At 39.9% G+C, this 473,655-nt stretch overlaps 67 protein-coding genes and 1 non-coding gene across 123 annotated transcripts; 33 read left to right on the top strand and 35 right to left on the bottom strand.

Moving 5' to 3' along the window:
* The first annotated feature begins 6,311 nt into the window (after nt 1-6,311).
* Nucleotides 6,312-7,036, top strand: LOC119549866. The gene is made up of 3 exons (XM_037858161.1): nt 6,312-6,569; nt 6,628-6,804; nt 6,866-7,036. Exons 1-3 carry the CDS (start codon nt 6,312-6,314, stop codon nt 7,034-7,036), a joined length of 606 nt encoding a protein of 201 aa, XP_037714089.1.
* A 773-nt stretch (nt 7,037-7,809) lies between these two features.
* Nucleotides 7,810-8,536, top strand: LOC119549868. The gene is made up of 3 exons (XM_037858166.1): nt 7,810-8,067; nt 8,122-8,298; nt 8,354-8,536. Exons 1-3 carry the CDS (start codon nt 7,810-7,812, stop codon nt 8,534-8,536), a joined length of 618 nt encoding a protein of 205 aa, XP_037714094.1.
* Nucleotides 8,537-11,504: 2,968 nt separating this feature from the next.
* Nucleotides 11,505-12,219, top strand: LOC119549869. The gene is made up of 3 exons (XM_037858167.1): nt 11,505-11,762; nt 11,814-11,990; nt 12,046-12,219. Exons 1-3 carry the CDS (start codon nt 11,505-11,507, stop codon nt 12,217-12,219), a joined length of 609 nt encoding a protein of 202 aa, XP_037714095.1.
* A 21,770-nt stretch (nt 12,220-33,989) lies between these two features.
* Nucleotides 33,990-34,887, bottom strand: LOC119550992 (protein G12). Its single transcript, XM_037860038.1, has 2 exons — nt 34,168-34,887; nt 33,990-34,103 (listed from the first exon to the last, which is right to left on the bottom strand). Exons 1-2 carry the CDS (start codon nt 34,696-34,698, stop codon nt 33,990-33,992), a joined length of 645 nt encoding a protein of 214 aa, XP_037715966.1. The 5' UTR covers nt 34,699-34,887.
* A 1,113-nt stretch (nt 34,888-36,000) lies between these two features.
* Nucleotides 36,001-37,197, top strand: LOC119550777 (serine protease grass). Its single transcript, XM_037859707.1, has 4 exons — nt 36,001-36,223; nt 36,360-36,408; nt 36,459-36,634; nt 36,689-37,197. The coding sequence occupies exons 1-4, from the start codon at nt 36,007-36,009 to the stop codon at nt 37,096-37,098; spliced, it is 852 nt and encodes a 283-aa protein (XP_037715635.1). The 5' UTR covers nt 36,001-36,006; the 3' UTR covers nt 37,099-37,197.
* Nucleotides 37,198-37,374: 177 nt separating this feature from the next.
* On the top strand, nt 37,375-38,514 carry LOC119550429 (chymotrypsin-like protease CTRL-1). The gene is made up of 4 exons (XM_037859096.1): nt 37,375-37,589; nt 37,706-37,754; nt 37,816-37,991; nt 38,051-38,514. Exons 1-4 carry the CDS (start codon nt 37,376-37,378, stop codon nt 38,494-38,496), a joined length of 885 nt encoding a protein of 294 aa, XP_037715024.1. The 5' UTR covers nt 37,375; the 3' UTR covers nt 38,497-38,514.
* Nucleotides 38,515-41,176: 2,662 nt separating this feature from the next.
* LOC119550295 (cytosol aminopeptidase) lies at nt 41,177-43,592 on the top strand. Its single transcript, XM_037858889.1, has 2 exons — nt 41,177-41,503; nt 41,866-43,592. The coding sequence occupies exons 1-2, from the start codon at nt 41,402-41,404 to the stop codon at nt 43,366-43,368; spliced, it is 1,605 nt and encodes a 534-aa protein (XP_037714817.1). The 5' UTR covers nt 41,177-41,401; the 3' UTR covers nt 43,369-43,592.
* Nucleotides 43,593-48,989: 5,397 nt separating this feature from the next.
* On the bottom strand, nt 48,990-51,967 carry LOC119550460 (proteoglycan 4). The gene is made up of 2 exons (XM_037859144.1): nt 51,696-51,967; nt 48,990-51,186 (listed from the first exon to the last, which is right to left on the bottom strand). Exons 1-2 carry the CDS (start codon nt 51,848-51,850, stop codon nt 49,086-49,088), a joined length of 2,256 nt encoding a protein of 751 aa, XP_037715072.1. The 5' UTR covers nt 51,851-51,967; the 3' UTR covers nt 48,990-49,085.
* Nucleotides 51,968-52,676: 709 nt separating this feature from the next.
* On the top strand, nt 52,677-94,762 carry LOC119550700 (semaphorin-2A). 3 transcript variants are annotated; one of them, XM_037859576.1, is made up of 15 exons: nt 52,677-52,997; nt 56,701-56,836; nt 86,097-86,184; nt 86,722-86,773; nt 89,104-89,172; nt 90,018-90,125; nt 90,373-90,510; nt 90,583-90,715; nt 91,128-91,484; nt 92,012-92,240; nt 92,672-93,008; nt 93,180-93,343; nt 93,410-93,562; nt 94,035-94,143; nt 94,579-94,762. In XM_037859576.1, exons 2-15 carry the CDS (start codon nt 56,752-56,754, stop codon nt 94,648-94,650), a joined length of 2,094 nt encoding a protein of 697 aa, XP_037715504.1. In that variant the 5' UTR covers nt 52,677-52,997; nt 56,701-56,751; the 3' UTR covers nt 94,651-94,762. The 3 variants fall into 3 exon arrangements, with proteins under 3 accessions (XP_037715504.1, XP_037715503.1, XP_037715502.1); XM_037859575.1 differs by lacking the exons at nt 52,677-52,997; nt 56,701-56,836 and adding exons at nt 74,652-74,796; nt 75,503-75,829; XM_037859574.1 differs by lacking the exons at nt 52,677-52,997; nt 56,701-56,836 and adding exons at nt 74,656-74,796; nt 75,436-75,829.
* Nucleotides 94,763-97,898: 3,136 nt separating this feature from the next.
* LOC119550226 (cytosol aminopeptidase) lies at nt 97,899-99,879 on the top strand. The gene has a single exon (XM_037858793.1). It carries the CDS (start codon nt 98,113-98,115, stop codon nt 99,694-99,696), a length of 1,584 nt encoding a protein of 527 aa, XP_037714721.1. The 5' UTR covers nt 97,899-98,112; the 3' UTR covers nt 99,697-99,879.
* A 15,032-nt stretch (nt 99,880-114,911) lies between these two features.
* LOC119551472 (gamma-1-syntrophin) lies at nt 114,912-122,114 on the top strand. 4 transcript variants are annotated; one of them, XM_037860827.1, is made up of 10 exons: nt 114,912-115,075; nt 117,758-117,822; nt 117,885-118,034; nt 118,089-118,374; nt 118,436-118,600; nt 119,013-119,197; nt 119,262-119,420; nt 119,495-119,719; nt 119,776-119,979; nt 120,338-122,114. In XM_037860827.1, the coding sequence occupies exons 2-10, from the start codon at nt 117,763-117,765 to the stop codon at nt 120,446-120,448; spliced, it is 1,545 nt and encodes a 514-aa protein (XP_037716755.1). In that variant the 5' UTR covers nt 114,912-115,075; nt 117,758-117,762; the 3' UTR covers nt 120,449-122,114. The 4 variants fall into 4 exon arrangements, with proteins under 4 accessions (XP_037716755.1, XP_037716756.1, XP_037716759.1 ...); XM_037860828.1 differs by lacking the exon at nt 114,912-115,075 and adding an exon at nt 115,127-115,234; XM_037860831.1 differs by lacking the exon at nt 114,912-115,075 and adding an exon at nt 115,791-115,809.
* Nucleotides 122,115-122,241: 127 nt separating this feature from the next.
* LOC119551187 (sodium-dependent dopamine transporter) lies at nt 122,242-130,801 on the bottom strand. The gene is made up of 8 exons (XM_037860389.1): nt 130,574-130,801; nt 129,170-129,423; nt 125,246-125,380; nt 125,031-125,185; nt 124,736-124,911; nt 124,303-124,680; nt 124,001-124,238; nt 122,242-123,670 (listed from the first exon to the last, which is right to left on the bottom strand). The coding sequence occupies exons 2-8, from the start codon at nt 129,354-129,356 to the stop codon at nt 123,041-123,043; spliced, it is 1,899 nt and encodes a 632-aa protein (XP_037716317.1). The 5' UTR covers nt 129,357-129,423; nt 130,574-130,801; the 3' UTR covers nt 122,242-123,040.
* Nucleotides 130,802-132,830: 2,029 nt separating this feature from the next.
* LOC119551928 (dopamine N-acetyltransferase-like) lies at nt 132,831-133,499 on the top strand. Its single transcript, XM_037861565.1, has one exon. It carries the CDS (start codon nt 132,831-132,833, stop codon nt 133,497-133,499), a length of 669 nt encoding a protein of 222 aa, XP_037717493.1.
* Nucleotides 133,500-134,393: 894 nt separating this feature from the next.
* On the top strand, nt 134,394-135,062 carry LOC119551503 (dopamine N-acetyltransferase). Its single transcript, XM_037860869.1, has one exon. It carries the CDS (start codon nt 134,394-134,396, stop codon nt 135,060-135,062), a length of 669 nt encoding a protein of 222 aa, XP_037716797.1.
* A 755-nt stretch (nt 135,063-135,817) lies between these two features.
* Nucleotides 135,818-136,740, top strand: LOC119550129 (peptidyl-prolyl cis-trans isomerase Fkbp12). Its single transcript, XM_037858625.1, has 3 exons — nt 135,818-135,956; nt 136,120-136,190; nt 136,267-136,740. The coding sequence occupies exons 1-3, from the start codon at nt 135,920-135,922 to the stop codon at nt 136,483-136,485; spliced, it is 327 nt and encodes a 108-aa protein (XP_037714553.1). The 5' UTR covers nt 135,818-135,919; the 3' UTR covers nt 136,486-136,740.
* Nucleotides 136,741-137,198: 458 nt separating this feature from the next.
* LOC119550127 (protein lin-37 homolog) lies at nt 137,199-138,301 on the bottom strand. Its single transcript, XM_037858623.1, has one exon. It carries the CDS (start codon nt 138,204-138,206, stop codon nt 137,409-137,411), a length of 798 nt encoding a protein of 265 aa, XP_037714551.1. The 5' UTR covers nt 138,207-138,301; the 3' UTR covers nt 137,199-137,408.
* A 384-nt stretch (nt 138,302-138,685) lies between these two features.
* Nucleotides 138,686-151,979, top strand: LOC119550313 (ataxin-2 homolog). Of its 2 annotated transcripts, XM_037858918.1 has the most exons (6): nt 138,686-138,971; nt 146,086-147,739; nt 150,035-150,238; nt 150,304-150,888; nt 151,444-151,497; nt 151,561-151,979. In XM_037858918.1, exons 2-6 carry the CDS (start codon nt 146,116-146,118, stop codon nt 151,587-151,589), a joined length of 2,496 nt encoding a protein of 831 aa, XP_037714846.1. In that variant the 5' UTR covers nt 138,686-138,971; nt 146,086-146,115; the 3' UTR covers nt 151,590-151,979. The 2 variants fall into 2 exon arrangements, with proteins under 2 accessions (XP_037714846.1, XP_037714845.1); XM_037858917.1 differs by lacking the exons at nt 151,444-151,497; nt 151,561-151,979 and having other exon boundaries at nt 150,304-151,358.
* A 471-nt stretch (nt 151,980-152,450) lies between these two features.
* On the bottom strand, nt 152,451-157,391 carry LOC119550386. The gene is made up of 6 exons (XM_037859037.1): nt 157,276-157,391; nt 157,075-157,166; nt 156,858-157,009; nt 155,461-156,799; nt 152,642-152,948; nt 152,451-152,588 (listed from the first exon to the last, which is right to left on the bottom strand). Exons 1-6 carry the CDS (start codon nt 157,367-157,369, stop codon nt 152,584-152,586), a joined length of 1,989 nt encoding a protein of 662 aa, XP_037714965.1. The 5' UTR covers nt 157,370-157,391; the 3' UTR covers nt 152,451-152,583.
* LOC119550387 (very long-chain specific acyl-CoA dehydrogenase, mitochondrial) lies at nt 153,219-155,239 on the top strand. Its single transcript, XM_037859038.1, has one exon. The coding sequence runs from the start codon at nt 153,255-153,257 to the stop codon at nt 155,142-155,144; it is 1,890 nt and encodes a 629-aa protein (XP_037714966.1). The 5' UTR covers nt 153,219-153,254; the 3' UTR covers nt 155,145-155,239.
* Nucleotides 157,392-157,890: 499 nt separating the features above from the next.
* Nucleotides 157,891-160,874, top strand: LOC119550698. Of its 4 annotated transcripts, none has more exons than XM_037859567.1 (5): nt 157,891-157,949; nt 158,903-158,994; nt 159,053-159,189; nt 159,252-160,587; nt 160,664-160,874. In XM_037859567.1, coding segments are annotated over exons 1-5 (1,662 nt in total). In that variant the 5' UTR covers nt 157,891-157,948; the 3' UTR covers nt 160,760-160,874. The 4 variants fall into 4 exon arrangements, with proteins under 4 accessions (XP_037715495.1, XP_037715494.1, XP_037715493.1 ...); XM_037859566.1 differs by lacking the exon at nt 157,891-157,949 and adding an exon at nt 158,010-158,156; XM_037859565.1 differs by lacking the exon at nt 157,891-157,949 and adding an exon at nt 158,195-158,702.
* Nucleotides 160,875-161,089: 215 nt separating this feature from the next.
* On the bottom strand, nt 161,090-164,329 carry LOC119550699 (endophilin-B1). 6 transcript variants are annotated; one of them, XM_037859568.1, is made up of 6 exons: nt 164,128-164,329; nt 163,468-163,965; nt 163,335-163,370; nt 163,069-163,259; nt 162,245-162,485; nt 161,090-162,163 (listed from the first exon to the last, which is right to left on the bottom strand). In XM_037859568.1, the coding sequence occupies exons 1-6, from the start codon at nt 164,203-164,205 to the stop codon at nt 162,035-162,037; spliced, it is 1,173 nt and encodes a 390-aa protein (XP_037715496.1). In that variant the 5' UTR covers nt 164,206-164,329; the 3' UTR covers nt 161,090-162,034. The 6 variants fall into 6 exon arrangements, with proteins under 6 accessions (XP_037715496.1, XP_037715500.1, XP_037715497.1 ...); XM_037859572.1 differs by lacking the exon at nt 162,245-162,485 and adding an exon at nt 162,693-162,897; XM_037859569.1 differs by lacking the exon at nt 163,335-163,370.
* A 462-nt stretch (nt 164,330-164,791) lies between these two features.
* Nucleotides 164,792-167,520, bottom strand: LOC119551593 (mediator of RNA polymerase II transcription subunit 16). Its single transcript, XM_037860994.1, has one exon. It carries the CDS (start codon nt 167,465-167,467, stop codon nt 165,008-165,010), a length of 2,460 nt encoding a protein of 819 aa, XP_037716922.1. The 5' UTR covers nt 167,468-167,520; the 3' UTR covers nt 164,792-165,007.
* Nucleotides 167,521-167,930: 410 nt separating this feature from the next.
* LOC119549680 lies at nt 167,931-173,970 on the top strand. Of its 4 annotated transcripts, none has more exons than XM_037857888.1 (2): nt 167,931-168,064; nt 172,883-173,970. In XM_037857888.1, exon 2 carries the CDS (start codon nt 172,892-172,894, stop codon nt 173,930-173,932), a length of 1,041 nt encoding a protein of 346 aa, XP_037713816.1. In that variant the 5' UTR covers nt 167,931-168,064; nt 172,883-172,891; the 3' UTR covers nt 173,933-173,970. The 4 variants fall into 4 exon arrangements, with proteins under 4 accessions (XP_037713816.1, XP_037713814.1, XP_037713817.1 ...); XM_037857886.1 differs by lacking the exon at nt 167,931-168,064 and adding an exon at nt 171,042-171,211; XM_037857889.1 differs by lacking the exon at nt 167,931-168,064 and adding an exon at nt 172,579-172,597.
* On the bottom strand, nt 168,167-171,321 carry LOC119549679. Of its 2 annotated transcripts, none has more exons than XM_037857885.1 (2): nt 171,178-171,321; nt 168,167-169,543 (listed from the first exon to the last, which is right to left on the bottom strand). In XM_037857885.1, exon 2 carries the CDS (start codon nt 169,541-169,543, stop codon nt 168,290-168,292), a length of 1,254 nt encoding a protein of 417 aa, XP_037713813.1. In that variant the 5' UTR covers nt 171,178-171,321; the 3' UTR covers nt 168,167-168,289. The 2 variants fall into 2 exon arrangements, with proteins under 2 accessions (XP_037713813.1, XP_037713811.1); XM_037857883.1 differs by lacking the exon at nt 171,178-171,321 and adding an exon at nt 170,871-171,006.
* On the bottom strand, nt 173,948-176,638 carry LOC119549678 (F-box only protein 42). Of its 2 annotated transcripts, none has more exons than XM_037857881.1 (4): nt 176,513-176,638; nt 176,053-176,399; nt 174,619-175,994; nt 173,948-174,560 (listed from the first exon to the last, which is right to left on the bottom strand). In XM_037857881.1, the coding sequence occupies exons 2-4, from the start codon at nt 176,231-176,233 to the stop codon at nt 174,120-174,122; spliced, it is 1,998 nt and encodes a 665-aa protein (XP_037713809.1). In that variant the 5' UTR covers nt 176,234-176,399; nt 176,513-176,638; the 3' UTR covers nt 173,948-174,119. The 2 variants fall into 2 exon arrangements, with proteins under 2 accessions (XP_037713809.1, XP_037713810.1); XM_037857882.1 differs by having other exon boundaries at nt 176,053-176,413; nt 176,513-176,621.
* A 262-nt stretch (nt 176,639-176,900) lies between these two features.
* LOC119551135 (tRNA pseudouridine(38/39) synthase) lies at nt 176,901-178,780 on the top strand. Its single transcript, XM_037860325.1, has 5 exons — nt 176,901-177,244; nt 177,305-177,396; nt 177,457-177,939; nt 178,006-178,569; nt 178,625-178,780. The coding sequence occupies exons 1-5, from the start codon at nt 176,961-176,963 to the stop codon at nt 178,699-178,701; spliced, it is 1,500 nt and encodes a 499-aa protein (XP_037716253.1). The 5' UTR covers nt 176,901-176,960; the 3' UTR covers nt 178,702-178,780.
* On the bottom strand, nt 178,737-231,269 carry LOC119551131. 3 transcript variants are annotated; one of them, XM_037860316.1, is made up of 10 exons: nt 231,225-231,269; nt 229,859-230,131; nt 213,093-213,154; nt 190,582-191,384; nt 188,764-188,997; nt 181,204-182,686; nt 179,813-181,053; nt 179,319-179,489; nt 179,138-179,255; nt 178,737-179,073 (listed from the first exon to the last, which is right to left on the bottom strand). In XM_037860316.1, the coding sequence occupies exons 4-10, from the start codon at nt 191,357-191,359 to the stop codon at nt 179,043-179,045; spliced, it is 4,056 nt and encodes a 1,351-aa protein (XP_037716244.1). In that variant the 5' UTR covers nt 191,360-191,384; nt 213,093-213,154; nt 229,859-230,131; nt 231,225-231,269; the 3' UTR covers nt 178,737-179,042. The 3 variants fall into 3 exon arrangements, with proteins under 3 accessions (XP_037716244.1, XP_037716245.1, XP_037716243.1); XM_037860317.1 differs by having other exon boundaries at nt 231,231-231,267; XM_037860315.1 differs by having other exon boundaries at nt 231,011-231,256.
* Nucleotides 189,342-190,259, top strand: LOC119551137. The gene has a single exon (XM_037860327.1). The coding sequence runs from the start codon at nt 189,438-189,440 to the stop codon at nt 190,239-190,241; it is 804 nt and encodes a 267-aa protein (XP_037716255.1). The 5' UTR covers nt 189,342-189,437; the 3' UTR covers nt 190,242-190,259.
* On the top strand, nt 199,019-241,595 carry LOC119551138 (cuticle protein 16.5). 2 transcript variants are annotated; one of them, XM_037860328.1, is made up of 3 exons: nt 199,019-199,320; nt 240,228-240,551; nt 241,165-241,508. In XM_037860328.1, exons 1-3 carry the CDS (start codon nt 199,186-199,188, stop codon nt 241,426-241,428), a joined length of 723 nt encoding a protein of 240 aa, XP_037716256.1. In that variant the 5' UTR covers nt 199,019-199,185; the 3' UTR covers nt 241,429-241,508. The 2 variants fall into 2 exon arrangements, with proteins under 2 accessions (XP_037716256.1, XP_037716257.1); XM_037860329.1 differs by lacking the exon at nt 199,019-199,320 and adding an exon at nt 239,329-239,552 and having other exon boundaries at nt 241,165-241,595.
* On the bottom strand, nt 226,148-227,749 carry LOC119551136 (histone-lysine N-methyltransferase, H3 lysine-79 specific). The gene is made up of 3 exons (XM_037860326.1): nt 227,542-227,749; nt 227,136-227,459; nt 226,148-226,878 (listed from the first exon to the last, which is right to left on the bottom strand). Exons 1-3 carry the CDS (start codon nt 227,585-227,587, stop codon nt 226,322-226,324), a joined length of 927 nt encoding a protein of 308 aa, XP_037716254.1. The 5' UTR covers nt 227,588-227,749; the 3' UTR covers nt 226,148-226,321.
* On the bottom strand, nt 228,752-229,112 carry LOC119551139 (ribonuclease kappa-A). Its single transcript, XM_037860330.1, has one exon. The coding sequence runs from the start codon at nt 229,078-229,080 to the stop codon at nt 228,763-228,765; it is 318 nt and encodes a 105-aa protein (XP_037716258.1). The 5' UTR covers nt 229,081-229,112; the 3' UTR covers nt 228,752-228,762.
* Nucleotides 241,582-244,774, bottom strand: LOC119551134 (acetylcholine receptor subunit epsilon). Its single transcript, XM_037860324.1, has 8 exons — nt 244,392-244,774; nt 243,830-243,961; nt 243,603-243,755; nt 243,167-243,354; nt 242,571-243,102; nt 242,162-242,302; nt 241,835-242,001; nt 241,582-241,780 (listed from the first exon to the last, which is right to left on the bottom strand). The coding sequence occupies exons 1-8, from the start codon at nt 244,702-244,704 to the stop codon at nt 241,658-241,660; spliced, it is 1,749 nt and encodes a 582-aa protein (XP_037716252.1). The 5' UTR covers nt 244,705-244,774; the 3' UTR covers nt 241,582-241,657.
* Nucleotides 244,775-245,902: 1,128 nt separating this feature from the next.
* LOC119551132 (polyadenylate-binding protein-interacting protein 1) lies at nt 245,903-249,584 on the top strand. Of its 5 annotated transcripts, none has more exons than XM_037860319.1 (4): nt 245,903-246,030; nt 246,168-246,280; nt 246,579-247,540; nt 248,083-249,584. In XM_037860319.1, the coding sequence occupies exons 3-4, from the start codon at nt 246,614-246,616 to the stop codon at nt 248,920-248,922; spliced, it is 1,767 nt and encodes a 588-aa protein (XP_037716247.1). In that variant the 5' UTR covers nt 245,903-246,030; nt 246,168-246,280; nt 246,579-246,613; the 3' UTR covers nt 248,923-249,584. The 5 variants fall into 5 exon arrangements, with proteins under 5 accessions (XP_037716247.1, XP_037716249.1, XP_037716248.1 ...); XM_037860322.1 differs by lacking the exons at nt 245,903-246,030; nt 246,168-246,280 and adding an exon at nt 246,348-246,493 and having other exon boundaries at nt 246,579-247,180; nt 247,316-247,540; XM_037860321.1 differs by lacking the exon at nt 246,168-246,280 and having other exon boundaries at nt 245,956-246,030.
* A 1,186-nt stretch (nt 249,585-250,770) lies between these two features.
* LOC119549024 (EH domain-binding protein 1) lies at nt 250,771-260,879 on the top strand. 9 transcript variants are annotated; one of them, XM_037856697.1, is made up of 14 exons: nt 250,771-250,898; nt 252,168-252,418; nt 253,542-253,749; nt 253,813-253,994; nt 254,063-254,247; nt 254,783-255,626; nt 255,979-256,181; nt 256,239-256,615; nt 256,783-256,872; nt 257,735-258,037; nt 258,097-258,784; nt 259,538-259,634; nt 259,704-259,892; nt 259,951-260,879. In XM_037856697.1, exons 2-14 carry the CDS (start codon nt 252,315-252,317, stop codon nt 260,033-260,035), a joined length of 3,555 nt encoding a protein of 1,184 aa, XP_037712625.1. In that variant the 5' UTR covers nt 250,771-250,898; nt 252,168-252,314; the 3' UTR covers nt 260,036-260,879. The 9 variants fall into 9 exon arrangements, with proteins under 9 accessions (XP_037712625.1, XP_037712627.1, XP_037712628.1 ...); XM_037856699.1 differs by having other exon boundaries at nt 254,849-255,626; XM_037856700.1 differs by having other exon boundaries at nt 254,852-255,626.
* Nucleotides 260,880-260,940: 61 nt separating this feature from the next.
* On the bottom strand, nt 260,941-263,159 carry LOC119549026 (phosphatidylinositol 4,5-bisphosphate 5-phosphatase A). 3 transcript variants are annotated; one of them, XM_037856709.1, is made up of 3 exons: nt 262,103-263,159; nt 261,375-261,644; nt 260,941-261,163 (listed from the first exon to the last, which is right to left on the bottom strand). In XM_037856709.1, exons 1-3 carry the CDS (start codon nt 262,844-262,846, stop codon nt 261,140-261,142), a joined length of 1,038 nt encoding a protein of 345 aa, XP_037712637.1. In that variant the 5' UTR covers nt 262,847-263,159; the 3' UTR covers nt 260,941-261,139. The 3 variants fall into 3 exon arrangements, with proteins under 3 accessions (XP_037712637.1, XP_037712635.1, XP_037712634.1); XM_037856707.1 differs by having other exon boundaries at nt 260,941-261,300; XM_037856706.1 differs by having other exon boundaries at nt 260,941-261,644.
* A 446-nt stretch (nt 263,160-263,605) lies between these two features.
* LOC119551993 (nuclear inhibitor of protein phosphatase 1) lies at nt 263,606-265,303 on the top strand. The gene is made up of 5 exons (XM_037861713.1): nt 263,606-263,742; nt 263,804-264,018; nt 264,082-264,296; nt 264,358-264,937; nt 265,001-265,303. Exons 1-5 carry the CDS (start codon nt 263,714-263,716, stop codon nt 265,120-265,122), a joined length of 1,161 nt encoding a protein of 386 aa, XP_037717641.1. The 5' UTR covers nt 263,606-263,713; the 3' UTR covers nt 265,123-265,303.
* LOC119551988 (probable asparagine--tRNA ligase, mitochondrial) lies at nt 265,252-266,876 on the bottom strand. Its single transcript, XM_037861709.1, has 3 exons — nt 266,727-266,876; nt 266,457-266,664; nt 265,252-266,392 (listed from the first exon to the last, which is right to left on the bottom strand). Exons 1-3 carry the CDS (start codon nt 266,814-266,816, stop codon nt 265,308-265,310), a joined length of 1,383 nt encoding a protein of 460 aa, XP_037717637.1. The 5' UTR covers nt 266,817-266,876; the 3' UTR covers nt 265,252-265,307.
* A 20-nt stretch (nt 266,877-266,896) lies between these two features.
* LOC119551990 (CAAX prenyl protease 1 homolog) lies at nt 266,897-268,609 on the top strand. The gene is made up of 2 exons (XM_037861711.1): nt 266,897-267,083; nt 267,250-268,609. The coding sequence occupies exons 1-2, from the start codon at nt 266,991-266,993 to the stop codon at nt 268,510-268,512; spliced, it is 1,356 nt and encodes a 451-aa protein (XP_037717639.1). The 5' UTR covers nt 266,897-266,990; the 3' UTR covers nt 268,513-268,609.
* A 152-nt stretch (nt 268,610-268,761) lies between these two features.
* LOC119551991 (CAAX prenyl protease 1 homolog) lies at nt 268,762-270,285 on the top strand. The gene is made up of 2 exons (XM_037861712.1): nt 268,762-268,904; nt 268,959-270,285. Exons 1-2 carry the CDS (start codon nt 268,803-268,805, stop codon nt 270,198-270,200), a joined length of 1,344 nt encoding a protein of 447 aa, XP_037717640.1. The 5' UTR covers nt 268,762-268,802; the 3' UTR covers nt 270,201-270,285.
* Nucleotides 270,213-272,108, top strand: LOC119551989 (CAAX prenyl protease 1 homolog). Its single transcript, XM_037861710.1, has 2 exons — nt 270,213-270,438; nt 270,500-272,108. Exons 1-2 carry the CDS (start codon nt 270,328-270,330, stop codon nt 271,757-271,759), a joined length of 1,371 nt encoding a protein of 456 aa, XP_037717638.1. The 5' UTR covers nt 270,213-270,327; the 3' UTR covers nt 271,760-272,108.
* Nucleotides 271,768-273,083, top strand: LOC119551995. 3 transcript variants are annotated; one of them, XM_037861717.1, is made up of 3 exons: nt 271,768-271,897; nt 272,289-272,722; nt 272,777-273,083. In XM_037861717.1, exons 1-3 carry the CDS (start codon nt 271,788-271,790, stop codon nt 272,863-272,865), a joined length of 633 nt encoding a protein of 210 aa, XP_037717645.1. In that variant the 5' UTR covers nt 271,768-271,787; the 3' UTR covers nt 272,866-273,083. The 3 variants fall into 3 exon arrangements, with proteins under 3 accessions (XP_037717645.1, XP_037717647.1, XP_037717646.1); XM_037861719.1 differs by having other exon boundaries at nt 272,289-272,711; XM_037861718.1 differs by having other exon boundaries at nt 271,772-271,897; nt 272,312-272,722.
* Nucleotides 273,017-299,125, bottom strand: LOC119551994 (calbindin-32). Of its 2 annotated transcripts, XM_037861714.1 has the most exons (12): nt 298,942-299,125; nt 286,249-286,462; nt 285,486-285,571; nt 285,332-285,421; nt 284,272-284,358; nt 284,053-284,193; nt 283,440-283,495; nt 283,326-283,371; nt 278,238-278,249; nt 274,882-274,938; nt 274,727-274,798; nt 273,017-274,671 (listed from the first exon to the last, which is right to left on the bottom strand). In XM_037861714.1, the coding sequence occupies exons 2-12, from the start codon at nt 286,397-286,399 to the stop codon at nt 274,525-274,527; spliced, it is 945 nt and encodes a 314-aa protein (XP_037717642.1). In that variant the 5' UTR covers nt 286,400-286,462; nt 298,942-299,125; the 3' UTR covers nt 273,017-274,524. The 2 variants fall into 2 exon arrangements, with proteins under 2 accessions (XP_037717642.1, XP_037717643.1); XM_037861715.1 differs by lacking the exon at nt 278,238-278,249.
* Nucleotides 299,126-305,616: 6,491 nt separating this feature from the next.
* On the bottom strand, nt 305,617-305,687 carry Trnag-gcc. The gene has a single exon. It is a non-coding gene; the product is annotated as a tRNA-Gly (tRNA).
* Nucleotides 305,688-315,448: 9,761 nt separating this feature from the next.
* Nucleotides 315,449-316,786, top strand: LOC119550790 (glyceraldehyde-3-phosphate dehydrogenase). Its single transcript, XM_037859721.1, has one exon. It carries the CDS (start codon nt 315,554-315,556, stop codon nt 316,631-316,633), a length of 1,080 nt encoding a protein of 359 aa, XP_037715649.1. The 5' UTR covers nt 315,449-315,553; the 3' UTR covers nt 316,634-316,786.
* On the bottom strand, nt 316,634-318,130 carry LOC119550791 (protein C1orf43 homolog). The gene is made up of 2 exons (XM_037859722.1): nt 317,413-318,130; nt 316,634-317,355 (listed from the first exon to the last, which is right to left on the bottom strand). The coding sequence occupies exons 1-2, from the start codon at nt 318,036-318,038 to the stop codon at nt 316,932-316,934; spliced, it is 1,050 nt and encodes a 349-aa protein (XP_037715650.1). The 5' UTR covers nt 318,039-318,130; the 3' UTR covers nt 316,634-316,931.
* A 234-nt stretch (nt 318,131-318,364) lies between these two features.
* Nucleotides 318,365-320,185, bottom strand: LOC119551699 (GPI mannosyltransferase 2). Its single transcript, XM_037861167.1, has 2 exons — nt 320,001-320,185; nt 318,365-319,933 (listed from the first exon to the last, which is right to left on the bottom strand). The coding sequence occupies exon 2, from the start codon at nt 319,921-319,923 to the stop codon at nt 318,568-318,570; it is 1,356 nt and encodes a 451-aa protein (XP_037717095.1). The 5' UTR covers nt 319,924-319,933; nt 320,001-320,185; the 3' UTR covers nt 318,365-318,567.
* Nucleotides 320,186-320,628: 443 nt separating this feature from the next.
* Nucleotides 320,629-327,715, top strand: LOC119549644. The gene is made up of 8 exons (XM_037857829.1): nt 320,629-321,219; nt 321,275-321,605; nt 321,662-322,742; nt 322,798-323,269; nt 324,151-325,171; nt 325,240-325,373; nt 325,436-325,764; nt 325,822-327,715. Exons 1-8 carry the CDS (start codon nt 320,719-320,721, stop codon nt 327,200-327,202), a joined length of 5,250 nt encoding a protein of 1,749 aa, XP_037713757.1. The 5' UTR covers nt 320,629-320,718; the 3' UTR covers nt 327,203-327,715.
* On the bottom strand, nt 323,290-323,874 carry LOC119549649 (ubiquitin-fold modifier 1). The gene is made up of 2 exons (XM_037857834.1): nt 323,822-323,874; nt 323,290-323,723 (listed from the first exon to the last, which is right to left on the bottom strand). The coding sequence occupies exon 2, from the start codon at nt 323,635-323,637 to the stop codon at nt 323,374-323,376; it is 264 nt and encodes an 87-aa protein (XP_037713762.1). The 5' UTR covers nt 323,638-323,723; nt 323,822-323,874; the 3' UTR covers nt 323,290-323,373.
* LOC119549647 (V-type proton ATPase 16 kDa proteolipid subunit) lies at nt 327,713-328,351 on the top strand. Its single transcript, XM_037857831.1, has one exon. The coding sequence runs from the start codon at nt 327,747-327,749 to the stop codon at nt 328,221-328,223; it is 477 nt and encodes a 158-aa protein (XP_037713759.1). The 5' UTR covers nt 327,713-327,746; the 3' UTR covers nt 328,224-328,351.
* Nucleotides 328,352-328,408: 57 nt separating this feature from the next.
* On the top strand, nt 328,409-328,769 carry LOC119549648. Its single transcript, XM_037857832.1, has one exon. It carries the CDS (start codon nt 328,443-328,445, stop codon nt 328,767-328,769), a length of 327 nt encoding a protein of 108 aa, XP_037713760.1. The 5' UTR covers nt 328,409-328,442.
* On the bottom strand, nt 328,736-330,893 carry LOC119549646. The gene is made up of 3 exons (XM_037857830.1): nt 330,277-330,893; nt 330,035-330,212; nt 328,736-329,448 (listed from the first exon to the last, which is right to left on the bottom strand). Exons 1-3 carry the CDS (start codon nt 330,885-330,887, stop codon nt 328,810-328,812), a joined length of 1,428 nt encoding a protein of 475 aa, XP_037713758.1. The 5' UTR covers nt 330,888-330,893; the 3' UTR covers nt 328,736-328,809.
* Nucleotides 330,894-333,638: 2,745 nt separating this feature from the next.
* LOC119551966 (protein kinase C, brain isozyme) lies at nt 333,639-368,873 on the bottom strand. Of its 8 annotated transcripts, none has more exons than XM_037861671.1 (15): nt 368,754-368,873; nt 366,569-366,986; nt 364,912-364,938; nt 361,237-361,268; nt 361,080-361,159; nt 359,726-359,840; nt 336,786-336,914; nt 335,956-336,112; nt 335,518-335,866; nt 335,011-335,184; nt 334,859-334,950; nt 334,598-334,799; nt 334,347-334,535; nt 334,149-334,289; nt 333,934-334,086 (listed from the first exon to the last, which is right to left on the bottom strand). In XM_037861671.1, the coding sequence occupies exons 2-15, from the start codon at nt 366,766-366,768 to the stop codon at nt 333,934-333,936; spliced, it is 2,040 nt and encodes a 679-aa protein (XP_037717599.1). In that variant the 5' UTR covers nt 366,769-366,986; nt 368,754-368,873. The 8 variants fall into 8 exon arrangements, with proteins under 8 accessions (XP_037717600.1, XP_037717599.1, XP_037717598.1 ...); XM_037861670.1 differs by having other exon boundaries at nt 368,750-368,870; XM_037861673.1 differs by lacking the exons at nt 359,726-359,840; nt 368,754-368,873 and adding exons at nt 354,608-354,719; nt 368,493-368,628.
* On the bottom strand, nt 339,359-341,167 carry LOC119551967. The gene is made up of 4 exons (XM_037861676.1): nt 341,058-341,167; nt 340,319-341,001; nt 339,644-340,259; nt 339,359-339,589 (listed from the first exon to the last, which is right to left on the bottom strand). The coding sequence occupies exons 2-3, from the start codon at nt 340,425-340,427 to the stop codon at nt 340,165-340,167; spliced, it is 204 nt and encodes a 67-aa protein (XP_037717604.1). The 5' UTR covers nt 340,428-341,001; nt 341,058-341,167; the 3' UTR covers nt 339,359-339,589; nt 339,644-340,164.
* LOC119551969 lies at nt 348,871-349,257 on the bottom strand. Its single transcript, XM_037861677.1, has 2 exons — nt 349,109-349,257; nt 348,871-349,053 (listed from the first exon to the last, which is right to left on the bottom strand). The coding sequence occupies exons 1-2, from the start codon at nt 349,188-349,190 to the stop codon at nt 348,947-348,949; spliced, it is 189 nt and encodes a 62-aa protein (XP_037717605.1). The 5' UTR covers nt 349,191-349,257; the 3' UTR covers nt 348,871-348,946.
* On the bottom strand, nt 350,434-350,949 carry LOC119551970. The gene is made up of 2 exons (XM_037861678.1): nt 350,798-350,949; nt 350,434-350,742 (listed from the first exon to the last, which is right to left on the bottom strand). Exons 1-2 carry the CDS (start codon nt 350,871-350,873, stop codon nt 350,636-350,638), a joined length of 183 nt encoding a protein of 60 aa, XP_037717606.1. The 5' UTR covers nt 350,874-350,949; the 3' UTR covers nt 350,434-350,635.
* A 30,273-nt stretch (nt 368,874-399,146) lies between the features above and the next one.
* Nucleotides 399,147-402,481, bottom strand: LOC119551571 (protein kinase C, eye isozyme). Its single transcript, XM_037860971.1, has 11 exons — nt 402,210-402,481; nt 402,016-402,047; nt 401,251-401,445; nt 401,062-401,190; nt 400,849-401,005; nt 400,552-400,780; nt 400,093-400,490; nt 399,832-400,033; nt 399,586-399,774; nt 399,386-399,526; nt 399,147-399,326 (listed from the first exon to the last, which is right to left on the bottom strand). Exons 1-11 carry the CDS (start codon nt 402,479-402,481, stop codon nt 399,174-399,176), a joined length of 2,097 nt encoding a protein of 698 aa, XP_037716899.1. The 3' UTR covers nt 399,147-399,173.
* A 3,575-nt stretch (nt 402,482-406,056) lies between these two features.
* LOC119551971 (homeobox protein Hox-B3) lies at nt 406,057-433,127 on the top strand. Of its 6 annotated transcripts, none has more exons than XM_037861682.1 (6): nt 406,057-406,154; nt 407,167-407,660; nt 428,759-429,807; nt 430,426-430,847; nt 431,323-431,414; nt 431,782-433,127. In XM_037861682.1, exons 2-6 carry the CDS (start codon nt 407,511-407,513, stop codon nt 431,905-431,907), a joined length of 1,839 nt encoding a protein of 612 aa, XP_037717610.1. In that variant the 5' UTR covers nt 406,057-406,154; nt 407,167-407,510; the 3' UTR covers nt 431,908-433,127. The 6 variants fall into 6 exon arrangements, with proteins under 6 accessions (XP_037717610.1, XP_037717613.1, XP_037717609.1 ...); XM_037861681.1 differs by lacking the exon at nt 406,057-406,154 and adding an exon at nt 406,256-406,832; XM_037861680.1 differs by lacking the exon at nt 406,057-406,154 and adding an exon at nt 406,256-406,777.
* Nucleotides 420,004-428,504, bottom strand: LOC119551972 (pancreatic lipase-related protein 2). Of its 2 annotated transcripts, none has more exons than XM_037861687.1 (6): nt 428,399-428,504; nt 422,119-422,218; nt 421,876-422,030; nt 421,346-421,816; nt 420,507-420,663; nt 420,004-420,451 (listed from the first exon to the last, which is right to left on the bottom strand). In XM_037861687.1, exons 2-6 carry the CDS (start codon nt 422,130-422,132, stop codon nt 420,211-420,213), a joined length of 1,038 nt encoding a protein of 345 aa, XP_037717615.1. In that variant the 5' UTR covers nt 422,133-422,218; nt 428,399-428,504; the 3' UTR covers nt 420,004-420,210. The 2 variants fall into 2 exon arrangements, with proteins under 2 accessions (XP_037717615.1, XP_037717614.1); XM_037861686.1 differs by lacking the exon at nt 428,399-428,504 and adding an exon at nt 425,197-425,475.
* Nucleotides 432,904-434,482, bottom strand: LOC119551975 (lysozyme 3). The gene is made up of 3 exons (XM_037861689.1): nt 434,288-434,482; nt 433,435-433,611; nt 432,904-433,374 (listed from the first exon to the last, which is right to left on the bottom strand). Exons 1-3 carry the CDS (start codon nt 434,352-434,354, stop codon nt 433,118-433,120), a joined length of 501 nt encoding a protein of 166 aa, XP_037717617.1. The 5' UTR covers nt 434,355-434,482; the 3' UTR covers nt 432,904-433,117.
* LOC119551978 (lysozyme 2) lies at nt 434,424-435,175 on the bottom strand. The gene is made up of 2 exons (XM_037861693.1): nt 434,861-435,175; nt 434,424-434,797 (listed from the first exon to the last, which is right to left on the bottom strand). Exons 1-2 carry the CDS (start codon nt 435,102-435,104, stop codon nt 434,562-434,564), a joined length of 480 nt encoding a protein of 159 aa, XP_037717621.1. The 5' UTR covers nt 435,105-435,175; the 3' UTR covers nt 434,424-434,561.
* Nucleotides 435,176-435,253: 78 nt separating this feature from the next.
* LOC119551977 (lysozyme) lies at nt 435,254-435,975 on the bottom strand. Its single transcript, XM_037861691.1, has 2 exons — nt 435,827-435,975; nt 435,254-435,765 (listed from the first exon to the last, which is right to left on the bottom strand). The coding sequence occupies exons 1-2, from the start codon at nt 435,894-435,896 to the stop codon at nt 435,350-435,352; spliced, it is 486 nt and encodes a 161-aa protein (XP_037717619.1). The 5' UTR covers nt 435,897-435,975; the 3' UTR covers nt 435,254-435,349.
* A 617-nt stretch (nt 435,976-436,592) lies between these two features.
* LOC119551976 (lysozyme) lies at nt 436,593-439,390 on the bottom strand. The gene is made up of 3 exons (XM_037861690.1): nt 439,183-439,390; nt 437,028-437,198; nt 436,593-436,958 (listed from the first exon to the last, which is right to left on the bottom strand). Exons 1-3 carry the CDS (start codon nt 439,262-439,264, stop codon nt 436,726-436,728), a joined length of 486 nt encoding a protein of 161 aa, XP_037717618.1. The 5' UTR covers nt 439,265-439,390; the 3' UTR covers nt 436,593-436,725.
* A 372-nt stretch (nt 439,391-439,762) lies between these two features.
* LOC119551973 (probable elongation factor 1-beta) lies at nt 439,763-440,683 on the bottom strand. Its single transcript, XM_037861688.1, has 2 exons — nt 440,520-440,683; nt 439,763-440,410 (listed from the first exon to the last, which is right to left on the bottom strand). Exons 1-2 carry the CDS (start codon nt 440,597-440,599, stop codon nt 439,819-439,821), a joined length of 672 nt encoding a protein of 223 aa, XP_037717616.1. The 5' UTR covers nt 440,600-440,683; the 3' UTR covers nt 439,763-439,818.
* A 721-nt stretch (nt 440,684-441,404) lies between these two features.
* On the bottom strand, nt 441,405-442,214 carry LOC119549870 (G-protein coupled receptor Mth-like). The gene is made up of 3 exons (XM_037858168.1): nt 441,723-442,214; nt 441,494-441,656; nt 441,405-441,412 (listed from the first exon to the last, which is right to left on the bottom strand). Exons 1-3 carry the CDS (start codon nt 442,212-442,214, stop codon nt 441,405-441,407), a joined length of 663 nt encoding a protein of 220 aa, XP_037714096.1.
* A 10,345-nt stretch (nt 442,215-452,559) lies between these two features.
* LOC119549689 (far upstream element-binding protein 3) lies at nt 452,560-457,980 on the top strand. Of its 3 annotated transcripts, none has more exons than XR_005219425.1 (8): nt 452,560-452,696; nt 452,896-452,981; nt 453,073-454,212; nt 454,441-454,602; nt 454,665-455,188; nt 455,246-455,507; nt 455,565-456,038; nt 456,531-457,980. XR_005219425.1 is itself a non-coding variant. In XM_037857905.1 (7 exons), the coding sequence occupies exons 2-7, from the start codon at nt 452,907-452,909 to the stop codon at nt 455,922-455,924; spliced, it is 2,523 nt and encodes an 840-aa protein (XP_037713833.1). In that variant the 5' UTR covers nt 452,560-452,696; nt 452,896-452,906; the 3' UTR covers nt 455,925-457,980. The 3 variants fall into 3 exon arrangements, 1 of the variants encoding a protein (XP_037713833.1); XR_005219426.1 differs by having other exon boundaries at nt 456,581-457,980; XM_037857905.1 differs by having other exon boundaries at nt 455,565-457,980.
* Nucleotides 457,981-462,289: 4,309 nt separating this feature from the next.
* On the bottom strand, nt 462,290-466,821 carry LOC119549149 (protein DEK). 2 transcript variants are annotated; one of them, XM_037856929.1, is made up of 11 exons: nt 466,733-466,821; nt 465,995-466,253; nt 464,542-465,026; nt 464,062-464,479; nt 463,904-464,004; nt 463,663-463,842; nt 463,414-463,602; nt 463,268-463,352; nt 463,087-463,208; nt 462,875-463,027; nt 462,290-462,809 (listed from the first exon to the last, which is right to left on the bottom strand). In XM_037856929.1, exons 1-11 carry the CDS (start codon nt 466,733-466,735, stop codon nt 462,795-462,797), a joined length of 2,010 nt encoding a protein of 669 aa, XP_037712857.1. In that variant the 5' UTR covers nt 466,736-466,821; the 3' UTR covers nt 462,290-462,794. The 2 variants fall into 2 exon arrangements, with proteins under 2 accessions (XP_037712857.1, XP_037712856.1); XM_037856928.1 differs by lacking the exon at nt 466,733-466,821 and having other exon boundaries at nt 465,995-466,289.
* Nucleotides 466,822-467,416: 595 nt separating this feature from the next.
* LOC119549150 (flap endonuclease 1) lies at nt 467,417-468,849 on the top strand. Its single transcript, XM_037856930.1, has 2 exons — nt 467,417-467,605; nt 467,668-468,849. Exons 1-2 carry the CDS (start codon nt 467,524-467,526, stop codon nt 468,747-468,749), a joined length of 1,164 nt encoding a protein of 387 aa, XP_037712858.1. The 5' UTR covers nt 467,417-467,523; the 3' UTR covers nt 468,750-468,849.
* On the bottom strand, nt 468,762-472,538 carry LOC119549148 (integrator complex subunit 8). The gene is made up of 7 exons (XM_037856927.1): nt 472,222-472,538; nt 471,734-472,153; nt 471,558-471,675; nt 470,580-471,502; nt 469,655-470,519; nt 469,128-469,590; nt 468,762-469,064 (listed from the first exon to the last, which is right to left on the bottom strand). The coding sequence occupies exons 1-7, from the start codon at nt 472,334-472,336 to the stop codon at nt 468,945-468,947; spliced, it is 3,024 nt and encodes a 1,007-aa protein (XP_037712855.1). The 5' UTR covers nt 472,337-472,538; the 3' UTR covers nt 468,762-468,944.
* Between the last annotated feature and the right edge of the window lie 1,117 nt (nt 472,539-473,655).

A 473,655-nucleotide genomic window follows, 5' to 3' on the forward strand; every position in this document is an offset into this window, starting at 1 on the left:
TTTTTTGTATACCCAACTCCTTTCTCTTAGCTATTTGTGCATCTGTCTGTGTGTGTCTATCTGAGTGTGTGTGTGTTGGGAAAATATTTGATTTACGTCAAATTGACACGCATGAGTTAATCAAAAAATGATTTGTTATTGCTTACAAATGCATCCGTAATTTCCATATTTTTCCAAAAACCAAAAGTAAGTTGCATTGGGTGCATATTTCAAGTGGTTTGTTCCAGGGGTTCCTGAAATCGTTATTAAAGTTTAATAGATTATGTGCTTGATTTCACATTTCGATTGGGGTTACTCTATTAATTCTTATTTTTCATCATATTAACAGTATTGGGTGTGTAATAAACCATTGAATAACATGTACACCAGATAGTAAATATTCTAACAGATAAAACTACTCATAATAAAAGGAGTGTTCGCAGTTCTGTGTTTTTTTAAGAAATACAAATAATATTGTTAAAACAATGAACATTTACCAATGCTTTGTTATGTCTGCGATGTACATTGTACATATATCGAATTAACATTGGTTTCCCAAACATGAGAAGTAGATCTAGAGTCCAAGAACTTAAGCCCCCAGAGGTTTTAGGAAATTTCCACTTGGTGTATTCCGATTCCGAATAAGATGGAGAGAGCCTGCTCAGATGTTAGTCATTTGAACATCTTGCCGGGCGGAGAAGAACGCCACCTTGAGGCGTCTTCTCGGTTAAACAAGATAAATGGGAAATGTGAAAATGAAACATCACCTTTCCGGTCCCTCGCCTGCTGCCTTAAAGACCGCAGGATGGGGCCCAAGATATATTCAGTATTTATATTTCATCCTGTTACCCAACTACCCAAGTAGAAGATAACATTTTAATAGGGCAGCGCCACCTATTGGCCGGTAGGTGGGTGGGTGAGGTCCTTGGGGCCCTAGCCCATGCCCACGCCCACTGCCACGCCCCCTCCCAGGATGTCTGTCCATTAGGTTAATGTGCACTTCAAACGAAATTAAGATGAATTGATTAAAATTACAAGAGTGCAGAGTGTTTGCTTTGGCTTCGGTTTGAGTTGAGTTGAGTTGAGTCGACTCGAGTTGAGTTTTGTGGCAAAGTTCAGGGAGCAAGATTAAGTGCTTTCATTTGCCTTCGCTTGAAAAATGATGCAGCCCTGAAGTCCTGCAGTTCGGGAGGATAATTCAGGAGGAAAACGGAAAACCGATGGCAAATAATGAAAGTTTCGGTCGGCAGTTCACAAGTGCAGGTTGCAAAATAATGAATGGGGGCCTGCATTTATTAATGTTTTCGGAAAGCGTTCGCAAATTAATTGCCATTTAATTTGTTATGCTAACTACACTCACACACCGAAAGACTAATTGGTTTAGCTGGCAACATTTTGCGTAGCTTTAATTAAATTGTAAATTTCCCGTTTAGCCAGCAGGAAGTCGAGTCGAGAGAGCAGCGAAAATTGCAATTAAGATAATTATCTGGCAAAAGCAAAAGTGTAAATCCTTTGCGCTCCAAGGATTATGCAACTGCAGTCTGCGCTGCGCTGCTTTTGCTGCTGCTGCTACTACTGCTGCTGTGTGCCGCACTTAATTTGCATAAATTTCAAATGAATCCAATGGCCAAAAAAGCGCAGCTAAACAATTGCCACTGATGAAGCAGCAACAGAGAGGCAAAATTACACTGGGACAAAGGGGGTGTTAAAAATGAAATGGTGAAAAATTATAAGCATTTGTATAGATGCAACATTGAAAAACTCTTTCAGATTTGCATTTTTTCTACTTCACGATTTCTTCTTCATTCATATAAAGCAGAGGGCATAGCAGAAAGCTCTGCCCATTCTTTGCCGCCACACGCACAGTATACAAAAGCTGCTCTGTGGAGATTACCCACACCTGTGAACTTATTTTTATAGATTATGATCTAGAATAATTTTCTTAGCAACGAAATAAGTATTTACTAACCATTTCATCACTATGCTATTAAGCCTTATTTTTTACAGTGCCAGAAAAGGAAAGACAAAAAGGGTGTTTCATTTCAAACTGGGAAAAATTATAAAATTTGGGTCGACGTAAGGCAGAAAAATCCTGCCAGATATACCCCATATTTCATTTAATGAATTCTTCTAGATTCTTCTAGATCAGAGGACTTAGCAGAAAGCGCTGCCTCCTCTCTGCCGCCACACGCACGGTGTGTGTAAGCGGTTACTTACTACTTACTTACTTACTTACTTACTTACTTATTACTACTTACTTACTTACTTACTTACTTACTTATTACTACTTACTTACTTACTTACTTATTACTACTTACTTACTACATTGTATTTTGAGTTTTTTTCAGTATTCTTTCTTTTATTAGAATTATACTTGGCTGTTGGAGATGGGTGTGAGAAAATACCGTGAATTTGGAAAACAGTTTTTCACTATTTTTATTATTAACTACTCTAGTTAATTTCTCTCAGTGCCGAGGCTGCTGGAAACTGCAGCTTGGGGCGCTTACTTTGTCTGTGCCACATGGCGCCCCTTCTCCCCGTTTCCCCGCTTTCAGGTGCCACAATCACCAGGAAAGATGTCGCAGGATAATCGAAGAACAGGGAGCGGGACCAAAAACACAGGGCCAACGGGCGACAGAGAAAAGGAGCCGAGAATTTTGTGTTATTCTTACGGATTTTCTACTTTGTTGGCAATGTAAGCAAAGCAAAAGCGACTGGCTATCCCCCCTCAGCACTCAGCACTCCGTCCTTCCGCTTTCATTTGCTCTGTGCAAAGTTGACGCTTTTGTTTGATTCGTGTCACACAGCTGACCAACGCCCCTGGGTTCCTCATTTTTCACCCACTCTAACTCCGTTGCCATCTCCATCTCCATCCAGATCCTGACCAAGGTTCTCTATCGTTCCACTCGGCTGGAGTTACTTTGCTTCGAATTATGCAAAACACAAGACGGGCAGGGAAAGAAACACAAAACAAATAGAAGGACGGAATTGTCAAATGAGATTCAATGTTCTGCTCAAGTGGCTCTCGTCTCCGGTTCGCCGTAAAGTGGAGTGGAGTGAATTTTAATAATAAATTTTCGTGTGACCACTGAGGAAAGTTGCAGCAGCAGAAGCAGCAAAAGCAGCAGCAGCATAGCTCACATGCAATTTTCCAGAATTTACTGCTGCGTGAAACTTTGGCAATTCGGTGCCGAATGCGAATGGTGAATGGCGCCCAACAAAGTGGCGGAGCAAGTCTTGGCCAACTGGGATCGCCTTGCGTGTCCAGGCACAAACTGAAGGCAAATGAAGCTACAATTACGTCTACAAATACACATAAAAGGGGAAGTAATTTGCAATTAAATTACGACGAAATGGGCAATAGAAAGGGAATTAATTGTCCACGAAATGCAATTATGCTTTGCTCACGCCCTCCTCCTCCTTTCTTTTTTTTTCCGCCTTTTACTTGCAGCAAACTGAATGAGCGAATAAATGAACGAATGAATGGCATCGCAAAGTGGGACAGCCCAGCGGTTCAACTTTGGTTGCAGCTTAATGGAATTGCATATTAAGAACTTGTCAAAATGATAACTTTTCCTCAGTGCCATCAAACTGAAATTGGGAACATGGCAGTTCGCACTCGCTAAGTAAGTGGGCTTCTGCCCAAAACTTTAATATTGAATGGCCCAAATGGGAGGGGGGTCTGGGTCTGGGTTACCACTGGGTTCACCCTAATAAATTACGAATGTTCCTTTTATTGAACTTAATTTCCTTTTTTTGACCAACGAAAGCAAACGAAAGCAAAGTAAAAGCCGCTGCAAAGGAGATATATGGCCGCAGTCAAAGATTACTTTTAGTGCAGGAACACTAGGCGAAATATTAAATATTTAGAGGTGTTTAGAATTATATGTTTTAAAAAAGTTTTTTATTTTATATAGCGGTATGAATAATAATGTAGTAATATAAATTATAATCCCTAAATTAGAACATTATACATTTTTTATACTTTTTTATTGTCAGTTGACCTTAAGATTAGAGAATTTAAATGTATTATTTTGGAAACAAATATTTGAATCAGACGATGCGATTAAATATTAAATATTACAAATAATATATATTTTAAAACTTACAAATATAATGAAAAATTTGAATTTAAATGAATTATTTTGGAAAATGAATAATATAATTCAAACGCCCTCAAATTTTTTATAAGTCTAAAATATTTTGATTTCTTTATATCTTATAATTATTTATATCTTATAATATTATATCTTAAAATATTTTCTGTAGACAAAGGTTTAATAAAGTAAACAATATTACAAAATATATACCTATATAATTTAGAAATGTAAACGAATATTTTATACAAAATTGACATTGCAAAAATGAAAACTGAAAATAAATATGGCATTCGTCCTTAAATATTTCATCTTTTGAAAAAATGTAAGATAAATTCTTGATTTTCTCAAACCTCTAGAATTTTCAGAATTTTAAAAACCTTCAAGACTATTTTTTTATTTTATTCTGAAAGTGAAAATTATATTTTTTGCCAAGTGGACACACACTCGGTGATTTTTGCTGCACTCGGAGCTGCAGCCCAAGGTTGAGTGCCTCAAGCAAGCCGCAAGCAGCCAAATGCGATGCCTTTCAAAGCCGGCTAACGATCGGCAAACAGATGAGGAGAAGGCAGGGGGGGAGTGGAATGGAGGTCCTGCTGCAGGACGTAGCAATGGAGATGGTCAACATTTTCGGGTTCCATGGACTTGGGCCTTGGCTTTGAGCGAGGCACGCAGCAAATGCGTTTGCATTACGGTCAGATGTTTGCGGCGAGCCCCAGTCCGCAAACTCACAGGCACACCCAAACAAACACGGCAGCCCCGAGAGTTGTTTGCGCCTTTATGGCAGCCGAAGTTTGACCACATTTTACTAACAAAAATATTACAACAATGCCGGTTCTTGAAGTCTGCCCGTGGTCAGAGGACCACAGCCTCCTACACACACACCCCTAAACCTCCCACCGCCCACAAAAAGGATGCAATTAATTTCGCAAAAGGACAACTTCATCTGACAGCAATAATGTATTGCAAATACCAGAGGCGCACAATGGTCAAAGAAATGCATAAATTGCCGGCTGTGAAGGCAATGAAATAAGTGCGGAAATTGGTAGGGGATTAAATGGCCTAAACAGTTGCCGCGGCATTAGGCTGATCGGCCGGGTTCAAAACCCTTCCCCAAAATAGGAAAAAAAAAAAGATACCAGCAAGCCATTCGCTTCGATGTCGTCCGGCAAACTTTTCACTTTGCATGAACATAAAATACATACCAAATAAAACAACAAAAAACCCAGCACCACATTGCTGCAACAACATGGGCAACAACAAAAAATGGGAAAACTTTTTAATTTATATTTAAACTTTCTCAAAGAGTTGAGAAAGGGGCGTTATCTACGGCTGGTGCGACTTGCCGCCCCGAATGCCAAATAGTTATAAAGCACCAAATGTGCTCTGCCATGCAGAAGTGTGGAAAACGAGGCTAACAAGCTCGGTTCCCCGTTTAAAGCTCAGCGGTTGGTAGTTGAGGTCAGTCGGGGATTACCTTACATAAGTTAGCAGGGGCTCCCCGGAGTGATGAGTGGCCAACATTCTTTTACGGCTATCACTTATTGATGGTTGAATGAGTTAATAATGCTTAGAGTCCAGCGACAGTTGCAATGAGAACGGAAGCTATAACTTTAGTAAGCCCAAGTTCTAATAAAATGTGACTAGTAGAGCAGAAATATAAAATACTAAGGGAGCCCCAAATTACCTTAACCATATTATTTTGCTTAAGTAAATGAGATATAATACAGTTTAGAAGGGTAATTTCGCTGAGAATCAATGGATTCTTAGCTTCGAGTGCATAGCTTTGTACAGAGATTTTTTGGATAAAAGTTTTCCAAAGTCTTCTTTATAAAGCAGGTAGGTATATAAGTCGAAGCGTGACGAATCGGACGTGGATATGGCGAGAGATAACTAATTATATCCTTAATTATTTGTATAAAATACATTTTCAAGGGTTTCAGCAATAGCTTATGATAAGGGTGACATCATATTGAAAGCATTACGTCATATACATATTCTACCCAAAATAGATGTATCAATTAATTGAAAATATACTTAGTATACATGAAAATTAACTTTTTACAAAATGATTGTAATTATAGCTCATTACTCGAGCTAAAAATAACACGTGTGTGTCATTCGCCCAGTAAAAACGTGTTATTTTCAAATATCATTTTGTTATATCAACCGAAAATATTATATAAAAACAAAATCGTACCAAAAGTTGAAACTTATTCGAGGACCATTTGCAACATGAAGCGCTGTTTAGTTTGGAAATGGATTTTACTAATAATTTTCGAAGTGGTCAACTTATCAATGCAAATTGAGTACCAATTCGAGTTGGAGGACGAATCAATTTACACCAACTGCAGTAACGTACAGCCAGGAACCCTCAACATAAATGGGTTGTTCGACATGACCCACCTGAGCACGATCATGAAACCAGAAGGAATTGAATTGTCGGGAAACATGACGAGTGTTTTTAATGCCCAGCCATCGGATCGCATAGAGGTTTTTGCACTAGGCAAGTGAAAAACTTATGGCCTTTCTTATAATATTCCTGTTTTAGGTGACTGGAAACTTATTTTACTTTGATCGAGGTACCTGGCAGCCGACCACGCTCAATATGGCAATAAAGGACTTCTGTAAGGTTATGTACGATGAAAAACAGCTGTGGTACAAGGAGTGGGCCGCTCGGGTAACGAATAAAGATGTCATTAAGGACAATTGTATTAAAGAACACGGTGTAGGTATTAAATGTACTATGTTTAATACAATTGTTTTATAGATTTTTTTCTGCTTTACAGACGGTATTTTTAATGGAAACATATACAATAAAGCTACGCTTCGGCAGTAGTATGCCTTTAGTTTCCGGTCGTTACACCCTTCGAATTCGGGTGTTTGCAATTGACCAATCAGGCAAGAAGCGCCCAAACGATGTCTGCTATGAAGTAAAAGGAACCTTTTTCAAGATCTAAAAATGTTGGTTGATTTTTAGAATATATAATAAAATGCTCATTCAACTGTTTTTGATAAAATTAAAATCCTATTATTAAGAATTGTGTGAGAATTTGTATGAATAAGATTATTATGAACGAGAGCGACGGTAAGGCAATCTTGTAATTTTGTAAAATTGAAATGTGACCAAAGAAGGAAAGTAATAAATCATGTAATTAAATACAAAATGCAATATCTCTAAGTATAAGAATATAATATCCCAAACAAGGAAGCTGCAATTCTTTTACCAGTAATTTTCCGATAATTTCAAAAGTAGCTTTATGATACCGATCGTCTAAGCTCATATCGTATATCTTTATAGAAGTGGCTTGGTCAGCCCATGGGGTGCACATTTTCTCTACCGGCATTCTGCCAACACACAGATAGTAGACACGTTTTGCACTCACAGTAGCTAAATTCCAACATGTCACTTAAATAGTACACTTTTATTGATCATAATAATGAGTTTATGCCTTCGGAATAAACGTATAATTAATAGATTGCAATCTACGTGGTGTAGTCAAGATAAAGCTTTACAAATGATATACCTATAGGTAACTTGCTTACTTATATAACTAGAAGAGGCGTATAATTCAATGTTCACCGTTTCCGGCAGCAAGTTTGCTTAGTAGTGCCAAATTAATAATAGTAATTAGACTATTATAGGTGAAATTATATATAATAGCCACATATATATATGGCATTCATAGTGGCCTCATTTCCCATTGCAATTCATTTCCTAACCAAACCGAAGATGAATCGAGCTCTATTTAAATTTTGGCTGCTTCTGATCCTTTTGCAACATATCCAAAAGTCCATGGCAATGACTTACGAATTTATTATGGAAGATGAGCGTATATTCAGTGATTGCAAGGACAAGCCACCGGGAACACTCGATGTAAATGATTTATTTGATTTTACTAACACTACCTTCCAGATGAGCGAAAGTGGGGTGACGCTTTCGGGATGCAAAACGGTTGTTTGGGATATCCTGCCAACTGACCGAGTTGAGGTGACTAAAAATACATTCACTGAGATGTACAGAATTTATAAAACATATTTTCAGCTTGCTGTAAGCGTTCTATATTTCGACCGCGGTACCTGGCAGCCAACCACGCTTAATATGCTGATCAAAGACTTTTGCAAGGTAATGTTCGACGATAAACAGGTGTGGTACGACTCGTATAGTAAGCATATACAAAATGCAGCTGAAGTCAACAACACTTGTTACAGAGTAAAAGGAGTAAGTAGTATTCCTTGAAATTTTACATTACTTACAATCAATTTCCTTGTTACAGTCTCCAATAATATTCGAAACATATACAATACATCCGGTATTCTCGAGTGGAATGATAATAAAAAGTGGTCGCTATGCCATGCGACTTATGCACTCGGCGTATGATAATAATGGGGTAGTGCGCCCAAATAAAATTTGTTATGAAATCAAGGGCGAGTTCAAAAAATCAAGTCAATGGAAATAAAATACAAATTACTGATGAAAGAGTGTTTGCTTTCATAAAATTAAGAGTGCACTATTTTTGGGTGTAATTTAAGGCGGCTTGAAAAACCACAGCTGTAGTTATTTTTAAGTAACTTTTCTGCATGTTTCTTGCACTCTACATATAATATTGCATTCCGAACATTTTTAAAGAGCTTGTTAGCTTACTAAACCTACTAACTAAATAATACAGGAAACCAGATTTTTTGAAGAACTGTGCTTCAAAGAATCAGTCAACTTCCACACAAGATGAAAGATAATTGCTCCCACACAAACTTTATGTTATAACAAGTTATATATCTCAACGAGCACAATTTTAGCGGTAATTAAAAGATTATTATCGGCGCCCTGTGCGGATCCTTAAGCTTTGAAAATTGTATATTGCTTGTTTATATAACTAGACGTATAATTTGGTAGTTTGGTAGGTGGTGTCGAATTAATAATAGTAATTATACTAGCAAATTTCGAGTGGTCGCTTGTAAAGTGGCAGCATTTCCCATAGAAATTCATTTTCTAATCAAAACGAAGATGAATAGAGGTCTTTTTAAAATTCTTTCTTCTGATCCTGTTGGACAGTATCCGAAATTCAATGGAAATTAAATACAAATTTACTATGGAGGATGAGCGTATATTTACTACTTGCAGAGATGAACCACCGGAAATTCTAGATATTAATGGTTTGTTTGACTTTTCTCAAAATACCTACCACATGATCGAAAGTGGTGTGACCATTTCCGGAAACACAACTTTGCTATGGAATATCCAGCCATCTGACCGAGTTCAGGTAAAGGGGATTTAAATAAATTACACAACTGAAACTGTCCTTTGTAATAATACTTTTTGTAAACAGTTAACATTTTTTTACAATGAAAAATTTTATGAATAATAAATAATATTGGATTCCAAGGGTTTCTTTTATTATTTCCTCGTAAAGGGGATCGATCGTAGAAATACTCCATGGCTTTCATATTAATGGCCTATAATACTCTTCTACTTCGGGGTACAGCACCATATTTTATTTCAAAAACTCGAACTACTTTTTTTTTGAATTTTGAGGACTGTGTCTGTGGACGGCAGTCTACGAAGTGACGATTTCCACCGGGAGTGGGAGCTGGAAGACTACTATATATAGCCAAAAAACTGAAAATCTGTTACGATAGTCCTATCAAATCAAGTAACCTTTCGGAAGGTGTTATTACCCTCTCTCTTTCCTTTAGAGCTGGGAAGACCAGTGAAACCAAATAAATTTCAGTTCGAACGGTACCAATCTCATCCGAATCGGACTATTCATTCAAAAGTAATACAGTTTTTAAAATTTTTAACTAATTTTCTAATTTAGACCTAGATGTGTGTTTTTTGTTTCCTGCAATTAGTTGTAGTTTATTAAGAAACTTAAAATAAGAAAATTTTGTTTACCTTTTTTTTTTAAACCAGCAAGATTTGCGTGGAAACATAAAAAAGATAGATTTCTAATGCGCATAGCTTCTATGGTTATGGTTGCTTAAATTATACGTTTAATTATCAAAACAACCATGTTTTTATAACTAAACGTATAATTTAAAAGTTCACTTCCGGAAGCCAGTTTGGTTGGTAGTCCAATTAATATTAGTAATTAAAATTAGCAGGGGTCGAGCCTGCCTTTAAAGTGGCAGCAATTCCCACAGCGGTTCATTCCCAATCCAAACACAAGATGAATAGAGATCTATTTAAAATTTGGCCGGTTCTGATCCTTTTGGACCGCATCCAAAATTCAATGCAAACTAAATACGAATTTATTATGGAGTACGAGCGTATATTCACTGCTTGCCGTGACGAACCATCCATACTAGATATTCATGGTTTATTGGATTTTTCTGCAAATACTTTCGACATGGATGAAAGTGGTGTGACAGTTTCCGGAAACACAACCGTAGTTTGGGATATCCAGCCATCTGACCGAGTTCAGGTGACTAACAAAAATTATTTTATCAAACCCGAAATTATGAACTACTTTTTCAGCTTGCGATTAGCATACTGTATTTCGATCGCGGAACCTGGCAACCAACCACCCTAAATTTAAAGATCACAGACTTTTGCAAGGTCATGTTTGACAAAAATCAGCTTTGGTATGATGCTTATCCTAAACACATAATAAATACCGCAGAGATTAAAGAAAAGTGTTTCCGAGTAAAAGGGGTAAGAATTATACTTAATTTAAAATTACTTTAAAGAAAAATATTTTTTACAGGCAATTATCATGTTAGAAACTTATTCGGTGGATTTCGTAATGTCAAGTGGATTTCCTTTAAAGAACGGTCGCTATGCGGTTCGTTTTAGGTTCACAGCTTTCGACGAAAAGGAAGTGATGCGTCCAAACGAAATCTGTTTTGAAATCAAAGGTGCTTTTAATAAATTACACAGCTGAAAATGTATTTTCTATGAATACGAATAATTATATGTCTCTCAGTGCTGTAATATACTTTTGTTTGTATACGGGATAGGGGTTTTCCTTAAATTTTTTAAGTTATTGGTAAGGTTACTTAACCGATAAACCACTAACTACTTTTGTTTTTCGTAACTGGTACTGGAAGTCAGTTTTTTGAAAATTGGTGAGTCAGTCTTTTATAACTTTCACTCTAGATTAAATACAAATGCACCCTCACAAACTGTATTTTTTAAGAGTTTTAAGCCATGTTTTGGTTTTCTCTTATTATAAATTATAAATCACAAATTGTATATTTATGAGTAATTATACAGTTTTGGTTTGTATATTAGCCGAATTTTATAAAGATTGCCATCGATGCCATTTGGTTGTTTATATAACCAGACGTATAATTTATAATTTCCCTTCCGGAAGCCAGTTTGGTGGGTTAAACCAAATTAATAATAGTAATTATACTAGCAAAGGTCGAGTGGTAGCCTATAAAGTGACAGAATTTCCCCTAGCAATCCATTCACTAAAAATACCAAAGATGAATAGAGGTCTTTTTAAAATTTGGCAGCTTCTGATCCTGTTTGACGGTATCCAAAATTCAATGGAAAGTAAATACGAATTTATTATGGAGGATGAGCGTATATTCACTGCTTGTAGTGACGAACCACCGCAAACACTAGATGTACATGGTTTATTGGATTTTTCTGAAAATACCTTCGACATGGATGAAAGTGGTGTGACAATTTCCGGAAACACAACTATTATATGGGATATTCAGCCATCTGACCGGGTTCAGGTGACTGAAAAGGATTTTGTTCAAACTGGAAATTATAATATAATTTTTTAGCTTGCTGCAAGCGTACTGTATTTCGATCGCGGAACCTGGCAACCAACCACGCTTAACTTAATGTACACTGATTTTTGCAAGGTCTTGTTCGACAAAAATCAGCTCTGGTACGATTCATTTACTAAGCACATAATAAATAGCGCAGAGATTAAGGAAAAATGTTTCCGAGTCAAAGGGGTAAGAATCATTTTAATAAATTTTCAATACCTTTTAAAGATCACTGTGTTTACAGGCAATAATCATGTTTGAAACTTATTCGGTGGACTTAATATTCTCTATTGGCTTTCCTTTAAAAAACGGCCGCTATAAGATTCTTTATAGGCTCACAGCATTCGACAAAAATGTAAAGCGCTCTAACGAAATCTGTTTTGAAATCAAAGGGGAATTTAATAAATTACGCAACTGAAACTTTCCTTTGTATGAATGCAAAAAATTATATGTCATTCAGTGTTGTAATAAACATGTGTACAATGAAAAATTTTACTGATTTATAATACTATATTTTATTATAACCTTGCAATAGTATCCATTTTTTAAAAATTTTTTAGGATGTCGAATTCATTTCTAGATGTTATCGGAAACTAAATAGTTGTCTTGATCATATTTTCTATGTTCCTACGGTATGTAAGTTCTTAAAGAATTCAAAACTACAATTATTCAAGTTGTATTTTAACAGGCATTTCATAATAATTATTTTTTGGTTTAAAATAAAACTTTTGAACAATTTGTTGCTCCATAAATTTTATATGATCCTTGAAAAATAAAACTTATTTTCGAGTTTAATTTAAAAATCATAAAATAAACCTTGTTCCTTGAGTTTTTTTCCATATTGTGGTGATTTTGTGGGCAATATAAGTGTAATAAAAGTGTAAATATTCTTTTAAAGTTCCAAGTGAGATTAAAAATGTGTTTGAGTGTTTTTGAATTATTTTGTGTTGCACATAGATACATGAATATTTTACTACAGTTTTTTGACTACTCACATCAATGGATAAACTATGTAAACTAAAAAGAATCCTGTTTTTATTCTCACATATATTTTTCCACTCCAGTTGCTCTTTTTCGTTGGCATTCCCGCAAACGGTACGCATTCATTTATCAATATTTATAGCATTTAATGTGCAATTTCCATTTCTTAATGAAATTACACAGAAATTATATATAAATCAGCATAATTTGAGCAACGTGCACCGCGGCACGCTCAACTGGCTGCCAGGCGGCTGGTATCGATATCTCGCCGGCCATGTAATTTCCGCTTAATTTGCTGCCATTACCACAAAAATGCATTAAATGTGTGTGCAGAAGGGCGCGGCGATAGCCTTTAAATGCGCTGCAATTATTTGCATTGCAATTTTAATTGAGTGTTAAAATATTTGCGGCCACCTGGTGCCGCGACCAATGAAATATGGTATCGCCTCTGGGCCACCATCGCGTCTAAGCCGTGATTTCTGGCTTAAGTCTCCAAGGAGCTGCAAAATTGCGGAGCACCAAGCCATCGCACAGTGATCAGTCCTCATTTGCTCCCATGGTGATGCAACTCCCCATCCCAACCCATCGTATCCCATCCTCTCTGAAAGCAATCCCACTGACTTAGCTTGTGCATCAAAGGTCCGGTTGTGTGGATGCATTAATAAATTGAGTTGGATCCCCAGTGAAGCTTGCAACTGCAACAGATTTGGCCTAAGCACACACAGCGAATAGTGTTGGAAAATTAGTTTTCGTAATAGTTTTATCAACTTTTATAGTCATTTAAAAATTATAACAAATAAATATGATACTTTTTCGTATATATGTATATATATATATAAATTAGCAAGTCATATCATAATTACAAACCCAGTCTTAAAACTAACTATATGTTCTTTTAGTTTTTAAAATATTTTACAAATGCTTTAATTCCCCAGAAATATTAAGAACGTGATTAAAATATTAAGTCGAAATAGTAAAGTATGTAATAAAATTATTTTTTCAGACTTAGGGATTATAAAAGTGTGCTTACAACTCTTTAACCTTGTTTCGAAACCTTATAGTTCGATAACTTAGCATCTAAATCCCTACCTTAAAATAGGACTTAAAAAAATGTAACAACGAATTCTTTTGATTTTATAGAACCTTTACCTGCATTTACTTTAAGAAGTCTTTATTTAATGTATGATTTAATAAAATGTTCTTCGTAGAGTTAATCTCGGAAACAGCCGATTTGCTGCATGCATATCTCCATCTCCCTCGCACTCCCCTTAGCTGAGTAACGGGTATCTAATAGTCGAGGCTTTTTCTTGTTTATTTTAGTTAGTCAAAAATTCGTCTAAGATCATAAGGCCTTTAAGGTAAAGACAGTTCGACTGGCCTTAATGGTAAATATTCTTTTCAGTGCACCCATACCCAGGCGCACACACAAACAAAGTCTGGGGACAGGCCTGTCGATTTCATTTGATATGCGCCTTTGGGCCATAAAATTTGACACAAACGCAGGACACCCATTGGGCCCACAGATGCCGGATTTCGAGGGCAATGGGACTGGGAATGGGAATGGAAATGGGTCTGGGAATGGGGTCCTCGGCAAAGCGTTGCTCATTTGCAGGCGTTATTAAATTGCGTTTTTCAGTTGGGACAGAGAAGAGGGAACCGAACGGATGCAGAAACAGGGGGCACTGGCATTTTAATGAACTGATGCATTTGGCCAGCTGCATTCGGCCCGAAAATGCCCCTTTGTGCATTTATTTGTTTGCTTTGGCACTGATTGTATTTGCATTTGTGCGTGTGTTTGTCTGTGTGCCATTGGCAAACGTTCGATTTGGTGTAATGAAATTTTCTAATCAAAGCGTTTTGTTTATTTGCATTTGGTCATCGGCTGCTGCCACTCCTTTTGGCTCCTGCTGTTCGAATGTTTGAATGTTCGAATGTTCGGCTGTTCGACTGCTCGGTTTTGTTTGGCTTGTTGACTGCCCGCCATTGTTTGCATTGGGTCAAAGGTTGTCACTTGTGCAAATACTAATTAGTTGTAATTAGGTTTTACATATGCACACCAGCCGCAAAACAATTGCTGCGAAAGTGAGTGGGCGTGGCATACGGCATTTGCTGATTAATCGGTGGATTAATCTTGGGTGAAAATTGCAATACACTCAGGGGATAATCGATGGGAAGCATGGGTTAAATATGTAGAAATTCTAAATAAAATATACATACATAAAAATATATTAAGAGGCTGGTGACAACAGTTAAAATGGTCAAAACATTATAATAAATCTTTAAAATAAATGATTTCTATTTAGATAAATGATTTTCCATCAGTATTTATATCAGCAAATTATCACGCTTTTAATTACCATTATAATTTGGCCTAGGAAATACTCAAAAGAATTTTTAAAAATTCTTGATTATAAATTATAATTGAATGTAAGCCAGGGAAAACCTTTCTTAACTTTCTAATTCTTCCCTGGGTTTTCTTAGCTTTTTAACTTAATCTATGCATTGCTTTTCATCCAGCTCAGCCTTAATCGCTTTGATCTGGTCTCAAATTAAATGGCATTTTGCGCGGCCAATTTACATATTTTTGGGCAAGGCAAAAATGGAAACAATAAGCCATAATTTTTATATAATTAACTCTATTCCCCGTTTGGCGCCACACAAAGTCTTTGAAAACTCATTTGAATATGAAATTCATATTCAAATTCAAATTTTCGCAGCTCTAGCTTTTCCCCTTGGCATCCCGGCATCCTGGCATCCTGGCTGCGGGTTCAATGAGGTGTTAAACCATAATTTGCACAAATGCTTGGGTGATTCGCCAACCGCCCACCATTTTGCCACCCAAATGGCCACGCCCCCCGCAGATTTGCATTTTTCGCGCTTTAATTTTTACTTTATTTCTTTGTGTGCTGGTTTCTTTTTAAATAAATTTTCAAGCTCCATTGTTCTTTTGCCTCACAGTGTTTTTGGCCACAATTACGCAATGGAGTCGAACAGAGGGTTTGGGGTTTTTTGATGCATCCACCGCCATCACAGTTAATCGCCATGAAATTTGTGGCCCATAAAATGGACACTGGCCACGCGTAATGGCCAAATTTTATTAGCTTCAATTTAACAATTTGTGGCTAAGGCCACTCCACGGACTTTATTAATATTTAAACAAGGCGGACATTAGACTTATGACCGCTGTGCCCCAAAAAAAAAAACAAGAAGAAGCTCATTTCACCTGGCCCGGCTGCTGTAACTGATGAGGATTCAGCCCGAACAAAGGAGCCACACCATTTTAATTTTTCACTTGGCTGAGTGCAGAATTAAGACATTAAACGAATGCGTCGCACTGTCCCCCGTCCCGCGGCTTATAATGAAGTTGGTGTTGGCACAGCTGTGCCAAATCCCCCATCCAGAATCCAGCATCCACCTCCATCTCCATATCCATATCCATCCAGTCCTGTCTGTCTGCCCCAAAGAAGACTGTACCCCCGAACAACTGATTTTAATAACAGTCATCCGCTGCCGCTGTGCATAACGATGCGTAACCGTCGAGAAGGGAAGAGCAGGGGCGTGGCAGGGCGTTTGAGCCACGTTATGACTTTGATTCATCAGGAGGGAAAGTGGCTGGGAACCTGCGACAGCCGCTGACCTGCACTGCAAAAAAGAAATAGAAAAATCAAACCATTTTCTAGAAAACTATTTGGATTAACTTTGATATATGTGTAATTCCAAAATTATTAAATACAAAAAAATTGACATAGTAGAAATATTTAAAAAACAACTTAAAATTAAGATACTAAACATATAATGTTTATGATGCGTATCACGCCCCGAAATCCAGATAGAACGTATACTAAATTCCATCAATATAATCATCATGTCTTATTAATTGTATTCTCTGTGTGTTCTTAAATTAAATAAATAAATTATTAATTTAACGACTTTTCTTTTTTCCATTCGCAAAGACATTCGTTAAGTATATTCTTTAAAAGTTTTAATGCATTTTAATAAATATGTATTTATATTTATTTAAGGTCTAAGAATTAGTTTAAAGGAATAAAAAGCACATATGTTGGGTTGGGACGACAGTCTTAAATATATTTAATATATATTTTAACACATAATTTATGAAAAGTAAACATCAAAAAATTTTAATTAACAAAAAAAAGTATTGAATAAGCTTATATAATTTTGGCATTACTAGAAATAGGTATACGTATTTTATGACTAAAACTATTATGTATCCTCCACAAAATATAAAAAAATTTTCTGCAAAATGTTAGTTATTAAACAAAAATTTCTCGCAGTGCCTGCTCGCCATTTGCATACAAATGGGCGTTGGACTTTGACGCATAAGTTCGCCGGCAATTTGCTTATAAAACGTATTCTAATTGCCAGCAATTGCGACGCGGCGACAGCAGCAGGTGGAGCCCGGGCTCCTCTTCTTTTCGCCGGCAGTCGGGGGTTAAGAGCTTAGCGGTCTTAACCCAAACAGTTCCCCAAGTGAGCCACACTCCACGGATTCGGCGGAAAAATGAAAGAGGCAGCTCGCCACCCTTGTCAGCGTTAGTAATAAAACTTTATTGAATTGTATTGATTTTAAAATTATTACCATTGAGGCGTAAGTAATGCATGTGCTCATATGTGTGTGTGTGCATGGGTGGGGGAAAGGGGGGTTGTTTCAGCTGTGTGTGTGAGCGCTCAAGTGTGTTCTAGCAACGGCTGTTGGAATTTAACAAACAACAACATTTTCATTATTGTGTGCAGCTCAGTGCAGAGAAAAAAAAATAAAGTGAAATATACCGAACCCAAACAAAGGGCTCAGCGAAAGGGGGCTTGTATTGTGCGATTTGGCCAAAAGGGGTGCCGGGGATTCACATTCAGATTCACATTCACATTCACATTCACCCCTTGAAAATGCCTTTGTCGTCGTCTCAAGTGCTTAACTTTCCATTTCGCTGTGTGCGCTGCAAAGTAGGCAACGTTTTCTTGGATCGCAGCAAACACACACGCACACATGCACACGCGGGCAGGTTTCCCTTTGGTTTTAATGAAAATCTAACATTTATTGTAATTTTCCCTCTGTTTTTTCCCTTTTTTTGTTTTTGTTTTATTTTTCCCGGCTTGCCGGCGTTGTTGTGTATTATTCGAGTTCGGTTTGGCACGTGCACAAATGCAGCTAATCGAGTGTGAAAATTGCTCTGGGTTGCCCCAGGAATTTCCTGTTTAAAGTCTGGCCAGAAAGCGGGCTTTAAAGGGGGTTAGGTACTTTACTTTTTTGGCAGTAGAAAAAAGCAAATATTCACAAGGGCTTGCAATAAAAATTTAACAATTACACCAGCTTTTTTAATTCATTTTATTTATAATATGTAATAAAAAATAAAATGTATTTTACCAAGGTAGGTATCATTTGCTTTTAATGGAACCTAACTAACCTTATAAAAGTATTTAATAAATTGTTAATTTCATTTTGATTTGGTGGAAATAAAAAAAAAATATTCACAAGGGTTTGCTAGACTTTAATAAAGCAGTAAAAAAATTTTCAATTCACATATATTATTTTAGTAAAAATAGTAAAAATGCAGGCATAAAAGTATTCAATTTAGCCCTATTCCTGTAATTTTAATGTTGTTACCTTTATTTTATATACATATTTTCATTCACTTTTCATTTTTTAAGGCTTCCAATTGTTTTAATTAAAGTACGATTTTATAGGAAGTTTACTGATAGAGTTTTTTTTTTCATTTGAAAACCCCTGCATTTGCAGTACTTTTGGTGAGAAATGTTAAGTGCTCGCCTCTAGTCCACCGGATATGCAAATCCATTCGTGGAACTGGTTCCGCTGGGCAGCCACAAAAGCCTGCTCTCGGCTCCACAGCCTGCCAATTCATTTCTATTCATGTTATGCAATTGAATTGCCCAAGTTTCCATCCCAGGGCTGCGCTAAAGCCAGCCTTTCCCGCTTATGCACATGCACCGCACCCAGGTCCTGGTCTCCGTTTTTCCTACCCTTACTTTTTTTTTTTGGGTGACCTGTTCACCTGCTCACCTGTTCACCTGTTACGGCCAGGATGCAGGATACTCGTACCTGTGGTCGCCTCCAGCAGCTGCCTGCGGCCAAAACTCTGTTTGCTGGCTCCTAACTGAGAGCTAAGCCACAGTTTCAGATAGTTGCATCCCCCTCCCAGCTTTTCCCACCCAGCTTTCCCCAGGATTTTCCTGCTGTCTTTCCCTCCAGCATTTACCCTATTTTGCCCTTGTCGTGTAAAGACAGCACTTGCGGTTGAGTTGATCTGACCGCTTGTCCGGGCAAGCCATAATTATGCAATTTCTTGTCAACATGCTCTGGACGGGAAATGCACAACGTGGCTCAAAACGGGTGTGTGTGCGAGTGTGTGTGTGTGGGCTGAAACAAAGACTTGAATGTTTTAGCTTCTTGAAATTGCCAGACATTTAAAGGCAATTATGCAGAGTGAGTGCCGTCTCCCTGGCCCACAACTTTTTGCGGTGTTGCCGAATGGACACAGGAGACATAGGCAAGGACATAAATTATTCATGGCTGCATTTTCGGGTCCCCAATCAGATGCCTAATTTGCCATGCTTAGCCCAAAACGAAATGCTCCAATGAATCCTACACTCAGTATGGAACACTTCAGGAAAACCAAGGTTGTTGATCTGAGATGAATTCATCACTGTTGCAAAAGGTAAAAGGTTTATAACACTTAAGGTTTTTGAAATTCAAAAATACTTTTACAAAACATCACTAATGCAATAGGTAAAATGTAAAAATAAGCATTTGGAGTTATTGAAATTCAGAAAACTTATAAAGCATTTAAGACTTCAGTTCTCTGGTAACAACAATCATAGCAAATCATCACAGAATATCAAGAATAAAATAACGCTTACATAATAAATAATCGTATGTTCTTTTTAACATATTTATATTTAATAATAATAGTACAACTAAAAATATAACAATTAATATATATTAAAGATACATTTATCCCTAATCCAAAAGTATAACATTTTAAGGACAGATATTATGGAAATTTAAAACTATTTTTACCAAACATTTAAAACTTATTATTTATTTTTACAACGCTTAGAATTTGAAGTACTTACCCGTAGTAATGTTATTTTAAGTATATTGACTGTTTTTCTATTTATTGTGTAAAACATCCTTTTACTTGTAAATCGCTTTCCCATTGATTTCAAAGAAGTTATCTTGATCTTAAAACGATTTATTTTCTCAGTGGAGTACGCAGCATGCATGTATTTATGCTGTGTGTGAGTAAACATTGTAGGAAATTCCCTCTTTTTATGCTCATGAAACCTAATCACACACACCCGCCCACTGCCAAAAACCCATTAAGAGGCAGGCTAAGCCAGTATCCACTTCGCTTCGACTGTATTGGTGTGCGGCAAGTGTCTTATCTACTTCCTGCTGATATGTTTATGATGCCAATGCCACTGATTATCAACTGCACGGGCCAGATGAAGATTCAGACCGGGAAGAATAAGCTCTAAAAGGAGCAGCCCCCAGCAGCAGCCAAGAAAACGAAAAGTTATTGCAATGCGTTCGTTGCCTCAGCGGAAAGTTGTCATGACATCGTCGTACTCGCAAGTGGGGGTAGTGCCATTGGCCACAGATTATGATTGAGTTTGTTGCACACATATTACACCTGGCAAAAAATGTCAAGTTAAGATCCAGAATTCAACCAAAATGTGGATATAGTATTACTTGTTTAATGTATTCCTCTTTAAAGCAAATTTTAAATACCTGATAAGGAGAATAAATGATTAAAGATCGATATTCTTATTAAATATCACTAACTTAGAAGATTATTTCTGAACCCTAAGTGCTGGAATCATTCTATAAATGTTGAAGGATTCACTTCTGATTAAAAAATGTTAAAAGCAAGGGATTGTACAATTCATAATACATCAGTTTTCCAAATATTCTGAGAAATAATTGTAATAATTTTTATAGATCTAGTATATAGGCTTACTGTCCTAAGCTTAGACTCCTTATTTCTTTGTATTAAATGGAATATCGTTTGAAGAAGTAAATTATCTGAAAATAGTTTTGTTCTTCAATAAAAAAATAAATCCATTGGGGTCCCAATGATACCTAGTTGTAGTAGGTAAATACTTAGATATCTAAATTCTTAAGGAGGACCCTACATTTTGGCTAAGTGTAGCGAGGACTCCCTCGCTGAACGACGTCATTTGTTTCCCTGCAATGTCGTGGAGCACGGAGACATGCAAAGTTATGGCGGTGAGGAAGGTTCCTCTGTTGTCGTCAAGCCATAACGCGCATCATTATTAGGCGAAAATTATTATGGCACCCGCTGGATATCAAACAGCATCTACATCCACATCGCACCCCCAACTCCTCGTCACTCCTCAAGTTGATGGCATAACGACTTTGGGCCAAAGGGACGTTGGGATGGGGGCAAAATGCAAATCTCATCAGTTGGATTTATGACACGCATAATTTTTATTGTGTTTGAACTGCCAGCGTTGAACACATCAGAATTTGGCACATGTCCCAGCATTTTTGGCCGTGCTAATTCAGAGCCCAAGATTTTGTAATTTTATGTCCTCGAGTAAACATTGCAAATTCTGCATTTGCTCAGTGCTGCCGTTCCTTAATAGCGCCATAAACAGAGATGCCTGGAGGCATCTTTGATTATACAGCAGAATGGATGGGCGATAATGGGTGCCGGTGGGTGGTGATGGGTGGAGAGATTGGAGTGGGAGGTGTGTGAAAGCAGTAGCCTTCGGCGTTCTGCGAGTGTAATTAACAGGCCTCTGACACGACGTGTTCTAATGCGAACCCAAGTGCATGTATTTATGCCAGCGCCCCGGGCCATCACCTGCTTCTGTTCCAACTGCTGTTGCTGCATTTGCAATTAAGCTGCTTATTGTTACACACAAAAAAAAGGGAAGGTCAAATGGGCCATGGTGATATAGAAGGTATTCCACGATTGGAAGGCATAGGGAATGTGTTTTGTGGTTGCTTATTTATCTTTTTTATAGAAGAACAAGTTTTATATAAGGCGTTCTTATAAATATTTGAAAAATGTTATAAATTTATAAACCCTATAATGTTACACCATTCTAATTATTTTTTGGTTTTGAATTGACTTACGCGTTTTTGCCAACTTGGCTCTTATAATTCCCAATTGGTTTTAGCGATCTGTCCATCAAGGTTATATAATGCGTACTTATAACTATTTTAAAAATGTTATAAATTAATAAACCCTCTAATGTATCATCTTCCTAATTATTTTTTGGTTTTGAGTTGATTTACGCGTTTTTTCCAACTTGTCACTTATAATTCCCAACTAGTTTTAGCGCTCTGTCCATCAAGGTTTGACGCACACTTACACACTAGCTGAAAGTCAAGTGCAGTCCACACCTTAAAATATTGTAAGCTTTATAAATATCTTCATTTTAAAACCAGAAATAATATAGGTACCTTTAACTTTAAATAACTGCTTATGAGGACTGTAAGGTATTAGGCTTGTCCAACCCAAATGGCTCTGGACATACCATTTAATAATTAAAACACAAGCTCAAGAGACCAAATTATTGATGTGGTATTAACCGAAAGCCGGCTATGCAAAATGAAAGAGATACATGAGCTTAACTGAACTGGAACTGAAAATTTCCACTTTCCAATGATGTAATTAATGGAATATTTGTATGCCAGTGTATTATCCAGTTGAACACCTCTCGAACAGAGACAATGGCAGCCGCAGGCTAACCGAAAGACATGGCCCGAATTGAGGGAGCTTTTGTGGGTTGAAGAGGTTGGGGTAAGCCACTGTGGGTGGTATGGAAATTATATTCGATAAAAGAGCAACGGACACTTCCGGCGAATCCACTCGAGGAGGCGACAGCCCCGGATGCAGTGACGCAGCACCAGCTGATCGAACCGAGAGCCGTTTTCATGGCCGGCTAATAAGTTAACAGCGGCATAATGGCCTGTTTCCTGCATGAATTGCCAATTATAGTTGTACCAATACACCTACCAAAGTTTTACCCTCCTGACCCCTCTCCAATTTCTGACCCCCTCGGGGATTCGGTGAAAAAAGTGCACTGTCAGCCGGCCTGGTTTTCTGGTTCGCGTGCCACAGTGATTGATGATCATCAGGATATATATACATACACATATATATCTAGGACACTGTGGGGCAGTGTGCTTGTGTGTGTGAGCCATCTAATAGAACAAGTGGCAATTGCCATATCAATGATGTTGCCATGCAAAACCAATTTGGGGGAGGCTAGCTTAACGAAATTTAGTCGTGAATTATTTAACAATGAAACCGGCCTCAATTAAATTCACACATAATTGGATTGGACATAGAACCAATTTGCTCGCAAATCGGTAACATGAATATCCAGCTAGCCTATAAGTTATCAACTTAATAGAGAAATCAATAGTATTGAATTTGAAACAGCTATTTCAACTATAAGATAAGTGCTTCTTTGAAAATCCAAACAAAAATGAAATACCATTAAAAATATAGGACATTCATGCGTATTTAAAATGAAATTTGTGATATGTATGTTTAAGATCATAAGAGTTATAAGCCATATAATGCAGTGCACAAAGAAATGTACACTTCGGCAGCCTTAATTAAAACAAAAAGAGGTTCATTAGGAGCAACTTATTTTTAAAAAATAGCAAACAAGTGGAAAAGTTGTTCACTAATTGCATTTAGGTTGTTGAAAAAATGCCAGAAATAAAACCAAAAATATAAAGGACTAAGTGTCGTAGCCATGTAGGAAAATAACTCATTTGGCCACTCACCTAGTTGTGAAACGTGGTGAAACGCTTAAAAATGTTTTAAGCTCGCAACTAAGCCCGTGAATTCCGATCGAATTGAATTAGTTACAGCTAAAAGCCCCCGCAGCACGCACAAATTGCTGCCACCCCGCGGCAACATGCAACATCCACTCGAAGCACGGCAGCAACATTCGCAGCAACAACGGCAGCAACAACCCGCAGGCAAAGCCAGTAAAATCCATTAACAGCCTCCAAACTGGCCGCAGTGTTAATGATTACCGCTTATCTGTTTCTCGAAAACAATTCCCGGCTGGCAAATACCACCCACTACACGCTGGTGTTATTTATTAATTACAAGGTTTTAAATTAATTACGCAGCTTAAAATATTAACCCCGCTGCCAGGGTAACTCCCCCCCGATTTGTGGCATGGGGCAAGTGAAACTGCGGCAGATTGATTTGGCAGCAACTACCGACTGCGGACTGAATACCAAACGAATTTGGCTGCCAGAGCTCTGTGGGTAACCATTAATCAGCGGAGCAAAAGAAAAGCCCGGGAAAACACGAAAATACATATCTACCACCACCACCACCCCACCGTGGATGTTGTTGCTTCCTTTTCACACATCAACTGGCACAGGTAAACTTTTAAAACTGTCAAATTGCTGTGTGATTTGCTGGCAAATAATAAACATGTTTAGCGAATAAATTCATCAAAACTAGCTACCGAAAGGAGAAATGGGTAAGGAGAAAGGAGAAAGGGGAAATCAACCGACAGGACTAACGAGGAGCCAACAACACACACCCTCGCATACGGAATGCAAACAAATGGAGAACGTCGACAGCACACGCAGGTGGCGCACGCAAGTCCCAGTGGGTGGTGGGTGATAGTGGGCGATAGTGGGTGGTGCTGGGTGGTGCAGGGTGGTGCTGGGTGGTGCTGGGTGCTGCTGGGTAGTGCTGAGCAGTGGGCGGCGGCTCCACAACAAACAGAACTAACGAAGAGTTGACTTCAATCGCTGTCGCCGCTGCTGTCACCTAAAACGCTGCGATTTCCGCGTTTGCTTTTTTCTGAATAAATATTACTTGCACAGCAAGAAATTAAAAAAAAAAATAGAAATTCTAAAAAAAGGAACTATCCAAGACAAGAAATTAAAAAAAAATAGAAACAGAAAAAATATATCATCTTAAATATCATATAAATACAATATATATGTTTGAGCTATACTTGTCTGAAAAAAATGTACTATCCAAGGTCCCTATCAGAAGTAATCCCGCCTCCAAAATAAGTCTTATAATAAAAGTCAGCGATTGATTTATTTTTCTGGGAAAGACTAACAAAACTTGTAGGGACTTTTATTTTTTAAGTCCCTTAATAGCAGTTATAATGATTCACGGATAAAATCTTAAAATTACCTGAAACTATTATTTTTTGTACAGATAAATAAATGTCTACAAATAACTGTCTATATTGACCTTTATTATAAAAGGCCAGTGTATCAAAGTAAACCTTTCTACATTGCTAGAAAAATGCTATATATATTTGTGTTTTTATATAGTATATATAATTTTTTATGGAATCCTAAACAAATATTTTTAATTTAAGTGGGATGTAAATAAAATACTTTTAAAATATTCCAAGATATTAAAATCTGTTGTATTACCATAAGAAAGTTTAAGTTACAGCAATTAAATATGTTGTAATCAGAAGTATTCCAAGAAATTTAGAACTAGTTATTTATATATATATTAGGTATATCTATTGTAGTTCTCTAAAATGTAATATTCTTAACCAAAGAACTTCCTCATTTTTTCTCTGCGTGCTATAGTGTTTCGTTATGGATTTGCCAACAGTTTGTTATTGTATAGAGTGTGTCCTGTAGATGGGCTGATGGTGATTAGTTCCTGCTGTTGGCTTTGTTTTTCTTGTTAGCCTTTTACAAGGCTACTTGGGTGTGTTCTTTTTCATCGACTGATTACTCGGCCTGTTGGTCGGCCTTTAGTTTTCCCCTTGATTTTCTTTTTACCGGGATTCCCCCGTCTGCATTTCGTGGCCTACAGATTGAGCGCTTAATTTGTTAAGCCTCGAAAAGTAGAAACTCAAACAAATCAGAATATCTGACCGAGAGTCAAGGCGTGTTTGCCTTTCCTACCTATGTTCATATGGATGTCCATTGGGATGTGTGTGTGTGTTCTTTTTGCTTTTTTTGGGGGTCGGGATCGGGGTTGGATTTTGTGGGTGCCCAAATGTCTGGTGGCCTCCGCCATCGGAGGCACAGCCTCAATCAGGACCACACGGGCACCCACTCGCATAGAGAGATGGAATTTGTGTGGCTGACATCGGGGCACGTTGTTTGTTCGTTACGTTTTTGCCCATTTTGAATCCTTTCTGCCCCGCCTCCTCATCTCCATCCAGCCCCCCAGGAACTGGATTCACCTGTTCGACCCGCTGGCCTTTTGGTTGCTCTATTTTTGGCTTTTGATGTGCAGGATGTGCTCATCATCAAAGGATCCCCCAGCGGACGTCGTGATAATTGTGCTTGTGTTTGTATTTTTTTTAACCCATTTATGCTACCTGCATGTCGCATTTTCTTGAACTCCCTGTCGCTCGATTTTCCGGATTTTCCTTCTATTTTTTTTTCTTTTTGCCTTGTTTGCACTTGACTTTTTGCCGGTTTCTTTTGCCTTTTGGCCGTGGGTATGTGTGATTTTTACCATTTTTTTTTTGCTGTTGGTGTTTCTGTTTACTACTGGTAAATATTGACCCGCATTGATTGTCGTTTTTCCGCTTGTAAATTACTGAACTGAGACGGGGATGGATGATGATGAGTTGAAGATCAGGTGGGGGTTTTCCTAGCATGGGACTTTCTCTTTTGTAAGCTCTAGTACTCACACAAAATAAAAGAAAACTATATTATTAATAAGATATTGTATTGTAATTTTGTAACTTCAATTTTTGACCAACAAGAGAATTAACTTCCTGAAAACTGTTTACATAGAATCGTTTTTCCTTTCTTAAATAAAACCCAAAGCAAATGCTTTAAAAACCATATATTAACTTAAAAAAAAGGAGACCGCGAATTCTTCAGTAAAAGGGGAACCAATACTTACCACACTGCCATTCATGATATGTTTCAAATATTAAATTTTTTTCAATAATGGACTTTTCAAACCTTTAATTTTTATTAATTTCAACTTGATATTATAAAATATAAAGCTATTTTTTCTGTGTATAAGTATACTCATAATCGCCATAATTGTTAATAGTTTAATCACCAATTACAAGATGACTTTCCCTTTTGTTCGTTAAAGTTCGAAAGTTAATAATCAGGTAAGTTATAACAAGGATAATCCTTGGAATTATTTCAGGGCAGACTTTCACTTTCCCGACTAAAAAGAAAGTAATTGGCTGGCGCTGGAAGTTCGGTAGCCCATTAAGACCATTTAACAGTTACAGTTATGACTGGCACTGCCACAATATTGAGCCATTTTATGTATATTTTTTGTGCCATTCCTCTTTATTTCATTTTTGGCGTCATCGTTAAAATGGATTTTATTATTTCCGTTGGCAGCGTTATTAATGTTGTTGTTCTGCTTTTGACTTTACTTCCGGCCCGCACACACACACACACGCTCATTTACCCACCCACACATGTATATATATATGTGTGTGTGCCAACAATTTATATTTTTCAATTAAGCAGCAAAAATTTTACGCTTTGTTTCGTACAACTGTAATAAATTTCAACTACCCTTATTGCCTCCCTTTTTGCTCATGTTTCACTTCATTTGGCCGCATATGTACTGGCATTTCGATTCGGGTTTGTTGCCATTGTAGCCGTAGCTATTTTCCAGCTTTTCATCTTGTTCTTATTGCCCTGCGAATTTCCGCGTTATGGTTAAATTTTGTAGCACGCGTGTAATTGATAGCCGCCCTCGGCTTAATTAATAATTTCGGAAAATTCGAACATGGCACTGCGGGGAAATTGTAGCTTTAGAAAATGGTAACGCATTTAGCTGATTTCAGCTGCGAAAGTTTGATTGAAATGGAAATGGTGATTTTATTGCTTATCAGTGCACAGCAAGAATGTAATAATGCATCATTAATCTTTGTTGGGTTTATTATTAATATAATTAGAAAAATGAATAATTAATAATAACGTTAAGAGAAGGAAAATAAGGGTGGAGAGCACTTAAATTTCTAAATTAGGGTGGCATCAGGCATTTTACTGCCTACTCTTGGGCACAGCTGCAAGAGATTTAAAAACCTGACGGGCGATTTTCAAGTAACTTTTAATTGGGAGTGCCATACAAACCTTGTAATTTTGAAATCACCTTTAATTGAAGCTAAGGTACCCAAAAGTATGCAGTAAGTTCTGGGCCTTAAATATATTGTTGCATACTCTTAGACACCTTAAATGACATTTAAAAGCTATTCCAAGACCGTAGAGATCTTTGTGGCACCCCCGACTTAATTAATTCTTTAATGAATTTAATCATGCCATACAAACCTAGAATTTTTGAAATCACCTTTAATCGAAGCTAAGGTACCCAAAAGTATGCAGTAAGTTTTGGGTTTTTAAATATATGGTTGCATACTTTCAGACACCTTAAATGACATTTAAAAGCTATTCCAAAACCATAGTGATCTTTGTGGCACCCCAGACGTAATATATTCCTTAATGAATTTAATCATTTCGTATGAAAGTAGAGTTCGTTTGGGTTAGGAACTTTCCCCAGTATGTGATTCACCCTGGACAAACACAGATACTTCTATATGGGCGACGGTCATACCACATCACAGCCAACTTAACCCTCCGTCAACCAGTACCATTAAACAGCTCTTGTTGGCTGTAAAGTGCTCGTTTAGCACAGCGCTCTTGTTTTTGTTTTTGTTGCACAATCATCAAACGGTTTAGCTGTAAAACTAATTGCATTACATCAATTTTTCTGTTAAAAGTCAATAACCAATCAAACCCCAAGCCCCGCAGTCCCCAGAACACGGATGGAAGGACCCATGGACAGAGTTTCGGAATGGAGTGCGGGTCAAAGTTTGAAAACGTGCAGTTAAATGCACACAGACACGCACACACAAATGTAAACGTTTGTATACATATATATGGATATATATAGATATAGGGGCAGGGGAGACAACCAGTCGGTGGTCAATTTAATGGCAACGGGCTGGGGCTTTACGGTGGTGTGCGGATCCATTGAAGAGACGGATGTAGCGACGAAATAATGACAGGAGTAATCACATTAGCCCCCAACAAATACTTTTGCAGGCGGCGCAGGGTTGCACGGGTGGCAGGGTTGCCAACGCCCCGGAATAATTGTTTCAAATGGAAGTGGTACGCAGGCAATCAAGAATGAGATTGCCATTTGCAGATTATCGAATTTCGCTTGCAGTTGCGCCCACCACGCCCCATGCCGAAAGTGGAGGAACTAAGAGGATCTTCCAGCGAGATGACAGCCCTGTCAGTCTCCGCACTTTACACACTGAAAAAATAGTTTTTAAATTTATAATTACCAACACAAATCTTAAATACATCAGTCCTAGTATAGGAATCCCTACTATAGCTCTAACTATTTTTTATTGTCTTTGAAAATAGCACTTGATAATTATAGTAGAATATTACAAATACAATGTGCTTCTTGCCCTTAAAACCTATAGTTAATGGGGACTTTAAGATGTACGTAAAACTAACATCAATCTTTACATAGAAGTAAGCACTTGGGAATTATAAATTTGAACAGGAGAATATTTTATGGCATACTTTTAGGTGGACACGAATAAAATGTCCTTGCTCTTTATAAGATTTAGTGTATTTATTAATGGGGATTTTAAGATGTACCTAAAATTTACACTACTTTTTATGAATTTAAATAGTTTATAATCTTTATCTCAGAAATAAGCACTTGGGAATTATAAGCGCGAATAGGAAAAATATTTTATAACATACTTTTCGACGGACAATATTTAGAATTGGTTAACGTCCTTCCTAAGCTTATGAAATGTTGCTAATTTTTGAAGGGAGGTTTTAATCTCAAATTTTTTTCAATGACTTCCAATAGATTTTCCTCAGTGCACTTGCACACACAAAGACAATCGCGCTTTCCCCAAAACGCAGCCCCGATGACGTGTCCATGCAGCCCCTGTCAACATGACCCCCGACCTTCGACCCCAAACGCATACACAAACAAAACCTATCCGAAGGGGGTGGCTGTGGGTGGAAAGGGGGAGGGGCAGGCGCTGGGAGATGCGGCGCCAAATGCTGACGGCGCACAGAGTGACCAGTTGACCAGCCCTAGACGAACGTTAAATCGTTAATTGATTACGGGACAACATTGATTGTTGTTGTTGATTTTTATTCCCCGTTTTTTCTCGCTTTTCCTAGATGTTTTTTCCCTACCATTTTCCACGGTGGACGTGGAAGTGGAAGTGGTAGCTTTATTTGGGCAATGGATTACGCAGTGGGTTTTTTGCAGGGGCGAACTCGAACTCCCCCCCCGACTCTAATGAGTACGAGGATGAGCTGGAGCTACAAGAACTGGATGTGTCCTGGAGCATTTTAAAACTAATTGTTAAGCAAGCGGGCATGCCAGTCGAACGAATGAACCAACGAACATCCATGTCACGTACGCACAAACCGCAAATACAGACAATCTGGTCGAAATATAACCGGCAGCCAGTGAACAGGATGGAAATGGATTCGAGGGATTTGGTGGGACTTCGGGGCTCCAAAAACGTTGCTTTGAAATGGAGAACGGCAGCAGTGACTCCTGTAACTGATATTGCAGTTAAGGCGGTAACGAGTCTGCCGCCCAAGGAGCATAAAAACAAATCGACCGCTCCTGCTGCTGCTGCTGCTGCTGCCACTCAAAATTCTGGCCACCCAGAAAAAAGGGCCAAAGGGCTGTTGGCCAAGCATGAAAATAAAATACGAATGAGGTAGCAGCAGCATCAGTTAGCCAGCAGTACGAGTGCATGGCCAACTCCTGACGAGCATTTTAAGCAGCAATTATTTACTTTTACTTGATGCCGAATGACAACAACAGGGAGTTGGCATAACAAGGCCCTCGTAGCATAAAATTCAATTTAACTATTTTTGCAAAATTCATTACCGAAAATTCGTAGCATAAATTCCAGCTGTATGAATGCATTTCCCAGGGAATAGCACGGGGTGTAGGAAATCCGAGGGACTCGAAAAGTCAAGGCACCAGAAGCAGATATGGAGCAACATTGTCTAGGTTACTAATTGATGAACTAGAGTGTACGGTATAACACGTGTAGACCAAGTTTCCCAACAAATGCCAGGCCAGTAACTAAGCAAGTCAATACACTCAGCAAAAAGTTTGGCAGGAAAGTAAAAGCTTGGATTTTTAGAGATGGATTTCGGTGTATGCAGGATGATGATAATGTGTGAGTCTTAAATACATTATAAAATATATGAAGGAAGAGTCTGTAATCTTCGACACTTTAAATTTTTAGAATTTTATTTAACCAAAGTTTCAGAATTATTTATATTTTATTGATGATAGGACATCCATAAAACCAGCTTTCTATTGCCAACTAAAAAATTTGAGTTATAAAGACTTGAAGTTGGACAAATGATATTTTTTGTGGGTTTTCTTACTTTTATCAATACATTTTTCCCTTAAAACAAGGGCCTTCTGCTCAGTTAGAAGAAAGTTTAAAAATATATTTTCCTGGAAAATTTTGAATTATAGAATTCAAAACCGGTTGGAGCAAACATTTGTTTCAAGAAAAATTCAAGTTAAAGAAGTATGAAATACGGATTATATGGAACAAGTTTGCTTACAGTACTTTTTTGAAAAAAAAAATGTAGTTAAATTTCATTGACTGTGCTATAAAGTTCTAAATAATTCTTAGAAAAGGTTTAAAATGTAAATGCGGCTACAAAATACATTTTTATACCAAACCGAACATTCTAATGCAGGGCCTGCACTTATTTTCTGCGAGTGTAGCAGCCACCACGTAGCGCTTTTTATTTTAATTTCCGCCTAAAAGTATGCAACAAATTGAAAGGATTACACAAAAGTTTATGCAATGCAGCAGGAGCTGCATGAGCAGCAGCAGCACAGGCAACAGCAACTGCAGCACAGCAGCAACAGCCAACTTAAAACGGCAAGACAAATGCGACAATTTAAGCGCGTTTTGGACCGCTGGCACGCCAGCAACATGGCATAAAATTAATGTCAAGCAAAATGGGGGAAACAGCAAAGCAGCAGGGGCGGCAGGGGCAGGGGCATGGGCAAAAGGGGAGCCGCAGGGGGCCAAAAGTTCCCGTTCGCCGCCTCTGCATCTCTGTCAGCCAAAAACTGCTGCAAAATGATGTGGGCCGTGCCGGATCGGCTTGACTTGGCTTGCCAGCTAGCCATGTGTGTTGTGGGCGTTGCGAGTGCAACAACTTTTGTTGCATATTCAGCAGCAATGGTTGCAACATTAACAGCAGCAGCAGCAACAACAGCAACAGCAAAAGCCAGCGCAATTTGGTTGATTCGAAATAAACTTGGCAACGCTTATATGGCCGCATTTTGTGGCAAATAAACTTGCAACTGCCAGCCATAAAAACTATGTCGATGTCGACAAATTATGCACGACAGTATAAAATCCTTCATTCAGCTGAAATTTAGCACCGACTTGTCAGTGTGACTTTTAGGCGCCCGATGGTTGCCTCACAACTGGGCCCAAAATCCGAATCAATGAAGCATTCCTGGGGATTTTTGTCATCGGAAAACGACCTGGTTTCCAGTTGCACTAATGATGGCATATTGTGCGTGTGTGACGATGAGGATTTTCCTTTTTGCTGATTTTCCACATTGTACCGTCTACTGACTGCACACATCAGAGGTTAAAAGATGGCAACCAAGCCGCACAAGACATTTCTTTGGGTTGCATGTGCCACGGCAGACTTGCACCCGATTTTGATTTTTCGTATTGATTTATTTTTAAATATTCCTAGTACCTATACAAAAATTGTGATAAATAGCTCTGAAGTTTTCCTTCTTTTTAATAATGATATATTAAAATAGTTTTATTTTGTTTGTGAATACATAACTCTTTGCTAAAATGATTTGCTAAAGATTTCCAGGCTGGCTTTTTTTTTAAAAACCCTTTTCACGAAAATTCTAAACCGTTATTTAATTTCTTTTTTTCTAAAGAAAATGAATAAATGGCGAGTTTTATGGAAATATTGAAGAGAATTGAAACTGGACTTGGTCATTGTTGCCATCAGTTCAATTGTGTAGTTGCAAGTGAGATGGCGACCATGAAAGCTATATCGAAGCTATTTATATTGCTGTTCCTCGGAATAATAATAATAGTAGAAACTACACAATTGCTAGACTACAAATGTACGCACAATTGTACAATATCGGCCAAAAGTAATTGGCGGTCAAAATGCCGTGAGAGCTCTATGGTTCGCGTATTTAATGCAAACTCACTGTTTAAAAGAAAACCAAACCTTGTAAGTAAGATTGTCTGAATTATAAGTCGAACTGAAGTAAGGTTGTCTTTCTATCAGTTTCGTCAGATTGAGTGAATGCATTAATAAAAGGCATGGGATGTCCTACATACAATTTCAAAGCGATAACGGAAGCTAACTTCGGCAAGCCGAAGGTTGTATACCCTTGCAGTTATAATTATTAAATTTAAAAATTCAAAAAAATGATATTCCCAATAGTACAAGATAATATGTCAAAAAAACACCGAAGCTAAAATTAGTTTAATATTATTTTCCCACCAATTTTCTGATTGTTCCTATGGCAGCTATATTATATAGTCGTCCGATTTTGATAAAATTTAATTCGAAACTCACAACCAATTAAAAAATGTTATTTCCAAGCTTAGGAGGTTATTTGTTAAAAAACACCAAAGATATAATTTAAAAAAATTTTTTTATGATTCACTGCGTTGCAAACTTCTGACTGAAATCATTATACCCTCTGCAAGGGTATAAATATCTAAAATCTATCTAAATATATAATACCTTCTTTCAAAAAATGGTTTACTTATGCTAAGCTTCATTGAATTGCAATCAAATATATTTCCTCACTACCTTAATGAGAACATATTGTCTTGATTACGTTTTTCATTTCATTTGACTTAAAATAATGATAACAAATTTATAAATGATAAGAAATTTTTAAATTAAAAATATTTATTACTCAGAACTGATAAGAAGTGGTCTTATTTTTTTTTTTTCCTGATAGTTCGGTTTACGATTGTACATCTCAACTGTATTGAACATTCTGAATTTGGTGTAAAAACCCTTATTATAGGATGGCAATCTATTTTCATATTAAAATTAGATATTATGTGTATTGCTGATATGGTATTGTAATATAATAAATAAATTATTTTATAAAGCATTTCATATTGGAACTAAAACTAAAGAGTCTAAGAGATCTGAGGACCCCAACTGATTACCTCAAAGAGGATTTGGAGAAGTTCGTCGACGTTGATACTTTTTTGATTCAATTTTCGTATTGGGGCTTTCAGTTGTTCGGAACGCTGAAAAGAAAGCAGTTATTGATATAATATAATGGAAATTAGAAAGATATTTCTAAGATCTTACCCTGGCACGCTGCACTAGCTCCTTAAACTCTTTATTCCTCAGGGCCTTGTAGAGTCTGGCGAATTCGCTACTCTGTCGCATTTTCTGTGACATTAACGAATAGATTCTGGTCCTGGGCAAACTTTGAATAACATCCCGAAGGAAGGTAGTCAAATCACGCCGCAGCATTAATTCCACAGGTACAGTGCGCGACAGTTGATAAGCTTGCAACCGAGTAGGTAAACTATCCACAAGAGTAGTAATATCATAGCCCGAACCGTATTCGGTGACATAGTTAATAATATCCACAAAATCGGGAGCGGCACGAATTTGTTTCCAGGTCGTTGTAAACTCATCACTGCGCACAAACTCAACTGCCTGACGGAACTTGGGATCGAAGATATAGTATCTGGCGGCAATAAATCCAATTCTTCGACGTGGAACCAGTGCTACGAAATCCTTGAGGTCTGCTCGCAAATCTCCAGAAACTGAGACCCAACAAAAGATCGCTGAGATCCCAAAAATAACCGACACGGAGGTGGAGAAAGCCATTATGCGACTATTAGACTTTTAAGAGCAGATATTGCTTATATACTGCTGTGGGTACAATATTTGTCTTTGTCTTTTACAGAGGGGGTGTGCCAGGTGTTAATTGAAGACTGTCACCCGTCTCATCAACTATTTAGACCGTAGAAACTGTTACACAGCGGAAAAAGTATCTATCTTTATAATAATAACATGTTTGCTTATCTAAAAGTTAAAATAAAAATATTTTATATTAATTAAACTTAAGCAAAAAACATTTATGTTGTGATTTTGCTATAGACTAATCTTTTCTTATTTAAAGTGAGATTGTTAACCAATTGATAAAATAAAATTCAAAGACTCTTAGGCCCACTTGGATTTCATATTATCCCAAAGTGTAAATCATTATAACATTAATTTTATTCCACTGTATACTCTTACTTTCACCAGCACTGGGGATAAATACACTGGCTACTATCTGTACTCAGTATTCAAAGCAGCGACTTCGCACATGATAAACAAGATGCATGGTCAACAAACATTGGCCAAACCTCGATAAATCAAGTGAGACATTCTTTTGTCTGGCCCAAACTGACTGTAATTGCTCCCATTTGTGCATTAAAAATAATGATTGATTCTGGCTCGAAATGCATTTCCTATCCCAGTCCCAGACAACCCGAGCTACATTGTTCTGTTGTCTGCAGAAGCCGAAAAATTAGAATTCAATTGCGTGATTTATGCATTCGGAAAATTTACGAGCCTTCTGAGAATTCCGTGCCTATGTGCACACCCACCACTTTGAATCGAAGAAATCTGCACTTCATTAAAGCCAACCACGGAGCATTTGTCTGTGCACACATTGTACGGAAGCCAAAGCTAATAAAGATTATGAATTATTTCTTAAATTGAATTTGGCATTTCCAGAAAACTAAATGGAAAACCTAATTAAGTGGCATTAATCATGTTGTATGTACCAAATAATGTATTTAAACTAAATTTATTTAAGTAGAACCATAAATAAAGTTAGGTTTAAATATTTGTCAGACGGATGTAGCAAGATGAACCTCTTACATAAGTAAACTCAATAGCGGAAGACATTATATTCCTTAAGGGCAAAAGAAATCATTTATATAACATTGAAACGAATGATTTACATTCAGAGATTAAAAGCTTACAGAAATAAATGGTGCTAAGAATGCAGCACCATTTCCTCCTTTAAGAGCATAAAATATCAATCTGATTCTGCGGAAACTGTTGACTCACCGATAAGAACTTCGTTAATGCTTCGTAATTTAATTTACAACTCATTAATCAGTTGCATTCGAAAGCTTCAAGATGCAGCAAACTGTATTCGTTGTGTTACTAGTTTTCTTGATTCATGTAAATCAAAATTACACGGGATTTGCTTACCTTCTGGAAAATAATTGCGGCTCATCGAAATATTCCTACCGAATTACTGGAGGTCAAGATGCTGACTTGATGTCTGCCCCATGGATGGCTTATTTACATACAAACCCCAGATTTATTTGTGGCGGATCGCTTGTCAACCATTGTTCGTACTATAAATATAATAACTATTTAACTGCAATATTTAATAAGACAATATTGTTCAAGATCCCAAGAAAAGTTATAATTTTCAGTCGATATGTGATATTTGTCAACTCATTTAGTTCTTAATCATTTTTTAGGGTTTGTTCTGACAGCTGCACACTGCTTTAAAGACCATAATGTCAGAATGTAAGTGATATTTTTAAATGCCATAACATCCTAATCATTTGTCGTTAAAGATTTGTTCGATTGGGAGAGAACGATTCAAGTCAACGAATTGATTGCGATAACTACGACTGTGCGCCAGCACATTCTGAATTTTGGGTGATGCAAAAGTTCGTCCATCCGTACTACAAAACAGCCCACTATTATGACATAGCTCTGGTCAAACTTAATCGGAACGTTATATACTCAGGTAATCCAGTACCCCGTCTGTCTCACTAATATTAAATAAGATTTCTTTATACAGAAAGCATTCGTCCGATTTGCGTGATGTTAAATCCGAAATGGCAAGGATATCTGGACAGCATTCGATACTTCATTATATCTGGTTGGGGTGCCACAAATTACACAGATGTGAGCGAAAAACTTCAGATAACCAAAATTCCCCAGATTGACCGTTTGACCTGTCGCTCCTGGTATGGATATGTCGTCGATCGTACCCACATTTGTGCCGGCGAAAGTAAACATTACGTGGGCAAAGGCGATTCTGGAGGTCCACTGGGTAGCATGGTGAACTATGGTTATGATAGACGTTTCTATCAGTTCGGCATTGTGAGCCATCTTCGAAAACCTTTCCAAGGCGTTTCAGTATTTACGAATATTTTGAGTTACTCAAACTGGATCTATCAAACTATAGTTGTCAATACCAGCTATTAACAGAGGGGTCTTCATTAAGGAGTGCAAATGTGTTTAAAAAAATCATATAACTAAAAATACTTCTTCATATATGTATTTCTTATATATTTGTATTTCTTAGTGCACGCAACCAACAAAATAAATTAATTTTGAATAAGAAGTTAAAAATTCTAAGAATCTCGATTAATTTTGATTGTTTTCCTCAACTTACTGATAAAGGGGTCAAGAGACGTTGATAAGTATGAACATATTTACTTTTAAAACCGATAAGCGGGCTCAGTTTTATTTGAAAAGCTCTATGATGAAGAACATTCTAATTGTGCTCCTTTGTTTGACTATTGGAAACCAAGTTTTGCATGGATCAGCCAAATTACTGGACCCGAATTGTCTGCCCAACCGAATTCAATATCGAATATTTGCTGGAACGACTGCTGAATTGAATTCAGCTCCATGGATGGTGTTTTTACATGATCGAATGGATTTTGTTTGCGGCGGTTCTCTAATTACGAGGGGTTTGTATGTTTTTTGTGGTTTTATAAAAACAATCATCTTGTTACTGAGTATGAACATATGTACTATATAATTAGAAACATTTATTTATTATTTTTTATTTACTTTTTCATTTTAGCCTTTGTTCTAACCGCTGCACATTGTGTTATTCCCACTCCCAAGCGATTGTTAGTACTCTGTTGAGCTTTTTATAAAAACAAAGTTCTTATTGTTGTTTTATGAACATAGAATGGTTCGATTAGGCGAGTATGATTGGACCACCCAACTAGACTGCTACGGTCCTTTTTGTGCCCCACCCTATAGGGAATACACGGTTATAAAAATCTATACGCACCCGCGGTACAGGTCGATTCCTGACCATGATATAGCTCTGCTGAAACTGGACCACTCAGTGCTATTTTCAGGTAATAAACTTGTTTACGCAAATACCTCTAATCAGTTTCAAAAATCTCTCTTTTCACAGAGACCATACGACCCATATGTTTGATAATGCATGAGAATCCGGACGAATGGTATTGGTATGTGGATTCGGTGAAGGAGTTCACTCTGACTGGTTGGGGTGCAACAAAAGCGCATCTGGTTAGTCCCAGGCTTCAAAAAGTGAATCTCAACCAAACCGATCGGGGAATCTGTCACGATCAATACGGATATGCCGTCGATCACACCCACATTTGTGCCGGAAGTTACGAGCAGTATGCCTGCACTGGAGATTCCGGTGGCCCGCTCGGATTGACGGTTACTTATAATCAAAGGGAGGTCTATGCTCAAGTTGGAATTGTTAGTAGTGGATCCAAAGATTGCAGAGGAATAACCGTCTTCACCAACGTTCTAAGCTTTACCCAGTGGATTGCGCGGACCATTTCTTATGACGAGAGATACATGACGCCTGGAGTACAGCAAAACTATTAAAGATTTTTACAATACATATGTATATGGGCTAAACATTTTATTAATCACAGTATTTCTTCTGACGTGAACTACTCAAACGATAAGGCTGCTACGAAACAAACATAAAACATTTTTATAATTTGTGGTCATTTCTAATCCATTCAGAGGGAATTTTAGATTAGGATAGATGTTTCTATGGAGACATTTCCGACCTGAAAAATATTATCTATCTATTTTTATTTTTTTAAATCTTTCCCAATCGGGTTTCTTATTAAGAGCAACACAGCCACAAGATATTCTATATATGAATATAGCCATATCAATGAAAAAACTCTTCCCGATCGTTCTACTAAATTCTACAGTTTCTCAATATTTATTATATATATTTTTGAATATCTCGCTTGCCCACATTAAATCGACGGAACTGGGTTCCATTCATGTTATTAAAAATGTTTTAGATGATTTGATGGTTTGCTCTGTGGTAAGGCAATAACAAACCGAAAATCAATTCAAGCTCCGAATTAATGTTAAAGCACCAAATCAGTTTTGGGATCTCTTTTAATCTGAAAAGCCGCACAAAAGGCAGACGGCAGGCAATAAATTTGCATCAATGCTGCAACAATTGGCAATATTCTGTGGCAAAGGCAAACAAATAACCGAGCAGAAGGTGAGGGTTCGATTGTGAAAGGATCTTCCGAGTGCCCAGCCGTTTTTGCCACCCAAGTTAGGTGTGTTATGTGGGGCATTTGGTGTTTTTGAGGACAAAAAACGGAAATGGCAATGGAAACGAACGCGTTACGTGTGTTTTGGGGGCCCAAAAGTCGACTAGAGGCCTCTTACCAACCATCCACCACCCACGGACCCATCAGATCCAGCCAAACTGAATTGTTGCGGTGTTGCCAGGATGCCAGTTTACCCAGTTTACAGGTTACCGTGCGTAATAAGCTGCAAAACGCTTTTCGGCCCCCTGCCTTTTTGGCCATTGTCCTCTTTGAAGTTTGTTTATGATTTTCGGATGCTGCACGCACCACCCCCGAAAAAGCAGCAGCACCAAAAAAGCGTTAACCACACTAGATTTAGATTTGGCGTATTAGTGAGATTTATGCATTTAGGAAATTAAACATCCTGTGCGGGTGGACATTTTAAATTTCGCTACCCCAATGCTGACTTAAAGGTGTACGCGGCTCCCTTGGCTGTCATTAATTTGAAATCATGCGTGAAATCGCGTAATGTCGCCAACACGCCCATTCCAATGGCAAGACCCACAGCCCAGATTCTGATTCAGGTCCAGATTCACCGCCATAGCTACATATAACCATGGCAATGGCCATGTCTCTGGCCTCAACATCCGCCTTGCACACTCATTTGTATACAAAAAATGAATGTTTTTGCTTGTTTTTATGCGCCGCCTACTTGCCAGTGTAATCATGTGTGTATGTGTCTGTACGAGCACTGAGCGAAAAAAGAGTATCTTAATGCTTACAAATGAATATTTGATTAATTACCTACATCTGAAGAATACATTTGGTCTTGTAAGTTTTTAAGGGTTTTGAACTATATTTAACAAATATATAAATATAATAAAACAGATATCATTTCAAATATTTATGAATACACCGTAATTGTCTTACCTAAATTAGCCCACTTCATTATAATTCCCAACCCTTTTTTAACAAAAATAATATATTTAAACTTTGATCTTTTAATATTGCCCAGAGCAATCATATCACTCTTTGTATGTTATTCAGCATTGAAAAACATTTTTTTTTTGTTTTTGAAAACAGTTTTTAAAATTCTTAAAATCGAAATTAAGTTTTATCTCTTCTCTACAAAAGACTGCTTTTATCTCTTTTCGAGGTCGCTGTATTCCAAAAAATAATTTCAAGAGTACTTTCGTCTTGATTTCAAGAACGTTTAATCTCGAAAATGTGAAAAGACATTTTCTCAAGGTAAGAACATTTTATCTTATCCTATTTTGGTTCCCAATTTTTATGGGAGTAAGAAGTAATATTTTTAGGGTATCTGTGGTTTATAATCAGCTTATAGATTCTAATTTCTTTCCGTGCATTTGAGCCTCTGTGACTGTGCGATGACTGTTTTTTATTTGGCCCATCAGCACGTTGGCTGGCCCACTCGGCTCGGCGGAAATGCGTTCGACCACATCAATCACGCGACATTGACAAATGTGAATATTTTTGTTGAAAATTATATGCGGTGGGTGGTGGGGGTTGCTGGGTTTCGAGAGTTGGGTGGCAGTGGTGGTATTTTGGGCCGGTTGGCAGAAGGGTTTCTGCAGCAGAAAACCGGCCAAGTGGCTGTGCAAATTATTGGCTACAATAGTGCTTCAAATTGGGCAATTTATTGCTTTATTGCTTTTACGTGTTTCGTCTGCGGCTTGGTTGCAATGTTTTTTTTATATACGCATTTACCCCCTTCTGCAATTCGCTTTTTCATTATGTCGCCTGCAGAAATGCACTTGTTGTTGCAGATAATTGCAAATTTAATCATCACATAAAGTTTCAAGTGCGGCCAGGTTGTTCGTGGGTATTATGGGTAAATAAATTCCTTTGATGGCAGCTCTGAAAGTCTTACATATCAAGTTTTGTTAAGAGTTGTTTGCATAGTTTTATACAATAAAATATTTCTGATCCTAGTAAACTGTCGATTAAAATGTACAACATGTCATCTGGTCAGTTGTTTTGGGTCAGTTCAGTTTCTCGATTCCAGCTCAACGGAGCTAACACAACCTTTGTTTTTTTAATAAAAACACGATTTTTGTATTATATTTTTCAGTCCAGTATTTAGCAGTTGATCTGGTTAACTGTTACACCCACTCGGTCGCGTTACTAAATTGTTGTAAAGTACTCAGAAACTCTCTGTAATCGGTGAAAATTCCCAGCGAAGTTGATCCAAATTGCTGCACAAAATGACTCGATCGCAGGTGATTTCTTGCTTACGCCGTTCCACTTCGGGGTTATTCAGGTGCCAAAGGGCACTCGTTTTTGCCAGAGGACCAGGTTTGCAGCAGGTGAGATATGTTCTTTACTTTGTTAACGTTCTTGATATTGTATATCAATGAAATTCTTGACATATCGGTCGCCATCTTGCATTTTGCTCGGTTTTTCTCTTTCGGAGAGTTTCAGATATTGCTGTCTCGCTCTTATTGAGAACAATCGCGCTCTTGCTTTTTGCTCTCTTTTTTCTCTTTCGGAGAGTTTCAGATATTTCGGTCTCGCTCTTATTGAGAGTATTTGTGTGCGCTAGGCACTTCGCTCTCTTATTCGATTCGAGAGAAATTTGTTCCGAATATTAAATTGATTGATAGTAGAATTAGTATGATTTAAAAAAGAATTCTAATAAATATTCTCAATATTATTTCCCAACCCCCAGGTGAGGTGCAAAAGCGAGGATGGTGGCTGCAACACCTGCAACCTTCAGGGAGTCGTGGTTGGCCTCTATGCCAAGGATGGTGACAAGGGTCTAAAGCTCACCCCGGGTGGCGAGAAGTTCGATGACCGTGTGAGCGGCAAGATCACGGAACTAATCAAGGAATCTGGACTCAACGGGGAACTCGGTGTGGGTCGACTCTACCAGAATATAGACAAGGAATACTGGGCCGTGGCGGTTGTTGGTCTGGGCAAAGAAGGTGCTGGCTACAATGCCGAAGAGGTCATCGACGAGGGCATGGAGAACGTGCGTGTTTGCTCCGCCGTGGGGGCTAGGGCTCTCCAGATGCAGGGATGCACAACTTGCCATGTGGATGGAATGGAATACCCTGAGCAAGCTGCCGAAGGAGCTGCCATGGCCGTGTGGCGTTACAATGTGAACAAGCGCAAGAAGAACCGTCTGGCCATTCCCAAACTGGAGCTCTATGGTTCTACGGATCAGGATGCCTGGACAAGGGGTCTATTCAAGGCCGAATCTCAGAATCTGGCCCGTCGTTTGGCAGACACACCCGCCAACCAGATGACCCCCTCTATTTTCGCCCAGGCCACCGTGGATGCCCTGTGTCCCTGTGGAGTTTCAGTGGAAGTACGATCCATGGATTGGATCGAGAGCCAGAACTTGAACTCCTTTCTCATGGTGGCGAAGGGCTCGTGCGAACCTCCCATCATTCTTGAGGTCAGCTATTGCGGCACTTCGCCGGAGGAGCGGCCCATCCTGATGCTCGGCAAGGGACTGACCTTCAACAGCGGTGGATTGTGTCTGCATCCGAAGAAGGGAATGGACGAATACCGGGGAGCAGTTTCCGGTGCAGCAGTCTGTGTGGCTGCCATTCGAGCGGCAGCTGCTCTATCCCTGCCCATTAATGTATCCGCTGTACTGCCTCTGTGTGAGAATATGCCCTCGGGAATGGCCACCAAACCAGGAGATGTGGTCACCCTGCTCAACGGCAAGACCATGAGGATCAAGGACATTTCCCTGGCCGGAACCGTCCTTCTGGCCGATCCCCTGCTCTACGCCCAGTCGACATTCAAGCCCAAGTTGGTGGTGGAAGTGGGTTCGATGGCCAGTGGTATACGCAAAGGACTGGGTGCCTCGGCCACCGGCTTGTGGACCAATAACTCTTTCCTCTGGAAGAACTTCCAGAAGGCAGGAGCTCTCACAGGAGATCGGCTGTGGCGAATGCCCCTGTGGAAGTACTTCCGCAATCTAGTTTCCCCCCTGTCATCCTACGACATCTGCTCCACGGGAGCAGGACACGCCTCATCCTGCCTGGCCGCTGCCATTCTCTTCGAACTGGTTCCCTGCTCCGACTGGGTCCACCTGGATACCCATGGCACCGGAATGCTGGCCCAGCACGGAGTGCCTCCGTATTTGCTCAAGGACTGCATGACAGGACGTCCAACCCGATCGATCATCCAGTTCCTTTACCAGATGGCCTGCAAGTGATGCATCTTTGTTTAGAACTTGACGAGGGATCCACGGGATCCCGATTTCTGTGAACGTAAATTCGGTGTCCTTCATGTGCTGTGTCACTTGTTCTATATTATCCATTTGACGTCCCTTTTGGGTTAACTGGTAGTCAGTATGGTGTTCAGCACGTATTTGAAAGATGTATTCTGTGGTGTCAGAATGGTTGTAAGCTTCAATAAAATAAAATTCAGGTCACTAAATGAATATAAATTTCTTACATATATAAAAAATATCGGGATCCTAATATTAAATTAAAAACAATTCGGATAGTATTTGAATATATTCCAAACCAGTATGTTTTTAGGGCGGTTAACATTTATATATGGATTATGTAACCTTATCGGACTTAAACCTTATAAACTTTTTTACTCATACGTAATGTTGCCCTTTGTCTAAAATTCATTCATCACCTATGTATGTATGTAAATGAAGCCTTATTCTTATTTATATTTTAATTTTAAGGAGAATAATAAATACAGAAATGAAAGAACCATCATTTTTATATTATAACAGGCATACGTATCGTATGAGTAATATTTAGAAAAACTGAGGCTAGAGTGCATTGCCTAAACACAATTCTTTAAGTTTTCAAAAAGACTTAGTGCTCTTTGAAATCAAATATAATTGAGGGTGGGAGTTTTGAGCACCTTTACGATTATTTTGCATTAAATCAGCTTTAAAGGGATCTAATAATTCATTTGATATCTTGCTATATTTTCTAATGAAACCCAAGTTGCTCGTGACCTAGCTTTTGAGCCACCTTTATGGGCCGCCATTAGTCAGGACTAAGTGCTGGCCAGCAGGACTCGTTTACATATGCCTAATTAGTGACGGAAAAGAAAGCATATTCGGGTATTTCGGCACAGGACCTAATTGCTCCAAGAAAACGCTGGCTGTGTACGTGCTGAAAAGAGATGCGGGGCCTATTTCACATTCCTCATTAATGCGCACATGTTTTGCATAGGTAATGGCATGCAAGGGGACAACTTTCAGTCCTTTCAGAGTCGAATATGTGTGCGTGACGAGGGTTTTACCTTCATAGGTAGTACGTACCTCCATTTTACGCACATCATGGCCAACTAATATATTCTCTTCCAAGTTTGTAACGCCAACCTTGCCTATTTTTAGAAAACTAAATAAACAACTGGTAAGCAAAGGTAATCCCATTTATCTAAAGGTGGTATACATTTTAAAGATACAAAATGCTAATAACTATAATGGATATAAAAGGCCGTTAGACCTTTAAGGCAGTAATAAGATTTATGTAAGTGAACCAATATAATAATAACAAATAGGTACGTATATATTTTCGTTTATTAGCCATCTTTTAATACCAAGAGTCCAGCTTTAATCTAAAATAAGAGATCCATCACTTTGAATTTAGCTGATAAAATAGCATTACCAAATTACACAAAAAACAAGAACGGAAGCTACCTTTAGAAAGACGGAATTGGAATACCCTAATATATCTTAAAAATTAAGAAGATACCAAAATGATATCAATAAAAAAATGTCAATAAAATAGTACAACCCATGGGGTTTAGAAAAGCTTACCTCTTTTTTTAGATCCTTTACACCTCTAACCAAGTTAATAATACCCTCTGCAGAGTATGAAAAACCACCACAAATAGAACTGTCCTGCTTCAGCTTTTTTAATGAATTTTCGAGCAAGGTCTTGCGAATTGATTTAATTCCTCTGGTGCCTTCCTTTCTACCTTTTTTCTTGCTGATTCGTGCGCTTTTTTATCGCAGTCACTGTGGCGGACTGGGAGCGAGTCTCAGTTTCGTTTTCGTTTTCGGTATCTTGTTTGTTGCTTAATTGGAAGGAAATTAAAAAATAAACAAGCTGCGCCAAGAGCAAATACTACACGCTGGCGATTACCTGGACAGCACCACCGTTTCAGGGTGGCTGAATATATATATATATATTTACACCCCCACCTGCCAAAAGAGGCCCACCGGCTGTTTGGAATTTAATTTTCTTTTCCCCCCCAACCCCCGCAGAAAGAGCGTTAATTTTATCTTGGAAATAGATTTGCAGGTTGTTTGTTATTTTAGGACCTGCTTGCGTAAGAATTTCTTGCGCCCCGAAAAACTTTACAACTGCCTCGGCTGGCCTCAGTATTTGCCTTGAATTAATTAAAACCCATCAATGCCCTGCCAATTGGCAGCAGCCGTACAAGGAGGACCATGAGCAATTGGCTAATTGAAGCGAATTGCTGGAATGGGGAATATTCTTGTGCCGAACACACATATCAGTGCGCACACACGTGGGGGCCAAAACAACAAATTGAAATTCAGGGCAACAGTTGAGCCAAGCAAACAGAATTTGGCCATTGATGAGACGCCAGTCGGGAGACCAAGTTTCGGCTTGCCCCTGGCCATGGAAAGTGTCCCCCAGTTTAGTGGTGCGTGTCCCAAAACTGGGTTTGCCTTTGGCTTCGGGTTGCCTGCCCAGGATACCGCAGCCACACTGGGGAAAATTATGTTTTTAAATGGAATATATTTCCATTCAATGATTTTTAAAGGTTGGTCATCATTATTTTTAAACAGAAATAAAGAACACATAGGGTTACATTTAATACTCGCATGGTAAACTAATTAAGTATCATATTATATATATTATTATCATATTAAAAAACTCTTTAAAAAAATTGAAAAAAGATCGAGATAGCGCCTAAAATTACTCTGGGTAGGAACGAGACAGTAGTTCCGCATATACATACATAGATAAAATGGGTACTTAATACCATTTAAGTGGTCATCATATTTTATCAATTATTTTCTTCCTATCTAAAAACGATAATGATCTAGTCAGAATTATAAGAAATTTTTTTATAATATGAAAAGATACATTTATAAATCGAATTAGGTTCTATTTATAAATATATCCCATGTGAAATCTATTCAATTTGTTCTTTATTTACTCTGCATACTGTTCGTGTGGCGGCAGATAATAGGCAAAGCAATCTGCTATGCTTGTAGCATGGGAACCTACTAACTGGTGTTATATATACATGAAAAGTCAGTCTAGTCACATATACTTAGTCATACATTTATTTATTTTAGATAAGTACTTGATTTAAAATTGAAAAAATTCCGTATATTTTATTTTATTACAAGAAAAGCTCTCTATGTACCTTCTAATGTATAATTTTGGTAGCTAACATTTTGCTAACTGTACACCGGCATAACTAATAAGACACTTATTATGCGATGGCGGTCTGGTAACGTTAGACCAAGTTTAACGATATCACGTACATACGTTAACTAACGCTAACTACGTCGTTAAGTGGGGGTACGAGAGAGCTGGTGCCTTTGCCAGTGTTTGTGGAGGGACACGCGCCGAAACCAGGACACGGATACGGTTAGGGATAGGGATACGGGTATACGGGTCTACGGGATGCCGGAGAGTCGGAGCAACGAAGTCGGTGGCATTCACTAATCAAGCTCGCCAGCTATATGGCTTTCCCGCTGTGAGCGAGCGGAAAATTTACATTTTCAATGTCCCCGGGTCGCGGGCACTCAGGTGGAGTCGGGTCCTTTATGGCGCCTGGGACCTGGTTGTTGCTGTAATAATCAGGATCACGTCGCCAAACATGAGGCTTAGTTAAATGCCGCTAATTAGGGCCTTTTGTGCGCATTCCTGGCCGGGCTATTAAAAACTGAGCTAACCATAAAAGCCAACCGTTAATCAGCTGCACATACCTCAACAAAAAAAAAATAAAACCAAAAACAAAGGGGGCCATAAAAACACTCGTAAGGAAAAGTTATTGGCCAACTCTGGAAAATCACGTTTGGAGCGCGAGGATTTGTAATTATGTTTGGGTCACTGCCAGTTGAACTCGCAAGCCAATCCTGTTGCCAAAAGAATCTATTTCGATTGAGAATTGCCAGAGACAGAAAACAATAAACATAAACGCAATATTTTATATTTCCGCAACAAGAAACAGCGGGAAATTGTCAGCGAGCACATGAGACTAGTCAGCAAAAGTTTAGTTGGCGGATGGAAAAGTGGTGGGGAAAATGTCCAGACCCTGCCAAATGGCCAATTCCATCGAAGTTGGCTTTGGCTTTGACTTTAAGCCTTGCCCGGCACTTTGTAGCTCATGAATAATCCTTTTCAGCTTAATCGACTAACCTTACCAGGGGCTTAAAATCAGTTTGAAAATCCAAATAAATATGCAAATTCCGCCAGGGGCCAGAAAAGGTGTCCCAAAAGGTACATTAGACCCCCCGAAACCCCGAATCTACCTTCGCACTCTGCAAAATGTTTTTGTCACCTACGCAATCGATTAAGCGATAAGGTGGATACAATGAGAACTCACAAAGAGCGGCAGACAAAGCGCTTTCAAATTGAATTTATACGGCTTGTTTAACGCCGCTTAAGTTAACAAATATATATATAGAAATTTATATGGACGTATACGCCGATGAATACACATAAATTAAAGCCGGATTTCAGCGCAATGTTTACATTGTCCGCCAAAAAGCAGACCGACCCATTGTTCTGGGCGAACAAAAGGAATGTTTCAGCTTAAAGCTTATAACAAACTATCAAACTGGAATTAAACACGCACCAACATTAACACACACGCACCCACAGGACCAGCTAATTATGCAAATGTGTTTGATTGCGAAAACGGTGCGCCAAAATGTAGGCAACACTTTACGAAAGGCTGCTTTGAATGCCAAACAAAAAGTAGAGGAGCCATAAAGTGGACTGGCTTGACTGCTTTTTACCCTATTCTACGCAGGTGAATTGGAAACGGAATGGGATATTAAAATATTTTAGTGGGTACTTAAAAGCAGTTCTTGAAAACATCTAGTCTAGAAGTAATAGGGAGTTAAATGAAAATATGGGTGGATATCAATATTTACTTATGGCACGGACTGTACTTATCGCTTTTAAAATACCAATAATCTTTACCACAAGATTTTGAAATGTCTTCGCGAAGAATATTTGGTCATTCTTTGTTTTCAATGACCCAGCATAAGAATATAGGAAAACGCGAATTCTTCAGGAAAGTGCAAACTAAAGAATTCGCTTTTGTGATATTTGTTTATTTTTTCCTTTGCTAATAAAATACAACCATGAATTAAAAGAGTGCACAAAAATAAACCTTTCCGCATGTTTAAAAAGTGGTTTATCTATTTTACGTCATATTAAGATTTATGGGTATTTAAAAATAAATCTTTTATTGATTTATTGTATTTGCATACATGATATATTTTCCACACTTAAAATCAGCAATGTTAGTAAAATTCATTTGAGTGAATAGTGCATCGTAAACAAATTTAAAACATGTTTAATAATTCTGTCATGTCCTCTCTCCATTTCCACACAGCATATACCCTTTTCGACTTGCCAAGTGGCGGGTGGAAAAACAACAAAATTAGCATAATTATGCAATCTACGAGCGCCTCACACACATTTCGCCGGCTAATTCCAAATAGAAAACTTTTCAGCAGCAAACCGAAGCTGGTGGAAAAGAAAAAAATTTATTGCCCGGCGCTCAACTTTTGGTCAGCAAAGCTGACTGAAAACATTTGCATAAAAACAAACGTAACGGCTCGAAATCAAATGAAAGCGAAACTTTCAACGGTAAAAGAAAATAAAACAGAAAATTTAATACGAAAATACAACAAACAAAATGTGGTACAAAATTATTTAGAAATCTGTTAAGTAAGTATTACTGTTTCTTTTTCAAATCATTGAGAACACGGGCGATCTCGTCTTTTAGGGCCACGGCACGACTGGCCAACATTTTGGCCAAAACAGCATGCTTTTCGGCCATCTCCAAGGCCTCCTTGTCGCGGCTGCTCACTTCGCCGGTTTTTCCAGCAGATCTCTGGGCCAAATTGTTGGCTGCCTCCACGGCTTTGGAGGCCTCGGCCAGGGCTCCTTGGGCCTGTCTTTGAGCCGAAGTATAGGCCTGTTCCAGGGCCTCAAGACGTTCCTCCTTCTTCCTCTTCAAGTCTTCTAGGGTATTTGTGGCTTCTGTTAGTAGAGAAGCAGCTCCCGAGGCCATGCTGAACACCTGCTTAGCCATATCCTTGGGAGACTTCTTAGCCTCATCTACATCTTCGGTTTTGGGTTTGGCTGATATCTCCAGCTTGGGATAGATGGTAATTGGTTTATCGTCTTCGGGTTTTATGGCTTCCTCGATTATAACAGGCACCTCTTTTTCCTTGAGCTCTTTCTTTTCGTTCTCCTTGGCCAGCAATTCTGCAAGTTGTTTGGGATCTGTGTAGACAGGACCCACTTCGTCTGCCCCTTCAATCCTAGCTCTCTGATCCTTTTTAGCAGCCTTCGAATCCGTTAGCTGCATGCCCAATATGGGTTTTTGATCTGAACCCTGAGTTATCTCTGTCAGCGAGGCCTTTTCCTTGGGTTTACCAGGTTCACCTGATTTCTTTTCTTCCTTCTTGGCCAAATCTTCGCTGCACTTGGCTATGTTTATAAAGACCTGCTCCTGCTCCTGGGATTTCTCTAGACCACCTTCGTTGTCCTTATCGAATTTGCAGTCTTTTTCCTCTTTCTGTTTTTCCTTGCAGGGATCTTCATCTTCTTCGCAGGCGCCTTCTTCGTCCTTTGGCTTGCAAGGATCTGGTTTGCAGATAGATTCCTCCTCTTTGGGCTTGCAAGGATCAGGCTTTGGTTTGCAAGGATCAGGCTCACAGATAAGTTCCTCTTCCTTTGGCTTACAAGGATCGGGCTCGCAGATGGCCTCCTCTTTAGTTTTACAAGGATCAGGCTCGCAGATTGGCTCTTCTTTGGGTTCACAGGATTGCCTGCTCTTCTGGTATTCCCTGTATTCTTCTGCCTCTCTTAATTGACGCTTTCTTTCTAGAGCCCTGGCTATCTCCCTGGTTCTTTCTTCCTGGGCATCGCAGGGATCTGCCTCGATGGATAGATTGGCATGTCTGGCCTTAACCTCCGGATTGGCTTCTTCCTCTTCGCTGCGTATTATGGTCTGGTTACATATATTTGGACCGGATTCGCGTTCTTTAATACTATCAAGGGACTTTGTGGGTGTGGTTGGGGATGTGGATGTGGATGTGGGAGTTACCGACTTGCCAGAAGCTTCGGCACGGGCTGCCTTAGCGGCTTCGGCTTTCTTCTGAACATTCTTTGCCATGCCCGAGAGTTTCTCCTTGAGACTATTGAACAATACAATGGCTTTAGCCACCAATTCTTTGGCCATTCCACTGGCCTTTTCTGCCAATTGAGTGGTGTCTATAGCCGGTTCCGAGGGTTTCTTCGGAGCCACAGCTGCTGGAGTCTTAGAATCTTCGGAAGCCTTTTCTGATGGTTTCTCCGGGGATGGTTTCTTTGGCGGCTCCGGTTCCTGGTCATGGTGCAAGGCTGCTGCTGCCTCTGGATCCGAAGGACCTGGCATTTGCTCCTCGGGAGTGTGGGGCCAGAAAGTGGGCTTGTTGATGAAATCCGGTGCCAAATGAGGACGGGCAAAGCAAAATTCCTCCATGGTCATTTGGTCGTAGGACTGCATGGCCTTTACGCTCTCTAGATTTTCCGTAAGCTTCTTGATTCTTTCATTCGATTCAGCCTTATAGGCTGCTATAGCCTTCTTCACCGCTTCCGCTTCCTCATCCACTCTTTCGAAGTAGCGCTTGTGATCCACCATAGCATGTCGATTCTCGAAAACGGAGTGAAGTTTATCATACTTGGTCTCGTAACCCTTCACCCAATCCACAAACTCTTCGCGAACATTCTGGCGGTAGTACTCCCAGTCGATTGGCGGCAGCGATTCTGGGTACTTGCGAACACGACTGGGGAAGATGTGTTATGATATGGTATGTATGGGAATGTGTGTTATATGATATGTTATGTTATCCTATATGTTATCCTATAAAACCATCAATTACTGATAAAAGCTTAACATGGATCAACCGAATGATTCGAAAAAAGAAAAAGAATCATACGAATCCTTATTTATAAGTTTCGAAATATTCAAAGATGTTTCTAATTTCCTCTTTATATAAGTCTAGCCCCTGAAGAATTCGCGGTTCTCTTTCCTTTTCTTTGTCTTAAAAATACCAACGCATTAATATAAGAACCGTGAATTATTCGGAGGAGGATGGTCTAACAATACAAAAAGTGAAATTTGATTAAACAATGATAAACTGGTGTTTTATAAAAAGTAAACTTATTAAGTTTTCCAAAAATCAGACCCCTTTTCAAGCATATTCTTCAAATTTATCTATTTAATTGACGTTCCATGGTTTCCTTTATCTGGTGACCCTGGTCACCCCTCCCGTTTGTGTAACCCCCATCTTACTCCTTGTACTCCTCGTGCTTCTTGGCAAACATTTGGAACATCTTCAGCTGGTTCGGAGGAACCTGCTTCATCAGATCGGCCAGTTGGACAACCTGGCAGCTTGTCTTCTGGGCCCCACCATTACCCTTGATGCAGTTCACCAGTTTCTCCCACATCCTTCGACTTCCTCAGCTTTCTGGGTTGAATTTTTCGATATATGTATGTACAGGTGTTCACATTGGCCTCCAGTCTGTTCTATAACTTATACAAATGTGGGGGGTTGTGTGTGTGATGAAAACTGCCAAGGAGCCAACTGAGAGCCATTAAAAGTGAAAATTCCAAAAGGCTATAAAAAAAACAGGGGGGAAAGAGAAATCGAGATTTCAATTTATAGCCCGAAATTGCATATTCATGCAGTTTCAATTAAATCAGAGTCAGTCGCAGCGACAGCTAAGCAAGTGGGTTTGACTAACTGACAATAAAATCGAAAATTAATTCCGAGCCAGCAGGCTGCTCAAGGAAAGTTAAATGTAATTGCATGGAGGGGGGTTTTTGATGGTAAAATCAGGTGGGTAAACTGAGGGGTAAATGTAAAATCACACCCTTAGAAATGCGTGTGTGTTGGGATCCCAAAGTCTGAGAATGCTCCAAAGTGACAAACGCAATTTATAACGCAACGAAAATGGGCTAATGTCAATTCTCCAGGTAATTGTCGGCGCTCTCTCTCTCTCTGTTTCTCTAGAGAAATATGATGAGAGAGAGGCAGGACCAACCATCCCTTTTGAAATCCCAGGATATGTTTCTTGAAACGTTTTGGAAACCAAGCGAAACAAGCGCCTGCGCTCTGCAAATGCCTTGCTGTCATTTTGACAGTTGTGAAAACCCTCTCACCCCCGAAAAGGTCCTTTTGCCAAAGGACTCAAACAGCTGCCTCTCTCCCGCAGGACGAAACGAAATGGAAGCGAAACAGTGAGAGAGAGAGCGAGAGTTTGTCTGCTCCGTTTGTCAGCAAATTTCGAGCGTCTGTAAATTTTAAGGCCAATTTTTCTGTGTTTTTGCCTTTAAAAATATTCAAAACTCAAGTGAGACTTAATATTTATCCATCTAAATAGTGAGACATGGTTGTGATTACGTTTGAATCCCTTGATAAGCCCAAATAAACCCGGAATTAACTTATCTGTGTTCGTGTTCCTTTTCGCGTGTTTGTGTGTACCATACAAAAGTGTGTTTACATTTTTTCTATTCGTCCTAACCAAGAACTAAACAATAGAATACATGGTTTAACAACGATTTTCATGAGGATTGACAGAGTTATTTAATAAAGTAAGTTGGTTATGTGATTTAAGGTGGTACTTTGTTATTATATAGTTAAAAATATATCGAGAATCCTGCCTGTATGTGATTGTTTGGAAGTGTATGTATATGTACACAAACACATGTATGTACACAAGTATGGGGGAAAAGGACATACCTGTGCAAGCTGGGCCAAGGATTTCATGTGGGCTGTCCTGAATTTCCTGAAGAAAAGAAAATAAATACACAAAATCCCGAATTTTATAAGCAATAAAAACATTAAATGTAATACAGAATCAAAACAAATAAAAAGGTTTAAACGGCTGATACAATTAAAATGGAATATCATTCTTGTTTGAATTTTAAATGATTTAAAATTATTTTTACTTTAAGAATATAAATATAATTTCTAAAAGGTACTTTAAATTAATTACATACTTAGAAAAGCAGGTAAATTTTTTTTAAAATTTAAAAAGCAATATAAATAACTAAAATAAATATTCAAAATGATGATGATCTTAGAAATTTACCTGTTAGGCCATAAAATCCTAGCTTTAATCGAGTTCAAAACCCTTTAATCAAGCTCGAAGCCCATAAATCAAATCCCCAAAAAAGTAATCACATAAACAAAGTAAGGCCAAAATAATAGCCAGCCGCCCAGTGGTCATGGAAACATTCACCCACTTTTCGGCTCAAAATTATTTCAAAACTTAATGAAACTCATCAAAATTCCCTCGGACCGAAATGAAATTCTGCAAATGAACTAATTGACTCGAATGATACTTTACAACTTGGCCGGGGCTTAGTCCGGATCCCAACTCTTAACCCCACGAAGAAAATAGAGTTTTGCGGCAAGCGGCGAATAATGTGGAAAAATAAATTTCCAAAGCTCGCCGGCTGATGGCTTAGAATTTTAATGTAATTTATTTTTGGTAGTACCAAAAAGGGGAATGTGCAGAAGGCAGAAAACCAAACGGAGGAGACCAGAAACAAATAAAGTATGGACTAACATAAAAATTTATATGCAGCGTAATGGCAAAATATATATGTATATACAGGCTGCCATAGGCCATGTCGGTGCTTTGTTAAGCCCTTCTTCGGGGCTTTCCCCGCTCTTATCCCTTCTGCTGGGCAAACTTTTAAAGTGTGCAATTTAAATGAAAATTTCCCGAGCTGAGGCCCGCATTTTCCCCGTAGAGCGTGTCAAGCCACGCAGGCTGACTAGCAAGTAGTTACGTACACCCGAACACACCCAAAACTACTTATTTATGAAGGGGCTAGGGGTTAGGGGGACTAGGCACGGTGTAGGTTGGGTTAGGTTCGTTCCCCCACGCCCCTTTTCCAGTGTGCCAAGTGATTTTATGCTAATATTATGGGTCATTGGGATTTGCGCAGAGCAAAGTGCTTGTTAAACATTTCATTAGACTTAGTGTAAATACCCGCGGTTAACAGGACCTCGTAAAACCTTGCCAATCCGCCAGTGCCAAAACCACCACCCCCACCCCCCCAAAAAGAACCTCATACTCGACCCCCCTTTTGTTCAGCCCCTGTATGTGGGTGTGTGGTCGGTGGCCCAAAAGTTTCCTTTTGAAATTGAAAGTGTTGATGGGAGCCACTGAGCCGCGTCTTGGGTCATATGCCAGCATATGGTGCCTATTTACAGTCCGTTTCGGTAGTGAAATTCCGCTCGATTTAATCAATCATAGGGAGAATAATGTATTCCACCGTAAAATGGATAAATATAACTTTTTGGTATCCATATGGATAATAATAATCACACTAGGTTGGGGTTAATTTAAAAATAAATAATATTTAGATATATCGTTTTAGTTAGGTAAGCTATTTTAACATGATGAGTATCTTATTTATTAAGTAAACAATTTGTAAGCCTCGTGAATGCTTACCATTAAAGTTTTTAATATTCGAACTTATTCAACATTATTGAAAAAATTGTTTTATTCATATTATTTGAAGTATAAAGATATTAAATATATAATAATAAATATATTATTATTTAAAAGTGTATCATTATTTTACATCGCAACAGCTGTAAATGTAATTTAAATATTAGCAATATTTAAATTCAAAACAAGGATCTATAAAATATGTAAGCCTTGGACTTTTATTGGTCTTTTCATAGTATTCCCGCCAAATTTATGACCCGCACTGTACACCTAACCCTAGCCCGTCCACGACCCCTTGTGTATGCGTAATTATTCAGCAGCTGCTGTCAGTCTAAAATAAAAGTGAATTTCACCAACCAAATATTATACAAACTCAAAATGAGCGAAAAGCTGAAAGGTCCTTTGCAGAAGCCGCCCGAAAAATGACTTTCGTTTTAATGCCAAAATCATGTCAGACCCAGATGTGACCACATTACATATTGCACTACTTAGAATACATATATATTTTTGCCGTTGGCGTTGGCGTTCTTTATTGGATTCGTGTCCACATGCGGCTGACAGAATGAGTTTTTGATCAACTGGCGACGTCAGTCAAAATTTTTGCAATTAGTTATTGATGATTCCGGGGAATCTCGGAGCCAGAGCGTAGCCATGAATGAAATATGGGCATTGTGGCACTTTAAAGCGTTAAATGCTCCTTTTTGTTTGGCGCCGAGGCGGCTGTTGCCGGCGGCAATAATTGGAAAAATTTCCATTTGTCCTTTTTGCCCTTGTCCGTCCGTTGTCATGGCCAAACTGGACCAAGGATCAAGGATTCCTGGCCAGAAGCGGCGGACAAACGAGACCGTAGGCGCATTTGCCATCTGTCACTCTGGCACTCGTGATGAATGTGTTTGACGTGTGGCAGAGGGCACAGGACTCGGGGCACGCCCCCCAATCGAGGCCTTCGCCTTTGGCGGCGCCTTTCCGCAGTTTTCCACCCGTTTTCCGACCTCCAGAGCTCCAGACCCCCTCACTTTTCCATCGTCATCTCACTGCCACACCGCATGACGTTGCATACTTTGCGGCGCGAGCGCCAGTGAATAATGTGCGTCGGAACTGCCGCCTGTCGATGGTGGAAATCTTAATGGCAAATTGCGCAGATGTATCTATATACCTGCTATATGAGTAATTACACAGAGCGGAAATGCGAGAACTAAGCATTATACTCTTGCAGTTACCAAAGAATTTTTGTATCGTAGAGAATAAAGGGTTGTTCAATGAACAATGTCCATGTATTTCATTGGAGTTTTTCATCCAATTTAATAGCAGTTCCATAAATAACTAACCAATTGCCCCATTTATAAAAATATCATTAAATTTTAGTGTTTAACGACCGTTTTCTCAATCCTCTGTTAAAGTTATAGCCTGTTATTTGTCAGAAAAAGCTAACATAAAGTTAAATTCTTGGAAAAACATATTCAGTCAGTTTCGTTCGATGTTTCGACCAATTTAACTAGAGCATTGTCTCTCGTTAAGAGTTATCAATTAGTTAAAATCTAACAAGACATTGAGAAAATTCATTTTTGAAACAGAAATTTAACCTACTGACAAAACCCTTCATGACATTGAGATATCCACCCTTAAAATGTTAGATAAAGTTCTATAAAATTAATAGTTTAAAAATAACTTAACCCTAAACTTCCTATTTATCATGCAATACACTCAAAAAAGGTTGGCTTTCTCTAACTAACTTTATTTGACAGTCAACTGCACTCTACCTCATCAAAGCGATTCCTATTTCAAAGCTCATTATTAATTGATTATTATGTTTTTCCCAACCATTTCAGATCCAATTTGAAGACAGAACTCGACCAACTCGAAACAAAAGTGTTGCCACAATGAGCAGGGTACAATGGCTTCTGCTCGGCAGTTGCCTCATGCTAATTTCACAAATACAGGCAGTCACCGAGGAACTTTCACCAGGTGAGTTTTTCAACAAACAACAAAAAAAAGCAAGAATATTTCAATGTTTCCGTTTAACTGAGGGGCTGATTGAACCAGCCTTGCCGTCTGGGCCCAAGTTGAACAGTCTCTTGCATTATGCAAAAAGAAATTGCAGCACGAATGTTGCATGCAGATGAACAGTAGGTCAAAACAACAGACCCACTACTACATATATATTTACACTGTGAAAAATGGCAGATAATAGAAGGAATATGTTGGAATAGGATTTGGAATACGATAGAATGCGAGGGTAACATTGAATCCATATAACTGATTTTAAATTTAATTATTAACTTTCTCTAAGTATTAAAAAAATATTTTTCAAAATATTTAAGTTAATATTATAAAAAAGTCTTTTCTATGTGACTTAGGAAAGTCTGAACCTTTTAAAAAACAAAACCAGTTACGAGCTCAGATTTTTCGATCTGTAAATAAGAATGTTTCCACATAACTGATTTTATATATGAATATTTGCTTCCACTAAGTATAAAAAATTTTTTTTTTCGAAATGTTTATAACTAATATTATAAAAAAGTCTATTCTATGAATATTAGGAAAGTTGTGACCTTTTAAAAAAACAAAACCAGTTACGAATTCAGATATTTCGATCTATAAATCCAACTGCTTACTCCCCACTTTAATCCACATTTTCCCTCAGTGGACCTCCTTCATTCATTTGGTCCTACGATTCCTGTGTGTCGATCTATAATGCAAATTTATGCGCTCCTCAACTTGGGCAACTCAATCAGCGCACTAGTTGCTGGGATTATAAATAAACAATGGACAAGTCGGACGGCCCTTCGATGGAACTGCAAGTACACAAGTACGGTCTTCCCTGGCAGCATGAACATCAATTTTAATTATGCAAATGTCCGACTTTGACTTCGACTTGGCCAACCCAAGCCAAACCAACCCGAACCAACCCAAATCAGAGACAACCAATCCAATTGGCTTAGAGCTCATTATAACTGCATTAGCATTAGGCAAAAGTGTCAGTTGTTGTTGGCCAGCAACTCCATTATGAGTGGGAGTCCCTTCGAAATAACCAAAAAAAAAAAAAAACAAAAATAATAAACGAACGACAGAGAGAAATTTTCAATTTCCCCGTGGCCCAGTGGAAATCCTCCTGCAAATGATGATGAATGTGCCCTGGCTGTGACCCAAATAAATTTGTCAATTTATCATTTGCCTAAAATAAGATGACATTGGTCTGGCTCTGTCATTGGATTTATGTGCCCCAACCTCGCAAGAGTTTTCCAGGCAACAATTGTGTGTGGATCTAGATCCGAATCAGAATCAGAATCGGTATCTGGAGATGCAGATGAAGGCTTTCAAGTATTTGAAAATTTTCCTCACTCAGAGGGCTCCTTGCATCAACAATAACAGCCCAACTTGCCATGTATGTGAGTGGGGATAAGTGTCGGCTTATGCTTCTTGTTAAACAATAATAATTGCAAATCAAGTTAGGTTCCTTCTGGTCTGGCACTTGATATTTTGTGGTTTTTGGTTTTGATTTGAATGGAGCCAACTTGCTCTGAACCCAAAGCTAATCGAATCACAAGCACACACACGCGCACACACACTCCGAACTCTGAGCTCTGAACTTTCGCATTTTGTTTAGGTTTTCGGCAAGCACTTTTTGTCTTCGCCAGCAAAGGCTTAGAACTCTCCTTAACAAGCTGACAACTTGAAGTTCTACACCTTTGTCTTCGACTCACAACCAAAAAACCCACACACACTCCAAACACACAGAAAACTGAACAATGAAAGTTGCGTTAAAAGTTCGTAGGGCTCCTTTGGCTCGGAAGTTTTGCGGTTATCTATCAAATTAGTAAATAACTCACTTGACTGCATTAATATTACTTTGCCTGCCCAGCATTTGTGGAATTTTTTACTCCTTATTAATGATCTATTACAAAGCGAACCGCAACGAGCAAATACTTAAGATTATTTGCCTGCAAAAAGAGGGATGCACACAGCTCACAGCAACAGCAGAAACAACAGATGAAAATTAATGACTTTAAGAGCCAGTGGAGAGCCGAGCACTGCGGAAAAAAATTAGTCATCTGATATTACATAATTGATTAATGATTGTACAATGGTTATCCTGATAAAAAAAGCTACTAAATACAAAATTTCAATGAGCTGTGTTATGTGTATGCCATTATAATGGTTATGCCATCTTAATGGACTAGAAGAAAGGTCTGTAGGTTGGGCCAATTTTTTTTTTGTTCTCCCATTTCGTCATTAAGTGTTATAAGTCTATAGGTATAGATATCTTGATCTTTTATCTTAAAAATGGAAGCTTTACCAAATTTTCTGACTTTTGGAAGACCATAATTTTATTTTAAATACCAAAATAGTTTAGTTTGGAAAAGTTCACACTTTTTTTACCCCAAAAAAATACCAAACTTTTAAAAACTTTTTTTTTTATCTTTCAAGTCAAGTTTGGTTAGGTTTACATAAGAACAGTATTGGTTAAAGGTTTTTTAATACTTAAGATGTATGTTTAACGTACACAGTCAAAGTATGCTGATAAAAAGCGAGTTGTTTCAAAAAAAAATGCATAGAACTACTTAATTGCACAATGAAAAAAATCCTTTTTCTCAGTGTAAAAAAAGGGACAGAGTGTTTTGTACCAGTGGACAATGCAGCACTTGAACATCTCCCGATTGGGGAAGGAAGGGTACGCATCCCCCAGCCACTTCCACTTCCCTTATATTATTATTAATGAGCGACGCAAAAAAGGTGAGCGCGCACCTTTTTGCTGCGATGGGAAATTATAAAAGTCGGGGATAATGGAAAATGTTTCGGGATGATGGGGATGTTCGAGTGGAACGGTCATAGCAGACAGCTTATTATCATGGTGGCAATAATAAAAGGGAATTATTAATATGACAAAAGACAAATGACTGAAATCGAGTTTGAAATGACTCTGGAATGGTATGGTGGGTGGGATGGGTATGGTGTTGGGTGTTTTTGGGTTGGATGGTTTGGATGGCTTTTGGGGAGGGGAAGATGGGCCGAGCTGACAAACAAGTGCCAAGGGGGCCAACACACACACAGCCACACACGACAGGCCGCAAAGACAAACGAATGGGTCCCGGCCTTTGTGACTCTTCCTTGGCTCCTTTTGCCTCTGACCCTCGTGGCAAAATTGAAAATGTGGTCTCTACTTGTGGGTTGGGCGCTCTACAAAGGATATAACCCTCTGGAGCTGGATGACAAAAGGTCAAAAATACATTATGTGCTAATGCAAAGTCCATGTTAATAAATGTTGATTGAAATAATGATGATTAATATTTAGCATTTTGACATTATGGCTTGCGGCTTTCGCTGTCGCTGTCGCAAAAACACTTGGCCAACAATAGTTGGCCATTCTGAGGCTATTATCATTTATTTTGTGTGCTGTTTCGTTAGCAAATTGAAAAAATCCTTTTGTTCGCCGCTGCTCAAGTTGATTTATTGTCTGCACAATTATTCCCGGGAGGAAGTCTTCTATACACTTTCCACTTTTATTTTGCGACAACAATTTATAGCTGCAAATTCTTGGCCAGCAAGATTGAGAGGGTGAAATGTGAGGGGGCAAGGGGGTTCACCTGACATCCTTGTGCCGCTCACATGGTCGAATTTTTTTGCAATTTCATGTTTTATTTAGTGCATTTTCCACCGCCAACCCCCCGGTTACACCTTTACCCTTCCACCTGAGCCAATAATTCCCAGGCTATCCGCTCTTGCCACTTTTTTTTTGGCCCTATTGTGTGTGTACGCTGCATTGGCATTTTTCGATTATTGGTTTTCTTTCATTTGATTGCACATTTACACATTTTGTTGTTTGCTTTTTATTCGCCATCGGTCCGGCTTTTCCCACTTTTTGCACTAAGGTTTGCTTGCACCACAAAATTTCGAACGTGTCGGTACCCTGCCAATTTCGGGGTATATTTGTTGGATGATAATAAACTACCTAATCATTATAAGGGATTTTTATAAGGGATAATACACTGCGATCTATTAAATAAATTATTTCAATGACAGTGATTAATTTTAACAATATCCTTACAAAAAAGATAATAATTCTTTCACAATACGAATAAAAATCATAGTATTCATAAGGATATATAAAAAAAATCTTATAATATTTATTTGTAGTTTAGTTTCGAATAGTTTGCACATCTTTTGGTTTTAAATATACTCTTATTACTTCAAATCAACGCCCCACTATTTTATTTTTAGGAAATGTTTTCTAACAAGTTTGTTTATTTTTCTAACCCCATATTCGTAGCCAATATTTTTTCTAACTTTTTCCAAGTTTCCCAAGAATCTTCAAAATATAATCCATAAAGTCCTCCTAAACATGGTATTGAAGTTTTGATCAGCCAAAACTTTCTTGGCTTGTTTATCTTTTGTTTCGTTTTAACTTCTTTGGGTGTTCCTGCTGCTGGAAGCTGTGATTCTATTTGTTTTTGGCATTTTCTAGCCCACCTTTTTCCGAATTTTCCACCTTTTTTCCCCAGCTTTCTCCCACCTTTTTTTTCTGTTGGCTCTGCTGACGCTGTCAAGTGTTTTGTCGCTTGTCAACGATTTTTCGCCGAACTTCCGCAAAAGCCAAAAATGCTTGCCAAATCGTTCGCATCCGTGTATGTGTGTTTGGCAATTGCAATTTTGGATATTTATTGCAAAATGCAGTGACTGTAAAAATGGCAAAGGAGGAATGGGTGTGGGGTAAAACCCCAGTTTGGGGTAAACTGCCAACCCACAGAGCCCCAAACTCCGCCCTCTAATTGGGCACTTTGTAGCCCAACTCAGGACCTGATCCTGGCAAAATGCTACATGTTATTAAATTAACGGCAGACATACAGCGCTTTGCATATGAAAAGTGACAGTAAGTGCAGCAGTTTTCCACAGGAAAAACGAGAGCATGTTAGTCTGGCCCGGCCCACAGATGATGAAAATGGGTGGGTGGCTCCATAAACTTAAAAGCCTTGTCATGTTTGCTTAACATTCATTTTTACCCCGGCAAAGCCCATTTAATTGTGTTAGTGAGCGTTTTATTATGGCACGGAGTCCCTGGACCACCGTAACCCCTGACCTCCACCTCCCCCCTGGTTTTTCACAACCCCTCGTCGACTTTTCCGGTGCCCAAAGTCCTGTAAATTGTCGCTGGCATCTGTCCCGTGTAGGGAAATAAATTGAATGCGAAGCAAAGTGAAAATTTTTGCATAGAGCAAAGTGTTTCAGGAAAATTGCCCGAAAAAAAAAACGAAATATTAAGGCCCGCAAAAAACAAGAATTTAATGAGTCATTTGAGCGAAGCCCGGCGGCCAGAAATTTCCGGTGGAAACGAGCGAGTGAAAACTTTTTCCCAGCTTCTCGGAGCCTCAGGCTTTTAGCCTCGCACTTCAAAGCGAATCCTGGCTGGATTTCAATTTGAACTTTGAAAATGCTCGGGGCCGGGCCGAAATAATAATTATTTTGATTTTGGTTATTTCCCAATGCCATGAGTTCATAATTATGCATAGTTGGTAATGAGCGACTATATGCATTGTTCACAATAAAATCAGACAAAAGAACTTTAAAATCGATTTTATAAGTACAATCTTTAAACTAAAGTAAATACCTTATCTACCAATCATTTTTACCCTCAAAAACCTTAAGAAACTGAAATTTTCCCAATTAGGAAATGCCCAAAAATGGAATTCCTCTTTCCCAACACCATGTTCTATTGAGCATCCCAAAACTTAAACAGAATTGTGCTCTTTCCCCCCCGAAAATGTTCTGCACTGGTAACAAATACTCCAAATAAACAAAAGCTGGAGAAAGCCACTCGGGAGGGGGAAAAGTGGATGGGGGCACAGGGACACAGACAGTTTGATGGAAATTGTTAGGCAAGAACAGGCCAACAACAATGGAAAATACAAAATACTTTTGGGAATCAACACCAAAGCAAACAACACACAGATACGGCCGACAAGTGCATATGTCTTTTCGTTTGAGAGACATCTGAAAAAGGGAAGAAGTACGTACCATAGCTTTGCAAAATTAGAGGAGCACTGAGAGCGAAGGCAAATGAGCCAGAGACACGTAGAGGATATAGCATATAGGATATAGATGGGGTACAAAAGGATACTTGGGGTGTGGGGGTGGCAGCTGGGTGGCATAGACACAGTTACTTAGCACGTCAATTGCATGTGGCATGTGGATATGCGCTCCCGAGTGGCCTTGCCTGCCGGAAAAGGAAAAGGAAAAGCCAAAAACCCGGACTCGAACTTCAACTTGAAGCCTGGCACTCGTGCACAGAGAATAATAACACAATGGAGATAGCTCTATACCAAAATTTGTATTATTTGTACTTGTAATTACCACAATTTTAAATTAAAAGTAAAACCAAATGGTAATTAAATTACCAATGAGGCTTATATTAAATTCAAGATCTTGTATTTATGGAGATATCTCTATACCAAAATTTGTATTATTTGTACTTGTAATTACCACAATTTCGAATCATTAGTAAAACCAAATGGTAACTAAAATAGCAATGAGGTTTATATTAAATTTAGGTTTGTGCATCGTAATATTATACACTTAGCAAAGAAAATAAGTCAATAGTTTTTGAAATTATAATGTATTAATAACATATTTTTCAATATTAATGATAATATAATATATACAATATTGCTTTAGGTATATTTGTTAACGTTACTATAAATAACATTATATCCATAAGACTATGTTAATCTATATTACCAAGATAGAACAAAATAGATCTTTTAACAATGTATCAGATAGGAATCAGATGTTTAGAATAATATAATCCGATGTCTAGCTAATAATATAATCAATATATTTGTTTCTGTGTGTTTCTGGAAGCTGGAATTATTTGAAAAATGTACAGCACACTGCCAAACAAGTAAAGAAACAGACGTTGTCCATATACATACGTACTATATATGCGAATGCAATGAGCCATAAAAAAGCTCCTGGCAAACGGCAGCTCAAGTGGCCAATTGGACCAAGTGTGTCCTTCCCAGGGAGTTGAGTTGAGTTCCCCCTTTCGGTTCTGGCCTTACCTGTAGCTACCTTTACCCACCTTTTGTGTGCTGTTCGGCAATCAGGCGATGTTAGCTGTAAATTGATAATACTTAACGTGCAGCACACATTTCCTCACCCACCTCTCCGAACCTTTTACCCCCCTCTACTTGCTTATTTGCACTTGACTTTGCAGTACCAAGAAGTAGTGTCAAGCAGGGCATCCACTTCGAGCACGCAACATCGTTTAAAATTGCACTTCCAACGCAATATGATCTTAAGTGTCCAATGAATTATATGACTTTTAGGAGTGTTTAACTGAAACTATTACCAGAGATATGATTAGCAGCGACTCGCTTTTGATTCTAGGTATTACACTTTCTGGGATAAGACATGAATTTAATATCTTTGAGTAAAGATTACGATGATTACCTACCTTATGAGATTATAACTATCTTCCAAAACCTACCTTCCATTCCATTTATACAATTTGGCAAAATTAATTGAATATAGCCAAATTCATTTTAGTGGTATATAAGAGAACTGGGCTAAATTAAGTATAAAATCATTTTCTTTGAGTAAAGATTAGGATTATTATTAACATTCACTTTAAAAATATATTTATAAGAATATAGCTACCTACCATAACATATACTGTGCAATTCAGCAAATCATTTTTTTAAGAATTTCGCCAAGGATTAGCTTAAGTTTTTCCCATAAATCTTTTCATGCGTCATAAAAGAAATTCATTATAATCAATACCATAACATTTTATTAGTAAGATCTTTAAATTGTAATGATATATCATTAATTTATTTGAAAATTGCGTTGTTAAGTATCCTTGTTTCAGTACCAGATGTAGCAATTAAAATAATATATGTTCCTCATTAAATCTCTAGAGCGCATATAAATTTGTTTTTTGAAAGATCTTTAATTTTATAATGATATATCATTAAGTTATTATAACATTAATACATATATTTCGACCAAAGGATGAGATGTAGAATCATTCATTTTGAAATCAAAAAGCCTTGGGTTAAACACTGAGTCTGCACTTGTGGCTGAGAATGCGTTTCTTGTTTTTGCCAGCCAAAGAGGCAGCTTCACATCGAACCAATTTTAATGCGCTTAATTCGGAACAAAAGAGCCAACTGCTGCAAGTTAGTAAGCCTACCTACTTAATGGCAACAAAGGAGCAATCCTTTGTTTGTTCAAAGGCGCAATCAGACTGGGGAAAAGGGGGCGTGGCAGCAGTCAGTCTGACGGTAACAATAACAGTCGCCGAAGGAACTCCTCGGAGTCTGAATCAGAATCGGTTTGTTTGTACTTAGTATTTGTGTTTGTGCAATTAATAATGCCTGAGAGTCTGAAAGGAATCGTCGACCCCCGCCCCTTTATAAAGTATGCAAAGTCATTTCATAATTTTCCGAGTTTTTCCTTTAATGAGGTGGGGGAAATGCGGCAGACAATGGTCAGTTATCTCGTTGAGAGCATCTCAAATATGCAAAACTAAATTCAATTCTTGGCTAATACAAATATGCATCTCGTAGCTGGAAATGTTTAACTTTTGCTCTAATCTGACATAATGAAAATGAAGTGGGTGGGGGATTTGAAACAGGAGAAGACTAGTCAGAAATGGCAGATTCATCTCAATCAATTAGGGATCGGGCTGGGGTGTGTTGCACAAAAGAAAATTGAGCATAAATTTGCATAAAATAAAATCTACATAAAATAATGCAATCAAAAAATGGGTAGAAATATTGTTTTTAGAAAATAAAATTATTTTAAAAATATTTTTGTGCATTAAAAGTAGGTCCCTGAACTGATTTCCATGCCATCAATTTTCCCTCAGTGCACACAAAATGTAATAAACTTAAGTATGCATGCTGGAATACGTATTCCGAATATATTTGCATAAATGCAACTACTGCACATGCAAGCCAGGCAAACGTCAACAACAATGGCTCAGCGGAAACAGGAAATGCAAATGTCTCACAAGGGCGGAAATCTATTTCAATAAACTTGCGACATTGATAAATTATTAATCCGACATTTTCCGAGTTGTTGCTATGTTTCGGCTATTGCTCCGGCAGATGCAACTTTTGAAATTCAATTATCCAGATCCTGACAAGCACATTTGCCCAGCTTTTTCCTGAGGTCAGCCTAAGAGACAGACGGAGAAAACCCAAAAAAAAAAAGCAGAAAGCCCCCAATGACAAACGAGTGGCAATCGGAAAAATGTTGCCATAACTGGGGAATCATACATCTGTGTGCCATCGACAGGGCTTTGTGATGTTTCCGCCTGACAGCTGGAATTAAAATTTCCCCTCATCGAGCCGATTTATGCCTGCAGAGCCTTTGAGAGGAGGCGAGAATCTGCTCCTGCCGAATCAAAAGCCGGTTTCCCCAACCAAAAGTCTGTTAATTGTTGTGTGGTTCTGCACCTGATGTCGCAAAAGAGTCGAAAGGGCGGTGGCAATTTCTGGGCCAAAAGAGTTGACAGCGAGTGCGTTGCGGTGCTGGGGAAAACTTCGAGCCGGATTTTCCCAGACTTTGCTGACATGCGGCTGCAAGCTGCGGCTTCTGACCCATCAGAAAACCCAGCTTTGCTGCGGTCTCACCGTAGCTAAGCGATAAAATTATCCACCTTTTTTAAACATTTACCCTGGCAAATGGCGAGTGACAGCGCTGGGCACTTGGAGAAATTGAAATACGAAATAAAAAAGAAGAAAAATAATATATATCAGTAAACTATTATAAGATAATAATAAAATAAATAATATAAACATTTAAAAAAATGAATAATTTTGTATAGGTTTTTATTGAATATGGTTAACTATTGTTAAATCCCTTACACTTTGCCATTTATTGAGGGAAAATGCTAATGGATATGGATATGGATAGATATTGGAAAGTACAATTTATTTAAAAAGTATACTAGTTAGTAGGCTTAATAAGAAAATTAAAAAGTATCTATATAAAGTAAAATAGAAAGATAAGAAATGGAAGATATTTTTTAAAGATTGTTGTTTGAAGCAAAGACCAAAAATAATAAATTTTTAAAGGTCCTATCACTATAAATATGAAGCAGAATAGTTCGAATTTTTATGAAAACGGAAAAGGGTTTATTTGGATGGACTTAAATGATAAAAAAAAACAAACAATGCTTTTATAATAAGGCCCATTAATATCAGATACTTAAAGACTTTTATATTTCTCCCAAAACTATCAGTTATTTATGATTACGTTTTAGTTGCTTGCGAATTATTATAATCGAAATACGATAATTTTGGAAAATAATTTTTTTGAGTTTGATATTTCATTTCTTACCCTTTTTAGCTGTTTTTTTAGGGTGTACCTGGTACAGGAGCGGGTCAAAGTGTAGGTGTGGCCACACTTTAAAATGCTTAATTTCGTCCCCAGTTTGGCAAGCACTTCTTCTAGTCTGTTGCACGCGTTCAAAAGGTTTCTGCTGCGAGCGCCGGCCGCTTTGTTTTCCCCAATTCAAAATGCAACGAATTCTGCAACGTCTGCTGCATTCGCAGTCGCATTCGCATTCGCATTTGCATTTCGCAGTCGCATTGAGTGACACAATATAAATCCGAAAGTAGTTGAACCCCGTCTCGCTGGCGTCCGAAATGCTTTTTTAATTATGCACATGGAAGGGAGACAGAACAAAAAAAGCGGAGGAGGAAGAACTGCCGGCAAGTTTTGTTTGCCGACGAGTTAGACTTTGAAGCTGCCAAGCCAACTTCCTGACTAGTCTGAAGTCTGTCTCTGGTTCCCGTCCACCATCCCCATCTTACAACCTATCCCCCAACCACCATCCCCTATTTCTCTGGTTTTTCCCCGGCTAGACAAGATTTGTTTATCTGGCTGCTTCGCCGCTTGTTTCGCAACTCTTGTTGTTATCACTCCGTAGCTGCAGTTCGCCGCAATCTGTCCGCTGGATGTGACACTAATCCCGAACACGCAACATCCAGCTGACTTAGGCGACATGCACTTCCCACCTATATGATCTGATCTCATGGATCTGCCTTAGAGGTAAGCCGTTCTAATAACTGTGGCAGATTATTTTACCTGGGAACACTCTGAGTTAAAAGAAACTAAGAAATAACCTTATCGGCCGGTTCTTTACATTTTGGAAGGTCTTAATAAATCGTATATCTATTTATGTATTTCTACCATACCTTTCACTAAATACCAAAAATATTTATAAAGATCCTTAGACATTGAACCTATGGTATAATCACTCTGATCTACAACAAATTTTTAAGAAACTAAACCTTCTTTTTTATTATATTTTTAAGATCCCTAAGAATGGCATCATTTTATAAAAAATAAAAATACTAAGATATGGAGATCATCGAAAAGATACTATCAAAAATACTGTAAAAAATATTTAGATATTTTAGCCATGCTATGCCTTCTTGCTTTCTAATTACGGCAAACCTAAAAGGTTTTATTGATTTATTCATTTAATATTTACATTTTATATTTATTTTAATTTTAACTTAATTTATTAATAATTTATTTAATATTTAATTTTACAAATAAAACAGTATTGTTATACTATCATTTGATTAATCAAACCAAAAACAGTTAAGGATAATGAGATAGATAGATAATATTTACAGGCTGTTGGAATAGAAAAGTACTGGCAAAACGAGGACCTTGCCCCCTATAGTTAAGCTGACGTCATCAAGTATGCAATACAAATACATGCAATTATGTTTTGTGTGCGATAACTTGTCATTATGCAAAATATGCTGCATTATTTATGGCATAAACACGGGCGCTGACATTGCATGTCAGGTCAGAGTTGAATCCCGCGAAAAGGCAAAAACTGCAACTTGGGCTCGTGGAAAAGAGTGGGAAAACACCCGGGGAGTGAGTTGCAGTAAACAAACGAGTGCAGGAAAGGCACAACAATGTGCAACACAATTGCTGCCGCACTTAAAATTAATTGAACTTGAAACAAGTGCAGCCGCAGCCGCAGCGCCAACTCATGAGAAATTCTGTGGTCGAGCCAAAAGGCAAAAACTTTTAGCCCAAACCCATACACACACACACTCCTCACACTCCCAGAAAGCTTTCATTAGTTCTGGCCGGCCAAGTTTTCGTCGTAGCTTACTTTTTCTGGTCAAGTTCCAACGGCAAACTTAATATTTAGTGCCATTTGCTTGCTCTGACAGTTTCCAGAAGTCAAATCGTTCTTGTTCTTGTTGGCCGCTGATGCTACTGCTTTTGCACAGTCAAAACTTTGTAGCAGGAACCAGATTAAAAAAATATATACTTATTCAAATCTTTTGGATATATAGTATGTTTCACAAGACAGGTGACTGTCAATGTATATGAAAAGTTGCTAATTTATAAAGGTATCTTTAAAATTGTTGTTAAATAAACCAATTTCTTATCACAGTTTTATCAATTAATTCAAAACATATAAAACAAATACAGATATAAATAATCCATAATTTTATTATTATATAATTGAAAGTATTTCAGGCAATCCTGTTATATTTTCGTCTTTATAGAAACGGAACAAACGATAAAAGAATTAGTAAATAAATGGTCTTTCTTTCATAGTATCCACGTTATAGTAGTAAAATAATAATATTGTTATTATTATCATTAAGACAAAAATAAAACGAAGACTTATGAATATAACTATACCAATAAAAAGCGAAGAATTACTTTAGATGTCTTTAAAAAACAAGGGCTATTTCATGGACTAAACGTTCTAGATAAAATAATAATAAAGAACAAAAAGTCTACCATAGGCTGGTCCCACCGTAGTTGTTGTTGTTTTTCTTGTCGGTCAGTCCAGCTTTTCTTTTTCATTTCTTTTTGCTTTTTGGCCTTCTGTGCGAACAAGTTGGTAGGAAGAAAGTGCATTGAAATCTTTGTAAGTAACTTGAGTAAGCCAACTTGGGGCAACAACAACAAAACAACAAAGGACAGGCAGCAGGACAACAAATAACAAAACAGGACATCCACAACAAATGGTTTTTATCGCTTTTCCAAACTGTGTGTGTGTGTGTGTGAGTGTGTTTGTGGTGTAGTTCCCTGCTGGTTATTTGGCCAACTTTTTATATAATGCACGTAAAGTTGCTGGCCGCTGACAAGTTGAGCGACCAACAACAATGTTTGGCGAGACAAGTTTCCATGTTTTATTTGGCATAATCAAAATGCTATTTAAGCACTCTCCCACGCTGTCAACCCTCAGTTTATTTCGCACCCTCGGGGTAAAAGTATAAAGCAATAAAGTGCAACCACAAATTCGGTCAAATGAATAGCTCAAAGGATCCCGGTGATAACGAATTGTTGGTTAACTTTTTTACATAATTGTAAAATGATCCCTCTTTTTTTTTGTTCAGTGCTCGAAATGATTCAATAATTCCCCTAATTTCAAAAATGTTTATCTTTCATTTTATTTCGAACTTTTAACGTTTATAAAACTATAAATATTTGTTTAAAAATGTATTTTCCTGTATGGCGGGACTCTTAATAAAATGATATAATAAATGAAATATTTTAATCAACATACCATTTTATGGTAGTTTTACAACTAAATAGTAACCAAAGCACCACAAAGCACACGAAACTATTTTAAACAGTTCCGTATTAGTCAATTTTACCATGGTAAACGTGCTATGTCACATAATTAACCAGAATTATAATACCCTTAAAAACTTGTCTATTTTAACTTTACATAGTTTGAAAAAATGCAAAAATAGGATATATTTATTTAAAAATGAAAGTTTTTAATTGGAATAAACATAAAGCAATGTTGTATGAATAGGATCAACGAATTCTTTGTACTTGAGTTAAGCCTAGTAAAAGTTCTTTCAAATTTAAAATTAAGTGTACTCACTGAATACTAGTCAGGGTCGAATCTGAAAGAATATTTTTGGAAGAAAACTTTTGGATTTGGATAAATATTTTATAGTTTGAGAGAAATATCCCCATCAATGTGATCCTTCGATTTTGAAATACCAAATATTAAACTGACCGTACGCCCCCAAAATAAGGAGAGCGAGAAAAACTAAACACAACTCCCCATCCCCTAGTAAGTTAGAGCGGGACGGACTCTGTGTGTGTTTGGGGGTAACGTGTGTGAGCGCTGTGCCTTTGTTTGTGTACGTGTTGGGGCATACGCGCTGTGCAAAGTGCGCTAAATTAAGCTGTCATTAAGGACTTAATTAAAGTCCTTTGTCGAAAGTTGACATTGTGTGAAAGAAACGTTTGCGAAAACAAATGACAATGGCGACGTTGTCGCTGCTGCACTTGAAAGGCTATCCCCCGAAAAAAGAAAAACCCAAAAATGGCACCCAACATCAAAGCAACTACAAAGGCAGCAACAACAATCGGGGATAGAAAGAGAAAGGACGAGGGGGGACACATAGAATGGGATAGAGTGGGTAAACATGTGTCAAAAATTTTCAACAGTATCATGATGCAAGTGCCTTTGGGGGGCTGAGTGGTTGTGCGAGGGGGACGACTAGTGTGGTGGTTCTGCGAAAACTCATTAGCAGGCAAACAGAGAGAAGAGGCCAACGAGACAATGGCAGCCAGGGGCGTACGCAGGATATGCTAAAGGGTTTAAATAGGGAACTTTTATATGATTTAATTGACTTATAAACAAAATTATAATTGTAAAATTTTACCATATATGAAATAATAATAAGCTACTACTTGGCTTTTAAAATAGAGTGGGTTTCAAATATTGACAAAGTTGGTAATGGGCTTACGGGTCGTATAAGTAATTTCTTACTGAAATACTAAATACTGTTTCAGACTTTGAGAGCCAGATTATCATATGTAAACGTATAAAACTTCGATCTAATATAATAAATGTATATAATAAGTTCACTAAAAGAAATGAAATAGAATAAAATATATATCGGCATATTGTATTTTAAATTTTGAATTACAAAAATCTTTAAATTAAATTAAAAAATAATAATAAAATAATAATAAGTCAAAGTCAAGTCCCAAAACCATTGTAAAGGAAAATAGTTTAACTATCTGAACCCCCTTCGTACGCCACTGTTGGAAGCACAGGTTGCACCCATACACAATTGCAAATATCAAGTAGAGACGAAAACATAACCGACTTGCTTTTTAATTAAATATTTTGCCGAGCAGACACTCAAATGCCAGAGACACTACCAAACTGTGTTTAATTGCCGCTCGAGGCTGCTAAATGCAAGAGTTCGTCTGCATACCTACCTGGCTCTATGGAGCTGCCATCCATCTACCGTTTTGTTTGTCTGGCTTAGCAAATGTTTGCTTATTGCCAAAATTGTCGTTGTCCTTGCTAAAAATCACTTTGCCGCTTCCGCACGGTAAAATACGAAAATTGAAATCCGCCATTTTGCAAGAGGATGTTTGCGGGAAGGAGCAAAGATGATTTAGACAACTAAAAACGTCGAGCGTTCCCCAGAATATTAAAAATATTTTATATCTGAAGTTGAAACCACTTCATGAGCTGTTTTTAGTCGTGTTTATAATTGGAATAACGCCAATGTTTTTCAATCTTTTCGGGTCGAAAGAAATTTTAGATGTATTCTTAAAATAAACTGACAAAAATTATGCTAATCAGCACATTTAGGTTTCTCACAAGGAAAGGTTTAGATATAATTATTTTTATTACCTTTACTTTAATTAATGAAAACCGACCATCAATTCAAATTCAATGAAATTGCAATTAATATTTTACAATTACAATTAAAATATTATTCATATTTTAGCTGTTAAAATTAAAATAATAAGCTAAATGCTTTTTAAGCTAACACGGTAGAAACATAGATTCAAAACTTATCAATTAAATCAGAAAAACATTTTAGATTTACAAGGATCAAGATTTCTGTGACTTAAAAATATAATTACATTTTACAAATAGTCCTTTCCTTTTTTCTTTTTTTTTTTTGTAAAAGTGTATATTTATTCAAAATTAACGGGTATACTGCTACCTATGTGGCAGCTTGAGCAGGTTGTAAATATAGGGGATAACAAAGTGTTGGTATATAAGTTTATACATTATTTCATTTCATTTGCAATTTTGACTTCAGACTTCGAGGGTATTAAATGTATCTTAATGGAAGGTCATGTGGGTGGTATCTTTTCAGTTTTATTCTTGTTGGTCTCCGAATTAGCCTCTTCGCCAAAGAGTTAGGATGAGAGCCAAGGCGTCTGAAGTAGTTTTCAACATACATACGACAAACATCGCCTATCTTTGGGATTTTGAGATCTCTTTCAATATCTCTGGTTCTCATGAACCAGGGGGCATTACAAATCGATCTTATAATCTTGCTTTGCGCTACTCGTATTTTGTTTAAGTTCGATTTAGACGCAATGCCGTAGACTTGTAACGCATATTTCCAGATTGGACTGAGAATCGATTTATAAATTCGAACTTTGTTGGACGAAGAGTGCTTATTTCTTGACGAAAGAAGCCAGGACATACTTGCTGCCTTTGAAAGCACTGACTGCTTGACCATTGTTGTGTGCCTCTGGAAAGTTAGTCCTCTATCCAAAATCACACCAAGGTACTTGTAGTAGGACTCGTGACGAAGTACAGAACCGAGCATGGAAATGCCTGGGCAGTTCTTTGGCCTTGTGGAGAATGTGACACAAGCACATTTGCTGCAGTTTATGCCTATATTCCATTCTGTTGTCCATTTTTCAAAACGTGATACGTACTCCTGCAGGCCCAAGGTTGCAATGTCTATGCTTGGACTTCTGACCATAACCGCTGTGTCGTCGGCGTATGTTGCGATGAGCATGTCATCATCGTCAACTTCGGTACAACTCCAGGAATCTAGCATATCTGACGTATACAGTGAGTAAAGTGTCGGGCCTAGTACACTACACCACAGGCTGAGATTGGACGTTTTGACGACTTTTCGCCATCGACAACAACACTAAATTTCCTTTCCGATAGGAAGCACTGAATGAGGAGGAAAAGCTGCGGCGTTAGTAGGATCTTTAGCTTGCTTAGGAGGCCGTCGTGCCATACCCTATCAAAGGCTTGTTGAATATCCATAAACACAACTACTGTGTACATCTTGCTTTCCATAGCTTCCAGAGAAAAATTCCATCATTTTGCCCAATGCAGGTAAGAGACTTATTGGCCTGTATGCATCAACTTCGGTGGGTTGCTTTCCAGGCTTTCCAAATAGTCCTTTCCTAAAATATATTTCTAAAATGTACATATCAAAACTAAAAGATTTTTAGTTTTTGTATTGCACCCCAAGTTAAATTATTGGTTTGTGGACGCTAGTAATAAAACAAAACGTTCCGAATAAAATACCCAATAAAAAAAACCATTTTAAAACAATATAATAATGATAAAGTCGTTACATTTTGAAAAAGAAAAATCCCCGAAATATACACATTTCCGATAAACGCGATAGATCGCCACTGTTGGTATATACCGCAACCTGCCAGCGATATTTGCCCGATAAAAACGCCTTAGTTTATTTCTCACAAGTGCGTTGTCGCGGTGATCGTGCGTTGTTGTTTTCATTTTCTTGTTGTTCTTTTGTATTTCGTTCGCATCTTGCATCTCCCTTTTTTACTGACACTTACGCTGAGGCTATCTCCCTTTTTCACTGACACTTACGTTGGCTTACGTTTTGCTGACACTTACGTTCGCATCTTGCATCTCCCTTTTTCACTGACACTTACGCTGAGGCTATCCCTTTTTTACTGACACTTACGTTTGCCGACACTTACGTTACTCTCATTCGAAACATTCGAACCATTCATTTCGAAAATTGTGGTCGATCGTGCGATGTTGTTTTCATTTTCCACTTGTCGGTTTCTGTTGTATTTCGTGTTTCCGCTGCGGTTCTGAAAGCACTTTCCGAGTGTTAATTTCAGCGGGCGGTACCTAATTGGCAGTGGTAAATCACCGGAAATGCATTTAGCTTAAGCTTAAGCCATTGGCGTGCATCAGTTCATTCAATTCGGAGTTCGATTTTCGAAATTCCAATAGCCCAAAACTCCCAACAACAACTCAAGTGTGTATCTCTATTTGTGTATGTGTGAGTGTTTGTTTGTGTGGCAGTTAAAGGCAGAGTTAAAATTGAAACCAAGGAAATATTTGCAGATAATCGTTTATTTATTGAGGCAGTGCCTCTTTAATTGTTTAAACTTTAAAAACCGTGTTTGTTTACCCGCTTTTTTTTTATCTCCCTGGAGAGCTGAGGAATTTCTGCTGTCGCCCCGTTTTTCTTTTGTTTTCCCGATATAGCATATTATAATAAACCAGAACCTGTTTCCAGTTCCTTTTGCCTTTATCTTTATATCTTTAATCGCACATGCTTGGCGAGTGCTAAATGCGTTGAAATCGAATCGAAAACCGAATTGAACACACGACTGTGTAAAATGCATTACGCCTTTATGCGCCTGCAACGCATACATAATTAATCCGAAACGCAATTGGCACTACGAATCGGGGGTTCCAAAAAAAAAGGAAGAAAAAACGGGGGGCGCTATAAATCGCCCGAGGGAAGAAGTTTATTTTAAAATCCATTTGCCAGTGAAATCAATTCCATTGCAATTGCCGCAAAAGTGTGTAAAAATAATACAAGTTAAATGTGTTAACAGTTATTCGTGGGAAAAAAAGACGCCGGTTTTTCCTCGCACATCGGTAAAATCAACAAGCAATCTCCCTGTCTCTCTCTTTCGCACCGTAATCCAATTGAGGTTTGAGGGTCGCTTTCGCCCCCCACCCTCTATCTACCTCGCCCGCTCGCACCGCCCCCGCAATGCCGTTACTCCAGCTATCGCCTCTCATCGCACTCCTGCTACTGCTGTCCTGCAGTGTGAGCGAGACGGCTGCGGACTACGAAAACACCTGGAACTTCTACTATGAGCGTCCTTGTTGCACTGGAAACGATCAGGGCAACAACAACTACGGGAAGCACGGCGCAGGTAAATAGCCAAATAACTAACGGGGAAAAAAGGGAGAGCAAGGGATTAAAAGGTATTTGTTAAATAAATTTAAATTCCGTGTACACCCGCTTTTTATTGGGTGTTCCGGAGGGTACTTTAATTTCCAACCATAACTATTGATAGTTCCCAGCACTTTCGATTCCGTAGCTATGATATACTTACTCTTAAAATTATAATATATCTTTGCAAAAAGCCTATTTTAAAATCTCCAAAAATTAGTCCCACTCCAAAATTCCTTAATTACAAATAATATTTTCTAAACATTATTATATTAAGCCTGACTTAGGGTTCCCTAAAGATCTCAATTGTTTTCCAAATCTTTGTCAACAAATTCTATTCTAAAATCTCCAGAAATTAATCCTACTCCAAAATTCCTTAAAAAATTATTTTATTTTATTTTTAATTACAAATAATATTTTTTAAAAACTTTCTAAACATTTTTATATTAAGCCAAACTTAAGGTTCCCTAAAGTTCTCAATTGTTTTCAAAATCTTAGTCAACATAGCTCGTACTTAGGTATTTAAGCTTAACCATAACATTTCATTTAATTTCCTTAAATTCAGAAATAGTTTCTATGGAAACATCAGTTAAAGGTACTTCAAAACATTAAAAATCCTGAACACTATTTGCAGAATTAAAGTGCTGTTATTAGTATTACTGCTTATAAGATTTTGAAATTGGGCTCTTTTTCTTTTTTGGTGATAATAAAATCGTTTTATGTTCCAACTCATTTTGTTAGTAATACCATCACAAAAAATACCAAATTTATTATAATCTACAAAATCCTCTCTACAGGGTACTTTAAGCTTCGATTTACGCGAACATCCCAGCTCTTCCGTTTTTTAACAGTTGCCAATATTATTTTTCAATCTTTCAGGCAACAACAAATTTGTAATTTATTTCCCATAATATTCGCACATGTTCTTTGTGCCTTTATTATTTATCTCGTTTGGTTCGATTTCAATTGCACCTATTTTTTTTTGTGTCGTTTGGGCCATTTTCCATTTCTGGCCCGAAGCATTGTTATTGTTGTTGTTATTTATAATTTGCATATTAATGCGTGGCATTCATAGTGAATATTGCTGGGCCGTCCAATTGTGAATTGTTGCTATTCATATGCATATTTCATGTTTAAACAAATACCAATAATGTAATCATATTTTAACCATATGCAGTCCCCATAATCCACAGAGATAAATCCTGAATGATATATAATTGACTGGGTCCCCTTAATGCCACCCGCCCCCGAAAATAATGTGAATACTTTACCATTTAAATGCGAAATCAAAGTCGATGTCCCAGTGGCTTTTTTCCCAGGCCTTGTTCTTTTCGAAGTTTTGACCAGTTTTATTGAGTCATTAAGGCAGAAAAGTAATTTAAAATTCAACTATGTTGAGGTCAGAAACAGGTTTTTCAGTTTCTTACAACCGAAGCATGTTTGATTTTGCCTAATAATTTTGGGCAGCATTAATTTATCATCTTGTGGTTGATTGAAAAGTTCCCCAGAGTTCAATGAATGCGGTGGAAGAACAGCAAAAAGCCATCAAGACGAGAACGTAGAGAATGTTGTATAAAAAATTTAAATCTCATTTGGCCAGGCTGGCGAACAGCAACAAGAACTTCGGGTCAAGACCAGTAAACATTTTCTAATAGTACACGTTCCAGAATGCCGGTCATGTACCCCCTTCCTTGTCTCCCTATATCTTTAACTATAAGCTATAAGTGCAGCATAAAACTCCACGTGCCGACAACAACTTTTGGTCCTTGCCGCATGTTGCGCTGTAAACTCAATAGCTAAGCACTTGCCTTTAAGGAAAACGTGAGGCGATTAGGGAATCGTTTAAGCTGTTTGCGCATACTTTTCCGGGAGTTATATAGCATATATATATGGAGAAAAATCCATACCATAGTGCTGCTAAGGACACTGCACCAGATGCACTATATAAACCGATCGCCAGGCCATAAATTAAAACACTTAAACCACAAAAGCCACCGAACTGAATAACAACAAACCTCTAAAATGTCAACTATAAATTCCCCCGTTGATGCGGAATATTTATTACATGTTTTCTTTTTTCCACGTCTGTAAATGAAAAAGCACTATTTTTATTGATTTAAATTAAATTAACTGCACTTTATTTTCGGGGAATACTAAATTTATGTCTCTCTATGGTATTTCTCATAGCCAAAGCCTCGCCCTACCATTTTCACCACCGCCACCACTTCAATCGGTTGACTCAGCGGTTTGACAGATGTTTCTTCCACTCGTTTCCCCAAATTCTATTTTTGTATCGGCTTTGTGTCTGCCAGACTGCTCTTCCCATTACTTTGTCTTCTGCGGCCTCTCACAAAAGATACAAAGTTGGCCTGCTGCTTGACATGAGGTGTAATGACTTCATTATAGAGACCAAACCAGTGATTATCGACTCATTTCAGAGGCAGGTAGCTAAGGTTGAGCCTTGAAACTGCAGGTCTTTTATAAAAAAACTACAGGCGTCCTCAAAAGTGGTTCAAAATATGAACTCTGCTGTTAGTATTCACACATCCTATCATATGCTAGTTAATGGTATATAATACCATATTATAATACTAGCTAATGCTAGTTAATCTTATTTAAAACGATATAATATTACTATTTACAAATAAAATCTTTTAACTTTTTTAGAAAGCACTTCTGCTGAAAACTATAATCAAATATTTCTTTTAGTGGATCTTATTGAGTAAGAAATATTTATGTTCTGAACTTCCTCAAAAAAGGTGGTTCGAAATACAAACTCTGCTGACAGTATTCACACATCTTATGCTAGTTAATGGTATATAATACGATATTATAATACCATATTGTGCTAGTTAATCTTATATAGCACGATTTTATAATACATACATTGCAATGGACTCAAAAGCGGTTCGAAAAACGAACTCTGCTGATAGTATTCACACATCTTTTGCTAGTTAATGGTACATAATACGATATTATAATACTATCTTAAGCTAGTTAATCTTATATAATACAGTATTTTAATACATATATGATCTTTTTACTTTTTTTTAAATACCTAAGCAGAAAAAATAAATATAAATTCTTGTTTTGGGTGGATATTATTGGGTTAGATATATGTATATTCTGAACTTCCTCCAAAATTTGTCCATTGCAATGAACTCATTTGTTCATTTCTTCTTAGCTTGTGTCTAACAAAAACCATAGCTAGTAAAACTTTGCAGAGAACTGCCAAGTGAGACAGTTTAGAATTATGGCAGTCATTTCTTATTTGTTCTCAACTCTTGGTTTAATTTTTTATTGCCACAAATGGAGCTGAAGCTGGGGATTAATGGCTTGCAAGCTGTCTGATTTCCTTCCGAATGCAACACAGCTTTAAGAGCTTCGCACTCACTTGCGGTCTTTGTCAAACTGTAGGCACACTGCTGACCCATTAAAACGACAAAAGCGATAAAGGGATAGCAGAGAGTTCTTGCCCCCGGCTTTTATATTTGTGATTTTCTTTATTTTTTGTAGTCTTTTTAGGGGGAGTAGCCTGTGGTGGGGCTTCAGCAGCGGGTTCCACTTCATCATGGCAATGTCAAAAGCTGTTCACACAGTAGCCCCATTGAGCCCACCCCTTTGCTGTTGAGTTGGGGTGGATGGTCGGTCCCATTGGGTGGGGATTTACCTGGCTTTGAGCCGGGAATCAAGGCGAGCACCTGGGAAACTGTGGAACTGGGGAACCACCCAAAGCATGTCAGCACGGAGCTGCGTGGAGCTGTTCACAATGGCGAGTTTGCCGCGAAATTGAATTTCAATGCAATGCCCGACACCTCCAGCTGCAAGTGGGGCTTAATATTGCTTCCCTGCGAATCGGTACAAACCATTTCCAAGCAACAAGCGGCGGGGAAAACATCATTAAAACTGTGTTTAAAGCCGACCCTTTTGGCCAAGTTTTAGTTGGCCATCGCTGAACGGAGGGAAAATCACGTTTCGCCTTGGACAACTTTGCCAAGTCCACTTGCAAAAAACAACTTAAATCTGGAGGAAAAACTTGTAGAAGTCAGCAAGGGAATCGGGAATTTTAAGTTATCTTGGCTTAATTTGAAATGTTAGGTGTTGTTAATGTTATTTAGGGAATTCCCAGAACAGGATATACCAAGGTAACATTTTGCCCCTTTGATTCAACTTTTAACCACTTTAAGCTTAATATGAAAAAGAGATAATAAAGCCGAGTATTTTTTTAGTATTTACAATCTTAAAGACCTTAAGGTAGTAATGCTATAGCACACTTGCTAGATTCTTTACTAACTTACTGGATTTATTTTAAAAGCTTACGACGATCTTAACATGATTTCATTTATGAATTCATTTCTATCTGGATTGCCATGACTTCTTAAAATAAATCCAGTCAGCTCCAAACCCACGTCAAGCAAGTATCATAAGGTCTTAACTAGTCCACATACTTTTTTTTAGTATTTAGTTTTATTCATTTTAAAAAGAAATTTCTTTGAGATTATTCTCGGAGGCTTACAAATAATGTTTATTGATGTCAAGATTTTGTTATCATCAAGAACAAAATTCGATAATGATGTTTATAAATGTTCTTTAAGAAACCGTGACCTAATATATTGGCCTATATCCCAAATAGAAAAAAACAAGATCATGAAAAACCAAATATATGTTACTCAGAACTTTTTTCCAGTGACCCATGTACTTACATAGTTATGTAACACCCGATTGATAGAACCCACTTAATGTAGGCGTTGCTGATTACAGCAGAGGAAGTACGCTTATCGCTCGCCGGGCGATGGAAAAGCGCCAAGAAAAAAAAATAAGAGAAAAGACCGAGGAAACTGTGGCCGATAGCAAAGTGTCGCAAAATGTTGCAAAAGCAATTAGCACAGGCAACAGGCTAAATGCAATCAATCAACTGCAAATGCAGTTAGGCCACAGATTTTGTCGTTTGCCATAATTCAATCACCTTAAATTGATGCAAACAACTCGCTTAACGTTAATTTCAATTTGCCCATCATTTTAAGGTGAAATTTAATTAAATTTCTATTCACTGCCTGCTCGCCGTCGTATGTGTATGCGTATTTGTGTTTGTATTCTATGCCGGCTTAATTGACTTAGGCTAAGCATGCTAAAGACCAGAATTTGCATTCTCTTTTGTCTGGCCAAAATGCAGAATGTTGCATATGGCAAGCAAGCTGCGGCTTTGTGCGCACTTAAGTGGCAACAAGATTTCCAGCTGGACTCCCTGAATTCATGGCAAATTAAGCGAGCCGCAGAATGTTTCAGTTGTCGAGCAAATTTGCCATAAAGGTGCTGGGGAGAAAAATAAAACGTGGGGAATTTAGTTTGGGATAAGGAAGTTGGAAATACTCTTATAATTGAAAAACGTTTTAAATTATAATTTTAATATTTTTAAAAGAGCTCTTATTTAACCTAACATCTTATTAAGAGACCGTTTAAAAAATCATACAATATTAAACATTAATGATATGCTAAGTGTTAAATTTTCTCCTTTGCAACATTATGTTAGTTAATCAACGTTAAAATAAATATTACCTACAAATATTACAAAAAACCAAACTTAATAGGGGTCAATAAAAAAACTTTACTAACATTTTTAATTCTGATAACCTCGATTTAAAAAGGTTATAATATTACATAAAAGAAAAGTATATACAGGGTTGAATAAAATAAAATGATATTACTTGCACTTCAGTAAGCGTCATTAAAAGCTACTTATAAAAAAGGTACCATTTTTTCGTGGCTATAACATGTTAATGAAAAATTAATATTTTCACAAATTGGTTTTGATAACCTAGTTTTTTGTACTTACAACTCTTCATGATACCTAATCCTATATGCTATTGTTTGTTTTTTTTGGGTAACGTTTGTATAGGTAAAACCTTTTGTGTTTTCAAAAATGTTTTTGCTCATTTCAGTTTTGAGTTTCAGCTGAAAAAGGAATTACCCCCTACAAGGGTATAAAAAAGGGGGGTTTTTAAAACTATTTGAACCGTTTATGTGGCACACTCACACACGAGCTCATCAAATGAAGTTGCACCGGGGAGCCACCTCTACTTGTGCCTCGTTTTTAACCAAAAATGAAACAGTTACCGCATCCGCATTTTGTTGCGTTTTTGTTGGCAGCTTTTGGGCGATGTCCAGGCCATATAACTAGGATACTCGGATGGTATGGCCTGGTGCGGCATGGGATGCTGTTGCCATTGCAGTTGCTGCTCTGTCTAGTGGTGTTTTGACTGCTCTTTTGATGCTTTTTTATGAGTGCGCTCTTCGGGGTTTTTTGCATTTTTGCTATTTTGCAACAAAATGAACTTGCGCTGCTGCTGCGCATTGCTGTTGCCATAAAATGAACTAAATTGAGTTGAAAATGTTTCGCACACCCCCCCTTTGAATTTCATGGCTGCAGTGTGGTATGGTATGGTATTTTAAAGCTGCAGCCCGAAGCCTTTGGACATATTCACTGGCTGTACAGTGCTGACAATAAGTATATTTACCATGCATATGCGTTTTAATTATATACACAACAGACAATCGGAAGGAGACAACTTGGGAGTGACTGTGTGTGGGTCTATTGTGTTGTTTCGTGCAAATGAAATGGCAACCACTTTGGGTAAACATTTCGGTTGACTCCCCGGTATTCATGCCCCCCACTTCCCGGAAAACCCTATTCTTCTTTGGATTTTCTCAACCACACCCCCATGACAACCCCCCTTTTCTGTTTCAGTTTGCAGCCCAGGTGCAGACGTCTAGACGGCTTTTCGAGTGCTTAGAGCCGACGTGAATTTCTCATAATTAGCAAAGGCACTGAAATAAGTGGGGAATTTTCAGTAGGGATATTCTGGGTGGGTACTGCCAGGCTGGGAAATTAACTAAATGGTTTATTTCGCAGTGCAGACCTTGAGAATTTGCTTATATTATTAAAAGTTCGGGTGATATAAGCTGCAATAGTTGTATATGTTTATTGTATAACTGTGTTGATGAAGTGCCAGAATATTCTTCTTTAAGAATATTTCAAAAACTTTAATACTTTGGTTTATTTTGCAGTGCAAACTTTCAGCATTTGCCTAGAATATAATATAAAATAATACAATATAATTTCTTGATAATGTACCAGAATAATCTTTTAAACTAAAATATATTGTTAAAATATATTAAAAACTTGAATAATCTGGATGGGCACTGCCAAGCTGGGAAAATACCTAGACGATTTATTTCGCAAAGCAAAAATTCAGCGTCTGCTTATATTATGATAAAATATAATTTCTTGAGGATGTACCAGAATAATCTTCATTTCAAAAATATATTGTTATGATATATTAAAATCTTCAATTGTCTATAAATATAATCCCGACCCCAAGGTCTTTGTGTTTTCATTATCTTTTATTGGCTTTTCTGTTAATTAAACTCCCTCCCCATTTTTTCACAATCTCTTTTTGGTCTAGACTTTGGAATGTTGAGCTGTCAAAGAACTGAGAATAATCAAAGGATTTTTTGAATTTTACTACTTTAAAGGTTATTTGCATGGCGGGCTTTGGATTAACTTAAAGGTAGCCCTGGGCTGTTGATTTGACTCAAAAGCCTTGAGAGCTGGTTCCAGTTTATGTGTCATCTCTGGCAACCAATTCGGTATTTACCTAAACATTTCAAAGGTAAATGTCAGCCAAAGTCCGTGCACCTGCAGCTGACATGGGCGTATATATATATACACATATTCCATACCTAGGTCTGCCTGGGGCACGGTCAAATGGGCGGATTGAGTGGGTGGCACAACATTAAATCTACAATATGCTCATTGCACGCCCCTCGACTTCCCCTTTTGGCCAACACTCGCATTTGATTTGATAATAACGTTTTTGGAAATGTCATTTTCTCCCTTCCAGAAATTGATTTGACTGCCTCATCTTGGCTCTTTTCGCTTCGTTTTGCCACGTGGGGTTGGTCGTAAAAGCCAAACGCATATTTATGAAGAGCATAAAAATTATTGACATATATGGCGGAGTCATAAATGCTCATACACATAAGCACTCTCCAAACTCCTTCCACTGAAAATCCCAAAAGAAAATTGCCAAGCCAAAAAAAAGGAATATAAAATTTGGCGTTTTTTGTTTCGTTTTTTTTTTTGCTTTACTCAAAGGCAGCTCGTAAATGCAATTTGATTTTGATTGGACTTGGATTAAAAGCAAATAAAGTTCACATCTTAAATGTCAAATTTTGAAAGGATTTTAAGAGTTGCCTTTGGGTAAACTTAAGAGGCACATTGGGGGGGATTTGGATTGGGTTTTAAAGTCCCAAAGGACAAGAAATATATTTTAAAGAGGTATAGATCTTAGGAGACTCTTTTTAAAATATTTTCATACATTCTTCACTGCTTTATAATAATAAATAAAATATTTTCAAACATTTTGATGGCATAGGAGTTATATTTTTGTATCAAAGATTACAAAACTCCATTCCTAACTCAACTGTTTTAAGCCAACTAAAAAAATAAAAGCCTACTTTTTAACTAAATGCTAAAACATCTTTAACAAACCTTTTTTTTTCAAACCAAGAAAAATACATTTGGTTCAAAACACCAACTTAAAAGCCTTTTTCACTCCACCCCATTAAGTGCCACAAACCGATTGGATAACCTCGTTTCGCTAGAGTTCACGTTCTTTAGTGCCATCAATTTTATGTTAATATTTGCCATATTTTTATTGGCTTAATCCAGTCATGAAATCGTGGCAATATGTTTTTACTGGCTGCCAATGACAATTGGCCCCCATAAACAATTTCGCAAATCGTTGTGCGCCGGAGAGATTTAACCATTTCCGCAGACTTTATGAAACATTTATAGTTTTCTGGCTCAGAGGTCAAATACGTTATTGACTGGTTAGCTCGCAACTCAATGTGGCCAATTAAGTTGCGTATATGCAAATTATTTATTAGTTTTTGCTATGCTTCGTTGTGCTGGCTTTAAGAGTAGGTTTTCCTCGTTTAAGATGCGAGAATAAAACTCCGAAAAAGTTGTAAAAAAAAATAAAAAGGCAAATGGCAAAGGGAAAAAGTCGAAGAAAAAGCAGGAAAGTTCGACAGGCATTCACAATAAAAATATGTACAAAAGCATTTCAAGCGTACACAAGTCGACTTCCTGTTTGGCAAGGACATTCTATCCGAATTGTGCATGCAAACAAGGATACGAGCGAGTGTATATGTGCGCACTTCTATTGTAGTTGGCCAATAGGTTGCTCCTTGTTTCCCTATCCCTTCTGCCCCGAAAAATATATTCACTCGAAATCGGAAATCAAAAATAGCTACATTTCTGCCGGTGGGGTCTTGGGTTTCCTTTCCGTATTTACATATTCCCATTGTTGGGCATGAGCATAAATCGGATGCCAGTTGGTTTTGGTTGGGTTTGAGTTTGAGTCTGGGTTTTGGGTGCTGGGTTCTGTGTTCTGGGGTCCTGCCCTTTGTTTGCCTGCTGCCTTGCTCTCTGACCTCTGTCATACTTTCGGCCATTGTCCGGCGTTTGCTGAGGGGGATAATGCCTCGGTCATCCATATTACTTGAACGACATTTGACACTTTTGGCTGCCACAGCTTCCCATTTGAACCCCATTCCACTAAACATCTCTCATAATTCCCATCAGCTCCTTGGCGGCAAAATTAATTGCTGATGATATTGAAGTAGCGTTGAGTGACAGGCGGGCAAATACAAATTAGTTTAATTAAAGAATTGTGTGCTCAGCATTTAGCGATAACCACATAACCACACACATGTACATTGTACATGGTCCACATCCTCCCGATGGGCAAACAATTTTGCAGACAAAGCGACGTCACTGAAATTAACATAATACAATGCTTATAATTAATGAGTCTTGTTTGTATCGTGCCCTTAGCCCTACTTATTTTCTGCTTTGCCACGGGCAGAACTTTAATGTAAATAAACAGGACAATTTTCCAGCTCTCTATATATTTTTTGCAAGGGCAAAACATGTTCTCGAAAATGTCATTTGATTGAAATGGGATATCTATCTGTATCTTTGGCCCCCCAACCGAGCTTCCTGCTCCTGTTTTTGTCTGTGGCCAGAACTGTCCGACGTTCTGCTGGGGAATGAAAACTTTGTTGACACTATCTAGACGCTATGTCCGGCGTCTGCGACTGGGTTCACTTAGGGAAAAAATATCTTGAGCAAATATTGAGTTTACTTAACTGAAATATTTTCTTTTTTACTATTTTTTCAGATCATGTAAGGGAGTTCAACTGCGGAAAGCTGTATTATCGCACATTCCATATGAACGAGGATCGGGATACACTCTATGTGGGAGCTATGTAAGTACAAGTCTCTTAATAAATTAATATAACAATAATAATTATCACAAGATTACGGATTATAGGTGAAACTAATTAACTAAACTAATTAACATCCGAATTATATTCCTAAAATCATTATAAAGTCAAAAAGGCAATTAAGACAAATTAGTAATCGGTCGGAAAAACTGAGGTTTCAATAATGATTTCACATAAATTCGGACTTCTAATTATGATTAAGACTTGTTTAAGTAAAGAAAGTATTAGGAATACCTATAAATTAAAGCAGCTGTCGACAGTTTTCCGTTAAGCGTACAGTGTACAGAGCGCCGTTCAAATTAGTTATACAAATTATTGTATTGCTTGCCGACCTCTAAACTAAAGCTAAAAACATAATGAATTATAATTGGATATACTACAAAGCTTCTTTTCAGATCTTATTTTTTACTCTTTAATAACCTTTATATGATTATTGATAGAACCACATCCTCTAAGCTGTAAATCAAAAATGTCCATCAAACGAAATACGATTATTTATATATATTTTCTTTCTTTCAGGGATCGTGTATTCCGTGTGAACCTGCAGAACATCTCCTCGTCCAATTGTAATGTAAGTACCGCTGCCATGACTTCGCCTCTGATTATACTAAATGCCTCAGATATGATAATCCTAGAGCACGCTTTTAGGCTAAGTCCTTTCGTCACCAAGGGTCGCCAAAGGGGGAAGTTTGCCCAGGAGGTGGCAGGTTGTCCAGGGTCGGACCACAAATCCAACTGACAGCAGTAAGGGAAAAAAATCGTGAAAAGCTTTTGGGCTAAAGAACTTTGCTTGCGGCTCTGGCTGTTGCTCTGTGGCATATTGTTAAAAATTCATTATGCGCCGCGTTGGCAGTTGGGGATGAGAATGAGGATGAGGATTGTTGTGTATATGTGTTTGCCATAGTTTCCAAATGGCCGCTAAGCTTCTTGCCGCTTTTTTGTGGCCATAAAGCGCCATCTAAACGTTGTCAGCACAATACACCGGCTTAGCAGCCTTTTAGGCGCACTTCAAATGGCAACAACCACGTCGACAGCCACAAATCTTCGATTCCCTCGGCGCAGGAGCTGAAAAAAAATGTTTATTTTAGTTAACCCACAGGTCCTACCTACCCAGCATCAACGTCGGAAAAAGGGCCAAAAAACATATTTAATATGCACTCTCTTGTCCGGGCATTATGTTCCAGGAGTATTCCCCAAACTGGTTCGGTTCAGGCAGGCTCAGGTTTATGCGTTGCCCAGATATATACATTTTTTGGGCGACGCCACATACGCGAACTTGCCACAACATTTGCGAGGCAATTCGATTACAGGAAGTGCTACCCCGTGTCTTGGTCTTGGGCTGTTTATGAATTTATGACTTGCAAAAGTTTGTTTTATGAGCACCGCACACCTGACTTGGTACCGTCCTCTATTCCATTCCGTTGCCAGCCATTCCATAATATTCCAAGCCCTACAACGCATCTCCGAGCCGAATCGTAAAAGTCTAAGAGGTTATATTTCCTTGTAGCATGTTCGCCGGCCCAGGATACGTCAATATATTTTATGCGGTTAAGTGCGAATACATTCGCCGTGGGCATCATTTGGCTCTGGCCTATACACACGGAGTTACACTGGGGAAAAGCGGGAGAAGAGAGAGCTATTGTGTATATTAAAATCTATTGATTATGTTCAATTTCTCAATGTCATGATAAAGTTATTGTTTCACATCTGTCAGAGAATGTTAACATAAGGTTAAGTTTTTCGAAATGGCAATTTTCTCAATTTCATGATAAGGTTTTAGTTTCTTATCTGTCAGATTAAGTTAACATAAGGTTGCATGGTCCGAGAACTCGAATTCGTTTTCCCATTGTGATGTTAACTCTAAAGACATGAATTATTATTCTAACATGCTATTGAAAAACTGAATGTTTCCTAAAAAACAAATAAAACTTTACCACAAAAGTTAACATGACATTGAGAAATCCGTCAGATTCGATGCTCGATAGACAAATTGAACTTGAATATTTAACCTAGTAAGGAGATACTAAGTCAGATAAAACCTAACATATTAGGAAACTACATTTTTCCAAAGCTGAATCTTTCCTCAATGAAAAGATTTAACATGATATTGAGAAATCGGCCTTGAAGTTTGTTCTTAACTATGTATGTAATTTGGACTATGTACTATTTATAGATTTGTTGGTTTGGTTAGAGGGGCGGAACCGGTTTTCTTGGTTTTATACCCCAATATCTCTTTTTATTAAAGTAATACAGATATTTTTCGGTAGTTTTCAATTTCGTAAAGATATTCGGGATATCCCTACCTGTTTCCGCTCAGTGCACCCCTGTGCCTCGTTTGCTCCCAGCTCCTGCACCTGTTCCTCCTCTGGATCCCTGGCTCCTCATCACACTGCTCCCGCTGCTTTATGCGCCAAATGCAAATTCAACTAAATAATACATGATTTTGGTTTTATATGAACGCTCTGCTGTGACTGCCTGCCTCCCAAGTGGGCGGATGGGTGGGAAAATGGGTGGTTGGGTGGCTAGAAGGCCGGTGGTGCTGGCTGGGTTGCCCTGTGGGTGGCTGCGGCGGCAATGGAGGTTGGTGCGTGAAAATATTTCGTGTGTGCTTGGGTAACATTACGTGATTTATAAATAAATTTAGTTGAAAGCATTCTGAAGGTGCCACGGACGACTGCTAGTTGTAGTTTATGCCGCATGCGGCAGACGCAGCCTCCCCCCCCTCAACATTTGCAATATACAATTTTTGTACATCAGTTTTTTTGAGTAAATTGAATTTTTGAATTGATAGAAGCCACGGCACGTGAGCTTTTAACCTAATGGTTAATGGCTGCAATCCTTGGGATGAACTGGATTTTGTATATATTTAGATAATTTATCTTTGGTTTACTTTCGTTACAGCGCGATGTGATCAACTTGGAGCCCACACGCGATGATGTGGTTAGCTGTGTTTCCAAAGGAAAAAGTCAGGTGAGTGCAAAAATATTTGTAATATAACAAGAAATATAAGTAAAGTGCAGGCTGTCATCTTTATTTAAATTTTAAGCTTCCAGAAATTATAAAAAATGCTGACAATGTGGGAAAGTAAAATTTCACATGGAAGTGCAATACATAAAAATCCATAAGAATTTCCTTAGTATGTAAGCCACAATTGTTTTACTTTTTCGTCAAATTCCTGGGCTCTGCTGCACTTACTTTATTCCCATATATAGTATGCTCACAAATAAATCACATCCCGGCGGAGGTATTTCAGTAACTCGATTGCAGTTTAAAGCCAAGGAAATCCCATCGACTGGGAATGTGGCAGACGCTTCTGTTGCAACTCGTTTATAATGTGACAGCAAATCCTTTCATTCGAAATCAATTTCAAGTTATTCGTGGCAGGAGCAGTAGCAGCAAGAGCAGTAGTTGCAGCAGCAGCAGCAGCAGCAGCATGTTGCATGTTGCACACACACACACGAGCAACATGGGGCCACATGGGCATCCTGCTTAAGTCATCATAAAGCTGCTTGTGTGCCAGTGGCGCTGGTAGTAATTTTTGCAGCGTTCCGTTGCATTGTTGCCAATTGATTTAGCTTCGGCAGCGACGCGTGCTATTGCAATTTGTCCACATTTCTGCCACAAACTCGCTGCAGCATTACGGAACTATTTCGATATTGCTGCGTTTCGGGGGTACAAAACAGATGATGTCGCTGCTGCGCGCGCTGCCTTACAATAAATTGGAAAAACAGCCCCACAACATTGTCATCCCATCCTGTTCTTTTGTGTGTGTGTTTATGCTTAACCATAATCGATATGTGTTTTTTTTTTTGCAGATCTTCGATTGCAAGAACCATGTGCGTGTCATCCAGTCAATGGAGCAGGGCGATAGGCTCTATGTGTGCGGCACCAACGCCCACAATCCCAAGGATTATGTTATCTATGTAAGTCCCGCCGATTGGGAAGCCATTTGCCATCTGCCATTCGCCGACTTTCATTCATGTGGCCATACAAAAGATTGCCACCGACAGTTGACTTTAGATGGCAATCACCAGTTGCTCACTCAGCCCTTGACATCTATGTATTCATAGATAAAGCAACTAAACTAAAGTCAAACACTAGATGGGGAATCTTTTGTGCACCCACACACATTTCACTTATTCACCCTTTTCTTCTGGTTTCAAATCCAAGGCGAATCTGACTCACCTGCCGCGCTCGGAATATGTGATTGGCGTGGGCCTGGGCATTGCCAAGTGCCCCTACGATCCCCTCGACAACTCCACAGCGATTTATGTGGAGGACGGCAATCCGGGTGGCTTGCCCGGCCTGGTAAGCAAATTGCTCGCATAAACTAAAACTTTCTCGGACCCTAACTGTGGCTGTAAATTTCCTCCTTCTCAGTACTCTGGCACCAATGCCGAGTTCACCAAGGCGGACACGGTTATTTTCCGCACTGATCTGTATAATACTTCGGCTAAACGGTTGGAGTATAAATTCAAGAGGACCCTGAAATACGACTCCAAGTGGTTGGACAGTAAGTATCAGATAAATGTTTATTGTTTTTACCATAATCATTATCTTTCATTGCAAAACATTGCTTTAAAAATTTATAAAAATGTTCTTAGTCATATTTAAATACTTTTAAAATGTCTTTTACTTAGTACTTGTACTTAATATACAAAAGGAAACACAGGATACTAAGAAAATTATTCACATAACATTACTTTTGTACAATCCAGCTTTTTCATGGGAATTTTTTATAAGCCCATACAAACTATATGCTATTTCTTCTTTATAATTTTATAAATCATATCATCATACCTCCTCATCATAATAGAAACCTATTTTTAAGCATCCATTTTCTGGGGAAATCCTAGATATTTATAGAGCCCCTTATCTTTACCATTTTCTTTAGTACTAAAAAACTTTTTATTTATAATTTTCAGAACCAAACTTCGTAGGATCCTTCGACATTGGGGAGTACGTGTACTTCTTCTTCCGTGAGACTGCCGTGGAATATATCAATTGTGGCAAGGCCGTCTATTCCCGTATTGCCCGTGTTTGCAAGAAGGATGTGGGTGGAAAGAACCTGCTGGCCCACAACTGGGCCACCTACCTGAAGGCCCGGCTCAACTGCAGCATCTCCGGCGAGTTCCCGTTCTACTTCAACGAGATCCAATCGGTCTACCAGCTGCCCTCCGATAAGAGCAGATTCTTCGCCACATTCACGACGAGCACTAATGGCCTGATTGGATCTGCCGTATGCAGTTTCCACATTAACGAGATTCAGGCTGCCTTCAATGGTAAGCCCATTCGCCTTTTTGGGGGCGATCCGCACATCGCATCGCATTGACATGCAATTTTCTCCGCTTGTCCATTGTCCCCCAAGTGGATTGGGTGGCACTGACTTGGAATTGGAAACGAAAATGGAAATGGCGCCCCATGCAACTTATTGGCAAATTTTATTTGCCATCTATACAGTGTTTTATCCAATCGAGAGAGATCCCGATCCCTCCACCCCAACTGGGTGTTTGAGTGTTTTGTAATTTCAGTTCAGTGCCGTTCAGTTCGATTCGTTGCCGTGCGCAACATAAATCGCATTAGAAAATCCATTTGAATGGATTATGGCCACACACATGGTGGTTCTCTTTATTCTCCACCGGCTGATGGCTTAGAGGAGCACCAGGCAGCAGCTGACACCTTTGGTCGTAGATTTAAGTCTTCAATTGCAGCTCAGCACTCTAGAGCTTGATAAACTTTTTTTCTGTTTCCTCCAATCTCATATGAGCAATTGTTCTGTGCTCTTTTACTTTTTATCCGACGCGCACAGGTAAATTCAAGGAGCAATCTTCATCGAATTCCGCATGGCTGCCGGTGCTTAACTCCCGGGTCCCGGAACCACGGCCGGGTACATGTGTCAACGATACATCAAACCTTCCCGATACCGTCCTGAATTTCATCAGATCCCATCCACTTATGGACAAAGCCGTAAATCACGAGCACAACAATCCAGTCTATTATAAGAGGGATTTGGTCTTCACCAAGCTCGTCGTTGACAAGTGAGTGTTGCAACAAAGTGTATCCTTTCTATTTGCAGGTGTGATATTCGACTGTTTATTTTACTAGTTTAATCCTTTTGGGATTCGGTGAATGTAAAAAGAGAGAAATTGGAGGAATTTTGTTATATATACGTGGCTGTTTATTTTTTAGAAACAATCTATAATTATATAAATTCCTTCGTTATTCTTACCTGTAAAATATGTACATTCATTTAATTTAAATTTAAAGCTAGGGAAATTAAATAAATCTCAAAAGAAAATGTGAAATAAAGCAGCTGCAAGTTGCAAGCTCATTATGAGTAATGAGTTCATAACGTTCACCCCTTCTGAGCTCGTAAATTAAAGGCTTACTGGTAAATCCCTTAAGCGGCTTTTTAAAGTATAAGGTTAATTCAAGGTTACTCATATGCGTATTAAAACATTTTTTCCAGAATCCGCATTGACATCCTCAATCAGGAATACATTGTGTACTATGTGGGCACCAATCTGGGTCGCATTTACAAAATCGTGCAGTACTACCGCAACGGCGAGTCGCTGTCCAAGCTGCTGGATATCTTTGAGGTGGCACCAAACGAGGCCATCCAAGTGATGGAAATCAGCCAGACACGTAAGAGCCTCTACATTGGCACCGATCATCGCATCAAGCAAATCGACCTGGCCATGTGCAATCGCCGTTACGACAACTGCTTCCGCTGCGTCCGTGATCCCTACTGCGGCTGGGATAAGGAGGCCAATACGTGCCGACCATACGAGCTGGATTTACTGCAGGTATATAGGATGATTTAAATTCCACCAAAAACCAAACAAAAATGTGGTTAAAGTTGGTGAAAACCTGGCTTGCTACGATTTTTTTTATCAACAAGTAGTAAAGAGACCTTTTCCAATTAAATGAAAATCACAAATAAAACCAAATATATAACATCACGCTTTCATCTGCAGGATGTGGCCAACGAGACGAGTGACATTTGCGATTCGAGTGTGCTCAAAAAGAAGATTGTGGTCACCTATGGGCAGAGTGTGCACCTGGGTTGTTTTGTCAAAATACCCGAAGTGCTGAAGAACGAGCAAGTGACCTGGTATCATCACTCCAAGGACAAGGGACGGTGAGTGGAGTTCACTGGAATTTGGTTTGATTGACACATAACCAATCGTATGGGTATCTTTTGTAGCTACGAGATTCGATACTCGCCGACTAAATACATTGAAACCACTGAACGTGGACTGGTTGTGGTTTCTGTGAACGAAGCTGATGGCGGTCGATACGATTGCCATTTGGGAGGTTCGCTTTTGTGCAGCTACAACATCACGGTGGATGCCCATAGGTAAGCAAATATATTCAGTCAATATTCAAAAACTATATTTAAGGATATACAAGAAGGAACGCCATAGTCGATGGCCTCGACTAATAGATATCTGTTACTGAGCTTAAGGTAGTGCGAGAGAGATGGAGATATGCATGCAGCAAACCGGCTGTTTTCGAGATGGCACACATTATTTACTTACATCATTTAAATGAATAGTCCGATTGAAACAATGTTAGGCATGTAGATGGGTATTGATAATCAGAACAAAATCCCACTTTTACAAAATAGATTCGACTCGGCTAGTGATCCTGATCAAGAATTTATTCTTTATAAGGTCGAAATAGCTTCTACCTGTTACGTACTTTCCGACTAATCTAGTATACCTTTTACTTCTTTCTTATCCTCTATTATAAAAGATATAAAGATATTAAATTACTCCCACATAATAATTATTATAATCACTCTAAAACATTGTTTTCCTATCTTATAGGTGCACTCCGCCAAACAAAAGTAATGACTATCAGAAAATCTACTCGGACTGGTGCCACGAGTTCGAGAAGTACAAAACAGCAATGAAGTCCTGGGAAAAGAAGCAAGCGGTAAGTGATAATGAGACCCAACGCCCAGGGGGTGGATTTGTGGTAAAATTAGGTTGGCGGAATGGTGGTGATGGTGGTTATGGTGTTTCTGGTGGGTCTGGTGAGGCCGAAGGCAGACACACACCATAATAAACGATTTTACTGGCAATTATTTTAATAGCCTTCGAGCCGCGGAGCGGCTGTCCAAACTGACACCGAAACATCAAATCAAAGGGAAAATAATAATAAAAGCGGTGTAAGGTAGTTAAGTTGTCATTATCCAGACACCCCACCTGTGGTGTGACCCAAATGCAGGGTAATTGCCCACCTGGGTGGGAGATGCAATGGAAATGTAATTAAAATGCAATCACTTTGGGGCTTAAATGTATACGTACCCCCGCAGTTATATTTACTAATCGTGTGTCTTATGTCCTTTCTTTTTCATTTCGTTTATAGCAATGCTCGACACGGCAGAACTTTAGCAGCAATCAGCATCCGAATGAGATTTTCCGCAAGCCCAATGTCTGATATCACGAACAGAGTTTCGCCCTCAACATGCCGTCATCGTCCAATCAGTTTTAGTAAATCGAATGCGAAGAGAATACGAAACCCAGCCAGGAGGACGGTCAAGAACCCATTATAATCATTATTATCACCGACATCATCATAGACATACTTTCTTCAGCAATGAACAGAAAACTCTTCCTAAAGGATTATGCATTTACCGAGGCATTTACAATGCATTCATCGACTTAGACTTAGACACTAGGGTATTATCGCATGACACAGCTCCTCCCGTATGGGTGCATTTCATCCACTTAAATCGATTCACATATAATACCATAAATACGCCACAACCAATAGTTAGTTACGACAATTGAACATGGAGATGCATACAAAACTGCCGCAGAATCGCACATTCATATCGTTATTTGAATCTAGACTTTGATCAGTTTCAGTATGATAACAACATATATATAAACATATATCCAAACTTTGAACTTTCAAGGCTTCCTTATAAATATGGCAACCTAAATGTAATCGAAGAAGCAATGTGATGTTAAGTTTTGATAAATTTATTAACAGCCTAACTGCATAATCGCGATGAACACAATATAAATGTACTATAACGACACATAAATTGAGATTGTAAACACGCAAGCGCATACGAAACGGATATATGAATCAGCCCTAAATCGAATACAATTCTAAACTCACAAGCAATACTCGCCTAATGTGCATCGACATAATTAACTCGAATCGGTCCATAGCTTATATACTAAACGATATCCAACAAATGTTCATTAATGTGTATTATGTATGTGTACTTCGGAAGCCAGTTTAAACGTAAACCCCCATTTCCATCTTGCCCCACTGAACAATTTATTAGAAGGTATTTCGATTATGATTTTAAGTGTCTTGCACTCTCTTCAGACTAAATGTACTTAAGGTAATTTGCAAAAATCTTTAGTTATTAAGCGTTTAGTTATAATAAAGTGAGATAAAAAACATTTTAATAAAAAATATCTAAAATTAAAAGGAATTTCAATGGGTTTTTAATTGGGATACTATGGAGGTATTTTATAAAGTTAAATGATAGTTCATCATCCAATGCAATCTTCAAAATATATGAATACTTATATAATTTTAAATATCTTTGAATGCTTATCCAAGCTTTACCATTGTTGCTCGTTGGTTTACGAGAACAAGAGAAATCTGCAAACATTTAACAATAATAGGATCCCAAATTGGGGGTGTGAGAAAATGCTCTCCAAATAATAATAATTTCGAATTTCATTGCAGCTCTGCTTATCTGCGAACACATTGCATAATTCCAACCGAGTGCGCAAAGACAAATGTTAATTTTAAATCAAATACTTTGAACTATTCAACTTGGGCAAATATTTTATAACGAGGAAACCCAAGCCGGACATCGGGCAAAGTTAGCCACCCCCTGTTTGCAGCTATATATGTGTTAGCCAGGTTGTTGGAGACAAAGTTTGTCGTGCTGGGGACTCCGGCCTTTCGGCCAGGTCAAGCGCAAAGGCGAGAAATAACCAAATTTCCAATTTGGTTTTCGGGCTGCCTGTGTGTGTTTGGTTTGTCGACCCTTCGGTTCACCTTGCTCAAAGCCAAAAGGCAAACATTTGCGTTGAATGTGTGGGAAAAGATTTGCATATTTCTATGCTCGGCTACGAGCAACATTAAATTGAATTCCATATTCAAATAGTCGAGAGAGATAAGCGTGAGCATACTTTCCAATTATAGATTGTCCACCCGCAGACAAATAGAATTAAAGTGTAGCATTTTTGCATAATACCTAGTGAGTGCGGCCTTCCTTGCAAATTGCGCCTGACTGTTCCCACCTTAATTAGTTATGCAACACCAAAAATTAAGCTTAATTAGCGTTGACTCACTGGTTTGGAAAATTAATTATTTCCACTCGCCGTTATTATTATCGCTGTGCACTTGGCCGGAGCATCAGGGCCCAGCTTCCGGCCCCGGTTGTTGACTACTTAATTGAAATTCATATGATTTTTTCCTTTGCGCTCTCCACTTTTGTCATTATCATTTAAATAGCGTTGAGGGCGTTTTAATCCCGGGCAGGGAGTTCCTCGTTGACAGGACTTCTTGTGAAAATAATGAAAATAATGCATATTAGTGGGCAACTCGGAAAATCCTAAGCCTTGGCTAACAATTATAAAGTGTGAAATATGAGATGAAAAGGGACCAAACTTTTAATTAAATAATGATTTTTAACCAAAATAATCTCATTTTGAAAGTTACCTATGTTTATCGAATAACTGATCAACTTCATAGGTAATATAGTTAATAAACACTAACCAAAGGTTATAATAATTACGAAATGTTCTAGTAAAAAAATTATTATATTTTATTATTATGTATACATTAATAATTTCATATCTTATCAATTTTAAAATGTTTGAATTTTTTATATTTCATAAACAATAATATTCAAATGTAAATTTTTTTGTATTATTATATTATTTATTTTTCACAACCTAAAATTGTTTTATATAATAGTATACAATGACTTTTTTTAAATATAACTTTAAATAGTTGCATAAATATTTCTGATAACGAAAAGTTTCAACGCCTAATAATAACCAAATGTTCTAGTAAGTAAATTATTATATTTTATTATGTATATATTTTATATATTTTACCATTTATAAAATGTTTGCATTTTTAATACTTCATAAACAATAATATTTAAATGTTAATTTTATATTTTTTATTATTATATTATTTATTTTTTAGAACCTAAAATTGTTTTATATAGTAGTATAATAAGACTTTTTTTAAATATAACTTTAAATAGTTGCATAAATATTTGTGATAACGAAAAGTTCGATCGCCTAATAATAACCAAATGTTCTAGTAAGTAAGTTATTATATTTTATTATGTATATATTTTACCATTTATAAAATGTTTGAATTTTTTTTTTTCATAATCAATAATATTCAAATGTTAATTTTTTTTTTTTTTTTATATATTATTTATTTTTTACAACCTAAAATTGTTTTATATTATATATTATACTATTATACTACTATATACTACTATACGACTTTTTTTTTTAATATAACTTTAAATAGTTGCATAAATATTTCTTATAACGAAAAATTCCAGCGCCTGCCTGAACCAAACCCCACCAAAAAACTTTTTCCAAAAAAAAACCGATCCAAGTAATCCATATTCTTGGCTGGGGGATCTGTCAATCCGAATCACAGGCTCGAGCCCAGGGAAAGTTCAGTTTATTTTAGCATGTCGTACGGGTCACAGATGAGCTCGCAATAATAAAAAAAAGGAACAAAATTCTCAGTGTTAAAATAAAATCTTTGAAAAACGTGCGTGACTAAAAATTTAGAGTTACGTGGCTCAGTGACCTATTCGCCTCTATATTGTTATTATAGTATAAATACGCGTTTGAAAAATTTCCAGTGTTTCTATATTGATATTGAAGTATGCCGTCGTATAAGGATATGTCTTTGGTGCGAGCTGGTCTGCGGTTGATGGGAAGTCGCAGTGATTTCGGGAAGTCGGTGATGCCTCTATATCGCAGCTATGCCACCTGCAAGAAACCCAAGGGCGTGGTGGTGGGCGTCTACTCCAAGGATGGCGACAAGCCACCCAAGACCACTGCAAATGCCGTATCCCTGGATGATGCCCTCGGTGGCAAACTGTTGACCCTGATCCGTGAGCGTGGAATGGACGGTTCGGTTGGCAAGGGATTGCTATTCAGCGGCTTTGAGGGCGAATTCCAGGCGGTGGCCGTCGTCGGAGTTGGCAGCCAAGGTGCCTCCTACAACGAGAACGAGGAGCTGGATGAGGGCATGGAGAATGTGCGAGTGGCGGCGGGCACTGGAGCCCGGGCCCTGCAGCTCCAGGGGATGTACGAGGTGCATGTGGACGCCATGGAGTATCCGGAGCAGGCGGCCGAGGGTGCTGCCCTGGCCGTCTGGCGTTACAATGCCAACAAGAGGAAGAAGAACCGCATCATGACGCCCAAGCTGGATATGTACGGCAAGGGCGATCGGGATGCCTGGGTGCGGGGTCTCTTCAAGGCCGAATCCCAGAATTTGGCCAGACGTTTGTCAGACACTCCTGCGAATATGATGACCCCCTCTATTTTCGCCCAGGCTGCCGTGGATGCCTTGTGTCCCTGTGGAGTCTCTGTGGAGGTTCGCTCTATGGATTGGATTGAGGATATGAACCTTAACTCCTTCCTGATGATCGCCAAGGGTTCGTGTGAGCCTCCCCTGCTGCTGGAGTGCAGCTATTGCGGCACCTCGCCCGAGGATCGTCCTGTCCTGCTCCTGGGTCAGGGTCTGACCTTCCACAGTGGCGGTCTGTGCCTGAAGCCCAAGAAGGGAATGGATAAGTACCGGGGAGCCATGGCTGGAGCTGCTGTTTGTGTGGGCGTCCTTCGGGCCGCCGCCGCCCTTTCGTTGCCCATGAACATCACGGCGGTGATGCCGCTGTGCGAACACATGCCCTCTGGCATGGCGGTCAAGTGCGGCGATGTGGTGACCCTGCTCAATGGCACCACCATGGGCATCAAGAATGTGGACAAGGCTCCGGTGGTGCAGCTGGCCGATCCCCTGCTCTATGCCCAGGCCACCTTCAAGCCCAAGCTGGTCATCGACATCGGAACCGTGGCCATGGGTGTCAACTATGCGGTGGGTGGAGGAGCCAGTGGCTTGTGGACAACCTCCAAGTCTGTGTGGCAGAACTTCAGGAAGTCTGGCGGTCTGACTGGTGATCGCATCTGGCGTTTCCCGCTGTTCAAGTACTACAAGCAGATCGTCAACAAGAACATCACCTATGACCTTTGCAACACGGGCAGGGGTCCTGCCAGCTCTTGCCTGGCTGCTGCCATCCTGCACTCCCTGGTTCCCTGCGTGGATTGGGCCCATCTGGACATCCGGGGCACTGGCATGACCACCAAGATCAACCCCAGGCCCTACCTGCTGAAGGACTCGATGACCGGACGTCCGACGCGCACTGTTATCCAGTTCATGTACCAGATGGCCTGTTCCGGCCAGTAGAACCCTTCCTCTATGGACACCTCATTTGAGGGCCTTTGTTGTAGCTTGGCCCATGTATTCGATATTTGATTCTTTGGTACTGTATTTGCACGCAACTAATCTCTGGCCTGGGATAGCGATCATCGTGAATGTGCACATTAATATCGTTAACAATAAATTGTATGAATTATGAGGATAACAAAATATCTTGCTTTTTACTTTAATCACCGCCGTTTTCTCAATATCTAGTTCTAGTTTATCTGTCGTTCAAGCTAACCTGAAGTTTTCGGAAGATAATATTGTCACACAGTCCTAAAAATAAATTTATAGACCCAAACACTTAACCAGAACCTAACCTCTAGTTACGAGTTTTCAGTCGGATAAGACATGGCACTAAATTAAGAACATTTTTCGAAGTACCAATTTAACTCAATGTCAAAAGTTAACATGGCTTTGAGAAATCGGCACTATATGAAAGATGTTCATATAGAAATGTAACCAACAACAACCTATATAAGACCAATGGACCTACATACATATATCATTAATATGTATTTAACTCCAAAGTGCACAATTAACATCCATTATCTGTTTCATGATTTTATAAACTCCATTTTCGAAATAGTTAATTTATTGGCTAAGCTAAAATTACCCCAATACAATTCCCCGCTGATTAGTACTCAATCAAGCAAAACTTAGACCAACAGTGCAACCTAAGGTTGAGCAATTTCACCTCAGTTTGAGGCCTCCTTTGGTGCCCACCTGTCAAATCAAAATTTGATTTTCAATCGAATAAATATGGCCTGATTTACCAACTCGATTGATGGCAGCAATGCGGATTTTGGGGCTTTGATGTGCGATGTGATTATGTTGACTATAAAATATTTACCTCTTGGCTGGAGTGACGGGAAAATTGCTTTGAAGTCTGTGGTGCGGGGTGCAGAGGTGCCAATCAATGGAATTCGGTAAATGGCATTATGAGGTTGCCTTGATATTGTCCACATACATATGTGTATGCTCATTCATACAAACGTGCCAGCATTTATCCGGCAGAATGTTACGGCTAATTGCAAACGGAGCACGAAATGGCAAATGTCTCTCTCAATATTTAATTGGTCCCTGCCAGGCTTAGATGCTCAACTGGTCCTTTGGTCCTACGATTTGGTCCTGGCTACCAAAGGATGTTCACCAGGTGAACATGGGCATTTGACTGCAAGCCATGTAGCTGCAGTTGGCAAATGTTGGCAAATCGCCGTTTGTGGGCTTTTGACTCGGTTTGTTTGCGGCCGCTTGGCCGGTCAAATTTAATTTCGCCTTCTCGAATGCGAAATGGCATACTTCTCGATTATATATTATACACACAGTCCCTTGGGGCCTCGGGTCGAAACCTTAACATTGCACTTAACGCATACAGCTGCGCACAATGTCCTATTTGCCCAAAGATTTTCCATCCGCCCAGCCACCCCGTGGCCCCCTTGGCCCTTCTTGCCATTTGTTACCTTGATTAGCTAATGCTAATTTGGGGATTTGCAATTTCCTCTGCTTGTTTATTTATGCCTCGGCTTGTGTTTGAAGTGCTGATTGTGCGGCCCAAATGTAATACAGAAACGAGTTTGAAATTCATTGGCAGCTCAATTGGCAGATATTTTATAATATCTGTGTCTAAATAGGGTTTATTGAATACCAAATCAATTTATATTTTACCAAATTGGCGGTTGGTATACCTATATAAATAGGAATCATATATTTATCTGGAATACCGGGGGATGAAACTTATTTTATCTGTTTTTGATTTATATATTTGGTTCTAAGAGCCAATTTCTCAATGTCAGGTTAACTTATGTCATTGAGTTATCAAATCAATTTATATTTTATTAAATTAGTGGTGGGTATTTATTATTAAAAAGGAATCATATATATCTCTGAAATACCGTAGAAGAAGACTTATATTATCTGTTTTTGTTTTATATATTTGGTTTTAAGAGCCAATTTCTTAATGTCATGTTAACTTTTGTCATTGAGTTAGATTTTTATACCCGTTACTCGTAGAGTAAAAGGGTATACTAGATTCGTCGAAAAGTATGTAACAGGCAAAAGGAAGCGTTTCCGACCCCATAAAGTATATATATTCTTGATCAGGATCACTAGCCGAGTCGATCTAGCCATGTCCGTCTGTCCGTCTGTCCGTCTGTCCGTCTGTCCGTCTGTCTGTCCGTCCGGATGAACGCTGAGATCTTGGAAACTATGAGAGCTAGGCTATTGAGATTTGGTAGAGTAGAGTGCCACGCCCACTCTAACGCCCACAAACCGCCCAAAACTGTGGCACTTACAGTTTTGATGCTAGAATAAAAATTTTAACTGAAATGTATTGTTCTCATCAATACCTACCGATTGACTCAAAAAAAAGTTTGCCACGCCCACTTTAACGCCCACAAACCGCCCACAAACTTCAAAAAATCGTAAGTATGAACGTGGATATCTCGGAAACTATCAAAGATAGAGAATCGAGATCTCAGATTTAGATTCTGTAGCTTTGTACGCAGCGCAATTTTGTCACGCGAATATGCCACGCCCACTATAACGCCCACAAACCGCCCAAACCTGTGGCGTCCACAATTGTTATGCTAGATGAAAAATTTTAACTGAAATGTATTGATCTCGTCAATACCTATCGATTGATCCAAAAACAAATTTGCCACGCCCACTCTAACGCCCAGAACACTTAAATCTGTCTACCGCCGGTAGGTGGCGTATTTAAATCTCGCTTTGCTGCTTGCATATCTCCATTTCCCTTTGGTCCCTTAAGCTGAGTAACGGGTATCTGATAGTCTAGGTACTCGACTATAGCGTTCTTCCTTGTTTTTTCTGAAAATTTAAGTTATTCTTTATCATGTTGGGCTGTATCAATTTAACTAGTTCACTGTTCTAGTTAAACTTGTAAATATTTTAATATATTTTAAAGGATAACGAACCAGAAACTTAACCTGACATTGAGAAATCAGTCCAAAGTATGTTTATTCGATCACCTCAATGTATATTAAACCTCCATTGGTTGAAAATGCTTATTTAAAATAAGACTTATAATGTTTTAAGGGACACAAATAAATGTACATTTGACCGACTTGCTATTACAAAACATTTTAAGCTCTACCCCCTCTCTACCACTCGTATACCATTTTAAATACGATTGATTGATTTTCCTTTTAAATGTAAATAAGCTTAAAGACATAATATCAAGTGTCAAAAATGTCATAACATTGTATGCACTGAATGGCTCTTAAGCCAGCAATTAATTAGTCTCCTTTGCTTTGTAAAATATGCCTAATTTGTCTTCAATTAGAATACCTAAAGGCGAATAAAGGACATTTTGGTTTCGTAACTCCCAATAAAAACAAAAAAACATTCACAGCTCTGCACATCCAAATCCCCGATGGCCAGATTGCCCTCAGCTGAACCCATTGACTTTGGGCCATTACCGGGAGCAAGAAAAAAAAAATTAAAAAACATAAACGTCTCATTTGAACACAAAATGGCAATTTGCTCAAGACAACACCGAAAAGGCTGCCCCCGTGGGCGGCCGGGGGTTAAGTGGGCGGGGTCCCGCCTTGGACACGGACTAAGGAAATGCACGGATTTTATTGCTTATTTGTTAAATGGCTCGAAAAAGTTAATCAAGCGTGATTTTGATACGCCCCAGAGATAACGAATTATACTAGGTGGAGGGAACTTGGGGAAATGATTTTCCCCTGCATACATATGCAAGTAGCCCTGTGTATATATATTGTGTGCTTTTTGCTCGGCTATTGTTTTTATTGGTAATTTGGGAAAACAAAAAAAATTGGAAATTTCGCCGTTTGACTTTTAAGAACAGGAAAAAAACGCCAAGCTCAGACATATCGTCAACGACACCTGGCGTTTGTCGTTTTATGAATTAATAAGGACGTCAGGTCGGTTGGAAGTCCCCATTCCTTATATTCTACATCCCATAACCCCTAAAACCCCCACAACTGGAACTTCAAAACATAATGCGAGCGGGATAATACAAGCCGTCTTGTAGCTTATTAAACGTATTTTTACAGCATGCTTTACAGGAATTCTCACTTTATATGCAAACATGTGAAACACTATAAACAAAAGACCCCAATTTGCACGCACACACATACGCACTGTTGCCCTCAAAAGCACCCACTCACACACACACTCACACACACATCTGTTGTGGGGGAAAATTCGCTTTCTATTAAATTTTACAGTAAACTGAATTTACACCCGCTCAACAGCGGGGCGTAGGTGTTGCGGAAAAGCAGGAAAGGCAGCAGCACTTTTCTCATATAAACACAAAATTGCAGAAAATGGCGACACCTGCTGTTGCAAATTAGAAAAATAAGATGTTTCATAAAAATGAAATGTCAGTTTTGGGGGGAAGCTAAGGAGAAATAAAAGTGGGGAAAACAGAGGCCCAGCAGCACAGCAGGAAAATCATCAACAACAACAGGTGACAGGTTAGGGAAAGTTGGTGGGCCAAGCCAACACAAATACGACGCATTCAAATTGAACACTTGGAAAAAGTAGGAAAAATAAATATGGTAAAATGAAAAACTAAATATTTCAAAGGATTAAAAAAGATATTATTGGGGGTGCCACACAATTAACCAGGGTTTTGAAATCACTTTTATATGTAATTTTGGGTGCCTAAAAGTATGCAGTAAATTAAGGTTAGTAGTTTTTCTGAATGGTTATATTGTACTTCTGACCTTAAAATATATTGCTGCATACTTTTAGACACCTAACATTAAATTTAACAGTGATTTCAAGACACTGGTGATTTGTATGACTCTTACGATAAAAAAAGAGTATTTACTGAAGGAAGTCTTCCGTTTTAATTTTTAGTTAAAAATAATATCGTTTTTTCGGAAGTAATTGTTATTTAAATTTAGCTAGATTGAACATATTCACATAGTTGCTTATATTTTCTTATAGGAAAATCCATACCCATTTTATAATTATTTAAAGTTCTTAGGTCTTCTCTTTAGGTCTTTCTCTTTGCCTAAAAGTATGCAATAAATAGAGGATAGTAGTTTTTCTGAATGATTTCGTTGTACTTCTGAGCTTAAACTATATTGTTGCCTACTTTTAGACACCAAAAAATTAAATTTAACAGTGATTTCGAGACATTGGTGATTTGTATGACTCTTACGATAAGAAAAGAGTATTTATTGAAGGCAGTCTTTCTGTTTTTATTTTTGGTCAAAAATAATACAATTTTGTCGGGAGTAATTATTATAAAAATGTATCTTGCAAGAACATTTTCACATAAAAATTTATATTTTCTTATCGGAAAATCCATATCTATTTAAAAATCATTTGAGGTTCTTAGGTCTTCTCTTTCCTTCAGTGCAACAAATATTCAGATATGAACAGTTTCAGAAAAGCAAAGACGAGCTACTCTGAGTTGATGGGGAATATCTTCTTTTGACATATACCTTTCGTTTTTCCTTTTTGGGGATAACTCCCTTCCGAAAGGTAACACGTCTCTTATCAAACATTGTGCTCACAGCGATTGGGCACAAAAGTCATTTAAAGTTTGCCGAGCAGTTCGATGCTGCAACAGTGGATGTGGAAAATGCTCGGGAAACAGCAGCAGAAGCCGTAAACAAACACAGGGCAAGAGGAAGCAAATCTAATAAAATCAGCAGATGATGGTCATTAGACCGAAAAGTAATTTCATTTATTCGCAAACTCGATTTGTTGCTTTGTAGCACGAAGTGCGCACGAGTGCTGCTCCTGTTTCTGTTTCTGCTCCTGTTTCTGTTTCAGTTTCAGTTTGCTTTCTGTCCCGTCCGAGGACTTTGGCCGAGGTATCCTGCAGTGGCCAAGATAAAGGCCAGGGGTCAGGGGTCAGGGGAGTTTTAGGCGGCTAAGCAAGGCAAATCAAAGCAGCGAAGCGTTCAACCAGCGTCGCGCGTAAAAACCAAAAAGAAACAGCAACAAACGGGCTAAAAGAAACACAAACAATGGATGCAGCCAAAAGCAGACAATGTGAAAAATCACATGCACTGAGAAAAATATAAGTACAGATATATATCAGCCCCAAAATTGTCTTAAAACAACAAAAACTATATAACTGCTTTATTTTTGAATTTTAATATTTTTGAAAGGCTTTTGACTTTAATTGTAAATTCTAAAAAATAGAGACTAGCTCAAAAATAAACAATTTTTTAAACTTTTTTTTATTATAATGTATGTTAAGTTAAAATATATACATACTAAAATGTTTCTTATTAAATTGTATTATTTTTAAAATTTATTAGAAATATATTTGTACATTTTTGACAAATGGTTAACCCAAAGTTTTACCCATTTCTATTAAGTTTTAATTTTAAATATTGGGTAACTTCTAGTTAAGTGACTTTAAATATTATACTTAATTTAATTATAATTTATGCATTAGCGCGCTTAAAACATTTTCTAGACTTTAAAAAAACTCAAAATTGGCAGTGTTTTTATTTGTTTTTAAAAGAAGTCCTCAAAGTACCTATGACATAAACATTTTTATTTCTCTTTTTCGAAATAAAAATAACAAAAAACGATTTCTCATCCCAGGAGATATTTATAAGCCAATGTTGATAATAATTTTTCAAGACATTTATTTTTCTGGGTGCACTGGGATGGCACTAAAGGGGAGTCCAACAGCAATAAGAAAGTGTGCTGCGCTCTTATAGATTTCTTAAACAAATTCCGAAGATGCGTCGTTAAAATTTGGCCGCCACTAAAAGCACAAACGGATTAGAGAGCCCATCAAGAGCCGGGTTCGGGAGATCCTGAGATCTTGCGCGAAGTACCTTACCGTTGGGGTCATAAAACTGCTTTTTGGGGCCAGGAACACACACAGACTCACCTGTAATAATGGCGAAACAATAAAATTTGCCGGCGGAAAAGTTTTTCGCTTCGAAATTTCAATGGCAAAATCAAATGGACAAAATGTAAATGAAAATGCTTTTAAAATGAAATTTAGCGTTACCCAAGCGCTTCATTGTTGCGCAGTATGGACCGCGTTTCCTGTCTCTGTCTTTCCCCCTTTCCTGTCTCTTTCCCTCCCTTTCCAGGCAAAACGAATGGCATTTTCGGAGCGGCACCTAAACGGAAATGAAATTAAGCAGAAAATGTGCCATTTGCCAGCTGGCAGTTGTTGTTGCTTCAGTTTCAGTTTCAGCCATTACTTTCGCCCGGGCAGCAGTAATTGAAAAGTTGGTAGGAACGCAGGAGCCACTTGGAGAACAGGAGGCCCAAATGCAGAGCACTCCATGTTTGCTTTTCGGGCTACGGATTTGCCCACCGGCACAGGCTGATTTGTGGAATGCCATTAAGCCCTTAGTCGGCCAACTAAGGAGATGGTGTCAGATATCAGGAAGCGGGAGATTAGTCAACCTTTAATCTGACTTTGGGCTATATGGTAATTAACACTTCTTAGCCAGGCTAAAACTAAGTACTTCTTAAAGGTCAAACTTTAACCCGTTAAGATCATCGGATTCATCCATTTATCTTTCTTTATATACCTTTTTACCTACACATCTTAAACCTCATAGCAAACCTTAAGAAATCATTCAATATTTTTATATTTGTCTTATAATTTCTAATTTAATCAATCAAATGAAGGGATAAGAAAAAATGTTACATAAAATAAGGGAAAAAAATGTCTGGTAAGGAAAATTATTGATTTTTATAATAATACGAGTTCTTTACTACATGAAATATAACAGATCTCTTAGAGTGCGTACTCCAAAATACTTACTTATATACTAAATATACTGCATTGAATATAACAGATCTCTTAGAGTGCGTACATTAAAATACTTACTAATATACTAAATATACTGCATTATATACATATAACAGATCTCTTAGAGTGCGTACTCTTAAATACTTACTAATATACTAAATACTAATACTATTTCAAAATATAGAATTGCTTAAAGTCCCGTAAAATCTTATTATCTCATTTAAATAAATTTATAAATATTTAAAAGCACTCTCTTATTTGTTAGATATTTTTTAAAAACTAAAACAAAAAGTATACTTAAACGTTTATATGTATTTTAGTTTAAAGAGCAAATACTATCGCTTCCTAACATCTTTTCTGGTCATTCATGGATAGTTAAAGTAAATCATTTTGAAAAGTAAATCATTTTGAAAAAAACTTTATGTGATTAAACGTAACAGGTTCAGACCAGACCTCTTGTTATATATGTGTTTCACTGCTCTCCACACTTAAAACACTCCTGAAAAGTGTCTGTGTTATCTCACACTTTCAGTTATTACGAATGCCGCAAAATAGTCGACACTCAGGTTGATGTACGAGTGCAATGGCCAAAAAGATCGCTCACAGCCTGCCACGCCCACTCGGCCAGCTGGTGCCTCCGCCCCCGAAAAAGTAGCAATTCCCAGAACGATGTTCGTACATCTCCGGGCATATGGTACTTCATAATTTTGATGGTCCAACGAAAAAGTTTATTTTCCATCTCCACACACACACACACGTCCACTTTTCCTGTGGTCAGTGGAAAAACTTCGCAGCTATAAAATATGGTGAAGTGAACTTCTATTTGTCAGAGTTTTTATGCACTTGGACTAGTGCTTCCCTTTTGCTTACATTATTTGATTAGCAATATTTAATGAAATTGTCATAGTTAGACATATGTACATCTGTCCCCCGGATTGTGGCATCATAATTCCTGGGGAAACTTAGGAGGAAGTTGGATAATGAGGGAATCCCAGACAATAAGAGGAACTTTATGCTAACTTTAACAAACTCCCGGGTTTGCCATCAATTTATCGGGCTATGGAGAAGAGAACGTAATTGCATTGGCCGCATGAAAGAAAATCATTAATGACATACTGCCGCGGTGGTGGTGAAAATGAGGGGGACCCTCTTGTGGATGGCCGAGCATTTACTTTTAACAATTCACGCTTTTCCTACCGGGAGGAGAACAAAGTTAAGTCGGGTGGAAGTGCAAGTGCAAGGAAGAAATTAAGCTGAACAATATATTTTCTTCGGCAAGTGCAGCGCCTGCATCCGCCCCCTAACTTCCGGTCCTATCCTTTTTCCTTCCCAGCGCCCGCGCCCTTATTAGCAGCGCTCTTGTTTGCCTTTTCGCATTTTTTGCAAGGTCCTTTTTCGCGCTCTTGTTGTGGTTATGCTTGCTTTTGCTGTGCGCTATGCTGTGCTACACTGAGAAAAACTTTTAATAATTTTACAGATTTCTTAAACATTTTCAAAGATCTTAAAAATAAAATTTCAAACTACTCAAAAAACCAAATCGGTTTAAGATACAGAAATCTTTTAAGGATTTATTACACCGCCTAAAAGTATGCTAGGTAAAATATAAAGTGATTATCCATGTGTTTATCAAAGAGGCTTTCCAATTTGTAAAGTATCGTAGCATACTTTTTGACACCAATAAAACTGTTTTCAAGCTTTTGAAGATTACATTAAAATATTATTAAAGTGACACATTTTTTTTCATGATTTTAATAAATTACCAAAAATGATTCTAGTTGAAAAATATTGTAGCCTACTTTTGGACGCCAAAAAAATTATATTTCAAACTTCTGGAGATTTCAAAAAACACTATTGAAAGGACTATTAACTTTCTTGGATTTTCTTTCTTGATTTTGGTAACTTGCATTCAATTTTTGAGTTTCTTTACTTACATGATAGGTTAAAATATGAAATATTATTCTTTATTATATATTTAAAATTTTTTTTAGTAATGCTAGTATTGCCGAGTTTTTTCACTGCAATTTCAGCCATTGAAGCGCAGCAACAAAGCGCGAATTACCGCCATTTTGTGCACTTTGAACGCCATGTTGCCGTTTTTATCGCTCCGCTCCTTCTCATCCTTCTTCGTCCTTCTGGAGCTCACCCCCCCAGGATCCCCAGGACCTCTTGTCATTGCAGCTGCCAAGTAATTTTCGCAGCGCCAAAGAGTGCCGCGCGTCCCATTGAGGCGGGTAATTGATTTATGTATTTATACTGATTTTTTAATTAATTTATAAGCTTTGCTCTGGAGTGGCGGGAAGCCCAAAATGCTATTTAATGGCAAAGTGCGTAAATCAATTGGCGATGGATGCCTGCTGTAATAATAACCTTTTTCACTGCTTATTACAGCAACTATTTCTATAGATATAGATCGTAAATCAGCGTAAGTGCCAGTGTAAGTGGGAATATTCAATTAAATCTTGCCAAGATAAATGCATTGGGCAGAGCTAGTAATTGAATTGCCATTTTTTTTTATTTTAATATGACGTTAAGTGCAGTAGTTGCAGCTAAATTGATTGAAGATTGTAAATGGATCAAATCTAATCTATCAAATTATTAATCAATTATAAGAGGAAAGTACCTGTCATCGGCAATTGGCTTTCAATTTGAACGTTTACGAAATATTTATTTAATATGGAATGCAATTACCTATGTCTAAATAATATGATAAATTACATTTTTTAAGTTTTATTATGAAACCGCAACGATGTGGAAAAGCTTCATAAATGGTTTATAAATTTTAACACAATTTTAATTTCTTGCCTAAGCCAGTCTTAACAATATCTAATCTATCAAATCATTAATTAATTACAAGAGGAAAGTACCTTTCATCGGCAATTGGGTATCAATTTAAACGTTTACGGAATATTTTTAGAAATACAGAAATCAATTACCTATGTCTAAATAAAATGATAAATTAGATTTTTTAAGTTTTATTATGAAACCGCAACGATGTGGAAAAGCTTCATAAATGGTTTATAAATGTAAACACAATTTTAACTTCTTGCCTAAGCCAGTCCTAACAATATTTCGACCGCCAGTGTGCGGTGGGCGTGGCATAGGCCGTCCGCTCTTTATTAGCAATACAAATGCAAACAAACTGCACTAGCACACAAACACCACTCTATACGTGAGCGTGTGTGTATGTGTGTGTGAGTTCATTTCCGGTGGGGGACGATGTATTTTAATCCTGGTTGCTCCTGTTGTTGTAGTTGCAGTGGTCCTTGCTGCGTTTGCGTGCATATGAAAATTAAAATTGTTGACAATTGTCATTTTTTTCGCATCGCTGTTGTTGTCATTGTGTTGTCAGCGTTGTTACCGCGGTTGTTGTGGCCCGAACCGCCCACTGTCGTATTTTCCCCGGGCTTTTCCCAACCCCCCAGCCCAATGTTGCCGTTGCTGCCACACGCAACTAACCGCATTTTGATTGCCATGCATTCGACCGAATCGTGCTCGTTGCTAAATTGAAAGCATTTTCCGTGCCGTGAATCTCGGTTGCCAGCAGCAGGAGCAGCAGCAGCAAAAAAATACATATTCGCAGAAACCGGAGAAAGAACGGAAGTTGTCGCTGGCGTGTTGCATGCGTGGTCTGCATCCCCAGTGCCCCTGCCCCCGCCCCTGCCACTGCCACGCCCCCTCCCAGATCCTCAGCCTCCTTATCCTTATCGCCAGCAGGCTGTGCGATTTGTTTGCTTGCTCAGCGCAGCTCATCTCATCGCCGCACAGAGTGTGAAACTGCATTAAAATTGGTTATCCTGGAGGTGACAACCATCCAATCAATCGGAATATACATGTCATTTATGCATACACATAGCAAAACCCCGCAACATGATATTATACTTTCAATTATATTATTATAACCTTATTGACATAACAATATAAGGTTACCATTTAATTTTAATAAAATTAATTTACTTACTAATGGCCAGTTTCTCGAGTTCCGGTTAAAATTAATTGGCCAGATAAAGTCCAGTTAAGAAAATTAGGTTTTCTGGAGCGTCAATGAAAGAGCTAAACTATATTATTATTACCTTATTGGTATAAGTTTCAATTTAATTTACTTACTAAAGATCAGTTTCTCGACTTCCTGTTAAGATTATTTGGGCATATAAAGCCCCTGTTAAGAAAATTAGATTTATGGAGCGTCGATGAAACAGCTAAAATAAGGTATTTTAACCTTATGATATAATTTTACTTAATATTAAATTAATATTTATTTTAATTAAAGATAATTTACTTACTAAAGGCCAATTTCTCGAGTTCGAGTTAAAATTTCTTGGACAGAAAATGACAAGGACAATCAGTACTTGAGTAGCCTATTCTAAAGATTTATTTACCCTAATTATAAAAAATATTTAATATTGGATTTCTAAATACTTTGGGACTTGATAACCTTTTCTGGCATTATTTTTCCCCGTGCACATATGATGAGGCTTTGCCGTCGCCTAACTCAATTGATTTGCTAATGTTCCGGAGGTGCTAAGACCAGAATGAGGCTTAATTAAGTTTTTGTGTTGCTGCCGGCTGAGGAGATTGTGTGCATGTGTATCCTTGAGGGCCTGGCAAGCGCGCACATCTTGTATCTGTGCACTGTACAAGTATCTTTCAGATACGTAGCCAAAGCCAGCCAGTCGTGGCAGCTGTCAGACGGAAATCTCGCAAGTTCATTCAGCCACACAATAACATAATTATTCAATTACACGATGTTGCTTGTTGATTTCGCTTGGGTTTAAAAAAAAAAAGAGTAGATCCCTAAGACGTCTAAGAACGTAATCGCTCCGACCAAAATCAACAAGCGAAGGTCTAATGCAATTACAGGAATCCAGGCGGATATTTGCCGAACGGAAAGGGCAAACTCTTGGCGAAATTGTGAATGGTAGACCAACATTTGCACAGGCCATAAATTCCCAACATTCGCCAATGCCAATAAGTTGGGGCCGGGGACTAAAGTTTTACATTGGTAACCGAAAAATATGCAAAGCAGTCATAATTTTACTTTAGAACCGAAATATTTTCGAACGAAATTGTTAGCAAACAAACTTTTTTATGCATCAACTAATTTCAATCAGCTAACAAAAATGTGCTTGCTGCCCTTTTCCGGCCACCGCAGTGCGAGTGAGATGCAGAGTGAGGAAAAGCGCCGAAAACAAACGGAAAACTTTTGTCAATAATGCCGACGACGTTGTTGTGGCTTTTGTTGTTTTCGTTGTTTTCCAGACTGCTTTTCTTATTGTAGTTTCCATCGCCTCCAATGTCTTAAATCCCAACTGATTGCGCTGAGTGGCAGTGACAATTGGGGGCTCGGTGGTCGAGGGTTAAGACAACTTCTGGGGAACTGCGAATGATCCGATGCACCTGCCCCACCTTCCAAGAAATCAGTTTACCCATCAACTTCTCAGACTGAAATAAAACAAAAGTATACAGGGAATTGGCTTAGTGGGAAAGGAGTTTTATGTTTTTACAAGATTTTGTAGTAGGTAAATTTAAAATATGAAAGCGTTAAAGACTATTTTTAATTATTAAGGGCATAAAACTAAAAATCCGTTTTGAAAATAATGTAGTACCCGATGATACAATCATCAACCCATTTCCAAACTATTTTAAAAATATAATCTAAAACATTTGGTCCTTCAAGCCGGATCTCGAATAGGCTGGAGAGCATTTTATATACATAGATTAAGATATATATTAAATTTTGAATTTAAACAAATATTTTAAATTTTCATTTGTATACAGCAACATTTAATAATATAAAGAACATCATTTAAAAATTCGTAAAATGTTTTAAAATAAGATCATATAGATGCACTTCTTGTTCTTCTAGTTCTTATACTTTACTGTGCTTTGATTAATACTGTACTATACACTATACTGTACTTAATAAAACTTAATTAATATTAACCTAATGCTTATAAGTAGATGTTATTCAAACAGTCTAAGATGTTACCAAATATTTTTGAATTAACAAATTAATTTAAAATTTTTTATTTACACTTTGATATTTTCATTGTAATATTGCAAAAATATCCCAGAGATATACAGCAGGCAACTTTTGGTCTAACATTTGCATTGTCTTAAGGAGTTGTAGTAAATTAACTAGAATCAGCCCGAAGGATGAATGCAAATTAAGAACTAGGCAGCTTCTTCGCAGAATTAAACAGGTATCCTGATGACCTGCCAAAGTGTGAGCCACGGGGCTTCACCTTGGCTAATACATTAATTAACTTTGCCTCCGACCATTGTATTCGAATGCCACTTATTCGTGGGCTTATCATTGAGCCAACCGAAGGGTCGGGGCCAAAACAAATACACAAACCTCTCCCTGGCCCTAGCCCTATGAATTCTGCTTAACAATCACAACAAAAATGGGCGCGCCAAACTTTTAATGAGCTAACGCCGCTGATTCAGCGTTCTAATTAACATTTAACGAGCACTTCGTCCAACTAACACAGAAATAGGGCTCGATTTGACCACCTGACGGCATATTATTTGCAGGTGAAGCAACAGATTCATGTGATAAATTTGGGGCAATGGGGAATTTTTTCAATTTCGACATACATCCTTTCTGGCTAAATTATTTATTTTACGCCTATCTAATGATCCATATGCCTTCTACTTCATAAATATACTTAATGTTAAAGTGCAAAGATCTATATTGTACTTCTGTACTACATAAGTATTAAAAAAAAAAATAATTAAATAACCAGACTTAACCGTCAAAATAATATAGGTAACATTTTTAAAATTAAAAATTTTTATTTTCATTTGTAGTAATCTGTTTTAATCGTATTGAATATATAAAAAAAAGGGTGTTACTAAAGAAAGGTTTTATATTATTTATTGTATGTTCAATTTTCCATCTGTGATTTAACTAAAAAGGTTTACTACCTCTACCCATGTCAGATTCATACGAATTATTATTATCCCTTAATTTTTTGTTTTCAATAATAATCGTTAAAATGTCTTATAAAGTAAAAAATTTTAACTCAGCTATAATAATAATATAATTCATATTTATAAAGCATATTTTTAAATATAGTGCTATATCTTAGAGTACATTTTACAAAAATTCTACATCGTTCTAACGCCACAGATCAAGTATACGCCGGTTCTGAGAACTATAAGACTTCAACCCCCTATTATAATGGCGCCATCTAGAACATATAAACTCAAGTAATACTTAGCTTTTGTTCCGAAAAGTTCCCCAAAGCTGTGGGGGTGGAACTGGGAGAGTTGAAGAGCCGGCTAAAGCTCCCAGTTGGGGCAACTCTACGACCCCAAAACATATGGCCTGGCAGGCTGCACAAAGCTGCGCTGCTGAGAGAGAGTCGAGAGAGTTCCTGGTACTCGTAATCGTACCGCTCCGTCCTCCGCTGGCGATGTGTTTATAACGGAACTCTCAGTTCGCTCGCGCTCAGGCTCTGGGAACGTTGTGCTCTGGACCGCCGAAAGGACCAGCTCCACGCTGGGAGTACAGCCAGCCAGTTTATATATATACAACATTTGGCCTGAAGTGGCCAAAAGTGTGACAAACAGAACGGAAAGTTAGCATACTTTTGCGAGTGACGATTTGGCCAAATCGTGAGTTCAAGCCCCATCCATTCCAGTAAAATCGAAGATGTGCAAAATGTGACCCAATTGAAAACGCGAAAACGGGTCGTAGCTACATATAAAATACCTATCTATATATATATGCACATGTATGTGAATGAGCCTAAGTACATCCGTCAATACTAGGAGGTAATCCCCATGCCGATATTGTGGGCGCGGTGGAGTTGTTTAGCAAACACACATAAATTAATAATCAACACTTTTGGGGCCTGGGGCAAAAAGTATCGGTTATGCGAGGTTTCGTGTGCGTGTGTGTTTGTTTTACTTTTCTGGCAGAGCTGCAAAAAAAGTTCGAATTGCTGGAACTTCAGGCAAACAGCCCGAAAGGTTTCGCCTGCTGCTGCTCTTTTTCGAGGCACAGCTGATTTGCAAAGCCCCCATGGCGAACATGTTGGCTTGTTTGGTTTGAAGCTCAGGACCCCCCAATCTTCAGTCCCCTCCAAAAAAAAACAGAACCCGAGTTCTCTGGGCCTAGCTTTACGGGTTTACGGTTCTGAAGCACGCACCCAAAGGGCAGCGCAGCGTGCACACGTAATAATATAGCCATAATCAAAGGTAACCCGGGACAACGGAGCGTATGCGTGTTTTCAGAGGAGGTCGGTGGCCTGACCACCAGCTAGTCGCTATGACACGCGGAATGCCAAGGATTCGGGGATTGACAGAGCGAAAAGTCGACCGTTTGGGCACTTTGAGCAATTAGCCAGGTCAGGTCTTGACATTTTTGGAGAGAAAATTAGCCATACTTGTACTATTAAATACTATTAAGTATTAAATAAATACTTTCCAAATTATTAAATTAATTTGATTTGATTAAAAATAATTCCCCAAATCCAAATTCTAGACTTTTTAATATTGAAGTGAAAGTGTAAAGCATAGACTTTAAATTATTTATACTTGAATGTATGATATACTTTCAATATTATTTATAATACAACCAGTATTAAATCTTAACTTTCTTTTTTTTTGATGTACCATTAACATTGACTTTTAGTTAGAAATAAACGGGTTATACAAGTTTTAGACGTACTGAATAAAATATTGACAATATTATTTATTTTTTATGAAATACATACATCTTTGCCATTTCTTAAACAAATATTATAAGTTTTAAAATAGAAGATTTACATTCAATTATATTTTTTTTTTAAATATACCTCTTTGCTATTCCTTAGACATATACTTACTTGCAATCCATAAATAATTTTTAAATTAAAATTTCTATTTCGACTATAATATAATTAACTTTATCAAATAATCATTATCATCAGATAAACATCTAAAATTTAACTTTCCTACATATTATTTGTTGTGACATACATATATTATAATTATCGTGACGTATATGTTATTACCATTTAGCAATAACAATTAAATTATAAAAAAACAGCTAAAATATTAATTGCGTATATGTACTCGTATTATTTCTACAAGCTTAGATTTAATTTCTATGAGAACTATTGTTATTTCTGTTGACATTTTGAAAATCTATCTTAGTTTCATGAATTAAAATTCGAATCCAAACTAAACCGATTCCAATTATTTTTCCAATCAAGGACCGTAACGAAAACCACAACATTCGCAATCAAAAATCCTTTGACCATAAAGCAGTTTGCAGAAATCGAGTGAAGCGAAAGTGCTTCCCCTCGTATTCAAAATTTCTCAATCTCAGATGGCATTGCGGCTGGCACCATATGCACATATTTGGCGCCCAAATCGCCTCCCCTCCTAAAAACTCTCATCCCCCCTGACAAAACACCTATTTATGGAGCACAAGTGGTTATCCGAAATACTTATTCCCGAGGAACAGTTGCGGCCACACTTCGGCACTCGGCACCAGGAAAACCACAAACAACGTCTGCAGATGGGGGCACACTTCAATGTGTTTTCACTCATATCTCTAGTTTTCCGGTAGCATATTTATTTTTCACTTTAATGGAAAACATATGCCGACGCATGAGTTCGAGGAACAGGCACTTGGCAAAGGTATTTCTATGGCCATGGATATGGATCGCTTCGATCTGGATGAATGCTATTACATTGCGCCGCCGACTGATTGCGCTTAATTGTTTCTAATTGCATGTGTAATTTAATTAAGGCAATTGCACGGTTCACCTTGAACTATCGGCTCATCGGAGGGCCCCCGTGTGTAAACGTAATTCAATATGCGATGATTGCAAATGCAATTGCGTTGGATTTGCTTTCTACTCGGTGTCTATTACGCGGAAAAGGGCAATCGATAAAAGGCCAACGGAGCCGGCTACTCGATTTGATTGCAGTTGTTGCCACAGACCTCATTGCCATGGCCACGATTATGTTAGCGGAAAAAGAGAAAAGTTCTCAGAAATCACCTGTTTATTAGGACAACTTGATTGGCGGATCGGCTAACAAGGGTAGACGTCCCATTATTGCCACAAGTCAGGCCAACTTCAACCTTTCGCAGACCTTTTCCACTGAATTATTAATATCTGTATTTATTTTAAGTAACTTCGAGTGTTTACTTGAATCATTACGTCTTAATCCATTAAGTTTCTTGATTTGGGTCGTAATTTATTCTGATGTCCGATAATACTTTTAAGCTTTTAAGACCGACGACACCATTTCTATTTTGGGTCATAAATCATTTCAAGATCTCCGTTCTCTAAATAATTCCAGGAATTATGAAGCTCTCTGACACCATGGCCACGCCAATAGAAGAAAAACTCGATCAAAACCTGAAGGTAACCCAAAAATACACCATATATGATATGATATGATATGATAGTCTTGCTTACATTCTCAGGTGCGAACTGGTATGGTCCATGTGAGCGATGGCAAGAGCAGACCAGAACCCCTGCGACTTAATCTTACAATGGAGTTGCTTTCGCTGCAGAAGTTGGAAGTTGTTACGCCCAGTAGTTGTCATCCCAATGGACCGCCAATGGAATCGAAGGTAAGGCTTAAGGATTTAAGAACTCTTTAGATCTTAATCAAAATTTCCTTTCAGGAACGTATGGTTCAAATTACGCGTCAAAAGCAGGGCGGCCTAGGACTGAGCATAAAGGGTGGAGCCGAGCACAAACTACCCATCTTGATATCGCGTATCTATAAGGATCAAGCGGCGGATATTACGGGCCAGCTTTTTGTGGGCGATGCCATCATCAAGGTTAATGGGGAATATATTACAGCGTGTCCTCATGACGATGCCGTCAATATATTAAGAAACGCCGGAGATATAGTTGTACTCACAGTGAAGCATTATCGCGCGGCCACGCCTTTTCTTCAGAAACAATGTGAGTATGGGTGTTACTTCCAGGTTTACTAATAATATATTAACCCTCTTCAATATCTTAGTAACCAAGGACACGCCGGATTCTGACAACGATGCCACATGTGCCGAACTGAAGGCAGACGAGGGCTACAAGTCCTCCGTCAATAGTGGAACCATAAGTCGTAGCTGTAGTCGCCCCATGTCAATTTGCTCGGAGCCCGAAAAACGATGGACCGATGTGGTGGCAGGTGAGATTCGAAATTCTTGATACAGAACATAGTTATAATTAATTTACAATTTATCGAAGAATTATCGAATTACGATTAAAAGGCCGTAGATTTTAAGGACCCTCGCAGTGGGAGCTACTACAAGTTTTAGTTTAGTTTACTATGCTAACTGTACACCCTGTATAAAAATAATTAACGTTAAAAAATTAAAAAAATATTTTTAGAAAGGTATTTGAAGTTTGAAAACTATATTCCCAATAAATCTGAAAACCTATATTGCCCAACTTTAAGGTCCTTCAAATTCAGAACCCTTTGTGGACAGCTTTCAATACTTTAAAAAAATAGTTAATATAAAATATTCTTTAAAATAAGTATATAGGAAGACTTTTCTTGACTTTTAATGATTGTGTTTAACCAATATCATTTTTTACAGTACCCCTAATGATGGCCTATGTGACAAGATATATTTATGGCACCGACAAACTGCGCCAAAACGCCTTTGAAGTACGTGGTCTCAATGGCATCACCACTGGTGTTATACACTGCGATGAACTGGCCATACTTAGTCAATGGCTAAAATTGATCACAGACAATGTGGTGGGCCTTACACACTTACAAGTAAGATGAAAGTTAGACAAATACCCATTTCCTCAATACATAATATGTATTTTCTTCCAATCAGATGAAGCTATATAATAGAAATTTTGCTGTGGGCGAGCGCATTGAGTACATGGGTTGGGTAAACGAGGGAGTGATTAACAACAATATATCCTGGCAGAGTTACAAGCCCAGATTTCTACTGCTCAAGGGAACCGAAGTAATGCTTTTTGAGACGCCACCAGTAAGTTATAAAGTTGTATGATTATAAAAAATATATAATAAATATATCTTTTATTTATGAATCCCCAAAATTAGTTAAATGTGGCTGGCATCAGCAAGGCTTTGGTGGTCTACAAGGTCTATCAGACCATGTTCCGCATCGTCAAGGAATCCGAGACTGTGGATAGTCGTCAGCATTGTTTCCTGCTGCAAAGTTCGGGACATGAGCCCCGTTACTTGAGCGTGGAAACCCGTCAAGAGCTTTTAAGGATCGAAAACAGCTGGAATGCGGCCATTGTGACCAGTGTCATAAAGTTGAGCGTAAGTCTTACGAGTTTTTTATACCTTATGGAACTAAAAATTTATATTTTTCTCAGCGTAAGACCTTTGCCGTCTCGCATCATGGAAAAAGTGGTGGACTCACTCTAGACTGGCAAGCTGGATTTTCCCTAACTGAAGGAGCCGATTCCGCTACGGTTTGGCAGTATAAATTCTCCCAGCTGAGGGGCTCGAGTGATGATGGCAAATCCAAGCTAAAGTTGCATTTTCAGGATCACGAAAGTCGAGCAATCGAAACCAAGGTAGATTTATGATTTTCAGTTAAGTCTATAAGATAACAGCTAGATCTATAGGGCTTAGTTTTAATTTTTTTTGCTCAGGTGATATTTATTCTAAAACTCAAGAATAATGATTATTTTTGAGGAATATTATAAAAATCACAAATTTTAAAATCATGATGCAAATGGGTAGGCAATCCAAAGAGAATCACTATGGTATTTTCCTTTTCCGCGTGTGTCGATCCTAAGTGAATGATTTTTTGATTCAAAAAACAGATAAATAATCATTATTTACAGTCCCTGGTTTTAAATATTTGTATTTTACCTTAAAATAATAATTCTAATAATAATGCCATACATTTTTCTATTGACTTTCCTTTAGGAACTGGAATGTCAAGTCCTACAAAGCCTGCTCTTCTGCATGCACGCGTTTCTCACGGCCAAAGTGGCCTCAGTGGACCCAGCATTTTTGAGCTCTATCCAGCAGACCTAAATCAAAATACTGACAAGGACTCACGGATTCACATTTAAATGGTATATGGAATATTCGTAAAGTGCATAGCAAATAATTCGAATATGAATGTTGGACTAGGTATCTCATACATGATTGTCTGCTTGTACTTATTATAAACAAGTACGCGTATATATGTATGTATGTTGATCTGAATGATTGTAATTGGATACTGATATGGATATATATTTATGGCGCTGATAAAACTGAAAGTGAAATCTCTTGGTGCATTACAGTAAATTTTAAGCATACATAAGGAAATTACTTTAGGCATTTTTCCTATTACGTAGACTTGGTACTTAAAAAAATTGACAACAAATTTATATCGTTTATAATCGATTGTTTCCCAATGTAGCCTTTATAGTTGAATTACTTACCTTACTTACGGAACGATGAAACCACATAGGTCTGCCGATATACTGAATGTCAGAAACAGAAACTTGTCGCTTTTGCTACGAACCGAAAGGCTTCGAATGAGGGGCCTCAAAGGCTTTATTCCGTGCTGTATCCTCTAGAAATATTTCTCCGAAAGTTGAACGAAAATTTAATCGAAATATGAAGTATGTTTTGTGTGCGCTCTCAATGAAAATTTAATTTTCGAAACAAAAGAAAACGAATGCTTTAAGGTCGGATTAACTGTTATTTTTTACTGAAATAATAGCTGATGATGTCATATTAGATATATACCTTATAAAAATATATATATAACATCCACCGAACAAATCTCAATGCACAGACGTAATATGAACTAGATTTTATAACTGTTATACATCTAATCAGAGCCAGTTAAGTGATTCCATCAGACACTCACTTAGGTCATTTGTCAATTCAGAAAGTGTCTTTCAGTGGCAAGATCGATTTGTTGCTTATGCATATTGCATTGTATTGATTTTAGGCATTATTGCACAACATACGTACATCTACATATTTACGAATTAGTTAGCGAATCATCGACGAGCACAAAGGATCATATATGTAAACACACAAATATCAAGTTGGCGCATTCGCAAGACCCCCCAAACCCCTAACAGAATATTATAAAAAAACAAAAAAAATATATATGTATAACCCGCATACCAAAGCAGAAAAACCAGAATCAAAAATATTTACTGTACATATGCTTAGCTCTATTGGGTTAGTATCCGCTCTATAGCACCAGAAATGAAGTATATACCATAACCGCAGACATAATACTTGCATACAGTTCACAAGGCAAACCAAACTAGATGTGCACCCTAATCGCAACCTTAACCCAAACCCGACCAACATACGTAATCTGCATACACCGCAACATGTTATACGAGTATCAATTACCAGGGAGTTAGACCTCCCCCATCCGAACTAACCATACATAACATATATATTTTTAATGCAAAGCTTACATAGTGCTGTATGAAGTGCGCGACATACAAATATATATGCCATATGTACCCCAAAGCTAAGAATACTACTCAAAAGCTGCGATTCCGTAAGAGAGTTCAATATTTATCTGGAACTGCGCTACTTGATAAAATTCATCGATATGAAAAGCATTTGTGTTGGTTTGGTTACGGTCCACTCCTTACTTTTATACGTTACTAATTGAAATTATTGTACAAGAAAAAACGAATTCAAATTGGAATAAAACCCCAAATATCTAATCAAGAAACAAAGGATGTATTTTATTTCCTTTAATATTTATGGGATTTTTAATCTGTCTTTTTAGATACTACTTTTGGATTTCTCAACAGATATAGCTCATTTCACCCACCAATCAAAATACCATTTGGTTTTTCAGTAACTTAAAGTATAATAATTTATTTCAACAAATTGAAACAGAACTCATGGCTGTTAGTTCTGCTTCAGCGTGAAAAAAACTCTTAAAACAATTTAAAAATATCAAAATTCTATATACAGAAACCATTTTAGAATTGGGAATCTTTGTTATAACTCCCAATTGATTGCTTAAAATGGCTGTTTTAAACAAACAATCGTAGTTGCTTGGACGGGGATAAATTAGTTTAGAACAAACCTTTGCATATGACAAAATCCCCCCATGGCTGTTTGAGGGGATTTCGTTGATCAACTGTGGCAGCTTTTGCTTCAGTTCCATGAGATATCCTATAACGTGTTTAAAGCTTTTACATCATCATTGTGTGTATGTACAGATTCTATGCCCAATTTGAGCCGCGATCGTGTCGTTAATTCCATTGGCATATGCAAACATTCTCTTAAGGATTTTCAGATGGATTAACCGACGAGTGATTCTGTCTTTTGTTTTTAACTTGGTATTATCTACACAGCATTGTATTTACGTGTATGCTATAACTGGCATTAACCATACGCACTACAACCTAATCTTAACTTAGTTCTTATGGTTTGAAGCTGATCTTGCTTGTGGGTTGTTTCTCCTTCGGTGCCGAAACCTAAGTACGTTGTTTGCGAAATTTGCCGATCCTCCAGGACCTGCTCCTAATGTCGAACCAAAAACACAAACTTTCTTGCAATGCGACTCAAGTACGTATGTGAACGTGAGTTGTTGGTAAATTTCCAAATCTAAACGTAGTAAATTTGAAAACGAGCCATTGGCCGAACTCAGACATCGACGGGTTCCTTGGCGGTTTCCGTGTCGGTTAGCCGCACCACGGTGACCTCGGTGGTGACCCCGTTCAGCACCATTGCCATCGATTGCTGATCTCGCCAGGGTGTGGTTAAAATGGTCAGCCTTTGACGCAAGCTTCCCGGCGTTGTCAGAAGTTTAAAAATCGCCACCGCCGGTATCATCACCACCGAGGATCCAGCTATACACCATCCCAGCGCATTGGCCCAACTGGGATACACGTAGTCCGCATAGGTCAAAGGTTCATAGCCAATCAGGCCGTATACCGTGATGAAGAGCAGGAAAATCGGTGCCACGAAGCGCCAGCAAACCTGCCAGTATCTTCCTGGGGGAAAGCCAATCATATCCCTGATGTCCTCACTGAAACGATTGGTTCCGTAGATCCAGGACACGGCAATCGCCTCGAAGAATACGGCCACCAGAATCGAGTAGCCGGCGGCATAGCGATCGAGCAAATGGAAAAAGTAGAAGCCACCTTGGGTGCAACTGGCCAGTCCAACCACAAAGTACAGGGAAAATAAGCCAGCTACAAACACCTCCCGGTTCCTTTTGATCTTGGGGAACTCGTCGCTCAAGGCGGTGATAATGGCCTCAGAGCCACCGAACTGCAAGGTAAAGTAAAGTTAAAGTTGGATTTAAGATTGTATATACCCAAAAATAAATATAGTGATAAATTTGATATTCGCATAGTAAATTTACTCTCATGATTCTCTCTTTTAAAATGCTCTCAAATCGAAAAAGAGAGGAAATATCGAGATAGCGCCTAGAATTGCTCTGAGTAAAAGCGAGATAGCAATATTCATAAAAATACCAAATGGAGAGCAAAAAGCAAGATGGCGAACATACCAAAAATGATACGCCACGTATCTGGGTATAATTAATACTGGAACTTCATCAAACTATTCCTCATATCTTTGTCTATAAATAACACTTACCGAACTATCCAAGCCCAAGGTAAGCAGCATCATAAAGAATATAAGAGCCCAGAAAGTACTGGCCGGCATGGTGGCGATGGCAGCTGGATATACCACGAAAACCAGGCCAGGTCCCTCAGTGGCCACATCCTCGATCCTAACGCCCAAAGTGTGAGCCATATAGCCCAGCACCGAGAATATCACAAATCCGGCTATAAAGCTGGTAGCCGAATTGATAAAGCTGGTCAGCAGAGCATCTCTATAAAGATATTTATTAGGTATTTTATATCATAAGTAAAACAGAACGCAAATCAGAAACATACTTGTACACATTATTGTGGTATTTATTGTAGGATGCATAGGCCAGCAGCACTCCAAATCCTGGACCCAAGGAGAAAAACACCTGGGTGGCCGCATCCACCCAAACCTCGGCCTTATAAATGGCACTGAAGTTGGGCGTGAGATAATACTGAATGCCCAGAAAGGATCCAGGCAGTGTGAGACCCCTGATCAGTAGGATTAGTAGCACAGCATAGGGAAAGAGGGCCGTGAACCACACTACCTTGCCCGAAGTGCTAATGCCCTTCCACAGCGAGAAATAGCAGATTAAATAGACAATCAGAAGGCACAACGCCATGTCCCACTTGATGGCGCCCAGATCGTGGATGCCCTCGCTCTGGTTCAGCTCCAAAATGTAGCGGCTGTATATAGTTATAAGATTATTATTTGTTAAGGGAAAACATAGATCATACATACTTAAAATACTCTGAAGCAGCAGACTGGAAACCCTCTACATGACCCACCGAAGGCGTCTCCAAGCTTATCGAACCATTCACATAAGACTCGTTCAAGAGCAGGCTTTGATTTCCCATCACATAAAAGTCACTGTAATTTCCTATCAGTGGAACACGAGAAGCGTTTTGGCTCTCAAACTGGTAAAAATATTGAAATTAATTATTAAATTAAACTTTAACCAGTCAAGGATAGCGTATAATAGCATAAAATCACTACATCTTAGTAATAACTTAGGTATATTTAAATCTTCATTTACCGGTCTACAATTTGGGGTATTCCAGACATTATTGCACGACGTCCAAGGCAATGTGCTGGTGAAGGATGCAAAAAAGAAACGCAACGACCAGGCGATAATCACATTATAGTAGAAGTCCACATAGAAGGCTATCAACACCACAGCATAGCCAATTCCTGGGAAAATACATATCTTATCAGTGGATTTAATTTAAATATAATAAGCCAACTATTTACCCTTGAAGAGTGGCACTAGGCGACCCCAGCATGTGATGGCTCCCTTACGATTGTGCTGACCCAGGGCCAATTCCATGTAGAATAGAGGAATACCGCCGACCACCAACATAATGCCGTAGGGCACAAGAAAAGCGCCTGAAATTGGGAAGGTATAATAAAGAATATATATAATATATGGGTTTAAAGTTTAAATTACCCTGGATTCTAAACCTAAAAAAATAAGAACATTTTTGCTTGTCAGCACAGCCACAACAAATTCCAGGGGTTTCAAAACCCATTTTAAAACGCCCGAAAGTAGGCAACAATTTAATAAACAGAAAATCTAAGAAAGTTTATGGAAATCAAGCATTTGTTTTAAATATGTTTTAATATTTTAATTTGTGTTTTTAAGCATACATTTTGTTCTGTGCATCTAAGCCGCAATACTTTCCATTGATTTGAAACCCCATTTTGAATAGCCCAAAAGCAGGCAATGGTTAATTTCTTAGCAGGAAAACCAAGGAAGTGAAAGAACATCAAGCTATCTTTTCAAATAATATTAAATTTCCAACTACCCTTAGGTTTTCAACTTTTACCTTGCCTGTTTTTCATATCAGTTTTTTATAATAATGATTGCATAACCGCCTCATCTCGAATATTGAGACTGACCCGTGTCACAACCTCTGCATTGTTCTTCGCCCTGCTTCCGTCGACAAACCTACATAATTGCACACATATTTCCTACATAGACACCCGACCTTTATGTATGTTCGATGGTACACAAAATCAAATTGTTTTACAAGTGCCACTCTAAGGACATTTTAAAAACATTAACAGCAGCCTGCGAGGGAAAAGCGGGGAAAGCCTGCCGACGCGGCTGTCTCCGGCAGTCATCTCCGTCATCTCCGTCACCTCCGGAAAACCCGGACCAAAGTCACACCCCCTTTTGGGCCTGACAATTGGTAGAGTGCCATCGATACTTTGCTGAGTGGCAGGGGATGATGTTTTTATGATTTGATTATGTCTATTAGCAGGCAAAGTGGCCGACAAAGTCGTCTGTCCCCGGACTTGCTATATGCATGGGTGTTCTGGTGTTCTGGTGTTCTGGTGCTCTATATGTACTATATCTACAAAGGCTCTGACAGCCCCGGTGCTTCCGCCCTCAGTCGTGTCAATTATGTTGAAAATGTAAAACAAAAACGTCTAAAATAAAGTCGGGGCATCTATGACGCCCGTCACTGTTGTTGAAGCCATAATTTCCGGTGCTTCAAGTGCATTTCCCCCACTTTTCACCAGCTCGTCATGGACACTGTGCATAGATATGTGCCTCTAATTCGATTCCCTGGCCATAATTCGGTCAGAACTTGGCCAATTTCAGACGGACATGTGGATGTGTTGGCATGAGTGAGTAGCAGATTGAATTTCTATTGAATTATTTTCGAAAGTTATGTCTTTTAAGCAATGAAACTAAGTTTTTTAAATATTTTAATTATGCTGTTGGCAAGGGTCGTTCAAAGTAAAGCCTAAATTTAATTAAGAAGTAGCTCCTTTTTAAAAGAGAAATATTTAATTACTTGCCACAAGCTGATCAACTTAAACTAATAGAAATTGTTCACACCAAATTTGAAAGAATAAAACAGGATGATATATGACTGTATGGGTATGCCTAAAATCTGTTTTAAATTTGGCTATTGACTTTTAAAAAATACCTTTTATAAAATTAAGGATATTTAGAGTTAGCTAGGATATTTATCTTTAGTTACACAACTTTAAAACAAGAAAAGCATAAATCTTTTATGAAAAGCATGGTTAAATTAATATGTGGATGCTTTTGGCAAAGGTTGATTAAAGCACCTGACGCTAGGGCATAAGAAAAGCGCATTATCAAATAAGTTAAAAAGGTTTAACAGTGGGAATTATTTTTTGAAAACCCATCTAACTAAATTAATGTTTTAAAAAAACCTAAGGTTTTAGTTTGAGTTAATTTAGTTTTTAATATAATCTAATAATTCGAAAAAAGGTTTAAGCGTGGGATCCAGTTTTTGAAAACCCCTCTACCAATATAAAAGTTTTAAAAATACATTAAGTTCTAGTTTGAGTTGATTTAATATGCTTTAATATAATTTAATGCTAAAAGTTCATTTAATGTGCGTTATTTATTTTATAAAACTAGAAGAGCTGGAATATAATAATGAAATGCATAGCCAACTAATGTAGGAACACTTGTGGTAAGTATGCGCGATCTAAGGCTGAGGCAAGGGCCTGCTCCTAGGGTTTTAGCCATAATCCAGGACAATGTGGCTGGCACAGCCTGTTGCTGCCACCAAAGCTGCCACTTTCGAGTTGCAGGCAGCAGGCAGCAGGAAAATGGGAAATGGGAAACAGAATAAATAATACCGTCTAAGCTGTGGTAATAATCGCAACCTGAGCGAGTTGGTGGTCCTGGCAACGGACCTAAAGTGGAACTTAAGCTGGAGCCGGAGCCACTGATTGAACGCAATGAAGCGTATAAATATAACAATTTATTATTATGATTTTAAAGGGAGAGCAGCGTGCTGTTAAAGAAAAAAATGCTCATAAAATAGTAATAACTATATCGAAGGCCATGTGAGCCACACCATCCATTCAGCGGGAAAGTGCCGCAATGGGGGGAAAATTGAGGGAATGGAAATGGAGATGGAGACATGTTTCGCACATGAATTTCCCACAATGCGATGGTGGAAAGTGCTCCAGCAACAAAAGCCTAGAGAACTCCACATAAGCAGGCTGACATATTGCCCAGAAATGGGGTGTGGAAAAAGAGTGAAAGAGGGTAAGCGGGCCAAATGCGATTATGACTGCCAGATTTAGTTGTCATACAGAAGCACTTAACTTTTGGAATTGTTTTGAATGATGGCGTTGACGATGAGGATCAGGATGCGAAGTAAGTGTGTGTGTCCTTTGCCGCTTTTCCAGCGGGGGAAACCCTGCGATTTGACAAAGGAAGCTGGCGACCCTGCCCCTTTCCCCAAACCGTCAGCACTTGGCACCACTTTGACAAAGTGTTAACAAGGCCGAAAGGAAAATGCAGAAGGCGGAAAGCGGAAAGCGACGGGTTCCGTGGCGAGCCCAATGATGTGTAAAGCCATATAAATTATATTCACTCAGCCAGAGCGATTCACGAAATGTCTTTATCCCCTAATTGGCCAGTTCACAAGGAGGATAAAAGTCCTGCCATTGGTCAACCCCATTTTATGAATTGCTATTATATTATAAGTACCCTTTAAAGATGATATTTAACTTTATCATTTATACTTCATACAAATGTATATAATATACAAATTCTTCACAGAAACAATTCTGACGTTCTGATTTGAGTTGAAAGTGTTCTTAAAAATAGAACTACATTTTTGAAGATGAAAATATTAGTATTTTGCTCGGCCAGTAATTAATGATTACTGATAAAAATGTTCATAAATAAAGTAAGCTAAGTTTTCCCTTCTCACCATTTTGTTCTAATATTGGGAATATTGACACCAAAATGTACTTATACTGTTTTTAAGAACGAATGTTCTCAATTCAAGAACAATGTACTTGAATAATTCTCTCTGTGCTGAGATTTCCATATAGATATTATAGATATGCATATAGGATGGTATTAAATATATTACAAAAATGTTTACAGATGGTAATTTCTTTTATCTTTAGCTCCCATTTTAATGTATTGGTTATCTGATTCAAGCAAAAATTATTATAGTTATCAAAAAAATATATCTGAAATTATGAAAGATATATATTTTACAACTTTTTTTTATGATTTGCATAAATTTTACTATTAGATGGTCCTAAATATTTTGGAAAAAGGTTTATATATTTCCATTTTATAACAAAGAACTTACGTAAAGTTACTAATGTTTTGATTTTAATTATTTGTCAGGGACTATCAGATAAGTTCAAAAGACTTACCACCGCCATTTTTGTAGCACAAATAGGGAAATCTCCAGACGTTTGCTAAATCGACGGCGAATCCAATAACCGATAATAAAAAATCCACTTTGCCGCTCCATGTTTCCCGCTCGTCGCTGAGGCTATTGTTATCGTTATCGTGTGGCGTGGGCGTCTTTGATTTGGATATGTGTCCGGTCGGTGACATCTGCGACTATATAACCCGTCGTGTCCTTGATCCAAAACGTGGAGTTCCCGCCGCCGCACTTTGAAATCTGTGGAAACGCAGAGCACTTCAATGGGTCAGTTCAGAAATATCGGCCCCGCTCGAATCATTTAAATCCCATACCCTAACCCGAACCCGAATACCCTTATGGACTTCGATGAGTGTGTGTTCGGGGCACTTGAAACCCGTTTGGCAACGACATGTGCTCACCGAGCCCTTGAAGAGCTCGTTGGCACATTACGCATACGACAGGTGGCATGTTCAAACACACTGGCCAGCAAACACTTGACCATCCATCCACACCGCAGAACAAGCACATATATCTGGCCATATATGCTCAGCGCTGGGGAATCTTTGCGTGTAATGAAACCACAAGCACGTCAAACAATTAATCTGATCTACTTAATTCCTCCCCGCTGACTTTAATTGCCCAGAGTTGTGATCAATTAGCCGGAACGCAGATTGAGTGCTTAAAGTGCTCTGGTTCATAAGTTCCTAAGTACAACTAGACTAGAGTGCATCATGCTTTCTGTTCTAGAATGGATGGCAATCTTTGCTGGTCAAAAAAAACACATTTTGAATAAATATATAAAAAGTAATTTATGGTTTTCTACATGTCTTCTAATAAACTATTTTTAAAGAGTATTAAAAATTCTAGTGTACTTACTAAAATAGGTATTTTAGAAGTGTTGAGTCAAGTAAGAAAGTATTTTATTTTAAAGAAATCATTACGTAGGTTTACTTTATTTTATTTAGTTTACTTTATTTGAATTGCGGGGGTAGATATTTTGTTTTTATAGAAAAATCGTTTTTAGAAAATTAGGCATTGACTTAAAATTGCTAAGATGTAGAGCGAATACTTTTCAAGTGTACTTAAAATGGTAATTGCACTATAATTGATGTACACATATAAATATTCTTGTGTAGCTTAGTTTTCTTGGCAAACATCTACTAAGTCGTAAATATACTAGTATTAACAGCATTTTGATAGGCAATCATTTGCATTTCAAATTTAATCTATGATTGTTAGACTTTTTAGTATTCTAAAAATATTTATCTATTAATACAAGTGCCTTAGTAATATTTTGTTAGATGCAGCACTTGAACTGTGTTCTATTTTCGAATTCATTTTATCACTTAGTTGCATTTAAGGTTTATTAAAAATGTGTACCCATAATTTTCTTTTTTCGCCTACTTACCTAACAAATACCTCGCTCAAATCATGTACTTGCACCAATCCATTGTTAAGTAATCCGTGAGACTTGTGAAAAATATCCAGAAAATGCAGAAGAAAGCTCCACACAAGCAATGCCGAATGCGAAATACCGAACTTCACTTGAAATACATTTGAGGATGTATTATGATATTTTCCAAAAAACTTTCAACTCGAGTGGGAGGTTCAAAATCGCAGCTGTTGCGCCTTCGGTGACATGCGAGCGTTTGCAAATGGCTGCTGGCCAGCAGCGCCTTTTATACCCGCGACAAGTGGTTACCGTTACGTCGGCTGCATCTCTTATCACACACATACAAAGGCATACTAACACACTTACACCCCCCTCAACACTTATGTGCGGAAAAGTTTTGTGTGTGTGTCAAGCGCAGCGGCGGTAAAGTTGAACCTCTAGAGCTGAATTCGGAATTCTGAAAGCCAGAAGTCGCATGCGCCAAGGAAACGTCGACGGAACCGGAACGGAAGTGACCAATTAGAGTTGCCTTACATATACAGCGACAACGGTGCGTATACGCGATGTACGTGTGTACATGCAGGCTGCCTCTGTGTGCGGGCACAGTTCGCTGTACGTGTGCGCTGTTAGCAGAGGATGCTGCTGTTAACTCGGCAGGCTGTTCACAGCGCCATGTTAACTTCCTGTGGGGAACTATACATTCCAAATGTTGGGAAACTTTATTTATTTTATTTTATTTTAACAAATTAAAGCTAGTGTATAATTCTAAAATTTATATTTTTAAAGAAGCTAAAACTTTACATTTATTATTATTGATTCTTATTGTTACTGAACAATTTGTATCTATAGAAAAAGGCCTAGATGCTACTAAAATTCATATGGTCTAACAACACAAAAAATACTAAGGTAGAAAGAAATGATGTGCTTATTTATGACACTTTAAGTTCATATAATCCTAAAAGCAGTATGTATATTTAATAGATATATTATTATTATTATAATTATATGAAAAGTGTTTTTTGGCCCTACATAATTACCGCAGTTAAAATTGAAATTTTTAAAGATGTGGCATATATACTTTAAACTTTTTAAGATTTTACAAAATTAAATCTATTAACAAAATATTGTGTGTTTTATCATTTATGCATGACTGATGTGCTTAAATAGCCTACAATTTAACGTCAATGGGCCTTTACCAAAACTTCTGTTGTCCAGTATTCTTAACTTTATACACTCAGGGAAAAACACCGTGCTAAAAACAAGTACAACCACCCTTGATTTCAGAAAAATTGCATGCTTAACATTTAAGAACGTTCGTGCTCAAAAAATTCTCATATTGAGCACTTTTTGGATTTCGAATGTCTGTCAACTCTAATAATTCCCAACTGTTTATTCTGAAAGTACTCGGTATATAAGAAGCATAAATTAGACAGTGTTAATGCCCGTCAGCGGCAAGTCGTAACTAAACTTAAAATATTAATATTATTTGTATATGTCTCGTTTATTTCGTTTCAGTTTTCAATACTTATTTCTCTTACTAGCATAAAAAAAAAACTCATTTTAATTTCATAATATTTATATATTTAAGAATTATTCGCCCTTAAATCATGCCTGCAACTTTCTTACTTCATTATTAAGTCGTTCTTGTTTTTAGTCCAAATATGACTTGATTTAAGAATTACTTATACTTGATTGAAGACCGAAAGGTTCTTAAATCTAGTATTTTCGGTCTTGAAAATTCGTGCTAGAAAGTAGTATTTTGTTCTCGCGTTCTGTATTTTCCATGCTTGGCGAAGTTTTGACACCGAACATACTAGGTATAAGCACGAAATACTTGATTTTTTTTCTGAGTGTAGGTTTTTTGAAAAAGAAAGTACAACGTGGTTTGTTAAAATATTAACTTATTATATATTTACACTAACGATAATTTTTGATTATTGCAGGCCCATTGGTTTCACCAGTTAGAAGATTAAAATGTTGGCTCTGATATTTTTCTGATATGATTGATATTGATATGATCTGATATTTTCCGATTACCGATATCAAACGTAAAAAGTAAACTCCAAGTTAAGGCACTCGACTACAGGCTTTATCTTAACAATTTTATAATACTTCGTTATAAAATAGAAAAAAGTATTTTTAAACTGAAGCCGATATTTGTAGATAAAACACATCGGTTTCTTTAAAAGGCAACTGCAACCATAAAAAACCGACACAAGTAGAATGCCAAAGCAATACTAAGGATCCTGAGAAAATCGGTGACTGATTCAAAATGATACTCAGTCAACTAAACGGCATAACAATACGAATAATGAAGGAGAGCGACTACGGAATCGTGAAACCTTTCATGAGGGATTACTTCCATTACGACGAGCCAATGGGCATAGGCCTCCAAGAGCCAATTCATCTGCAGAATGAGGCGGAGGTCGACAAGGAATACCTGTCGGTTATCAAGCAAGGTCTCTCCATAGTGGTATTCGATGAAAACAACAAAAATCTTCTGGTTGGCATTGCCGTGGCCGAGAAAATGGACCCCAAAATAATGGAGAAACAACACAAGGAAGCCGAGGAAATGGAGCCAAACGCCTTGGGTCGAAGCCGGAAGATGGTAGCCAAAGTGGAGCGGGATGCCAACATCTTCGAGCGCTGCGGTGTCTCCACATACATGAGTTTAATAGCCATCTCCGTACACGCCTCGATGAGGGGAAAGGGTCTATTGGCCCAACTTAGCATGTGCCTGCTGAACCTTGGTCGCTCTCGGGGATTCCCCCTATTTATTGGCTGCAGCAGCAGTTACTACTCGGCTCGGACGGCCATGAACCAAGGACTCGAGTGCATCCACTCACAGGCATATGCCGACTACAAGGACGAGCAGGGTCGTCCAGTATTTAATCCACCAGCTCCACATACCCATATGCGGGTCGTGGCTGCCAAGCTCTGATAGCTCTTTTTGAAAACAAGTTAAAATAATTTTTGATATTGTGGTAGTCTTAGTTACGGTGTAAAAAAAAAAGTACAGAATAAACAAACGTTTTAATTTAATTTAACTCTTTGGTAAAATAGACCAATATAATAGTGAAATGGGACAAACATTTCGAATCTTAAGTTTTATGTAAACTATAAAAAATAGTTATGTAGTTAAAAAACTATTTTTTTGTTATCCAACCCACAAAATATAGTTAGTAAATTTAAATTGATAAAAATATAAATTAAATTCATAGATGCGTCACTGTAGCATGGTAATTTATAAGAAAAATAAAAAGGTATATTTAAAATTTAACTTTTCAAAAGTGAGTTCATCCCTCACCTTTTATTGTTGCATACTTTTGTGTAGAAGATTTTACTTTAGGATAACTATTTTTGACAGTTTACCAACTATTTACTTCTAAACAAAATACACACATCATATGAACTTAACTATCGTATGTTGATAGTGGCTTAACTATTTCATTGAAAACAAAGCTAAAATAAATACATATAAAACTATTTTCAAAATTAAAGTACTTTTTTTTCATTTATAGTAAAATAACTATCTGCATTGGTTAATTTGACAATGAATATTTCCTTATGTGTACAATAATTTATGGTATTTGTTATCACAAAACTAAATTTTATCGGGTAGTAAACTTTAGACATTGACATTGTTGCGTAGGCTGCATTTCTTTTTTATTGAACTTGTATGTAGTTTGCAATTTTATTTTTAGCTATTCATAATTGTAGTAAAACGTGTGATAAGCAATCACCAAGGAACTATTGAGGAAATTGGCAAGATAACCACTAGTATATAAAAGCAGTGTGTTGCCTTCTTCATCGAAAAAAGCATAAAACAAATAGAATGACTTTCAACACGAAGGATGGCGTCACGATACGCATTATGGTCCTGGAGGATTATGAAAAACTAAAGTTGTTTATGAAGGAAGAGTACTTCAATGCGGAACCCTTGTGCCAATCCTGCGGTGAAGCCGTTCATCTGCAGAACGAGAAGGAAAACGATGCGATAAACCTCTCTATGATTGAACAAGGAACTTCCCTTTTGGCCCTCGACGAGAACGATGATGGCCGAATCGTGGGTTTCGTCCTGGCTGGAGCAGAAGCCCCCGAGGATGTGGAAAGAAACGCCCAGACAGCCAAAACACTGTCGGATAACGCTTGGGGCCGCATCTTTGTAATATTGACCAAGGCCGAACGGAAAGCCAATATTTTTGAGCGATACGGCGTCTCAAAAGTCCTTTACTCCCACATCACCAGTGTAGCCGCCTCGAAGAGGGGCAAGGGCCTGGGTTCCCGTCTGACCACCACCCTTATGGACCTGGGTCGGTCCCAGGGACTTCCCGTCATGGTCGCCTACTGCACCAGCTTTTACTCCGCTCGGCAGAAGAAGGCCCTTGGAATGGAGTGCATCTACTCCCTGGACTACGCCGACTATAAGGACGATCAGGGACGAGAAATCTTTGCTCCAGCAGCCCCAAACACCACGCTTAGAGTTATGGCCATAAAACTGTGATCCGGCATCTGGAAATCGAACCAAACAATCCCTGTAGAATTGACTGTTCCATGGAGTTTTAATAAGTTTATGACCAATAGATTATTTATGCTTATAGTTAATATTTTTTAGAACTTCAGTTTTGTAATATAAGACGTATACAAAATATAAAAGAATTTAAACTTTCCTAGAAATCAACAAAGTAGCTTATTTCGGTTTCCTACTAAATAACTAAATAACCTATACTTTTAAATACTCTTTCCAAATTCCTTTCAGAAATCGTATCTCATTACATTTTAAACGACTCATTAGAAAACGTAGTAAATATATATTCGAAATTACTGTTGACAAGATAGAATTTTTTATCTCTATTGAAATTCAAAATAAGAAGTCCTATGGAAACAGCTTCATTTTAAAAAATGTTGCAGTGGAAACAGGCTATTAATTGTATATACTTTGAAACGATAGTTCCCCCAAACCAGTGTTGCCAATGTAGTTATTTTTTTTATAGATCTATCGGTATTCAATAGGGAGGTGCTGGATAAATTCTAAATTATCGGGTATTTTGTATGTTTCCCAAGCAAAATAGGCGTAATTTTAGCTTCTTAGAATCATCTGTGTTCTTCATTTGTTTTTGTTCTTCGAACTACTCCGAATAGACAATTAATCTATCTACAAAAATGTTGATGTACCGCTCTAGCGTTTTTTTTTGTCTAGCTATTTCTAGCTTTTTAAATAGCTAGTATAAATCTATATGAGCTGAAGACTTGGCAACCCTGTCCCCATCGCCCACCACTAGCTGTCATTCGGCGACGCGACGAAAAGAAATCAACGTGCTTATTTTCCGCTTCGGATTTTGCCAGAGAAAACTAATCAAAATGGGCGTACAAGTAGTTCCAATTGCTAACGGTGATGGTGAGTACAGAGTTAAGAGATTGGAATTTTCGGGGAGTGCCGGAAAAGACCGGCATTTCTAACCTAAGAAGTGCATTTTTCGCGATGCACTGGTCGGAAAATTACCCGCAACAATATGGTCGTCTCGCTCACACACATCCATTTTCGTATTCCTTGCCCGCAGGCAGCACTTACCCGAAGAATGGGCAAAAGGTCACGGTTCACTACACCGGCACCCTGGACGATGGCACCAAGGTGAGTAGCGATCTCTGGGTCACTGATGGACACCAAAAGCTAACCGGGGGGGGCTACCCATCTCTCAATCCTGCAGTTCGATTCGTCGCGCGACCGCAACAAGCCCTTCAAGTTCACCATCGGCAAGGGCGAGGTCATCCGCGGCTGGGACGAGGGTGTCGCCCAGTTGAGCGTCGGCCAGCGCGCCAAGCTGATCTGCTCGCCGGACTACGCCTACGGCAGCCGCGGCCATCCCGGCGTCATTCCGCCCAACTCCACCCTCACCTTCGACGTGGAGCTGCTCAAGGTCGAATAGGCGAATAAAAAAAAGGTCCACAGGCCGCCCCGTTGTGTATACCCCCAATTGAAAATCCCGGGGGTTGCGGACCGGCGCACGGACGCCCAGCCGAAGGACACCAAAATCGGAAGGAACCAGAACAATCCAGCAGCATTTGCCAACCCGACATAAAAATGATAACTCACACCCAGCTCTAAACTAGAACTAATTTAACCGCAATGGGAACGCATCTTCTACGCATACAAATAAACATTTATTCAAGTCAATGACAAAGGAATGTGTTTCACTTATATTCTTAGAAGATTGTTTGCGGTTTTCTGTTTTTGAAGACTACGTTTTTATCAGGTTTCAGTTGACAGGTTCAATAGTTCTTCCTACAATAGGATTTCATTTACTTTTTCTGAGTCTTTCCAATCACAAATATTGTTTTTTCGCCTCTGAAAGTTTATCCCATTGCTTGGGAAATGCAGATTCGAATATGATAGGAGCCTTGTCCTATAAATGGTTTATCCCTCTTACAGTTTTTGAACGAACACCTTTAAAAATGTTCCCAAAATTAGGTTTCTTAATTTATAAACTTCACTCTATTGACAAATTGTCATTGTACATATATTGTTTTTTCGCCTCTGAAAGTTTATTCCATTGCTTGGGAAATACAGATTCTTTGCCTAATAAATGGTTTTTCCTATATACAGTTTTTGAATGAATACCTTTAAAAAATTTTCCAAAAATTAGGTTTTTTAATTTATAAACTTTACTTTATTGACAAATATATATAAGTAATAAAGTTTATTTCACAAAATAATGCATTTATTTATTACATTTTGTAGTTTGAAAAGAAAAATAATCTTTTCCGCATACAATTAAACATTTATTCTAGTCAATGTTTACAGAATTAAGCCTTGTACAATCCCCCATCATACCCTGTCTCCCTTCAATCCCTAATTCTTGCAGACCACGTTCATTATCTGGTCAATCAGATTATAGCGATCGTGCTCGTATTTCTGGGCATGCTTTAGCCAGTGGCCGCGCACCTTCTTCCAGCGGGCCACGTTGGAGGAGAGCAGTTCGTGGGCATCGGCACCCACAAGAGCCTTCTCCCGCTTCTTGTCCTCCTGGCTGAACTCCAGGCGAGGCGGAATGATGGGCAGATTGGTGGGCTTGGGCTGCGGCAGTTCGGTGAGCATCTTCATCTCACCGCTTCTCAATTTGGACAATATCTCCTCGCCGTTGTCCTCTCGTTTGGGGGCCATAGTTGAGCCATCTGTTTGAAAGGCGGCCACGGCGGGATTCCTGGGTTGATTGGCCATCCAGGCTCGGCAAATGGGATACAGTGGAGTGCCGTCCTGGTACTTGGACAGGTCCAGGCTCCGCTCGAACAGGCGCATTACATAGGACTCGCCGGGAGCCTTCTGGACAGACCCGGAACCGACGCTCTTCTTGTAGAGCACTCGCCTGGCCTTGATGCGTGCTCCAATGACGAGGGCCGACGAGGAGGAGGACGAGGGCTTCGCGGTGGCCCCCGCCGTGACCGCCTTGACATTCGGCTCCAGCTTCACCTGGTACTGGCGCTGCTGTTGCTGCTGGATGAGCAGCTTCTTCGAGGGACGGCCCCGAATGGGCAGATCCGAATCGGCATCCTCGTCCTGCGCCTGGTGGCTCGTCTGAGGCTTCTGCTCCTCGCGGCGCGACTCCCGCAGGCGTAGGGATGTCTCCTTCTTCTTTGGCGTGGTCTTCATTTCGGGGGCTTTTCTTTTCGGTGGAAAATTAAGGAAAAATTTTTTTCGAACGTCAAAACAGAAATCAAACAGAAAGGCGGCGATTCGCAACACTAAAAACAAGGCTTCGTTGATCAACACTACTAACTCCCGCTACGTAAAAAATACTAAATACTAAATGGCGGTTTTTTAATTTAAATTTTGTCACATTGTCTTATCTAAAATTATTTTTTTTAATTTATCAAATATTCTTTATATTTATATATTAATAAAACAATACATTTTTTAAGGAAATTATGGCTGATGGGTTTGAACGTAAGCAAACGTAAGCAACCGTAAGTGTCAGTAAAAAAGCGAGATAGAAGATTTCTGCTCTTGCTCTCCGAGAAGAGAGAGCATGAGCGATATCGATGGAAAACATCGATATTGTCTTGCCAAACATCGATTATCGATGCTTTGAAAACATCGATGACATCGATGTTAAAATCGAAGTTTCTCCACCTCTAATGAGCAGATCAGTTAGTCGAAAGGCGACGTGAAAAAATTCGTAATAATTAATATTAATATAATAATTACAAAACTGATTTGAAACAAAGCCGAGCTTTTGCGTGGTTCGCGGGCGGAGTTGTGAGTGCGTGGGAAAAGCAAATTGAAAACACAGCTAACGAAGGGAAAAAGTGGAACAGAGCCAGAGTGAAAATCAGCAAAATATCGAAATCACGAAATTGAATGCCAGAAAACAAACAAAAAGAAGCGGATCAACAAAGGAAAATCAGTAATTATTTGGTGAGTGGCAAAGGGAAAAAGGATACGAAATGCGATTATCTGGATAATTATTCTGCTGATCACACACACACTCAGCCAAATTGCACAGGTGTGGGTGGTTCTGCTCAGTGTGCAAATAACAAATTGTGAAAAACAACTCTCACAGACGCACGTACATACATACATATGTAGATCACTGTGAGGTAGTGCAACAAATAAAAGCAATAAATAAACACATTTAGACACGGGCAACAAGTTGTGAATGCGTTTTCCTAAGGTGGAGGGGCATTGCAAAGTTTCCCAACATTTTACTTTTCAAATCGATCTCGGTTTTTTTTTTATCTATGTACTATTGCGTAGCTGCCAATGTCACCTGTTTTGTGCGCTCTTTCGCGCTCTCTCCCTCCCTCTCTCTCGCTCCCACACTGGCCATAGCTGGTTTTTATCTTTTGCCGTTAACACGGTCTACGTGTCTCTTTCGCACTCGCAAATGGGTATGTGTGTCTGTGCAAGACTGCACGTAACTGTATTGCCACCACATGCATACGTATACGTATTTCCGCCTATTGATAACGGCTAAAACTCACTAGAAATGGCCTTAATTCTTTTGGAAATATGTAAACGAAACGTACGGGTACATCCCACCGCCCACGGGTACCCCCCTTCCCCCTTGCCAAACGCCACCGCTTCTAATCGCAAAGTGCAAATATTGATTTTCTACATACACATTTGCATACAAGGCTTTTAGATTTTGTACCACTATCAATAATCTTTTCTGTTTCGGTTTAGTCTTCGCAATGGGAAAACAAGTTCACAAATTTGTTTTGCACTTGTCCTACACTGATAAAAATATTTTATGATCCTTCATTATAATATCTTAAATATCAAAACTATTTTTTAAGCTAAACAATAACAAAAACCTATTTATTTAAACTCAGAGGATTTTGCATGGGGTTGGGTTGTATGGAATAAATACAAAAATAATTTATATTTACCATGTGAAACATGTTAATATCAAACCCAAAACATATTTAAGTAAATTTATATTTAACCTAACCATTTCATTTCAATATTGGACCTGCTTATTTTTCTTTGTGTACATTATTGTTTCTGTTCCGTTTTGTGCCTTTGTTTATGTGGCTGTTTTGTTGTAATTGCGGGAATTTCCCGGCATTTGCACAGTTGAGAGTGCAAGTATGAAGCAGAGAGAGAATATGATCATCTGGTTCTTATTATCTCTACTTACTCTCAGTTCTTGGGAGATAAGACTGCTCTGCAACAACTTAACTTAATACTTAAAGCCAAATTAAATACTATAAAATATAATTGCTCAAGGAACTATTTATTTTCTTTTCTCGTTATAAATCACAACGAGACTTAAATATAAACATTATTAACATAAGTTAAACAATTTTAGATTGTATTTACATAAGTAATACAAAGTGTGTACAATGTACATTGTACATATAGTACAACATATTAGTATTTATATTAATTCACATTTAAAGTGAACTTAATTAATTTTAAAACATCTGTAAAGCTTCCAAAGAAAGATCTGAAAAAATTATCATTCATATTTGTTATAGGACCGTTTAAAATCCTCCCAAATCGACTCTGCTGTTGCATTGATACGACCACGAGAGAACTTCAAAATAAAATTTAAATTTAATTTGAATTAACAGTCTGAAACTTACTTTTAATTTACCGTCAAGCGGAGAAAACAACCCTTAGTTGAGTAGAACGTAGAGTTCCTAAGTCGTACTATTTAATAAAAATCATTTTTTGTTTATTGTTTCGGTTCCTTTTCAAGCAATCTACCCATAGTTTAGATTCCAAACTATTAGAGTAACTTAAAATTCTGAAAAAATACTATCTTGACTGTCTAGTATATACTCGCTCCCACAATGAAAACTTTCCCATCAATTCAAATCAATCTTATCGCTTCCAATTGTGTTTCTTCGGAAGGGGTTGAGAAGGGAAATATGTATATGTATGTATGTCCCCTGTTGCGAGGAGACATAAATGTCGCGATAAGGCGGGCTTCCCCCTCAACCTCACCACACCTGGTGGTCTTTGGACATTGACTAAAAATAACTCCGCTTTGATTACTTTTACATTTTTTAAATATATAGGAACTGGACTAAATGGGATAGTCTGCAGAGGAGACAGGCTAAGTGTTCCCACGTTGACTTTCCATTCCCAAACCCATACCCACTTCCCCATATCCCCTCCGATTTCGATTCCGATTCCGATTCCCATGCCCATATTCAATTCTCGAAGTCGGCAATGACGTCAAGGCCTGACGTCTGCTGAAAATTCCGCAAAACGCCTCTTCAAATTATTGGCGAGGCAAGAAAAGCAAAAGAAAAGCGCCGAGCACCACCAAAATACAAAATAAAATTATTTTCGTTCCATTTTTCGTCTTTTGGTATTTTGTGTGCTGCCTCCATTTCATTTCATGTCTTTGCATTTGATTTATAATTTTCACAGTTCCACATATTTTTTGTTCCTCTATCTCGTTTTTATTTTTTTCAATTTCCAAGACTTTTTGTTGTTTCAACCCAAAGTGAAAGTTGTTTTCCATGTTATTTACTTCGGCCTCTTTTTGGGTTATCTTGCTAGTTTCTTTGGTCCATATGTTTTGTGTTTCAATACCAAGTTGAAGGTGCGGTAAGGATATGCCTCAATACACGTAGTTCCCTTCACAATTTATTTTTGTATACAAAAATATTTCTGGCGATTTTTTGTTATTTATATATATTTATTTTTTGACATGCTAGACAGCGAGATTTCCGGTCAATATGCATCGATACTTCAAAGTCTTTGAGGGCGCCAAGACGGAATGTTAGATCCCCAAGACCAGCAACGATTTTATCAGGCTTATTAGATAGACAGAAAGATTACAAGTTTGTCTGGCTAGCAGAACATTTTGATTGGAAAAACACAAGATTTACTCGACATTAATTGAAAGACTTAAAATTCGACCAGTTTACTTTGCTTAAAAGTGTTTCTTTAAGGAAATTACTTAAAAAGAATGTATCCAATAAACGATAAGGTTATTATAGAACTATCTTTTTGTTATACTTAGTTATTTTGCAGACAGTATAAAAAACTTCTTATACTGGGGTGTTCCAAAATTCTCTTTGGGAAAAATTAGTGTTCCAAATATCTCTTTGGGAAATATTGGTGAATTTGAGATTTCTATTATACCTCCGATAAAGACGTTATTTTGAAAATTGCTTCGTTTTTTAAAAAAGCATACCTATTTGTTTAATACAAAACACTAAATTAAGCTATATCTGTCGAGATAGGATTTTTCACATCCCTGAATATCGAAATGTAATCATTGGAAATTCCCATAAGACAATTTCATGTAAATCGGGAAAAGCACACGCGCCCACATCACTCCCACCATCGTTTTACAAAGGCATTTTAATGAATGGAAATTTTGCTCAACTAATTACAAGAGTTTCCCGTGTAGTGCTGCCCCCACCCACCTAATATTCCAATATTCACTCCCTCGCAATCCAAAATACCTAAACAATCGTGGGCTGCCATAATTTTAATGACTTAGTAAACTTTTTTTTTGAAATTTTGCTTTTGTTTTCTATGTTTTTGGCACACAGTGCTAACTTTTATTTGTTTTTTCTTGTTATTATTGCTCTTAGCAGGTTTTATGTCGGTTTTGTGTGTCCTCGAGAAAATACAAAAAAATGAGAACTATAGACCAAGACAAATTATCTTTTACCTGTAGAATAAGTATATTGTCTAAACAGCGCGTAGCATAAATGGAAGTAATTTATGAAATAAATTAATTTGAAATTTCGTAAAAAATATAATTTTAAAACTCTTCGTAAAAAAAAGCATAGGAGATCTTAAGAGATGTTACTGTAACAAAAAAATTTGTTGTTATATATTTTTAATTTAACAGTAAAGTAATGGAATGCCCAGTAAAGTGTATCAAAATGAAGCCCAATGTTCACTTCAAAACTTTCATAGTGTTAGATTTCCGGTTTTTCGGATTGTGAAATGAAACCTATAAATTAAAGTAATTTATGAAATAAACTAATTTGAAATTTAGTAAAAAATATAATTTTTAAACTCTTTGTAAAAAAAGCATAGGTGATCTTAAGAAATGATACTGTAACAAAAAATTTGTTTTTAATTTAACGTATGTGTATCAAAATGAAGCCCAATGTTCACTTCGAAACTTTCATAAATTTCGATTTCCGTTTTTTCAGATCGTGAAATGCAACCTTGACATTTTTTAAGAACTATTTCCGAAACATACCCACGTTTTTTTTATTGAAGTAAATATTAGCCTCTAAATATACCTAGACAAATAATTCCAAAACATATTAAATGATCTATTATTTAGTAACTTAGAAAGGAAAAAGAACTAAAATAAATTAAATAAAAAAATATTTAAGAACCATTTTTATAATACACGATTCCGAACCGTACTGTATTTATGTGTTTGCATATGAGCATATGTATCCATGGCATTATCATTCCACGAGTACTCTCAATTTCTTATATGTATACTGGGGCTGCGAAATATTTGACGTCGATTTCCGATTTTCTGGCTTGTGGCCTGTGCATTCTGGGCCCCGCGTCTGTATGGGTGTATCTCTATCTCGTCTATCTGCCCTGCATATATCTGGCTAATTGTGAAGGTCGTTTACGTCTGCAGTCGATCGCCCCATTCTTGTTGTTGTTTGTCTGCCACCCGCTATAAGGAAAATAAAAAGGGGAAAAAAAAGAAAGGCAGACGAAGCTGGCAAACAAAGCGAAGCAATCGAAAGAGCACAGAAAATGAATTTTCATTGCCTCCCCCACCCTCCCCCTCCAATTTGATCTCTTTTCCCCAAGAAATTCCTGGCAAAAAGGAGAAATTGTTTATATTTATACGCTAAATATTTTCAAATATCAGATCGCAATTTACGTGTTCCGCTCATCCGCCTATAAGTACCCCGCAATATGATGGTGGAATTTTATGGAACATCGGAAAAGATAAAACAAAAATCATCATATTCTTATGGGGTTTATCTTTAATGGCTTCTTAATTTCCCTGGCAACTTGAAAATGTTGTTATCACAGGCGAAAAACTGTTTTGCTCTGGGATTAAAATAAACATAAACTGGAAAGTGGGAATTATATATAAATTTATAATTTATTGTTAATGTTTTGCTGGCCAATTTTAAGGCGCCATCTCGGCGAATTTAATGAATTATACTTTTTATTCCTATAGATTTTGTGTCTCTGACATGGTTTGGTTTCGGTTTATTATTTGTTTTTATTTATTGTGTCAGAAAAAGGCTGAGGTGCGAGGGCGGTTCTAATACTTGGCTAAGCCATTGGCTAATTTAGACTATATTCTTATGCTCGCTGATGGATAGCAATTAAATGTTTATCCCACTTGATGGGTTTTGGTATTTTATATATTAATTTTTAAGACAGTAGTGTCTTACCTCAGCCAACATAACATTAATTTGTTGCCTTTATTTTCTTTTTTTATTTTAATATTTTCTATACGTAAATGGTTCTTTTTTTTGTTATTGCTGGGTTTATTTTTTTTCGAATATTTCATTCAATTTTCTTGGCTTTTCAGTGTTAGTGTGAAACACCCACACAAAAATGTATTTTTATACAAGAGAGGTAGAGAGCGAAATTTCTTTTACAATCTGGTATTGGTGTGGCAAAAATATTGAATGATTTAATTGATTCGTTACGGGTTCTTTTATTTTCTTACATTTATTGTGATGTTTTTAACTTATCAAATTGCTTTGGTTCCACAGTGCGTATGTGTAACCCCAAAATATTATAGATAATATTATTTTTCTTGAATTGGCATTTCTAGTTCGAATTTCAATCATTTTTTTCGGAAAGAAGTGTATAATATATGTTTTGTTTACGCTCTCCCAAACTTTTCCCACACACAAGCATAAAGATATCTCTCTATGCTCATGATTATTTCAAGATTTTTAGGCCTTTAATTCTCGAAAGTGTCTGATATTTGTTTTTCAGTTCTTCGCTGGCATTTAAAGCGTTCAAACGCGTTCGAAGCAAACTGAAAAACGAATTAATTGTTCTCAAGAACCGCGTGAGATTTTCACAATAATCGAAATAAAAACATAAATATTAAAATTAATATGTTTTGTGTTAAAAACGAGTATACAAATAATAAATAAATTGTTTCTAAACAATTTTATAAGTTGGATTTATCGAAGTGTGATTCTTATTACTGTAAAATAAATAAATAAAAATAACTATAAGTTTTTTTAAAACCAAAAGTGCTAGTGAGCGCAAACGTATTTCATAATAAATACAAAAATGTTAAAAGTGTATAAAGTGATCATTTTTTGACAATCGAAACATCGTAGATAAGGGTGTAAAATATATTTTAATTAATAAATATATTGTGAAGGCGAAACTAAATAAAAATTATATTCCTGAGACAATTTTATAGAACAATATTTGTCAACGATAACGGAAAATCTTTATTTAAAACACCTTTTCATAATTATATAAAATGTAAGTTATAAATAAGGGTTGTACTTAAATATTATAGGTTCTAGATATGTATGACAAGAAAAATATTTAAAACCAATGTGTATCTTCTAAAATATTTCAAATATTTCTCGCTTCGATAATTTTCATTTGCCTTTTTATTTTCATTTATCATCTTTTTATAGATATGGATATGGTATAGTTTCACGCTATCAGCAAAAGTAGGCGCCAATAGCTTATCTACTCCAACTTCGATAGTATTTACTATATAACGCAGCTGATTATTTATTTTTCCATCCTTGACAATGGCCGATTCTGTTGGTCAGTCAAAGCGAGATATAGACAATATGGCACGGCTAAGTTGTGTCATAAATATTTTTAAAAACCCATGTCATTTCGCGAGACATCTCCTCTTGCCTCTGCTTATCCGCAGCTTTTTATTATTTCGACAAAAAAGAAGATAAATAAAATAGAAAACTGTTCCTAAACCGCTTAGTTATTGTTCTAAATCGGGCAATGGACTAACCCTGAGTGGGTGAACGAAGAAATCGATTTGTTTTTCCCCCAGTAATTGAATTAGAGCCAAGCACCTGACTAATGACTGTTTTTCCTTGCATTTTCCCAGGTCTCCAGCTGTGACAGATGATGGCCTAAAATGGCGGCTACACCACCAATGCCGCCCGGATCAAGCACCCACCAATTGAATGGCAAACCGAACGGCAAGGGCAACCCCCTAACCGACGCTATCAATCAGCACTTTCAGCGGAAGAACCAGAATCAGAACCACCAGAGTCCTAGTCCCAACCAAAACCCGAACTCCAGCAGTCCCATCACTTCCAGTCGCAGTGGGAGCAATGAGCAGCTGGAGCTGCTGGATTATCCATCGCATACCCAGCTGCAGCAGGAAGCCAACGGCGGCAAGGCCAAGCCAAGTTGTCATTGCACCAACATTAGTATTATGCATCTGTTCCATGAGATGAAGCAGGAGTTCCCCACGATACCCGATGCCATAGTTACGCAATGCGTCAATGAGAATTGCCATCAGCGCGACAACTGCATCCAGATGTTGAGGAAGGAGCTAGCCCTGCATCCTATACCAGTGCAAAGCTATCCGGCCAAGGTGTTGCAACAGCAGCAACAGCATCAGAATAGGCAGGCCAAGCCGCCGACACCGCTGAAGCCGTCGCGGGTAGCACCACCACATCCGGAAGTGGGGCTGAGCAATGGAGTGGTTACTCCGCCAGCTGGTGGTAGCCCGCATCTTAATTCGCAACCCAGGCCACGACCCACAACGCTTAATCTGCAGCGTCAGTTTAGCACCCAGCTGCAGCAGAAGATTCAGCAGCGCCAGCAGCGTCAGCAGAGGGATAATCAGCCGCCCCAGCTGACGCCCACGTCCTTGAGCAAGCCACTGCGCCGGGCACCGCCACTTCCGCCGCCACCGAAACCAAAGCCCGGAAGCTTCTCCAACGATTCCTCCTGTCTCACCAGTCCCATGAGCTCTAGCGAATCGGAGCTCTCGCTCAATGCGGTTTCTTTATCATCGCCTACGTCGACAGCGATGGCGACTACAGCTGTACAGGGAGCGTCGGCAGCAATCGCATCAGCGCAACAACAGCAACCCTCGCCTGTGCGACATCGCTCAGTCATTACGCTTCAGCCAGAGCCGCCGTACGCTCGCGACTTTCGCAGCATTGACTTTCCGCCGGCGACGACGACGACAACGTCTACGCCGCCACTTCCCTCGCCTAGCTCGGCAGCATCACCAGGTGCTGCTGGCGGACGCAAGAGCTTTACCTCGCTCAATCTCACATTGCGCCAGCCGACGGGATCGGCGCAATCGGCCATCGACATCACCGCCGGTCCGGCGCCCAGTGGCCAGGGCAGCGGGATTACCTACTCCAGCGTTAGCTTCGACGCGCGTCGGGGAACGCACAAGAACTTCCAGCTGACGGTGACGGACGAGGGCAGCGTATTCAGTGCGGGCTGCATTCGACCGAGGGCTCCATACGCCTCTCCTTGTGAGCCGGTGGCCAGTGTTCCGGCGAATCAGCAACCTCCTCCGCCGGCCGCACTGGTGACCGATGGACTTGGGGACGCCGAAATGACGTCGGACGTGTTTCCCTATCCCACGCAGGAGCAGAACCACATTGTGGCCTCCAATTACAACAATAACCATGCCGTCAGCAGCAATAACAACGGCGGGATCAGCAGCAGCGTAGACAGTAGTCCCACCATGCCGCTTTACGAAGGCGTCATGGAGGAGTGCGATCGCGAAGGTGGGTTTACATTTTGTGAAATAGGGATTAGGTACATTGTATAGCAGGAATCTCGGGCTTTAGTGGGGCACATGTGCCTGGTCAAGTGCTTTTTTTATGACCATTTTCTATTGTTATACCCTAGGAAGGGGTAGTGTAGATTTTATAAGGAACTTGCAAGGCAGAAGGTGATATTTTAAAACATATGTCTATCTGTTTTGTTTCTATGCAAACAATCGTCTTAATTTTAATCAAACACTTTCTTGAACTGAGTCTGATATGGGTTATGAAACAGAAGCAAACATCGAGTAGTTGTGTTAGCAATGAATTTCATCAAAAGCAAAAGCCAAGTACACTGCAATAAAATATTAAATTCAAAGTCATTCAAAAATATCCTAATTAGTTAGAGTATTTCTAAAAATAATTTTTTTCTTAAAGCAAACATATACATAATTTGAAAAACGTGACTTTTTATATAATAGTGCAGGAATATCCTTAGATAACAATCTAAGTAGTGCGCAAATTTCATCGTTCTACTTTAATCCATTTTTTGTATATGCCACTCTTCTTATAAATGATCAAAATAATCTATGTTATAGTTTGACAAGGGTATCCCATGCTTCGATAACTGAATCTGTCCCTCCAATCTTGTTATTACTGTGTACCAACGCGCGTTGGATTCCAATGCTTATCGACCAGACGACGTCGTATTTGGGTTCCTCAGTTCGGTTATCAGTGAGCAGGTTCGCCCAATATTGTTTACACTTGATAAGGAAATTGAATTACGCCCTGAAATAGAATTAGCGGGAACTGGGCCGTCTTATGGTTCGCAAACATGGAAAATGTCGCTGGTTGCTTATTGACAGAATTTTATGGCTTCAAAGGAAGGGTTCAAGGCAGCGAAGGGGTTACCCGGTGTCATGATCGATATTAGGGTGTGTTCACAAGGTACGGGTTTAAAATCAGTGGACAATGAGTGGGGAACTTTAATTATAAAGCAAACGAATTTTGTAACGAATGTTTTAATATATTGACGTCATGAAAAACGAGATAGAATCAGCTATCAACAAGCGATAGTGTTTAATTGAGAATGGTGAAACAAACAGATAGCCATATTATGTGTATGTTTTTTTTCTATATCCCGTGCAGTCGTCATATTTATGGTTTATGATCTTTACCAAACTTTAGATAATTTGTAAAAGAAAGATTGTATTGCTTTCAAACTATACATAATACATTCAGTTTATAATTCTTCCCTGTCCTTACTTTGTTGCATTTAAAATGCTCTTTGGCATATTGCATATATACCTATACCAAATATGATCCATATCAAACGCCCACGCGTTCGGTATCCTATAGATTGAAATGTCTTTTGTCTGGCTTTGGCCATGTTTTCCTCGATTTAGCACCCTCTCTCTTCGCTTTATTTATACGCTTTCTTCTTTTGCCGCTCTTTCTGCGACGTTTTCAATTTGTTTTCGACGCGAGACGTTCAAGTTCAGGGCGAAATGTGTGGGTGCTAAGATCAGAGAGAAACAAAGGAAAAGAGAAGAAAAGCGGTACGGAAAATCTCCCCGTTTGATCACCTAAGGTATAAGCATATTAAGCATACGCAGCGTGGGCCCAAAGGCACTTACACTTTGACATTTAATCACGCGACGCAATCACGAGAAAACACTTTAAATGTCGTTCAGATTGTCGGAAAGTTCTCAACTTAGCCATAACATTTTGGAATTTAGGAATGCAAAGGCCATTAACGAATTAAAACTTATCAATTAAGATCTATAATGATGTGACATTCGGCACAAACATAGATATAGATCCGGAGATCCCTTGGCCCACTGCCCTCTTGGCTATTTCCGTTGAAAATCTATCAAGCGTCTAAAAATATTCAGATGAACAGTCGCCCAAATCAAAACACAGAATGCATCGAAAAGACTTTGTCTGTTGGTTTTTTTTGTATTCATTTATTTTTACCTATTTTTTCGTAGGAATAAATTATTATTAGATTGATTTTTGGTTGTGCTTGCTTGCGCATTTTCACTAAATTTATCTATTTAAATATAAGTTCTGTTTATGAACCCCACCCGCTCTGTGGTAGCCGTGCCGGGTGGTGGGGTAATTATTTTTAGCAACAAAACAGAGTAATAAAATGTGAGGCGTTAGACAGTAAAAATAAATCTAGCTGCGGGGAAGATTTGGAAATGCAAAATGCCGAAAGGCAGGCAACTTGTTACCAGGCCAAGAAAACTCAGACATTCCAAAGGCAATCGATTGATCCATTAATTTTCCTCCATCTCTATCTATCTATTTTAGCCCATGCCGCCACCATTGAGCGGCAGAAGCAGCGGCGCGACAAGCTGGCCAATGCGCTGAGGGACAACAAGAAGCGGCTGCTGGTCCTGGAGCAGGAGATCAACATCCTGACCGAGCCGGTGCCGGTGGGCGAATCTGAAAGACTGGATAGAGATATCATGCGACTGACTGAGGACTGTCAGCGGTTGCTTGACTGCATAAACGGTAAGGATATTGTGCTGCAATTTGTGTTCCATCCAAAGCTTACTGTCTTTCGTCTCAACCCACAGAACCGCAGGCGAATGGCCCTGGTTCCGCGGCCCATCCCATGAACCGCCAGCACCCGTCACCCGTCAGTAATGCCCCACAGCAGCCACAGCCACAGCCATTCCCGCGCCAGCGTCAAGGTGCTCGCGTCCAGGCGCCGCCCAGTTCACTGCGTCTGCACTCGGTGCCGGCAGCACCCACCGCCCAGCCGGTCAGCCTGGACTTTGGCCAGCACCACAGCAGTGCTCCAACCTCGGCCTGCCTGACGCCCCAGCAGCAGAGCCATCAGCAGCAGCAGCACTTTCAGCTGCAGCAGGAGCCGCCACCCACGTACGCCCAGTACTACCAGTTCCAGCAATACCTGCAGCAGCAGCGACAGCAACAATTGCACCAGCAACAGTTGCAGCACCAGCAACAGCTGCAGCACCAGCAACAGCAACAGTTGCAACAGCTGCCGCAGACACAGCAGGAGGAGGAATTCCTGTCCGACTCCGATGTGGACGAGGAGGAGGAGACACTGGACTCCTGGGCCTGCAAAATGTGTACATTCCGCAACCATCCGCAACTCAATATTTGCGAGGCCTGTGAGAACGTTAGGATCCAGCCGGGTATGATACGCATTGTTCCCAGCGGAGGCGGGGCCGCTGCTGCTGCCACGCCCCCCGGCAGCCTTGAGCAGCAACAGCAGCCGCCCCAGCAGCCGTACGCCCTGCATACATAACCCAAAAGCTGCAGCAAAACGTGCATGAGCTCGCTTCCGATTGTTCCTGCATGCGCTCGACTTTGAAACTGTGATAGCATTTAAATTATGTAGTAGGCGGCAGGCCGGTGCATTATCCACTGCATGGCTCAAACTGAAAGACATGGGCAAGGCGAAAACAATAGCGAATGGAAAGCGCGGCCTATTTAAATTATTTTTATTTCGTTTATATTAATTGCAATCGCCTCAGCCTCAGGCCGTTTATTCTATCAGTAATATCTAACCGTTTTAACTAGCTTTAAGCCAACGAAAAACAGAGTTTATTATTTTTAGCCACCTTAAAAATAAATAAAGAACGTTATTTAAATATTTACACAAGCTTTGCCAGTTGTTGCCTTACACGTTGATTGGTAAAACGCAAAATATACATGTGTGTGGGCTTTGGCCAAATGTTTACTTTTAGCCCCTATGCTGAGTCGTGAGGACATACATATAACTCTCTCGCCGGGCGAAAATCGTGAGTATATCCTTAAGCATCAAGTAGCATTATCCTTATTGATTTATATCGTTCGCTGTGCAGGTATTATACACTCCTGGATACTATCATGACAGTCGGCCAAACGATCACCATGAGAACATAGACAACCCCAGAGATATCTTGATTCTTAAACTGAATTTCGGTTTACTTTTCGGAAACTATTCTAAGGTTTTGTAAAAAGATGTGAGGAAATATTTAGCCCAATGCTGCTGGCAGCAAATTTTGTATTTTCTGTACTACATAAGGCACTATTATACTTTGAATCCGTAAGAAAAGACTTTTAGTAACGTCGCAGCAACTGAAACTAGCTAATGTTAATTGTAAGAGAACCGTGTACATTTTGTAAATATTCGCTAAGCTAACAGATAAATATATGAGTTAGGGGTTTTCTACAAGAGAAATAGAAAAGGTCAACTAGCAAAGAAACTTTTGTAAGCTTTTCAAAAGCCGCATATTTAACGACATTAAACTGCAACTTAGAAGAGTGATTTGTGTTTTTATTTAATACTTATGTACGACTTTACCATTCATTGTTGAAATTAAGGCCCGTTCACACAATGAAAACAAATAAGCGCTAAAAAACGGAAAGACTATCTTTATTCTAAAGTAGAGTATCTAACTCTTGCTGTATATGTATATAAAAGACGATCAAATGAAATGACGTTTTTCAAAAAACTATAAACATCAATAATTACATTATTTTTATAGAATATTAACTAGGTAACTAAAAAGCTGTGCGAATATTTCCCTTTCGTAGATCCAAACAAAATTAGTGCTTTTGTAATACAGCTTGGATGATCTAAGTAAGTTTTAGCACCAGCTCAGATATTTAAAAATGGTCCTGTCTAGATTAGTTATAATCTCTGTTTTCAGAAACTCGCATAAAATCTCAGCTTGGCTTTCGATATTACATAAAACTATTCAGCCCATTATTCAGAAAACACATTTTAATTATTCACGATCTCCTGTTTATTTGGTAAAGAAATTTTCATTTCCATTTAAAAATGGATATAAATTGTATCAAATAAATTATAAAATTTAACGGCTCTTAGGATTGCCTGGTAATCAATCTAGATGAACAAAAGTTAAAAACACCATTTGTACAGCAAAAGTTAAAACCTACCTGAATCCCACATTCCGAAACCAATAAAATCTCCATTACGGTCGTAGGGCCACGAGGGATGAACGTAGCCATAATTCGGATCTGAATCGGAATCCGAGCCAGCATCCTCATCGCTTAGAAAACCTGCATCGTATAAGTCGTGTTCGCTTAAATATTCAGAGTCATCATCGGTGTCATCAAAAAGGTCCAGATCATCCGAATCGAAATCCTCATCGGCCTGTATCATGGCATATTCGTTGTTCAAATCGTATTCGTCGGAGGACGTGCACTTAATTTTGATAATATCGTCAGGAACTTTATCAGGATGCTGAAAAATTGTTTATTATTTTAGATATTATAACAAGAGCAATAAAGTATTTTTGTAATCTGCTTCTGTGTTATAGTTTTATGGTATTGATCGCAAAGCATTTAAGCAAATAAATTTTAAATGGTAAAACCCCTTTTTTTAGTTTTCGGGTGATTTTGAAAATCTCCAGATTGAACTGAAACCTTAAATACTAGAAAATATACCAGATTTGAATTGCGCAAGGTCGCGTTGGCCATTTTGGGGGATCGGTAGTGTGGGCTTACTAATACTCAGTCCAAAGGGCAATTTTACAAACAATTAGAAACTATGTGGAGGTATACGATCCTGAATAGCAGCAAATTGGCAGGAAATGCTACATTCTGCAGGCGAATTGCGACGCACAGTCCCAAACTGGGCGCGGAAACCAATCGAAAGGAGGAGAAGGCGAAGGCAAGTGAGAATGAGTCCTTCATGGCCAACATATTCCGGGGGTCTCTGGTCTCCAGTCAAGTGTTCCCCTATCCGGATGTCCTAACCTCGGATCAGAAGGAGCTGACCAACAGCCTGATAGACCCCTTCGAACGCTTCTTCTCCGACGTCAATGACGCCGCGCGGAACGACGCAAATGCCAAGATAGATGACACCACGGCGACGGCTCTGTGGGAACTGGGCGCCTTTGGTATCCAAGTGCCATCGGATTTCGGAGGCTTGGGTCTGAACAACACCCAGTACGGCAGGCTGTGCGCCATTGTGGGTGCCAATGACCTGGGACTGGGCATCACGATTGGCGCCCATCAGAGTATTGGATTCAAGGGTATCCTCCTGTACGGCACCCCGGAGCAAAAGGAAAAGTATCTGCCCAAGGTGGCAGCCGAGCAGGTATACGCAGCCTTTGCCCTTACGGAGCCAAGTTCCGGTTCAGATGCTGGATCCATTCGATGCCGCGCTGTAAAGTCGGCCGATCAGAAATACTACGTCCTAAATGGTTCCAAAATTTGGATTTCCAATGGAGGAATCGCCGAAATCATGACTGTTTTCGCCCAAACCGAGCAGGTGGACCCCAAGACGGGCGAAAAGAAGGATAAGGTAACGGCCTTCATTGTGGAACGGTCATTTGGAGGCGTTACAAATGGTCCGCCGGAGAAGAAAATGGGTATCAAGGCATCGAACACGGCCGAAGTCTATTTCGAGGATGTGAAAATCCCCATCGAAAATGTGCTCGGCAAGGAGGGTGACGGATTTAAGGTGGCCATGAACATATTGAACAACGGCCGGTTCGGAATGGGAGCCACGCTGTCGGGAACAATGAAGAAATGCATAGAACTGGCCACCGACCATGCTAACAATCGGGTGCAGTTCGGGCAGAAGCTGAAGAACTATGGATCCATTCAGGAGAAATTGGCCCAGATGAACATCCTGCAATACGCCACCGAGTCGATGGCGTTCACCATTTCACAAAACATGGACGCTGGCAGCAAGGACTACCACTTGGAAGCCGCGATTTCGAAGATCTATGCCTCGGAGAGCGCCTGGTACGTGTGCGACGAGGCCATTCAAATTCTGGGCGGCATGGGATATATGGTGGACACTGGTCTGGAACGAGTCCTGCGAGACTTGCGAATTTTCCGCATTTTCGAGGGCACAAACGACATTCTCCGGCTGTTCATTGCGCTGACTGGAATCCAATATGCGGGATCCCATCTCAAGGAGCTGCAGCGTGCATTTAAGAATCCCTCCGCCAATTTGGGACTGATTTTCAAGGAAGCCTCAAAGCGTGCAGCCTCCACTGTCGGTCTGGGTGGGACCGATCTAAGTGTCCACGTGGTGGATGAACTATTGCCCTATGCGAAGAAAACGGCCCATTGCATTGATCTTTTTGGTCAATCGGTGGAAGAGCTATTGCTGCGATACAACAAAAATATAGTAAACGAGCAAATTTTGCTAACACGACTGGCGAACGCGGCCATTGATATATACTCTATGGTTGTGACGCAATCACGATCATCCCGCGCTGTCACTCTTAATCTCCCAACTGCACAGCACGAGCTCAACATGACAAAGGCCCTGACCATTCAGGCCTCTGATCGAGTGATTAAGAATCTGCAGGCTGCCACATCCAGGCATCACAGGGCTCTTAATGAGAAAATTTCGACAATTGCCCTAACTACTCTGGAAAATGGCGGTGTAAATACGACTGGTGTCTTAGATCAAAATTAGTAAATTACATTTTATACGAATTTAAAGCCTTTGATTGTTCCCTTAAATATGAATGCAAATAAAGTCTTGTAAATAATGAAACACTACGCCATAAACTAAAGATCGATCATTTGTTAAAATGTTGAACGTTATCAGTATTCATTATCTCTAATCCCTTATAGAGTATAAATGTTCCAGTAAGTGAGCAATATATAAGTTTGTATGGTCAAATGGAGAATACTTCTAAGGACAAACTTGAGTTCTCTACCATTTACCCTTTAACTTCAAATTTTCTATAAGATATCCCTACAAATATAAAATAGTTTGGGACACTTACCTCCTTGAAGAGCTTCTCGAGGTTTAAGCCCAACGGGATCCACAGCTGGATGGGTAACTTGCGCTTGAGCTTCATGTTGGCAATTTCCTCACGCACCTTGTCCACGATGCCCAGCACCAGTTTCTCGCTAGGCGCGATGTAATCCTCCAGCGCCACGTAGCTTAGATTATGGCAGACACTGAAAAAGCGCAGGATCAAAGTGTCCGGTACAGTCATCGAGTGCCGGAGGGTGAACTTCTCCAACGTGTGCAGACTACATAGATCGTCCAGCAAATGGTCTGTCTGCATACGGGATAAGGTGAGAGTACGTAATCCGACCAGCTTGGCAACGTCAATAATCATTTCCCTGGTCAGGGGGACGTGACCAAAAATCTCAAGTCTCTCCAACTGCTCCGCTTTGTGCTGCGCCAGCTGCTGGAAGAGCTCCTTGCGAAAATGGTCGCGCACAGGCGTGGTGGTGAAGACATACAGTCGCTTCAGGCTGGGCAATTGGGCAACAAACTCGTACTCCACGCCTTCTTCGATGGAAAATGACAGGCTCTCAAGCTGGGTACAGGACTTTTCGTTTACTATGGTTTCGTAGATCTTAAGACACGACAGGTTTATGTTCACTATACTGAGCTCCTTAAGCTGCGGAAAGGATTCGCATGATCTGGAAAGGTAATAGCCCTCAAAGTAACTGCACTTGTTTAGCGACAATGATTCGATGGTGGCCGGCAGCTTGACCAGGTTTTTGCCTTCCAATGGATTTCCATCAAGATTGAGAGTCTTTAAGCTACGCAGATTTCGCAGGGCCATGAGATTGCTATCGGAGACATTCGACATGATCAGATGGAGCGTCTCCAGCTTGGGCATCTTTCCGAATACCTTGTGCATGTTGCGCGAGGACATGGGACTGTTGAACAGCTCCATTGTTTGGATATTGCTGCAACTGACGGCCAAGAAGTCGCACAGGCGCTGCTCGTGAACCGTGGGCATGGTGCCCTCCACCTTCTGTACATGGCAACCGGACAGCTCGAAGAAGTCGCGTATATCCCAGACGGTCATGCCATCGAACTGGCCCAAGCTCACCTCCTTGTGCAGCCTGGCGGTGGCCATCTGGTAGACCGCTCTGAAGCGCAGGCAAGTCCTGGCAAAGTGTATCTGATCGGAGAGTGTGAGGCACTTCAGCACATGCTCCAAACAGTGATCGTTTAGGCGCATGATTGCCGGCGGCGCTTTGACCTTGTCGTTGGGTAGTAGCATCGCCGGCCCATAGGCATCCGGCTGGTGCCAGCTGTCACTGGCCTGCACCTGGAACTTGTGACCCTTCAGGTGGTGAATCCGGCTGTGCAGAGCCCTGGCAAAGGAGTAAGGATAAACGGTTAGAGCTTGGAGTTTGAAGGGCCAGAACGTACTTGGCTGCATCTCGTTTCTCGGCATAGAAGACGTAGCCTGTCAGTAGACTGGGTTTGTGCTTGCGTCCGCCTCGTCCGCGTGGCTGGTAGATCTGCATGCGCAGCACACGCCCGTAGATCCCAAAGTGCTTCCTCAAATCGTTCTGGGTGAGCTGCAGGAGAGGATCAACAGGGGATAAGTGGCGCGTGTTAGGGGCTGAGCGCCAGGAGGACCTACCCCCGGGGGAACCTTGTAAAAATAGAGCTTCTGCACGGGGATGTGGTCCTCGGTGTAGGCAACCGAGTCCTTAAAGTAGTAGTTCTGATGGGCTGCAATAAAACGCAGTAAGTTCATTGTTATATTTAGTCGAAACCATGTGCATTTCTCGGACAGCCAAGTGCACTGGGTGCAATTAGCACACGCCACTGGTTTACTTACACGGATTACTGACGAAATGAGACATATTCGATGCTGCTATCCTGCTGCGCTGATTCCTAATTTGAAATTGGATTTGTAATAAAGAATCTGACATTCATTTCAAGCGCCAAGATTAGTAAGACCGCAGGCAGTGCGCCAAAAAATACCAGACCTCTTGATATACCGAAATATACCACCACTGAACTATTTGAAATGACATTTTTGCGGGGGCTTGTGTCAAATGTGTTATCCTGCAGGACGTTCGGTGCATGATGCTCGTAATAATACAAATGGATCCCCAAAACAATAAATATTTTGACTGTTTTAAGATACGATAACCGTGCAATACAACGAAACCTGTTTTAAATTCGTATTTCATTTCTACTAAATTATAATTTGAATTTGATTTAAATTTGTATTTTACCACCGATTTAATTAAATTTATGGTATAAAAACTCAATCCAATTTCTTACTATAGAACGTTCCAAGGAGTTTTTACTTTTTAGTTTCCAAAATAAAATATATTATACATCAGTGAGGCTGTATGCTATATGTACATCCTCCAAAAATTCCCTAATTTTTGTCTACCCAACCACACAATCATCAAATAAATAATACCAAGTAAGCTGACTGAACTACAAATTTCTAATAGAGTTTCAAAAATTCTTTGTTGTTAAATACGGACCAAAATCTAAGTAAGCTGTGACCACGTAAATGTTACTTCGTTGTAAATTCTCCGTGCTGTAACTCTTTTTTTTTATTCGAAATATTTTAGAAAAAGTCTATATAAATATATGATTGAAATTTAACTGTGTAGGGAGACATCTTATATATATATTCTAGATTCTAGGTTCGTCGAAAATTATGTTACAGGTAGAAGAAAGCATTTGCGAACCCATAAAGTATGTACATATATTCTTGATCAGGATCCCTATATAAGTCATGCGGAAAACTGGCTCCAACAGTTTTAATTTTAGAATTCAAATTGTACCAGATAAGTATTGCATATCAATTGACCCCAACAAAAATGTTGCCACTCCTGCAAGCCGCTCAAAATCGTTCGTATGAACCCTAATATCTCGGAGAGTATAAAAGCTAGTTTGAATTAAGCTGTAGATTCTAGAGATTCATGCGCAGGTTCAAAGCCCACAAACCGCCCAAAGCTGTGGCTCCCACATACTTCTCGAAGGAAAAAATGTTGTGTTTAAATTTTTAACAAGCCGGTAATATAATTTTAAAAAAGGTAGAAAGGTTGCCAAAAACGACAAATAAATATGTATATTTTGGTTTTAAAGAAACCAGCAATAATTGAGATTTAAGAACAACGCATACATACAAACGGTCTAGCTTTTAATAATTTTGGTGGGTTTTTCGGATCTTGCCTTCAAGGTCATATCGTTATCAGTTGCCTAAAATATAGAAAATGTCGTATTTCATCAGTGACCCCAGTGAGTTAAGCATTCAAAATAAGAGTCGTTATCTCGTGTGCTTATTGAACCAAAAGTATGTTTAAAAACTCAAAACTTCATAAGTTTTGTAAGCCCAAAACCTACTTTTAGTGAACGAGAAAACGGGACTTAGTGTACCAAATTCGTAATATTTAAACTACTTAAGTGTCTAATTGATAATACTCCATTTCCATGTGCAGTGGAACGAAACTACTACTTCGAGGACCTTATTGCCTACACAGAGGATAACATTAAAGTGAGGAAAATATGTTGGTGCGATGCCCCTACCCAGGTAGTCTTTGCTTTCCCCATGGACAAGAATCTCGTGCCTAATCCTTGGTTTTCCTTAGATTCAGGAAAGATTTTTCTGCGCCTACTTTGGGCAATTTGGACGCATACTTGAAGTGCACATACTTAGGCCCGGAAATGAGTTGCAAATTTTTCAAAGTGGTCATGTGATCTACGCCGAAGCAACGGATGCAGCCAGGCAAGTGTGACTCATTTCATTATCACAACCTAAAGTCCCTTCTTCTCCCAATCCAATCGTAGAGCCCTGCGTGCCAGTGACTATAGTGTGTTCACTGTACAGGCCAGCGACAGTTGGGAGCAACCTGATGCCTATGGGACTCCCGAGCAACTGACGTTCTTCCAAGAAACATCGCTCTTCTCGATTCTCAATGATGACTGCCTGAGGCAAATCGTGCTAGAACTAGGATTGCAAGATCAAGTGCGCTTCGCCAGAACCTGTCCTCGTTTCAGGGCGGTCTTAGAGAGAACCCCCGCCAGGCTGCACTCTTCAGTGGATTTGGGTGAATTCCGGAACATGACCGCATGGGAAATGCGTGAGTTTTTCCAAATGTTCGGGACACGGGTGCAGGACTTTCATGGGAGATTTGAAACGGATCATATGGAGCGGTTGGCTGAATTCATAAGAGATTATTGTGTCAATTTAAAGTCCATGCAAGTATTGTGCAGCCCCCAAATCGGTCTTTATATGCACACCATATTCTCCAAAGGATACCAGCTGGAGGAGTTGATGCTACATAACTCCCAAATAGCCGACGAACCGCTCTTGGATCTCCAAAATCTCGTTCACTTGAAGAAGTTGAACTTGAGCTGGAACTTACTAACGGGTCGCACTTTGGATAGACTACCCAACTCCATCGAGGTGTTGGGGCTCAACGGATGCCGGGGCCTGGAAACCCGATACCTTCCAGGCATTTGCAGTAACTTACCCAATCTAAAGGAGCTGAACATACAGAACATTAATACATCGCCTAAGAAAGTTTTTCGCACCATGGCGGTTGAGAACTCTTGTCCTTCGCTGGAGATGCTAAGAGTGTCGGCCCACCCATGGACCACCTATGACTATGTGCCTAGTCTGCCTCAACTAAAGCACCTGTCCATCTACAGTGATGTTACAAATGACATACAGTTCACGGATAGGTTGTGTATAAACCTTATCGGTGGGCTGGTACAGCACAAGTCCACTCAGCTGGAGCAGCTGGAAATGTTTGGTTTCGTGTCAGTACCCATGCGACAACTTGGGCAAATTGCCAGGCTCAAAGGTCTTCGCGTCCTTATAATGCCCAATACGGATTTTCCCAACGTTTGGCTGCCGACTTTTGAAAATCTTAATCAATTGGAAAGGATCTGCTTTAGGCGCTCAAGCGCCATTGACGACATGATACTATATCTGTTCTGCTTATGTTCCAAGCTGAACTATCTGCGGTTGGAGGAATGCACCCAGATTGACATCAATCTGGTAAGAAGAATCGCGAACAGAGTCCGGCAGGAGATCGCCAGAAACGTGAATCAGAGGAGGCTACCCATCGAACTCTGGTTATCTATGAAGGACGAGCAAATTAATGCGCTCAAATTGGCAGTAAGTATTCTTTACTTTTGGAGACTAAATATACCCTGCTAATTATGTACTTACTTAACTCACAATTAAATTCTAGAATCCTGGAGTTGTGGCTGAAGATATCATTCAAATAAAGTGCACAGATCACCAAAACTTGCGCCACGATACTGGGATAGAACTATTCGAGCAGTGATGATGATCGCATTCTATGTGTTTTCGCCTTTTTGATTTAATAGCTGCCAATATATTGTATTTACCCATTATATTTTATATGCAATCAATTAAATAATAGCTACCAATATATTGTATTTACCCATTATATTTTATATGCAATCAATTAAATATTTTTTATGTAAAACTAAAGGAAGAAAACTTTTTTGTTCTGAAGAAACTAAGATCGCGCTTAAAAAAGTTTCGAGGAGTGTTGTTCGATTTAAGATAGCTATCTTGAGACCCTCTGCCAAACTTATTTAGTTAAATTTATACGACAAACCCAAAAGCGCAATTAACATATATCACTTTGTTTTTCATTTTGATCATATATTTGTAATTTTTTAAATATAGTTTGTGTTTTAAAAATTCGCTTCTAGTACAACTTTTTGTTTCTTTGCTGAAAACCTAAAAATCATCGTTGTTTACTTTGTAATTGTTGTATTGTACCTTTTCATCAATATTTTGCTTTTAATTTTCAGCTATTAAGCGCTAGTCTCGCATTGGTGTTTAGAGTTTTGTCTTAAATTTAACGAGCAACATTCAATTAATTGACATTCCAAAATTGCACGAAAAAATGTTGTAACTTAATACTTGCACCAGGAAGGAGTAAATACATTTGATAATAATTAGCTTAAACTGGAAACGCCTTCGCTGAATATATTGATAATAGGATTAAAAATCTCTTAAACATGTGAATAATTATAGGATATATAGGTAATATGAATTTTGCTTGTTAACAAAGATCAAGACAAACATAACACAAATATAATACTTTGTCGAGTGCAGAGAAGCTTAATTAAACAGCACTTTCTCTTTAGATATGCGATAAGTTTTAACAATTATAGTGTTGACAATTTCATAGATTTATAAATATAACTTGACGGCTATTCAGGCAGCAGAGGATGTATATTTGATTACACTATGCGAGCGTGACCTGTGCAGGTGAGAAGCGTAGCTGTTTTGGGCAAGGATCAGGGTTTGAGGATCAACGAGGCCTAAACTACAATGCGTTTTTCAACAACACGCCCATGTATGTATATGCCTTGTATATATTTATGTATGTATATTCTAATAAATTATTGTACTCTCTTGCTAGTGCCAAATGCCAGTTTGGCCGCATCTTTTATCATTGTCCAATTGCCTTTCCTTCTCTCCATGATGTCCTTTCTCTAAACGTATGAGTATTGCCGTACTTGGAGTATTTTTCGTGAGATTATTGATTGATTAATTATTGCTGAACGAGTTGCTGGATGGCTTAGAGGGTTACGTCGTGCTCTTCGTCGAGCATTTCGACAAAAGCCCGTGGCACCAGACCCTTCATTAGGCCCTGTTTCCCATACATATAGTCCTCATTCACCGGCGAACATTCGGTGACGAAGATTACCTGCAACAATCGATAAGTTATTAATAATTGCTATTTGTATCAATACTTTCCAAACCCGGTTTTCAGATCTGAATGACTCACCTCGTTTGCACTCAAATTGAGCTCGGTGTGATCCTTGGCATCGTAGGAGCAGAGGACGCGTGCCCGCTGCATTTGATCGGTGCTGACGTGCACGGGCTGATTGGGCTTGTGGCCGGGACCAACCGCGTTGGCGGCAATGTTGTTGCCAGGACCACGGGCCGCAGCTCCGGACGATGCGTTGGACTTGCTGGCACCGGCCTCGTTCACGTCGAGCGGAATGTATGGTGTGGGGCCTCCCAAGCTGATGAAAGATGCAGAGTTTAATGAGTTTTTGATTCGGCTCGATTGCGAGACTCTAAATGGAGGGATGAGCTGCTGAAACCTGACCTTTACAAACTACGAATGACGGATAACAACAACCTATCTATTACGTATAATTAATGTTAATGTTAACTGGCAAAGAGATCCGATTCAATTGTGAGGGGGTCACCAAACAAGACCCCTAAACTGTGGAGACTGCCGTCGTATCGAACTCTATGTGAAAGTCTCCCAGCAGGTTCGTTAACGACTTGTCCAGATCGGGATCTGGATCGCTATCTAGGGCTAGGCCCACTAAGGAATCGGAATCACAGGAATGCATCGACACAGAGCTGGGAGGCCCACCATCAACGTCTTCGCTATTGATGCGCAGGCGTGGCTTGGGATGCTGCATTCTGTAAGACCACAAACAGATAACATAACGCACAGTGAGATGACCAGAAGGGAGCACACGGTATACATCAGGGATGGGGCCTGGTTGTTTGTGGTGCAAGGACGGATTCTTATAGTGCCTATTTGAGAGTCACTCACACAGCCATCCTCTATCGTCATCACCATCAACTTACTTGGCCAGCTCACGCTGCAGCTGCTCCATGACATCGCCGCACTGCTTGTAGTAGCGCACCTGCGTCTGGATAAAGGCGTGCAAGTGGCGCAGGTGCGAGGCCTGCGAGGTGCTGATCCCGTCCAGCAGCAGCTTGGTGATCTCCGACTGCCGGTCGAACTCGGCCTGGGCCACCCGCAAGTCGCGCTCCGCCTGGGGAAACAATTGGAATTAGTAATCCGCATATTGATTAAACATAAATCTAAAGCTCGGTCAAGGTTTCGATACCTGTTCCAAGACGGCCTCTGGCGAGATGCCATCTTTCTGTACAATCCAAGCAGCAGAGGGCAAAAAAAGACCGTGAGTAAGAAGGCCATTACGAAATCGATCCCCCCCAGAATCCCACCACCCATTCACTTACCGATTGCTGGCCCAGCATGCTGCGCGCCTTCTTCACCCGGTTCTTGCAGGCGTCGAGGTCCAGACGCTTGGTCTCCAGGATGCCGCGCTCCTTGCCGATCGTCTTCATCTCGCCGTCGAGGAACTTGCGCAGCGGCTGTGTGAAGCAAATACCCGAGGTGGCTATAAAGTCGTGCTCGCACTGGCCCAGCTTCTGCTCCGCCTGGCCAGCCTTGATTAGCGCCTGACCGTAGGGCAGATCCTGACCGAAATCCCCGCCAGCCTCGATCATGTCCAGGGCCAGGTGCTCCAGGTTGCTCAACCGCTTAGGCTTCGACTTCTCGATCTTCTCGAAGATGAAGTCCTCCACCCGGTTCTGGGGATTGGGTATCAGCACCGACTCTGTGTCCCGCACAATCTTCTCCGTCCAGGTCTTGGTCACATCCGCCCGCTCGGCGAGATTCTGGAAGTGCAAATCGTACTCGGTGCGTTCTGTGGTGCCCAGTTTCTCCTCCGTAAGCTGGAAAATCATTAAGAACCAAGGCGATTCGGTGAAAAGGGCAAAGAGTCAACGAAAGTGCTTGAGCTCGGGTTGACCCACCCCACTCCTCCCCCGCAAGACCAGGCCCCACACCATCCCCAGCCGCATTTTCAGCCCACCCAAAATCATTGATTTGTTCACCTGCACCACTCGCGATATCGTGCTGCCCGCCTCCTTCACCAGGTTCTTCATGTTGAAATTCGGCAGATTTATGTTCATTTTGGCCTAGGAATTCGCCAATAGGTGTTGGATATAGATAAAATTTTAAATTAATCTTCAGCTTCTCTGCAGTCCAATTTGTTTGTATTTATCCTATCCTATCCAATTTGCACTTTCCTAGTATGACCAGACGGTGAAGCGTTATGGTAAGGCCCTAAGATAATATACCAAGAATTGGACAAATATACCAAAATGTTGCAACAGGACCTACGTTCTTTTTGGAAATACTAGTTGGATTTTGGAAATTATTTTGTCTTTCGAAAACATTTTGAAACCGCAATCCTTCTTTTTGTCGAAATTCTTTAAATTAGTTGTCAGATTATAAAAAAAAAATAAAATTCAGGAATCTAAAACAAGAACCCAAGATTCATACAGATTGCTTTAAAACTGAGACTAGTTTCCGTAGAAAAGGACGAAATATCAAGAACATATATAAACCTGGGTTCAAAAATGTCTGCTTTACCGCTCTGCAAACTTCTGAATAGGAACAATACGTGCATTTATATATACATATATCTTTTGAAATCCGCAGACATTTATTTTTATAAACAAGCTTTTGAATTCCGACACAAAGTTCCTGAGCAGGAATTTACCTTTGGCACTTTTTGCAAAAGATTTTATATTCTCTCAAAGTTTCCAAAGTCGTCCTGATAGAAAATATATATATTACAGAATAGCAAACCTAATTGATATGAATACTTTTAAATTTAAATGCTGGTACAATGGGTATCTTGAAATATTTTATTGCAAACTTAGACTACACTTAAAGACTTAGGATACTGCTGACACAAGCTAAGATTAACTAGTGTATCTGCTTCCAGAAGCCGCCGCAGTGGCAGTGAAGCCACTTGCTAAACCACGCCTTTAGGGCCGACGTCTTGGCCACCTTGTTGGCATTATTAACGAAGACGAATCCGCAGCGGGCGCACCTTCGGATAGTGCTGGGTCGGGCGCCCAACTGGAGGTTGCTCACACCATCCTTCACCGAGCGGGCGAATACCACCTCCTCCGTTTCCATGTCCTGCAGACAAGATGGTTCCACCAGCGAGGTGAACTGCAGCTGACCCGACTTGACGGCCGCGAATCCTTGGGCACTCAGCAGCGTGGTGGGATTGAACTTTGTGGGCTGGGGAATCAGCAATTGCTTGGACAGCAGACTGCATTCGTCCAGCAGCATTTCGTCCGGCTCCGCGGGATTCTGAGCCAAGCGAGTCAGCAGACGAAACAGGATCACCAGCACATCGATGTTGTCCATCGTCTTGGTATAGACGGGTAAACACTGGGTGTTCAGCAGACCCCAGATGCGGATCATAACGAGAAGCTCGCGCAGACTGCTAATGGCCACGATGTCCCGGCTAATATCGTAGCTGGGCCGCTTCCCGGATAGCTTGCTCTTCATCACTTCCTCGGGCAGGCGATGCAGCATGTTGAGGGCCAGGTCGGTGACCCACTGGATCAGTTGCTGCAGACTCTGCAGCATTACCGGCTCCACAGTAAAGTCCTTGGCATCTAGGTTAAGCATCACGGTGTCCACATCCGGTATGGATTCGGCCAGCTTTATAGCCAAGTTATCGGCGGGTCCTTTGTCCTGAAAGCCCAGATCAGAGGGTCGAAGAAGACTCTTGAATGTTGTGGATATGGCGTGTAGGATGATCAAATTATCGAACTCCTGCTGCTGCACGCGGCACAGATTGGATTTGAGCGCCAGAAAGTTGGCATAGTAGTAGTGGCGCACATACGAAGGTTGGCGCGTAAAATTGTCCGTTAGCTTCTCGACAAGTGCCTCCAAGTTTCCAAGATTAAGGAGCAGCACATCGCTGGCATCGCAGCCAGTGACGATGCAATACTCCAGCAGCAGCAAACCCGATCCCGCTTGCTTGAGGAGAGGTGCCTGCATGGCGTGCAATTGCGCATGGCTATCGAAGATCAGGAGCATTTGGCTGGTGGGCGTCAAGTCGCCGCTGACAAAATGTACCCCTCCACTGGCGTCTGATACCTTTTCGAATTGTGTGTGATTGAGCTGCTTTAGCGAGTTGGGTTCCAACACTTGGACACTGTTGTCCTGGAGAATGGCGTACACCTGGCAGCTGTCCGGCGCGGAGACCGATAGTCTGGTTATGCTGATGTCAGCCAAAGATGCATTTAGTTGCACCTTGCCCACCTGTTCCCAGCTTTCCGATTGCACGAACTCGTTTGGCTTGCTGTTGGCCCCTCCTCCACCCTGGAGCAGTGCGTGGACACTCTGGTGGCGGCGTGTCAACGTCCATTGCTCCAGTTGGCTTCCACCTCCATTCGGACAGGCGTAGGCTATGAAGATCACCTCCTCGCTGGCCACACGTGTCCATTTCAGGTGACTAATCCGCCTTCCGTCAAGTGGTCCCAAGAATATGCTGGCCTGCGATTCGGACTTGATGACCAGATGCTGCTCTAGACCCAGTTCGCCCTCCAGGGAGAGGAAAATCCTGAAGCACTGCACCAACTGTTGCTGCCAGCCGCAGCTGAAGGCCACACTCAGGGCTCCCGATGGACTCGGCGTCATGCTGCAGTGCTCGATGAAGCTGCGCGAGATGCCAATACTGTAGAGCGTGGGCGTCAGCTCGACGATCTCGTGGGCAGGGCCTTCTACTCCTCCTCCTCCGCCGGCGGATGTCTTTTGGAGCACGGGTAGACTAAAGGCGGCCAGCAGACCAGAGGAAGTGAGCAGCACGCAGCCCTCGCTGGGCACACCACCGAATCCGCTGAGAGTGGGTTTCTGCTGCTCCATCCGCTCGAACTTCTCCGCGTAGTAGGTGTGATCCTTCTTCTGCGGATTGAAGATCACCCCCTTGCCGTTGTGGAAGAACAGCGCCTCGATGATGTCCTCGCTGGGCACGGTGGCGTGGAACTGCAGGTGCCACAGGTTAATGGACTGGTTCCTCGTCTGCCAAATCTCCACGCGACCGCCAACATAGCCGAGCAGCAGTTGCTCCCCATTGGGACTCCACTGGAGCACGCTGATCATGGACTTGGAGGAGCACACCTTGTAGTACTCCCAGGGCGTCACAATGTCGCAGACGTACACATGGCTGTTGCTGGCGCCCACACCCAATCCAGCTCCTGGCAGGGATCCTTCGCCGGCATCTCCTCCGTGCACCTCCTCCCTGCTCTGCAGGGCGCTGAACGCCACGATATTTCGCGCGGAGACGGAGCAGAGGACATTCTTGTGCGGGAAAACACTGTCCTTGCCGAACTCCTTGCCCTCGACTTTGTACAAAATAGTCATTTTAGCAGCGTAAACAAAAACCAAAGCGGACTATTATTGTTTTCAGGCGGCGACGCTTCCAACACTGATGTTAAGTCTTTTGGAAACTTTCCAACACTAGAGGGGATATTAATTTCGTGTTCACACAGCATTTTCAAAGATATTATTTTTAAAACTGGTTAAGAAATTATTTTAATTTATATTATTTAAGTAAAGTTAATCAAAGCATAAGGTAAAAAGCGAATAAATATTCTGTCGTATTTTAGAAGAGAAAATATGTTTTTAAATTAAGTAGAGAATTTATTTGCGACTCTTTTTTACATAGTACTTAATATGCTACCTTTAACCAACAGATATTATTTTAAATGATTAAATATCCAATGAAGTAAATATTAAATATATGTGGTTTAGTGGGAATACACAATTTAGGTATGAAGTTATTTCATCAGTCTGAATAAGTCAGCCTAACAGCACAATCAACGAATGGTCACACTGGCACTTACCAATTTTTGTTTTGTTTACATCTGACTTGACTGATCTGGTTTTAATAATTAATTATTCCCATGTTTATGGTCGACTCGGTGCCGCAGGTGTTTTGATTTGTGCTCTCAAAAACTGGTGAGTAAAGTTCTCGTCCACCGCGCTTATCGATCGAGTTCGACAGCCGCCAAACAAAAAGCGGCCCGCAAACCGGCTTTTTCCGCCTGTCGACACCTTGTGTTTGAAGCGAACTTACTCACAGTTTATTGAACTCTGAGGCAGCGTACATTAACTTAGGGCAATAAATACACACACGTCTTACGGACTAACTAATTATGATATAGAGTATCGCTCCCTGAGCGACTACACCAGGTTGGCGTAGCGCAGTCCCTTGACCAGACTTCCGCTGAAGCTGTCCTCGTCTGTAAACCGGATTCCGTCCGCCTGGCAGGACTGCAGGCTGCATGGATACTCGGCGCCGTAGGCACCAGTGTCCCAGCGTAACTGCAGCTCGTAGGTCAACTCCGGATTCAGCACGCAGGACTCCTCGCGCCGCCAGCCAAGATGCAGATCACAGTTGTACTTGGTGCTCTGGCCCTGGACGACATGGCTCCACACGGGCTCACTGGCCGGACCCTCGCTCTCGGCGGGCACCTCACACAGGTCCAGGCGCAGCGATTCTCGGTACTCCAGCTGCTGGACGTGACCCAAACGGTTGGGGGTCAGCCGGCTGTTCAACACCAGTCCCATCAGTGAGATAAATCTGGAGCACTTCAGGCGCAGGCGAAAGACCGGAGACTCGGAATCCACTGTGAAGGGCCGACAGGCCTTGTAGTAGCAGCGTTCCACCGAAACCACAGGAGCTAGAGCTGGTGATTTCAAATCATTGACAGCCGCAGCCACGGGCCAATCGCTTGGTTCACCACCCAAGTCGTGAACCACCAGATCCGCATCACTGGGACCTAGGCCCAACTGCTCACACTCCTGGCGCGTCCACTCGTAAACGTACCAGATGAGCAGCTTGTGCGGCTCCTTGCAGGCCGCTATAATGGCCTTCACGCACTCCTTGGACACATGGACATAGTGCTCCTTCAGGTGGCTCATGTACTGTCCATTATTGACACAGCAACGCATAAAGAAGTTCATGCACACCTCCAGCAGGCTGTCCAGGCCCATGCAGACACTCAGCTCCAGAGCGGGCAGGATGTTGGCGAAGCGCAGCTTGCGGGGGATGGCCATCAGCGTGTCGGCGATCAGCTCCTCCAGCAGATACTTCTCTGCCGCATAGTACAGCTCAATGCAGGCCACCAGTTCCAGGCCATTGTAGTCCACCACGCCAGTGTAGATGTACTCCACCAGCACCTTAAAGATGGCGGAACTAATGTCGTGGATTTCGATTTCCGGCTCTGGCTCGTTGTTTTGCATTGGACCAAAGAACATGGCCTCGAAAACAGGACTGGCGGAGCTGAGGATTAGCTTGTGACACTTCACCTGCTCCTCGCACACATGGAACACACAATCCGTGTACTTGGCTCCATGGAGCAGCTGGCCATAACGCCTGCCCAGAACGCTGCCCACGCTGGCCTGCTCTTTGCGATCCACCGCCGAGATGCTCATCTGCGAAAGGGGCAGAGAAAGGTGGTTAATATTAATGAGCCATTTGATAACCAGTTTCTAATTGGCGCGTGTCATGAGGGCCCATTAATCATTCGAAATATAGTAGAAACTATTTCGACATGGGGAATAGAAAGCGAGACGAGTGGGATAAAGATTCGAAAGAATATGCTGACTCTCATTTGAAAGAAACAGAAACCTGTTTGCTGAAACTTTGTTTGACCGCAAACTAGAGATTAGGGCTAAAAAGGAAAGGCACGAAAAAAGTTTTACCCAAAATATTCCTATATATCTTATATACCTAGTCTTAAAGTTTATGACTCAAGAGGCGCCAGGAAACTAAAACATTAGTGCCATGTCATTTGATATTTTCTAATACAAATTTGCACACTTTCAATTCCGCTTGCCATTTCATGGTACTTCAATATAGGGGCGTGTGCCTAAGATCCGTAAAATATTAAAAGTCCGATAACGAAATCCCCCTTGAAAATATTATCTGTAAAGTCAAGGGGGTTCGTGCGCGTTAAATAAACGTGACGTAACTTGAATTGAATAATATCAATTACCCCGCATTTATTAGATTTCCTTAGTCATGGCCAAGATCGCATGCTTACCGCATGCAAATATATAATAAACAGACATATAGGTATATAGGTAATCAAACACATGCCAGGTTTTTTGTTTATCAATAAGCCGAAATAATACTACGGCAAGCCAGTTTGCCAGCCAGCTATTTATTTATCTATTGCCGGCTCGGGTTCTGTATTTGTTTTTTCCAGGGGGTAATTTAAAACCGGTTCTAAGTGTTTTTACAGATTTCATTTGGACAAGTGTGGATTAGGCTAAGGTGACTTTAAAGGGGGCCTTATATAGTCAGTGAGCAGCACTTGTCATTCTTATCAAGTATATTACTTATGGTTAGCTAAAACAGAGGTTACTATATGCCCCCTAATAGCAAATTAATGACAAACTATATAGCCCTCAATAATAGCAAAATGATAAGCCTAACAAACTAAGTAAAGGGTACCATTTGTAAACAGCGGGCTCGTCTCGAAGACGAAATGATCGTGCTAATCACCAGGTCCCTGCTTTTCAAAACCTCAAGCTGAGCTCATGCAAATATTTATCTTTTTAATGCACAGTCAGTCAATAATCTGGAAATCTGCTGCGCACTTTGTTTGCTAATTTCAAATCGCGCGATTCCGTTGCGTAAAATTTACCTAACCAAGGTGGTGAAGGGTTCGCCTACGACCTTAAAACTAATTAATGGCTTTTTAGAACATTGTAAAAGTATGCGATTTAAGTGGACATTTCCAAGACGAAAACACACCTTTTGGCACTGTGACAAATTCGTTTCCAAGCAAACACACGAACGCTTCGTAACAAAAGCGTTCTATATGGTAAAACTTTTGTGGTATACGAATATTGAGTTCGGGGAAATTAAAAGTGAATTTCACGCGCCCTCACGGCGAATCTAATTGAGTGATCGTCGCGTCGTCGCCTGAACTTGACCGATATCGCGTCTTTATGCGCCGGAGGACCCAGCTGTTACACGATCGGAGGGAGAACTTGAGCGAGAACCAGACCAGAATAACGACAACCGTCGAGCGCAACGCGCCACCTTCAACTGATCTTACTTGGCATGGGGAATCGTTCTCCAAGCGATTTCAGGTCTCTTCTTTTCTGGCCTCTCGCGATCTCTCAGTTTTTCGCCGAGTTCTCAGGGCTCTTGACTCTTTTTTCGTCCAAGTGTATGATTCTTCTTCGGATTTGGTAGCCCGTTTCTTCCCGTTTCCTTTTGTCCTGAAAAGTTCCCATATGGCGTTGCCGAATACTTTTGGCCAGTTTTAGATAGGGCTCTCGTTTCATCTCATCCATAGAATCCCATATGTGTTTCTCTGAAACTAATCTATTGGCATTCACCACATCCAGATAGTTGAGACCGACTAGGCCCACTTCTCGAATTCGCTGGGCGAGCAGGAAGTTGAAAAATGCATTTGTAGAGCCCAACTGTTCCAGTTCGTGAAGCTGAAAGTTCCTTATGGTGCTGCTGCTAAATCTAACATGGGATTTAGTTTTAGATGTCTGAAGTTCCGGAGAAGACGTGGGTGCGGGTGCTGAGTCTTCACCAAAGCCATTGTCCTCATGGTCGCCGAAGTAGGAGCACCAGAACTCGAACGTCTTCTCCCAGATCCAGTCCATTCCGGGGCACAACTAATTTTGAAGTATGAGGCAGAGCAAAGGGACTGGTATCTCCATAATGGCTGCTCTTCCCACCTTGGCGGAGATTACAAATTAAGCGTCTGCCAGCGATTGATGGCCAACCTTGAACCCTTTCAATAGACTCTTCTTCAGTTCAGCGCGGGAAGCCAAGCACACCAAAGTTATTTCTGTAGATCCCAGTCGCTCTTATACTCTACGCACTTCGCGGGGTACATCTTTCTTTTGACTATGACGACATAAAATAACAATGTTTTTGCGATAATAGCATAGTAATCTAATCAGCTTTAATCATGGTCGAATTAAATTTTATAATTTTAGAAAATTATCAACGGCGATCTAAAAAGATAGGAATACAACATCAATTGCTTACGCTCTGAAAGTTTTGTATAAACTAATGAAAACACCTGTAATCAGAATTATAAACAAATTATAAGGATAAAATCCATTATTTAAAAGATCACTTTTTTGGAAAATAAATTAAAAATCCAAAAGGATATAAAATTAGTAATAAAGTAAAGTAGAAAATTATAATAGATATATATGAAATGGTGTCCATAGAGTCATTACCTATTTGGTTATAGACCTAAGCCGATTTAGATTAAACTAAAAATCACGATGTCAAGAATAGTATACCTAGTTACTCATGTATAAATCTGCGATTATGATCAATTAGGGGTATCTTGAAATACCTGAAATCTTTAACAAGCAAAAATCAACTCGAAAGCAATTAAAATTGTATAATAGATAAGTAGGCTTTGTACAACTTTCCTCATATTCTAATGTCATGATTTTTAATCATTCTAATCATCAGCTAATAGTTATACGACTTAGTTTGTAAGTAGATTCATATTTTTTCTACTTAGGAATAAAATGAATAGGGTTTTCACAAACTAGTTTAATAAAGAGTAAAAATGCTTCGTATTGAAATAATTACCTGAGCTGCTTTGAGTTTGGCTTTGGCATGTGGCTGGCCAAACAGGTAATGGCGCAGTGGCCACTGGAGGCTGGGCCCTCACGCACATTTCCCCCAGATACACACACATGTTGCTTCTTTTGTTGTTTGGCAAGCCCCTTTACCATGGCCTTAACACTAACATCTTCTGCCTTTTGCCTTTGCAGCTCCCTGTGATGCACCTGCCGCCTGGACAACTGAAAGTCGTGCTCATTCTGGCCCTGCTGCAGGAGCTGCAGGTGAAGCCGCAAAGGGACCTGTTCCAGGGCCTCTTCGAGAAGGATCTGCAACTGTGTCCCGATTGCTTTTCTGGACAGCGCGAGCAGTGCGAGGAGATATTCCAGAAAATCGCAGAACCCTCGGACTGGAGCAGACTTTTGAAAGCCATCTCCTTGCTCGTCGATCGACGGACGATTTACTTTCTAGAGCTAAAGGAGGATCATAAGGAAACCAAAGTAGTGGCAAAAAGAAAGGACATTCATGTACAGAAACATGAAGCAGAAATCGCGGAAAAGGAATTCCTTGAGCTTGAGGAGCGACCTGGTGGCTTCCATCTTTGCCGAACTTCTTTAAGTAAACCCCGATTTGTTGATTACTTGTCGCGGCGTGGCCATGCCTCCGCCAGTACCTGGTTCTACATGATGCACTATGTTAGCCCGCTGCTAATGCAGGAATTGTATTTGCTCGAATTTCCAGTGCCCAAGACATGGGCAACCTGTGGTCTTACCCATTTTCAATCCTACGCAGGACGTACTTTAATGCATTATGCTGACGCGGAGGAAAATCTTCGCCTGGAGCTGTCTCGCCAGTTGCTCCAACTATCCCTTAAGCTGACCTTTGGCTTTTCGGACTTTCGCATCTACTTAACCGATTTCACGGCTGATAATTTAGCCTATGACGAAGACAGCAAGAAGGTGGTTCTCATTGATTTGGACTCCTTGGTGCTGGTGGACGCTGCCTCAACTTCTGGACAGGCACAGAAATATGAGCCGCTGCCTGGCGAGGGATTCACCTTCAATGTTTCGGCATTCTGCTCCGGTCAGCAGCTGGATGCGAATGTCTACCAGGCGTGCCTTCTCCTAAGGGATGTCCTGCTCAAGACTATAGACAACGAAAGACTTCAACTGCTCTTGGAGCAGTGCGTTGCCTGCCAAGATGACCTCTGTGATATGCGCTTTCAGCAAGCTTACGACTTGATAAAACTGCTAGAAAGTTAGAATTGGAGCCAAGGATTAGAGATCCACTAGTAGTTAATCGTTTATAATCATAAAACACATCGATTACACTCAATTTAATATCTAGATGAACGTCGAACGCCGAACTTTGAAGGATTTGGGAGGAGGGCTAGCAGCGGCAGTCTGCTATCCGGATAACTTAGGACTAGGACGGGCGTCGGTTCAGGGCTTAGATAATATCACGTGGCACACTTAGGAAGTGTATGGAATTGGACACATGGTGTGTGATGTCCGTCAGTGTCTCCTTGTGCACGCCCCCGAACAGGATCAGCTCGCCGTTGCCGGCAATGAGGCTTGAAAGGATTAACCGATCAGGAGCGCCCTTAAGCACGCCGAAGTTCTTGTATTCCACCCAGTCGAGAGCGGGCTCACTGCTGTCCAGAATGCTGGAGATGTCGCACACGAACAGGGATTGCACATTGCAGCGCAGTCGCTTGGGAGAGGGGGCGCGCAGTGGTTGTGGTTCCACTTGGGCAGCGGCGGGTGCACTGCGTCGCGAGTTCCGTATGGCGTTCATCTTCTCCTCCATGCGTCGGATGCGCTCGTTGTGATCCCGTGAGGCACTTCGCGATCGAGTGGGCACATTAAAGGCGGCCATACGAAAGGGATCCTGTTGGAAAGTATTAATATTTAATAGGACTTTTGGGTGAGCACGTTTAATTACTCACCTCGTATAGTTCATCGAAGCGTTTGGGCAGCCTAGGCTCATTATCACGACACCTTAGGGCCAGGTTCCTTTGCAGCCGCTGGGCGGCATCCACATCGCCGTCGGCGGGAGATGGAGGAGCATTTGGTCGCACTGGCGGGGATGGGGGAGATGCAGCAGGAGCTGGAGCTGGCGGGGCATGGAGATCACTCAATCTTCCCGATCGTGGCTGGTAGTTATTATTATTGTTTACATTGCTGTTGTGCAGAAACTGTTGGGCTTGCTGCATATGCTGGTTGAGTATTGCTCTTCGGTTGGCCAAATATTGCTCCTGGGGGCCCAGAGCAGCTGCTGCCCCTCCCACTCCAGGACGGATGTTTCCACCGCGATTCTGTCCAGGACCACCCATCCCTCCGCCCAATCGACGCTCCGGCATTGGTATTCGGTGTCCCCTAGGGGGTAGATTTTGAAGAGGATTCGGCGGCGGTGGTCCACGACCTCCTACGACCGGGACCCTGCTCTGCTTCATCATCTGGAAGTCCTGCGGCATGTTGGGCGAAGGTCCCACAACCACAAGATAGTTGTTAACCTTGCAGCCGGGATTGCACCACATGTGGACGGCTCCGAAGCGCTTGTTGCGCACATTAAGCGATTTCCAGCACCATACATCCCTGGTCATGTCCAGCAGCCAGGCATCGGTGTACACCCGATTGGCGCCACCACATCCGCCCACGACCAGCAGATGGTTCCTGCCCAGCTCCACCTGGATTTGTCCGTATCGCGGACTGGGTCGCGTGTTGCCCACGAAGAGCGGCTGCCACCAGCGTTGCTCCGGCAGATCCAGCACCCACGTATCGTTCGAGTTCACGTTGACATCGTCCTTGATCTGGTAGCCACCAAAGATGACCATCCGATCGCCGTGCACCGTGGCCGAGTGCCCAGCCATGGGTGGCGGGCAGGATAGGGAGTTGCGCAGCAGCCATCGGTTCTTGCCCAGATCGTAGTAGTGCAGCTCGTCGAACAGACACCATGGCTGGTACGGCGGATGCAGCGAAGGGTAGCGCCAGCCGCCGAAGAGCACCAGCTGATCCCGCCACGCCACCATGGAGGCACTACCCTTGGGCGAGGGATAGGTCCCTGTGGCCACTGGCCGCGCCCAGCGCATGTGTGTCAAATCGAAGCGCCAGAGATCGTTGAAGGTGGTATCCGAGGACGAACCTCCACCAAACACGTACATGGAGTTATCGTGCCGCACAGCCGAGTGGGCAAAACGTCCGGCGATGAAGGACAGGGGTGCTCCGGCACCGCCATTGACCGTCTGCTGGGAGAACACCTCCCAGCGCAGTCGAAAGTCGTTGAGGCCCTTCTCCAGGTTCAACTTGGAGCGGCGCACGAGATCTAGGGGGGATTACAAGTTAATTAAAGAGTGTTATGACCTCCAATACTGAATACCCACTCTTCACAATGGCACGCCATCGCTTACACACCAAGCTGCAGTGCTCCAGGTCGCCGTAGGGCGGCAGGTAGGTAAAGATGAACTCCAGTATCTCGTCGGGAAGGACATTCAGATTCACGGCGGCCAAGGTCGCCTCGCAATTCTCATTTTCGCCGTCGACCTTGTGGCTGCACGCGTCCATCCTTTATGATGTCCTTGCTGCCTGTGCCTCCTGCCTTCCTGGCGTTCGTGGTGTCCCTCACCCTTAGATGCTGCACCACAGAGGCAGCAAATGGCAGCGAAAGATCTTGGGTCGCGTAACCGTGGACTAAGACACTCTTCTGGCCCGATCTTCTGATGATTTTTGCCTTTTTTGAGGAAACTAAAATAAATTATAAACAGTGCGATAGTATGACCGCGCGTGGAGTCACGAAAGATACTAGACTCCGAAAAATATACCAGAATAAGAAGTACTACTCACATAATATACCTTTGTTATAACCTTTAAAATATTTGATTCGTTTAATGAGTTTTTATTGGTTTTTTATATATAAATATAGGAATTAAAACCAAGTTTACATGATCAACAAATGTAGAAAATATTTTATTGATTAAGAATCTCGTCAGACTTGATGATCATGGCCTACTGTAGAATAGTTACCAAATAATTTATGTTAAAATATTATACTGGTGGTAAATTATTACTTATTGTTGATAAAGACAAAAAGAAGCACATTTTTGTAAACATATAAATATGTAGTGAAATTCTGCAATTGAAATACTAAAATAGGTGATAGTGGAAATTGGTTATTAACAGTGAAACGAAATATTTCACATATTCAATGGCCGCGTTTCGTTGTGAATAGCAAACAGCTTTGTTGAATTTCACGTGCAGCTTTTAATTTGTTTATTTTCTATTTACCGCCAAAATGAGCGCAACAAGTGAGAAAAAAATTGTTATAAATAAACGTTTAAAAGGCCTGCCCCGCGAGGCTCTGGAAAAACTGAGCCAAACAGAGTTGATCGATAAGGTTGTCCAACTGGAGGCCTACAATTTTCAGCTGCGAAATCTGCTGCAAAAGAAATTAACCGAACAAGACAAAAATGATGAGGAATATGCTGTTTTATTTGGAAAGGAATCCGAGGAGAGGGTTTCCAAAGAAACCAAGGTGTCCAGCAAGACGCAGAAGCAACGTAAGTTCGATTGGAGTAGGTAAGTGGGTGTGGTTTTAGGAGATTTAATATAACTTAATGGTTTCCATGGTTTTTTTAGTGCCCACAAGCGTCATGTTCTGCTGAAGATCACCTACTTTGGTTGGGACTATCAAGGATTTGCCTGCCAGGAGGACTCCAATGACACCATCGGTAGATGCCTATCCCAGCTGTTAGTAAATTTTCCCTTATCTGTACTTATTCACCCAACAGAATCCAACTTGTTCCGCGCTCTAAGTCGCACTTGCCTCATCGAATCCCGCGCCACCTCCAACTATCATCGCTGTGGACGCACCGACAAGGAGGTGAGCGCCTTCTGCCAGGTGATCTCCATCGATCTGCGCAGCAAACATCCGCCCGAAACCCAACTGGATCCCTCGGCTCTGTCCACAGAGATTGACTATTGTGGACTTCTGAATAGGGTGCTGCCCAAGAACATCCAGTGTGTGGCCTGGATGCCACTGCGTAATCCAGTTTACAGCGCTCGTTTCGATTGCGTTTCGCGTAGCTATCGTTACTACTTTCCCAAGGGCGACCTGGACATTTCTGCAATGCAGGATGCATGCGTACTCCTAGTGCGCCATGCGGATTTCAGGAATTTCTGCAAAATGGACGTGCACAACGGGGTGACCAACTACATGAGAAACTTGCAATCAGCCAGGGTGCAAGCGTGTGGGGAGAATCAATCGAAGACAGGTAGAGTATGGTGTTAAAGCTAGTATATCTACAGAAATTCTTACTTTTTTGTTTACTTCTCCACAGGCTACGACATGTACTACCTTGAAATCCAAGCCAATGCCTTCCTCTGGCACCAGATCCGTTGTATTATGGCTGTGCTATTACTTGTTGGTCAAAGGAAAGAGCAACCCAGCGTAATCAGTAAACTGCTCGATGTGGAGACTAATCCCTGCAAGCCTCAATACACGCCCGCCATTGGTTTGCCCTTAAATCTCTTCCGCTGTGATTTCCGGGACAAGACCACGAGGAGTATAAATCATCCTATCGATGGAAATGTAAATGATGACGCCATGGATGTAGCCACTGAGGAAACGGAACCCTCAGATGCTGCTGCTTATTCAGAGGAACGAGATCTGACGAACTGGATTTACAGCGAAGAAAATCTGCAGAAGCTAATTGAGAACACTCAATGTGAGTGGACGCAATTCAGCGTGAAAAGCACCATGATACGAAATGTGCTTCAGCAATTAGAAAGCTTGTTAGAGGAAAACTTTAAGCCCAAAGAAAAGGTGCAGGCACAAGTAATCCTGCTGCAGGATTCCGTCAAACCGCGTCAATATCAGCCTCTCCTAGAACGCAAACGTTGTGGTATGTATTTATGTTCTTAATGTATAAAATAAACCCCAATCCATTATGTTTACAGAGAGTTTGGAGAATCGCATAGAACATTTTGTTAAAAAGCAACGACTGATTGTCAAGGACGAAACGGAAACAGCGTGATTTATTTTAGTAAATATTCATAAAAACAAAAAATATTTTGCATTTCAGGTAAATATATTTAACTCGTATGTAAATATAACTTGTACAACGTTTCGAATCTTAGCCTAGTCTAGAATGGGTAAATAATTTAAAATTGTAACTCCATACAATTGATTATGTACTATTTGGGATTCTAGATGCTACATAGAGTCTGTATATAAGTATAGTTCTTTCAAGGGGCTTTGTACGATTACAAAAAAGGGCTTCATTTTATTAATGAAGTTAACATTTAACTTGGTTAAACGATGCAGGTTGTCCATAATCAGGTATTATCAAAGGAAAAAGTCAAATGTGGGTACTAACTAACAACCCATCGATTTAGCTTTCTGCAATCTGCAAAGAGAAAATATAATTTTAGTTTTGTATTTATAAAAAAAGTTGGCTTTGCTGCACTTACTTTCTTCTCAAGATTTTGAGCACTATAGTGCCTTCTCTAACGTTTTTAAAGAGTCCTATGGTTTCGGCATGACTCATGCCCTGCACCGAGTTGCCATTGATCTCCACTATTTCATCGCCTGTTGGGAATTTAATATAGTTAGGATTACATAGGTACAAATGTTTGCTTATGAAAAACTTACCCGCTTGCAGTGAGCCATCATCGGCTGCCTGTCCCGAGGGAAAAACGGTCTTTACAAAGATTCCCATATTGCCCTTGGGCGAATCCCGGCCTCCCACTATGCTGAAGCCCAAAGATTTCAGTCCAGGTCCCTTGAAGAAGGTGATAATCTTGGGAGTGCAACGACCACTGCCTGTAAATTTAAGATGGGTTTAGTTTATGAAGAGGAAATGTTTAGTGGTGGAGACTAGTTTTCCTATAATTTTATTTTCAAGTTAATAATCCCAAATTTTAGTCACTAGGGTTTAAAAATCACTAGTAAATGTCACTTTAGGTGCCTAAAAGTATGCAAGAATATATCTTTAAGCGCGGAAGTAAGCTGAAATCCTTTAGAAAGGTGATATCTAAAGTGATAATTAAAACCCTAGTGATTTGTGTGGCACTCCAGAATTATTTGTAATATATTGATTTCTTCTAGTAAGCTGTTTAGTGGATTATTGGGTTACTGATTCTCACCCTCGCTCATGGACGCTCGGATGACCTCCGCCATTTCCTCGTCGCGTATGGTTAGCTTGGCCACCGGCAGCGATGGCCTGTGATGCATTAGGGCAGCGGACGGCGGGGCCAGGGAGGCGCCTGCACCCGCCGATGTGGATGCCGAGGCTGGTGAGGATGAGGCGTTAACATAGGGATTAGGCGAGAACAATGAGACGCTCTTTGGCGAGTGCTTGATGTACAGTGATTGGTGGTGTGTCTGTTGCTGGTTTTGCTGCTGTTGCTGCTGGTTAGTGAGATCAGTGGTTGTGTTGTTGGCTGTAGAGGATGGGGTGTTAGCGACTCCCTCCCCGGCGGTTAGACTGTTAGTCGGCGCCTGCATGAACAGACTGAGGCGCGACGAGCTTAGCCGCGAGTGGGCAAACCGGAGCGAGCGATAGTGCGAGTTGGCCAGATTGATGGAGTTCCTGGCGTAGTGGGTGCGCTGGCCAAACTGCTGGGGGCCCGAGGTGGCGGCGGCGGCGGCGGACAGGGCGGATCCCTCGGAGCAGCGCTTCCGGGCCAGCAACTGCCACTTCTCGTCGTCCGCCAGCGAGGAGGCCACGCACACGCTCGCCGCCCGATTTGCATACACTGGCGTATAGGATTCGGTCTCGTTAGCGGGGTCATGCTCGTTATCCAACAACCGGTGGTTAGGGGAGGAGGAGCAGCTGCTGCTGCCCCCGCTGCTGGCAAAGAGTGGGGTCGGTGTTAGAGCCAAGCTGCGCTGACCTGAGGAGCTGCGCGCCCGCCTCCTGAGGAGCTCGTGCTCTGGCCCACCCGCTTCCAGTGAGTGCCTGGGAGTCGAGCTCCTGCGATGCTGCATTAGCGGCATCGGAGTGGGCATGGTGCTCACACTGGCCATGGACCGTGCATCGCACTGATCCTCGCCCTGGGCATCCGGCTCCTGCTGCTGGTCCTGCATGTTTTGACCCTGAATCCTCTCCTGCTGCAGCTGCAGGCTCTGCATGCTGGTCAGACTGTCGGTGCTCTGGGTGCGCTGCACATAGCTTAGCCTGTGGCGCTGCGTGCTCATCCCATCGATGCGGATTTTGGTGTAGAAGTCCGTGACCGTGGTCACCTCATCGTGGGCAATCACCAGGTCGATGCAGTTGTCCACGAAGCTGCTTAGCAGGCGCTGGACCTCGGCAAAGGATTGGATGCCACGCAGGTGCTTTCCATTCACATTGACAATCTCGTCGCCCAGGCGAAGGCGGCCATCCCTAGAGGAAAGGGTTTAAGTTAGATGTTGATGATTTGATCTTTTAAAAGTCGATTTCTCAATGTGTTGTTAAGCTACTGGTTTGTTATTTGTGATAAGGTTAAATGGTCGAACCTCTTGCCGAACGACAAAGGATTTTATCCCTACTCACTTCTGTGCCATTCCATAGGGTTCCAGTTCCACGATGAGGTACCGGTACTGCTGCTCATTGCTGTTGGTCATCACTGTCTTGGGCGACAGGACAATGCCGATGTAGTCCTCCTGGCACTTGCGCTCCAGCTTCAGTTGCCTGAATCTCCGCCGGATAGTCTCCGTTTCGTAGTCATAGTTGTAGCCGCCCAGCGATACGGGAGCACTGCAGATGCTGCTGTTCCGCGTCGATGGAGCCGCACCCATTCCCATGCCCAGGCTCAGGCCCATGCCCATGCCCACGCCCTCCGACGAGCTGAGGGAGATGAGCGAGTTGCGCTTGAGGGTGCCCGAGGCAATAGATTCGGTATCTCCGCCGGAGATGCTCAGATTATTGCCCAGCCGGGCTCCCGTCGCACCCCCATCGCTGTCGTAGCCGGACTCGTTTGAACTCAGACAACTACTTAATCTTTGGTAAAGTGGTTCCCAGTCCTTGGAGGTGATGCTGTCGTTGCGTGACACATTGCTCAGCATCGCCTGTTCGGGGGATCGGCGCTGCGGTAGGGGCGATGCGGCCTGCTCCTGCTCGAGGAGTTCCCGCTGATGCTGCTGGTGCTGCTCCCGCTGCCTTTGAATCTGTTGCTTCAGGTGACCTGGTGCATTGCCGTGATTTTCCTCGGGCAGCACGGAGAGACGGGATCGCAGGAAGGCATAAGGAAAAGCACCACGTCGCGAGGGATCGTGCTGGCCACTGGGTGCAGTTCCTCCTCCTCCGCCTCCTCCTCCTGCACCACCAGATGCTGCACCACTTGGAGGAGATGCCAAGCTGCCTGCACCACTGCCACTACTTGTGCTGGCCGTCAGACAACTGCTCACCTTGGCTATATCATCGCAGCTACTGGACTTTAGGCTGGCAATGCGGGGCAGTCGCTGCTGCTCCCGCTGGAGATTCAGACCCTCGGTGGGATCGTCGCACTTGACGTAGGAGCAACTGGACAGCTGGCTGGTGGAACTGCTCCTATACAGCGTGGTGGCCGCCGGTGTGGCCTGCTGGGCCGCCTCCGAGGCCTTGAGGAGATTGTGGGAGCGATGGTTCAGCATGCCGGTGGAGCCGATCCGATGGAAGAAGTTCTTCAGCGCCTTCTGTGGGCGGGCGGCCGCCTGGAACTGATGCGTGGGCGTGGACTGAGCACTCTGGCTCTGGCCAGTGCCCACATCCTGGACCAACTGCTGCTGCTGCTGCTGCTGGTGACGCTGCTTGATGGTCTCAATGGGGCCCGACTTGCACTTCTTGAGGGTGCTGGTCGTCGATCCGGAGCTGCTGGGTGAGGGCGAGGCCTTCGCCGAACTGGACGCGTTGACTCCACCGGAGCCACCACTCTTGTGATGCGTTGGCGAGTGGAACAGACTCCTCAGGTCCGAGTGCGATTTGTGGGCGGCGGCGGGCGAGTCGCTGCGCTTCAGCAGATCCAGTTTGCGACTCATGCGCTTGCCCCAGGTGAAAACTGCAGGAGGAGAAACAAGGAGAGAGCAGGATAGAGGATTTGCAATCAGAAAGCGATTTCTAACTTAATTATAACACTTCAATAAATCTCAACGCCTCGCCGCAAGTCGGCGCATTCGCCTTGACAGATGAAAAATGTCCAGGGTTCCGTTCCACATGGACTTGGACTTGATCTTGGACATGGCCAATGACAATCTACCACTCCAGCTGCACTGTGGTCAGCCGGCTTGCCACGTGCTGGTGAAAAGGCATCTGATTTCAAGGCATTTGCGGTTGGAGTTCCCCCTACATAAAGTCACAAAGAAGGGGTCGGCCTTAAAGATCTTTCGACCTTAACTGACGTTGAAGTCTTTTGACAAGGAAAAATGCCAGCGGCTTTCTTCAGAGTTGAGGGATAGGATGGTTTCATATATGTTAAATAGGAAATAGCAAACAATTTGGTGAACTAAACTATATTAACTTGCTTGTTAGTATATTTTTAAAGCTCTTAAGTTAGGTGTAGCTTTAGTAACTTAACTTTCCACCTTTTCTTGATAAAGTATTTAATTGATTCCCCTTTAATTCCCATTTAAATCTACATCTCACACCCCCACAGCAGTATATTAATAGAACAGCGCTAAATATCCAGAAAATAACCACATAGATAAGACAGGAAGATATGTTTGCATATTCTATTGATCTCCAGCATTAGCAGCCCATCTTCTGGTCATCGAACGATCGTAATTCTGCACAGTTATTGAGCAATAAACACACCTCGATTGCTAATAGAGCATAACCAATCATTAAATGGACTCGTATTGCCCATCGCCCAGCGGATATCTAATACCATCGTAAAATATTTTAACGATTGGGCCTTAATAGCAATTGCAAACACTTAAAAGAGCAAAGAGACTGGGCGCTAGAATGCTCCTCTTCGAATCTGGTTAATAAACAAATTTATGCGCTTGTTCCATATTTATCGCCCGAAGATGAGCCAGCGGGACGGGGTCGGGGCATTTACGAACAATTAGCATAAAACATGCACAGCAAAAGATTCGAGGGATCAAGAAGGCATCGCATTGCCATTGACTTCAAAGCCCATTATACGGCTCCGCCAATAAAATTTCCAAAACTATTTCCATCAAATCGAAGTGGCGGAGTGAGGCCCAAAAACCGTGACCAGTGATGCGAGCCAGTGACTCAGGTCACTGACTAACCCACTTACCCACTTGCACTGGGAAAAATGGATATGGGAACTAGAAGATGATCTTCATATTCAAAAGAAGGTGATTCTCCTGAGCCTAAAAATATATCGTTTTGATTTCTAGCTAATGTTTATTTTTTTAAAAAGATGATTCCTAGATTCAAGAACTTTTAAAATATTTGTGAGCTATGTATTCTCAAATTATTTATATCATATGTATAAAGTTAGGACTCTCCAGCTATGTTTTCGTTTTTTCAAGCTTGTAAAATATAAAGTCTAGAGGATATGTAAAACATATATTTATAATCGAAAGTGGTACCCATAAATATGTAATCCGAGGTCTATCTAATACTTTATAAAAGAACGATACTTTAGTAGGTTTCATTCTTCTTGCTGTTGAGTCACTACATCCACCAGTGATAACTTATCACTGGGGAATTTTTATTTCATATGTATAAAGTTAGGATTCTCCAGTTGTGTTTTCGTTTTCTTAAGCTTGTAAAATTGAAAGTCTAGGGGATATGTAAGATATCTTTTTAATGAAAAGAAATAAGAAAAGAAATAAATGTGTAATCCGAGGTCTACCTGTTACTTTATAAAGGAACGATTTTTGGTGGAATTCCTTTAGTAGGCTTCATTCTTCTTGCTGTTGAGTCACTGCATCCACCAGTGCTAAGTGATCACTAAGGATTCTCTGAGGCACCTCTGGCTTTATCCAGCTTCTTTCGCTGACTCGTGCCAAAGTTGTTTAATAGCCGCAGCCCAGCCGCGAGCTTTGGTCCGTTCAAATTGCCCTGGCTCAGGCCATGTGTGGGCGCAGTGGCTTGGAAGCCGGGATGCGGATGAGGATGAGGATGGGGATGATGACTACGATGATGATGATGAGGAGGCGTTTGAGGGGTGGCCAGATCCAGAGCCAATGCAGGTTGACAGCCGCTCCAAACGGCGAAACTCCACCCAAGGCCTGACCGAGTTCGCCTTTGATTAAAGTTTTCACCATTGCAATCACACAGCCGAAGGAAATGGGGATGGGGATGGGGAAGGAGGAGCTGCAGCCGAGTGTTAAACAATAATAGGAAACGGCGCGCGGGCATCAATTATATGACAACCTCAGCCACACTCCAACAGACTCACCCGTTGCCGGAATCCCCGGTTCCCCTCCCACAGCCCATCTCCATCTCCATCTGCAGTCACCGCCGGCCACATGCCACAAATTCTACACCCACTTAACTTTCAAGACGGTGTCAAATGCCCGCCAGCCCAAGAGGCCCGTTTCCCCCCTTCTATTCCACCCCTCAAAAGTCTCTAGTCGGAGATGGCTTTGTTGCAATTTTGCCGGCTGACATGCAAGCGATGTTGAGGCAAAACCATTTGAGACCCAGAGAGCTGGAACCGAATCTTAGAGCTGAGCATCTGAAGTGGTGCAGAGGTGGAGAAAGAAGTGGAGTTTTCCAGAGTTGCCAGGGAAAGGAATGGTCCAAAGGAATCTCTTCTAATTTTATTATTATTATTATTATATCTAGAAATCTTATAATAATTAATATCATCTGAAGAGGTGGAGAAAGAAGTGGAGTTTTCCAGAGTTGCCAGGGAAAGGAAAGGTCCATAAGAATCTCTTCTAATTTTATTAATATTATTATTATATCTAGGAATCTTATAATAATTATTATAATTATTTTTATTTAGTTATAGGTCTTTAGCCTAGAAAACGTGAGATCATTTGGAGATTGACTTGTGGTCGGAAAAACGAGTATAACTAAGCCACTTTAAAATTGATGGCCCATATCATCAGTTTTTATATTAATAATGGAACAATACAATAATGGAATACTACACAGAAACAAATCATTTAAAATCTTAAGAGCTACAGTTGCCAGGGAAGGAATGGTCCAAAGGAATATCTCCTAATTTTATTATTTTTATTATATCTAGGAATCTTCTAATAATTAATATCATTATTTTTTTGTAACCTAGAAAACGTTTAAAAAACATTTAGAGATTAAGACCTACTTTTAGTGTTGACTTGTGGTCAAAAAAACGATTATAACCAAGCCACTTTAAAACTTATGGCCCATATCAGCAGTTTTTATATTAACAATGAAACAAAACAATAATAGAATAATACACAGAAACAAATCATTTAAAGTCCTAAGAGCTCGCATCAAAAATCTTATTTCAATAACAATTGATATGCATCAAAAAATCCCCATAAAAGAAAGTTGAAATACCTAAGTATACATTTATGCAAATGCCAGCGCAAAAAAATCGCGATTCTGTGCCACTTTCAGATCAAACGGAATCATCATCAGAATCGAAATCAGTTTGGGAATCGGGCAGAAACCAAATGCACATGGCATGCAATAATATCTCACGTACAAATGCGAATTCTCGTGGATAATTCCTCTCTCAGAAGACTTGGCCATAACGGATTGGAATGGAGTTGGCGGGAAATGAGAGATCGATAATCGGTTTTGAAATCAAGTCAGGGGGAACATGTAATAAGCGATAATCCACAATAAATGCGCAACCAAATACCAAATACCAGGGAGGAGGTGGAAACATCCTCCAGCCAAAACCTCAACTGGATCGAAAATTATAGCATTTATGCCTGAGAGTGAGGCCTCAAAGTCTTTCGGATTATTGATTTCTCACCAGCATTTTTCTTTGCTTTCGTTGAAAGCCATTTACAAATGTTTATTTAGCTATTTCTTACATTTATAGTAAACTGGAATCGACCTTGGGGCGGCACACTTGGCAAAACTTTAATTAAAGCCAATTAAGTTCGGCATTAGAGGCGGCAAAAGCTCAACGAACCTAAAATGCGACTTTGGCATGCAATGGCGATGGCTTTGGAGTGGCTTTTGCCATGACTTGGCTTCGCTCTCAAGATGAATGAATCTCGAGGAGCAACAGCTGCATATTCCCGCGGCACCTGATAAAACCTGCCATATCTTCTTCTGGCCCGACTTGCAGCTGTTTGGCCGCTTTTGTCGGCCGGCATCTCAGAATGCAATCATCAAACGTTTTGCGGTTGCCGCAGAGCGGTGGAAAAACATTATTTGAATTGCCGTTTGCTAAGAACTCGGCTTATAATGACTGCCTGCGGTCGGCAGAGCAGTCGGGGAAAAGTGAAAATCGGAAAAGTTTGCAGTTGCTATGTATAGATGGTTCTTGCTTTCTTTGGTCTGCTCATATTTTCCCATATTTTCTCGCATTTTCGCCTTTAATTTGCCAATCACTTGATCAGCCACTTCCTGCCCTCATTTCTTTGCTTATCTAACTAGCTGCTCTAATACCCATATCTATTACTTATAACTCCAACCATCGATACAACTAAAAACCTCAATCACATATCACATAACCGGGCAAAAAGAAATAAAGCTCTCTGTGTGCGAATCATTGAAACTAAACTGAACTCAACCAAAGTAAAGTGAACTGAACTGAACTGCACAGAATGACATATAATGACCGGCTTTGTCACACTTCGTCGGCTGTTGGTTGGGAGCTATTTTACACTGAGGAATAAAATCTATAACGAAGTTATAGAAGTTACGGTGATTCTGGTTGAAATGTTTCAGAATTGGTACGAATAACCCAGATTTTATAATTGTCTTATAGATGATCTATCCTCTGCGAAATCTTATAAAAAATTAAACAGGGTTTTATAATTTGGAAACTGGAAATAATACTGATATGTAGCTATTTTACACTCAGGTATAAAATCTAAAAAATATATATAATCTAAAAACTATTTTATTTTTAACGTTCCTCTGTTTAGAATTTTTCAGAAAGAGTGCTTATAAACTAGACTTATAAGACTATCTATCCACAAAATCCAGAAGAATATTACTATAAATAGGAATTGGAAAAATATATTCCTAATAGGATTACCTCTCTCAAGGATAAATGCTAAACACAAAATAATTTTAAGTTTTTAAGAATAAGTCTTTATAAAAAAGGTTTATAAGATTATTACAATTATATCAATTGTTCCAATAAAGATTTAGATATTTATGTTACAATCTTATAAAACTTATTCTTAAGAACGTAAAAATATATGTATTTCTATAAATTAAAATAATTTTAATTTTTTTTTAAGAATAAGTCTTGATAAAAAAGGTTTATAAAATGATATAATTTTTCTAAAAAAGATTTAGATATTTATATTACAATCTTAAACATCTTATTATTAAGAACTTAAAGATATATATTATTTTATAAATTATATATGGGCAGAAAAACTAGATTGCTTCTTTAATACCCCACTCTTTTTTCTTTTTTAAGTTTATTTCCACTTTTTATAATGTTTTTTTGCTGTGTAGTATAGGATTTTGGGGTGGGCTCTGCTCCTCCTCAAAAACGAGACCACAGCCCGGTCTCCGCACTTCCAACTCGTGCCGAGCTGAAAACAATACAAATTCCAGTTGCAGACACATCGGATCGCATTACAGCGGTGATGTTGTCGGCGCGCATTGATGCGAAATCGGGTCAATACGGTATTTTGGAGTATATGGATGGCATACTGCAAAACACGCATCGTATCGATGACAATTGCCCACCGATTGGCGCTGATTTACCCTCTGCTAAACACGGAAGCACTGGGAGTGCCGTTTCCTATGTTTAGCTTCGGAAATTAATTGTTTCAATTAAAATGTGCTCTAAACTGAGCTCTTAATACCAGGCTGACAACACACACTCGCCTCCGCTTTAATTTATGGAATCATTTGGCCCATCACCTCTGTCCCAAAAAATTTCCCATTCCTATTTGCTCGAAAATAAAATAAACTCCGAGGGGAAAAGAAAAAGAAAACACTCGAGGCGCCGCCACTTGATGGGAAAATCAATTTCCCGGCATTTGCCTGGATTTGAGTTCTATTTTTGGCCAAAGTACTTACCATTTCTCGTGGTGCTGGCCAAGGAAGTGGAGCTCCCAGAGTGCGAGTTGCTGTTGCTGACGTCAAGACTGTTGCTGTTGCTGTTGCCGCTGCCGTTCATGTTGCTGCTGCTGCTGTTCATGTTGCCGCCGCTGTTGCGACTCAGTTCACTGGCTGGCAATGAGTTCGATTTGTGCTCATCGTCCAGGACAACAACGGGCACCGCTGTCACCAATTTGTAGTCGGGCAGGTGGCCTACAGAGAAAAAAATCGGGATTTATTTGATACCGGCATGGTAAATTTATTAGATACCTTTAATTCGTCATCTATTAAAAATTCTTTCTAACAGAAAAGGATAGATAAGAGCGATCTGACGAATAATAATTACGCTCTTACCCAGCGCGACAGCAATATTCGAAACTCTCCGAAATAGACAAACAGAGAAAGTAGCAAAATGGTTATGGAACAGATAATGAATTTCTTCCAAATGATTATCATATCTTTTAAATTTTCTCTCCGTATACGAAAGATTATACAGTATCTGTTTAAGGAAATGAATACCAGAGTAATCGCCTTTTGCATTCGAAGAGATTATCAAAAAACATGCGATAAGGAAGAGATTCCAGGAAGTGAAATATTCCAATCTGAACCCATAAGAAATATACAGATCATTTCAAGTAAACTTTTTCTTCGCAATGGTCGTCTACATCTCTCTCATAATATTTTTGGGATTAAGTTTCCTACAACCTACAGTTCAAGCGGTCATTGAAAACAACATTTACAGTCCTCTAATTGAACTTGTGTTCAATCATCTTAAAGAGAGTCCTTTAAATTTTGATAGTTGGACTGAGGAAATAAGTTTATCTTTGAATAAAGAAAAGCAAGACCGAATCTCATTAAATATTCCCTGGTCGCGTTTGCTAGAAGAAGGAAAACCATCACTAGAACTCCAAAAGCAACTCAAGCCTGAAAACTCCTTTAAGTTGAGGATTTGGATGAGCCTTTATTGGTACCTCAAGAGAGCTCAGCTATTGAATGATGTTCTTCTCTCAAACTTTGCCCAGGAATTGATGAATCTTCGAAGATCTCAACCAGATATGTGGAACAATAGTCTCCAAAATGTGGTACAGAGTTTTCCAAGTTCTTTGAGACTTTTGCTAAAAACTCAACGTTTGTGCCTGCAACACCAAAAGGAAATGTTGAGTATTGGGGCCGAATATCACCTAGAATTGGGTGCCAATAGCAACTGCAGCATTTGGGAGGTTCAGGAGGAGAAAGAGGATCACTGGCTCAAACTCGTAAATGTCTGTGATGATACAAGCAATTTCTTTATAAGCATGTTATCACAGGAAGGATCGCATTTCTTGTTTAGTGCCCCCAGTAACATGGCAACGCACTTTTGTGTGATAAACGGATTGGGTTTCTTCGAGGAGGCGTCAAACACGAATATTGGTTGCCAGTGGCATTTAAATGACTGCAGATTTTTACACTTAATATAACAGTCAACAATAAAAATAAAGTTGTTAGAATTGGGAAGCAACTATGTATGCTTACCTTATAAAATGGTTTTAATTTAAAATTTGTATTTAAAATATTTAAGAAAAGGCTAGCTATGTAAAATGTACCTATGTATAAGTGATAAACTTTGAGGACCTATGACTTTTTTAACTTGTCCTACTTTTCGTTAGGGAAACCAAAAGGGAATGAACTTATAAGTTGAGAATACGTCATTGAAATGTTCATTAAACCGACAGGGGGTTGGAGTTTACACTCAGACTCTAGTGATCTTTTTTGGGGTTGACATGTGTTACTTCTGATAATTCAATAACTTTTACTTACCATTTGGGGTCAGGGATCGGCTGCTCTTGTTGCTGCCCGCTCCTCCGCCGGCACTTGCCCCCTTCTCGTACAAACAACTACTGGAAGCGGCGTGCAGTCGCTGTGCAACATATTGCTGGTACTGGGCGGCATGTTGCTGCTGCTGTTGCTGCATGGTGGCAATGCTGTTGGTGCTGCCATAGCTCAAAAGCAGTGTTGCCGAGTGGTTGCCAGTGCTGCCATTGCTGCCAAGTTTCGTGGGCACGGGCACGTAGATGGTGGGTGGCTGATGTTGCTGCTGCTGATGTTGCTGCTGCTGCTGCTGCTGTTGCTGCTGCTGCTGCTGGCGGTGCAGACTGGTGGCCTCTTGCAGCGACATCACCGATATGGCCGAGGGCGTCTGCCGACCACTTAGCAGACACGTGGGCGTGGCCGTGCGTAACGGCTGCTGCTGATGTTGCTGCTGCGGCAGACCCCCGGCAGATGTTGCCGGTGCTCCGCTGGCTGTTGCTGTGACCGCTGTCGTGGCGGTGGCTCCATTGCTGGCCAGGGTGGTGCAGCTGAGGATCATGACGGGCGACTCGTTAAGATCAGGCAGCGATGAGGATATGGTGGTGCTGTTCGCAATGCTCTTGGTCAATCGGTTGTTGCATGTTGCCGGCGTGTGACTTTTGCTGCTGCTGCTTTGGGAAGTGTTGCTGTTGTCGGGTTGTTGCTGCTGCTGCTGCTGCTGTTGTTGTTGCTGAGCGGCTAGTGTGCTGTAGGTGTCGGTGGATTTGCGCGTTTTGAAGAGACGCATACTATGTTGCCTGGTGCTGTTGTTGCTGCAAAAGTACACAGAAAAAAAAATTCGTATAAATAAGTTTGTTATTTTTATCATTGAGTAATATAAACTTAATATTAAGGAATGGTATTTCTGGGATTTCCTCTCTTTTCGAGCTAGAAAAAGACAGAAAAAACAAGGTCTAAACAGAATTGATAATGAATTTCATCAAAATTAGCTTGTACCTTTTCAATTTTTTTTCTCGGTGTGGGAAAATTGTGGGCTTACTTTCGGGAAAAGCGAAATTAGAGTAGTGCAAGCTCTTTTTTGGCCCAAATTTGTCTGCAATTTCCATCGACATTCCCTATTTGTTCGCAGCTGTTGCTTTTTTCGTCCAACGGAGCGTATAATTAACGCAAATTGCGGCAAATTTTAAAGTGTTGCTGCCGCTGCCACAGCAACTTAAGCAAACAGCATGGCCAATGATTAACCATCGATTTCCTACTTTCCTGCCTTTGATTTGATTGAACTACTTCAGATAACAGTGATCAATTCCCAGCTCAATGGGTGGGTATATTTACAGAGCGTTTACGTTGAATACACAGTTTTATTTATAGAGTAGTTCGTAAGTCTATAAATAAATGCGTACACTTTCCACGCTTATCAGCTGGCTGGAACTTCCCCATAAGCTAATGGATCTGTCGTCTTATCGGTTCAATAAACGCATCAAAGGTGATTATCAGGCGGTAATAAAAAAAATAACCGAAAACATGCCGTTGTGTTAGCTTATATAATATTTGCTCAGTGGCTTTTGTTTTTACTCATTGCTCATATCATAATATTTGCTCGACATTTTTTTTGTCGACTGATTAGTGTGTGGAAATCAAGGAAAGTCAACGGCAGACGGCGAAGGTCACCAAACAGCTGTCAAGTGGGTGGCCGGGCGGGCATTGAACTACTCAATTGCTGCGCAACCACAACGCAAGATGGCCCATTCGCCCAACGGCCTCTTACTTTTCAAATTAGCCAACATAGTCAAAGCTAATTTGAGGTTTTACGAGCCTGCTAACCAGCTAGCCAGAGTTAGCCAGGTTAGCCAAGTTAGCTTAGCCAGCTGCAATACCACATCTCGTGGCCCTCAGTGCGGCTAATCGATGTGACATTTGCGTGTGCAGCAAGCCAACGCACTTCGTACACAGAAAGAAATATTTGATAATTTATAATTAAGGAAAATTACGTTCATGAATTAAAAAGGAAATTGACTGCCAAGGTATAAAGCATTTTCGCCTTGCAACAATTAAACTGCTTGTAAAGGTGTTCCATTTCAAAAATGAATATTTTTTAAAATCTATATAAAATTGTATGTTAAAAAAAAAATAAAAACAGTTTTTTTATGATTAATTATGTTTCAATATAAAGGGTTTGTCATCCAAATTAATCAAACTTCTGGAAGTGCCCATATATTTTTTCTTCTACACATTTAAATTAAAGTTGAAAACTTTTTCTGAGTATTATCTTTTATTGCACATTGGTATTATTATATGGTATCACTGATTGTTATTTTTCTGAATGTATAGCCATAATCTATTAGTGCTGAATAGCCATAAGACAAACGAATTTGAGATGAGTTGAAAGAGCTTTCCTTAACAATTGCTAAGCCTCTGATCATTTATAGCTTAGTGCTTGAATAATAAACAAGTAATTTGTTTGTTTGGTTTTAAATTGACCATTACGTTTAACTGGCAATAATAGTAAACACTGCTACTTGTTGTAAATATTTGCTTAGTTGTGTATTATCTTCACATTTATATCTCTTTATAAGACATTACAAATAAAGAAAACCATACGAATTCATAATTGATGATTAATAAATATTTATTTTTTCACAGGTATGACCAACATTTTAAATAAGGGAATATAAAACTCTTAAGTAAGTTAGTTAATTAAGGGAGGTTAAATTAAGGAACACATTTTTATTATACATTTAAACCACGGTTCACTGCCAAATTAAATTCTTCAGCCATTCCTAAGGCTCTTCTCTGCTTCTACCACTCGCTGATGGCCCCCGTCTATATGTAGGTATTTATACCCCTAAAAGTGACCCCCCTTTACCATCTCAAGCATGCGCATCGCCAGTTCCTCCGGCTACTGTTCAGTAATAATTTTACTAATTTTATCAGAAGCTTTTGAACCTTGTCTCGCTGATTTTTATAGACGCTTTTAAGCATGGGCCTGCGGTTTAGAACTGAGCAATACGTTGTCGTAATGTGCATTTAATTGGTCTCTGAGAGGTCATTGCCATAAATTGCCAGTGTGTTGTCTAATTAATAGTGCAAAATTTTAATGGCCAGGAGATGGAATCGGTTTCGGTTCGAGAATCGGAGTCGGATGCACACAGTCGGGGTCCGCCGAGTCATAGTTTCTAGCCGCATTATAGAGCCCCGATATCCAGGCAAATGGCCGCCTTGTTTATGAGGCGAAACCAGTTTCAAGGACGCGCCGCTGGCGCAATTCCAAGAACCTCACTTGGCTCATTACCGCATGACGATGATGTGGAGTAGATGGCTGGATGGAGTGGCCTCAGATGGGATCGGATGGTATGGGATGGGATGGGATGGTATCCAAGGAGTGGGCAGTGCAAACGTGACTCTCTGTCCGCGGGGCTGACGATTGCTAAACTATTTTTTAAACTGCGCCTCAGTCGGACAAGGACAGGGTTAAGCCGATGGCCTTTCCCCGCTTATAGCCCCCCCCATTTTTCTCTGCACTTAATTATACCCGTTACTCGTAGAGTAAAAGGGTATACTAGATTCGTCGGAAAGTATGTAACAGGCAGAAGGAAGCGTTTCCGACCCCATAAAGTATATATATTCTTGATCAGGATCACTAGCCGAGTCGATCTAGCCATGTCCGTCTGTCCGTCTGTCCGTCTGTCCGTCTGTCCGTCTGTCCGTCTGTCCGTCTGTCCGTCTGTCCGTCTGTCTGTCCGGATGAACGCTGAGATCTTGGAAACTATGAGAGCTAGGCTATTGAGATTTGGCGTGCAGATTCCTGATCTTCTTACGCAGCGCAAGTTTGTTTCAGTAGAGTGCCACGCCCACTTTTACGCCCACAAACCGCCCAAAACCGTTGCTCCTACAGTTTTGATGCTAGAATAAAAATTTTAACTGAAATGTATTGTTCTCATCAATACCTATCGATTGACTTAAAAAAAAGTTTGCCACGCCCACTTTATCGCCCACAAACCGCCCCCAAACTTCAAAAAATCTTAAATATGAACGTGGATATCTCGGAAACTATCAAAGATATAGAATCAGGATTTCAGATTTAGATTCCGAACCTTTGTACGCAGCGCAATTTTGATACGCGAGTATGCCACGCCCACTCTAACGCCCACAAACCGCCCAAGCCTGTGGCGCCCACAATTTTCATGCTAGATACAAAATTTTAACTGAACTGTATTGGTCTCGTCAATACCTATCGAATAAAGGGTTTGTCATCCAAATTAATCAAACTTCTGGAAGTGCCCATATATTTTTTCTTCTACACATTTAAATTAAAGTTGAAAACTTTTTCTGAGTATTATCTTTTATTGCACATTGGTATTATTATATGGTATCACTGATTGTTATTTTTCTGAATGTATAGCCATAATCTATTAGTGCTGAATAGCCATAAGACAAACGAATTTGAGATGAGTTGAAAGAGCTTTCCTTAACAATTGCTAAGCCTCTGATCATTTATAGCTTAGTGCTTGAATAATAAACAAGTAATTTGTTTGTTTGGTTTTAAATTGACCATTACGTTTAACTGGCAATAATAGTAAACACTGCTACTTGTTGTAAATATTTGCTTAGTTGTGTATTATCTTCACATTTATATCTCTTTATAAGACATTACAAATAAAGAAAACCATACGAATTCATAATTGATGATTAATAAATATTTATTTTTTCACAGGTATGACCAACATTTTAAATAAGGGAATATAAAACTCTTAAGTAAGTTAGTTAATTAAGGGAGGTTAAATTAAGGAACACATTTTTATTATACATTTAAACCACGGTTCACTGCCAAATTAAATTCTTCAGCCATTCCTAAGGCTCTTCTCTGCTTCTACCACTCGCTGATGGCCCCCGTCTATATGTAGGTATTTATACCCCTAAAAGTGACCCCCCTTTACCATCTCAAGCATGCGCATCGCCAGTTCCTCCGGCTACTGTTCAGTAATAATTTTACTAATTTTATCAGAAGCTTTTGAACCTTGTCTCGCTGATTTTTATAGACGCTTTTAAGCATGGGCCTGCGGTTTAGAACTGAGCAATACGTTGTCGTAATGTGCATTTAATTGGTCTCTGAGAGGTCATTGCCATAAATTGCCAGTGTGTTGTCTAATTAATAGTGCAAAATTTTAATGGCCAGGAGATGGAATCGGTTTCGGTTCGAGAATCGGAGTCGGATGCACACAGTCGGGGTCCGCCGAGTCATAGTTTCTAGCCGCATTATAGAGCCCCGATATCCAGGCAAATGGCCGCCTTGTTTATGAGGCGAAACCAGTTTCAAGGACGCGCCGCTGGCGCAATTCCAAGAACCTCACTTGGCTCATTACCGCATGACGATGATGTGGAGTAGATGGCTGGATGGAGTGGCCTCAGATGGGATCGGATGGTATGGGATGGGATGGGATGGTATCCAAGGAGTGGGCAGTGCAAACGTGACTCTCTGTCCGCGGGGCTGACGATTGCTAAACTATTTTTTAAACTGCGCCTCAGTCGGACAAGGACAGGGTTAAGCCGATGGCCTTTCCCCGCTTATAGCCCCCCCCATTTTTCTCTGCACTTAATTATACCCGTTACTCGTAGAGTAAAAGGGTATACTAGATTCGTCGGAAAGTATGTAACAGGCAGAAGGAAGCGTTTCCGACCCCATAAAGTATATATATTCTTGATCAGGATCACTAGCCGAGTCGATCTAGCCATGTCCGTCTGTCCGTCTGTCCGTCTGTCCGTCTGTCCGTCTGTCCGTCTGTCCGTCTGTCCGTCTGTCCGTCTGTCTGTCCGGATGAACGCTGAGATCTTGGAAACTATGAGAGCTAGGCTATTGAGATTTGGCGTGCAGATTCCTGATCTTCTTACGCAGCGCAAGTTTGTTTCAGTAGAGTGCCACGCCCACTTTTACGCCCACAAACCGCCCAAAACCGTTGCTCCTACAGTTTTGATGCTAGAATAAAAATTTTAACTGAAATGTATTGTTCTCATCAATACCTATCGATTGACTTAAAAAAAAGTTTGCCACGCCCACTTTATCGCCCACAAACCGCCCCCAAACTTCAAAAAATCTTAAATATGAACGTGGATATCTCGGAAACTATCAAAGATATAGAATCAGGATTTCAGATTTAGATTCCGAACCTTTGTACGCAGCGCAATTTTGATACGCGAGTATGCCACGCCCACTCTAACGCCCACAAACCGCCCAAGCCTGTGGCGCCCACAATTTTCATGCTAGATACAAAATTTTAACTGAACTGTATTGGTCTCGTCAATACCTATCGATTGACCAAAAAAAAAATTTTCCACGCCCACCCTAACGCCCATAACGCTTAAATCTGTCTACCGCCGGTAGGTGGCGCATTTCAGTCTTGCTTTGCTGCTTGCTTATTTCCATTTCCCTTTGGTCCCTTTAGCTGAGTAACGGGTATCTGATAGTCGAGGCACTCGACTATAGCGTTCTTTCTTGTTTTATTTTAATTTGCCCTCGCCTCGTGTGTTTATTATACCCGTTACTCGTAGAGTAAAAGGGTATACTAGATTCGTCGGAAAGTATGTAACAGGCAGAAGGAAGCGTTTCCGACCCCATAAAGTATATATATTCTTGATCAGGATCACTAGCCGAGTCGATCTAGCCATGTCCGTCTGTCCGTCTGTCCGTCTGTCCGTCTGTCCGTCTGTCCGTCTGTCCGTATGAACGCTGAGATCTTGGAAACTATAAGAGCTACAATACTGGGATTAGGCATGCAGATTCCTGAGATTCCTGCGCAGCGCAAGTTTGTTTCAAAAGAGTGCCACGCCCACTCTAACGCCCACAAACCGCCCAAAACTGTGGCTCCTACAGTTTTGATGCTAGAACAAAAATTTTAACTGAAATGTATTGTTCTCATCAATACCTACCGACTGACCTAAAAAAAAGTTTGCCACGCCCACTTTAACGCCCACAAACTGCCCACAAACTTCAAAAAATCGTAAATATGAACGCGGATATCTCGGAAAATATCAAAGATAGAGAAACGAGATTTCAGATTTAGATTCCGTAGGCTTGAGCGCAGCGCAAGTTTATTACGCGAATATGCCACGCCCACTCCAACGCCCACAAACCGCCCAAGTCTGTGGCGCCCACAATTTTCATGGTAGATAAAAAATTTAAACTGAAATGTATTGGTCTCGTCAATACCTATCGATTGATTTAAAAAAAAGTTTGCCACGCCCACTCTAACGCCCACAAACCGCCCAAGCCTGTGGCGCCCACAATTTTCGTGCTAGATAAAAAATTTTAACTTAAATGTATTGGTCTCGTCAATACCTATCGATTGATTTAAAAAAAACTTTGCCACGCCCACTCTAATGCCCACAACGCTTAAATCTGTCTACCGCCGGTAGGTGGCGCATTTGCTGCTTGCATATCTCCATTTTCCTTTGGTCCCTTTAGCTGAGTAACGGGTATCTGATAGTCGAGGTACTCGACTATAGCGTTCTTCCTTGTTATACCCGTTACTCGTAGAGTAAAAGGGTATACTAGATTCGTCGGAAAGTATGTAACAGGCAGAAGGAAGCGTTTCCGACCCCATAAAGTATATATATTCTTGATCAGGATCACTAGCCGAGTCGATCTAGCCATGTCCGTCTGTCCGTCTGTCCGTCTGTCCGTCTGTCCGTCTGTCCGTATGAACGCTGAGATCTTGGAAACTATAAGAGCTACAATACTGGGATTAGGCATGCAGATTCCTGAGATTCCTGCGCAGCGCAAGTTTGTTTCAAAAGAGTGCCACGCCCACTCTAACGCCCACAAACCGCCCAAAACTGTGGCTCCTACAGTTTTGATGCTAGAACAAAAATTTTAACTGAAATGTATTGTTCTCATCAATACCTACCGACTGACCTAAAAAAAAGTTTGCCACGCCCACTTTAACGCCCACAAACTGCCCACAAACTTCAAAAAATCGTAAATATGAACGCGGATATCTCGGAAAATATCAAAGATAGAGAAACGAGATTTCAGATTTAGATTCCGTAGGCTTGAGCGCAGCGCAAGTTTATTACGCGAATATGCCACGCCCACTCCAACGCCCACAAACCGCCCAAGTCTGTGGCGCCCACAATTTTCATGGTAGATAAAAAATTTAAACTGAAATGTATTGGTCTCGTCAATACCTATCGATTGATTTAAAAAAAAGTTTGCCACGCCCACTCTAACGCCCACAAACCGCCCAAGCCTGTGGCGCCCACAATTTTCGTGCTAGATAAAAAATTTTAACTTAAATGTATTGGTCTCGTCAATACCTATCGATTGATTTAAAAAAAACTTTGCCACGCCCACTCTAATGCCCACAACGCTTAAATCTGTCTACCGCCGGTAGGTGGCGCATTTGCTGCTTGCATATCTCCATTTTCCTTTGGTCCCTTTAGCTGAGTAACGGGTATCTGATAGTCGAGGTACTCGACTATAGCGTTCTTCCTTGTTTTTTTCTTAATAAGTAATAACAACATTTTCTCCTCATCCTTTTAGCCCGATTCGCTGGAGGAGCCGGCTGCATAGTTGTAAAATTCCTGTAAACAAGCCGGGCTGCCACAGCTGTGGCATGCGGCATGCGGCATGTGGCAACTGCAACTGGCGACTTGCAACTGGCAACACACACACACTCTGGCCAACGCACACTGATTCAAATGATCCCGCCAACAATTGCGGCAATGGATTGGCTCCACGGGTTGCCAGAAGAGTTGGTAGGTCGAGTTTTTGAATATTTTATTTTCAAAGCATTTAAATATCTGAATATGTTTTATATATTAGATATGTAAGAATTTGTATGCACATTTTTCTTTAACAACATATGTTTATTAAAAGACGATAAGGAGAGAGTTTTAAATGCATACAGAAAATAACTACAGTCTTTGTTTTAAGAACTAAGAACACTTAAAGGTACATTTTTCGATACTGTTTGGGACTTTGGGAAACCCCACATATTATTTTATAATTAAAAAACTAATAGGTTTACAAAGGAGCGGACAACATATGTATGAACATTTTAAATGTTATATTCTTTCGTTCGATTTGGGCATTTAGGAAATACCGAAAAATTTCTGCAAAAAATGTTATGGACTGCGCATTGGTTTCAAATATTATTACTCATACGTACTGTTGCATGTGTTTCTGCAAAAAATGTTATGGACTGCGCATTGGTTTCAAATATTATTACTCATACGTACTGTTGCATGTGTTCAAAAATTGTAGTCAAGCTGACGTAGATTCCAACCAAAAACGGTTCTTTAGTTGTATACTTATAATCTTATGTAAAAAAGATAAACTAACCGACCATTTTAAAAATGGGAGGGAGAACGATTGTTGTACAAAATGGAAGTTGGCATACATGTCGTATAAGTAATTTTAGAGATCTTTGAGCCTAATGCCTAAGTCCTTTAAATAAAATTTTTAAAAAAAACTAAAATAACACATTAAATGGATGAGAGTTAGATATTATTTCTTGGATCTTTAAGCTGAGTTCCCTAAACTACTTGACCACCCCACTTGGTGGCTTTATCACCGGGCAGCACAAGAGTTGTTACCTTTTGTTGCCACAAACTTTTTGAGTTATTTTTTCTGTGCATGCCTTACATATAGAAGCACACGTATGTATATATATTTTCGATATGGCCTATCTACCGAGTGCGAGTGAGTGTGTCTACTACTGGCAAGTCCGCATTCTTTTAAAGGTTGCCAAGTTGGCCAGGCCGAAACCGAAAAAGAAAAAATGAAAATCAAAAGAAACAGAAACAGAAACCGAGACGCACTCGCAGACGGAATCGGAGTTGGGAGTCGGGAGTCGGGGACTTGGAGTTTTTGGGGCCCAAGACGGAGTTTTTTGGACCAGTTCGAACGAAACATAAACCGAAAACCGAAAACCAAAAACATTTGCCCGGCGGCTGCCTTGAATGGTGCGTCGGCGACTTTGGCGCATGCGTTCGGTTTTCAGTTTCATTTTGCTGGCTTGTCTTTTTTTGGCAGTAAACCAAAAAAACAAAACCAATAACAAAAAACCCCCGAATCGTATCTGTTCTGTCAGAATTTTTAGCATTTTTTGGGCGCCAATAAAAGCTTTAATTGCACTCGCCACTTCGAAATCAAAGTGGTATTACAACTAGAAGTAAGCCACTAGAAACCGGCATTATTGAAAAGTGGCTGACCTTCAGGTGGCACCTGTTTGCCCAGTGCAAGAGGATTATCAGAAAGAGTCGCCGTTGCAGCTAATTAGGCATATCATATCATATATGTGTTGCCAGTGACTCACTTGTGGAATGTTGCCGGCGTTGATGCCGCATCGCATGGCTATAAATAGTTAACCTAATCAAAATGCAGGCGTGTAAGCAAGCCATTTGCATAGTTGTTGATGTTGATGTTGCTGTTGTCGCTGCTATGTTGCTGCTGCTGCTGCATGTTGCATGCTGCATGTTGCTCGCTGGCAATTAACTTTGGCATGCGCAGACATTGGTCTAAATGTCAAGGTAAATTATGATGCATTCAGCTATTACGTCTAATAGTCCGAAATTCATGCACGTGTGCAACTATTTTTAGTTGTTGCTGTTGCTTTTCCCATTTGCCGGCAATGACAGATCACTAAAACCTGCTGCAGCTCCACCCCATCCTCCCCGACCCGTTGTTGGTGCACTCAGAAAAAAACTATGTGAACGACGATTATCGATTTAGCTGTTAAGAAAATTGTAGTTCATGTTCACGAGAGTAAATAAATAGTTTTACTACGATTTTAATTGTAATGTTACTATTAACTCGCACATACAAAATACCATATAACACAAGACACCTTCTTAAAAAGTTGTTCTACTACTTTAATTGTTAAAATACTATTCAAAGGCTAATAAAATAAGACAACAAAAGTCACCTGAGTAAATATATAGTTTTATTACGATATTAATTGTAATGTTACTATTAATTCGAACAAGACAAATTCCAAAAGCTATAATAATTGTTTTAATAATTTTAATTTTAATAAAAAAAAGAAAGTACACTAAAATTTTCGTAAATTTTAAGTTTACTATTTTGCCATATTGACTTTACTTAGATTTTTTTTCGTGTTCAGTTGTTTGATGCATGTCTTTGGCTGCGCCCTTTTCTACGCTAATTAAGCTGCGACTTGGACCCAGTCTCAGGCCCAGTCCCATACCCATACTCATACCCATACCCAGTCGCAGGGTTTTATCTTCAGCTAGACCGAGGCCAAGGCCCCTACGATTGCCATCTGAAAAGATGAAGATGGGCTAGCAATCGCAGGAAGAGTGGCTGGGCCTGCGGCGGTTGCAACATTTAATCATCACATTGCTGCAAAAATCGTATAATTAGCGTTTTTACGATTACGCGCTTTATCAAAATAGCTACAGCAGCCGCAGAAGCAGCTATTGCACATGCAGTAATAGTTACCGATTGCAGAGAGTATGGCATAGCATACCATAGCTATGATAAAGAAAAATTCGAGTTTTTTTTTACCTTATAAACATAGGCTTATAAACATATCATATATCTCAGAGCTAATTAAAATATAATAAAAAAATACAATTCTAAACAAGTGATTTTTTAAATGAAAACATTAAACCAAAACATAAATTTATACTGTAGCCCAAATTTTATTTTTTATTTATTTTTTTTTTTTTTTTTATTTTTTTTTTTTTTTTTATTTCAAGCAAAATTGTGGCATGTTTGCTCAAGACCATATGACACTTGAAGTTAAACATTTATGTTTTTGTTTTTGAAGTTTGCGAAACTATCTTTCAAATATTTTTTATCCTTTTTTAAATCTGTGCAAAAGTATGCCATCCCAAAGACCTTTATTCAACGGCTTTTCAACAATTGTATTTATAATTTTTTAAAGTTTAATGAGTCTTGTTAAAATAATAAAAGATCAAGCTTTTTAGCCTTTTCGCAGGGTTAAAGAAACATTATAACGATCTCATTTATTTGATTTTACCCATTGTACCGTAGATGATGAAATATTTTGTCTCTTCTCCAGATAATAAATACAGTTATGATTTTGATGAAAGCCATACACCCACAGCTTAAAAAAAAAAGCTGGTAAATAATGGCTATCGAACAACTGTTGTACGTAAGCTAATACTTTCGCTGCTGTTGCTGCTGCTGCTGCCGTTGATGTTGCTGTTGCACTGGCGCCAGCAGCATGTGTTGCTGCTGACAGGCAATGACAGGACAGGACGCCACATCCACATCCTTGCGGGCTTCGCCACTGGCAACTCGCAGCTCGCAACTCGCAACTCGACACCAACAACATGTGATGCAATAAAAAACGGGCAACAGCCATGTGATGCTTCACTTAATCAGGTGTTGCGACTGATCCGCCACGACAATTACACACGAGTGCTGCCAATGTTGCTTGTGGCAATTATGCCTTGAACTTGTTCTGACTGCGCAACAGCAACGGCAACAGCAACAGCAACATCAGCAACATCAACAGCAACTGCATCGCTCTGAAATGACAATTTCATTTGGAGCCCAGTGAGTCTGAGGCTGCCGAGGTTGTTCAACCCATTTGGCCATAGTTCCATGGCTTGTCATTAGCTAATGCATGACGGCGGTGGAAAAGGAGTGCTTAGAATGCGACCGAACCGCCTGAACCTCAATTATGAGTGCCCATGTGCACTCGGGGAATGTGTTGTTTCCCTACGTATTTCGGGTCTTGACCTGCCTTTCAGATCTTGTAGGATCTGTACTTGTGAATTGGAAAATGAAATGAATTACATGCATTAAAGCTCGATCAGTGGTGCTCTTTAATACTGATTGATAATAGCCTTAATATCAGTGGTTAATAATATTATGTTTAATGTCTAGGGCTTAAGTAAATATATGGTTGAAAGGATTTAAGCCGAAGTCTCTCTACCGGTTACATCCATTGGGAATCAGTAGTGCATGTATTGTCTTCGCCAGTTTTTAACATGATTTGTATTTAATTATAATTAATTAACATTTGCAAAGTATTTTTGTGTGTCTTCAGAGCTGTTAGGACTATGAGTTTTTAAACTTGTTCTTTGAATAGTGGACTGTTTAAATAAAACTCTTTTTCTAGCACATGCCCATGCTTGTTTTTACTGTTGTCTGAAAGTAGCGTAGACAGAATTTGGTTGGGGCGATTTTTAAAACAAGTATTTCCTATCATACATTTTAACACAATGTTTTGCATAGGAAAGGTGGGTTTAAATATACTAATGGCATTCATAATAACAATAATGCCTATACTTATAGCTGTAACACAACATACGAAATCTTCTAAAATAACTCATACATATAACTTACGATTTTTCTATTTTATAGCTAGCAAAGAATATACCCAGACTGCAATATTGCTGTTTGAGTGCCATTATCTTCTCAAAACCTTAAACGCGTCTTTCTCAAAACAGTCTATTTTCGGTTAGCAGGTGTGGTAATGTTGTAAAAAAAGTATAAGAACTCGTGCAGAAGTAAATCCTTTTCTGTTTCTAAGGTGTCAAGTCCCAAGAAGACCCAAGTTGAAAAGTGAAAGGTAAACAAGGGCCCGCATTGCCCGCCATTATCCCATAGGATTAGCAGATCCAAGTTTACTTTGTGTCGGATCTCTGTCAACATCTTTGAGACGCTGCAAGTTGAGTGTGTCCAGGTTTATGGCCGCAATTCGGGCCCTCGGTTAGGAGACAAACAGTGTCTCGTAAATGTTGTCGCTCACTTTTGACACCTCGATGATTTTGTGTGTCAGGCAAACAACAGCACGCCGGTCGCCAAGTCAGCGACAAATTCCACGATCCTAAAAACAATAAATATCCACACACAGGGGGCTTTGCCACTTTTCACTTTTGTTCGAGTCGAATAATGTGCGCTGGCTCTTGCGGCAATAATTTATTGGACATTTCATCTGATAGCTGCTCATTAGCTAAGAACACAAATCACTGGCAATGGCTAACAAGCAAAAATAAGTCTCCAAAGACTGCAGAAAACAGCGACATGGCTCAAAACAGGCCCAGGGGCGAAAGCAATTTCCTTGGAAAATTGCTGCCTGCAATCGCTCAGGATGCGATGGGGACAGGCCAAAGTTTTGCCTCCGCGAAGAGCGCCTTCATCAATTTTTATATCGATGAAGACCCATTTGGTTGATAACTCCATTTGTGGCAAATGTTGCGCACGCGCGTTTTAGTTGCCCAGTCCGCTGCTGATGATGTTGCTCCTGTGCCGTTAGTAAATTTCGCGCGAAAAACTTCAAAGTTACCTGGCCACTGGCCAAGCACCTTTCGATGTTGTCGATGTTGCTGCTGTTGCTCCATGGATGTTGCTGTTGCTGTTGCTTTGTTGCTCTGTTGCAAAAGGCAAACGCACGTGTTGCTATGCTCGCTATGAGGATGTTGTTGCCGCAACAGTTGCAATTGTTGTTGTCGCCGGACTGTCACTGGCCGTTTAGGCCAAACTTGGTAAATTGTTTTGTTGAGCACTGAGCGTTGGCCTTTCTTTTCAGTCCGCTTATATGGATAGCAGTTGCTGCTGCTGTCTCCGAGTGAGAGTTGCATACTAATGCTTACCCTGAAATACCCATTACTTGTACGGTAAAGGGGTATATTGCTTTCTTCGGAAAGCATGTAACAGGTGTAAGAAATCGTTGTCGACCCTAAAAGGATATATGTTCTGTATGTCTGTGCATATGAAGCTCATTCTATAAACGCTGAGAACTGGGCATCTGTAACAGCTAGAATGCTGGAATTAAGCAGGCAGATTCTTGAGATTCCTGCGCAAAGCACTCTCACGTTCACTAAGTGTACAAGTTTGAAGCGCCCATAATTTTCAACATAATGAAAAGTGCAAAATTAAATTGTAACATTAATGTTTCTTCATCCCTACTTAAAGTTACATTTATTTTTAATTTGATCCTGGGAATAATGGGTATCTTATAGCCGGGGCATTCATTACAATCTTTTTTTTTTGCCTGCCAACAATTTTAATTACCACATTGGGCAGAAAGGCCAAGAGGCAGAGGCAGGCATTGATTTGGCACAATTTACATATCAAAGCGAGCGAAGCAGACTTCCTGTTCCACACCCAAGCTCTCAAAAGCACAGGAGCAACATTGGGAGCAACTAGCAACATCAACTGAGCCACCAGCAACAGATGTTGGCCATGGGTCAAGACCGAGTTGTTGGCCATTTACAGCAGCAGCCAAGTCAACCAAGTGACTTGGTTGTGATGATGATGATGCTGATGATGATGATGATGCCACTGCCGCTGCGAGTCCATTGGCCCTCATGTTGTTCACTTGCACCACTTTTTGTTGTTTCGCTTTTTTTTTTACCATCATTTGTTTTCATCTGTTTTCTGCTGCTTGCCACATTACGTGTTGGTTGCCCCTCGCGATTGAGCACCAATGCACTGGGCAGCAACTTCTTTCTGTGGGTATTGAAATTACTTGGCATGTAATTAGCTTGGCTTTTTGTCGTTCCATCTTGTCGATCGCCGCGTGTGGCCCCCTCCGAAAAAGAAAACGCTCCCCAATGATGGATGCCACTTTGTCTTCGGCTGTTGCCGGCTGCATCCGAAGGTGTTATTTTTATGGCTTTATAATGTGACTCAGACTCAGGCTCTTCCTGGGCTCTTGCCCCGTTACGTGGCATGTCAATCACCTGGACAAGGCTTTATAATTTGCACAATGGCCAGGAGTGAAAAGCAACCGAACTGATGTACTTGGAATGTCTTAACGAGAACGAAAGCTTGGCCATGAATCGATCTAGGGATCTCGAGATGTTGATCTAGAGATTGGGTGAAATTCCAGAGAACCGTGTTGTATTATAATACAAGGGGTCTTACAAAGAGTAAATCACAAAACATAACTTAATATCGGAGGGCAGCAAAACAGAAAGTAATAAGAATTGATAGGGATACCCCTATGTAAAATGGAAATTCTTTTCCTTGAAAGTGGTTGTTGCTCAGTGCAATTATTTGTAAGCCATTTTTAGGATCGTTTAGAGAAAGACTCAGACAAAAAAAATTAATAAGATCTTTATAACTTGAGCTCCTTTTATCCTAAAATAAAATAAAACTAAATTCCCTAAACAGAATTAATTTTATGTGGAGAATACCATTTGTTTTTGAATTGCGAAGTATAGATTGTGTTTTTTCTCAATCCTATTAAAATATTTGAACATTGAATGAAATTGGAGAAAAGAGAATATCAATAAGAAGGTATAAGTATAAATTCAAACTAAAACTTTTCTTGCAAAATGATTTACTCCAAGAAGTAAACTCGTTTTAGTATTGTACTCCAAATTAAAATAAAAACGAGACCAATAAAAATACATACATCTTCTATATTTACTCAGGACACTAATCCCAAGCAATGCAGGCCGGCGGTGAAATAAATCATTTAAAAGCATATAATTATCTTTTACGATCTTTCCGCATGAAAGAACCATCAGCAGAGAAAGTAATAACAAATTCTCGGACCAGCTTGAAGCATCTTATGGCTACTAAACCATCATTAGTGGCAGCAATCGCTTTGGATTTGCCTGTACAATCGTTTCTCTTGCCCAGTTCTCAGTTCTCAGTTCTTGGTTCTCATTTCCCAGTTGGGTTCTATACAGTCCATCAACAATTTGAGGCTTCGATCCGAATCCGGACCCCTTTTCCCCACTTTATGGCACATTCTACGTATGGTTTTGGTCTCGTTGTTTCCGTTTGTGCCACTTGTGTCCAGTTGAGTTGAAAATTATTGTGATTATGGTAAACTTGTTGCTCTCTCACATGTGCATATGGGCCGTATAAGCTGATCCCCAGCTGCGCACCTGTTGCTTTTGTGGTTCAGATTCCTTTAGCAGTCTCTCGGTTTTGCAAAGAAACACTAGTGTGAGTATAAGTATATGCACACATGCTGTTTTATGGCCGCAGTTTCCATTGTTAGACTCGTTTGGCCGCTTAATTGCCGCTTTGGATTCAGATTCAGATTTGAATTCTGTTTGCTCAGCTCTTTTACACCACGATGCTAAGGAACTTGGGATGTGCAGCTGCAACTGCGCTCGGAATTCTAAATTCTAAAAGGCGTGACTAATCAATTGAGGGCTCCAAAGCTGGGACTCTTCCCCTGTAAATCCGAAATCGACAAAAGATCATGCCTGATTTTCTCAATACTACACATTTTCGTGTCAATTTATGAGCCCAGTTTTTCCCTTGATTGGCACTCCAATGTCGAATTCATCACCAGCTACATCTTTAGTCATTATACCCTTGCAGAGGGTATATTGATTTCAGTCAGAAGTTTGCAACGCAGTGAAGGAGACGTTTCCGACCCCATAAAGTATATATATTCTTGATCAGCATGACTAGACGAGTCGATCTAGCCATGTCCGTCTGTCCGTCTGTCCGTCTGTCCGTCCGTTTCTACGCAAACTAGTCTCTCAGTTTTAAAGCTATCGGGCTGAAACTTTCCCAAAAGTCTTATATCTTTTGCAGGTAGTATATAAGTCGGAACCAGCCGGATCGGACAACTATATCTTATAGCTCCCATAGGAATAATCGGACAAATAAATGAAAAAAAATTATATATTTGGTGTTTTTTAGCATATAACCTCCTAAGCTTGGAAATAACAATTTTTAAATAATTTTGAATTTCGAATTAAATTTTATCGAAATCGGACGACTATATCATATAGCTGCCACGATCGGAACGATCGGAAAATTTGTGGAAAAATAATATGAAAAAAATTATAGCTTCGGTGTTTTTCAACATATAACCTCCAACGCTTGGAAATAACATTTTTTATTTAGTTCTGAATTTCGAATTAAATTTTATAAAAATCGGACGACTATGTCATATAGCTGCCATAGGAACGATCGGAAAATTGGTAGGAAAATAATATGAAACAAATTATAGCTTCGGTGTTTTTTAACATATAACCTCCTACGCTTGGAAATACGATTTTTTAATTAGTTCTGAATTTTGAATTTAATTTTATCAAAATCGGACGACTATATCATATAGCTGCCATAGGAACGATCGGAAAATTGGTAGGAAAATAATATGAAACAAATTATAGCTTCGGTGTTTTTTGACATATTATCTTATACTATTGGGAATATCATTTTTTGTGTTTTTAAATTTAATAATTATAGCTGCAAGGGTATATAAGCTTCGGCTTGCCGAAGCTAACTTCCTTTCTTGTTTTTTTTTTATTTTTGGGCTTATGGTTCAGACGCGCCTTAGCCGAAAAGCAGAGGCGTTGGAGAGAGGGGGCATTGCGTGCCACAAAAATATTTGTTTTCATTGCACTAAGAGTGGGGGAAAAGTCAGAGGCGTTGTCTTAAAATATAGACACCATTAGGGAATTGTGTTGACAAGAGGAACCTACTTTATTCATATTTCTTTGGACTTAAATAAGGTATACAAATCAAGGTCTACAAAATGTATAAAATATATTGTTTATATAATTTAGATATTTTAAGTATTAGCTTGAACGTAAAAGTAATAGATCAAGAAATATATGATATGCAATGTACAATGTATGTATTATACGATACAGATTCTTCGATGATAATATGCTCAAAAAAGATTACTTGCCACATATTAATGCAGCTGACATAATTTTCTGGAAATATAGCTTTTAAATCTAATACTTGCATAAAACTTTAAAGTTTTGAGCATCTTGCTTATAAATAATCCTATACGATACAGATGCTACGATGACATCTATACTCAAAATGGATACCCCGCTAAAGCCAAATGCAGTCGCTAGATAAATCTCTTACATAAAGTGCGCCCAGACACACAAGTATCTCTTTTATGCCGTCCCACATCTGAGCCACCAAAATATGATGCTAATAAACGACGTTTTCGGCTCCATGGAGACTTTCCCAAAAAACCAACTCAAATCTGACCTTCAAATTCTGATGCTCTTGATGTGGCTTTCATGTATATTGTAGTATTTGTGTCTGCTGCTCACGCCCAACTAACAAAAAAATGAAAAAAAAAGTGGCTGCCATTTCATTGGGCAAAGCTTGAAGTCGAAGTCGAAGTTGAGTTCTTCACGACAGACGTGCAATCCATCAAAGTTGTGGCTGCCACCCCGCAGCAGAGGCAGTAGAATCGGTAGGAACATGGCGAAAAAGCATAATACATAATAATATTTGTGCAAAGTGTTAAGGCAACAAAACAGCAGACAGTAGCAGACATAGTCAGACAGCCGGGAGGAGCAATCCAGTAGCCGGAGCAGAAGCAGGAGCAGGAGTAGAACATCTAAGCAACAGGTATAAACGGGGATGGGATGGTGTGGCATAAGATGGTATAGGATGGGATTCGGGGGCAGGATCAGTGGCAAGGCCCGAGGAACTCTTTTAGAAGGAGGTGGAGACGACGACAACGTTTTGTTTTAATTTACTCGACGCCGCCAACGACATTGTTGTTGCTGTTGCTGATGTTGCTGTTGCTGTTGCTGCTGTTGCCGTTGATGTTGCTGTTGGGTTTCCTGTTTAGATAGCTTTTTGTGATTTTATGCGATACACCTTCCATGTACAACTGTTAGTCGGGGAAGTCGGGGGGCTAGTCCACTTTGATGTACGTACACTTTGAAATGTTGTTGATGAGTACGCGAGATTTTTAAGAGATTGCAACGGCTGCGACTGCGACTGCGACTCGGCAAAGGCGACTCTGTTGGCTTATATAATAAATTTTAATGCACGCCCGCCCTGGACATTCCGGACAGTTGGATGGATGTGGTCCGGATAGAGCTGCCATCCGACAAACTGGCTCACAGTGACTTCAAAGTGATTTAAAATGGTACTTGAATGGATAATAACTATTTACTGATGAGTCAAAATAAAAAACGATCCAAAATATAGAACTTTTTAAACGAAAATAAATTATTACAGCTTAATCAAGTCATAGTTTAAGCCGTTAAGTTATAAAATACAACTTATTTCCTTGTAAAGAATAGAGATCGATCAAAAACGTAGACCTTATTAAAAAAATTAAAAAGTATATTATTTGCAGCTAAAATAAGTCGTATTTTAATGAATAACATATATCTTATTAAAAGAAACAAAATTATATCATAGCATATAGAAGCTCATCACATCCCTCAAATAAAAAATATTTGTAAACCTAAATGTAAAAAAAAAATAGTTAAGTTAAGTAAATAAATGCGTAGTCGAAGGCCTCGTAGCTAGCACTACGCCCCCTATGAGTATTAGTTTTGTAAACTTTACTATGATCTTAAATAAATAAATAAATTACAAAAGTTTAAAAAAATCTAATTTTATTAAGCTATTTGCAAATTAAGGACTATACTAAAAAATTTCGATTATTAAAACGTTTTAATCAGGTAATATCTCTAAGTAATAGCCTAATGTAATAGTTAATGTAGTACATGGCAGACTAAACGTAATTATATCATTTTAAAACCGCATTCACACTGCCTATTATAATAATTCCATGTCTCCACTGTGCAGCAAGTGTGTCAAAAGCGAACTTATCTTCGCCTGATGTCGACTGTTAGTTTGCCGGTGTTTATATGTACATATATCTCCGCGAATATATACATATGTGTTTGGCTTGCGTTAGACTGACACTTGGCTAACCAACTGAGAGATAATCATTAACTCGACGTTATTTATGTAGAACCAGCGGCAGTTGACGGCCAAAACAAAAGACTTAGGACACGAACTTGACGGGCAAGAAGATGTCGGACGACATGCAACAAAGTAAGCCAAAGTTAAACTGGAGAATTATATCAATTAGGCAGGGGGCAGAGGGATCAAAAGAGGTATAAAATGAAGAGGGTCGGGAGCACAGAAGACAGCAATTTTGGGGGCTGGCCAGGGAGACGCCCAAAAAGACCAAGTCACCGCCAACCGTCGACTGCCAACGGCAATTATAGAGCATAAAACATCGATAATCATAATAATTAAGGATGACTGGGCAGAAAAGAAAAAGGGGAGCTCCAGGAGCTGGCTGTGACAACGCACAGTAGCCAGCAGATTACAGGCCCCGATGGAGATAAAACCCCTGGCGATGAGGAGGATGATGCATCAAGATGATGGCCCACTGCACATAAATTGTTAATTAAAGCCTATTTAGGGGTTTCCGAGCCCGAAATGTTTATTTTACACCATGGAATTCTTTACCCACTGCCGTGATTTGTGCATTTAGAAAGTATTCTTATATACCCATTCCCCAGTCTTTGTGCGGGAAAGTCGTTTAACTGGAAAAGAACCAACTATAGAACCCAGCATTCCTTTCATAACTCTCAATCAAGAATCGTTGCTGGCCAGAAAATTGAAAGCTTTTGACTGGGGGGAATCTATAAATTTCAATGCTTTCAAAAGGTTTATTTTTTATTGAAGACCAAAACAAAGCATTGGGAACTGAAAATAAAACGCAGAAACTGTAACAAATTATTTATGAACTTTGGGGCATTATTTGGCTCCCTTTTGTTTGCCCAAAAGACGTTTTTCGTTTTTGCCTTTGATAAATAATTCCGTTTGTTGTGTTTGGGAATTAGCAAAACTGACAAACCGACAACAATTGGCAATTTGCTTTGAATTGTGTTGACACAAAAAAGTGCCAATCGAAAAGAACCCCAAAATAAAGACGATGGATGTGCGAAGTTTGGATAAACATCTTATTAAACATCGCTAATGAGCCACAAAAAACACATAGTTGTGGAAAATGAGTTCAGTTTTTGGCCAAGATACAAATGATTCATTGGGTTAAGAGTAATCCCACAGAAAACAATAAACTTGACCCAAAAAATCTCATGAATCACTTTTCTTTTGGTTGAAAAAATATAAAACAACATTAAATAAAACTGACTAAGTGTAAAGAAGACATCGTTTCGGGTCAAGAAATAAATGCCCAAATTTGCGCATGATTTATTCCTTATCCCAAAAAAAAACCGTAAAAATCCTTGGAACTGGCTCCTCATTTACAGCCCTAAAATCCTCATTTTATAACCCATTAAAGGCATGATTGCAAACTTTACTCAACCAAAACCAAAAAGCCAGTTTCAGTTTCACTTTGGCACCCATTTTCATGCATGAATTGCAGGGGAAAATAAACCACAGTTTAAGTAATTTTCTTTTTGCGTTTGAACATTTTTATTTTCCCAGATTTTCACTTTTCCCTGCAAACCAAATGTTTGACATTTTTTTCTGTCATTCGTAAAGGTTTCTCTGACGTTTTGATTAACAAAACCCAAACTGGTTGTGCAGTTAAGCAGATCCATAAAACGCAGCAGAATAAAGACGAATGGGTGGGGTTTTTTTTTTGTGGTGGAAAGGTGCCTAGAGATCTTGAACAAAACGATCATAACTGGAGCATGATGGCTTATTAAATCCCCGGTTTTATGGTGATATTTTCCTCACTTCTTTTGGCTGCCAATCTATTGACCATAGTCACTAAACAAAAACCTTTATTTGGCAGCTTGAATGTTTGACAAATACCCCGAGCTGTTAAATATTTTTATGTCTTAGCACTTACCACTTAATGGGTTTCCAGTGATGACTCCAGTGTTAGAAAAGAGCTGAGAGCTGCCGAAGAATCTGCAAAGGCGAAGAAAGAGACTCCAATTAGATTTTCCAAATCGATTTTCGAAAAGCACTTCCTGTGGGCAACTGGCGACAGCCTCATAAGCACATAAATCAGCAAACTTCATTAACACGACTGCCAAAATCTACGAATATAAATCTAAGCTGCAACTTGTAACGTGCAACTTGCAACGTGAAATGTGCAACTTGCAACCTGTTGCTGCTGCTGCCGAGTACGTGACCGTTCGGTCCGGGAATAAATAACTCAATTTGGGATCGGGCAAAAAAGTGTTAACTTGAAATCTGGCAATAAATCAATGGCCAGGGGACCCGTTGAAGGCAGCTTGTGATTAGCACTCGCCCGATGGCTTATCTACTGAGAAGGTATTACTATACCATACTCCCCTTGCGGTTCCGGAAGAGTTCTTTTCAATAATCAGCGGGAACCGAGATGTGCCGAAAAAACGAAACAAGAAAGCAGAGGAATCACTATAGTTGAGTGATTCGACTTCCAGATACCCTTTGTTAGTTAGTCATAACTTTTAAAATTCTTAACTTAGATAGATTAGATTCTTAGCATTAAGATAGATACCAAAAGATAGGGTTCAGCGTTATAGGCATTTGTGGGCGTAAGAGTGGGCATGGCCCTTTGCTGAAACAAACTTGCGCTGCGCAGGAATCTCCAGAATCTACTTGCTCAATCGCAACTTTGTAGCTTTTATGCTTTCTGAGAAATGGCTCGATCGCCTTGTCTAGTAATCCTGTCAAGAATATATATACCTTATAAAGGGTCAGAAACACTTCCCTCAACCTGTTACATACTTTCCGACGGATCTAATATACCCTTTTACTTTACGAGTAAGGGGTATAACGAGAAATCCAAGATTGGGCAGCCGTCACTTGGGCTGGCAGGCAATAACTTTGGCAATCTTTTTTCGGCTGGTTTTTGCCTCTTTTTATTTTGGCCAAAAGCGTTGAGTTGTTTATTATAAATATTACAGAGTCGCGGCAATTTTGCATGCTTCACGCTTGTCTCACCCGCAGATCTCAATCAACTTCCCATCAAATTAATTGAAATTGTGCTGTGATCCATTTTGACACTACTTTAAATTAAATTAACTTGGTTTTAACTTACAAATTTAATTGCCAAAAAAGTTGGCCATATTACAACAACCTAAGGGGGGAAATAAAGAAAATCTGTGGCGATTTGATTCTGGGTCTGACTACAGTTCATTTCGAACCGTTCTTAAATCCAACCGGTTCTGATATGATTATTATGCTCCAACCGGTTTGCAAGGTAAACATTTTTAATTTTATTCGCTTTTATTTTGCATTTTTCCTTTACTTCTTCGTTGGATTTCTGTTTCTGTGCATTTTTTACATTTTAAACGTATTTGACACACATGCCGCGTTTTGCCCATCTTGATTTAACTGTAAAACTTTAGTTTATTTGGGTGAAGCTTCCGATATAATTTTGTTTGTATCTTTTCGCTTAGTCTTGACTTCGTTTACATAATGTTGGCATGAAATTAACTGCGATACGGTCAGAGATAATGGACTTTTGTCTATGGGGGTATTAATTAATGGATTTTCTTGTCTTTGTGCCAAGAGCTTGTTGTATTATCATTAAAATGGCACTTAATGTTGATAACTTTCTTAATAACCTGCGGTTTTACCTCAGAAGCCTTCGTCTGTTTCACTTCCTTGCCATTCGATCATACCTTCCGCATATGAAGAATAGAAATTATGCTTACCGCAACTGAAAATGGCCCCCACTCACACACAAAACAGTTTAATTTATTACCCCGGAAAACTCAAGGTTAACTTCACTTGATGTCTTTTCCTCAATGACTACGGCTTTTCCCCGCCAAACTGCACTTCAATCATTTCCCATGCGAAAACATTGCGAAAAACACACAAAACAAAGGAAAATCATTAAAATCTTTGAGATACGAGTGTGCAACTGTTGGGCAAAAACGGGGAGAAAGATACACAGTGTGTATATATAACCATATATAACCGAGAGAAAGAAGAGCCAGCATCTGCGAATGCGTTAATTATGTGCATTTAATGCTTTAATTAATGTTTTCTATTGAGAGATGAGACAGCCTCGATGCAGTGAAAGTTATAAACACTTAACGGCAATGAAAGAGCGAACTATTTGGCTCGTAAATATAATCCAAATGTTAATTGATAAACTCGCTAACTTGTTGTGCGTGTGTTTTTTGTGTGGGCACTGGCCAAATATATTTGATTATGGCCTGAAATTGAAATTGAAGCGGGTGAAATTTTACTACCATTGAGTTTGTCGTGGGATGGGGTTTTTATGGTTAAATGGATTAAAGAAAGTGCTCTGAAAATCACTCCTTATAAGGCAGGTCTTCAAAAGAAGAGCAGAGGATTTATTTGCTAATTTGCTATAAGCCGTAAAAGGTAAGATAGAAAAATAAACCGTTCTAAACATTCATCAGAACACCATTAATCTCAAAACCTCCTTATTAACTTCGATAAGGCTATCAAAAAGATATAATACCATATTTAAACAGCTCGCATTGGCAATGAAACGGTAGTTTTGTCTCAAATCTTTTGTTTAGGAAACCCATAATACAAATTATAAATCAATCCAATTTATGTTTTTGTTTCCATACAAATATCAACCGATAGACAGTCAGGGCCAGTCACTAATTTAAGCTAATGTTTTATTTATGAACTCGATTCTACAAAGGCGTTGACACGCAGAACCCCCTAAGAAAATGGACAGTTTGCCCTGGGGTTTTTTCTACTGGCGTCTGTAACAATGGGATATCTTCGGGCAGATATTTCTGTATCCATTCGGCACCTGCTTATTAGTTTCTGGTCCCATTATCAACACAGGCAGATACAGACGGAAAGAAATTTGCAATTTTAATGACGTTCGGTAAGATTTTGCCGAACCGCAAACCTTATATAACCCCGTCCAGTGCGAAAAGAAACCCCACCGCCGCCCTGGCCAAGTTAGCTCATAATGGCAGGCCACAGCCCACAGTTTATGGCCCAAACAAAACGTGCACTTGGCTCGAATCGCGGCTTTTGCCTTTCCTTGGCCATAAACCGAGAAACAAGAAATTTCAATTTCAAATTTAAAGCGTCTAACTTTCGCTTTCCTTCTCCTCAAGGAGATGTGCAGATTTCTCGTTTCTCGACCAGAATTCCTTCGCCGCAGTTACCACATTTTCCGACTTGGCCAATTCCAATTAGCGGATAGGCCCCGGCAATCCAATCCACACAAACAATAAATCAAAATCTAATAAAAATAATACGAAAAATTTGTTGCATGTGCTAATGTTTCTTGTTTCTTGCCGTTGCACTAATGCAACCGGTTGCAGCCCAGCCAAAAATGAAAAACCAAAATAAATATGAAACTGAAATGGGGGAAAAAAAAAAGAAAAATAAAAAGAAACCCCAAACGAAACCCCCAAAACAAAACTGCAAACGACAACCCAGACGACGACTTTCCATTTTCAAATGTGTTTGGGAGTGTGTGTCTATATTTCGCTGGGTCTGCAGCCTTCAGCGGCCAAAAGATACGCCGGCAACTGACCACTGCAACAGCAACACCAACAGCAGCAACACCAACAGCAGCAACAGCAGCACTAGCAACAGCAACACTAGCAACTACAACATCGCAGAATCGACATCGACACAACAGCAACAACTTTTCATTTCGTTTTTCACGCGGCGCATGCCAAAAAAAAAGAAGCAACCAAACTGCAAAAGATTATGGATAGAGAATCAAATAGAAGAAATCGGTACCAAAACTATTCCAAATGGTTGGTAACTTCTCAATTCTAATGCTAAATAAATCTGATAGCTTGCCTTGTTCTTGATTGTTTAAACAAATTGTTAATAAGTCTAATATAATTAAATGGTTAATTTTGTAGGTCTAAAAGGTAACACTAATTTCCATTTCTAGTTACATTCTTAATGTCTATAATTGGGTATTTCTCTATTACAAATTTATAAAAAGCTTAAAATCTATTTTGGTATAAAATTACTTAAATTTATTTGCCCATCTATTTTCGAATAACCTATTTTAGGCTACTTTTGACCAGCAAAACACTTAGAAGGTGTTATAGGTGTAATGTTTCAAGATATTAATATTTTTATAGGTTTCTTGAATGTTTTTAAAATTTTAATATTTTCTAGTTAGCAAAGATATAGTAATTATTTCAAGGTATTTAAAGCGTGATTTGAATCTTGCCCTGCTAAGCTTTAATATTATTTTATAAATGTATATTTTATCTTACACCTACATCTAATTATGATTTAAAATTTAATTTAAAATTTAAATGTTAATTCGTTTATTGTATTAAAATTTCCTAAAGCTGCCAAATTTATTTTAATTTACCATTGAGTTTTCTTTGTTATAAGAATAATTATTTCTGTTACGCATGATGTAAGTAGTACTGTATTATAACGAAACCCAATCATGTAAGCATATTTATAGTTGGGAATCGGCAAGTATAAATATAAACAAGTATCAACATATGTACATACGATGTCTTACTTTTCCACTATTTTCATTTCCCACTTCCCGGTGATTTTCTTGTCAGGGAAGCGTAGACAGTCTTCGCCTACTTGGCCGGTCTATTGATGTTTTTGGAAAAGTGCAAAACGACGAGGCAGCTTGGGCAATGTCTGAGCTCTGTCTACGCAGCTGGAAGTCTCTTAACCCCCTTCTGCCCCACTCCAATAAAAACTCTGGGGAGTTGTAGTCAAAGTTGTGTGGCAAGTGGCTGGCTGTGTTGACAATTTCCAAGTTGACCGGTCTTTGCCTTTCGTGTTGGCAAATAAAAACGAAGAAGTTGCCACCGTAGTGCTGTGCCTTTTACCCAGCCAGTGGGTTATTAGTGGGCGCAATTTAAGTGTATATACTATATAGTAATGCACTTGTTGCTTTTCCTTTCCACTCACACTCGATAATTATAATTATGGAATGCCTTTTTTGGCCAAAAGCAGCGGAAATGTAGCTGCAATTGCAGTGGATTTATTTGATGGTTTTGACGGTCGTAGCGGCTGTTCTGTGTTTGAAAAACGGAAGCAAAGACCAAACAAAAAAGCCAAGATCCACACAAAACTCATATCCAAAGCCGCCAAAGTCGGCTGTCGATGGATGACTCAAGCATAAATTTCTAAAGGGTCTTTACACTTTGTCTGCGGGTCTTTGATTATGCGAACCAACGCCAGTCGAGTCGTGAATGTACTTCCGTTGAAGTCGGATCTCTACCATACAAACTTATATCCGACTCTTTAAAGTCCAGAAAATGAGGTGGGGGAAGTCTAAGTGCAACGGAAGCTGGTTAGGTGTTGAATGTTTTCCAGAATTTGCCATTAGGCAGCGTGAAAAGGCCCCGTCGAAATTAATCTTATACAAAGCGATGGCCGGATCTCCTCCATATATCTTCTTCACATAAAAATATCAATTAAACTGGAGACGACAGGGTTTAATGATGTTCTACCTGCATATGGCCTTTGGCCTAATAGATATGAGCTTTTGTGTTTGTTCAATCATTTATCATGTAAGAAAGACGCGTGGGCAAACAGGTGGAGAAACAAACAAAGAAAAAGAATTTTTATTCTTACACAGACAGAAATATAAATATTAAATAAAATACAATGACAGCAAGAAATAGAGAAAATATTTATAAAACTATGGATTCTGTTGCTAAGATATCCTGATTAAAATATTCCAAAAATCTATTAATCTATTGGGTAAATCAAGCGAATCCATTGTGAATCTGTTTTAAATTGAAGCAGCCTTACCCCAATTTGTACATGTATCCTTAAGATACTATCCTAACATCATATCTATATCATTTCTTTCGGTGTACCCCTTAAGGTTCAGTGCAGTTCCTTGACCCCTTTTGCAGTATTAACTAATTAACCGTTAACATTACCAGCAGCACCAACTACCACTGCCTTTTCCAACCTGCAGACAAATTTCCTTATGAGCTGTCCAAGTCTGACAAGTTGACGCCTTAGAAATTGTCAACGTCATCTAAGCCAAGTTAATGTTTATTGCCGCTGCTGTGGGCCATGTTTTTTTACCGTTTGTAAACTGTCATATTTCTTGTGACAGCCACGGCAACCGAAGCAGTTAATTTGTTATTATTTTGACATTCATTTGTTGATGATTTTCGAATCGTTTTTGCTGCTGCCGTTTGGCTCTGCATAATTTATTCAGATATTTAAATAAACAAAACTGGAAATTCTATTTCCCTCGAGGTAAAATCAAGCTGGAAGTGAAGAAATGAAGTGGAAACTTTTTGGGGGAAAAACAATTAAATTTTTAGAGCTTCAAAATTAAGTGTCACAGTGAGAGCTTATTAACAATTAAACATATTTAATTTGAGTATCATATAATATACTTATAATATATTATAGTAGATAGTAGATGGTATAGATATTATTTCTGATCAGAATACCAAATATATTTTTTCTAGCAAAAAGCAAGCATTTTAAAGAGAATGGTTATATAAGCTATCTCTCTAATATTTAAAAGTAGATAGTAGATAATATGGATATTATTTCTGATCAGAGTTCCAAAAATATTTTGATACATCAAAAAGCAAGCATTTGAAAGCGAATGGCGGAAAAAGGTTAACACATATGGTTTTACCTTCTTATTTGACTTTTGCTTACGTTCACCCACCGAAGGTTAACTAATTTTATGCAAAAGGTAATGAATTTATGTATGGCCAACCATTTTCCAAGTTGCAGCAAATATTCACGCAATTTCCTGCCTTCTGGGCCAGCTGCCCAAAAAATGCGAGCACTTTGTGTGGCATGCGACGGCGAACGTTTTCGTCTTACCAACGACAAATATTTCTGGCTAATTACGCCACTCACTATCATTAACACATTTCTTAGTCATCGTTCTTGGCCAGTCTTCCCCCGGTCTTCTCTCGGCGTTGACCCAATTTTCTTGACAAATAAAATAACAGTGGCTGTCCACTGTTGGCCATCCACGGTCCATTGTGTTCACCGTGCAACTGAATCGAAATTAACATTTTTTGCTGTATTTTTTTAAGACCTGCTGACAGTTGCAAGTTGCCATTGCAACTGCAACTGCATTTTCCTGCCACGGATCGGTTGGGTACTGCAATTAAATGTGCGATTATTTTGTGGATCAGCAACTTGTTGATTGCCCAGCGGCGTTCCGCGGAAAATGCAAGTGGAAAAAACCGCGTGGCGTAGAAAATGAGGGTGCTTAAATGGGTTAAGAAATGAAAATTGGATTGCGGTCGGTGGAAGTGGGTTCAGTTGAGTGGCTTTGGGCCACAACATTTTCAAACTTTATTGGGAAACTACTATAAATTGATATACTACTGAAAATGATTTTTAAAAAAGCATTCGAAAAACAATTTAAAATATTAAAGAAAACCTACAAAGTAGTTAAAACCGGGAAAATACGCTTTACATTTTATTTTATAAATATCATATATTCTTTAATTCAAAACGAAATAAAAATTTTATAAATTAGTTTAATATATTCAAAACCCTATATTAAATATATAAGAAAACTTAAAAAGTGTTTAAAGCCAGTATAGTAAGCTATAAAATTGGAACACCATATATCTTTAAATTTAGAAAATTGGCTGGAATTTCGCTGAGCTTAAAAATCTAGAAAATGCAACAATCTCTATAAATGTAAAGTAATATACATATTTTCCTGTTCCTTGTTCCTACTAAATTTTAGTTGATCTTTAATGCCAACAAAGAAAGGTGTTTTAGTATTTGAAAACCCACCAAAGCACTTTCAACGGAAGCCACTAAAGCCATTAAGGGAAATGGAAATGGCCAAGAAAAACCGCCTTCACCTTTGGGGAAAAGCGAAGGCCAGGAAAAAGTGTCGCCACGTTAAGTTAACAGCGGGTTCACACGCTTTTTATGGTGGCCACATCACATTAACGTGGCCAACAAATGTTGCCAAACGTTTCTGGGACTGGGGATTTGGCAGATCATCATCATCATCATCATTATCACAATCTTCATCTTCATCAGAAGCAGCAGGCGGCAATTAAAACGCGCGCGAAAGTAAAACGTTTTACAGTTAACAAAAGAAATAAAAAATCAGATATACATATAACGATGGAGAAGTTGAAGACTTGGACCTCAGAAATAACAACAAATTGCTTATTTAAAAGTCATCAACAAATGGGTTTTATTGCACTCATTACCTCAGTTTGCTTTCCCTTGACTAAACGAAACCATTTTTCGTGATGCATTTGCCAAATGAAATTAAGTGAAAATTAATACGTTTTGTTTTATTTTGGTTTCTCAATCATATGCAATTAAATGCAAATCAGTACGTAATAGCCGCATGACCGGTACGCCGCCCCAATCTCAATTAATCTCCCGTCCGCCAGATGAGAGATGAAATATTGAACAGTGTCAGGGGCTTTAATTACTTTATTACCCGAGATTTCGCTGGCTGAAGACTGGAGTAAAAAACAGGATCGAAGGCGGTGGCCCTAGCGGTACTTTGACTTAAGGGGCCGACAAAAAATTAACCAAAAGACAAATCGCTTACGCCCTCTCTTCCATTCTGATGTTCCGGGCTTCTTTCCTCGGGAGGCCCACATTACAATTTAGTATAACGATATCTGTACAGCACATGGGCTCGTAAATACGAGGGAGATATATGTATGCACATGAAAAATAATTTAATTTATAACAAAGCTCAGTTGCAGGACATGCACAGTGGTACCAGGTTGGGAAAAGTATAAAGGATCAGTTAAAAATAATCAAAAAAATATCGTTGTTTGGCATACAAGTTAGGATGGTTAAAATACATAGGAAAAATAATAAACAACAAAGAAAATATCTTTTTTATACAAGTTAGGATGGTTAAAATACTTTCTCCCAAACTTAATTGATTATTTCTGCATCGAATAGACATTTTTGTATTTAATTAATATAATAAATAATAGTTACTCTTAGGACTCTTAAGATATGCCATTTTTGGGATGAACCATTAAAATAATGATAGAGTTCGCTATATTAGAATTATTATGAGTACTATAAAGAACCGTATAAAGACTTTAGACTCTTTAAAGACTTTAGTAAAATACTTCTTCAGGTTTTTCTTCTCATAAAATATTTTATTTCCCTTAAAATTTCAATACTGCTCTCCAAATATTTTAAAAGTCTTATTTTCTCCCGAAAACCTTTAGAATTTTTAACCATTCCCATGACTCTGGCTCCACTGTCTCGTGTTTCAATGCGAAATTTGACGATGGCCACACAACAAATAAGCTGGAGTATAAGCTTGGACAGAAGACCGCCGAAACCGGAGGCCACACACAAGAGGCGGATCCAAAAACCCCGAAATGGAGCCCGAAAAAATGAGAATTAATACGAAATGCTCTTGGGCTGGCAGAGCTCTGGGCTCAGCTCCCCAAAAGCTGAGGCTCAGCTGTCAGGCTTGGTCAATGGAAAATTAATTAAAAACCCTGCCCATACGCCGAACGAGGAAAGTAACTAGAGAAATGGCTCATTACAATGATTACGAATATGAGTATGCGAATGGGAATACCAAATGCGAGGAGTACGAATGAGTCAGTCTACGTGCACTGCACATCAAAAGACCGGAGAGAAGACTGCAGAGGAGCGTCGAAGAAGGCCTAGAACAAGTCCCACAAATTGATTGCCTAGAGTGGAGCATGGAGAATTGACCCACTGTGGCCGAGACGGCTATGGAGAATTGGTATAACTGCGCTTTGCTCGGCTAACTGTGGCAAGACCTCAATCCAGATACAAAACGCCGCTTGGCACGCTCGCAGCTCTCCGCCATTCTCCATTCTTCATTCTCAATCCTCAACTCTCAATTCTTCAGCTTCGATTACCAGCGCCATTCGATTTGTTCAAAAGGCCCCCAAAAGCCAATTGGCCAATTTGTTTAATTACTGTAACGCTTATCAAGTGAGAGTTCCAATTTGTTTAGCCGGGGAAAGTTGCCAGTCAATGAACGGGGAATTACTTCTAAGAGAAGTGAACTAGGGGAAAACCCATCACAAAGAAATGAATGTAAAGAACCTAAAAAAAAGATTAAAGACTCTCTTTTCTTTATAAAGTTCTATAAGGTTCTCTAATAAACATTCTCCCACACCAGCTTGAACCATAAATAACAAAGAAATTCCAGAATCTACAGATTATAAATGCTGCTGTAAACCTTATCGCCAAACCCAAAAACCAGCAACCGATGCAAATATTTACATGTAAGACCCGATAAGACACGATCTAGAAAATATGTGTAAACTCATACACTCGGTTGTAAACTCTTATTTGCCATGATAAATGGTGAGATAAATGCATTGTTTTAAGCCAGAGTAGATGGAAATTTGAGGGGATTTTCATGGCAATGTGTTCCAGTTACTTTGGAATTTCTTTGGTCTCAAGCTGCTGCATCCCATTTCCATTGGCAACGCCCCTGCCCGGAAGCTTTCAACTGGCGGTGTTGCAACTGGGTAAATGCAGCTACTTTTACTTTAGACCAATCTCTCGCTCACTTTTTTTTTTTTAGCTCTGCTTGCATAAGATACTTGTACCAGGCTGGTTGGGGAAGGGGAACGGTACAGGGACGGGATCGGGATAGATACATGGGTACACGCCCCAAATAAACCACTAAACCGGTGACACCACGCCACTCCGCCCCCGCAGCACTCTTGCCCCGTCTCCAAGTCGCTCCATAAGTTCCATCCACTGCGATCCACTGGAAGCCGGAGCTCCGCGGGCCGCTAATTCAAACAAATTGCAGCATAAATGCATTATAAAAGGCAGAGGAGCTGCATCGGGCGACACAGTGTGACAGTAATAATGTCACTCGCAGTCAGAAATGGACGATGGGGAGGGGTTGGAGGTCCGATATGGACATGGATATAGGTGGAATAGGGAATACCGAAGCGTGAATGCCAGTGATAAATTAGCTAGCTTCAGCGGGCTGGCCATGTGTGGGCACTGTACAGTGGTCAGTTAGTAGCAGGAAATTAGTTTCTATAATAATAACATTATAAAATATTTTAGTTATTATCTTTTATTATTACAGTAAGATAACCCACTTATATGACGTATATTCCTATAAAAATAAAAAGTTAAAGCCCTCATAGCTACTTAGTATCATGAGCCTTTTTGGTAGTCTTAGTTGTTAAACTACACTAACTCCTAAAATAACAAAAAACAAATATTGTATTCTTTCAATATTAGTTAGTTAAGTAACCTATTATAACTTAAAACAAATATATTATACTTTCGTTATCAGTTTATAAATTAACCTTAATTTACTTGCAAGCATTTAATGTCTTTTAGTTTCCAAGATTTCACTAATGAATAACTAGTGCTCCCATCACTTATTATTTTATAGGCTTAGATACTACCTATAAAAATAGCCATTAAACCAACATTAATGAGAGCATCATGATCCAACATCCTCATCCTAGTGCTTTATAACACGTTAGGGAATTCTATTATTCCCATGACGCATTTCAGAACCTCTTAAAAAATCGTATAGGATACACGCTGTCTCAAGATCACCTCTGCAGGTCACTGAACCCGATTGAACCAGAATTCTCCTCGCCCCTTCCAGTTAATTGATTGTTCTACTCCATTTGATAAGCTCTCGGCAATTGCTCATTTATGGCACAATCGCGGCACTCATGGTAATGGTTAATTACGATCTGGCGATCTGGCCCACTGTGCCGCATTGCAAGTTGCAAGTCGCAAGATGCAACTGCAACTCGGTGGCAGACAAGCAAGTGTTTTGTTGTAGTTGCTGCCGCTGATGTTGCTGCAGCTAATTTGATTAATGATAAGCCGGGCTTAACTGACGACGATTGTGATTCATTATGTGCGCACAAGCCGGCACACTTAGCACAGCAGATACAAATGCAGATACATCTAAGGTTAGGGGGGGGCGAAATGTATCTATCTATCTATCGGTAGCGAATTTTCATTAAATAGATTAGAGGGGCGAATCAGAGAAAGAACAGCACTTTACTGGGCCGAACAACAAGTGCTCGTTGTTATGCGAACAGTGGACGATGCGTAATTGAAGCCACAATTGAATTCGCACTGGTGCTCTCTCCATGCTGAGCTCTATGTATTTCTATCCGCGAGATACAATTTCGCTGCCTTTGATTACATGCAATGAGCCATTTCCTCTACAGCTCACTGACTGCCTGACTGACTCTAAATGCATGCCATATGGACGGGGGGATGGCCATAACATTCTGAAATCGGTCTTCGGGCCATCCAACATTTTGTTGTTGCACCTCATTTGGGCCGAAACAGAGCGCTGACTTTATAGCAGTGGAAATGGCCGCATGTGGCGAGGTAAGTAGTTAATAAAGTGGCTGAACCGAGATACGTAATTAGACTACACTATACCATCGATTTGGCCTGGTCCTTGATCCCCTGATCAAAACTTGTCTGCCTTAAGCCGGATATAATTGGGGAAAGCTTTAACTATTCTTTATTGGAAAAATAATTATACCTCTTAAAATCCTATAGAAACTTTTAAGTCCTGGACTTTCGTCTATCTTAGAAATTTAAGATACATTTCTTTAAATGTATTCTATAATGTTAGCCCGACTAAGAACTTATAAGGGAGGATGTAACTTATGACCTACAATGGACTAAGTTTTCATTTTAATGCAATGGTTTGGGTAAAAATAATTTAGAAGTGACTATTTCATTATTTCGTAGTTATAAGGAAGGTACACCCAGGAAAATATGAGACTATTATATAACTCAAAACTTCAATTTCAGACCATGAAATTTTACTACTTTTTGGGATATAGTAAACTATAGTCAATAGTTTTCTCAAAAGAGGTCCAACAAACCAGTGCTAGAGTTTTGAAAATAACATTTACTTGCTACCTTATAAGCAGTTCGGTTTATGGGTTTAGCCTAACAACCTTTTCTGTCTAGGAATCGAAGAAATCCATCTTATAGATACAACACACAATTCTCTAATGCTTATCGCAGGCCAACAGCAACCAATTTTGTTAATTTATTGAACAGTATATCCAGTGTTTTGGGTCTGTAATCATTGGGTGTTTTTTGTATTTGCCGGACAGGAACATTTTGATAGCTGTTGTGGTTTTGTTGCTGTCAGCAAAGTAAATTGAACTTGGGTAGTAGGATTTAGTATCCAGCCGCCTTTCTGGCCTTTTCGGCCTCCTTCTCGGCCTTCTCCTTCTCCTTTTGCTTCTCCTTTTCGGCCTTCTCGCGTTCCTTGCGCGCCTTTTCGCGGGCCTTTTCGCGCTCCGCCTCCTCCTTCTCGAGCTGCGCCTCCTTCTCCTTCCGCTTCTTGTCGCGCTCCTTGTCCCTCTCGGCCTTGACCTTGGCCTTCTCCTTCCGGATCTTCTCGCGCTCCTTCTGCTGCTCCTCCAGGCGCTTCAGCTCGTCCTTCTCCCACAGCTCGAAGGCCTCGCGCTCGGCGGCCAGGCGCTGCAGCTCATCCAACTCGGCATCGGTGATGCCGCCATCCATGTCCCGCTGCATCAGGTCCACCTCCCGCTCCATGGCCTCCTTGGCATTGCGGCGACGTATGCCCAGCTCCCTGGCCTCCACCGCATCCTGGTGGCGCTCTTCGCGCGCCTCCTTCTCCTCCCGGCGACGCTCCTCCTCGATCTCGAACTCCTCCATCTCATCCTCGGTGTAGGGATACTCGGGAATGTTCCAATTTAGACAAAGGATACCTGGGGGAGTATGGTGTAGTGCGCAGGATACAACGATCGGCAATGGTCTATATTATATCGAATTTATCGGAACTATCGAAGATATTTATATTTATTTATATATCGAAGATATTTATATAAATAAATATATATTATTACCAGTAAGCGATATTATCTTAAAAGATCTCTCAAGAAACTTAAATATAATGGATTCCAAGTAATATAAACTCTTAGTACCGATGTGAAACCAAATATTTCGATACTATTGGTAATCATACCTGAGGACAAGGCGAAACCCAGGGATCCCCCTGCTGCCAGAACACCGGATATAAGGATGAGATTATAGCGACCGTTCTTGGCCGACCAGGCCTTCATGAAGTCGCCCTCCGGCTTGGGGCAATCACTGAGTACCGCATGTTGACCGCCACTGGCGAAGAAGCCTGGTTTGCGCTTCATATCCTTGTTGTCTCCAGGACACTTGGGCGGCTTGGAGGACTTGGGTGGCGGTGGAGTGGCCTTGACCACTTTGGGTGGCGCTGGAGGCTTCTTAGCTGCCATTTGCTGGGGACCAGTGTTGTGAATCAACATCTGGCCAAAGCGCACTGGGGGTTCAGGTAGGTTTATTATTCAAAACTTCTTATACTAAATTTATGAAAGAAAATGACCACCGTATCTTTAACTCACATCCCCTTTGGAGCCGCTCTTTGGCCGTTACTAAAAATCGGGACATGATTCTAGATCGTCACTTCCCGCGATTCCACTTCTAGACCTTCCTGGTCTTGGAAAACAGTATTACCTTAGCCAAGTGTTTGTCTACTAAAATATAAAATTTTTCGAGTGACGAACTTAAAAATCTCAAATCGATGTCAAAAGCAAATGTTGCTGAGTTCAGCCAGAGTTGTCATTCATTTGTCTTTGCTGTTCTAAGTTAATGAGTTTTCATGAAATTTAATTGAAATTATTTTTTACAAATTACTTACAGCGAGAGTATATTTTAAAGGCAGTAAGTGTGAAAGTAAAAGACAAAACTAAATACTTGTACACTTGTTAGGCCATGAAGTTCATCTTTATAATTTAATTTTGATAAGAGACCGGATATCATTTAATAAAAGGTAATACTTTTTGCATGCAAAAGAAATCACTTGAAAAATAAGTAACAAATTACCAACAATATATCAAAAGTCAATAAAATTTAATGGGAGTTATCTAATAGATAGATGACAGACTACTTGATCTAGGTATACAAAATGCATTTCTACCAGCCAGAACAACTTCTGCATAACGCTTTTAGGTTCTGTATTTACAGGTAAATAAGAACATTTTCCAAGTACCGCAAGATCTCCAAATCAGTTAGCCCAAATTCCCCCAAAATGCAGTGAACCACATTTTAGCAGACTGCACTTGGTGGTGATAACAAGCGAGATACACAAATGTACAACTAGAAAATCGTGCACGATAATTTACACAACGGCTTTCGTGTAAGACACAAAAGCTCCAGCGATAAGAATAACATTCATAACCCCAGAGACGGGGGCCCCCAGAATAAGCAAGACCGAAGACTCAGCAGAACCCACACCCCATTAGCATGTTTCGGAAAGAGAGTTTCACGGAAATTTATGATGCCCGAAAGAGAACACACCTCGGTGAAGGTGTCACGTGCGCTGTCAAAAATCGGTTGGTCGAGACGAATGCATAATAAAGAGTGGACAGTCGGGGCAGACTCGAAAAGTGGTTCGCCGATAAAGAAGCTAAGGCTAATCGCAGAATGCGGTCAACAAACTGGTTCTGTTCTGATCTGGCCTAACAAGTGGGTGGACTTGCGGCGAGTGGGTGCAATGCAATTGGAACCATGAAAATATATAGTTTATTCAGTAACCAATAGAGAACACACAGAGAAAACACAGATCAATGTCGGTGTCGGGGTGCACCCCCTTTATAGAGCCGCTTCCTCCTCTTGATGTCACGGCGGATGAACACTATCGACATGAATACGAATCCCAGATAGACGACGGCTGCGACAAAGCATCGGATGGATACTTTTAGGTAGGCCGCATCCGCCTGCTCCTTAAACTCCTCCGGACTTCTGAAGTTATGGGGCAGGGGCAGGGCCTCCAGCAGATTCAGTGATTTGATATAGAAAAAAATTCCCAGAAGATTCAGCATCAGGAAGCCCCACGAGCTCATAAACAGGCAGAACAAACAGCACTTTCGGCCACAGACCATTTTTCGATTATATTCAACTCACTTCGATCGGAACTTTGTGCGACAGTGTAGGCGAGTGTTGCTCTGACCGCAACAGGTGCCAAGTTTAGGCCGACTTCGAAAGCGAAACCGAAATCGGAATGTGTCGGACCCGCTAGACCTATAGATATACATATACAACCTTGTGCGATTTCAGAGGTACTAGATCAAAGTGGTCGGATTATAAAGTTCAGGTGCCGGTGCCACTCGCTTTCGACGACTTTGCGGTTGGGTTTATTCAACTCGAAATGGTTTAATTTCGATGTGATCTATTGACGGACAGCTGACAGAGTCAGTCTTCTATACCATATTCATATTTCAGAATTTTAGCACTTATGGAACCAGTTGAGTAGCTTGGATTACCATATTTTATAATTTACAGGTATTAAAATGCCTCTCAAATTGTATATCAGCTTACATGAAAAGGAAGACCACATGAACTTAAGAACTTAAGATGGGGACTAATCTAATTTAAATTAATTAATTATTTTATTATCGGATTTGAATTAAATAATTGCAAAGTAGGTAACCGCATTCCGTAATCCTAAAACTTTTAAAATAAAATGTTTCTTTGCTATTCCTTTCTCTGCATTTTCTATTTATATCGCAAGTTCTTTTATCTAAACTTTATGTAGGACATCCCAAGAAGCTGATTCATTAAAGGGCATACTTCGATTTAGATTGCTCCCATGAATCATGCTTAAGATATTATATTTGCAATAGCTAACCAAATAATTTAGCAATAATTAGCACAACTTACCGTGAATGTGAATGGTTTGCGTTCTCAAAAAAATCCGCAGAGCCACAAAAAATTTTTGTCGCAGTTGCAAAGAAGAAGCAGCAGAAGAATCCACAATAAAGTTTTTACCAGTTGGTTGAAAATCCGTTACAAAACATCAAGTTGTTGTGAAAATTCGTAAGTCGTTTTCGCGGTTGCTAAACTTTTATTACACTCGGTTGTTTTTTTAACGTTTTTTTTTACTTTGTTTGTTTAGGTATATTGTCGTTAGTTAGTTTCAGGGGTTACTAAACACTTTGAGAGAGAAATCAAGAATTAGAAAAACTCATTTAAAAATATTGATTAATATTTTTAATCTATTTTTCGGCACTAATTGAAAAAATTTGTTTTTTTGGTAACATAAGCTGCGAATTTCGTAGAGCCCAAAATTAGGGTCAAGTCCATTAGACTAAAATACGATCCCCAAGCGAAAGACCTTGACATTAGGGCGTTTGCCCACTCAACTTGGTAATATCTTAAGTGTCTCGAGTTCCCCTTTGCACAAGTCAATCAACCTGTCTTTATCCGTATTTCCACTACGAAAGCACAGAAGAAAAGGTAATTAAGAAAAATTTGTATATTCTGAAGTTAAAGTATAGGTTATTATAGGTTTTTTTCTTAGCTGCAATATTTTATAATATAAAGTATTATGAACTCGCCCTTTTATCATTAAAATAAAATGTTACTATACAGAGATTATTCAATTTATTGAATGTTGTACTTTAAGTTTTAATCGGATATATCATTTTAAAAATTTTCATATCTTAAAGATTTACTATTTGGAATTCCAAGAAGCATTCTCAAATGCCAATAATTTTCTCGACTGGCTGTTTTCTCAGTGTGGAGTTTCGGTTACAGTTAAATGGTTGTTATTTGCCTTATTTGCTTAGCACATTCTTCATTGCAATGGCACACACACACTTGTTTCGTATTTCTGTTTATTATCGGAATAATCAGTACAAATATTTCGATGGAAAAAAAACAGCAACTTCATCAAGAAATAAATGCTTGGCTTTCAATTTGGCCTTTCCCTTGAAGACTTTACTTTTTCACTGAACTTAGTTTGTGCTTTCTAAAAATATAGTCTCCACACTGATAAGAAAAATAGCATTTCTGGTCAAATTCACTTCATACTTTTTGTTCATCTTATATTTCTGATTCGCCTTTAACATTTTCTTGTATCTTTCGTTGGGTTTGCACTTTGAAGCACTTGTTTAAGTTTAAACAAAACACTTTATGGTGACTGTGTTTTTCAAAAACCGGTATGCAAATCCAAAAATCACAAATTCAAAAAACACTGAAAATTATTCAAAACTATTCAGTTGAATTTATCGAATTCTCCGTGCACCTTTACTTCTAATTTCCGACTTCGATGCGACCGCCGCGCTGCGAAAACAAAGATTGAGCATGAGTTTCGTTGCGTTGTGGCTTAAATAGTTGGGGTCTCTGGCTCTCTCTCCAAACGCACAGTGGTACGGGTCCCAAACAGTGGGAGTCAACAACTAGGGATGGTATTTATGCATAAGATATGTAATTTTAAAATGAGTAAATGTAATAGTTATTATAATAAAGGTTTGAGCGGAAATCTGGTATTTGGTATAAATATACAAATACATATTTTGGTAATGGTAACATTTTTGAAAACCCATTTATTTAGCAATACCAACATATAATATTTTTTCACGTGCCGAAGATCTTTAGCTTCCAGCGCCCCTTCTTTTTTAAAATATTAATTTTAGTATTAAATATTAGCTTTAATTTGTTAAAATAAAATAAATAAATATTTTTCATTATTAAAGGAAAACGTTCATGCTCTCTAGCAGTAAGAACAAGAGCGTGGTGGAAAAATAGAAGGGAAGGGAAGCCTTTGGCTACATAAAAATATTTTCATTAATTTACTGATCCACCCCACTGTGCAGAGTTCTCTGCAATATCTCTCTTTCACTCAAAAAGTGACTCTCAGAGAGCAACAAGTGGGGGCAGTAAGGCCTACAAAAAGCTGCCTGCCACGACACCACTCTCCATTTGGCTCTCGATGTTGTGGGTGTTAAGAGCTCGACGGTCCACTAAGTCAAAAAGTAATAATATGATATATGGGTTCCCAATTAAATCTTTATTTTTATGTTAAAAAGCAATCTATAACAATTTAAAATTTTATAAATTTCTAATTCTTTTACAAATTTAACATTGACCATGAACATAAGTTTCAGTTTTTTCTGTTTTTTTAAGGGTTTTAATAACTTTTTAATAACATTTTTTCCAAAATAAAATACCATTATTGAGAATAAACCATTCTCAAAGACAAATCTATAGGGTATTCACCACTCAATAGAAATTCAGCATCCCGCTCTTAAATTGAAATGCAATTAAAGTACCCGCTAAGTTGCATTAACTATGAGTGCATTCAATAATCAGATGGGACAGCAAATACGGTGGCAAAGTGGTTTAATCAAGTCAGTCGCTCAATTTCGCTCACTTAATGTCAGGGGTAAAAGGGCATTTGAAGGACAACTGCTGCCCGCGGACCCTTGAAACACCACCCACTGGAACACCGCCCACCTGTGGTCACTTCTGAATGCAGTCCCTGGCATTCAAATTTCGTGTAAAGGGCAAAGTGCATCGGCAAATGTGTTTTTACTCTTATCTCCCAATGCCAGCTGAAAAACTTTACATCATATTCATGTGGACAGGCACTGGGAATAGGTACTATAGGTATAATGATCTTGAAATTGATTTGGAAATATTTTACAAACTAATTTCTTAGATTTGATTTACCAAAATAAAGTCTGCCTTGAATAGTTCATTTTATTAAAGCCTGTTTTATGAATATAAATATTGTTAAGTTTGAACACTATTTACTTGATATCAGTAGAGTTTTGATTTTGCGGTTTAATTTTAGTTTAAATATATTATATTTAATTTAAAAATTTCAATAATATACAGAGATTTCCAAGTAAAACATATTGAATTGGTATGGATATGTTTATGGACGTGGTTTAAAATGTTTTCAGTATCCATATAGTAAGATACTTTTCAAAAAAAACCTTATACTGTTTATTCAAAGGCTTTTTTATGATTTTTATGATATGATTTTTATCAGTGTTAGTTCTGTTATGTAGTAAGTTGTGTTCTTTTAGCAAACACTTTCCTTAGTTAACGCCTTAGGCCTCCCACTCGCCTTCCAATTAAAGCCCAACCTTTATGGCATATTAATCGTGGCCGCTGAGAGCTATTTAAGTCTTATTAAAAGCAGATCTGTGTTCGATTCGGTTTCATTCAGCTCGCTACCGAATTGGCCAAATCCGCTTAATAGTTGGCTTTATAAGGCCGGCGTACTATCGATTACCCCAATTTGGCTAACAAAAGCTTTCGCATCGCGGATTTCCGCTCCCAAGCTACTAGAATTTCCATGCTATCCCTACTCGATCATCAAGTGGCGTCTCAGATGAGAAAAAGGTCATTCGATACCGCCGCCAGGATGGGAAAAGGGGCTAGACCCCCGAGTTTACCGATTAGCATGTTAAACCAACCAACGGTTCGCGGCGGCTGCTTAAGGTCTATAATTAAGCGACATAAACTTGGGTATTAGGCGCTAAATACACAGAAAAACAAAAAAAAAAGTAAAGCTCTCGAGTGGGAGAATAAAAAAGAGGAAGGAGGGGGAGGAGGTGCGCCTCCTCTCGATTTGCATAACTGTTCGTTTTGGGCCCAGAAGTCGGGGGATATGGATGTGCCTTGGGTCTGGGTTTGGGCCTGGTTATGGGTAATGGTATGGGTAATACTATTGGAATGGGCCGCATTCGAAAAACAGACGGACGGCAAATGAAAACGGAGGCAAACACACGCACACACCTGAATTTACCTGGGCACTGCACCTGTCCACATAAAGTCCACGAAGTCCACGTTGGGCTTTCATTTGCTGCTAGGAAAGGGTAAACAGCGCGCGTCGCTTCTTCTTAACAGAAGGTATTCTAAATTTCACAAAAAGAAAGCATGTTAGATTTCAAAGGCAGTTGGAATTGTCATGTTAAAAATAATAAGCAAAGCTAAAAACCTAAATTTTCATTGGGTAAATAATAACATTTATATAAAATAGAAAAGTAAAGTCTAATGTGCTACTGTGGTTGTTGTTTACCTTAAAAAAGAAAAAGAAAAATCTTATATGATATGATATTACATTTTACTTTTATAAAAATTCTTACTTAACCTGAAATTTTTGAACTTTCAGTAGGATCATAATAATATTTACAAGCTTGCAAACTATTTATAAAAATGCATTCAAGTTACAAATAAGGCAACTTGATTTTAATCTGTAAAAAATAAATGTGGAGCAAATTGTAATGAGCTTACCAAATGTTTAATGTATACAGAGAAAATTCTGACGTTCTCATCTGAGTTGAAAATGTTCTTAAAAATATCAAAAAGTAGTTAAATTTAACTTTCTCTTTTCACCATTTCGTTCTTATATTGATACCAAAATGTACTTACACGGTTTTTAAGAACGAATGTTCTCAATTCAAGAACAATGTTCTCAAATCAAGAAAAATTTTCTCAATTCAAGAACAATGTTCTTAGATAGTTTTCTCTGTGTACCAATTCACAATACTTTTCAAGAAAATATCCTATCTATCTATCTATTGTATTTCAGAGCATTTAAACTTCGTCATTATTCGTAGTAAGTTTTACTTTCTTCATTTTTTTTTTTTCGTAAAACACAAAAGAATTTCCATCAATAATGTCAATAGTGGTGCTACAACAACAACATTAACACCGCAATAACAACAAAAGCAATGGCAACAACACCAAGACACTCCTTTTGGCTTTTGCCTTCGGGTTCTTCTACTTCTTCTGCGGCCAAGACGAATTATGGCCATTAAAGCTGCTTGGGGTTTTAAGTTATTAGGCAACTTGAATTTCAAACTGCACTTGACAAACGCACAAATATAATAAAAAAATCTCGAGTGTGCAATCACACAAATGCATTGAATGGTGTGTAACTAAGCAACCTATAATCTAGGCTTATTAATTTGATTTCTTTTATTTAAATTATAACACTTCTTTAAATCTTATTCCATCTTAAATCAATCAATCCAACTTGAAAACCTGAAAGGGGGGCATTCTGCACAAAACGTGTTTAAAATTGGATTTTAAGGTCAGTGTTCAGCGAAGTCCATCCGTATAAGTATCTATTCCACCCTCCCATTTGTTCACCTGTTGAATTCTGAGGGGCGCAAATCGGTGACCGCCATTTAACCCCTTTAAATCGTCGACACCCCAAAGCTGTGTTGTGCATACGTCGTTAACTTCAGTGACTTTGATCTATATTTATTCGAGTCTCTGGGTCTTGTAGCTGCTTTTTCCATGGAAATGCTGCAAAGGGCAATCGATAAAAGAACGAAGAGTTGAATAAGAGTGAGATGTAAATTAATTATTTGAGTTTAAGGCATTTTGTTTACCTATTCCATTTGAATTTTAGGAAATAACTTAAATTTTTTCTTTATTTTTAAACATCAAATAAATAACCTTGTAAATATTCGATCTTTTCTTAATATTTTTAAGGTTGTTATTAACAAATATGGGTTCTTTACTTTTTTTTTAATTTTCGAAATAATTCTTTTAGCATTGTTGAGTAGTTATATATTCATTTGCTTTATTATTATAAATAAGTATTATCTACATTTTACATGACAACTACATGCACCAAAATCGGTCTTTAACGCCATCTGTTGACTTGGGAACTTGCCGGAAAACCTGTCAGATGGCGCCACTAAGCCAAGCTTGGCATTAAGCTGATGAAATGAAAAAGCTGGATTAAAGTTAAAGCTTAAAGCAAACCAGTTTAAAATTAAGCCGACAAAATAAGAATAAACTAAGGTTTTTTTATGATTACTAAACTTATATTTTTATAACCGTTAGACCTATTTAAAAACACCTTACTTAAATAACTATCTGAAACTGCATCTTTCATCATACAACCAATCCACTTCATCTTGACCATTACAAAGGCAATAACCGTTTCACAACCAACCGCCTCGAAGCAGTCATCCCATAAATAAAGCACTTACCAAGAAATCCTGTTGACCAAAAACAAATAAAAAGGCGAAAAATCGATTCATGGAGTGGAAACTGTCATTGGTCAGCATTTAGATGGGATTGCCAAATGCAAATGGAGTTCGGGATACAGAAAAAAAATATGTCAGTAAGGATTTGATTTTAGTAATTGATTAATTAAAATCTAGGGAATCTCTAATGGGCATGTTTTATTAAATATTCAGCTTTTCTATAAAACTTTCAAAAGGTTTATATCTCATTGAGTGAAAAAAATAGTACAAATGTACTAAAACCTAAGGTTATATGAATCCTTAAAATATATATTATAAACAAAATGTCAATGCTTATGATCTGAATTCATAACTTCAATATCCATTCTTATTTAAATAATTATTCAAGACATGGTTTTATACAACTTAAAGGGGTGAAGGTGAATTGAGTTCCACGTAGCACACCTTCAAAAAAACCTTTGCATTTGCTTATCAAAAAAAAAATGCACTCAAAAATCTTTGGAATATTAACTTAAAAAAAATTTAGATACGATCTCAAAAGCATAAAAATCTTTTCTGTGCACTTTGAAAACTGCCAGTCACGTCTGAAAAGAGGTTTGAAGTTTGTCAGCTCCCAAATCCGAGATCCGAGTCCATTTCCATGTCCACCACGATTCATTCATTAATTCAGGCAAAGCGTCATAAATGCCGCGCGGTTTTTATTTTTGGTTTTTGTGCCCGGTTGGTTTCGCTGTTTGTTTCTGATTTAATTAAGCAGCGATTTTCCATTTTGCAATGGTTTTTCTTGGCCGTTTTTCGCGAATCACATTTGCAAGTCAAAACCAGCGGCGTTAATTAATTGAAGAATTCTGCGCTTGCGAGCCATTGGGCAATCGGATCGATTTCTCGAATTCTCGACCATTCTGTGACCATTGGCTAATTAGGCCCGTCATCCAAAATTCGCGGTATTTTGCACCCATTTTGGAGCTCGCGTCGCCCGATCGCCATATCCGTCTAAAGACTTGGCTCTCAAACAAAGCCAAAAAAAATGAAAGAGGGGATGGGGATTGGATCGGCTGATCGCCTTATATCGGTCTTTAGTTTCTAGTGTTAGTGTGGCAATTTGGCACTCGAGTTTGCCACCCTTCTGGCTGCTAACTACGATTGCTGGAAAATTGCTTTCCACCTGGCCAAAATGTGGGGCAGTGGCTGGGAAATCTTTTATTTATAAAGCGAGGCGACAACAACCAACCACAGCGATCTGTCCGTATGTGTCCGCATCTGTCCGCATCGAATTGGACATGGAACACTTGTTTGGCAGTCGCCGACCACTGGCAACAATTGCTGCTATTGACTTAATATTTGCTAATAGATTTCACATAAATCACATTCCTCTGGCATGATTTATGCATGAACTCCGATCGCAGGTGACTCTCCGTCTCTTTCCTGCCATCTCGTGCTGTCTTTTTCACATTTTGTGCTAAGTATTTTCGAGATGTTGATGGTGATGCTGAGGTTGTTGTCTTGCTTTCGAGGCCTCTTGAGGGGAAACTCCGTTTGGAGTGCTGCAAGTAGCATGCGCCAATCTGAGACATTGCGAATTATTGCAATTCCTGTGACTTAACTCTACGTGACTTTTGGGGCGTTGAAAAGAAGAGAGAGCAGAGCATTAGTCACTAAGTTACCTTGGCTTAACTTAGTTGGTCTAAAGATTATATTAGAAACTTGCATACATGAACAGCATGTTTTGATTAGCTTAGAAATGTGAAACACACGAATCTCTTGTATATATATGTTTCGGGGATTCTTCTCCTTTATAGTACAGTCTTGAAAATAAGGGACGAATAAGGTTTACGTTTATGAACTAAAAGAATGTGAGTTTCATTCATATAAAACTTAATTCGCGGGAATTTGAGCAATTTTTTCGTTGTTTTAGAAGACCCAACGCAATTAGAAGAGGATGGTATACCATGACAAAAAAGCGAATTCTTCAGAGGATGATGTCCCAAATGCAACAGTTCCACCGATATGTATGCACATCTAATCCAAATGAGTTTTTGTTAACTTTTGATTCATAGTACAAATCATTATATAAATAACAGTCATTTCCAGTCATTTTTATTAAGAATATTCTATCACTTAGAAGAACTAAACCTATGAATCACGCTATGTTAAATGTTTCTAATCAAACGAATAAAATTTATAATGTTTTCAACAAATAATGTCTCGCACACCGTTGATTCATACATGACTCTAGATTATATTAAAGTATTAAACAATTACTGAAATATGTGATCCAATTTTTGTAGCCTTTCACTACAGTTATGTTAAAGAAACTTATGTAACAAAATACTACCCATTCCAGGGACCCAGTAGAGATATTGCCATGCTTGTTAAACATTTGAATAAATAACATGATCATTACACACGCCTTTATCAAGATAAGAACATTGTAAGCTCGCTGAATAGTTTAGGAGATTTGTAGCACCATTAGTTTTTGATAACCCAAGGCCATCGCTGCCTGTCATAGCTGCATACCCCCACCCACCCCAGGGGGTTAATCAAGGCGGCAATAAAAATCCCACGAGCTGCCAGATGCTCAACCGCCGATTGCAGATTTCAGATTTCCGATGGAGAAGGGGCAAACACCCAATGGATCGGTGGATGGAGAGCTGGAGCTGGGGAACTGGGCAACTCGGCAACTTGGCAACTGGGGCTGACTCAATCCAAAGCCCCTCTCCACGCACAAGTGTCCTCGAGACGAGACGGCGTGGCTGCGGCTGAAATCGCCCATCCAATATGGTCAAATGTGGCACGCAGCGGCATTCGCGGCACGATAAAGATAAATATGAAGCTCGCCTAGATATTTCGGCCAGCCTGGGGATTGTTTGTTCAGTTTGGATCGGATCGACATTCGCCGATTTGGCAAGCGTTCATTATGCAATTTGGGGAGAATTTCCCAGCGACACCGAGAATTGTTTCGAGAATACTTATTTATGGCATCGAAAGCAATTAGACGGCATTCTCGCTTGGCTAATTAAGTTGTTAGTGGCAAGGCTGGATTTTTTCGTTGGGTGTGGTCCTTATTATTGAAGCTTGCAGCTTGGAGCTACCCAAAACTGGCCAAATAATCAGCGAGTTCAATTAGCGCGCGCGCTTTCCAATTCGAGACCCCCAGTGGAAATGCCGCCTTTCCTGCGACTCCTTAGTCTGCCTTCAGATCGGAGCTCCCAGCTCCAAGCTCCCAGCTCCAAGCTTCCAACTCCCAGCTCCAGTTCGAGTTGCGTCATCCGCTTTTGGGGGCGCTCTCCAAGTTGCGTCTACGAGAATTGCTGTTTCACCTCAGCCGCGATACATACTTCACAAATTGGTGCTGCTTGGCCCGCTTTGTTGACTGTTTGTCCGCTCGTCCGTCCGAAGCTCAGATCGAAATCTAGTCAAGATCTGTCTCTGTCCGCTCGTCCGGCTGTCCGCCGGTCCACTGTCCGTTTGAGAGCCCCAGTACGAGTGCGTGGTCTTGGTCTGCCTTGTCGTCGAGCAGTATAAAAGTAACGCAATGCACGCAATCCACTTACAGTTGCAATTCTCCCTCCAAGCCAAGTGATTCGTTATCCAGCGCTAGCATGAAACTTCTGGTGAGTGCGAAGGATCGGGCCAAGGATCAGGATCATCAGATAAAGTCTATAGGATTTCCCTAATCGGACATTGTATCTTGATCGTTGCTTGTCGAATTTCCTTTCACTTGACACATCAATCGTTCCTATCGATTCAGTGTAGTAATATTACTTAGGACCTTTGGTTGGTGATAAACTTCATGGAAAAATAAAATCAATAGTCAAGTGAATGTTTTAATTCAGTGATTTGTATTAAAACCCTATTTTCCGATTTTCAAAGGATCAAAATTCAACTAAATCCTCCTTATAAGGCAACGACTTGATTAGAGTTCGACTAACTAACAGGATTTATTCGAAAAAGTCATACCTAGCAAATAAAAATGTTGAACAAAAATGTAATCAATGTTCAATATATTTTAACAAGAACTTTTAAAAACCTATAAGTTGAGCATGCAAGTTAAAATAATTTTGATGAACAAAACTTTCCCTTTAATAAGTTCGACTGTCCTTACATCCAGTGAGTCATCCTGTGTTCTGAAGAATTCGCGGTTCTAATTTTCTAGCTTTGGGCCACCTAAACCATAGAAAAACAACATATAATTTCGGAAAACATATTTAAAAGACTATTGAATTGCTTTTTTATCTAGTTAACATTTAGTTGTTTAACTTAAAATAATATTATCCATACCCCACCAGATTCTCACCACTTTGCTGGCTGCCGCCAATGCTGCTCCTGGACTTCTGGACTATGGACACTCGGCACCGGACTACAGCTACGCCCATGCTGCTCCTGCCATCACCTATGCAGCTGCCGCTCCAGTGATCAAGTCATATGCTGCTCCCGCGATCACTTATTCGGCTCCGGCTCCGGTGATTAAGTCCTACGCTGCTCCGGCCATCAGCTATGCCCACGCTGCTCCCGCCATCAGCTACGCCGCTCCCACGGTGGTCAAGTCCTATGCGGCTCCTGTGGCGGTGAAGGTGGCAGCTCCGGCCACCAGCTACTCGCACTTCAGCTCGGTAAGATCGGGATCGGTTTGGGTTCCTATCAGATAACTACAGTGAAAGATATGCAAATGTCATATAAAATCATTTAAGGAATTACATAGGGTTTTTGGTTCTGAAACAAGCGCTTACAAATTTTATCGTTTAATGTTTTAACCGATACTTTAGTCTTTTATGACTTGGTAAATTTTCAAAACACGTTGCTTAGTATGTAAAAAAATATTACTCAAAAATATTTAAAACTCTCACCTTAAATCCACTTTTACTGAGACTTCAAAATATGCACCGGCCCAAGGGACTTTGTACTGTAGCCACATATCATCAGAAAATTACAATCTACATTTTCTCTGTTGGTGTAACTCAAAATCTACTACTTAATCAAAGAAACTTGAAAAATAATGATCTAATTAAATTTTCGGCAAAGCTTTTTAAAAAAAAAGAAGGAACTCTGAAGAACATAACTTCCAACTCCCATATCTGCTAAACTATTGGTCCCATCATATTTAAGTTTTAGGAGAGTAGTCTAGACAACTAAAAGTAATTTATAATGGAAAACCCTGAGTAACCCCTAGAATATATATACAAATGAATAATATAAAAGTATTAATCCCTTTTTAATCTTCTCCAGGTTGTTTCCCATGCCCAGCCCGTGGTCAAGTCGTACGCTGCGCCGGCCATCGCATATGCCCCAGCTCCTGTGATCAAATCCTACGCAGCTCCGGCCATTAGCTACGCCCATGCCGCCCCAGCCATCAGCTACGCCGCACCCACGGTGCTCAAGTCCTATGCGGCCCCATCCATCAGCTACGCAGCTCCGACCCTGCTGAAGTCCTACTCCGCTCCGGCCCTGTCCCTGGGTGGCTACGATGATCACGGCTACGGCTACCACTAAGCTCTGATACCAAATCCATACTCCAAATCCGCATACCAGTCGATCTTAAGTCGGAAATGGAGCGAATGGAGCAGTTAACTGCGAGGAGTCGCAGCAGCCGAGGCACGTTCTCCCTTTAACCTCTCAACCCGTAGTCGCAATGTCTTCACTTTCTTCTCTGTTTACTTCTTATTTATTTAAGAAATCAATACTATTCTCTCAAAGGCACAATAAAGAAAAATTCGATTTTTCAAACACCACTTGTTATATCTACGAAGGCAAAGGTAATAATGATCAGAATAGAGCTCAAGTTGTTCAGGATTTTGGCCAGATGGCGCAAGGGATTCGTCTGAATGTCGCAATAGTCGTTGGACTGCAGAAAAAATTATGATATTATTCAGTTTTTAATAGTTGTTAAGCCACTTACATCTGCAAATCTCAAGCCCAGAACACAGCGCAGCACATTGGAGTTTATCAGGGCAACCAACCAGTCAGGAGCCTGCGATCTTGGAGGATACAATTCCAGCCATATCATGCAAATGTGCAGGATGTAACAATAGGTGGCGACTATCATTACAGTCTTATAGGCCGTCACTGTGGGGAAATCGATATTTAAATAATAATGTAGGAGAGAGCTCGTCATAAAGGAAAAATAACAAAAGTATTACAACGGAAAAGAGCTCGTGATATTGGATTTGGAGCACGGAAAATATTAACACTAAAATTTCGAAACCTGAAGGTATTCTGATCTTACTTAGGGGCGGCTCATAGTGCGGGGAGGCATGGCGCGTCATATACATTAGGCCCCAAGCGGTTATCAGCAGGGCGATGAGGATGAGGGCACTTCTACGAGTAGAACGCAGCACAAACGACAATATCAAGAACATCTGGCAGGCTGGAAATATAAAGAAATACCTATAATCTAGGGACTATCATAATATTTAGATCTAGAAAATAATTAAGCTAACAAATAAATATTTTAATGTAATCCACATTATAATCCTTCCTTTAAGTAACATCTATTAAAAGATATTTCTCTGGATCAGTCATTACAGAAAAATAAATGATTACCTAATCAAGATAATTACAGATAATCCTTTTTAAAGCAAAAAAATATAAAAAGGAACTTGATAGAAAGCAGAGAAGCAAAGAAGATATATTACCAAGCAGGGGCAAATAAAAGACGGTCATGTAGAAGCTGCGGTTCCTTTGTAGCGTAAACTCTATGGCCACATCCCCGTCCATTTTCTGCATCATTCCCTTGGGGTTATATCGCCTGGCCGCATCGCTGTCCACTCGCACCACGGATAATTCTGTGAATGACCAGCCGGAGGGCAAGTTCACGTGCTCATTGGGTGCAATTGGCTTGCGGTGCTTATCGTAGATCAGGGCCAACTTTTCCTGCCCCTCCTGGTAATTCAGACCCAGTTCGATGTCGCAGGTCACCCGCTCGTTGGGCCAGTTTCGGGCACCATCCACACACCAACTGGTCAGCTGCAGGTTGTTGGCGTACAGGGTGATGTTTCCGTTGGCGTAGACCCTCAGCTCATAGGATCGAAGGATCTCACCCACGGACTGCAGGGCTCCGTTGAGAACGTTCATATGCGGTGTCCATATGCGCAGATCGGGATGTTCAAAGGATTCGAGGGATCCGAAATCTTGAGGCTTCCAGCCAAGGCGACTGTCCTGCCAGTGCTGATAGGATATGGATATAGTTTTTAATTTTAATCCTACTTTTCTAAGAACTATCCTTTTTTACCAGCATCATGTGCATACGGGTCTGCAGCATGGAACTCGTTTGCTCGTAGGCCAGTGATCGCGTTTGAAAGTGGAACAATACAGAGGTAAGATTCTCTGGCAAGCTGGCATTCTCCGCCAGGAAGTTCAATCGGTCCAGGAGTTCCTTAGTTGGAGTCGGTTTTTCCACCTCCTGAGATATTTCCTTGTCTGAAATTTATGAAGTGGCTTAAAAACATTTCACTTTATATATACTTAACAATATATGTCGGATTATATGTGAAATCCATCTTTTAACATCCAATTTCCTGTAATTCTTAATTTGCAAACAATTTTTTAAAATCATAATTATTTATATGACAAAACTTTAAGCCTTAATCCAATAATTATTACATATAATCCGATGTCTACTTATAGCACCCTCTGAAGATTTATTTGCTATACATATATATCCTTACCATAACCATCAAAGCCGCAGTCGTAGAACCAGCGCGCTGTATTAGAACCAAAAGAGCTGAAACTCATATAGTTGATGGTCAGCGGAGATTCATCGATGAACTGCATCAGCGGCTCAGACTTGAAGCCGGGTATATAAACAAACAATTCGCCATCTGTGAATTATATTGGGCGTTGAAGAGCAGGGAATACCAGATAATATGGAAAAACTGAGGGACAGGAAACTCACTCTGCGTCTGGACAATCTCTATTGGCGTTGGCTCGTACAGTGATACCAAGTTCGGTTCTTGACTCGTGGCCACTCGCCTCAATCCCATGGAGGTACGGATCGCGGAGAACGTATTTCCGCCGGCGCCTATCACTGGAAGCGGAATAAAGATATCACAAAAAAACAGTGTCATGAAAGAGCATTCAATTGACGGTCACGGAGTCTATTCGAAAAATATGTAAATGTGTTAAATCGTAATACTTAAACTTTTTAAAAATCTCTGAGTTGTGTTCTATTGGGAATATCTCTAAAAAGCACATACAGTGGGGATCAAAAGTGAATACATGCTTGGAAATTTAGACTGTTGACCGCATAAAAAGTTATTATCAATCCAATGAAACCCGAATTTTTGGTTTATTCTCTTCATTATTATTCATTCATTATTTTTAATCTTTAAAAAAAAATCGACTAATTCTAATACACTTTGCTACTTAAAAAATTAATAGATAAAATTAGTTTATACAATTTACAAGCTCTACCAGGAATCTCTCTAAACATAACCCTTAACTCCGACTTTACGTACCGATCTCGTAGACGCGATCATATAGCCTTGGATGACTCGTTACCGAGAGCAGGATGTGGGCATCCATGGAGGTCAACACGTAAAATTTCAAGTGCAGCCGCTCCCCAGCCTTTCGGTTGTTGTTGCTAAGCTCATGGAGCATATAGAACTTCCGGTAGCCATATCCTGTATTTGGAACCGAGAAGCTTTCGCAGGAATCCAACTGGGAGAAGCTCACGTTGAATCTAGTCGCCGGTTGTTCCGACCACGCCTGATCGATCAGTGCCAGGCACAGACAGCAGATTGAAATTAAGCCCTTGATAAGGTTGCTCATCGTATCGTTATGATATCCTTCCCGTAGCGCGGTTTAAATCTGACTGAGCTGAGGCATCGACTAAAAAGAACTGAAAAGAAATGAAGCACTCAGCTCAGTCTCGCTCTCTACCGATAAAGCTGGGATATCTAAGCTTGGGTATTTTTCCCACAGTGCTTATACTGTCTACCCCTGGGGTTAAAGCAACCGACTTACTTAAAAATGATTAAAATCAAACTTTTTATATCTTATCTAGAAACATTTTTGTGACAGTAAAAAGTAAATGGAACTCTATGTACAGATATTTTTTCATGTAGATTTTTAAGAATTAGTACTTTATCCGGCATAATTTTTTCGCGTAATTTGGTAAGGTGCGGAGAAAGTATTTCTTTGAACTTTTATACCATTGTAGAGGTTATGATACCCTGCAGTTTTACATCATAAGGCCACTACTTCCGCCGAACCGACGCTTTCATTAATAATTAATTAATGTAAAATTATTTCATTAAAATACATTTTGAAATTTAAAAAAAAACCAAAAACAAAAAAGGAAGCAACATACAAAAGTTGTGATATTACATATTGTGATGGAAACAAAAAAGTAAAAATCATTCTTTGGGCCTTTTTTTTCTCCCTTTGTTCAAATAAAAGAAGGTTTTAAGCTTTTACGTTACGTTTTCTAGGTTTAAAACCTACTTCAAATGACAAAGTGCGACAGACCAGACCATAAATCAATCATAAACTAGAAAAAACATTCTTAGGCCCCTTTATTTCTCTTGTTAAAAAAAGGTTTTAACCTTTTAATTTCCCGACGTTTTCTAGGTTTAGAAAATCTACTTCTACTTTAACATGCGGACTTACGTCGGCCTTAACATGGCAAAGTGCGAAAACCATGTTAATCTAATCCGGTGTAAACGGGCCTTAACATCCCTAAGCACTTTCAGTGACCAAGGAAGTGGCGCTGATTCAGATAAGTATCGATACATTGATTAATCGTGCAAGCCGGCCGCTGAAGACAACAAAGGTATTCAAATATATAATATTAGTTTTTTCTTTATAATATAATTTTCCGCTAGCTACTAGTCTTAGTAAGAGAGGGATTTTGTATCCCCCTCTTTTACTGACACTAACGTGGCTCTTACGTTTGCTGGCAGTTACGTTACTTACGTGAATAGCGATAACAGCGATATGCCAGGTGCAAAAATATCACGATAGAAATATTTTTATTCAAAAATACCTACATATTGATATTTTGATATTTTTCACATCCCTACTTGCGACCACACCGACGGTGAAAAGGCGAAATCGAAATATAATTGTAGCGAATTGCAGCAGCGCGAATAAAAGGTGCGTAGCTTCAACCCAGTCCTTATCGGCGGTCAGTGGCCCCCCGCAGAACGCCCAGCCACCCACCAACCCCCCTCGACTTACCATCCATTTCCCACGGCCAGTAAAACGTGCAAATTCCCCTCCTATCAAACCAGCCAGAAAAATCGGAGCAGCGCAGCAGACGCAGACGAGAAAGTGACGACGCAGCAAAACGAAGCAACAAAAAGAAAAATCGGCGACGTATACGTTCAACTTTGACAGAATTAAGGTAGGCATTGCAAATTGAATAGCAAGCAAGTCCGGTTAAAAAAAAAGGGTTCATTGCCTGAAAAGAAGAAGAGAGGAGAGTAGAAAAAAGAAGAAAAAAAAAAAAGAAAGGCCTAAAACCAGTGCGAGGAAAACAAAATGTCCGCGACCCTGACGGAATTGGCGTCCCCGACGACGCTGGCAGACGTAACCACGCTGGATTTCAAAGACGAATGTGATTTGTGCTTAGAGATTAGATGCTAATCCACCCAGCCCCATCACACCCCCCACTCAAACCTCCCCCCTTTTGTGATTTTCAGTTTTCGAGTCCAACGCCGCCGTCACCGCCACCGCAATGTCATGCCGCGCCCCCTTCCAGCCCGACGATCAGTATGAGCAGCTGCGCCGGCCGAATGCCGGTGGAGCCGGCGGAGTGGCCATGCCGGGTCTGGAGCAGCAGGCGCATCTCTTTGGGGAGTATGCTGGCGGAGCCCAGGGCTACGGGCAGGTAGCTGGCAACTACCAGCAGCAGTTGCCCATCCAGGCGCAGGCCCAGACCTTGTCCGATCTGTCCAAGCTGTCGGCCACGGCCTCCATTTTCGTGCCTCGAGGAGTGGCTCCCCCCCAGCAGCAGCAGCAGCCGCAGCAGTCGCGTCATCAGCAGTACCAGCAGGCTGGTGGAGCAGGCGCCTCTGGAGGAGCTCCCTATGGCCAACAGCAGCAGCAGCAGCGCTATGTGAACGGCTACAAGCACCACCATCAGCAGCAGCAGCACCACCAGCAGCCGCACTACAACCATCACCACAACCATCAGCAGAAGTTCAACAACGATATGCAGAAGCTAACGAATTCCGTGCAGAATCGCCTGCACCTTAACAACCAGCAGGGCTCCGGTGGCAACTACTATCAGCAGCAGCAGCAGGTACACCCACAAAACACACACCACCACCAACAACAACAACAACAACACCACCAGCAGCAGCATCAGCCACACAACCAACACGCCAAGTTCCAACGGCATACCCACTTGAATAACTCATTCCAACAAATCGCACAGCAGACACAGCAGCAGCACCACCAGCAGCAGCAGCAGCAGCCGCACCACCAGCAGCACAGCCACCAGCAGCAGCAGTATTTCCAGAACCAGAACCAACAGCAGCAGCAACCGCAGCCATCCACTTCGTCCGCGGCGGCCTCCTCGTCGTCCTCGAACTCTTCGCAGCCGGACATGGCCACCATTGCACTGGAGTATCTCGATACAGTCATACATTGCCTTAACCAGGTGAGGAATCGAGTTGATAGGACTTTTGGAGGGTTAGTTGTCGGGGATGCCCTTATGTATGTTTGAAAAATCTAGAAATCTACGAAGCTTTTATGCAAAAAAGGGTGAATACATAATGGGGGGCTTTAAAGCATACTTTCTAGAATGAATTTATCATAGAAGACAGCATGATTTGATTTGCCAAGTCATCAAATAGCATAAAGTCCCATTTTTAACTCGTTTTAATTTAGTTTTCTTTTTATTTAACTCATAAAAGTATTTAGACAATCTTGTAGATGATATAATTAAGCATATTCCTTTAAAAACTGGTCTTAACTTAAGTCATATACCAAGAAATGCATAGAAAGTGACAGCTATAACTTTGTAGACTTTAATTTTTGTAATTCTAAGGGCTGTAAGTTCCCTTGTTCTCCTCACAGTTTCATAATACAGGTTAAAGCCTCTGCAATAAATCTAGTTTACGCTGACCTTATGATACCCTTTATACACCCTTAAAGTGCAAACCTTCCACTTAACCACTACATTTGATCTTCCCCCTCCAGAATCCGGGCCAATTTGATACGATTGCATCACGCTTCCTGACCATTTTCGACGGCATGGAGAACAACCAGTTCGTGCTCTCCATCGCCATGGAGGACATCTTCGAGAAGTCGATCGAGCAGCCGAACTTCCGGTACATGGGCGCCAAGCTGTACAACCTGCTGCACATGCTCAACCCGAAACCGGACTCGCTGTTCCACACGCTGCTCAAATGCAAGCTGGACTATCACCAGGAGGAGGTGACCAAGTATATGCGCTCCAATGAGCAGCAGAAGGTTCGCGAGACGGCCCTCTTCCTGGCCGAGCTGTACATGCAGCTGCGCGGCGATGACGACTCGCGCATCCAGTTGATCGCCGTGAATATTGTCTATTCACTGAGTAAGCTGCTGGCCAGCGAGAGCAACGAGAATGTACGCTGCCTGTGCCAGACCCTCAAGCTGGCTGGCTACGATCTGTCGGCCGACTGCCCCAAGGACATGCTGGAGATCATCACGGCCCTGCAGGCGATCGAGTTGAAGTCGCCGGGCAAGTATGCCATGGCGGCCAATGTGATTGCCCTGCAGCAGAACAACTGGGGCCGCAAGGTGTCCAATGCTTTGGGTGGCGATGAGGATACAGTGGCGGAGCCGCCACGCCTGAGTGATGAGCCCGTCTTCTATGGACCCGATGGACGCGAATTGACCGCCGAGGAGACCGACTTCCTGGCCACCGAGGATGGCGAGGGCAGCGATGCCGACGACTTTGATGGCGATGGCGGAGACTTGGAAATGGACGCCGAAATGGACGAGGAAACCGAGCGCGCCTACAAGGAGTTCTGCAAGCAGGGCAAACAGAAGACCTAGACGACTGTGGAGGACTGTGTGGCGTTGGGCGGATTCGCAGGGGCGTGGCCGTGGGCAGGACATAGCTTAGGATGTAGAAAGAGGACGGTAGACGGTAGACGACGGATGGTAGAGAGCGGAGGAGTGGAGCATTTCCAACAAATTCTCGGTTGTAGAATCGATGATTGCAGTTGCTTGGTTCAGAACCAATTGTGATTATCTTTTTAAATTATTGATAGCAAATTGTTTGTGATATCTTCGTGTTTCATGCACCAACCATATTATGACATGTGTTTATGACTTTGTTCGAACGCTTTTTTGTGTGATACGCCCGTTTTGTATCTGTATCTATCTCTGATAGCCAACTCTCGGCCATGATTGCCAGTTCACCCATCAGTTTGTACTTTTTAACTCTCAGTTGATTTTTTTTGCATAATCGCCAAGCCAGGATTTTTCAGCCGTAAACGGTGAAAATATATAATTAAAGCCACTGCCACGCCGATTCGAACCGCTAACACACACACACGCAGCTGCACTCAAAGACTCGTACTCATATGCGCACCCACACACTTGCATGGCACATATGCAGACTCATAAACGGCAGAAAAAAAACAAAACCGCAAATTTCACATTCAATTAAAAACATTCTCTTGATCATACAAATCGAAAAACGAAAAAAAAAACAAAAGAAAACAACAACAGCAGCCACGCCTAATTTTTAAATAATTGTAATTAATGTTAACGAAACCATGATTTAATTATAAATAAAATTTATCGAATTGCGTTTAAAACAAGTTCAAGTTGAACAACTTGATTGAAAGGGGGGAAAAAGTTGTTCAATGAGCTGATTGAAAGATATAAGGCGGTTAACAGTAGCGGATAAATCAACCTGAAACGGAGTGTCGGGTGGGTGCATCGGCTGTCAGCGGGTGTGTGTATTCGCTACTGTTAACCAGCAAATTGTACAGACTTTGTTGCCCAGTGTAGTTTATCGATAACACAATTAGGGTATTCCATTGCGTTGCAAACGTTTGAAAAGTGTAAGCGGTTCCAACAACAATTTTCATACAAAATAGTTTTCAAGGCCTACAACACCCCAGCCTATGTATACAAATCTGTTGTACTTGTGTAAAAATAGGGGGCTAATAATGGGTAAGAACTTTATCTAAAATACTACAAATATACTAAAAAGTTGGGCTTAAGTCTATGGTAATGACAGTGACTGGAAAGAAACAAATTTGAATTTTAAATGCAAAAGAAAAAAATTTGTCTTCTATAAAACAAACTTATTGAATAACAATTTCAATATCAAGCACAGCATTGTTTATGATCCATTCCAGCATTACATCCTTTACACTTTTACGTGGCATTTTGGGTTGTGTTATGCAGACATATACAGGGGTGCTCAAAAGTATTTTCACAAAAGTTAAATATACTCATAATTTTAACTTACTTCTTGTTAACTTTGGCATCAATGGAAAGGTAATTTAAATGCTGTTAAAATGATACAATACATTTTTTTAACCCATTCAGTACCTATTGAAAAGGACGAATTTGTGTGAAAATCTACTTCTTGAACTTTTTTCCTCGTCTTGAAAACTTAAATGTTTTGATGCAAAAAGTTTCTTCAAACAAAAATAATAGTAACTGCAAAAATAATTTTTCAAAAATCATTTTGCTTATATTTTTTATGATTTTTTGAAAACGCTTAGAAACATGCATTTGAGCCATATGTACACTTTTCCAACGCAATTGAATACCCTAAATGTATTGCAGTTGGTATTTTTTTGCGTGACCGTTCTTCAGCATGACCATTCGCTGTTTCGGTATTTTTAAGGTATATAAGGAAGAACAAGCGTTATAGTTGCGGATTTTTCAGATACTTCAACAGCAGAAGAACGTCGGGTCGTAGTCTGAATCGGTGTGAATTATATTATTACTCGCACTAATGTGATAAAAACTAAACGAACGCGAGTGGTCGTAATAATCGCGCAAATGTACGGTGATATATAGGGTCTCCAAGCTGGGATCCCTTTGGGCGAAATCGGAGACCAAAACAAAAATGCCGTAATAGTGAACAGAAAAGATTGTTAAAAACCTATACACACAAGCCCCCAGACCTTTTGCTTTTGCCGAGGCTAACGAGTTGAGTGAGAAGCGAGCCAAAGGTGGAGGGAGGTTGACCAAAATTAAGTGACGACATCGATTTTTTTAAACCATTAATTGCACCTATAACCCTTGTTTAATGTGTGGTCCAAAGGATACTTTAGTACACAATGTCGTTTCAAAGTTATAGCGTTCTAGGTATTCCTAGTAGCGAAGAGAATAATGTTCACAACAACAGGGGTGACTCAGTTGTGGGTCTCAAAAATCATGTCGAGTGAAATGTACGTAAACATCAAACAAACTCACTCAATCTTTTGGGTTTGCAGATCCGAAACAAGCCAATTTTGAGTTCTATGTGGAATTATAATGATTAAGGATACCCCAAATCGAAGTTGTTTTCATTGTAAGGCTATTTATTTGGTTAATATACCCTATTTCCGAGACATGGGACATAAGCCAATTTTGAGTTTTGAGTTCTATATAGAATTATAATGATTCAGGTTCTCCCAATCGAAGTTGTTTTCATTTTAGGGCTATTTATTTGGTTGATATACCCTATTTCCGAGACATGGGTCAACCTCCTTAGATACAAACACTAGTTCGCGAAAACATTTGGGTTTGCAGATCCGAAATAAGCCAGTTTTGAGTTCTATATGGAATTATAATGATTAAGGGATCCCCAAATCGAAGTTGTTTTCATTGTAAGGCTATTTATTTGGTTGATATACCCTATTTCCGAGACATGGGTCAACCTCCTTAGATACAAACACTCATTCGCGAAAACATTAATAGATAAAAACAAAAACAAAACTGGCAATAAGCTGTAAAACTAGAGTATTTATAAGAAAAGCAAAACTGAAGGTCACAAAACAACGAAAAAAGAAAAAAACAAACAGTGTTCTCTCGTATATACGTGTGTGTGTGGGTTTTTGAGTAATTTCGCAGACAACAAAGCAATAAAATCGTTCCCAAAATATGTGTACATATCAACAAAAGTGGTTCTGTGATTTCTGGACCTTACAAAAGTAAACACTTTTGCACCTGCAGATGGCATTACTTTTTTTTATGAATGAACCTTGTAAAATGAACCAGAAATAGTGTAGAATAACCAAAGTATAGTTATGACCTAGCGTTTATATTGGTTTTCATTCCGTACCCAGATTGCCTGCAGAAGTTAAGTGGTAAACATGACACAATAAATTAGTGACAAACCAAGCAACGACGATCGAAACGGGTCTAATTTTTATACAAACCTCAACACCCCGAAAAATCCCAATTAAGGAACCCCACGATCCACACCCGCTAAAATGGCCAGCGTCTGGAAGCGATTGCAGCGCAATTTCAAGCGCGCCGCCAAATTCCAGTTCACTGCATCGTACCACGATCTGCATCTGGAAACGACCGCCAAGTGGTAAGTGCTCCATTTGAAAGTGGATTAATGGATGGATGGATTGGGGAATCGGTTCAAGTAGGTGGGGAGCGGGGCCTAAGTGTTCTACTTGGGCAAACTAGTCGGCAAATGAAAGGGTTAATAGCGGACTTTTGAGCGAAATGAATTTTGTTTCCCTATATATAATACATGACCATTAAATAATGCCTTGGGGAATAATATTTTGTAAGCTGGGTACTGCGCAAAAACACTCTTTTTTTCCTTCAAAAATATTTCCTTATATTTCAAACCGAAATATTATTAGTATATAAGTATATATTATTCCTAAAATTACGCATTTTACGAATATCTATTTTAGTATTGTTTTCGATTCTCTTTGTTTTATATAATGAGCAGACCTTTTCCCTTTAGTTCGAACTATCTTATGTTAAAAAAAAAGTTGCCCTTATCATTTCTTATCATTCTAAAGAGCCGAAAGCTTGTTTACTAAACAAATAATGATAGCAATAGATGTTCCTCCAATTCCCTTGTCCATGGTCTCTATATTTAGAATTCCAAGCTTATCGGGGGTGCCACTGGAATCCCTTAGCGCTGAATTCGAGCGGAACTCTGACATACATATATACATCAATATAAGCTTTACTTGATTTATAGTTGATCATTTCAGTGTTTTGACCTTTATTTTCTCTGTAATGTTGCATTATTTTAAGTTAAAGCAGTAGTAAGTATTTGAAGAACAGCTAATTATATAGATTAATCCGATTTCCCGCAGTAGTTTGTCATGCAAATAAAGCGAGTCTTACGTTGTACGTTTTTTTACTGAATGTATACTTCAATTTAAAGTCTTGATAGCAACGACATGTTCCAAGAATAGAGGAGCTTATAAATATTTCGGTATTCCTCATTTATATTCCATATCTTCGAACATTCAAAAGATACTGTCTTTTCTCCAGAATTTTTGTTTAGTAAACATTCATCATATTCATTTATCAGCTAAAGAGCCCAAATACATACATATAATCACTTCGCATCCGGCGAACAGAAATTGTTATTCATGATCTTATACAGAAATACAGTTGAAAGAACTTTTAAGACCCCCATTTGGCATGAAATTATTAGTAATAAGATGATGTTAAATTTTCAGGCGACCGTCGAACCTCTCTATCGTTTGGACCAGGAGATCTAGGCGAGTGGCCAGTGCTCCGCTGCCATGGGAGCCGGACATGATGAATCCCCTGGTGGGCAATATATCCTGGCCAGTGCCCGACAATCACACCATATCGGTCACCCTGTTCAAGGATCCCAGGACGCACGAACTGGAGGACAAGGACTGGACGTTTGTCATCGAAGATGTGGGTTAAGCTACTAAACTAATGCAGATTATTATAAGTAATGGTTGATCTATCCCTGAACAGGTCACCCCGATGGGCAAGAAACGCGTCCTGGCCAATGCCAGCATCAATATGAGGAAGTATGCCAGCGTAGAATCCACTCAGCAGAGCTTTACATTGACCCTAAAGCCAGTCTCGAAGAAGATTACGGCAGCCAGTCTGGAACTCACGATTAGCTGTGTGTTCTTGAGGGAAGGAAAGGCCACGTGAGTCCTATATCCTTGAATATTATAGTGAGAATGGTGATTCAATGGGTTATATCTATCCCTTCCAGAGACGAGGACATGCAGAGCGTTGTCTCCATGATGTCCGTGAACAACAATGATGTGGCGCCGTTGGATGACTTGGAGGACATTCCCGATTTTGACAACTGTAGTGAAATCACTGACTTTACCCAGCAACTAAAGCATTTGACAATTAGCCTGAATGGCTGCATTGATTTGGACACCCCTCAAAGTGGTAAGAACTCTTCTATAAACCAGTTATAATGTTTTTTGTACTTAAAGTCAAGAATTTGTATCTGTTAGTATGTAAAAATGGACTAGAACCTATGTATATGTATATTATGTATATCCATGGCTGAACATAAGGGAAAGGGAGCCCAAAACTCTGTTTCGTTTATGAGAAGCACCTTGGCTAAGTATTTTAGTAAATGTAATAGATCGGATACTACGCATCTGGTATATGCCATATATGTAAACTTGATCAATGATCATGCATGATCTAATCCACACAAATCAGAATTCCGAATTCCACAAACTCTGAGACAACAAATCAATTGGCTCTAATTTTAGCATTTTAGCTGTAGATATCTTGTACAGACATTTCTCTCTGACTCAAAACGAAATTATTTCCTTTCTATATATCCCATAACATCTACAACACAACATCACGTATCTTGAATGGTTTCCTGCAACCTGTAATTTGTGCGTAAATTGTTAAATGTATATTTTCTTTTGTTTTTTCGTTTCATTTTTGGTTTGTTATGATGTAGTACCTTCGTTATCTGAAGATCCCACACCGTTGGCCGAGTCCATTAATCAATTGCATTTTGAACTAGAAGGCGACGGCAAAGGCGATGCTGCGAGCAAGTTAGACTTGAGCACAGCAACCGGAGCAACCGGTGGTCTTAGTAGTGCCGACGAGTCCCTCAAAACTCCCAATGGACTGCAGCCCCTGGTGGACAGTACGCCCATTAAGTCACCCGGCGAGGTGAGGCAGCCGCCCAAGCAAACACCTGCGGAGCCAGCGAGGTCAAAGACCATGGAGACCTTCGACAAAATGGTGACATCAACGCCGCTGGAACCCAAAGCAAGCAAAGATGATGCCAAGCCAAAGAAGAAAAGGGCCTTGTTCTTCACCGAGAAGGAGGATGAGCAGGATTTGAGGGTGACGAGTCTCAAGGAGGAGAGTGGCAATGACAGCACCAAAAAGGAAACGACCAAAGAGGAGAACAAGTCCACTAAGGAGGCCTCATCTGTGGTGGTGGTGGTGGTGCCACAGAGTGTCAAGCGACCCGAGTTGCAGCCCCTGAACCTAAAGAAGAGCTACGAACCCTCGCCGACTCCTGCGCCCGCACCCGCTCCCGCACCCGCATCTGTGATAAACGAATCCACAGGATCGCAGTCGGGTTTGAGTACCTCTGGCCCGCTGAACAACAGCCTAAAGCCCGTGGAGAAGATCGTGCTGAAGACGAACACACCCGGGCAGGATCTGCTGGAGTGGTGCAAAGAGGTTACCAAAGACTACCACAATGTTAAGGTCACCAACCTGACGACCAGCTGGCGGAACGGCATGGCCTTCTGCGCCATCATCCATCACTTTGCGCCTGAGCTCATGTGAGTTGTCATGATTAGTGGTTACTTATAACCGAAATAAGGTCACAAAAGATAAAACGAATTACTTGTAATCAATGAAATTAGTTGATTACTAATATTCCTTCAAATTCTTACAATTAATCTAATTATCCACCAATGTTCAATTGTTCTTAACCCCCAAAACCAACTGAGATCACGTGAATTGTCACAATTTAATTAGTATTTCTTACCGAAATAAGATCACTAGGGACACAAAGATTAAACAAATGATTGATTATCTTATTTCTACCTTATATCTAAAAATTCCTGCATTGAAACTGATTATTTATTTTCAAAAGCGACTGTAAACTAAATAAACTTCTTCCCTTTTTAGTGACATGTCCCAGCTGAGCGCCCATGATGTGGTGGGCAACTGTCGGATTGCCTTCGATGCGGCGGAATCCTTGGGAATACCCCGCGTAATCGAGCCGCGGGAAATGAACATGCTGACAGTGCCGGACAAGTTGGGCGTGATGACCTATTTGCATCAGTTGAGGGCGCATTTCACTGGAAAGCAGCTGAAAATCGAGCAAATTGGTAAGCCAAGACAAGGAAATACAAACGATATAGCTTAAAAACTTGTATTCTTTTTAGGATCCACGGCAGATGAGTCGAGCTACGTGATTGGCGACTATATGTCGGACAATTTGTCGCAGAGTCGCATCGTCTTTTCGCACCCGAAGACTTTGCTGCTGCATCAGAACTCCATCGATGAGGAGATCATGGGACATAATAAGTCAGAGCAACTCTCGCCCACTAGGAAAAAGGATGTGAAGAATCAGATTCTGAACAACTCGAAGAACATACTGGACAAGGTGATGTCGCCCACCAAGGACAAGAACTCGATCAACGCATCGCAGCATGCCAATCAGTCGCCGCCTCCGCCGCAGGAGGACTCCCTGGACGAAGGTCCTCCCGTGGGTGGCAAGGAGAACATCTCCAAATCCGTCATTGATCCCCAGGCGGCCAATGTGAGTAGAAGCCAGGATCACAGTATTTGCCCCGTTAAGTTGAAGTTATCCATTGAGTTGTTGCTTTTAATTACTTGCCTATTTTGCAGTTGATTTCCCATAGCTTTTCCGTTCTGTATATACTTGGTTTTATTGTTTTTTTGCTTTATTTATGATTTGATTTGTAGCGAATCTTAACGCGCCACAAGCTGATGAGCGAAAAAGCCAAGCTGATGATGGAAAAGCTAAAGCTTTGCAATTCCAGCGAGGCGATCGACGTAAGTAGCTTCTTGCCAGAGACGCAGTTCGCGTTCGCCGCACGCAGCGCAGCTTATCTCTTGCATGTCTTCTTGATTCCTATGAACAGTATTATTATTATGGGGTTTTCCTAAGTAATATAGGCACATTAAAAAATAACAAAAAAATATAAAAACAAAAAAAAACCATGAGACTATCATATTTTCTGTCAAAGATTATAGTTTTTTAGCTATTATATATGATTTTTGTATTATTATAGTATTATTATTATTGGGGGTTCCCTAACAATATTAAAAAAAACACAATGCAGACTAATATTTCCTCTCAAAAATAATAATTTTTTAGCGTTTATATTGATTAAGCGCCGATTTCACAATGTCAAGTTAACTTTTGTCGTTGGGTTAAATTGCTTTTTCGAAAAAATTCTGTTTCTCAATGTCATGTAAGTGTTTATCTGACCGAAAACATATTTTGAGGCAATGTTCTAGGTAAACTTGTTGCTTGACATATCAAAACTGTCAGAAAAGTTCGCCTTTCAGGTTAGAGAAACCGAATTGACATTATATTGAGAGAACAAAGTTATCTACACTTTCTTTAACAAATAAGAAACTAGAATCTTAACATGACATTGAAATATCGGCACTGATCGTTTTACTAAAGTAAACCAAAGTAATGAACTTGTTGTAAAAGTAAATTGTTTAGTACAAAACTTATTGTTTAGCTATAGCCATATGGCACTTATAAAATATCATCTTTCACAAACCTAAACAGTTTTCATTTCAGTTTCCAAGAAAACCCTATATTTTGTATACTTTTCTTACTATAAAACGGCCAATTAGTTCATATCCTCACTCACTTCTCTCTATGTCTTTGCCCTGGCAGGAGGAGCGACAGGCTCGTCTGCGGGAACAGGCTCGTCGCCTCATCCTGGAGACGCGTGTGCGGAGCGGCGGCTCCGTGGAGAGCCCCACCAGCCCCACGAGGCCCAAGCTGGAGCGGACCATCTCGCCCATCCACAACGGAGCCGAGGAGTTCTACCTGGAGCAGTCAAAGAAGCTGGATGCGCAAGAACCGAGCAGTCCTAGTCATAGGTTAAGTGGTCTAAAGGGCCTGGGAGTGAATGGCAGTCCGCTGCAGTCCTTCAACGCAATTGTGGATCGCGTTTCACCGAAGCACGAGAAGAGGGTAGGCTGAAAGAGGTTGATTTGTGAAGTGACAAGGTATAACTCATGTGCTGTTTCCAGGGTGACAAGCTGTCCTACATCGAGTCGGAGCTGGAGGCCCTGGAGCGGGAGCAGGAGGCCATTGACCAGAAGGCCAGCAGTCTGGAGGCCAAGCTGCGCGCCGTGATGGGCGGCAATCCAAGTAATAATCGCCGGGGTAGCGCCCGAAACGGCAACCCCATCCTTAGGCTAATCCGAAATAGTATTGGTGGTGGTGATGTGATACGCATCAAGCTGCTCGACTCGGATGACGAGAGTCTGTTTGGTGGAGGAGGTGCCGGCAGTGGTGGCGGTGGTGGTAGCGAGGACGACGACCGGGACACGTCCAGCGACAGTGTCAGCAACTCCGGCTACGAGTTGCATACGCGCCAGCGCCCCCGGCCGCGCTCCCATTCGTGCTTTGTGCCCAATGTGCCCAAGAGTGTGCATCCATCGACCATGACCTCGCCCGCCCATCTGCGTCCGCATCATGTGCATCATGTTGTGCCCTACACCCACATGCTAGACAGCTCCCCGTCGGCGCTCTCCTCGCAGCAGTCCTCCTGCGACAATCTGCCCGCGTGCAGCGAGGATGACGAGATCCTGGCGCTGGCGGCCAACGGCCGGGCGGCTTCCTTGCGGCGGCAGCAGGATCGCCACAGGCGACGCCGTCAGCGGCGGGAGCGGCGGGAGCGGCGCTCCCATTTGTGTCACATCCCCAGTCATTGTGGTAAAGTGCGGCCCATCCCCTCATGCCTGTTCCATTGAGCTGCTCTGCCAATCGCTTTTGCCGATGCACTGCCACGCCTCACCGCCTGACTGATCGCCCGCCCGCCCAGATCTTCCGGATCGCCCGCCTTTCCGCCTGCCCGCTAGCATCTTTCAATCGCATCCAATCAATCGCTCATCTTTTGTGCCGTTTGTTTGTGCTAATTTGTGTCTGTGTTTGCTTATTAACTTGGCCGGGCCAACCGTTCCAAATTGTGTCTAACTATATATGTTCCGATTTGGTTCTATTTGACCCGATATAATGCTCACTAATCACAGAGTCAGCACTCTGCAGCAGCTTTAAAGACCGCCCAAGGACGCCTACTTAGACTGAAACCAAGCACGAAGAGCCTGTTCTGGTTTTTTGACTGTATAACCATCTATGGTTCCCATTGTTGTGGTTTATCTATCAGGCCTGTTACGTTTTTTACTTTCGAGTATTTTACTCCAATTTGATTTGTAGAAATAATAATACTTAACTAAGATAAAAGTATATAATCATTTAAATTATTTCAACAACGGTTCAGATGATATTATAATATCTATAAATAACTAAAAGTATTCTAAGTTGCTTGTAAAACGGATATAAAAACTTCCCAAGAACGATTTAACAAGTCCTATCAGAACAGGCCAGCTTCAATTAATCTTAGTTATTCACAAAGAAAAACCCCCCATTAAAAGGCTATCAATAACAAGACATTTAAACATTCCACAGAGACCGAGGAAACGGAGGAGCAACTGCTATCGCAATGGTTTACGCTGGTCAACAAAAAGAACGCACTTCTCCGGCGACAAATGCAGCTGAACATACTGTAAGCAATCATTAAACCTCACTATCAGTTGGGTGACCTATCTAACTTATGGCTATTTTTACCCCACAGCGAACAAGAAAAAGATTTGGAGCGAAAGCATACAATGCTGAACCAGGAGCTGCGGGCGGCGCAATCTGTGGAGGATTGGCGCAAGACGGAAGTGCAGCGGGAGAAGGAGCGGCTGCTGCTCGAGGAGCTGATGACGATTGTCGACAAGCGTGACCAGTTGGTGCAGCATCTGCACAACCAGGAGAAAGCGTAAGTTGGGAGCTTCGCCCTTTGATCGTGGCAGAAATTAATCCGAAATATCTTTTAGGATCGAAGACGACCAGGAGATCGCGAAGGTACTGCAGCACGTGGATATCAGCGACAAAGACAAAGACAAATGTGTTCTTCAATAGAAATCGAAATTAACCAAACCTGACTGGAGATTATACTTACACACTCAATCGTATCTATGTAACTAGTTAGTTTGGAGACACGCGATAAGGTCGCGTGGTTTTTGTGGTTCGGTGTCGCTTCTTATGCAATCGTTATATCCAACGACAACAAATACTTGGACCACTTGGTATGGTTATTGGAAAAAAAGGTATACTGTGAAACAAATTGCTTATCTATTCGAGCAAAGAAATTCAAAGATAAAGAACAAAACGTCCGTTAGTAAATTAAGATATAAAGATCGAGAACAGACACTTCAAAAGGGACACTTTTACACTCATTTGGTTCAATAATGCTAATCAATATGATAATCAGATATTCGAGTTTTACTGTGTTAACTTCGTTTAATGTTTTGTTGTTGTGCCATCTGAACCACAGCTAAAGTGAATCCTGAACGCAAATTAATGTGAGTTAGGGAATAAAGGTGGCAATTTTACGTTAGTTTGTACCTTAGCATTTATCCCACATAAAAAACGCTTCATCCAAAAATACATGTACACTTATATATTTATTAAATACCTTTATGCGAAGACCTATTTAACCATACTTAATTGAGAATACTACTTATTCTTAGAAACAAAAATGTACCCTTATATATTTGTGAATTACCTTTTTGCAAAGTCGTATTTCAGCATACTTAAGTTCAACAAAGCGCTTTAATAGTAATTTAAAGGTGGCTTATGTATATACTTATATTTATATTTATAATTATTTTATTTTACGTTGCCCAGGCGAGGGACAAGAACTGTTCAACCCACGAACATAGCTAATAAAGAATACAAATTGCTGATAAAACCCAAAAACAAATCGAAGTGTTTAAATTTGGCATCTTCCTAGAATTCAGTTTTAAAATAAAACAAAATATGAATCACTTCGAGAGTCAACAGATTTATTTATTCGATCAACAGGTTTTTGTACAAAAATACATTTTATTTAAAATAATCAAACTTTAACAGAATCTCATCTTAATTGACTGATACTATGAGTTTAGATACGTGTATTGGATCACTTGAGAATTGCTTATAGGATTGCTATATTAGCGAGATTCCATCACATTGTACTTGATATTATTTTCGTTTCTCTGGTTCCTTCTGCAAGGAAGTCTTTTGATTACTCTATAACTCGACTATAGATCGATTCTACGCAAAAGCATGCAAAGAGATTTATAATTATACAATTAAGTGACGTCATGGCGGCGCTACCATTGCTCTAGTTCAGCGTTAAATAACTACAAAAGAAGCGAAATCAAAGTTGAGTACAGGACAGAGCTACAAGCACAGCAAAAGCGAAGGTTAGACTAACATTTGGCGCGGTGGGAGATGTAGCAGCTCCGTGCGTCATCTCGTGCAGCTCCTCATCGGTGAAGGTCCGATTGGCTGCGTCGACCTTGTAGCTGAACGTGGCCGATACGGGCTTGTGGTCGGAGAGCATGTAGTCCATGTGAGACTGATAAGACAGCTGGTTGGCACTGAGGGTAATGCCCGGATAAATGTTGCTTTGCACGCGATGCAAAATCCTATCGCACCAGGCAGGTCGTCGCTTCAAGTTGTAGTCGTTGGTGCCCTCCACGAACTGCAGGGAAATCAATTTGTCATTAAATGGGTACTTGAGATAAGGGGAACTAAATTGATTTCTTAATTATTGTCGAGCATTTGGCACTCAAGTTAGCTCCAAAAAAAATATTTTGCTGGCTTTGATTGACAACCAAAGGCAATTTTAACTAAGGAATTTTAACTAAGGGGAATCCCCAGCGAATCAACGTTTTTGTGAATTCCCTAACGAAGTTAAAATAGCACTAGCGGATGAGATTATTGTTATATAATTAAATTTAAAATAGGCATGAGTAATATGTTTTCAGACGAAAATTATAAAATTTGGACAGCTTATAAATTTTTGTGTGCAAAGGAAATTTATTACCAATTCATGTATGATATCTAATATGATATAATTGAATTTGAGATAAAAAAAAAGGTCTAGGTTGGCAAACCCTACTATCTTTGAGCTAATAATGTCAAAGATTTACTAATTACCTTAAAAGTGGGAGCAAAGTCGGGCTGCTGCTCCTCCAGCAGGCTAAAGGCGCTGCCCTTCTCCCGCAGCAGGTTCAACTGGTCCAGCTTGAGCAGATCCTCATAGCGCATGTTCTCCACATCCGTGCGCACATCCCAGGCGGACATCTCCCCGGAGAGGCGGAAATTGAGATCACCGAACCAGAAGACAAAGTCGTGGTCGAAGATCCGGCGATATCCCTCCGCGTTGTACTTGTGGTTATCGACTATCTGGTGGTAGTCCTCGATGCGCTCCTTGAGCTTATCATCATGGGCCGCCAAGTGGGAGCAGACGAAAGCTACGCCCGTTCCGTAGAGGGAGAGCCGGATGCTCACTGCTCCCTTGTTGCCCCACAGACCACCTAGACCAGTGCGCGTGGCCTCCGATTCGATGTTTTTCATGTGCGGAATGTGCTTGTGCTGGGCAAACATGGTAATGAGGATGCCCTGCAGCTGCTTGGAGTCCACCTTGACGAACTGGTGGTCCTGCAGGGCGCCGGCGATCTTCAGCACCCACGGATCGTCCTGGAAGATCTTCAGCACCTGAGTGGTGCTCACCTCCTGGAAACCAATCACATATATGTCAGGCAGCTGGTTGTCCGGACAGGTGGTGTTCCCATTGAGGGACAGCAGGGAGTTGAGGTCCTGTTCCCGCGGCGAGTGGGTGCCCACGTTCCAGGTCAGCAGGAAGATGCACAGGTCGGCAATCACCGAAGTCGTAACCATTTTCCGTCCGTCAATTATCTATGATTAATACTTTTGGCTATAGACGTCGTCACAAGGTGGCAATCGATGATTTCACGGGCATCCAAAACAGGTTTCCGGATGCGACAGCATTAAAAAACAAAGCGATAGGGCTACTTGCACACGCTACTTTCATTTATGTAACATTCGTTTTTTAAGCAGTAATTAATTAAGCCGCCTTAATTGGATTAACTAGTGGTAGTTGCCTATATTATTTTTAGAATTCTCAGCTGTCGTTATTTATGTTTATTTCTCCGTCCGTTGCGTTTGAAAGGTATGACCGTACCGCGATCATTCAAATACACCAGCCAGAACGGCTTACTTATCGATAACATTATGGCAGTTGGAATGATCGGTGGTGTTTCACTATCGAGCTAGTTCTTTTCAATTTTCTTATTAATTTATTATTTTTTAATGAACAAAGGTTATATATAATTATAATAAATACAGAATAAGTCATTCTGAATCTTTGAGTAGAATGCTAAAATATTTGATTGCTACTTTTAATTGCGTTTTGGTTTTTAAGTCTTAAACAAGTCTTAAATATTATTTAAAACATTTAAATAATTTTTTTTCTGTTATTTTTGATTTTTCTGAACCTGATCTAATTAAATGTTATAAATATATAACTAATTAAAATAATATCAAACAATGAGAATACCCCTATTTTTAGCAATTAAAAAAGAGGAATATCCCGTTTATAGCTACTTCGGCTATCGATACTATCGTATTGGACGCAATATTTGACCATATTTGTGTACACACTGGCCGGTGGGCAAGGATTTTTCATAAAAATAAACAAATTCGGGTTTAACCGACTTTCAACACGAATTAACTAAATCTATTCGCATGGCCAGCAGCTACGACATCCCCAGTTGGTTGGTTAATAACGGCAGGAATTGTGTTCCCCCACAAGCAAGTAATATTTGCTCTTTTTAGGGCCGGCAAACCGCCCACTGGGTTGCATCTGGATGTGCTGAAGGACGAGAAACTAGTCCAGAAACTGATGGTCGATGAGAAAAGATGCTACTTATTCGGCCGCAACAGCCAGATGAACGACTTCTGCATTGACCACGCCTCCTGTTCGCGGGTCCACTCGGCATTTGTGTACCACAAGCACCTCAACATAGCCTACCTCGTGGATCTGGGCTCCAGTAAGTGCTGAAATCTGGATAAGGGGTATCTAACCATCTTAACCCACTTGTCATCTCCTCCAGCCCATGGCACCTTCATTGGAACCCTCAGACTGGAGGCGCACAAGCCCACACAACTGCAGATCAACAGCACCTTTCACTTTGGGGCTTCCACCCGGAACTACATACTCAGGGAACGACCCTCTGGCCACCACAGCAACATCATGGAGGACCTGCCGCTCAGTGAAACCAGCGATGGAGCTCTGCTGGGTCTTCCCGAAAGCCAAACCGAACTTGATGTGCGTTAAGTCTGCAGTAGAAGGTCCTTTCCATGCTAAGTAACCATCCATTCCCCTCCAGAATCTCACGGAGTACAACACGGCCCACAACCGACGCATCTCTATGCTGGGCATCGATGATGACACCAACATGCGAAAACAGAACGCCCTGAAGCAGGGTCGGCGCATCCGGAATGTCACATTTAACGACGAGGAGATTGTCATCAACCCCGAGGATGTGGATCCCAATGTGGGGCGCTTCAGGAACCTGGTACAAACCACTGTGGTGCCCGCCAAAAGGGCCCGCTACGATGTCAACCACATGGGCATCCATTCGGGCAGCAGCCTGGCTAGTGCCAATGCCGCACATGTTCATCAATTGTTCCAGCAGAGCCTGGCGGACATGAAGCACCAGCAGCAGCAGCACAGGGAAATGCCTCCGCCCAATGCAGTGCCTCACTCGCCGACTAATTCACTATATCAAGGCCTTCCGGCCGAAACTCATGGCAAGGGTGATCTAGAGCCCATCTCTCCCCTGAGCATCGGTTCCAAGTTGGGCCTGCTGCTGCCAAATCCCGCGCCCGAGGTGTTGCCCGTCTTCGATGAGGCCGTGGAGCCCACCTCGACATTGGCCCAAAAGTTGGCTGTGGCTAATGCAAATGGTAATGGTTCCGGCGATTATTCCCCACCAAGTTCTCGACTGATTGCCTATCTTGCTTTTTCAGTGCGTCGCTATGGCGAGGATCCGCATGACTCCAGTGGAGAGGGCGACGCCCTGTGTCCGCAGAAAAAGAAATACGCCAAGGAGGCCTGGCCAGGTCGCAAGCCCATGTTGGGGCAGCTATAGAGGCTTATTAGCTGGCCTGAGAGATTACAGAGCACCGAAAATTATGTTCGTAGTAAAGTAACCAATTTTACGTAGACCCCACTTACAATTTCCTAATGTTTATGATTGAAAATATTGTCTTGAGTAATATACATTTATTACACTTTCAAACATAATAAACCCACATATTTTACACCTTTAACGAATCACATCTTGCAGCTGTGCGGATACCTTGGAAAAGGTATCACATCTCTGATGTTCTTAACGCCCGTTATCAGCTGCAAGTAACGCTCAAAGCCCATGCCGAATCCTCCAGTTGGAATTCCTCCATACTTTCGCAGGTCAACATACCAGGACAAATCCTTTGGCAGTTGCGGATGGGCTTTTAATATCGCTGGGTCACTTTCACGCAGGCTACCACCACATAGTTCTCCAACAGCTGGCATCAGGAGATCCAGGGCATGGACTCGACTGGGATTCGTGCGGGAGACTTTCATGTAGAAGGGTTTTTGCTGCGCAGGCCAATCCACAACGAATACGGGAGCAGCACAGTGAGCGACTAGGAACAGTTCCTGGTCCTTGGAGAAGCCCTCATCCAGGCTTATGGGAGTCTTCAGGCTATCCTTATTTTCCTGTAGGACTTGCAGGGCTTCATCGTAACTCATTATCTTCCAGGGAACTTGCAACCAAGGCAGATCAGAGCTGGAGTTTGAGTTCCTCTGACAGAAATTAAGATCCTCGGAGCTCGTTTCCAGCAGGCGGTTTGTCACCGACTTAAGCATCTGTTCAATGAACCGCGCCAACTTTTCCAATTCCTCCAAATGGGCCAGTTCCGCTTCAAACATGTAGAACTCGGCTAAATGCAGTGGCGACTTGGAGTTCTCAGCTCGGAAGGCTGGTGAGAGGGTGTATGTGTTGCCCAGGCCGTAGGTCATGGCCTCTAGATGCAGTTGCCCGGAGACGCTGAGGAAAACCTTGTCATCGAAGTAGCTCTGCTCCAGGGGAACATTCGGTCTGGCCATCTGCTTGAGCAGAGCTTCCGAGTCCGGTTGCACCCGGAATACTTCTCCCGCTCCCTCGCAATCGTTGGTGGTCAGCAGGGGAGTGTTGATCTGCACGAAGTCCAGCTCATCCATGTAGTCGTGGATGGCCTTCTGGGCCTTGTGCCTGACCCTCATCTGGGCGGCCACGAAATCAACGCGGGATCGAAGATGCAAATGCTCGCGGACATATTCCGGTGGATGTTTCTGCTTGGGGCTAAATGGATAGCCCTCCTGCAGGTGTCCTTCAGCTGGGGGAAGGAGATGTGGCTTTAAAGGGTTCCTGTTCCTTAATCTTGGGACTACCATAGTTACCCAACATTTCCACCCGATCCGCATGCAACTCAAAGCTGCCGTTTGGGGACACTTGGACTTGACCCACCGCCGAAATGACGCTGCCCGGAGCCAAGTGCTGGTTTTCCGGCGTCCGAGGCACCACCACCTGGAACCTACTGCTCGTGGATCCATCATTAATGTCCAAAAATGTGTTATTCTTCAGCCGGCGAACATTTTTGATCCAGCCCTAGTTGAAAATTATATTTTTTGAATGGACAATGGATTTAGACTGTTAGTTATGGAGCCTACCTGTATGCTCAAAGAGTCCCCTGGCTTATGAGACCTATATATTTGGGCTATACGTCCTGATTTGCTATAAAATCGCCGCAGGAATAACATCTTTATTTCTATTTTGTTTTGATTCCCTTGCAGTCGGCGTTGCCAGATCTGTCAAATCGCTTGCGTCGTGATATATTTTAACGGCCGCGCGACGGTCATACTAGAGGTTCGTCACGAAACGATTGTAACATAAAATTCCAGTTTTATTAGTTTTTAATGAAATAGCATTTAAATATGTCGGAATTGGACGCAGAAACCGTGCTGCTGAGCATTTTGCTCTTGGTTGTCATTGAGAATGCCCTGGAGATCTACATATCGCTGCGCCAGGTGAGTTTTTCCCTGTTGCCGGCTTGTTAAAGCGAGATGGCGACATTTGCCGAGGAATTTTATCAATGCGGAATCGCGAATGATATAATTAGAGTCGCAAATGTTAATTGGCTGCGCGGATTGTTTGCCCCCAATTAAATGCATTTCCCCCTTCATCCATCGCCAGGTGAAAGTGTACCGCACCGCACTGAAGGTGCCCGCCGAGTTGACGTCACACATGGGCGAGGATACCTTCCATAAGGCGCGGAAGTATGGCCTTGATCAGGAGAATTTCGGCATCTTCAAGGCTGTGGTCATGGACGTGGGCCTGCTCTGCCTGGAGCTTTACATCGGTCTGATCGCCCTGCTCTGGCAGCTGTCCGTCGAGGTGGTGGACAAGCTCAATTGGGACTCCAAGAACGAGATCATCGTCAGCTGCTTCTTCGTTCTGATCTCGAATATCCTGAGCACATTCAAGGGACTGCCCTTCAAGATTTACAAGATCTTTGTGTTGGAGGAGACACACGGATTCAACAAGCAGACTGCGCGATTCTTTGCTTGGGATCAGCTCAAGGGCTTCCTTGTTACCCAGGTCCTCATGATTCCCATTACGGCCGCCATTATCTTTATTGTCCAGCGCGGCGGAGACAATTTCTTCATTTGGTTGTGGATCTTCACCGGCGTTATCTCGCTGGTTCTGCTCACATTGTATCCGATTTTCATTGCTCCCCTGTTCGACAAGTATACTCCTTTGGAGAAGGGTGTGTTGAGGCAGTCCATCGAAGATCTAGCAGCCTCGCTTAAGTTTCCGCTTACCAAGCTGTTCGTTGTGGAGGGATCCAAGCGCTCCTCGCACAGCAATGCCTACTTCTACGGCCTCTGGAACTCGAAAAGGATTGTGCTCTTCGACACGCTGTTGTTAAACAAAGGTAAACCCGACGACTCTGAGCTGCTTGAGGAGGAAAAGGGAAAGGGCTGCACCGACGAGGAGGTGTTGGCTGTCTTGGGACACGAACTGGGGCACTGGAAACTGGGACACGTCACCAAGAACATCATTATCATGCAGGTTCATCTCTTCTTGATGTTCCTGGTCTTTGGCAATGTCTTCAAATATCCACCTTTCTACGTGGCCATGGGCTTCCAACCGGGCACTCGTCCCATTCTCGTGGGGCTGCTGATCGTTTTTACCTATGTCCTGGCCCCGTATAACGCCCTAATGAATTTCGCCTTGACGATCCTGTCGCGACGATTTGAGTACCAGGCTGATGAGTTCGCTTTCAAGCTGGGATTCGCTGAGCAGTTGGGTCAGGCTCTTATCAAACTAAACGTGGACAACCTTGGCTTCCCCGTATATGATTGGTTGTACTCCACCTGGAATCACTCTCATCCCACTCTGCTCCAGCGGCTAAATCGCCTCAAGGAGCTCAAGGAGGAAAAGAAACTGAACTAGGAACGCTAAAATTACACAAGACCAAAGTATACACGTTTCTCTTTGTTTTAACGTACAAATAATAAAGTAAGGGGACACACCCTAACAAAATATTTAAGATTTTGCAATAAGGCAATCCTAATTTAACAGATCATTTGCAAGTTTTGAATACTTTGAACTGATTTTGAACATGTAAACTGGTAGTTTAAAATCCGTCAATCAGAACCTAGCCGAAAATGATTCTCTAACGGAGCTTAAAAATTTAAAAGAAATATGCCTAAAATGTCAGGCTGTTGTCAGAGGAACCCAACATGTCTGCATACTTCTGGGATGATCCAGCAGCTATACTCTATATAATCATTGCCTTCTTGATACTGGACAATATATGGGCCATTTATCTGATGCTGCGAGAAGTAAGTGATGAGCATATCTTTCAAGTGATTTTTTTAAGTTCATTTTTCTTACAGATACATATGGCATACAAAACGAACAAAGTTCCGAGTGTGATCAGCCCGTATTTGCCGCAGGAGCTCTACGACAAGATGCGCGTCTACAAAATACACAGAGGCTGGCTTACGATTGTAAACACCCTGCTTACGGCGGTTATAATGGGTATTCTAGAGCTGTACTTCGGATTTTACGCCTGGCTGTATGGAATGGCCGCCCAATGCGCCTTGGGCAAGTGGATGGAGCACGAGGCTTGCGTTTCCGTGATCTTCGTACTCATGCTGAGCGTCTATTTCTGGCTCAAGAGCGTCCCGGCAATGATTTACGAGAAATGTTGCATCAAGAGCTTGCAACCCAGGGCAAAACCATCATTGTGGTTCCGCATCTGTCACTTTGTCTTCGACCTAATCTTGGGAGCAATAGTTACCATCGCCATAGTAGTCGCCTTGGTGTACATGTTTATCGGCTTGGGGCCCTACGCTCCCCTTGGCTTGTACATTCAATCGCTGATCCTGACGGTCATCATACTCCTGCTGATTCCATTCTTGATCGATCCCTTTGTGGGCAAGCGAGTGCCGCTGGAGAACTCGAACCTGCGCAACCAACTGGAGTATCTTACGCGGCAAGTGGGCTTTCCCATGAGCCAGGTGCGTATCATCCGGGTGCACGACCCCAACACGGGTAGCAATGCCTTCTTCTACGGATGCTGCTGCCTAAAGAGAATTGTGATCTTCGATACCCTGCTGCTGAATAGGGGCAAGCAAGATCTCACCCAGCTGTCGCCAGAGGAGCTGGGCAGGGGACTGACGGATACCCAGGTGACGGCTGTTGTGGCCCACGAACTGGGTCACTGGAAGAACGGACATTTTTACAAGGCGATCATGGCCTTCCAAGTCCATCTCATACTGACTATCTTGCTGTTTGCATTCATGTTTGCCCACGGACCCATATATCAGGCGGTGGGATTTGCCCCCGGCCTGCAGCCCATCGTCATTGGATGCTTCATCATCTTCGGATTCGTACTGATCCCCTACATGACGCTGGCCAACTTTAGCATGCTGAGCCTGACGCGCTGCTTTGAGTTCCAGGCAGATAGGTTTGCAAACCGTCTCGGATACGCTGGTGAACTTCGCCAGGCGCTGCTCAAATTGTATGCGGATAATATGGCATTTCCCGTCTCGGATCCATACTACTCCAGCTGGAATCACACACATCCCACCATTCTGGATCGTTTGGCTCGCCTGGAGGATGTTCGACGTTAGGCAATATATTTTTTCGGTTTCTTTTTTCAAACATAGTAGGTTCTGATTGAATTATCCGGCTTGGGTAATATAGATATATATTTTACAACTGGCGCTGTTGTTTGTTGGGGGAACATGATAAGTTTTGATGGCATTCTACGATACTTGGCCAAAGGTAGACCCTATCATCGTACTGGTGATCTTATGTCTGATCGTGTTAGTTGACCGAATATGGGAAATGATACTCACCAAGAGACAGGTAAGTGGTGATGAATTCTGTTTGGATTGAACCACTGATCCCGGGTGTCTTTTTTTTTTAGCAATTGGTATGCCTGAACGCGATTATGGTGCCTGAGGAGCTGAGAGGAATCATTCCGCCGGAAATTTACCATCGTGCTCGTATCTATGAGCTGCACAAAACGGAGCTACAGCTCTGGAAGTACATCATTGACTTGATAATTTCGCTGTGTGAGCTGCTCTTGGGCTTCTATCCCTTCCTCTGGAGCCTGGCTACCATGTCTCTGCAAAGAGTCACCGCCGAGGAAGTCTGGATCAGCATGATCTTCGTGTTCTACCTGACCATCTACATCTGTCTGAGGTTCCTGCCGGTGCTGATCTACGACAAGTGCCTGCTGGAGCTGCGTTACGGAATGTCAGGAAAGTTTCCTTGGTACCTCTACTGCTGCATTGGCCTCCTGGCCATTGTTCTGAGCCAGCTCGTCCTGATCCCGTTGGCGGCGGCCATTGTGATGAGCGTAAAGTTCATCGGCTACTACTTCTTCCTGTGGTTCTGGCTCTTCTGGGCCATCTTGACCCTGCTGCTGGTCTTCTTTCTGCCCTACTGCTGTATTCCGTGCATTGGACGACAGGTTGTTCTGCCGGAGGGCACTGCCCTCTATACGGAGGTGAAGCGTGTCTGCGATGTGGTTGGCTTCCCTATGAATCGTGTATTTATTATCAAGACGCGGACAATGCAGTATAGTAATGCCTACTTCTATGGGAGCTGCTGTCTCAAGAGGATTGTGATCTTTGACACCTTGCTGCTGAACAAGGGAAAGGACACCAGTGAGATCCAGCCCTATGAGGTGGGCAGGGGCCTGACCAACATGCAGGTGGCGGGCGTGGTTTGCCACGAGTTGGGTCACTGGAAGCACGGACATTTCTACAAGGCCACGATCATCATGAAGATTCACTTCTTCCTCACCATGGGACTCTTTGGATTGTTCTTTCACTGCCCGCAGCTGTACATGGCAGTGGGTTTCGCACCCGGCGTTATGCCCATTATCGTGGGATTCATCATTGTCCTGAGATTCGCTCTGACTCCATATCTTACGCTGGCCAATGTCCTCATGCTGTGGAATCTACGTCGCTTCGAGTATGCCGCCGATAGCTTTGCCCATCGCATGGGGTACTCCATCCAACTGAGGTTGGCCCTGATCAAGATTTATGCAGATCATATGAGTTTCCCGGTCTACGACAACTGCTATGCCTGCTGGCATCACACTCATCCCACTATTCTTCAGAGACTGGCTTACCAGCAGAAATTGGACATGAAAGCCATAAAAGCTGGAAACAGCTAGTAGTCTCCGACTGTTAGTTCTCTTTTCTATGTACGTTTTTCGAGATATCCCCAAAAAAATTTCCAGTATGACTCGAAAACAAATTGCCACGCCCCGCTGTGGGACTATTACCAAATTGGTTGTCAGCATCAGCAGTGGGTGAGTTACGAATATCTATAGAGGAAGCGAAATAAAGTGGAGGATCAATCACGGGAAATCCTCAAGCTCTGATGTGACCCTCCGCATTTCTTCTCTTCTGTCCTGTCCACCTAATCTCTTTCATGTGAATAAAATTGTAATTGTTAAAAAGTATACCGAAATATAATACCATAGAGGTGTTTGAGTATAGCTTGAGGTTTTTTAAAATTTTTTGAAAATGTTTGAAAGTTTTTGAAAAAGTATTATATAATATATGTATTAAAAGTAAGATTTGATTGTACATAAGGAAAGTGCACCATATAATATGCATAAAATCGACTTAGGAAAGTTCGTGTTAGAGAAGTTAATCTGTATTTTCCAATTCAGTACTCTCAAAAATAAAATCCCTTAGCGAAACCTTTATTACTTATGCAGATGACACAACTCGGTCTTTCTGCGCGAATCCCTCCTGGTTGAACTTCCAAAATGGGATGATGGAGTTGGGTCCCGTAACGGAACCCCATCCCCATGACCACCCAAACGAGGCGACAGCCTTTCTGGAGCGACATTTCGGAAGGAACCCCCAGGTCAGGGCATCAATGGCAACTCAACAGGGACTTTCGTCCATGCATTTGAACGGCAGGAACAGTGAAGTGAATTTTCAGGACAGAGATGCTGTTATCTGGCACACCTGGCTGGTGGAGAAGGTAAGGTTTCCGCCAGCTCAGTGTGCGATCATCGAAGAATGGAAAGATCCCTTCACGGAAACTCTGGGGAGTTGCTATTGTGTCTGGCATTTGCAAAACTGCATGGCCTGGCAGCTTGTCATGGCCTGGCAGCCAAGTGGTAACTATATCTCAGATTAATTTCAAATAACTCACTACCAAAACTACATTTTAGCTTCTGTTCCCGCATCAAGAAAATTATGGACATTGTCAACCAACTCCTTGATACGGAAATGGATCCGGATAAATCTACTCCCGCCATAAACGAGCGAGTTTTAAGTGCCACTGATATGCTGAAGAAACTGAATGATCTTCTCGAGCTCCAGGAGAAACGCAATCGGCGCTACAAACGCCTCTATAAGGTTCAGGAAAAGTGAAAGACCGCGATTGGAGTGCTGACCCCTTGATGTCTGCATAGATTGTATTTACTTTATTAAAACATTTCTGTTGTATTTTCATAGTATTAGACATATATCCAGTTATATATTCGATATTTGGTATCTTGTATATATAGAGAAAGTCAGTTTCGAAGCTTTACATGCATGTGGTTTGAACAATATCTTAGGATTAGCATAAGTATGTTATCATATAGAGTTGTATCATAATTAGTTTATTTATATGTTAAGTTGGCATTTTGTTGCATGTACGGGTGTGTACAATAGGTTTTACTCAGGGTTCCATTTTTAAAGTTGATGGAAATGGTGCTTAGTTTATCCGTATCATTTTGAAATTTTAAAAGTGAATCCTTGGGTAAACTCCCTTTCAAGATTGTACCAATTTGTCTTGGCTTTAAAGCTTAAGTTAGTAATTGTTAGTTTTTTAGATTTCAATTAGATTGGTTTCAAAGAAATGAATGGTAAAGGCAAGGAAGGAACCGAAATAAGTCACAAATTGTATAGCTATAGCACCTTGAAAAACGTTGGATAGTTCATAGCGTTGTAGGTTAACTTTAAGTTTTCGTTAAGGTTTAGTTACCGATTCGCCTAAGCAGGGAAATTGAGTGGAAATGCTGCCAGCTGGCCTCAATCTGCACCTCGTAATCTCCCCTCGCACAGACCCTCAGGTGGAAAATACAAGGACGAGTGTCTCTAACGTTAACTAGATACATTTCCACCCTTCAGCGTTACAGTGTCACGTTCAGGTGGGAGATGCATTTGCATTCACCTGCATTAGTAGCGTCCACCCTCGGGCTGATGCAAGTGGCTCTTGATTGATTGATTGATGTTTGCGGGAGATATACATAGTACAATGTGGGTGCTGAATACACCCCACCCTTCGAGCATGGGAGAAGAATACTTATTACGCTGCCGATTTAAGGGATACTGACACAATTATTAACAACAATTATCTACAGATTGTAGCCACACATATACGTTTATGCTTAGGTAATCTCAAATAAATATTGTATCCTTAATATATATAACTACTTTTATTTCGAGTTTTAATTGGTAATTAAATAAAATACTTTATGCAAATACACATAGAAAATATAAATACATGTATATTATAATATAAAATCGATGTACTGATCTTGATGTTATCATTTCTTAATTGTTTACTTTAAGTGGCTCGATTCAGTGTTGCAAATTGTTTGATTGGATAAATTCCGAAATTTCCGTTTTGGTTTTGACTTTGGGGGAAATATACTCTCAACATCTTAACGTACGATAAACATTTATTTAAGATTTGAAACATTTATATTAGATTTGTGTTACCAATAGCTTCGTTTCGGTTTGGATCCCAGTTCGCTTAGGATCGTCCCCCGATACCAAAATCTCTTTTTTTCGCTGCCCTTTGGATGCAGCTCTAAAGTAAACAATTGCCTCGAAGCCCACGTTGGCCTCTTATTTGGATTCCCCTCGATTGGGTGACAAAAATAGAGTTGGCTAAAATCTCTTTTTGGTATGTGTTCCAGCCAACGGCTTACTCCTCGTCGTCGGGGGATATTTTGGCCAGTGTCAGCAGGATCATGGTGAGTTCTTTGCGGGAGATCTTTCCATGCTTGTCGGTGCCAACTCCCCGCATGATGGTCTCCTCGAAAGCAGCCAGATCCTGGGCATCGTAGTCGTCCTGGGAACACCAAAATAATAAAGCTACCATTACCTAACCTTAAGAGGGTACCCACCTTCTTGACCAGCTCCAAAAGATCCTTGAGGAAACCCTTGAGCTCCTCATTTTCAATGGTGCCGCTGTTGTCCTGCATTGATATTGGAATGTTTGACAATTTTATAATCTTGAATCCCCATATTTCTAGCATCTTTAGTTATTTGCTTTACTTACACGATCGTAGAGCGAGAATACTTTTTCAATATCTTCCTTGGTCAACTTTGTGGCGCCCTGTGGATATAAAAATATAACAATTGGTATGTTTTTTCTAAAAAACCGTTTAAATACAAGTTTTACATAAAGGTTTATTTATAAGTTTGGGGTACAACCTAGATTTGGCATACTTGTTTAATACTGAATAAGCTCAATATAACTTTTTAACTAATGCAGAAATTAGAAAAAATAGTTAGAACATTGGTTTTTAAAATTAATTGTCATTGATACTCATCAATTTAGTAAAGGAAAATATGATAACACTTTAAATTTTCTGAGCTTTAAGTATGCTAAATCCTTAAAAAATTTGAAATCTTGTGTTGTGTACAGCAAATATTAAATAGTAAGTTGTGGGGGAAATACAACATTCTTTTTGCTCAGATTATCCTGCATGTTTTCGAATTATATTGAATAATGTTCCCCTATAATATCATGTACCTAAACTACAGGTCGAGGTGTGTCTTTTGGTGCGATTTCGGTTTTTATTGGTTAAATACAAAGCGCCAAAGACATGAACTTATGCAAAACATCCCCAATTATAATAAAAACATGCTTTTAGGAATTTAATGACATACGACAAGTCATGCTTAGGAATAACCCAAGGGAATGGAATAAGTAATATGCAAGGCATAAAAAAATGGTATTCCATATTCACACTCATTCGTTATACTAAAGCCCAATTAAGCCCAATGAAACATGCAGCCAATTAATACATGTGTTTTCTGCCGTTGACATTCGCTAATTAATATGAATTATGGCTCAGGTACAGCAGATTTGTCTTTAGCACTCGCCGCTCTCATTTGCGATTGCACCGGATGTGTTTTCCTCGAGGGAAACACGAAATTTATTGATTCCATTTGCGCCCGGCAAATTGCTCGAATTATTTTCCCTCATATGTAAGCCCACGTTTTATATATATATAGTACACACCCACACAGTCATGCAGTTTGTAATTTTGGGGGTTATGCAACGTGGCCAAGGTGGCGCCTCAAGTTCAAAAGTTTTCAGTGCTGCACTGGGGAAAATATATAATAGTATTAAAAAGAAAAATCTTTATTTGAGCTTAAGGTTATTTATAAGTTATACAAAAAAAGGTTTCGAAATTATACAAACTACTTTTATTGCATTTAAAGGTATTGTCCTTCAAATTATATTTTATACTAAACAAAAAGTTTTAGCTTTTAAGAGCAAACCTTTTTTAAAAACTTTAATAAAGTTATGTAATTATTTATAGATATTTTTAAAATCTTTTAAAAGAGTGCTTAAATGTATGCAATTATGTAAATTATCATACACCTTCATTATTTCAGATATCTATCAATATTTTTTTTAATTAGGATACTATTTTCGATTTGATAGGTTTTTAAAGCTTAAAGTCCGTAAATTCAATGAAGTAGAGGCTCAAAACACAATATTTTATTCCCCAGTGCATTAAAGGTGAGAGTGGAAAGCTGCGAGGTGGAACTTATCGTTTTGTTTTCTTTATCCTTGGGAAAATCGGATAACATTTGTTTTACTGGCGCCACGAAAACGCAGTTGGCGCATTCTTATTGCGTTCTTAACGGGATTAGAAACCCATTAAGTGGGTACCCTTTTGCCGCCAAAGCTTTAAAAAAATGTGCTTATCCTGGCATTATAAATTTCGAACCCGTTTCCACTTGGCGGTGGCTAAGCTCCTTAAATTGAATTTCACACGAAGCCGATGATATATATATTTTTCTCGGCCTGGCCTGGCTTTTTTGTGGCCTGACTCTTTGTCAAATTGCTCATACTTAAGTCGAATGGCGCCTTGAACGTGATGTGATGTGGCATACGCCCACACATTGATGAAATGAAGTAATTATTTTACACTTCAACACTTTGAAAAGCCGGTGGCAGAGCGTGTGTCAGCCTGCGGCTGCCATTATCCATATGGCAGGGCCACAAAATATATATCCCCCAAGCCCCGCTCTTCAGCCCTCCAAACCGAATGACTAAATTATGCAAAAGGTTCCCATGGAGGAGGCGGAGGTGGAATTCCACATCAACGTGTAATTTGCGTGGACCTCACATCGTTAGGAGCAAAGCTGTTCACGTACTTGGGCTCGGGATGCGGATGTGTTAAGTGGGAAATGGGGTGGACCAATGCCATCAAAAGTCTAATTAGTAGCTCGTAGCTATCATTCTCTTGGTGCGGGTTGCCCTGCGGTTGGGGTCGCATTTGTAACTCGAGACAGGTCCCTAAAAATTGGCAAATTACTAAAACTTTTACTGCCAGAAAGTTTAGTTTCTTATCGCTAATAAGCAGTGAGCTTTTATTAATCACCAGAACGAGAACAAATTAATATAGTTTGTATGGGGTCGTTGTAGAAACCTTTGAAGATTAATACAGATATATCTATAGATTCAAAATCAATATATTTGTTACCTAAAAGTAGGCTTTGAAAAATGTTGTAATTGAAAATCCAAAATATTTAATATTATTGCATACTTTTAAGTAACTTTTCAGAGATTTATAGATACTTAAACCTCATAAATAGTAATCACTGCAATTTTCTTTAATATACTTATTATTGTAAGCAATACCAAAATAAGAATTATTGCATACTTTTAGGTAACTTTTAAAGTGATTTATAGATACTAAAACCTCTTAAATAGTAATTACTCTCCGATTTACTACTTATGAATTTATGCAGTTCCAAAATAAAAAATATTGTTGCATACTTTTAGGTAACTTTTTAAGTGATACTTAACCTCATAAATAGTAATCACTCTACGATTCACTTGAATGTACTTATTACTTTATGCATTTCCAAAATACAAAATATATTGTCAGTGTATTGTAACTTTGTAAATGATTTATGGATTCAAAAACCTCATAAATGTTTGCCACCCTACGATTCCCTTTTACATATATATTTATTGTTTCATGCAAAAACTTATTTAGTATTAAACGATTCATTCACACTCAAAACGAACAAAAAATATCCATGCAGTAGTCATGCTTTCTGTCCAATAACAAGACACTTTCAAGCCAATTCAAAGCACTTTTGTTGTTTTATTGTTTCTATTTTTTGTTTGCTGAATAGGGTGTAAAAACAAACTAACTACAACAAAATACCAATTCAATCAATTGGGATTCTTGGGTTCTCATCAAGTGTGAAACAAAGAACGGCTGTTTAAACAAGTATTATCCAAATTACAAAATAATAACATTTTATGGAGAGTTTTAATGGGCCACCAGTGTCTATAATCGTTATTATACCCACATGGACTCTTTTTTAGGGGCACTTGTATTATTGTTTGAATTGCTTGATGATGAGGTGGAAAATACTTACATCAATGCCCTCCTTTAGTGTGTGGTTTTTATATATATGGTACATATACGTTTTTTATGTTATTTATTTCATTTCATTGGTTTCGGTTTTGTTGGCAGGAATGTAAATAGTTTGTGTATTGTTTTACGAAATATTTTTGTTTGTTTTCATTGTTGGCAGTGCAATTGGTTGCAGATTGTTGAATGCAAATTTTTTTGTATATACAGCAGATGGCAAAAGGTTTTGATTTGCGGTAATTGTTTAGTTATTTCAGAGTTGGTTTTCGAATTGCATTTGTGAGATAAGTCGGAAGTTGAAGGTGGCAGCCCAAAATGTTATACACCACGTGCACGGTATAATTAGGTCGGTAATCGTTATTTTATTTTGATTATTGTTATGTTGTTGGTTTTGAAATAAAAATGCACAAGATTATAGAAGTATATGCAGATATAGTATATTATTATGTTCATATAGATACAGATGGCATAGAGGAGGTAGGCGGGGGGAAACGAAAAAGATATATATAGAAAGTTAGAAAGGTCAGGAACTAAAATTAAATTGCTTGTTTAAGGTTAATCAAGGGGGGTAGGCTTTTTATAAATAATATTCATTTACCCGCTTTGATTACACTGTATTTTAAAACTGGTATACATGTTTTTAAGCTAGAGTTTTAGTTATTTTTTTAGTAAGCTAAAAGATCTAAGATCTGGATGCAGCTAAATTAAAAGTGAGAAATATTAAGTATACGCTTAGTTGAACGTTAACCAGACATATGCATTACCAATTAGAGAGCAAACGGTTTCTGCTTTGTAAGTTAATGGCTGATAAAATCGAACTAGCTGTAAGTTTGTAAGGAACTCATAAGAAATCGAACTGAAAACTTCTGTCTGTGCCGCGATGTCACGTTTTCACTTAGAGCCACAAAAACCGTGAAACATTAGAAATAAGGCGAGTGACAAAAAGCTAAGTGTACCAGGTTGTTTTTCCCAATGTCCTGCTGTGCTGTCCCCCTCTATTTTTTTTCCATGCTGTCCTGTCCACACCTATTGCTGCCATTTCCACTGGCTTTTCCTGTTGCAGCACATTATGTCACTGCTCGTTGCGGTGCATGCGGCGAATACGTGATGTGCATTAGCATAACGCTTTCTGGCACTTTTGGCCACCAGCCAGCAGTACAGTGTGCCTCATAATTGGAGGCGCCCCGAGACAGAAGTTTTGCCAAGTCATGCAGCAGCTCCAAAAAGTTCTGGAGTCCTGCATAGACTGCATATCCTGCATATAACTCGGCCTTCGTTCCCCCTGTGGTTATCAAAATGCTGATGCATGCCCTGGGTTTATGGTCCTAAGAAATTGTATAAAAAGTAATAACTGCACCTTGGCTAAATGTGCTCGAAATGCCTATTTTATGGCTGCCTGAGCCCCGGCTGCCCGCATTTTTTATGGCACTCCATAACGACCGACTTACGATGGTGCGCAAGTATAGTACGCATATCTCCGTTGGCCAGGTGCCCTCAGGGGCTTCCCGGGATTCCTCGGGATTCAGGTTTCAGGACTCACTGGCTTGGAACCGAGAGGAGACAGGAGACAGCAACCATGTCCGCGCGCCAGCACTTTTCGATTAAAATCCAACTTGTCCCGCTACATTGTTATGCATTACTCATCCGCTAGATGCCCCACTCCACCGCCATCAATAAAACCCAAATAAAATGTCGTTTGTGCTGCGAGCTGTAACAATGAGCAAATATGCGGCATGCAACCCATGAGCATTGTTCGTTGTGCAATCCTGCGGCTTCTGCTGCCTTTCGCTCGGACTGCCGCTCCACTGAGTGCACATCGCTACATTGCCCAAGTTCCCTTTCCCGAGATCCCGAGAAGGACCTCCTCTTCTCCACTCCACCCGGAACAGAAATATCTTGTTGCAAGGACATGCGAGCTGCATTTGAATTTACACCAGCTTCCCAGTTCGAATTGGAAATGGTGAAGGATGTAAGCTCACAGTAAGCTGACTTTTATATATTTGCTTTCAAAGGGGAAATAACTTTACATAACCATCTATTACTGCTATATAAAATTAAAACTCTAAAAAACGAGAGGATCAATCGGCAGCTAAAACCAGATGACATAGAAATCTAAAAACATAAACTGAAATTCGGAAATAATTCCAAAATATGCTCTATTGATTATATTCATAATATTCGCTGCCAAACTACCTTTAAATTCGACTTGTTAACTTATGAATATAATATAAATTGGGTCTTGTTCATTATTTAAATGTAAGAAACCTCTAAATCAGATTTATGGAATGGAAAACATGTAAATTAAAAAGAAATAATAAATTCATCACTATTATATTTATTACTTTAACTCATAATACTTTACCAAAGATTAATTTTTCGTTAAACATTTGCTTTTGATGCTGAAGCCCGTAAAACCAAGCTTTAGTCTTTCAATTTCATAAGCCAACCAGCTTTTCCAACTATTTTTGGGTTTCAATTTCAAAGTATGCATTTCCACCGCAATAAGTTCTCTCTTAACTTTTGCAAAACCCCAAATAATTAGCTTTGAAATAGTAGAGTGGCTTGCCACATGGAAAATGCCAATTTCGCTTAGTTTTCGGGAACAGAGCGTGGGTGTGCCGGCAAAGTGATTTAGTGCAATGGGAATCCAATTGCAATCCAAACCAATACAAAGTGAGTACAGGCTGAATGCAACACTTTGGATTTTGATGCCACTGTGTTGGCGGTGGTAAAAGTCTTTCGATATATGTTCGAACCATCCAAGTTTTCGGCAACTGCTGCCAATGAGCAATGAGAATAAGCGTCAATGCGACTGAAGCACGTACATTTGCAGCAAATAACAATAAGAGCCCTCAATGCCCCCCGATTTCCCCGCTTTCAGACCATTTTTTCTGTGGATCTAGCCCACTTGATTGCCAAGAACAACGCCGACAACCGAACGGAGGTGGTTTTTCTTTGCTGTTCCATGGATTGTACATATGTGGCGATGTGGTTCATGTGGCAAACAGCAAAAAGGAAATCCAAACACGAGGACGAACACGGAAAAAAAAAGAGTTTACGTTTGCCCAAGGCGTGGGAAACGCGAATCGGAAAATTTCGAAGGGGCTGGCTCAGCAAATTGGGAGTTATCAAGGCTGAGGAGGGTTCCACATTTATTTCCGCCTGCCCATTATAAGTAATATGTATTTTGTGGACAGTGGAGCTCATGAACCTAATACTGTCTTATAATAGTAAGCCAAAATCCCCATCAGTTATGCCCTGAATTTCTTATAATATAATACAAAATATTGTACAATTCCAAAATTATTATTATTAAGATATAATAGTTTTAACTTTATAAGGGCTTACACCTTGGGACTTGGGCCTATAAAAGTATTTCAACCTATCCTAATAAATATTTTTTCTAATCCCATATAACCCATGTTAAACAAAAATCTAAAAGAAAAATCAATCTAAGGCCTGCATAAATTTGGGGCGTTTTCCCCTTGAAGACTTCTTCAAGCAGCTGCTGCTGCCAGCATATAAAAAGGATTCTTGGTGTTCTTGAGGATGTCCCCATTCCTGGCCAAAATGCTTAAAATGCGAAAACGGAAAACATGCTCGAAATACATACACTTCTGGCCAAGTTTTGGCCTGCGGGAAGTTACGTGACATTCGGAGGCAGCCTCGAATGCAATGACAGTGCTTCATTTAACCGCATTTGGCATCATCAGCATTTCGGGACCGAGTCCAAATGGGTTCGTAGAATCTCCCAGGGGAATTTTAAGCCCCAACATCTGGCGGCAGTGGCCAGAAAGTTTGTTTTCCCAAACACCACATGGCTTTTCTTCTGCTAATTGCTCGGCTATCTGAGTCTGAGGCAAACTAATATTAAAGTATTTAATGGCCAGCCATTTGGGGACTTTCCACCTTCTGTTTATGCAGTGGTTGCTGTTTAGCCTCTCCTCTGCCTTTTTTACAACCCAATTCAAATCACATCAAATCTGTTGACGCTTCGGCAGAAACTAAGGGAATAAGGGAAGCCTCTGCTTTCGGAAATTGATTCCGCCAGCTCCCACGCATTTCTTTTTCCCGAAAAAAAGAAAGCGGAGAGAGTGGGTGAAAGCACCTGCCAGTTTCAGCTGAGCTTCGCTATTTTGCTTCGTTTATTTTTACGATTGCAGACAATATTTCTTGCCTTTTTTATACACAGCGAAACAGCTATTTCTGCCTTGGCCATGGCTTTATTTGTTGCGACGGAGCCAAAATGGGGTTCAAGAATATTTTTTATTATGGCCACAACTTTTCAATGTTGCACTCAGTGTCGAATTTGTTTGGAAAGGAACGAAAAAATAAATAGCGACTTTGTTCTCTGATCTGTCGAGCGGGTTGAAAAGTCCCTAAAAGGGTTTAGAACTTCGAGGAATCTATTCAAATAGGAAAGCTTGGGTAAATACCCAAAAAAAAATCATTTAAAAATCCTATTTGCTTTCAGTAGGTACTTTCCCCTTCGAGCCATTTATTTTTAAAGTCTTTATTGCATGGACAATTGGCTTTTATTTATTTTTAGCAAGCGAAAATGCAATAGAATGCACAGAAATATGGCATTGCATTTATCCGAGTAATTGCTTGCTCATGAGTGAAAGCTTTTATACTAATATTTATTAACCATATTTTATTTAGTTTTTATGCACATTATTTCATTTTGCCACCTTTATTTCCTGTCTGTTTCAGGACTTATTTATTTAAGCATACAAATTGAATTTATATTTATGTTGTTATTATTTCTGAGAGTTATTTCCCCCAAGTCGGCACAGACAATGGTCAAAATAATAGGTAAATAATATAAAAACTGAATAAAAATGCATTGCTGTTTGAGTTAGTTGCAAAGCTATTTAATAATTATTTAGCAAAGGCTGCAGCTAGTGAAAAAAACAAAAATTCAGGCTAACCTAGGTGCTAAACGTGTTTTGTTTTCAAGGCAAGCCGAGTCTGTTTCACTTATGCAAGTTATTGGTATTATTTTTTATGAAAACCGCGCTATCCTGATAGCAATTTCCTCGATTGAAGGATGTTTTCTGGCTTGGGGGCATATCAAATGCTTGTCACTTACCTTAAACACCTGGCGGCAAAGGAAGTTCTCTTTAACCGGAAGCAATCTGCAATAAATAAGTTGGTTTGCTGGCTGCTGCCTGGAATTTGAGAATGCCGCCTCAAGGACACTTACTTGGCCATTTCCGACAGCTGCAAACGTCCGTCCTTGTTGGCATCGAATACTTGGAGCTGAAAGGATAATGGTTGGGCATACATTATTGTCTGCTAATTGGGAAACTGAATTATTTACACCATTGTGTGTGAATTGCATACATTTGTGCATCTGTCAATGATCAGAATAGTATTGTACTTATGCATGTTTGAATGGAATCGTTTTTGTCTAGGCATTCCAATTATGCGTTGCTATCATTATATAGTTTATTTGAAGAAGTAATTTACTCATAGTAAACAATTTTAATTTTCTAAGAATTCGTATATTGTGTTTTCTATTTTATATTCATGAAATATTCTGTTTGCTCAGGTATTTGCGGCCTATTTAATATTTTTTTATTCCAGGAACTGTAAAACTATGAACAAATTACTTTAAGAATTTCACACATTTACTTTTGTAGCAAATATTTTGGTATTCCGGGAACTGTTAGCTCTTTAAAAAGTCTTTACTCGAGTATTTTACATATTCACTTTTTATAGGAATATTAATTATTATATGTATTTTAAATACGCAGAAGAGCCAGTTCTTGCTTGAAATTTAGGATACTTTAATATTACAATCTCTGATTACTCACCATGGTATCGGTGTACTCAATGAGCTTGTCCTCGGACACATCATTGATCTTTTTGGCCTCTTTGAGCAAGTCGCGCAAGAAGTTCTTTAGCTCATCTGCCTCGATGTAACCCGAGTTGTCGGTGTCGTATTCGCGCCAGATCTAATTTAATTTGAAACAAGGGGGAATTCAAAATTAATTGGGGAATTTCAGGGTTTGAAATTCCCATGTATCACCCACCTTCATGAATTCCACGCTAGATTCCAGGGGATTATCGAAGCGGAAGAGCAAAAGGAAATTCTCCTCCATGGGCAAAAGTTGAGCGAGCTGCAAAAGGAATTCCTCTTGTTTCAATGCGTGACTTGACAATGAAATAGGTTTTGTTAAGAGGAGACTAAATGGGTCTTCTTGTTTTACGATGCATTGGGTGCAAAACCAAGAAAACCCTGCTGCACTTTAATTAGCGAACAGCAGGAAAAGTTTCGCCCCAGGCATTCGTTAAAACTTTCTGGCATAATTTAAGTGTCGAATTGAAGCCGTCACCCTTCACTAGTAATCAGCAGTGGCCGGGAAAACTTTATAATTCGCTGTGGCTGTTGAATTTACATTTTTATTTGCTGCTGGTAATTACTGCACTATCGCAATTAAAGTTTATCCCCGAGCCAAAACCATGTTGACAGCGAAATATAACCCAAAGCCATTGCAATCGATGTTCGACGTGGCGTATGAATACGGTGTACAACATGAATTATGAATGCCTGAATCCCATTGTATTGCCAGCCAACCTTAATCAGCAATCCAGGGGGGCCCGGCTACTTGAACTTTTCACTTTTCTTACCCAGAAACTTTCTTTTTCGGTGGCTCATTTATCAAAAGTCCATTGTGTAAGCCCGCTCCCCGGAGTGCCTTATTATTTGGTAGAAAAAAAAATGCAAGCCCTACAGAAAAATCTCCTTTCAATAGTCCGTGCTGCTGCTGCTGGTCCAACTTCAATTAAAAACTCATTTAATGTGGCCCCCACAAAATACTTTTTTTTTTGGAAAAAGACCTTGCCAGAAAGTTTCTTATTTTCGAACAGGGGAAAACGCCAATAATTTATGGGACTCTCAGTTGGGCCGAGACATTTAAAAACCAATTTGGAAAAAGAAAAACGGGGCGCCACCACGACTCGACTGAAGGAAATGTCATTTCGAATACAAAAAGCCATACAGACAACATTGCGCATACGTCGTGGTGGCCCCATCAAAGTGAAATTTGTGACCGAATGTGCGGTCGGTCAGTTTTGGTAGGTAGTACCCACCTCTCTGATATCGATTTTGCCATCCTGATTGTCATCGTAGGCCTCCATGAAGCAGGACTTCAGCTCCTCGAGCATGGTGTCCGTGACAGCCTGCGGGTTGGGGCAGAAAGATTAAGATGCAGTTGACCAACTTCAAGATCCACTTAAAGCTCACCTCAGGACTGATGTCTGTGGCATTGGCACTCGACACGAACTCCCTCAGAAATCCGTCCAGCTCGGTGCCCTCAATGTAGCCATTTCCTGGGGGCGAACAAAGGGAGAATGTAACAATAGAAGGCTCATTTCTTTTATGATATTGCTATCCAAATAGGGGTGTAGAAGTTGTAAATATTGAAATGGTTTCCATAAGTTAATTTGCCCAGGAGTTCGGGTCACTGAAAAGCTAATTAATATTTGATATACTTGTAGTAACCATCTGCCTTTTAAAAATTACCAAATTATGTGGTTAACGTTGAAATCAAATATATTAATGCATTAAAAGAACATTTCTAATTTTAAAATCTGGCTTCAATTATTTAAGTGACTGACTTCAAAATTAAAACTTGAGATTATCTTTGTCCAAAATGTACAATCTTAAAATTACATTACCTCTTATAATTGAAAATCTACAAATTATGCACCCAACGTTAAAAATTAAAACGCTAATAAATATTATAGCAATTTTCTAATTTTAAAATCTTTCTTTAATTGATCAAGCTATAACTTTACCGTTTAAGATGATGATTATCCTTCAGGAAAACTTAATAATATTTTATTGTTGTCGCACAGATCTAACTGCAAATAACTAGAACGTCTTTGGGCGTTATGACACTTTTGTTTGTGTCATAAAGCCCACCGACTCTGACACTGAATGCTATGACATGCATCTTATATTATTACATGGGTTTTTGCTTATGAAATGCTATATCTGAACTCACCATCCTTATCGTAGTGCGCCCAGACATCCATGAACTGGTTGGCCGACAGCTTCTTGAGTTCCCTGGACTCGGGATCGCGATATTGGCGCATAAAGTTGTGGGCCTTTTCGATTTGAACGCGCTTGGCGGCGGCGGCAGCGGCTGAGTCCATTTCTAAGTTTCCTTTTTTTTAGTTACTTGAACTCGCTAAAAACACTGGATGCTGAGCAATTATCTGGGGAAGAGCCAGGGAATACAACAATTAATTTGCCGCCATTAAACGCTATGTTCTGTGTCTGGGGAAAAGCCAGTTGACAGTGCAGCTGAAACTGTCAAATTAATAGCATAAAACAGGAACGCCCCCAGAAAGGCACACGGTTGGTATGTGGGTAGTGGGTTTCGGGTGAGAAATGGTCGCAGTGGGAGTCCCACTGCAGCGCAGGAAGCGTCGACATTGCATTCGTGTGTGCGGGGATTCCCCGCGGCTGAAATGAGACAGGACGTCACCTCCACGCGACCCCCAAGTGACCCCCTTCCAGGCCCCCTCCTCGCTTGACACCGCCCCTGTCACAAGTCATTGTGAGTTAAACACACCAGCGGAAAGAAGAAAAACAAGAAATGTAAACAAAATTGCTGAACAACCCACGTCTGCAGTTGCCTTGCGGCTGGGTGGCACTAAAAATAAGAAAGGAAAGCCCTGGGCTCAAGGCGGTGCTGCAGATGATGTTGGACGGGAAAAAAAGAAAGAAGCTGCGACTGAAAAGAGAGCACTTAAAAAAATAATTACCAAAGGGGCCACTATTTAAGTAAACCTTGTGTGGAAAACCACTTAAATCATGTATTTTTCTGCGTTGCACAGAATGTTATTGTATGGCAATGAATGTTTGATTGGTCTAAGACCTATAGAAATTAAAAAAATAACGTTGACCTTGCCTGTAAGGCAAGACCTTACAATTTTCTATTGAATTCTTAAGCCGTCAATATACTTAATTTAAATATAAAGCAATAAAGAACACAGAATAAATTTTGTTTAGAGAGATCACAACTTCCATTCTAAGGATTAAAAAAAAACCGTTGCATACTTTTCGGTACTAACATTTTTATTTTCAAATCTCCTATGGGTTAAGTTAAGCTCAAAATTAATTTAAATATAAAATCAATATACCTAATGCCCACATTAAATTAAGCTTTCTAGGCAACCGTAACGATTTGTCTTTCGGGCGTTTTAATTATGTGCATTTATAAGACTTTAAGCCGAAATGTAGCCTGCAAATTAATGTTAGAGCAAACAATTTAATTTTGAACAATGATTCCATGTGGAATTTAGCAGAAGCTAAGCTGAGCTCAAGTGGACTTTGAGCAGCGAGTGTTTGGCTAGGATTTAGCCAGCTCGGTTGCTCGCTTCATGGGCATCCGGATATATATGCGGTGGGAATCGTTGACAGTTTGCAGCGGTCGCTTTTCTGTGGCTAAAACAACGCTCAGAATAGAAGAGCCGTGAGCATAAATTTGCACCAGCTGTTGCCACTAAATGAGTTTCGCAATGCACACTGTTCTTGGGACTCAAGAAAATCGCCACTAATTTGAATTTGAAGAGCGAAAAGTGGTAGGAGTTCCTAACAAGGGTTTCCATCTAGGTATTTAAAGACACTTTAAAGAATCTTAAAAGTCGGCAAATATTAATTAATATTTATGAGGTGCCACAGAAAACAGAAGAGATTTTAAATCACTCATAAAGGTGCCTGAAAGTATGAAATAATAAATAACATGTTGTAGAATGAATGAGAGTATGTTGTTGCATACTTTAAGACACCTTTTCAAAACCACTTATAGCTTAAAAAGTATTGATATACATAAATAAATACCAAATACATCAGGAACTCTGCAATAATCGCATTAGGTGCCCAAAAGTGTGCAGTAAAAATAATATTTAATAGAATGAATGGGAATAGATTGTTGCATACTTTAAGACACCTTTTCAGAACCATGTTTACTTAAATATTGCTGGACAGAGAGAGCAAACCTCATTTATCAAAGACATCAGGCACTGTGCAATAATCGCATTAGGTGCGCAAAAGTATGCAACAATAAATAAAATTCTGTAAAATGAATGAAAATATATTGTTGCATACTTTAAGAAAGCTTTTCAGAACCACCTACAGCTTAAAAATGGCTGGACAGTCTTACGGCAAACCTCATTTATCAAAGACATCAGGCACTGTGCAATAATCGCATTACGAGGAGCAACTTGTTGACTGTGTCCCCATTGTTTATCGAACACGCTGCCAATATTAACTTTTCATTTAATTTGCAGCGAAACTTTCCGCTTTGTTCGCGAGGACTTTGGGAACTCGTGTTATCTGCCAAAGGAACAAGTTGCCCGCATTAGCCGGCTGCGATGATGGCCATTACCTGCAAACGCTTTCGCTAAGGCCGGCTGAAAGGACATTTCTGCCTTTCCCCGGCCAGCCATTTTATGGCCTGGAAATTGCATTTCACCCACTGCAATGGCTTCAAGCCTCTTCCGCTTTTCCACCACCCACACCCCACACCCCACAAACATCCTTTGTTGTCCTTGTTTTTTCATATATATGTTAGGAAAGGAAGTGCTAGAACTGTATACGTAGTTATACGATTATAGCGGAATGCTGGCCAAGAACTTTTGCAATCCGGAGTGCAATATGGCAAATACTTTTGGCCCCGCTCCAACTGCCGGCTAATGTTGCCCCGGGTGCCGAGGGTTAAGTTACGGCTTTAATATAAATTGTGTAATGAGCTGTGGGTTAAGCTGCGAAGGTAGTTTACTAAAATAATGAGGTTTGCATGGAAAATGTACGTCAGGAATGCCAAATTTTATAATAAGTTTCTTTTAAGGTGGAAGAAAAATAAATAAAAAAGATTAAATCCCTTATAAATTTATTAAAGATATAGGGTTATGAGTTAGTCTTATCATAAAAGTATTGTATTTTAATAATTTGAAACGCTCGCAACATTTCCAAGAAATTTAACAACCTTTTAATTGGCAAGAAGATAAGAGACTGAGAAAGAAAATTCCTGGGAAGCCAAATTCCATTTGCAGCTGTCTTTTTCAGCCATAAATTCTCTTGACTTCGAAATGGCTTGGATAAAAGAAACGCCCACAGCAATAGATTGCTAAGAAATCCGGCTTGCAAACGAAATATTTAAATCTCAGATTGAACAGTTTAAATAAATGGGAAACCTTTTCCATTGAAATTTTCAATTGCTCTTTGAATATTCAATCCTTTTCTAGCTTAGAGCCTAAATATAAATCATTAGGGCCCAAGCCTAGATTGCAATATCATTCCCAAAGATTAGGAGAACATTTCACCAAAGGAAATAACCTTTCAGTGCTTTAATAACCACATTTATTTTAGGAAATAAATTCAACTTTCAGTTTCCATGCTGAAAAATGCATACCAAATGTCGGTTTGAATAAACAAGGAAACTTTTTAACTGGCGTTTCCAAACTGCTGTTCGAATATGCAATACTTTTCGCCCGGGGGCCAAACGAATTAAATCAATAAAACAACGATAAGGCAAAAACAAGCAATGAAATTCTGCAGATAAAAAGTTCGATCCACGAAAACGGAAGCAAAGAGTCCCCAAGGAAATAAACTTTCTTGCCAACCTCATATTTAAATATTCTTTTGGAGCAATGAATCAATGGGGAGGTCGGGAGGAGACCTATTGAATGGGAATTATTTTCGGGTGAGTCAACGTCACTAATGGCCGTCTTGCATGGCAAAAAGAGGCAGAAGAGGCAGAAACGGAGGCCCCTGGGCCAAAAACGCAGATAAGCAAACCAAATTGTCAAGCCTCGTTGGCCGCATTGCATAAGCCGCGATTCTCGGTGCTCAGTTCTTGGCTTTTCCTGGGCGCGTGCTCGAGTGCCCCAGGAAAAGTGGGCGGAAAAGCGGGGAAAGCTGAATCTGAACGCACTGCTCACCTGTCAATGGAATCCCTCTGTCTGTCTGACATTGACAGTGGCTCACAAAGGCCACCCGCTTTCCCGGCTTTCCCAGCTTTTCCTGGCCATGTCCCGTCTTTAAGTGCATTAAGCTCAGTTCGCAATTTAATTTAAGTGTTTCTCTGTTTATTTTCCCCGCCCGGCGGGCTGTCACTTCCCTCGCATTTTCCCCTTTTTCCTTTCGCTTTTCCGGTTTTCCTTGCGCTTGTTGCTGGCGTGTCTGTTATTATTTCTATTTTAAGCCCTTTGGCCCGACTGCGGCTTTCTGCCAAGTCTGAATTATGGATTAGTGTTTTCCCTTGATTTGGACGGAGACCTGCAGTGCGGCTATATTTAGCTTTAATTACCACACGCGAAAAGTTTTTTTATCACTAACAATTCACAGAGAAATAATTGATAAGATAAGATGATCAATTTGGGAAATTGAGTATCAATTCTATATAGATACGGGGCGTATCATTCTGATACGTTGCCCATCTTGCTTTTTGCTCTCTTTTTCTTTTTCGGAGAGTTAGGAGTATTGGTGTCTAGCTCTTACTCAGAGTAATTTGAGCTAATTTGCTCATTTCTCTCTTTTCTTGCTCTTTTTCCATTTAAAAGAATTTTTAAAGAGAGAAAAATTATACCTAATATTTTTACCATGCAAATATCTGTATCCTTATCTGCTTTTTTTTTGAGTAATGACTAAAAAATTAAAATTACTTCAATTGGAATTATCTTTAATCCCTTTTAATCTTCACCTTTTCTTTAAGAAGTTAGTTCTTTTAAATCTTATTTTGACTACCAACTAATAAAGTAAAGGTGTTCTTCAATTTAATGAGGTCATCAATTTTAAAAGGGACTTATTATGGTTCTTCGCACCCAAGGACCTCTTAATGGATCATTGGCATCCTTCGACATCCATCATTTCCTCCATCAATTACCGTTTCCCTTAATGCCTTTTCTTGATGCTCCCCCTTGGAGGTGATAAAACCCGAGTGTATGAGCTAATAGAATCATATCAATGTTCTAATGCACCTAAAAATGCACTTACGAAAAGTCGTCCGCAATGAAGGGAGTTCCGGACCCGTTGTTCTATTAGCTTTCAAGAAATAGGAAATTTCCTGTTTACTACCTAACCATAATTTTTCCACTTTTACTGCACTTTCCTTGTCTTTGGCCCTGAGTGAAGCAGTTGTAAAACTAGAAGAGCGCTCTCCCAAGGAGCCAGAACCCTTACTCTTTAGAGTCGTACAACCCAGGCATCTGCCGCAAAATATAAATGTCAGCCAAAGTCGTCCTGCTTACACATGCTCCCACACATCCTGACACTGAGACATGAGCGGACCGAGCCGACAGACAGTCCGCTGTAAAGTGTGTTCAAGTGCAGGGGACCTGAAGCTCGGGCACAAGAATCGCAGACCAAATTGAAATAAATTACTGACTGAATGACTGACTAACTGACTGACTGACTAACTGACTGACTGGCAGAAAGTTTGCCCAGGCTTGTTCCAGTTCCTTTTACAGAGAAGGCTAAAAATATTGTCTTTTGGTTAGTAGCCACATTTTTAATTGGCCAACAATAAATATATTTAGATATGTAAATATCATTCTAAAAATAACCATTTAATTATCTTAATAAATGTAGAACGAATATTGAAAGGAAATGCAAATGACCAATTACTTTACGTCAACGCAAACAAAATGTCAGATATAAGTATATTGTCTGAATGTGAGTAATACAATGCGTGGGAATATTATATTCATCAATTCGATCAATTATTCAAGCTGGATTTAGGTCTTTAATTATTTTTAATAAGGAACCAATCGATTTTAAAATACTAGTTTAAGTAAGGTACAAATAATTGAAATATAATCTTTGGTTAGTTACTTTAGAGACTAGATACTAAAAGAACTAAGCACATTTTGCATTTTGGATATTTGGGTATTGGGTATTTGGGTATTTTGGATATTGGGTTTTTTCCATCAATATATTCAAATAAAAAGTCTTGAAATATTTAATATTTTGTAATATTTATACACCTCTTGCGGACAGAAGTAAAATCTGTGATAATCTTGACATGAATATATCAAAACCATACACGTTCTTTTTAAATAAAACTCATAAATGCATTTTTTTGGTCCCTGATCTTTCTGCAATAGTTGACTCGTATATTTTTAAAATATATTTTTATAATCATCTGTAAAATTAGGGTACTTGCAGTTCCCATTTTGTATTATTTCAGAGGGAGTACTGTGCCTAACATTTGGAATGTAAAACACAAGGTGGCCCGCATTGTGTGCCTTGCTGGTGGGTGTACTCTGACTTGGTTCTTTGTTTTTTTTTTTCTTATGTGTTTGAGTGCAAGGGTTACGGCACTCACCCTCGAGGGCCTGCATTTTTCGCGGCATAATAAACTTAGCCTTGGCTTGGCCACTTTGGCCCACACCCACCCAAAAAAAAATGGAAGCCCAAGGCCCAAACGACGCCAGTTGACATTGACATTTGCTTGGCACGCCTCGAGAAATATGTTTATTTATGCATGGATGGCCATAAAAAGGAGCGTTCATCAGTTAATCCCATGAGCTGGTTATTAAACTGCAGGCCCGGATTGATTTGCGTGTCCGCCCACAAAAGCCGGAGATTTATCCCAAACGGCTTAGGCCGGACACAAAAGATTCGGAGTTTGGTAAAGGTTTAATTTATGGCCCAAAGTGCCGAAGACAATTTGCAAAGGAGCCACCAGAAAACAGCTTAATTTATTGCATTACGGTTTTTTTTATTTGGCCCCAAGAAATTGGTAGTAAGAGGGTTGCGGACGCCGCATAAAAATGCAGTTAAAAATTTAAATGCCAATTTGCTAGGTCATCGCAGACCAGCTGATTGCGTGCCAAGGTACGTAAGATTTTATGGGGAAAGCACAAGATGAATATCTAAATCGGCTAATATATAGTGCTAATAAAGACTGGCAACTTGTCTCTGATTTATGGATGAAAATTCAAAAATTTATGAGGTGCAAAAACCAATTTTAATTGCCCAAAAGTGGTCATTTCAATTGGCATAATTATAGTTCACATGCCTATGTGGATGTTCCGATGTTCCCAGGGAACTCACTTAATTGAATGGTTTATGGGCTTTGATTTTAATAAATCGCCTTATTTATTTTTCCTTCCTCTGCAACGGCGAGCGATTTAGTAGGAAGCCTCTGATGTTGATTTATGTACTCTGCACTTGGAGATGCCTCTTCCTCCGGACTCGGGCACTTTGTAAACAATTATCGAAATTATAGAGCCCCGAAAAGAATGCCTTTGTAATTTACTGTCGATAATCCGCCTAATTTGTATACTCGTGTTAGAGAAGCAATTTTTTCAATTACAAGAATCGCGGGATCTTGCATCTGTTTCGGTTTACAAATTCAAATTTTCTTCAATTTTGATACCCGTTAGTAAAGGGGTATATTAAAAGAGTATGTAACAGGTGAAAGGAAGAATATATATTCTTGATCAGGATCACTAGCCGAGTCGAACTAGCCATGTCCGTCAGTCTGTCCGTCCGTATGAACGCTGAGATGGCATGCAGATTCTTCAGGTTCTTGCGCAGCTCAAGTTTTTTGCAGCAGTTTGCAACTTTAACTCTATATAGCGCCCACATTTTTCAATATTTTGCAAAAGTGTAAATGGGATTTGGTTCCTATTATCAATACCCACCAACATATCAAAAATTGTCTAAATAGCATCATTCTCTAAAAAGTTATAAGCAAATAAAGTGGGCAATCTCGGACACAGCCGATTTGTTGCATGCATATCTCCATCTCTCTCGCGCTACCTTTACCCGGGTAACGGGTATCTGTTAGTCGAGACACTCTACTTAGTGTTCATCCTTGTTCTAACTGCAAAAACGAATTTTTTTGTCATGTCGGGCTGGCCAAGAATTGTTTACGATGTGTTGTTGATGTGCCTGCTGCTTGAAAGCTTTTGTGTATTTTATTTTTCATTTGTATTTTTCTTTTTCCTCGCAGCCAGCGCTGCGTGCGAAAGAAAATGTGTGAAAATTCGCAGGGCCGGAGGGAAACTATTTTGCAGTTGTTTCCTTTTAAGCTTTTTCTACACTCTTTTTCTGGCCATTTTTTGCTGGCCAAAGTTTAATTACATTATATTGGTCACCGCGGTGCCGTAATTAGCTTGACCAACTCTGGTTAACCATTGGGTTCTGTTGAATTTATATTGAAAAATTCTGGGCCATGAATGAAATCTAAGGAATAATGGTTTTTTGCATGACAACACGCTTTTTTCTTTGTCCGGCGACTGACACCCGCTGCGCTTTAGACAATTTTAATTAAATTCCCAATGGGCAGAAAGGAAAGCGATGTCGTGCGATGAAAACCCCCCATGTGGTCGTTTTTATGGATTGTTATTAGTCCCCGTCAGCTGTGAATTAAAGCATTCGATTCTTTTACATGCAAACGGTTCCTGACTTTGATCTATTGTTTTGCAGAAGCAATAATGTGGAGAGAATAGATTAATTATGGTCTATACTGATTGTGTTGTATGTGACATATTAGCTGGCAAAGGATTCCATTTCGAAATGAAAGTTGAATCTAAGGGCTTGCTTATTTTGTAATGAATAAATTCCTATTTTCTGTCACATTATGGTACATTAAAATTGATATGCCATAAATGGAATGTACAAATCACCGGAAAAGCAGGCGTTGTTTAACCATTTCCAATACAGGCACGTCGTAATGGATATGCCTGTCAGTCAATTTGGAAATTGTCACTGAAAGCCAGGACATGACAGTTGTGAGGGTCGGAAAGGATTCAGAAATCAAAAGCTATAAATATCAAAATAGAGTGTGGATTCCTGCCAATCTATATCAAAGTTTCAAGAAGGGGAGTGCGCCCCACTGCTGGAATTGCATTTATATCACCTGTTATAATAAAGAACCGACAAAGGAAAATCGTGAAAATGGAAACCGGACAAACAAGCCAGAAATTCCGCCAAAAAAAACCTGCGTCATATGTTTTTCTTTAGTGATTCTTTTCTTTTGTTTTTTTCATGGAACTCAGGAAAAAGCAGAACCATAAAAAGATCATAATAAATGCAGACTGCGTTTGTATGGCTGTATACATATGTATATTTTCCCCAAGTGAATATTTACTTCACCGCTTTTTAAAGGCTTCCTGAATGTTTATTCGGTTTGGTGACGTAACGCGTAATTGCTGCCGAAAAACCTCAAGTGATGATGTAAATATTTACATAGCTAATAGAGGCCCCTTTTTACGCTCCTTGTGCGTAAATAATAATCACGAAAAAATAATAATAATAATAAATAATAATGGGCCTGGGGTCCAATAGCTGTAATTAACCAGCTGGAAGTCGGCGTGTGGAAAGATTCCAGACCCGAGTCAATTTGGAAAAATGTGAAAAACAACAAGTGGAAAATTATGCTGATTGCCGGGGGATCTGCTCCACTTCTTGGATTGTTTGCTCGGACAAAATACATATTTGACAGGCCCTGCGGGATTTTCAAGCACCTCGAGAACATTTCCGCAAAAACGCCTTGTAATTAGAATAATTATTGCGGCTAGGCGCGAATGCTTTTTAATGGCACTTTGGTTTTTGACATTGTTCAAAGATAATTACGGCCAATACCTGTAGGGGATACCATTTGGCAGGACATTTCTGAATAAAGAGTGGGTCCTGAGACTTAAGTGCGGAAATTAATAGCACTTAGCTGTGGGAAATGTTACGCTTAATTGTAAAGGAACATTAAAAAAAGGATTGAGCATAACCAAAAAAAGATCAAAAGTAATCTCGTTACTCTTTCCTTTTAAAAAATATAAATAATCTTGTAGCTCTGTAAACAATTTCTATTTATTTTTGTATTCTTACAAAGAAAACTTATTCGAAGAACAAATTTTTAAAACCACGCATTTTATCAAAATATTCCAGAATTACTTTTGTGAAAAACGGATTTCTTTGAAACAGAAAAACAATTACCGGAAGCTTTGTTCTACGAATTTTTTTGAAGATACTGGATATTCAGAGAGTCCATATTTATGTTGGCAGGGGAAAGATTACATCATTGTTTCCATTTTATAATGCAAAAGCCCACACAATTTGAATTGCAAATAACCCATCAATCTTGCGCCGCTGGATAGTGTGAAATTAATTCAAATTAATGGCAATCATTGCTCATCTCTGGGTCTGTCAAATGACGTCGCCATATTTAACCAGTGTTTGCCTTCCGCTTAATCACCCATCCTTTGGCAAATAGCCGTCTATTTATAACCAACTTCCTTCCCAATCCGATTTAATGGCCGAGAAGGCGGGCGGTGGAATGCAAACAAGGCCTTCATTCTGGCCTGACAAACGTATTTATTTTGATAATTCTTCGGTTTTGATATTCCTATTTATTTACGCTGCCCGAGAGCGTGCACCATGCGCCCCGTTCAAATCAAGAAAAACGCAAACAAAAGCACGGGTCTCTCGGAATATTGCTACACAGGAAATTAGTATTTTAAATTATTTAAATAAGAATTTAACCGCTTGATTTTGTCTTAAACAAAGAATGTAATTGGACATTTAGCAATTTTATAAAATGGTAGACAATCCGGCTCGCGCAAGTTTAAATTGGTACATACATATGTCATCTAATTAGCCAATTTGGCACTTGGCAGACAACACAATGTACCCAAATATTCAAGGGAACTCTGTGTAGGGTCGAAATATTTTTAGAAATTTCTCAATTATTTTAGACAGCTCCCTTTAGGTTGCAGAATACATAAAAGGTTGTGCAGCATAATTGTCATAAATCTATGAAATTCTTTGTAAAATAAGAATGTGCATGAGAGAGTAAATTAAGGCAGGGAATTCTTGTTGATAAAACCAGTAAACTTAGTTATTTATTTTTTTGTTGGTTTATTTTTTATTAAATTTACAAATATGAGTTTGTAGCAATATATACTGCCTTTCCGAAACTTATTTGGAGCCATTTATTTAAAAAAATGCATGTTATAAATACGATCTTTAAGTTCATCTACGTTATAAAGAAGAAAAAGATATTGTTATTGCTTGATTTGGTTCTTCTACATTTTTTATATGATTGTTATTTGAAAATTAATGTCTCCGAACCATTTTTAATTTATAAGCCTTGTAGGAGTTTATCTCTCAATCATTTTTAAGGGCTGATGAGACATGATGGTTCGGGTTTGTCTCATCAATCCTTAAAAATTATTGAAAAATTAGCTCATTCAATGTTTGTCCTAGATATATTTTACTTTTTTTATAAAAATTCAGTCCTTAGATTAAGATTTCCGAATCATTTTCAATTTGTTGTGTTATATAGAGTCTCATCAACCATTAAAAAGGATTGAAAGTAATCTCCTCCATAGCTCGTCCTTAGGTATATGTTATAATGTGTCCCTGCTTAGTTGAAGGGTATTTGGAACCTCGGCGCCTCTTAGACGTCCTTGATATGGTCATAATTTTAAATTTTCTTTATTATATTGTGTTGCATACATTCTGGCGACGGCGACGGCAGCGTCGGCGAATGCAAGGGATTTCCACCGAGGGAGATTTATGAATGAGCATAAATTAGGGGGACTCGTAAATGCTGGCACGCAGCCCCATCTACGTACATCCCAATCCACATGCCATTGCCACAGTGTAGTGTATGCCATTACCATGGCATTCCAACCCATTCCCGCTCATTATTTTCCACCATGGTGTTTAATTTTGCGTATGAATAGGCAAAGTCAAGGACACACGGCGACGGCATTTCACTGTCAACTTCTGCGGCTGCCATTTGGCATACCAATGAGGGCAGCCTTTCCCTTTTCGCTTAATTGAATGCAGGCTTCTTCCAAAAATTATCACAAAAAGGTTTGCTCTTTGACCCTGACAAAAAAGAAAAAATAATTCAGCTATTTGACACGCTTTAAGCTGTCAGCGGGTTGAATATAAATGCCGAAACATTTTTTCCTGTTGCTCCTCTTTTTCGGCGACCTCTTCAAACCAATTTTCCACCTCTTTGGAAACCATTGCAAATTGAGCTTTTTTGACTAGCTGGAAAATCTGCTCTGAGTTTGTCGGGTCTGGATTTTGGGGGCTTAGGCTAGTTCAGGCCAGATTTAAAAGGCTTTTAGCATAAATTATAAAATTTGAATAAAATGATTGGAAAACGGGTCGAAAAGACCAAAATGGTTCGGTTTTTAGAATGTGGTTTGTAAATATTAAACGGTTCATAAAAATAAATCCCCCAGAAATGTAGTACGTGTTGAATACAAGGGACTTTATTATTTTTGTATAGGTCATAATTATATATTTGCTTCTTAAATAATGAAGGTCCTTGAACCATGTTTAAAATTAGGAAAGTGTTTTGCGGTCTTTTCTTTTTCTTTCTTAAAACTCTGTTAATAATCTCTTAAATAATTTTGTAAAACCCGTTTTCCAGATCAATACTTTGGTTAAAAACTAATTTTTAAAAGCATAATCACAACTGTAATGAACTTTGCAACACTAAATAAATTCCAAATAGATACACTTTACTATTTATTTATTTCTGAAACAAAGGAGAATCTTAATTTTTAAAAATTTCTATAGTTTCTGAAATAAAATTCTGAAATTTCTTTACATTCTTCCGTAATCCAAATTATTTTTTAATAAACTTTCGTTTCTAACCAATATAGTTCAAAGGGGTTTCCCAGATTATAAATATTTCAAATAAACGGTTTGTAATATTTACTTTTTATAACTGCTTCTTGCTTTTGGAATAAATAATTTTCCAAAAATTAAAATTCACTTCGCTTGACCGTTTTTTCAGGTGACTTTCGACGCGAAACTAATTCTTTTAAAACGCACGCGACGATTGCCGTTGGTAGATCTTGACGGGATGTTTCTCTGGAGAACCGTTAGCGCCTAGAATCCTTTGCAGACTGTTTCGGTTTTGGCCAGGTCTTTTGCTTTTATCAAAGTGGAAAACCCAACACGGAGAGAGCGTGGGAGAGTGAGAGCGAATTTTACCCGGGGCCGCGTTGGCAACATGTTGCTGGCAACAAACTGTTGAATTGTTTTTCTTTTTGGCCAGCTTTTCTTGCCTGTGGTTTTTGGCCCCCTCCCCCCGAAATTCCTTTCCTCTTGGCCAAAGCAGAATTTCGGCTTTGTTTTTTTGTGATATGGCTGATGCCGAGTAAACTTTTCGCCAGCTCTTGCAGTTATCTACAAAGCATCATAAATATACATATGGAAATGATTTCCGGCTATGTTGAAACTGCCGTGTTTTCCCCCCTCATTTGTGGGTGGGTTCCTGGGAAGGGGTGGCAAGTACTAGTCTTAATTGTAGTTCCCCCAGGGCCTTTTGACTTTCAATGTTTTATCTGCATGCCATATTATAATTCACTAGAAACGAGCTTCCTTCGGCTGCCCTTCGGGCGAAGTGCGTGTGTGGATGGGTGGGTGTAGGCTGCCCATTTTCCATTTTCCATTTTCCTCGGCCAGGCAATGTCAAGTGTTACTCATGCATGGCCACCGAGCTTTTCCTCCTTTTCCCGCCCCCTCAATCCACCTGGTTTTCTTCTGCTCGCGTGCGGCTCATTCATTATTCATCTTTTACTTTTCACTTTCTGCCTTTTCTTCGTGTTCTATTATACACATGTATGTTTTTTGAGGACTACAATTGTGCAAGGATTTATGTCTAAACCTTTAAAGTTAATTGTTATGACTCTGGAAAAGGTTTTCTCTTTCGCCAGACTGAAAACTAAAAGTGTTTATTAATCATACGCCCCATGAACGCCATTGTGTGTGCTCGTTCTCTAATCTTGGGGTCATATCAAAGGGACACAAGACGGTCCATTATGCAATTGCTACAGGGTCTCCAGAGGCAACTCACAGAATTTTTTAGCTTAATTTGAAAGGTAAGACTGAAGGTGAAGTTGAAGGCTGCCAGTGTGTTGATTCAGATGTTAGAAATTAAAGCTGGCTGGGGTTTTTCAGGATTAAAATGTGGTGCTTGTTTAAATTTGTTATTTTATCACCGATTAAAATAAATTTAAATTCAGGGAAAAAGAAGAAAAAGGATTTTATTCCTATGAAAATATCCTTGCACGTTTTTATGTCTATCTTTTTTTTCTATCCCCTTTTTTCCCGACTGGTTAGTATTTAACGGCACCTTTCCAAGAATTCCCCTTCAGAGTATTATGTTTTATTTCAATGTTGTAACCAAACTTGACTCCCACATATTATGTGAACGTAACACCTTACCTCCTGAATATTGTATGAACGTAATACCTTAACCGCTGAATATTATGTGTAAGTAACTCCCTACCCCCTGAATCACAAGAAACACAATCTGTGAAACCGCGACAGCAATCCCATTAGAAATCTCTGTGAAATCCCAGCATTAGCAGCTCGGCTCATGAAAGTTGGCCATAAATTTTCCCCACTAATGCGCCGCTTATCACTCAACTGAGGAAGGCTAAGAAGCTTTCACACTGTCTTTGGCCTTAAAGGAAAGAATCCAAAACAGAGGAAACCAAGTGTTTGTGTATTTTGTTCGATTAAAATAATTAAATACCAAATAAATGTGCGCATAGAACAGCAGCCACAAAAAACTCAAAAATAGATTTTAAATAAGTGCCTCAAGCATGTGAAATAGTTTAGTTTTTCGGCAAATATCTTTGTTTACATTGCTTAATTTTCTCTGCTTCACAGGTTATTTTTTTTTGGATTTATCTTGGTTTGTTTTTATTATTCAAAAAGTAAAGCACATTTTCAATATTGAAAATGTGTAAATTTGTTAATGGGATTTTGTGGGGTCGCATGAATAAAACATTAAGCGAATAAAATGTAAAAACGAAATAAAAGAAATTCCGTAAATTTGCCATGCAAATGTGTACATACGAAAAGCAGACTGGGGCATCATCATCAGGGCATTGGAAATGGTTACCACTTCAAATGCAGCCACAGGCCGCCTCAAATAAATTTTGAAAATTTATCGGGCCTCATACACGCGTTCACCCCAAAAAGGAGCAAATATTTGCAAAGGAGCGAATAAATCGGGGATTTTTTAGTTAGGATGGTTCTGAGGAGTGATTTTCCTTTTGCGGCTTTTAATTTATTGACACATTCCTTGGGAATGGCATAACTTTTTGTTTTACACTGAAGGTATGCATTTTCTTTGACGGAGATTCGGAAAGTTTTTATTTTGGGAACGATTGTTTGATTGCGTCGGAGAACTTTTTGTGAAGGCGCAATACAATCCCCTCGGATGTGCCTGCTAATATTTTTTTCTGTAGTCTGGCTTTGTTTTTGATACCCTAGCTGGCAGTATATAAATTCTTGAGTATATATATACTATATTATGAAAATATATTCTAATATACCTAGTTTATTTAGTTTTGGAGTACATTTTGGATTATAATATTATTTTTAATAATAATTATATATAACATCTGAGTTCTGAGTTATAAATATAAATTCTGAATACATTATTATATTCTGCATTTAAAGAATAGTACATTTAGTATTGTACTAATAATATAATAATTATATATGTAATAATAGTTATATATAATAAGTGAATTATTTATAATATACTACATTTAAAGGGTAGTACGTATAGGATTGTAATATTATTAATATTAATATTTAATTTAACGAATCTTTGGAAGTTTTTACTTCCAAGTTCCGGCTGAAGAGTATCCCAAGGTTCGGCTTGCCTTCACAGGACCTTTTCCTTTAGCTCCCCCAATTCTTTTGTATTCTGCTCACCATCTTATCAGCATCGGGAAAGCGTATTATATAACATAGTGTGGGAGGGGCTTAGGAGAAAGCAGATTGTGTGGCAGCCGCCCAAAAGCTTTATTTATTTCTGTTTACATTGCATTAAACATCTTGCAATCAAAAGGACAAAAAGAAACACATTCACTAAAATCCAATTCAGCTTAATTAATTCAAAGTGCAAACACTGGGGAAAGATACAGAACAGGGGGGTTGGGTAATAGGCAAATCGTGAGATGTGGACAAATCACCTTGGAACCTCGATGGGATTAGACAAGATTGTGGATGTGCCACGCCCCTAATTGGAGTTTCAAGTGGTTCGTGCGACGACTTAGTCGCTGCTCAAGATAATTGCCTTGCTTAATTAGTTGGCCTTTGTGTGGGGAGGAATGTGTCTGCGCGGTTAATAATTATTAATTAATGCGATTGACAGGCAGCACAATGAATTTGATGGCAGGAGATGCTCTGCTCTGAAATGAAATCATCGGACAGTTTTGGCATTTTGTAATTGAACGAGTTGGACACGCAATGAACAGCCGGAAAAACGTGCATAAATCAAAGCATTTTCCATCATTCACTCAGTCGTGAAAATGTCTGCCAACTTTAGGCGCAAATTGTGTGCGTGTGTTTTTTGTATCCTTTCTTCTTTTTTTGCTGTGCACGTGTTGACATCTGCAATTGGCTGCGGGCTGACATTTAACGCTGCACGCAATCGATGACTTTCACCCTTACATTCACCCATTTTCCCCGATTTTCCGCTTTCCCTTCTGCGGCATTTTCCCCCATTTTGTCGTATTTTTTGGTTGCTGTTTGTATTTGTTTTTGCCCCCCAGCGATGATTGAGTGAGTGCTTTAGTCGATCGTAAATGTTGCAAGTGGCGAATGCAAATATGTTGCAATTTGCAACTGGATTTGGGTCTGTAATATATATACACACATGTGTGCATATTTGGACATTGGACATTCCAGTGGGCCTTATCGACGTTGAAATCAGTTAATATGTATATACGGGCAGCTGGGGGGAAAACTGTGGAAGTGAAATGAAATACCGTAGCGTAGCTATTTTAAATTTGGCTGCAGACAATGCATGGGAAATTAGAAATGTATTAATTACAATGCAGTAATTACGGGCTGGGGAAATGCTGTTTTAATTAGGAATACCTTACCTGGATGTATCGGGTGTTTTAGAGGAGTGAAATTTTCGGTTTCATAGGAACTACAACATTGTTTAAGTAGGTTTAAATAGGTAAAGGGAATTTAAAATGAATTATAATTGATTTATTTGAAGGATTCTGGGGAAAGCTACTTCATGTTTCATTATAATGATGTTTATTAATTTACTCATTTACATGTATCACTTATCCTTACATTTTTTAAACCTTACCCTTGCAAAAGTATTATAATTAAATCATGTCTATCCCTAAAGCTGCTTCCGTTCATTTGAGATTCACCGAATCTCAATCCCAATTACAATTGGAAGCATAAGCCTCTCTTAAATTACCATCTACTTGGCAGACATTCGACATTGATCCATTTCCCTTGTTGGTTCCTCTGCTTTTCCTTTCGCTTTTCCTTCACTTTTGCGGGAATTTCCCCGTTCGATGCTGCTGCATTCTACTGTTTTCCCTCCTCACCATGTTTTTGTGGTTTTTGGCACTGACGAGCCATTTGGTTTCTCCCGACAGCTGCAGGCTATTGGCATAGTCAAAAGGAAATGCACTCTCTACTTTCACTCGTTTTTCTGTCACTTTTCTGTCCCTACTCCATCTCAATTTTCAGTTTGCAAATTGATTTTACAGTTGTAATTGTAGTAGGATTGTAATGGCTTGAAAATATGTTCCATTGTGATTTATGGGATTAAATAAGAAGTGGTGAACCCATCTACAGGAAATTATGTAAAGTATTTATAGGGCATTCCTTAACAGAAATATTCTATCTGTGCACTTTGAATACATTTACAAATATATATATATATATATTTAAATATATTTTAAGAGTTTTCTTATTATATTCCCACTAAGTCCTGTGTGCAATATAAAATCAGACAAAGCTCTCAAAGAAGATCCTTAAATGCCCCATGAAAGCCAAGCTAGCTTAGTTGGCCAAGTAAATGCACAATGGTCAACAAAGGGCCAACAGTTACAATTGACATTTTCAAGACCCCGCATTCTCTGCTTATTGAGTTGATGTAAGGCTGGATTATATGGTATAATGCTGCTCTGATTTCATTCCTGCAGAGCCACATGAAATGTTGCTTCGTTAACTTTGGATAGACGAAGCAAATTTCCTTTCTGCCCCGCCCAGCGCATGACTCAAAACAAACTGCAGCTCATTATCACGCCCACTTTGACGCCCCCTCGTGTGTGTGTGTGTGTGTTTGTGTGTGTGTGCCACGCCCCCTGACACCCCCAACGCCCTCTTTCAATTTGGAAGACCGGGTTGCATGCTTCGCTTTTGGTAAATGGCTGGCACTTAATATGCCATGAGAGCCAAATAAAATTGGCAGTAAGAACGTAGCGGCAACAGTTGAAGGATTAATTCAATAAGAATAAATTGGATAAATAAGGAATTAGGATGCCCTGGGATGGAGATGGTTTCTTTCGCACGTATTTATCCAGCGAATTTGTGCAACTTAAAGCGCTGCCACCACGTCGTATGCGTAATATCCGCGTAAAGTGTAATTTGGCAGCTCGTATGCGAATTTTGCGGCGCCCCAGTGGGTTTCTCATCATCATGTGCACGTGTGGCAGGATGTTGGATCCTAAATATTTATGCCAACGTTGAAGGAATCCCCCCTAACACCTCTTTTCTCCCTGATAATGCCGATGTTCATGTGGCTGCCACAAGGCTCTTACTCAAATATTTACAGACAGCTAGTTACCGAGTGTTCGCGTGTGGGGGTTCCAACTTTTCCATTGCATCTTGAAGGGCTCTTGCATAATTATTCAATTTTTTGCGGTTGCAAAGTTCTCGATAATTTACAAGTTCGCGGGCAATCGATGAAAAGTTTTCCCGCTCGTTGGAAATTCTGCATTATTCCTCTCGGTTACTTTTCTTTCCTCTTAAGTGAGTGCACTTACTGAATAATGAATACATTCAATCCCCGTCGCGCAGCTTAAAGCATAATTTAAAATGATAAGTGAGAGACTGTTGAATGGCCAGCATGGCGTATGATTAATAGAACGTTAAGGCAACTTAATCACGCCCCCAGTTTGCCCACTTTTCATGCTTGCCCTCGCCCAGTGCTAATTTGTGCACTTTCCCGCCCAGTGGCGCCATTTTTTTCTCGCCCAGCACTCGGGGCGTATGAGTAATCTAGCTTTCGTGTAGCAAATCACATAAAAATTGATGGATTCTGGTGAGCTGTTTACCTAAACACAAAATTCAACAAACGATTTAAAATAATATTCATTCGGATTAATGGTGATGGTGCGAGCAAGATTCTTTTTTCATGGGTGTTTTGGCTTTTGGGGAGATTTTGCATAGATTGTGAGGTTAAATAGAAAGACCTAGCACTCATTTCAATCAAAATGCCAACGATAGTTAAATTTTTTATACAAACGATAAGAGTAAAATTAATTCAGCAACAGAAAGCAAATATAAAAATTAATTTCGTGTAAAAAAACTAATAAAAAAGTTATTTTGCATCGGCCGGGAATCGAACCCGGGCCGCCCGCGTGGCAGGCGAGCATTCTACCACTGAACCACCGATGCTTCTTGAAAACTGGCTCCCGATATATGTATTTCCACTTAATGGTTGGCTATATCAAGAAAGTCTATAAATAACTTATTTGGGCAGCTGTTCCTAACTACTAACTATAAATATTTAAATAAACTTTGTTCTTATCACATAAGTTTCTAGGTATAATTCATAGATTAAATTGACCAAATAAATTGAAATTTTTTAGTTTATCATAATAGAATGATAAAAGTTTTTTCTATTGATAAGCATAAATTCATAAATTAAAAAGTAAATTTAAAAATTTAAACAATTTTCCATGTTTATAAATATTTAAAGAATTAATTGCACCAGCTATAATTTTCCTGAAATCCTCCAAAAAGTAAGCATTAAATATGTCTTCATATCTGTACAAAGAGCATATAAATATTCGTACTTTATAGATACATATGTCTGTCCGAGTTCCGGTCAACGGAATTCAACATAATTCTTTAATTTCACCATAAATTGCTCCCGTAATATTGTTTATATTTATCAAATGTGCAGCCATAACAAAATAATGATTCTTTGGTATAATTTTGTACTGCGTGGAATTTAATAGACCAAAGGCCCGAAAAACAAAAGTCAATAAATTTCATGGGCGGGGGAAATTGAAAAGGTGGGAAGTGGATGAATGGATGGATGGATGTACTGATGGCTTGAGGAATGGCTGTGGCAATATCTCATTTACTAGTTTATTGAGCACTTTGATGGGGAAATGACTTCACTTCGTCGCTGGGCGATGAAATGAGTACATTGTTTTGGGGGGTTTGTTCCAGAGTTTTCACAGTGGAAAACTTGGCCTCCATTTTCCCGTGGCCAATTAAAAGCTTAGGGGTGCTTTTCCCCATCGCCCCCTTCTCGCCATTCCCCGCTGACCACTTGTGGAACTCATAAAATATGCACGGACAGGCAGCAGTTATCCTTGGAGTCCTGCGCCCCCTCTCCTGGTCCTGGATTTTCTCCTAGTTCATTGTTTGTTTTTCCGGGTGCCTGTTTGAGGATTATGTGAAATTTTTGCCACTTTTAGTTCGCATTTACATGAACAAACTGGGGCTTCAAATCGGAAGCAGAAATGTGGCAGCATTTCCATGGAAACTTTTCTGATTCCTGCTTAAGTCCTCTGGCTCTATATATAAGTTTTTTAATTGAATTCCTTGAGCTCTATAAGCATTTTCAAGCAGATTTCCCCTAATCAAAGCAATTTAAAAAAGTAATTATCTTAATTAACATAAAACACTGATTTAATTTTATTTTTCTTTCTTATAATCTATAAGCTTCGTAAAATAAATCCCCTATAAGTTTGCCAAATAAATTTCTTTTGAAAGGCCGCAGTTCCGCGGTTTCAACAGATGAATAAATATGGCTTGTGAAATTGTTTCAATTAAATGTAATGTGCTGTGTATTATTTTTCTGATTTTCTGATTGCTTAACATTGTGGAAGATTATAATGACTGCACTGTTGCTTAAATTCATGCGATAATAAAGGTTTTGGTTTTTATTTACATTGGATTTAACGTGTTAAGGTTTATTTAAATTTTACATATTGATTCATTTTATTATTTTTTTACTATAGGGAGATTTAACAAATGGTTAGGCAGAAATGGAATTTATTGCAGCCTATATGTTTATTTAATGTTTATTTAGAAAAAACTATAGTATCAGCCTGGCTTAAAAGTATATATTTTATTTTGAGTGAGTTTTTTGTAATGAAATATTGATATATGTATTTAAAATTAATGAAGCCTGGTAAATATGCTTAAATTAAAGACTAATAACAATTTTAAACCCCCGCATTAAAATGCCTACCTTTTGATTACAGTTCCCTATATCATTTGGATAATTAAAGCGCACCACGTGTCACAGGTCATTAGTAATTTATTGCTCTGTCCACCATTACCTGGATGTCAAGTACAGCGGTGCAGTTCAATTAAGTTGTCAACTTTAGTGCATTAATTTGGAATTACCGCGCAATCGGGCAGAGCCGAAACAAAAGTATCTCCTTGAACTAATGAAATTGTGTGCTTTCTGGGGGGTGGGAAGTGATTTAGTGCTAAGGACTGTTATTACCTGCCTATTTTCAGTTAATTTGCTTATGCATAGCTTGGCCCACTCCCATCCTGCAGTTACTTGGAAATTGTTTAACAAGCACTTTGCGTCTGCACTGTTATTATTATGGTGATTGTCATTGCGATTGTTGCGGCTGGCTTTGTCTTACCCGCAGCATATTTACATTTGTGTTTATTTTTAGCCAAGGACAGCCAAGGAGACAAGGACAATAGCCCGGTTGCATTCTAAAATATCTCAATCCAGCGCATTTCGCATTCATGACGTTCTGTTATTGCCCCCAGTATCTGCACATGCCCATCTCCAACCCCATATATGACTGCCAAGGACACTTTGTGTAGGGATGGTATATGGCGAAGGCGAGCCAAGGTCCTCGGGATGCTTTGGGCGCAATCAGAAAATTGCATTTCATTCATCTCGGGGAGTCCGAAAACTCGTTAGCCCCGCCAACTTGGCCAATTGTCGGCCTATTAGCTGCCAGGCGAACTTCATAAAGCCCTCCTGTGTTTGTCGAACCACTTTGTTTGTCCCACCCATGAAAGGCAGAGCGGAACGGAGCCGAACTGCCTCTGATGTCTACATTTTGCAGTTATTTATCACCTCTTACACTCGGGTCACGCGAGCCCCGAGTTTCCCATTTCCCAGGCATTTTCCTACCATTTCCCTCTGCCTTGCATGTTTTTGGCCCAAATGAAGCGAAAACAAGTGGAAGGTTTGGCAGTGGGGGTATGCAAAAAGTCAACTCCGAAAAAAATGGATGTATCAACTACTTCGACCTGAATACCCTTGCTTATGAATATCTCATATGGGTTAAGGGTCTATAATTTATGAGGTAAGGATTTTTCGGCTGCAGTTTCAATTTAGCAAAAGAGTTCTGGAATAGACAGCTCTTTAGAATTATATTTTATGGGACTATGATTTTTCGACTGCGTTATCAATATTGATCTATAAATTAAAAAGAAACACTTTAAAAGTTCAGAAATTTGTATCTCAGGTACACAGCGAAATTAACCATAAATAACTGAAACATGTTTGTCAAATAAAACATAGATCATCTTTATAAAGTGAAAATATTTCAAACTTATCCATAAAAATATTATCTAGGGATTGCGCTTTCAAAAACGTATTTTGTAAACTAGGATTATAATTTCTGGTAGTCTGAATCTGAGCCTTTATTAAACCTCTAAAGCCAAAAATTTGTTTAAAAATTCAAAACAATATTATGTCTATTACATCACACCAACTTTTATCCAAAGCCTACAGCATAATAAACACAACACCCAGATAACTTCAAAAAGGCAGTCAAATAAAACATAGACAAACTTTATAGGGTCAAAGTGTTGGAAACTTTTGGACAACATGATAAGACCCCCTCGAAAGGGCAATAAAGTCTTGTGCACGTGCATATAAACAATTATTTATGCAGAAAGTGAAATGGAGAAAATATTAACCCCTCAAACGCCGAGTGCCGAGATGGGTCGTGACAATGATAAGGCACTGTAAGTGGTAAATGTCATGAAATAAATTCAGTTGGGCCCGTTTCCGTCATATTCGCGTGTCTTTTCTTGGGATGGATGGTTCCCAAAGAAGTTACAATTTTAGGCAATTGTCTTAATTTAATTTAAGGCACGCAAAAGTAAACGAACTTTTTCATATTTTTGAGCAGTTTAGAATGTATTGCAATGGTCGTAAATAATCAGGGGAATATTGTTTTATGCATGTGCAATCAACTATTTGATTTGTATTGTCTTGTTCGGCTTTCGTAACCCGACTTGCCAAATGCGATTCCTTTCTCGCCACACCGACTGACAGCGGATGTCTGCGGACTGACACCAAACATCCTTGGGCCAGGGAAAATTTAGCCTGTCGGTCCCCATCATCATCATCATAAAAAAGAAGCTCGAACTTTGACACAAAACTTTTGCTGCGTTGCCCGATCCAAATAAAAATGAACAACAGGCTGAATTTTATTCGTGTTTCCTTCGGCCCCGTCTCCTTTGCATATTATTTAAATAATAAATGAGTTTTTGACAGTCGCAGTGAGAAAGTGAGCTGGCTTTTTGTCTGGTGGGGGTTATTTTGGGTTTTTTTCTGGGGTGAGGTGTTAGCTGACAAGTGAAGGAATTGCCCTTGTTCCGTTCCGTTTCGTTTATTCGCTTCAGATACTCGCTCACAACACCATGTTGCCAGAAATAAATAAATCTCTTTAATGTCCCCGCCGAGCTGTGCTGGGAAATCATCCATTTTCCGGACAGACTTTTCAAGAGCAATTGTCAGGAAATTTGTTCGATCATGCTCAAAACAGAAATCTTATTTAATTTAAATTTTTCTTCTATTTTATTGTGTGGAATGCCTATGCAGGTTGATTTATTTATACGATTCACTACGATAAGAAGAAAAAAAAAAAAAAAAAAAAAAATTAGTTATACTAGATAGGAACGATTTTTAATTAGCTTAACATAATAAAAGACATATTTTATTAAATTTGCAATATTAAACTGAAAGAAAATATTATTTTATTATGGCAAATGCTAATCGCATTTTATGTAAAATCCGATTTTCAGCAGTTTCTTCTTGGTTACAATCTTTTTTACAAACCGAAAATTGGATTATGCTTTGATGTTGTGATGATGTTTTTTGATGTTGTGAAAACATTTTTTTAATCACCCAAATTTAGCTCGAAACCGCACTTTAAGAAATTGATTTCACATAAATTGGATACTTAATAAGTGGTACCAAAGAGAATACATATATGACTTTATAATCTTTGGTTGTACTTATTCCAACAATCATATAAGGGATTCCTGATATAGGAAGTTGGCACCACTGCCGCCAAAGCTTCTGTTTTTCTTCCTGTTTTAGTGGGCAACAGTTGCTGCTTTTTGCCTCCCGCCTGCCCCAGAATTTCCCCGCTTTTCCGGCTCGGCTTCACTACTACTACATATTTGTTTTCGTTGCTGGCTTCGTTGTTGACATTATTGTTGTAGTTAGTGCTGTGGTTGTTGCTGCTTTTGGTGGGCTGCTCCCCGGTAGCTGAAACATCGCGGCTCTAGTGTAATTGGTTTAGCTAGCAGCTTAACTTTTATGCTATTTGCCGCTGCTCTCGAAGGTAATGAAATTTCATGGCACTTGACTCGCTTTCACAGTTCAAGCAAGGATATATCCTGGGCTAGAGACACACACACTCGCTGGCCGGCATCCTTTGCGTATACGTAATGCTCTCTTATTTATAGAGTGGCCAGCCCGGCGAACAGGCATATATCAACGTAATTACCGCACCTGAACTCGTATACTCAATTAATTGTTTTTCCATTGAATTTCAATTTAAGGCCATTCCTCACTTGGTCAGCTGGGTCAATTAGTCAAAAGCCACCAGCCATGGAGAGCTGAAAGTTGAGAGCTTATACAAAAGTTGTTGGAAAAACACAAGAAAAGGGGTCTGAAGTTGGTAGAAGAAGGGAGAGTCCTTTGAATTCAATATATATATATGGGGCAATTTAAGGGAAATCCTTTCAATCGGATCTCCCCCTTAAACTGCAACTTGCAACACTTTTGAAGAATTTAAAAGAAGTTAGAGTGAACTTTTCTATTAGAAAACTCTGTAATCCCTATTACTGAAAGCATTTTCAATGAAATTTCAAGTTGAAAGGTAAACTTAAGTCAACCGAAAGTTCAAAATTTAAATCCTAGTAAAGAATTAAAGCTAACATTATATTTAAACATATAAAAAAATGTTTAATTATTTAAGTATTTCAGTAAATTAGTATTTTTAAGTCTAAACTTTTTATAAAAAACTACAAATCCTATATATATTATATACCAACAAACAATCTTTTATAACATTGAAACCACAATATCGATTCCCAACTTATATAATCCACATTTCTAACCCCCCTTCGTTTCTTTTTCCTGTGCAACATTATTTCGGATAAATCACATTTCCCATCATCTTCCCTCTCGGAATGCCCGCAGTATATTTATTGAAAACTCATTTACTAAGTTACCCTGAAAGTTCCACGAAAACTTTCAATACCACACAAACACACGAGCGGAAAAATGTCGTTGCGCATCCGCAAAAATGCAAATTGAATTATATCTAAGTCATTGAATGGGTTGACTCCTCTGCCAGAACATTTTCTCCTCCTCGTTCTGGGTGTTCTGTTGCAACTGATTTGTTTGGCCAGATACGACTCATATATATATGTAGGTTACGAATTTCATGACCTGCCAAAAATGCCAAGTTTTCAAAGGCAGACAAAAGAAAAAAACCCATAATAAACGATTTCCATCTGCCGCATTGGCCCTTTGATTTAATTCCAAGTTCTGGCGAGGACAAGTTGTGGGGGAGTTGGGAAGTTGGGTATGCAAATCCCAGCCACGCCCCCTTTAGGCACTTGAGCGCACAATTAGCTGTCAGTTGGAATGCGAGTATAAAGTCGAGCTCGGCTGGATGTGGCCCCGACTCCTTATCCTTTTGTTCGCCAAACAGCTCTTTGTTCCTCCCGAAATTTGCAGCAGAGCAGCGCACTTGTGCCTGACAATTCAATTTGGAGATGATGTACCACCCGGCTACTGAAAACTATTCCGGGGACCGGGTCCTGCAGCTGGCTGCCGAATATTGATCCCCCTGATAATCACTAAGCAGCCAAACAACATTTTAGAACCCATCGAAGGAAGAGATATACACAAAGAGAAAAAATATATAAGGTATCACGATCATTTTGATAAAATTTAGTATAAATTCCATCTATATACGAGTGATATCTAGATATCACTTTGAAATGTTCGCCATCTTGCTTTTTGCTCTCCTTTTCTATTTCTGAGGGTTTCTAATATTGACCTCTCGCTATTTTCTCTCTTTTTTCAGTTTGAGAGAATTTTTAAAGTTCCTTTCTTTTCTCTCTCTCACAGAGATAAATATCCAAGAACATTGTTCTTGAATCGAGAACATTCGTTCTTAAAAACCGTGTAAGTTCATTTTGGTATCAATGTTCTCAATATTAGAACAAAATGGTGAGAAGTGAAAAGTTAAATTGTGTTTATTTAACAACTTTTTGATAAGTATACACTAGTGACTGGACTAATAGTTTATTTGTTGAGATATACTATGCAATTACCGCCAACTCAACTTGATTCGAGCAAAATAAGAACATTTTCAATTTAAAAATGTCGTTTTATTTTTAAGAACATTTTCAACTCAGATGAAAGCGTTAGAATTTTCTCTGTGTATTTACATAATTCAGTGGTAAAAAAATACCCAATAAATATACCATGCAAATATCAAGTATATCCCTACATATTTTTTTTTCTGTGCAGTACTTGTACTATATAAACTGAATGTGATCAGAAAGTGAGGAGGACTTTAGGAGGAGCTAAGGAGCTGGGGAATCTCGGGTCCCAACGCTAAGCTGTTCCGCAGCGCATTGACAGCTGTGGAAATTATGGAGGCACTTTGTCCTTCGCAGCTGAAAAACATATAATAAAACAATTGGCACTTCCGCAACATTTCGCAAGCGATTTGTTTTCCCGTTCAGTCAGCTTAAGCCTGGTCTGGTCTGCTTTAATGCCAGCAACGGTCTTAAATACATTTATCCGGCTTGTAGACCAACTTTGGTGGGGCTCTTGGCCCGGCCAACAAGTTAAAGAGGCCCTGGAGGGACATTTACCATTGGTCTTTTATGTGCGCAAGTACACGAACAAAAATATAATCAAAGTGGATGTTACTATTTATTATTTAAAGGGCATTTTGTGCGCTGACATCAACTGTATTCTTTGGGTAACATTTTGTATATGAGGTATAGCATGGTAACTAAAAATTCCCCAGATATCTTAAGGTACATTAAAGTTACTACGATACCATCAAAAAAGATTTATTAGCCTACTGTTCTACGTGCTTAAACTGTAAGAAATATAAATCAGCTACCATTTCTCTTAATGCTCAATGATTGTTGAAAAACAGTGATTAAGATTAAGAATGTGGCCGCAAAAACACAATCCCCTTCATATGGTATACATAGTATCCCAACCTTGCTGGCGGGCAGTTCATTTTTAGTTTACCGATCTTTTCAAGCTGATAAAACTTCAACAAAAATCATAAGCTAGAGCTTACCTTAGTAAATTGCTAAAACTTTCCTATGCCAAAATTTCCCAAACTCTACCTCCATCTTTATTGTTTTGCGTTGAATTAAATTGCATATATTCCATATTTCAACACTTTGTCAAACTTTGGTTGCTCTTAAAAGGGGATTTGCTCCCGTGGCTGTTTTGTAGACCATTTCTCAGCAGGCAAGTTTCAAATTTGAAAGTTTTTCGCATAAATTTCAAGTGGCAGGGACACTAAAGTAAACAAGCTACAACAAAGTTGCAAGGGTTCCGCGGACCCAGCTTAGATCCCCCAACCATTTGACCAGAGTCCATAAAGTAAACCAAAATTTAATAGGATTTTATGGGGAGTGTTTAACATTTATGGCAGCTACCAATCTTGAGTTCTAACATAAATGATACCAAGAGTAGGAGTTAGGAGCTCGGATTTCCCGATATCCGGGGCTTGCAACTGCGGGTGCTGCGATTACTGCAACAATTTCGTAATCAGCGCGGCCCCAAAAAGGAAAACTCACCACACACAGGACCCGGAGAGCCCCGTTGTCCTGGCCAAAATTAGAAGAGAGAGAGAGAGTGAATAAGAGTCCTTGCGCTCAGTTGGAATTTTCTGCGGGGGCGTCGAAATGTTGCTAGCAACATGTTGCCAGCCGTCCTGCTGTTGCTTCAGATCCATAAATAAAATATTCAACAAAGTTAAGTTGTCATAGCTAGTTGAAGACGCAAAACGGTTTCCCTAACCCAGGAACAGGTCGATACCAGGAGTGGGGTCTCCACCAAAGGCCGACCGAATACAACTCGATTCAATATATTTCCAGCCAAGTCATGGGTCGAGCGGGCAGATGGCCAGGAACGGAAATTTCTATGGTTGATAGCCGTCATCTGCTATGCTTAAAAAGAAAAAAGTACGCACAGGAAAAAGTTAGGGTCAATATAACTCAAAGCGTTATGAAATAATTTTATTTTATTTTGTAATATTGAAATTTTTAACCCTAACTCTATTTTTAGAATTAAAAAATCAAGTTTATTTGTTACTCTTAATATTATTATTATTATATATCTTTTGAAAAAGATTAAAAGAAACATCTCCATTTTCTGATGATCCTATCACCAGTTATGGTATGTGCTTTTTTTGAAGTCTCCGTAAAAAAAGAAATGTTTTTTAAGTTCTAGGCAACATGGTACCAAAAAAGTAAGTTCTTTTGAATACTATATTTTTGAATGTGGTACTCATTATATTCAAAATCGGCTAAGTTTTTAAAAGTGTATGAAAGGGTGGGGTCCCGAGGGATTCGAGCATTCCGCACAAAGGTGAGTAATGACCCTTGAAGCTGGATTTTCTATGCACGGCAATGTGTGTGGGCAGCAATTTGGGGGCCACTCCCACTTCCTTAAGGCTCCAGACAATTCGGACTGGGCGTTCCCGAAGGTTATTGTAATTTTGTTTCGTGAGAAACTTCGGCAGGTGGTCGAGTTCGATTGATTTATACCCAGCTGCGTAATTATGTATGCCTTCCATCGGGGAGCCAAAAGCTGAAGCGGATCGGGGGCAGCTGGGATCCGGAAATCATTTTACTCTTGAAGGCTTTTCCTTAGTTCACCTACTATGTATGTAGTTGGATAATCTTTCTACATACACATAGCAAAATTCTTCAAAATTGTAGGTAGTTGATTTAAGCACTTTTCGAGTCATAAAATGTCCGGAATTGGAATCAATGGCTTTGGGCGCATAGGGCGGATGTTCGCACGCCAGGCTCTGGTGCGCAAGGATGTCCAGATTGTGGCCATCAATGATCCCTCGCTGGATCCCAAGTACCTGGCCTACATGATGCGATACGACTCCACCCATGGTCAGTTCAACCAGAAGATCTCGATAGAGGGAAACTGCCTCGTCGTGAATGACAAGAAGGTCCAGCTGTTCAAGGAGCCGGATCTCAAGAAGGTGAAGTGGGGCGACCTGGGCGTGCACACGGTGGTGGACTGCTCCGGCCGGTTCACCACCCTGAAAGCCTGCCAAGCCCATCTGGATAGTGGGGCCAACAAGGTGGTCATATCGGCCCCATCCTCCGATGCTCCGATGTTCGTGTGCGGAGTGAATCTTGATAAATACAAACCGGATATGAAGGTTATCTCGAATGCATCCTGCACCACCAACTGCCTGGCGCCGCTGGCCAAGGTGGTGCATGATAATTTCCAGATTTGCGAGGGCTTGATGACCACCGTGCATGCGGCCACCGCCACCCAAAAGATCATCGACGGACCCAGCAGTAAACTCTGGCGGGATGGACGCAGTGGCATGACCAACATCATCCCCGCCGCCACGGGGGCCGCCAAGGCAGTGGGCAAAGTCATCCCGGACCTGAACGGAAAGCTTACAGGAATGGCCTTTCGCGTCCCAACGCCCAACGTCTCTGTGGTGGACCTAACGTGTCGCCTCTCCAAGCCCGCCAAAATGGACGACATCAAGAAGGTAATGAAAGCAGCGTCCGAGGGCGACATGAAGGGCATCCTGGGCTATGTGGAGGAGGAGGTGGTGTCCACCGACTTCAACGGATCACGATTTTCCTCCGTTTTCGATGCTAAGGCCTGCATTGCCCTGAACGACACCTTCGTCAAGCTGATCAGTTGGTACGACAACGAGACTGGCTACTCCTGCCGACTCCTGGACCTGGTTCTCTATGCCCAGTTGGCGGACAAGTGCGCCGAGAAGGAAAAAAATGCTTGTAAGGAGAAGGAAGATCCCTGTAAGAAAAAGGATGATCCTTGCAAGAAGTGAATGGATTAGAATTTCAAATCATATTTACTTTAATATTTCTCTAGAAACATTGAATCACTTGAAACAATTTTACCAGACTTACACGCGCTTCTTACAGTTAAGTTCCAGCGGTTAAACTTGTATTTTAAATAAAACTATGGGCTTACAAATCTATAGGCTTTTTGAAGAACATATAGAAGATGTGGGTTATACAAAAAGTTTACTGTTTTAACTATTAGAAAATAATAACATAAATTAAAGTATAAACGATAATCCTAACAAATATTTTTTAAATGGCTGAGTACTACTACTTATAAGCTTAGACATTGCTGGAGTTCCGTTGAAATTGCATGGACGAAATGCTCTTAATTTCGTTGTCCTCCAAGACACCGGCATCACTGCTCAGGTGGTGATCCGCCTCTACGATGATGTCGTCCAAAGTGGGAGTCTTAATTCTATTGCGTATGATAAGATCTCTCTCAGAGGGCGCCTGTAGATGGAGCGGGTTGGTGGCCAGCTCGGCCTCCCCTTCGCCACCTCCACCACTGCCACCCTGCAGACCCAGCGTCAAATTGACCTTGGCGTGCTGTCCAGTCGTAAGTTCGCTGCTGGGCTGAACATTCTCCAAGGTGGTGGGTGGGCGCAGGCGAGCTGGATCTAGTAGGGAATGCATTTTGGTCTGTTTTCGTGGAGTTCTCGCGGGTGAAGCCTTTCGAGAATTGTAATTCTTCAGCTGCTTGGATCTGAAAGAAAGAAGCTTAGTTATTTGTCTAAGAGAAGTAAACCTCCAGTTAACTCACGCCTCCAAAAGCTTGAGCAGCAAATGGTGATACGCCTCGTACTCATCCTTTCCAAACTCATTTGGATCGTGCCGGGCGTGCTCGTACATATCGCAGTACTGATGGATCATCCTCTGACCGGCTCCATTCAAAGTGACCGACAAAGTGGTCAGCAGGAAGGCCCTCAAGCTCTCCGGGGCATGTCGTGAGCTGCCATCCGACCGGGCGATCTCCGCCTCCAGCAGCTTGACGTCGTCCACGGCCTTCATGCGGTAGTAGTACGGCGGCGGAGGCGAGTCCTGCTCCGGCTGAACGATGTACTTGTCGCCATCGTTCCACAGCAGCTTCGGTTCCTGGGTGATCTTCTGGATGCAGTCCAAGCGCCGCTCAATTTCCCTTCTCAGCGCCTTCTTAGCATCGTTGCCCACCGGCACATGGGGGCCACGACGTCCTCGCAGCTGGAAGCGCATGATCTGCCGCTTGGCGAAGATGAACAACATCAGGCAGGTGAGTACGCCACCACTGATTATGATGATTATCATCACACCCGACAGCTGCTCCAGGTTGCCGCCCGCTTTGCTGGACTTCTCCTGGAGACTCGGTGCGGCGAAGTCGCCCACCTTGTGCAGGCGCAGATGCCCATCCATGGAAATCTTTGTTTTCCTCTAGAATTTCCTGTAATAAACAATTTTCTGCACAACTTTCTTTGTTGTTTCGATCCGCCACCCAAAACAGCTGATTGACAGTGTGACCGCAGAGATATAAAACAAAAGATACTAGCCACTTTTGAAAATACTGCATTAGTATTTAAATGTTCAAAAGCTCCCGCCATTCAGTTAAATTCAAATTCGAACCAAAGCCTGTTTTCAAACGTTTTTACAACAGTGAACAATTATTTAAGCCCCTATTAAAATGTGTTAATCCCACCTTATTTTAAAACTTTTTAAAGTTAGCCAATATAGTCAACAATTTGTATTTTGCAATTTTTTTTAATTTAAAGTGTCTATAGATGAGAAACTTACATGGGAAACCAATACTTTTGAGCGCCTCAAAAATGATCAATTAAATTTAGAGAAATTGGACGATTATTTACAGACTAAAAAGCAATCCCTGCGGGTGAACAGTCTCTTTGGCAACCAGCGGCTCCTCTAGCTCCCTCTCCATTACTCCAGTAGCTTACGTCCAGGGATAATTGTTGCAGAACAGCACCGTACCCACCAAACTGTAGGTAGTACACCATATAAAGAGAGCTCCCGCCTTAGAGCGCAGCTTAAGCTGGGCCAGGGTCTTGGGCATGTGGTCGGCGGCAAACCAGTAGAAAACTGGTGTGGCCGAGGCCAGCAGTCGGGTGGACACCTGGATGTGCACAAAAACGGTGCAGATGAGGGTGAGAAACGCAGCGTGCAGCACGAAGGGGAATGTGATGTGCTCCTTGACCAGCTCCCTGTAGCCAGAGGGCGTGACCTTTGCCCAGACCGCCCTGATGAAGTCACGCAGGTAATCATAGCAGTGCCAGTGCATGAAACTCAGCATGGGCAGGGCCAGCAGAAAGTTGGGGAGCTGCTTCCACTTGTAGTAGCGCAGAAAACCCACATCCCAGTAGTGCGATTGCACGTAGGTGTACGGGAATGGCAACGTGTACTGGCACCAGGGAGATCCTTCAGATCCCCGTCCAGATATTAGGTATTTACGCTCCTCGGCGTAGTCCACGATGTGCTTCGGATGAATCGCCGTCGTGGAGGGAAGGCAGTACAGCCGGTAAATGTAGAAATAGTAGGTGTGTAGAATTCCCAAGGCTCCCAGCATAGTCAGGACCATCTTTCCCATCTGCCAGCAGGAGGTGCCCTCCTTGCTCTTGACCAGCAGCTGGCGGGCGAAGAAATATAGCGGGAATCCCAAGGTGATCAATCCGTTTGAACGGCACACCAAACAGGCGGCCAAAGCGGCACCCAAACGTAGGAACCGGAAATGGTCTGTCGGTTTCAGGCACTCTAGCATCAAAGAGAAGCTGGCGTAGGCGAAGAAGGACTCCGAGTAGGCAGCCGTGAAGAAAATGGTGGCAGGATTGAAGCAGTATATCAAAGCCGCATACCAGCTTTTGTTTAGGTCGTTGAACATACGGTGGGTGAGCTGGAACAGCAGATTGGCCGACTCGCAGAAGAGCCAGACGTTCAGACCGATGGCCACTAGGAGCAGGATGGAATCGGGGGACAAGGGCAGCCCGACAAGCTCCAATGCCTGCGCCACGTGACGCACCACAACCGGATACAGTGGGTAGAAGGCCAGGGTGTTCTCGTAGGAGTACAGATTCTTGGCAATGTGCAGGAAGTACTCTCCATCCCAGTGCCTTAAGCCGCCAAAGCAGCGCTGCACCAGCTTGTCTATCCACTCGCAGCATCCCTTCGGCTCGTCCGATACCGGCATACGGAATACGTCCGGCTTGTGCGCCGGCAGGGCTCCATTGGCCATCAGTTGGACCATGAGCACGATGAGGCGACTGGCCAGCGCCAGTTTGGTAACCTTCTCTGTCATCTTCCGGTTTCTAGAGCGTTGGGTGGAGTCACTCATCATTCGCTGGGCATGTGATTCATGTCAAATCGCGGGCTTACCTCACGACTGCAGCAATGGAGACGGATCTCTTGGTCTGGACACTCCCGCGGCGGGAAGAGGGCGGCTCAGCTTCTCGGTTGCTACTCAAGCTGTCTCCACTTCCGGTGACATTTGCTCCGTCCGGCGGGTTTTATTTTATATTATTTTTGGGCAGAAGCCCGGAAAAGCAGAGCATTAGAGGTGGAGAAACATCGATTCTAGCAAACAGGTCATCGATGTTTTCGAAACATCGGTAGCATCGATGTTTGGCAGGGAAATAATCGATGAAGCATCGATGGCTTTCTTCAAAAGCATTAGAAAATATGGTACAGCGGGAACCAATATATTTACTTTATATATAAGTAATACATTTTAATAAAACGATTGCACATCTAGTCATCAAACATTTATTAAATGTATCAAATGAATAAAAACTTCTTGTCTTAAATCAACGAGCATTGTCGGGACAAATTTTAGATGTAAGAAATTAAGCAAAAATTTACTTTCAGGAAAATATTTTTTCTATATATATAAACGTATCAAATTCAAGGACTGTAACATTTTAAAATCTAACTAATTTTTAACTTTTAATTAAATCGATACTATCGACTTATCGACTTTTGTTCCATCTCTAATCGATATGGCTTATAATAGTGGCGGCATTTCGTTGTTTGTGATTTTGTTTTGCTGTTTGAGCTAAGTTAACGTTGGAATTTCGTTAACAAATGAAGCCACAGAATGCCGAACAGTGCAAAAAAGTCGGAGGCCACAAAGAGCAATAGCTCCACTCCCCGTAGACCGCGGAAGCGTCGTCGCGTGGACCGGCAGAGCCTCGACTCGCAGGTGGACGAGGATGCCAAGGAGATTGATCGCCGGCTTCGGAAAGTGGCCAGGGACAACTCCATCAGCACCGAGGACATGCAAAAGGTGGTCCGGAAGGTGGTGCGCAACGATCATGTCCTGGCATTGGTCACCCTAAAGGCGGAGGACGAGCTGGCGCGGGAGAAGTTGGAGTCGGCTGAGCAGCAGAAAAGAGGTGCCATCATCATTACGGACACGCCATCCGTGCCCAAACTCACCCGAGCCAAGGCCCGGGAACTGAACTGCACTCCCGGCATTTCCCTGCCCCAGCTTAATGAGACTCCCACCGACAATGATGGCATAGAGGCTCTAATACGCGAGGACTTGCACTCCGATGAGGAGGACGAGGAGTACACCTTCAAGGAGGAGGATTTTTTTGTAGGTATGACAAGTAAGCTTCTTGACCAATGCTAAACCCTTGTTCAACCCCCAGTCCGATGATGATCCCAGCACCATAGCATCGGATTTCGACTCTAATCCATGCACACCTCAAACTCCGCTCACTGCCAACGAGGAATCTCCGGTTAAGTTATCCGATGATGGCTGCTTTAAGGTGCCGTTGGATAAAAGTCTGCTTGACAAGGAGGACCTGCGTATTGCCACCAGAACTCGCTCAAAGTTCTGTCTGCAGCAGACAACCATCGAAGACTTGCAGTCGGAATTTGTACCGCCTGACGTGGAGCCCAGTGATGTGGTGGAAAACGAAATGACCGCCACCGACGCGGACTGGATGCAGTTCCTAAATGACTTTACAAAGCCACTGAGTGAGTAGCCCTTTAAAGTTTGTTTGGTACACTTTATTAACTTTAATATCTTACAGACAACACTATCCTGGGCGACGAAGATGATCCCATTAACGATCCGGAGTATGTGGCCGCCGACCATTTGGATTCAGAGTATGAGAACGCCGAGGAGCTGCGCGATGTCAACATATCCAAAAAGGAGTTGACTGACCTGGTCTCTGAGCTATTTGCTGGTCTGCTGCAAGAGGGTGTTTCTTTGGAATCGATTGAATTGGAAACACCTCAGAAGTTCATTGAAAGTGCCAACGTTTCGATGGCTCCCATTGATCAGATTTCCCGGAATATTGATTTCGATGATCAGGCTTTGATAAATGGCCACCAGCAGGATCAGCAGGTCTTTCAACCAACTGTGATACCCTCTGGGAGCGAAATGGGCATGGTAATGCCCGTTCCCGTGGCTGTGATGCAGGAGGGAAACCTGCAAAATGGTCCTGGAGAACCACCCTGCAAGGTGGTAAACATTCCATCTAGTGCTTTAAGTGTACCTCCCGAACTTATAGCTGTTCCTATACCTGGACAACCCGATTGCTTCCAACTTGCCAAAGTTGTAGCCAATAACTCCACGTTGGTTAATTACCCATTGACAGAAGACTCTCTACAGGCTTTCTCTAACTTGGAACCAATTCAACCGCCAGTTGTACCAAAAAGCAATGAAGATCGTTACAAAAAACCATTCGATACAAACTTCACATGGGAATACATCTCGGTGAAGAAACATATTTACTCGGAGTATGAGGAACAGTTTGAAAACCTGCGAAACGTGCAGCCAGCTAACTTGAATCACCTCGCCAGGAGCAAAGGATTCACCCAGTCCCAGCATGACATGCTTCAGCAGCAGCTTCGCATTCATACCCAGTTGTTGAGTCAGAGTTATCTGCAAACCTACTCCCATCCCACGTTGTATCCCATGGCCAAGAAGCCAAGGGAAATGCTGGAAGATCTCCACAAAAAGGCAGCTAAAGATGCCAGTTTTAATTGCTGGAATCTAAACGAGGCTGTCCAGCTGGTTAGGCAGTGGGAGCAGGATCTGTGCAGTGATGAGTTTAAGGAGGAGAACGAAAAAATGATGGACTTCATCAACAAAGAAACAGATTTGACGTAAGTTGAAGGTAATTACAATATACCAGGTATAACTTTTTGTTCCCTCTTTTAGTGATGGCCACACGCGCCAGGTTCCCAGGCTAGCGCCTCGAATCATGGATCTGATGTTGGATAGCCGGGTGTTTATGTATCCTCAGTATCTACCCCGGATGGCTTTTCAACCCAAACTAACCCAGGTCACCGCCTATGCACCCTCCGAGTATCAGCTAATGGCCATCGGTCTGGAGAAGCACATGACAGTAATTGGTAAGGCCAAAAGACCCCTACGCAAAGGGGCAGATCCTATCCGAGTTGCCTGCAAACGAATGGCCAAGGATACGATTTACGGCAAGACAGCCCGTCGGATTTTCATGAAGATTACTGAGCTACGCGACTCAAAGCAGTACAATCCAGTGAAATACTTCCTTGAACGCGACCGAGCACCGCCTGCTAACCACATCCTTTGGGGCTTCGAGGGTGGAATAGTGAGAACACCACGAGAACGTCACCAGGAGCTGCCCAGTGGCTGGCGATACTACATTGAGGTAAGGATTACAATGGATTATTACGGATTACATCGTTTAACATTTTAATAAGCATTGAAAAAGGGGGGAAATCTCAGTGGGGAAAATACAGAGGGACTAGGAAACTAGCTTAGTTGGTGGCCCACCCGATCTCTGGGAATAAGGCGCAGTTCGGAGCCGTGCTTTAGGAACACATTTCCAGCGGTCTGCTGTGGACTGATGCCGATGCCATCGTCCGTGATGATGGCACTCGTCTCTGCCGGCACCTTGAACTCCTCCGAGGCGAACTTCAGGACGGCTGTAAAGGGAGTTCCCTCCGGAACACTGAGCACCTTAAAGGGCAGCTTGGGGTCCGAAGTAAGCGTGATTTTGAAGGTTACTTTGCTCATGTTGGAATGTGCAGACGTGGTCAGTTTTAGTTTTGTCCGGTATGAAACGGGTTTCCGCTATTGTTAACAGTCAGAATGTTTAAGCCCTGTTGGGAATAGTTCAAAAGTATTTATATTAGTCGGTCTGTGGTCTAAATTTAGTTGTATTTTATTTAAAAACAAAGAAATATGTTGTCGCTCTTACTTTTAGTGCAGTCAAAAGTGCGATAGGCAGGCACCAAGTTATCGCCAGTGATGGGTTTTATTTAGATAATTGTACCTAGTAACCGCAACCGGTTAGGTACATATGTTTATTTATCAAATTGCAAGCTTTTGTTTATAAAACATTAGATTTATTTGTTTTCAATGGATTTTACCAACTATTGCTTACAAACAACAACTTAAAAGTCCGATCTCTGTCTATCGGTGACTAGGTACCGATTACACAAGTTATCGATAACCACATACCGAGCTTGTGCCATCTCTGTTGTGTTTATAAATTGCGGAAAATTTTCAATTGCTAACATTTTGCAGAAATCTTGGGAGCAAAAGCGCACCCGCCGCTACTTGAAGCCCTTGAAAGCGTCCTCGGTAGCCAGTGCCTCGTATCTGGAGTTTGTGCGCGAGGCTGTCGGCGAGGATCTGCTGCTGCCGGACAGTTTTGGTCGGGCGGCAATCCCTGATGGCAGTGCTGCTGGTTCGGAACCGCCCAAGGATTGCAAACCGAAGAGGAAGCCACCGCAGAGAAAGCCCCGTCCGGCGGAACAGCCCCCGCAGCTCACCATCAATGTGAATTATGTCTTTGGCGGCGATGCAAGCGCTGGAAACCTACCCGGAATCTCTGGGGTCTCCGTGCCCCTTGTGCCCGGCGGAAGTCTGGCGGAGAATGTGCTGAACATCAACCGCAGCCTGTACACCAGCGCCGATTGCAGTGGTCTCCTGGCCCTGCCCCCAGCTCCGCCGCCTCTGGCCGACGATGCTCCGCCAGCCATTAACTTCCAAGTAGACGAGTTCACACACAGTCTGCAAATCTGCGAGTTGGAAGACTCCACCAGCGTGGCAGTACAGCAGGATCTGTTGCCCAAGCAGGATACCAGCACCTCCTCTGCAGGTAGATACGCCAAGAGGGCGCGTTACCAAATCTTTAAGCCAAAGGTTCAATCCGCCTATAAATCGCGAAAGGGATCATCGTCAGCCCGCAGTCGATACCACAAATTGCGCGAACGTTTGCGCCATAAACTGAGCAAGCGCTGCCATTCGCTAATCATCACCTACGAGTCCTACCTGCGCCAGCGCAGGGAGAAATTTAAAGCCTGCGAGTTGGTGCAGCTTGTGCACACTCGTTTTCTGGCCCTCGAACTGTACACCCAACTGCTGGTCGACCTTAAGATGTTCTGCAGCACCACCACCGCGAAGACAGCCACTGCAACGCAGCCAAAGAGATCCAGGGGAGATGAAGAGGCGGCAAAGCTTAGGAGGGCCAATCGGCAGGAGGAGATGCTGCGCCACATGCTTCAGCCGGATTCTCCTGAAGAACGCAATCGCAAGGATGCCAGTAAGTTTAGCCCTGTCTTTCAATCAATGAAAGAAGCTCATTCATTTAATTTCCTTTTCTATATACAGTTTTTGCGCTAAATTTCTATGACAAAGTTGAGGAAGCCCTGCTAAATGCCGATCGCATAGACGATTGCCGAAAATTCAATAGTCTTCTGCAAAACTTCGATCCCAGGCAGGAAAAAGTTTCCGCTCTATATTTGGTAAGGTTTATTTGCTTCGCTTATCGCCAATGTGTTGATTAACATTTCTTTTCATCCCGTAGAAAGTGGAAGAAATTTTGCTGCCCAATCACCCCGAGCTGGCCGAGGTATTCCTTAACTTTCTGCTACCTGCCGAGGCGGCTGAGATAGGCAAATTTTTCGAGCACTTTATGATAAGCAATGCTACCAACTTCATCAACAAACTCAACATCTACTTCTGCAAGCAGCCCGCTCAGATCAGAAAGATTTATGCCTGTCTCAGCGAGTTGGCGGAATTGCCTAATGTCAGCATGAAGAAGGTTGAGAATAAGATAATGCCCTTGCTCAAGGGCAATCAGTTTCTGGTCGATTGGTTTGTTCAGCAATTCCCGCAGGGAAAGCCCCCGAAAAGGTGAGGAAAATGTACCCATAAGCTATGTTACTTGATTTTAACCTTTTGATCTTATAGAATCCTGTCTCCTGTGGAGACTATAAATCTGCATGATGTGCAGAACAACACTACGGGGGAATATACGGAAATGATTCAAGAATTCGTGGATGTACCCACGCCAAGTAAACCTGGATGTCACTTAAAGTATATTAATGGTCGAATATTTTATGGGGCCAAGATCCTGTTGCCTGCCAAGCTTTCCTTTATGGCTGCTAGTATTTACAATGAACAATCTCATGACGTGCCAACGGTCTCCAGTGAACCCCTGACCTGTGCCCATGGTATTCGTGCTCAGGGAGAGAAGCTTCTTAGTTTGGCTGCCAATACAGATAGCGACGATGCTGCGGATCGGAGTGAGGAGGATGATGCCAGTCGTGCTCTGATTATCGATACTACAGGGGATGAGCAGAACAGCTGCTCTTCCATTGAGATGTGCGATGAAGCGGGCTTGAGAGCGCATGCCATCCGATTGAATGCCAGTTTGTATACAAGTTCCAGCTTTAGTAATGCAGCAACCAGCACGCCCAATATGGCCAACTCTCATGGTCACCATCACCCACACGCTAAGAAAACTGCCATTAATTTTGGTGACATATCTCCACGCAAGCAATCGGCATTTAACAACTCCGGATTGAGTCCTTTATTGGGTACGACCAATAGTTCTCCTCAAGTGGACAAACGAAAGTCACCCACCAAGAAGGTCCGATCTCCTCTTAATCAAACCCAGGGCAGGCAACGTGCCAGTAATCAGCCAATGGTCGTAATCCATGAGTCACAGCCTTCTTCTTCGCCGGCCATTGAGTGCGCCAAACGCTTGCGCACGCTGATTGATCAAGAAAGTGTGCGGGATGCAGCTGATACAAAGGCGGGCATAAGGGTTATTGCGCAGGCGAAGGAGCAGCCAGCAATCCATTGTAGTCCAGCAACTGTTACGAAAATCGAGCCTGAGCCTGAGAACCTGGAGGATAGTGCTGAAAACATGCCAGTTTTTACGCCCTTCAAAATGGATTTGGATCAATCGGAGGAGGAGCTAGAGCCACTACTAGTGAGTGCAGGGAATACGCCGCAGCACGTGATCACCACGCAATTTGACAGCGACGAGGACTGCAAGCTGGATGTGGTGGCCACGCTAGCCAACTGCACTCCCAACGAAGATCAAACAGCTGCAGCATCTGCTTCGATTGCCAGCACATCGCAATCTGAGTCTGGTACCTCCCACTCGGCCGCCTGGACGCGTGAAGAGGACAAAGTAATACTCATCGAAATGAAAATGGGGGCACGCGATCGAGAGCAGCTTATTCGACGCATGTGCGCCAAGCTGAAGCACCGCAGCGTAGGCGAACTACGTGGAAGGCATCAGTTCCTCATGGATTTTCTGTCCAAGTTGCAGGGAAAGTAAGTGTTGTCTGAAATATTTCTTTGTGTATTATAGCTCGAGCTGAAATAGGTTACTAATAATAACTAAGCTGTACATAAACGAAGACATTAAATAGTTTTACGAATGGTTCAAGAAAGAAATTATGAAATGCAGTTGTTGATGGATTCCTTATATTGAACTGTATGAATTCTCTTTAGAATAGGTATTTTCTATATTATACATTTGAGTATTTTGAAATCTACTTTTAGTTAAATTCGACTACTTAGGAGTCCAAAGCATATACATTATTTAAGAGTTTAATGTAAAATAAAACCAATATCTTGGTGTTCAAAAAAGCATAGTTTACACTGAAATACAAATTTTTTTCTTTGTCAGTTATTTTAAAGACTGTATATAAAAACATATGAAATGTAATAGAAAACACAAGATAAAGAGTACACAACATTCGAAATATTTATATTATCAAGCAACATCGTTGAAGAACTTCAAAGTTAGTTGAATTTAGAAAGTAAATAAACTTTGGGTTTATTCCTACTCCGAGAAGTAAAGTATATTCGGCTAAACGATGTCAAGTCCGGAGCTAACTTTGGATCAACCCCACTTTGCCACCTTCTTCTGCGTTTTGGGCGCCGTGTCGGCCATTGTCTTTTCCACGTTGGGTGCTGCCTATGGAACCGCAAAGTCCTCTGTGGGAATAGCTTCGATGTCTATAAAACATCCCCAGCTGATCATGAAGGCGATTGTTCCAGTGGTCATGGCTGGCATTATAGCCATCTATGGCTTGGTGATTGCGGTCCTGCTGGCTGGATCGCTAAGCAAACATTATAGCGCCTACAAGGGATTCCTGAACCTTAGTGCTGGACTGGCGGTGGGTGTCTCTGGGATGGCGGCTGGAATTGCTATTGGCGTGGTGGGTGAAGCTGGAGTTCGGGCATCTGCCCAACAGCCGAAACTCTTTGTGGCCATTATTCTAATATTGATCTTCGCCGAGGTCTTGGGACTGTATGGTCTCATTGTGGCCATTTACTTGTTTACAAAGTAATGTGATGGGATGTTATGTTAATAAAAATGTTTCAATTCACCCATTTATTCAGTACTTCTCAATGGAAGGAAACTGGTTTTGGATGGTCTGTTCCATCTGCTGATCATTTATCAAGTTTCAAACTATTTGCTCAGCTGTTGGAACTACTTAAGAGTCCATAACATTTCTTTCAGTAGATCAGTTACAATTCGGAATCCATTGGCTTCACTTCATATAAAGATGCATCTGCAATACTTTTTTGGTATCTACATCCTCTGTTGTATTTTGCTAACTCAAGTTCAAACTCAACCCAATGCAACGATATCCAATGCAACGATATCCAATTCAACTGATACCCAAGGGAACGTCGCTAAAAAACGTATAATGCTACGAAAACTTCATAAGGATGATAAGCAGGGTAAAGGAATGATGCACATCGTGATACACAAGATTCAACCTGGAGATCCATACTACAAGGTTTTCGATGGCAATGAGAAGGCAGCTCGAGCATTCACCAACACGATATGGAATCGTCTGTTCAATCGATATAGCACTATGCTCATTTAATTGATTACTCTTAATTCTAAAGTGTAGTGAATAAGTGTACTTAAGTTATGATAATAAAGCTAGAACTAAATATGGAATCCTCGTCGGGAGCGGAGTCTTTTGAGTGCAGGCAGGCGCTAGATCTGGTGTAAAAAACGTCCGACTCGCGACGGCAATGGATCTCTTCTTCCTGTTCGGAATCCTTCATGGTAAAGGTACCCACTGCCGTTTTGCAATGGGCATTATTCTTACAGCCGGAATCACTGGCCCAGCTCTCGCAACCACATGGCAGAGCCTCATCCACCGGGGGATGTTGGAGACTCACGCTGCTGACCACCTGCTCCTCCGCCGTAGCCTTTTGCTGTCGCCGAGACCGGCACCGTATCCAAATCCTTCGCAGAGCCCGGAAACAGCACAATCCGAAGCACACATCCGAGGTTCCCTTGAGGCACAGGAAAAACTCCGGCATAAACGAAGGATTGATCACGGCATAGACCACTATGTTCAAGGACAACTGCAGCGCATTTAGCGTTATGCAGATCACCTCCAGCTGCTCCATGAAGGACTCATCCACCTTGTTGATATCACCGCCGAATATTAGATTTAAGGAGCTCTTCCTGGCAGTCATGTGGGCGGGAAGTTCACCAACCAGGTACAATGTAATTACAATCACTATGCTGATGGTCAGCTTCATTTGGTGCTGCAATAAGAAAGATATAGTGTAAGTTGAATTGTGGCAGGAAAATTTTATAAGTAATGTTGTACAAAACATATACTAAAAAAATTATAATAAAAAATATATTATATTTTGTACATTTAAAGAACATATAATCTATTTTTATACCCGTTATTCGTAGAGTTTAAGAGTATACTAGATTCGTCGAAAAGTATGTAACAGGTAGAAGGAAGCGTTTCCGACCCCATAAAGTATATATATTCTTGATCAGGATCACTAGCCGAGTCGATCTAGCTATGTCTGTATGAACGCTGTGATCTCGGAAACTATAAAAGCTACAATACTGGGATTAGGCATGCAGATTCCTGAGATTCCTGCGCTGCGCAAGTTTCAATATAAGAATGTATATTCTATTTTTAGGACTCTGATATAATTTAAATCTCATAACTGTTTTTTATCAATATTATTTTTTTCTATGCAAGAATGTATATTCTATTTTTGGCACTATGATAATTTTAATCTCATAACTGATTTTTATGAACATTAGTTTGACTTTCATCCACATAAATTGAACCACTTTAATAGCATAGAACCACTCGTATAGTCATACCTGGTATCTCTTGGCGGTGGTAAGGGTATTGGCATTGTTGTTGGTCGCCTGACACCGTTGGCTCTGCTTCGTCCATTTGCGGAAGGCTATGATAATGGCACCGTTGCCGATGAACAGAAAAATGGCTGGCAAAAGGGCCAGCAAGGCAAAGGTGAACCAGTTTTGCACTTTATAAAACCTGCCATAAAATATAACCTTCTTGTAACTATCGAATCACAAAAACCATAACTCTTTTAACTCACTTTGAGTAGTAGAAGTCAGTGACGTGACAAGTTCCCGAGTCATTCACATAGAAGACAAAGAAGTACGGCAAATTGACCACTACGGAGGTGCCTATGGCCACAAGGATCATACAGCGAGCCACCTTTCGACGACAAAACCGAGGAGCCCCATTGTTCCGCTTAAAACTGGACAGATAGGTGAATCGATCCAGGCTCAAACAGGCCAGTATAAGATTAGCTGCTCCCGTGCTGATGCCAAAGAATGGCGTTTGCCACTGATAGTCGTAGGCGATCCAGGCTGGAATGTTGTAGAAATAGCTCCTGGACAGGGCGGTCAGCGTGATGAGCAGACACGAGATGCAGTCCATCCAGGAAAGGGCCGCCAGATAGCTAAAAGCCGATGGCGTCATCTTGGGTCGCATGAAGACCACCGCGTTGATGAAGTTCGTGCACAGTCCAAAGGCAGACAAAGTGGGCACGGCCAGGCCGTAGAGCACAAAGATCACCACATTGGGCGGCCTCCTCTGGAAGATGCACTCATCGCTGTGCTCCATCTCGGGGTTCCAGCCGGAGTCTGGTCTGGTGAAATTCGCGGCGTACATGACAGATGGAACGGTTCGATGACTGGCCATGTTATACACTGACTGACTGGCTGGCTGACTGGGTGAAGAGGAGGATTTGGCAGCGACCGCTGGACACGTCTATCTAATTGTTGCAAATTCACGATAAGATTATCTAACGCTAACGGACGCATAAATGTTAATTTGTACGCAATCAATGATAACGCCGCCACGCAAACCCACCTCAACATCGAACTCTATCTCAGCCGATCGCCCTTTCCCTTTATCTAATATCTAGCCTTTTTATATAGGTACTATAAGTATATATGGTCCGACATCCTAGCGTTCTCTTTTTGGTTGCATACCTAGCAAGGCTCTGCAAATTTATGATCACCAGGTTTGGATATGTTTATAGTATGTCAAATTATAGATACCTTTTGGGGTCCCTTGAATCTATAATTGCTAATAGTAGACAGAGAAAAAAAATTGATAAGATATGATGATCATATTGATGAAATTCAGTATCACTCTGATATGCTTTTTGCTCTCGTGCTCTCTTTCGGAGAGTTTTGCTCTTACCCAGAGTAATTTAAAGCGCTTTCTCGCTCTTTTCTCTCTTGTTTGTGTTATGAGAGAATTTTCAAGGAGAGAAATACCAAACAAATAGTAGAAATGATACTGAATAAGTTTCCCATCCGAATTTCAAATTTAACCTTAATTATTTTTTTCCTGTGTGAAATTGATAGAAATATTCAACGTAGATTTAAAATTCCGGAACCCAAGATAAACATTTTCATTTTCAGAGATTCAGATGTATTTAGTAGTATTTTTATTTACTCATGGGTACTCGTATTGTATGTGTGTGGTGAGCCCAAAGCCGATGGTTTGATTTATTTGAGTTTGTCTCTCTTTGTTTGGCTTGGCTCAATAAATTATAGATTACATTCAGCTCGGGTCTGTGTGTACTCGAAATTGTATATAGTGGATGCATATATGCACAGGCATATAGCTTCGACCGACTGTTCAGGGGTGTGGGTGAATTATTCAGACGTAAAAATAGTTTTCTTTAGTTTAGTTTGGGTTTCTCTCGAGAGTTTCGTTTGGAAGTTTTGCTTTCTCTCGCGTGATATCGTATGGTATTATATCTGTTAAGTAATTCACATCGATATTTCATAGATATAAATATATTAATGTATAGGTGTATATATCTATTTGTTTTGTACTAATTTAATATGCAATTAAAATACATACGTATGAGACTTTGGTTTAAAAAATGACCATGAAAATCATCAAAATTACATAAATATGTTTTGTAAAAGTGTTGACTCTAAATAAAACTGTATGCAGTTAAAGTCCTACCAATATGCACTTTCAATATGTATATAGTTTAATAATAAAAATTAATTTTCTTCAAATTGTAATATTTTCAATATTTGAACAGACTTGAAAAGTGTTTTCGCTCCCTTCATTTATTTGCCATAAAAGTCATTAAAGTAATTCAGACACACATATACATCTATTGATATATGTTAATTATGATTTACATTTATTTTTAAAAATACGAGCAAATTTCTTTATCCCTCGGGTTGAAAGTTAAGTGCTACTCATCGTGGTTGTGATTCGAACCCATCCACTTGGGATTGAGTATAGCTTTTTTGATCTACCTTGTTGGCTTAGATTACGTTTTGATTTCAAATTGGAGAGTTAAATTAAACGTTTTAAATGCTTCAAGTTCGGAGTTACACAATTTTATCTATTCGAGTTTATAAGTATTTAAGTTTATTATGCATCGAATGTACTAGTTCAAACTACTTTTAAGCTTTACCAATTCTTGTTAATTGTTTATTCTGATTTTAATTACTCTGCTGTGCCCTACGCAATTAGCTTGGCTACAATTCCACTTCGACAGACATACATATATATAATATTATAATTTCCCTATAAATACGTATAGCCTCGTTTGGCATGAATTCTGTTAAGGTTTCTTCTATGAGAGAAAGATAGCTACGAGAGGCACAAAAGCTTAGCTCGGCTGGCGCTAATTTGGAAATCGGTCTAGGCTATAATATACGATGACTATAGATTTACATGCTTATAGTAGATTGTCTTTTCCCATAGTTAAACAGTAGTTGTTAGTAGCTAGATTCCTGTGAAGGTACTAAAGTTTCCAACTCAAGAACGATCTAACGTAGTTATCCCTCGGTTAGGAGCAAACAGTTTTAGTTTTACAGTTTAAGTGTTAAGTATCGTCTAGGCTTAACTTATTGCTATGCAATTTGTTAGTTATGGTACATTGAGACTCTATGCCAGCCATATATATAGACGTGCTATATATACGTGTGTTTGCAATGCTTTTTAAATAAATCGTAAAATTAATGTACACGCACATTGATATATTAAAGGAATTTGAAAAAAAAACACATATTCTATGATATTTCTGCTTAAGTTTCGAATATAATGGGAACGTTTGTTGTTCTCCTTGATTTCTCCCTCTTTGGCGAACTCACCTAAACGCGTTTTCGATTTGATTATAATGCCGGGGCTAGCACTACAATCGAATGACGTTTGAACCTGGCCCAAAACTCCAAATTCTCTCACTCCCTTGCTCTGTCGGGGAAAGTATGGGGACTTTCCCACGGTATTGACTATTAAAAATCGATTAATTGGCTACAAAAACACTCAGATGTTGTATAAAAAGTTAACTTCCAAATGGAAAATGCAAATGCTTATAGCTTGCCGAAAGGTATAATATATGTTTTTAAAAATTGTTTTGAAATCGGAAAGAACCGATGAAAGTTCTACGCAGAGTGATAGGCTAGCAAGTATTTGAAATGTTCAATTTTATTGCTTTCTTTTCTTTTGGCTTGAGGTGAGGACGTGCTCTTGAACAGTATTCGAATATTCCACAACTAAAGCTCTGTTTCACAGTTTCTAGCACTTAAAATTAAATCAAAACTTAACAATTCAATAAATATAGATACACATAATGGTCGAAAGGCAAAACAGAAAACTTAACAGAGAGTAACAAGATGTCTTTTTAGTAATCAATATCAAAATAGACTTAGGGGACACAACTCGCAGCATGGAAATTAGATCGGATCAGATCGGATCTATATATCTATGGGCTAAAGACGTATTCGGGATTCATGTAGGAGAACCCAACGAATTCCGATTGATCCAGGTTCATCATGAACACCTTGTCCGTTGGCGTCAAGTCTGTTTTCTCTGATGTGAACTGCTTGTCAAAGTTGGACACATCCTTGCGGTGTTTCTGGATATAAGTAATAACAATATTAAGGTAGTTATTTATAGATATAAGATATTTCTGCTTACAATCTTCGGTTTGAAAGGTGGCTGCACTTCGCGATTTTCTATTTTCTCCCAATCGATGCGTCTGAAAAAGGGATGCAGACGCACATCCTCTTCACCAGTGGAACCACAACCCAATCGCTTATTTGGCTGCTTGGTTAGGAACTAAGAAATATTTTATTATTAATAATTTATCATCTTAAAATTCGAATAATAACTTACGCCCTTGCAGGCCTCTTTGGCCTCCTTGCTCAGGCTTTTTGGATAGGACACATTATGATCAGTTATGGCTGCAAAAAGCTCCTCCTCATCCTCGCCATCAAAAGGTGGCTGACCCACTAGCATTTCGTAAAGCAGCACTCCATAGGCCCACCAGTCCACCGATTTGCCATAGGGTTGATAAAGAATTATCTAAAGAAATAATAAAAATACATAGTTATTTGGTTAAATATGTATTTTTCTGTACAACCCACCTCGGGAGCTATATAATCAGGGGTTCCACAAAAGGTCTTTGTGGTCTTGTCACCCATTATATTCTCCTTGCACATGCCAAAGTCCGCAATCTTCACATGTCCATCGGCATCCAAGAGAACATTATCCAGCTTCAGATCCCGATACAGTATACCCTTGGTGTGTAGGAAGAAAAGTCCTGCGGCTATTTCAGCGGCATAAAACCTATTGAAGGATAGAAAAATAACTAAATGGAACAATTGTAGACTTCTAAGGACACTTACACAGCCACTGGCTCCTTGAACTTGCCAAATTGTTGGATTTGGAACATCAAATCGCCTCCATTCACATACTCCATCACGAAGAACAATCGGTCCTGAAGAAGAGGTATTCTTTATCTATTTTTGGATACCCCTTCCCCCGATGCTAGACTCACCATTGTCTGAAAGCAGGAGTGCAGTTGTACCAGGAATGGGGGCTTTTCACCCAGCGCCAGGACACGCTTCTCGATCATGGTGCACTCCACGTCGTCGTCCTGGATGATCACATCCTTTTTGAGTATCTTAATGGCATACAACTCCTCGCTGCCCTTGCGCTCGGCTAACAAAACCTAAAAGGTATGATTAAATAAAGTATGGAAAATATATACAAATAATCTAAAAGAAAAGGTTTGGTTGATGCGCAGAAAAAAATAAGTAGGGATCAAGTTTATATTCGAATGTTGAACAGTAATCCTCAGATTTCCTCTCTTTTAAAATGATATCAAAAGAGAGAAAAGAGAAACATAGCTCCTTAAATTACTCTGGGTAAGAACGAGATAGGAATATTCGAAACTCTCCGAAGTAGAAAAAGAGACCATAGTGATACGCCCCATATTTAGTTAGGACTTATACTAAATTTACCAGTCCTCTTTGATATTCTAGAAATAAGTCAAGATACGCACCTTGCCAAATGATCCTTTTCCCAGAACTTTGATGAAATTAAAGTCCGTGGCCCTGATCATGTCCTTTTTGGAGGACGTATGCGTGTTCGTGTCGCTGCGCATTACCATTGGCTTCTTCTGCGAAGGTTTCTGCTTGAGCTTCAGTAGATCCTGCTCGTCATCCGCACATGGCACATTGTAGTACTCCCCTTCGTCCTGGGTGAGCAATTTGAACCAGCCATTGGTGGGGTTCTTGATGATCTCGGAGATGCCAAAGGACAAAGCGCCCATAAAGTCATTGCGAGAGGTTCGATCCCAATCCCACACCTCGATCAGGATCCTTCGATCCTTGTCCTCGGGTTTCAGATCACTAGAATAAGGGAAATCATCATTTCATCATCATTTCATCATCAATCATTTTAAATTCAAATTGATTTAAGTTATTTATTTTGCACTTACTAGCTGAGTGTCTCGTTCCAAACAGGATTCAGGCAAGCCTTGATGGTGCGAGTCTTCTTCTTCGACTGATCCTTGTCATCCGGTATGAGCTTCACCTTCACATAGGGATCGCTGAGTCCATTCGGGTCCATGGGTATGAGATTGCGACCCTCCTTGACTGAAAAGCAGGACAATAGAATGCGGGTAATGCAAACCTTAGTGGCATAAGCAGTCAATTAAGACCCATCCCGGTTGAGTGAAAACTCCGGGCACAAAAGCAGCTACGGAAATTACGTGAAATATGCTCCTGGGCACGAACAAAGCATTGTGTCCTGGAGGACACCCATCCATCCATCCAACCATCCCCAGGCCGCTCCTTTGTTCTGCAACTGCATTCTAGTTTGGTATTCATTATGTGGCATTTGCGGCTAACGAAGGAGAACGAATACGGAGAATTTCCTTAAGCGCGCATAATGAATTAATGCAAATCGTAAGCAATTTTCCCAGGAGCCCAAAGGACCTGCAACTTTCGGCCGCAAAGCTTTCCCCCCCAAACAGGAAACGAAACGAAACGGAACGCAGAGCAACCGAGCAATACAAAGGCGCAAAGACTTTGGAGAAGATGTAACATTTTAAGCGCGTTGCTTGGGAAACTTTGAGGTTTCCCGGGGCATAAATTTTTTTTTTTTTTTTTCCACTTGCCCTTACATATATTCTGTAAACTTTTTGCCCACTTTTGCCTCAAAGGCGGGGGCACAAACAAAATAAAAAACTTAGACCATTGGGCCATAATTGGTAACAATGCTTAAGCGGCTTAAATTTGTATACCCCTGGCTTTGGGGGCCACTTACTCTGGACAGTTAGCAGATTCTCCTTGACATTGATCTCCAGATAAATGCGACCCCGCCGCTCGGTGTGATCGCATCCGCAAAGACTGGGCACGTTCTCCTTGCAGCGGGCATGCACGTTCATGTCGCATGCTGAGGGGATTAGAAAAGTGTTTAGAATCTTTATTTCTCTGTTCCGGGGAAAGTTGAAAGGCATAGGAGTAGAGTAGGGGGCTTGCTTATAGAGTTTTGGTTAGTGGGATTGATAGAAGGCATGAGTTGGATGTTGAGGTAAAACAAAGCATACACACACACACGCTCACGCACAAAAGTACAGTCCCGCACACACAACTAAGTGGGGGGTACTTACCTTGCATGCCGTTGAAAACTAAAGTTTACCTGTGGATATTCAGCCGATAAATCTGCCCTCTGGCAAAAGCAATCAGTAAAAAAGAACCCAAGCCAATTTTCCACCCATCTGCCCTCCTCTTCGGGGACTTGTTTTCTCCCATCTCACTGCCAAACGGAAATTGACAAACTGTTGCTTCTTCTGACTCTGACAAGTGGCAAGCGTTCGATTGGAAATTATTCGCTAAAATCGAATTGCTATTCATTTTCATGAAATACGTTTTGTTTTCAATTAAAGCACTTTGCCATCATCATCGGCCATCATGGGGCATCAATGGGCGTCATCCTGTTTTTGCCGATTGCCTCAGTTTCCTCTCACGTATCCGCTTTCCACGACTTTTCCTTTTGGGGCTCTTTTCTGTTGGCAACATTCCGCTTTGGTGAAGTGTAAAATTACTTTCGGTTCCCAACCGCCACCCTTGGCAAGGTCTTAATTTCATTCGAGCGAACGTTGCGTATACGTAATGTCCGGCTCCCCCTGCGTATGCGTGATATTTAAGATACGTTTTGCGGGGCGGCCCTGTGGCATGTTGGTCAGCACAGAATGTGCAAAAATATGTACACAAAGGCAAAAAAAAAGGGTTTCCTTTGACATGGCAAAAAAAACATTCAGTTGTGAGTGTGTATTCATAATGTGGGCTCCATTTCGGGTTGTATCCTTGCACTCATACGTATTTGAGTTCCCCCGTCTGTTTGCATATACTATTTTCGTCTACATGAAGTGGGTTTTTGTTTGCAGTTTGTGGATCAGTTAAAGTTTTACTTGCCGAATTTCAAATATTTTTGCTTCTGAACTTAGCAATTTTTTGAAAAACAAACTTAGAACTTTGCTATCGGTCATGATCCATGTATTTTTTATTTAAATTACAAAAATGTGCCTCATTCTAATAAATATGAATATAGTAGTGGCTTCTACTCTTTAGTACTTGGTTAATTACAAAAAATGATTCTTCTTACTTAAATGTGTTATGCATGGAGAATTTGTAAATCTTCGGATGTCAGTAAGAGATACACTGGTCGGCATATGTATTTTGACAAAATAAAAGTTAAGTATACTCATAACTTGAATTTACTTCTTGTAAACTATAGGCATCAATGGAAAGGTAATTTCAATGCCGTTTGAATGATACAATACATTTCTTTACCCATTCAGTACTTATTGAAAAGGCCGAATTTGTGTAAATCAACTTTGAAGTTAAAAAAAAAAACTTTTTTCCTCGTCTTGAAAACTTAAATTTTTTGATGCAAAAAGTTTCTTCAAACAAAAATAATAGTAACTGCAAAAAGAATTTTTCAAAAATCATTTTTCTTATATTTTTTATGAATTTTTGAAGGTGACAATGTCGGAAAAAATTTGTATGAAAAAGACAAAAATATGGCTCAAATGCCTGTTTTTAAGCATTTTCAAAAATTCATAAAAAATATAAGAAAAATGATTTTTGAAAAATTCTTTTTGCAGTTACTATTATTTTTGTTTGAAGAAACTTTTTGCATCAAAAAATTTAAGTTTTCAAGACGAGGAAAAAAGTTTTTTTTTTTAACTTCAAAGTTGATTTACACAAATTCGGCCTTTTCAATAAGTACTGAATGGGTAAAGAAATGTATTGTATCATTCAAACGGCATTGAAATTACCTTTCCATTGATGCCTATAGTTTACAAGAAGTAAATTCAAGTTATGAGTATACTTAACTTTTATTTTGTCAAAATACTTATGCCGACCACTGTATATTTGTCCTAAAATGAGCTCTCTGTTGTTAGGTATAAAACTATTTTATTTTTGGGAGAATCAAAATAATGGTCTTTTATACTGATAGGTATATTTTATATTATCAAAAAAATTCAGCGCAAGTTTCTCTGAAAGGAATACTTTTTGTATGATCGTGATTTTTTAGTGAGTCACGATGCTTGGCTTATATGTTTATGTATTGTTACAGCATCTTTCACTTTTCTTACAAATTTCTGTTTCTGTTCTAATCTTTTTTTTGCAAGACACGTATTTTGGCAAACAAAGTCCATCGTCACAGCCTTTAAATATATATTAACTAGCAAGACATTTGATTATAAGGACAATAATATACAAACGTCTTAAGCGAAAAGATTCTCCAAAGTTTATAATAGCTAAAATAGCTAAGATCAGGAAGAAACTGAAGTGGATTGACATTTTTGTAAATGAAACTGATTCAGGACGTACTTGAATTTTGTATATTTAAATAAAGCCATTAAAAATTGATTCGTTTCAGTTGAAACGTATACAAAGTAGTTAAAAATAGAAAAACGACGAAAGTTTAGTGCTTTCCCTCCCTTCCGGACCTTTTTGATATTCCAAAATAGCAACATTTTTGTAGTTTAGTACAGAAAATCGATGATACTGGAGAATAACATTTGATATCCGATGGCACGCAAAGTCCAGCTCCACATCCTTAAATTTTTAACAATTTTTGATTATGTTGTAAGTTAAAAGAAAATTACTAACGTTTGTAGCGATAGGCAGAACAAAGACCAAGGAAACCGACCAGGATTTGCATCGTAAGAAATATGAAATACTTCACCATCTTAGCTCAGACAAATAACTCTTGTGATATATTGAGTAGCTTGTAAAATGGCTTTGCTTTAAAATGCATAACTAAATTTTTAAAAAAAAAAGCCTGAGCTGTAATGTATAACCTCATTATTTTTGCAACAATTATTATGGTAATCAATCCAACAAGAAACTTTGTATACCATTGTCTACGGAAACCTATTTTCAAATACTACCTATAACAAAATACTGAAATTACGGATCAAAATCTATATAATATAGGCCTTTTTGACAGAAAGTTTCTGGAAGTTAGAAACCATTCAACGCTTTTATATTTTTAAGGCATAAGGTGATCATTTAAAATTTAAGGTCGCTGACATTGGTGACGCATAAAATGTGGTACACATTTATGGCTTCTCTCATTTTTTCAATTTTATTTAAATTGTAAACATTTAACTAAAAAGCGTAATAATAACTCATTCGGGCATTGTGCAGGGAACACACCTTGTCTGTTTGAAACGTCCGAAAGGTCTATTGACGGTATAGCAGCGTCCAGCTATCGTACAAGGCCCTAAAGCATTTAAAAACACTTTTTGAGATGGACTCTTAAATGAAAAGATATACACTCACAATGGTTATATGCGCTGGAATAACATATCATGGACAGCAAAGATACCAAAAGAAAGGTCTTTGAGAAGATAACCATCCTCATCTTATGCAACGGCTGATATGATTGCATTTTGTTATCTTAAGAAGCTTGAATAAGTTGGGGCATAATAATTTCAATTGCCTCGGACTACCATGGAATTACTGATTTCACAAAATGTATTTTCTGTTTAATTATATGTTTCAATTATAAATCGATTATTTTTAAAACATTTACCTTAATGGTGATGTGGCTTACCTATTTTTTTAGATTTTTTATAAAATGATAAAAATGAAGTCCCACTTCGTATGAATTAGGTAGATGTTTTAAAATTAATCGATTTATATTTGGAACGAATTATTTAAACGTATTATAGATATTATTGACTTTCCCCTCCTGATATATTTCGTTATAGGAAAAATAAACTATATTACACGTCAATGACATTTTTTATACACTTGTAATGTAATTTAGTTTTGGTGGGGGAACTATTCGGCTTAGGGCGAAACCTCTCCTCATCCTAACTGTACCCACCCACTGTCTCCCAATCGTGTCCCTTTCCACCCTTCTCTGGGTTTCCTGCAGCATTTTTCAATTAGGCTACAGAAACCATCTATCACCTGACATACGTAGTACTGTGGGACACAATATCCTTCTCCTCCGCATCCTAAAATGTAAATCGATTATATTGCAAGTTCCCAATATTAAAGTGCAAGAGCTTACGCTTCCCATCGCTGGTACTAAAAATCAGACACAGTAAGGCTGCCACCAAAATTACTCTCAAGCTGCTGACCATCTTCGTTCAATACTTCTAGTTCTTGAAGTGCTTTTTCTTAAAAGCTATATACTTGGTGGCATAAATAATTAATTTTGACCGTGTAATCATAAAATTAAAGCTAATAACTTGAGGCAGGTTGTTATCGCAGAAAAAACTTAAAATAATTACGAGAAATGCAGCTTTCCTTTTAGAACAAGATAGATTCAGTCTGTAGGTATTATAGGAGTATTAAAACTATCATCCCGAAATTCTAAAAATACTACAATTTTCGATTGGTCTGAAATTTAACAAGCTGATGACTTACAATACACCCTTCGATGGTTAATTACCATATGGCAAAGGGTTTTTGAAAGGCCACGTAAACTATTGTCATATGTGTAAAGCCACCCCAGTTCATGTATAACAAGTAAGAAAATTTCAGTCAACTGTTGAAATATTTGGCAAGAGCAAATAATATTCTATCCTTTTATACATTTTATGAACATTATTCCATCTCTCTAGTATAAACTTCAAACTTCTAGAGTCTTACGCGACAACATTTTCCTACTTTTAGAGGGATTACAGGATACTAACGAATGTTTGTACTAACGAACTAGTCCAAAGCTAGGACCAAAGATCAGTGACAGGAGAGCTGCCATAAGGAAGATCTTCAAGTACCCGATCATCTTTGTTTAATTTGCCCAAGAACTTTAACTGACTGATTTGTTTGGGGCTCTTTTATACTCAGTGCCGTGACAATAGTATTTTCTTGGGCTCAAATTGTTTTACCATGGCCTTCTTTTCTTTGGCCACGTTTTGAATATGCAGTGAGACATTCAAATATTGAACAATAAGATAAAATTGATATACCCGTTCCATTCTTTAAAAAGCATATAAGGAAACGTTTGCAACCCTATAAGGTATACCTATTTTTGTTTAGGAAACAGAATTATTGGATTCTAACCAAAAATGAATGAATAAAGTTGTAATTAATATGCAAATATTTTGGTCATGAAAATTGTTTAACACTTTTATTTCAATTTGAAGAAAAATCAAATATATTGTGACAAGTGCTTGTCCTAGTTAAACACCATCTTTTTTCGTACAGGACTATCCTCCAGGTCTTTTCCATCCAGGAAATTTGCAACATTTTTCACGTGGGTTTGAGCAACGCACACCAGTATTTTGACAAGGGTTATTCCTTGTTACACACCATCCTGCTCCGCATCCTAAATTATTAACAAGTCCATGTACGTTCACATTTATATAAGAAGGTATCGTTTACGTACGTTCACCCAAAGTTCTTCTTTCCCGATTCCCATATGCAGTGTTAAACATTGCAGCCAGCAGAGTTGCCAGTAAAAACACAGATAGAAAGCGGACCATAGTTGTAACTAAAAGATGCAGACTATCCTATGGGATATATATTAAGAGCTAGGCTAAATTGATTAGTCTAGGGTGCTGTGGATTTTACAACAGAAAATTAATGTGGCATTAAGACCCAGTCTAATCCATATAGCGCACTACTTAAAACCTTTCTGGCCCAATTAGAACAGCTTAGCAAAACACATTGATCATAGATGTTGTAACTCATCGAGAATAACATTAACGATCAAGAAAACTGTAATTAGGAAAGCTTAAGTAATGGCTTTTAAAAAATATAAGCCCCCGGGAGTCCGCCACAAAAACAAATGGATTGGATGGCATCCAGGAACATGAAATGTTATATATTTCGGTTTAAACATTAATCAAACAAATTTTGACAAGTTTTAGTCCTAGTTATAAGCCATCCTCAACCCTAATTACCCTGGAATGTGGTCCATCCGGGGAATAGGCAACATTTTTCATTGCGGTTTGAACAATAATCAAAAGTATTATTACAAGGATTAGTCCTAGTAACACACCATCCTTCTCCGCATCCTAAAACATTGATAGAACAATGTCAGTTGGGGGTGAGGTATTGAAAAACCAGAATGGATGTACGTACGTGCACCAATTGTCCTTTTTTGTCGATCCCCAAACGAAGGATTAAAGGTGGCAGCCAGGAGAGCTGCCAGCAGAAGGACCCAAGAGAAGCTGATCATGATTGTAACTACTTCAATTCGACTTTTACCTGTCGTTTTTATATTAAGAGCTAAGCTTAATTGATTAGTCTGGGACTGAGTTGCTGTAACTGTAGTTTCTAAAGGGGATGGAATTTAAAATCCAGGCTAATCCATTTATCACATCACGTAAAACCATCTGTATCATGTTTAAGCCATTTCGACCCAAAATACTATATACGTATCTTTGCCCGTTCTATCTTTCTATACATTTTATGAACATTTCTTTAGCTAGGATCTTCATTTTCGATCGTTTATCTTCGTTTATTTTGCCTAAGAACTTGAACTGACTGACTTGTTTGGGGTTCTTTTATACTGAGTGCCGTGACTATTGTATTTTCTTTTGCTCAAATTGGCTTAAAGCTTGGTTCCAGAGTTAATATACGGTTTTCCATGGCCATATTTTTTTTGGCCGTCCGAAACCTGCAGTTATACTCTTAAATATTAAACAATAAAATAAAATGTATATACCCGTTTTATTCGTTGAAATGTATATAAGGAAACATTTATAAGTTATATATATTTTTGTTCAGGATCACAACTGTCTGTCCGTATGAACGTAGAGATCTTTGGATTCTAACGCTTACAAATATTAAAAGGCTGTGGCGGTCCAGATTTTGTGTTTATAAATCAAATTTGTATTAAAATGCAAATGTTAATTTGTAAACACTTTCATTTTAATTTATAGAACAATTAAATATATTATTACAAGTGTTAATCTAGTTGCACGCCGTCCTTTTCCACACACATCATTATCCTCCAGGTCTTTTCCATCCAGGAAATTTGCAACATTTTTCACGTGGGTTTGAACAATACGCCCCAGTATTTTGACAAGAATTAGTCCTTGATACACACCATCCTGCTCTGCATCCTAAATTATTAATAAGCCCATGTATGTTCATATGTATATAAAGGAAAGTATCGTTTACGTACGTTCGCCCACATTTCTTTTTTCCCGATACCCAAATGCAGTGTTAAACATCGCGGCCAGAAGAGCTGCCAGGAAAAAAACCGTTAAGAATCGAACCATAGCTGAAACTACAAGATTCAGACTTTCCGATGGGCTATATACTAAGAGCTTAGCTAAATTAATTAGTCTAGGTAGCTGTGGATTTCAAAACAGGAAATAAATGTGGCATTAGGCCCAGTCTAATCCATTTTGCGCATTAATTAAAACCTTTCTGGCCCAATTACAACGGCTTAGCAAAACACATTGACCATAGATATTAAAACTCATCAAGAATAATGTTAAGGATTGAGAGAACTGTAATTCAGAAGGCTTAAGTAATGGCTTTTGAAGCATCCATTTATCACTTAACCTAAATCTATCTGTATCATTCCTAAGCCTTTTTGACCCAAAATTGATCGATCTTAGCCCAAAAACGTATATATATACATATATATAGTCCATTTCGTCTATAACTCTTTAAAAAAATTACAGGATTTGGGAAAAAAATTTTATTTGCAATGTTCTTAAGACATCTTGTATCATTTGTTTCACCTAGACGAGGGGTTTTGATCCCGATGGAGTCGCGAGGATCCTTCATTGAAGTTCAAACGGATATTTTCTCCTTCTTTGGCTCCATAAGCAACACTTTGTCAACGGGTCCACACATTTATAGTTTATAACGTGGCAGTGGACAGTCAGAGGCCGACACCATCCTGATCCACATCCTGAAGTACGGATAGGACTATGTTAGTGATGGCTAGCATTTAATGTGATAGATAATATACGAACGTGCAGTAAGATGACTTCTTTTCCCCTCCTGAGGACTAGCGATTGCAGTCAGAAGAACTGCCACCAGAAAGACCCAAAAGAACTGGACAGAACTGGACATTGTCGTTAACTAGTTCAGGAAGACTTCCCATGGTGGCTTTTATATTAAGACCTATTCTAAATGGATTAGTCTGGGTGTATGAAATCAATTTGGACCAAGGAAGTTTTTGATATAGGTGAGTTACATGTAATCAGTCCACGTAGTGACGAAATAAATACAATTACCTAATTTTTTTACACTAGGCACGCTGCTATTCAATGTACTTGGGTTTAGCTGTACGACTTTGATAAAGCGTGGCGAATGTTAAAAAAATAAAGACATTTTATTTGTTACTAGATCGTATAATACATTTTCGTCACTAAAGTGGATATCAGAACTTTTGTGCACTGATGGTGCGATCGTCACTAGATTTTTACATCGTTACATATATATGTATATATAATCCATTTTGTCTATATAACTCTTTAAAAAAATTACAGGATGTGGGAAAACATTTTTATTTTTAGTGTTCTTAAGACATCTTGTATTATTTGTTGCACCTAGATGGTGAAAGGAGGGGCTTTGATCCAGATGGAATCGCGAGGGTCCTTCATTGGAACAAAAAGAGCCTACTGAATTGTATTCCACTCTTTTTGGCTCCATAAGCAACACTTTGTCCTCGGGTCCCAACATTTATTGTCTATACGGTGGCAGTGGTAAGTCACAGGCAAACACCATCCTGATCCACATCCTGAAGTACGGATTGGACTATATGTCAGTGATGGCTAGCAATTAATAAGATAGATAATATACGAACGTGCAGTAAGACTCCTTTTTTGCCGCTGCCTTCTCTGAGGACTAGCGATCGGCGTCAAAAGAACTGCCACCAGAAAGACCCAAAAGAAGCTGGACATTGTCGTTAACTAGTTCAATAAGACTTCCCATGGTGACTTTTATATTAACACCTATTCTAAATGGATTAGTCTGGGTTAAGAAATTCGTCACTAGATTTTTACCTCGTTACATATATATACATATATATATATAAACCATTTTGTCTATATAACTCTTTAAAAAAAATTACAGGATTTTGGAAAGATTTTTATTTTCAGTGTTCTTAAGACATCTTGTATCATTTGTTTCACCTAGATGGTGAAAGGAGGGGCTTTGATCCCGATGGAGTCGCGAGGATCCTTCATTGGAACACAAAGAGCCTACGGAATTTTATTCCCAACATTTATGCGGTCTATACGGTGGTAGTTGAAAGTCACAGGCAAACACCATCCTGATCCACATTCTGAAGTACGGATAGGACTATGTCAGTGATGGCTAGCATTTAATAAGATAGATAATATACGAACGTGCAGTAACACGCCATTTTTGCCGCTGCCTTTTCTGAGGACTAGCGATCGGCGTCAGAAGAACTGCCACCAGTAAGACCCAAAAGAAGCTGGACATTGTCGTTAACTAGTTCATTAAGATTTCCCATGGTGGCTTTTATATTAACACCTATTCTAAATGGATTAGTCTGGGTTAAGAAAATCACTTTGGCCCAAGGAAGTTTTTGATATTAGTGATATACACGTAATCACCGTGGACGTCAGTCCACGTAGTGACGAAATAAGTACAATTTTTTTATTTCTTACAATCGTCACGCTGCTATTCAATGTGCTTGGGTTTAGCTGTACGACTTTGAATGTTAAAAAATTAAAAAATTGTATTTGTTTAAAAGATTGTATAATACATTTTCGTCACAAAAGTTGATATCAGAACTTTTTCTTGCTGAAGGTGCGATCGTCACTAGATTTTTACCTCGTTAGGAGGTGCTTTTGTTTAATTAAATTGTTAATGAATAAAAGAGAACATAGTTTTAGAAATCATATTTATGATCAAAATAGCTGTCATTAGAAAAACTTCTAAGAAGGTAATTTAAACCGAACCAAAGGACCATCGTTACTTTTCCTTTGGCTCACATTCGTTGGAATGTGGTTTTGGTAGGCACTTACCACTGTATAATAACTTTATTAAATGAATTGACAACAGAATTGTCAAATACTGACTCTTAAAACGTTGTTTTCCACAGAAATTTTAGGAAAAAGAAAGGGGTTTTCACGTTAAAATTTTTGTCAAAACATAGTACGAACTGTTCCTTCAGCTCCCCCTCTTGCAGCACTTTTCCCTCGGCCTACATTCCGCACGATTTCCTATCTCCTTGCAAGGGGCGCGAACTGATTGACAGTATCCCTGCCCATTGGCGCATTCTGGAAAATTTAGAATACGTTTTAGCAGTTCACACTTTGCAGTCGCCTTACTGACTTCTATACTGAGACCAGCCAGAATCTATGTTGAGGATCAGAAGGGCTGCTAACAGAAAGACCTTCAAGTAGCTGATCATCCTTGTGGTGAATGGTAAAGGAGGCCTCGTTTAACTTTTCAAGGGGCTTTTATAACCGGTGATGTAGAAAATTCATTTGCCAAGGTATTTATTAGCTTTGGACAAGGTTTGGATTAACATAATTGTTTTTTAATTTCTGTACTATATGCTCGTGCACACACAGAAAAAAATTATACAAAAGTTGAAACATCACTAGTTTTTTACCTCTTTAAGAGGTGTTTTTGTTTGTTATTGATATTGGATACAAAAAAAATTTTATTTTAAGAAAATTATCGACTATACATACTCTTAGGGATAAACACTATGTTACACCCCAACAGTTTTAATTAGTTATAGCTGAGAAATATTTTTGTATTTGTACAATAAAGTAAGAACTAACCTTTTCGGATACGTTTGTGTCTTTTTCTTTGGACAAACTTTATTAAAAAAATTTACAGCGAAATTGTCAAGTACAGACTTTAAAGGGGTAATTTATCTTATCCTGACATAGGAAGTTTTAAGGAGAAAATCTGTTAACAGAAAAGGCCCTTTAAGTAAGCTTTTTATTTTAAATAGGAAAGGAAGAAGGCATCATTTTGGTCAAAACGTAGTACGAACTGTTCCTTCAGTTCCTCCTGCAGCACTTTTCCTTCGGCCCACATTCCGAACGACTTCCTATCTCCTTGCAAGGGGCGCGAACTGATTGACAGTATCCCCGCCCATTGGCGCATTCTGGAAAATTTAGAATACGCTGTAGCAGTTCACACTTTGCAGTCGCCTTACTGACTTTTATACGACCAGCCAGATTCTATGTTGGGGATCAGAAGGGCTAACAACAGAAAGACCTTCAAGTAGCTGATCATCCTTATGGTGAATGGTAAAGAAAACCTCGCTTAACTTTTTCAAGGGGCTTTTATAACAGGTGATATAGAAAATTAATTTGGCAAGGTATTTATTAGCTAAAAGCTTTGGACAAGGTTTGGTTTAACATAATTTTTTTTTTTAATTTCTGTATTATATGCTCGTGCCAAATTACACAGAAAAAATCTTACAAAAGTTGACTTCAAAAGTTTTGAGTGTTGAAGGTGCGATCGTCACTAGTATTTTACCTCTTTAAGAGGTATTTTAGTTTGTTATTGATATTGGTACTAGATAGTCAGATATGGATTACAAAAAGTATTTAATTTTAAGAAAATGATTAACCGCCTATATATACTTTTAAGGATAAAAACTATGTTACACCACAACAGTTTTAATTAGTTATAGCTGAAAAACAATTATGTTGAAATAAATAAATGACAGTAACATAAATAGTTTTGTATTTGTACAATAAACAAAGTTTTATTGGACCAATTTGCTTTGGACCATCAGCATTTTTTCTTTAGCTCAAATTCATTGGTATGTAGTTTTGGTGGGCCACTGTATAAAAACTTTATTAAAAAATTTACATCAAAATTATCAAATACAGACTTTAAAGGGGTAACTTAACATATCTTATCCTGACATAGGAAGTTTTGGGGAGAAAATCTGTTAACAGAAAAGGCCCTTTAAGTAAGCTTTTTATTTTAAATAGGAAAGAAAGAAGGCATCATCTTGGTCAAAACGTAGTACGAACTGTTCCTTCAGTTCCCCCTGCAGCACTTTTCCCTTGACCTACATTCCGCACGAGGTCCTATCTCCGTGCAAACGGCGCGAACTGATTGACAGTATCCCCGCTCATCGGCGCATTCTGGAAAATTTGGAATACGTTTTAGCAGTTCACACTTTGCAGTCGCCTTACTGACTTCTAAACTGAGACCAGCCAGAATCTATGTTGAGGATCAAAAGGGCTGCTAACAGAAAGACCTTTAAGTAGCTGATCATCATTGTTGTGAATGGTAAAGTAATCCTCGTTTAACTTTTCAAGGGGCTTTTATAACAGGTGATATAGAAAATGCATTTGCCAAGGTATTTATTAGCTTTGGATAAGGTTTGGACTAACATAATTGTTCTTTAATTTCTTTATTATATGCTAGTGCACACAAAGAAAAAAATTACACAAAAGTTGACATCAGAACTTTTGTATGTTAAAGGTGCGATCGTCACTAGTTTTTTACATCTTTAAGAGGTGTTTTTTTATACCCTTGCAGAGGGTATATTGATTTCAGTCAGAAGTTTGCAACGCAGTGAAGGAGACGTTTCCGACCCCATAAAGTATATATATTCTTGATCAGCATGACTAGACGAGTCGATCTAGCCATGTCCGTCTGTCCGTCTGTCCGTCTGTCCGTCCGTTTCTACGCAAACTAGTCTCTCAGTTTTAAAGCTATCGGGCTGAAACTTTCCCAAAAGTCTTATATCTTTTGCAGGTAGTATATAAGTCGGAACCAGCCGGATCGGACAACTATATCTAATAGCTCCCATAGGAATAATCGGACAAAAAAATGAAAAAAAATTATATCTTTGGTGTTTTTTAGCATTTAAACTCCTAAGCTTGGAAATAACAATTTTTAAATAATTTTGAATTTTGAATTAAATTTTTTCGAAATCGGACGACTATATCATATAGCTGCCATAGGAACGATCGGAAAATTTGTGGAAAAATAATATGAAAAAAATTATAGCTTCGGTGTTTTTCAACATATAACCTCCAACGCTTGGAAATAACATTTTTTAATTAGCTCTGAATTTCGAATTAAATTTTATCAAAATCGGACGACTATGTCATATAGCTGCCATAGGAACGATCGCAAAATTGGTAGGAAAATAATATGAAACAAATTATAGCTTCGGTGTTTTTTGACATATTATCTTATACTATTGGGAATATCATTTTTTGTGTTTTTAAATTCAATAATTATAGCTGCAAGGGTATATAAGCTTCGGCTTGCCGAAGCTAACTTCCTTTCTTGTTTGTTATTGATATTGGATACAAACAAAATTTTATTTTAAGAAAATGATTAACCGCCTATACATACTCTTAAGGATAAAAACTATGTTACACCACAACATTTTTAATTAGTTATAGCTGAAAAACTATTATGTTGGAAAAAATAAATGACAGTAACATAAATATTTTTGTATTTGTACAATAAAGAAAGAACTAACCTTTTCGGATACATTTGTGTACTTTTCTTTGAACAAACTTTATTAAAAAAGTTGACAGCAAAATTTTTAAATACAGACTTTAAAGGGGTAATTTAACTTATCCTGACATAGGAAGCTTTAAGGAGAAAATCTGTTAACAGAAAAGGCCCTTTAAGTAAGCTTTTTATTTTAAATAGGAAAGGAAGAAGCATCATCTTGGTCAAAACGTAGTACGAACTGTTCCTTTAGTTCCTCTTGCAGCACTTTTCCTTCGGCCCACATTCCGAACGACTTCCTATCTCCTTGCAAGGGGCGCGAACTGATTGACAGTATCCCCGCCCATTGGCGCATTCTGGAAAATTTAGAATACGTTGTAGCAGTTCACACTTTGCAGTCGCCTTACTGACTTTTATACGACCAGCCAGATTCTATGTTGGGGATCAGAAGGGCTAGCAACAGAAAGACCTTCAAGTAGCTTATCATCCTTGTGGTGAATGGGAAAGTATACCTCGTTTAACTTTTCAAGGGGCTTTTATAACAGGTGGTAAAGAAAATTCATTTGCCAAGGTATTTATTAGCTTAAAGCTTTGGACAAAGTTCGGATTAACAAATTTGTTTTTTAATTTCTGTATTATATGCTCGTGTTAAGTTACACAGACAAAAATTTCACAAAAGTTGACATCACAACTTTTGTGAAGGTGCGATCATCACAAAATGTTTATTGGTACTAGGTAATCGGATATGGATTACATAAAATATTTAGTCTAAAGAAAATTATTAACCGTCTATACATACTCTAAAAGATGAAATCTAAGTTAGACCAAAACAGATTTAATTAGTTAATGACAGTAACATAAAAATGTTTGTATTTGTACAATTAGCTTTTAGAGCACATTCGTGAATTTTCCTTGGAACATCAGCATTTTTTCTTTAGCTCAAATTCATGGGTATGTGGATTTGGTGGGCCACTGTATAGTAACTTTATTAAAAAACAAGGAAGAACGCCATAGTCAAGTACCTCGACTATTAGATACCCGTTACTCAGCTAAAGGGACCAAAGGGAAATGGAGATATGCAAGCAGCAAAGCGAGATTGAAATGCGCCACCTACCGGCGGTAGACAGATTTAAGCGTTATGGGCGTTTTTTTGGATCAATCGATAGGTATCGACGAGACCAATAAACTTCAGTTACATACTTTTTGACGAATCTAGTATACCCTTTTACTCTACGAGTAACGGGTATAATTAACAGCAATATCGTCAAATACAGACTTGAAAGGGGTAACTTATCTTATCCTGACATAGTAAGTTTTGGGAAAACGATTTGTTGACAGAAAGTGTCCTTCAAGTAAGCTTTTTATACCTGTTACTCGTAGAGTAAAAGGGTATACTAGATTCGTCGGAAAGAACCATAGTTGAAACTACAAGATTCAGATTTTCCGATGGGCTATATATTAGAAGCTTAGCTAAATTAATTAGTCTAGGTAGATGTGGATTTTAAAACAGGAAATAAATGTGGCATTAGGCCCAGTCTAATCCACTTTGCGCATTAATTAAAACCTTTCTGGGCCAATTACAACGGCTTAGCATAACACATTGACCATAGATATTACAACTCATCAAGAATAATGTTAAGGATCGAGAGAACTGTAATTCAGAAGGCTTAAGTAATGGCTTTTGAAACATCCATTTATCACTTCACCTAAATGTTTTGACCCAAAATAATATATATATATATATATAACGTATATATATATATTGTCCATTTCGTCTATATAACTCTTTAAAAAAATTACAGGATTTGGGAAAACATTTTTATTTGCAATGTTCTTAAGACATCTTGTATCATTTGTTTCCCCTAGATGATGAAAAGAGGGGTTTTGATCCCGATGGAGTCGGATCCTTCATTTAAGAAGATACCGATCTTTATTTCACTTCTGTTAGCTCCATAAGCAACACTTTGTCAACACATTTACACACACATTTATAGTTTATAACGTGGCAGTGGACAGTCAGAGGCCGACACCATCCTGATCCACATCCTGAAGTACGGATAGGACAGTCAGTCAGTGATGGCTAGCATTTAATGTGATAGATATACGAACGGGCAGTAAGACTACTTCTTTGCCCTCCCTGAGGACTAGCGATATTCCTGCATGCAGATTCATGAGCTTCTTACGCAGCGCAAGTTTGTTTCAGCAGAGTGCCACGCCCACTCTAGCACCCACAAGCCGCCACGCCCACTTTAACGCTCACAAACTGTCCACAAACTTCAAAAAATCGTAAATATGAACGTGAATATCTCGGAAACTATCAACGAAAGAGAATTGGGATCTCAGATTTAGATTCCGTAGCCTTGTACGCAGCGCAAGTTAGTTACGCGAATATGCCACGCCCACCTTAGCGCCCACAAACCGCCCAAACCTGTGGCGCCCACAATTTTCATGCTAGATAAAAAATTTTAACTGAAGTTTATTGGTCTCGTCAATACTTATCAATTGATTAAAAAAAAAATTGCCACGCCCACTCTAACGCCCATAACGCTTAAATCTGTCTACAGCCGGTAGGTGGCGCGTTTCAATCTCGCTTTGCTGCTTGTATATTTCCATTTCCCTTTGGTCCCTTTATAGTCGAGGTACTCGACTGATAGTCGAGGTACTCGACTATGGCGTTCTTCTTTGTTTATTTTAATTAGGAGATAAAGAAGGCAGCATCTTGGTCAAAACGTAGTACGAACAGGAGGAACTACCTCTGACAGCACTTTTCCCTTGGCCTACATTCCTCACGAGTTCCTATCTCCTTGCAACGGGAGCGAGCTGTTCCACAGTATCCTTTCGAATCGGCGCAGTCTGGAAAATTTAGAACACCTAGTACTAATCCACACTTTACTGTCGCTTTACTGACTCCTATAGGGTGGATACTGAGACCAGCCAAAATCTATGTTGATGATCAGAAGAGCTGCCAACAGAAGGACCTTTAAGTAGCTGATCATCCTTGTGGTGAATGGTTAAGTAAACCCCAGTAAACTTCTCAAGGGTCTTTTATAGTGGGTAATAGAAAATTCATTTGTTAAGGTCTTTATTAACTAAAAGCTTTGGACAAGGTTTCGATTAACATAATTGGTTTAAAGTTTTTATATTATGTGCTTGTGCCAAATTACACAAGAAGAAATCTCTTTCAAAACTTCAGAGGCAGTTAAAAATGTTTGAAGTTTTGATATGCGCCCCTTAGTTAAAGCGCCAACTATGGATCAAAATATTACTCTTTCTGATGGAAATACAATATTAGTATTTCTCATTGTTTGTTATAAGAATCAGGTTTATGTAGCTTATAAAATATCGTTTTTTGATTCTAATTGTTTCTATGAAATACTTTCCAGAATATATATTAGACCTAAACGAGAATATTTTCATACCTAATGTTTTATTAAATTGGTATAACATGAATGAATACCATTTATTCATAATGACACTTTTACGGGGAGCCGGAACAATACAATCGTAAACAACAATGAGAGGCTCACCTTCCAGGGACTTCCGCCTTGGGCACCCACACATTTGCATTTGCTTCGGGCCAGGTGGCCTTTGTGTGTATTTGTTTGGGTCAATGGCGCGTAATTAATTTATTTGTGGGCCACAAAAAGGCCAAATATATACCCATGCCACATATACCTTAATAACGCCAAATGATGCGTAAATTTCTACGCTAAATGGAAACGCTAAACATGGGATCTACAAATCCGTAAGTCCGTAAATATACCCTTTAAAATTAGTGAACATTTATTAAGTGCCTTGGCAAACTTGACATGCACTTGCAATAACGTGGAAATTAACAAGTTTATAAGAATGTCAACGAAAAATGAAAAGAAAATAAAGGGAAAGCAACTGCAGGCAGCGGAAAAAGCGAAAACGGAAAAGCTGGCGGAAAACTTGTCAGCGGCAGTGACAAAAGCAACAACAAACAATTCGCCCAAGTGTGCACAACACTCATCCAACCGCACACACAGATACACACTCACACACACACCCTGGCAAACACCAACACAGAGACAAGTGCACACTTGAGCGGAAAACAAAGCGCTGCTAATTGTAAATTGCAACAATCTAAAAACTCTGCGGCAACGCCACCAAAAATGCAAATGAGTTGGGACACTTTCGGCGACAAGTTGGGGGATATACTATGTATATACATATAGGGGGGACTTCTGGAGACTTTACCTCGACACTTGAGACCCTTGTGCGTGATGCCGTGCAAAAGAGACCCACAATGGTCACAGAACGTCGGCGACAGGAAGGTGACATTCTGCCATTTGTGGGGCATTTGATGCGCCTGCCCGATTTCGATTTCGGTTTGGAATTCGAATTGGAAGAGAAAACTAATGGAAAATTAACGCAGGGCATGGGAATAGGTGTTCGTAATAGCTATGTACATAGGTGCAATTGCAAATTAACACAAAGGACTACAAAGGATGTTGACACTAAGGACGCACGAAATGGGCAACAAAAAGCTGATGCTACTGAAAGTGATTTAATGGTGTTAACTATTCACATAGTTGAGGATCTTATAATGTTTGAACTAAATAAAGATTTGTTAAGGTATGGATTAAATTATAAAGGATAGTAACCAACGGTCCTATATATTATTTATTGATTCTTTAATATTTTTAGCTTGGGTAATATTAGGATCTTTGAAATGATTTTTGAAATATATCATATTTTTAATACAAAAGAATACACAAATATTTAGATTTTTGAGAGGATTTCTTTTGTGAGAAACCTATTTCATAAATGGATTTTTATTATATCAGAAATATTGGATTTGATATATTGATAAAATGTTTGTTTATCATTAATGGAATAGAATAAAATGTCTCAACCTCTAAAAAATGGTAGCTTAAATCGCAAAATTTAATGACTTCCAGAAACGTTTCCAATAGCTGTTTACCATCAAAATGCCACCCTCTTCGGGGGTTTTTGCTGCAGATGCCTTCCACTTCTGCAGTTTTGCTTTCGTGCTAATGAAATAAACGCGACGTTAATTGAGTTGCAAGTTGGCCGTCACATGTCACAAACAGCGGAATCAAATGAAAATGTGGGCGGGTTTATGGTGGCAGTGTGATGAGTGGGTATATACACAGAAATATATATATATTATTATACAGTAGAACATAAGCGAAGGTTGCACACACAAAGACAAATGCTGCCTAATCCTTTTCAAGGAGCTCTTACACTCACACAAATAAAATTCTTTCTCACACGTGACATTGGGTGCAAACTTTAAGGTTATTTCTTTTTCGTGGGTGGGTGGAACATTCCGCCCTCGATTGTTGTGTCAGTTTGTGGTGGGTGGATGGGATGTGGGTGGTGCCCCAGGCAAGGACACTTGATAGCATTATGCGCCAGCATGAGCATCCACTGAGTAGTTCCCCCATATATCCTTCCCCCTATTTTTTGGGGGCCCCAGCCATTTGTTGTTTGTCTCCGCCAAGGTTCAACAGCTGCTCAGCCATTAATATCCTTTTGCTACCAAAAGACAAACACCAGCGGAAAGCAAACACACTCGCACACTCAGACAGACATACATACACACCCACGAACGTCCTTGGCAGCAACGAAAAAAGTTGTTGCATACTTTGGCGGGCATGCTCAAGGCCGCGTGGGTGGGCGTCGGTGGGCGGATTTGTTTGGATTAAATGCAATCGCATTGAGGGTAAACACGTGTGTGTACGCGGCCTCCAATTGGACTCGTCTTTGAGGGACCCTGGACAGCCACAGGTGCCGAAACTCGAATCGAGTCCCGAGGCCCTCGACATTGCGGAATTTGGGGTGCACAGTGGAACCTCAATAGCTCTCAAGATGGGCTTTTTCATTTCTAATGTAGCTGGAAACTTAAATAACAAAAATGAAATCAAATAATATGGATTTGGTATGTCTATTCATATATTCTTGTTTGGTGATAAGAACAATTTTATTCAGGGATCAAAAATAACCAATATATTTGATTTTAGAACCTGAAAACTACCAAATAACAATAATACCATTTGGTTAGTATTAAGATAATCCTATCAAATCAGTAATTATTATGATTTTTTGATATTTATCAGGAATCCAATTGCAACTTGAATAATATCATCATTATATTATTATATAATCTCATTATAATAATTATTACTGAGCGATACATATTTTCCCTTGCAAGTAATGACTATTCCTGATAAATGGTTATAAAACTTAAAAATATTGATTATTCTTAAACAGAAAATAATAAAAAATAAAATCTCTCTCAGAATCTCTTATAATGATTACATTCCCCAATCTTATACTTGTTTAAAAAGGCACTCTTGACCCAATTTAAATGAAATGCATATCTACCAAACCAATTTACTACACCCCAACATAAAAGTTCCAGCCACTGAAGCTTGACTGTATAAAGTGTGCTTCATTCTTATCATTACATCACAGTATCAGCCTCACCACATGAAAGCATCGTAAACAAACACCCTGTGTCAGACATTTCCCAATAAATCTTTTGGCCACCGCACACTCACACACACTCGCCTAAAAGCAGATAGAATTTCATTTGGCTAACACGCCCCCATTTGACGCCTACTTATTTGCCACGTGCCAGCGCAGAAATTTGTTAAAAAATATTTGCAGCGTAAATTTATCACAGCATTCCTTGCGTCGCTCGCTGTCACCTAACAAATTTTGTGCCCCACCATCGTAAAAATCGCTTCGCTCCACTTTTCCATATCGCTATCATCATCATCATCATCTAGCTGGATGCGATGGTATGACGGCTCCCATTACTCCATTGAATGTAATTTTTGGTATATAAAACGCCAGCATACATACTATAACTGCCACAGCATATTAACAACTGATGCCCGATAACAAATGGGGGGTGGTGGAAAACGTTGGCAAATATAAATTGCCATGTCATTTATTCAGACAACGTAGATAAGAACAGATGGGCAGGGGTTCCAAAAACGTGGTCATATCGTTGGGTATGCGACGGCCATATGATAGCATTTTATGATGCCTAACTGCATTTGTTTTCAATTTCCGCTTGAAGTACGAATTACCATCAAATTTCAAGAAATCCCAAACGATTCTGCTCAGGTGTGAAGAGCTAAGCTTTGGCAAAAATTGATTTGCCTACACCTGTCGCAATAGATTTAATCCGATTTGATGCAATAAAGAGCGAAAGGAACTGACAAAGGCAACATGTAAGGTTATTAGGCCAGATTGTATTTCACACACATAAACACAGGGGAAAAGCCACAATTGGTGAGGAGGTAGGAGGGGGTGGTGAAAGCATTTTCCAGGGGTTGCCATGGCCATGGCTTCGCACCTGACGGCACACTTGGAATTGACATTTGATTTTCCAATTCGCAGAATGCTCTTTTATTGCCTCTGCATCAGGTGTTTACTTGTGACTCGTTCTAATTAGGCCAGTTGCCATGGCTGTGAATTAATTGCCAGATCCACTGACAAGCCACACGGAAGATGGCCTACAGTAGTTACAGTTTCCGCATAAAGGCAGGCGAAACAATACTTATCAAACTACTCAAGGGGTAACACCTTGATTACACAAAACATTTAAGTTGTGTTTAATAAAGGGGTACACTGGTAAAAAATGTAGTACAAATAATATTTAAGTTAAATGAAATATATATATTTAATACAAAAATTACTAAGTGTCATTATGTAATTTAAAAATGTATGTACAAAGTATTTGATATGATGTAGCTCATGTTTACTTTCAACATATTACTTTATTGAAAAAAACTATTCCACATTAGGATAAAATAAAAAAAAGTATTTATGAACAAAGTATTAGATGTGATGTAGCATAACATATTAGTTTATTGAAAAAACTATTCCATATAAAGAAAAATTTACAAAATATTAGATACGATGATAGTCGTATTTACTTTCAACATATTACTTTCTTGAAAAAACTATTCCATATTAAGATAAAATCTAAAAATCGAGGTACAAAATATTAGATACGATGTTGGTCGTATTTACTTTATACATTTTTCTAATAAAAAAAAAATGTCGGTCTAAAATCAATGTTTAAAATTGTTAAATTAACTATAATAGATATATCAAATATATATAATCTTTCAATTAAAATCACTAACAAAAAAAAGGTTGTATATAAAGTCAATTTTTAAACTGCCATGTAAAAATTTTATAAATTGAATATAAAAACTTTATCTTTTTAAGTCTTGATAACTCTACAAAATTACCATTTGTCTTTATTGGTTTATAAGAGTTCCGAATCAGAGGATTAAACTAATATCCATATAGTGAAAAACTTTCCTATTTTGAGAAATGAAATGTAACATTTTCTTTAGTGTTATTTTTTCTATTTTAATAACATAAAAAATTAATTTAACTAGTTAAAAATTGTGCTATTGTTCTATCCTGTTATCTTTATTTAACTTCGTCATAGGTGTAACTTTATCAAAAATGCTTCAGTATAATAAAAACACATAAAGTTAGAAAAAATGTGTAGGGATGAAGAATTTAGGGCACATGCCACAGTTGTTGCAACCTCGAGGCAGGACCTGCAAAACTTTTTATCTGTGGCACTTCCACAATTTGTTAGTGGGCCCAAAAGACATTAAAATTATATTTATATCACAGGCCAGCTGCACAAAAATGTCTAAACAAATGACGAGCATTGTTTGGCAACTAAGTTGGGCCCATTCCGCATCCACTGGAATCCTCGGAGTATCCCTGGCATGTGCATAATTATGCAAATGAATTGGTAGGGAGGCGGGGGAGGGGTAAAGTAGATGGAAAAGTGGGTGGAAAAGTGGGTTACACGTGGCACACAGAGAAAACTTTCGGTGCGGTTCGGTTACGGGAAAGTGAAGAGCAAGCAAAGCAGTACATACATATACGCAAAAAGAAAGCCTTTGCCCGGGTGTATCGACATATTTACAAAGGTGCGGCCTGCTTACACATATATATATATCTACCTATCTGTATGTTTGTAGGTTAAACAATTTAAATAATTAACTTTTAGGGCCTGCCAAAGAAACTTTCCCATGTTGTTGACCAGGTCAAATTGCGTTTAAAATTTAATTCCGACACAGACACAGATACACACGCACACACATTATCATCATTGTTTACACAGTCAGTCGGGGTTTTTTTCGGGGTTTTCAGTTTTTTCGTTATTTCGGAAAAGGATTAAAAGTTAAGTGAAAGAGAGAAGCGAAAAACTTTGGTGGTTAGAGATAGAAGATAGAAGCCGGAGGGGAAAAACACTTATCGGGGTTACAAAAAGGGTTCTAGCTTTAGGGGGTTGGGGGTTACCTGAGCATTTGAGACCCTGGTGGTAAATGCCATACAGCAGGGAACCACAATGATCGCAGAACGTGGGTCCTGCGTATGTGAATGGCTCGAAATTGTGTTGAGTTTTTGGTGAGTCCTTTATTCGATTATTTTGTTTATTTTTATTTTTTTGGTTGCGACATTTTCAATTTCAATTTCGATTGCGAATTCATTTTGTTTTGTTGTGTTTTTATTTTTTTTTTTTTTTGGTGCGTGGTTTCGTGACAGCGTGAGTTGGACAGCGAATTGAGTTTTTGGTTTGATTTTGGTGGATGCACACATGGAAAAGAATACAAAGTACAAATTTTGTTCATGGTAAATCAACAGAGCACAATGACAAATTAACAAATTCGCGTTTAACTTTCGCACTGAAAACATAACAAATGACAAACTCTACATAAGTTCAGTGTAAGTTTGCAACTGCTTTTAAGCTAAAATATTTTTCCTACATTTTCCATGTGCGTAGTTTGGCGGGAGGGGGGGGGGACTGAAATTTAAGCCCGGAAAAAAACTACTCTATTTTATAGCTGTCCTTCCCCGAAACGCAATCCATCTGAGACTCTTTTCTCTATATATTCCTGCCATATTTTACTTGTCCACCCAACACAGCATTTTCCTTTGGATAGTCAGCAGAACACGGAAAGAAAATTCTAAGGAATATTTACGTCCCGAATAAAGATTTTTATTAATTTCGTTTGAAAGATGTGTTAAATATTTAATATAAAATCACATAGATTCTGGTCACAATGTAAACGCGAATAAGAATGCTGAGTGTTAGAGGCTAGGCCAAAAAAACTATTTTTACTAGTGTTGGAAAAGGCTTGTTTTATAAAAAGTAGTAACTAGCTATCAAGGAACTTCCCAACACTGATTTTCATAAACTATAGTAGAAGGAAAAATATGAAAAGTCCTCATTTCTTTGGGTGTTGCGGTTCGCCTGAATAAATACACTCTAGAAAGCTTGATGTATGCGGAAAAATCCGAATGACATTTTCCATAACCCAGCAGCAAAGGAAAACTCGCATTTTTAGCCCGAGTCTGCTTAGCTGGCAAAGCAAAGTTGACAGGCGAGTCGGGACGAGAGGACATGACAGCTGGGACTTTTGGAACGGACGGATGGACGGATGGACGAAGCCCGGCATAACCGAAAATCCAAATGACAGTTTAATTTGACAGAGCCCACAAAGACTAAAAGCAATGCAAATAGGTCCCCGTTCCGCCTACACTCGCACATGGAAATGCAGTCGGGTGCCTTATCCTGCACACACATATATATCCATATATCCATATATATATATATTTGTCCTGTTTAGCATATGTGTTGGTGCGCACTTACCGAATCGATGCCTTTATCCTTGCCCGGGCAGATGAAGGTGACATACTCGTGGCACCGCTTGTGCACCACGTAGGAGCAGACTGCAGGCGGAGAAAGGAGAAAGTAGCAAGGGTTATTTGCAGGTCGAAGTTCTCGAAGTTCTCGGGGGATCCCTTACCTTGGCACTGAAATCCTTGCTTCCCGAAGCCCCTGTAAAAAAATTGAAACGAGTCAATTTGTGTCCGCAGAGCTATTACATTACTGGCATTACATCAATTAGCATAAATACTTAATTCACCATTAATCAATACGCTAAGCGAGGGGGGACCCATCGGTTGGCAGCCCCATGGGACGTTTAAAACTAATCAATATAAAAACGGTTCAGGGAATTCATAGAATCTCGCAGTTTAGGCCTGCTTAAATGTCAAATTGTTTGCTTTGCTTTTATCGTAACTACTCTAAATGAACTTGTTTACTTTACATAATCATTTAAGTGAAAAGCGGAGGTATAAGTTTGAACAGTGATGATCTAAATAATTATTGCCATATAAATTTAGCATGATTTTATATTTATTATACTGATTAAATACCCACTGATTTGATCTTGACTACGCTTTATAAGTTTTTCTAATAAATTTATTCAACTATTGTAAATCCATACCTTTAGCCTATTGAGTAAATGTATGTTTGGAATGAAAAATTTGAAAATTTTGAATTTGTAAACTAAACCTACCACAATCTTTAATGAAAATACTGATTGAATACAATCCATACTCTGTCAATAAAAGTTATGCGACTGAGAAAAAAAATCATGTGACCAAAATGGATCTACATGAAAATGGAGGAAATATATTTTTTCGGTTCAGCTATCCAAAATCAGCGACAGATTTTATTTTCGATTTATTTTTTAAAAAATGTTAATAAGTTCCTATGTTCTAAACCTTATTCTTATAAATGAGAAATTGCATTTATGGAATGACTTTTATTATGAATATCAAATATTAAATATATTTTAAGTCACTATTGATCTTCGTATCAATGCTTTTTATATAATACCACAGGGCCAGATAGATAAATATCTATTACAACGGAATATTAGCCAAATTAATTCCTATTGGTATCTGAATTAAAATCAATAAATGAGAGGTATGTTTTAAGATTTAACCTTCAATTGTTGTTGCTTGCTAAGTAATATAGGTTTACGGACCCAATAAGTTTGTTATTAATATTTAAAGAATTTTTCCGAATCTAGAATAGCGTCGATGTGTTCTATTGCCTTTAATATTTTTGTATCTCTAGTTCACATTTAAAAATATTTAAAACCATTTTTAAAATGTGTAATACGAGCTAGCTTAACTTTGCTGAATATTTGCCTATTTAAATGAAGAACTTAAAGCCATTCAGCCCCATTCCGGGCCACTAGTTAATGGCCAGGACCTGTTGGAGGGCCAAAGGCCGCTCCCAGCCGTTTCCCAGCCCTCAACCATAAATGACTTGACCACAAACCGCTTTGCCCACCCCAAGCACCTAAGCCTTTGGTGTCCAGTCCGGACTGCAATTTGGGACAAGGCAAATTATTCACATGCACGGTGGGAAAACGCATATATACTATATGGAATATATATAAATTATAGAAGGAGCAAGTTGAGGCGCTGGAAATTGTTTGGCCAACTTTTGCAACTGCAGTTGAATAAGTTTCAGCACGAACGGGCCCGAAACCCGGTCAAAGTTCGGTCTGTTAAGCCAAAGTAAAGTTGATCCGATTAGGTCGTAACCACTTGGACAATTCACACAAATCGGGCGATTTGTTATCGCTGCTAACGAGTGCGAAATTGTGGCTCGTTTCATAATTCTGTTTCTTTCCCTCCATCGAGCCCGCATTTTCCATTTTCCATTTTCCATTTAATTTTAATTCTTTTGTCCGACCAGGTTGTCTGTTTCTGACTTTTCGCTGTTTTCAGTTTCAGTTTCCCCCCGGCTTTTCCCCCGCTTTTTGTTTGCCCATCAAATGATGTGAAAAAGCAATTTTCCCGCGCCTGCAGTTATGCTACGATTCGAGGCATCTTTTTTATGCATTTCAATTTTTAATTAAGCGCATATTTTTCAACAACGTGAAAAAAGGCACAACTGGCACAAAGGGATGGTGGGGTTAAGAATGTTTGCAATTTAAATTAATTAATCAAACAAAAATATGAAATGTCCTGAATGGCAATATGGAAAATATTTATTTAAACAGTTAAAAATTAAACAGCATAAAATTAGTGGCATTTTTGTATTCAATTGAATTAAAGCCAATTAATTAGCCGTTATAGGCTTACAAACTCGGTTTTCTTTTCGGAAGATCATTTCAAAATTACCCTTTATTATTTAAAGTTAATTAAATAAGTAATTGCATACACCGATAAGAAATACTGTAAATGATATTTGGCCATGTTTTTCATTCATTGCAGTTGATTTAACTATTAATTTAAAAATTATAAATCTTGAATTTAATACGAAATTAGTTTTATAACGTAAACTCCTAAAAGTTAAGTAGACTAATGTCGTGCCTCATATTTTCTACCTATACTTATATATTTACAAATTATATAATTTATGTATATATAAAATACAAAATGTTAAATTTAATAAGCAAACTTTTATTTTTGGTACTACATTTTTAACAGTGTACTGATTAATTAATACTTTGATTAATAAAAGATGTTGTCATCTTCCAAATAATATTTAATTTCAACAGTAAATTATTCAGAACTTTAAAAGCCATGATGTTAAATTAGTGAACTTTTATTTAATCCCTCTCTTATCATTTGCAAAATGCAAATTGATATGTTCAGGGTATTTGGAGGTTCCATCTGGAATTTCCATCGTGACCTTTTCGGTTTCCGCGCTATTATGCAAATGACGTGCCGTAAACACGGCAAATGTTTCACCTGCTACCCGCAAAAGAAGGCGGGTGACACTTTGCTGCCGCAGCTCTGCCGCACCATCCACAGTTCGCCTCCCCGAAAGCCACACCCCCGGAACCACTCAGATACGTGCCTGCAACGCCTCTTTGCAACACTGGGCCTTGTGTGCGTGCCCCCAAAGTCCCCGCACTATTAATTAAAAGTCGAAACCAAGTGTAACAGTGGCTGGAGTTGTTAATTAGCTGCAACCCCCACTGCCAAAAAAAGAGGGGCGTTTTGCGGCGGTGGGCGTGGCACTTAGCCTGTTTGCTGGTATTGCTGTCAAAGCGCGTTAATTACGTGTAATAATGATGCAGTGCCGGCAAAACAGCGAATAGAGATTTTTTTTTTGTTGTTTCACTTGATACTTTTTTTGGGCGTTGGGGTGGCCAAAATTTTCGGTTTTGGAACCACCCAGGTTTATGGGCATAGATCGATGATGCTGGCGGCTGGTTTCGCATTTTAAACAGCAATTAATTTAATTATTGCCAAAATGTCTTGGCCGACAATTAGCTAAAGAGCCCAAAGCGATGACTAGAGTCACAAGACAAGCTTAATAAATTGGCTGCGCTTTGTGCCAGCGACTTCCATATCCATTAATTAGACTCTGGCTTTAAATTGTCATCGCAACGCTCTGAAACTATGACACTTTGCGCAGAGACGGAGTGTGTTTGTTTATTAAATATGAATTAATATCCCTGGAATGGCTCGTCAAAGTGTCTGTGGTTGGAGGGCAACTCTGACTATGAATATTAAGTGGCGAATTAATTAATTTGTGTGGGCCACACGACACACTTCCACTTTCTTTGATGGAAATTCTACAACGATTTTTAAATTTGGAAATTCTACCACGATTCTCTAGCATTACGCAATGAATGGAATAAAGTGGATCCTTTTAGAATACCTACATCCATGCATATCCCGACTGATAACCGCTGCAAAAACCAAAATTCTGTTCAAAATTCATGTCAACAAATGTGTTTTTTTCAACGGAGGAGTTTTTTCGAGGGGGGAACTTAATGCGCATGAAATTGATTTATAATCCACGGGGATGTTGGCAGGCCAGGAAGTGAATTCTGGGACTCGGCGGGCAGGACTGCCATAAGTAAACAGGTTACCCCATATAATTTCGGTGTTTTTACCCTGCTCTGCTGTTTGTTTTTGCTTAGGGAGCAACAATGGATTAAGACAGATTTCGGCAGCCTTACCTAAATTAAATATTACACAGGTTAGCTTTTGTTTTTGCTGGTTTGTTGAAGCTTCAGGATGAACTTTAGGACCAGCTAAAACAACAAGTCTTTGAGGGGAATTACTTGACTGGAGGTACAGGGCTGCTGTTTACTTGGGGTACAACCTTTTTCAAACAGTTTTTAAAAATGAAAACAAATTTGTTTTATTAAAATTAACTTTTTTGCATTTTTAGAATATGTACTATTTATGTCGAAGTTCTGATTTGATTTTGCTGATTATTTTGTTAAGGTTATTAATAAGTTGTTCAACAAATGTGAGTTTCCTTAAGTCCAGGGATCGTAAATAATCTATGTGTAAACCTTAAAGACCTTTCACTTTTTTGTAATTCTAGTAAATAGAGCCTTAAACTTGTTGCCATTTGTCTAAACTTTACACCCCTTAAATAAATAAGAACAAATTTTAGTAATCTTTATAAAATAAATCTTACAAAAAACGCATATTTTAGGCACTTGCTTAAATGAATTTCTAGTTAAATTAGAATTTGTGTTTTGAATTGAAATTGCTTGCATTTTATATTTGAAGTTGATTACAAATTTAAATTAGTTGTAGTTAGTTTTTAGTTATCAGTTTAATTTCCTTAGACTGTCAACGCTGTTTTTATTATTTAAGATACCTACTGTTAGCCATGCAATCTAAGTAAGAAATTTAATAACTTATTTTTCCTGCTAAATTTGATTATGAATTTAAATTAAATGTAATTGGCTGTTAATTGCTTGATTTTAGTTTTCAGTAAAATTTCTTAAGATGGTCACTTCTGTTTTCTTTACTTAAGATACCTACTGTTGACCACGCAATCTAAATAACAATTTTAATAAAAGCAAAGAAAACCAACTTTAATCTTTTTTGTGAAGATAAATAAAGCCATGAATAAATACTATAAATGCATGCACTTAAACCGGATTGCCCATTTGTGGATACACCTTTGTGGATATTTCGAACAACTGAAATCTTTTATTAAATGTAGTGCCTGGCCTGGAACAAAGTACCTCTAGGTGTGCTATGCTGACCACAGACTTAATTCGATATTTATCTAAAAATTGGGTTTGACCACTGGCAACCATTGTGGGTGCTTTGTTTTTGTTGCCATGTGGCTCTATTATTTGCGCTATTCCGCTATTGTTGCTCAGTTCTTTCGCCTTGTCAATATACATTTATCGATTCCCACCACTGATGTTATGTGGACGCATTGCTGGCCATGCTTGGTAGACCCACAAGTGCCGTCGAGGGGAGGGGGGTATATGTGGGTGGTTCCATGTTTATGGGGAGGGACCTCTATAACTTGGGGATGCTACACACTACAGATAGGAAACTCACCAGATAAAGTCCTTGCAGTGGGAGCAGAACGTGGGCTGCTTGAAGAACCGGGCTATGAAGCAGTGATCCTTGACATTGAAGACGTTCTTCTTCTTGAGGGCTCCCTTGCGAAGGCGGGACTTCATCTTGTTCTCGCCCATCGCCTCGCCCTCCGCCCCCTGCTGCTGGGCATCCCCGTTGTTATCGCTGCCCTCCGACATTGTTCGCCTATTAAATGTTCTTTTTTTACCTTCTTCTTTTTTTTTTTTTTAGCTCGACGGGTATTTCGCAGCGTTTACAAATCGCAAAGGTTCTTTAACTTGCTCACTTGTTGTTGCCGCATTTGGCTTGTTACGTACTTCTCTGGCTGGCTGGCTTTGTGTTTATTGATTTTCAGTTTTAGTTCTCGGCGTGTTTTTATTAGGCCCTAAATGCCATCCTATAATAATGCGAGAAAATAACGATGCAAAAAACTGGACTTGAGATGCCCGCTTTAAAAGCGTTGCCCAAAGCGATTTGCATAATTTTATTAATCACTGGCCGCACGTTCGGCCGTTTATTTAATTATTTTTCACTCGCGTCCCGCTCGCATCGATTTCAAATTGATTTTTCTCATAACAAGCGCAGCAATTAAACAAAAACTCAGGCAAATGTCACCGGGAGACGGGCAAACAAGCTCATAATTAGCATTAATTTTAATGCGCCGACGGTTGATTGTACAAAAGAATTTCTGAAGGGGTTTTTTGTGGGGGGGCTAAATAAGAACTTTGCAAATAATATTATTTTTCACGGCAAAAAGAGACGCGCGTGCAAATAAAAAAGCGAAGTGCAAACGAAATAATTTTTATTTCAATGTTTTGCTTTTGTTTTTCAGCTTTATTGAAATTTTTGCAACGCCAATTTTTGTGTGCTTCGCCAACAGACACGTTCTTGCTGGCCACTGCTCTCACCTGTGCAGGTGGGCCAATTCGGGATTCGATCGGGGTACACCCTATATTTGTTTTGAATTCACAACGCTCGCATAAATATTAGATTGCATTCCTCGTTTGCCTGCTGAATAACAATTTTTGGTCATTTTATGGCTCGTGATCTATCCAAAAATCCATTTGGTATGGCTTTAAAAAGCTTATAGTTTAGTTTAATAATCTCTTTTTTTATTATTCCACTTTGCTACCACTCCTAAAACAGTTTCTGTACTACACTTTTTTAAACCCATTTAAATCCTCTTTTTAAAGTTTTTAGTTCTGACCCTAGTTCTGTCTACAAAAAAATCAAGCATACGTAGTGTGTTCTTTGTTTTAAGCCCTTATGACACTTGCTTAAATTATGTCTAACCAACTGTATTTATTTTAAAAACCTAGAGAAATTAACAACATTTTTTTGTGCATATTGGGTTGTCTTCACTTTTTTAAATAAATTCAGTCAGTTACTCAAAAACAAAGCAAGTGTCACAAGGCCTTTGCTACTAGAAGCTGATTAAGCTAAATTTAAATGAATAAAGATTTACTATCATTTATTTTTTAAATTTCTATATTACCTATCACTTTTATTTAACTGTTTAATAGTTATAGCAACCCCTTTGCTACCCTGCCTAGGCATACAAAATCTGCAGAGTTCACATTGATTGATGCCACAATCCAAAAACGGAATCGCAAACACAAATCCACAAAGGACTCGATTGAAGCTCTGTGTTCCTGTAACACATATACCATTGTGTTTGCGAGCGAAAAGCAACAGTTACTATCATTTCCGTATCACTTGCCATCGCTTTTTTTTTGTTTTCCGCTTTTTGGGGCACTTTTTTAACCATAATGGCTGTAATAGTTATGACCGCTTTTTGCTATTCTCATGGGGGGTATTTTGGTTTATAGAGCCCAGTATTTGGCAGTTAAATTTCTAGTTTCAAGCACTTGTGCCATCGGCATTTGGCGTTTATTTTGTTTACTTTTCCAGCGATGACTTTCTGTTACTGGTCCTATTGGGACTACACTGCACTACACGCACGAGAGACGGGAAAATCTGAGGAGCAACTGCCTTTGGTGGCGTACCGAAACGTAGTGAGCGTGCGAATATATTTTCACACGAGCGGAAAATCCAAGTCCATGGCCTGTGGTGAATTTCCCAGCTGTCGTCGCCCTCTCTCTTTCCCACTCTCTCTTCGCGGGTTACACAAGATTTCCTCTGCCTCTCGCACGCACTCACTCACAAACACACACTGCTGAAAAATGTAGGGGCAGTTTTTCCCCAGCTTTTCCTTTCTTGGCCACTGGGCTCTGCGAATTCGTATCGTTTTCCCGGCACGTGCGCTTCGCTCGAGTCACAAACGCGTTCTGGCCAACCGACTACCTTTATTTTCTGGAGCGAAATATCCGTAGAGAGCTTTTGGGAGCTCTGTTAGCTGAAAGCAGCGGCTCTGTTAACGCTCATTTGCATCCCGGCCAGCTGATTAACATAAGTAAACCCAAATCGAAATCCGAAACGATCCAAAACGTCAGACCCTGGAGCCCCCGATGACGCTCTTGGCGATCCGATCGTCAGCGCTAATTGATTCGACTGAACGAAACTTGTTAAATGGTCACGGGCCAGCCGGTTTTGGGCCCACTTCGCGGGGACTTGCGGTGGAAAAAGTCAAAAAAGAGCTGATTCGATTTAGAAGTGATATCCCCTTCGCAACTGATCGGACCAAGAGATAGGGAACATGATCTCTAACTATCAAAGCTACTGGTTGTCAACGTTATATAGCAACCATGGTCCAAAAAGAAGCTTTATAACATATTTGACATTTAAAACATATAACACTTGCAATTATTTCTTGATTATATAGCAGATATAGTAAATATAAAAAAAGATATAACTTTTTTTAAGAGAGAGCCATCTTATCAGTAATATTTTTAACAAAGTTTTACTGAACATATGATTAATAGAAAGAAATACTTGTGCTAGAGGGAAATATTCAAGAACTTTGTTCTTTAATTAAGAACATTCTTTCTTAAAAACCGTGTAGGAACATTTTGCTATCAATGTTCTTAATATTAGAACGAAATGGTAGGAAAGGAAAAGTTAAAATGAGTTCATTTAAAAAGATTTTGATAAGTATATACTACTGACTGGACTAATAGTTTATTTGTTGATTGATTCAAGCGAATTCTGATTCTGTTTTTAAGAACATTTTCAGAATTTTCTCTGCGTGGAGCTTAATAAGTTTTCTATGGAGTTACTTTTGATAAGATAAAAATACGTTTCTATAACCATAATTATTTCTTTTTAAGCTTTAATTACCCTAACGTACTTATATCATTATTGTACAACACCCATTGACGCGCCTTATAAAAGCTAAGACTCATAAACAAGATAAAGATCAATACCTAACAAAAAAGCTAGAATTTTTATTGAATAATTACTGGAAGAATTCATAGGTACACATTTTTTTAGCAAAATTTTACGGTAATATTTACTATGTGTGTTGTGTGGAATATTTCCGTTCCACTTGCTATTTAGACGAATTATTGGACTCCAACATTTATTGCTCATACTTTAAGCCCTGTTTATCTAAACTCTGAAGCAATGAAGTTAATCTTTATATTTTACAAAGGCAAGTCCGCCTTATCGTCAAGTTTATAATGATGAATTTGATTAATTAAGGGTTCGTCTGATATAAACAAATATAAATAAAGACTTTATATCAGTTCCTAACCTAACAATCTTGTTGTGATTTGGTTTGGTTTCCTTTCACTCATTTGAACTTAAAATTGGTAATTTATAGCCCTAATTTATGCATTTACCACTCCATTATTTATGACCAATTTTGTGAGCGTGTTTAGCTTGGCCCCCGAACCGGAGGATAAGAGATAAATTCTCGATGTGGGCGGATCTCCGCTTACATCTGCCCAACCGCAACCTTCGGCGCGGTTGCCTGTTACCTGCTAGCTGTTACCCACTACCCACCTGGCCCACCTGTTACGTGCCACATGCCCCCGCTTTTAGCCATGGTGCCACATCTGATAGCCAAGTGTCACGTTTCGCGGCCCGGCTCAAAATCAAGCTGGGGCGTTGCTACGATACGAATCGAATCGAGAGCGGTTTGGACGCTTTTCGCGGCTAATGCAATAATTATTTATCTGCCAGAGACACGGACAGACCATAAACTATCACAACATTTTCGCTTTTCGGTTAGTCGGTCGGTTTGGCTCTAATGAAAATACCAAATATTTGGGCGGGCGAATAAATAACCCCTCCTAACAGCATACACATACGCTTGCCCAAAATTGGAGATAAAATATTGTGGTAAATTCCCATTGCCAATTGCTTGGCCGGTCGACATGTAAATGGGCATGTTGAAAGCCATCGGAATTCGGTTGCATAGATAATGCGGAATATCGCACAGTAGATAGCTGATAATGCTGGCGTCACTCGGCCAAGCAGATAGTAATTTATGAATAATTTGCTTTAGATATCACAAACACTGGGCAATAAATTTCAATTGCAAGCATGGCAATTAAAACCCATTGAAATATTTTCTCGGCGGCAGGCTATTTTGTACATCATACAGTATTTGGGGTATGCTAGTTATTGGTTTACTAAGTGGTTGGTTTAGTCAGAATATCAGAGGTATAAGAAGTTAGAGGGCATCTTACAGTCGACTTGCCTCTTTGATATTTTTAATAAACCTTCTGACACTCCGCTTGAATTATTCACGAATGGAAATGTCGGTTTAAATTGTTTAAACTGCATTCACTATGTATTCGTTAATTTATATTAACTCGAATTGGAACCGGAAACGCTTATTCACACTTGCTAATTTTTGAAAATGGATAATACTTTTCACAACAAGCATGAGGCGATTGTTTTGAATTTAAAAATGGTATTTTGCCCAAATCCAAAATATATTACTCATAAGTTTTGTGAATGAAAAATAAACTAAAGAAATATTTTTGTTATTTAGATAACACTTAATGACGCCATAAGTGTTATTCATTGGAAATCATATTAATTCCATGCCACAGGGTATCCCAATGTGCTAATCCCCCCTAATTGTAAACCAATAAATTATTTCGACACTTGGCTCATTTCTGAGAATTGCTCCAGTGCACTTAGCCCACATCTGAACACTTTGTAAGGGTCTTAAGAGCGGTGGCTGCTGGAAACCCAAACCTGCTAAATCATCATTAAATCGATTCGTATCTCAAATGGTAATTTCCAATCAGAATCCCATACTTTCACTCGGCTGCTCTGCTTTTTTTTGCTTGTGTTATTTTGCCCTCAGGGCCTTGGTTTTTTGTTATTGCCTTTGCTCGACTGCCATTTCTCGCCATTTTCCGCCTTCGAGTGCTTTGTGCAGCTTTAATTTTCTTTATCAGCGCAAACTGGGCATTTTTCGCACGCACACAAGACACGAAAAACCGGCAGAAACGACAAAAAACAGACAAATTTCAATTAAAAGCGTGGGCGGTGGTACAAAAGGGCGTGTCACTCACGCATAATTGACACAAATTGCGGCAATCAAGCACACAATCAAACCAACAAAGCCAATCTTATCGCGCATTTCACATTTCGCCACTGATGGTGATTAACGATTTGTTTACTAAAATTGGTTTTAATTTATGCAAACGATTTATGCCAATTCTAACTACCATTTATACACATTTTACACATTTCACTATTGATGATTTGCTTTATAAATATTAAAGCTGGGGATATATTTGTATATCATTTGACATTTCTTTGTGGTGGCTTATTAAAATGTTTATATTAATGCACAGACAAACTAACGTGGCTTTAGTTATTTATTGATTTGCACTTCATTTATTTTTATTAACAAATATTTTAATTTATGCCATTAAATTTGTATAATTCTTGGCTAAAATGCGGAAGAACCAATTGAATTCGCTGCTTTGTTATATTCAAATGTTCCAGCTGTTGTCCAAACAATTAGATTGCCAGTGAGAGTTTACATTCGTTTTTATTTTTACTCGTTTCCCGGTCTTGTTATATTTTTCGGCACTTTTCAATCGGTGGCCGTTTGCCATTTGCCGCAGAAAACGAAAAAAAAAAAACGAAAAAACGCTCCCCACGACCCGTTCAGTCGAACTTTTGGACTGTCTGCGAACTCGTATCTCGCAGATACAATTCGCTTCTGTCTGCCCCACAAAAGCGATCGCATTCGCAGTCGCGTCGCAGCCGCTGCTCTTTTGGCGGTCGTGAAATCGGCACAATTTTAATGATTCTTTTGCTGATCAGGCCCACTGTGCAGCGGGCAGCGATTGGTTTTTGTTTGCGTCTTAATTGATCGCGCTGCTGGGGCGGCGGTCGAGTGGAAATGCTGATCTATTTGGTGCACAACGAAAAAATTCACGAAAATTCGCCATTACCAATTAATGGTTAATCATTACTTTTAATTACCGCTCGACGACGGACATAAAACCGGCGTTATGGTTTTTGCTTATTTAAATTATTTTTTAACGTCTTTATGGTGTGTCAACACTTTATTTTGCACTGTCGTCACCATTAAGTAGTGCAAGTTAATAATTTTGTATAATAAATAAAATTATTTTTAGCTTTATACAAGTGCAAGTGAATAACTTTTTAAATTTGGAAATATTATTTTTAGCTTTTATTGATTTTGTTCATGGAAGGAAATGTCCCTATGAATATAAAGCGATGAATTACTAATCGGTACAAAACATATCATCCACTAGGTAAAAAACTACAAGTCACAAAAATATATTTTTGATCTTACTAAATAATAAATAAAATTAAAGATCGATCAATTTACAAGTAAGTAATTTTAAACGGTATTTGTTTGCTCAAAATATGGTTTAGCCTCATTGTCTAACCCCTCTTTTCTCCAATATCAATGGTGTGATTTTTATGTGGTCTTAGTTTTATATACCTATAGACAAACGTTATAAAATAAACATTATTAGAATTGCTATATTATTAAAGTCTACACTTTTAATCGGTAAATTTTACTACATTTCAATTCAAATACAATAATATCTGTTATATATCCTTATCTTTATCTATATCTTTTCTTAACCCAATCCGTTTTTTTAAATTCCTTGGTAGTTAGAATTTTTCCTCCATCTGTAAAGGGTATTTCCCGATCGACTTGGTCAAGACTAAGGCCCCTTTCGTTTTTGTCTGGCTTTTGCGAGAATTTATTGCATTTTCTTATTACATTCAATTTGGCCTGCTGCCGCAAAAGTGGCGCTGGGAACTTGTCCGCCGATCCCCCGAATCCGCGGCTAATTGCGTTGCGACCCCTTTCCCCTTTTGCCACCTGGATAACAATAAAGCGATTTTAAATGCTTGTTTTTCTTGCAGTTCTCTCATTTTTTCCTTTCGTTTTTCGGCCTCGAACAGATGTGCAGATGCAAATGTATCTCTGTATCTCTGTATCTCTGCATCTGCATATGTTCCACCACCTCTCTCCGTTTTCCCTGCTGGCCGAGTGCCAAAATCCATGAAGTGGTTGTGGCTAAAAAATCGCCATCGGGTGAAATAACAACCTATCCCAATTCGACATTGGCACGTCATCACATGGTGATTGTCAAGCCTTGCGCCTAAATAAAAAGGGAATCCCAAACGAAATACATGCAAATGAAATCTCTTTACTCACTGTATTTTTTATCTCCCCGTGCACATTAATGCCTTGGTATTGGGGGCAAAGTGTTGCTGTTCTTTGATAGCTCGGCTTTTTTTATGGAGCACAGATTGCCCAGTTCGCGTGCAGAGTTATCAGCTAAAAAAGCAGCTTCATGTAAATAAAAAAAAGGAAGCCCATAAATAATTCAACGAAATTCATTCAGCGCTTTCCCATTTCGCCTGGGGAAATGTTCGTTCATTTTGGGCGGTTTGTCGTGAATCGAAATGGGGATATAGGGAATTGGTTTCACAGTTCTTTGATTTCTTTTTGAGACATACTTTTGGGGATGCTGGGAAAAGCTTTGGCAGGAAGTGCACAGTTAACAAATATTTACATGGTAATTGCTCAACCAAAAGGTGAACAAACCTAAAAAGTTACTTAACATACAGTTCTTACAGACTGCTTTAATTAAATAGTTAATTTTAAAGTTGACTTGCCAAGTTTAAAAGATATAAGAATTTAATGAAAAATGGTTCCGCTTTATTTCGCTCTTTTGGATGTCCAAACTTGTCAGTTGTCAGAAAGTTTGGCCAAACTTTTGGATCGCAACGAGGGCACAACTTTCTCCTTCTTATTTAATTGGAGGAACACAGAGGGTGGCAAAGAAAATTGAAAGCACTGGACGTTTGTATTTATTAAACGAAAATAAAACGTTTATTATAATATATTGCTATTGACTTGTGTTTTTGTGGAGCTGGAAAATATGCTGTTTGCAATCAATCAAACAAATTGAGCATAAAACCCTGAACTTATGTTTTATAAACGTTTCTTCTTTCGTGAATTGCTGAGGTTTGAAAATCACTTTTTAGGTGCCTAAAAGTAGGCAATGATTTTGTTCACTATACTTATGAGCTTAATATATATTGTTGCATACTTTTAGGCGCAATAAAAATACATTTAAAGTGGTTTGTGTGGCATCCCCTATATGTATTTACTTTTTAGATGTTATACAATTTTTAAAGGCTTAACTAGACTTAAGTCTTATGTATTCCTCTATTCTTAATTAAAAAATAAGCTTTGCTTAACAGAAATTATGGTTTCAACTTAAAAATTCAAAGCTTTTTGCACAGAATCCGTGTCATTTTTGCTGTGACCCGGCGGAGAAAGTTTTGCCTAGATCTATTCATGGTTCCTGAAGTTTGGCATGTGTCTCCACCATCAATGTGCGTGTTTTTCACCCACTTTGCCCCCGCTCATCCCATTCGCAGGCATCGGGGCACAAAGAGCAAGCGTAGAGGCCACTTGGCCCGGCCAGAAACAGGCTAGAACAATGGGCTTCCTCATTGGCATGAATGGTTAAGGGGAGGGGGTTTTCAGTGGGCCGAGGTGGCCAAAGGGGGTGGGGCAGCAACAATCGAACTGCGGGCAACCAAAGGCCGCCGCAGCTTTTGTTGCCATGGCGATGACACTTCGGTGTCCTGTATGTGGCAGGTCCTAGTGCCTTTCCCAGCTGCAAATGCCCAAGAAGATGCCGCCGCTGATAATGAGGAATGGGACAACTCAGTGCAAACGAAAGTCGAGTTCCTGGAACGAAGAATAATCAACTGGATGTGGGTCAACTTTGAGCTGGGGGAACAATGAATGCGAAACATAATTGGAAGTCAGAAAAACCTGAGTACTTTAATTAAGGCTTTTCAGGAGGACATCCCTGGTAAAACTCTGAATGACTACTAATTAACTGGCATGAATTCTTATCAACAGGTTTTTTTCTAGTAATTAAGGTATAACATCGTAGTAAGTGATTCGTTAAATTCCATGTAATTGCTATTTTGACATATACGGATGAATTCTATTTTTATTTTGGTTAATTTTCTTTGCAAATCTAACAATACCTTACAAATTAAATATACCTGCCACCAGTTTTTATAAAATAGAAGTGAGTAATTGGTTCAGTTCCATGTAATTGCTATTTTGGCACTTACGGATTAATTCTATTTTTGTTTTGGTAGTTTTCTTTCCAAATTTTATAATACTTTAAAAATTAAATCTATCCGTTCAATGTTATAATAACCCAAGGTAAAGGTAAATGTAAAGTAAATGATTACCCCAATTTATAATTTTATTCTTATCTGTAATCTGTTAATCAATTGCTATTTAATTATCTAGCATATATAGTTTTCCAAGAAATATGTGCAACATCCTAATTGTTACTTTAATCCCCCAAAGTACTTTCAATAGTGGCATTTCGCAATTTAATCTCTGCTTAATCACAGGTTTACCCCTACCTGCTGTTCGCTAATTGACTGCCATCAATCTTAATTCCCCATCGAAAGTCCTTTGCCCGTTTGCGTCTCATTGAGTTAACAGTGAGTGCGATTAAGGATAATATCCTCGCTGCACAGTGACTGCAATAAGTGGGCCCTCAAACAAGCCGGATTACAATAAACACACTATAAACACACAATCAATAGTTGAACAATCGAATCGCTGATTGCACACACGCACATTTCAACCGGCCATTTGCATTCTTATGGCATTCCACGGTCAATTGGTTACAATTTTCCAATTATTGTTCTCTCATTACAATAATAACAGTTCCAAAACAGAATGTTTACTGCATATTTTGCCTGAAATATTGGATTTTTGCTGCTCCTTTTAAAACAGCAATTTGTATGCAAAGTTATCCGTTTAAAACCCGAGATTTGCACAACAAATTAACGCAAAATAATTTTCATTTGGAGAAGGCCAAGGCGGAATGGAATGTTGAAGTGCCCCCGACAACGACTTCCCATATCCGTTGCCAAAGGATCCCTAGGCATGTTTATGGTTCCCCCATTCTGGCTCTGTCTCCCGACAGTCGTAAAGGATTCAACACGTGGCATCTCGGGCCCTGGAGTTACCAAATGGCCCACTGGCCGGGGGGGCTGAGTAAGCGAAATCCCCATTTATCGTTTGCCAGCTACTAATTTACACTCAAAGCACTCCAAATGGGCCGAGCAGTCGACAGACGACTGTGGTCGTGTAATTAAAATGGAATTGTAGCGCGTGCCAAGGCGCACTAAATGGAGACGAGGCGATACGAAACGAGACAAATGAGAAATGCCGGGCTCTAACTGGGCCATCAGGGCGAATACGTAATACGTATGCCGCCGAAATGCAGGTTTCATCACGTATACGCAGCGTATACACGCATAAATTTGGCAAAGGGCCTCGAGACATCTGTTTTGCTGCCCCTAAAAATAAAGGAAACTCAACTTTTGGTTCCCTGTAAATCCGCTAAGTTCCTTCGATTGAAAGTTCTGTTCCCCCTGGTCAAGTAAAATTGCGCACTAATTCCGTTGCCATTTCCCAACGGCGGTCGAAAGTTTCAATGGTTTTTAATTACTTTCAATAGACGGGGAAAAACCAGCGCTTTTGAAAATAAATAAACCAACCGAAAGTTTGCAGCAGGATGTGCCAGCGAAATAATTGAATGCTTCAGCTCCCAAACGATTCAGATGGGCGAAGAGTTGAAAGGTCTGAAAAGCTTCAACAATTGCATTGCATTTTTTGCAATTTAAGAAATGTGGTAAATTGGCGAAGTTTATTAGACAGCTGATAATTCAGTTTTCTAAGGATTTGGATTTTATATTTAAGTGTAAAACCTTTATTTATTTATTTTCTACGAAATATATAACGAGTTCCTGCTTTTCGAAGGCCTTCTTTCAGCAATACTTGTGCAATTATCCCACCTCTTTAATCAGAAAGCCAAATGCCAGATGCTAATTAATTAATATCCTAATTGTGGCCATTTCTTGGCCAACGGATAGTAAATGTATCCTTGTCGTGACCACTGTTTGTAAATGAATTCCGGCTGAACGCGCTGGCCAAAATATTATTGGCCTTGAATCAGTCAGGTGCGTTAATTGCACACGTGTGCGGGCGTCAAGTACTCGAGTGTTAAATTAAGCACTTGACCCTTAAGTGAGGTTTTGACATTAAAACAGGTTAATTAAATCTGTTATTTTTTATAGTAATACAAAATAGTTAATTTCCTTGCTGTCTGATTTAGTTTTGCCATAATTCAAGTGTATTTTGTTTCCTCATTTGCTTGTGCTTTCAATGAATAATTAAATGTCTTCCTGTGCTTACACAGCTGTCGCCATTTAGGCCCAAAACGAAAGTCAAAAGCGCCGCAAAGTAGGCTAAAAAGAGGCGTAACCACCGCGCTGTCTCGCATTGTTTTCATGCCAAATTTCACCTTCACTTTCGACTGGCATTTGCCTTCATCGGGCCTGCTTTCTTCGCTCTGTTGTCTTTCGCCTCTCGCTTTTGTTATTTTCACTTTTCCTTTTCGGCCTGTGTCAAGCGGCAGTTAAACGGCAGCCGACGCTTTTCCGGGGTGGAAATGCGGGGGTTTCGCCTGAAAAATGGAGGCTGAAACAATTGCCTAATGCCCAAAAGCAGGCAGCACAGCTGTATGGGTGTTTGTGCACCTCTGCGTGCTCATCCTTGTTTGCATGCCCCTTTGTCTGTCTGCCAGTCCATCAGTCTAAGTATACACAGAAAAAAATTATCTCTTTTCTGGAAGCATTTTTAAAAATAAAACAATATTAAGAAACATTTTTTAACATGTACAACAGGTTGTTCACTTATTTTTAAAAGACTATAACAAGCACTTATTTTCGGTGATAAAAATTCTAAATAAAGGGATTTCTTGTTCAGAAAGTTGAAACTGAATAAAAATCTGAAGAATTCGCGTTTCGTTTGAAAATGGTTTCCATAAATACAAATATTTAAAAAAATTGATTAACATATACCCTTTAAAGTGTATACCAGGTTTTCTTTCTATTTTTATTTTTTACAAAACAACAACTGGCCACTTTTTTTGGTCTATTTTCATCACTTTAGATTTTTGTGGCACTTCTTATAACCTTACTTAATTAAACGTTTTAATAAAATTCTAAAGACGTTTTCTTCAGCAGGCAAAAATTGTATAAAACAACTAAAGAGCTCGCGTCCATCATCATTATTTAAGTGTTTTTTTAATAAGGTTTCCATAAATACTTGTCATTATTAAATTAAAATATGATTGCATTTAGATTTTATTGTTACAAAATCGAAGAAAAAATAATAATTTTCCAGTGTACCTACTCTTGTTAGCTTTCTATAGCAGCCTCAGTTCCGCCTTTTCTTTACCATTTGTTGGCCACGTTTGGGCGGGGCGAAAAATGCCCAAGGGCGGTAATATTTAAGATAAATAAAAATCCAACTCAAATCAAGCAAAAGTCCGCACAACAACAAGAAAATGGCAAAGTAATTAAGTATGCTCCCTGCCCCCCCAAAAATGTACCATATATATTTACGAAAATCTTTCTTCTTTTTTTACAATATTTTGCACTTAACAGACCGAAACCAACATCGTTGCGGCTGCCATTCTCAGCAGACTAATTATGATTATGATGATGCCCACTCATCCGTCCGCTACTCCCCGTGACCCCTGACCCCGATTCGGCTCTTGAATTTCGTTTGGCAGCTGAATGACGTGGAATTTCGGTGGGTTTTTTTGCGATGGGATGTGAAAAGTGGGCTCGGTGGGTTGGGTGGTTCGGGTTTGTTGTGTGGCTCGGGGGCGCAATGGGCGTGGTTGTCGCATATTTGTTGCACGGCACGTTTATCACATCGTTACCTGTGCGTAAGTGGGTGGGTGGTTCAGTGGTTCAGCGGTTGGGTGGTGCTGCCTGACAAATCAATATCAACAGGACGAAAATGGTTCTGCGAACTCATTGTCCTGGTGGTTATGGGGTATGTGGTTACGGCGAACGGATGCTGTTTTGCGGTTTTCGCATGTCACATTAGTTGCACAGAGAAAATGGAATTATAAGATGGGTAGTATAGCCTTTAAGGACTTGAAACAACATTTATTGAGTGCCTAAAAGTAGGTAATCAGCTTATATTTGTATCGTTAAAGGGATATTTTTTAATATTTCGAAATTCATAGTATAGTTTCTTATTTAAGCCCAAAGATAATTGTATTTTTAGATTCCTTGTTGGTAAGTATAATATTAGGTAATCCTTATTTATGCTGGACATTTAAAAAAGCTTAGAAATTTATAAGGACCTTTAAAAAAACTTACAAAAGCCATTTAAAAGTCATAAGATCTTAACTATAAGTTTAAAATTTTTTGTAAAAATTAGAATTAGAATATCTTTTATTATTATTATCTTAGGTCTCACACCATAGTTTTGCCCAAGTGACTATTGAATACATCTCAAGATTGTGTATCCGATTGTCGCCTCGCCAACTGGGACAGTTCATTAAACTGCAGAACCGCCAGATGGGTAAATGGCACGTATCGCATTTCCGCCGCGGTCTAAATTGTGCATATCAATATTTATAGTCGTCGGCCCCCAAACCGCTCCCATTTTCCCCCACACTCCCCCAATTCTACGGATTGCCCTGCAGTATTAACACAAAATCAATAAAACCGTTTTAGAGCTCATTGAATCGTTAAAGGACAAATAACGAACCCAATGACTTATAAATACCCATACAGGCCAACACTTGGGGACACACCCAAACACACACAGATATTCGATATTCGAAGCATAAACCATTAATCATATATTCCCTACAAAGACAGCATTAAAAATACATCAAAATGCTGGCAAACTCCATAAGTATTTGTATAGAGACGAGTGTGTGTACAAACAATTTATTATTGTTCAGTTTTCTAAGGGGACATTTCCAATGAGAAGATGCCAAGAAAGCCCTGTAATCCCTCTCGACGACTTCTGATGATGAATGGCTTAGACATGCACGTCCCTCCGATATTCGCTTAATTAAAGCTATTAATTTGTGTCCCCCCCCATCAATCATGGGACGAGACCCTAACTTCTGGCGCTGGAACATCGTTAAATCAGTCATCATCGTCTTCGGGGAACCTGTTGATGTTGTAGTGGTCGATGTTCAATATGTTGGGGATGTAGCAGATGCAAGCCCTACAAGGACGAATGGCCCTGAGCAAGGACCTCCTCGAAAGATGCGAAAGCCATGTTGTTTGGGAAATGTCTTGAGGGTGGGGCAAGGGCAGAGGAGGGGGAAAAGTACTATTGTCTTACCTCTTCAGGCATGGCAGACTTCTGCCCACAGTAAGCACACTTTTGTGAGCTTGCCACAAGTTTGTCAGGTCTCCGATAATTGGCACTAGATAATGTTCTACAAAGCATTATGGTCTTAATTAAGCTAAGAGGTACAATAAGCAAAATGGGATATATTTTATAACACATACTAAAACAAAATATATATAATATTAGCTGTTTCTTATATATGCTTCTTAGTTATGATACCTTTAAAAACTCTCGTATTCCCCTTGATCTTGGTGTAAAAACACTTCGTAACTAAGTGCAAGGTAAACATCAAAAGGAAATCGAGTTGGTTCACTTGGAAACTTAAAGTATCTTTTATCTCCTGACGGCATTGAAAATCTTACGAGCTGCCTCGTTAATGTTCCCCTCGAAATCACATTGTTGGGCCATGTGTGGCAGCCCCGCTGGTTCAGCCCCACATCCTCCGGTTCTTGCAACACTCCTGTCGCTAACTCACTTTCCGTGCAACGCAAACTTGGCTACAGATACAGATACATGTAGATACAGATACGGATAAATCCAGGGCGAATGGTGGAGAAGGAGAAATCAGTCACTCGACGGCAGTGGCTTCCATTGTCATTGTTTATTATGCCAATTTGGCTGGGAGCAACAAGCCGAGAAGAACCGGGAAAACGGAGGAAAACCAACAGCTAACTGGGCTAACGCATTTTGGTCTGGTGGAAAATTCGAAAATGATGTTTTCCCTTGTGTCTGTCTGTGGGCCAATTGGAAACTCGGCAGAACACAGGAAGTACCAAAAAAATTAATAACACAAACGGGGCTGAAAGAACACACATTCGAGGGCAAGCCTTCGAGCAGCAGCAACTGAAACACATATCGGAAATTCAAATGTTTGCTGATGAAACCACAAAAAAGGATGTGGAAAAAACAGGGCACAAAGAAAGCTTTCGCACAACAAATTTGCAAATCGTTATCCCTCTGCTTTCTATTTGCAATTTTTTTGTGTTGTACTTTTTTCCACAAGAACCGGCAGCTGCATATGCAACTCGATAGAGGCAAACAAAAGTCAATGCTATCTGATGGGGCGACAATGGATTCGGTTTAGTTGTTGGCATAAATCAAATTTATTTTCCATTTTTTCCACAGGCCCCAACACACACACAAAAGGCAGCAGAAAGTTGAACTTTCTACCGGTCGAGCGCAGAGGAGAAAGTTCCGAGCTAAATAAATATTGAAGGAGTGGGGAAAAACTTTTACCAGTCAAGGATGGGTAAGCAGGCCAGGCAAATCTTGCTCAAACATATTGAATTGAAATGTAAACGCTTCCCGAGATTTCAGTTACCACCAGATTTTCCCATTTTGATTTATTCAAATCCCTTAGGGATGCTTTTGTGCTGATTTTTCACAGCTCTGGCCATTTGCTAATTAGAATCCAGAATGGTGAAAGCCATTTAGCTCAATACTCTGTAGCTATTGAAGCGGGAAAGAATTTAAAATAAATACTAAAAGGTGCTATGTAATCGTGGAATGCTTTAAGGGACCAAAACAAGTTTTAGATAGCTAAAACAAGTATTTATAAAGAAAATATTATCACCATCATGATAAATCAATAATGGTATCATAAGTCATTAGAGAAAATGCTCTGAAAAACCTAAAACGTGAATACTCTAATAGACCAAAACCAATTTTAAGTATCTAAACCAAGAGACTTAAAAAGTGTATTATCATTTTCATAGGATAAATCAATAACGCTTTCTTTGGCAACACTTTGTTTGCAATCTAAAACTGCAAAAATAAACAAATCATTGAAAAAGGATATGATGTGTTTGCCTCTAGAAAATATAAGAGCTTTCCTATGTTTACCCCTTCATAATTGCTTAATTTCCCACCTGAACTCAAGAGTATCTCAAGTGCCGGTTAAGTATCTTCGAGGCTTATGTAGATGTGAGTGCGCTCAATAAGACAAATGAGTGTGGGGAACGAGGGCCAGGATGTGAAAGATGGGCAGCAGGAGGCTCCTGCCAGCCTGTCACCTGTCCATCTGCCCTGTTTTTCCCCTACCCTCTTTAGAATCCCCTGACAGAGGGTCATTTATAACCTGGTCAAGGCCAGATGCAGGCAACAAAAGTCAGGGGAATCATTTAAAGTGTTTGCCAAACATCCAATCCATCCAGAAAAACTTTCACAGATTAAGCAAAACTTTGCGAAATGGCCAAGTAATTGGCCCGAAAGGACTCAATCTGGGTATGAGATATCGCTCCATCGTATTTCCCAGCGAGGCTCATTATAATGCGGAATTGGAATCGAAATTGAATTTGCCAGCCATTAAGCGAGTATTCCATTTCAAGTTCTTTCCCCCGATATCGAACCGCTGTCATCGGCAGTGCGATGAGCACTTGGGGATTTGTTTAGCCGCCTGATTGCAGTCGCTTCGTAATCAAATTGCCCGCCACTGTAGCGAGAAGCCTCGGCTAATGAATGTGAATCCATCTGTATACGTATCCTCGTATCTGTATCTGGATCAGGAATCGTATTTGAATTCGAAACTGAGCAGCTCCTTGAGCAGGAAACTACTCCTGCAAGCACCCCCAATTGAACCCATCAGCAACAGATTGAGTTTGAGACCCAATGTCCGAGTTAAAGCAAACTTTGCTTTGGGGTCAAACATCTATCGATCGGGTGCGGTCCTTTTTACACTTTGCCGACTTTAAGTGTCCTGAGCGCCGTCGTTGTCCTGCTCGTTATCCTGCCCCCCCCCGGTCACTCGCTCCTGACCCTCGGTAATTGCGGGGCCCGGACTATTATTATGTGCTAAAAGTGTTATGGCGGGGAAAGGTCTCTGGGATGGGGTCTGGGGATTCTCCGGCCGGCAACAAAGAGCCCAGCCGAGCCAGCAGCATTAAAATTATAAATTGTGCGATGTGCTGGCAACTTAGCTGCCAGCTCTGCGGAGATAGGAATACAGAGACGAACGGAGTGGAGGAGTCGACCGCCTGTTGTCCTATTCTGCCTCATGAACCACTTTTAGTCATTAAAATTAGTCACTGTGAAATTAGCATTCTAAAAATCTAGTTACCTACAATGAGTGCTTAGGGATACTTAATAAACTGTATTAAATATCATAATATTAAAGCCTTGTTACATAATGTTTTTAGATGCCTTTTCAGTAAGTGGTTTTCCCTAAGAAATACACATTTTTAAAGTTTAGTCCTTGCTATGGAAGTTATTTCCCTTGTATTCTGTGTTTTATTTATACTTGTTAATATCAAATTTATAAAAATGTATTTAAGTAAAGGGCTTAGCAACTTTTCTATGAACTTGTCAGTATACATTAGGGACCTTGCACTAAAACTTACAAAATATATTGTATTTACCCTTGTTAATAGTTAGAGTGTCTTAAATTTAGTTGTGGTACCTAACTAAATGGTTTTTTATACGGATTGTTTGTGTATTTCCCTTACTGTACCTGAAAAAATAAAATTAGATGTATTAAAAATACTTAACCAATAAAACATCATTATTATTTATTTAACAAATTAAGCTAAGCATACAATGACTAACTTAATTTCAAAATTACCGAGCACTGGCTGCGGTGGCCGTCGACTCTGGTTGTGATTAATTTGTTCTATGTATTTATTATGGTTTTATTTATATATATATATACATTTGTTTTTCATATTTTTACTTAACTTTTATATTGAGAGCTTTGCTTTTTTAATGAATTCGTGCATTTTTTTGATGTCATTATTAATAGTGCTGCATACCTCTTAATACCCTTTATTTTTTTTCTGTCTGGCATGTGTGTTTGAGAGGGCTGGACTTGGCTTTTATCTAGCAATTTCAGGCACTTGATTTGAATTTACGATTGCCGCTTATTACTTTCTTTTCGTGGGCAGACTTCAAGGCTCAACAGTTGCCTGCTGGGATAGTCCTACGCCTTACCCATTCCCATTCCCATTCCCGCCAGTCTGGGATTGATTACGAGCCCATAATTACGCATGCTGAGCATAGAGTATGGAGCAATGTCCTGGGTGACTTATGACCTGTGACGGCGCTGATTCACGGCGCATTCCTTTCCAGTCCATTCCCCTTCACATTCAGATCCACATCCATCTCGCTCCACGTCCAGGCTGGCGCATAGCTGATTACTTCCCTCACCTGTTTGTTCTCGGCCTTGGCATTATTTAATTGTTCATTTATAAGATAAGGCTGATGGGATGGGGTCCTGAGCCCCGGAGCTCTGCCTCACTCAGCAAGTTGGCGCTGAGGTCAGCACAAAACTGTCTATGGCCAAAAAGTAATTAACAAATGTGGCAGGGCCGAGGCGACTCCCTTGGCAACAGCCAGATCTCATTTAGTTGAACACTGAGAGAAAAGCTGGGCCAATAAAGGAATATAAAATAAAAATCAGACTTGGTTTTTTTTTAAAACAACAATATGATTTAGATAAGTAATTTTTAAAACGAAATTAATGTCAAGAAAAAATATTCTTAGCTTGATAAATGGTCTTTTCATTCTTTCAAGAAGAAACGTTCTTAAATTCAAGACGAAAGTACTCTCGAATTTGATTTTCGAGATGAAGTGTTCTTAAAATAAAGATTAAAGTAGTCTTGATTTTGATTTTAGAGACGAAAGTAGTATAGCGAACTGACAGACCTTCATCTTCATTTTAAAAATTTAAGATTACATCCAGATCTTCTTTTTGAGATCAAGATATAGATGTTTTCTGAATTTACTACTGTTAAACAATCCCTTTTCTCGATAATCCTTAAAAACCTATTAAAGTTCAAACTCATATTTGTTTAATTTAAGGAAGTCTTTATAAATTTCCCACTTTATTTCCCTCATCTTTCTCTAAACAAAAGTGTTTTTCTCTAAATGCATGTTGGCTCGTGTGGTAGAATTTGGGGCTTGGGTAAAAGTGCGAAACTAAAGCTGAGTTGAAAGCATTTCATTTTCATCTCCGTTCTCTCTGGCAGCAACGTGAAAGTAGTTTCGGTTAATCCATCCTGCTGCCACTCAAGTGGCCCATATGAATTTATTGATTTTCTTGCCAAAAAATATTTTTCTCTCGCCGTTTTCTTGCTAAAATTGTGTGTAAAATTTGTGCGAACTTCCGGTGGAAACGGGGGCAACTCGGGATAAGTATCTGGATATTGACAGGCTGCCAACATACTACGTTCGCCTGGTTTCCTCCACTTCCTTGACCTGTCACCCACACGCACACCCATTGGCATTGGGCGACCCCATCCCAGCCTATTATGTCGCTTATTGATTTCATATGTTGCCCACCGAAGGCGGAAGCACTTAAATTCCTGCGGCGCTTCCGCCGTGCAACACGCTCCACGTCACCATCCTGACCACGTGCTCCTTGGGCTCCGGACTCCGGATTCCACATGCCTCGGTCTCCTGATGCTTTCTCCTCGCCACAGGCCAAAAATCAAGGCGACCATTCTCGAACCCATTGTCACAGTGCCTTTGGGCATTGATTGGTCTGATTCTGATTCTATCTGCCAGAAAGCAGAACCATCAGATTGGATTGGGGAGCAGGGAATCCGAGGAAGATGATGCCACATGCGGTGCACCACAAATGAACAGCATGCTGGCAGAAAGCCGACCAAAAGTTGGCATTGGCAACGCCTTTGGAGGGCAATTGTTTCGGCTCTGTCCTGGATTTAAGCCACATCCTGGTTGTTAAGTAACAAGAACCAAGATAAAATGCGGACGATGTGTGTGGAGAGCACATAAGTCGACGATTTTATGAAGTTAAGCTTACAATTTATTCTAACAGTGAAACGGTAAGTAGAACATATCATATGTCTGTTCCAATTATGTACCTAGGTTAGAAATTTCAATTCTCTGTTGTATTTGATTTAATGTTATTTTAACAAGAAAGGGGTAACGTGGGTAATACGTATTATAAAGACCATTTTCTCGTCCGTATGCTTAACTAAAAGTATACTTTAAGCTCCTAGTTTTTAGTGGTTTTAACAAGAAAATGGGTCAAGTTCTACCATACAATGAATTTAAGTTTTGATTTCATTATATAGAAATATATATTTTTATAATAATATTTGGGGTCTAGCCACTTTAAAGATTTTTGAATCCTGGATAGAAATCTTAAACTTGAAAGCAAGTATTTTAAAACAGAATAAAATGTAATAACATTTTAAAAGTGAATATTCTAACTGGAGTTGTTTATAAAATATCGATCCCGGGAAGTTATATTGGAGTTTGCTTGGGCTTATTCTTTACACAAGAACTTTTCCTAATTATTTTACACTTGGCCTGGCTTGGGTTTTTCTCAAGTTGTGGTTGGTGATTCAGTTAGTTTTCCTGGCCTTCGATGGGTGGGAGAACAGTCATTCGCACTGACAGGCATTCTTGGAAGTGTTTCCCCCTGGCAATAGTTGGCTTAGCAGCTGTGGTCTCTCCAGTTTTTTCTGGTTCGGTTTTCCTGGTTTTCCCCCCGATTCTCACTCGGCCTTCCATTTTCCCTTTAGTTTTTCCCAGCTTCGACTCTGACTTGACACAAGCTAACATGTTTTGCTTACTAACTGGGCTTGTACGTTGTTGGCCGTTGTTTGCCCAGAGCCGTGGGAAACTGGCGTCCTTGTTACGGATGCCTGTCCTTGTGCCAGCCCCTAGCCCACTTTTCTACTTTTTCCCCCCAGCTGGGCCTCATTTTCATTTAATGTTTTACAGTTGAACTGTTGCTTCGTCGAATGCGCCCCCCGTCTCACTTTCTCCGCCGTTTCCGCTTTCTTTTGCGTTCCGTCTCCCAGTTACTCGCTACTCATTTCCGTTTCCGCTCGGCCGAGCTGTTGGCAACTGTTATTGTTGCCTCTTTGGCCCGAATCGTATCTCGTTTGGTGGCTGCCACCTGCTCCTTCCGCCTTTCCCCTTTTCCTACGACTTCCGCCCCCTCCCTCAATTAACTCGAAAGTCATTTAATTTTGGCCCCGTCTTGCAATTATTTATAGCAAAAGTGCAAGCCCCTCTCTTTTGAGGGACCAACATTTTCAATATTTATGCCAAACGTTTGTAAAGATTCCTTATTGATTTTCGCAATGGCGTGGGGAAAGTTAAATTTATTCAGCTTTTCTTGCTGCGGGGTTTTTCATTTTGGATCCCAGCACGTTTTCATATACTTCAATTGTTGCTTCCTCGCTGGCAAGGACGCACGTATACTCCTTACTGGAGATGCAGTCGTGATGCGATGTGTTTTTGTGGGAAAACAGGGTTCCAAGGCTGAGATTTTTCATCACATTCGACCTAATTTATTTGTAAAGAATTTTTTTTCACGGGACGTAACTACCCTGAATAAGATTTTGTTCCATAAAATAACCTATAACCACAATCTTTACTTGGGCAAAGTTTAAGTGCCATCGGATTATAATTAATATGTGTTATATAAAAAAACATTATATGAGAAAGTTGTATAAAAAATGTAAACTTTATATAAAAAGAGTAATTCACATTAATATCATCATAATTAATAATATGAATTTAATTAATAATGATTCTTAGTAAGGAAGATTGATGGTAAATTGCACTAAAACAGTAACAGATTTAAGTTTCTAAAGTTCAAAATATAAATAAATCGCTTTAAGTATCATATTAAAGTGATATCTTATATAGGTGTTCATTTTAGAAGCGAAACGATAACAAAATTTTTTTAAGTATAAGTCCAATGTTTTGTATCATATACCTAGACAAATTAGTATTTTTTCTTACAATGGTTCCTAAATTCCGGTTAAAATGATGGTAGTCCAATAAAATGTTTTTTATTTCGTGAAAAGTGAACTCACGAACCCACCTCCGACTTATATCCTTCGCCTTCGAAAAGAAAAAAACTTTTCTATTTCCGAAAAGAAAACTTTTTCGTTTTTTCAGTGAAAGGTCGTCGCTGGCTGCTGCCGTTTTCGCTTTCAATTGAGCAATTTCTGCTTATAAAGGCCAAGCGAAAGGAGGACACCGAAAAAAGACACCCGAAAATGCCGAATTTTTGGCTTCAATCACAGCGCCAGCAGCTGAGGCAGCACTCCCAATCTTTTCACTTTTTCCCTTTGACAGCGACGATGATCAGGATTCATATTCAATTCCGGTTTCAGTTGAAAGTTTTTATAGTGGCTGGCAGCGATTTGCTGTGCGAAACTTGGCAATTGCTCTTTAAGCGATTTATGCCAGAAAATGGCCGATTATCCTAGATGGACGCAAACTTTTATCGTATAGATGGGGGTTCGAAAGGGAAAAATTCCCACATAAACACCTCATACCAGAAGCTTTTCATCCCTGGGGCAATAAGTGAAAATTGGCTTTGGCATACCTTTGGCCTGGGTCAATAAAGGTCCTTTTTTATGGTATCCCTCTGCCATCTCCTGCTAATATTTAAATATTTACTTTAGCACTCTTTTCATCTCTGCCCATCCTTTTGCAATTATGCCAGACAAATAGAGCGATTTTCCCGGTGATTTCCCCCATTCCCTTTTTTCATCGGGTGAGTATTTGCTTGTTTGTTTTTACACTTGACCTTTTTGCCACTTCTCGATTTTTGGGCTTTGAGCCCTGGTAATATTTGCACGCAACATTTGGCCAGAGTCAGGGATAATTATTTCAATCCGAATTCGCTGTTTGCTGCTAATTCCGTGCGGCATACACTTGGGCACACAATTCCCTTGAAATGCCAGTATGCTTAGTTCCGGCACAACTTTCGTGAATGACATGAATTTTTAATCAAAAGAGACACAATCAGCATCAGAATCAGCAGATGTGGCACGTGTTTGTGTCGGGAGGCGGGTTTGCATGAGAGTTATGCGGCTTATTGGAAAGAGTCGCTTATTCCACTCACTTATTACGCCCACTTTTCTTATTTTCCCCCAGCACCTCTGCTAAATTACTTATGTTGGTTTTGTATGTCTATTTGAATGTGACGAGAAAATATGCTAAGGATGTTCCGGCTTTCGTTTTATAAAACACTTGTTTTTGGAGTTTTTAAATATTTTTAAAATTTAAAAAGTTCTATAAAATATTGTTCATATTAAAACTTTTGATCCTGCGATATAAATTATTGAATATATCCTTAGTTTCCCGAACTAGATCGTTTAAAAATGTTTTCAATTCCAATTTATAAGATATCAAATCACTTTGAAATGATATTTTAGGTGTCTAAAAGTATGCAGTAAATAAGAAATAGTCATCTGGCTAAATGGATTCATAATACTTGAGAGCTTAAGATATATTATTGCATACTTTTAGACACCTAAAATGGCATTTACAAGTAGCTTCATAACCCTTATATTATCATATATTCCAGAAATATATTCCCCAAGATGAAAATGGATTCAACCCGAACTAATTTATTTATCCCAATTTATATAGATATTTTTTCACAAATCACTATGGATTTAAAATTACTTTTAGTTGCAATTTTTTGGTGCCTAAAAGTATGCAGTAAACAAGGAATAGTCATCTGGCTAAATGGATTTATTATAGTTCTGAGCTTAAGATATATTAATGCAACATTTTAGAGACCTAAAATGTCATTTAAAAGTAAAATCAAAACGTTTTGGATTTTAAGTGTATATTACCCAGTAGAATACATTATTTTCCAGAAATATATTCCCCAAAAATCAAAATGGATTCAACCCTAACTAATTTATTTATTCCATGACCAATAACCCATTTGTGTTGCCAAACTAACCCTCAAGTTGCCCCATCTGCCAACTGATTTATAGTACTATTACCACTTAATCCGGCACCAAATCTCCTCGATGGAAGTAAACCAGAACAATTTATTTACCCTCCGCTCATTTGTATGCACTGCACGAAGGACTGACTCAACTCGGAATTCTCCCTGAAGAGATTCTCCAATCCGCCGGGGGGAAAACGTACGCGAAATTGAAAAAAATTGTCTAGCTCCGTGTCATTTTTGTCAACGGCAAATTGGCAGCCCGGCTTAAATGAAGTGCTCGATGGGGAAGATGAGATGCGAACTCAAGTGCTCGGCAGGGAGTAATTAGGACCCTGTTCCATGTTCTTGTTCCTGTCAATTTGCAAATAATGCGAATAAACGATATTCGCGAAACGGAGCCTTGAAATTTATGGCCAGCAATGCATAATGCGGCATCATCAACGCTCCCTGCTCAGTGGCAATAAAGGCCAAACAATTGGCCATTTAATGGGGGTAAAGGCACTCATGTCCATGTCGAAGGCTCTGTTTTCGGTTCCGGAACCCCTCTCCTGCTGGGTAACACAATTTATGTGCATTTTTATTAAACTGTTTAGCTGCCAGGAGTATCCACTTTTTTTTCGGGCTCCAGCTGAGGGTCTCAGGCAACCAAAAATATCTTTGTTTTTGCGCTTGATTAGGCTCTTCCGGGGGAAATTAAAAACAAACGTTGTTGATACTGTATAACCTGATGGACCCTTGTTATAACCTGTAGGCCTTAATTAGGATTTAAATGTTATCATGTCAACAAATGGAGGGGATTTCGTCCAATTTTTAATTACGTCTGATTTTAATACCATATATTTACCATGCTTGGAACATATGTTTTCCTAACTTTTTGAAAAAACTTAATGGGGCTATGTTTTGAGAAGTAACTTGGTTAAGTTAAGAGCCACAGCTTATAAAACCCATAAGCTAACTTTATAATTCTTTTAAAACTATGATATTTTTAAAAAATAAAGTCTTTTCAATGTATTGTACTTAAACCATCCTACAAAAAGTCTTCTAGTATTTATTTCCCACCAAGTAATCGTCTTATTACGAGATATCGTTTCATATTTATACAGAATTTGACATCCTTGGAGTTTTATATAAAATATTTGATCAAAAATGTTTTAAAAACTATTTACTACATCCAGAATGTCAATTTGATTTTAAGACTAGAAAACTTAAAAAGTATTAGGTATTATATTATTATTATTGAATAAAATATCTAATCAACAATAAAATATAACTTTTTGTTTGGGCTTTAACCGGCAGATATAAGTTTTCCCCTCTTTTAAAACAAAACCCTTTCTTTTTATTCAAGAAAAAGTCCTTAAGCCCTAGCAACCCCAAATCCTTGCCGTGTGGAAATCAAAATGAAACGAAAGCTGAGCGTCGAAGGATTTTCCTTTGATGCATGCCATAACCGGAAAGAAGCAGAGCGGAGCGTAGCGGTACACTTTAACCGTTAGGTGGAAGACAATCAGAAGGACACACTCACGCACACACTCGTGTATGCACACACACCCACACACTGCGCTTTTGAATTGCACTGAAGCGGAACGAGCGCAACGACCGGCAGAGAAAGTAAAAGCTGAAGCGCCAGTGAAAGGGAAAAAGGATGAGAGAGGTGAGAGAAATGGGGGGGGGGGGTGGGGTTGTAGGGGGAGAAAGTCAGGGAAGCGACCGACTTAAGCGACTTACTTTGTCTATTTTATTGGACAAAAGCCTGCGTTGACGCGCAACAGTTTTATCTCCATCTCTATCTTTATTTTTATTTTCATTTTCATTTTTAGTCTCATTGTAGTTTACGGCGCGAGAGGCAGCGGACTGTGCCGTAAAAGCCCCTTCCCACCAGGACCTCACTCCATCACTTATTAATTAGAACACGGGCCGAGGCATCGCTTCTCCTCTTTCGTATCTTCCGTATTACTCATTGCCCAGATATTATGTACCCTGGTTTAGAGGAAATTGTATAAGATTGCCGTGTGTTTAGCAACATTCCAAGTATTCCATTTCTAAATAGGAAATACCTATCATTACATTAAAAATATTCGGAACTCAAAAAAAAAACTTTATATAATATAATAATACCTTATTATAATACCTTAATATAATATAGTAATATGTCTTAACTTATTTGAATTCCAAAAAAATGTATATACTAATATTTAACAAAAAGTTGGATGGTTTCACGTGTGGCCTTAATGTTTGTTTGAAAACTTTAAAGTTACTATTTTTTATAAGTTCATAAATATTAGATGTAGTGGATCTATGAAAGCGGTCGGCAAGGTCCTTTTAAGCGGGAATAGCAAATATCTCTGCTCAGCCTCTGTCGACACACGCACAGCGTACAATATTGTGTTCCGTGCCGACCGCTTATCTATAATAATAATAATCTATAATAATGCCTGCAGCTATTTTCGAAAATATACATAATATATGTATGTATATGTATATGGTTCCCAAAATAATCGGATTATAAATATGTCTAAAATATCAATTTGATTCCAGTGTACACAACCTTAGTCCTTTGTCAGCTTAAGAGTAGAGTTATAAAAAAATCATATGGGCTATGCCAGGAAGCGACGGCAGAACTTACCATAAAAAATAAATACCCTGATATACATGTATTGCATATAACACCACTAGATGTCCGTCGAATGGGGAACTTTGTCCCCCACGGAGTCGAATCCTTTTGGAGGACGAGAGTCGCAATAATTATTTCATGCGCGCTGTTTGCATTGGGAATAGCCGAACTCCAGTGAGCCAGATGTAAAAGGTGGGTGGAAATCGTAGGGTCTAGAGTCCTCCCCAATATGCATTGGTTTTGCTGGTGTGTGTGAAAGTTTTCTGGTGTGGTGTGGCAGAATCTTGTTGCTGGGGTTGTAAAAATGGTAGTAAACTTAAAGTTTTTATATTTTCTGAGACCAGCAAGTTTTTCTATAAACTTTCTCCAAATGGATCTTAAACACAGGACTCGTCCCCCATATCCTGCACGCCCCTGTTTTTCTGGTTCTCCATCAGCCATCACGTTTGGTCTATAAAAGCAGCTTTCGCCGTGTGTTTGTATATGCATATATGCATACGTTTCCCCGGCTTCTATTTGTGTATTTTGTTTGTGTTTATTAGTCGCCTGTGTGTCTAGAGATTGATGGCGTGTGCCAGAGGATTTTTCCGTGCGGATTCGCTTTAAATGGAAATCCACCTTTTCAATGCTGCAAATAGTTTCACACAAATTTATTCACTCTTTAAAAAAGAAACAGTTTTATAGTGATTCTTGGAATTTGTAAAAGAGTATGGTACGAACTTGTTTAAATATATATGTATATCAAAAGTTTTCAATAGAACCCTAACTTCAAAGCCGACATTATCGAGAACGATTCCAAATGTAAGCTTTATTTTATTATCACGAAATAACATTTTAATTTAAAAAACTCAATTTCATGAAGTTCTTTTGAAGTATTTATCAATAAAAAGTTTTTTATGCTTGAAAATAAGTTACAAAATTATTTTAAAAGAATATTAAATGACAATTATTGAGTCCCGGTGATTCTTACAAGGTTATTATAATATTATTACAATTCTTATAGTTATGTAAGCCAATAAAATCAATTTATTCAGCTTTAATTATTACGTAAATTAAATCAAATATGCTTACTCTAACTCATCAGTATTAAAAGTAAATTAAACGACAAAAATAATATTTTAAGCGGAACCCTTTAGTGTAGAATTCTTAAAAAGTGTGGGCAACTATTTTTTAAACATGTATATGTATATATACTGTTTTACTTCTTGTTAAATTATCATTTCCCTTGCAGTACTTGTACTTGTTCGTTTTTCCAAAACAGCTCTTAAAAATGCCTGTTCCCAAGTTCTTAAGCCATAAAAACAATCCCTTCTTACGAAATTGTGGTTGTAAAACTTTCACACATCGCTAGTCCGTAACCGGCTCTACTTTTTATAGTGGCTCATTTGAAATTTGTTTTTATTTTGGCACATTTTATTGCGGGTCCTCTGGATTATGTAAATGTGTGTATAGGTATTTATTTCAGTGCTGGGTTCTGAGCGCTTCCCTTTTTGCCTCGCTCATTTCAGCTGTGCGCTTGACTTGGCCCGTAATTTATTTGATTATGGATGGAAATGGGAATGGGAATGTAATGCCAGCTGGGGAATGTGTGTGGGGGGTAGGGAAACTAAGACTCCCCAGCCCGCACTCCAAATCATTGAAGCCAGAAAATGGCTCAAATTGTTGCCTGCACTTTGCATCTGGGCGACTGCCAAATGGCACACAGCTGTGAAAAAGCAACACTCGGCAAGGATACGTGAAAGGACGGACAATGAGGGGCAACAGTTTGTTTGTTTAAGTGCTCGAAACGGGCGCCACGTGCAGCTGCCAACAGCTCCACGGGCCATGTTTGCATTTTGAATGAGTCCCCGGGTCGAGGAAGTGCAACAGGAGGAGCTCACCTGGCCACCTCTCCGAATGCCCACCTGCCCACCTGGGAGGCAGGTTAAATATTTAGCCCGGCCAAGAGACTCACTTAGCTGATAAATCCACGCCGCCATCCGGCCAACAATGAAATTAGGCGTAAGCGGAATTCATCCGAGCATTACACTTCGCCAAGTATGCAAGCATGGCAAATAAAACACTTTTGGTACAATTATTTATGAGATACCAGATAGGTTTATCGTATCAATCGCTTGACAACTAACATTAGTTATACAATCAATCATAATTACCAAGATTAAATTAATTGTAGCTTTTGCATAAAAGCACTTGTAGTGAAATATGGTAAATTAAATGTTTAGTATAATTTCGAATTCAATTATAGAATAATATTATTTCATTATTGATGGATTAACATTTATTAAACTAATTAATAATCGTCGTATTGATGTTGCAAGTAAACAATTCCTCCAAAACAACTCATATTAAAGTTAAGGAAAGTAGTAAATAATGATTATTGATCAGTTTCTTAAATCAAAAAATCAGCTAATAAAATAAAACTCAAAATGATTTCGGTTCTTCAAAAGTATCACATTTAATAATATATGGTAGCCTAAATAATTCTAAATTCCTTTCGAACGTAAATAACAAGAACGAATATGACATAAATATGGTTAAGCTACTGCTGTGACATTGTATCTTTTATTGGGCCGAAACTTATCTTATCAAAAACTTAATAAAACTGCCTGTATTGAAGATACTCGCAACTAGCACATTGACTAGAATGCTGAAACACAAATAACTATTTTCCTGAGACTTTTCGGTCAGTGCACAGCTCGTTTAGCAGCTTGCAGCTAATTCATGACAATATTCAGCGGCTTTTGTGGCTTTTATGAGCCTAGCCAACGGGCCAAGCCATATGCATGTCATTGCCGTCCATCCGACCCGTTGCCCCAAATGGCCATCAGCAGCTCATAAGACCGAGGGATTCCGGAGGCGGGGGAGTGGCCAAGTGCCAAAGCAGTTAGTGGCAGCAAAAAATGTGGCCAACACGGGGTGGGGAAGGGGGCACATTCAGTATGGGTGCTCGGGCGGAAGCGGAAGTAACAGTGTATGAAACAGACAGATAGCGAAGGAATGCGAGAGGGTCCTTTCGAGGGGCAGCAGGAAAATGAGGGGGATTTCGGAGGAGGAGGTCCTGGACTTGGGACACCAGGCAAGCACAGGTATTAGGTGCACGAGAGCAGCACAAAATAGACATGAATAAGAAACGCACTTGCCAAAGCGTAACGATTTCATCGTTATCGTGTTAGGACTGTCAACGCACAGCCGTATAAACTTATTGTATATATATATAAATTTGCATTGAAATTGAGGCAGCACAACGGCCAACGAAGTGTGGCAAACAGATTGGCACAGACCCGGCATAAATAACTTAGCTCAAGGAGTTGATTGTTTTGGGGCTGAAAGTGCGGTCGAGTCTTTGAGTCTTTAATGCTGGGCAATTTGTAAGCCAAACCCATTTGATGGCCGACATTGACAGACTGCTGGAGTAAGTTAAAGGGGAATTTCGAGGTCAAAAGCTAAGGCCAATTAGAATGTTTGGCCAAAGGAAATTTCTAAGTAAAAATAGTTAGCATTTATGTTTTCAAAGGGTCTTTGAATACTTTATGTACGAGTATGTTAAATATTCTACTCTGGAGTCATAGTTTAGCAAATAGACTTGGCCAACATATTTTGAATATTCAATATTATTAACAGTCATTTTAAGGGCAGCTAATAATTTAAAATCTTAAACAACAATCATTGCAATATACTTATTTTAGTCTAGAACTAGAAACTAAAAATAATTCAATTGAAAGTGGCTTGTGATTTGTAGAAAACGTGCCAACCAAAAGACAAACTAAAATATTTAACAGAAATGGTTCCAATCAGAATATTTTATTTCCCTTTTTCCAATCGTTAAAGTGATCAATTTATTTTAAATGAAATAGTCAGTACTTTAAAATTCAATTATTAATATTAAAATAATGATTTAAATAATACAACTTCTGTTCACTATAAATTAAAGCTTTCCATTTCCCAAAAAAAGGGTTGAAGTTTAAGATTAATTTAATCGAAGACCTTTTTAAAGTATCTTGTTCAACTTAAAACAACAATGTTAACTTATTGGGGTCACTTGACTTTCCCAGTTTAAAAAGTTTCAAAAGAGTTTACACGCTGCTAAGAAAACCATTCAAGAAGGATATTCAAATGATGTATATGCCATAAAAAAAAATCGGGGTCACCGGCAGTTAAAATCAGAAAGTTTTGGGACCACCACCCACTTCCCGAATCAACCTCCATCGAATGGCTCATTTTTAGAGCTCTCCTTTCATGCTTATCGCGATCCCAGTGGGCTGATTTATAAGCTGACAATTTAGCCACTCAGCGACATCCTCTTCTTTTGGCATCCCGCATCCAAGGACACTGTTCATGGCTTCATTATGCGGCGGTGAGGGATCGGCAAGGACATGCCAAACTATGCGAACCGATGAGATTTCGCTGCGTTTTATTACGCCGCAAAATATATATATCATCCCTTTGCTTGGGCCATTATTTATATTGTGTTAAGCACTTTGGTAGATTCTAATATCTAAGCCGAACTCCAAAGGAAAGCAACCAGCGACCAAAGAGCGAAGGCCAAAGGCACATGTCGCGATGTTGGCGATGATGGTTAGGGTTCTATTGAGGGTGGCAGGATGGCAGGATACGATGATTGGGGATGGATAGAGGAAATGCCTGCACAAGGACATCGGCGGCTGCACTCGGCAACGGCAAACCGGCACGGCCAGAGACATTGGAACGTGTCTAAAAGCCGTGAAAAGTGCACGTAAACCCGCAAATTGCCGCTAATAGAGTGCAAACAGTTTCGAGCAGGATGTTGCCTTCCAAGGAGGAAGCCGCGATTGCTGGAAATTCATTTAAAGCCAGGCCAGCGGAAAATTGCATTCACCGTGAAATCCTTTTGACAGCCGATTAGTTTGGCGCCCCCAATTCGCAAATATCCTGCGAATTCCCGCTAGCGGAATTTCTTATTAAAATGTGTCCCCCTCGGGAAACTATTTTGGCAAACCCTTAAAAGGCTTTTCACCCCGTTGAACGATTTTTGAGACAATTTTACGCTCGACACACAGAATGGTTTTGGGCAAAATAAATATCTTTGCCGAATTCTCATCAAAATCTACATGAGCGGCAACAAGTTTTTGGCCTTATGAGTAACTTTTCCTTTTCACATACAATACAACTAACTGGAAACTTCAAGCCTGTTGATGAGTTTAGATTTTAACCGAAGTTGGCTAGTTAGCCCGCTGGCAATCTTGAAACTTCCTGACAGGGTTTCCTTGAGTGCTGTACACGCGGCGTATGCGTAACTAATTCAGGTGCTCTCGAGTGGTGAGTTTCCCACAGTTTCCCCTCCGCGAAAAGGAAAAACAGAGGCACCGATAGAGAGTGAAAGGGAGAAAGCAGTCAGCAGCTGGTCCGGAACTTTCTCTGTTTTCTTTTACTATCTGGGCTCCATTCTCAATGTTCATGTTAACAGTGAAAGAGAGAATGATAAGCTTTCCCTTGAAAGAGGAAAAGCTAAAGGAAAAATCACTTCATGTAGAAATACAAACTCAAAGCTTTGACATAAACTTTATAGGGCTTTAAGCACAGGACACAACATAGTAAATATAATAAACTTAAAGCCTCTGGTTTTTCATAAAATCAGTTAATATAGCTTCCAAACTTTTTTAGATCACTTTTAAATAATGGTTATGAACTCGGGATTCATGTAGGAGAATCCAATAAAATCGTTCTGGTCCAGATTCATCATGAAAAGCTTATCCGTGGGTGTCAAATCCGTCTTCTCCTTGGTGAAGGCATCATCAAAGTTGCTTATATCCTTGCGGTGTTTCTGAAATATTAACAAAAACATGATGAATGTATTTTTTAATGGCTTTTGATTTAACCCACAATTTTAGGTTTAATGGGCGGCTCCATTTCTCCAGCCTCTGCCTTTTCCCAATCGATACTCCCGAAGAAAGGATGCGTTGTAATCTCCTGCCTGGCATAGCGTCCTGCACCCAAACGATTGTTGGGCTTCTTGGCCAGGAACTTTGGAATGGATAAACACATTACAATGGTAAAATTATGTATACCAATTCAATACTAACGCTGGTTATAATATCCATGGCCTCTACAGTAAAATGCTTTGGAAAAACGGCCTTCTTGTCCTTAATGTTTCTGAATACCGCATTATCATCATCTCCTTCGAAAGGAGCCTGCCCTGCCATGAACTCGAAAAGCAAAACACCAAACGACCACCAGTCAGCAGCGATGGAGTAGGGATCATAGCTAACAATCTATAATAATGGTATAGTAATTATAATTTTACTATAGTAGTATAGTGGGTTTCTCACTTCTGGAGCCATATAGTTGGGAGTGCCACAGAAGGTTCGCGTAGACTGGCGATCGGTTACGCCCTCTTTGCTTAACCCAAAGTCTACCATCTTTACATGTCCCTCACCATCCAGTAAAATATTATCCAACTTCAGATCTCTATAGATAATGTCCCGGTCGTGCAGGAAGAATAAGGCAATGGCAATTTCCACAGCATAGAAACTTAAGATAAAATATTTGTTAAATGTGTTTTTCTGGGAAGGTTATGACATATATCTCACATGGCCACGGACTCCTTGAACCTTCCGTACTGCTGCATATGATACATAAGATCCCCACCCTTGCAGTATTCCATGACGAAGAATAATCGATCCATAGTTTGGAAACAGGAGTGCATGGAAACCAGGAATGGAGGACGACCAGAAAGAGCTAGGATTCTCTTTTCATTCATAGGCAATTCCATATCGTCCGTTTGGATAATCACATCCTTTCGCAGGACCTTCACGGCATATAGCTCATCAGTGCCACGACGCTCTGCCAGCAGGACCTTGCCGAAGGATCCCTTGCCAATTGTTTTCACAAAGTTAAAATCAGCTGCTCGAATCATATCGCGTTTGCTCATGTTATGCGGCATGTCCTTGTTGTCCATGCGGCGCTTTTCATTTGGACGACGATCGTGCTGGAAAATTAAAAACAAATATTATTATTTATCAGGGGATGAGCTTAATCAATTGTCTTACCTTAACTTCATCGCGTAGCCTAGCTATATCATTGAAGGCATCCACACAGGGAATATTATAGTGCTCACCCTCCACTTGGGAGAGAAACTTGTACCAGCCATCAACGGGCTCCTTTTGCAACTCTTCGAGACTGAACGAGAACGATCCCATAAAGTCGTTGCGAGAAGTACGATCCCAATCCCAGACCTCGATGAGCAAACGTTTATCACGATCCTGAGGTTGCAGTTCACTAAGAATAGGAAAATAGATAATTACCAAGTGGGTATATAAAATAAATCTAAAATGTTGTTATGTTACAAAGTAAAGGTCTCGTTGAAGACTGGATTTAGGTTCTTCTGAATGGTCTTGGTCTTCTTTTTGGTGCGGCCCGATCGATCCGGATGCATTTGCACTGCAATATAGGGATCGCTAAAGCCATTGGTATCCATGGGAATAAGATTGGCTGCCTCCTTGACTGCGTTTAAAAAAAACATTAATCTTTCAGTTTAAAAAATTAACTAAACCACTTACTATCCACTTTCAAGTTGTTGCCCTTGAGCTCCACGAAGATCAGCAGTTTGCCACGCACCTCACTAATATCAGCACCACACATTGGAGGCACCGTCTCCTGGCAAGCTTGGTGCACATTGAGGTTGCAATCTGAAGGATTGGGTTAAATACCTTGAAAGTAGTAGAGCTAATGATAGATTCCTAACTCACTCTCGCACTTAACACCCTGATGGGCCACTCCATGGAGCAGCAGACCACACTCATCGCAGAATGTTGGAGTGGTATAGGTGGTGGAGATCCAACCGTGCTTCACCTTGGCACAGTCCGCATCGAAGTCCGTGTCCTTTCCAGGACACTTAAACATCACAAACTTACAGCACTTCTGATGGATGTTAAAGCGGCATTCTGAGGAGCCAAAAATAAAGTAATATCATTTCACGATAAATATTCTTTTGTGTACCATGACTTGAATAAATGTCACAGAAATCTATTATTATTTTTTAATTGAGGAAATCATGTCTTACAAATTTAAATTTAATACAAATTTCTGACTTTGTTAAATATATATTTTATACTGTTTACTTTCATAAACATATTGTTATTTTATTTCAAATTTCCAAGATATCCATTTGTTTAATATTCATGAATGAAATAATACCTATGAGACATGGGCGTTATTTCACAGTGCGTTGTTGCATGTACTTGTTTTATAAATTTAAATGTAATACAAATTTTGACTTGTTTAATTATATATTTTATAAGTTTTATTTTAATAAACATTATGTAATTTTTTTTACAATTTCCAATGTATCTATTTGTTTAACAGGGATGCAATAACGCCCAGTGAAATAACACCTATGAGACATGGGTGTTATTTCACTACGCTTTGTTGCATGTACCCTATGTGTAGGGACTTCTGTGACACCTTTATTTAGTTGTATATTTCTTTATTTAATAAATAACTTTCAAACCTACCCTCGCACTGAAAGCCTTGCTTGCCAAAGCCCCTAATCCCGGCACGAATCCGCGGATGCAACAATGCGAAACGGAAGAACAGCGAAAAAACAAAGAGCAAAAACAACGAAAAGTGTGTCAGCAACGCAAGCACTAATTAAATTAACGATGGGCACCTAAAAGGGCAGCAAAAAATCGAAATCTGAATTCCTCACCAGATGAAATCCTTGCAGTGGCCGCAGTAAGTGGGATTTTTAAAGAACCTCACACCGAACTTATGGCCATTGACCAACTCGAGACCCTTGCGCTTCATGGCGCCCTTCCTTAAGCGATTCTTCATATAGTTGACGATATTGGCCTCGCCAGTGATCTCCAGGAGATTACTCGGTCCCTTGCCAGCACCCGCTGCTCCTCCGGCTGCAGGAGCACCGGCTGTCGAGGATGGGAGCACAGTGGCTCCTGGTGTGGCAACAGCAGCCGCGGCCATCTTGAGATTAAATCAGGAAAACGGACAGCGAGGTAACTGTGTGAAAAAAAGCTGACTCAGACCGCACGCTCTCGAGCCCGTCCAACAACTGACCCGGTCGGTCAGGTGGAGACCCCAAAAAAGCCACGGGGCAGCCAACAAAGTGCACACACAAAGTTGAAGGCGAGAAAATGACAAAGGTATGAGCACAAGATGGTAGGGGAAATTTTTTGAACTGGGTAACGTACTACCCTTTAAAATATTTATTTATTTTAGCTTTTTAAGTTACTAGTTGGATTAATAAATAAAATAGTTCATCCAAAATATATCGAAAGCAATTTTTAACAAAGAGGGACATCGATATGTCAGAAGAGTATCCTTAGTTTTGTGAAATATATTCCTTTTGCATTCCTTTTCTCATAAGTGACGAAAATTTCGGTAGGTTTTTCAAAATAAACCACTCCTAACAAAAATAATGCAAGACTTTTTTTAATTAATTAATTTTACTATTATCCAAATAACAAACTATTTAACAAGTGGTGCAATAGCACATAAAATAATAAATACATCGCCAAAGTAGTTAAATGAATATAAAATATAATTGTGAGTTTCAGCATTGTGCAACATATACAAAACCAAACAGCCTAAGTGAAATTTTCACACACAATATTTATAATGCACTTAAATTGAATATCATTATTAAAACCTTTCCATTGCCTACAACTTGAATTATTAAATCATCAACTTTTTCCATATTTACCCACGTTAAAACATCAATTAACTATGCTCAATTAAGGGGCCATTTAACATAATTCCATTTGGCTGTAATTAGTGGGAGATATTTTTATTAAATTCATACTTTTCAAAGGCATGGAAATTATGGTCAATGGTAATGTGAAACCAAAATTGCATTTTGTTTTTTGTTACCTAATAAATGAGAGAACTTAAATCAGTTATTTACAATTTTCAGGACTATAAGTATCTAATTGTACTTGCAGAATAATAATTGTAATTGCCCCTGACTGCTTTTTCCCTATAGATCTTGCGTAAAGATATAGGGGTGCCCCTTTCCCTTTGGCGTAATCATCACTGGCTGATTTTGTTAGCAGTACCGCCCATCACAATTATCTCCATCTCCCAGGGCTACCCGTCAATCGAACGGAGGACCAAAGAACTGCCAACTGAAAGATGAGAGCGAAGGGCCAAGAACCCTTACCAGCGATAAGTGTAAACAGTTTGGGTAAGGTCAAGAAGGTGCTTACCTGGCCAGAAGACAAACATAATCATCATCAGTTGCATCGCTCCGGACAACTGCAGTAGTGACGTCAATGCAACAAAGGCGGGGAAAACTGGGGAAAAGGGGGTTGACTTGGGTGGGGTTGGGAAAATTGTGATGTGCGGATGTGCTTGTGTGACTGTTGTCGATTGAGTATTTATACTCTGTGGCAGTTTTGATTAATTTATGCAATTGCTGGCAAGGCCCCCCCCCCCCCCCAAACCCCCCTTTCCAACGCCCCTGCCTGCCCAGCTGGCTTGTAGTGCATGGTTCTAAAAATAGAAATAGAAAACTCAGAATTGAGCACAAAGTGCACACAGGACACAGAAGGACACACAGTGGCAAAGCAAACAGTGGGAAAGCGGTTAGCTGAAATCCAAGCCGAAACAACTCAAAATGCACGAAACTATATGAAATGGGTTGGAAAATGCATTTAAGCGGAAATGAAAGAGCTTTGTCAGTGAAAAATGCCATTAGAGCAGGTCCAAGTCAAAGTATCTGCATCTGCAATTGCATCTGCAGCGGCACGCGCGTATCTGTATCTCAGAAGTGCACTCAGTGAGTCGACAAATATGCACTCGGAGATTGCCCAGCGATGAACTACTGCACACCTGTCGGTTGAGGAAGGGATTTGAAAGGGGGTTGGGGGCTCTGAAAGCGGGAAGGGAATTGCAAATAGATTCCGTTGCCGTGGCAGCTTTGGGCTTCAATTTACGTCATCATTTCCATGGCGTCGCCAAACAATTTTCCCCTCCATTTTTCCCTCTTAGCCGTTTCACAAAAGCAGGCCAAGCCACAAAAGAGCCAGAGAGCCGGCTCTCTTCGTATAACACCTTTGGCTTGGCTTTACTTCCAGTTATTTACTTTGGCTTTTCCTTACTTTGGTTTCATTTGCTTTTGGCCTAGGCTTTGTTTTTCCTTTTCGCCATTTCAACATTTGGCAATTCCGCTTGGCTACTTGTTAGCCGACTCTGTTGGTTTTGACCTGCGCCCTTAACACCTATTGATCTGCAGCGCACCTGTCGTGAGTTACTAACTGTATAACGACCTCTAGAGGAGGGTTTTTACGATCGCAGCTTAGGGGAAGTCCCTTGGATGGGAGTTGGGATCATAATAGACCTGCCTTTCAATTACAAGAAGTCTAAATCTAATACTGTTATTGTGTTTCTTAAATGTTTTAAAAATATAACGATAATACAAATTAAAGGAATAAAAGAAAACTATACGAAAATGTAGCATCCTTTAATAAAAATCTAAATTCAAACATTCAAATCAATATAATTTTTGTTTTTTGTTAATATTTTAACAATATAAAAGTAATGCAAATAATATTAATTATAAGAGAAAAACTTTCCAAGCTCTTTGTTTGGTAATGAAAATAAGTTAATGTTAAAATAAAGTAAAGATACAATTTTAGAGAATTTTGTGTGCCCATCATTAAAATGAAATAAATACTTAATACGTTACAATACATTTAACTTTAATAAATTCCTCACTAAAAGAAAGAGAATTTCTTTTTTATATTAATTATTTATAATTATATATATGTATATTATTATAATATATTATATATATATTATTTAGTTTAATTTATTAATATACATTACTAATTTTAGTCCCCATTGCGACTCAAAACAAAATTTCTTTTAAAATAAATTTTAAATAAAATCCAGCACCAAATAAAGTTTAGCCAAAACAATTATACAAATTAATTAAATCTAAATTGCCTTGCAAATTGTAACGTTAGGAAGCGCTTATATTATAATAGATAACATTTTAATAGGCAGTTCCACCAACTGTTCTGTACAATCGCGCCAAATACCGACTATTAGACAATTGTTGTCTGTTTTAAATAGAAATTCTCGACTAAACTGCAAATCACCCATACACGGACATATATCGTGGTAGAAACCGCAGCAATTAGCCAAACAAGGGGCAAATGGCCTACCATAATTAACAGTGGCACATAAAGTTGAGCGGACACAATTGTGCGAGCTGACAAGACCGCAACAGAACGGCAAACTGGACACTAGCCATTGACCAGTGGGGATGAGCTGGCTAAAGAGCCCCCAAACTTTGTGATTTGTTTATACGGCTCTCAGCAATGTCATGACGTTTGGCCCTGCCAAGAAAACCAAAGAGCGAGAGCAAATTAAACAACAAATTGGCCATATGCTGGTGGCAAGGCGGAGTACGGGTCGTATACGCAATCTGTTATACCAAAAAATTGCCGGCAAGGGGCGAAAAGCGCCTGCGCCGTCCAGCCAGTGGGAAAACTATCCCAAAAACTGGCTCTGGAAAATCCTGGCAGCCAGTCGCACTCGCAGGCGCTACGGGGCAGGTTGTTCAAAACGGCAGCATACGCGGCGTATACGTAACGTGGAAAAGGACACGCTTGTTGTCGTGAGGCGAGTGAAGGTGCTGCAAACCCAAAATCATTTCCGAATCAATTAGAAACTTAAGGTGTCGAAAAGACTCACCTAAATTTGGTGTGGAAATTTGTTTCATTTGGTGCAAAAACAGTTGGCGTAAACAAAACGTGTCCAAGGCACTGGAATAGTCCATCCATCCATCGCTCTGCCTGGAAATTGCGTCAGGCTCACGCAGCTTCCACGAAGGTTTCGTGGGAAACTGGCGATGCTGCTGTGCGACATTCACCGTTCTGAGTTGGCCCCAACTGCACGTGGGCCAGCTTTCAGTTTCGGTGCCATTTAACCCCTGAACACCAGGAACAGTCTATAGAATATATCATATAAATAAATCCAGAAGTTAGCCTGTAATCAGCCAGGCAATCTTACCATCCATCCTCCAGTGTGTGTCGAGCCCTGTGATTCGCCTTTTGTGCAACTTTCTACCGTGTAATTGAAATTAATGATCATTGTGCGGCTTGGCTCTGTAATTCCAAAAAAAATAACACTAATACCCCGCACGGAATCTTAAAGAAATCGCGGCACTCTGCTTTATTAAAGTGTCACCCTGAGGGACGAATATCACTCAAAGTTTAGCGAAATTCATCTCGCAAATTGATGTGTGACAGCCAGGTGTGAAATATTGTCCAGGGAAAATAGCAAATGTTTCGTCTCCTTGGAGAAACAAGTGAGAGTGGGTCTCCAGGGCACTGATTTATTTATTTATGTGTCAATGGAGGAGGTTTTCACTTAGTTCTTGATTTCAAGAAGATTTTATTCTTGAATAATTTAAAATCAAACAAAATCATCATGTTTTTTCTTTCTTATTGAGGAGGATTTCACTTAGTTCTTGATTTCAAGAAGATTTTATTCTTGAATAATTTAAAATCAACCCAAATCATGAAGATTTTTTCATTGTAATTTTTAATTTGATAGAACCCTTATATCTTATGTTCCCTTGGGATGTTGTGATATATATCTCAAGCTAAACAAGATTTGCCTTCAACGAACTCCCTTTACAGAATGCAAAATTGATTGCAGCTCATTGGCAGCCATTTAGAAAACCGAAAACAGCATGCGAAGGAAAAAGAAAAGTGTAATGATAGCCACCAGGAACCCAATCCGACTTTAGTGCCAATAGTGCCGTGCGAAATGCTGTTAGTGCCGTGTTGTTCGTGTCCATGTTGTGATTACATAATGAGACGCTGCTGAGAGTCAAAGTCAAAGGAGAAGTTGCCCAGTTCACCGAGCCCGAAGCCAGGCAGCCATATCTCAACTCGCTGCCACAAAACTCGGCCGAGGAAAAGGCAAGACAGAAGGACATCAAGGAAGGGCATCAAAGGGAGCCAAAGGATCCAAAAGGAGGATGCCCTTCGGGCGCAAGTCCCCGCTGGAGGCCCTGGCCCTTCCCGGCGTAATGCTCGCCTACAAGTACAGCCAGTTCCGCCAGAGACGCCGGGAGGCCGCCAGCCGACGGGTCACCGAGCGCGAACTTTCGGCGCTGCACCATAAAATCGTGAGTACAAGTGGCGAGCATCGGAAAACAAAGTCATTTCTCAAAGCCAGCGGGTGGGTATATTCGTTTTGTAGCGGGAGTGTCTTACCCTAAAAATGGGGGTCTTGATTGCCACTAACGGGGGTGGTTTACGAGGTCTGTAATTTCTGAAGATGTCACTTACTTCCGTTGGCAAAAAGTTCTCAAAAGCTGGAAAACATATTGTAAATGAATAGACTTTGTAGGTAGATAAATAGATAAATTCTTAATGGTCTAATGTATACCTTCTTTTAATTCCGTTGATGGGAAAAACAGATTCAAACTATACCAAAATGTTTTATTGCTTTTTAATATTCAGCAAGATATGTATACAGTTTTTTTTAATATTTAAAATTATTGTTGAAAAATTTTAAGTCGAAAACATCATCGAAAACATTCATCCTTTAATAATAAATGTTATATAAATTTATGAAACTATTTGTAAGGGCCGTTTTCTCGTAAGCACTTAAAACTAATAGGTAGTATGTATGAAAATCCAACTTTTCATATGTTTAAAAGCAACTCTTAGTTCAATACTGTAATGGCTTTTATGGAAAATAAAATTTTTCATAATTAATTTTTAGGTAATTGAAGTGAGTTGGGGGGATTGTTAAAATGAAAAGAGCTTGGCTTAGGAAGATAACATATTTAATTATAAATTTATAGGTATTTAAGGAAAGCTTGTGAGATTTGTTGGAATTAAAAGTGTTTGGCTTAGGTATCTAAAAAATATAAATATTTCTAACATCACGATTTTTACAAATGTTCTTGATAATTGTATACAATTCATAGTTTGGTATTTGGGTTTTTGAGTTTAGTTTGAGCTGAAATTGTTTTGTTCAGTTAAAGTAAGCATAAATAAAAATATTTACTACCCATGTTTTTTTTTTAAATGAACTTTTAAATATCAAACATACATCAAAGTACAGGGTACTTGAGAGTTTATCCTTGAAACGCGTTCTTCATTTTTGTTTATGTACCGGCTTGGTTCTTTCGGATTCTTCGTCTTCGCCTGCGACCCATAAAACGTAACGCAATAAAAGAAGCGAAACGGAGGAGAAAACGGAGGCGGGTGTCTATCAAAGGCAGGAGAAAGGCGGTCGAAAGTCGGGCGAAAGTCGGGCATCATTAGCCGCGTGGGGCGGTGGCAGAGCAGCCCGAAAAAAAACCCCTCAGCTTTGAGCCTTTTTAAAGTGCTGCTCTTCCTGCCGCATGTTTTCTGTTTGTTTTGGCTCCGGCCTCTCACATTTACAGCTGGCAAATAGTTATAAAAATAAAAGCCACACACACAAGCCATCAAACACATCAAAACAAGGTGAGACCGGGCTAAGCTCGGCTTGTCAGGGCCCGCAAAAGTGGGCAATAAAAAACGCCATAACTCGTACGATAGTTCACATGTGCGTGTGTATCGCTCTAAACTTATTTGCATTTTAAGGGTCAATAAAAAGTGTACAAGGAAGCAGGAAGCCAAAGTCAAAAAAAAAAGTTTAGCCATCGAGATTTCTTTGGCCATTTGCCGTAGCATTTGGCTATTTTATGAGATACACACTTTGATCTTGGCCACAAAGGGAGCATTATAGATGGTCATTTTGGGATGTTATATAAACTGAAGATTGTAGTCATAAGATTTAAATCACAAGCGAAAAAGGACCATTACCATACATATACCTACGTAAATACATTTTTTTTATAAGGGAATATTAAAAAAATAATATTTTAAGAAAGTATTTACTTGAAGGTCTTTCCTGCCTTATAAGAAATTTAATTTTCATTTCTAAAATTAAAGTAAATGACTTAGATTTTTTGCTGTTATGTTTGGTATTCCATTGTTTTTGTAAGAAATCTTCATAACCTTCTTAACTTATGTTTTCGTTTGGCAATAAATTAGCCATAAATGCATTAATCACCCCATTAAACCCTTGTCCAAAGAAGTTAGCATCATTAAGTATACCAACCATTCTATGAGCATTTTAGGGGAAAAGATTAAGTTATAAAGCCCGACTCATTTGCATTTGCTAGAGGACCGAAATGTGCAACGCGGCCGACTGCAAAGTGCTAAGTTCACTTGGGATTTTACGAGACTTGTTTGAAATTTATGACTTTCAAAGCCATAGACAGCCACGCCCACTTGCCAAACACACTCACACTCACACACTCTCTTGTCCGCACTCAAGCACTTATATAAGAAGAGCAGCAGCAACAAAAACAACAATTGCCAAGTGCACAAACAGGGGAAAAAGTGAAATAAAATGCTGGCACTACTAAGCTGGGCTCAACTGTTTTGCATAAAATCTGATGCGTGACTGTAATTTCTCTACGGCAACCTTGAAAAGCAGCTCACACACACCGGCACACACGCACACACGCACACCAGCACCCCAATACATTCGCAAAATGCTTTTATGCAACATTAAAATTCACAAAAGCCTGACCAGACTGCCTTTCGCAAAATGCTTTTACAATTAAATGGCCCTTGGTTGGCAATTTCGCTGCCACTTTGGGCCGCTTGAATAGGGAATTCGGCCAGAAATTCTGAGTCAGACTAATTACATAGAAAGTCCCTTAAAAAAAAAACTATCAAATTGCCAAGAACCATTTGAATAAATTAAAAATATATATAATATATATTCGGCAGCGCTTTAATGAGCATGTCTTCTGAATCGAAAGCCCAAACTGTCTTTTAGAAAAATATAATTGTCCTCGTAATGTATAAAGAGCAGAAACCAAAGAGAAAATTTTAGAAAGTGCATTTATTTAGTAAAAGGTCCAAACCTTAATAACAATATCTTTTGTATGTTAAGGGTGCGATCGTCATGGTTTTTTTCATAGTTAAGAGATGTTTTGGTTTGATAGTGCAATAAAAGCAGAAACCAAATTGGACCTGACCTTTAAACATAATATCATTATTAAATAGGCCATAACCAATCAAAATGTTACGCATTAGCAACCGTTACCTTTATATATAAGGCCATTCTCATTTCCTAACTGATCCTACTTCAGTTTTCCCTACCAAAAATGAAGTCACCTCTTGTGCTCCTGGCCATGCTCTACATCGCTATAAGGCTCCCTTACTCTAAAGGACGTTAGGAACTTCTATACAATTATAAAACAATATGTTTTGAATAATAAAATATAATTAGAAACTGTTGATTTGTTATTGATCTTAAAATGTAGATCATCCTCATATATGTTTGCATATCTTTATCAAGGAAAAGGCTAAGTATGACTATATTACTGTTAAAATGTTATAATTAAAATGTCTTGACTATATCTTATGGCTGCTTCAGGAACAATTAAAAGTCGCTGTTATATATTTTTTACTTTTTTAAGTCTCATTTCTAACGGTATTAACTTCAGTTGGAACAAAATTTATAAAAAATTGGACTATTCTATATAAAGTATTATTATTATATATAAAGTATTTAATGTAAACTTACTGTCAAAAAAAAGCCATTACTTATCAAAATGAACTGCCCCAAAATAAAATAACAATATTTTCATATTGCTTAATTTAGAAATATCTAGAAATAACTGTGGTTTTCAATTTTAATATAATAATTTATTTTTAAAATATATTTTCCTATAAGCTCTCATATGAGGGAGAGCTAGGACCCTAAAAAACAGTATATATATTGCAATAATCACCAATCTCTATCGAAATTTGAGGGTTATGTCGAATAAGCTACAGATCCTGGTCATAAACATGCTCCATAAGAACCTGACACATACCCCACAAGTATGCCAGCTGAGCCCGGCTAAGCCCATGTAATCCCGCCGAGGGGAGGACCCCGCCGCACACCCATACAACCACAAAAAGTCACCCACACAAAGAAGAAACACGCACACTTGGTGTCGTTTCGTAATCCCCAAAAGTATGCAGCGACAAAATTGTCATTTACTTCGTGCTGAGAGAACCGGAAGAATCCCCAAAAAACGGGGCGCAGAAGCGGGCCTTTCGCGATATGTTATTAATGCAAATACGCATAATATATAACGAGTTGATTAGCCGAGCGCTCGGGGAATAGTGCTGAAAATGGGCCTAAAAATGGGACTGGGCCTCGGCAGACAATCCTTTTGGCGGCTAAAAGGAAAACGCTGTCAAAACCAACCTCACCCCGTCTGAAATAGAAGTCGCGTGACCATCCCACATCAGCACGAAAAAACACGAAAACTGTGAAAACCCAAAGCCAGACCTCAAAGAAGGACCTCTAACTGGACATTTTCGGACAGGCAGTGGAAATAAAATTTATAATTTACTTTGCAGAAAGGCCGGCGGGCGGAAGTTGTCACCTGGCGTGGCATTGGAAAAAGGTGCAAATTAATGTAGCCCCAGTCTGCGGCAAAGGTCAAACTCTGCCCTTTGCCTGGTATTTTTTACACCCCTCTTTTTTTTTGTTTGAGCCCAAATTGAAATGTAGGCAAGCTGATACATGATTATTAGCTGCTGCTGCTGCAGTTCCTGCATTTCGAATGTCCTTTGCAGTGCTCTCTATCTCCATCTCGCTCCCTTCCCAGCTGCCGCTTGACCTCTCGCCATCCAGCCCTCTCTTTCTACGCCCCCTGACCCCTGTGAGTCTTTAGCAATAAATGACCGCACAATTTGACTTGGCACTTGCAACGTGCACACAAAAAATTGGACGAAAAATCCAGCTTAGTCATCCAAATGCCAAAACAGTTGCTTTGGCTTTGGGCTTGGCTTTGGTCGGCGGGTTCCTTTTGAGGTCCTTTCTAAGTTGCCTTGGCATTGGCTGGTGGTTCCATAAGGGGTGTGGTAGTCTGGCCCAAATGGGGTAAATATATTTCGAACATCTAAGTCGTCAAGTCTCAAGTCTGGTCATAAGTTAAATCTTATTAGGATTGTTAATACTTCAGATATAGGTCATAAAACTTATCATTCAGTAATTATCAACGATCAAAAAATATAAATTCAAAATAGGTTTTCGTCTTTTTCCTAAGAATATCAAAAATTATTATGAATTATTAATAAAAGCGACACATTTTTTTATGCATCATAAAAGTAATATCATATAGTCCTATAGTAAAATGGAATTCTACCTTAGCTACTTCTTAAAAGATTTCTTTTTCCTAAGAATATCACAAATTATTATGAACTTTATTTGTTTAAAAATAATAACCAACAAAATTAATAAAAGCGACAAATCATATAGTAAAATTTAAGTCTACCTAGCTACTTCTTAAAAGATTCTTTTTTTATCAACATGTCTTTTATATTAATACAAGAAGTTGTATTCCACATCTTTTAACACTAATATAGTGTAAGATAGCAAAATATTTAGTTGTAATACCCACACAGAGAGAAATATTAAAGTACATTGTTCTTGATTTGAGAACATTCGTTCTTAAAAACCGTGTAAGTACATTTTGGAATCAATTATCTCAATATAGAACGAAATGGTGAGAAGAGAAAAGTTAAATTTAGTTTATTTAACAACTTTTCAATAAGTATACACTACTGACTGGACTAATTCTTTAGTTGTTGAGCTATACAATGTAAATACCGCCAATTCATCTTGATTTAAGCACAATTTTCATCTTTAAAAATGTTGTTCTATTCTTAAGAACAGTGTAAACTCAGATTAGAACCACAGAATTCTCTCTGTGCCTAAAAATAAAAGAGTATCCCATAGATATGCTCTGTAAATACCTTATATTTTCTTTTTCCGTTGCTGTGTCTTTGTGGTCAGCAGCACAAATATTTGCCATTGCATTTTGCCACCCGCCCGGAATCGCTTGACCATAAATCAGACACAAAAGCATTTGAAAGTAATGCCATTTTGAGTGGCCGCTTTCCATGTGCTCGACACAGCGCCTTGGGTGTCGTTTCGGATCGGATCGGATGGGTTTACCTTGCACTAAACCAGCGCCAATCAGAAGCTGTTACTGCCACCTGGCAGCTTTCCCCTTTCCCCGTTTGCAGGACACTTGAAATAAATCATTAAAATCGGGGCATTAGTCAATTTGATGGCCGCTGAGCCATTGCCATTTAGCGGGAAATGGTCATTAGAGGGGGCAGCGGAGGTCTCAGGATTTGGCACGCAATGCGGGAACCGGATATCCGCCGGGTGGCTGCCCGTACTCCCCTTTTCCAAGAAGTAATTGAACTTTTGTGTCGCAGCAGACACGCAACTTTCCGCAGGATAATGGCAAACGACATCGTTTCTCGTACTCGTCTCCCTGAAATATATATGTATTTTCAACTTTATATGCGAAAATGTCAGCGTGTGTTTCCTTTGTCGTCTGCGAACTTCCGCCTTTCTTTTCCCCCCTGCCAATTAGAGTGCATTAAACTTTAGTGTTTACGCATTGGGTTTTGTTGTTCCCTTTGTTGCTGCCAGATTTCCTTGGGCCATCACGTGCTGCACTGAAAAAAGGGGTTGCAAAAGGTCGCCACCCCCTTTTTTCCACTTTTTGGGGCGCGGCAATGCATTAGCGCAGGTCACGCGATGTCTGCACCATTATACTATATGGTATATGCACACACAAACATATAGGAGACTAGCTGGAATCAGGGTATATGGTATATTTATAAGGGGGGACTTTTCAATGTAGCAGCAGACGTTTACCTTAATTGCATTGATTGGAGCATTTAGAGTGGCCAGTCGATGTGGAGCACGATACGATATGCATATGTAATTATTTTCGAAGGTTCCTCAAGTTACACATTAGGATTATAATTATATACAGAGGGGAAAAATAAAATATGCCAAAGGGGAACCTTTTTAAGGTCTTTTTTAAATAATTTATCATTTGTTTGTGGTTTTTTGACCATTTTGATTTCTATATAACCTTTCTTATTATAATATAATACCATAAAGGATCACTTTTTCCAAAAACATATTTGTAGTTCACAAAAGTTTTATTTTTTTAATTTATTTTAATATTATAAGAATTCTTTGAAAACCCGAGACCTTGTGGTACCATATTACAATTACCAAATTTACATAATGCACCCCTAATAACAGTTACATTTTATTGGGTACTTAGGATCTAAGATTGGTTGATATTAACGCACACCATTTGGGTTAAGGCCAAAGCCATTCAATATCCCTGGCCATAGATTTTCCAAACTCTTTGCTTTAACCATTGTCACATTTCATTACGCGCCAGTAGAGATAAGGCCGCAAAAAGTTTTATCCCCTGCCGAGCGGCTGCTATGCGAGAAAGAATAAATAAAAATTCAGGCAAGATAATAAAAAACGGCAGGGAGAGCGAAAAATGTGGCAGAAAAAAAACAAGTACAATATATTGTAAAAGAGGAACACAGGGGGAGGATGCTAAATTGGAACTGGGCCCATTGCACCAACACAATTGCGACCACACGCACACACTGAAACGACCACGCCCACCCCACCAACACACACACAGACACACTAACTCCCGCCTCAGGCGATGCGTTTCGGTTTTAGCTCAAGGCCAGATTTCAATTAAAATTTATTGTTTGTGCCAAAGCGAAAGCGAAATAAATTGAAATTTAATAATAAATTGAAAAGAGAGATTTATTTTTAAATGGCGCCCAACGAAATAGTTTTTGTGGGCACCACCCTCCTCAAAAACAGTTACTAAATACTCGCCACTCAATGGACCCCTTGCCATACATATATATTCGTGGGAAAAATCGGTTTACAGCCCAACACTTCATCTGGGAACTCTTCTCAATAACCTGAAAAGGGTTAAGGGGCATCCATCCACGGCCACTGAACATTAACAAAAAAGAAAAAGAGGAAATAGGAAAAACGAAACAACTTGTTCCACACATGAGCTGCCCTGAAAGCAGTCGGGAAATATAAATAACCAAAGTGAAACTTTCAAAGGGAAACCCCCCCCCCCCCCCTCAGAATCGCTGGCTTTTCACCTGCCCAACTGCAATGCTCCCCGTACCCCCGCCTGTCATTCTGATTTCAATGAGTTTCCATCCGAAAATGGCATCGCTTCGGTTTCACTTTACACGTTTGTGTTAAAAGCCCTAATTACACTCTCAGCAGCCATCCACCTACCAGCTACCAACGAACCAACCCACCGCCCACACATCCTGGCCCACATGTGTCTAGTTGGCAAATTTGACACTTTTCTCATAATTCTGTATGGCTGGCAAACAACTATGATGCAGATAAAGAAAAAAGGGAGAAACCAATATCACTAGGGGCCGATTTCTCAATGTCATGTTAACTTTTGTCTTCGGGTTAAATTGCTGTTTGGCAAAAAAAATGTTCATTTCCAATATCATGTTAGGTATTATCTAAAAACTCTTAACTGGGTGCAATGTTCTAGTTAAATTTTTCGTTCTATAGAACTAAACTGACTGCACAAAGTTAACCTACTGTTGTCAGTCCGCATTTCCCACTGAATTTTGTGATAACAGACACCGAAAAGCTTTGTAGTTCGTAAATTTAACACCATATTGGGAAAACCAATTTGTCTTTGTTAACAATGTATCTTCATTTTAATTTTCTGTAACAGATAACCAACTATAACTTTACCTTGAACTTTAACTAGAATTTTAACTAGAACTTTAACTATATCTTTAACTAGAACTTCAACTAGAACTTTTTAAAAAAGCTTTAACTAGAACTTTAACTAGTACTTTAAGCTAGTAGTTTAACTATAACTTTAACTAGAACCTTAATTAAAACTTTAACTAGAACTTTAACTTGCACTTTGACATGAAGAATTTTTATAAAGCAAGTTTTGATCTTAATTTTATATGTTCTCCAATATTTTTCCCGGTGTACTTCAGCCGAGTGTGTCCTGTCCTCCTGTGGTTTTTGTTGCTATTGTGGTCGGGGCACAGCGGCTGCAGCCATGGGTGTGTGTTGCCTGTTTGTGTTGGCCAGAGTTTTGCAATTAGCCCAGAGCCTGACAATTGATGGCAGGCGGAGGATGAGCTATCCGGTGCTCCCTGGAAACCCATACAAGCCCTGTCCCCAATTAGTTGTCGACAAGCCATTTCTCCCCGCACTTACATATTGTTTGATTTGACTTTTATGGTTTATAATTGGTTTTTAATGTGGCTGGCAATTAGCAGGCAGCAGCGGCAACTGGAACATCTTAAAGATTTAATTCCCCCATAGAGCAATTTTATGTCCTTCGGTGGCCGCCATAAAGTTGTCTCCATAAAATCGCTAGATTTATGCGCCACCATTGAGAAGTGACACGAAGAACATATTAAATGTAATAAATTCACTTAGCGGCAGCATGGAAACACATATATACACTCAGAAAAAACTCAGTGACACGTAAGCGACGCCTGATATAAATGCAATTTCTCTTCATGACAATATTTTCCCGGCGAGCAGGCTTCAAATAAAGAAGTCAAGAGCTGCGGCATGGGGTGGAAAAAGGGGGTTTGAATGGAAAAATGGGGGGGGGTGGGCTTGGGGAAAATGGGGTAGGTCGGTTGTGCAGCCCTTAATGGAATTGTAGCCTCCTCTTCGCAATTATCGGTGCATAAAAGGGAAAGTGCAGCGGGGCGATAATAAAGAACAACAGTAACATCAGCAGGAAAGTCATATGCCAGCACTTTCCCACAGAATCGCTGGGCTGAAGTGGGCGGAACGGAACAAAGGGAGCACCAAGTCCTATATCGATTCCATTAATTTTCCTTTTCCAGGTGAAACTGCCCGAAACTGAAAGATTGACTGGCTGACTGACTGATTGCAGTATGTTCGTACAGGCAGGCTGTTGTAGGGGATTATGTTCCAAGAGGTCACCTACTTTCAGGTGTCAAAGTGCCTGAAGGGGTTCAAAAAAGCATGGCAGTAGGAGCCAAAAAGGGAAAATACTTTATATGAAGTTTCACTAAAAAGAAGGGTTTAAAAATAGTTCAGGCTTAAATGTTTTATTTCAGTTTTTAAGTAATTTGGAGGTACTAAAATCTCACGTTCTGTGCTTTTAAAATTCATTAATGCACTACTTTTACTAAAATATCAAAAACTATTTTTCAGGTTCTGAATTCCTAATGTCCATGCAAGCACTACAGGTTGGAAATCACTTTTCATAAAATATTTAAGAACCTAATATGTTATTTCTTTCATTTCCACTCACCATTCTATGATTTCACCAGCTTATTCTCCTTTTTAAATGGCGTGTTTATAGCTATTTTAGATCTTTGTTAGATAAAAGCGCAGACCCTTATTCTAAGCGAAAGAACAATCCCACCTTTACCCACTCGAAGTTGCCGCCCTTAAACACACATGTGTTTAAGTTAGAGCAAACAAGAATAGAGACCAGTCACGGTATTAATAATCAATTCCAACCTCGATCAATCAGCCAACGCTCATTGACAGCTCCAGGAATTTCTGCTCAAACCTGGTATCCATACCCCCTTAACCGTATACTCCATTTGTTCCTTTCTAAACCTCATTAGCCACCGCATTTTTGTGACTCAGCAGCGAGTCGTTCGCACGTGTCTCGCGCAGTTGTCGCCTGGTTTGCCATCCATGGCATGCCGTACAACCATAGAGGGGCGAATTCCGGGACAGGGGGCAGCCAGGGGTTAACCGCGCAAGGCTAAGGAGTGTTTTTATTATTGGCCTACTTTACCTGGCCACCCGCCGCGAAAATGTCCATAATTGACAGTTCGACAGAAGTACGCTGGAAATTACGAGGGGAAATAGGCGAATGCGCAATCACAGTGAATTTATTTGATTGCTCAATAGGCAAAGTGAATGGTATTTATATAGATTTTCCGAACCATATTACCTAGATTTCTTCAGCGGGAAATTTTCTTAATTCTTTGGGATTTATGTGCTGAGATTATTTTCTAGGGTTGAATGCTCACCAAAATTATTGGAATTCTTTAACCTCTAAGAAATATATTATATCCCTATCAACTATAACATTTTTAATAATATATTTACCCACACCTTTAAAGGCAATTAATTTGAAAAATATTTATTGCCCATTTAAACCACCAATCTTGGCTAGAAATTCCAATTTGATAGCTATAATAGAGAGTCATAAAAAAGATTAAGTTAGCCAATTACTCAAACCTGAAATCAGTCATTCTAACAAGGACTTTCAACGTAGCTTTTTCCCATCCTGCGGCCCCCAGGGATTGTGCAACTCTTTATCGATTCGACCGAAACCATTTAGATGTGTCCGCTCATCAAGGCCTGGCGGCCATTAAATATAAATTCGACAGGCACTCGGCCATCTGCAGTTGACCCAAAAAGCCACTCGACTGGGGACCTGTGCCAGGAGGGCCCAAAAACTAAAACTCACAAATCATTGAAGGGTTCGAAAATGAGGGGAAGTGCATTCTGCTGGGTATCGGCGATGAGTGATGGGGAAATTGCATCTGCATTCAGTTGGCCGAAAGTCTGGCTCATTAATAATGCAGCGGGCATATGGGGCTTCATTTTCCCGAGTCGAGACCTTCCGGCTGGCCACACCGAACTTCCACTTCCACTTCCACTTCCCGAACTTAGGCGATGGCCGCCGCTCGTTAGGCGATGGCTCGTGAAATGAGCTCCGACGTTCATTGCACATTATGGCCCACGTCCTGTATGGCTTCTGTTGCTCTTTTTCACTCCTGTTTTTTATTTTTTTTATTTCAGTCCTTGCATAATTACAGGCGGCGGCTGCAGCCCGAGTTAATAAACAATTTGCACTCCGTGGGGCGAAGGCGCCTACTTGGCAGCGTATTATTCATTAATTACTTTTTAATTGCACTGGCAATAGCTCAACTTCGAGCCCAATTTTGTTTCGCTTTTTTCGCTCTATACCCGCTGCGTATACTTAATATTTCGCTGGGAATACATATATATTTCGGTTGTTTTTTCTAAGGTTTCCCCTTGCGTCATAGGCGTATCCACTTTGCATGTCCCTCGGCTCGGTGGGGTGTTTTTTTTTTTTGTATTTTTCGGTGGGTTTGGGCCAACTAAATTAAATTACTTGCCTTTTAGAGCGATTGTCCTGATGAGTCACGGCTAAAAGTGTGCAAATTGAGCCTCCTCTGCTGCTGCCTTTTTTTTTTGGGTATGACGAGGGCTCTGCAGATTGTCGCGTTGCTACCTGAATTTTTTATGATGTTTAAAGAGTGGATGAATACGTAGCTTTAAAGTTAAAAAGTGAAAGAGAAAAGTTCTTCTTTAGTCTTTTGCTGCAGGAACTTTCTTTTAAAGTAGCCAATTAAAAGTTTGCTTTAATGATTATTCCTGCTTCTCATATTCCTAATAACTTTTCTATACAAACTAAAGTGGAATTCTTTTCCATAATCTTTACTAGATTCAGTGGTTGATTTTAACTCGCTAAGAGCATCCTTTCCAATTTCCCTTTTATCATAAAATCCCCAACTATCCAATTATTTATACTTAGGGATATTTATTTAAACGGCTCACAAATGCCCTGATTACGTGCTAGATATACTTAAACGAAAGATCACAAGAACTGTTGCCCTGGAGTGCAACATGGGGCTGTAAAGCTGCCCACATAAATCTCAACCGATGGAGGACCCTCTTGGGAGTGGGAAGCCCACCATTCTCCCCATCCTTCGAGAACTGTGTAAATTCCATCACGTCAGTGAGAACCTGTCAATGTTGTTGCTCAGCGCATTGTTGTCCTCGTTCTCGTCCTCGTAGTCCTGCTTCTTGTGGCCCAAAAGCCACCGACTGACAGATGTCTGCCTGGTGGCATTAGGTGGCAATTTGTAGGCAATGGGCAGCCGAGGAGCCAGCGAGACAATTGCCCTCGGCCGGCTGCTCCGTCCAAAGGGCTTGGCATCGTTCGTATCCAGAAAGAATTTGCCACGAATCCTGTAAGCGGGCTCATCAGCTGGATTTGCACAGATTGAGCGATTTCCCAACTCACCTGGGATCCGCCCCCATGCCCATGAAGGCGGGGCCGCCTCCTGGCTCCCGGCAAACGCCAAACATTTCGGAGGGCTCGCAACGCTGGGCGGGAAATCCGCGGGGCTGGCCCACACTCTCCACGAAGTACTCCCAAGCTCGCTGGTGACTGCAGCCGACTGCCAGGGAAATTAAAAAAAAATAATATTTAAAATTAAGTATTTTAGAGTTGAAAATATATTCAAAACCTTTTGAGTAACCCATTTTGAGTAACCCAACAATTTTAATTTAACATTATAGGCCGGCACTTCAAAACATTACAAAAATCTATTATCATAAACCTATATTTTTAGCATGGGGTTATGAATTCTAGACATATCATACATACTATTACGAATTTGTTATGTATATCTTTTTAAACTAAACTAAAGTTTCTCGGCAGAAAAAAAAACAGGTTAAATTGTAAAATCTTGTTAGTTAATTTTCAAGAACAAATTGTTCTTGAATATTGTTATCTTAATTGAACCGTTTTAAGGTAAAAGCATTTTTTAAAGGGAAATCTAAATTCTTAGTACAAGAAAACGTACTCCTTGAGTTGTACATTTAATTCATATCTATCCTGAAAATCTTGAATATTTTAAAAATGAGTACATGTTGTTCTTGATATGATAGCTCACAGTGTAGAGAACTAGTTGCTTCTCCTAGCCAGGTTTCGTTCTTTATTTAATCTTCATTTTATAGCGCAATATACCCATACCAAAACGGATTTTTTAAAATCAACAGCTGAATTAATTGAATTAAGTATTATTAACCTTAACGAGCTGTTGACGCTCGCACTTGATTCAAGTAGCGTGGGCTTACCAATTATTCCCAGCCAGTTATTGGCAATGTTCTGCCTGGCACAACCGGGCTGCAGGGGTCGTCCCCCATTCGGATAGAAGTCCGCATGACCCATGGCCGCCGGGTTGCCCAGCAGTCCTCCGTCCGTGTGGATGACGTCCACGAACCTGGCATCGCTGGGACTGAGGCGGCGGTTGGAGCTGTTGCCCTCGAAGAGGGGCAGGGCAGGATCGAGGGCCGTTATCCGGGGCAGCTTGATGCCCCACTCCTGCAGCTGCTTGCCAGCGAAACCGGCCACCTCGGCACCCAGGCTGAAGCCAATCAAGTGGATGTACTTCGCCGGATAGCCCTTGTCCACCAGGAATCGCAGGAACCTGGCCAAGTAGCGGGCCGTCACCGGCAGATTCTCCACGGCATTCGAGTACCAGGGCAGCGCTGTCATCGCACTCCAGTCAATGAGGATGACATTGTAGTTGCCCCGCCTCAGAAATGCTGCAGGGGGAAATGGTCAGGAAGTGTTTTTGGACCTGGGGCCGGAAGTCCCCACTCACCATCCTTGAGTTCCTGGCTGCTCTGCCGTTCGCCGGTGGCCGATTCCGAGAAACCGTGCAGATAGATGGCCAGCGGGTAATTGAAATTGAAATTGCTCTGCGCCAGCCGGGCATCGTCGCTGAGGTGGAGCAGTTGGGCGGAATTGCGGTTCCGGCTGGAATGGAGAATGGGGACCCAATTTTGATGGCCCCTCAATATGCATGAGTTTCGGAGGTTTGGAGGAAGGGTCGCCCTCTGCTTACCTGGTGTACAGCATGAACTTTATGTCCTCGCGTTCCTTAATCGCACAGCAAGTGGAACAGGATCCACGTGGGGCGGCACTGTAGAAGATGGGCGAGCCAGCTGGGAAATATAAATATGTATTTCCAATTAAATAAAATGATGCCGTAACATGAAAAGTATACAACAATTCTTTTCTCAGGAAAATCTCAATAAACCTAATAAAGCCAAAAAACTCTTCCCACGCAGAAAATAATTTGATTGATAAAATTAATCAATGCAAATAGTTAAGTATCGTAAGGGTTACTATAAACTATTACTGGTAGTTATTTTACTATTGCAATAACAAGAAACACACACAGAGAGAATTCTGACGTTCCCTTTTGAGTTAAAAATGTTCTTTAAAATATAATAGATGTAAACGTTACTATTTTAACAGTAATTTAACTATTAAATAGTAAACAAAGCAAAAGCAAATACTTAAACAATTGTTTTAAATGGTAAAGTTATATTTTAATAGTAACACAACTATATCTGCATTGGTCAATTTGTTGCTCGATAGTAAAACGACTATAAAATAGTAAATTGTATGTTCGATTTTTAGGAGTAACCATTGTTTTTACCTATACCCTTGGAGACGTTCATTTATCTTTTATAATGGAACTTTTTACCAAAGGGATTTTGAAAGTAAGATAGGTACATTTAACCATTACGGATAGTTACATACATATACACAATAGTTTACTACTATACAAATAGTTGTATATATTTTGTTATTGCTTCAATTAGTAAATAATAGTAAAAATACTATACAATAGTAACCTTTATTACTATTCCTTATTCACATTGTAATTTCGATGGGTTAGTTCTATTATATATTATGTTTTTTAGTGGGATAGCTTAAATCATTTATACTTAAATAAATCCAATTAAGTACCAGTTATTTAAATGTTGCAAACAAAACGCCTTATAACAAATAACTTCTTACAACAGCCGCCAAAACTTTTTGCGGAAATCGAATTTGTCAAGTGCCAAACTCGAGCGAATTAATTTAGAGCTCGGAATTCAAAACTAATTGATTCATTAGCTTCATTAGCTGGCTGGCGTCGAAAAGCCAGGTAGCCAAACCCATAACATAATAATAACAATAACAAGCGGTAATAACAACGACCAAGTCCAAGCAAAACCAGTGGCTAAGAAAACGAAACTAGCCAAACGAAGACCAACTTGGCCGTGAACTTGAGGGGAGTTAAGCGAAATCAAGTGGAATGGTATGTGGCTTTGGCCAACGAATTTACAAGTGGCAACAGCACAAAGACAGCACGTGACGCATACGCCGCGTGTTACGCGGCCGAGGCGAATAAAAACCCGTTTTTATTTCCATCAGGTTTTCGAAGTTCACACGGCCATGCATTTAATCAGATCGATTGCTGGTGGGTGGGTGGTTGAAGGGGCAGCACCACCGGCAGTGGGTCAACCACATTGGGATGTCAATGGCGCTTATCCGCCTTCGAGTGGCTTTTTCGCTTTATCGCTCTTTTTGTTTTGCTACACATTTTTATCATCAGCTGCGAATGCATACGGATAACACACTTGATTAGATGCCAAGTAACAATGACGTTGACCTTAGCCAATGCCGGACTCATTTGCAATTCTGTCCACTTATCACCTTCCGCTTTGTTAGCAAAAAAAAACTATATCAACTTTGGAATGGTCTTCTAAAAGTATTTTATAAATTTATCGGATCAAAATTATCAGCTTCTTTTTATTAAAATTTAACATGAAAATTTTTTATGAATCAAAAGTATGGAATAGATTATAGTTAAAGTACATTGACCAAAAAAAATCAAAATTATTAACAATAATAGTTCTACCAAAAATAAAACTGTATAACTCTTATTTTATTAAATCAAAATAATAATATTAATTTTTAAGGAAAATAAAAAAACATAATTCCGTTCAAGCTTGCTCATTAAAAAACTATATAGTCTAAAAAAAGATAAGCTATCGGAAGTAGTAATTCAATTGATTTTATTTGATCAAGCTTAATAAATAACTTTAATTAAATAGGAAAGTAAGAATAAAATTCCTGAATGAACTCACTTGGAATATACGAATCGATCGAATACGATCGTATAAAAACTATATAAAGCCTCAAAAAAGTCAAAAGTAGTAATGAAAACTAGCAATTAAATTGTTAGCCACAGGTTAGGTTACAGTATCTTTATTTCGTTTTCCGCGATCCTTTTTAAGACTTAACCATACTCAAAATTTTATGTATGTAGCTTAAATATCTTTTATTTATGTAAATGTAATGACTGCGTTAATTTTTTGCTGCAGAGCGGAAGAGTTTGTCGCGCTTTTTAGTGAGGAATGTTTCGCGGTTTTTTTGGTATTGCCATTTAATATTATTTTACGTATTCTTTGTTTTGCTTAACACGGCTTTGTTTCCACGTTGTTTTGCGGCGTCATGCCATGCATTTAATTTGTATTTCTTTTTCTTAATTATCGCGCTGCTAGCTTCCATTTAAATGTATGTTCGGCTGGCAGTTAATTAGTGGCTTTAAGCCACAGTGATTGTTATGCTTGCACTCAGAACTTTACGGGTACCGGCTTTATTCTCCTAACCAAGTGATTGCCAACTGACATTGAAAATGGTGTGGTTTACGCCATTAAAAATGTCATAAAAAGCGGGGCATAATGATCTATTAAAGTGGATGATAAAGAAGGAGGATAAGGAGGGGGCTTTACAAGTGATATGCGATACATTGATGATTTGTTTGGCCTGTAAATATATCTTTTGTTCCCACCCTCTTTTTTTATTGAGGAGCCATCCTTCACGGCTCACTGGCCATCTCAGCTGACCTACCCCAAGACAAATATTGCCGATGGTCAACAATTGAATCTTTTGAGTGCGCGTATCCACAAAGACGTCAGTTTGTTTGGTTTACCCGCCACTTCGCCTTGAACTTATGTGTGTAGTAACGCCCCAACCGCCCACTGGGGACACGATTTTCCAGCTGACATTGAGGCAGAACCAATGCTAACAGATGCCACTTTCAGTTTTGGCCTCAGTTTCCAATCGTGATGTCTCAACTCACCCAGCAGAAATGCAAATACATTGCATAATGTCGAGGTGGCCGGCAACACCATGGCAAATACAATAAATTAGTTTAAATATTGGCTTAGGTTTGCGTACGATGAACTCCCCGATTTTGGGCGTGCTAATCCAATTCACTTTCGTACGCGAAAATCAGCATTCAAAACGGTTTCCGCATTTGTTTTTATGTTTTTATTTTATTTTAGTTTTATTTTTGTCTATTTAACTCAAAACAAATCACGATTACAATCGATAAAGAGAACGCTCCGTTCTCGACAAGCTGCGAATACTGACTGAACGATCGGAACTCCCGATCCATTGAGCTAGACTCTCTGCCGCGATCGACTTCGCTGCTTTTGAGCTCTGCCAATCTGATAAACAGAATATGCGAGGCCCTAAAACGAAAGACTGAGGCAACAAACTTTAGAGCCTCTGTAAGCTATAATGCGTTCCGTATTTAAATGAGTTAATCAGGCATGCGAAAGCCGCTCGTAAAATAGTTCTCGGTTTCCTGATTGTCGCACTTCCAACAGCAACCCACCACCCACTCCATGCCGGGCATTCGAAATGAGCTCCCGCCCACCCAAGTGATCTTTTGCCGGTAAAAAATCAATTCAAAAGTTCAGCCGGATCCATCTGACAGGCGGCTCACCTTGACCAGATGCGACTTTCCGTTTCAATTTACTTAACGCCCCTCGATCGGATCGAACATCCAATATCCGACAGCCTTTGAGGGGCAGATACATCTTGAACAATAACAAATCGGTTTTTAGATCATTAGTATAAGCAATCAAGAAGATGCCGTTAAGTGTTTAGTAAGTAAACTATTTTTATATTTAAGATTTCTTAATGATTAAATGTCTGAAAACTAAGCGAGCTTCAAATAAACGACCCACCTATGCTTTAGAAGTTACTTGAGCTAAGGTCGCAGCCCCTTCATTTTTAAGATATGATTTAATTTTAACTGACCAATCCTCTGTCTTATTTCAAGATATCTTCGGTTTGTGCAGGTCAGTTAGCATGGCGCTGATATGCACATTAATCACTCGAAATATATGCAAAGAAAAAACAGATAAAATAAAAAAACTCAGGGCATTCAAAGTTCGATCCAATCACATTTCGAATATTTAAAATGCTGGCGTACGATTTCGCGGCTTTTTTCGCTCTTGTCCCAGCTGTCAATAACTACATCACACTCAGTGGCAGTTAACAGGGGTTATGACAATATATTTTAATGATTGAAAAACCTAGGAAGCCTTTTGATGGTCATTTTATTTTATTATACTATAATTCTTTTAAAAATATTTTATTAAGTTGTGATAAATTGGTTCTAAAGAAGTTTGATTTAATTTCCAAGTGTTCATAATTTGTATGTTATGTTTATGAAAACAAGTCATTTTAAGTTTAAAATACTGACGATAAAACGGCCCCTAAGCACCTACAACTTAAATATTATCCCAAAGTTTGAAAGAAAAACCCCCCACATTTTTCCTCAGCATTTACTAGGCAGCCATGGTCGCCAAATCGATGACCAGTCAACCAGAGATCCCTCAGCTGTTTGTATAGATAGTAAGAGATAATTGCAAAAAGATTCTTTGGACATTTGTGGTTGCCAATCGAACACTTGATTGATTTCCAACCGCTTGCATAAGCCACAAAACACCAATTAACCGTATACCTTGCATACACCCAATTAAACCGCAGAAACCTTCGTTGGTGAACAATTTGCACGATTTTCAATGTGACATTGGGGAACCATCAAGTGCAAGGGCTTCTCTTCAAAACCACACAGTCAAGGAAATCCATGGGTTCTAGGTTCTTAATCAAGAGCAAACTCATTGGCTATAGTCACACGTTAAGTTGTGCGATAATGGAAAATGACTTTACAACTTCCTCAAGCCTTGCCAAGTTTATGACTCGCAAATAATAAACACAATTAGGTTTGCAACAAAGGGAGCATTACCCAAAAATAGCAATATGAACTATTAATAGCTTAATAGGATCGTAAACGAGTTCATTTAATCAGCGCCTAAAAAGCTGCTGACTCACAAAATTAATTACGCGAGGGGATGGTCAACAATGGGTAGTTCTTATAAATGAAATGATTCGAAATCAATAACAAGTATCATCTGTTTAATGATCTGCCTGCCAGTCTGAGGTCGAACACCCAAACTGACCTCAGAAGGCGTCTATGCAGATAATAATATTGTGAGATACAAATATAACCAGAAACAAAGCAAAACACAGCTAAGCTCATCATAAATTTGCATAATCACTGGTTAATTTGATACTAAATCAGACCATTGCGCAATGCGTAGATTACAATCAATGGCTAATTTAGCATTTTACAAATATCATCTTTATGGCTCGAAGTGTTGGATGCTAAAAGATACTTTGTCGGATCTTTATGGACATGTCAAGCGGCTTCTGGAAAAGACCTTGAATAAATTATGCCTCCATAATTTACAGCTTAGAAGCTTTAAAGTTATATTTTGTCTTCACAATAAGATAAGCTAATATTATTTTAATATATTCTTGGGATTTTCATCAGTAGGTACAAAGGGGACATAAAAATATTGCTGTTGATAATTAAACCATCATAAAACAATTTAATAATAGTACCCTGGGATTAAATTCACGAGATTAAAATGTTTCTAGCATCTTTACTTTAAATTGGCATTGACAGAACATGAAAAAAAATAATAAAAGTCAGTTCGGTTAAAAAATAAATTTAGTCCGAAGTATCAATGGAATTTAAACTTTTATTGAATATGAGTTTTTGTTATAGGACTAGAAGTTCCGTATTTCGACTATAATGGTAAGCGCACTCTCACTTTTTTTCTAAAAAACAATAATCATTTATGACAGCTTGGCGTAAATATTTCTACCGACTTCGGAGAATTTCGAATTTAACCATATCTTTCGCATTAAAATTTTGTAGCACCACTTTATATGTGTAGGTACTTGAAAAGTGTTTATTGCACAATTTCTTATTGTGCTCTTAAATTTCATTACCTAAGCTATATTTTGTACTGAGCAATTTTAATAACATTTATACAGCTAAGCCTTTAAACTGACATTCAGGACTTGAAAAAGTGTATCTTAATCACCATAAGCTTTTAGACAGTTAAAACAAATCAAGTGAATGTTCTTTCATCACTTGCAGCACCATTAAGTTTTAATTATCCGTTAGCATCACTTACCAGTTTAAATCAGCAGCTGCTAACAATATTATTTGGCAGGCAAAATGATTATAGTTGAAGGTTTTCACTACCCTTCCTTTACTACCAACACCAGTAATAACTCATTTTCCTTTTATCAGCTTTAAGGGGAAAATGAGAAAATATGTGATAATGAGCTTATCATCTTAGGAACTGTGGGGTCTTTAAAATTCCTTCTCGTCTCATATTTAATAGCCTCGGCTCGGATTTTGCTTTGTTTTACATAGCTTTATACTGAATTCCATGCATACTTTGTGGCTGAGGAGCTAAACAAAAATATTATAAGTATTACTAGACTACTTAGAGGCTAAAAAGATTTAATATTTAACGATTTTATTCCAGGACAAGCTGCTGAGCAAACTGGAGGAGGAGAGCGAGCCGGACCCGCCCACCTCGCAGGAGGACGAGTGTGTGATCTGCATCAATGCCCGGGCCACCATGCAGACGTCTCCATGTGGCCACCGCGTCGTCTGCCGCCGCTGCTTTGTGAAGACCATCCAGAGTGCGGTGGCCCAGCGGCTGCTCCCGCTGCGCTGCGTCATTTGCCGGGCGCGGGTGAACCGACTGACCTCATCCTCGGGCACCTGGCGCATCCAGGAGTCGGCCAGCAGCTACTCGATGGGCGCCAAGAGTTGGGCCTCTGCCGGAGTGGCGGCCGGCGGTGTGGTTCCCTCGGCCAGCTCCTACTCAATGAACGATGCGCACAGTGGACACCACTCGTTCCACCAGCCCACGTTGCACAAGTCGGCGGTGGGGCGGCACCATCCGCACCACTACACGCCCCGGGGATCAGGCCATGGCCATGCTCGCGTGTCCCAATCGGATAGCCTGTACTCGATGAGCTCGACGGGATCGGCGGCATCGTCAGCCTCCGGCTATTCGCACTACTCCAAGACGTCTTCCATATCGAGCAACGGTCCCTGCTCACCGGCCCTGCCGGCCGTGGCTTCCAGCTCCAATCACCTGGCACCGCCATCGCCCACCACCCACCATCATGCGCACGGCCTGGCCTCACCCACTCCCTCGGGCTCCTCCGGCAGCTCCCTGTCGCCGCGGGAGAACGGATCGGCGCACTCGCATCATGGTGGGGGCTGCCCGATTGGTTGCTCCGGTGCCGTGCCAAGGAAACCGCTGCACACGCTCACCAACGGCTGCTCCACGCCCGTTTCCGGTTCCTCCTCCAGCGGAAGTGGTGGCGGTGGAGGAGGAGTGAGCGGAAACGGAAGCGGTGCCAGCGGAATGATGACGCCCACGCACACGTATCCGGGTCGAAGGCACGTGAAGAACCGGCTGATGGACATCCAGAACCGCCTGCCGCCCATCAAGGAGTTCCGCAGTCCGGCCAAGGTGCCGCATCCTTCGCCCGTGCACGTCAGCAATCCCAGATTTCGGTAAGAAAAAGAGTTAAAAACACAGAGAAACAATGTTATAAGATTTGATGATCATTTTGATGAAATTCTATAACAAATATATCTAAATACGAAAAATTTATAATATTGCTGTCCCGATCTTACTCAGAGTAATTTTAGGCACTCTTTTCTCTCTTTTCAATAGGAGAGAATTTATAAAGAGAAGAAAATAAGTACCATTTATTAATGGAAAATAATCATTATTCAATATATTATTTTTAGGCGTATCACTTTATTAATATAACCATATTGCTTTTTGCTCTCTTTTTATATTTCGGAGAGTTTTGAGTACTGCTACCTCGCTCTTACTGAGAGGAATCTTAGATTCTTCTCTCTCTTTTTCCGTTTGAGAGAATTTTTAAAGACACAGAGAGATCCTAGAACAGCTATTGATTTTTTCAGTTGAGAAATTTTTTTAAAAGGAAGAGAGAATAAAATTGTGTGTGTTCATTAATGTAAAATTTACTTTATTCAATGATAAAAATAACACTTAATACATTCACCATGCAAAAATCAAATTGATCTTTATGTAATCCTTTTTCTGCGTGGGTATGGTATTATAGGAATGGTATATATATTCCAAAATTTATTTTCTTTCAGTTACTCCACTTATACCAAGTCCAGTGCCCATGAGCTGGCTCCTTTGTTGCGGGAGCCCGGTTCCTCTCCTCCGCCACGTCGTCCCAGTCCGATGAACATCCAGCTGAGCTGCTCCGCACTGGCCCCGCCCCCTTTGAAGGCGGGCGGGGCAAAGATCTGCCCGCTGACCTCGAAGAACTCGCTGCCCAAAAACGCTTACGTGATGCCCAAGGACAAGAAGCCGCCAGCTTCTGTTCCGCAGGCGAAAACCAATGGTACTGCCGCCAAGTCAACCCCACAAGGAGCTGGATGCTCCAGGGCCTCTGCCGGATGCGCTGCCACCAATTCAGGATCATCGGGATCTGGATCGGCTAGTAATCCCAAACCCAGTTCAAGCTCTTCCAGCCGCAGTTTTCCGCTGTTCTCCGCCGCCAGCAATCAGAGTGAGTCTAATATTTAGTTCAAAATTAAACATTTATAATCAGTAAATTACTTGAAATTAGAAAAAATAAATGTAAAATGAAAAGACTTATTTGTTATGTAATTGTGGTGAAGAAACAGAAAGCCATCGAAATCTTGGAAGTGGTACAATATACTTTTAAAAGCATTTTCTCTGATAAAAAATATTAAAAAGAAATGACACTCGATTTGATGAATACCAAAATATAATGAAATATAAAATATACAAATAATGAAATGTATGAAAATAAAGAAAGAACCAAATTTTCTGATAATCGTATTCACGAGTATAATACGAGTATAATAAAGTTGGAACATTTCTTTATTTTTTATATATTTTTCATATTTCCATGTTGAAAATGATCAAATTTGTTCTGTGTATAGATTATGAAATCATAATTATATTTTCTAAAATCCACCTCATAACTAGGATATTAAATGGACACCTCTTTATTCCAGGAGAGAAGGCTGACAATAAGAAGAACGAGTCCGTTGAGCGCAAGAAAAAGGAGGAAAAGCTCAAGCTGAAGGCTGAGAAGGAAGCCAGGAAGGTGGGTGAAATTGTAGGGAATTTGGTATAACCCGACCTCCGCTTTGTTTGGAAGATGCATTGTTTTCCCCGCGGAACCCCTAAACCAGGCTGTGCATACTTGTATTGTTTGTAATTGGCCTCGTTCCGTTTTTCCTCTTTTTTTTTGCCAACTGTTTTGGAAAAGTTTTTCATTAATCGCGGGCAAAAGGGGATTCGGGAAGTGGGTGGGGTGGGAAATGTTCTGAAGCTATTGTGCCGGCAAAGCATAAATTTCCAAACTTATGAGCACGGGTGGCTCATAAAGCGCAAGCAATTCCGATTTTCTTGTTTATGATTTCCACTGCATGCAAACAAAGTTATTCATTTTGCATTTTGCATTTTCGCAGGAGGAGAAGCGACTGGCCAAGGAGGAGGAGCGTCTGGCCAAGCTGCATGCCAAGGAGGAGAAGAAACGGGGCAAGAAGGAGGCCAAGGAGCTGCTGTTGGCCAACGATGGAAACAGCAAGAAGTGAACCCAATTAGCCAGCGAAAGCGCATATTTCCAGTTGCAATTCTAGCCCTAAGACCATCACCAAGTACCGGTTCCCGTACTATATCAAAACAGATCGGATCCGATCGCATCAGATCGCCACCTCAACACAACTCAACACCCCCATACGAAATGAGCTTGATTGTATTTTTAGGATAACATTTTGTTAGTTAGCCATTAATCGTTTCTATAAGTTTCTTACTGAACTGGAAAAAAACCAAGCCAAATATTTAAAAAAGAATTTCTTAGAAACAGGACAAAACTTCTTGAGTATTAACACCTTAAAGAGATTACCAATACATTCTTTTGACATCCGAAATATTAAAATAAATTTTTCATTTAAGATCTGTAATTGGTTCTACCAATAGGAAAACAACACATATTTTTTTTAAATCACCTAGTTAGTTAGACTCCTTTGTGGGCATTCTTGGCTTTTTAATACGCTTTCCCAAGCAGAAGAAAAACCATGCCAAACCTTTGTATAAATGATAAACCTTTGGCAAGCACTGATTTATCCTTGCTTTCATTTCATTCTTAGTTTTAAGCAGAAACTTCCAATAAGTTTTCTTTAGATTTACTGCCCACTTTCATAACTCTTCACCGTCTAGAGATATGTTAAGGATATGAAGACATAGCTGCCTTTCGTTCGACATTGCCTCGCCTCAGTCTCAGCTCATCTGTATCATTACCAATTAAAAGGTTGTTGAAACACTTTCAATTTGAACAGAATCTGATAGAAATATCCGTAATAGACCTTTTTACTTTCAAGTTTCCGACTACTAGACTACCAAACAGAATACCCTTAAATTAGAGAGAACCTCGTCTCGAGATATAGAACCATGACCACTATAAGGCAAGCCAATGTTAGAGCCGAGCTTTAGCAAACGTAAGCCAGAATCCGGATATATTAACGAATATATACTACCAGTATGTTAACATGTTGACTAAACAAATTGCAAAAAGCGAGAGAATATTAAAGTAGTTTTCATATACCCCTCTATATATATTATATATATATGTATCTTTATCTGTAACTAAATCTATAGAATCCATACCTATATTGGAAACTGTTCAAACGGCAAACATAAGCAATGTTTCGATGTATGTATGTGTATATGTGTTACCAGGATTGTTTTAAAAACAGAAAAAGATAACCCCGCAAAGGGGGAGAAAAGAAACCAATAAAGAATCCATTATGTTGAAGCCTCTTCTTGCTTTTTGATAATTTTCGCCTCCGCCAATCGCTCCTTGTTTTTAAGGCATCGATTGAAGACCATGGCGAAGATATAGGGCAAGTCCTCCCGGCACTTAAGGTTTCCCAGTTTATGAAGAGCTCCAAAGTCCAGGCAATCGATGTGCTCATCTCCATTGCAATCCTGACCATACTTAGACATATAACTCTGGACCGTGTTGGCTGCACAGTGCGGCTGGTTCACGCAGTTGGTGAAGGCTGAATGGAGGAGATTTGGTAATTTTGGATGGTTATACCAATCAGTAAGCTTGAGCCTACCGTCGTCGGAAAGTGCTGTATCCGTGGGCAGGGTTAGTTTGCCCGCCTCCACCCAGTAGCCCCAAGTTATACGGAATATACCGCAGGCCCCATTTACACAAATTGCGGATGCATTGCAGCCACTCATTGTTTCGCACAGACAGTCCAGGCAATCTTCCGTGACGGGCTTGTTTTCCACTAAATACAGAGAACAAAAAACATAACAAATTCAAGAATTTGTATTCGGCATTGTAAATTTCTTAAATAATAAAAAAAATAATAATAATAAAAAGGTTAAAACCAGTTTTTATGCGACTCATAACATCCAATAAATCGATCCGATTTTTTCAAAACTCTTCTTTTTGTAACCAAAATGCATTCCGAGTAATGATTAGAGATCGGATTCTTCTTGAATCAACAAATATTCTTGACTTATTTTTCGATTTCTGTATATTTCTGTACTAAGGATAGAAAACAAAAATTCGTATTAAAGTATCAAGTTGGATTTAAAGCCACAAAGTTTTTTTTTAAATTTAAAACCTTCTTTTAGTCTAAATCTGCCGCTAGAATGCTTTAAGCGAAGGTGATCGAACAATTTTTACTATGTTGCTTAGAATAGATTTCCCTATAATTAAAATATTTTACGATTATTTTCTTTAGTCAGTGTACGAGACAAGTGAAAATAGGCGGATGTAACTGCCGGCTTTCTAGTATAAAGCTGTTCCGATAAACTGGCTTTAGTTTACTGCGAAAACGCCAATGGATTACCATAATTATAGAGCACTCTCTACTACGTACTAAGCCTCAATTAGCACAGTGGCTTGCAAACAAAAGCCGCTTAGGCTCTACACTTTTATAGATCGAAACAACATACCCTCAAAGCTGGACCCACTGTCCACTAGAAGCCACAAACAAGTCAAGCCGACGAGTAATCGAAGCATATCTGAGCTTTGAATCCGTTCGAGAATCGAGAACCCGACCTGCTGCCGCCGTGTTGACCACAGAACTGATTTTAGTTGCCTTCCAGCCACTTGTTTATTAATCAAAATTAACGCCTATATTAGCAATGCAATCTTCGCACATAAATTACGCGGGCTCTTCCTTATAAGTTAGTAACTAGATACTAGAATGTAGAATGCAATCGAAGATTAGCTGGAGATCTGTCGCTTCTGATCCCGAATGGCATCCCTCAAGCAGCGTTTAAAGACGCTCTCATAGGTATAGGGCATATCCGCCTTGCAGTTAAAAGGACCCATATAGTGAATGGCTGCATAATCGTAGCAGTCCTCTATCTCATCATTGTTACAATCCTGTCCGTATCTCACCATATAACTCTGCAAGGTATCAGCTGCACAATAAGGATCATTGGCACAGTTGGTGAAAGCTGAAGATATTGTAATGGGAGATTAAAATATGAGATAATTTAGAATATAATCTCCATTCTTACAAGTATCCGTCATCGGCGAGTCGCCTTGTATGGTCAATCTTCCTGAATCCACCCACTGATCCCAGGTGATCCTGAAGATGCCACAGGCCCCATTCACACACACAGCCGTGGCATTGCAACCGCTCAAGGCCTCACACATACACACCAGACATTGTTCCGTAATGGGTTTCGCGTTCTCGGCCTGCACATATAAACCTCCAATTGTAAGGCCCAGTAGCAAAAATAATATATGCGTATTATGCATAGCTAAGCTGCGAGATTTCAATTCACTTCCGATTCGATGCGTTCCGCGATTGTTCAGCCACTGAAACGAATTCAGCGGTGACTACTGACTTTTATTAAACACTGCACCAGACTGGTTTTAAGTCCCGGTTGATACCCGGTGTTTATTTGTTTACCATAAAAAAGGTTACTTTATTGGCATAATCATTTTTTTTGGTTGGAACGTGTAAGGTTATAAAACATAACTTGAAAATAATGTGTATTTAATCACTCCAAGCCCTCATCCTCGAACTTCTCGATGCACTCCTCGAACACGCTCTGGAAAGTATAGGGCATGTCCCCTTGACAACCATAGGCCCCCAATTTGTGGATTCGGGCATAGTCATGGCAATCCATCTCGCCATCCTCATTGCAGTCCTGGTTGAACTTCTTCATGTAGTTCTGCACCAAGTCGGCGGCACAGTGCGGATCATTGGCACAGTTGATGAAGGCCTTCTCCGAGTCGGGAAGCTCTCCGTTGACAGTCAGTTTTCCCGCATCCACCCAATAGGCCCAGGTGATGCGAAAAATGCCGCAGGTGCCCTTCTCCGGACTGGTGCAAATCGCCGTGGCATTGCAGCCACTCAATGCCTCGCAAATGCAAGTGAGGCATTTCTCCGTTACGGGTTTATCCAAAACATGACCTGTTTATAAGATTCTATAATACATCTTCATATATCTAATATATCTTAAACGAAAACTCACCTTGACCTTGCACTAATGAAGGCGATAGAACCAGCAGTAAGAAAAGGAAATATCCCAAGAAAACTTTCATCCTCCGGCTTTTTCAAGAACTTGCATCTAACACCTGTGCTCTTGAAACTGCAAATGGTACTGAATCCAATGAACTGAGTACTTGCCCGGTAAATCCGCCAATCTAGCGGATAATACCGGTTTCTAGGGCGCATCCATAACTATAAAATCCGTTAACGATAGCTACACGGCACAACTCACCCTTAGTTTTAAAAACCACCCATTAGGTGCTAAAATTCTATATCTAATTAACTTTAATACTTTGATTTTTAACGATATTACATAACTCTTCCCTTTAAGTAGGAGAAATATTTTAATTTTAATATAAATATTCATTCTTAGTTGGAAGGGAAAAATTAAAAAACAGTAAGCTAATAATTTCTTATATGAAAGCCTCAGCAAAAAGTATGCAACATTCAGGTAAACACACATTTTAAAGCAGGTGGTAAGGGCTGATGAATTTTACTAAAAAATGTGTTCATACTAATGTAGTTTAAATGTATTAAATAAAAAGATTTACCTAAGTATGCAACACAAAGTATTTTTTGTTTAAAATAATTTTGCAGTTCCAAAGCCAATTTTGTTTAAATTTTTAATAACATTTTGCTTCATTTTGGAAAGCATAAAAATATTGTAGACTATTACAAAGTCATCTTAAACTTTTTTCTTTCTTTAAAATTGGAATGCAACTATGTAAATGTGAATAAACAACCTTATCTTTCCCTTTTCGCTGTCATTTATTATCAATCTCAATAGCGCAATCTTAATCGAATTCAAATGCATTGCCATAAATTATTAATTATTACATTATTTAAATTTAATTAGAACATAAGTTTAGCAAGATGATGGGTTTACTTGCTGCTGCGAACGTCGATGTGCTGGAACGAATTGAGGCAGTTGGTCAGCTGCGTTTGGTACTGGTAGCTCAGCTCGCCCTTGCACCCATAGCCGCCCAACTTGTGGATGGCCGCAAAGTCGTAGCAATCGATGGTTCCATCATCATTGCAGTCCTGCCCGAACTTGGTCATGTAGTTCTGGATGGTGTTGGCCGCGCAGTAAGGATCGTTCACGCAGTTGGCATAGGCTAAAGGAAGATAACCATTCATAAGATATATGAAAACACAAAAAAGGAAGGAAAGGGTTTAGCACTCACCTTCCTCCGCCTGGGGACTCTCGTTTCCCAGGGTCAGCTTGCCGCCATCGGACCAGTAGGCCCAGGTGATGCGAAACAGTCCGCAAACTCCAGCCCCGCAGAAACGGGTCTGGTTGCATCCACTTGTGGCCTCGCAGATGCATCCCAGACACACATCAGTCACCGGCTTATCTGTTTCGGGTTAAAAGATCATTCAAATCAAATCAGTTCAGCTCAGTTTGCTGATTAGCCTCGCGATCGTATGCCATGCCCGAGCAAAACTCGAATTGTGTCACACATATTTGCCCAGATCATGTCATCGCTTTATTCAGAGCATTCGGTAATGTTTTGAATATTGAGAGTTATAACAAGTTAAAGGCTTTGGAATTTCAGCAGTACACAAAAAAAAAAATCAAGACTTTTAAAATAAAATGTATGTAAAATGTAAAGGTAAGAAAATTAAGTATTAAGTGTACCAAAAAGAGTTCGGATTTCATTTAATGCTTATTTAAAAAATGGGCTATACCAAATCTTAAATTGAATATATTGACGCCCATATTGTAGGCTTCACAAACATTTCATTAATCCGGACAATGGCTTAAAAGTGGTTTAAAAATAAAGGAAAATGTTAGGCAATAAGACACATTTATTTTAAAATTGGCTAAATATAAGAAAAGGGTACATTTGCTTTAAAATTAGTTAACAGAGAAAAGAGTATCTCATAGTCGAGTCACTTGTCTATAGAGCCCTGTAAAGTTTATTCAGGCTTAATAAATGCATTCTACACAAATACACAATCTTGGATTCACATTAGTAAACTTTACAGTTTATAGTTATTACTGAAAGGTATTTAAATAAAACTTAAATTATTATAGGTGCTTTCAAGGCGTCGGTTAGTTCATAAAAATTTTAAAAATTCATAATTATAATAAAATAACTCCAAGGAACGAAAAGCAATTCCGCTGGTTGCACGCCCATGAACCTGAAATCTGTCAGCCTCACGTACCCATCTCATTTTTTACCGAACTAGTTTTGCAACTTTCAATGGCAACATTGAAGCATCTCCGTCTCCGTAGAACAAATCCGGCCGCCCGTAGGCGAGGATGAGTCAATAAATCGGCGTTATCAAGACCTTGTTCTTGTAATTAAATTTTGTATTTTTAACGAGTATTGGCAATTTGCAAAGTCGAGAAGATTGGCTAACAGTCTGGCACAGCATGTCTTCTTGCCTTCTGCCTCACCCACACGCATAAATCTCGGAGGTTTCTAAGTTCACTGACCTATGCAAAACAATCTGCGAGGGCGCAAGAATTGGGTCAAGATTAAAAATGGTAAAATTATACCTTCCCTTCATATAAATTAATTTTATTTAAAATTTAAAAGCTGTTGAAGCATTTTTTTTTTTTTAGAAAAACCTTTTTTAGTGGGTTTTTCCTTGCCCTGAGATAACCCACACGCAGGCCAACTTTTAGCTTATGATCAGACGTCATCGAAGCAAGTTGTCACGAAGGTGGGATTTTTATCGGTCTAAACAATGGACTACCAAATTGCACTACAACATTCCATTCCGGATTCGGGGAAATTTCAAATAAAGCTACATCCTTTTCACGATTTGATTTGTGATAATTACCCATTTAAACAATTAGTTTATTAAACAGAAATCCAATGAGCTCACTGCAGATTACTGCCAGTGATTAATAGATAATTTGTTAATATGCTACTATTAATTTCCGCTTAATGTAATGGGCATACAAAATCGGAAGTAATTTCAATGGCAACGGATCGTTATTGAAAGCCAATGCAGTCAACGGCCCGTGTGTTAAATGATAGATGAGCGATTACGGGATCTTAAACCGATCTGAAACCCCCGAGTTATAATGGACGTTTGTCAACTTCCAGATAATTGTCATATGCAAATGCGGACCAACACGATGGATGGATAAATGTGGCTGGGAAATCCGCCTAAGAACGAAACATGTCTTGGCGCAGAACAAAAGAAACAAACATCTATACAATTGCTAATTAATGTTAATGAATGCAGACGATCAGGTATTTGTATTTCGTGTTAAAAGCAAACCTCAGCAAATGCGTAACAAATTCGTCTCGGGAACAATAACAAGAACGGAAATGTTCTCGCCTATATAGTATACAATATATTTCGTTTAATTTAACTTACCCTGAGCTTGAATGAGAGCCGCGAATCCCAGGCACAATAGAGCGCCAATAGCCAGAGTGCAGCACAATTTGTTGGCAGCCATTATGAGCAATACTTTTGTCCGAAAAATATTTGTTTTAAAATGCAATTTCAAAAACCGCTGAGCAGTATTTGTGTATACTTGTGTATAGAACCGAACTCTATCGAGCTGCCCGATCAACTGAGCTGATTGCGTTACGAGCCTCGCTTTTTTGTTGACAAAAGCTCACTTAAAGCTCAAAAACGAAAGACTAAAACAGAGAACTCGTGAGAGAAATATTATAAAATGAAGAGATATGTACTTGTTTATAAAGGTATACCTTAGGGGATACATTTTTTAAACATTTTCTTTCTATATACAATAAACATATGGATTGATGACCATAATCATAAATTAAATCAGATTTTTAGAAAGTTAACTAGTACTTGTGGATTTTTATAAATTCATTCATTCATTCTTCTGTTTTAGTTATCTATTTAACTGCATTAAAGTTGAAATTATATGTCTTTAAAAGAGGCTAATAAATGTTATAATACCATACATACAAGTGAAAACGGCACCTTCATTTCTTAGTTCGCTTTGCTCAAGTTTATTCAAAATATAAAAATCTCAGATGTTTAGATCTTGTTGAAGGCAGCAATGTCGACGGACTGGACGAAGTCCTCGAATTCCTCGATCTTCTCCTGCAGCAGATCGATGGAGACCTTGTCGTCCTCGATGACGCACATGATCTGCAGCTTGTTGATGCCATAGCCCACGGGGACCAGCTTGGAGGCGCCCCACAGCAGACCGTCCATCTCGATGGTGCGGACGCTGTTCTCCATCTCCTTCATGTCGGTCTCGTCATCCCAGGGCTTGACATCGAGGAGCACAGACGACTTGGCGATGAGGGCGGGCTTCTTGGACTTCTTGGCGGCATAGGCGGCAACGCGCTCCTGCTTGATGCGCTCAGCCTCGGCGTCCTCCTCGTCATCGGATCCGAATAGATCCACATCATCGTCATCGTCGGCGGCGGCAGGCTTGGCAGGAGCAGCCACAGTGGGCTTTCCACCGGCCAACTGGGGCAGAGGAGCACCTGTCCAGGCGGCGCGCTCCGCAGCCTCGAAAGAGGCAATGTGACGGTACCAACGGGCCACATTCACATTGTCGGCGGCGGGGGCCTTGCCCAGAGCCTCGAACACGGACAGATCGGCCTTGCTGGGAGTATACCTGGAGGGGATGATGGGTAAATCTAATTTAATATGCGCTTAAATGTATTATTCTGATATGCCGACGTGGTTGGGTCGTGCCTAACCTCACTTTCCGGCCGCGTGCTTACCCGCTGATGTAGCTGTTGTCGGCCAGGAAGTTGTTCAACTCCTTCAGTCCCTGCGGGGTCTTCACATCACCGAAAGCCATTTTAAATGCGTGTTTATTGGGTAAATTCGCGTTTAACAAATCTGGAGCCGTGCTCTGCGCAACGTTGCCGACGAAAGAAGAGTGCGAGGGTCACATTGCAACAGTGTTGCCAATTTAGTTCTTTCCCTTCCAGATTTAGCTATTTTAAATTGGGAATTGGCCATGATAAGCCATGACATTCCTGGTCTACGCCGGGCACACAAATTGTGTCACTATAGGATAATAGGATAAAATAGGGATAAATAGCCCCACCTAAATTTATCTGCAAATGGCATGCTTGACGAACCTTAAAAGTTATCTAAAATAGTTGATTAAGTCCACAAAAATTTCCTATCATTTACTAACAAAACCATTTTCCGGCTATTGCTAGCTTTTTTCAATGGCTAATTTAGCTATTTTGAAACCCAAGGAGTTGGCAGCTCTGTTCTGAAGACGAAATGATAAAATACTAGCCTGGAAAAAGTAATAAAAATACCTAAAATATACCGCAAAAGTGGCGCGTATTTTAAAAAATGTAATCTTTATTTTCAAGCCCCAAATATTTTTTGCTTATGTTTCTTAAAATGAGCATCCAATTCAACGGTTTATGATATTTTAATTTGGCATTGAACTATCATTTTTCATAACAATAATAATCACATTTTCTAATTACTTACAAAGCTTCAATAAATAAATAAATAATTTAAAAATAGTTGACATATAAGAATGAAATTCTTTTTAGGAGTTGTACATTAAGGTTGAGTTCCGTTCAAAGAAAGGTTGTCCTTGCAAACATATTGAGGAATCCATCAGCTTTAAACAGCTTTTAATAGTCTAATACGGAATAATAATTACAAGTATTAAAACGAAATAGTTTTTAATCTGACATAGACATTTTTACACATCTTTGCTTACCGGCATTATTCCACGTTTTAGAAATCAATATCAAGCAGATGAGTGGCTCTGGCTTTTTACTTATGTATTTCGTGTTTTCGTCCCTGAACTGAAGATGCTGGAGGCAGTACTGAGGCCTATTAAGGATCATGTTGTATTTATGGTCTTGAACAAAGGTTCCGTTCTAAAAAGAGGCGATTGAGAATAAATTTGCAAATATTTACTTTAATCAAAAGAGAAAAATGCAAACCTCGAACAAAGTGTACTGATCAGATTCCTCCTTGCTGTTTAGGTAGATCATGTAGTCACATTGCAAGGGTAAATCCCACTGGACGATAATATCGGTTTTAGGCTGCCTTCGGACCAATGTCCCATTGCTTAGAGTCACGCTTAAGTACGGGTCAAGCCAGTCAAAGTTTTCAAGGTCCATGTAGCACACGGTGTTCTGTATCTGGTTGTTTCGAGGGCAACAAACCCTGGCGCAGGGTTTCAGTTTGCAGGCACACCCCCTTATGTGGGTTTCCACCTTCTCCTTCGTCCCGTCTGGCAAAATTTTAAAGTTATATTCACCCGTCAAATGGGCGGGAATGTGAAGGCCCTCATATATATATGCACCATTCCAGAGCCTTCGAGCTGCCGAGAGATCGACAGTGTCAAAGAAATCGCAATCAACAATTTCTGCATTTGTCTTGGGAGTAATCAGAAAGACAACTGTCACAAGCGATCCTAGTAACACCCACATTGTATAGCAGAATACCTTGAACGGAAAATGTTATGGCATACTCAATAAGAGATGTTCCCAAAATATGTCGATACTAGCAAATGTCTTCAGAAACAATACCCTTTTTTTAATATTTCCGATTCTACTCACCAAATAGTTGTACAACGCTGAAAATAAAAAAGAAACAATGCGCTCGGATTGAAAAGCTTAAGAACGAACGCAACTTTATTATGTGAATTCGACCACGGTTTCTTTACGACTACTCTAGGTATAACAAGAATCATTCTTATACCCCAGTTCAAATGTTCTTATCACTGCATTAGTTGTATTTTCCACGAAAATTAAAATTTTTATGAATCAAAAGGGCATTTTGACGTAGAAGCACCACTGATCAAGCAGGCGGAAATGTGTCATAAATTTCGGCTTACTTCCGAAGTTTAAAATTCTGCAAACACATGTAATGTATCCGAAAATTATACCTATACTAGGGTACTTACTATAAAAGGGAGTCCCGTGGATACTAATACTATCGATTGTGAGTATCCGAGAAATAAATCTGTAAGTCAAGTCAAAGAACACTTAGCAGAAGTGTTAAAAATTAATAAAATTCAAGAGAGAACGCTATGGTCGATGACATCGACTATCAAATACTCGTTACTAAACTAAGTGTTCTGGAAGCACTCAGGGAGTGCGAGGGAGATAAAGATATACATACAAGTAGCAAAGCTTCTGTTCCCAAGATTCCACACTTTATTTGCTTATAACTTTTTTATAAATGGCCCAAATTGAACAATTATGCATTTAAATTGATTGAAAATATTTTTAATATGGGTGCTAGACGGGTTTAAGCGTTATTGCTGTTTGAGGACGTTACACTCATAGAAATTTTATTGTAAAATCGCCCTAAAAACAAGGAAAATCGCGTTAAAACGGGGGTCAATGGCGACTGGGTAACAAAATAAGGGCAACATTTTCTAAAAATAGGCATGTATTGGTTTTACATTTAGGGCGATTTTTCTTAGATGTAAGGTTAATTTTCTTAAGTCTAGGGCGATTTTTCTTTTTTCAAAGGTAAATACCCTTAACATATAAAAAAATATTTTAAGTATCAAAGGCGGTAGTTCTTGAAATTATGGTGAAGCGCCCTAAAAACAAGAGCAAGTGCCCTAAATATTAAAACTAATTTTTATAAAAAAATCGTGTTTGGACATGTTTACTGGTTCTCGGCAAACATTATCTGCGGTACTTTTTACAGGATTTTCTTTAGGATTATTTGACTTTAGTGTCCTTTTTTCACTATAAGGGGCAAGGTTATTATTTTTTCCGCTCCACGCATGTTGGTAAACTGCTAATTAGAGTCATATGAACTGAAAAGTAGTCATTAAACAGAATCAGGGAAATAACATTAATATAAAACAACTTACTTCTTGAGAAAAATTCTCGTGGTCGCAGCGAGAATCGAAACTCACGACCGCTGGGTTCGCAGTCGAGAGCACTACCGCTGCACCGAAGACGCATCGCGCTAGGCGACGAGCAAAAAGGGTGCATATCTCAATTTTTTTAAGAACAAATTCTCAATTTAATTCTAAGAAATATTTTTACTAACGACAACAAATTATGTTTTATTTTACCCAATTAGACTAAATACATTAAAAAACTATTATTTTAATGTAATATACATTTTTTTATTTGTTATTTTGACGTGTTCCAAAAATTTTTTGCCTCTGCACACAAAATTGTTTAAGAATTCAATTCTTAAAACTTGCACAAAAAAGAAAAATATATGTTGACTCTTTGTGGGCTCGAACTCACGCCATTTAGACGAGTTTGAAAGTTTAACGCATTAGACCGCTAGGCTACCGAAAATCAAAATTCAAGGGCGATTTTCTAGTTTCAATGGCGATTTTGGATGATTTTCTGTTCTACGAAATAAAGCGATTTGCCCTAAATATGAGAAAATATTAAAAGCATATGCTCGGAAAAATTCGCCCTAAATAATAGAAATTTTAGAAAAATTAACCCTAAAACATATTTTCTATGGCGATTTTTGCTATATTTAGGGCGATTTTTTTTAATGTTAGGGCGATTTCATGTTTAGGGCTATTTTTCTAGTATTTAGAAAAATAATTTTATGAGTGTAGAGTGGGCGTGGCACCCTGCTGAAATAAACTTGCACTGCGCAAGAAGCATAAGAATCTACTTGCCAACTAGCTTTTATATTTTCCGGACTACCTATTAGATAATTTTCGACGAATCCAGTATACCCTTTTACGGGTATAATTACATGAACCATGAACAATTTCTGGTTTTCCGTTATAATTGGATTCTCCTGAGTAAAAGTCCCATACAAACTTGTGTTCCATAACCTAGAGGTTCCGCGGTACAGAGAAGAATATAAAAAACCGAAGGCGAACGCGCCTTTAACATAAATTTCTGATACCAACAATTGTGACGAAAAATGATATTACATTCGATAAAATAAATAAACTATATTAAATTTATGATTTCGGCCCGCAACAGTAAATATTTATTTACCTACACGTAAATTTTCTGTTGTAGCGTGCCGAATACATATTCTGAATAGAGTTTATTTATTTTATCGAATGTAATATCATTTTTCGTCACGATTGTTGATATCAGAAATTTTTGTTAAAGGCGCGTTCGCCACTACTTTTTACCTCGTTAAGAGGTGTTTTTCTCTTATATCAGAAGTTTTTTTTGCACAAGAGTTTAGTGACTAGGAGTCGTCCCCATATGGCTTGGCTATTGAAAAACCAAACACACAGATTCGATCTTAGCTGAACGACACCTTAAATTAGGCACAACAATTTTTATAGCTTCAAAAACCTATTTTAATAGCACAAGTTTGGAGTCTCAAGGGCTGTATAGTTTCAGATTCCAAGAGAAATCTGTCGTTTCTTACATTTCCCGCCGAACTAGCAGGCTTTTCCAAAGTGGTAGAACAAATAGATTAAGTTTCCTATTTTGATTAGCTTCATGCAAATAAAGGATCCTAAAACAATAAGATTTTCCGTTTGAAAAAATCTAATAAGAATATTTTTCATCAAATTGGTTTTTTTCTTGTTTATTCCAATAAGTATGAAATATTTCGTATACGGAGCTGAAACGATTTGCACTTTTTATCGCTTAATATCTTCCAAACGGTAACTTATAGGGAAAATAGTGTTATATATCAAAAGTTGAGAAATTTCAAGGTCTATATGATTTAATATTTAGAAAGAAATCGTTCGACTCAATTTTGAGAAAATAGTTAAAAAGTGGTTTTAAAAAATAACTTTTTGTCGTAACTCTAAATCTATTATATTCAGACAATTTTACTATATGAAAAGTCTTTAGCAAATTAAATTATCTTTTCAGAGATAAAAAGCACCTTATTTTTTATGAATATTATCTGAAATAAACTTTTATAACAAATTATTATTTGTCACAAATAAATAAGCGCAAGCAAAAACAAAAACAAAGGAAATGTGTTTTTGTTTTTTTCTTACTTCCGATCGGTTTTTTATTCCCGGTTCAGATTTCGACCGGCAATAAAAATGAACCGGTGGGAAAAAGTACTGGCAAAAAAAATGTATTGCAACGCTGTTTTTGGAAGGTATTTTTAAAAGGCAATGAAAATGGCGCTATATGGCAACGCTGGTACAGCAACAACGAAGAAAATAATTCAAAAAGAAATACGAAAGTGAAAGAGTGCAGTCTAATATGGATCTAAAAATCTTAATATATTTAAAAACGCAAATGTTACCATGCGGGCGGGAATCGGGTACGTTGCTGGTCATCAGGGGGACCTTAAGAAGGGCTCCCTCTTCATGACCAGCCAATTTACATTACTTTTAAATAACCCGCGCCCGTTTTTTGTGCTCTTCGATGAGGTTCATTTAAAAAAAATATCCGCCTGGCGTTTTGAAAGCTGGAAGGCCATGGTGGTGGCCATTGCCACCTTCGACGGGCAATTTACCACTCAACGCCTTGGTTTTACTTGGTTTTACGGCCCGATTTATACGAGTAATGCGCCATCGCCTTAGTGGAAGTCCTATGAATCTCTTCGAGGCAGAACTACAAACAAGCCCTGACGGAAGCCACCAGGATGCCCTCAAAATAAAAAAGCTAGGAAGTCAGTCAGTAATTATCGAGCGAATGCACAATTCACGCGACCCCATTATGTGCCACCGCTATCAGGGATTCGACCACACTAAGAGATATTGTGAACTTCCTCATAAGTGTATGAAATGCGCTAAGGGTCACCCCACGCACACCTGCAACAAGCCCAGCGACGTGCCACCAACATGCGCCAACTGTGGGGGTCGCCACGTTACCAGCTATTAGGGCTGCCCTGCTTTTAAAGCTGCGCGCAGCAAACTTAGGAGCCACCGGGCGGCGAATGGCTATTGGCCACCTGGTAAGCATTACACCTCTCCCCATGCCCCCCCCCTCCGCCCCCTCTGGGATTAGGAGGATCTGGTCTCCTCAATCTGAGCGTAACGTGGAGAGAACTTATAGTCAAGTCCTTTCTGGTTGGAACCCTGCAGAGGTACACGTAAAAAACCTCCAAAAAAGGATATTTCAGGAAAAGCAGCCTATAACTTCCACCAAGCCCCAAAGTAAAGCGCAACTGCAGGATGCTTTTCCTCTAAAACTCAGAAATCCCTTCAACCCTAAAGTCCCTTACAGAGTAAACAAGAAATTTAAGCCCTCAAGCACCCAAAAAAATGGCAAACTCGCAAAATCTGGACTTAGGATAAGATTAGCAGCGCCAAAGAACCCCTTCAAGAAGCAGCAAAAAAACAAGTCCGAAGCCACACGCGCGGACAAACCACAAGCAGCCTGCCAGGAGATCTTTAATGAGGATGCCAGAGGAACTGCTAGCACTTCGCGCTCTGGCGGACCGGCGGAAAAACACTTAAAAGACTTGCAGCAGCGGCTTCGGGAAAAGCGGGACGAACTTTCGAGTACCTCTCCGCCCCCAAAGCACCAACATATTAACCTCAAGAACCACAGCAACTGCTCCCCGGACACAGCAATAAGCCAATTCATTCTTCATGCGAATAGGATGGAAAAAAAGATGGACTGCCTCCTTGACTTATTGACCCGACTTGTCCAGCTCCACCCAACGCCTGTAATCCCCTCGCCCACGTGCTAACCGCCCAAACTAGCAACCCTGGCACCAGCAATGATACATTCTTATGAATAGCAAACATTTGCGCATTGCCTTCTGGAACGCAGGTGGGCTGAGGAATAAACTTGCAGAGCTGGAAGTCTACATTAACAACAACTCCATTGACGTTATGATGATAGTGGAAGTCAGAGCTAACCACACCAAACAAAACCTTAGCATCCCTGGTTACAATTCCTACTTTGCCCATAACCCAAACTCATACAGGAAAGGAGGCACTGCCATCTACATTCGGGACAAAGTGAGACACTCGGCACTAGAGCCAATATCACTTGACTGCGTCCAAAGCATACCAATTGTCCTGCTCCCTGAGAGCAGCAATAGAAAGGACATGCTCATTCTCGCCCCAATCTACTGCCCCCCCTCGTACCAATGGTTATCTGGCCACTTTAAACATCTATTCACACATTTGGGCAACCTGATTAGCAGGGAAACTAAGGTAATTGTCGGAGGTGACTGGAACGCAAAGCACATGTGGTGGGGCAACACCCGCTCTTGCAAAAGAGGCCAAGCCCTCTTCAAAACAATACAGGCCCAAAACAAATTTAACCTGCTAGCCACTGGAAGCCCCACCCACTACCCACATGATGTTAGAAAGCGACCTTCGGCAATTGACTTTGCAATCTGCGCCGGAATCTCCCACACGTCCCTAAAAGTAAGCTCCACCCCAGAACTCAGCTCCGACCATCTACCAATACAGGTAGACATAGCTACAGCCCACGAGTTCCTCATCTCCCAATCCAGCGCCAGAATCAGAGTCAGCAACAAGGAGAGATTTGGAGAATTGTTGGAAAGAAAAATACATTTAAATACCGAACTGAAAAGCAGCCTGGACATAGAAGACGCGGTGGACATCCTGCTCAAAAACATACGCGAAGCGGCAAAGGTAGCATGTCGGAACACGAACAACACAAGAAACCCAAATGGACAGCGCAGAGGAGCAGGCCTTGGTCGTCAATATACTCTAGACGAACCTACTAGGGACTTACTCAATGAAAAGCGGCGACTCAAACAGGTCTTTAGGGATTTGGGAACAGCCGAGTCAGCCAGAAGATACAAAGCTGCTGAAAATCAACTACGGAAAGCCCTCATGAGACTAAAAGCGACTAATATAAACAGACAACTGGAGGACATAGACACCCAGGATAGGTACAAGTTGCAAAAACTATGGAAAATCACAAATGCCCTCAAAAAGCAACCGCAGGCAAGTCACCCTATCAAATACTACGCACAAGGAGCTGATGGGGCTCAGCATGTTGGATGGACTAAGACCATATCGGAAAGGGCGGATCTATTCGTGGGACATCTTGAGGAAAGATTCAGCCCTAAACTACAGAACACCCCTGAGCTGAGAAATAAGATCCAGGAAGACCTTGCAAATCACCCGGATGATGACCCAGATAGAGCTCAAACTAGAAATTCAGTCACTTGACCTGAATAAGGCCCCAGGTAGCGACATGATTGACAAAAAACTGATTAGAATCTTCCCAACTAAGGCACTCCTATATCTTTTGCTAACTTACAATGCTATTCTGAGGCTTGGCCAAATGTTACCATGCGGGCGGGAATCGAGTACGTTGCTGGTCATCAGGGGGACCTTAAGAAGGGCTCCCTGTTCATGACCAGCCAATTTACCACACTTTTAAATAACCCGCGCCCGTTTTTTATATTATTCGACGAGTTTCATTTAAAGAAAATTCCCGCTTGGAGATTCCAATCGTGGAAGGCTATGGTGGAGGCCATTGCCACCTTCGACGGGCAGTTTATGCGGTTCGTCCACATCCAAATGGTAAGTTAAAATTTATGTAAATGTTTCTTTTAGTCTTTGCTTTTGCATTTTGCCGGCCGCGCGCGCTGTTAGAGATGCCATCGGATATCGTATATCGTAGATATATCGGCCCCGTGAAGTTACTTTTTGTAGATTGTAAAATGTAAAATGTTATTTATTATTTTCATTCATTATATATATATATATTATATTTTATTATTTATTATTTATTATTTATGATTTATATTTTTTTTTATAGATGTCTCCAGAGATCGGCAAGTTGGGGAAGGTCGAAATAAAGGATGGAGTTAGGGAGGTGTTTTACTTCGCCAAGAGAAACAGGCTGCAGCACCACCTGGTGGGAGCCGTGAGCGACGGCAATGCGGCGAACCAGGAAGCCATCCAGTGGCTCATGCAAAAAGGTGTCCCAAGTGTCTATGACCACAGGCACTTGTGCGGGCGCCTTGTTCAGTTGGGGGTGGCTGACGGTATGCTCAGACACGCATATAGGCATCTGAAATTCCGCAAAGGTACCTATATGCGAGTCCTGGGCGAAATGGAGACTAAAGCCAATACCGCCCTAGCCTCCAACCACACGGCGCTCGCACATTACACACATGAGTTTGGGAGGATGGAGTACGTGCTGCGGAAAATCTACCAGGTGGTGCCAGAAGAGGAGGAGGTGTCCCTCACCAGCTTCAATTCTGACCTCTTGGAGGACATCGGCCAGAAATGGGCTTTAGCGTTCGACGAGGCGGTCAAGGAAGCCCTGTCGATGTTCCCGGAGGTCAGGGAGGATGAGGAGCAGGCCCTCCTCCTCGTCGGGAGTTTGGTGGCGGTGATGGCGATCACCGAGGACCCATTTAATTTTTAAACAATAAATAAATAAAATATAAAATAATTCAAACACTTTTGTCGTATTTTTAATTTTACATAATTTTATATAATTTTATAAAATTTTATTTACAGGGGCTTATTTTTAATTTTAAGTTATCTTAGGAAATTTACTTTAAAGTCTTTATTTTTAAAATAATAAAAAAATATTGATAAAAGCTTTAAGGCTTTTGATTATTGTTATCGATGAAAATGTTAAGTTTATAACAGGAGGGAACGGGGCCAGCATACAATTTAGAGCGAGACGACTATGTAAAGCATAGAACAGCGGCAAACTGTTTTTTTAAAAACATTCGTGGAACCCAGAAGCGAAGAAGAAGGAAGGCAACGCAAGAAATCAAAAAATTATAAATAATGGACAACGAATTAAACGAAGGTAAGTAAAAAGTGTTGTTTTCAATGAACACACCTGTATACCTTTGCCGACCAGTGTGTACATCTTATGGCCGGTCGCAAACATACATTCACACGTTTGCCAAATGCTTTTTTTTGCTTTTTGACAGCACTTTTTTAGCTCTTTGCTTAGTGTTTACCAAGTATTTGCTTAAATGTAAGTACAAACACCGCGACCACCACCAACACCAACTGGTGAGGGTCAATGGTGGTATGCTGCGCCGGCGCAGACACATGTGGCGCCGAAACCACCAACACCACCTCCTGCAGGGCAATGGAGATAGAGTCCTGCGCCGCAGATGCCGCCGCCACCACCACCACCACATTAGGCGCCACCGCCAAAAGAGGTGATGTTGGAGAAGGCGGTGTTGGTGGAGCCGGAGGCCCAGGCTGTCATCCCCCCGTTGGCCCCCCTAACTGTGTCGCCGCGGCCATCAGCAGGGCGTAGGCGTCCTGTCGGTTCTCGGGAGCGGCCAGGGCGCCCATATCCAGCACTGGGAACGCCTCGTCTTTCGTTGCCTCCCAATGCCATCGAAGTCTCTCAGTGGCCACAGCTCCCCACAAAGGAGCTGCAGAGTCACTTCGATGGCAATGGACGACGGTGCCTTACCAGTGCTGGATGTGCTGGCAGAAATGCGGTCATTCGTTTAAAGCCAGGCGCCACATCTGCTTGGCCTCGTCCCTCACATATTCGTGCCCGTACTGCCCCTTCAGCTCCGTGGTTAAGAACCCTAGTGGGCACAGGGGTAAGTGCGAAGGGGACGGGGTCACGGCTTACTTGCCGGATGGCCCACATGCCACCCTGCGGCGACATTGGGCGGGCATCAACAACGGGGAGGTGCAGCAGCCTTCGAGGGAGTCTTCCATGTCCCCCACGTCGCGGGAACTAAGTGAAGGGCTTAATGCCTTGTTGTAAGTACATTCTTAAAATTTGATTTGATTTTTAACTTTAATTATAATTTTAATATTATTATCCCCTCCCTGATCGGCTGAAGGGCATTGAGGCTCCCGAGCGGTCACGCCGGACTGCGTGCGGCTGCGGGTAAGAGAAGCATACGCTAGACGGACATAGTGGCTAACCAAATATTTTCTTATTCTTTAAGATGTTAGTTAATGTTAGTGAAAAGAAAGTTATGTTTCTACCATTAAATCAATTTAATTTCGATCTTTTAACAGTCTTAAAAATTACATTTAGGTATCTTGTCCTTCTTCTTTTTCTTCCAGATGACAATGGACCTAATAGGTTTCCACGAAGCAGCAAATGCTTATTTTTCCAGATGGAAAATGGCAATGGACCTAGTAGGTTTCCATGGGGCAGCAATTGCATATTTGTGTAACATATGTGGGGAAACACCCATGTTTCTGTATGTATTCGTATTCTTTTTGTAAATTAATTTTTTAAATATTCCAAGTTACCGAATAACCGTAAACTCGAGGAAATATCAAAAAGACACTTGACTGAATAGAAAAACTCAACTCCACAGGAGTTAAAAACAATTTATATCAAATAAGATAGGAAGTTTTTTTTTTTTTTTTTTTTTTTTTTTACGATTTACGTCAAAAGTTTGACTTAAATTCAAGCTCCGAAAATATTGCAACATGGGTCCCAATTTCAGGAAGTGTTCATGAAGACGGGACTACGAATTTTACGATTAAAAATAGCAAAATGGCGTCAACGAAGAAACTCAACGACGAACGGACGACAAGAGCTCTAAATCGGATTCATCGTCGAATTTGTATTTACAATTTTTATAAAGTAGATTTAATATTTTATATTTACATTTCTTTTTTTTTTTATATTTAAATTTAATATTTTTAATTTTAAATTTAATTTTAAACAAATTTATTTAAATTTGTTTATACATTTACTAAATTTTAAATTATTACTATGAGGTGCCGGCACCTCCACCTGGCCCAAGAGGCCATTGGACAATGCCACTAATTATGTGCTTTCAGCAGAACTATATTTCATTTTATCGAAAATATCATATCGATGACGATATTTTAAATTGAATGAAGCGCATATATGAGAAGCGCAGGCTCAAACCATGGATGATAACTTGGCTAGCTTGCCGTCCCTGATGCGCAGTGTTACCGTTCACCCAATGCCGCAAAAATCCTGAGGGCGAAAAAAACGCGTCCAACTTGGCTATAATGCTACACAATTTTTTTGCAGACGCATAATTTTCACCGATAAGCCGAAAGAAAAGTGCAAAAAACGTGGTAAATCGACGGAAAAAGGGCAGCTAAACAAGTAAGCAACGGGGGCGTTTTGAATATCATTACGGCAAAGTCAAGCAAAGCGGTGAAAATCGTGTGAAAGCAAGCAGCGGCTTTTGTGAAAAACTCTTTTGGGGCCCCCTTACGGCTATTGAATTTTCAACTCCCCGCAGGGGCTTCCTTTTGCACTAAAATAGCAGCGTAAATCGAATCGAATTGTATATACCTTATAGAACAAACCGAGATGAGCGAGTTCCAACAGCAAGCGGGCCTTAATCATTCGCAAGCACTCGCGCAGGCCATCCAGCGTGCCAAGCAGGTGAGTTCGCCCGGGAAGAGGAAGAGGAAGAAGCGGAAATGTATATGTATGTATTCCGATTAACGTCCATCCATCTTCCATTCCCCTCCAGATTGCGGCCAAGATCCAGCCAAGCCAGCAGGGCGGCGGCGGCCCAACAGCGGGTCCATCCCCACCGGCTTCCGGCGGCGGCGGCGGCGGAGCACCCAGCTTCAAGCGGCACATGGACGACGGCGACAGCGGTCCAGATTGCAAGCGCTCTTTCGGCAGTCCCGAGTACGGCAACAACAGCTCGAACATGAGCAGCGGCAGTGGTGGTGGCGGCGGCGGCGGTGGTGGAGGAGGTGGCGGTGGTCCAGGTGGGGCCAGCATCACCCAGGCCATTGCCCAGGCGGCTGCAGTGGCCGCTCGATTGGCCGCCTCGGCGGGAACCAGCTGCGAGGAGCAGATCCGACTGCCCGACTCGGTGGCCGGTGCCTTTATGGGCCGCTCCAGCAACGATACCATCACCCACATCCAGGCGGAGTCCGGGGTGAAGGTGCAGGTCATGCAGGATCAGGATCGTGTGATTATGCTGCGTGGCCAACGAGACACTGTCACCAAGGGTCGCGAAATGATCCAGAGCATGGCCAATCGGGCTGGCGGCGGACAGGTGGAGGTTCTGCTCACTATCAACATGCCGCCACCGGGTCCCAGCGGCTATCCGCCATATCAGGAGATCATGATACCGGGCGCCAAGGTCGGCCTGGTCATTGGCAAGGGCGGCGACACCATTAAACAGCTGCAGGAAAAGACCGGCGCCAAGATGATCATCATCCAGGACGGGCCGAACCAGGAGCTGATCAAGCCGCTGCGCATTTCCGGCGAGGCGCAGAAAATTGAGCACGCCAAGCAGATGGTGCTCGACCTGATAGCCCAGAAGGATGCCCAGGCTCAGCAGCAGGGCGGACGCGGTGGTGGTGGCGGCGGCGGCGGTGGAGGTGGCGGCGGTCCTGGCATGGGATTCAATAACTTTAACAATGGCAACGGCGGCGAGAGCGTCGAGGTCTTTGTGCCCAAAATCGCAGTGGGCGTGGTCATTGGCAAAGGCGGAGACATGATCCGAAAGATCCAAACCGAGTGCGGCTGCAAGCTGCAGTTCATCCAGGGAAAGAACGACGAGATGGGCGACCGCAGGTGCGTCATCCAGGGCACTCGGCAGCAGGTCGAGGATGCCAAGCGCACCATAGATGGACTGATTGAGAATGTGATGGTAAGTGGAGGTGCTAAATGTTAAATGCTAAACGTTCTTTAAGAAGAACTTACCAATCACTTTGATAAATACCTAATGAAAAGAGAGCTAGTGCAATAGGTTTAGAATTATTCTCAGTGATTTTAACTCATTAGGTCTACTTACATTATTTACTTATTTATAAAATAACCCTTAAACACTTTAACCCTCTAACGAATACGCCATCTTAAAACACTTCTTGTTTTGTAGCAACGCAACGGCATGAATCGAAACGGCAACGGAGGAGGCGGCGGTGGAGGTAGCCAAGGTGGTGACTCCGGCAACTCCAACTACGGCTATGGATACGGCGTTAATCACGCCCAAGGCGGACGGGAGGAAATCACATTCCTGGTGCCCGCTTCCAAATGTGGAGTAGGTTCACAATTGGAAACAACAGAGTTACAAGCTCTCTAAATATAAACCCTTCCCTGCAGATTGTAATTGGACGAGGTGGTGAGACCATTAAGCTGATCAACCAGCAATCTGGAGCCCACACCGAAATGGATCGCAATGCCAGCAATCCGCCCAATGAGAAACTCTTCAAGTCCAAGGGCACCACCGACCAGGTGGAGTCAGCCCGCCAAATGATCTCCGAGAAGATAAACATGGAGCTAACTGTCATTTCCCGCAAGCCCATCGGCGGTGGAGGTGGTGGAGGCTCCGGCGGTGGTGGTGGCGGCGGAAATTCTGGCGGTGGCCAGAACAACTCGCACCACAATCAGCAGCAGGGCGGCTACGGAGGCCAGAATCAAATGCAGGGCGGCGATCCGAACTCGGGAGCAGGCTATCAGCAGCAACAGCAGGCTTGGGGTGGTCCCTACGGCCAGCAGGGATGGGATCCGTCCGGTCAGCAGCAACAACAGCAGCAAATGGCCATGGCCAATCAGGGAGGAGCAGCTGCGGCGGGCGGAGCTGCCGGTGGCCAAGACTACTCGGCTCAGTGGATAGAGTACTACAAGTAAGCGATAACAAATGCAGACGTAACCGATTATTAACCTTATTCTGCCTCATTTAGACAAATGGGTTGCCATCGTGAGGCTGAAATGATTGAGCAGCAAATGAAGGCCAAGCAGGGAGGCGGCTCCTCAGGTCCTGTCCAGCCGCAACAGCAACAGCCATCCCAGCAGCAGCAGCCGCAGCAGCAACAGTCCCAACAGCAGCAAGGAGGCGCCGGTGGTGCCGGAGGAGCTGACTACAGTGCACAGTGGGCGGAGTACTATCGCAGTGTGGGCAAGATCGAAGAAGCCGAGGCCATCGAAAAGACGTTAAAGAGCAAGGTAGGTCAAATATTATGACCTCCGGTAAAAACTTAGTTATAAAATCCTATACCTTAGCCACAGAATGGAGCATCGGGTGGTCAGAATAATGCGCCCAATCCCAGCCAGGGAGGTCCCAATCCCGGCCAGCAGCAACCCAATCCCGCTGCTGCGGCGGCTGCAGCCGCAGCTGCTGCAGCGGCAGCCGGCGGTTATGGCCAGAGTATGACGCCCAGCCAGTACGCACAGTACTCGCAGTATTATGCGGCGGCGGCTGCAGCTGGCGGTCAGCCGCAAGGAGCGCCTCAGCCTGGTGGAGGACAGGGCGGTGGTCCGCCGGCTGGCTATCCTGGTGGTTATCCGGGCGCAGGCTATGGCGGTTATCCCGGGGCGCCGGGCCAGCAGCAGCAGAAATCGCACAAAAACGACAAACACTGAGGACGCTCGGAGGGATCGGGAACGGGAGCGGGGAGGAGATGCATGTGGGAGTGGAAGCGAACACCGAAGTGGAAGATGCTGCGGTCGGAGGACGATGCAGGTGCCTTGCATGGGGTGAGTTCGAAAGCCAAGACATTCCCAGTAGTTATCGTGGAGTGTGTTTATGAATCGATTTGAATTGAATTGTCGCCTTTGCATATTGCTTTACGTATTTTTGCTTTACCCATCTGCTTCAATAGATTGCTTAATTTTATAAATCAATTTCCCTTCTCTACTTTGCAAAAATGTTCTTACACAATATACACATATTTGGGTCAGCATTTTCCAATTAGGCAAGTACAAATTTTTATTTTGGATTAGCTATATTATTTTGGGATGGGTGTAGAAGATGATAATCATCAGTGATAGTAAAAGGATATCGAGCAATAGAAATTCCTTATCCCCTAATTATTTGATTAAGAAACCCCCATTTGATGGTGATGATTATCATTTATTTCCAAATCTAAATTCGTAGGCGTAATTGGAAAATGAACTGATCCGTTGTTTACATAATGACTTGTGATATCCTAACCAAATCTTGTTTACCACGCGTAAAACTCTTTGCAGTGATCTATTGTTCTACTATGTCCTATGTCTTTTATCCCCCACAATACTAGCAAATCAGAAAAGAAATGCAAGGGCAAATGATTTTTAATTGCAATAACAGCAGCAACAGCAGAGGCAGAAGCATCGGCAGACAGACAACGCACGGCAGAACGGAGGCGAAGATCAGATCAGACGAGGAGCCGGATCACTCGGTTCATCAATCGGAGAGTGAAACATTGAACGTTTAGCTTGTGGCGTCACTCTTTTGCATAAATGTAAATTAATATGATTAACACTGTCTATTATTTGGATATTGCCTACAATTTCCCCACTAGTTTGTAAGCGACTTCCCCGAGAAACTAAGTCTACTCTAACCTACTACTATATATGCATAGCCCGACCGAACGAAAGATAGATATGCTCTTGCATCACCACTTGCACAGACACACGAAGGGAAGCTAATTGAATCCGTTTTGGGTGTTTTCTTCAATTTTTTTTAAATACATCTCTCACATATTTTAATTCTTTCACTGTCAATTCAGGCAATTCATACGAGCGCAGGCCTGAACAGTCCGCTATGGGTGTTTTACCATTCGTGAATATTCTCAATTGCAATAACAGAAATACTATAACAGTAGCATACGCATATATTTAATACATGAACCCATTTTCACGTTCTTAGCTTAGCTTAGTTGTAATGAAAATCATTTGAGCAAGATATGATCATGATCGACATTTACACACGATCAACTATGTCTGCTGATCTGGTAAGATTTGTAACATTTATATAGTCAAATGAGAGTCTCGCTTGAAGGTGTTCTATTTCAATTGATTTGACATTTTGCATAACAATATTTTCAACTTTCAGTTGTGGAGACAAATCATTTTCGTGGCACTAAGCTGACACTGAAATGATTTTGAAATTGTTCCATGATCTACATTTGTACTTTATCGATTATATAAACCTGATACAACCATATTTTCAATATTTACCTCTGGACGAACTATTTTATAAGGATAACATGCCTGTTTCCATATCTATATCAACAAATGCAAACATAAAGTATGTACTTTCAGAGGCCGCTCTTCAGACCAGTTCATAACAGACTTACGAAATCAAACCCCAAAACTTTTTCACAAAACAAACATGAAGAAATACAAACCATATATTGTAAAAGTGTCAAACTTGGTAAGATCGTGTGTTGTTATTACTATATATAAAATTATACATATTGCAAATCAAACAATGAAAACTTACCCAAATGAATGTAGGTCTACCATAATTTATACACTAAACTTTGACATATAATCTAACCTAAGTTTTACGTCTCCAAATATCTGATTGTTGCAACAGCAGATGAACCATATTGTAACCGTTGTCCGGCTAGACAGGCTCAGATCGGGACCACGATCCAGATCCCGATCCGCCCTGCAGTCGGCATTGCATTGAATAAACATTTAATATACCGTATAATATATATCCATATACATATTGCCAGCACAAGGCACCTAGGTGCCTTTTGCCCCTATTGCGTTTCTATTGACTATATTTATACCCGTTACTTGTAGAAGGTAAAGTATTTAAGTTTTTAGTTCATTTCTAAAACTCGCCTGTCCGTTGGAATGGTTGCATTTGAGTCATAAAGCTATGTTATCGAACTACTTATCGAACCTGAAGGATGTACCAGGTTCCTTGGATTTTCCCCTTAACAGCATAACAACCAATGTGTAGATCTTAACTCCTTGTACTATTTAAGTTATTATGAAGTTAGAATACATCGTTTCTGTTGTCTGTTTCTATTACAAAGCCTTACCTATTTCACATAACAGAACATCCTCTAAATAGTACCGGGTATCTCACAGTCGGGACTTCGATTGTATCGATCTTGATATATTTGGTCTGCTGACTGTTTATTGCCACATTTGAAAATCGTTTATTGAGCGTATTTTCAGAGGTTCTGGGCCTTGCTCGTGGAAGAGATCTTGGGGATCGGGACGGGCTTTTAACTTTTCCCAGTGATTGGTCGAATGATTGCCACATTAGGTATGCCTTGAACATATTGGAGTAACAATTTTATATCAAACTGCACATATATTATATCCTGAATATTCTATATATTATATACTATTCTGCGAAAATTACAATATATATATATATGTATTTCTAAACATTTTCCTAGCAACAGCGACGATATTTAATTTCCCGAACAGTGCTCCCTATTGATCAATTCAGTGCTGTATATTTGTAAAATATCGTTTAAAGGTATCATTTGCTTGCTATATAAGCGGTTTACATTGGCTCCCAAGCCTATCCTATATTTATAGTGTATTATATATTGTCTACATATAACTCATATAATAAGAGTGACTCAGGTCTGGTATTAGGAAATTATTCGAAAATATTATTACTATGGCAGTTTGAATAGCATAGTCCAATTTCAAATGGTTGTGGGAAGTCGCTTTTCCTCTTTTCTTTCTAGCAAAGGTTTCCAAGAAATCCGATTCTGATCAACCAAGGTAAGTATGACCCAATCATGTATTATTAGTAGTACGTTCAATAACCCATTCCGTTGAGCATTTCTTTTGGGTCCAATGTCAAGCCGTTTATTTTGCAATCAAATGATATTTTTGAAATTCACATTTCTGCATACCTTTCCATTTATTTGATTTAAATTACGTGCTTTGATCTATTTGCAGGACCAATTGAGAGAAAAGTTCATTACTCCTCCTGTATTATCCATGTTCTCATTGATATATGTATTTTTGTCCCGATATTGTCGCAAATGTTTTTTCTTTACATTTTTTTGATATATATATATATATTAACCATGATGCTTTATTTATTTTTAACAATATATATATATAATATATCTGAATCATAACTGACTATCTGTATGTTTCAGCTTTATGTCTGCGTGATAGCTTCCAATTCTACCCGGTCAAAACCCTGACAGAAATTAATTTAATTTTCAACTTACCGTAGATCTTAAATCGTTCAAATTCAAAAAGTGCATTAAATTATACTCTTTAAATGTCATTATTCAATAATTCAATATTCTAAATAAATTTTCCCATCTATCAACATCAAATAAAATCTTTTTTTCGTTGAGCATAGAGCGTTTAATCTGTACTAGGACATTATAATCTATAAGGAGTTCTGTTGTGGTGATTACACTAGTTTTCAAAAGAGACAATCCTAGAAACGATGGCAATTTCTTTTTGAAGTAGGGTTACAAAATTTTAATGTTTTAAAAGTTATTGTGTTTTATGTTAAGGTCAATAGTTCAGAGCTCAACTTAGCTATACAGCTTTATAGAAAGTCCAAAAACTCGACAAAGATGTAAAAATTCGAATTTTAGATGATCTTTATACCCGTTACTCCTAGAGTATAAGGGTATACTACAATCGTTGGAAAAAATTTAACAGGTAGAAGGAAGCGTTTCCCACCACATAAAGTATATATATTCTTGATCAGGGTCACTAGCCAAGTCGATTTAGCCATGTCCGTCTGCCCGTATAAACGCTGTGATCTCGGAAACTATAAAAGCTACAAAACTGGTATTAGGCATGCAGATTCCTGAGATTCCTGCGCAGCGCAAGTTTGTTTCAGCAGCGTGCCACGCCCACTCTAACGCCCACAAACCGCCCAAAACTGTGGCTCCTACAGTTTTGATGCTAGAATAAAAATTTTAACTGAAATGTATTGTTCTCATCAATACCTATCGATAGACCCAAAAAAAAGGTTGCCACGCCCACTCTAACGCTCATAACGCTTAAATCTGTCTGGTGGCGCATTTCAATCTCACTTTTCTGCTTGCATATCTCCATCTCCCTTTGGTCCCTTTAGCTGAGTAGGGATATCTGATAGTCGAGGCACTCGACTATAGCATTCTTCCTTGTTATACCCGTTACTCGTAGAGTAAAAGGGTATACTAGATTCGTCGGAAAGTATGTAACAGGCAGAAGGAAGCGTTTCCGACCCCATAAAGTATATATATTCTTGATCAGGATCACTAGCCGAGTCGATCTAGCCATGTCCGTCTGTCCGTCTGTCCGTCTGTCCGTCTGTCCGTATGAACGCTGAGATCTTGGAAACTATAAGAGCTACAATACTGGGATTAGGCATGCAGATTCCTGAGATTCCTGCGCAGCGCAAGTTTGTTTCAAAAGAGTGCCACGCCCACTCTAACGCCCACAAACCGCCCAAAACTGTGGCTCCTACAGTTTTGATGCTAGAACAAAAATTTTAACTGAAATGTATTGTTCTCATCAATATCTACCGACTGACCTAAAAAAAAGTTTGCCACGCCCACTTTAACGCCCACAAACCGCCCACAAACTTCAAAAAATCGTAAATATGAACGCGGATATCTCGGAAAATATCAAAGATAGAGAAACGAGTTTTCAGATTTAGATTCCGTAGGCTTGAGCGCAGCGCAAATTTATTACGCGAATATGCCACGCCCACTCCAACGCCCACAAACCGCCCAAGTCTGTGGCGCCCACAATTTTCATGGTAGATAAAAAATTTAAACTGAAATGTATTGGTCTCGTCAATACCTATCGATTGATTTAAAAAAAAGTTTGCCACGCCCACTCTAACGCCCACAAACCGCCCAAGCCTGTGGCGCCCACAATTTTCGTGCTAGATAAAAAATTTTAACTTAAATGTATTGGTCTCGTCAATACCTATCGATTGATTTAAAAAAAACTTTGCCACGCCCACTCTAATGCCCACAACGCTTAAATCTGTCTACCGCCGGTAGGTGGCGCATTTGCTGCTTGCATATCTCCATTTTCCTTTGGTCCCTTTAGCTGAGTAACGGGTATCTGATAGTCGAGGTACTCGACTATAGCGTTCTTCCTTGTTTTTATTAAATATGATATTTTTGTGGTACAGAACTCTAACCAAAGTTGCCATTAAAGGCTTAAAAGCTTTGGCTATAAACTGGTGTTATAAAACAAACCCCGCCGCTGAGACCCACCTTTTATAGAATTATCAACCCAACTCAAAATAATAGACTCGACTTCATTTTTAGCATTTTATTATTGATACTGACTTTGTTTTTACCCCTTTAGCACTTTGCAGCAAATATTTATAGTTGAAACAGAACAGTACAAATCAGAGTATATAGTTGCCAATGTCCGGGCTTAACTGATTTAATTCTTTAGTGGTTTTATTTTAGTGGTTTTGTTTTTGATATTTATTTAAGAGTTTACTACAAGAAAACTTACATTGAGATGCGGCTGTGACAATATTCAAACTGATTTTGTTCTTTTATTTCTCTCGCTGGCAATTAAACTCTCGTTTGATATCCAGTTTTTCTATTCCTTTTTCTCATTTAAAATTAACATACATCTATTTTTACCTTGTAATATCTAATATTTATAATATATAACTTTATTCTTTTTCTCATTCCGTTTTTCAATCTTGTGTTTGTTTATTTTACTCACATTTTTGTTGTGAGCTTGTCTCTAGTTAATTAGCCGAGAAACCTTCCTATCCCCAATCACACGGGGGCCCGAGCACTTAAGTTGAAGAGGAGTAAGGGTTGGGGATACCGAAATGGGTTTCAAATCATTTAGGGGAATATCTGGTACTCATCATAATCAATCACTAGCTCCGCTTTAGTGTGCCTTAAAATTACTCGCCCAAAAGATACATTTTTACATTGCCAAAAACGTTGTGCAATCGTGTTAATTTAAAAAGTTCCTTCCGTTTTCGTGTGTTTTTTTGTACTGCTGCCAGTGTGTGAATTTCAGATATATAATTCCAAGCCTTTATCAATTTTTAATTTCGCTTTTTGTTTATTATTTCTTGTGCCTTAATTTTAAATACATAATTTCTTGTTGAACGTCAAATCAAAATGCACTACAGTTTAGTTATTTTCTTTATCGGATTTTTACAAGTTTCTCTTTGCTTAATTTACACACTTTTTGCAGAGCTGTCGAGAGCACATACTTTCAAGAAAATAGAAAATGATGTGTATGCGTGTGTACGGTTGGACAAACAAAAAGTTATATATACAGATGAATATATATAAGAATGGATAGTCTACTGCCGCTGACGTTAGGATTAAGGTAAACTGTAGATAGCTTTTAGGATAGGAGTACAAATCATATACTTATAGGACAACTACTAAGAGTTACATCTCGCCCAACGTTGTTCTGTCTCGGCAAACAACTTGCTGACTTCGGCGTCGCTGTTGTGTTTTTTGTTTGTTTTGTATGTCTACAGAACCTGGACCCTCCCCGTCTTCAAAGTGCCTTCGTCTCTACATGGTTTTATGTCGCAATTAACTGGAAGGAGGGAAACAAAAGTTCATATTTACAAAGAAACAATATAGATGTGCCTGGTAACTCACCGCTTTGACTGTGGCCTTAATGAAGTCTTTCTTGTCAGTTAGATCAAAGTCTGGATACTTCGCGTACACCTGCTTGCACACTGTTTTCATGGTAATCTCCTCCAGGTTGGCCTTGTCTAAGATCTCTTTGACATAGCCGCGTATTTGTTCATCCTGTAATAACAAGTTTGATTAGGCCTTTTCATTTGAGATTATTAGCACTGTCTACTTACCGTTGGGAATGCCAGTTTGCCCTTTTTGGTTAGTGGCTCGTCCTCGTCTGACTCGTCTTTGTCATCGACATCATCGTCTTCCTCAGAGGATTCTTTCTTTGATTTTTTCGATCGACCATCGGCTATGGATTAAAAATGTAGTGATAACATTTTTCGATTTTGTTAATTTTATTTTACATACCCTTTCCAGCTGGTTTTGACTTGTTGTTAGCTTTGCTATTTTTCGCAGGCGTAGTGGGCTTCTTACTCTTTTTGGGACGTTCCTCCTTTAAATAAATATAAAATTGATTATAAAGGACAGATTACCTCGTAACATTATAGACTCACCTCGCTTTGATCGCTGCCAAACTCTGAGACCTCCTCATCTTCTTCATCCTCGGATATATCCTCTTCTTCACTATCTGAATCTTTGCGCTTTCGGGAAGCCGCTCCCCGCCCTCTACCCCTTCGTCCTGCTGACGCAGGGGCGGCCGGTCGTCCACGTTTTCCGGCGGAACCACGTTTGCGTTTTGGGACCTGGTATTTTAAACATAGATTACTTCTAAGCCACCATTGAAAATTCTAAGAATAACCCACATCACTATCGGCCTCGGATACTTCGGACTCCTCTTCCTCCTCTGAATCGGAGTTTCTTCGACGACTTTTGCGCGCCGGACGACCACGACTGCCGCGACTTGGGACTTTGCGACCTGCAGCACCAGCACCTCCACCACCACCACGACCGCCATCCGAGTCCGAATTGCCAGAGGGATTGTACTGCATACAAAAAGGAATTATAAGAAAATCTGAGTTTGGTTTCTTTTTAAAGTATACTCACATCTGAACCCGACTCCGAGTCATCATTTCGTCTTCTTTTCGGCACTGCAACTTTCTGCTCGCTCTCCTCAGAGCTTGAGAAATCTACATAGGCGGACATTTCTGCAAAAATACATGGTTAAATATGCAAGGCACTCTTCAAACTGTATAAGAACCTACTTTTTCCTGCCGTGGATCGCCTGGGACGTCCGGTGGAATTGCGCGCCGAGCCTCTGCCAGCGGCTCCACTCGACTTGCCGCTCTTGCGCTTCTTGTCCTCCTCGCTGGGCGGATCCTCCTCGTCCTCATCCAGATCCTCGTCCTCGGGATCTTCTTCCTCCTCATCGCCCTGCTCCAAGCAGAGCGATTCGTCGGGTTCCATTAGGAATTTGAGCACTCGCAGCACAGTCTCGTTCTTGCTGCCCCTGCGATCGAGGGTGAGGATCTCGCAGATGCTGCGCAGACCCTTGTTGTCCACCTTTTTGATGGCCTCCAGTTTTTTGTTGTACTCAGCCGAATCCTTGGCGAACTCAAAGCCGGCAAAGGAGCGCAAATTCTTCTTCACCACATTGTTCTTGCCCTGGGCGCCGAAACAGAGCTGAAAGAGTGGATTTGAATTAATGAAAAATGTTTGGGATATAGACTTCCATGATTACTTACTGCATGCAAGGTTTGCAGCCCATCCACGCGAGTCTTGTTGATATTCTCGTTGATGCGATCGATCTCGGCCAGGGCCACGACATTCTCATCATCCTCGGCCACCTCGTTGTTCTTGTCCAACCCATCGTTCTCGTCTCCGTCAGCATCTTCGGCATCCTCGTCATCCTCATCCTCCTCGTCGTCTTCGTTCTCTTCCTTGGCCACCTTGCCATTCTTGGCCTTCGGCTCCGGTTTCTTCGACTTTTCCGCCCCGGACTTTGGCTTGGTCTCATCTGTGGCATCCTTTTTCTTGTCTTCTGCCTCTGGCTTAGCCTTCTTTTTCTCACTTTCTGCATCGCTGGCCTTCTCATCATCATCGTCCTCGGGTTCATCACCGTCTTCCGTGTTCTCCTCATCCTTATCGGAATCTTCCTCCTTTTTAGCATCCTTACTATTGGATTTCTTTACCGCCGGCGAGGGGGATTTCTCCTTTTTGTCGACGGTAGCTGTGGAGAATTAGGTAAATTGTTGTTTTAATATTTAGTCAAAATAACTTTTTAGATTATCTTAAAATGTGTTTCAAAAATAGGTAGTATTTATGGAGAATTGCAAAATATGCCCAAATAAAATAATAGAATTATAATATAAATATAACATTGTTGATAGGAAAGTTAATAATACGAATGGCATAGCTGAAAAGCCTGAGAAAACTGCCTCAGAAGATTTTGAAAAATATTGAATGAGGAACCTAATGAATACGAATTTCGATTTCTTTATATTTTGCGTAAATGGTTTACGAGTAATCTTTCGCAATTAAACAACATATCCTTTCATATATTCCCTGTTAGGTGGTTCTTAAGAAATGCCGACAATTCTACATGACTGTCAGTTAATCTTTGAATTTTTACCATTCTTAAAAAGAGGACTAATGATATGGTTTTGAAATGTGAAAAACAAAACGTAGTCTAAAAAATAATAAAATTATCTTCAAGCTTGGGAAGTCCAGTGCTAGTTTTTGAGGGCGCAAGGAACTATGAAAATTGAAGTTTTGCTGTACCTCGGCATTTACTACGCAGAACCCATTTAAAGGATTTAGCATGAACAATAGCCAAGGAAGAAACCAGAAAGATCCTGAAGTTTCGGAAAAACCATCTTTGTAAACATTATCGACCGGAGAGGATTCGAACCACATGCCAACATAGCATAACAAACAGAGGCGAGAACGACGCTTTAGACCGCAGCGCCACCGCAGAGCTCTCCCAACAAGTAGCCGAAATCCAACAAGAAAGTGGGAGAGCGCAAAAGAGAGAAGGAGAGCTTTCTCAAAAGAGAGAAAGACGAAAAGTTCGGCGGGTTTTTGAAACGCGCGCAAAATTCATTTCATGATTTTTGTTTTTCTCTCTCGTTCTTCACACACACACCTAGACAGGTTGTGATTGTGTGCGCGTGGCTTTTGGTTTTATTTTTTATTTACCTGCATCCGATTCGGGATTTGAAACTGCCGTTGCGTCTCCTTTGGTTTTTTTATCAGCGACGTCATCAGTGGCTGCGGCGGCGGCAGAGGCGTCGGCGTCAGCAGCAGCAGGGGGTTCGGCTGCATCTTTGGGCCCCTTCTCCAACGCACCCCCCTCGACTTTCGCCGCCTCCCCCGCTGCGACCGTTGCGTTTTCCACCTCGCTTACCTTATCGGCGGCATTTTCTTTGGCTGCCGATTCTGCCGCTTTGTTAGCATCCTTTCGTTTCGGCGACGGCATGGAAAGATACAAAGTCACAATTGGATTACACTTGCAAATTTTTTGGCGGCCACTACCATGGGTTTTCGGTTTTTTTTTTTTTTTTTTAATCCAGATATGAGTGTGAGTTTCTTCGGCGATTCGAATGCGAGTTTGTGTATGCGTGTCTTCTCCGCCGAGCGAGCAAGCGAGAGAGGCGATAGAAAAAACAACATTGCAAATCTATGAGGCGCAGGCACACGCACACCAGTCGTCCCGCTCGCACCCACTCGTTTCGGCATCTCGAGCCACAACGACGCCATGTTTATACACACAAACGAACGGCGGGAGAGAACCGATAGTCGGGCACTTTGCCTCGCGGATAATTTGTTGCGCTCTATTTACACACAAAACACGTCTGCATTCCGGCCGTTTTCAATTCGCCCCGCCGGCACACACTTTCCGGCGCTTTTTCCCACATTTTCCACCTATTTACATACCATATTTCTAATGGTTTCTCTGTTTTTCCGTCAGCCGACACACATTCAATCTGGCCACTAGAAAGAGGTGTCACAATCGATAGTATCGCATGCGGCAGGCACTAAATAATACCAGATCGGATAATGGGTGCTCTTTTCGGGTTTGTTTTTGGCGGGCTTTTAAAGAGGTGCGTAATTTTTAAATTAGTTAGTTCTGTATACTTAATACTTTATATTTGTGCAAGTTACTGTTAATTTTGCTCAAAGCAAACTATTACTAATTAAATTAAATTGTTTACATTTTGGTATTTTATCCTCATTAGTATTTCGTGCTGCGGGCACACACTTTTTTGGCACGGTACATATACTTAATCGATATGTTGATAGCACTAAATATTTTTGCTACTTTAAATATACAATTAATGATAATTCGAGTCTCGAAACACATTGGAACAAAAACAAAATTGTAACCGCGTTCTCTATTGAACTATGACAGATATGTTCCCAAATTAAGTGGGATTAGTATCAAGAATGTGAGGAATAATTCGGGATTTTATGGTAAATAGGTTATCTAAACAAAACATTTAACAATAAAAACCATAATAAGTTCAATATAAATAATCTGCATTCGATGTTTTTGATTTTACCCGCTTCAATGCGACAATCTGGCATCACTGGTTTTCTGTAGCGATATAGCCGGTCACACTAATTACCAAAAAAAAGCGCGCGGCGTGTTTTTGCAAACAAACAAGTTAGTCAAATCGCTGGTCGAATATTATTAATAACAAATAATCAAGGAGCATCCAACCGCCATGGGAATTCTCGGCTTATCCAAGCTCATTGCGGATCTGGCGCCACAGGCGATTCGCGAAAGTGAGATGAAGAACTTTTTCGGTGAGCCCAAGCACTATACTTAAATATAGAATTTATTTTAATTTGTTTCCTAAATCCTAAAGGTCGCAAGGTGGCCATCGATGCTAGTATGTGCCTGTACCAGTTCCTCATTGCAGTGCGCTCGGAGGGCGCCCAGTTGGCCACCGTGAACGGGGATCCCACGTCCCATTTGATGGGCATGTTCTACCGCACCATCCGCCTGCTGGACAATGGCATCAAGCCCGTCTATGTTTTCGATGGAAAACCACCAGATCTAAAGTCCGGGGAGCTGGCCAAGCGTGCCGAGCGGCGGGAGGAGGCGGAAAAGGCCCTGAAGGCGGCCACCGATGCGGGCGACGATGCCGGGATCGAGAAGTTCAACCGCAGATTGGTCCGGGTGACCAAGGAGCATGCCAACGAGGCCAGGGAGCTGCTCAAGCTGATGGGTGTGCCCTATGTGGATGCTCCCTGCGAGGCGGAGGCCCAGTGTGCTGCGCTAGTGAAGGCGGGAAAGGTCTACGCCACTGCCACGGAGGATATGGATGCCCTAACCTTTGGCTCCACGAAACTTTTGAGGTATCTTACGTACAGCGAGGCCCGAAAGATGCCTGTCAAGGAATTCAGCTACGAAAAGTTATTGGAAGGTTTGTCCGTCAACAGCCGGGAGTTCATTGATCTCTGCATCCTGCTGGGCTGCGATTACTGCGAGAGCATCAAGGGCATTGGACCAAAGCGGGCCATCGAGCTGATCAACAACTACAGGGATATCGAGACCATTCTGGATAACCTGGACACCAGCAAGTATACGGTACCCGAAAACTGGAACTACAAGGTGGCGCGGGAACTGTTCATCGAACCGGAGGTGGCCAATGCCGAGGCCATCGATCTTAAGTGGGTCGAACCGGACGAGGAGGGTCTGGTTAAGTTCCTCTGCGGCGACCGGCAGTTCAGCGAGGAGCGTGTTCGCAATGGCGCCAAAAAGCTGATGAAATCCAAACAGGCCCAGACCCAGGTACGACTCGATAGCTTCTTCAAGACACTGCCCAGCACTCCGAATGCCACAAACGCCGCCAAACGAAAGGCCGAGGAGGCCAAGAAGAGCGCCAACAACAAGAAGGCCAAGACCAGCGGAGGCGGCGGCGGCCGAGGCAGGCGACCCAAGTAGTTTCTTCAGTTCTTTTATGAAAAAACGTACAATTCTTTAATTTTAACTTAACCGTATTTAAAGCCTATGCATACAATAAAAACTACATCTTTGAGCTTAATGCTAGTTGGTCTGCTTGTGGGCGCGGGTGAGGTTGGGATTTTGGATTATGGATATTGGATTTTCAATTGGAGTTTGGACTGTGTGGGGCTGCGACTACAGCAAATACTGTTTGGCCAGGGCGCGCAGGAATCGAGATTTCCGCACCATGGCGCATTCACGTTTGATCTCCTCGTTGTTGTTCGCATTCAGCTCCAGAGTGCCCATCATAGAGATCTGTTTGGGGGGCAGATGGGTTAATATTCACTCTAAAATCACTTATATTGAATGGGTCCCTACCGCTTCAAGTTTCCGGCTGTGTTCGCCTCTTTTCGCATGCAGATTGACAATGAACTCAAGCAGCGTGGTATCCCAAATGCAGCTGTAATATGCATCCATGGCATCTGTGAAATTCGACGATTTCTCGCTGAGATTCTTGAACACAATGCCGTAGTCGATCTCATCGAGAAACTGACACAGAACGGTGGCCTGCATATGGCAGCCGAGATTGGCGGCACATCGAATCATCTTGCGGATGACATAGTCGTCGGCCACATTCCTTTGCAGCGGCATGGTGCAGTAATCCGTGCCAGTGACCAGGGCATTTACATAACACCGCATGGCGGATTCATTATTGCCGATTGCCAGGTCCAGATCTCCCTTCATCTTCAGCCAGGAAATGGTCTGAGGATAGTACGACAAGGCCTCGGAAAGAAGCCATTGCAGGGTCTCACAGACGCTCCTTAAACTGTAGCTTATGGGGCTGGAAGGTGGATTCAATAGTGGTTAGCTCAAAGAAGTAACTACTTAACTGCCCATCTACTCACTTGTTAATGCTGGTGGGCCACAGCTGCATGTACTCGCAGCTAAGATCATGGTTGGGGTCGTCCTTAAGGATGTTGTGGACCTTGCCTATCATGGAAATGGCCAGTCCGAAGACGCTCTGGTGGCGCACTCGCTGCAAGAAGGCCTGCAGGGAGCTAATACCGCCCACTCCTGAGGAGCCCCGCTTCGGCACGTTAAGGAACATGCTCAGCATAAGTTCCCAGGCATCGCGACACACCTTTTTGGGGCCTTTCATCTTCTCCATCTCGATGAAGGTGGCGGCGAAGGCGAGCGGCAGTTCCAAAGGACCCGCCCGTTTGTCCAGGTAAAGGAGTGGTGGGAATTCCGTGAGGTTGAGCAGCATAATGGCGCAGCTTTCTAGGATATCCGGCCGCGGGATGATTGAATCACCCGCCTGCAGAGCGCCCAAGCATTGCTTGCATCTACCTCCCAGGGACTGCAGATCTAGGGGCTTTTGGTGCCACTCCTCCAGACTCTGTGTTATCTGGATGTGCAGGATTTCCCAGGTGAGCAGCTTGCACATCAGCTGAACATTGGCCGCCATCTCTTGGCGCTGCGTTTCCGACTTCAGGACACTCAGCATGGAGACGGCATCGATGTAGTTGCCCCTTGTGGCCAATTCCCGCGCCTTGCCCAGCAGGACATAGCTGAAGTCTTGTAGAAAGCTCACTGGCATGGCCATAATAAGAGTTTTCAGAGGCTGCGGTACATCCCAACTGGGATTAATGGCCCACAAGGGTTTGCCAGGAGCAGTGCCACATAGTTTAACCAGCAAAATCCTCACTGTGTTGGCATTGGTGCAGCTTATCAGTTGTCGCTCCAGGGCTCCTACATCCACGCGACTCACTAGAAAGGGGAAAGTCAAGATTAGATCATGTGTGAATAAGTGAGAGTAGATTTCCTTACTCTTGGAGTGGCACATCCAGTCGGAGAGCGAGGCCAGCGAGTTGGTGGGCACCGGCGGCGCCGCCTGCAGCATCTGTTCGTCGAGATCCTGAAGTTCATCGGCCGAGAAGATTCCGAATCCCCGTACCGTTTGCAGCAATTGCCGCGACTGCCCGCCCTGATGCAGCAAACAGTCGAGAAGGAAGTGTTTAAGAGCCGCCTGTTCCTTAAGACTGCAGTGCGGGAGCACATCCTGCAAAGCCTCCACCAACGGCGGTAAACAGTCTAGTTCCCTGTACTTTTCGAAGTACTCCACGCTGCCGAAGATGCTGCCCCACTCAAAGATGTTACGCACCACATTCAAGGCGGCCACCTGCAGTTGCAACTGAACTGTTTCCTTGAGTAGACCCGTGGAAAGGGAGCCCTCGATGTCCAGTTCCAGTTGCCGCCGGCTCATTAGAGGAATCTCCCGCGCTCTGTTGTCCAACCGCAGGATCGGGAGTATGTCTGCGTAGTTGTTAAGCAGCGATTGCTGAAACTTTTCCAACAGTGTTTGCTCCTGGGCGCTGATCCCACACGCTTGGAGTAGGCCCTCCAGCTCCACCGGTCGTATGTGGCAGAAATATAGCGTTGTCTGTGGCGTGATAGCCTGCAGATTGCTATTACAGGCGGCGGCCGCTTCCCGGGCCAAAACATACTGCTTGGTGTACAGGTAATATTGGGCCAGCTCGTAGTGCAACTGGGCCCTCAGTTCCTGGGGTGTGATCAGGTGCATAAGGTCGTAGTTCTGGCCAGTGCCGAGATCATCGCACTGCAGGGTAACAAAGCTGTCGTAGTGGAATACGTAGAAAGGCTTTGCCGAGGAGCAGAGCTGCTGTAAATACTCGATGGATGGTTGAGTGGGTGTGTCCAGAAACTGCTGAAGTTGGTCCACAGTTTGGTACCTGAAACGGGGAACCTCTAGAGCGGGTTGCTTAGGAAAAGTTAACGACCTCTTACATGGTATTAGGAGGACGTGGCGTTTTGAGGGCCTGCTCCTTGATCAGTTGCAGTCGCAGCAGCAGGCGGTGGTATATGGTCAAGGCAAATCTCGCTGCTCTTTCATTGCCACCAGTGGCTGGAAGGGATTAAAGGGGTTACTGAAAAGTTTGAACGTGGCTTAGGGAGTAACTCACAAATTTTGAGGTCAAAATCACTGGGCAGGGGAATACTAAATGGGCTGCCGTAGCTAATGGTGCACAGATCGCGCAGCAGGGCCAGCTGCATAATCACAGGCAGGTTCTTCTCCAGCGCATCCAGGTCCCATTTCAGCCAGGTGGCCACCTTAAGCTCCAGGATCTTGAGAGCCAGCTGTTTTCGAGTCAATTGCAGGCCTTGTTCCGCCGGCCTTTGTGGACTATGGGGCATGCCCACTCCGCCGGAGGCTATGGGAGCTGTGGGCGTTGTGGCACCACCAACCACACCGGGAATGGGCACCGAATTGGGTGGTGCCTGGTTGAGGCTCTGCAAATCGCTGCCGGGCGTCACCACCGATGCCATCGCCGTGTCCGGCGTCATGCTGATGAACTGCATGATCAGCTCTATGGCACTGGGCTCTGTAAGTGTGGGAAAACCATGAGAATCCCCAATTGTCGGCCAGATTCCACAAGTGATTCGCGCTTACCGGGATGCGGGCGCTGCAGGTGGTGCGTTATCTTGTGCGGATCGAGCAGGAATTCGAACCACAGCACCGTTTCGGCGGCCAGCGGCACTGGCTTCGGCTTGAGCGGATCGTCCATGCTAATCCCTGCCAAAATTCATTCAATCAAAACAAAAATTAAAGAATGGCGAAGGGAGACCAGCTGGCTGGTTGCCCAATCGATGAATCGATAGCTCGGCGCATGATATCGCTGGGCTGATGGTCCGAGGTGCACAGGACGTATCGATAGTGGCTATCGATTGGTTGCTGCTCTGCTCTAAGTAACCAGCGGAAACGGAAGTGCATGTTTAACAATGTGCATTTAGCAGAATCTGCAAAAATATGGCAAAAAAATAAGGTTTTTAGATAAATTATTTAATTCAAACATATATTTGTTGTTGTATGTGGTTACTTATTTGTATCCTCTTGGTATTGACAACCAGAGCTTTAAAGGATAAATCGGAAATGCGATTTTCTCAGGATCAAGCTTTAAAATACCCATTACAAAGTTTCCATTAAAACTAAATTTACACAATTTTTCATTAAGCCCGTTTTAAAAAATCGCGTTTATCGTATTCAATAATCTTTTGCATTTTTTAAAATATTTAATTTTTGTAAGCTGCAAAAAAAATTTCCATAATGAGTATGAAAGATGGAGATATGGAAGTTAAGCTGTTCTCCATTTTATTATTTAATTGTTTCTTTCTTAAAAGCTTTTAACGCATAATTTCAAAAGTAACTAATTAAATTAGTTGCCATGTATTCATGCTATCAATGCTGACACATTTTTATTTTATTACTTTGATTTAGAACCTTAATTTTATGCAGCATCTAAATAGGTACTAATTTCGACCTTCTTTTCTTTGTGTTTGTAGAGTTGACACATTTTTTAATTCAACCATGCCCCGTTGAATGTCATAAAATTCTAATTTATATCGCCTTTGCACATAAATCGATGGAATAAACACAAAAAAACTATCAAAGGGGAGTACATTATCATTTCATACTGCCTAAGACAGTTTCTGTTGTTCATTAAAAATGTAAAATAGCTTGAAAAAACTATTCGGATAATTTATGCAAATATTTATGTTTGTTGAATATTGAGTCAGGTGCTCTAAAGTTGGACTATCTCTCTTTTTCTGCCTGATTTCGTTGTCGACACTGGGAAAAATCTACCGCAATATAATATATACATATAACACCAGTTTACAAAAAAAAATTGATGAAATACGCACTTTAGGAAACCTTTGTTTTCCGGTAAGATACATCTCCCTGATTAAGAAAAGGGCATTTAAAATTTTTTCTATGGTACCAATTTTTTTTAAAGTGTAAAAAACGTTTTTCGCACTTTTTTATTTTCTAACTCCAGTTGTGATAAACCGAATTCGGTCATTAAAGACTCATTTTACAGGTAATGGA

The sequence above is a fragment of the Drosophila subpulchrella genome, chromosome 2R (genome assembly GCF_014743375.2).
Source record: "Drosophila subpulchrella strain 33 F10 #4 breed RU33 chromosome 2R, RU_Dsub_v1.1 Primary Assembly, whole genome shotgun sequence".
NCBI lineage: Eukaryota > Metazoa > Arthropoda > Insecta > Diptera > Drosophilidae > Drosophila > Drosophila subpulchrella.

Bases quoted from the DNA above. Each gene is read 5' to 3' on its own strand.
- LOC119551138 (XM_037860328.1), top strand. From the start codon at position 199,186: ATGCGGCATGTGGCAACTGCAACTGGCGACTTGCAACTGGCAACACAC. The intron at 199,321-240,227 runs GTAGGTCGAGTT...ATACCCCACCAG, and splicing joins ACGGGTTGCCAGAAGAGTTG to ATTCTCACCACTTTGCTGGC. The intron at 240,552-241,164 runs GTAAGATCGGGA...AATCTTCTCCAG, and splicing joins GCTACTCGCACTTCAGCTCG to GTTGTTTCCCATGCCCAGCC.
- LOC119550699 (XM_037859568.1), bottom strand. From the start codon at position 164,205: ATGAACATAAATCTGCCGAATTTCAACATGAAGAACCTGGTGAAGGAG. The intron at 163,966-164,127 runs GTGAACAAATCA...ATGATTTTCCAG, and splicing joins CGATATCGCGAGTGGTGCAG to CTTACGGAGGAGAAACTGGG. The intron at 163,260-163,334 runs GTATCGAAACCT...TTGTTTCCCCAG, and splicing joins CAGAGGCCGTCTTGGAACAG to GCGGAGCGCGACTTGCGGGT.
- LOC119551972 (XM_037861686.1), bottom strand. From the start codon at position 425,248: ATGGTGTTGCCGGCCACCTCGACATTATGCAATGTATTTGCATTTCTG. The intron at 422,219-425,196 runs GTGAGTTGAGAC...TATATTTCCCAG, and splicing joins TGTATTTGCATTTCTGCTGG to CTGGCTCGCCCATCTTCTAC. The intron at 421,817-421,875 runs GTGAGTGGGGAC...TTCCCCCTGCAG, and splicing joins CAGCCAGGAACTCAAGGATG to CATTTCTGAGGCGGGGCAAC.
- LOC119549678 (XM_037857881.1), bottom strand. From the start codon at position 176,233: ATGGACGCGTGCAGCCACAAGGTCGACGGCGAAAATGAGAATTGCGAG. The intron at 175,995-176,052 runs GTGGGTATTCAG...AATCCCCCCTAG, and splicing joins ATGGCGTGCCATTGTGAAGA to ATCTCGTGCGCCGCTCCAAG. The intron at 174,561-174,618 runs GTGAGTAATTAA...ACTTTCCAACAG, and splicing joins GCTTCGATGAACTATACGAG to GATCCCTTTCGTATGGCCGC.
- LOC119550127 (XM_037858623.1), bottom strand. From the start codon at position 138,206: ATGAAGACCACGCCAAAGAAGAAGGAGACATCCCTACGCCTGCGGGAG.
- LOC119551994 (XM_037861714.1), bottom strand. From the start codon at position 286,399: ATGGACTCAGCCGCTGCCGCCGCCGCCAAGCGCGTTCAAATCGAAAAG. The intron at 284,194-284,271 runs GTGGGTGATACA...AAATTAAATTAG, and splicing joins CTAGCGTGGAATTCATGAAG to ATCTGGCGCGAATACGACAC. The intron at 274,672-274,726 runs GTGGGTACCCTC...TGGTGTTCCCAG, and splicing joins TTTTGGAGCTGGTCAAGAAG to GACGACTACGATGCCCAGGA.
- LOC119550791 (XM_037859722.1), bottom strand. From the start codon at position 318,038: ATGGATGGGCATCTGCGCCTGCACAAGGTGGGCGACTTCGCCGCACCG. The intron at 317,356-317,412 runs GTGAGTTAACTG...TCTTTCTTTCAG, and splicing joins CTGCTCAAGCTTTTGGAGGC to ATCCAAGCAGCTGAAGAATT.
- LOC119549868 (XM_037858166.1), top strand. From the start codon at position 7,810: ATGAATCGAGCTCTATTTAAATTTTGGCTGCTTCTGATCCTTTTGCAA. The intron at 8,068-8,121 runs GTGACTAAAAAT...ACATATTTTCAG, and splicing joins TGCCAACTGACCGAGTTGAG to CTTGCTGTAAGCGTTCTATA. The intron at 8,299-8,353 runs GTAAGTAGTATT...TCCTTGTTACAG, and splicing joins CTTGTTACAGAGTAAAAGGA to TCTCCAATAATATTCGAAAC.
- LOC119550698 (XM_037859564.1), top strand. From the start codon at position 158,282: ATGTTGCCACTCCTGCAAGCCGCTCAAAATC. The intron at 158,313-158,902 runs GTTCGTATGAAC...TTCCATGTGCAG, and splicing joins CCTGCAAGCCGCTCAAAATC to TGGAACGAAACTACTACTTC. The intron at 160,588-160,663 runs GTAAGTATTCTT...ATTAAATTCTAG, and splicing joins TTAATGCGCTCAAATTGGCA to AATCCTGGAGTTGTGGCTGA.
- LOC119551139 (XM_037860330.1), bottom strand. From the start codon at position 229,080: ATGGTCTGTGGCCGAAAGTGCTGTTTGTTCTGCCTGTTTATGAGCTCG.
- LOC119549679 (XM_037857885.1), bottom strand. From the start codon at position 169,543: ATGAGCATCTCGGCGGTGGATCGCAAAGAGCAGGCCAGCGTGGGCAGC.
- LOC119550386 (XM_037859037.1), bottom strand. From the start codon at position 157,369: ATGTCAGATTCTTTATTACAAATCCAATTTCAAATTAGGAATCAGCGC. The intron at 156,800-156,857 runs GTACGTTCTGGC...CTCCTTTGCCAG, and splicing joins GAGAAACGAGATGCAGCCAA to GGCTCTGCACAGCCGGATTC. The intron at 152,949-155,460 runs GTAAGTGTCCCA...ACAATTTTTCAG, and splicing joins TCGAGAAGCTCTTCAAGGAG to CATCCTGATAAAGTTCCTGA.
- LOC119551699 (XM_037861167.1), bottom strand. From the start codon at position 319,923: ATGACAGAGAAGGTTACCAAACTGGCGCTGGCCAGTCGCCTCATCGTG.
- LOC119551134 (XM_037860324.1), bottom strand. From the start codon at position 244,704: ATGAGCAACCTTATCAAGGGCTTAATTTCAATCTGCTGTCTGTGCCTG. The intron at 243,962-244,391 runs GTACGTAAAGTC...TTCCGCTTCCAG, and splicing joins TGATCGCGTCTACGAGATCG to TGATAGGCGCCGGCGGAAAT. The intron at 241,781-241,834 runs GTAAGTGGCTTA...TTTTTTCTGCAG, and splicing joins TGGGCTTGAGATTTGCAGAT to TCCAACGACTATTGCGACAT.
- LOC119550313 (XM_037858917.1), top strand. From the start codon at position 146,116: ATGGCGGCTACACCACCAATGCCGCCCGGATCAAGCACCCACCAATTG. The intron at 147,740-150,034 runs GTGGGTTTACAT...TATCTATTTTAG, and splicing joins GGAGGAGTGCGATCGCGAAG to CCCATGCCGCCACCATTGAG. The intron at 150,239-150,303 runs GTAAGGATATTG...CTCAACCCACAG, and splicing joins GTTGCTTGACTGCATAAACG to AACCGCAGGCGAATGGCCCT.
- LOC119551971 (XM_037861682.1), top strand. From the start codon at position 407,511: ATGCCCTTCGGGCGCAAGTCCCCGCTGGAGGCCCTGGCCCTTCCCGGC. The intron at 407,661-428,758 runs GTGAGTACAAGT...ATTTTATTCCAG, and splicing joins CGGCGCTGCACCATAAAATC to GACAAGCTGCTGAGCAAACT. The intron at 429,808-430,425 runs GTAAGAAAAAGA...ATTTTCTTTCAG, and splicing joins GTCAGCAATCCCAGATTTCG to TTACTCCACTTATACCAAGT.
- LOC119551991 (XM_037861712.1), top strand. From the start codon at position 268,803: ATGTCTGCATACTTCTGGGATGATCCAGCAGCTATACTCTATATAATC. The intron at 268,905-268,958 runs GTAAGTGATGAG...TTTTTCTTACAG, and splicing joins TTTATCTGATGCTGCGAGAA to ATACATATGGCATACAAAAC.
- LOC119551967 (XM_037861676.1), bottom strand. From the start codon at position 340,427: ATGCAATCATATCAGCCGTTGCATAAGATGAGGATGGTTATCTTCTCA. The intron at 340,260-340,318 runs GTGAGTGTATAT...TAAATGCTTTAG, and splicing joins TTCCAGCGCATATAACCATT to GGCCTTGTACGATAGCTGGA.
- LOC119549689 (XM_037857905.1), top strand. From the start codon at position 452,907: ATGAGCGAGTTCCAACAGCAAGCGGGCCTTAATCATTCGCAAGCACTC. The intron at 454,213-454,440 runs GTAAGTGGAGGT...CTTGTTTTGTAG, and splicing joins GACTGATTGAGAATGTGATG to CAACGCAACGGCATGAATCG. The intron at 455,508-455,564 runs GTAGGTCAAATA...CCTATACCTTAG, and splicing joins AAAAGACGTTAAAGAGCAAG to CCACAGAATGGAGCATCGGG.
- LOC119549869 (XM_037858167.1), top strand. From the start codon at position 11,505: ATGAATAGAGGTCTTTTTAAAATTTGGCAGCTTCTGATCCTGTTTGAC. The intron at 11,763-11,813 runs GTGACTGAAAAG...ATAATTTTTTAG, and splicing joins AGCCATCTGACCGGGTTCAG to CTTGCTGCAAGCGTACTGTA. The intron at 11,991-12,045 runs GTAAGAATCATT...CTGTGTTTACAG, and splicing joins AATGTTTCCGAGTCAAAGGG to GCAATAATCATGTTTGAAAC.
- LOC119549150 (XM_037856930.1), top strand. From the start codon at position 467,524: ATGGGAATTCTCGGCTTATCCAAGCTCATTGCGGATCTGGCGCCACAG. The intron at 467,606-467,667 runs GTGAGCCCAAGC...TAAATCCTAAAG, and splicing joins TGAGATGAAGAACTTTTTCG to GTCGCAAGGTGGCCATCGAT.
- LOC119551977 (XM_037861691.1), bottom strand. From the start codon at position 435,896: ATGAAAGTTTTCTTGGGATATTTCCTTTTCTTACTGCTGGTTCTATCG. The intron at 435,766-435,826 runs GTGAGTTTTCGT...TCTTATAAACAG, and splicing joins TTCATTAGTGCAAGGTCAAG to GTCATGTTTTGGATAAACCC.
- LOC119550460 (XM_037859144.1), bottom strand. From the start codon at position 51,850: ATGTGGGAGAAACTGGTGAACTGCATCAAGGGTAATGGTGGGGCCCAG. The intron at 51,187-51,695 runs GTAAGATGGGGG...CATCTTCCCCAG, and splicing joins AAGCACGAGGAGTACAAGGA to TCGTGTTCGCAAGTACCCAG.
- LOC119551503 (XM_037860869.1), top strand. From the start codon at position 134,394: ATGACTTTCAACACGAAGGATGGCGTCACGATACGCATTATGGTCCTG.
- LOC119549647 (XM_037857831.1), top strand. From the start codon at position 327,747: ATGTCAAGTCCGGAGCTAACTTTGGATCAACCCCACTTTGCCACCTTC.
- LOC119551969 (XM_037861677.1), bottom strand. From the start codon at position 349,190: ATGATGATCAGCTACTTAAAGGTCTTTCTGTTAGCAGCCCTTTTGATC. The intron at 349,054-349,108 runs GTCAGTAAGGCG...CAAATTTTCCAG, and splicing joins TGGCTGGTCTCAGTTTAGAA to AATGCGCCGATGAGCGGGGA.
- LOC119551966 (XM_037861672.1), bottom strand. From the start codon at position 366,768: ATGTCGGAGGGCAGCGATAACAACGGGGATGCCCAGCAGCAGGGGGCG. The intron at 364,939-366,568 runs GTGAGTTTCCTA...TGGTTTTTGCAG, and splicing joins CACTGCAAGGACTTTATCTG to CGGTTATCAGTCGGGATATG. The intron at 334,536-334,597 runs GTGGGTTGTACA...TTATTTCTTTAG, and splicing joins CTGATTATATAGCTCCCGAG to ATAATTCTTTATCAACCCTA.
- LOC119551135 (XM_037860325.1), top strand. From the start codon at position 176,961: ATGAGCGCAACAAGTGAGAAAAAAATTGTTATAAATAAACGTTTAAAA. The intron at 177,245-177,304 runs GTAAGTGGGTGT...TGGTTTTTTTAG, and splicing joins CGTAAGTTCGATTGGAGTAG to TGCCCACAAGCGTCATGTTC. The intron at 177,397-177,456 runs GTAGATGCCTAT...TTCACCCAACAG, and splicing joins GGACTCCAATGACACCATCG to AATCCAACTTGTTCCGCGCT.
- LOC119550387 (XM_037859038.1), top strand. From the start codon at position 153,255: ATGTGGAGGTATACGATCCTGAATAGCAGCAAATTGGCAGGAAATGCT.
- LOC119550777 (XM_037859707.1), top strand. From the start codon at position 36,007: ATGCAGCAAACTGTATTCGTTGTGTTACTAGTTTTCTTGATTCATGTA. The intron at 36,409-36,458 runs GTAAGTGATATT...TTGTCGTTAAAG, and splicing joins AAAGACCATAATGTCAGAAT to ATTTGTTCGATTGGGAGAGA. The intron at 36,635-36,688 runs GTAATCCAGTAC...TTCTTTATACAG, and splicing joins TCGGAACGTTATATACTCAG to AAAGCATTCGTCCGATTTGC.
- LOC119550295 (XM_037858889.1), top strand. From the start codon at position 41,402: ATGACTCGATCGCAGGTGATTTCTTGCTTACGCCGTTCCACTTCGGGG. The intron at 41,504-41,865 runs GTGAGATATGTT...CCCAACCCCCAG, and splicing joins GAGGACCAGGTTTGCAGCAG to GTGAGGTGCAAAAGCGAGGA.
- LOC119551978 (XM_037861693.1), bottom strand. From the start codon at position 435,104: ATGCATAATACGCATATATTATTTTTGCTACTGGGCCTTACAATTGGA. The intron at 434,798-434,860 runs GTAAGAATGGAG...CAATATCTTCAG, and splicing joins CTCGCCGATGACGGATACTT to CTTTCACCAACTGTGCCAAT.
- LOC119550700 (XM_037859575.1), top strand. From the start codon at position 75,664: ATGCCGTTACTCCAGCTATCGCCTCTCATCGCACTCCTGCTACTGCTG. The intron at 86,185-86,721 runs GTAAGTACAAGT...TCTTTCTTTCAG, and splicing joins ACACTCTATGTGGGAGCTAT to GGATCGTGTATTCCGTGTGA. The intron at 94,144-94,578 runs GTAAGTGATAAT...TTTCGTTTATAG, and splicing joins CCTGGGAAAAGAAGCAAGCG to CAATGCTCGACACGGCAGAA.
- LOC119549680 (XM_037857886.1), top strand. From the start codon at position 171,068: ATGCGCCGGAGGACCCAGCTGTTACACGATCGGAGGGAGAACTTGAGC. The intron at 171,212-172,882 runs GTCTCTTCTTTT...TTGCCTTTGCAG, and splicing joins CGTTCTCCAAGCGATTTCAG to CTCCCTGTGATGCACCTGCC.
- LOC119550790 (XM_037859721.1), top strand. From the start codon at position 315,554: ATGTCCGGAATTGGAATCAATGGCTTTGGGCGCATAGGGCGGATGTTC.
- LOC119549646 (XM_037857830.1), bottom strand. From the start codon at position 330,887: ATGGCCAGTCATCGAACCGTTCCATCTGTCATGTACGCCGCGAATTTC. The intron at 330,213-330,276 runs GTGAGTTAAAAG...ATTTTATGGCAG, and splicing joins ACTGACTTCTACTACTCAAA to GTTTTATAAAGTGCAAAACT. The intron at 329,449-330,034 runs GTATGACTATAC...TTCTTATTGCAG, and splicing joins CCACCGCCAAGAGATACCAG to CACCAAATGAAGCTGACCAT.
- LOC119551928 (XM_037861565.1), top strand. From the start codon at position 132,831: ATGATACTCAGTCAACTAAACGGCATAACAATACGAATAATGAAGGAG.
- LOC119549866 (XM_037858161.1), top strand. From the start codon at position 6,312: ATGAAGCGCTGTTTAGTTTGGAAATGGATTTTACTAATAATTTTCGAA. The intron at 6,570-6,627 runs GTTTTTGCACTA...TTCCTGTTTTAG, and splicing joins AGCCATCGGATCGCATAGAG to GTGACTGGAAACTTATTTTA. The intron at 6,805-6,865 runs GTAGGTATTAAA...TCTGCTTTACAG, and splicing joins ATTGTATTAAAGAACACGGT to ACGGTATTTTTAATGGAAAC.
- LOC119551990 (XM_037861711.1), top strand. From the start codon at position 266,991: ATGTCGGAATTGGACGCAGAAACCGTGCTGCTGAGCATTTTGCTCTTG. The intron at 267,084-267,249 runs GTGAGTTTTTCC...ATCCATCGCCAG, and splicing joins TCTACATATCGCTGCGCCAG to GTGAAAGTGTACCGCACCGC.
- LOC119551975 (XM_037861689.1), bottom strand. From the start codon at position 434,354: ATGCTTCGATTACTCGTCGGCTTGACTTGTTTGTGGCTTCTAGTGGAC. The intron at 433,612-434,287 runs GTATGTTGTTTC...CTCTGTATTTAG, and splicing joins CAGTGGGTCCAGCTTTGAGG to TGGAAAACAAGCCCGTCACG. The intron at 433,375-433,434 runs GTAGGCTCAAGC...TCCTCCATTCAG, and splicing joins TACAGCACTTTCCGACGACG to CCTTCACCAACTGCGTGAAC.
- LOC119550129 (XM_037858625.1), top strand. From the start codon at position 135,920: ATGGGCGTACAAGTAGTTCCAATTGCTAACGGTGATG. The intron at 135,957-136,119 runs GTGAGTACAGAG...CCTTGCCCGCAG, and splicing joins TCCAATTGCTAACGGTGATG to GCAGCACTTACCCGAAGAAT. The intron at 136,191-136,266 runs GTGAGTAGCGAT...TCAATCCTGCAG, and splicing joins CCCTGGACGATGGCACCAAG to TTCGATTCGTCGCGCGACCG.
- LOC119551187 (XM_037860389.1), bottom strand. From the start codon at position 129,356: ATGTCACCGACCGGACACATATCCAAATCAAAGACGCCCACGCCACAC. The intron at 125,381-129,169 runs GTAAGTCTTTTG...TCCCAATTTCAG, and splicing joins GTGCTACAAAAATGGCGGTG to GCGCTTTTCTTGTGCCCTAC. The intron at 124,681-124,735 runs GTATGTATGATC...AACTATATACAG, and splicing joins GCTGCTTCAGAGTATTTTAA to CCGCTACATTTTGGAGCTGA.
- LOC119551136 (XM_037860326.1), bottom strand. From the start codon at position 227,587: ATGTCCCGATTTTTAGTAACGGCCAAAGAGCGGCTCCAAAGGGGAT. The intron at 227,460-227,541 runs GTGAGTTAAAGA...CTGAACCCCCAG, and splicing joins AGAGCGGCTCCAAAGGGGAT to TGCGCTTTGGCCAGATGTTG. The intron at 226,879-227,135 runs GTATGATTACCA...ATACTCCCCCAG, and splicing joins GGGTTTCGCCTTGTCCTCAG to GTATCCTTTGTCTAAATTGG.
- LOC119549148 (XM_037856927.1), bottom strand. From the start codon at position 472,336: ATGGACGATCCGCTCAAGCCGAAGCCAGTGCCGCTGGCCGCCGAAACG. The intron at 472,154-472,221 runs GTAAGCGCGAAT...CCACACTTACAG, and splicing joins CCTGCAGCGCCCGCATCCCG to AGCCCAGTGCCATAGAGCTG. The intron at 469,065-469,127 runs GTAGGGACCCAT...CCCCCCAAACAG, and splicing joins ACAGCCGGAAACTTGAAGCG to ATCTCTATGATGGGCACTCT.
- LOC119549026 (XM_037856706.1), bottom strand. From the start codon at position 262,846: ATGGTTACGACTTCGGTGATTGCCGACCTGTGCATCTTCCTGCTGACC. The intron at 261,645-262,102 runs GTAATTAGTAAA...ATTTCCCTGCAG, and splicing joins ACTTTGCTCCCACTTTTAAG to TTCGTGGAGGGCACCAACGA.
- LOC119550429 (XM_037859096.1), top strand. From the start codon at position 37,376: ATGATGAAGAACATTCTAATTGTGCTCCTTTGTTTGACTATTGGAAAC. The intron at 37,590-37,705 runs GTTTGTATGTTT...TTTTCATTTTAG, and splicing joins CGGTTCTCTAATTACGAGGG to CCTTTGTTCTAACCGCTGCA. The intron at 37,755-37,815 runs GTTAGTACTCTG...TTATGAACATAG, and splicing joins ATTCCCACTCCCAAGCGATT to AATGGTTCGATTAGGCGAGT.
- LOC119551571 (XM_037860971.1), bottom strand. From the start codon at position 402,481: ATGGCCGCGGCTGCTGTTGCCACACCAGGAGCCACTGTGCTCCCATCC. The intron at 401,006-401,061 runs GTAAGTGGTTTA...TTTTAAACGCAG, and splicing joins CAACAACTTGAAAGTGGATA to TCAAGGAGGCAGCCAATCTT. The intron at 399,527-399,585 runs GTTAGTATTGAA...TCCATTCCAAAG, and splicing joins CCATGGATATTATAACCAGC to TTCCTGGCCAAGAAGCCCAA.
- LOC119549644 (XM_037857829.1), top strand. From the start codon at position 320,719: ATGCCGAACAGTGCAAAAAAGTCGGAGGCCACAAAGAGCAATAGCTCC. The intron at 321,220-321,274 runs GTAGGTATGACA...TTCAACCCCCAG, and splicing joins TCAAGGAGGAGGATTTTTTT to TCCGATGATGATCCCAGCAC. The intron at 325,172-325,239 runs GTAAGTTTAGCC...TTCTATATACAG, and splicing joins ACGCAATCGCAAGGATGCCA to TTTTTGCGCTAAATTTCTAT.
- LOC119549649 (XM_037857834.1), bottom strand. From the start codon at position 323,637: ATGAGCAAAGTAACCTTCAAAATCACGCTTACTTCGGACCCCAAGCTG.
- LOC119551472 (XM_037860827.1), top strand. From the start codon at position 117,763: ATGAAGCTCTCTGACACCATGGCCACGCCAATAGAAGAAAAACTCGAT. The intron at 117,823-117,884 runs GTAACCCAAAAA...TTACATTCTCAG, and splicing joins AACTCGATCAAAACCTGAAG to GTGCGAACTGGTATGGTCCA. The intron at 119,421-119,494 runs GTAAGTTATAAA...CCCCAAAATTAG, and splicing joins TGCTTTTTGAGACGCCACCA to TTAAATGTGGCTGGCATCAG.
- LOC119551976 (XM_037861690.1), bottom strand. From the start codon at position 439,264: ATGGCTGCCAACAAATTGTGCTGCACTCTGGCTATTGGCGCTCTATTG. The intron at 437,199-439,182 runs GTAAGTTAAATT...AACCCGAAACAG, and splicing joins GGCTCTCATTCAAGCTCAGG to ATAAGCCGGTGACTGATGTG. The intron at 436,959-437,027 runs GTGAGTGCTAAA...ATCTTCCTTTAG, and splicing joins GAGTCCCCAGGCGGAGGAAG to CCTATGCCAACTGCGTGAAC.
- LOC119549648 (XM_037857832.1), top strand. From the start codon at position 328,443: ATGCATCTGCAATACTTTTTTGGTATCTACATCCTCTGTTGTATTTTG.
- LOC119550992 (XM_037860038.1), bottom strand. From the start codon at position 34,698: ATGGCTTTCTCCACCTCCGTGTCGGTTATTTTTGGGATCTCAGCGATC. The intron at 34,104-34,167 runs GTAAGATCTTAG...CTTTCTTTTCAG, and splicing joins AGCTAGTGCAGCGTGCCAGG to CGTTCCGAACAACTGAAAGC.
- LOC119551988 (XM_037861709.1), bottom strand. From the start codon at position 266,816: ATGTTATTCCTGCGGCGATTTTATAGCAAATCAGGACGTATAGCCCAA. The intron at 266,665-266,726 runs GTAGGCTCCATA...ATTTTCAACTAG, and splicing joins GGGACTCTTTGAGCATACAG to GGCTGGATCAAAAATGTTCG. The intron at 266,393-266,456 runs GTAACTATGGTA...TCCTTCCCCCAG, and splicing joins GGATCGGGTGGAAATGTTGG to CTGAAGGACACCTGCAGGAG.
- LOC119551970 (XM_037861678.1), bottom strand. From the start codon at position 350,873: ATGATAAGCTACTTGAAGGTCTTTCTGTTGCTAGCCCTTCTGATCCCC. The intron at 350,743-350,797 runs GTCAGTAAGGCG...TAAATTTTCCAG, and splicing joins ATCTGGCTGGTCGTATAAAA to AATGCGCCAATGGGCGGGGA.
- LOC119551131 (XM_037860316.1), bottom strand. From the start codon at position 191,359: ATGCGTCTCTTCAAAACGCGCAAATCCACCGACACCTACAGCACACTA. The intron at 188,998-190,581 runs GTAAGTAAAAGT...TTTTCTCTGTAG, and splicing joins CCGATCCCTGACCCCAAATG to GCCACCTGCCCGACTACAAA. The intron at 179,256-179,318 runs GTAAGTTTTTCA...AATTCCCAACAG, and splicing joins TGATGGCTCACTGCAAGCGG to GCGATGAAATAGTGGAGATC.
- LOC119549024 (XM_037856697.1), top strand. From the start codon at position 252,315: ATGGCCAGCGTCTGGAAGCGATTGCAGCGCAATTTCAAGCGCGCCGCC. The intron at 254,248-254,782 runs GTAAGAACTCTT...GTTATGATGTAG, and splicing joins TTTGGACACCCCTCAAAGTG to TACCTTCGTTATCTGAAGAT. The intron at 259,635-259,703 runs GTAAGCAATCAT...TTTACCCCACAG, and splicing joins CAAATGCAGCTGAACATACT to CGAACAAGAAAAAGATTTGG.
- LOC119551973 (XM_037861688.1), bottom strand. From the start codon at position 440,599: ATGGCTTTCGGTGATGTGAAGACCCCGCAGGGACTGAAGGAGTTGAAC. The intron at 440,411-440,519 runs GTAAGCACGCGG...CATCCCCTCCAG, and splicing joins GACAACAGCTACATCAGCGG to GTATACTCCCAGCAAGGCCG.
- LOC119551989 (XM_037861710.1), top strand. From the start codon at position 270,328: ATGGCATTCTACGATACTTGGCCAAAGGTAGACCCTATCATCGTACTG. The intron at 270,439-270,499 runs GTAAGTGGTGAT...TTTTTTTTTTAG, and splicing joins TGATACTCACCAAGAGACAG to CAATTGGTATGCCTGAACGC.
- LOC119551137 (XM_037860327.1), top strand. From the start codon at position 189,438: ATGGTCGTCTACATCTCTCTCATAATATTTTTGGGATTAAGTTTCCTA.
- LOC119551132 (XM_037860318.1), top strand. From the start codon at position 246,418: ATGTCCGCGACCCTGACGGAATTGGCGTCCCCGACGACGCTGGCAGAC. The intron at 246,494-246,578 runs GTGATTTGTGCT...TGTGATTTTCAG, and splicing joins GCTGGATTTCAAAGACGAAT to TTTTCGAGTCCAACGCCGCC. The intron at 247,541-248,082 runs GTGAGGAATCGA...TTCCCCCTCCAG, and splicing joins TCATACATTGCCTTAACCAG to AATCCGGGCCAATTTGATAC.
- LOC119549149 (XM_037856928.1), bottom strand. From the start codon at position 466,274: ATGCCGTCGCCGAAACGAAAGGATGCTAACAAAGCGGCAGAATCGGCA. The intron at 464,480-464,541 runs GTAAGTAATCAT...CCACTCTTTCAG, and splicing joins GGCTGCAAACCTTGCATGCA to CTCTGTTTCGGCGCCCAGGG. The intron at 463,603-463,662 runs GTGGGTTATTCT...TTAAAATACCAG, and splicing joins TATCCGAGGCCGATAGTGAT to GTCCCAAAACGCAAACGTGG.
- LOC119549870 (XM_037858168.1), bottom strand. From the start codon at position 442,214: ATGTGGGTGTTACTAGGATCGCTTGTGACAGTTGTCTTTCTGATTACT. The intron at 441,657-441,722 runs GTTTGCATTTTT...GCCTCTTTTTAG, and splicing joins ATCAGTACACTTTGTTCGAG to AACGGAACCTTTGTTCAAGA.
- LOC119551593 (XM_037860994.1), bottom strand. From the start codon at position 167,467: ATGACTATTTTGTACAAAGTCGAGGGCAAGGAGTTCGGCAAGGACAGT.
- LOC119551993 (XM_037861713.1), top strand. From the start codon at position 263,714: ATGGCCAGCAGCTACGACATCCCCAGTTG. The intron at 263,743-263,803 runs GTTGGTTAATAA...TGCTCTTTTTAG, and splicing joins AGCTACGACATCCCCAGTTG to GGCCGGCAAACCGCCCACTG. The intron at 264,019-264,081 runs GTAAGTGCTGAA...CATCTCCTCCAG, and splicing joins CCTCGTGGATCTGGGCTCCA to CCCATGGCACCTTCATTGGA.
- LOC119551995 (XM_037861719.1), top strand. From the start codon at position 271,788: ATGTACGTTTTTCGAGATATCCCCAAAAAAATTTCCAGTATGACTCGA. The intron at 271,898-272,288 runs GTGAGTTACGAA...AAAATCCCTTAG, and splicing joins GTTGTCAGCATCAGCAGTGG to CGAAACCTTTATTACTTATG. The intron at 272,712-272,776 runs GCAGCCAAGTGG...ACTACATTTTAG, and splicing joins TGGCAGCTTGTCATGGCCTG to CTTCTGTTCCCGCATCAAGA.
- LOC119550226 (XM_037858793.1), top strand. From the start codon at position 98,113: ATGCCGTCGTATAAGGATATGTCTTTGGTGCGAGCTGGTCTGCGGTTG.